General features: G+C 34.9%; 2 protein-coding genes and 1 non-coding gene across 5 annotated transcripts; 1 reads left to right on the top strand and 2 right to left on the bottom strand.

Moving 5' to 3' along the window:
* Positions 1 to 196,491: 196,491 nt before the first annotated feature.
* On the bottom strand, positions 196,492 to 219,415 carry Tmem167a (transmembrane protein 167A). Its single transcript, XM_027927926.3, has 4 exons — positions 219,308 to 219,415; positions 208,654 to 208,763; positions 204,868 to 204,902; positions 196,492 to 200,354 (listed from the first exon to the last, which is right to left on the bottom strand). Exons 1-4 carry the CDS (start codon positions 219,308 to 219,310, stop codon positions 200,284 to 200,286), a joined length of 219 nt encoding a protein of 72 aa, XP_027783727.1. The 5' UTR covers positions 219,311 to 219,415; the 3' UTR covers positions 196,492 to 200,283.
* LOC114086687 (small nucleolar RNA U109) lies at positions 207,986 to 208,120 on the bottom strand. Its single transcript, XR_003581684.1, has one exon. It is a non-coding gene; the product is annotated as a small nucleolar RNA U109 (small nucleolar RNA).
* A 41-nt stretch (positions 219,416 to 219,456) lies between the features above and the next one.
* On the top strand, positions 219,457 to 489,294 carry Xrcc4 (X-ray repair cross complementing 4). 3 transcript variants are annotated; one of them, XM_071612441.1, is made up of 8 exons: positions 219,457 to 219,638; positions 242,079 to 242,227; positions 245,641 to 245,816; positions 312,765 to 312,931; positions 322,461 to 322,613; positions 323,915 to 324,012; positions 369,859 to 370,006; positions 370,864 to 371,024. In XM_071612441.1, exons 2-8 carry the CDS (start codon positions 242,089 to 242,091, stop codon positions 370,922 to 370,924), a joined length of 942 nt encoding a protein of 313 aa, XP_071468542.1. In that variant the 5' UTR covers positions 219,457 to 219,638; positions 242,079 to 242,088; the 3' UTR covers positions 370,925 to 371,024. The 3 variants fall into 3 exon arrangements, with proteins under 3 accessions (XP_071468542.1, XP_071468543.1, XP_027783726.1); XM_071612442.1 differs by lacking the exon at positions 370,864 to 371,024 and adding an exon at positions 488,377 to 489,294 and having other exon boundaries at positions 219,460 to 219,638; XM_027927925.3 differs by lacking the exon at positions 370,864 to 371,024 and adding an exon at positions 481,350 to 481,965 and having other exon boundaries at positions 219,461 to 219,638.
* Positions 489,295 to 576,716: the final 87,422 nt, after the last annotated feature.

The raw sequence follows: 576,716 nt of genomic DNA, 5'->3' as shown, positions 1-576,716 counted from the left end.
CTCCTGGAGGTGATCAACACCCCTATAATAGCAAGGGCTTAGCCTCTCTGTGCTTCACTGTCCTCATCTTTAAAAGCTAAGAAATACCATTATCATACTAGACAAAAATGCCCAAAACATACATTGGAGAAAAGATAGCCTATTCAACAAATGGGTGCTGGGAAAACTGGAAATCCATATGTGGCCTAATAAAATTAAACCTTTATCTCTCACCCTGCACAAAAATCAACTCATAGTGGATCAAAGACTTAGGCACTAAGAGAGACCTTGCACCTAATAAAAAAAAAAAAAAAAAGAGGACCAAATCTCCATCATGCGGGCTTAGGAACTGACATCCTTAACAAGACTCCTAAAGTACAAGAAGCAAAATCAAAAATTAATAAATGGATGGATTCAAACTAAAAAGCTTCTTCTCAGCAAAGGAAACAATCAATAATGTGAAGAGGAGAATAGGAGAAAATCTTTACCACCTGCGCCTCAAATAGAGCACTAATCTCCAAGATATATAAAGAATTCAAACAACTTAGCACCAAAAAAAAGAATAACCCAATCAATAAATGGGCTAAGGAACTGAACAGACATTTCACAGAAAAATAAATAAAATCAATCAACAAACATGCAAACAATGTTCATCATCTCTAGCAGTTACAGAAATGACAATCAAAACTACTCTAAGATTTTACCTGACTCCAGACAGAATGGCAATTATCAAGAATACAAGCAACAATAAGTGTTGGCAAGGATGTGAGGAAAAAGGTACACTCATACATTGCTGTTGGGACTGCAAATTAGTGCAAATTGGGAAAGCAGTACGGAGGTTCCTCAAAAATCTTGGATTGGAACCTCCATTTGTCCCAGTTATCCCAACTCTCTGCTTATATCCAAATGCTTTAAAATCAGCATAGTACAGTGATGCAACCACATCAATGTTTATAGCAACTCAATTCACAATAGCTAAACTATGGAACCAACCTAGATGACCTTCAACAGATGAATGGATAAAAAAAATGAGGTACATATACACAATGGAATATTACTCAGCCTTAAAGAAGAATGAAAATTTGGTAAATGGATGGAGCTGGAGAAGATCACGCGAAATGAAATAAGCCAAACCAAAAACTAAAGGCTGAATGTTTTCTCTGATAAGTAGATGCTAATTCATAATTAGTTGGTGGGTGGAGTGGGTAGCAAAGAATGAAGGAAATTCGGATTGTGCAGACAGGAGTGAGGGGAGGGAAGGGATGGAAAGGATAGTGGAATGGATGGACATTATTACCCTACATACAAATATGATTACACTACCAATTTAACTTTGTACCATATTCAGAAGTTGTGCTCCATTTGTGGACAATGTGTCAAAATGTGTTCTACTGACATGTATAACTAATTAAAACAAATTTTAATTTTTTTTTAAAAGCTAAGTAGCATACCTTTTTAAAACCTCCATATGATTTTGCTGGGAGTAGTGGTGCATGCTTATAATCCCAGTAAATCAGGAGACTGAGCAGGAGGATTTCAAGTTCAAAGCCAGCCTCAGCATCTTAGCGAGCCACTGTCTCAAAATAAAAAGGGCTGAGATGTAGTTCACTGGTTAGGCACCCCTGGGTTCAACCCTTGGTAACAACAGCAACAAAAACCTGTTATACAGCTTCAAAGTTAAAGTGGAGGTTTTAAGTCTCATGCTTATTTTTATTCTTGCAGCATTCAAATAATGACTGTCTTTTGAAAACCTATTTAAGTTTTCTGGAACCCAGCCATGTGGCAAATAAAGAAAGTAGAAGGGATATAGGTGATATTCAGGGTCTCCTTTGCTTCCAACTTCAAATTCTCAGACAGGACTCTTGCTAAGATCACCAGTATCCTCCTAATTACTAAATTCAATGGGCATTTTGCATTCATTACCTTAATTGACCTCTCTGGACCAGGTGGGCCACACTCTCCATATGAAAACTATTTCTTCCTCTTACTTTGGTGAGGTCTTGTAGGAGAGACAAGGGTGCTGATTCTGACATCAGATGAGTTTACTCCCAACCCTACCACCTGCCAGCTAGCAAGTTACTTCCCTGCTCCAGAGTCCTCATCTTAAAAATGAGATAAAAGAACTTACTTTATATGGTTGTTGTATTATTTAACTTATGCTCAAGGTTTAAATAGAGCTCTCCCACATCGATGGTGTTATAATTAGCTTTTTTGTTGCTGTGAACAAAATACCTAACCAGAACTTATAAGAGGAAAAGTTTATTTGGGGCTCACAGTTCCAGAGGTTTCAGTCTGTAAATGGTTGACTCCATTGTTCTGGGCCCAAAATGAGGCAGCCCATTGTGGGAAGGGCGTGGCAGAGGAATTGCTCAACACCTGGTGGCATCAGAAGCAGAAAGAGAGGGAGGAGCCACAGGAAAGATGCACCCCTCAGAGAAGCCCCCAGTGACCCTCCTTTCCAGTCACACACCCCCTTCCTGTAATTACCACCCAGTCCATTTAAACTAGGCTGGACTGGAAAGCTTACAGCTCCATAACTCAGTCATTGTACCTCTGAATACTCCTGTAGGAACATAGGCGTTTTGGGCAGGACACCTCATATCAAAACCATAACTGATAATATTCAGTAAATATTAGCTTTATTTCATAGCACTTTTTCCCTTGCTTTTCTTCCTACTCTGATCATTATCCCATGATCTCTGGTGTCTGTTGATTCTAATTCTTCTGCCTGTTCCAAGAAATAGGTGATCTTGTGTCTTCTTGTTCTACACACTGACCTGAGATGGTCTCTTTCACTCCATACCTTTACACAGAATAAATAGGTGAAAATGTCTCAAATCATAGTCACCAGTCAGATCTCTCTTGAGGGTCAAGCTAGCTCTCCTCTGTTTCAAAATGCCCCTTGGTTGTACCATCAGCTCCTCAAATTTAACATATACAAAAAGGAATGCATTGACCCCTTTCCTAAAACTTCAACCACCAGAGCTGAAGGCCCTCCACTCAAAGCAGCATGGCAAGATACAGTGTTCAGTGTTCCGTGAACAGTGACTGTTCTCCAGGTCAGTTCTAGTACACAGTGAATGGGCAAAGAGAATTCATTCTTTTCTGGTACTGGGGATTAAACCCAGGAGTGCTGTACCTCTGAGCTACACCCCCACCTTTTTCTATTTTTTTTTTATTATTATTTTGAGGCAGGTTCTCACTAAGTTGCTGAATCTGACCTCAAACTTGTGATCTTTGTGCCTCAGCCTCCCGAGTTGCTAAGATTATAGATAGGCATGGGCCATGACACCAGGCGAAGAAACTTCACTCTGAGACTCTAGGTCTGACTTAGATATTTACAAACTTGCAATCCTGGATTCCATTCTGTAGTGAATGAGGAATCATTGACTATTTCTAATTAAAGGAGTTCCTAAAAAGTATTGTCCCGTTTCTAGCTCTCAAGTTGTCAGACTTTAGTGACATCGTGGGTTGTGTCAGTCTTTTCCTTTGTTTGTTTGTCTGTTTTTGTGGTGCTGGGGATTGAACTCAGAGCTTCACACATGATAGGCAAGTGCTCTACCACTGAGCTACACTGCCAGTCCTCAAATCCTTCTTTTGTATTCCATATATTCCAAGAAAAATCAGAGTCTGCTGCTTTTAGTTTTTCTGAGTGGACTGAAAAGATCCAATATGTGAACCTGAATCCTTTTTGCTACAAAAACCTGAAAACCAGCTGATCTGCCCATCTGCTTCTGTCAGAAAGTCTCCCCTGAAAGGAGATAATCCAGTTCCAGTTTCAGGAATTGAGCTGGTCTACAGCTGTTGTTTCATGACCAGTGATGCTATGCTGTTTTATAAGAGAGGGTATTTTTAAAGGACTTTGGGGGTTTTAATAGGATATCTCAGTAGACAATAGGTTCCAATTCTTCTACTATCAGTATATTCATGCAAATTCCTGTGCCCAGGGTCCAAGCCAATAGTTTAAATAACACTAGAGAATTGGCAGGAGGGTCTGATATCTCACAGAAGAAGGCACCTGTGCTTTGTCATCTAATAAGTAAATGTAGCACAAGGCATAGAAGGCATTCACACCAAGAACCATCATCCTAACCTGGTGTATGTTAGCTCAGGGAAAAAAATATCTCAACCATCTCCTGGTGAGTGTGACAATGTCATCCACAGACAGGAAGAGCAATTTTTGACTGCTATGAATTGCCATGTAAAAATTAGCTCAGGAGGAACACCAATATTAACACCACCTCATTCAATAAATTTTTTTTTAGTATATACTATATTCCAAACACTGTTCCAGATGTCAGGAATGCACCAAAGCACAAACAGATAAAAATACCCATGCTCAAGAAATGTCTCTCCCATTCCACTGAGAAAGAATTTGACATGGGCTGCAGCTGAGTTAGAGACTCTTGCTTAGTTGTGTTATTGAGACCAGATTCCTTGAGTGTACCTCTATGCTCTAGTATTTTAAAATAGAAAGAAAAAGTATACACACAGATATATCACACACAAATATCTACCTATCTATGTATATATTCATGCATAATCATATGTATAATTAACACCCTTCCCCTCACGCCACATATATTCCTATAAGGGAGAAGGTTTCATTCTCTCAGATGGTTTCACAGTTGAAAAGCAAAGCAGATGGTGCTTCTAGAGAAGGCAGCTTGCTTGCTGAAATGTCATGGATATACAGAAATAAAACCAAAAATGAAAGGCAAGAAAATATTCTCATTTGAATAATGAACTATCTGATGTTTCCTCAGAGCCACACAGCTCAGATAATGTATGTAAAGAAACACTCTCAGACTCTTTGTTCTGTGTTTAAAACAAAACTCAAACCACATGTCTGTCATGTAACAAGCTACTCTGGATAATTTCTTGAAGAATAATAATGATTGTTTGATGGAACCACTTGTAAAACCCAGAAGGTACCCAGAAAAGTTGGCACTTGTAGTAAACTATCCAAGGGGTAATTTGTGGTGACAAATGATACATTGAGTATTGCATTTAAACTTTAAAACATTGCTCACACACAAAAGAAAACTAATGGCTGAGCCAGTGCTCCACCCTATCTTTCTGTCCCTGTTCATTTCTCAGTGTTTCTTACAGTTGAAGAAAAGCCTAGGGACTCATGACAGCGGATATTTCAAAACAATGCCTGTAGAGCTTTAGTAATTATTATTATGTTAAACACATAATTTGATTGCTTTGTTCTGTGACTATATGTGCTTACTTCAGCTACATAATAGTTGCCAGATTTGGCTGTGTGGTTTATATTCTGCAATAAAACGCATGGACCACAAGTTTGCCCTTCCGCACCCACTGTTCCATCAGCACGAAGCACACTAACAATGCCCACTAGAGTCTCCCAGGAGCTTTATGTTGACCTGAAGTGACAAAAGGGAGTCACTTCAGATAAATCAGCAGAATTTAATTATAGGTAAGGAGTTGGCTTTACTCCCTCCAAAAGTCTTTGAGGTGTGGGATACATTTTGACTCAATACCAATGGAACTGGTTTGGAAATCAGTTGTTTACTTAACTCTATTGCATCCACCTGCAAAGCCCGACCAAAGTTTACTCTCTTTCCAACTACCTTCTGGGAAGGAGAAACCCTAGCAAAAGATTAAGTAAAAGATGGTGGAGATGGGATCTCTTGCACCGTTGAGGTGGACTAGAACAAAGTTGTCCAGACCCCTGGAATCCCCCTGGCTGAGACAAACATTGTGTAAGCCCCAGCAAAGGCTGTCCTACCTCAAGGTCCCTCCTCCCAAAGCTATTTCTGAGAACAAAGCAATTTGTCTGCTGTAGGGAATAAATCATTCCAGGTCTGTCCAGACAGCAGACACTTCTTTTACAGAAGGAAAAGCAAGATATCCTAAAAGCAATGTGTTTCAGAAAGGGAAAAGGTTTGAAAAATGGATTGAATTTCTTTCCCTTAAGAGTTATTTAATTGACTGGTGAGAGCCAATTGTTAGGATTTGAAAACAATTCAGAACCTATAGAAATCCTTTGACTATAACCTCCCTGGTGCAGACCTTGGCCTCATGAAAGAGAAAACTCTCTTCCATTAAAGTCATAGCAAATAATGGCCCCACTAAGATTCCCAATGAGGGCAGATGAATCTGTCAACAGGAGGTAACTGTGGCAATGCTTTGCAACCTGACAAATTCTGGTTTTAAAAATCAGTTTCTCTTCCATTAAATATAGAGAAATAAAACAACAAAGTAGTCATAATTAAAATTATCAGGAGTAAATAAAAATTTGGTGCCTCTGGACATAATATCCTTGTGGGGAACAGGGCACAATGTCACGTAGGTAGACTTCTAACAGGACATACATATACTGAATCTAATCATGAGGAAAATAATTAGGAGTACTTTATTTTTATAAAAGTAGAAGCATTCTTTTAAAGTGAGGGGTATTAGACTGGAGAGTTCAAAAATAGTGATGTGATAAATTCAAGAGACTGAGGAACATGTTCAGGTTAAAAAAAATTAAAAAGATACAAAATCTAAATACAATATGTGATCATCAACTTGATTCTATATGAGAGGAGAAATGCTATAAAGAACATTATAGTCATTGGAAAAATGAAATGTTAATTATAAACTTAATGTTAAATTTCCTAACGTTGATAACTATACTATGGTTCTGTAAGAAAATGTCTTTGTTCTTAGAGAAACACACTGAAGTATTGGAAGCAAAGGGGTATAATATATCAACATATACTCAAATGGTCTGAATTATACACACATTTTTCTGAACTTTTTTAAGTATGTGTGTGTGTGTGTGTGTGTGTGTGTGAGAGAGAGAGAGAGAGAGACAGAGAGACAGAGAAGAGGGATGTGTGTATTGATAACATAGCTAGGGAAAAATATAAATAACAAGAGACATTGAGCAAAGAGTATAGGGGTGTTCTTTGTAATATTTTAGGCAACTGTTCTATAAATTTGAAATGTTTTCTAAATAAAAGGGATTTTTAAAAAATCTCTTTTGACACATTGTACCAGTGTTCTTTAAGAGAAAGCAAATTGGTTCCTCTATTTATATGTTCTAACTTATCTCAGAATCATCTCAGATTAAGAGTAATCAATGCCATTTTTAATAAAAAAATTAAAAAAACAACCTTAGTAAAAATGGAAAAAAAATAAAGTGATCAGGTGATAAAGGAAGATGTACCTGGCATTCAGCACTAACTAAAACCTGTATATAAGGAGAAAGGAGTCTATTTTCAGGTTAGGCTCTTCAGCTAAGAAAATATTCAAAAGACAATTCATAAACTTTTAACCATTAAATAAATAATACTATAATATTTATTAAACATGTATTGATTTCTCAACTGAAAAAAGTATCAGGCTTCCTACAGCCTTCATCCCTGTCCAGGATGCTCCTCTTCTTTGTTTTCCTTATAGTAAACTAGAGATAATAACACTACCTTAACTTCTTCTCAGGTTTATGAGATAATATATGTATCAGTGGAAAACTTTTACTATAAGGGACTAAAAGCATAACTCAAAATGATTTTGCTAGTAAAAGATTCCTTATCTTCCTTATCAGAGTATTCCAAAACAGGAAATTGTATCAGAACCGATGGGTCCAATATGCTTTCTCCCTCCTTTCCATCTCCTACCACTGTTCCCGTTGTTTATGGCCAACTCTAAAGCAGAGGGGAAGACAGACATTGTCACAATCCACACACACAGGTCAGCCATTCAGGGCACAGAGCAGGTTGGGGAGGGTGGAAAGTAGAGATGGAGAGCAAATAGAAGATAATCTACTACAAAAGTGGTTTTGGCTTGGTCGATTGAATTAGTTACACAGTGACATTGAGGATCTAGAGCTGTCCATTAATCTACTGCCCACAGCTTTGGCTCCAAACTAAATTCTTCCCCAAAAAGGGAACAAAATATTTTCCTTCAGTTGAAATGTTCAATTTAGATCTCATGCCCAACCATAATCCAAGGACTCTTTAAGTAAATGAAAAGTTGTGATTGATGTAAGCAGCCTTGTTGCCAGAATCTGTCAAGATAGGGGAATAGGTTATCATGATATGATTACACAATTTAGAAATCATTCCTTCATTGTTGCACAAGAAAAGGATGGTAATGGAGGCTATAACAGCAGCTTTGTTGTCCACTAACAATGTAAAATATTCATCACATTTACTGGCACAGAATAGACGCTTACTAAAAATTTCCCTCCCTATTTAGCAAGGCTCTGGAAAGCACTGTTCTTATTTCTGTGATCATTAAAATGTGTGACACATGATCTCACTTTTCAGATAAAACCCAGTAGAAGGAGATAAAAAACAGTAACATTAAAATAAATAATACAAGAAGACAAGAGACTTGTATAACAGTCCATTTTCTGTTGCTATAACAAAATACAAGAGGCTGGGTACTTTATAATAAAGAAAAGATGGTTATTTAGCACAGTTTGGGAAGCTAAAAGTACAAGATTGGTGGCCCCATCAACTTGGCCTCATAGTAAGTGCTCTGTCCATGTAGGAGAACAATCACATGCCACAGGAGCAGGAGGGGAATGCTTTTGCTTATTTAAAATAACTCATTCTCACAGGACTCAATTCACTCCCTGAAACCTACATTAATTCCTTCTGAGGGTCTTAGGTCCTACTTGGATTGGACCTACTTGCTACTGTTCCCAGTGACCTAAGGACTTCCCATTAAGTCTCACCTCTTGAAGGCTTCACCTCTTAACATCATCATGACACTATGGAACAAGCATCCAACACAGGAACTACATCCTAACCTCTACACCTGTTCAGTGCCCTAGGAGGGTACAGATCTAAGGTATTTAGAATAATGGTTTCCCAGGCATGGTCAATTTTGGACTGGGAGAGCTGGTGAATAATTTTAAAGAGTTTGGGAGTTCTGCTCACCAAGCATAAACAGAGGCTCTAGGCTGCAAGGGGCAGTTACTAATATGCAGTCTAACCCCCCACCTCCTCTGTAGTTTCACTCTCCATGTTGCAGTCACCATGTCAACTATGTTCCAAAAATATTACATGGAAAGTTTCAGAAATAAACAATATGTTTGAAATTGCATGCCTTCCTAGGTACATGATAAAATTCTCCCAGCACCCTGCCTCATTCTGCTGGGACATGAACTGTGCCTCTGTCCTACAGATCCATGCTGTACTAGCTACCCAGCCAGCCAATCTGAAGTCATCTTGATTATCAGAGCAACTGTCTATATTTGCAATGCTACATTCAAAGAACCCTTATTTTACTCAATATGGCCCCAAAGTTTAATAGCAGTGATCTTGGCAACTGGAACGTGCCAAAGAGAAGATATAAAGTGTTCCTTTAAGTATCATTTCACATTATCACAAGAAAAAGAACAGTGTGTACAGAACAAGAAGACATTTTGAAAGAGACTACATTCATATAACTTTTATTGTAGCATATTTCTATAATTGTTCTATTTTATTTTTAATTACTGTTGTTAGTTTTTTAATGTGCCTACTTTATAAATTGACCTTCATCATAGGCCTGAATGTGTAGGAGAAGCACATTTTCCTTCTCTCACGGGATTGAAGCATGCTTCTATCAGGACTCTCTCCTCAGTGGAGGGAAGGAAGACAGGAAGTAGATGGAGGGTCAAGTATCTGCACAGTTCTAGAGCAGTGTTCCACATAGTGTGGTCTGAGAATCATGCACTTCAGTAACACCTGAGGCTCTGGGTTATATGCAAGTTGATCAGAGCTGTCCCAGCCACTGAGTTAGAACTGCAGAGGTGAATGTGGGGATGAGGATTTTGACAAAATCCTCAGTTGATCTCCTCTCTTCTGAAGTTTTAGGGCCACTTCAGTAGAAGATACGTTTTAATCTACTTAAATAAGGCTAAGCCTATCCTCATGCTAATTTCAAATACATCTTTATAAGCTGATTTGTGTTCCCTGAGTTTAAGGCTGTGAGCATCCAAGGAGTAGTTACAGAAGTTATCTCCTTTTACTTTGTTACCTGTGTGGCAGGCAAGAAATGAAAGAGGAAAACTCGGGTTGATTACCCAGATATTACAAAAACAGTTCGCCATTCCTTTACACACAAAAGCAAAAAGAGTAAAAGAAAAGTTAGAAGTAAATCCAAGAAATTAGTTTTTATTGGTATTTCTTGACATTGGCAATAGAACAGTAACTGAGCTAATATCAGTTTTAATTATGCATTCTTATATGTTATTCCTTCCTCCACCAAACACATGGCAACTCTCCAGATACTCTTGGTCTGCTCGTACACTATAATATTCTTCAATATAGAGGGAAAAGCGTTTTTCTCTATTTTCCCCCTTTCAAATTTTCCTTTGAAATTATTTCTCATGCTTTTCATGGACCTTGGTAATGTTCCAAAACTTTTCTAATCAGCCTAATATTATAAGCTGTCAGAATGGATTTTCTTCGCTAGCATTATCTGTTCTACATAAATTCTTCTTTTCTTTTGGTATTGACTTCTTTGTTTCTTTAGAAAGTGTTTTTGTTCTTTTTGGATCTATTGAGTCATTTTCAATTTTAAAGGCTTTATTAAAGTAGTTTTAGAATTCCATTTCCAGAAAAACTGAATCAGTAAAATCTTGACAATTTTCTATTGCATGAATTGGGATTGTGACTCGCTTCATTTGCAAAAAGTCTAAGAGCAGGACGTAGAACTTTGAGAGGGATGGACTCTTTTGACTGAAATGGTTAGTGCATTTAGTCCCATAACCAGTGAATTCTGATAACAAAGTTTGATGTTTATGTAATTGCTTTGCAGTTCTATATTTTGAGTGGTTGACTTAGCAAATGTACCAACATACTGGGGTTTTATTTGTTTATTTTGGTATTGCTTCATCATAGACTATAATCATAAAATTAACCACCTATTTAACATACAAATAAAGCTCTTTGTGTAAACATCTTATAACTCTTTCATGCTTCACAAGTTGTTTTTGCTGTTTTGTTAATTAGAATTGCTGACACATACAAACATCATGCTGCCCAAGCTCCATTTTATATTTCCATCATATGGGCCTCTGTTCCTAAAGAAAACTCTCTATGTGGTTTATCTTGAGTATTAAATTTAATAATCTAAACAGAAAAATAATACTTGCCTGAAAACACAGAATGTTTCACAGCTGCCTATGGTAATTCAAATAATAGATCAAAGAATAAAGTTTGGGTCAACAGATTGCTATTGTTTTGTTGTGTGGTTTGGGTTTTGTAATTTCTGTTATCCTTTTATCTTGAACTGCAGTTCAGTGAGATTTAGAAATCACTGGACATTGTTTGGTTCCTCAGGGGTTCACATCTTCACTACTTACCAGCTGATCTAGGAACCAGCAACATCAGTGTAACCTGGAAGCTAATCAGACATGCAGAATTTCTGGACCTACTTGGATCTTCTGAGTCAGAATATGCATTTGAACAGTTAACAGTATCTTCAAATAATTTGTGTGCTCTTTAAAGTTTGAGATATGCTCTTTTTCATGGTCAACTAATAATATTTTTATTATGTTAATAAAAACAATTATGATCCCATCAGTAAAGCTTTTCTGTAATTTTTGTGGATTTCTGTTTCACTATATGCAATTTGAAAGCATAAACTTGACTTCTTGAATTGTGTCTCTCCCCCTTGTGCATTAAATCACAGAGTCAAGATTTTTACCTTAGATTCTGTCCTAAGTAATATCCTTAGATATAACTTTACTATTTACTCAGAGCTCAGGTCCACACATGTCTGTTAACAGGTGAAAGGGTTATAAAAGCCAAAATATAAACGTTAAATGAAGGAAAGAATGGCTGCAGCAAGAATGTCCTACCCATTTTCCCTTCAGTCCAGGGGCATTTCACAAGTATCTTAAAAGCAGTCGGGTATATATAGCTGCTGGAATCTGTACTGTAACTCTCCTTTGATTCTTCCTCAAGTTTAGTTTAGCAGTTTACAAACTTTAATATGCTGAAAGATTGATATACAGAAATTGTACACAGTAAAATTCATCTGGGACTCTATAGCTCATTGACAATATCTAAAGGCAGTATTGACTGCATGATTTTTCCCCCCTCACATACTCATTTAACCTAATCTCTGTATAAATAGTTCTATGCTTTATTTTCTCTTTTAAAATTGTTTTAAATTGTAGATGGACACAATACCTTTATTTTACTTATTTATTTTCTTTGGTGCTAAGGATTGAACCCTATGCCTCACGCATGCTAGGCAAGCACTCTACCACTGAGCCACAACTGAAGGCCTGAACTTTATCTTCTAACATGAATAACAGAAGTTTCTAAAATGTTTGTGTCATATGACTAAATATTCAAAATTGCTAGGTTATGTTGGCATCCATTTAGGTTTTCTTGATACAGGGTGAGCTCAAGAAAGATGCTCCCACTTCAGCCTCATATGTAACCTGGACTATAGACACGTGCCTTAGTGCCTGGCTCCTTTAGCATTTTTAAACAGTACATACGTTAGTTAGATAAAATGACTTATAATTTGGGAAATTGTTCTAATGTTTAGTCAAGTGTCTTGAAAGGATATAAAATAGCATTTAATAGAAAACTAAAAATGGAAAAAAATAATTCAGATAGGTTTGATACTATTTTTCTATAATTTTTCCTTAGCTATATTATATTTCAACATTATATTAATTTTGTGTGTTGTTGGTTGTTTTTAGAATGTTGCATTCCACTATTGTCATGTATGAAATGAAAGAAAGAAAGAAAGAAGGAACATTGGAGAATATATGTGAAATTCCATATATTTGCATTTATTAAAGACCAATTTATCAAACCATGGGAAGTTGCAGAATGGTTATGTACTAATCTTTGAACCACTCACCTTTGTGCTATTCTCCTATTTTAACATGGAAAAAAATACATAGTTTTTAAAGAGTGAACATGCAGGAGTGTGTGATTGACTAAGCATAGTAGGGACCAGCCAAGTCAGTGTTTATGAGTTGGTAAAAATGTTGGTTATTTTGCAAGATGATCCTTTCTGTTAATTTAGGTTTAAGGCTAAATAAGCATTACAATAAATACATTGAAGTTAGAATGCTGACAGAGTGGAAATGTTTTGTTTTCTGGAACTACCACAGACTTTCTGAAACATTTAAACTTTGGCATTAACTTAATATGTTTTCCAAGCACCTTTCCCCCATTTCAAAATAGGAAAACATATAGCCCACATGTTTCTGATTCATTTGCAACTAATTTATCAAAATTGGCAAGAACTTTTTGCTAACCACAAGGCCTATGGAGCCAGTTTATTAAAAAAGAAAAATTCTCAAATCTTCCATCTGGACCACTCAGTTAATTCAGGGGGGACTCAAACTCTGATTATGAGAGTTCATTAAAAGCTGAGCAACCATTGAGTGTTTCCTTTCGTTCCACTTTTTCAATTTGCTTTCTTTTGCCAATCTGCAAGGTCCCAATTCTCCTTTGTTTACTCTGCTCTCAGGGTAGGTAGGACGTGTTCATTAATAATATTAGCAATAATAAAGTCCAAAAGTATTTATTCTTAGTAGTTACACTTCCATTTCCCATAAATCTTATTTTCCAATAAAAAGTTTACAAGTCAACTGTATAATAAATTCATGACATTTAGTTTCTTTCATACTTAACTGATGGTGTGTGTCAGTACAGATGTCTTATCCTTAAACTGTCCCTGAAGAGTCAATACAGAGGCTGAGTCTGCACATTAATAATTAAACACTTGAATATCTACCCATTAATTAATATCTACCAGTTAATTAACAAATACTTCAGGTGTTTCCCATATTTTCCCATCTCCCAAATGTTCCAAATCATGGCTTACCTGGACACTTATTTAACACACAAAGATCCCCGGTCTCTACTTGAGGGTCAGGTAAGGAGTAATGTTTAACCGATGCTCCAAAATGATTCTTGGCTACAGAGAAAGAGTATGGTGGTTAATGGTGCTGAATATCTGAAATAACCCTGCTTTCATGTTAATCTTTTCAATAATGATAATGTTTTCAGTATATAATTATATATTATTTAATATTTAAACATCATAAGATCTTTTCTCTTAATATAGTCACCAACTGGAAAGTTTCTTTTGTCTGACTTCTTGTCATAATCTTTACTTTGGAAAAGAGATCTCCCTAATATCAAGCATGGTCAATTTTTTCAAAAAATATTGAAGGGACTGTTTACAAAGAAGACAGCATCTGGTGGTGACAGCCATGACCTTACATTGTGAATTTTAGGTCAAATCATTTTGTCTGGACTTTGAGGCAAATATCAAAGTTGGAAATATAGTTCTATACATTTTGAAAACAAAGCCACCTTTTATATCATTGTTTTAATTTCTTTGTCTAAATATTTAATTTATTTTGTGTTTCAGGTAACATGAAGAAAAATTAAATACATATATTTACATTTATGAAATGGAGGCATATATCTTAAAAGATTAAAAGGTGTATTTCTTTTTATTGCTATAACAAATTACCACTAATGTAGCAGCTTCAAACCACACACACCTGTGCTATAGTTGTTGTGGGTGAAGTCTGGACACAGATGTTTCTTCTGCTCAAGATCCCATACAGCCACAGTCAATGTGCTGGCTTGAATTGGAGATCGAGAAGGGAAGAATCTGCCTCCAAGCTCCTTTGGGATGTTGGGGGGATTTGTTTCCTTGTGGCTGTGTGACTGTGAGTCCTCGCCTTTCATTGGCTGTCAGCTGGAGGCTGCCCAAGTTCCCAGGCCTCTTGCTGGGCTGCGTGTATCATGGCATTTTTCTTCTTCAAGGCCAGCAGGTGAATCTCTCTCCAACAACAAAACAGTGACAAGGTGACATTCCATCATCGTCCTATTCTATTGGTTAAAAGCAGATTACAGGTCCCATTGCTTGAGAGGAGGGAATTTTAACAGGCCATGAACGGTTGGGGTCACCCTAGGGGGCTTGAAATATAGTCCTTAGACACTATACAAGGAAATCTCCTGGACAGCTTATTTAGAATGCAGTTTTCTGGGTCCATACCTATAATTTCTTTTTATTATTATTAGTTCTTTTTAGTTCTGCATAACATTAGGATTCATTTTGACGTAGTCATAAAGCACGAGATAAAATTTGTTCTAATTCAGTTCCAAGTATTTCCCCTTTCGCTCTCCTCCTCCCTCTTCCTGTTCCCTTACTTCCATTTCTATCGATCTTTCTATCTTTCTGCTATTTGCTTTTAAGTTTTGGGGTTTTTTTTGGTTTGTGTTTTGGTTTTGGTTTTTTAGTGTCTTGTGGATATACATGATGGTGAGATTCACTGTGGTATATTCAAATACGTACAGAGGAAAAGTCAGATTCGTTCTGCTGTTCCTCCTTTACCCTGTCCCTTCTCCTTACCCAATAGGCCCCTTCATCTACGCCACAGATCTATTTTGATGGAATCTGCCACTTCCACTTTTCCTTTCTCTTTTTCTTCCTCTATTTCCCCCATCCCCTTATTTTGTTTAGCTTTCACAAATCAGTGAAAACATTTGACCTTTGGCTTTCTGAGTCTGGCTTATTTGACTTAGCATGAAACTTCCAATTTCATTCATTTACCAGCAAATGGGATGATTTCATTCTTCTTTATGGCTTAGTAATACTCCTTTTTCTTTATCCATTCATCTGTAGAAAGACACCTTGTTGGTTCCATAGTTTAACTATTGTGAATTGTGCTGTTATAAATACTGATGTAGCCATCTCTCTATAGTATGCTGATTTTAGATCTTTTGGATATATACTAAAGAGTGGAAGAGCTGGATCATATGGTAGTTCCATTTCTAGTATTTTGAGAAATCTCCATACTGCTCTCCAAAGTGGTTGCACTAATTTGCAGTCCCACCAACAATGTCTGGGTTTTCCCCCACATCCTCACAAAAATTTATTATTATTTGTATCCTTGATAATTGCCATTCTGACTGAGAGAGATGAAATCTCAATGTAGTTTTGATTTGCATTTCCCTGATTACTATATATGTTGAACATTCTTTCATATATTTTTTGGATGATTTTATTCCTTTTTTTTGAGAAGTATGTGTTTAGTTCTTTTGCCCACTTATTGATTGGGTTATTTGTTTTTTGTTTGTTTCTTGTATTTAATTCTTTGAGTTCTTTATATATTCTGGATATTAGTGCCCTATCTGAGAAACAGCTGGCAAAGATCTTCTTCCATTTTATAAGTTCTCTTTCATTCTTTTTTTTAAATACATTTCTTTTATTTATTTATTTGTATGTGATGCTAAGGATCGAACCCAGTACCTCACATATGCTAGGCAAGAGCTCTACCGCTGAGCCACAACCCCAGCCCTCTCTTTCAGTCTTAATTCAGACCTATACCTTTCTTTTTGGGGGGAAGGGGTACTGGGTATTGAACTCACAGGCACTTAACCACTAAGCCACATTCCCAGGCCTATTTTATATTTTATTTAGAGGCAGGGTCTCACTGAGTTGCTTAGAGCCTCACAATTACTGAGGCTGGCTTTGAATTCTCAATCCTCATGCCTCAGCCTCCTGAACCGCTGGGATTTCAGGTGTGCACCACCACAACTGGCTCAGACCTATACCTTCTTCATCAGACTATCTCAGAATAGAATAGGGGAATCTGTGGTTTTCAAAATCCCCTAAACGATTCTAATCTGTAAAAATATTTAGGAACTCACTTTTGATTTTATGAACTAATTATGAAACTTTGACTTTTAAAAGACAACGAGGAGCTGGGGTGATGGTTCAATGGTAGAGCACTTGCCTAGCATGTTCGAGACCCTTGGTTCAATCCCCAGCACCACGTACAAAATAAACAAAATAAAGGTATTGTGTCCATCTACAACTAAAAAATAAATTTAAAAACGAAGACAATGAAGACATAAAAGAAAACAACCAAAGAGAAAGTAAATTGAACTTCATCAAGATAAAACCTTTGTACCTCAAAGGATAACATTTAAACAGCAAAAAGATAGCCCATAAAATGGTAGATAATATTTATAAACTATGTGTCTTAAACTCTAATTTCCATAATATATAAAGAATTTTTATAACTTAAGGATTAAAAAAGGCAATTAAAAATGAGCAGAGAATTTGAATAGAAATTTTTTCAAAGAAAACATACAAATAACCAATAAGCACATGAAAAGATATTCCACTTCATTCCTCACTAGTGAAATGCAAATTGAAATAGCAGTGAGACACATCCCACCCACCAGGGTCACTATGATCAACAAGGGAGACAATAACAAGTTTTAGAGAAGATGTGGAAGAACTGGAATCCTTATTCATTGCTAGTGACAAGGACCCCTCCTTGATCAAACCCCAGTCAGCCTCTTCTGTACTAGACATCATCCTTGGCTGACTGTGCCCAATTCAGCAAGATTGTGCCAAGCCAGAAGAGCAGAGCCTTGGTTCCCCAAAAAGTTCTTCATAGTGATTTTCCATCCACTGACTCCCTTATTTTCCCACTGGTGACAAATCTCCAGCTGACCTTGTTATATTCAGAGTTGAGTTTAATTTTTCTCTTCTCTTGCAATAGTACTGAATAAAGTCTTCCTTACCTGATTGACTCTATTCAATGCAATAGATCTTTGCATTGCTTTGCAAATAAGATTTTCATCATCCAGAGCAATTTTTATTACACTGGTGAGAATTTTAAATGTCACAGCTGCTTTGGAAAGCAGTTCAGCAGTTTCTTAAAAGGTTTAACATAGAGTTCCCAGAAATCCCTCTCCTAGATATACACCCAAGAGAAATGAAAACACATGTTTTTACAAATAGTTGCATATGAATGTTCATAGCAAAATTATTCATAATAACCAAAAAGCAGAACAGTTCAAATGTCTGTGGACTGATAAATAAACAAAATACAATAATTCCATAAGCAGAATATTGTTTATCCACATTTACATATGCAAAAACATGGGTGACCATGAAACATGATACTTGATGAAAGAAGCTAAACACAAAAGACCACATGTTGTAAATTTCATTTATGTGAAATGTCCAGAGGGGACAAATCCATAAAGACAGAACAGAGGTAAGTGGTTGATAGTAGCTAGAAGAGAAAGAGAATAAAGAGTGACTACTGATGTGTATGAGTGTTCTTTTAGGTTGATGAAAATGTTCTAGAATTAGATGTCAGTGATGGTTGCATAATTATGTGAAAACCATAAAGGGCTACAATTTAAAAGTGCATATTTAATAGTATTTGAATTTTCCCTCAATTATCAAGCATATAAAAAGCAAGAAAAAAATCATATTCTAAATGAACTTGCTTCAGTGTGTGTTTGTATTGTTATGCTTGAATTCAGGACCCCCAAAAGACCACCAGAGACCAAGATCGATGTAAGCAGCAAAGAGGCCTTTATTGCGAGCTAGCTCTGTCCTCCGTGCTCACAGCAACTGGTGATGCTGAGAGGCCCTGAGCCCAGGGTTTGCAGCAGTTTTATACACTCCTTGGGGAAGGCAGGGACTTCACATACACCATAGCATCTCTTAGCAAATCATCACACACCACGAGAAAATCATAAAACAACTCTAAAACATGATTAGCACATTCACTGGCAGGAACAAGTTGGGTTAGTACAACAGGGGGATTCTTTTGAACTGAGTGGTTTAAGCCATGAGGGGAGTACATGCTGAACTACATGGGTTTTCCCAACATGTTATCAACCACCATAAACTACTGGGAGGGTCATCTGGCATTCAAGGTATTTTCCCTGTCTCATGCTGATTGGTGGTTGCTAGGGGTTACTATGGGTCCTCACCTAGCCTAACTGAGTCAGGGACACCTGGTGCTGCAGATCTCTCCTGTTATTTGTAGATAAACAACACAGCAGGCTTTGCTCTGAGGTAGAGGCTGGTTTCTCAAAAATGGAGTCACATCAGTTTCTCAGTATGGTGCATGTATATGTGATTGTTGAAAATGAATGTTAATTATTACTCCAAAAACAAAAAAAAAAAAATGGAAGAGGTAATACTTTTAAAAAGGGAAAGTATACAGGTTGGTTCTCTTATCACCACATCAAACCCACCTTGCAGTAAGCTTTTAAGGATTCAGCATCTCCAAATAATCAAAAGAAAAGGGACAAGTAATTAATGTACAATGCACAAAGCACTTTGTAGCATGTTATCAGAGAGGTTCAGATTTACTCAGGTACATAGCTTGTCTCATTCATGCATCTATGAAACATTGTGCTATATAATGGAGAAGGGGAAGAAAAAAAAAGGAGCAGGAGGGAGGAACAGGGAGAAGAAAGGTCAATTGGAAAGGAAAAGAGAGGAAACAATCCACTAAATCTCATCCACAGTTTCTGCCGTAGTATCTCCAAGCCACTGCTGTTTTTCTCCAACACCTTATTGAGATGACACATTTGGGCTGTAGAGCATTCTGTTATGTACTTTGCAATATTAATTTGTATCTGTTGAGTTGTAAATCTAACAGTTTGAAAGGAGACTACAAAACCCAGAGAGAAATAAACTGCATTGCACAAGAAAGAAACAGGAAATTCATAGGTGAGGGGCATTCAGTTTAAAAATAGCTTAAATAAAAGAGGGAGGACTTATGGAAAAAGCAGAATGCTGGTAAAATGGTGAGACATCTGGCTCTGCACAAGGTACTAGCCACTGAGAATGCAGAGGGACTTCTTAAAAACACGAATGTCTAATGATGCAATTTTAAGTCACTTTCTGAGTAGTACTACAATATGACATCTTGCTTTCCCTTGAAGTGTGCCAAAGGCACAGCCTTGAGTCCATGGTACTTTGGGAAATTAATAAGTGGCTGGAATGGGAAGGGATGACGAGTGTAAAAAGTGAGAAGAAGCCGTGTAGGTAGCAAAGAAACTACAAACAGAATGAAAGGTGAGAGAAAGGAGATTCATAAAAAAGCAAGCGGTAAATGTGCTGAGGAAATATCTCTGACCATACTGAAAGAAGCCCTGCATTGACCACTCGAGGTTCTTCTCATCTCTTTTGTCTCAGAAGTGATTATGACAGCACCCACAAAGAACAAAAACTAAAATTATAAAACTGACATGTTTCTTGTCCTATAGACTGGTTACAATTGTTTCTATTGTAATCTTTTTTGTTTTGTTTTGTTGGGGCGGGGTGGTGGGTGCCAGGGGTTGAACTCAGGAACACTCAACCACTGAGCCACATCCCTAGCCCTATTTTCTATTTTATTTAGAGACAGGGTCTCACTGAGTTGCTTAGAGCCTCCCCATTGCTGAGGCTGGTTTTGAACTCAGGATCCTCCTGCCTAAGCCTTCTGAGCCACTGGGATTACAGGCATATAGGACAGTGCCCCGCCTCTATTGTAATCTTAAGAAAAGACTGGCAAGAATGCAATGTGCAGAAGGTTACACGGAAGGAATGACATAGTCCTACAAAGGGCTGGGACTGGGTTGGTTTTTCCTGGTGTCTCCACCCATCCTACAGCTTAGGTGGCCACATTGGGTGCTAACGATGTGCTACATGCCTTGTTAGATGTTTTGGCATAAAGATCAATAAAAGATAGACTCCACCACGAAGAAAATGATATGCTTAAAATACAAACTGAGTGTTAATGGTACTCAAGTTAATGCCACTCACATCACAACCCCTGGACCACTGCTAGTCCCCTTGATGTTTATTGCTACACATGTAAGGGAGAAGTATCTTCTTCTCACCCATCTTAGGCTCATGGTGGAGGCCCCATGACAGATTAACCAGAGAAAAACATAAAAGTTTATTGAATCTAACTTTAACATGACCCAGGAGGCTTCATCAGGAAATGAAGACCTGAAGAAATGGTTAAACCTGTGTATTTGTTAATGCTGGGTTTGATGAAAAGGTGAAGAAATGTATTGGACACAGGGTTTGATCTATTGGTAATAAATTAGAACTTAGCAAGGTACTCAGAAAGACTGTTTGCTCAGATTCTTTTCTGTGACCCTGTGTCTTCCAAGATAAGGATGTTCCTTTCCTCCAGTACGAAGTGGGAACATATTAGATGGGGGTCTTATGACCTCCTTTAGGGAGAAGGGTGGGGAGAAAATGAGAGTGGCCTTATTGCTTCTGCTGTTTTCTCAAATGCAAAGTTCGTTAAGTCATCAACCTGAAGATTATGGCTATGACCAAGGCGGTACCTAAATGATGCACGATGCACCTGGAGAGCACAGGATGAATAAGAGAGTCAAAATCCATGAGACTTCAAGGGGCACACAGAGAGAGGAACCTGCTTTAACAAACTGTAAAGCACTGTCAGCAATGGAGAAGAAGAAGGAGAATGTGGAGTCAAGGGAACAAGAGAAAATAATTTCAAGAAGGGCTTATTAACAAAGTACTGAAAGACTGATGTGCACCCACAGTCCCTCTTGTTAGCCAACACTTTGCTTAACAATTTGCCATCTGATCATTCAAGATGCCAGCAACCAGCAAAAATGCAAGAATATCTTGGCTCAGCCTAGTTTAAGTTTAAACTTTGCTACTTTTTAGCTATCAGCAAATCATTCAGCTACTTGAAACTGTAGCTTTGTCACTTATAAAACCAGGATGATATTTCTAGCCATGTGTTTTCTTTCACCAGATTGTTGTGAATATTGAGGGAAATCATATATACAAAGTGATAATATTTCAAAAGCCTCCTGCTAAATTGCAATATTAGCTGAGAAGAGCCTGTCCTCATCCCCGTCACATTTGCAGATGACTCATTCTCATCAGCCTCCTCTCAGAGATATAGCACATCCATGGTGGATCTTAGAAAATGTCCGTGAAAGGAAGCACAAAAGTAGACATTAGAAGGACTCTGAGAATAGGGATGTTGCAGGAAACTTGTTCAGGACCAGAATTACTGGGAATGGAATGGGCTGTGAACTCAGAGCATTTCAAAGTCCCTAGAATTTAGTGAAAGGAGAAGTGGTTTCTTCAAACTCAAGTCTTAAAAACATACATTAAAAGACTTATGCATTGGAAAAGGAACTTTCAAAGAAACACCAGCGTAAGTGCTAGGACAATATCAAGTAGGTTTTCTAGTCTTAAACATACATTCTGAAAATAGGAAAGAATTTCCTAAAACTTCCCCTCTAGCCAATCAAGAAGCATGAGGTATAGCTCTCAGACCTTTGCATGATAATTACTGACCAGAGGGATGAAGAATGTTTCTTTCCTGGGACCACTAGCAATATGATAGAGGAAAACATGTCAAGTAAAAAGAGTGAAAGGCACTGATTTCCCTGTGAAATTATTAAGCATTTTATAGTTACTTGGCCAAATGTATTCTCACATGAAGTGAGGAAAACATATTGTGATACCTTTCATTTTTCTTTTTTACTATTATTATTAGCTTATTACCAAAAAAAAGCAAAATTGTTAGGTAGAACAGAATACAGAGTAGATGTCTTTACGGTCTAATTGGTTTTGACTAAGGCAGTTGCTCTTACGGAATTTCCCATAAAGGGATTTAAGTTTTCCAGCCTTGGGCATAAGGAGCAGAAGGAGTTCTTGGTGTAGAAATAAGTGAAATAAAGAAAGCAAGAAGAATAGGGAGATCCTTTGCCAAGTGAAGGATTCTAAAGAAAGCCAAGTTTTCTTCAATTCACTTATTCATTCATAAATTGAATCTACAGATCAATTATTTATTGAGCCCTTTTACGCACTAGACACATTGCCAATGCTGGGGAGGGAGTAGGAGGGAGTTGGATGGGGTCCTTGCTCTTATGAAGGTTCCAGCAGAGGGGGAAGAATCATATTAAACAAGTGATTAAGCAAAAACACCACATGATTGCTTGGATACAGAATGGGGTGTTAGAGGGACGTGAATGGAAACTCAGTAGGGCCTACGGATATTTCATTAATGTCGTCAACCTCTCCTTTTCCTTCAATTGTTATTTGCCTCAATTCTCTTGATTCTCTCTGTTCCTTTCCCTCACTCCCAGCTTTTAACAACAACAACAAAGGAAAGATTTGGGTTGCATGTCAAAAGCTGAGCAAACTTCTTGGCGCAGCACAGAATCAAGTGCTAGGTTCTTTAGCAGCCAAAGTATATCTGTCAAACTCATGACATGCACAATCCATATTGTGCTCCGTTGCAATTAACCTTAAGTGGTTTGGGTAAATCACTTTAATTCACAATATGTTGACAGAATCAAACTACTTTCTTTCTGTTTGTTTTTCTTTTCGCCTTCTAGTTTGATCTTGTTATTACTGACATCATAGCTTATATTAGGAAACTATCAGTGCTTCCTCCAGTTTGCTACTGACTACTGATTCCTTCCACAATGGAAAGAAAAGACAGTTATGTCTTGTGTTTCTCTATGACCACCAGAATGAATGAAACCGAAGAGCCCTCTTTCCAAGCCCCCTTGGTATTGTAATATGGTATTCTTTTTCTTGAAGATGGTCCTGGAACCCTGGATTTACCCTCAAATGAGGTATTCACATCTAAAAATAAAAGTGTGTATCAACAAGAATAAAGAGTGCTGACTAAGACACATTCATATCATACAAGTTGGGCATCAGAGTAAGAGACACATTTGCAAGTGGGACAGAATCATCAAGGAAGGAAAAGGTATAGAAATAAAGGTAGCTGGCTTATACTACCCTTGTTTGTGATGGGCACTTTTCAAACATTCAATCATTAGACGTGTATTTCCTGGGCCAGACACTATTCTAGAAAAGTGAGATAGCTTGAAGCAAAACAACCAGTAATGCCTGCTTTGTGGAGCTTACGTTCTGGCATGGGAAGCTAGGTAACACGAAGTGTAATAATTAAGCATATACCACACAGGGATTAGAAGGTGATAAATACAAGCAGGGATTAGAGTAAGGGGAACTGAAAGTTAGGGGTGAGAAGAAACAACCACATTGCTAAGAAAACAATGATGATTCTCCTGCATGGCTCTGGTGATAGGAAAACTTTCAATGAATCAAAACAACACACTTCAGTGATTATATTTTTTTTACAAGTCAACCAACCAACACAAGCTTCCTGATTCTAAAAGTAACCAATCAAAAAAGAACTAATTTTTTTTAAAAAAAAGCTTCTGAGTACACACCCAGAAATCAACAGCAGTCTCCTTGAATAATTTCATTTCTTCAAATGAAATTCATGCCTCTTAAATTCTGCCAATCGCTGAACCTCATGCCTCCCAAAAATGGCATGAGAGGAGCATAGCCAGTCATGGTGGTGCACGCCTGTAATCCCAGCAGCTGGGGAGACTGAGGCAGGAGGATTGCAAGTTCAAAGCCAGCCTCAGCAACTTAGTGAAGTCTTAAACAACTTAGCAAGACCCTGTCTCAAAATAAAAATAAATAAATAAATAAGGTCTGGGGATGTAGCTCAGTGGTTAAGTGTTCTTGGGTTCAATCCTCAATATAAATAAATAAATAAAAGCATAATAGTCTGTTCTGTGCTCTGCTTGGAGAGACTGGCGATGAGAGGCATAGCTCTCCCTTGCTCTAGTAAATCTAACAATTGGGATTTGTCTTTTTATCCCATTCCTGAGTGGTGGACAGTTGGGTAGAGTAGATCCCACCAAAAAAAGATGATATTTGAGCAAAAAAAAAAAAATGAAGAAAGCTAGGGAGTTGCCCAAGCAAATGTCTGGAGGGAGAAAATTCTAAGAAAGGGGAACTTCAGAACATGCCTGAAATGCTTTGGAAAAGGAAAGGAAAGGTTGGGCCAGAGCAAGCAAGAGGCAAATAGGAGATAAGAGAAGAAAAATAGTGGGATTGGTCACCTAAGGCTTGTAGGTCACTGAATAGACTGGATTTCTAGTTCAGGCAAGATTCCACAGGCTGCTTTTTCCTTGTGCTTTCCTGAAAAGTACAACAGTAAAATCTAGATGCAATATAGAAGATAGATAACCAAAGGACAACTCTGAAAGGTGGAAAGAGGAAATCAAACTGGTTTCAGACCTTAGGACTAGAGGAACAACATAGCAGCATGGCATCTTACAATTTGCCACCCCACAGAAGGCCCAGCATTTTCTGACTTCCAGTCTAGCAACAGATAAGTTCATTTCCGCCTAGATCAAATAGGAGTCCCTCCAGCAACACCAGGTAAGCCTGGCATAGAGGATGGATCAGAAGCCTCATTGAAAACAAGTGGTCAGGGGAGGCATTTGTCCTCCACAGCAGGCGTAAGGCTCTCTGTCCTCATCCAGAAACACCTTGTGACCTGGGATTGTCACCCAAAGGAACAATATCAGAGTAAACAGTGCCAGCTTAGAAAACCTCCTTCTCCCTGACATTCACCCATCCATTCTGAGATGCCACAGGTTTGGGGGGCATCACAAGAGGGTTTGGGTAACAGAAAGTGGCCCCAGCCCAAGGAGTACTCTCCTTCCCAACCTAAAGATATCAGCAAGGGGTCCCACCACCGTGGCACAGGAAGCATTCTTCATCCATACATGCCAAAGACTTTTTCTTACCAAGAGGTTCTGGGCAGAGTGACCTGGGTAATTTCCCCGTGCTCCTTCAAGTTCCACTTGCAGGTAGCAGTGGGAGACCCAAGACACAGGATAACCAAGCAAAACAGTACTACAAAGACTTTGCAAATTAGTTTACCATTGAAACCACAGCTCATGAAAGTGGACTGGGGCCTTAATGCTAATCCTAACCAGGATGACTTCATGCTACAATTAAAAATTTAAATAGTGCCCAGAGTCTCCTAACAAAATAGCAAAATATTTAGGATATATGAAAAAAAAATCACTCATCATACCAAGAACCATGAAAATTACAATTTGTATGAGAAAAGAAAATGAACTGACGCTAGTACCAAAATGAATCAGATATTGGAATTATCTCAAGAAGTTTCAAGCAACTAACAAAAATGATTCAACAATTACAAAAAAAAAATACAATTTGTTTTGAAATAAATGAAACAATAGAAAATCTTAGCAAAGAAATAGACGTTTTAAAAACAAACCAAATGAAAATTATGTAGTTTTAAAGTATAGTAACAGGAAGCAAATGGAAAACAAATAATAAAATGGCATAACAAAATATCAATAATTAACTTAAATGCAAATGATCGAAACTTGTCAATGAAAACACAGAGAATGGTAGAACATATTTTTTAAATGACTTAACTATATGCTGGTTAAAAGAAATTCACTGCAAATTCAACAACCCAGATAAGTTAAAAGAAGACAAAGTAGAAGATAAAAAAAGATAAGTCATTAAAACATTGGTTTTCACACAGATAATCCCCAATTTTTGATGATACTACATGATTTTTGGCTTTTTGATAATATGAAAACAATACACATTCAGTAGGAAATGTACTTTGAATTTTGAATTTTGATCTTTTCTGGAACTAGAAATATGCAGTACAATTCCCTCCTACATGATACTGGGCAGCCTCAGTGATGGGTACCCTATCACTGAAGGGTAGCAATGTAACTGTGAGGTTAAAAAAACCAATGTTTTACAGTGAACTGTGATGTCAGCATTTTTTAATACAAGTATTCATTAGATTATAAGAGCTAATCAATATCTGATCATAATAAAGGCTTTCTGATAGATGATTTTGCCCTACAATAAACTAGTGTGTTCTCCGAGCATATTTAAGGAAGGCTAGGCTAAGCTATGAAGCTCAGTATGGTAGCTGTATTAAATGAATTTTTAACAAGACGTTTTCAACATATGATAGGTTTATCAGTACATAGCCCCATATACCCAAAGGACTTAAAATCAGCACACTACAGTGACACAGCCACATCAATGTTTATAGCAGCTCAATTCACAATAGCTAAACTATGGAACCAACATAGGTGCCCTTCAACAGATGAAGGGATAATAAAAAAATGTGGTATATATACATAATGGAATATTACTCAGCCTTAAAGAAGAATGGAATTGTGGCATTTGCTGGTAAATGGGTAGAACTGGAGAATATTATGCTAAGTGAAATAAACCAATCCCAAAGAACCAAATGCTGAATGTTTTTTTTCTGATATGTGTATATTAATTCACAATAAGGGAGGTGGGTAGGGAAGAATAGAGATACTTTAGATTAGACAAAGGGGAGTGAAGGAAGGGGAATGGGCATGGGGGGTAGGAAGGATAGTAAAATGAATCAGACATTATGACCCTAGGTGCATATATGATTACACAACCAGTGTAACTCTACATCATGTACAACCAGAAGAATGAGAAGTTATGCTCCATTTATGTATGATGTGTCAAAATGCATTCTATTATCATGTATAACTAATTAAAACAAATAAAACATGGAAACAAAGAAAAACGAGGTCATTGTCATCAGCAACTGAAAGAGCACAAGACAGAAATTTAGCAACAATATATATTTGAACCAAAAAAATATATGGAGTGCTCTGTATATGAATACTCCCCTGAGAATAGCAGAAAACACAATTTTTTTCATATACCTGTAGATTTTCACCAAGTTTAAACAATATCATGAATTATGTAATGAGCTTCAACATTTTCTTTTTTAAAAGACTTTTGTCTTTTATTGTGAGAAAATGTAGACTCACGGTAAGGTGCTGAACACGAGGGAACTTGCAAAGAAAGTCTACACCTACCGTGTTTCCTCTTACAGCAAATAGGGCAAAGGCAGAGATTGAGGGACCAATTAGGAGGCAGTGCAATCCTCTGGGCAAGAGATGGTGGTGGTTTTGGATCAAGGTCTAAGTGTTGTTCAATTCTGGTAACATTTGAGAAAGTAAAAAGTGGTTTAATATTTCTATCATTTGAAATACTATGGTGAATAAAAGCAGAATGCTTATCTCAAAAGAGAAAAAATGATTTGATACTTCTGAGCAAAAGAAAAATTCCTGTCCATCTTCTGGCAGTCAGTATGAAGTTACTGAATTTATTATGTAGCCGGAAAGGTAGTTAAACTTTGGGTTATTTTTTTAAAGTATAGAACATATGGATCCCTGCTATTGAGAAAAATGGAAAAGTCTTTAAGACAATAGAGTTGGCCTCCTCAGATGCCTACAGGCATTCTAGTGCTTTCCAGGAATTAATCATCTGCCTCCAAGCTCCTCCCCTCCAGTCTTTCCAGATTGCCAACACCTCAGTGGGTAGAGCTCTATTCTTTTACACAGCATGGAATTCTAAGTGACCACTAAGTATTAGCACATAATAAATGCTTAAAAATTGCAATGAATAAAAAAGAATGAATTTAAATGAATAAAAAAGAATAAATTATGATTTAGACAATAATCAAAATGTTGTTCTTTATATCTCTCTGAGTCAAACATGCAACCATACATTATTCAGCAACCTTGAGGCTGCTGGTTTTCACCTTTTCCCCAGCTCAGGTAATTATGCTGTCTTGGAAACACCCATCAAAGCCTTATGCAAAACCATCAGATGTTTATCCCCAGAGGCCTTAAGTGACCTAAGGCAATTTTTAGAAGCAATGAAAGTGCCATTGTAACTAATTGCAAGTGGTCACTTTCTTTTACATATGTGGTAAGTTTGCTGTCTTTATTGCCACCTTCTTAGTTACTAAGAAGAGAATAGTGTTTTCAAGCACAGAAAATGAAATGGTGAGGGAGAGGCCAGATTCTTTGCTGACTTCTAATGATTAGCAATAAAGACAGTTAGAGTTCAAAGGTGTTCCCTCTGAGGCAGAGTTTTTCACCTCAGGGCAATCTTTGCTTCTGTGTGAAAGGAAACCTGCTAATTGGTATCCTCCTCTGACAATGCCCTACTGGGTCCCTGGAGCCCAGTCAGTACCTAGATCTCTCAGCTACCTAGCAGTAATAGGTACAAGAGGGGAATCCATTATCATTAAAGACTCATTGTCCTCTAAAGCTGGGAGCTTTGGCATTTTCCCACATTGAAGTATGCTAGGTCATTTAATAACTCACTTCCTGAAGTGCATTCTAATTCTAATTGAAATGAATGTTCTAATTAGCCCTACCTAGGAAACTTAAAATAGATCCATCCACACTTCTAAAGGTATCTCTTTGAAAACTGCTGGCTTCCGTTTTATTGGACCGCTTTCCCTTCATCTTCATAACTGTGTAGTTTATAGAGATTTTATAAAGATAACTATTCTTGTGAATCTGGCATAGGATTCACCGCCCACCCCCCCACACTTTGCTTACTCTCAGAATTCTGATGCCTGACTCAGGAAGAGAAAGTGAACATGAGTGCTTTGCAGATGAATTTTACTTAAACATATGGCTATTCCGTTGTACATTTCAAAAAATTATAGAGAATGCACTAAATTCAAGTGCTTTCCATATGGTTTTTTATTCCCTTCAATTCCATGCAGGTTAGTTCTTCCTCTAACCTCATGGGATGTGCTAATTAGGGCCAAAGAATAACCATGTATCAGCTTGCCCAGTGATTATAAGTCAGTTTAAACAATTTGGACAATTATTATGACACTAGATAGAAAGTCCAGTGTCAGAGCAAATTCCAAGTTTGATAAGCAACCCTACCAGTAATATCACCAACATCTCTCTATCTGCCTTTCCTCTGCTGATTTCAATGTCAGCTTCATCGAAAGACTGGTTCTCCTCATAGTCCCAAGAAGGTTGATGGGTTAATCAGGCCATTGTTCTTTTTTCTTGATATACAGTTGGAGAGAAAGAAAATACTTGCCTATTGCTGTTAACTTGGAGGGACCATCTTAGGCTCTATGCCAATCATAGTTGCCAGAGGAATGGGAATTAGTTCAGACCTTCAGCGTCCAATGTGGTGACCATTCACCATATGTGTCTATTATGCACTTGAAATGTGGCTCATCCAAAATGCCCTGTACTGTAAGTGAAAAAAATACACTGGATTTTAAAGATTATATAAAAATATAATATAGTGCATTAATAATATCTATGTTGATTATATGTTGACAAGATAGATAGTATTTTAGATATGTTGGATTAAATAAAATATATTATCAAGATTAATTATATCTGATGCTATTTACTTTTTTAAAAACGTGACTAGTGGGAAATTTTAAATTGCATGAGTGGTTCCCTGTATTTCCCTTGGACAGTGGTTGTTAACCAATCAGAATTCTGTCCCCACCCCACCTTGAATGGGGGTCAGTTATACACCTGAATAAAAAGCAGGGTTTTCTTGGAAGGAGAAAAGGGAGAATCAGTGTTAGGTAAGCGATGACATGGTCTAACTTAGCTGGAAAAATCATTTATTTAATTACTCTCTTGCTATTTTTATTCTAATTTCTAATTGGTGGCTGGAGATTATGGAAAATCAGTTGACATATGTGGGTTTCATCTGGGACTACAGTAGTTTTCTCTAAGCAATCCAAACCTAAAGCCACTGTACTGTGCAGGAGTTTTGAGAGAACAGAGATTTCAAATGCTTTCTGATTTCTCCGTAAGTCCACTTACAACTGGAAACAAAGCTGGATTGATCTCACAAGCCTGAGTCCTCTTCCACTACTTTTCCTTAAACAGTTTTAGTCAGCTTTTTCAATGCTGTGACTAAATGATCTGACAAACACAACTGTAGAGGAGAAAGAGTTTATTTGAGAGCTCATGGTTTCAGAGGTCTCAATCCACAGCCAGCCAGCTCCATTCCTCAGGGCTCCATGTGAGACAGGAACAACATAGCAGAAGAGTGTGGCAGAGGATAGCAGCTTATATGGGGATCAGAAAGCAGAGAGAGACTCAGTTCTCCAGATACAAAATATATGAGCAAAAACAATGCTAAGCAGGAAGTGTGAATCAGGCGGTATAGCGATACCAGACTTCAAACTATACTACAGAGCAATAGTAACAAAAATAGCATGGTACTGGTACCAAAACAGGCGGGTGGACCAATGGTACAGAATAGAGGACACAGAAACCAATCCACAAAACTACAACTATCTTATATTTGATAAAGGGGCTAAAAGCATGCAATGGAGGAAGGATAGCATCTTCAACAAATGGTGCTGGGAAAACTGGAAATCCATATGCAACAAAATGAAACTGAATCCCTTTCTCTCGCCATGCACAAAAGTTAATTCAAAATGGATCAAGGAGCTTGATATCAAATCAGAGACGCGCCGTCTGATAGAAGAAAAAGTTGGCTACGATCTACATACTGTGGGGTCGGGCTCCAAATTCCTCAATAGGACACCCATAACACAAAAGTTAATAACTAGAATCAACAAATGGGACTTACTCAAACTAAAAAGTTTTTTCTCAGCAAAAGAAACAATAAGAGAGGTAAATAGAGAGCCTACATCCTGGGAACAAATCTTTACTCCTCACACTTCAGATAGAGCCCTAATATCCAGAGTATACAAAGAACTCAAAAAATTAGACAATAAGAGAACAAACAACCCAATCAACAAATGGGCCAAGGACCTGAACAGACACTTCTCAGAGGAGGACATACAATCAATCAACAAGTACATGAAAAAATGCTCACCATCTCTAGCAGTCAGAGAAATGCAAATCAAAACCACCCTAAGATACCATCTCACTCCAGTTAGATTGGCAGCCATTATGAAGTCAAACAACAACAAGTGCTGGCGAGGATGTGGGAAAAAGGGTACACTTGTACATTGCTGGTGGGACTGCAAATTGGTGCAGCCAATTTGGAAAGCAGTATGGAGATTTCTTGGAAAGCTGGGAATGGAGCCACCATTTGACCCAGCTATTCCCCTTCTCGGTCTATTCCCTAAAGACCTAAAAAGAGCATGCTACAGGGACACTGCTACATCGATGTTCATAGCAGCACAATTCACAATAGCAAGACTGTGGAACCAACCTAGATGCCCTTCAATAGATGAATGGATAAAAAAAATGTGGCATTTATACACAATGGAGTATTACTCTGCATTAAAAAATGACAAAATCATAGAATTTACAGGGAAATGGATGGCATTAGAGCAGATTATGCTAAGTGAAGCTAGCCAATCCCTAAAAAACAAATGCCAAAATATATGCCTAAAGCCATGCCCCAATTCTCACCTCCTCCAGCCATACTCCACCACTTCAGTTTCCAATCAGTTAATCCCTATCAGGGGATTAATTCACTAATTGGGTTAAGACTCTTACAACCCAATCATTTCTCCTTTGAACTTTCTTGCATTGTCTCACACATGAGATTTTTGGAGGACACTTCACATCCAAACCATAGCAAGTTTATTTTGTTTCATATTTAACATTTATTCTGTTATTAAACAATATTAAAGTAACAGCAACACCAAATGTATAAGCCTGATTAACATGCTGAGGGCACAGTAGACTTGCCCTGGGAGTTGCTCATTGTTTTCTATTCTGTACCATTTTTTTTCTCCTGTTGCTTCCTGCTTTGTACTCACAGGTAAAGGATCTTTTTTCATACTTACCTTATTGTAAGGTAGCCCCTGCTTCTCTGTTCAATAGCTAACTGTGCCATTGTGCTAAGATCAAGGAATCAATAGTTTACAGAATAGTCATGAGGTCTACAGAAATTAGTAAAGTAAGTGTGAATTATCAACAAATCGTATGTTATGGTCAAGATATTGGATTGTAAAGCAAAACTCTTCCTTGAAAAAGGTCAGCCTTTCTCTTCATGGAAGGTATCGTCAGAATAGGACTACGTACATTTTATTTTAGGTTCCACTCAACCCAGGACTGAGTGGAAGGTGCTTTTGATGTCAAGCTATTGAACTTTTTGATGTGGACAACAATATTGTACATACCTTGGTGGGCTTTAGCAATTTAAAAGGTTTGGGTGAGTTGCTCTCTAAGTTGGAGAGCATATGATAGATTAAGTAGTGACAAGTTAAAGGTAAACACAAAATTACCTATTCACTCTGCAAAGGTGCATTGACATCCAACTTGGTGAACCAAGCAGCAATGAGGACGTTACATTTGAGAATGTGGTTCTTGCTTTCCAGGAGTTTTAGCAAAGGAGCAGCAGAAGCAAAATGGGAGAACCACCATCCCAGCATCAGCAAGTAGACTGGCTTCTTCTATTCTACCAGTGAAACTGAAGCCTAGGGTAGGGGTGAACTGGGGAAGGTCATAGACACCAGGCTAAGAATTTCTGAGGGCATATGGAGCCAGCCATTCATCACTCTGAGTTAAGTGTAAGAAGGTGAAAATATTCTTATTGTGGAAGATGATTAGAAGAAAGAGTGACTGGCCTCTGAAAATCAGGTAGGAGGCTCTGGGTAACAATCTAGGCTGATGGAGTGTCAGAATCACCTGGAGCCTTTGTTAAGCCATGGCTTGCTGGGCCCTTTTCCAGGGTGTCTACTTCAGAGGGTCTAGGTTGGGATCAGAGAATTTATAATTCTAACAGATCCTCTGTTGCTGCTGGTCTTTGTACCATGTTTAGAGAATCACTATTCTGAACTCGTGGTTTTCAACTCTTACAACACATTAGATTCACCTCTAAAGTATTTTTAAAACACTTATGTGCCCACACTTCATCTCAAAAAAAAAAAAAAAGTAAAGGAAAAAGAAAAAATCTGGGGTCGAGGTAAAACCTGAGCATAGAAATTTTAAGCGTGATTCTATTTTGTAGCCAAGTATAAAAAACACTCATCTACAGTGATTCTGAAATGTGGCTGTGTATTAGAATTACCCAAGCAGTTATTCACCAGCTTCCTGGGCATCACCCCAGGACAGACTGATGAAGTCCTGGCTTTTCAACGTTTCATCTTCATAGACTGGTTGGTAATTCTGATGCAGCCAGTTCCCACACTGGCTTTTGGGAACTGCTAGTCTGGAAAGAAAAGTAAAGACATGAATCCTGGAAACAAAGTATAAGGGGTGACAATAGAAGAGAAGAAAGTTCCTAGGATTTGCTGGCTGGTTAGATGGGCAGATCCTGGGAAAAGGAATTGAAGCCAAAAGGGTGCAAAATCCACCTAAAAGATCACAAGAAAGACTTGTGTGGCAATCAAGGTGTTGCCATGGAAAACTGCTAGTGACTCAAAGAGTCACTACTTGAATAAATTCTCTTTTTATTCCTACAGATGGCACATCCAGACACCCCATCTTGTTGGATCCTGACAATCAGTGGAAGCTAATTCATGCTGACTCAGCTCCAGGAAGTTCAAGTCTCTAAAACAGCACAAAATTGTTAATTTTCAATGAGAAGCAATAATGACCAAGGGAGAAAAGCATTTGTATTCTCCCTATGGGCAAATTATAGAGAAAGCCAGATTGTAATCAGAAAGTCCCTGGGTAGGATTGGAATCAGAGCACAGAAAATTTAATGGCATGGCTCAAATGTGTAGGGGCATCCACTTGTGATAACTGCTGATCCTTCTCGACAAGTAAATATTAGCAGGAACCTTAAAAGAGTCTTTGATGGACAGGTCCTTATGCACACAGCCAGTTTGCTCCAGGGACTCTGCTGTGCTTATATTCCACCTTCAACAGACTATCTCATTGTTTCTTTAGATATAAGAATATTCTCAAACTGGTGAGATTCTCATCTTGCTTTCTTGTAAGACATTGTGTTTCTTAAGGTTAGTTTGTGTACCCTTCCCTTGCGTGATGATGCATTTTATAGTTTAGTTCTCAGAGAACAAATCTATTTTCCTTAATTCAGCACTTCTGAGGTGATTCCTGAACCTCACCATTGCTACAAACAGTCCAGTTTCAGTCTTTTGACAATAGTCTCTTTTTATATAAAAGAATTAGAAGCTAATATTTTAATTAAGAATTATATTTTTTTCTTCTAAAAGTATGACTTACTTTTGTGAAAAGTAAGGCTTAGTTAACCATGGGCATATGAAGCCTTTATGCTCAGATCATGAGGCCACAATACCTGTGTCACTTTTGACCTAAGAGTGTCCTTGAAAGCAAGCAAGAAATTATTATTAGAAGGCACAGAATTAAGCTCTGCAAATGAGCATGCCAACCTAAACCTGCAAAGTGATGGCAAATGTCCCAGCCATATTTTAACTTTACAATTATATTGATATTAAAAAGGCTCTTTATGAAAGCCCAGACTAGAACAAAGCATTCTTACCATGTTACAGATAACAAGAGAAATTAATCCAAACTATAGCATTTGGTGGGCCTTTTCAGGGGGAGGACAGGAGTGGGAGTAGTTGAGAATGGACTCTCCAAATGTATATTTGCTGTTTGAGTGATATCAAGAGCAGCTCTTTACCAAAGGGGGAAGAAGATGCAGGTGGGGAAGCCTTGGATCTGTTTTCAATAGGAGCAGACAGGATGGATCTTCTCTGACCTCTTGGTACTCTCCTATTTATGCCAGGCCTCCTTCCTGATTGTGCTCAGATTCTTATTTAAATCCAATTAAATCTGGAACCTGAGTAAACACACATGTATATTCTTCAGAAGATTATATTAAAGGATTTTGCATGGAGACCAGAGCAGCTGTACATTTCTGCTATTTAAGATTTGATATTTTTCTTAGTATCTTTTGGAGGGATACAAAGTGGGGGAATGACAATAAATATTGGTGCTTTTAATTTCATTAAAACCAGAGTATTCCCTTTTGCTAGTCTCTCCTACTTTTTGGCTTATACCAGATTGATGGTCTTAAAACTGATCAGGTCCCTCTCCTTCCTGTGGCTCCCCATTGTCCACAGAATGAAGTTCAGCTGCCTGGGAGGACTTCAGATTCCTTTTGTGATGGGGTCCCTCCTTGACTATCATATCCTGCTATTTTTCTTCTCACATAGAATATTCCATCAAATCCAAACTCTTGCAGTTTCCTTAGCTTGGATGTATTTCACCCCAATATACTTTACCTACCTCTTCAACCTTGCCTGGAAGTGAGAATTATACAAAGTGTGAGAAAGGGTGAGCAAAACTGCCACACATCATGGCTCTGGTACGTTGTTAGTAGCAGGACCTTAGGTGAATTACTTAGCCTCTCTGTGCCTCAGCTTTCTCTTCTCTAGAGCAAGGATGGTCATATCAATATTCTAAGGTTGTTGGTAGATTAAATGAATTTATATGTGTAAAATGCCCAGAGCAGTGCCTAGCAGAGAGGAAGTACTTCATATTTTTAACTTCCATTGAGCCTGCAAGATTAAACCCAGTGTTTCCTGTGGAAAGCCTTATCTAACAAAGCCTCCTCCCGTTGTCTAAGAGGGTTGATTTAATTTTTTTCATCATACCTATATCTGCTGTCACTACATCTACCCACTTCAATTCCCAAATCAAGTTCCCATCTCTATTATCATGATGGTGTTTCTGTGTGTGACTGATACTCACCTAGCTTGTAGACATTCTATAAGGGATGGTGCTTCATCTTCATTGGCTTTTACTCCCCAGTGAGTAGCAAAATGTTAACTACATGGTAGATGTTCAGTGAATGTCCAATGAAAGAAGAAGCAGGCATGTTCTTGAGGAAGAAAGGCATTTATAAACCTTCTCATTGTTGCTGAGCCATTTCTAAAAATAATGCTTCCTAAAAGAGGAAGTTTTTAAATTTATAATGCTTACCAAAGTAAACTATAAAAATTCATCAGACATCACAAAGCTTTAGATTGTATACATCAATGTTTCAGTACTTCATGGATCTGGATGTGGAGTGTATCAATCAGTCAAGAACTAAGCATAGAGCACCACCATCCTGAGAACTAGCTAGGTGACCTTGGTTAAGCCTCTTAACCTCTGTACAATCTGATTTGTCAACTGTGAGCAATTATAGAATATCTGCCCTCCCTACCTCAGGGAAGTTTAAGAAACTAATGTTTTTGGACACCTTTGATACTTTACACTGATAGATGCAAGGCACTTCTTAACCAGGAGTGATTTTACACCATCTATCAGAGAACATTGCTGACCTGGAGACATTGTTGGTCACCTCAAGTAGGGGATGCTACTGTTAGAGATCAAGGATATGGATTTTTAAAAAGACTACAATTTACAGAACAGCCACTCACAACAAAAAAAAATTATCAGTCTCAAAATATCAATAGTACTAAATTTGAAAAGTCCTGATGAAAGTTAGGTATGACATTTCTTCATATTTGGTTCTATAATATTAGTTCTTATATCACTATTGAAGACAACAAATGATGACAATCATACTTAAGTTTTATAACTAAATCTTGGTGACTTACTGAAGAGCAGCTTTCTAATAAGCATTCTAGCTACCATAGTTAACTACTAAGCCAGGTGACATTCTAATCAGTTTACTTAGTTTACTCATTTAACCTTAACAACAATCCCTAGGGGTACTCTACTACCCCTATTTTACCCATGAGGACTGAGGCAAAGTTGCAAAGCTGGGTTTGAATTAAGTCTTTCTCCAGGCAAGACTAAGACAAAGTCTCTCCATGTAAAGGCATCCCACTAGGAACCATTTCTACAATTATTTTTGTTTGTTTGTTAATATTTTTTAGTTGTCAATGGACCTTTATTTTATTTATTTATATGCAGTGCTGAGAATCAATCCCAGTGCCTCACACATGCTAGACAAGTGCTCTACCACTGAGCCACAACCCCAGCAATGTTTTTTAAAGGTTATTTTACTTTATTTTCATTGTCTTCTTTGGCAGACAAATTAACTCTGCTTTATCCAGTCTTCTTACCTGCTGATTTTGAGGTTTTGAACTGATTGGAGGGGAGAACAACACAGCACAGAAAGGTACACAATACGCTCTCTGGAGAACTTGGTGTTGGAGCTTGGTAACGTGTAAAAGCAGTCTGCAAGTTGTAAAGCAGAAGCTTTCAAACAATAAAACATTAACCAGGAGAGCTTGCTTAAAATGCTGATTTCCCAGGGTCACCCTCAGAAATTCTGATTCAGTGAGTCTGGGGTGTTGCCCAGGAATCTGCCTTTTTAACTAGTTTGCCGGAGACCTTGACGCAGGTGGTCCTTGGTGCACACCTTGAGAAACACTGCTATAATGCAGGGCTTGGAAAGGAGAGCTAGCTAATCCCAGAAGAATACTTAGGTTTTTGTCTGTTCATTAATTCAAACCATCTGGGTGGGAGCTTATTAGTGCTTTTCTGGTTCCACAGTAACTCACAAGCTTTAGGCCAAGGAGCTAGGGGCAATTAAAACCACCTTCCAACTGAGGCGATTGTTTCCCTGTGGACAATGAAGGAGCTCTGGAGCACCTTCCTCCTCCTTCAGTGTCTCTCTAATTGGCTGCTGTGGCTATCATTCTGCCCCAGGGAGGTTAATAGAAACAAGGAGAGAGAGAGAAAAAAGGAAAAAAAAAAAGATGCCAAATAACTTAGAGCAGAAACAAAAGAGAAGCCAAGCTCATTTCCACCAAGATGAGGAAAGCCTGATTGGTCTCTTTCCCCAAGGTCCTCTTTCACACCATCCCTGTGACCTTTCCCTCTTTTTTCTTTTCTTCCTCAGAGGGACCAATAAATATGGGTTGTCTGGACAAACAGTGCTGTATTAATTACCCAGGAAAAATTCCAATAGCTCCAAATTCTGCCATAAAATGATATTGTGTTTTTAAATTTCTTGCTGAATCACATCGTCTTGGAGACGAACACCAGGCAAAGGCAATTTTATTCTGAGCATCTTTCCAAGAGACCAAGTTGATTTTACTACTTGACCATTATATGACATGCATTAACCATGTATGCTATAGACAACTTACCTTTCACTGAACTAAGTAATGTAAAGTAATTTCAGCAATGTAGTAGAGCAGTGATTAAGACTTCCTGGCTTCAGCCCCAGCCCTGCAAATCGCTAGCTGTGTGACCTTGAAGATTACTTTACATCTCTAAACTGCAAGTACTAATCTGTAAAATTGAGATAATAATAGGATCCCCTACCAACACACGTACACACACACACACACACACACTTTCAACCTCATTGCATTGCTCTGACCACCAAATGAGACAGTACCTATAAAATATACTGTACCACCCACAGTAAATCTGCATAATGTTTGCCTTCATTATTTCCATCTTTTATTCCTGAGTTATTAATATTTGATATTTTTACCCTAATATCTGAACAAAAAGAAAGGATGGAAGAAAGAGAACAATGAAAGTATTTCCACTGCATTAGCATTGCATCTTAAATGCTTATGGCACATGGAGCAGAAAAACAGATGAATTCCATTCAAAGGAAAAGACACACAACTTAGGAACTAAATAGATATAGGAGAATAAGATAAATCATCACTCAGTTGCTTGCTGCACACATTGTGAGGTATTGAATATGTATTACATGTTTCTTACCAATCCTTTAGTCTCCATTTCTTGAATGGTTTTATAATTTCCAGACTGCAAAGAAATGACTATATGTGTGGGGGAAAACATACCTCGTAGGATGGAGGACAAATTCAAATGTGCCAGAATGTCAGGGGCTCTGGCCTTCTGGTATGTTCTCTGGAAGCCCTCTGCACCAGCAAATTCTCTGTGTGTACTGTTGCTAGTGGCCCTCTCACTCACATGCAGGCTCCCCAGGTACAGGGAGAGAGCAACAGTCCCAGGTCAGTGGAGGGTTACTAAACACACTGAGATATGCAATGAGAGTAAGTCTTGATTTCAAAAACAGAGGAAAACCAAAAGCCCCTCCAAGCAGAACCAATAAAATAACCTGCTCTTCTCCGTGAATTAACTCTTAAGCTAGTTTATCTTTACCAGATATCACCACCTCTTGAGAATCAAATTAGAAAGCATGCTGCAATTTTATAAATTAACTTAAAGCAATGTTTTAAATGATTGTTAGCAAATTTTCTGTTACAGTGGAACCCCACACAGTGAAGCATATTACATGTATCATCTCTCAATTGGGCACCTGATGGAAAGCATGTGTCATTTAAATTATATTTTTAGCAATTAAATTACTCAACTTTTAGTTTTAGAATTAAAATTGTTCTATCACTTTTCATGTTATCTGAGTTACACAGTCTTATGTCAAAAATCACATCCTCTGATATAGCCAATAATACGAAACTGATGACAAAGAGTAGTTGACTGGATCATTAGAGATTCACAACTTTAAATAGGCCAGGTGCAAGGGCACACATTTGTGATCCCAGCAATTGGAAGGCTGAAACAGGAGGATTGTGGGTTCAAAGCCAGCCTCATCAACTTAGCAAGGCCCTAAGCCACTTAGTGAGACTCTGCCTCATGAAAAACAGAAAAGGGCTGGGGAGATGTCTTAGTGGCTAAGTGCCCCTGGGTTTAATCCCCAGTACCCCATGTACATATATACACACTTATACATGTACCATCTGCCGCAGTCTGGCTTGGCACAATCAGAAGCCACTTGTCAAAAGAAACTAACTTTATTTTTAGAACCAAACACGCCAAACAAACCAGCCTCTCGGGAAAAACCCTCAGAGCCTCAACTGCCACCACCGGCTTTCCACAAGCCTCTCTCTCCCCCCACAAGCTTCTCCCCACCTCCCACAATCCTCCTGCTCTTGAGGCCGATTGGCTGGGTCACGTGGGCAGAGCCAAAAAAGTCCCCCAATGAGCAGCTCCGTGGTCTGAAAGGGCAGGGAAACAGTCCAATGAGCATCACCGCAGAGGAGCCAATCAGCTAGATGTTGCTGGGGCCGAGGAGCCAATCAGCTAGATGTTGCTGGGGCCGCTGTGAGCCAATCATCAGCCGGCAGCTGGATTGCTGGCAGCTGGAAGTTTGCTGGGGCCCCTTCGGCTGTGGCTCTCAACATCTCCCCCTCTCTGTTTAAACAACAAGCATGTGGCTTAGGGACCGTGTCTGTTAGGCAGTCCAATTCAACATATGGTCCTTACCCGTCATCGGATGAACTGACCTCTAGGCGTCAGCCTCCTGTCTTAGGTTGGTACCACTGCAATTGGATCATACCCGTCACTGACTACCGGTCCAGCATACAGCTATACTTGTGGATAGGCCGTTGCACCAGTGGGGGGGTGAAGTTCTTTGCCTCACCTCTGTTGGCCCCCAAATTTTAGACCATCACTAGTAGAGGAGGATGCAAAATGCCATGACATTAAGTCAATTGAGGGCTCCTTTGAAAAATTGTACCACCGGTGACATCATCAGCAAAAATACCCCAACACTACCACAAGTCGCTGCACCAACAGATAGTTCACAATGCATACAGGTGAGCTCACAATGTGTCCAGGCAAGTTCTGCAAGCAGTTCAGTGATGGCTATTGTAGAAGCTGTAGATTGGTTTTATCTTTGACTTCACCAGCACTGGGATGAAGATAGGAATTCTGGCAATAATGGCTAAAGAAAAAATTATGTAACATTACAGAAGGCACTAAAAGAAAACAATTTTCTTAACAATTTACATTGTCTTTAAGAGAATTATTAAATATAATGAAAAGGAAAGGTGAAAGTAAACAAACAGATCTGTTAACCTTCTTTTTTGTTTACATATTAAAACAATCCTCAACAGTTGTTTACCCAATTTAAATTAAACCATATAAATCACGTGAAAAAAAAAATATTTGGATCCATTTTATCATGAGCGCTCATCATATATGATATATGGACATACATACATTCAAACATATAACACAAAACACAAGTGTGCACACATAATATAATACATACAACACATAACATTATAGTAAAGGCCTTATAACTTTTTACAGGTGAAATCTCCATTGCAATGTTTAAAAACTCTATAGTCAAAAAATAGAACTGATCAGCAAAACATTAACCTAGGTCTGTATGAGCTCAAAAAACAAAATAGAACTTCATGATATGGCAAAGGGCAATAATAAAATAGATATTGAAAAAAGCATCCTGGTTCTGTTGCAGATGTAAGAATAGCCAAACTGGAGTTTTGGATATCAGTTGTTATGGATTTGAGCCAAATCATCTTCTTTTTGGTCTGTAGAAATCGCTTTAGTTAATCTTTCTGGAATCCAAATCGGCTGCTGTTCTCCCTGTGGAAACACATAAACAGACCCCCGACTCCAGACAATCACTGGGTCAGGACTTTGGTTAATCTCTCTGGAATCCAAATCGGCTGCTGTTCTCCCTGTGGAAACACACAAACAGACCCCCGACTCCAGACAATTACTGGGTCAGGACCTTTCCATTGTCCTGTTAGAATATCCTTCCAAAGTACCTTGGGCTTATGTACATTTTTTGGACACATATGCCTTTCCGCAGCACTAAGTCCTGATGAATCCAAATTTAAAAAGTTTAGAGTAAAAAGGGTTATTTTAAGTTTATCTTTGGGGAATATATACCCCTTCCCAATTCCTTCTTTTTGCTTTAATAAGTACATTTTAATAGTTTGATGAGCTCTTTCAACTATGCCTTGTCCCTGTGGATTGTATGGGATTCCTGTTATATGAGTAATGCCAAATGTTGAGCAAAATTGTTTAAAAGAGGTAGAAGTATAACCAGGGGCATTATCTGTTTTTAACTGTTTTGGAACACCCACAGTGGCAAAATTTTGTAAGCAGTGAGCTATAACATCTTTAGTTTTTTCTCCAGCATGAAGGGAGCCCATCAAAAATCCAGAAGAAGTATCAACTGTAACATGCAAATATTTTAATTTTCCAAATTCTGGCAAGTGTGTGACGTCCATCTGCCAAATATGGTTAGGTATCAATCCTCTAGGATTGACTCCAAGATTAACTTGTGGTAAAAAGGTCACACAATTTTGACATTGTTTTATTATTTGTCTAGCTTGTTCCTTAGTTATTTTAAAACGCTTTTGTAAAGTATTAGCATTGACATGGAACTTTTTATGAAAATTTATAGCTTCTTCTAGTGTAGAGAAAATGTGTATGTCATGTGTAGTTTTATCTGCTAAATCATTGCCCAAACTAAGGGCTCCAGGCAATCCTGTATGTGCCCTGATATGTCCTATAAAGAATGGATCTTTTCTGTCCCAGATTAGACTTTGTATAGTGGAAAGCAAAGAGAAAACAGTAGAAGAAGGGGAAATCCTACCAGCATCTTCAAGAGATACTATAGCATTAACTACATACTGACTATCAGAAAATAAATTAAATACAGAATCTTTAAACATCACAAAAGCTTGTAAAACTGCATTAAGCTCTACCTTTTGAGCTGATTGTTTGGGTACTAAAAATGTAAAAGTTTGATCAGGGGTAACTACTGCTGCTGTACCATTATTTGACCCATCAGTGAATATATTTGGAGCATTCATGATAGGTGTTTTTCTTGTCATTTTTGGAAAAACTACAGGATGCAATGACCAAAAAGACAATAAAGGATTAGATGGTAAGTGGTTATCAAATGAAACATTAGATTTGCACATGATTATTGCCCAAGTATTTAACTCATTAGCTAACTCATCAATTTGATTCATAGTATATGGAGTAATAATTTTATTGGGAGAAATTCCAAACACTCCCTTTGCTGCTTTTATTCCTTTGAGTATTAATTGTCCTACAGCCTCAGGATACCTAGTAAGAATAGTGTTAGGAGAATAAGATAAATGTACCCATAATAATGGACCTTCTTGCCAAAATACTCCTGTAGGAATATTTTTTGTTGGTAGTACAATAAATAATAAAGGCAAACTTATATCAATTCTATCCAAATGCATATTTTCCATATATGTTTCAATGATTTTCAATGCCTTTCTTGCTTCAGGCGTTAACATGCGGGGTGAATTTGGATCTGATGGACCTTTTAGGATATCAAATAAAGGTCCCAACTCTCCTGTTGGTATACCTAAATAAGGCCTTATCCAATTTATGTCTCCTAATAACTTTTGAAAGTCATTAAGTGATTTGAGTTGATCTACTCGTATTTGAATTTTTGGTGGACGGACCATGGTTGAGGATAATAGAACTCCTAAATAATTAATTGGAAAATTTAATTGTACTTTATCTATTGCTATCTCTAGATTATAATTTTTTAATAAGTTTGTAAGTGTGGCATAACATTCTAGCAATGTGTTTTTATCTTTGTGTGCTAATAATACATCATCCATATAGTGAAATATTTGTAGTTCAGGATTTTGATTTCTAAGTGGCTGGATTGCTTTGTTAACATAAATATGACACATAGTTGGGCTGTTAGCCATCCCTTGAGGGAGTACTTTCCATTCATATCTCTGATCAGGACCTTCATGATTCAGTGCAGGGATTGTAAATGCAAAACGTGGACTATCCTCAGGATGAATTGGAATTGAAAAAAAACAATCTTTAATATCTATAACTAAAACATACCAGGTTTTTGGCAAAGCAGACAACTGAGGAATCCCTGATTGAGCAGGTCCCATAATAACCATCTCATTATTAATGGCTCTTAAATCTTGCAATAATCTCCATTTACCAGATTTCTTTTTGATGACAAAAATGGGAGTATTATGGGGAGATACAGAAGGTTGTATATGTCCTTCCGCTAATTGTTGTTTGACCAGGTCATGGGCTGCTTGTATCTTTTCTTTAGTCAGGGGCCACTGAGGAAACCATACTGGTCTTTCTGATTTCCAAGTAATTTTTATTGTCTCAGTGGCCCTTTCTGAAAATCCAACCCATGTCTGTCTGTTCCTTGATCTATTTGTATTGGTGCTGCTATACCTTGTTCTTGTTTTTCTAATCTTTTTCCTTTCCTAAAACCTTGTCTAGTCATAATAGTGGGTGCATTTTGGTTGATGTTATTTGTTAATGTCAAACCTAATTGATCTAGGACATCTCGTCCCCATAAATTTACGGGAAGATGATCCAATACATATGGCTGTATAGTTCCTTCACATCCTTCAGGATCCTTCCAATCTAATACCATTGCACTTCTATGGGGATTAGTCGCCACTCCTAGGCCTCGAAGCGTTTGAGTGGCTTGTTGTAATGGCCAATGTTTTGGCCATTCTTGACGAGAGATGATGCTAAGGTCTGCACCTGTATCCAGTAGCCCATTAAATTCATGTCCTTGAATATTTAGTTTTAGCATGGGGCGAGAATCTAAATTTAAAGAAAGCATAGCCCAATCTACACCTGTGGAACCTAATCCCTTGGAACCTCTTTCTACAGTACGACTGGAAAATTTATCATGTAGGCTGGGTATTATTAGTAACTGTGCTATTCTATCTCCTGGTGAAATTACTGATATACCCTTTGGAGAACTGGCTATAATTTTTATTTCACCTTCATAATCGGGATCAATTACCCCAGGACTTATCATAAGTCCTTTTAGAGTAGAAGAGCTGCGTCCCAATAATAAGCCTACTGTTCCTTTGGGAAGAGGTCCTTTCACCCCTGTGGGAATGATTTGAACTCCCATCTCTGGAGTTAGTACTGCTCTGGCGGAGGCGCAGATGTCCAACCCTGCGCTCCCTCTGGTTTGTCTGATGAGGGATCTGATGGACAATGTGTCCTGGGCACTACCCTGATGGGGTTGCTGGGTTCCTCCAGTGCTCCGTATATTTGTGGTTTTGGGCCCCGGAGCATTGGGCCCCCTTGTCCATTTTTTGGCAATGGAGCCTGATGCCTTTCTCCACGATATCGTGGATAAACACCTGGTCCTTGTTCATTTTTTGATAATGGAGTACCCTCTATGGTGGTTTGAGAACGGCATTCATTAGCCCAATGTCTCCCTCTACGGCATCGTGGGCAAATACCTGGTATTCTACTCCTTGGATACCTAGTTTTGTTAAACCCTCCTCCAATGGGGCAATTCCTTTTAAAATGTCCTGTTTGTTCACAATTGTAGCATGTTCTTGGCCTGGCATCTAAAGCCTGTTTTACTGCAGCTGCCACAATTTGCCCTTGTTCATTAATGTCTCTGGCATCTAAAGCCTGTTTTACTGCAGCTGCCACGACTTGCTCTTGTTCATTAATGTCTCTACATAATTTAATATATGTGTTTAAATCTTCATGTTTCCATGGTCTAATGATATCTCTGCACCAACGATTCGCTTGCTCATAAGCCAGGTGTTTTAGTAATGGCATTGCTTGTTCTGTATTCCCAAAAACTCTGGTAGCTGTTTGAATAAGCCTATCTACAAATTCAGCATAAGGTTCATTAGCTCCTTGTATTACCTTAGATAATTGACCTTGTAAACCTCCATGTCCTTGTAAAGTCTTCCATGCCTTAATTGCATCTGCAGCAATTTGTGCGTATACGCCAGGATCATATGCAATTTGTTGCTGCTGATCCTCATAAGGTCCCTTTCCTAACAACATATCTAGATTTCTCTGAGGATAACCAGCTGCTGCATTTCGCCTAGCCGTCTCCTTGCAAAATTCCTCATTGGCAACCTTCCATAACAGGTATTGTCCTCCATTTAGCACCGCTTTACACATATTAGCCCAATCTGCTGGCGTCATGTTCAAGTTGTTAATGGATTCGACCATGCTTACAGTGAAGGGTGCTTGAGGACCATAGGTTGTTACAGCCTCTTTTAGCTGCTTCACTGTTTTGAAATTTAAAACTTGGTAAAATCGCTGCCCTCCTGCCTCAAATACAGGGCATGTTAATATTTGAGATCTTGTCTCAGGATCCCAACTATCAACTGCGGGGGTTGGGGACCTCCCAGCATATGGAGGTGGCCTTGTTAGTTGGACACTTACGTCCTCTGGTGATAGAAAGGTGTTAGTAGCAATCTCCTGTTGTAACTTTCCCCCTGATGGCTTTTTCTGTTTTACACTTTCTTTCTCTGTCTGACTAACTTGAGAGGCCTTCTCTTTTACTTGAATCTTTTCCTCTGTCTGACTAACTTGAGAGACCTTCTTTTTTACTTGAATCTTTTCCTCTGTCTGACTAACTTGAGAGACCTTCTCTTTTACTTGAATCATTATGTCTTCTCCTTCCTCTACCATTGTCTGAACTGAAGGCTTTGGACTAAGCAAACAAGATACGAACGTCCACAATGGCAATGTGCCAACTGGCAGAGTCCCTGGGCTTTTCTTTTCTATTCTTTTTAAATCTTCACCATGATGGTTCCATTGTGATATATTTAACAACTCCTCCTTAAAAAGCCATGGGCTACATTTTTGTATTGTATCAACGTATGCCCTGACTGTTCTTGATTTTACTGAGATGCCTCCTTCCTCTAACAATTTACTTAACACTCTTTCAGTTTGTTTTTTTACTAATTTCTGATCCCGTATTTCTACTATAATACAACCCAACAAGATGACGCCAAACAAAACCGAGACAGAATGAGATAAAAAGGGAACAACAAAAAGTCATTATAGCCTTTCTATCCTCCTGACATGTGCATCCGTCCTTTCTCCCTATCTGTTCCTCAGACGTAAATAGTTTTTCCTCAGATGTGAGCGGTTTTTCTTCCGTCTCACTCATCTCCAGGGACAGGCAACTTAAAACAAAAGTGAAACAAAATAACAAAAGAAGAATCTTAAAATGGCTACCCATCCTCTCGCCCTGCCCTCAGGGGCGAGCAGTTTCACTTACCCTCAGTCGCTCCCCGTGCGAGCCACCAAATGCCGCAGTCTGGCTTGGCACAATCAGAAGCCACTTGTCAAAAGAAACTAACTTTATTTTTAGAACCAAACACGCCAAACAAACCAGCCTCTCGGGAAAAACCCTCAGAGCCTCAACTGCCACCACCGGCTTTCCACAAGCCTCTCTCTCCCCCCACAAGCTTCTCCCCACCTCCCACAATCCTCCTGCTCTTGAGGCCGATTGGCTGGGTCACGTGGGCAGAGCCAAAAAAGTCCCCCAATGAGCAGCTCCGTGGTCTGAAAGGGCAGGGAAACAGTCCAATGAGCATCACCGCAGAGGAGCCAATCAGCTAGATGTTGCTGGGGCCGAGGAGCCAATCAGCTAGATGTTGCTGGGGCCGCTGTGAGCCAATCATCAGCCGGCAGCTGGATTGCTGGCAGCTGGAAGTTTGCTGGGGCCCCTTCGGCTGTGGCTCTCAACAAATATGTCATAATTTTATTTTATAATGCATCAAAGCAAAAAGATGTGTGTCAGAGGATAATGAGGTCCCAGTAAACTAAGTCTCATCTAACTGCTTCCAAGGATGACAGTAATGGCACACCTGTAACCAATATACCCCTGGAGAAGCTTGGTGCATTTGAGATATGCTGTTTACATGGTTTTTCCCATTAAAGATCCAGAATCTCAAATATAATATGGAGGAATGTTACTTCAGCACAGTCAAGCACAGTATGTGTGATGTGGTGTGCTCACCAAAGCAATGTGAGCTAGAACAAAATCCTGGTCCAAACACTCACTAGCTTCCCTGACCTTGGGCAAGTTAGCTCATTTCTGAGCTTCAGAAATATGCCACTAATAATATGCAAGGCCCTGCCAATATTTTAACCTGAGACAAAGAAGAATATATCCTCATATAGATATATATACTTATCAAAATATCCTCCCATATTTAGAATCAAGTAGGAAGAGTTCACAGAAGCTCATCAGTGAAAAAACATGACTCCATAAAACTCTGCATTGCCCAATCTATTTGCACACCACTATCAAGTCTAATAAGCTGCTGATTGGGAATGACCATTCCTGTTGCACAACAGCAAAGATGTAGAACAAACAACAGCCTGTTTTTATTTAAAATTATGATGTTTTGTTCTTCATGAATTTTCATATCAATTTTGACTTTTTAAAAAAATATTCTATAAAATGTTATTTATTTTGAGTGCTGAGTTTATTGAGCCCGTGTGAATGAATCACTTTCCTCACCCTGATCCTGGTCTTAAAAAAATACACATTTTCAAGGACTAGGAATAAAGATTATAAAATAGCTTCATAAAATTCATACTTAAAAATAGTGATCATTGCTATATAATTTTTATAATGCCTGCAGAGATTTCATAGGCATTATAGAATACATCTGCAGAATCCCTGAAGCAGATTATTAAATATGCTCAAAAGATATACAGCAAGTTCAGCAATCAGCCTCTTGATCCTATTATGACAGAGTTATGAGATGTGTAGGAGAGGGATGCTGATCCAGGTGGGATCTCTCCTCTTCCAAGTCAGTCTGCACTCTGAATGAAGCTCGCACTCTAGACCCCCATCGATTATATTCAAGTAGCCTTTAGTCTTTGCCCATACCAAGAATAGTCTGTAAGTACTGAGTTTACCGATAGATTTCCATAAACAGCTCTGAAGGCCTGTTTGACTGACTATGCTATATAGTCTTCTCCAGTCCCTCCTGTGTCCCCAACCAGGTAACTCTTCTCTCCAGCCCAAAATTGATGCTCAATGAACAGAACTGAGAATTTTGAATCTCCCTTTTTCAGGAAAAATAACTTCCAGATAGGAGTTTTGTAAAAGTGTCCCCTGCTGTGAAGTTCTTTGACATTACCTGGGCCACCACTAAGCTGTTTCCCCAGCAGCAGCAGCAGCAGCAGCAACTCAAAGCTTTCTTGCTGAACCACTGCGTTATCGCTTGGATCTGGAACATCCTGTGTAAAAGCCTTGGTCCCTAGATTAGCCCTACTGGGAGGTGGTGGAAGTGGGGAAGCTTCAAGAGGTGCACCTAGGTGCACACCTGTGATCCCAGCAGCTTGGGAGGCTAGGAAAGAGGATTGTGAGTTCAAAGCCAGCCTCAGCAATTTAGCGAGGCCCTAAGCAACTCAGCAAGACCCTGTCTCTAAATAAAACACAAAAAAGGGTTGGGGATGTTACTCAGTGGTTGAGTGCTCCTGGATTCAACCCCTAGTACCAAAAAAAAAAAAAAAAAAGAGGTATACCTACTTTGAGATCTTCCAGTCTTTGAGGCTATGCCCTCAAAGGAGATTATTAACCCATCTTATCCTTTTTTCTCACTTGCCAGTTGCCATGAAATGAGCCACTTGGTCCACCACACCTTCCCCGCCGTGATGCATTGCTTCAGCATAGACTCTGGGCTTAGTGACCATGAACTGAAACCTTCAAAACAGTGAGCCAAAATAAACTTTAGCTCTTTATAAACTGATTATTTTCGGGCATTTGCTACAGTAACAGAAAGCTAACTACCACCCACTGTGCGCCCAAAACTGTGGGAACTGCAGAAACTAAACCTGCCTTCGCTTCCAGGATATCCCAGGGAAATTTGATGAAAAACACAAGAAAAAGCACCGTTGTTCATCTATGTTCAACAATTACTGAAAAAATCAGTGCCTCAACTATTTCTAACTACCTCCATTCTTTTGCTCACATGGTGTCTGCAGGAAACTGTTCTAAGGAACTCTCTTTTCACCAAAGGAAGACAAATATATACATGTTGCCTTTGCTTCTACATTTTCAGAGAATGTAGAAGACTCAACTTGTTAAATATTGAAAAACTATTAGTCATCAGGAGAAAAAGTGCTTATAAAAGGAAAGACTTGACAAAAAGTAATACATAGACATAGCACAGGACTTCTCACTTCTGATGAATTTGCAGCCTAAACAGTAAAATATGCAATTTTCCATTTTACCTTGTTCCACAGAGACCCAGTCTGACAAACAGTCCATCACCAGCAGTTATTGCCCTTTGTCTGCCCCCAGTGCTGAAGAGTGTGTGAGCAGAGAATGAGCAAAGGCGGGGTAAACGTTAGCTCCCGAGTTGGAACCTTATGTCTCTCACTTTGAGTCACTAAGGAGCTTGTGGACATGCTTCAGTCTGACTCATTTTACATTCTGGCTTTACTTCATCTGTGTGTGTGTGTGTGTGTGTGTGTGTGTGTAATAAAAATAACACAAAATAACATATTGAAAGATAAAAAGTTAAAAATCTTTGATAATATTCAAATGGGGGGGGGGGCAGAATCATTGAAAAATAAATAAAGTAACATTTTGGTGTAACTTAGAGATCTTTTTCTTTGGATCCCTCTTCTTATTTATTTATTCTCCATCCATTTTATACCTCTTTTATTTGAAACACCACTTACATAGTAAATTCCCAATTATTCTTAGATGTATATCTAGACAGTTCCAATGACTTTTTTCATATTGACCCAGGGAGTTCTGAGAACTCTTTAGATCCTTTGAATGTGATCTTAGGGGAGGCGGGCAGAGGGTCAGTCTCTATGAGAATATGGAGTTTGAGTTCTCCTAGGCTTCCCTTTATCAAACCAACTTTTATCTTTTCATGTAGTTGGGCTTCTGTGTGTTTTTGTTTGAATAAAGGATCTGTGGCAAAAATAAAATAAAAACTATATATATATAGTTTCATTTTTCTATTTCATTTTTCTATTAGGCATATGAAATTTTTCTATTTCATTTTTCTATTAGGCATATGAAATTTTGATAGTGAACTTTTGTCACAGACATTGGGATGCTTTTGATGTGTATTTCTTGGTGATAAAAATATATTTGATACTTTTATGACCATTTTAGTGTAATTATTTAAAATTATCTCAGATTGAAGGCTTACGCCAAACCAAGTTTCAATTGTTGTAGCTTTAGAATAAAATTAAATATCAGTTCAATATCCAGCAGGGAAAAGCCCCCTTATCATTCATTTTTCCTTAGGATTTTATTGATGGATCTTTCTTGCTTTATTATGCCAGATGCACTTTAGAAGAATTCGGCTAGGAATTGAATTAAAGTTTGACTTTACAGATACAGTATTTTTGCAGCTAAAGAAATGACAGTATCTGAAGTCGTGATCTTTAAATGCAACTCGATTAAAAGCTGGAGACATTTGTTTCAGCGAGGCTTCCCTTCTAGAAGCTGTGTTGACCTTTAATGCCTAACATTTGTCCTGATTGTGAATTAGGATTTGTGAACACAGTGGGTGGTTCGTTCTAGCTTGACGCTCTGCTTTTCCCAGGAGACTGTGTGAGAGGTGTGAGTCTGTTGTCTGATCTGTCAGCACCTCATGAAGGTGAGGTGTTACTGGATTCTAAAGTGCACTGCTGCTCTCTTAATAGAAATCATACGGTATAAGCTGTTGTTAGGAAAAAGAATAGTCAAGTAGATGTGGAAAAGGGAAAGAAACTTTAAATTGCAAATTGGAATAAGGACTATTGAAGACTCATTTTGGTTTTCCTGCAGGTTATTTTGTAGTATTTCAGAAAATGCATCAATTTCTGGCGGGCAGCACAAACTCATTCATTCCTTGTCTCCCCCTTAACCTTAAGCTTTTTAGGTTGCAGAAACTAAAACAGAACAGAAACTCACTCAAGTTGCCTCAGGTTATGATGTATTTTAAAGATGGATGGTATAATAAAGAATCAATATGCTCTTTCAAGATGCAAGAAACAGGGAAACTTGTGATGGGGTCTTGATATAAGGATGCCAATGAAATAAGAATGACAGGAAATAACACAGGAGTTTCACATTGGCATACATTAAATATTTTGAAGTCCAGGTTATAAATACTTTGTACCCATAAATAGTCTGTCACACAAAGTAAGAAAAAAAAAAAAACAACTTAACTAAATTCAAACCTGTGCGTTTTCTAATAATTCACTTCTATATGAAATGGTGCACCTCTCAAATACATTGGCTTCTCTCTTGACTTTACTGTGATTTTTTTTCATTTATCTTGTTAAATTGACTGTTTACTAATAGAGCTATCTATTGAAGCCTCAAGTAACTAGAACAGGAATTAAAGTAGCATTCAGAATACAATGCTTCCTATTCTAGCATGCCATCCTGATCAGGACTTCAGTTTTCTCTGATTTCACTTCTTTTTGAGACTCCTGACGACCTCTGTCTGGCATCTTTCAACATTATCCTCTTTGCCTCTGAGCATCTTGTTACTAGTGGCAGATGACTTCTTATTGCCTTCTTTCTCTTTGTCTCCCGCATCTTGAGCCATTCCACTCTGCCAAATCTCTGGATGTCTGGCATTCAAACTCATCAAGAGAGAGAATCTGATTAGTTCAGCCCGTCACCATCCAAGCTGTGGTAGTGGCCTCTAAATGGCCTGCCTTTTGTATCAGCCATCATTCCCGGGTCCCATTCACTGTGGCCAGGGCAGGGTCACATGGCAGAAGGCATGAGGATGGATGCCTAGGGAAGCCCCCTGTGGCTACTTTTCTCATAAAGTCACCATGCTTATGTCAGCCTGCAGAGTAGAATGGCCTGTTTGGTATGGGAAAGTTGCTCCTCGTGTTTGTGTTTCTACCACAAACATCTTGGCATTGGTCATTGAAATGACAGAGCACCACAGAAAGCAGTTCAAAGCAAAATGTATTGGCAGCAGAGATTTCTTAGCCTTTGCCCATCAAACACCAATGAGTGACTTCAATCAGCAAAGTGCAGTGGCTGTCAGGGTGCATGTGTGACCTATACTTCCTAAATCATATCAGCCTGCAGATAGCACATAAGCATCAGCTGAGTAGTATTTGTCAAGGCCCACCCTCTTGTGCACTGAAGGAACTGCTTGCTCCTTTAACATTCTCACCAACAGAGCTGGGTGTCCCAGAGGGTTTCTACTATGTGTGCTGAGATCTAGTTCTCTTGAATCCTATCCCCCTTGGTTATGATTCCTTGCAATGAACACCCTGGCTGCAGCTGATGACAAGAGTAGCAGCTGTGCATCCTGCCAAAAACGCCACTGCAACTACTCCTGCTGCCATCACTGCCCTCCAGGACAAGGCTACTCCTATCTGTAGAAAAAAGGTCACTAGATCTACAGGCTCAATGTCAAAGGCATGAACATCCAGCCACAGCTGCAGCAAACTGTTTCCAGTAATATTTCTGTTTCAAGGCCAGTACTGCTGTCACCACTGTCGGGGCCACTCCTGGGGCCTGTGAGCCTGGGCCCATAATGTCTCAGAGATAGCCAAGAGGAAAAAAAAAGAGTATTTTTACTTATGTCTTCTATTATTAAAATTTCATCTTCTAAAGACTCAGCCCTAAGCCCATAGGAGCCGAGCCAGGGCATAACCAAGGTGACAAATATTATTCAGAATCACCCTTTCCTTATGCTATTAGAACACTGGTTTCCCTATATGTCTCTTTTTTGCTTTGGGATGAATTATTTCAGGGACATAAGAACAAAGAAAGATTCACTCATCCCAACAGCAGCAAAGCAATTACTTTATAGAGCCACACTTGTTATATAACTGACAAGTTTAGAGATTATTCAGGCTGAAATTTTTTTAAAAAAATTGTCTATAAATATGTATTTGAGGAAATTTAGGGATAGTCTCTCTCTCTCTCTCTCTCTCTCTCTCTCTCTCTCTCACACACACACACACACACACACACACACACATACACACATATATATGTATATATATATATGCATATGTATATATATGTGAAGAAGAAGAAGAATTATATCAGCTGCATTCTTTCAAGTCTTAAGAAAGAATGCAGAAGGTGGGTGGTCTGCTGAGACTATGAAAATGGGAAGATCAAGATGCAGGAGTTTTTACATTTATTAAACATCATAAGGAAGAAGACAGATATGGTCAACAAAATGATCTGAACCACGACAAATGTATATTCTACTTTAGCACAAATATTTGATTACACTTTACCAAGGTCTGAGTAAAATATTTCCTCAAGATTATTCAAGTATTTTTGCTGTATTTCTATCTTCACCAAGAAAGTCATACAGACTGTTAAATATGTTCACTTTTGAGAATTTACAAATTTAGGGTGGTGTGAATCACCCAAATGGATATTTTGTGTAGATACCTAGATGTACAAAAAGGGAGGACATATAAATTTACTTAGACATGTAAATTGGTGGGTTTCAGCATCTGGGTAAATGCAGGAGAGTGGATGAAATCACCGGGAGAGAGAATATTAAAAAAACAAGTTCCAAGGAACTCCAGTACTAATAATAAATAGAAGGGACTATCTGGCAAACAAAAGAAAGGAAGAGTGGCCCAACTGAAAGGAAAAAACTAGAATTGGTTTTCGAAGAAAGCAATTTAAGAGATGGTTTCAAGCTGGAGGGAGTGGAGTACTGTCCCATGCTCTCCCAAAAAATCCAAAAGAATAATTTACAAAAAGTTAAGAATATGACTCTTGTAAAAATACAAAATTAACTCTAGTCAAAGAATTTACTCAACTCATTAAATAAAGAGAAAAACAGTATGCTACTAAGACTGGTTCATAGAGAATTTGAAGACTTAAACAGAAAATTTGGCTAATAACCTACAGGGCAATAAACTGTAATGTTTGGAGCTATCTTTTCTATGTGATGGAAATCAGTTTCATGTGTTTTAAATCAAATTAATTTATCATAGTATGCAGGAATCCTTTGCATTTTTTTTTCAGTCACGAATCTGTTGCATTGACTTCTTAGCCTTATGTCTTGACTTGTATTGACTTCTTAGCTTTATGTCTACCCTTACTGAGTTACAAAATGGCCTTATCATTAAAAACTCAATCAAAGGTATATACCTCTATAGACTTATATGTAGCCAGAGGAATATAACTAACATTCTGCCTAGGACAATCAATAATCTTTTTTGTTTATTTCTAAATTTTGGTTAATTTTCTTAACTGTGCTCATGTAATAGAACTCAAAGTGTCTACAGTATTTAGTATATGAAAATCACTGTTGACCTTAGCTAAAATAATTGTAGTTGAATGGAAGTGGGGGCAACAGGAAAACTGGGTAAATCGAAGACTCTATGGAAGGTGGGATACCAGACATAGTGAATGCAGGTGGAGAAGATGTAAGGCAGTAGAGCAGGTAAACCTTCCTGTCTCTTGGGCAACGTGAACGTTTTACAATTTCTCCTTTTTATTTCACACCCTATTTCAAATGCGCCAAAAAGTTCTGTGGTTTTGTTTTTTTCTCACAGCTGTCTTTAAACTGCAGCAGAAGAATTACCAAAGGAGCCTGAATGCATGTTGTTCCAAATGGCCCTCATGCAACAAATTCCTTAAGAAATTGACCACATGACCTTGCCATTCTAGGTGCTGCTAATTAAAAAGTGAGCTTCTGACTCAAGAGGAGATCATCCATGAGTTGACCAATAACTAGTGAGGTAGCCTTGCATAAAGCCTCCCTGCTCCTGAAAGATTAATAGCAGCTACCAGAACCAAAAGATCTCTCTTGGAAAGATTGCAAATAAGATATACTAAAGGAATGAGCAGTTGGAAATGGGGAAAGAAACTGAATGAGACAATTAAAGGAGAAAAAAAAGAGGCTATGAGAAACTGCAAGTTTAAAGAAAGTGGGAACAGTGGCAGACAGGAGTGGTCAAGAAAGATATGCTCATTACAAATATGTTGGAGTCGCTAGTATGTTGACAGGCGTGAGCATCTGAGGGGACACTACCAGACTTGCCCTTGTACATCTCCAGCACGGCTGTGACAAGCACTGATGTCCAAGGCACCAGCATACACAAGTTTTCAGCAGGAAGAATCTTAAGCTGCTTTTAATTGACTTTTTTTTTTTCCCTGAACCAAGAATTGCAACTTCATAATCTGACAATAAAAACATGCTTATGGGCCCAAATACATAAAAAAGAATTATTCAGGAAAGCCCATTGGCATGTTTAGTACTGAACACTGAGTTAGCATTCTGTTTAATATTGAGTAAGAGTACATTATATTTACTAATTATTTTCTACTTTGAAGATTTAGAAAGTTACTCAAACTCTTTACTGGGAATTACAAAGACTCTTGATTCACAAACATCTTTATCTCCCTCACTGTTCCTATTTATGATACTTACTTTAAATGAGAAATTAGAGAGAGATTGTACTTAGTTTCTTTAAAAATAATACTTTTTCTGAAACTATGGAGAATGTTTCTTTTGTGGGGAAAAAAAAAGTATTTACATTGTCGTTTTCCCCTTAGGCTACTAAGCACTGTGGTAGTCCTTTATCAGCAGTGTTTATGCTGCATGATTTTGCTTATTTAGATGCTTGTAGAGTGTAAAATTATGGGTTTAGTGGTTTGTAACCAGAATTTGCTTCTCCACTTCCATCCTTTTTTTACTTCAATTTTAAAGATTTTTTCCCCCAGTATGTTTTTGTTTTCCCTATAAAGTAGATAAGGAGTATGCAAATTCCCCAAGAAATGTCCCATGGATTGGTAATTAGGAAGGATTCCTCTCAATTTTGGAGGTACACAATTTACTAGTCAAGTCACATAAAAGAAGTACAGCTCAGGTGAGGATGCAGGTAGAATTTGTGATATCTACAGCTGTTTCATATCAGGGTAATTTATCTATTTGCCTTTCACTCCCCTGCAGAAGGGATCCTGCTCTTGCTTTAACTTAGAAACCTGCTTAGAAAAGCTAATTGGCTCAAAAAAATGTTAGTTCATTTGCTCTTTGAGTGAATAAAATGCAAAACCTGCTTTGAAAGAAGCATGTAGGACTGAATTGTTCCCCTCTCTGTCTCTACATAGGCATGTTACTTTGTACTCTTAGAGAGGCAAACAAAGACTTGTTAACTTTTTAGATTTTTCTCACCTCATCCTAATTTTGTGACTTCTACACTCTTCTGTCTCAGGCATTCTTGAGAGCCAAAGTCAACTTGCCTTTCATAAATCTGCATGAAGTTATAGTTGTTGAATCTAACCAGACACACAGCTGTACAGCACAAATCAAATTCGTTTTTATTGTGAATTTTTTAAAAGTTTGTTTTGTTTAGGAGGGATGGAAAGGTCTGTTTTTGTTTTTGTTGTTTTGTTTTTATTTTTGGTTGCAAGTAAAAGAAAAGCAACTTTAATTAGTTCAGACAACCAAAATAAGCAAGGGGATTTATTGGTTCATGGAAACTAAGGATTGAAGAAACAGGATGGATATAAATGCATGTGGATCTTATGCCAACAGGAAAACTTGGCCTGAATTTTTCAAGGTCTTTCTCTCCCCTCACCCCTCTCTTTTTTGCTACAGCTTTCTTTTGTTCTTGTGGGGACAGGGCGGGGTTGGCTTCTCTTTCCTAAAGACTGACCTTCTTCATGGGGCAAAGCAAGAGGGTGAAATTCATTTCCTATTTGGTAGTTCCTATGAAGTATTGACTCTCTTCTTTACCTGAAGATCGAAATCTCTCAGGAAAGAGTGTTGAATGGGTTAGCTTAAAGGAGTTGTCCACTGCTGAACTAATCAGAGAACAAATCAACCAAGTGGCTTATGAGAACTTGGTAGCTTTCATAGGAACCACAGGTTGGATTGGAGAGGTGGGGGGTAATGGGGAAGAAACTCTCAAAAAAGAGGAAAGGCAGGGATACTTCGTATTCACAGTAAGAGGAACAACACTTGCTAGGAAAATGTAGTATAGTTGTATGGGTCCAAGAATATTTTCTATCTTTGTGTGAGTGAGTTGACATAAGCTAATTTGTCACTGTCCCACATTCACTCCCAAGATTGTTTTTCTATCTTTTAAATATGTTTGGGGGGGATAAGGCTTATTTGTATTTATCAAATGAAAATTCAAGATTTGAGTGTGTGTGTGTGTGTGTGTGTGTATTATGAAATATTATCCCATAAAATTCCAAATTTTTTTTCTTCATTGATTTGTTTACTAGTTGACTCTAGCTTCACCAAGAAGTTTTGAAGTGATTTACCATGTGTAATAAGATGAAAATAAAAATATTTCATCAAGCCAGTGCTGAAAAGCTATGATTTCAATCACAAAAATTAAAGTACCATCCCAAAACCCATCCTGCAGAAGTGTCATAGAACTACCATTTGAGCCATTATTTTTTTTTTCACCCTTTACAATGAAGGTTACTTAAGCACTGTACAGCCTGTGGCTCTTCCCATTAGTGGATAAAGAAAAACTTCAAAAATCTTCCAGGAATTTTCTCTGCTTACAAATGAATAGAGAGGGTGGAAATTCTGATGCTCAATGGATAAATTTGACAAAAAGCTTATCATCAAAAACAAACAAAAATAAGCTGAAGTCACACTGGCTTTAAGAACTGACCTCACTAACAAGACTATTTCTCCTACTTCCCTTCCCTTTTATCCCTTTTTTTGGTTGACTATACTGCAAAATACACTGTTGAAAAGTCGAACAAACCAGTTATCTCAGCACACCTTTCTTGTTTTCCTTTCTCCAGCATCCGTCTTTTCATAACCAGTTGCAGACAGTCTATCTTGATAGGCAGGTGAACAGTGCTCCCTGGAGGGAAATTTGGCAATACTTCATCCACGTGAGGTACACTTCTGAGAGCCTACCAGATGCCAGGCATAATGCTAGATGCTTGGGTTACAGTCTGAACAATCAGGCTGAGTACCAGTCCTCACAAAATTCACAATATTCTCATGGCTGTTCTTCTTCCTTTTCCTATCAAACTTCCATCCTTGGATTTTTCTTTTTTACTTGGTCTCATTTGATCATTACAAACAATTTTCTAAGAATATAACTTCCAAATTTATAGTTTCATGTATCAAATAGAGACCAACAGATCTAGTGGCATTGAAAGCATGCCTGAATTTCTAGTCACCACTTCAAATTCAATACATCCTAGAAAGGATTTACTCCTTGCCTTCAGTGTCTTTGTTCCTGCATGTTCTCTACATTTTATGATTATGGCTCCACTATCCCCACCTGTTTTTCAAATTGAAAATCAGCCCAATGGCTTCAAACAACTCTTCTATCTCTAGTATCTCTGAAATATTGGTGCCAGAGGAAAGTTCATAACAACAACAACAAAAAAAAATACACACACAATAGCTAAATAAGATCACACAGGGGAAAGAATTGTGTAAACTCTGAAAGGGTATCCCAGTTTGGCTCATTTTTGTTTAAATTATTATGTTACTAACCAGTTGAGAAGTTTCCAAGGGCTACCTACACTTGTCAAATAAATTCCAAACTCTTAAACTGGATGTTTGAGGTCCTACAGAATCTACTCCCTGACAACCTTTCACATTATTTGCCTTTAAAGTTTCTGTGTATTGGACACTCAAATTGTCCACTCTTTTTCTGCAGAGTCACAGAGAAGAGACTGTTAGCTTAGGTTATGCTATTCCTTTGCCCAAAAATGTATACCTCCTGATTCACTTTTTTCCCTATGTCTCTCTTCTTGCTAGCAACAACTTAACTCTGCCACAATGAGAAGCTATGTAGGGGGAGTAATGGTATTCCACAGGCATTGGGTAACTTGTGACTTCATTAGCCAGTTAGCATACACATCGGTTTAGAAATTTCTGGTCATGTGAAAAAGCTAGGAAGGCTGGGCATGGTGGAACTCACCTGTAATTCCAGCAACTCAAGCAGCTGAGGCAAGAGGATGGCAAGTTTGAGGCCAGTCTCAGCAACATAGCAAGGCCTGCCTCAAAATAAAAAATAAGAAGGGCTTGGGATATAGCCCAGTGGTAAAATGGGCCTAGGTTCAATTCCTATCACTTCCCCTCCCCATCAAGAAAATCTAGGAAGGAATGTCTGATTTGGGGACAGAGTGTGGAAAGCTTTATGGGACTATAGCAACAAGGGGTCAGACAATAACTGCTGGTTGCATGGGGGAATAGAAGATTGTTCTTGTAGTCTGGATATTTGGATAGCTTAGAGCTTACTGAGATTGGTGGGAGAAGATCAGTTAGTGATTAAAGTCCTATTCAAAGAGGGTAGGGAGAAAGAGTTCAAGGAATAAGGATCTGTGAGGGCTACAGTAGAAAAATTTTAGGCCTCCAATCCTACAAAAGGTCTTATAATAGACTATGTCTATAGTGGATCTGCCCAAAAACACAGAGCTAATCACGCCTCTTCCAAATCACAAAAACAGACTGCAAAATCTTAAGTAAAGAGAAAATGGATAAATTAACGTCTGCCTTTCTAATTTTTTTTTATTTTGTATTTCATCCAACTTGCATGGACAAAGCAAACTAAAATTTGGAAATTTCCCAAGGAATTATTGTTTGTGCTTGCCAGCACACCTGAGTAAAATCAAACTCTTAAGAATTATCTAATCTACCTTTACAGGTGGCTTCAGGGAGAAATAAATATCTGAATGCTGAAGGCAAGTCAAGTATAAAATATGCCTTGTGAAAATACCTGATGAATTTTGACATGACATGCTTTATTATAACAATGGACCATCTGATAGTAATGGCCCTCAGGCTTTTGAGGCTCATTGGTGTCAATTTGGGGAACAAGGGTAAAAAGATTTTATCTTTGAGCTTCACTGTTATGCTTTATTTTGAGGATCTTTTTAGGAATGTTCTTCACTGTCATTTAACTAAAATAAAACACTGAAGATATGTTATGGCATTTATATATATAATATGATCCAAAATTATCATGAAGCTATAAATTCATGTTGTGATATTTAGTTCATATGAACTTGGCTTTGAAAATTAATAATAAAAAATTATAAGTTTATTTCTTGGTTACTCATGTTAACTTCCCATTTCTATGTGTGGCAGATTTTTTAAATTTGATACACGTTATACTGAATTTCTGTTCTGTCTCCACCAACCCAAGACATTTTCATCTCAGTAAATGACAACTTCATTCTTCCATTTGCTTAGGCCATGACCTTGGTATCATCCTTGACCTCTCTCTTTCTCTTATATTCCAACATTCAGATAATTGGCCTGTCCTAGTGGTCCTATCTTTAAAATAGATCAAGAATACACTCACTTCTCATTTATTTCGTCCCTATCTTCCTGACCCCAACAGCCACAATGTACAGACTATCTTATTGTAATTGGACTCTGTCCTTCACTTTTACTCCATGTGATCCTCTCTATGCAGCAGCCAGAGTGAGTGATCCTTGAAAAACCTGCTCTTTTTCTGCTTAAAACTTTTCAATAACTTTCCAGTTCTCCAAGAATAATAGTCCTTCAAAGTCCTCCAAAGCCCTAGGAAATCTAACTCCCTTCCCTCAACAACCCATTTCTGTCTTTAAAATCACCTCCCAGTACTATCTCCTTTGTGGCCTTCAACCACATTGTCTTCCTTGCTCTTCCTCCATTCTGAAGGGCTGAGGGCAACCTTGGGGGCTCATTTCTCCAACTGTGTTTTCTGCTCCTGATCCCACAGGACCCAACCTAAGAACTAGCAGTTTTAGTTAGTCCCCAAGAAGAGAACAGTTCCTAACAAACTCCTCCAAAGTCTCCTGTTGAAGGTGCATATTTCTTCTAGCATGAAGATCAGAAAGATAATGTGTGAGAGAGAGAAAAGAATGGAGTTACATTAAATGGAGACATTTAATGTAACTGTAAAGTAAGGAGAACGGAGTCATAAGCCACTTGTAAAATTACTTCCAAAAGGAGCTTGTATTTATATTTTATGGTCTCATCCTTCATTAAAGCTAGAAATTTCATGTGAGCTTTCTACAACATTTAGAAGAGAGGTGGGAGTTAGAGATTTTCAACAAGCAGCATTTCTTAGCCAACCTTTTGAAGCACAGACATATGAAACATGTGGGTCCTAGGCATCCAACCAGAGCTGCCAGGGTGGGGTTTCCTTCCAGTTTCTGAGAAACCCTGGTTAGCTTTGGCAGGTAAATGTATTTTCATCATTGACATGTCTAGCCTATGCAAACAATGGAACAGAATTAAAATTTTAATGTCTTACAATCTGACCAAAGAATAAGAGAAATCAAATAGCAAATTAAGAAAAAAAATGAATGTTCTATGAAGCACACATTAAGAAGCATTGATAAAATTTACCTAAGTAAACGTTGTTGTTGTTTTAAGTAAGTATTCCTCATTTTCTTAATTAAAAAAAGAATGACCATCTGATCCATCTCTAATGGCTTTTCAACAGTTATTTCAGGAAAAATATCAAGTTTCTAGGACCAACTACATATGTGCTCATCTTTTAGGAACACAGGAAAGAAAATTTGATGATGCAGAAATATTCACAGAGCAGCCAGGAAAGACACTAGAAGAAAGAGAACAGACTGGACAATAAAGGTTAGTCCAAAGATTCTTAAATTTGTAATTGAACACCTCCAACTAAGCTGTATGATGAATTGAAGAAACAGTGGAAGTTAAAACAAAAAAAGTTTTTGACATTAGATTTCAGATTAACTGTGATTTTTGCTTGACTTCATCCAAAAAAGTAAGCATTATCTCTACCTTTCATGATCAATTCAAATTTTGTTCAGAAATTGGCACTCCTTCCCTTATAGTTTTCCTATATCCCATTTTTTTGAGTTTCTTTGAATTCCTAATAAGAATTCTAGATATTTTATCATGAATTTTATTTCTTGTTAAAATGTTTATCTATTCATAGAATAATGAATGGGTTAAAACATAAAATGGTACTAAAGTGTTTATTTCACCAAACCCACCTTTACCTTCCTCGATCCTCAGGAAGAACCATTTTTATTTCTGTTGAATTTTCTTCCTTATCTCTGTACATTTATAAGCTAGCTTTTGATTCATAATTATAGTCATAAACTATCATTGACTTTCTGCCAGTATGTGTCATGATTTAACTCTTTTGCACATTTATATTCCTATTTTTGTTTCTCTTATTTGCCTTGGTTATTTTTTCCTATCAACTATAAACCGTATCCTTTGACTCTGAGTCATGATTCATCCCCACTTTCGGAAATCTGTACCTATACATTTATACTGTCAAATTTGATAACATTTCATTTTTGCTCTGTGTCAATGAATCCTTGTATTTTTATATGTACTTTGTTCTTGTTTTAATTGATAGCTTCTGAGGACTTACTAAGTGTCAAGCATTATTCTAAGTATTTTGTGTGTAGATAAGTATTATTATTTCCATGTTGCAGAAAGAAAATTTAGGAACTTAGAACCAAAGTAAATTTATGGATTCACATACTCAGTAATATTTTTATAGCCTGTTTTTTTTTTAACAATTTTCATATTTGGTGTATTTGCCTTTTATATATATTTTTCTTACATTGCCTATCTTTTCTATTTCCTAAATTCTCCCAAAAGTAGGATTAAATCTCTCTCTTTCCCTTGATACTTCTCCCCCAAGTCTCCCATCATCCAGCTTCCAGTGGTTCTGATTTCTCTTTATGACTGCTTTCTTCATGGTCCTTTCCTGGATCCTCTGTCTCCTAGATCTCCTGTGTTCCTCATCTTGGTTAACCATCTCACTATGCTACAACATATCCTCAAGCAACATCCTAAGAAAGGGTAGCAGAAAGTACCTTTCATGGTCCTTACATTTAGGAAGGTTCTAAAAATGTGTCTTTGAACAGTTGGACTTCTTATAGGATTCTAAATTAAAATATTTCACTCAAAACTTTGACAGCATTGCTCTAATGCCTTTTAGCATTCAAAATTGTTGAATGGATGATCAATGTTAACCTTACACTTGTTATTATGTTGATGTCTGTTTCTATTCACTGGAAACTACTAGGATAACTTTCTCCTTGGTGCTCTGAAATTTTGTTACAATATGCTACTGACAGTAAGAATGGGGCTTAGGTATACTCATACATTGCTGGTGGGACTGCAAATTGGTGCAACCACTCTGGAAACTAGAGATTTCTCAGAAAACCTGCAAGGGAACCACCAATTGACCCAGCTATCCCACTCCTCGGTTTATATCCACAGGCCTTAAAATCAGCATACTACAGCAGCCATCCCAATGTTTATAGCAGTTCAGTTCTCAATAGTTAAACTATGAAACCAACTTAGGTTCCTTCAATAGATGAATGAATAAAGAAAATGTGGCATATATACAAAATGAAATATTACTCACCTCAAAGAAGTATGAAATTATGGCATTTGCTGGTAAATGGATGGAGCTGGAGAATATCATGCTAAGAGAAATAAGCTACTCCCCAAGAACCAAGGCCGATTGTTTTCTCTGATATGTAGACACTAATTCACAATAAGGGGGGGGGGGGTAGGGAACAATAGAGACTCTTTGGATTAGACAGAGGGGAGTGAAGGGAGCAGAGGGGGTGTGGGAATAGGAAGGATAATAGAATAAATCAGACATTATTACCCTATGTGCATATATGATTACACAACTGGTGTGATTCTACATAATGTACAACCAGAAGAATAAGAATTTATCCTCCATTTATTTATGTTGTGTCAAAATGTCATGTATAATTAATGAGAATTTTTAAAAAGAATGAGGATTAGTATTTGATGAACTGGGGACTCACTGGGCTTCTTTAGCCAGAAGACATTTATTATATCACACTCTGGGATATCTCTTTCTTTGTTGCATCCCTTGTATTCTCTCTGTTCTCTTTCTAAAATGCCTACAACTGAGATGTTGACATTTTATTGACCTTTAAATAAATATCTATGTTAATATGTATCACCACATTTCTCTCATATTTCTATCTTCTTGACTTTTTGATCTTTTCTCTAGGCTTATTTAACAGTCTCTTGCAATCTTCTATTTTTCTGCAGTTTCAGAAAACATTAAGTATCTAGAGTTGTTTTTCTTCTATACTTGTTCATTTTTCGTAGCATTGTGATTTTGTTTAGTCGATGCAGAATCTACTCTGGTGTCTCTAATATTCATTAGAAGGATTTTCCCCTAAATTCTGTTTAGCTCTATTTCCTCTAGAATCACTTTTTCAGTTTGTTAATTTTGATCTGTTTGTTTTTGCAGGATATTCTCATGTTTAGTGACCATTATATTTATATATATTTTTTTTTAAATACACACACACACACACATAGGCCACAGAAGAGAATGAGCTTTGTGAGGCAGATAGGTAGTGCTTGTCAATTGGCAGGGTGAGTGGTCAGGAAGCCAGCTCTAACAAAAGTGGATACAAAGTGACACTACACCAAGGGCATTTGTTGAGATACTCTTCCTTGTCCAGAGCCACACATCTCCGGTGCTATGAGGACTGATGTGCAGCACTCTCTCCTCATGCTTCAGGTTTCAGCTTCTTCCCATCAACAAACACTAGTCATCTTTGCTCTTCCAGAAGAGTGTAGAACTCTCCATCCTGCTGATGGTATCTTGCTGCTTTCTTCATGGTCTTGGGTTTATACCTTTACTAGCAGTGTTCCACACTGTGATCTTCACTGACACAACATGCTGACTGGTGTGGTTCGATTATTAAACTGTTTATATCATTCTTCCTTTTTTCCCCCTCAAATTGTAATCCTTTCCAGCCTCAGCTTCTGTGACTAAATATTTTCCTTTCCAGCTATTCTCATTTTTCTTCTACCTCAGATTATTTAAATCCAAATTTCTGGGGTGAGGTGAAGGCATGCGTTTGTGTGTGTGTGTGTGGGGGGGGTGATTATAATGTGCATCTGGGGTGAGAAGCAATGTAAGCAGAGGAAGCAAGTTGCAGCCTATTTCAGGGCTGATATCTGTCTCTTTGTATGACCTAAATCAAATTTCTTGACTTTGTAGACAGTTCCGAAAGACTTACTTTATTATATACTAATAGTCATCAACCAAGTTTACAGAGAGCTCTATCAAGCTATTGAAATGTTATTATCAAGTGGGTTAGTTGTCAAATACAAGTATTTGTGCTTTGACTGTGTGCTTCACAGTCCTAGGATCAGGACATTGCTGGTTCTATATCTCTCTGATTCAATGAGACAGAAAAATCTCCTGTGATGCACATTCATAGGGATGCAGGTCTCTGAGAATACTGATGCAATGATGTACTCTTATGTCATTTTTAACTTTATATAATTTAAAGTATATATTCCTTATGTTAAGCATATATCTGATAATGCCCATTCAATTATGCTGAAAAATTAACAATATGATAAGTTCCTCTAAGGCATGATTAAAAATATGCCTTTTTAAATTTTTTTTTTGTTTTAATTAGTTATACATGAGCATAGAATGCACTTCAATATATCATATATAATGGAATATAATTTCTCATTCTTCTGGTTTTACATGATGTAGAATCACACTGGTCGTAGCCTTTTTAAGTGCATACATTTACAGAACTTCTTTGAAATATGATTGAATTCCCTTAGCTGGAAAGGAGTGAATTCCCTACCATGCTTCACTTTTAATTAAGGTAAATTTTTCCACTATGAAAGAATTCTGAAATTCTAGTGTGCATCTACCAATTAATTTATTGAATATACAAGATTGTGGACCTCAACCACAGAAAGTTTGATTCACAAAATCTGGACCAGGGGCCCAGAAGTCTGCATTGAACTATACAAGTTATTCAGATGCACAGGGTATTTAGACCTTAATTTAAGAATCCCATTCTAAAGCATCAAGGAAGAAGAGGCAAATCAATTAATAAGCTTGTACCTTCTGATAAGTACCTTAAGAGGAAATAGACCATAGAAAATCAATATTCAAAAGTCTCTAAGATACCTGTGTTCCATTAGAGTTAAATAGATGCTAATTCTTCATGTTATAAATATAAATAACCCGAAATGATATGAATGTCATTATCAAGATAATTTCATTTTTAAAGAAAAACTCATCTATATATACATAAAAAACTCTCAAAACACCATACTTAGAAAAGATAGTATATCTATTTGATAATGTGAAACACTAATTTTACATCATAAAATATCTTGTACATATTGGACTAATTTGTCTCTTCCAATTGCAAAAGTATACATCCTCAATCTGTCCTTTTACAAAAAATAGCAGTTTTCACACTTATCTTTTTCCAAGAATAACTTCTACTCTCTGAATCCCTATGTACTAGCTCATTGTATCAGGGCAAACTACAGACTCACAGACAAAGCAAGCAGATAACATGTTGAAACTGGAGAATTTTCTTTGCTGTCAATTATTTGACAGAGAGGAAAGATCACCAAAGGGAGCTATTTGTTTGAATATAAATATTCATATAAAGGCCAGATTACACCCAAGCTATTTTATTCACTTAAAAAAAAAACACAACCTGCTATTTTCCACTGTTATTATAAATGTGAACAGGTAGAAACCTGCAAACTCAAACTGTGAGGTAAGTCAAGGTGACAGAAGTCTTTGTTAGATTCTTGAAGCAGATTGGCTCATCTTCCTCTAGTGTCTATCTAGCAGACAGGTAGTTATGATTGCTTTGCAGATATTAATTTCTGCAGGGAAGTTACTCACTTTGATTGAAAGGTCGAAAGTGATTGGGCCCCAAATAACCATGGCTAGATGCCAGCTGAAATTTTCCCTAAATATGAATGTCTTGTCTGTTTCCACAATCCCAGACAAGAGTTGTTTCAAATCCATTCCCCTCCCCCTCTGTACCTCTGCTAGTTTGAGCAAAAGTCCTGTCTTTCCTCCCCTTAAGTTGCTTCTTCTATCCTACATTTTTTACCTAGCTGCACATATAGCCAGTATTTAATGGATGAAATGTAGTCTGATTTAGCAGTGATGAAATTGGCTCAATTTGCAGTTTTAAAGATTTTTAAACCAAAAGGTATTAACTTATTTGTAGACATAGAAATGAATTCACTTTTTAGCTATTCACTATGCAGGAGAGAGGGGGCAAAGGAAAAAAGGAGAGAATGTCACTGGAGGGGACGTGGAAAGTGTCCTCCAGGAAGCCAGGAGCAGTTCTAACTTTAAACCCTCTACCCTCCTCTGAACCAATAGCTCTTTCATGCTGAATTTGGAAATGGGCTTACATCTTCTCTCTCTAGTTTATCTTGTGATTTAATTTTTTTAAAATAAGTTTTCTGTAGCATATTATAAACAAAAATAAGACTGAAATCAAGAGGAGAAAAGTGTGATAATCCACATACATATCAGAGAGGGATGGAAATATGCTGAGAATTCAGCCAATTTTGCATCAGTAGACCAACCGTTTTTACTCAATAAAAATGCATTTGTTGATAGCCCACTCCATGTTCAACTCCTCTGAGGTGAAATGAAGTCCCGTTGAATACTGCATTCATCTCACCCAAACTTAGAAGAAAATACAATCTTAATTTCTGCCTGCAATTTGTACTTACTCATTCTATTTCACAAAACCAGTTTTTCATTTCCTGCTTCATGTTCTTACAAAAGAATAAGTCTTATGTTTTCAATTTTTTAAATAATAATTCATTACATAATCCATCCACAAACTATGGTACATGCTGAAATGAACTGCCATTCAAGTCCTTATAGTCTACTTGCGGGGGGGGGGGGATGGACTAGGCAAAAATATCATCATTTAGCCTTGTAATCATGTTTGCAATTTCAAGTGAATCTTTTGCCCAATTGGTATCGATAACAACTATTTCCTAGATTTTTTCACTGAATACTAATAACCAACGTTAGAGATGTATAAAATCGTGGTATATATGTGTATTAAGAATTGTAATGCAAAAAAAAGTACATGTATAATGGCATAAAATTTAAAAAAAATAGTCAAATTTAAAAAAGGAGATATATAAATTAGAATAGATAACAAAATACTGATAATCAAAATATTTCCATTTGTTTTCCATTTTTTCTTTAATTACAATAAAACATGAGCTTGGCAGTCTTCATTTCATAATACTTCTAATTAATGGAAATAGGTGGTCTTCCCTGACCCTATAATTGAGTTCTCCAGGCCTGAGTGTAGGAAGGGGTACCTCTGTCAGAGGGCTGGAAGGATGACAGCACATGAAAGGTGAAATGTAGCAGAACAAGGAGAGGTGACCAGACTGAAGAGTGCAGACCAATAGTGTCAAGTAAATAATGTAATTAAGATCTTTTCTATTAATGCTAAAAAGCTAGGGAGTCAAAGAGTTCGTGCTCTTTCTGGTACACATTCACTACAAGGGTAGAATTTTAAATTTCTGTTGCCAGCCTAGATTTATAGGGATTAGGTTAGCAATACAAGATTTGAGACTATTACATAGGATTTTGACTCATAATTTAAATATTCTTTTCAGTAATATATTTTGATCTTCAGCAAGAAATGTTTTGCTGAAATAACTCTTTGTAGGACAAAGAGGGAAAGAATGGGATATATTATGGAATCCCAGTAGAATCTTTGACTTTAGTCTTCAAGATCCAAGTGTGAGCAGCTGTCACAAGCAGCAGCCAAGATGTGTGTGGACACAAAGGTTAGCAGAGGTTGGAAGGAGTAGGAAGGAATGTCTCTTTCTTCTCCCCTGTCCTGCCCCAGGCTAATATGTACCTATGACCCACTCAAAATCCATTTTGAAGGTAGAAATAGCACTTGCAGTATGTCTGGATAGTCACAAAAGTGTTGCTTGCAATCTGAAATTCAGAGCAACTGGAATCCTTGATCTCTAGATTTAACCAGAGATTAAAAACAGCTTTATGTGAAGAGAAAGACTTAGCTGATTCATTGCTTTTCTAAGTAATTTTCTAATCTGTTCTCCAATCTTATGACAAAATCCGGCATAATTTAAACACACTTTAAAAACTTGTTTTCAGATACTACTATAAAATATATAAGCAATTAGTTGATAAAACTAATATGATAGGGAGAACAGAAATTTAGTTTTTTTACAATAATAGAAAGCACAAAAATACTACATTCAATGAAAGTATTTAAGCACATTTTTTTCTTCTTTTCTGGAATTGATAAATGACAGTAAAGAAGTGGAGATAATTCTGTGAAAAACAACAAATTAGATAGATCAAATGACACCATCAATCACTTACATCTAGATATTCCATTAACTTTTACAATCTGATAAAAGTTTTGGCTCTCTAGCTATTCCCCATAAATTATATTTACAACACCCAAAATTTGCAGAGTGTTCAGCTTTAATTTAAAGTTACTTGAAATTAAGTGGGCTGGAGTATGGTAGGTGACGATTGAAATGCAAAGCAATATCAGTGAAAGGTAAAGTTAAATTTGAATCAGAGTCACAACATCTTATTATAAATGTGCTCCAAACTTAGAGTCTTTGTCTTTACTAAATGGTTCAGGAAACTGTGGAAATTCTTTGGTGCTCGCCAGAACAAGGTAATGAGAAATCCAAAAGTCCCGTTCAATTTGAGATATCTAGAAAGTGCATGTGAAGATTTTTGGTTTGTTTTCATTTTTAATTGTCTAAATATAATTGCTACAGATTCCCCACTTATTGTGTGTCCCTTAGATAAGGGCGTGAAGGATTCTATTTAGAGACATGTGTTGAACAACAGCTAAAGGAGATTGACATATATAGTCTGTATAGACACAAACACCCACCATTTTGCTTCCTTCTCTTCACTTTTTCAGTTTTTGTTTTTTTTTTTTTTTTTTTTTTTTTGTAGTGCTAGGGATTGAACCCTGGGCTTGAGCATGAGGGCAAGCATTCTACCAACTGAGCTATATCCCCAGCCCTTTCTTTACTTATCTTAAGAATCTCTGGAATTTTTGTTGACAATTACTACTTTTTTAAAGAAAGAATCAAACACTATGTAGACTTATGTGTACGTTTTTAGAATTTTCCTCTCTCAAGTACTATTTTTTAACCTATGATTTTTATTCCCTAATACTTTTTTGTTTGTTTGTTTTGTTTTGTCTTAATTCTGGAGGTTGATCTTTAGTAATTTTTCCACAGAAATTTTATGGGTGGTAAACTTCATACATCCTTGCAAAGCTTAAAATTAGTTCAGATTTTTGGTTCACATCATTTTTCCACAGAAATTTTGAGGTTTTTTCACTATCTTGCATTCAGTGTTGCTGATAGAAAGTCAGTAGAAGAACATGTTGTCAGAGCACAAAATAGTAAAATCTTGAGTTCAAAAAGTGAGCAGTGAAAGAGTTCATGTATTTGAAGAAAGTGATTAATCTCAGCAAAATGGGAGAAATGGACACATGGAAGGCGACTCACAGTTTAATAGGATCAATGAACATATTAAGGTTAATACCTCATTAGAGTGGGTATACAAGGCATCTGTGATGGTTAATTTTGTTTTAATTTGGTTGGGTCATGATGCCCAGATAATGATGGTCAAACATCATTCTGGATATTTCTATAAGAGTGTTTTTGGATGAAATTAACATTTAAAATTGGTGTACTTTGAGTAAAACAGATTGTCCTCTATAATGTGGTGGGTCTTACCAATCAGCTAATGACTTAAATAGAACAAAAGACTGACCTATCCCAACCAAGAGGGAATTTTGTTAACAGATAACCTTTATAATTAGATGCCAACATTTGCTCCTCTCTGGGTCTTGAGACTGCCACGGATTTTGGACTTGCTAGCCTTTATAATCACATGAGCCAATTCCTTAAAATCAATCTCTTTTTCCCCCATACACATCCTCATTCTGTTGGTTCTATATCTCTGAAGAACTGTGACCAAAATAATGGGTAAGTTGGAAGCCCAAGAGATCATGGTCATAGAGGAAGTGAAAGACTTTGAATTGTCTGAATAAATAAATATAAACTATGGTAGATCAAAAGTATTACTGACAATTTTCTAAAATGCTTACCCCATTCAGATACCATAGCTATGCATGGTATCTCAGGTTTTTAGAATATACTGTTCTTCAGGATGTACCCTACAGGAGAAAAAGAAAGAAAACTAATAGAATCACCAATAATGATAATGATTATAATATTAGCAGCAATAGTGATACAAAAAGCTAACAAGTGTTTTGTGTCATGTTCTGTGTTAAACACCTCAGGTACATCACTTCATTTAAACTTCATGAGTACTTTGATAAGCATATTAGTTAGCTTCATTTTTGTGAATAAAGAAACTGAAACTTATAAAGTTTAAATGAACTGTGCAAGACCAAGCAACAGCTAAGTGCAGCATTGGTGATTGAAAACATCTATGTTTTATCATCCATGAACTTATCTCTTTGCTTCTTTAACTGAGATAATAATGTAGAGTAATATGGAATCTCTGTTATTCTTTTCTCTCCTTCTGACAATATCTTACCTATATGTATTTGTTTCTCGTGTTGTTCCTTTTGGCTCTACTGACTCTGTGTCACTAACTACACGTTTATCCCTGGGTGTTTCACATTACTTCTCTAGACCTTGCTCTCTTCCAAAAATGGGAAGGAGTTGGCCAAGGTAACCTCTATGCTCCTACCTGTCCATCACTTGAAATGATTGTGCATTTTTCTAACATTTACTTCAGTAGTTATATTAGATTTCCTTTGCTGAGTAACAAATTACCACAAATGTAGTGGCTTGAAACAACACAAATTTATCATATTAATTTCTGTAGGTAGAGAGTTTAGTTTCCACATGACTGAATTCCCTGCTCAGGGCCTCACAAGGCCAAAATCAAGATGTCACTTAAGGTTTTGAGCTCATCTGAGGCTCAGGGGCCCCTTCTAAACTCATCCACTGTTGACAAATTTCAGTTCCTTGAAGTTGTAGATTAAGGTCCCTATTTTCTTGACGATTGTCAGTCAGGATTGCTCTCAGATTTTGGAGGTCACCTCTAATTCCCTGGCATGTGCCGTTTCTACAGTAGCAGCTTATGATCTGAGGGCCAGCAGGAGAATCTCTCTGACTTCTCTCTGTCTCTCTGAAACTTCTTTAATAGGGTTCAGCTGATTAGAGCAATCCATTCACACTTAAAGAGAAGAAATTACATATAGAACAGGCATATCCAGGAGCAGGAATCTTGAGAGCCATCTCAGAATTCTGCTTTCTATAACGAAATAAATATCTAGTGTTAGCCCTAACGTAATTGATAATTATCTTGCATAAATGTTCATGAGAGATAACTAACTTGCTGACAAAACTCAGATTTCAGGAACTTTTTACCCTGGTACTCAGACATTTAACCAAATCATCTTGGTTTGAACAGAACTAGCAGAAAACAGAGATCTAGAAAGAGAGGTTTTTAAGGGATGGGCTCACATGATGGATACCAGGGAAGTCCATAATGTGCAGTTCAGGTCATTAGGGCTGGAGACCCAGAAAAGCAGTGTTGTTGCAGGACTTGGTCCAAAGACAATCTGGGGGTAGAATTCCTTCTTCCTTAAGGAGTCTTAGTCTTTTTTTCTTCAGTCTTTCAACTGATTAGATGAGGCCAACCTACAATATGAAAGGTAATCTGCTTTACTCAAAGTCTACTAATCTACATATTGATCTCATCCAAAAATATATTTCATAGAAACATCTGGATTTTTTTAGACTATACAACTAGGTACTGTAGCCTGTTCAATTGACATATAAAATTAATCATCACAGCCTGTATGCAAAAAGGTGAAAGCCACCCTAAATCTTAGCCGCTATTAAAAGCTGTAGGAATGGAGGGGCAGCACAAGATCTGAAGTTTTATAACTCCAATCCCTTGAAGCTTTACTTAAAAACATTCTATTTTTAACATGCACAGAATAATATGCTAAATACGTGCTTACCTATCCAGTCCTATTGATTGATTTTGCCAATTATACTTTAGGTTTCCGTTTTGTTTGTAAGAAATGAACATCATAGTCAGGCAACATGGTGTACTCCTATAATCCCAGAAGCAGAAGGATTGTGAGTTCAAAGCCAACCTCAAAAAAAAAAAAAAAAATAGTGAGGCACTAAGCAACTCAGTGAGACCCTGTCTCTAAATAAATACAAAATAGGGCTGTGGATGTGGCTCAGTGGTTAAGTACCCCTGGGTTCAATCCCCAGTATGAAAAGAAAGAAAGGAAGGAAAAAAAAGGAAGAAGAAATGATCATTATAGATACTTTTGAAAATAGCAATCTATTCAATGGCTATCAAAAAATCTGATACATTAGTGTATCTTTCCCATTCCTATTTTTAATGCTATTAAAGTACATGTGTAACCATATATAATACATCCTTTTGTTTTATAGATTTTCAAACTTTACATAAATTGTATTATATTGTATGGACTTGTGTTATTGACTATTGCCACAATTATACCATACAGCAAACCAACTCCAAACTTACTGCTTTACAGTAAGTATTTATTCTCACACTCAGTGGAGTATAGGCCAAGTGCATTTTGGCTGATGTAGAATGGGCCCATTAATAACTATGCAGAGTCATGTAGGCCTGGTTGTGTTCGTGTCTACTCTGTGTGTTTATTCTGGATTAGGGATGAAGAGGCAAAGGCCTCCTGAGCTTTGCTCATCTCACAGATCACCAGAATTCAATAGGGCAAGAAGAAAAATCAGTGTCTTTTGAGCCTCTCCGGAATTGTCATACTTTGTAACACCTGCCCACTTTCCATGGACCAAAGTCAATCATACAGCTAAACCCAATTTCAATTTTGTGTAGAGAAATATAATCTGCTATTTTAGTGGAAGGTGTTACCAAGGCACATGGAAAAAATCACAAGGAATATATGAAGTGAAAAAATTATTCAGTATGTTTTTGCAACTTGATTTTCACCAAACATTATGATTGAAAGGACCATCCACTCTGATATATATTGTTCTTCAGTCATTTTAATTGCTATATTGAACCCTGTGTATTAACAAACCAATCATCCATCAGATTAGAAAAACATGCCTGTTGGCTTGTATAAATCACATTCCTAATAAGACTTTCTCATAGTGACTGATGGTTTTCTTTATAATGTTTTTACTATATTTAGTAGTAGATTATTCTAACTATTTGGTGAATTTCTTTCTTTCCCCACATGACTGTTAGCCTCATGAAGAAAACACCACATCTATTTTGTTCACTATGTTGTCCTCAGTGCCTAACACAAAGGAAATCAACGTACTTACTGAACGGAAAATGTTCCTGAGCAGTCATCTCTACCAGAATAATTTCATTAGAGTTAGATGGTTGTGTGTTAGATGATGAACCTTGTGGGAGGCAGGATTTTAAAGGCAAAATGCCTGTCAGACAAAGCAAGACGCTGAAGTCCAGGGCACACAGAGCATCCACCCAGAGCTGCAATGAGGCTAGAGTCTCCGCGGCTGGCAGCAGCCATTGCTTTTCTCTCTTCTGTCAATAAAGAACTAAGTGTGTGTATGTTAATGGGGCTCAAGGTTATTTTCCCTTGAGAGTGTTAATTGATGAAAGGTTAAATAAAGCCACAAATTTTTACTTAAAGGAAACGGAGAAAATGAAGAATTACTTTAATTATGAGCAATGTGTCAAAAGAAATGTTTCCCAAATTAATCTTTTCTAGTGAAATAAATCTTACTATAATTCATTTTAATTCCCAGTCCTCTTCTGAAACACACACACACACACACACAATGTTCAAGTCAACTCCCACTTAGATTACAATAAACAACATGAATTAATTATAAGCATCAAAGTTTTTTTCCCAGACTAATTGCTTTCAACAATTAGTTTCCATGTTAGCTATAGGAGTACCCCATTCTGGTTAAACAAGAGATTCCATAGTGGCTGCAAAAGCCTTACTCCTTCCCACCCAGCACCCGACATCACATCATGTCACATCACAAAGGTCAAGGATCAGAAATCCAATTTTATCTTTTAATGGGAACACAACTTAAATACTCTTCAGAGAAAGGAAGCAGAATATTCTTGAAATAGCTTGATCATTACATTTGTTCTTAATCTATCAAATCTCCCCTGCTCGTGTTCAGAGTTTCTGAATGTTCTTGAGTCTCTTCAGAGTCGGAAATTAGTCCCGATTCCAGTAGTAGGGTAGGACTTAAAAGGATGAAGTGGATGAACATCTGAAAACTTTTTTCCTTTAATGTCAACAAGAAAACACTAAGACCTTTATCCCTCGACGTCAATGTCCCCTAGAATCCCCCATCTACTTAAAAATGTGTTGGAAAGAGAGAGTAGTAAGAAAAATAACAGGGAGAAGGGGAAGTATGGAAAGAGTGAGGTATAGATCTAAGATTGAGGATGGTAAAGATGGGGTGAAATTGTCAGGATGTAAGTAACTTTCTCTGCCTGCCATGAACTCTGTGCGGTGACATTGTGATGTTTCTGCAGTCTCAAACTCCAGGAAAAGCAGTGAGTAGGAAAATCTGAGGTTTCCCATATGATAAGCTTTCATGGCCAAGAGCCAAAACCTTTCTGGGTTTCAAAGTCATTTTCAGACTGGCCACGTTTTGCTGATTGGTTTTTAACTTCACATATCTAGACATATTCTCTGGAGGTTCAGGAAGAGTTAACCATGACATTGGCTTTGCCCGATGCAATTTGTGATAAATGGCAACTTTCTTTTAACACTTGGACAAAGCACACTTCAAAGAATGCAGAACAACTTTTAAACAACTTTGTACAGGACTCAGGGGTGGTCAACTGGAAAGCCCAGGCAATACGAGGTCTCTGGATGCAGACTAGACTCATAATAAGCAGAATGACTGGGGATAGAGATGTGGCTAATCCTGAAATTGAGGGAAAGCAGGCAGCCTGGAATAAAATGCCAAAAGAAGCAGATTGTAGGGTCTACTCTTATCTCATCTGGGAAGGTCACCAGATATACCCAAACAACTAACCAAGGGTCTGGAAGAGAACACTGGGTCCTTTCTTCCTTCTCACAAGCAAGGGAAAAGGACATAATCTTAGAAATGAATGAGAAATAAATATTCCTTGTTCACCACACACCACTCCATGGAACCAACACTGGACATCATTTTTGGGCATTTACTTAGGGTCAATTAATCTTCAGAGGCTCTTAGCACTGAGAATATTATGAGGCATTTTCCATTGATAATTCATAATAACACCAAAAGAGTGAAACACAACTTGCAGGAATGCTGAAATTAAAAATGTTTCTTTCTGGAGTTTGGATTGTCAAACCCTGGGTGAGCTCATTGGAACTTAACTTTTCTTACTGGGGTGGGGTGGGTAGCTCAGCTTTGCTGGACTCCTCCAGGTCCAAACAGAGACTGGAAAGGACAGAGAGAGAAGGGTGGGGACTCGCATCCAGAGCTTGCACTGGATTGTCATGGAAAGACTTTGTGAATCCCTTCCCTCTGAGGAGGCCACATTGTGCATCACTCAGCACACCTGGGCCATGAGGAGGGCATGTAGCAGCCCTCTTCCTCACTATACGCATTGTGCTTGAGGCGAGGTGGGCAAAGGTGGAGCCATGGCAGTGCCACGGTGATCACTTTGTATCTTAACTTCTAGGCACAGTAACTAAACTGAAGGGAAAATGTCTTGCTTGAAGTAATCATAGGCTCTCTCCCCTAATTCCAGCCTGCCCTGCCAAAGTGTCAGCGGCACAAAGGGCCCCACTATTCTCCCTCCATCACAGAGTTAATTGGTGCAGACTCCTGCCACTTGGCTCCTAACTCCCTGTTTGGACCAGACATAGCTGGGCTTTCATCTAATGATGGATATATTCAAGCTGATTACTTTTGTTTGGTTTTTATTGAAGACAACAAAGCAGGAGGTATTTAACATTTGTCTCGTGCTGGAAGACCTAATGTGAGATAAATAAAAATTTTCTTCTTGAAGAAAAGGCTGATGGTGAAAAGTCACAGATGATCTATTCCTGAAAGAAAATGATGGTAGAATGAGATGGATATCCTTACCCTAAGTACATGTATGAAGACACGAATGGTGTGATATACCTTATGTACAACCACAGATATGAAAAATTATGTTCTTTATGTGTAATATAAATTGTAATGCATTCTGCTGTCATATATAAACAAATTAGAATTAAAAATCAAAAATAAATAAATAAGAAAATGACTAAGAAAATCAGCCAGAAAATTTTACGTAGAAATTATACATTTTTTTAAATTTGCAATATCAGAAAAAGTAAAACATTGTTAATTTAGAAGAGTAAATTACCTAAATATTTTAAGTAATTGTATTAGGATATTTTGTTGCTCTAAGTACTGGAGGCAGGCTACTTATGAAGAAAAAAAAAATGTTTATTTAGCTTACAGTTTTGGAGGCTGAAGTTCAATCAGCATGGTGTTGCCTCTGATGAGGGCCCCATAGTAAGGTGGTAGGAGTTCATGTGGGAGGCAGAGCTGGCATCTTCAAACAGGAAGCCAGGAAGAGATTCAGGGTCAGGGTCAGGTCCAGCTTTCACAACAACTCACTGTCCCAAGAACTCACTCCAGAAGACCAGTAGTATTCCATTCCTAGGGAAGCACCTCCAATGACCTAAGAACCTCCCACTAAGCCCACCTCTTTAAGTTTCTGCACCCCTCACATTGCCATGCTGGACTAAATCTCAGACACCTGAGTCTTTGGGATACAAAACATATCTAAACCATGACAATAATTTTCTTAAAGATAAATTGTTTTCTCCTGACTCTCCTTGGCAGTCTCAACACCTTTGCCTCAACTTTCGCCTAAAGGCTGGTGGTTTCTAAATCTATAGTCAGCCCCATCTTTCCTGTGAGCCTCAAATAGACATATGCAACAAGCTACTCAATCTATTTGCATCATAGCTCCTCAGATTAATACCTCAAACACTGAAATTCTTCCTTCTTTCATGAACTTCAAATTTTCACCTCCTTCCCGATGCTTTACTCAATTCATTAATCATGCAATCAATCATGATTCCAACTGTTCAAGTTATCCTGTCTCTTCCTCATTTATCCTATTAATTTTATCAATCTATTATCATAAAAACTACCTTTTACTGAGCATGTATTCTATGCCATACACTATTCTAATTTATTTATTGGTACTATTTCACTTTATTCTCACAATAATTCTGAAAAAGTACTACTATAACTTCTTACAGATGAAGAAACTGAGGTACAGAGAAATATCTCTGTAAAAATACATCTGTACTGGCTAGGCATGGTGATTCATTAAATGTTATATTATATATAAAATATATATAAATATATATATGTGTGTGTAATATATATATATATATATATATATATATATATATATATATATATATATGATATAGCCAATGTTTTCATATCACCTTCTTACATAATTATTTCTGTAGATTTCTAGGAAGAATTCTCAATTGATCATCTTCTCAACAGATCATTTTCATAGAAGTATTACCAGATTTGGAGCAACACGCACATGTTTTGTTTTGGTAGCTCTAGCAAAGGATAACCCTCTGACAGTGGCCTCTGTCACACAGAGCACTGAGTTAGGGACTCACAGGTGGTGGAGAGTGATGCAGGTGGAGCAAGTAATCTGGGTGGCATAGGATGTCAGTTGGGCCAAGGAACTCATATGAGGGGGATTCTTTTGTGTAATCAGGGCAAGATGCCTGAGTTCTATTTAAACCGTGACTGAAAAAGCTCTGAAGTAACTACACATGCAAACTGACTTCTTTGGAGTGCCCCTGGAAGTTCCAGTATGCAAAAGTACATGGAAACTCATGTAAGCTAGGAAAGATGGATGTATGGGATAAAGTCCAAATACCTTCTCATGTTTACCATGCCATTCATCTGTTTTCTGGTCTTCTCTATTGCCATTTAACTTTTCCTTCATCCCACTTTGCTCCATTTCTAAGGGCACTATGTTCTGAGCACATTTTCTTCTTTCATGCCACTCTATTTAAAAATAGTCATATCTCACTATTTGGGGGATGGGGTTGACTCCAGAATCCCCCACAGATTCTAAAATCTGCATATTCTCAAGTCCCTTTTATAAAATGCCATAGTATTTGCAAATAGTCTATGAGCATCCTCCTATAGACTTTTTTTTTTTTTTCTGTACCAAGGATTGAACTCAGGGGCATTCAAATACTGAGTCACATCCCTAACCCTATTTTGTATTTTTTTATTTAGAGACATGGTATAACTCAGTTGCTTAGCACCTCACATTTGCTGAGACTGCTTTTGATCTTATGATCCTCCTGTCTCAGTACCCCGAACTGCTGTGATTACAGGTATGCACCACCACGCCAGCCAGTACAGATGCATTTTTAGAAAACATTTTCAAGGCACAGTTGGTTGAATTTAAGGTTGTAAATATGGAGGGCCCACTAGATTCTATTTCCTCTGTCTAGAATTCCCTTTCTTGACTTTCTGGAAAGTCTGTATTTGTTTTTTAAAATTTACAAGGATCAGCTCTCATGCTTCACCCATTGATCCTTGCACTCAGTAGACAAGCTGCTGTTCTCTGTCATCCTCTATTTGTTCATATTCTCTCCTAATAACATCCCATCACATGATAATATGTACCATATGAAATATTGTACAATCTCCTCTCTCTCTCACTAGACTGTGGGCTCCTTAATAGTCGGGTCCTAGACAACTCCGAGTATATATATATATATATATATATATATATATATATATATATATTAGGTGTTCTATAAATATTCAAGTAATGGAGCTCATTACTGTTTCTAAACTATTCAGACTATCAGGTCAAAAATATTATTTTGTTTTGACTGAATTAACCTGGATAGTACACTCTGACTTTATAATTTTTATACTATGGAGGACAAAATCCTAGAAAAATTTCAGTTATTTGTTCCCTTTTACTGAAATAGCATGAAAATATCCATTACAACAACCTCAAGTAAAGGGCTAATACCTTTTACCTTGAGATACTTTAATGGAATCACAGGGTGAAGGAAAGGAGTTTGCAAGAAACTTAATGTCTTCCGGTTTTAGCTGTCCTGCCAGGGACTGTAATTCAGGAATTGATCTCAGGCTGAGCAGGGGAAAAACTGAGATGCTTCATGAAAATGGCCAAATGTCATCACCAACTATTTTGTGAGTGGAACTGTGTCAGGAGCTATCCACACATAAAATGGACTTTTGCCAAAGCCCAGCCATCTGCAAGGTCATGAAAACTCATAACACTTATATCTCCTGAGGGAACCTTTTCAGTTTCGTGCTTTTTCTGGCACAAAGGAATACAGACAATTGTGATTTACTACTGGGCACTTATAGGTAATGAGTGAGTATTTCCTAGGAAACTTAGAAACTCAGAAAATAAAAATATTTTCTATAATAGAAAACTACATGCCAGAAAGACTGAAAAGTGGAAAAAATGCACATAACTCTTGTTGATAAAATGTTGTGGATTACTGAGAACATGAAAATCCTTCTATTTCCAGTTATTTGTTGTTTTTGTGTTTTTTGTGGCCTTTTTTGGGGGGGGTCATTTCTATACTTGTTCCCTTTCTTGCCTTAGGAATTACACTATGGCAATGATATGAGAGAGTGTAATTCTAAGTAAATATGATTCATTTCATTGAATGCATCTTTGAAGATTTGGTATTTTGATGTTTAATGTCACAGTACTAAGGTAGAAAGAATTATAGTATAAATAACAAATTAAAGGGCTCTGATTTAGACATGCTAGAGTCTAGTTTTATCATTTAGCAATTCTGTGCATTTGTCAATTCTGTGCAAGTCACTTAACCTTCCCAAGTTTCCTGTACTTTCTCTATAAAATACTTAGGAAAGGCTATCCATACCACTCCACCTCTTTTGTTCCCTTCTCAGCTTACAAAATACAAATGTACCAATATTTTTCTCTCACAGGCAAGATTTGAGGAGCAGGAATTGGGTATTTTCTTTGTTTCCTACTTCTTCCCCCAGGAGGAAGGAGTGATTTAATTAATTGAAGCAATTAGAGAGAGCTGAACATGTATTAGTCTTGGTTCTGTTTTTAGAAGGAATAATGCATCAATTGTCACTGTTTATGTGTGATTTTTTTTTTTGTATCAGGGATTAAACTCAGGGGTGCTCAACCACTGGGCCACATCCCCAGCCCTGTTTTGTATTTTCTTTGGAGACAGGGTCTCACTGAGTTGCTTAGCACCTCACTTTGAACTTGTGATCCTCCTGCCTCAGCATCCCAAGCTTCTGGGATTTCAGGTGTATACCACCACACCCGGCTGATCATTATTTTTTTGAGGTGGGAACCTATTATCTTTGTCATCAATTATTACAGGATCAAGAAAAAAGGATGAGTGATTAACTGGTAATCTTCAGTGTTCCCTACAATAATATTTGTGATGTCAGTTCCAGATCAAGAAAGCAGAATGAGCAATAAATCTCTCTTCAATCCCAGGACTCCATGACAATTCCAGTGATACTACAAAAGGAAATTAATTTTATTAACAAAGTAGATAATGGGGTAGGAAGTTTTAACATTGGAACACATATTGCAACATAATTTGGAATTTGGGAGACAGTGAATAAAAGCCTATTGCATTATGAAAAAGAGTAGAGAAAAGTACAGGTCCCAACCCACTAAGATCAGGCAGGTGAAGATGAAGGTGTGAGAAACCGTATTGAAGTCTGAATAACATAGAAGGTGAAAATGTGAAGTAGAGCTAATAGGAAGATTGAGGTCTAAGAACCAAATAACTGCAATGTCTCTCATCCCTTCTTCCTGACACCAACAAGTAAAGGCAGTCTTTCTGAGAAAGTAGTTAAACCACTTAGGCTTTCATCCCCAATGGAAGTTTAAAATCCCTTTTTTTGACATTTAGGGAAATTGCAGCCTGTCAACTGATGTTCATATCACTCATGAAATAACATAGGTCATTGAACATGTCCTTGCCTACATACATAAAACTGCCAGACAAATTTCAGTGTAATGAAATAAACTTCTTGGAAAAAGACCTATTCATACAACAGCAGAGGAAAATTACAAAAATTATCTGCAGTAATTAGCCTGATTCATTATTCTTAAAATGATTGGATAACAAAAAAATACATATATAGGGAAACCAGAAACACAAAACAAAATGACCAAAATAGTAAATGACTAAATTCTACCCTATAGAAAACAGAAGAGAACTTAATAATGCAATCTATATGGTACTTACATAGTATTAGGCATTGTTCCAAGAACTTTATGTATATTAAACTTACTTATTCCTCACAACTATCTTACAAAGCATGTATTAACTATTACAGTCCCCTTGCCCTGCACAGTGGCACATGCCTGTAATCCTAGTGGCTCGGGAGGCTGAGGCAGGAGGATCACGAGTTCAAAGCCAGCTTCAGCAAAAGTGAAGTGCTAAGCAACTCAGTGAGATCCTGTTCAATCCCTGGTAGCTCCACCAAAAAAAATATTTATAGTCCCTATTTTACAGATATGGAATCTGAGGCACAAGAGGTACATTGAGTTATCAGGGACACAAACCTGTTCAGTGGTGGAACCATGATTCAATCAGGGAGACCTGATTGCTCTCTTAATTATCTGATAATTCTAATTTGTATCCTGGACATGATATGAGAAATCATTATAACAATATAATGCAATTTTAAAAATACAGATGCAACAAGAGATTTTAGAGTCCAAACCCATAGTAGCTAAATAGAAAAATTCAGTAGGACCTAAAGGACTGAAAGATAAAGTTGAAGAAATGGGGTTGTAGCTCCATAGTGGAGAGTTTGCCTAGCACATGTGAGGCATTGGGTTAAATTGCACCATGTAAAAATAAACAGACAAACAAACAAACAAATAAAGGTATTGTATCCATCTACAACTTTAAAAAACATTTATAAAAAATTGAAGAAATGAGGTAAAATAAATATGAAATATAAGGAAAAACCAAAAATAAGAGACATAAATGTTAATTCAGAAAACCCAATATTTAAATAAAAGACTCTCTAGAAAGAATAAAAAATATAAAACAAAAGAAATTTGCAAAGAAGTTATTTGAAAATATAACAGGAAGAAATTTTCCTGAACTAAAAAGATAATAATTTGGGTATTAAAATGCCCACCTTGTATTAAGTATGTGAGTGTGTGTGTTTGCTTCAAGATTTTGAAGGAAAATATTTTCTAACCTAGAATTCCATACCCATCCAAAATATCAGCATGCATGAGAGAAGAGTTAAGACATTCTGAACCATGAAGATTTAAGAATATCAATGGCCATGGTCAAGACTATACTCAAACACACACAGGATAGATGACTTAAAGAAGGATACAGAATCCAGAAAACAAAAGTTCCATCCCAGGATGGCAGCAAAGAGAAGTTCAAGGATGACTTTCCTGCTGAGCTACAGAGCCCTGGTCCAGACTGGAAGATGGGGACAAAGATCCCAGGAGCTAGAATAAGTAGGGGGAGGCTAAGGCAATATATTCTAAAGACTGGATAAACTTTATGATAGAAGCTGATTGGAACCCCCAAGACAAACAAATAGTCTTATTCCAAATATCAAGCCCTAAATGACATAATTTAGGTAATTTATTTTAAGTAATTAATGCCATGAAGGAAAGAGAATCTATTTGACCTGGATTCTAAAAACTGGTCCCTTTCAAGTATCTCAATGGCCATGACACAAACATATAGAAAGTAAAAGGTAATTCTGACATTGTAGTGAAACATGTCTATACCATCTGCTGTGGTTTGAACATGTTTTCCAAAGTCCCATGTGCTAAAGGCTTGGTAAACAGACTGTGGCACTACTGGGAAGTGGTGGAACACTTAAGAGGTGGAACCTAGTGATAGGGAATTAAGTCATTTCCTAAGCAGAAGGAAATTAGGTGGGGCACATTCTTGAAGGGTACGTTGGGACCTATGGACCTATTCTGTCTCTCTTTTTGCTTCCTCCAATATGTTTCCACCATGATACATTGTGATGCCATAGGCCCAAAGCAACAAGATCAAAGTGCCACTGACTTGAACCCCTGACACTGTAAACCAATAATTTTTCTCTCTTTGGATTGTCTCAGAAACTTTCTCACAGTGATGGAAAACTGACACACTGTCATGATGTATCAAATATTCATTGACTTCTGAATTTTATAATCAAACTATAGAGAAACCACAAGCCTTAACTCTAATTACAGAAGATAGTATAAATGCCAATAACTGTGATGATTCAAAATCAAAGGTATAATCAGCAGAAAGTGGGAGAGGAAAAGAGAAGATGTAGTATAGTGAAATTCTCTCTTACTTACAAAGGGCACCAGATATAGTCAAAACAACAAATTAGAGATATTGTTATAGAACTTAAAATTATAAAGATAAAAACCTAAGAATACTAATATAAATAATCAACACTGAAGAAAAGAAAGGATACTGACAAAGAGGTAAATTTTTTATTTTTCATAGCAGGGAGCCAAGAAATAGTATCTAACCATCATAAATCAGGAAAAAGATGTAAAAAATCTATGCTTTAAAAATACAAATGTAAGCATCTGAGTAACCAAAACCAGAAATTTTAAATAGGTTGCTTTTCAATTCATAATAGTAAAATAGGGAACCAAGATAGATGCCCTTCAGTAGATGAATGAAGAAAGAAACTCTGGTATATATACATAATAGCATTAAAGGAGAATAAAATCATGGCATTTGCAAGTAAATGGATGGAGCTGGAGAATATAATGCTAAGTGAAGTAAGAGAATACCAAAAAACCAAAGGCCAAATGTTTTCTCTGATAAGTGAATGCTGATCCATAATGGAGGGGGGTGAGCATGGGAGAAATAGAGGAACTTGGGATGGGGCAAAGGGGAGGGAGAAGAATGTAGGGGAAACAGGGGTAGGAAAGGTGGAAGAATGAGATGGACATCATTACCCTAAGTAAATGTAGGTTGACATGAATGGTGTGACTCTACTCTATGCACCAACAGAGAAATGAAAATTGTGCTCTATATGTGCACTATGAACTGAAATTCATTCTGTTGTCATGTGTAACTAATTAAACAAATTAATTAATTAACTAATTTTACAAAATAAAATGAGTTGCTTTTTGGGAGTAGCACTGAGTTGAAGGAGGAAGTGATAAATTTGGTTTTCAACATTGGTTCTGTATTACTTACATTTTCAGCATTTGAAAGTATTAGTTTGGTTTTAAAATGATATTTATATTTTTAAATAACAATTAGTCTATTTTACAGGACTAGTCTAAAGGCTGGATGGGATAATAGATCTCCTAAAGTGTCACACACCTAAAATAATATGTAAGCAAAGGATTCCAAGGAAACAAGGTAGTACTAATATAAAGAAGATATTTTTATATGCTATTCACACATCAGTTTCTAAAGAAAATTAAGGAGTAAAGGAAAACCACTCTACTTTAGAATGTACCCATATTGGGCCTGGCCATATTCATTACTTTGAAATCACTCTGATATTCATGCAACCTTACTGTGTTTTCAGTTCTTTACCTGTAAAATAGAATCTGCATAGAAGTTAGGAACTCAGGCTCTAGGGTCAGACTGCCTGAATTTAAATCCCACCTATACCAGTTAGGAGCCGGATGACCTAGGTAGACTGCTGAACCATTCTGTGCTTCAATTTTCTCATTAGTAAAATGGGAAAGATTTGAAGTTTAAATGAATTTATGTATATAAAGCCTCTCTCAAAGTAATTCTATATACATGTTTGCTATTATTATTGCACGGTAGTATTCAAAGATATTTTTCAACTCATAGTCTTTAATTTTTATTGTGTAGGCTCTGGGAAATCCTGAGACATGATGATTAAGAAATATGGCTGGGCCACTGGCAAGCCATGAAGTACAAAAATACAAAACATAATTAACCTTTAAAAATATGGACATTGGGATATAACACACGTACAAGTTCACGTCTACATAATTAGCCAGGAACTGAACATTGATCAGGTGTCTTCCCATGTTGGACAAATGTGAGAGATAATGAGGGCCACAGATATGTCCAAGAACTGTCCATCACTGAGCTTACAGTCACTGCAGGGATCTATATATACACGGGGAGGAAACAAGCAAACTCATTCTAAGACTCAGGAGCAGCTTGGCAGCTTGTTACAGAAAAGTCCAAGGGAAAGTTGTGTTTAACGTCCCCTGTATGGAGCCAGTAATGAACTACTAGGAACACAGAGGAGAGAACCTGCTTTTCCACCACTCTCATTCACTCCTCTGCCCAGATACAAACTTGTTACCACACAACACAGCTCAGCCAAATACAAAATTACTTCGTAGACGAAAGTGGCTTTTAAAGTCTTAAATGGAGATTGCCTTTGCCGTAGAAGTGGCACAGCAAAGCTCTGTTAGGAAGAGTAACTGAGAACGTCCCTGTGAAGGTGCTGACTTCCTTATGCTCCCCTCTTATAACCATTTCAGAATCTGGAGTCCCCACCATTCTGAACCCCTAGCACACACAGCTATATGAAGGCATCATATAGAGGCTTGGAGGAAAAGTCTCCCTGACTACATCCTCTGTCTACCTCTCCTGTGTCCAAAGCATTTTGTTCCCTCATCCAGGGAAGGGGAAAATCATCTACTGGAAGAATCAATAAAAGGAGAGAGTGTCCCTGGTATTAGTCAGAGTTTTTAAAAGCAGATGATAGAATCTGTTGTAGCTGGTGTAAGTAGGAAGGGATTTATTAGAGGATAATGAGTAGTGTGTAGAGTCACAGGAGGAATAGAAAGCACCGTCTGAGCTGAGATTCAAAGATTAATTCTTCTCTCACCTCATCAGAGGACTAGCCTGGACCAGGACCTGCTTCTTCCCAACACAGTGAGACACCTGCTCCCACTCCACCAACCACAGGACCATGGGTACCCAACCTCTCCCATCCTGTCCCAAACGAACAGAGGTCAGTGGCCTGCTCTTCCTCACAGAACTTATTTCTGGTCACAGAACTACTTCTGGACACAGGAATCACCTAGGTGTGCCCAAACAGAGGGCCCATATCTTTACTTTACTGGCAAAGAGCCTGGGAAGGCGGTACTGTAGGGTCTATGTTGGGAAGGAAGGTGGAGGTCACTCTGTGAGTGACCATCAATATGACCCCAAACCCAAATTCTTAGAAACAGGAAATAGAATAGAGGTTACTATTAATTAACCCTGGGTAGAGAGCACTGGGGAGTTGTTATTTAATGAATGTAGAGTTTCAATTTAGGATAATGAAAAAGTTTTAGAGATGAATAATTCTGAAAGTCAAACAATAATGTGAATGTACTTAATGAATCATACACTTAAAATGGATAACATGACAAATTCTGTTATATTCTACCACACAATTTTAAAAAATCAAGGGAAAACTCCCCCCCAAAGTATTAAAAAATATTGAGGTAGTCACAAATGAGAAATATTGACTAAAGTTCCAGTCTATTTTATTAATTGCCAAAGTGAATACATACACATTTGAGAAAAGTTGTGGTTACTTTATTTAAACCACTCTAGATGGGTAGAATCTCTCCTCATATGGAAAGATTGATACAGAAGGAAATTCCACAAATTTCCTTTCTAAACTCTTCCAATATTTTACAACCCATATTATTAAGAAATTCCTTGTATCTAACCTAAATCCCTCTTACTATATCTAAAAGCATTCCCTTGTTGCCCTCTTTGGTGAAGATGGAGAACAGCTGGCCAGCATTTTGCATTCTTTGCCTTTAAGCTAAAATAATTTTAGTTGTTTTAACCCTTCCTGGGAGGCCTCGATTTCATCTTATATCTCTTCTGAAACCAGCTTCCATTGTCTCTGCAATTCCCTTTCATGGTTAGGGCCTGTCTGGGGACTGAGCACTGTGAATCAAAAAAAAAAAAAAAAGACAATCTTTTTTTGACATTATCAACACTAACTCATGGTTCATAAACAATATTAAGTACTTGAATTCATATTGAGTCATAGTGAGTTAATTTCATCCTGGGAACATGGATAATGAGAGAGAAATTAAACTGATGTTTCCAAGACATGGGAATACTAGTAAGAGGCAACAGGGACCAGAAAGTGGTGGTGAAGAGAACCCTGTGGGTGTAGTGTGTGGACAATGAAAGGTGTTAGGAATGAGCGTAGGGGAGCCAGCTACTCTCCTGTATCCTGGGGTGTGTGCTTGGGGAGGAAAGCTCTGTGTGTGGTGAGTTGACTGAGTCACATCCCTAGGGTGGTGGCTTCTGCACACAATGGAAACTAGATGTGGTGGGATAAATGAACCGTGTGGATGGAAAACACTAGCTCTGAGGATGACTTTGTCTTCTGGCTGCCAAGGAAGGGGCTCCTGCTGTTACTCTCGAGGTGAGATACAGATATTGATGCAGGCAGTGTGGAGAGACTCTGTAGCAGGTAGAGCAGGGCCTCTGTGGAATCAGATACAAATACCTTGGTATTTATAGTAGTGTGCGGGTTTACATCTACCATCCCTTATGTCTGAAGAACATTCAGGTTTCTTTGCTTAATGCCTCAACAGAAAAACAATTGTGGCCTGAAAAACCAGTTACACATTCTTCATCTAATTTACATCCTGCATTGCCCTGTGCTGTTGGCAGGCCACAGGTTACCACCACTCCACAGGGAAGAGGATCCACATGTCATATGACCAGAGGAGGAGAGATCAAGCATGTAACCCTCTGGACTTCTACTCTTTGTGCTCTTTGCTCCATACCATGCTGCCTTTTCTGGGAAATTTGTCAGGGTAGGACTCAGTGGACACTGTTGAGATTCTTCTGGCAGGAGCAGAGTGTTGCTTAATTAGCTGAGACCTCCATCCACAGAACCTAAGCCATGGACAAAGCATCAGCTATAAGGTTAAAAGGAGGTGGTAGTCGATATGAAGAATGGTGGGAAGGAGTAAATTGTTCCCATTGGCACATTGAATGGAAGCCTATGGATTCCCTAAATGACTGATTACCTTCAGAAAACATCATTTACTGTGGTTTAGAACTGGATGAAGTTTCCTTTGACTATTGTTGCATTTCTTGGTAAATAAGTACTGAAAAGAAAGAAAATAATTTCTTTAAATATGTATTCTTTAATTATATAAAAGACTATATTCAAAGAATTATTAATGTCATTTCTTAGTAACAATACCCTAAAACTAAATATTATCCAAGACTGAGTAGCCTGGGCATACTGAATTGTTCATGAGTCAAATGAGAAATGAATACTCTATTGAAACCAAAGCAAAATTAAGTTTTTTTTTCCCCAGTAAGAAAATGTTCTTTCTTACCACCCCCAGAGTCTCCATACAGATTAGATAATGGCCTATTTTATTTTAACAAAGCTTTTGGCAAAATGTGGACAAGCCACACATGTGCCCTCTGAACTCAAGAGACTATTGCTGTTCCTTTGAGAAACACATTGTTCAATAGATCAGAAGAATAGAAAATCATATTTGTATCCAACTTGGAGTCACAAGTTAGTAAATTCAACTATCCCAACAAAAGTGTAGAATTTCTTAAAAGCCTGCTGCCATTGAATCATATAGCACAATATCAATTTCTTATCATATTTTTGGTGGTCCCCAATATAAATTAATGGTAAGCATGGTGTGTTTGGTTGTTTATTCACTCACCACTCTGATGGGAACATGGAAAACATTCAACCTGCACATCAGACAGACCACATGAAACCAGCAGTAAATAACCAGAGATATCTGGCCCCTCCTCCTTGGGGACAGTCATAGAGTTGGCTGGAGCCACATCTGTTGGACCAATCAGAAGAAACAGAAACTAGACTTCTTATGTCCAACCATGGATGCCTAGCTATGATCAATGAAAGAAAATTTATTCTAGACCCTCTGAGGTTTTCAGGGGGAAAATACATAAAATGTATTTTGTATTTGACTTCATAGTTATATCACTTTAACCAAAATGTTATTTTTGGTCCCAAGAAGGCAACATCCCTTAATGGTATTTTTCTTAAACAAAATGCCTCTACATATTCATGTTATCTTTAGGTTTAAAACTCTAATCTTAGAAGGATGGTATTTATAGTAGTGTGCGGGTTTACATCTACCATCCCTTATGTCTGAAGAACATTCAGGTTTCTTTGCTTAATGCCTCAACAGAAAAATAAGCAAATAAAAAATACCCAACAACAACACTACACCATTTTATCAAGTCATTCATCTATCTTCTATCTTAGTTTATGCTGCAAATAACAACAGGTAGCTTGCTCAGTTTCTCTGAAATCCAAACATTTTATATTTTAAACAGCACTTTTGTGGTAGGATAAATCATGACTACCCTTAAATAGGCCACAGAGGAGAATGGACATCTATGGATAGTTCATTCCAGACCTATTGACTGGCAATAAAAAACAAGCTCTTGGAATAACTAATGGTAAGTCCTGTCCTTATTGTATAAACTGAAATCATAGCCCCTTTCACATAACCATTGAACTCACAGTAGGAAGCCCTCAGAGCCCCTGGGAAGTCAGTCTATGTCCAAAGCTTCCATTGAGAGCCATCTGCACTGGCTGTACCATTTCTGTGCCCTGGCCCAGTGTGGGCACTCTCTTTTGGACATTTTCTGGACTGGCAATGTTCCTTGTTCCCTGTGATCATGATTCTACAATGCTTTATTTACTGAGCCAAGAAGAGCAAGCAATTTATACCAGAGCCAAACTAACATATGGTAGAAATTCCTGAGAGTAATAAACTGAACATATTTTCTCCTTCCTATGAGAGATAAAGTCAGGAGAGTGACGAATCTTGAGTTCCACTTCATTACACAGAATATACATCTCTCATGGCTTTATTGGTCAGGAATCTAAGGACTAATAAAATATGGATGTTCCGTAGTATTAGTGAAGAAACTAATAAACCAAGAAGTGGTGATGTGATTATTCCATGTCAGTGGTAGAATAATGTAATAGTTTCTTATTGCTGCTATAAAAAATTAACAAATTTAAAACAACACTCATTTATTGTCTTAGAGTTCTGAAGGTCATGGGTTATATTTCCTCTGTAGGTTCCAGTAAAGAATACATTTCCTGCTCTTTGCTTGTAGGGGTTACTGGCATTCCTTGTCTCATGGACCCATTGTCCATCTTCAAAGCCAGAAACATGATATTTTCAAGTTTATTTTCTCTGCTTCTGCTTTCACACCCCTTTCAGTGTCTCTGACCCTTCTGCCTCCTTCTTATAAGAACCCTTGTGGTTATATTTGGCTCACCAAGATTATCCAGAATAATCTTCCCATGTCAAGAGCCTTAATTTAACCACAAATGCAAAATGATTTTGATTTTATTTCTGTTTTTTCCATGTAAGGAAATATAATCACAAATTTCAGTGATTAAGTCATGGAATTTATTGGGGGAGGAGGCATTATTTGTCCTACCACAAATAACAACCAAAAAATCTAAACCTCATCAGCAATAAATAATCTAGCGAACACATGTGTTAATTTCATTCAAATTACATTTAGTAATTACTTATCTAGAAACCAGGTACTGAGATTGATAAACATAGCAGAGCAAACTATAGATCTAAAGTACTCTTTATTAATCTCCGAAGATATGTTTTAAATATAATTCATAATTATAAGATATCTAAGGTATTTTAGAAAAGAAAAAAATGTTAATAATGAAACTGCACAGAAATATAGGAAACAAAGAGCCACATTACCAATTTTTTTTAAAATACTTTTTTATTTTTTTATTTTTATGTGGTGCTGGGGATGGAACCCCGTGCCCCACACAAGCTAGGCAAGCATTCTACAGCTGAGCCACAACCCCAGCCCCTTGTCAATATTTTTTAATGATTTTACAAATCAAAAAGAATGGGATGAGCAATCCACTAAAAAACATGTACAAATATATGCAATTTATATAAGGCATACAAATTTCTATAAGATGTGAAGAATTTTTTATCTCTCAGATTGTCAAGTGCCAAAGAGTGCTTGTTTGTATCTCTCCAACATTCAGATGTTTACATCTCAAACTCCAAGGTGATGGTACTTTGAGGTTGGGACTTTGGAAAATAATAAAAGTTGGATGGATCTTGCAGGACCTCCTCCATAATTGAATAAGTGCTCTTAGAAAGAGATAAAAGGCCCAGAGCTTGTTCTCTCCTCCAGTGAGGATATAAGGAGAAGATGACTCTCTACACACTAGGAGGAGTGCCTTCATTGGACAGCTGCTTACTTCCAGAGCTGTGAGAAATAGATGTTAGTTTTTAAGCCACCCAATATATGTTATTCTGATATAGCAGCTTGAACCAAGATAGTAAGATTTAAAAGATTAACTGTAGTCTTTACAATGGCTTATCAGGCCTGCACTGAGTGGCATCTCTGTCCCTCTCTGCCTCTCTGATTTAATCTTCTTCTGCCCACTTCACTAGTGGTTTCAGCCAGAAAAAATGCCTTTTCACACATTCCATACACACTCACGTACTTTCACACACACCTAACAATTTGAGCTAGCAATGTCATTTATAGGATTTTAATTTTCATAAATATTTATATAAATAAGAGAGGTTAAACATACAAAATAAAGTTGAAAAAACTTGGGAACACCCTAAATATTCATAAGTAAAGATTTGGTTAATTACTGTACATTCCTAAAGATAAATACTATGTAATACCTAATCTAAGTGTGTGTGGAAATTAGTTCTCACGTGTAGTGATGTGGAAAGATTTCTGAAATGTATCCTTTAATATAATTAAAAATGTGTGTTTATGTATTACATGTTAATCATGTTTTGTGTTATTTATAAAATAAATATAGTCCCATGAATGTTCCGTCCAACACATCAGAAAATGGATGAATGAAGAATGAAAGTTATTTTATATTAGCTGAGTATTAGCATATATAACCTCAGTACAGGGAAAGGGTATAGCTTTAACAGTAAAAAAGAGTGAAAATAGTCCCTAGAAGCTGTCAAGGAGCAAATTGCTAAAAGCATTTAAAAAAAAAAAACAAAAACTTTCCCAATATAAAAGACTTGCATATTATGTATCAGAAGTAATAACCCAGAAGAGTCAAAATCAAGACACTCCTGGATATTAAGATAAGGAAAGAATTATAGACAAAATAATCAGATAATTTGTAATGGAAAAAAATGTTAGCTGATCCTCAGACTTCCCCACACCTTAATCAAGCCATGCCAGAAATAAACAATAACTATAAGAGTCTCAACGAAAAAAAATGTGAGATAAGTTTTTTTATAGAGAGCCAAACCAGCTTTTAAGTACAAAGGGTACAAACACTTTTGAACAGACAGACATCCAGAAGTTATTATTCTCTAAAGTCTTTGTTGCTGGAAGACAAACTTCAGCCAACCAAAGTCTTGGAGTTGGTGGTGATCACAGAACATATTTAAAAAACGCAACTCAAAATCAGAAACAAATGTGGAGCTGAATGTGACCAAGTAGAATATAAATTTTATAAATGCTGACAGTGTAGAAATGACACAGCTAAGAAAAAACTGAGAGAGAAAATGGAAAAGAAGGGAACTTGAGCAATTTTACCCATTGCCTCTTTTAAAGTTGCTGAAAGTAAAAGGAAAGCATTTGAAATAAATGAATCAAGGAATCAGCATTCTAAATCTATCTAGCATAAAAATTAAGCATTAAGAAAGACAATGTTATTAAATTGCATGGTTGATGATATAACACCAAAGGCATAATCCATGAAAGAAATAATTAATAAACTGGACTTCATTAAAATAAAAAATACCAGCTTTTTAAAGACACAGTGAAGAAGGGGACAAGACAAGCCACAAACTGAGAGGAAATATTTGCAAAAAACCACATATATGTAAAAGACTGATAGTCAAAATATACAAAAAACTCTTAAAAATCTGTAATAAAAAATGAACAGCCGAACCAAAAATTGGGCCTAAATCCTGAAAAGACAACTTCATCAAGGATTGCAGATATCAGGTAATGTCACAGGCTGGGGAAATCATAAACAATACAAGTTTATGCAGCACACAGACCTGAAGGCCAGGAGGTACAAGCACATAGTGCCTACTGCTAGCATCCAGTGAGGGTCTTTTTGCTGCGTCATAACACAGTGAAGTGGAATTGAGCAAAAAACATCAGGCAAACTCATCCTTTTTATTACTAACACACCTTTTTTTGTTCGTTTGTTGTTGTTGTTGTTATTGTTGTTGTTGATGTTTTGATACTGGCAATTGAATCCAGGGGCATTTAACCACTGAGCCACATTCCCAGCCCATTTTATATTTTATTTAAAGACAGGGTCTCACTAAGTTGCTCAGAGCCTTGCTCAGTTACTGAGGCTGGCTTTGAACTCACAATCCTCCTGCCTCAGCCTCCTAAGCAGCTTGAATTACAGGTGTGTGCCACTGCCCCTGGTAACACATTCTCTTGTATAAATCCATTCATGAAGTAAGAACCCTCAAGACTTAATATCCTCTTAAAGGTCCTATTTTTCAACACTGAGACAACGAGAGTTAAATTTCAAAATGAGCATTGGAGAGGACATTCAAATCATAGCACATATAATCACAGGTTTACATAATGTGTCATTAGGGAATTATAAATTAAAACCACAATGAGAAAATACACCTATTAGAAGAACCAATATCCAAACCACTGACAATATCAAATGCTGACAAGGAAATAGAACCGATGGGAGCTCTCTAATTCATTGCTGGTAGGAATATAAAATGGTACAGGCACTCTAGGAAACAGTTTGGCAGCTTTTTATAAAACTAAACCTATTCTTCTCACATGATCCAGCATTATCATTCCTTGTTACTTACTGAAAGGAGGGGAAAATTTATGTTGACACTAAAACTTATACCACGGATGTTTATAGAAGCTTTATTTATAATAGCCAAAACTTGAAGCAATCAAGCTATCCTTCAGTAGGTGAGTAGATAAACTGTAGTCTATACAGACAGTGGAATATCATTCAGTACTAAAAAGACATGAGCTATCAAGCCATGAAAAAAAAAAAACAGAGGATACTTAAATACACATTAATAAGTGAAGAAAGCCAATTTGAAAACCTATATAATGTATGATTCCCACTATAAAACAATATGAGAAAAGTAAAAATGATAGAGCGGTATGAAGATTAGTGGTTGTCAGAGGTCAGGGAAAGGAAAAGATGAATAAGCAGAGCACAGAGGATTTTCAGGGTGTTAATCTGTCTTAGTTCATTTGCTATTGCTAATAATACAATATTATAGCTAGATAAGTTATTTTAAAAAAATAGAGAGATTTATTTTGGCTCTTGATTCTGGTCTAAGGTCAAGGTGCTACATCTAATCTTCTTGCTGACAGAGGCCTGAGGTAATTCCGAGCATCACATAACTATGGACAGCAAGTGAGCAACAGATCCAGTCAAAACTCTTTTTTAAAAAATAGTAGACCCACTCTGAAGATGACCCATTAATCCTTGCTTTCATGAAGGCAAGTCCTAAGCACCTCTTGAAGGTCTCACCTGTTCCTACCTCATATTTTATAATGGGAATTAACTTTCAACCTGAGTTTCAGAGAGGACAAACTATATTGAAATCATGGAAAAAACTGCTCTGTGTAATACTTCAGTGGTGGATGCCTGTCATCATACACTTGCCCGACTCTATTGTAAACTGTTGACTTTGGGTGATAAAATGTGTCAATGTAGCTTCATAGACTATAAAAAAACATATATTTTGGTGTGTGGTATCAACAGTGGGGAAGGGTATGAGGTGGGGGACACAAGCCATGTGAGACTTCTCTGTACTTTCCACTAAATTTTGGCCTTGAATTTGTTCCAAATAATAAATTTTATTGGTTTAAATAATAAAAAATTAAGTAGTAGAGCAAAGGAAGGGGATATGGAAGAAAAAGGAAAATGCTTACTCTGCATTGTTTTTAGGACAGATTAAAGAAATAGGAAACTAAGAGTACTACATAGAATAATAATTGTAAAAGTAAATCCTTGAATAAAAAATATAAAACTTTCTTAATTTTAGAGTTACTACACAATTAAAGCAAAAATATGAGAGACCACATCATGAGAGAGTTTGGTTTTAATTTTTAATGATAAAAAAGCGCAATAGAGAACTCCAGAATGGCACAATAAGAACTTCCAAAAATTCATAAAAACAATCTATAAAACCAATGAGAACACTAGAAAAAAGTAGCCAAAGTCAACTTTGAAGAGCTCTAAAAACTAAATTCTAAAGACTTGCAATAACTTGAGGGTTTGTTCAAGAAAAATGTCTGAATCTCAAGAAGAGTAGTGGGTTTTGTGGTTCTTTAACTTTTTTATTTCTACCATCCTTAGTTCCATGGTTTCCTTACAAATAACAGCCTCATAACTAAGTTAACTAAAAAGAAAAAAAAAATAACTAAGTTAACTGTGAAAACCTACAGACTACCAATCACTGGAGGGGAGATGTTTTGGAATTCTCTGCAAAAACCACCCCAGAAAATTGTCACTATTTTGAATCATCTGGAAACTCACTAAAAAGCTCCATTCTCAGGATTTGCCTTTATTTCACTTGATTCAGCCTATATACTGTGTTAAAAGCTACCCACAGGGAATTGGGTGAAAACAATCAGTAATAATTTTTAGTATTGTAGCTGCTTGAGATAGCATTGTTAGTTGTGGCTGACCAAAAAAAAAAAAAAAATTAAAGAATAAACTGAGAATTGGGAGGTCCAGAGGAGACTTGGAAAAGCTTGGACATATTCCTGGTTACCTAGTATGTTATGCACATGTATGAATACACATGTATGAAGACTGTATGAATGCACAAGATAGACGTGAGAATGCTTTCCTCTCTCACTTTTGCATGACCTTGAGGCTTTGTGAAAACAGGAAGAAAAGACTAAGGCAGAGTTGTAAACTGTCTGCCAACCATCAAAAATGTTCTCCAACATAAACAGGCCCTTCACAAAGGTTGGGAGACTAACGTTTCAAAAAAATTGTAAAAACATTGTACAATCATCAACTGACCAGTGATCTAACTTTAGTCGCCAAATGTGACAAAAAATATACACTTTATAGAATTAACCCAGAAAAGTCACTAAATGAAAAAAATTATAACAACTATAATGACATATGCTAAAAAAAGGGTAAATCTGGTTTCCAGACTTACATTATATTGTTTTGAATGTTTAATTTTCAACAAAATATCATAAGATATAGAAATAAACAGGAAAGTATAGTCCATTCACAGAAAAAATAAAAAGGAAGAAAAGAAAAGCAGTCAAATAGAAACTGCTTAAAGAAGCCAAGTCTTAGAGAAAAAAGAAATTAAATTAGTATTATACATATATCTAAATAGCTAAAGAAAACCACATTTAAAGGATTAGAAGACAGTCTGAGAGTAATGTTTTCCAAATGAAGATTAACAGAATATATATTTTGTGTGTGTGTGTGTGTGTATATATATCATATAATAGTTCTGGAGTTGAAAAGTACTATAATTGAAATAAGAAATTTATGAAAAGGAATCACTAGTAGATTTTAGCTAGCAGGAGAAAGAGTCAGTAACTTGAAGCTAAGTTAATTGAAATAGTCCAGTCTCGGGAATAAACAGAAATAGAATAAAGAACAATGAGCAGAGCTTCGGAGACTTATGGTGCATCATCAATGGAGACAACACAAGCACAACAGGACTCTGGAAGACTTGGCAATAATATGCTAGAGTAGTGAAAACAAAAATAAAGGAAGATTCATGGTTTAGAATTCTGGTTAAAAAGTATTAAGTGAAACAAGAAGCACTTTTATAATGGAAAAAATGAGTAAATACTTAATGAAGATAAAAACCAATATCTATATCCCAATAACCAAGCAGTAACACTAAATAAGCATACATTAGACTTGTCAAGAAATAAAACACATCAATATTAGGAGAGCTTATTAGTCTTTCATTCTATAACATCTCAAGTAGGAAAAAATTAAGGTATGGAAGCCCAAAATAAAATAAGATGTTTTCAAGCGTTTTATATCAAGTTCTTGGCACAAAAAAAAAATAACAGGAAAATCCACGTTGCTTGGAAATCATGAAATATTGTCATCATTAGGCCACAATCAAACTACAACAAATTCTAAAAGGTATAAGTGTTACAGAGCACTCTTATAATATAATTAGAATAGAAATGAATAACAAAATTTGGACCCATATCTCACATTGATACCATGATAAATGCAAAGTAAGTAAAGCATTTTATGTAAAACACGAAACTATAAAGGAATTAGAACAAACTATTAGGGAATATATTTTAAAATTATTTTTAATATGAATTTTCAAATTATGACTAAAAACAGATGCCACAAAACATAAGTAGTACATTAAAATACATACTATAAAACAATATTCACAAAAAAGATACAAATGTAATGAGAATGATAATCTTGGAGAATATCACACATCATATGGCAAGCAATAGTTTAATATGTAAGAGATTCTTAGAAGTTGAGTTTTTTTTAAAATAAGCAATAGTTCTGTAGAAACAACAAAAGGTATCAACAGATCATTCCTAAAAGAGTGAATACAAATGATTACTAAACATATAAAATTTTCTGATGAATGAAGTAATAACAGAAACATTTAGAATAAATTCAGAGAAAATTTCATGAACACTTGAAATTTGTAATTCAATCCAGTTTTAAAGACAATACTATATTTTTAATAACAGATTAACAGTGATTTATGCACAGTACATATTCAATAAATACTTGATGAATAAATGCATTACAAATTTCTTTTATCCCCTTTGTTATACAAACTTTGAAAATTTGTACCCTTCTATATCAGTTAACCATTGTTATAATGTCAACCCCAAATTTATCAGTTTAAGTATAAATTAGGTATCATTATTCACAAGTCTACAAGTTGCTTAGGCAATGCTGAAAATCAGGGCCCGGCTCAGCCGATCTTGGTTGAGCTCACTAAAACATCTATAGTCATCCAGGTCTGGCTTATTGCTTGGGCTAATGGGATGACAAGGCATTGGTCTCTCAGTCTAATCTACACCTATTTTGTTCCTGTTGTAGCAGGAGCATTTCAAGAGAATATGGAAAGCACTCAAGGAACCTTGAGGTATATAGATTTAGAACTGAAATTTTCCTGTCTCTGAACTTTATACGTGGAAGCAAGTTACAGGAGCAGTTCAGATTCTTAGGATGAAGAAGCAGACTCCAAGTCTGTCTGTCTGTCTGTGTGTGTCTGTCTATCTATCTGTGATTAAACCCAGAAACTTATGCATGCTAGACCTCTACCACTGAGCTACACCCCCAACCTCAGACTCCAGATCTTGATGGGAAATACACCAAGTCCATATTCCAAAGCCTATGGATATACAGAATGTTAAGATTAGAAAATGTTTTTGCAGTCTATGCTGTCAGGTGATGACGGTGTAGTCAGAAAGGGGTATACAGAAATAGAGGAACAATGGAAATATTTTTAAATAGCAAAAGAGTCTTGCAACTCTAATTGCCTTTAAAAATCTGCCCCACTCTCATTGATTCTTTTATTTTACACGCTTTGAATTGTGCTCTCTCCACATTTTGTTTAATTGTTTTAATATTGCCATGCATATACACTCCCATCTAAACTCTTATATGTCTTTCCTTTTCCTTACAGAAATATCTCTCTCTCTTTCAACTTCTTTATTAATATCTCCTTCTCCTCACAATGTTTGCTGAATTTAACTCTAAATAATTTATTTTGTGGTTTCACTATTAATTTTTATTATAAATTAATATTGTCAATAACTATGGTTACAAAGTTCAGGGTGACTTATTTCTGAGTCATTCATATATATCTTATAAAATCAATGGATAAAGTGCTACGCAAGAAGATATTTGTAACATTGGTGATCAAACAACTGACATTGTTTTCAAAGCCTTTCAAATATTTCCAAACATATTTTCTTATTCATTACATCATTTATTTTTCCTCACAAAAGTTATTTCTACCTGGTTTACCTTTAGTTTGAGAACTTTGTGCATTTAGGTCAGTGTTTTATAAATTTCAGTAAAATGTAGTTTTAAAGGGAAAAAAATTTCATGAACCACTAATACTAACAATAATTTTTTTTATATTTTATTATATTGTTTTATTATACTGTTAAAATACACATATGTAAAAATTGATTACAAGCTGTTTATCACAAGTTCTGATACAACTATAAAATCAAATACATTTAAAATTGCTTTAAACAAAATTATAAAAGTGATAAAAATACAACAGAAATTAACAGTTTATGTAACAGAAGATAATCTGTGGAAATGAAGTTGCCTCTCATAAGGCTAATAGTGTTCTTTGCCAACTACACTATGGAGTTCAATTGAACACTTGTTGTTCAATTTGAAGCCATGCCTAAAGATATTATTTGTTGTTTACTTAGTACAAGTTGCCTTTTGATCTTTTTCTAATCAGCACACAATAGTAAGATGGTACTTGTTATGGTTTGGATCTGGAATGTCCCCCAAAAGCTCATTATTAAAGAGTTGGTCCACAGTGTAGCAATATCCACAGATATGGGCTTTTGAGAAGTGAATGGATCACGAGGTCTTTGACCTCATCAGTGGATTAATTCATTTTATGGATTAATAATTTGAGTGGACTACTGGGAGGTAGTAGATACTAAAGCAACTGAGGCATGAATGATGGAGATAGGTCATTGAGGACGTGTTCTTAGGAACTATATCTTGTCCATGGCATCCCCTCTCCTCTTTCCTTTCTCTGCTATGACCCAGCATTTTCTGCCATACCCTTCTGCCATGATATTCTGCCTCACCTCAGCCCCAAAGCAATGGATCTAGACAACTATGAACTGAAATCTCTGAATCAATGAGCTAGAATTAACCTTTCCTCCTTTAAATTGCTTCTCTTAGGTATTTTTCACAGCAACAAAAAGGTGACTGAGTAAGTACTTCTTGATGCCAATAGCATTCAGTAGTTGACACAAATGCAAATACTGAGGTCTTATGGTATTATTCAAACTGTATCTTTCAGAATATCTTTCAGAATATGCAGATAAGCTTCTATTGATTTTATTTTAGCTTGTTGAATTCAAAACATCAAATTTTAAAATTATGTTTTAGTGATATTTCAGAGACCTCTTAGAAAGCATGAATTTTGAGCTTTAGAGCTTTTTTTTTTAATTTTTTATTGTTGGTTGTTCAAAACATTACAAATTTCTTGATATATCATATTTCACACATTGATTCAAGTGGGTTATGAACTCCCATTTTTACCCCATATACAGATTGCAGAATTACATCAGTTACACATCCATCGATTTACATATTGCCATACTAGTGTCTGTTGTGTTCTGCTGCCTTTCCTATCCTCTACTATCCCCCCTCCCCTCCCCTCCCCTCCCCTCTTCTCTCTCTACCCCCTCTACTGTCATTCATTTCTCCCCCTTGTATTATTTTTCCCTTTCCCCTCACTTCCTCTTGTATGTACTTTTGTATAACCCTGAGGGTCTCCTTCCATTTCCATGCAATTTCCCCTTCTCTCTCCCTTTCCCTCCCACCTCTCATCCCTGTTTAATGTTAATCTTCTTCTCCTGCTCTTCGTCCCTACTCTATTCTTAGTTACTCTCCTTATATCAAAGAAGACATTAGGCATTTGTTTTTTAGGGATTGGCTAGCTTCACTTAGCATAATCTGCTCTAATGCCATCCATTCCCCTGCAAATTCTGTGTTTTTGTCATTTTTTAATGCAGAGTAATACTCCATTGTGTATAAATGCCACATTTTTTTTTTATCCATTCGTCTATTGAAGGGCATCTAGGTTGGTTCCACAGTCTTGCTATTGTGAATTGTGCTGCTATGAACATCGATGTAGCAGTGTCCCTGAACAGACACTTCTCAGAGGAGTACATACAGTCAATCAACAAGTACATGAAAAAATGCTCACCATCTCTAGCTGTCAGAGAAATGCAAATCAAAACCACCCTAAGATACCATCTCACTCCAGTAAGATTGGCAGCCATTATGAAGTCAAACAACAACAGGTGCTGGCGAGGATGTGGGGAAAAGGGTACTCTTGTACATTGCTGGTGGGACTGCAAATTGGTGCAGCCAATTTGGAGGGCGGTATGGAGATTTCTTGGAAAGCTGGGAATGGAGCCACCATTTGACCCAGCTATTCCCCTTCTCGGTCTATTCCCTAAAGAGCTTTAGAGCTTTTTTCCCAAAATAATTTCCAGATAACCAGACTTCATATATCCTGGTGAGTGAAATCTGATTTGGACACATCTTATGACATTTGTTGCCTCAGGAGTGTAATTTTGTGACATGGTAGCATGATGTCCAAATGAAAATCTCAGGAATGCAATATTTCACCTTTTCTGATAATAATAAAGAGTTTGAAAAATAAGAACTCAGGGTAAATCTCTGCAGATTTTTTTAGAGGGGGTACCAGGGATTAAACTCAGTGGCACTTCACCACTGAGTCACATCCTCAACCTATTTTGTATTTTATTTAGAGACAGCATCTCACGAAGCTGCTTAATGCCTCGCTTTTGCTGAGGCTGGTTTTGAATTCACAATCCTCCTGCCTCATCCTCTCAAGCTGCTGGGATTACAGGTGTGTGTGCCACCACACTAAGCCTCTCTGCAGATTTATAGTGGAATCAGTTAGAAAACTTGTCAAAACTCTAGCATATGTAGCTTGAGGTCAGTGTGGGTTAGAACAGAGTCTTCCCAAAAAAATAGCTTTGGATTCTGTCAGTCTCTATGCCAGGAATGAATGTGTGAGTTCTTTGGGCTTTCAACAGTGACCCTAACACTTCAACTTCTTTGGATGCAGAAGCCCACAAGCTAACTGCTGGGCACAGCTAGGATTTCAGAGCTGCCTCTTTGAGAGAGTTGTTATGCCCCCTTCTTACTGCCTCTCCTTTCTTTGCCCCCCTGTTCTAGAAAGAACTGCTCTAGAAATCCCTTCAAAGAAATGTGTTTTCAGAAGGAAAACAGATAGAAGCAAGTGCTTAAAAGTTGCTTCTTCAATAAGAATAAGATAGGAAATATTCCAGGTCTCTCTGAAAAGATAATCATTAGGTCATGACTAAGTAACAACTATAGACAGAATTGATTAGTTCTTGACCACATTCTTCATGCGCTTATAACTGATTATAATATAAATTCAAATAAGCAAACAAACAAATAAATAAATAAATGTTCAGGTTAAGAACCCCAGGAACTAGATTACTTATTGCTTTGTTATAGAGAGTACATTTAAGCATCAATAACTAACAAAATACCAGACTCAAACCATATTGTTTTTATCATAAAATATGGCAAAAACAGAGCCAGTGCAGTAAAAGCATAATAACTACACAGATGTTATCATGCAAGCCTGGTTTATTGAAGGAAACCCTCAAAAAAACTGTCTAGACCCAATTCTGGGTTGCCTAGTAATAACACACTACAATTTATAGAAGTAAGGATTTATCCTTATATGTGCTTAGAAATAAAACCTAAGGAAAGTAAATCTAAGTTTAAGGTATTCAGGTCAGTGCTAACCCCAGTCTGCAATACACTTGTAATAACTTACAATATCCAAAGTAATGGCTAATATTCTAAAGAGTTCTTCTATTAGTTGTGTCCTTAAAGCAACATGAAAATTCAGCAACATGTATCTTGAATAGGTAGAAATACACATGGGAGAAAATATTGTCTTGTTTCATTTTGTTCTACATTAAGTTTTTTCAACATCATGCCCAAAGAACCCATAATAAACTTCCAGTTTTCTTCTTTTCCCCATTGTAGATATGGAGATGATTATATGACATAGGCATTTTCAAATTCTTAACTATGCACATACATACATCTAGCCCCTGCGGCCATACCATTTTCAATGTCCAGACGGTATACTCTCCCTGCATCCTGCTGTTGGAAGGAGTCTTTGCAAACTAAGGAAATAACTTTAAATGTATAAGTTTGCTAGGCTACAACAACAAAATGCCACAGACATTATGGTTCAGACAAGACATATTAATTTTCTGACAGTTTTGGAGGTTGAAAGCCCAAGATCAAGGTGATAGCAATATAATTATCTCTTTAAGGAGATAATCTGTCTCTCCAGATATAGTCACATTGTAGGTTAGGACTTTAATTAAGGAATTTGAGGAGGACATGAGTTAATCCACAAAAAGCTACAACCTCAGGGACATAATGGAAAGTTGTCTTTTTTTTTTTTTTCTCACATTCTTCCAGATGCTACAGATTTTCTCATGATGTATAATTCTAACCCCAGGATTCCATGTCATGTACCTGTGCACCCAGTAATATAATAGAAATACATATTCCCAAGTGTTCTCTACTGCATGAACCAACCTAGAGCTGGCTTCATGCTAGAGATGCAGAAACAATTCTACTGTATGTTTCAACTGATCAGTGTATAAGTGGATGGAGTTACCTCAAGTGTATCTTTTTCTGTCTGATCAAAAATTAAAATACAGCTTTATAAAGCAAAGCAGGTTGAAATTATCCAGATGAGAGACTATAGACCATGCCAACAGACTCTGATAGGAGAGAAATTGAAGCAAGATCTTGATGGTCCTCCAAGACAACAAAGCATATCAAATCATAAGGACATTTTAAAACAAGGGTTATTTGAGTCAAAATAGGAATGTCTCCTCCTTACTTAAATAAAAAGATTTTGGGATTATTACTTTTTTATAAAATGGTAGAGCAAACCCAATTGTTCTATAAGTGAGGGACTGCACAGTACAGAAAGATGTGGGTATAATCACTTGACAGCCAGACAAAAGACAGGAGACTGTGCTTTACAATAAAGACTCTTTTGTGAGCACAAAAAGTGAAAATTCTGCAGACTCTTTGTCCCTTACACTGGAAGATACATGATGGTACAAACTAGATCAGGGAAACAGAAAAGAACATGTATAAGACCTCATTTCCTATTCATTAACCATTTGGGTTTCATTTTGAAGTCCAAGAGGGATAGAACCTCCCAGAAACAACTTTATCATTGTTGACAGCTCTCCAGATATGTGATTTCTTCCTTAGTGTTCTGAATCAGAAAAGAGCCACATAAGACTGTGAGCACAAACCAAATCATATAGATCAATGGGTTAAATGCTGATTTGTGTAATTAGCCAGCCCTGAAAGCTCAGTAAAAACTGCTTTGATTTTTGACTTTTAGAAAGTTACTCTACCGGAGGATTATTATAGTAATTGAAATTAGGAACGGAATTATGGTTGAACCCTAAATAACATGATGTAGATGCTAAAGCTGCTATTTAGCTGTTATGCTGAACTATTTGGAACAATGAGAGACAGGGTCAACCTGTTAGAGCACTAATTTTAATTTGGGGATGGCTGATTTGTTGGCCTTTCACTGCTTCCTTAAAGGAAATGCAAGGTCTGAAGGAGCTTGCCCAAGGGCTATATTCAAGTAGAAAATTAGAGCTTCCCTTCCCTAGGAGGACATATTTAACTTCTTCCTCCTTTGAGGGTGGTTCAGGCTTCACATTCACAGGTCTCATTGAGAGATTCTCTGTGATGGATCAGTTGTAATAATAGCTAATTACTTTAGGAATGATCTTTCCTTGTATAAGTGTTTGCAGAGCACATTTTATTTATGAAAAAAAAAAAGGAGTGCATCGAGATGGTACCATAAAGACATGACTGATAAGCATAATGTAGCAGAGAAGATCTGGGTTAAAGTTTCATTATCATAAAGCTTAATTCTGACAGTTAATTTGCTCTTATCTTCATCAGCTAAGATACCAGCACACATTTAATGAATGGGTATCAATGGCAAACATTCATTATAACATTCCTCATCAGATGATTGAGAGGATTATTATGGTAATTGAAATCAAGAGTCACAAAGAAGCAAATTAGAAACCGGAGTCAAAAGGAGCAAATCAGTGAAAATGGGACAAATTTTGGGAAAAAAGTTAGGCACAGTCTGTACTATATTTCCCCAAAATTGGCCATGAATTTCACAGTTCGTTCCTGCCTTTTAAAAATATTAAAAATGATACATGTATATTGTGATATCTAAGCACATAAAAGTAGGCAAGAGTCCCTAGTAACATCAGCTTCCCAAGAGACAAGCACAATTAACATGTGGTATTGTATCATTTCACATTTATTTTATGAATACATACTCTAACATTGCTATTGTTATAAGAACAGGCATGTATAATACATATCATTCTGCAGTATTTCATCAGTCGTTTTATGAGAAAGAAAGTAATTGATTACACACATATGCTAATAGATGCATTAATTGTTTTTGAACAAAACACACGAACATATGGACTGTGCTTTCTTTACAAAGAAGAAATAAAGAAGAGGATGGTGGTTGGAGGACTTTTAACTCTTCATTTTATATACCTCTGAATGATTAAATTTTATTAATAACTATCTATTATTTTTTGATAGGCAGCAAGATAAAGCAAGTGAGCAATAGAGAAAAAAAGAGGCTAAATTTCAAAGAATAAAGTAGAAAAACAACACAGATGGCCTGGTTGTCATTTTTCTTAACCAAAAAAATTTTAAAATACCAAATATTTAAATACTAAATTTTGATTATTTGTAGAAAAGTGTATATGCCAGGCAAAAATTTTATGTAGATACCCAAGATAAATCATTGCCTCTGGTACAAACAAAATCAACCCTCATCTAATCCTCTTAGGTGAATTCCTGTTCTGAGCATCCTGATCCTGTTTGCTGTCTTTGTATACACTCTATTAATGTGAAGGGAAATTCTGATTCAGAGCTTTTTGTGTGGCCAACCTAATGACTTTAAAGAATACAAGGGCCAGTAAATTCCCTGAGAAGTTCAATTTCTAAAGCCTACTTCTTTTATTACTTTTTATTCTGAAGTAATACTTGGACCCAGTAGAAGAAAATCTTTGTTTATTTACTTTGATCTTACCAAGCACTCATTGAAAGCAGAGGTCCCAGTTGGGGAAAGGCTTGTGAGGACAAATATACTAAAAAGTATGGTTGCTTGGCATTGTGTTTCTTTCCAGCACACTACACAGAATCCCCCCCATGTGGACTCTTGAGAGAAATTTCTGGTCTCAAGTACAGTTGAAAGTAACTGAGCAATTAATTTGTTTTTACATTATGGACAATATAGATTTTGCAACAAAGCTCATCTCTGGTTTCACAGTATTTAAAATGTGTAATCTAGATGTCCTTAGAATCTACCAGCTTAGGGGTACATAAAAACTCCTGGCTGATGGGCCTCAACCCTCTATAGAAAAGACCCCTGTTCCAAACATGCCTGCCATTCTTCAGGGCATGTCACATGTGTTTATGTCTATGGGCTGTAAGCAGAAACCAACTGTTCTAGCTTAAACAAAGAAAAATGTTTTCATAATTACAGGTGATCCTTGGAGCATAAAGTCAGGGAGGCACCTTTGACTCAGAAAAGTCTAGAACCAGAGATTCAAGTGTCATCAAGAAACAGCCAGGCACTGTGATGCATGTTTGTAATCCCAGAAGCTTGGGAGGCTGAGACAGGAGGATCATGAGTTCAAAGCCAGCCTCAACAAACATGGGGCACTAAGCAATTCACTGAAACCCTGTCTCTAAATAAAATACAAAATAGGGCTGGGGAGATGGCTCAGTGGTCAAGTGCCCTTGAGTTCAATCCCTGGTACAAAAAAAAACAAAAAAAAAAAACAAAAAAACCTCTGCCTTTCATCTGTTTCTTGCTGTTTCTCTCTCCCAACCACCTCTGTTTTTCTCCTTTCTCCCCTATCTCATTGGCTGCTCCAGCTGGTTCAACCTGCTAGGAAATTAAGGCAGCTGAGGACTGAGGCCTCACAAGTTTATTTGACACAGATCCAGCTACCTAATGGAAATATTCCCTCTTCCCAACTTTGAATTTATGGAGAAGGTATCAATAGTGAACAAAACAGCCACCTTTTCTCCAGCACATTATGGCAAGACTGGCAAAGCCATGTGGCCTTCAAATGGCCTGGTCACCAGGTAGGCAAAAGAGTGTATTTCCAGAGAAGGGGACAAGCAGTGCTACATTGAAAGTTTATGAAAGCTCAAGGTAGAAAGTGTTTGACTTCTGGATGTGGCTGCTCATCTCATCCACAGTAGCTTCCACAATTTTCAAGGTCACACTGCCCACACAACATGCCCCTACCCTGCCTTGTTGTAAAGCCTTTCCTACAAATATCAAAACTGCAAACTCTCAAAAAACAGAAACATTATAAAATACATTCAGTCCTTTCACTTTGAAGCTATCAGTGCACCTGCAGAAGATGAGAAGAAAGTCTTTCTCCATAAGAGGCAGATGTCATCTCTGAAGCTAGGCTAAGTTTATTTTGTCCAAGTGCACAACAAAAACAGTGCAAATATTATTTGACCCCACATCTGTCTGATTCTGAATTCTCCTGGGTTTTTTCCCCATTTAAAAATAAAAATTACAGTAAGTACATTTTGTCCTAATCAAATCTTACAAGGAGGACCATGTGCAGAAGAAATAAAAGTTGAGCTGGTTTGGCAGAACTGGGGTGAAGGAAAAGTATAAAAGAGACCTATCTTATGCTGCCCTTCTCCTAACATGAGAACTCAGAGGACTCTGGAACCTCTGTGCTCTGTTGCCTCTGAGATTAGGTGGGTAGAAAAAGTGAACTAAATTTTCAAATTTTAATTGAAGTTCACTTATGTTAGAGAATGCAGGACAAGTACAAGCTGTTGTTGAAGAAATGACCATTTTCTTTCAGGCAATGTACAGATTCTCCTACCCATTGAAGCAACCTTTCTTATTCTTCCCTGAAGGGTTTTAGGTTGCCTCTAAGCAAAACTATGAGGAAGGAAAATTAGATCCTATTTCCCTTTAAAAGAGATGCCCCCAATTTCCTCAAAACTTACCCTTCCTAGCATCCATTTTCTAAAGGTGAAGATTCCTACAAGCTCCATACAAAATATATTTGATTAATCAGATAAACTAATTTATGCTAATATATAATGCTAGTGCTGGAACAAAAATGGAGAACACTTGAGGGGACTCAAGAAGGCAGGCTGGAGGAAGGCTCAATTCCTAGTGGCTCAGTGGCTTAGAATTCAAGCACCACGAGTACTGCTTCTCTGCAAGGTGGGTGAAAGAAATAGTTGACTAAAACTCAATATTAGACAGTCAGAGTGTTTTAGAGACTAAGAAGTTTGGGTACATTAAACAAAGAAGAAACACTACACTGGAGTCAAACTGGTTGTGGCAGCAGCAGCAGCACTGGTTCCGCACAGAGGAAGGGGAAACACAGAGAGGAATAATGGACAGATTTATTATGGAAAAACCTGAGATCAGAAAAGTGGCTTGCCCTTAGCTGATCCAGAGGCTGCACTGTGCACTGGTGCTTGAACATTGTCCTGTGTTTCTGGCCAAGGAGGTGGGAGCCATCTTGAGGTAGCCATGTTACAGCTGCTGCTGAAGGAACTTAGAGATCAGAGCAAACATGGCAATCCTGTCCTGACAATCACCTTCTGTGTAGCCCAGGGTGTACCTAGCAGAATGTGAGAAGAACAAGCACAGAGAATATTATACCCAGAGTGATTCAAGTCAGAAAAACAAAGGGGTCCCAACTCACTTCCCCCTTTGAGTCTGACAGCTCAAGTGACCAGCTGAAGTAGAGTGGGAATCTGAACAGCATAGTGTGAATACACTGAGGGAATAGGCCTGGGAAGCCAGAAAATGTTGTTTGTGGGCAACATAGGGGTGAAGGATTGGCTACCCTGCCCCTTGAGTAGAATCCTTGGAGGCTCTCAAGATCCAGACTCCCAGCAGAGATTGCCAAATGCCACCAGGCCCTAGGGATGTGTTGATCTAATCCTTAAGGAGCAGAATAAACCACCCAGAAAAGATCCTGAGGCCTGATTAGCTAAGCCCCACCTGCTAGAAAGCCCCTCACAAAACCCTGCAGCAGTCTCACCCTGGGAGTGCATCATCTGATCTCTGTAGACAAAACTCCAACTGAAAGTACTTCCTATCCCATCCCACCTCATACTGGGGAGAAGAAAAACTGAGAAATATTTGAACCAGCTTCAGCCTTAGGCCACTCTAACTGGCAGCTTGGTGAGCAGTGCAAACAGAGGAAGGGTTAATGATTCCCAGCCCTTGCTCTCACTCTCAGGATGCAGTCCAAGAAGAAATGGAAAGAAAGACAGTCAGGCATAGACAGTGTCCATCTATTTCCATTGACTAGTTTGACTACCTCAAACAATTTCATTTTTCATTAAGAACTTTTTTTTCATTTCTCTTTTTGGTTTTTTTTTTTTGTGTTTTTTGCTGTGCTAATTGGTTCGTGTGTGTGTGTGTGTGTATTTGTGCATATTTGTGTCTTTTCCTCACTTTTAGCATTTTTTAAAATGTAGTTATTTTTCCTTACCTTTTCTTTTGAGGGTTAGGATTTTAATTAGAATTTTTTTGGTTTTGTTTTGTATTTTTTTTATTTGTCTGTTTCTCTGCTAACTTTCATGGCTACACTGTCCTGACAAGCACCTTCTGTGTAGCCCACTTTCTCTTTATTATTTATATTTTTTCTCCTCCCTCCTTAAAATGATCTCATCTGCCTCTCTTCCTTTTTGAAACTATGAACTCTTTTCTAACTTTCAATCACATTTTCTTTTTATTAAATGTATTCTTACCATCTTTTAGTGTTAATTGATTTATATTAGTCCTGCCTCCTACTAATGCTGTTGTAATTATCACTGCTGTGGATGACACATGGTGGCTTATTTTTGCTGTTGGCAATTGCTGACCCTACCATTTTGGGGTTTGGTGGCAATTAATGTCATAGATGTCATAACAGGAACTGAGAATTTAGTTTAATGGTATATATTCTTTGCATCAGATCACTCAAGGACACTTTGGCAAGTTAATACTGTGCCCTACAAAGATCTACACATAAGAGTGGAAGAGAATCCCTTCCAACAGATGCATAAAACCCAACACATGAATACAAGAAATATAAAAAAGCAAGCTAACACAACGCCTCCTAAAGTTTATAATTCACAAGCAAATTACCCCCCAAAATATCAAAATGGATAAAATAATCAAGCAAGGAATTCTAAACAATCATTAAAAATGATCAATGAATTTCAAGAGAACACAGAGAAACAACTGAATGAATTAAAGAAGTCAGTACAGAATATGGATGAGAAATTCAATAAGGTGACAGAAATATCAAAAAGAACTAAAGAGAAATCTTGAAAATGAAAGACACAATAAATCAAAACAGTTGAAATTTTCTATAATATAGTAGGTCACGTTGAAGACAGAATCCCACAGCTAAAAGACAAAGTAGCCACTTTGAACATCCAGGCAGTATTAAAGAAGGAAGGAAGGAAGGAAGGAAGGAAGGAAGGAAGGAAGGAAGGAAGGAAGGAAGGAAGGAAGGAAGGAAGGAAGGAAGGAAGGAAGGAAGGAGAGAGAGAAAGAAAGGAAGGAAGGAAGGAAGGAGAGAAAAGGAAAGAAAGAAACTATGGCCAGAATATACAAGAACTCCAGAACAACATAAAGTTACCAAATTTAAGAATCATTGGAATTGAGGAGGGTTATGAGATGTAATGGAATGGACAAACTCTTCAGAAAAATAATAACAGAAAATTTTTGAAAGCTTTAGAATGAGATGGACATCCACATACAGGAGACATTCAGAATCCCAAATAAACAAAATCAAAAAGAACCCCTCTCTAAAAATTATAATTAAAATGCCTAAGAGAAAAATATTAGGTCACATGTAGAGGCAAGCCAATCAGAATCACTTCTAATTTATCAACCCAAAACTCTACAAGCCAGGAGGGCTTGAAATGATGTGTTCCAAGTCCTTAAAGAAAATAATTGTCAATCAAGACTGCTATATCTAGCAAAGCTATCATTTCAATATTGAAGATGAAATAAAAAACCTTCCAGGATAAGCAGAGACTAAAATAATTTATGACTACTAAACTGGCACTATAAAACTTACTTAAAGAAATACTACACACAGAAGAAATAAAAAACAAACTTAAGAGTTCACACACAAAAAAAATCTCATTTGAAGAGTAGCTAAGCAAATGAGAAGTAGGAACAAATTAAGCATGATGGATAAATCAAAATGGTGGGGATTAATAAGCAGCACTCTATAAAAACATTGAATGTAAATGGGCTCAACTGTCCAAATAAAAAAATTAAGCTGGCAAAATGGATTAAAACACGAGACCCAACTATATATTGTTTGCAAGAGATGCATCTTACAGGCAAAGACAGCCAAGATGAAAGTGAAAGGATGCAAATTGATATAACCTGTGAATAGAGCCCCCAAACAAGCAGGAGTAGCTACTTTGATATTTGACAAAGCAGATTTCACACCAGAATTAATCAAAAGAGACAAAGAAAGTCACTTTATGTAGGCAAAGAAAAAAAATCCATCAAGAAGATATAACCATAATAAATACTTATATTTTTTTGTCCCAAATGTGGATGCAAAAAATTGCATAAAAGAGAAACTACTCAAATTGAACCCCTGATAGATGCAAGTACAGTAATGATCATACAATAATGGATGATTTCAACACACCTCTCTCACCATTAGATAGGTCATCCAGATACAAACTTATTAAAGACTCTGGGCCTGAAGAATGTTATAAATAAATGGAACTAATAGACATCTTTAGAATATCTCATCCAACAACAGCTGAATACACTCTTCTCAGTGGCTTATGAAACCTTCTCCAAAATACACCATATTTTAGACTTCAAAGCAATTCTCAGCAAATACAAAAAAATTATATAATTCCTTGCATCCTATTATATCATAATGGAATGAAATTAAAAATCAATATGACCAAACCCTACAGAAACTATATAAACACATGGAGATTAAACAATACTGTTTTGAATGATGAATGAGTGATACAAGAAACCAAGGGAGAAATTTCTTAGGCTCAAATGAGAATAGTGATACAACATATCAGAACTGCTAGGACACTATGAAGGCAGTTCTAAAAGGGTAGATTATAGCAAGAAGTACCTACATAAGAAAATCAGAAAGTTCCAAATAAAAAATCTAATGATGCTTCTCAAGGCCCTTGAAAAAGAAGAACAAACCATTTCAAAAACAAGTAAAAGAAAGGAAATAATTAAGATCACAGCAAAAATTACTCAATTTAAGGATAAAACAACAACAAAGGATTGATGAAGCAAAGGGTTAGTTCTTTAAAAAGATAAACTAGATTGATAAACCCTTAACCAAACTAACCAAAATTAAAAGGGAGAAAAAAACAAATTAATAAAATTAGAGATAAAAAGGAGAAATCACCACAGACATAGATAAGTAGGGAGTATTTTGAAAACTTAATTTTCAATAAATTATAAAATCTAGATGAAATGGATGCATTTCTAGACAATCTGCCAAAACTGAATCAAAAGGATGTGGAAAACCTAAACAGACCAATAAATTGTAATGAGATACAAGCTGTAATAAAAAGCATTCCAATTAAGAAAAGCCCAGGACCAGATGGATTCTCAGCTGAATTCTACCAAGATTTATAAAAGAACTAGTGACAATACTCCTCAAATGATTCCATAAGATGGAAAAGGATAGAACATTTCCAAATTTATTCTGTAAAACCAGTATCACGCTCAAACCAAAACCAGATAAGGACACATAAAGGATAGAAAACTACAGACTGATATCCCTGAGAAATTTAGATGCAAAAATACTAAAGTAATAGCAAATCATGTTCAACAACATATTAAGAAGGTTGTACACCATAATCAAGTTGTTTTTTTCTCCCAGATATAAGGATGGTTTAATATATGCAAATCAATAACTGTAATTCACCACATTAACAGAATTAAGAAAAAAATCACTTAGTTAATCTCAATAGATAAAGAGAAGGCCTTCAAAAAATGAAAAACAAAAGCTGTGTTTAGAAGAACAATAAAATTGATAGATTGCTGGCTGGGGTTATAGCTCAGTGGTAGAGTGCTTGCCTTGAATATGTGAGGCACTGGGTTCAATTCTCAGCATTGCATTTAAATAAAACATAAAGGTCCATCAATAAGTAAAATAAATAAATAAAATTTTTAAAAAAGATTAATAAATCTACATTAAGACTAATGAAAGAATAAGAAGAAAGCTATTAGTAATATCAGTAATGAGAGAGGTTACATTATTACAGTTTGTTTCTTTTTTTGGTCCTGGGAATTGAACATAGGGCCTCATGCATGCTAAGTAAGTGTTATATCACTAAGCTACATCTCCAGCTGATGGCAGTTATTAATATGAAATAGAGAAACACTAAGAACAAATTTATGCCAATAAATTTGGTAACTTACAGGATATGTACAAAGGTCTTTAAAGAAAACAAACCAGTAAAACCCACATAGGGGTAATAGATAACCAAAATAGTCCTATATTTATTAAAGAAATGAAAATTATAATTACAATGTTTGACATGCAAACAACTTAATTTAATTAAGTAAACTTCCATGAATTGGTGCCTTTACTGATAAATACTACAAAATATTTCAGGAAATAACAATACCATTGCTACCCATATTATTCCAAGCATTTGAGGTGGAGGAAGTACTTCTCAATTTACTCTATGAGTTCAATAATTTCTGGAGAGCAAAACCTTAAAAATATATAAAAAGGAAAACTATAAATAAATATATTTCATAAGCACAGAGTCAAAAATTCTAAACAATGTCATACCAAAACAAATCAAACATTATTGCCGCAGTCCGGCTGCAGCAAAATAACGGGGGGGTTGACGAGCAACTTGTGTACATTGATACAGCAGGAGTGGGAGCCGTTTATTGTAGGACAGGACGGATATATATACATTCCACACAGCTTATCTTAATTAACATAAACTAGATACAGCAGTCAACCAATAAGGAATCTCCACACTTAATGGCTCGCTGGCGTTACTTCACAAACCACTCCCTCTGCAAAATGCCAGGCGCCATCTTGACTTGTTTACAGACTCTAACACATTATAATTCTAAAAATAACATATCATACTCCAAAAGGGATTATTCCAAGAATGGAAGTTTTACTTGACATTTGAAAATCAATCACTATAATTTGAAGAAGACCAAAAAAAAAAACAAAAAACCCACATAAATCATGTCAATGAATACATAAAAATATTTGACAAAATCAAACATTCATTCTTGATTAAAAAAGGAAAAACTATTTAGAGCTGAGGTTATGGCTCAGTGGTAGAGCACTTGCCTAGCATGTGCACGACACAGGTTTGATCCTCAGCACCATATAAAAATAACTAAATAAAATAAAGATGTTGTGTTCAACTACAACTAAAAAATAAATATTTTTTTAAAAAGGAAAAACTATTTAAAATGTAAAAACAAGTAAAATTTTTATAAATTCTTGGCACAGTTGGAACTTAACATTTATCAACCTGATGAAGGGCATCTATGAAAAATTCACAGCTAGTGCAGTTAGTGGTGAAAGAGTGAATGCTTTACCCCCTAATCTGAGGAACAAGATAATGTTACCAGTCTGAATACTTTCTATTCAACATTGTACTGGAAATTCTAACCAATGAAGTAAGACAAGATAAAGAAATGACAGCATCCAGATTGAAAAGGATGAAGCAAAATTGTTTTGTTCACAGAACAAATAGCCATCTATGTAAAAATATCATGGGCTTATCAAAAAGTCAATTGGAACTGACAAGTGAGTTTGTTGAGGTTGCAGGATAAAATATCAATAGTCTAATATTAATAGCAATCAGAAATTGAAATTTGAAAATAATAATATTATGTAATTAATAATAACCTCAAAAACATTAATTCTTAGAAATAAATCTATGATGTCTATTGGAAATTATGAAACCACTAAGAAAATTTTAAAAACAACTAAAAAATTAGGAACCTGACATATTTACAAATTAAAAAAAAAAACTCAATATTATAAAGATTCAAATTCTCCCCTAACTTAATCTATGAACTCAAGGCAATCCCTCTCGAAATGCTTTTATTATTTTCTAGAAATTGACAAGCTGTTTCTAAAAATTATTTGGAAAGAAATACAAAAGGGTAAAAAGAGCAGACACTCCTGATGGAAAAGAACAAGGCTGGAGCATTATAATCTAACATATCCAGGGCTACAGTAAAGCTATTATAATCATGATAATATTTTTGGCACAAGAATAGACAAATGATTTATAAGGGGAAACAGAGTACAGAAATATCCACATATGTAGCTGCCTAACTTATAACAAAGACAGCAATGCAGAAAGATCAATATTTGAATAATACTCTGGAACAATTGCTTTGTGTGTGCCAAAATAAAAGATCTGAACCTCTACTTCATACCATACAAAAAAAAAAAAAAACTTAATTTTTGATGGAGTGTAGACCTAAATGTTCAATAAGATGTTTAGATCCAAATATAAGGAACATTTTGCGATCCTTGAGTAGGTTAAAAAAAAAAAATTCTCAAATAGGACACTGAAAAGCATAAACCAAAACTTTATTTATTTATTTATTTATTTATTTGGAATCAGAGATTGAACCCAGGGGCCCTTAACCACTGATCCACATCCTTAGCCCTTTTTATATATTTTATTTAGAGGCAGGGTCTCATTAAGTTGCTTAGGGCCTCGCAAATTGCTATGGTTGGCTTTGAACTCAGGAATCTCCTGCCTCAGACTCCCAAGCCTCTAGGATTACAGGCATTGCCACTGTGCCCAGCCAAAAATATTTTTAAAAATACTAAATTATATTTTATGAAAATTGAGAATTTCTACTTGTCTAAAACTACTGTAAAGACAGTCAACAGTCAAATCTTGTAGTGGAAGGAAATATTTGCTATACTATACCCACAAAAGATACTTATATAGATGCCATAAAGAGCTTCTACAATTCTACAAGAAAAGAAACAATTTCAGTTTTAAATGTGGAATAACACTTAAATATATTCTTCACAAAATCATAGAGACGACCAATAAACATGAGACAATGTCATTGAGTCAAGAAAATGCAAATAAAACTATAATTATAGAACACTATATCCTAAGTAAAATGGTGAAGGTGGAAAATACAGTGTATCAGTCAAGGTTCCTGAGAGGAACAGTATCAACAGAACACGTATAATTATAAAAGTGGATTTATTAGATTTATCTGCATCCTGGAGAGCCATGACCTCAGTAGCTGCTCAATCCAAGAAGCCAGAAGCTCAGAATGGAAGGATGAATGATGAAGTCTCTATTGGAGGCTGAAGGCCTGCACACTCCCTGGAGAGTCACTGGTGCAATCCTGATTTCAAAGGTTGAAGAATTTGGAGCCTAACATTCACAGGTGACATAAGTAGCAAAAAATGCATCTATGCAAGAAAAGTTTAACATGCACACACAAGTTCCGCCTTCTTCCACTTTTTTTTTTTTTTTGAGAGAGGGAGAGAGAATTATTTAATATTTATTTTTAGTTTTTTCGGTGGATACAACATCTTTATTTTATTTGTATGTGGTGCTGAGGATCAAACCCAGCACCTCGCGCATGCCAGGTGAGGGCACTACCGCTTGAGCCACATCCCCAGCCCCACTTTGTTTTTCATACAGGTCAAAGAAACTGAAACCTCCAAGCCACAGAAGATTATAGCTGAAAATCACACTATGATCATCATCATTTCAAAACATAATTGCTCTTTGTCAAGTGGCAGCAGTTGAAAAATATGGTATTTTTTTATGTACCTGTGCTTTTCATCAAAAGCTTATGCCATTTTACGGTAAATTGAGTGAACTCTTTAAGTGCTCAGTCCTTAAGGGTAAAAATGTTCACATTTTCCTACTGAGTCTTAAAGACTGAACTGCATTTCTTCTAACTGCACTCTAAATATCTCTATTTAATAGCTTTTTAAAAAGAAAATCCCTTGAGATTAGTCAATAACAGTTATTCTGTTTAGGGTTTATTTTCACCATTTAGGTTTTATAATAGAAAAACACGTGACGCAAAGTTTTCAAGTAAATTTTTTTTGATTACCAAAATCAATTTTTTTTACCATCATTCTAAATTTAACATCAGAAAAAAAGACCAAGGAAAGAAAAGTGATGTTTATACAGGAAAGTTGGTCAGTTGCTCAGCAATGAATTCCAGATGCTACAGCCTTAAAGATCTTGGCTCCCATGGGGGACTTTGTGTCTCATGATGTAAGAAGCTCAGGAGGATACATTTGCTTTCAAAACCAAATGACTTGACCCCTTCAGTAGCTGCAACTTGAAAGAAGAGGATTTACTTGCTGGCAAGTTATGTCAGTCCACACAACAGGCCCATGGTAGAGCCAGGTTTGTCAGAGAAATCAGAACACTTCCAAGGAATTTAGATGTATAAAATGTCAAATTTATTATTGACTCTGATACTATTTTAATTCTACTGGTCATTTGTCACAATTCAAAGGAATGGAAAATTTTCTGTAACCCCACGTATAAAAAACATCAAAATTCAGTACTTACTTACAAATTCTCTTCTTCTAAGGAAAACCCTAAACACATAATTCAGTATGGCTACATGTTTAAGGTTTTCCTTAGAAAATTTTACCTTCCAAACTCGTTCTATAAAGCTTGTATCACCCTGATACCAAAACCAGACAAAGACACATCAAGAAAAGAAAACTTCAGACCAACATGATGAACATAGGTACAAAAATTCTTAATACAATATTAGCAAACTACATATAAAAACATATTAAAAGGATAGGACACCATGCTCAATTGTGTTTACTAAGGATGCAAGGTTGGTTCAACATATGGAAATCAATAAACATAATTCATCACATCAACGGACTTAAAAGCAAGAATCACATAATTATCTCAATAGATGCAGAAAAAGTATTTGACAAAATACAGCATCCATTCATGTTCAAAACACTAGAAAAACTAGGGATAGTAGGAACATATTTCAACATTCTAAAGCTATATGTATTAAGCCCAAAGCCAACATCATTGTAAATAGAGAAAAATTAAAAGCATTCCCTCTAAAAAGTGGAACAAGACAAGGTTGTCCTCTTTCACCACTTCTATTCAATATAGTCCTTGAAACTCTAGCCAGATAAATTAGAAGAAATTAAAGGGATATGAGTAGGAAAAGAAGAACCCAAACCATCCCTATTTGCCAATGACATGATTCTATATTTAGAAGACCCTAAAAACTCCACCAGAAAACTAGTGGAGTTTTTAGATCTCATAAATGAAGTCAGGAAAGTAGCAGGATATAAAATTAACACACATAAATTAATTGCATTTCTATACATCAGTGATGAATCAACTGAAAGAGAAATTGGGAAAACTATCCCATTCACAATAGCCTCAAAAACATAAAATATTTGGGAATCAATCTAACAAAAGAGGTGAAAAACCTCTTCAATGAAAACTATAGAACACTAAAGAAGGAAATTGAAGAAGACCTTAGAAGATGAAAAGATCTCTCATCTTCTTAGGCAGAATAAATATTGTCAAAATGGCTATATTACCAAAAGTGCTATACAGATTTAATTCCATTCCTATTAAAATTCTAATGACATTCTTCATAGAAAAATAAAAATCAGTCATGAAATTCATTTGGAAAAATAAGAGGCCCAGAATAGCCAAAGCAATCCTTAGTATGAAAAGCAAAGCAGGAGACATCACAATACCAGACCTCAAGTATACTACAGAGCCATAGTTACAAAAATGGCATAGCATTGGCACCAAAACAGATATGGAGACCAATGATAAAGAATAGAGGACACAGAGATATAACAACATAAATATAGTTACCTAATACTAGACAAAGGTGTTGTAAACATACATTGGAGAAAAGATAATCTCTTCAACAAATGGTGCTGAGAAAACTGGACATCCATATGTAGCAAAATGAAATTAAACCCTATCTCTTACCCTGCACAAAACTCAACTATAAGTGGATCAAGGACCTATGAATTAGTCCAGAGACGTTGTTCTTACTAGAAGAAAAGGGTAGCCCAAATCTCTATCAAGTCGGCTTAGGAACTAAATTCCTCAACAAGACTCCTAAAGTGAAAGAAGGAAAATAAAAAATCAATTAATGGGATGGTATCAAACTAAAAAGCTTCTCATAGAAAAAGAAACTATCAAGATGGTGAAGAGTCAACAGAATGGGAAAAAATCTTTGCCACCTGCACATCAAAGACAGCATCAATCTCCAGGATATATAAAGAACTCAAAAACCTTAACACCAAAAAGTACAAATAACCCAATTAATAAATGGGACAAGGAGCTGTACAGACACTTCACAGAAAAAGAAATACAATCAGTCAAGAAATATATGAAAAATGTTCAACATCTCTAGCAATTAGAGAAATGTAAATTAAAATTACACTAAGATTTCATCTCACTCCAGTCAGAATGGCAATTATCAAGAACACGAGTAACAGTAAATGTTGGTGTAGAAGCAGGGGAAAAGGAACACTCATACATTGCTGGTAGAACTGCAAATTGGTGTAAACGCTGGAAAACAATATGGAGATTCCTCAGAAATCTTGGAATGGAATCACCATTTGGTCCAGTTATTCCACTCCTGAGCATATACTTAAAGGACTTAAAATCAGCATGCTGTAGTGACTCAGCCATATCTATGTTTATAGCAGCACAATTAACAATAGCTAAACTATGTAACCAATACCTAGGTGCCCTTCAATAGATGAATGGATAAAGTGTGGCATTACTCAGCCATAAAGAAGAATAAAATTGGGACCAGAGTTGTACCCAGCAGTACAGCGCTCAACTAGCACATGCAGGGTGCTGGGTTTGATCCTCAGCACCACATAAATAAAATAAAGATAAGGTATTATGTCCAACTACAACTAAAACAAAATATAAAAAAAGAAGAAGAAGAATGAAATTTTGGCATTTGCGGGAAAATGGCTGGAACTGGAGGATACCATGCTAAATGCAATAAGCCAAGCTACAAAACCAAAGGCTGAATGTTCTCTCTAATATGTGGATGCTAACTCATAATGGTGGGGACAGGGGAATAGGGGATGGGAGTATGGTGGGAGGATAGAAGTTCATTGGATTGAGAAAGGGGAATAAAGGGAACAGGGGTGGGGAGAGATGGGAATAGAAAAGATATAGAGTGTGTCATGAGCCAGCCATTGGCTGTGTGTATTGAGGACCTGAGAGGACTGGGCTGATGTTGCTGCTCTGACTGGGCTGTGCGAGGTATTATGTCCTTTTCACTGGCTTGGTCTTTGATTCCACACAGCACCTGAGATGGGTGTGGCTTTCCAAGCTGTCAGTCAATCTGCTGAAGGCTAGCAAACCCCTGAAACCCAATCCCTTGCCTTATTTGGTTTGAACTTTTTCGAATGTCTTTCCCCCAAGTAAATAGGATGGTTTCAGACGTGCTGTCTCTTTTGTGCCTGCCTCTCTTGCCTCCCTTATGGGAACTAGGGCAGAGGAACCATCACTGAACCCCCTAAAAAAGGTACTTTCTGTGTCTGTGTGATTATATAGTGCCAACCCAATTCACCTGGAGTGACCCTGATTGATTTAGTCACGTGTTGTGGCAGAATGAATTGGACATAATTTTCCTATGTGCATTTATGATTCATGACTAGTGTAACTCCACATCATGTGCAACCACAAGATTGGAAAGTTATACTCCATGTATGTATGATATGTCAAAATGCATTCTAATGTTGTGTATAACTAAAAAGAACAAATTTAAAAACTGTTTAATGATTTTTTAGGTATTTGTTAAGTAATAGATTATAATAGATACAAATGACGGATGAAATAAGTCAAAGATTAAACTCTAGGAGAAATTTTCTGTGAATTATATTCTTTTCACAATGCACTTTATGCATATTATGATATTTATATCAAACATACTTTGTGTGATTCTCTCAAAGTGAGGCTTTCTGTTATCAATTTTACAGACTTGTTAAATCATGATGAATTCATTGAGTGACAGTGTAGAGCACTGACATTAAAACTTAAAGCTCATCTCTTGTCTCCCAGCCTGCACCATTGAACTCTTACAATCTATTCTCCAAATTAAAATAATAAATATGTCAAAAGCTCATGTCTTTTCTCTACTGAATCTGTCATTGCACTTACAATTAAATGAAAACTCCTTATTTTGGCTTTTGAAGTTTCCCATATGCTAACCCCAGCTGGCCTCTCCATCTCCTTCCCCTCACTCTGCTCTGGCCATATCCACCTGCTGCTCAAGCCATGAACTCTATGCATTAAAGGCATTTAATTTATCCATGGGCTTCCTACCACCAGTTCTCATCTTGAACACTCAAGGAGCCCCTAACTAATATCCCTACCTCCCACCATGGTTGCCACAGGGCAAGCACAGTGATCTTTTGAAAACATTAATCTGATTATATCAATTTACTTCTTAAAAATATTTAAATGGTACCTTATGGCTACTGTGATGACATAAAAATTTATTAACCTGGCTAATGAAATGCTTATAGTATGGCTGCTTTTATCTCTCTTGCCTAATTTCCATATCTGATAGTCTCCTCCTGCCCATAGCCCACAGTTGCCATACTTTCGCTATAATGTTCAGTTTTTAGTCATAGTCTCAAATCTCCCTCCTAAGTCTTCTTTCCTTGGACTGAAATGACCTTCTCATCTTTCTTTGCCTTAAAATTTTCCCACCTATGTCCACTTTGTGATCCCAAAACCACCTTCTACTTTTTCATGTAATAAAGAGGCATCATCTGGTATAATTATTTTACCCTTTAGACCAGAAGCTGGCAAACAATTGACTATGGGCTAAATTCCATCCCACCACTTGGTTTAGTAAATAAAGTTCTATTGGAACACAGCCATACCTGGTCTTTTGCATATTGTGTACAGCTGTTTGTTTTCTACATCAGCAGAGTTGAGCAGTTAAGACAGAGAGCAAAAGGCTTGCAAAGTAAAAATTATTTACTATTTTGTCCTTTATAGAAAAGATTTGCCTTTATATTGTTATATTATATGCATGTACAAATATGTAACAACAAATCCCATTATTATGTACAACTATAATGCACCAATACAAAAACGTGGGGGTGGGGGAGATTTACCAGCCTCTGCTATATACTTTTGTGGGGGTTTTGTTGTTGTTTTCAGTACTAGGGATTGAATCCAGGGTGATCAGCTGTTGGACTACATCCCCATCCCTTTTTTTAAAAAAAAAATCTCTTTATATATATTTTGAGACAGGGTCTTGCTAAATTGTGGAGGCTGGCTTAGAACTTGCAATCTTCCTGCCTCAGCATTTTGAGTAACTGGGATTACAGATGTGGTACACCATGCCCAGCTACTTTAAACTCTTGAAAACAATGGATCTTTCATAACTTTATCTCCCATACCGGTATGATATCTGAAACCAAAAAAAATTCAATAAATAATTATTAAATGACTATTTGATTGAATAAGAACACATATATATTCTGTTCTGAGAAAAAGCATAGGCTTTAGAGTCACCTAGAGAATCAAATCCCAGTTCAAGCTTTGTGACCACAGGAAGTCACTTATCTGTCTGAATCTTACCTTCTACTTGAAGATGGTAATATTTATATTGCAGGGTTTTGGAGAAAATCCAATAAACCCATATATAGAATGCATCTGGAACTCTGATCCCTAATAGCTAACAGTTTCTCAATAAAATATGTTATCTGATAATTCAACATTAACAAATGTTTAAAAAGTACCATTATGTACCCAACATATTGTTTTGATACTGGGTATCAAGTAACCATTGATAGTTTCAGAGTCCAAGACCTCACAGAACTTACACTAGTGGGGAAGAGAGTCAATGTGTAAACAAATAAGTTTAAATATTTTAGATTATGTCAATTGCCAATGAAGTAATTGACTATGGAGAGAAGCTACTTTAGAGGGGACAGCCAGTGGGGCTGATAACAAGGTAACATTTGATCTGATGCTATGTTTAAAATAAAAAAACAAAAAACAATGAAGAGAGCATTCAAATTCAAGGCAGAGGGTAAGTTATAAGCAACTCTGGAAAAGGACTGAGCATGACCTCGTCAAGAAAGTGAGGAAAAACCAGTTGTGTCTGTGGCACAGGAGGCTGTAGAAGAACAAAGTAGAAGTTTAGGTCAAGAAATAAGCAGAAATAACCAACCATGCAGAATCTGCCAGCCATAGAAAAGAATGTGAACTCAATTATATAGAAACTAGAAAACTATTGCAGGATTTCACACAAGGAATAAAAAGATCCAATTCATGTTAGTAAATAAGAAATGGATTAAATCAAAGCAAGAATGGAAACTAGAAGAGCAGTTTGGAGGTTACCACAGTAGAATAAACAAAAAAAGATGATAGTATGGCTCAGAATTGTAGAGATGGTGAGATAGAAATAAGTGGTGGGTGACCTAGTCATCTGTAAGTCTCAGATTCTTAGACAGCCAAAGCTGTATTGCCATATAGAATTTAATAATGCTATACTTAATTATGAAAGTATGCTTTTTTAAAAAATCAAATAATATGATTTTATGCTAGTGTGCTGAGATTAAGGAATATTTTTTCTAAACAAGTCTAATTACTAAATTATTTTTAGATTGCTCTGGTATACTTACGGCAAAATGTCTCTACCTATCACCTTCTTTTTTTTTTTTTTTTTTTGGTATCAGGGATTGAACTCAACCACTGAGCCACATGCCCAGCAATATTTTGTATTTTTTTTTTTTTAATTTAAAGTCGAGGTCTCACTGAGTTGCTTAGCGCCTTGAGGTTGCTGAGGCTGGCTTTGAACTGCCTCAGCCTCCTGAGCCACTGGGATGACAGTCAAGCTCCACCACGCTCAGACTTTAATATGTTATTTTGACAAGAGATTGTGTTGTGTTGAGATTATTCTTTCTCTTGGGTTCTGAAAGGCCAGAACCTACCTGATTAATCTAGAAACTTGGAACTTATTTGCTTTCAAAGACCTGTAATTTTATAAAACCCAGTATCTCACCTTAAAGATTATTGGTACATTAGAGTTATTGGGTAATAGATGCTGCTCAGTAAGAAAACAGAGGATAGAAGGTGACATCTACCCATAGTTTTGTAGACAGTGCTAGCATAAGTTTCCATTTTTTTAAGCAAACATGAAAACATGGTGCTTATTCTAAATCAAAATAATGTGCATGCCAATGTGTTATTCTGTAGGTGTAGACTTTAAATATGCATGGAGAGTCTTCTCTTAAGCTTTTTCTTCTACTTGTAGATGAACTTATACTCTGACTTTAATTTCTTCCTTGTATAACACTGTTGCATGAGTATTATGAAGAAAGAGATGGCTAAAAGGAGTAGGGGGCAGTTAAGAAGTCCTCACCTAGCTGTGGGGGATAAGGTACACACATACATTGCTGGTGGGACTGCAAATTAGCATAACCAGTGTAGAAAGCAGTGTGCAGATTCCTCAATAAACTAGAATTGGAGCCACCGTATGATCAAACTATCTTAGTGTTTATCCAGAAGAACCAAAATCATCATACTATAGCAACACAGTTACTTCAATGTTTATAACAGCACAATTCACAGTAGCCAAATTTTGAAATCAACCCAGATGTCTGTCGATAGATGAATGGATCAAGAAAATATGACCTACACATACAATAAAGTTTACTCAGCCATAAAGAAGAATGGAAATAATGGCATTTGCCAGTAAATGGTAGAAATAGAGAAAAAAAAAATCATGTTGAGTGAAATAAGCCAGACTTAGAAAATCAAATGCCAGAAATTTTCTCTCATAAGTGGGTGCTAGAGTAAAATAAGGGAAAGAAGGAGATGGGGAAAGGGATAGGGCATCATAAAGATATAGGGAAAATCAAGGGGATAGAAGAAGGAGAACAAAAGGGAGGAAAGAAAGAGGAAAATGGAAAGAGATAAATGAATTTAAGAAAATCATAATATATACATATATAAATATACCAAAAAGAATTGTACTTTTATGGACATATAGCAAATACCAATCAAATATAAATAAATCAAGGAGTGAAAGGAAGATAAATAGAAGAGAAAGAGGAGAAGAGGGAGAGGGAGGAGGAGAGTGAAAGGGAGGATGGAAATTGAAATTAAATGTCTTACATATTATTTGGTCAAAATTAACCCAAATACTATATAATTATAATGTTCCAGTTTAAAAAAGAAGTCCACCCTCAAAATAAAGCAGGTGTAAAAATTAGTGTATTTCTTACTTTATATTTTTATGTTATATAGACCCCTTCTCAATAGCTTATACCTCCATTCACAGATTAAGTGTTATTAATAATGGGAAATTCCATAGAGGAATGGAATACTGTTTGGGGAATTCTGGCCATGATATTCTTATACTATTTGCATTCTGACTGGTTTGCATTTGTTTACTAAGGGACAAGGAGAGGAAAGGGAAATATCACTTTGCTTTTATATCCATTTTTTCTAATTACAAACATGAGATAATTGTACTCACATTTGTTGTTGTTGTTTTTAGTATTTTTTCATTGTTGACCTTTATTTATTCTATTTATTTATATGTGGTACTGAGAATCGAAACCCAGTGCCTCACACATGCCAGGCAAGTAGGCAAGTGTGCTACCTCTGAGCCACAGCCCAAGCCCTCGCATTTGTTTTTAAATATGATCTATGTCATTAAATTTCCTATACATTAAAAAGCAATACTTAATTTTCAATTCAGTTTTTACCACCACTCAAAATACTGAACACTTGCCAAGGGCCAGAATCTAATCTGCATGGTGTAAATTTATTATTACAAAGCAACTAGCAGATGTTTTGCAAGGTGAAATCATAGTGGCCATTTTACGCTTGAGAAAACTGAGGGTTTGAGGGACTTTTCCAGATGCATACATCTGATAAATACAACTGGTTTGAACAACCAAGGAACATTCTTTTATCGTAGGCTAATAAGTAGTTGTGGCTGGCTAAAGGTTAAAGTTCTTTGTTAATGAGGTCAAAGTCATAAATGTGAATGTTAAGTGGAGGTTTTCCTCTGTTTCATAACTGAAAGTTTAACATTTAACCCTAGCTGGGCCACATGTGCTGCTGCTCACAGGAGTCATGAGGGAAAGAGTGGGTGGTGCAATATAAATCCATCACCAATATTGACGCAGGACTCAAAACACGTTTCCTGGTAGCCAAAATCATCATCTTTTTCTAAAAACAATAATGTTCTTCTTTAGCTAGGAAATCTTCTGTAGTTTTCACTTCAGTAGTCAGGCACTGGAAAAAGAAAATCATAGAATGGTTAGAGTGGATGTCACCAGTGTATCTAGAGTACAGTCTTTTCATTTGACAGATAAGAGAACAAATTAAAATTCATATAGGGAGGGGCTGGGGTTGTAGCTCAATGGTTGAGCACTTGCCTATCATGTATGAGGCACTGGGTTTGATTCTCAGCAGCACATATAAATAAATAAAATAAAGGTCCATTGACAACTAAAAATCATTTTTAAAAAAAATATATAGGGACAGAAGCAGGGGTTATTGAATTATTTCCTTTAAAGTCTCTAAGCCAGAGGTAGCAAGCAAAAAATAGAATTCATTTTTTTCTGACTGGTTCATGACTCCTATAAAACTAGGGAGAGGAGGTACCATAGTCCCAGGCCTGAGAGAAATGATCTGCTAGCCCACATATGAACATGGGGAACATATAGCTAATTGCTACCTCCAGATGTAGAAGGAAAAATGGAGATCATTTTTTCTATGTCTTTTCCCAATTTCCAGTGTGTTTTAGTCAGCTTTTTCACTGCTATGACTGAAAGATCTGACCAGAACAATTTTATGGAAGAAAAGTTTAATTGAGGGCTCACAGTTTCAGAGGTCTTAGTCCATAAAATGGTGACTCTGCTCCTCAGGGCTCAAGGTGAGGCAGAACATCTTGGCAGAATAGTGTAGCAGAGGGAACCAGTTCACATGATGATCAGAAAGCGGGGTGGTGGGGGGAGAGAGAGAGAGAGTCTACTATTAATATACAAAATATATACCCCATAGCCACGCCCCCCAATGAACTACTTTCTCCAGCCACACCCCACCTGCCTCCAGTTACCACTTAGTTAACCCCATCTGATTAGGTTAAGGCTAAAACCCAATTGTTCCTCCTCCAAACCTTCTTTATTGTCTCACACATGAGCTTTTGGGAGACACCACATCTAAACAATAACAGAGTGAAAACCTATACATTTATTTATTTCCCATAAGCTTATTGAAATTTACATTTTGCTAAGAGCCACAGCCAAGTAATATGATGCATGGCATTTTTGGTTGAAAGGTGACGCCAGCAAGCCATTGAGATGATATGATTATGTTAAGATCTGCATTCATATGGATATTGGACTCCTGCTGTCCACCTCGGCCTGCTACGGGACTCCTGGAGAGTTTCCATTGGTTGGGGAAGTGCAGTAGGAGGGAATTCCGGAGGAGGGACTTCCTGTTGGGGTCCGGGAGAACACCGCGTGGGTCGGTGGGCAATCTTCCCGGGAGCATATAGGGCATTGGCGGCAGTTTCAAAAATAAAGTTTGTTCCTGCTTGAGTGGCTTGTGATTTTGTGCCCAGCCAGACTGCGGCAATTTAAAATTTTCCTTCTTTACATTATTTGTTCTCTTTCTTCTTTTTAGAATCCTAAACAACTTTCTATAAACAATAATCGCAAGGTTGTCTTTCATCTATAAAATACCAACCAGCCTCTCCCCACTTGTATTGCTTCAAGAATCATTCATATTCTGGATTCCTTGACTTTCTTCACATAGAAAATTCTAGAAAAATTTTAAAAAGTGAGTGATTTTATAGAAGTTCTGATTTCTAGCAGATGTCTTTGTGTAGGTGAATTGTCCTTTCACCTTTAAATTGTATAGTATGGCAGGCAGTTAACAATGATAAGCAAGAAACCAGCAGTTGTACAGAAAGAAAAGTAAGGTTAGGATCTAAATTTTTAGTATATACACGACTTATGATGACTCCACTAAGTTAAAAATCACTTTTTTTTTCCTCAAATGAACTCAGCACAAGTGAAGAGAAAGGAATTAGATGGGATACCATTAATAAAAAGACTTAATTCAACATCAGATTTCAATATTACTTTTAAAATTAACTTTATATCTCCATGACATCTAACTGAAAACTACAAATAAAATAATTATATAGGTCTTATTCAGATTTATGACATTGTTGTTTGAATTACTCATAAACATGAAACAACAAAGAAAGAATTCTTTTTGATTTATTTGTGCCTGTGTTTCTCAACTATAATAAGCATCAGGGTTACCTAGAGGGCTTACAAAATACACAGATTACTGGGCTTCCCCTTCTAGAATTTAGGATTCTATAGGTATGGGTAGGGCCTGAAAAGTTGCATTTCCAACAAATTCTCATGTGAGACTTGTCCTGAGATCACAGTTTGAGAACTGAATTAAACCAATAAAGAGTCTAATTCTGTTTTGGTGTGGGTAGACATCTTAACACAAAAATAACTGTAAACACTAACCATTTGGAAAGAATCAGATTTGGATTTTATAAATACTTGAGGGAATTATTATAGGTAATTTTACTTTGCCTCTTTTTGAAAAATTACTCTAGTACAGGCAAGCTTTGAGTTACTCATTCCCAATAAGAATATCAAATCTAATTCCAAATAGATACTTGGAAAACAATAAAATATTTATGAATGCAACTGATCTTGTGTTCACCTACCAACTGTCCTTGGATACTTGGAGTTTGTAGCTCAAATTATGTGAATGATACATAATTTTCATAATGTACAAATGAGAAATACTAAAAGAAAGAAGAGACAAACACTCAACAGTTTTGTTATTAGGAACTACCTGGGTGGTACCATTCATTCTGCTGTGTTATTCTCCTGGTTGAAGTTAAAGTAACCCTGCAAAGTAGTCAAAATAAATATTAGCAAGATAAGAAGGAAAAAAATAATCAAGAAAAGATTTATGTAAATAATTGCTTTGTAACAACTTGCAATGTGATTGTAGTTTCTAAGCACTATAGAAATAGTCCCAAGTTTCCTTCCATTTACAAAAAAATTCAGAATTGTAAATATCAATCATGATAATTTATTTCCACAGTAACAGTGTCTGCTTCAACAATGCAGTCTGCAGAGATTTATTGTGCTAGGCAACTGTTTCAGATCTATAGAAGCTGTTTGGGGAGACAGATAAACACAACTTAACTTGAGAAACACTTAAGTTTACTTCAGTGTGGTCTTTATGAATTCTTCCTGGGACTATTTCCTGGATGAAAATAATCTGTTTTGCAGTAGATTTTAGTACCTTTTGTTATAGACTTTCTATGCTCATAGCCTTAAGCAGGAACTTCAGACTTCACTGCCTCAGGTTTCTGCAGAAAAGCCAGTAACCATCATGAAAGGATTTTATAATTTAAGGTGAAAAGGCATGATTATGAGTCTCAAAACCCTAAGTGCCAAAAAGCATTTTAAACGGGAGAAGACTGACAGGCCTGTCAGTGGTAATGCATCTATATTTGCATCTGACCTAAAAGCCCTTTCAACATCTGCAAGGACGAAAAAGAAAAAAAAAAAAAAAAAGATCAACCAAAGAAAGGTTGTCTCGAGATGAAAGGTTAACAATGCAGGAAACTATCTGGTTCTGGCAGGAGATCCGGACATCCCAAATGCAATTGTAACCTAGAATCCCACATTCTTTGGAAGAAACTTTATCTTTGGGATTATATATTTGTTTTCTTGCGGCTAAAGTCAGGGCAAGGTGGACAAAAACAACATATTTTACATCTTTTAAACTGCAGTGAACCCACAGGCGTGGTTCAAAGATGAAGACTGAGTTGTCTGTCAACTCGGATAGATGTCTTCTTTAGTGACTAGCTTCCCTCAGGTTTGGTCATGGTATTTATAATATTTCTTAGCATAAGAGATTGAGGAAAAAGTATCAGTTTCATCAAATTGATAACAGGTAAAAGTCTTTGTTGACAAAGTTTGGATGGCAGAAGGAAAAAATATTTTAAACTTGACTTTTTAATTCTGTTTAGCATAAAAAATGCATAAAATCAATGAATAAGTCTTTCAAAGGCATGTCCAAATTGAGAAAAAATATTATTGTTTCATTTATAGATATCTGCCCATTATTTTCAGCTGGCATTGAATCTGGTACATGATGTGGATTCACAGCTTTTCATGCAGAATTTGAAGATAATCTTACTACAGTACAGATTGTAAAAGCATCGAAAATTGATCAAATACATATGCCTTTGTAAGAAGGAAAGTTTTGAAGTAATTTTACAGCATTTTCCAGATATACTTAAGTCCAGTTTCAGCTATAATTAACATAAGGAGAGCTCTCTAGGAGCTATTTACAGAAAGAAATATCTCTAGGGGTTAGTAAATTGCATGCTTTTGAGGTAATTTCCTTAGGAAGAAGCTTTTATACCTTACTATGAAATCTTTTGGACACCTCCTATGGAGCTGCAGTTGACTTTCATAAACAACATAATGACTACATGTCAAAGAAAGAGTGATAAACTGTGGGTCTTCAAAGAAATAGAAGGAGTCTATGAGCTTTCTTTCGGCTGTTGACATGTATAACATAAAATTAACCCACAAAGGCATCTGGAAATATGTTTTCTTTTGCAAAGGTGGGTAATTATTTTCAATATTACAAAGCAATTGTAGCTTCTTTGTTTTAAATATTCTGTTTATTACTGTTTTGTTAGAGTAGAAGAAAGTCCTTCAAAAATGTAAGGATTTTTTAAATATACACATCTTTATTTAAAATCATACTACTGCTCCTCCATAGTATGTGTAAGAATATCATATAATACAATCTGAATTAAAAACTGTCTTTTATTCCCTTTGACACACTTAGTCCTTTTTCATTTACAAACTATCAATTATTGACAATCATGAAATGTAAACATTAAATGTTATACCTCAGCTCAGGTGTTCAATATTGATACTGTACAACTCTGATGTTAGATATCACAGATTTCACTTGTTTCTTGTGAGAGAAACAAGGTGTGGAAGATTATGGAATCTTTCATGCAACTTAAAGAAAAAACTGGCTAAATATCTCTTAGTCTAAAGTTCTTAGGAACTTAACGATTAAAGGCTATGAAGGGATAAATTCATATGTGCAAGTCAATACCCATTTCATTAAAACTTGGAGAATCCGAAATACTCTTCATGTTTTTGACTAGCATCATATCTTCTGTCTGTCCTTTCCTGAGTGTATATAAATGGGTGTCACTGAAGTTCAAGAACATCTCATCATCTTATGGTAGTTTAGTGTAGAATTACATTCAGGTCTGAGCACTTTACGTATGCTGTGTTCTTTTTATAATTTTTTAAATTTATTGAGCTATTCTAAGTGCAACCAAATACTATAAACCAAGATTTTAAGAAAGAAATTTTTCTGCCAAAACCAATTCATTAAAAGAAATATAAAATATTTCGAATGAATTAGTTTCAATAGTAAATATTTCCATACATAATAGAAACATTAGAAATAATCATATTATCTTGAGAATTTAATTCAAAATAGAATAGGTTTTAGGTTCCTAAAGTTAAAATAATAATTATTATATTGAGAAATTGGGTGGCATAATAACATTGCATTAAATTTCTCTAGTGTTTTTTTGGAGTTTTCAAAATACTTTTAAATATATCCTCTTGTCTAGTCTTCACAGCAGCTTCATGAGATGAACAGGGCTTGTTACCATTTTCCAAATGGGAGATCAATACTCAAAGAGCTTAAGTTACTTGTCCAAGTTTATGCAACAAAATATGATAAAGCCAAGTCTAGCACTCATATTATCCAGTTTCCAGTTCAATATTTCTTCTGTGCAGATTCCTAATATAACAAGACATGGAAATATTTTCAAAGGAAACTCATTGCCAAATTTTATAAACAGATTGATTTCTCACAACACCTGCACAAAAAGCCACTCTCTAAGCCCTCCTTCCCAACATCTATATCATTCACAGTCACTCCCCCTGGGACTATAGTGACTTCCTGTGATTGAGCAAAATGGAAGGGTTAAGCTCTATCTAGCTAAGTAGGAAGCCTCACTAACCTTCCTCCAGCCTTGTAGCTGGAGTCTTTTTTGAATGATCAGTGGCCATGGGAAACTGGTCATTAAATGTTTGAAAATCACTTTTGGTTTCACCTCCTCAAAATGTACATGTCCAAATCAGTTAGCATGGAAACCATGATAGCTATTTCTAAACTGCTTAGTTCCCTTTGTTTCTTATCATAGTGTGCTTCAAAATAAATTGGCTTAAAGAGTAAAAGTGAAGAAAATTGTGAGGGTTTGTGTTTTGTTTCTTCGGTTGTTTTTTTTTTTTTTTTTTTTTTTTGTCATTGACAAGGAACATGTAGAATGTGTGATATATTAAGCATCAGGGGTTCACAGCATCATTGGATACATGAGGTGGGGCATAGTGTTTAAAGCTTGCACATGGTAATTGCCACTAATAGTTAATAGTTTAAAGATAAACAAGGAGTACTGTATCTAGGAGGAAATGAACAATTTTAATTCAATTAAATCAAACGAATATATCCTGAGGCTTCCCAAAACGTAGCCTCTTTATTAGGCATTATCGATTCAAATATGGAAAAGAAGGCTTCTTAAGAAGACCAATGTGATACAACACCCTTAGAATAGCCTTTCTTCTTTCCTTTTTTCACTCCTCTGGGTTTCTAACTCTTATGCCCTGGGACCACATCCCCAAATAAACTATCTTGACTCAGATTCTACTTTCCAGGGAGAATCAAGTTAAAATAGATAAAAGATTTTCAGCAGGCAGTTGGAAGTATAGTCTTACAGAACAACAGAGTAGATATTTGAGATACATATTTGGAAATAATTGTTTAAAAGCAGTATTTAAAGGCTTAGGAGTACATGGTAGTAAAAGAAAAAGACTGAAAAGGAAGAAACCTAAAAAAAAGAGAAGAGCTATAAACAAACAAAGAAAAGTGTCATTATCAAGGGCCATAGAAGAAAGGTATCTAGTAAAACTGGAAAAGAAAGAACAGAGAAATAAAGAAAACCAGAAGAAGGTAGTCATGGAGGCCAAGAAAGGAGTTCCTACCAGAAGTTGTCTGCCTTCTGGGTCAGCGCTCTGTTCCATGAGGCCCAACATGAAGGAAAGAGGAAATGTAGAAAACAGCAGGGATGGACTGGGGTTTTATCTCAGTGGTTGAGCACTTGGCTCACATACGTGAGGCACTGGGTTCGATCCTCAGCACCACATAAAAAAATAAATAAAGATATTGTGTCCATTTACAACTGAAAAACAAAATTAAAAAAGAAAACAGTAGGGAAAAACATAGAAAGGGAAAACAGTGTGCTACACTAGACACAGACTGTTCTTCGTTATGCTACAGAGCATAACCCATGGGCACACGGACAATGCTGGCCTTTCTTCCAGGCCTATGGGACAAGGAGCTTCTCACCATGACCTCCTGTAGCCTGAGCTGGGGAACAATTCACAGTGGGTGCCTCTGTGCATTTTCCTGAGCATAATTTACAAAATAAAGTGTCAATTGCCTGGAAAGTTTATCATCCTCAGTTGATAGTCATCCCAAAATAATCTAGCATATGATAGCATAGTGATTTTTCAAATTATTAATGTTTTTCCATAAAAGCAATTTTTGCAATCCTTTATTTACCTGTGTATATCTCTGTGTGTGTGTATGTGTGTGCAGTTTTTAAAAAATTGGATATATGCCAATATAATAATGATTGTCATTGGGTGCTGGAAATACTAAAAATTTTATCTTTTAAAAATACCTTTATGTATTTTTTGATTTTTTTATATAAGGCATGTTTTGCTCTTATAATTATATAAAAACTGCAACAATTGTTAGGAAAAAAATTTAGTTGCATTATATTAAAAAAAATCTTTCATAAATTATTTTCTACTTAGCACATTTTATCTTCAATGTGTTGCCCTAAATTTGCTGATGCTTCTATATCCAGACTAGATAAATGCAGATAGATGGGTTTTCATGTCAAAGCAGTTACCTGCAAGTGGAGGTAAAAGTGGAACAGAAAAGTCTCTTGAGTGCTTAGTCAAATAGATTAAGGCAGGAAAACTGTACACTAAAGCAGTTTTCATTGTCCAAGGATTAAAATGTATTAGTCCTTATTGTAAATACGTGGGGCATCAGTTATGCATTTACTTTTCCCTCTAAAGAAAGGTACGAGAGGAAACTGACAAAACTTAATCTTCAAATTACCTAATTTTGAATCATAGTTATTCTCTTCAGAAGGTGATGAGTGGATTTCTTTTGGTTTAGTTTGGTTTTTATTCATTTCATTTGTTCAGGTTAGTGAATGTGTTCACTTTCATCTGGGATGCTGAGCATTGAATAAGTTCAGGAGAAGTTAATTGATTTTTCTCTGATAGGAACTTAAATATGTTTTCTTTTTAAAAGTTTTAAGTGTGAAGAAAATTTAGTAGAAGAAGTGAAATTCTTCAACAAAAGGCTTTAATTTACAAGAGACAACTTGTGCTTCCAAAGACACAACTTTGGGGATTTAGTGATGGGTGAACCCTGCAAGTATTAAGAGTCTCTTAATACTTCCAGAGTGGTTTGCAGCTCCTCAACTCTAAGACCTCTTTCAACCAAGAATAAATAAATTAAAATTGAGGGAAAAAAGAATCAGGAGAATTCTATGTAACAGTTGTTAAAGAAATATATAATGTCAGAGAGCTATTATAAATTCACTGATTTGGGAATAAATGTTTTATTTTAAAGGATTACAACAGCATCCACATGCATGTGAAATACAGATTATTTATTTAGGAGTCTAAACAATGAACACATCAAAAATAGAACTTTCCAGTTTTTCTACATGAAGATCATTTTTTTTAAAAAAAAAACATGGTCATAATAACTGAAGGGCTGTTCATGATAATGTGTGATTTACAATGAAGACATACTGTAGTAGCAAATGGAGCATTTACAGGATATGCAATTAATAAACATGGCCTCTAAGAATCCAGCTTTTGTAGTTAGACTGCCAGAGTTCAAGTCCCCACCTCAAGAAAATAAACAAAAAATATGTTTCACCACTTTCTAGTTGTGTGGTCTTGGCAAAGCAAATTAACTTTTATAAGTCTCAGTTCCTCATCTTTAAAATTAAAGCAGTACCTACCTCCCAGGTTGAAATAAGGATTAATAAAGCTATTTCTTAAAAGATGTTAACATACTTGATGTATAGTAACTTCTCAATAAATGTGAAGTGCTATTATCAATCCCCAAGAAAGTATGAAAGGGTCACGAGTTTCTATCACCACATTTCAGGCACCGACACAAAATTCTTAGCCTAGGAACCAGAGGTGCAGTTGGTTGGATTGTTGAAAGACAGGTTTGCCCAGGAGTGGAGAAGAGATGTAATGCTAGTTTTATTTGTAATTATTGTAACCCAGATATCAGCTGGATATGTTCCTGCCTTCACTTGCAGCCATCAAGCAATCAACATTATCTCCCTGCAGCCACCTATGTTCTCCTGTCACAAGATTTAGGCACACTTCGAATAAACTCTCAATTTTCATGACCAAGAGTTTCCATGCTTTCTACCAATTTCGGAAAATTCACACTGAGATCTTCTCTCTGAAAATTCACACTGAGATCTTCTCTCTGAGACCGTATGCACTGCCTTGTTTCAGTCTCTTCTGATCTAGATCCAAAATTCAGCTTCTTAGCTGATTTCCACAAAAGTTCAATTCAAGCCAACAATTTCACGCATACTAAAACTTTCCTGAAGTTTCAGAAGGTCATGGGAAGAGGTCACATTTCATTCTGTCAATTGACTAGATGTATCGCACCCACTCTCTTCTTCCTTTGCTCTGACCTCTCTGGAATAACAAGAAATCCTTACTCATATCCCTTGGAATGAACTTAGAACTTCCAAGTAAAATTATCAAGATTATTTTCCCCAAAAAAATATAGTTTTCTTACTAAGGAATTCTGTCTCCAGTGTTACACAAATAATATTTTTAACCTCATAACATTATGTTGGACTTGATTACATACGTCCATTCAGGAGTGTTATATTGTGCAGCCTCTGCAAAGGAGCAGAGCAGGAACTGAGACCATGAGCAAAGACACTACCACCTGATCCACCACTAATGCAAAATGCTACACCTTAAAATACCAATAAAGACTTTCATGGGCTGGGGTTATGGCTCAGTGGTAGAGCACTCACCTAGCACGTTGGATCCTCAGCACCACATAAAAAAATAAATAAATAAAATAAAGGTATTATATCCAACTACCACTAAAAAATAAATATAAAAAGAGAATTTCAAAAGTGCAATGAACCTGCAAGAAATTTAAAATGAAATACTAACATGTTTCAACACTCAGATGATTATGGATATTTAAATTTCACAATTGTCAGATTTTTGCTTTTATGTCTACTTTCAAAGCTTCATATAAATTGTAATAATTTAATTAAGCTCTGGGGATTGCAACCAAAAAAAAAAAAAAAAAGAACTTGATTTTCCAGCCTATAGGAAATTAAGATTGCCTCATATTATCTGCATCCAAGGGAACTCTGAGATTACAAATTACATTTACTTTGAAAGATAAAGAGCATAAACTCCCAAAAGGTAGCAGCTTTGGCCTTTTTTGTTTACTAATATATTTCAAACTCCTATAAGAGGACTCAGCAGGAACTCAATCCACATTTCGCAAGTTAGCAAACACAATTATTTATACAATTTCATTTATCCAACGTACATTTATTACATGCCTATTGTATGTTTTCCTGGTCTTAGACAAATTAGATATTCAATTTCATTTGAAGGTCCCCAAATATTGAGATTTCTATCACTTTCTTGGGAAAATTAACTGCTCTTACAACTAGAAAGGTTTCCCCAACAGTTATTGTTTCATTATTCTTTTTATCTTTCCTCACAACTCATTTTTTTTCAATTTCCTTCTGAGTTTTCTTCATTGGCCCATAAAATTAGCCAGTCATTTTTTCTGAACTGTATGGCATGCCTGAAACAAAGCATCATGTTCCAGCCATGACCTTACAAGTCATTTTGCAAGGAACTCTCAGTTCTCTAATTTTAGGGACAGTAATTGTTTAAGTGCAATTTTGAGGCATTAAGGTTTGTATTTTTCACTGACATAATTGCTGTTGAGAATTACCTTTCTATCTTACCCTCATTTGAAGCTGTTTCAGAACGACCATCATATGGCCACTGGAGATTTCAGTCTGTGTGTTTTGACTCACACCTTCTACCTCTTTTTCTCTGCTATTGTTGTCCCACATGTTAGATCAAGTTTATTTACACTGTCTTTCCTTTAGTATTTTAGGTTAATATTTCTAACTGCTGCTGAACTAATAGTTATATATGCCAATAAAATTTTTCTTTATTTGAGTAGGGTTTTCTGTTACTTGGAAATGATATCTTTCTAGTGGATATAACCACTTTCACTTTTATATCTAAATGTAATTTTTGTTTTCTTTTACTTAACTAAGAATTTTCTTCAGATTCCTTTAAAAAATAACTTCTATGCTTAATTGTCTTGTAGAAATAATTTAATTTTTAAAACTCATTCAAGTTAGTTTCTAGATTTCTCTAATTTCCTGTTTTTACTCAAGTTCAGTTCACTTGAAATTATTTCCCCAAGATTCAGTAAATTAGTAGTGCAGTAAATTATCACAGTTCAAGGTCACCAATAGCAAAGTCTTTTAACTTCACATTGGAAATTAATTTGTTCCTGCCAATAAGCTGTGAATATATGTCTTTATTTCCATTTAAGCTACAGAAACCGTATAATGTTAGTGGTGGAAGAAACCTTAGGCATCATCTAATCCTAATTAATTATTTTACAGATGGGAAAATTGGGGACAAAAGAAATTAAGTGACCTGACTAATGCTGCACAATTAATTGGAGGTATCCTGTGATTCGTGACTTATTCCATTAAATCATGCTTCTCATGTGCAACAAAGCCTATCAAAATAAATAAATAAAAATCAGTATTTCAGAAACAGAATTCCATAATATCTGATAAAACAAATATGCCATAAATCATGGAGTCAACAGAAAATTAACACTAAATTGAATTCAATTGATTTTCAAGTCTCAATGGAAATCAATACAGTTTTCCATAGTTAAAACTCTATTTCAACTTTTACTAGTCACTAACATGAATCTTCAAATACTTTTTGGATCATAAAGTTGACTTAATACTAGGAAAATTGGTTGAAGATCCAATATTGATTGCTTTTATAAAACAATAGAAATTTTAGACATGAAAGAAAATATTTGGTAGACTTTCCTTACCTTAAGACAGTGATATTTAAATATTGAAATATTTTTAATATGCCTCTTATAAAGGAGATAGACATTCTTTTGCTCTGCATATCTGTTTCATGGTTCTTAAAACCTTTCTGATCATCAGAATCAGCCCTGGAGCTTTCTAAAAGTGCAGATTCTCAGATACATCAAAAACTAGAACCTCAGAAGAATTCAGATATCTGCATTGTTTCTAAAAACTTCTCTGGAAGTACAACTATAACATTCTATAACATAAGCATCTGGGAATTTTTACTATTAAAAAAGAAATTGCTAGCATACAAATACACCCACATATAAAAACACACTCATTCAATAGACAATGGATGATAGGTAAAATAGTCATCAAGATAAATAGTCATCAAGATAAATAGTCAAAGCCCAGAGCAGTGGTGCACGCCTGTAATCCCAGCTGCTTGGGAGGCTGAGGCAGGAGGATCACGAGTTCAAAGCTAGCCTCAGCAAAAGTGAGACACTAAGCAACTCAGTGAGACCCTGACTCTAAATAAAACATAAAATAGGGCTGGGGATGTGGCTCAGTGGCTAAGTGCCCCTGAGATCAATCCCTGGTACAAAATAAAAAAATCATATTTGCTGTATTAGTAAGAATAAACATATCAATAAAATCAAATTTTCATTGAGTTTGAAATGGCATTGATTGTTAAATGCATCATTATTTATGTATCACTAAGAAAAAAGAAGTCTTAGCCCAGTGGCACACCTGCCTCTAATCCCTGCAACTAGGAAGGCTGAGGCAGGATGATCACAGGTTCAGGGCCAGCCTGGATGCCTCAAAATAAAAAAATAAAAAGCACTGGGGGTGGGACTTCATAATAAAGTTGCTCTGGGTTCAATCCCCGAATACCACACACACAAAAAAGAAAGTTACAAAGTTGACATGCCATCAATTATAAGATGCCTTGTGATTTCAACAATGATAAAACAATGCATCTTAAAATGTGAATGTACATGCAAATGTAAAAGTACAGTAAAACTTAACTTTTAAACTCTTATAAGTACCATGTGTTTTACTCTTATAATTGGAGTTATAATAGTGCCTACCAGTTTAGAAGTGAGTAAAAAACGGGGATTAAACTTTAACAACCTCTGGGATAGTAGAAGGGAAATTCAGATTACAAATTCAACCAAGACTTCTCTGTGGCTGTTCATGGTGATGCACAACTATAATTCCAGTGATTTAAGAGGCTGAGGCAGGAGGATTGCAAGTTCAAGGAGAGCCTCAGCAACTTAGGGAAGCCCTAAGCAACTTAGTGAGACCCTGTCTCAACATAAAAAATAAAAAGGACTAGGGATGTAGCTCAGTAGTAAAGTGTCCCTGGGTTCAATCCTTAGTACCAAAAAATAAAATAAAATAAAATCTCTGTGGATTTCATATGCATTTACTTCAAGACTTTTCTTATAACTAGTAATCTATTCTGCTGAGCTCTGAGCTCCCATAATGTCTTGGGGAGCTTTCAATAAAATTTATGACCCACACTTGGGCATACATATACATAAACACACATCTCTGAGAGGTCACTAAGAAACAGCATTGAAGGCAAAATATGCTACAAAAAAGTAATTTTTCAGAAGGATAATATTCAATTTTTTTAATGTGTTGAGTGAAAGTATATAATTTTAATGGATTTTATATTACCTTTGCTCCTACCAGAAAAGAAGGAGTTGTATTTCCTATTGTCTTACTCAATTTGACTCTCCTGACCAAATATATAAATGCTTTTAGTTGTCTCATTAAAAAAAATAATTTAAATGGAAAGTTTTTACTTTTAAAAGGAGAATAGTTATTAAAAAAAAATACTAACCTTGTACTCTGGCCAAAGTGAACTTCTTTTCCATTCTTCCTCCTTGATATTCATTTTGAATAATGGTTCAGTTGGGTCTGTCTTTTTAGTATCAAAACTACCCATTTTAATTTCATGGACATGATAGCCTTCTTTAATTGTTATGTTAATTGTATATATTTTTAAATTGTATACTGGTCACTCTGTTTCTTTTGGTATTGAGAGTTGTACCCCTCATGATGCTTGTGGCATTCCTTAAGTGTATTATATTTTGGGGTTGTGCATTTATTTTTATTATTGGGAGTCCTCATTAGGTTACCTGAAGCATCTGTTTTTGTAGTTTCCTTGGGAGAAAGTAGGAAGAATGGCTGAGCTTGCACACCATGCTGTTTTCAGGGAGGAAATGGGAGGGGCAAGATATGCCACTGGGCAGCGACTATTTTCATAATAAGGGGAATTAGCCTTTTGGCTAAGCAAACAGTGCCATCAGAAGCACTGCCCTTTCTTTTCAACCAGGGTGCCCATTTGTATTGTTTCCAATTAGAGGCAGACTTCCTAAGTTTTGTGGTTCATAGTAGGAAGATGAACTGAGCTCAGCGTGCATTGTTGCCCCCTACTAACGAATTCCAAAGAGTGATCCTGTCCAATCCCTCAGCCCCAATGTGCGGCTTTCTCTAACTCTGTGGCTCACCATTTGTACTCTCCTACACATGTTCTGATCTATAATTTCTCATTTCGATTTGATCCCATCCTCTGTCTAATATTCATGAATTCATTGCAGGTTTTGGTCTTCTGAGTTGTGTATCTTATTTTTAAGAGCAGTTATATACTTGTGCATGCTGTGCATATATTTTTAGAGGTTCAATGAAGAAGGATTGAATCTCAGTTTGCTCTTTTCTCATCTCTGCTTCATATTTCAGCAACTTCAATTTCTAGATCTCCCTGTCTACTTACTTCTGGGTAAATAACAGACACTGGCAGAGAGTAGAATATAGAAGGAGGCAGAAAGCCAGGGTATTTTCTTTCCTCTCTCTTGTTTCTTTTGGCATCTCAGCAATGGCTCTGTTTTTCCCTATGTCTTCAGCACCCACTCCCTGACTCCTTTTAGAGTCCTTGGCAAAGGCTGGAACAAATTGGATGGCCCTATGTTCCAAGTTGTTATGAGAGCATAGGAAGAGTGACATCCTGATGGCTTATATCTTTTATTTCTCTCATTGTCTATTTTCTCCTCTGCATTTTCATCATGTGGTAACTAGTATGTGTTAAAATTCCTTCCTTTAAAGGCTCTAGAATGGTTTGCTTTCATGATGATTGCTGAATTATACAGAATGGGAGACTATAGCATATTTTCAGGCCACCATCTTGAAATGTGTGTCTAGACATGTTAATATATTTTAAAAGCACCATTTAGGTGCTATTTAAAAATCATATGGAACACCTAGAACCCATTCTCTATTTCAAGTCCAAAACTGCCTAGCCAAGTAATGTGACAGCAGTCAGGACCATTTATTGTATAGTCCTCTATTCTCTAGTGTACTTGAAGTAGAGCCCTGGGGACAATGACAATTATTCATCTAATACTGCCAGTTTCTGTTTTGATATTTGCAATATGGTCTAAATAAAAACCATTTTCAACTTGGACTCCACCTTTTTGCATGTTCAAAAGAAATATGATATTAACTCCAGTCAGGATTTACAGCTTATCACTTCAGGGTTGCCCTGCTTGGTATGAAAGACATTGATTTGGCCACCAACAACATTTAATGATGAATGTATTTTAATTGCTTTGAAAAGGACTTAACTTCTGCTTGTTGCCTGTTTACTCCCAAGAAATGAAAATCTTTGTACCTTCAATGTCCAAAGAGAACTTCCACCTCACATTCTCCCTATCCCACAACAGGACAGGAAGACACAGTTATATAGGAACCATTATTGTGCAAGCCATATTTCTCCAGGGCCCTTTTCCTTTCAAGAATAAATCCATCTATAGGGTTTGGTTCATAGCTCAGTGGTAGAGCTCTTGCCTAGTACAAGAGAGACCCTGGGTTCGATCCTCAGCACCACATGAAAATAAATTCATAAAATAAAAGGTATTTTTAAAAAGAAGAATCAATCCATCTATAGCTCCTCTTCCTATTTACTCTTAGTTCTCACCTAAAATTTGAAGTTCATTATGTATTACTTTCTATAAATGATTCAAAATTACTAGTTCAGGAAGATATTTTTAACCAGTCATTCTTAAATGGTCAAACTTCTTTATATGTGTGTATGTGTGAATTTATACTGTTGAACCAAACACAAGAGCTTTAAGTCATCCAGGTGACTATTTGTTCCTAGGTATTTGCAATTAAGGCAAATCTACTTTAAAGTAACAGTTTATATATGGATATGTTTTATACCGTGAGTTATAAGCATTCATTATAATTAAACAAAAAAATTAATTTTTTTTAGTTTGGATATTTCTTATCTTAATTTTAAAAACAACTTCAGACTTTTTTCAAGGCTTTGAGAAACTGCTGTTTTATAGCCACACAGACGCTTTTTAAAAAGTGATCTGTAACAAAACATCTTCCAGTTTCCCTAGTGAGTTGAAACACCAGATCCAAAGTACCTGTTGATTTATTTGGTCTCAAAGATCCCATAGGGATGAATCCTTTGAAGATGAAGAAAGAGTGGTTACAATGTATGAGAAAGAGTTTTCATTTGTCATTCTGTAATTTATAATAGCTACTCTGCCTTCTGTTCAATCTAACTCACCAGCAGAGTTTCTTTTGCCCACTGACCTGACAAGTCAGTATGCCCAAACTCAGATATTGTTCTGATGCAAAACACCTTATTTCTGGGGACTAAAGCAAGACATGGTGGAATATCAGTGCCTTTGTGGTTAAGATCCTCTACCAAGGAAGTACACAATGTGTGTCATTTTCTATACTGATTTATTTTCCTCCACTTTCCATCTGGAACTACCATTTTTGAGCAATCACCACAAATACGTGGAGGGCCAATTTGGCAGGCTGCATAAGTACTTATGCTTCAGAAAACTTTTTTATTCATGGCAAAGCTGAATTCCAAAGGGACAGCCAATATGGGCACATTTAGCATCAGTGTTTAGTCCCAGCTCGCTCCTTCCTGCCTGAGTTTCTGAGCTACATATGCTTTAATCATTCCAGCCCACTGACTCATTGAAAAATAAATACTAAAGTGATAATTAATTAGAAAGCCTGCATTTTCCTTTCTTACAACAAGTGTATCTTCCTGCCAGAATTTGGTTTTCAGAAAAGGAGGTGTGTAATGTCCTCATGTTTTGGTTTACATTGGTTCATTTTCCATCAGATTCTCTGAGCTTTGATACCTGTGGCTTCATATTCATAACATTTTGCTTGGATTTTCAACTTTATTCAAAACCCATATAACTTCCACCACTAGTTGAGACAAACCAGATGAAAGGTTCCAAACCACATCCACTCACCAAACCAATTTGTTGCTATTTTTTTTAGGTTTCTAGTTTCCCATCTGTGTGGCTTGGTTCATGTGAGGCTGGGATTCAGCCATGGGTGGGAAAATGTTGCCTAACTAAAGGAGAGTTAATCATTTCCACTTAATAGAGGTAACATTTTTATTGCTACTTTACTGATGGAATCTTCCCCCAAGGCAAGAAACAATAACAATCCCTCCTACCTGCCTGTCTCAAAAGAATTCTAATTTGTCTGAGAAATAACCATCCCCAAGAGACATTGACTGAATGTTCTCAGGGGGTTGGTGCTCTTTTGGATGCGCTGAAGAATTGTGGTACAGTTTAAATAAGCATCAAATCAGCCAGATGGAAAGAATAAATTCTGAATTTGGACTCAAGAGGTTCTGGGATCTGTTTCTGGTCTGATTTTGTCAACTGTGACCTTAGAACAGTGCCAAAAAGTAAACATTTATTGAGCACCTTAAATTTGCAAGTATTTACATTCTTTCTGAAAAATATCAATAATGCTGCCATATTTATTGAACCCCATGTTGCAGATTAATATGAAATAAGGCACAGAGAAGTGCAATGATCTGCTCAAGTCCAAAGAGCTAGCAATTTGCTGAGCCACAAACTAGCTCCAGGTTTTATTTTTCTGACTCCAAAACCTACTGCCTTTCACGATACTATGACAAGTAATTTTGCTTTTCTGGGTTTTAGTTTTGATTTATTGTAATCTGAAAAATAAGGTGATTGGGCTAAACCTCAAAAACTCCTTTGAACTTGGATACTCTGTGATCCTATAATTAAGTATAATCTTTAAACATGGAGAGAATAAAGTTCTGTTCAGTTCAACAAAAACAATACACATATTTATAAACTAAAGTTTAACAGCATTGCGTAGGAGGTAGTATGAGATTAAGGGTCTGGTATTAATCTGGGAAAGCTTCCGCAATAAAGGGTTTTCATCTGGTACAGGCAGGAAGAGTCACAAAGTCAGGTGGCAGATGGGAGAGAGTCAGTCCAAGTCTCCAATCTCTGGAAGAGGATTCAAAGTGAGAACAGGTCTGCCTAACTGAGTGACAGACTCTCGGATCAGGCATCATGCTGAGGAAAATGAAATGGGCCCCTCAGTTGGAATTCTTTCCTTCAAGGGAATTCAGAAAACATTATTGACTAAGGTGAACTGAACTGTAGAATTGCTTTGAAGCCCACAGTTAGAAGCTATAATTGAGAAGCTGTCAAGAGACTCAAATTCATGGAAAACCATGAAAGAATAATGTTTCCATGTTTTAGAGCTTGCCAAAATATAAAGTTTCCTTTCTGCTGTTAATTTCCTCCTCCTTCTAATTCATTTTTTAAAGCTTTTCCATTAAGGACAATTCTATTTTGTAACTATGTATAATTAATGTTTAGCATCTCTCCTTTCTGAAACTTCAAAATGTTAGCCAACGTGGATGATGTAACTTTTCTAGTATCCTAGCAAGGAAAGCACACTAGTTGTAAAAAGTGCTCTGTATTTTCCAGATTACAAAACTATTAAGAAAGGAAATTGAAGATCCACAGGATGACCAGCAACAAAGTAACCATAAAGAAATGCAGGCTGGAAAATTACAGCAAAACTCTTTACAGTGAGTTCTTGATGTTCTTTTCCTCTAACATGATATTAATCTTTTCCTCTTAAGTGTGGATTAGGAATTATGGTCTTTAAACCTATAAAAATAATTATGTCTATTAATGTGCCAGAAATATTTGATGAAACACTTTACATATATTATCTTTAATCCTCAGAGAAATTCTTTAAAATAGAGAAAATGTCAAAACAGAGTTATTCAGTAACATATCTAAAGTGACAAAGCCAGGGTTGCAACACTGATCTGTTTGACCTGGATTCCATGTTCCTTCTATCCTATGTCTTATAAATAAGTACATGTGTGGAACAACAGGTGTCTATGCTTATCTTCTAACAAAAGTTACTGACATGATAGTAACTATTTCAGAATATTTTTATACTAGTCCTTTACAGTATTACTTTATATGTACCATAAAGCACAGCAACTTCAAAATATTTCCCTCACCTTGCCTGGAAGGAAATTTTCAATTTTGAAGCTAATGGGTGAAACCATTGAGAAGGATAATTGTGAAGAAATATTTTCCAGAAAATTAAAATTGCTGTTTAAATGGATATCGTTGTTAAGAAATAAAAGCAAACCTGTGATCAGACAACCTTGGATGATGGGGATCCTTTTACATGTCTGAGTTGTCATCTCAGAAGATGGAAGATCTTGCCCTTATACAGTAACTAGATTTGGTAATGTGGGATTTTGTGCAGAAATGCGTTGTGGAGTTATTGTCCTAGATTTGAGAAGGAAGAAAAGTCAGAAAAGAACAAAGAGTAGGAGAAGAAATGTCAAATATCTACCATGGAGTGGCATCTACTCAAACCATCTTTTTTTTTTTTTTAATTTAATATCACCATTAAATAAAAAGGGAGAACTAAATGTCTTTCAATTAAAAAATAGTCCTGTTCTATGTTTCAATGAATTTATTTTGTAAAAGAAAACAAACACAAGGAACTGTGGCAAAGTGGCTACAAGACCAATATTTCTTAAATAAGAAGTTTATATAGCAGAGCACAGCTTAAGATTTTGGCCAGAAGCATCAGTGGAATTATGGACATATCTCTCTACAGATGACTACATCCAAGTTTTCCATGTTGTTTACTTGGCATATTATGTATATTAACTCATTCTGTACCTGTTATAATTCTTCTTAGTGCATTCTCTTTGCCTTCAGATCTGAAAAGCACCTTCCATTGAAGCTAAGGGCAGCCTTGTAGTCTTGTGATTACTTCTGTCCAATGAGCTGAAGTCTCTGGTGAGTACTTTCCTCCTCCACATAAAAAGATGAAATTTTCCTTTTCCTTTTTTTCTGTTTATTCCTGCCAGGAATTCAAGTGCAATCCTCAGAAATTTATAGGCTTGATTAGAAGGACCTCTCAGGAATGATGAAAGAGCAGGAAAACAAGTAGGTCTTGATGACAATTGGTCCCAGTCTTCTTCCAGACTGTTTCTTAGATTAGAAAAGTAAGTTACTTACTGTTGTTAGCTATTGCCTATTATGCTTTCTGTTACTTGCAACCAAAGGCAATCCTAACTAATAATATATGCATCTCTAAAACACAATTCTAAGTTTCCTATAATCTTGCAAACTCACTCAGGTGTTCTTCTCCGACAGATGAACAATTGCATTACAAGTGCACACAGTATATTGATATGAAGCCACACCAGGTAAATTCCACTTCTTCCAAAGATAAACAATGACATGGTGTAAAGTAAAACCAAATACAGCTGCAGTTAAACACAGTTCCTCTGTGAGTGTGAATGGGTATGGGTATGTGCAATATATTAGATGGCTTTCATTTGACAATTTTGTAATTAATTAACTTTTTTCACAATTTGACTTTCAAATGAAAACCAGTGATTGATTTCCTTTGTTGGGTCAAAATATTATTTTGCCCTTCTCAAATAATCCTTATAAAAAATAAGAAATCTTCAGAGAGGATTTGTCAATTGACTCATCTTAAGTATAGGAAAAGTTTTCAGAAATCACAATAATGTGCTCATTTCACTTTATTCAAGAAAAATTATAAACACCACAGGGATTGTAAGCAGCAGACAAAGCTAAGAAAACAAGTGGATCATGCTGTGTGAGGAAATTCCTGGAATGTGGAGAGAAATTTTCCTGATCCATTGATTACAGTTCTGTTGCCTTCTGTGTGTGTCTTCACACTCTCTGAGTCTGTGATTCTCTTTGAAAGTTGCTCCTGTTTTTTAAAGACAGAAGTTATGTGCAAATACTAGGAATAAAATAGAGGTAAATGGTTTTTGGACCATGAAGTCAGAGCTACACACCAAGCAAGTTTGTAAGACAAAAATGAAAACAAACATGTAAACTAAAAAACGTTTCTTGGAAAATGGCACCAACGTATTTCTGGAGGCAGTCAAAAGGCCTCAAATTGTAAAACCTCCAAGGAAGGGATGGTTACTGGGAGACTGCAAATGGGTAGCTGCATTTGGATCAATAACCACTACAAAAATAAGGATTCCAAATGCAATCAATTGGCTTCTTTTTGTTTATATCTGATGGGGTGTTTGTTGTTGTTGTTCTTTATTATTTGTGCATTTCCTCTTGCTGCTAAAATAGTAAGTCCTTTATCCAACTAAAAAAGACATTGTTTAATTTTTTATATCTTCATGGTTAATGTATTATCCTCTTACTATAGTACCATTCTAATAAACTTGTGTTTCTTTTTTTATATAAATTCTTAAAGATAGACATTCAATAGAAAGAAATTTTAAATTTCTTAAGATATACATGGACCCTTTTTTGGTCTTTTCCTATATAATTTTTCCTTTTTCTTAATTTTTTTAAACATAAGACATAAAATACGATTCAGGAAGAATTTTTTTCAAATTTCAAAATTGATTTATAAAACCTCAACTTACAGCCATTGAATATCATTTTACAGCCATTTTCCCCAGTAAGAGTTGGCAGTATAGATGGTAGACATTGATGTTTTCAGATGCACCAAACACCTACCACTTTTAGCCTTTCCATTCTGTGAAAGAACACATCCATATGAGTGTTTCACCATGGCTTTATCAAGGAACTTAGTAATCATTACTTTGATAACAATCCAGGTATCTGTGCTTACCCTGACCATGGCTCACTATTCTGAAAACTTTTATCATATATTGCCTTCATGTCTTAAACCGTATCCTGGGGGCTGGGAAGATAACTCAGTGGCAAAGCATTTTCCTAGCATGCAGGAGGGCCTGGGTTCAATCCCCATCACCAAATGAAAAATGAACACAAAATTGATTTTAAACGATTAAAAATAAAATAAAATAAATATCCTAACAAAAGACTTGCCTATCTCTGGGGTAAGAACCATATTCACAGCAGTAACTGCTCTGAGTGTCTAATACCTGTATTATCATTAATCTCCCTCAGTAGCCTCACATTTTATTACAAAATAAATACCAAATTTTCATTTTATGGACCTATATTAGGTATCACAAAATTAAACTTGGGGTGACTCAAAATGGGGTTGGGAGGGAGAGCAAGGGAGGAAGATTACCACTAGATAGGGAATAGGGGTGGGAGGAAAAGGTAGGGAGAAGGGCAATAGCATGGATGGTGAAAGGAGAACCTCATCATTATACAAAATACATGTATGAAGATGTGAATTTGGTGTCAACATACCTTATATATAATCAGAGACATGATAATTTATTGTATAATGGTGTATTAAGAATTGTAATGCAAAAATAAATTTAAAAAATTAAACTTAACAAATATTATCTCCTCCTTTTAACAGCTTCAAAAATAAGAATGATTATATCTTCTTATCACCACACATATGTGCAGTAATTCCATTAATGTAATTTAAGTCCTGATTGCTAATCTGCTTTAGCATTTTTAAAATGTGTTTACCAGAATTCATTTCAGAGAGGTAAATTAAATTCTATAAAAAAAAATTATGAATATCTGGGGTTGAAGGGATGCATAAGATTTTTTTTCATACTGTTCTGCAAAAGCAAAGTCGAGGGATTTCCTGGTTATGTCAGAAAGGTATGAAAAAGAGTGGAAAGTAAAGGAAGTGAGGGGGAAGAGGGGAAAAACATGACAAAAAGCTGACACTCCCCAGTGAGACATTATTCTCCTAACATTATCAGTAAAGCTACAGGACCCCAATCTGCTTCTTTTGGTTTAGATTGATGTGATCAATTTATTCATTTATATATTTGGTTACTTATTAAAACAGATGACAATAAGAACAGCTTTAGCAGAAAGGTGCAAGAAGTGAAAGGAAGATAAGTAATCATTAAATTTAGGAAGTTTGTCATGTTTTGCTTATATTTCAAGGGCAAAATGGCATATGGGTTTCATAATGTTTTCCCAGACAGAGAATAGTGAGATTCTCAGGGATCGTAGTCTCATCTATGAAAAAATATCTGCCAAAAAAATAGTACTCATTGCTATTAGTGCTAGATAAAAAGTGTTATGCTAATCTTTCTCAGTGAATATTTTTATATCCTATAGATTTACCCTCTGTTCCTATAACTCTGAAATTCTCCAGTTGAATCATGCTTGTGTTAGTTATGGACAGATAGAGGTGTCCTTTTCTGTAACCGAAATAGATTTCAAATAATGTTTTTCTCTCAAAATGTTTAAAATTTATCAGAAATCATAGTTGTTTTTTTAGTGTATGAAGGTGAAATCAATTACAAATTCTCTTTATGCTGTTACCACGTGGCAGTCCCATTTTAGCTGACAAATGGAAGTGTTTGCCACCCCTTTGGATTCATATGGGAAAATTAGTCTTGAATTATGCATGTTATTCAAGGTAATCAAGAATGCTTCTTTGGAATAGACTATGAACATCCTGTTTTTAAAGAAATTGTGAAAATCATCAGAGAGTGGTTGGCATGAGATATGGAACTTGAATGACGGACCTGTAACAGACATGTTACGATGTCATTTTAGAAAGAAAGAAGACAGAAACAAGAAGTTTGAGTATGTATGGTCCCATTCATTAGAGAATGAGGTACAAGACTCAGCTTTAGGAGCCAGCACTTGGCACAAGTATTGATGTTCTCATGATGGAACAGTGGTTGGGCTCCTTCAATGAACTTTTTATGCAGCAGGCGTTGACAAGTAAAAACCAGAAAGCAAGAAGTTGGAGGATGCCAAGTGTTGACTACAGCTGGCAAATGGGTGTGATTGAGACCAAAATTATTAATGCATGACTATTGTCAGTCTTCACCATCCATGTATTTGCTCAAGTGGAGTTCAACCTTCCTATACCATTTCTTGCCTTTTTCCAGCCACCTAGGAGAATTCTGCCTCATCAGTCCAATTCTTTCTGCTCTCCCTGTCAAGAATGAAAGCTAGACAAAAATGTACATAATCAGAGAGGCAAAAGGCAACTTGTGCCACTGTTATGGAGATGTGATCTCCCGGAAAATCTCAATACATAAAATGAAAACAATTTTTCCTTAGAAAATAAAATCCAATGCAAAGTTAGAAAATCAAAACCACAAGTTTAAGAAATACTCTCTACAGAGGGTGGCTCACTCAGCATTGTAATTCAGTCCTAAATAAAATTTATTATTCATTAGTTAATGTGATCAGAGGCTATTACAGAAAGTGTAAATGACAGGCTGGGAAGATTTTGCTTAATTAAACAGGGACAAGGTAGCCACTGAGAACTGATGAACAAGGTGGTGATGTGATTAGTGTTATTCTTTAAAAAGAATAAAATCAAATAGTTAATTCAGTTAAATGAGAGAAACAAGAAATAGAAGACAAGTGAAATCAGGTGGCAGACTTTTAAATATGCCAGGTGAAAGGCAAGGAGAAATTGTACTAAGAGGGGGAGTACAAGAATGGAAAAGAGAAGATAGCAAGGTATTTGGAAAGCAAAAATGAAAACAATTATAAGAGAGAAGAAAAGAAAAAAAAGTGAACTCTGCAATGTTTGAGGCCTCAGGAATTGAAGCAATGAAGTGCTACTAACAGAAGTGGCACTGCTAGAGTGAAAAGCCAACTTCAGGATTTAGATAATTAGCTCAGTCTTTGCTGAGTTGTTTCTGAAGCACAGGTGGAACATCTAGAGGAAGCCTCCCAGTGGACCTCAGTAAGTGTACACTAAGAGGAGAGGTCTGTGTCCATCCTGCTCAGCTGGAGATAATATTAGATGATGAATACATGCTGCTAAGTAAATGAAGGGTGAGTGTAAGTCTCTTTGATACTCACAGTTTTTATGATAGGGTATTACAGTTTTATCATGCTATTATTATATTAATAGATTCTGAGTTTTACATATTCATCTTAGATCTCTGATATAGAGTGCCTGGTATATGTTAGGCCTTCAATACATTTTGTTGAATTAATTATTTAGTAGATGCTTTTTGAGTTTATATATAACCCTAGTTACAATTCTCCTCTACATTTTTATATGTAAATAAGATAGAATCACTGGATATTTTATTAACAAAATGAAGAATATACATATCCAAAGAGCTTATTTGAAAGGAAGAGTGGTAAGTCACAGATTTGTCCCATTGCTTTGTGAATACAACTTCTCACATTTTAACATTTGGTTAATTCTACTTGGGATCATGGTCTATTTGCAGTTCTCAGAAATTATATTTCCTGTCAACTCTAAAGAGCCTGAAAAAGACCTTTGGGCAACAATTTGGAAACATTTTTTTTAGGGTAGATATCTTCTAATTTTATGAATGGCTGTAGCTTCCCCATGCTCAGCACTAACAGGTGACTCCCTTTTGTCCCTAGCATAAGTTTCAAGAGCAAACAAAGACTGCAAGGATGATGGCCCCACAAGGTTGCTGTAATGCTGACCTCTTCCCAAGATGCTCTCTAGATCACAGCAGCATGTGAGGAGCTTCATAAGGGGCATAGTACTTCTATTTGGGACAAAGTTGTCATTCTGTATTCTAGATTAAAAGGAGTTAACAATCTCTGGGCCTTGCATATAATACATTTATATTGAAAGGGTCTCTCTGGTCATTATGGATTATTCACTCTCTGTACATGTTTCTCATAAGCATGACTTAATAGTAAAATATAAAATTCCAAAATTTAGATTTTAGTCTGTCATGATTTTTACCCTTTGGGCTGAGATAGCTTTGTGAAAGTTAAAAGGCATGGGATGGGGTGAACCTTGAAAACAGCATCTGGTGTTGAGTTCAGAAATGAGAACCAGATATGCTTCCTTATCCATATTTCAGTTTGCATGATTAGTGTGCCAAGATGGTAAAACAGAAAAGGTTTGATAATTTTATTTTAGTTTTTTACTGTTTTTAATAAATATTTTAATGCTCAAAGTAGTCATTTTTTTTAAGTTTGCAGACCATCTCTGAATATTAGAATTAATATGTTTTTATAAAGTTAACAGTATTACAATTCACATTCAAAGATTTTGCTAAGGATTAAGTAACAACAGCCAAACAGCATCAGGGACTTACAGGTTGCTTTAAAAAGTGGTTTCCCAAGAAATTTGTGGTATATGGGTTTGTAAATAAAAACTGAGAGAAAATAGCCGTTTGATTCATACATCTCATTGTTAGTACATATCTCATCCAGAATGCCATCTTAAGAGAGCAAATGGGTTTTTGTTGTTGAAAACTTCAGACAATGAATTGAATAATGAAAATAATAATAGAAGATACATCCAGAAACTTTCAGGAAGGTGATTTAAAATTTTCAAGTTGATGTTTATAGTTTACCAAGTACCTTTCAGCCCATTATATTTTACTTATACAGTAATTTAAAGTAAACTAAATACATACTGCTATTCCAATTGTGCAGATGACGATAACTGAAATCTACCAACATAGTTGTTTTACTTATTTCAATAGAGCCAATAAGTACTAGAACCTAGAATGCCTATATCTTAGATCAGACCTTTGTCTATTATTTCATGCTGCCTTTCTAAAAATAACTGAAAATCCAGTAAGCTATATCTCAAGTGGCTAGTATTTGGGACTGAGTTTAATTATACTCAATCCTATAAAAACCTACAAGTAAACTAACAGTATTAAAAAATAAACATATTGATATTCCTCTTGGAATATTAATGTGTTAAAAGAATCCAACAGATCTGGAACTCATTACCTAGATGGGTTATCTTTATTAATGGATTTTTCTAATTGACTTTGGAAATATGATTCCATTTAAAACTTGTTCAGTTATTTCACATATAACCTTCTCCATAATCTTTCCATTCCAAACAATTCTATAGCCACAAAAAAAAAGATCCTTTGTTCATTCAAGTGTAGAAAATAATAAAATTGTCTAATATATATTCTGCATTAATAAGATTTACTTTTCTTTTGGGGGGGATGGAAATCATCTTTTGAAGTCTGCTCTACATCTTACAAATGAGAAAATTGAAATGGAATGTTTCCCTTTTTAGAAGTGGTATTTTTTAGGTTTCACGGTGGCACAACCCTTTGGCTATTCTTCTTAGGTCAGTTCTAAAGTCCTATTTCAGTACTAGATCATCAAGTTTCCCCAAATGAGCATGAACCCTGGAAAATTTTCCTTCTTCTTACCCACCTCCCCAATTAATGGATAATTAATTCTGTCTCTTTGTGTAGGTTGAATAACAATGATAGATAGCTCTCATTATTACAATTTAGTATTTTCAGGTGTGGAAAATCAGAAGGGATGAAAAAAATGATAAAACAATGGCTACATATTATTTTTTGTGTTTTATAGTATATACAGTTCAGCTTATTCTTTAAACTCTGTCATAGTGAAGTTCATATTCTTCCTGTGCTAAAGAAATAGAAATAGGAGCTCAGAAAATGTGAGATATGCAGGGCTCATATATCAGTAGATGAGAGAGTTGAATTAAGAATCCAGGTATCTTTACCCTGTTGGTGATATACAGGGGGCTTGTTCTATCAAATTGTCTAATTCTGAGGCTACATTCACTTTAAAAACAACAACAACTACTAGTTTTTATTTGACTTTGAAAATTTAATTAATATTTTATTCAAAGTTAAACATTAACAGAATTTTAAAAAATAAATTAATACTATAAAGCTTAAAAACAGCTTAAAAAAGCTTTGCTTCACCCTAGATTCCTGCTCTGTAGAGATACCTCCCTCTTCCTTCCTTCCTTCCTTCCTTCCTTCCTTCCTTCCTTCCTTTTTTCCTTCCTTCCTTTTTTCCTTCCTTCCTTCCTTCCTTTTTTCCTTCCTTCCTTCCTTCCTTCCTTCCTTCCTTCCTCCCTTCCTCCCTCCTTCCCTCACTCCCCACCACCCTCTTTCTTTCTTTTTTTTTCTCTTTCTTGAATAGCCAAGTGTGGATCTTTCTGAAATTCAGGTCCTATGAATTCTGGTCTCAGTCCCACACAGCCTGATTTAGTATTCTCAAGCGATAGGACATCATAGTTAAGGGCATGGGTCCTCAGACACTTACAGCTTGCTTCACCTCCTTATTTTACCACTTACTAGCTCACTGAGCAAGCTAGTTTCTGCCAGTCTCAGTTTCCTCATCTATAAGTTGGACAATTAAGAAGCATAAATATACAAACAAATGTAAGAGCTAGTAATACAGTTCAGTGGTAGCATACCTGCCTAGCATGCCCCAGGTTCCATCCATGATGTCTTGGGTTCCATCTCTAACACCACCAAAAAAAGGTAAAATTCTTGGCTACAATAAGTGTTACATAAACCCTTGCTACTGCATTTCAATTTTTGCTAATTTTTATTTTCGCAAAAGGCTCAGCAATTTATAACATGCATATAAAATTTTTTGGAGGAAAGAAAATTAAAATCCATACAGTTTTTATCACACACAAAATGCTGAACACACAAGGACACCTTTCCCCTAGGGAGTTTTATTCTACCTCTTGAAATTACTGGGAAAAAATCCTTGAATCTATATGTACATAAAGCCTTTCTTTACATTAAATAAGTATATCTTGAACAATTATGTGATTCCATATTGTTTATTTCTAGTTTTTTCCTGTTATATTAAATACATTTAAAATTTATGGAACTATATTACTAAATCCCATTATGGATTTTCTTGAACAAGTAGCTGAAGTATCATTATAATTATAGATGGAATAGAAAGTCATTGCTTTGAGAAAACATTTGACATATTCAAAAGGGTCAGAAAGCAATGTTCTAGGGAATTTAAGCTTCCAAACCTCAATCAATATGAATTTATAAAAATCATATTTTTTAAATCAGATGGTTCCATTTGATACTCAGTCCTAGAGATTAGAGGATTCCTTTTGATTTATGGGTTGGCTCTCTTTCCTTGAAAGTATCCCATCAAATATATCAAGACTGTATTTGAGAAAATAATCATAACTAACAATGAACACCTGTTTTTTTTTCCTTTAATTTTGTTACCATCCCCAAAATGTAGATGTGATATACAGGGGTAGCAAATTTAAAGATGAAAAACTCAATCCTAATTCCAAGAATTCACTCACACATCCCAAACTTTTTATACAAAAGTTAGATAATGATGAAATTATTGAAGTATTTGTGTGATAAATTCATGTTTCTGTATCTTTTAGTGTGCTCTCAGTCACAAATGATAGAAAATTTAAAATGCTTTGCACATTAAAGGAATTAGTTGACTTGCATAGCCAAGAATTCAGCGATCGGGTGAGCCTTAGGGAAGATGTTATGACTGATTGTGGCAGGATTCCCCTACAGTTCTCTCATTCTGTCCCACTGCACATACAATATGATCCTCCAGTTGGAGCAGGGTGGCTTTCAGATGACACAGACCCCACAATTACAAATGATTGTAGCCAAGAAAAGAAAAAAAACGTAGCTCTTAGCAAGGCATGGTGGTGCACGCCTGAAATGCCAGCACTTTGAGAATCTGAGGTAGGAGGATCGCAAGTTCAACAACTTATGGCCTCAGCAACATAGAGAGCCCCTCAGCAACTAAGACCCTCATCAACTTAGTAAGACCCTGTTTCAAAATAAAAAGGATTGTGGAGGTAGCTCAGTGGTAGGGCACCCCTGGGTTCAACTCCCAATCCTCCTGAAAAAGACAATAGTCTTCAGAACTCTCTCATAAATGAAAAAACTTTTAAAATTCCCCAGAAAAGCCCTTACCCAGATATTATTTATTAAAATTAAATCACAGGCCCACTTGTATTTCAATACTTGAGACAGTGAGGTGGAAGAACTACAGCCCACTGAAGGTCAATTTCCCTTGAAATAGTTGGCCATATCAGAACAGGGTGAGGAAGAAAACAAAATTAGGATTCCCTGGGAAGAAAAAGGTGGAGAATACATATTAACTTACAGACATTCATCAGAACCCTCTACTTCTTCTGTAACTGCCCATTCATATTTTCTAAAGGGAATGAAGATCTTGAAAAGCAAATAAATATCCCTTCTTCGGAAGAAAATACAAATGTTTTAAATATTAAATAGATTGGCTTGAGAGGCAAAATTATACTCTTGGCAAGAAACCATGTCATAAGGCATGGATGAGATTAAACCTTTGGGTTTAATGGCTGGGATAAGTCCAAGTGTAGGAAAACAGACCCCTGCAAATGTTTCATGTAACATAGCAGTGCGTATCACCTCTTAAAAAATGTAAGCCAGAATATTTCATGCAAACTAGCATTAAAAAGGAAAAATGAGACTTCTTATGAAAAGTAATCCTTTTGGGGATTAGGAATGCAGGAGTGCTGCAGCACTCAGTTTCCTGATATACCATCGGCCATGCAGCCAGAAAGTAGTGATAAAAACGAACTTCCCAGGAAATAAGATTTTACTTACCAGAAGATTCATACACTAGTTGTAGTGTTTACTGTACTTCTAAAAAGCAAGAAATAATGGATTTTCAAAGTTCTAAGGAAGCCAATGGGGAAATATAGATCTTCTAGAAATGGTACTTTGGACATTAATGACTTTGGCAAAACAGAATTTTTTTAGAGTTTATTTTTGATTCACTGTCTTATAATTATTCTAAAAGTGCTAATAAAAACACCTCTTTCAAAAAATCAATTAAGAATTATCTAAGTCCAATTTGAGGTTGAAAATTAATTCATTATTTGCATTAATTGATTATTTTAAGTATTTCTAAAAAGAGGCACTCTGTGCCCAGCAAGAGTTATAATGCTTCACCTTTGCCAGAAAAGATTTTAATCTGTTTGAAATCAATCAAAAGATATAAGGAACAATTAGCAAACAATAAAAGGTAGCATTGAATTGATCACTAAATTATACATTATAACATGTTGATGTAGAAAAGCCCAGATGAAGAAAACTGTGTGCTTCAGGGAAACCCCCGGCACCTTCCCATCACACTAATATCTACTCAGCACTCATCACGTACCAGGAATGTTTCATAATATATCATTTAATCTCACAAAAACTTTGTCAATTCCAGTCACTACCATTAATATTTTGTAGACAGAGAAATTAAGTTGTTGGAGAGATTAACTTGCCCAAAGTAAAGAAAATTAATAAAAAGCAGGATTAAGAATTGAGACATAGAATCAAATACTACCATTTTTTTTTTTATCTGTTGCTCAGCTACTAAGGAATTTTGCCTTCATGGAGTAATACAAACTTGATGAGCACTTATAAATCCTACAGTCCTTCTTAATTAAGAATGAAGAAGAGTGTCTAAGGAAAGAGGACCATTAGGAGTGAAGGCAGTGTTACTGAAGTGCATGGTATATTGGGATGGGGTAAAGGGTTGTTAAGGAAATTGTCCAAACTGAGTGTGATGTTTAGACAAGATAGTAAGGGGACAAAGATTGGACATATCGAGCAGGTTTGAATTATAGAAGTTAACAAAGGAATTGATGAGGTGTTTTTTTTTCCCCAAAAATATTCTTAGTATAAAAACTGTTGAAACTCTGTCTTCTTTTTTATCCTTAGATGCATTTTTGAACTCCAAAGCACTTAAAATGGATCATCAGGGACTACCCAACATCTTTCAGATGTTTAGATTAAGCTCAAAAGTACAGAAGTATACTTAATAGCTAAAAGGTTAATACTTTTCAAATCCTAGGTCAGACTACCCTAGGGAGAAAGTAAGACACTTTCTGGTGACCAGGAAATCCTGCAGACCCCAGGTGGCCTCTCAGAGCCACTCCTCTGCATTCCGTGTATTTTGCAGCCTAGCCTGGCATTGGCATATCAGCTTGGAACACATCCTGTCACAGCTGAAGTTCTCCTCCTAAATTGAAATGGAAAGAGCTTCAAAACTGAAGTAGCCCATAATGCTTGTTTGTAAGTATGTGAGTAATCTCTGAGAGAAAACAAAAAAAAGATATCCAGAATATGTATAAAGAACTTTGAAACCTTAACATAAAAAGGGATAAATAACCCAATCAACAAATGGGCAAATGAACAGACGTTTGTAAAGAAGATGTACAAATAGCCAATAATTACATGAAAAAAATTTGACATGTTTAGTCATCAGAGAAATAAAAGTCAAAACTACACTGAGATTCCATCTCACCTTTGTCAGAATGTATATTATCAAGAGTACCAGGGGCGGGGGTTGTGGCTCAGCTGTAGCACACTTGCCTAGCATGTGTGAGGCACTGGGTTCAATTCTCAGCACCACATATAAATTAAAAAATAAATAAAAATAAGTAAAGGTGGGCTGGGGATGTGGCTCAAGCGATAGCGCACTCTCCTGGCATGCGTGCGGCCCGGGTTCAATCCTCAGCACCACATACAAAACAAAGATGTTGTGTCCGCCGAAAACTAAATAATAAATATTAAAATTCTCTCTCTCTCTCTCTCTCTCTCTCTCTCTCTCTCTCTCTCTCTCTCTCTCACTCTCTCTTAAAAAAAATAGGTAAAGGTCTACCAACAACTAAAAAATAAAAATAAAAAGTTGTAGAAAAAGAGTACCAAAAAAAAACATAAGTGTTCATGAGGTTGTAGGAAAAAGGAATACTTACACACTCTTGTTGGGAATGTAAACTAGTATGGCCACTATGGAAATAAGTATGGAGGTTTCTCAAAAAACTAAAAACTACCATTTAATACAGTTAAAACATTTGTCAGTATATACCCAAAAGAATTCAGGTCAGTTTATATAGAGACACCTGAATACCCATGTTTCTTATGGCACAATTTACAAAGGCCAAGTTAAAGAATAAGCCTCGGTGCCTTTCAGAAGAAAGGATAAAGAAAAATTGGTATTTATATACAGTGGAGTATGATTCAGTCATAAATAAGAACTGAAATCATGTTATTAACAGTTAAATGGAGAGAACGGGAGAACATCATGTTAAGCAAAATAAGCCAGACTCAGAAGGGCAAGTATTGCATGTTTTCTCTCATATGTAGAATCTAGGGGAAAAAAATACAGCATAAAAATAGAAGGCAGACCACTGGATAAGAAGGGGGCCAGAGTGAGGGAGAAACAGAGGCATAGGAGGGCAGTAGAGGGGTAAATTTGATCAAAGTATGGGATATGCATGTACAAATATGCCACGATGAAGCCTATTATTCTGTAAAATTAATATGCACTTACAAAAACATGGTTGTTTTGATTTTCCTGGGAAAGGTAGCTGGTACCAGGCATGAGAAGAGAGGAGACTTACATTTCCCAGTTGGGCTGTTATGGTTTGGATGTGAGGTGTCTCTCAAAAGCTCATATGCTCAAAAAGGTTCAGAGGAGAAATGATTGGATTGTAAGAGTATTAAACCAATCAGCAAATTAATTAATCCCCTGATAGAGATTAACTGAGAGGCCACTAGTGGTAGAGTGTGGCTGGAGAAGGTGGGAATTAGGGAGTGGCTTTGGGGTGTATATATATATTTTTATCTGGCAATTGGAGAGCTCTCTCTGCTTCTGGATCACAATGATTTGAGCTGCTTCCCTCTGCCACTCTCTCCTGCCAGGATGTTCAGCTTTACCTCCAGCCCTAAGGAATGGAGCCTGTCTTCTATGGACTAAGACCTCTGAAACCGTGAGCCCTTAAACTTTCCTCCTTGCAGTTGTTCTGGTCAGATCCTTTAGTCACAGTAGAAAAAAAAAAAAACTGACTAAAACAAAGTCTGTATATTTGTTACTGTATATTAAAAAATATGCACATTGCAAGCAATTTAGCTTTTTATTGAAGACCCAAAGTCTTTCCATCTTCAGGCAAAATACCTCAAAACACCTCTGGGTTCTCTTTTATAGTATCCTCATTGTCATAGTTAAGTTTTCTCTAGTTTGTTGCATTACATCAGAAATGTTAGCATCTAAAACTGACATAGCATTCTAGGTATTGTCTGGTCCAAAAGAGTATAGGGAAACTACACTGTGTCTCTATTACTACAACTTCATTCATGTAAACTTGAAGTTTAATCTGACCTTTCATCCCCAAATCTCTGTTGATTCAAATTGTGATTGCAGCCAACTGGAACACCCAGTCCTGTTAAAGTTCAACTTCTCCAACACATGTACTTCCACAACTGGTATTTTTTTACTTCATATTTATCCCTGTTAAATCTCATTGTATTTATTTCAGGCCATTGTTTTATTTCAACCTGTCAAGGTTTTTCTTTTTCTTTTCTTTCTTTTTTTTTTTTTTTTTTTTGTGGGGGGGAGTTGATTCTAGAATTAACCCTTCTTGATTTTTCTCTTGCAAATTTAATGTAGATCTCAAGAATACATAATTCTTTCTTCCAGGTCATTAGTAAAGAAGCAGAATAGAAAAGGACCTAGCTTCAGGGTATAGAGCCCTTACTCAATATTTCCAGATTATAGCTAGTCCTTCAATATTTTTTGAAAATCTCCTTTAACTGTCACTGATGCACCCAACACTGTTATCTGTTTTCTTGCTTTGTGTTCAAGAATACTGTGGAAAAAAAATTGTTTGAACTCCTTACTGAAATTAAACTGGCACAAGTGTGTGGATGAGTTTCATACGATGTAGCTGGGCTATAAAAATATTGTGTGTGACTTCTCAGAGGAGGACATACAATCAATCAACAAGTACATGAAAAAATGCTCACCATCTCTAGTAGTCAGAGAAATGCAAATCAAAACCACCCTAAGATACAATCTCACTCCAATAAGATTGGCAGCCATTATGAAGTCAAACAACAACAAGTTCTGGAGAGGATGTGGGGAAAAGGGTACACTTGTACATTGCTGGTGGGACTGCAAATTGGTGCAGCCAATTTGGAAAGCAGTATGGAGATTTCTTGGAAAGCTGGGAATGGAGCCACCATTTTGCTGGAGTACAGCTGGCTGCAGCAAAATAACCGGGGGGTGACCAGCAACTTGTCTACATTGATACAGCAGGAGTAGGAGCCCTTTATTGCAGGACAGGAGCAGTATTTATACATTCCACACAGCTTATCTAATTAGCATAAACTAGATACATCAGTCAACCAATCAGGAATCTCCACACTTAATGGCTCGCTTTTGTTACTTCTCAAACCACTCCCTCTGGCATTTTTCCAGGCACCATCCAGACTTGTTTACAACTCTAACATTCCCCTGGCAAAATGCCAGGTGTTATTTTGACTTGTTTACAGACTCTAACACCATTTGACCCAGCTATTCCCCTTCTCGGTCTATTCCCTAAAGACCTAAAAAGAGCATGCTACAGGGACACTGCTACATCGATGTTCATAGCAGCACAGTTCACAATAGCAAGACTGTGGAACCAACCTAGATGCCCTTCAATAGACAAATGGATAAAAAAAAAATGTGGCATTTATACACAATGGAGTATTACTCTGCATTAAAAAATGACAAAATCATAGAATTTGCAGGGAAATGGATGGCATTAGAGCAGATTATGCTAAGTGAAGCTAGCCAATCCCTAAAAAACAAATGCCAAATGTCTTCTTTGATATAAGGAGAGTAACTAAGAACAGAGTAGGGACGAAGAGCAGGAGAAGAAGATTAACATTAAACAGGGATGAGAGGTGGGAGGGAAAGGGAGAGAGAAGGGGAAATTGCATGGAAATGGAAGGAGACCCTCAGGGTTATACAAAAGTACATACAAGAGGAAGTGAGGGGAAAGGGAAAAATAATACAAGGGGGAGAAATGAATGACAGTAGAGGGGGTAGAGAGAGAAGAGGGGAGGGGAGGGGAGGGGAGGGGGGATAGTAGAGGATAGGAAAGGCAGCAGAACACAACAGACACTAGTATGGCAATATGTAAATCAATGGATGTGTAACTGATGTGATTCTGCAATCTGTATATGGGGTAAAAATGGGAGTTCATAACCCACTTGAATCAATGTGTGAAATATGATCTATCAAGAACTATGTAATGTTTTGAACAACCAACAATAAAAAATTTAAATAAAAAATATTGTGTGTGCCTTCCTTGGGAGGGAATGCATAGTTTTCACTAGATTTTTAGAAAGTTTTCAGACATAAGAGATTAAGAATCACAAATTGAGTAAATTCTGCTGATTTATAAAATATGTTTAACAGTAACAAGTGCTAAAGTGCAAAAATAAATCAGAGCAAAGTAGTATGAGAAGGCAACCTCACCAAGATGATATTTGTATAAAGACCTAAGCTCACTAAAGTGACTTAGGGGAAGAAGTTCTGGGTAGAGATAATAGAAAGGACGTAGCACCTGGTGGCAACATTGTGTAGCCTACCCAGCAGCAAGCCTGCAGCATGGTAAGTAGAAAGAAGTAGGCAGAGGTGAGATAACACAGAAGTGTGGGTAGGGGAGCCATGGTTCTCCACTGGGGATTATATTGTCTCCTTGAGGTGCATTTGGAAATGTATGGAAGTGTTTTGTGGTTGACCAATGACAATGGGGCTCTACTAGCACTTGGGGCCAGTGAATATCATAACTGAGGAACATTTTGCATAGTGAAAATTTGTTTTATTCAATATGCCAACAGTGTCCCCATTGAGATTTAGCTATCATGTAAACTCTGGATTTTACTCTGAATAAGATGAGATACCATTAGAGGGCTTGGTGCAAAACAGTCTAATCTGTGTTTTCTAAGACTCAGTCTAGGCTTTTTGTTGAGGATAAAAGCAATTAAGGCAGAAGCAGTTTAGAAGCTATAACAATAATCCATGCAAGAGACAATGATGCCTGATGATATTTTGCAGCCAGGTCAGTAGGAAGGAATAGATGAGAATTGGCTGCATAAATACTTAAGATGGAGCCAATGAATATTGCTGAAGAATTAGAAGTGTAGGGTGAGAGAGAAAAGAAAATAAAATGAATCCAAGATTTTTGGCCTGAACAATTAGAAAAATAGAATTGTCATCAGTTGTGATAGAAAACAGGGGAAAAGATATGCCACTTGGATTGATAGGTGTAAATGTATAAGGATATGAGTTGTATATAGAAATAGTTTTAGAGAGGTGAAGATTAAGTAAGGATATTGGCATAGATAAAAACAGAGACAGAGATGTATAAATGTAGAAAGAGATCTAAAAAAGACCGAAAATGTTAACAAGAGCTCCTCAGTTTTGTAGGTCATTGATGATGTTTTCTTTTGTGTGTGTGTTTTCCAAATTATTTACATTAAATATGTCTTAATTTTATGAAATGTAAATATTATTTTGAATACCTGCTATATAATGCTACTTCCTAACATTGGCTTGTGAGAGAGCTCTCATCAATTTTTCTCTTTACTGGACTCTAATCCTCTTCCTCCAACTGCTTACTTATCAGCTACCGACTGGCTCTGGTCTTACAGGTGCCACCTTTAGGGATTGTAGGTCTCAGCCTTCCTCCACTGTGGTCATTATAATCACAGGATACATTTCCAGACCCCCAGGATTTCATTCCAAGGAGAAATGGTGGAATTGTTTGCAGCTGGATGCTCTTTGAAAAAGCAAGCTGCACATATTTACTAGCACTTTGGGGGATTGTAGGAGAGAAACCATTGTCACTCTGGTCCCCTTTCCTGGCAGCATCTCAAAGGTTAACTAATGAGAACAGCAGTGCCCAGCTGCCCTGAGAAACTAAAGAGAGAGTGAAATTTAAAACTTGAATTGCTTCTCCCTTCTCATTATGTATTATTTGTCAATCATGGATAAAAAGTGGTTTTTGCCCTACAGCTATTAACCCTGGGGTGCATATATCACTCAGTGTGCCACTTTCTTGCAGAACATTGCAAGGGAAAAAAAATCAATGATTGTGCCTCTCTTCTCTCTCTGCCTCACTCTTTCTCTCTTTCATTTCTAACAATTTTAACCAAATGATTTAAACTAAGAAGGCAAGTCCTTTGGAAGGGAAAAAAAATACATAAACTTTGTTCTCATGGTAATTGACACCTTAGATTTTGAAAAGATAACCTATTAGAACATATATGAGGAAAGTTTTTCCTCTTTCTTATGAAAGCCAGAATATCTGAATTATACTGGGTTACTTCAGCTTGTCTTCCTTTGTGCTGGAGCAATAAAATGGGCGCTGTCACTTAGTGTGAAATGAGGATCTTTAATAATAGATTCATTTCAATGCCCACATTTCACGCTTATTTTTCAATATTAAGAGACACTGTTCTCTTTTTACATTTTATTCATACGTTACAGAAAGTGTCTTTAAAAGTGTTTATTTAGCACACTGTTTTAGGGCCTAAGTAATTTTTGTGGAACTATGAAGGGATGTGAAGACATGAACCTCAGATATGTTTTAAGTTCATGTAACAAATACACATGAAGCTTTAATAACCATGACTTTATCTAATATTGCAAGAGAACACACCATAACATCATGTAAATAATCTAAGTACATTCATAAAAGAAGCTCTTTATCATCTATTTGTTTTATAAGTTTATATTTATGATTTTTTTAAAAAAATATTTTTAGTTGTAGATGGACACAATATCTTTATTTTATTTTTTTATGTGGTGCTGGGAATCAAACTCAGTGCCTCATATGTGCTAATCAAGCACTCTACCACTGAGCCACAACCCCAGCCTTGCATTTATGATTTTTATAAAGGAGAAAAATCGCAATGGGGGTAATGCTGTACTTTTCTTAAGCTTTAGTTCATCAGGAAGGTGCTCTAAAAAAATAAAAGATGAAGTTAGATTTTTTTATTCTTTTATAAGCTAAATATCACTCCAAACAGTCATAAACTATGTGTAATAAAGTGTGCATTTTAAACATGAATCAAAATGCTAATGTAATTGATAGCCTGCAATGAAAACAGAGCTAGTTTTGTAAGATAGAACATTTCCTTCCTCTTGTTATCTCTTTCTCTGTTTTGTAATTCCATCTATGAACAGAAGTTGATGGCAATTGGAAAAATTCAATAATGGAAGCACCAGCGATCCAAGCTTCTCTCTCGTGTGCTCTAATTTACATGGAGACATGAGGTGATTACATCAGCATTAATTTTACAAAATATAGGTTTAGGCAGTAAAGACAGTTCAACAGTTTGGTCCCACCTATTTCTTCAAGCTTCTTATTTTCTGGGCAGGTTGGGCACCCTGCAGTCAGCTGAGGATCAAATGAAATAAAATCACTGAGAGAGACCTGGTGGAAAGCACTAAACTCCTGCCCAGGCTTCCAGCTGAAGCTGTGCAGTGTCATGGCTTTTCATATGGTTTTCATCTGAAACTATGAAGGACTGAGGTGTATTTGTCTATACCTGGGAATGTATGTTTTTCAGGCCTTCACCTCGTCTGGTTCTGATTTATGACCAACTCACTTCAGGTTCCTTAGAAATGAATGTTGGTGAACTTAGTACCAGTTTAACATTCACAACCTGAAATCCCATAAATCATGTCTGGGATTCAATTTCAAAATGAGGACTTGTCTTCCCAGGGAACATTCTTCCTACTATTGTTGATTATTAGTCTCAATATCTGTCATTTTTAATGTTGTATATTCCTCAATAACTAGAATACATAAGATAATTGAAACTTAGAGGACCAACACAATGATGTGGGGTAGTTGTAGGATACCCTAGATTTCAAAGTGTGTTCCACAAAAGAGCTTCCAAAGATGAGGATTCTATGGTGGTTCTTAACAATAGTATCTATAAGTTGCTTCGAACACTTTTTTTCTCTCTTCGTACCTCTACCTCCTTCCCAACCTACCCTTACAAAATAAGATCTGATGTCAGCCAAACTGAATGTTTACTCTGTTCCCAACTCAATGCCTTTTCCTGTCCTTTACCTGGGATACCTATTCTCCTTTTGCCATATGCTTATAACCTCCCTAACCAGTTACTGCTTTCTCATCCAAGGGCTCTTTCCTGACCTGTCAATCGGAAATGATCCCTCTTTTAAGTCAATTTCCATAATTCTTACAGAGTGGCCTCATCATCGTGATGTATTTACATGTGTTGTTTCCCACACTAGATCATAAGGTGCTTCAGGATAGGACTAATCACTCAACTGTTGAAAAGGTTATAGAAAAACTCAACTGATATTTGTTGAAAGAATGAATGAATGAATGTTCATTGTATATAAACATAAAGTAACAAGAGGATTTGGACATAGTCTGTAAGCCTGTAAGTCCCATAGCAGAAGAATGCAATGAAAGAGTATTTAAGAAGGAACTCATACTTTCAGTACCTTTATTGCTCTTTTGTGCTGTCTAATAATACCAATCTCACAACCACCCAGAAGGTAAGGACCTCATTGTCCTCATCCACTGCTGTAACATCAGTTCCTAGCACAGAAACTAGCACATAACAGACATTCCATAAATGTTTATTGGGGCTTGGGATATAACTCAGTTGGTAGAGTGCTTGTCTCACATGCACAAAGCCCTGGGTTGAATTCCCAGCACCACAAAAAAAAAAAAAAAAAAAAAAAAAAATATATATATATATATATATATATATATATTACACATACACATACATATTTGTTCAAGGAGTAATAATAGTAAATTTTGAAAAGCAAGGACTCTTTATACATGCAAGCCATTGGGCTAAAAAAGGGAAAATTGGAGATATCAAAAGATAAGATATATAAACAAAATAAAATCTAAAGCATCTTAAAGAAAACCACTAAAACTTGTATTTCAATTTCTCCTTGTCCTTGTCTAAGCCCCTTTGAGTTTTGAGCTCCCCTGTACAATGTCAAGCCAATGAGGCAGTCACAAGTGATAATCTATGTAAACTCAACCACTCCCTCATTATCCCAAAGCAGATTGTGAAAACTGATACTGGCTCCAGAGAGTTTTCTGCAGATCACTCTTATTTCCAAAATAGCTCCCAAGCTTGATGATATCTAAGAGAAGAGATTAACATCAGACATCAGACCCAGTAGAGATTTTTAATCACATTAAAACAAGATAACGTGCTGTGAGAAAATTAATTCTCATTTCTAGGCTGTATTATTTGTGCAACTTGACACATGGGAATTCTTATAACTAGTTATCTGGTCCTTTTCATTTCATGGGCTTTCTTGCCTTAACATAAAAATATCTTTACTTTGAGAGTATTCAAGTAGTTCTTGATTAAAAGAACTAGAAATTTTATTATGCTTCACAAAATAAGTAATATAATTAAACTTCTAAAGATACCACATTAGTATCACATTTCTGATTAGAACTTTAGGTTTATAACATCAGGTACACAAAACTGACAACATAATTTGTTTATCCCTGTACTTACAATTTAATATTAGCAGAATGAGATCTACAGAAATTTGTACATTGGCCTTCCTTCATTCAGGACAAGATGAAGAAAGTCTGATACATATTTTAATGAACTCAGTAAAACAAGTAATCACTTGTTTAAAATTCCTCACATTTCCAGACAGTTCTTATGATTTTTGATGGCATTTTGTGCTATTTTAAATAGAAACTATATTTATAGAGCTAACCCCTGTTTTGACAAATGATTTTAAAAATATAGACCTAATTAACATTATTTTATTAGAAAGGGAGCAGGGAACCTATCTTCATTTAAAAACTTTATCCACCTAACTAATGAAAGTGAAAAGTATAAATGAGATTATAGGGAACAGAGTTTAAGATATTTTAATACTTCAAATACCATCATAATTTTAATAAGCATTGTTCATATATTGACTACTTAGCCAGGAAATGCTTCTCAATCACTAATATGAAATGAGGTAAACACAGCCAAAATCTGTTTATATCATTTTCTGCAAATTATTGCTAATGAATTACTGGTTATTTTATTTGCAAATTATTTTTAAAAGTTATAAAAGTCCTCTTATTATGAGGAAAAAATAAAAGATCTCTCTATGATCTGAACTGTTATTTTTATAACTGCAATTATCCTAGCAATCAAATTTCTATAAAATTGTTTAAAAGGCATACTATTATCACATTCTCACTTAAACTTCAGTTTTATAACATCAAGTACCAACAAGTGAGTTCAGTCATTTATTTCACTTAAAAAATTTTAGGTAATCTGGTACTGGTACTTTATGATATGCATGCCAACAAATTACTCATGGAATGAGTTCTAATCTCCGCATACAAATCATAACTACTTGCATCATTGTATACCTGAGTTCCACCAATGCAGTAATATACATTCAAACTTTTTGTAAGGAAAGACTTTACTCAATAGTTTAGGTTCTTAATTTTTCATTTGAAAACACAAAGTAACTACTTCCTACCTCGTTGATGAGTTCAGGTATAATCATATGTATATAATATAATCAAAGTGTTACATTAGTTAATATATCACAGCCAGAAAATCAGCATTTCTGCCTCATCCTTACTTATAAAAATACTATGACCAGGCCAAAAATATACTATCACATATTCTCTGATTTTTGAAAATTAAATAAACCCATGAGTTGGATAGGACTAGTATTTCCATTCCATTTTATATAGGAGGATTTTGAGGCAAAGAGTCTGAATAAGTTCCTCAGGGATCAGAAGACCCAGAAAGCCAGAATTGGGGTAAGGGGGATACTTGTCAGCAAAAATTAATAAAGTATTTACATTCAGGATGTCCAGACCACTAGTTCCATTTCCCATATTTTTTTTTTCCAAGAGTCCTGGCTTGATTTCCTACCGGTTATCCTAATTGTTTTCTACTCATATGGTACCTGTCCTCCACATGTGTTCAATTTATTCCAGTAGGAGTTCCACTTTCCATTGTCCTCGGATTTAAGTAATGGTATTCTTACACAGTTTCTTTTAGATTGCAAGTCAAAGATCTTACACATTTTACCTTCCTTTCAAAGACTTTGCACCTGACAGAAATCAGAAGACCAGGAATAAAATTCAGCTACATCAAAAAGATTTCCCATGAAGAAATTTGCTTTTCATATAGCCATTTAATAAATACATCCCTGATTCTTCTTCCATGTCAAATTTATAGCTGATTATTTTTATTTTTTTTATATTCCTGGGGATCAAACATAGAGCCTTGCTCATGCAAGACATGGTTCAACCACTGAACTACACCCCCAATACATAAAACTGGCATTTTTAAAAAAGAAAAAAGTTACTTTTTTGCAGATCAGCCCAAGATTATAAAATACTTGAAGACTAAAAGTCTGTCAGCTGTTCTGAGTCTGGCTTCCTATTCCTTATTTGCTCCATTTCAAGACTATTAGTAGGCACCACAGAAAGAATCCACTGTTATCTTCCAAATCAGTATCCCAGCTTCACAGGAAATGAGCCCACCCAGCAGGTTCTTAATTGCCTCTGTGTCTAACCCTCCAAGTATCTACACTATCTTGTCTTTGTATGAATGGCATGACTCATCAGACCACCAGGTAAAAAGCCCCAGGTCAGCAATCCAGCGGTCAAGGAGAGAATAGAAGGATAGAAAACAGCTCCAAGTCTCTCATTTCAAAAAGATTTTGAAGTTTTTCTTGATAAACAGAAAGCAACTTTTGAACAGTCCAGGCTCACCCAAATGAGACTCAATCTAATGTGAAAATACAAACTGACTTTTCATGCTAAAAAAAAAAAGAATGACATTTCCTCAGAAATCAATATTTCATCCATGTACTAACACCTTCTGTCTTGGATATAGGTCATGTGTCAACAAAAGCATTGTTTATTTTTTTTAACCACATGACTCAACTGCATCATCTATAATACTGTTCTGGAATGAATTACACAACCAGGACCCTGTCTCAAACACAGATTCCAAGAAGAGGTCAAATTGGCAGCTGCTGTGTGTTTCTGAATGGGTTGTTGCAATTTAAATGTCTCATTCCATGGGAAGCTAAGGGAGGTGACATAACCCAGAAAAAGCTAGGATGTGAGAGTGCTTGTGGGGGTGGCTGAACTGTGTGACCTTCAAGAGCTGCCCTCCAATCCCTGGTCTCTAGGGGTCAATGAATGTGCTTCAGAAGTGCTAGGAGCTTCTTGGGAGGTTTCTTTGAAAGAAGGAAAGTTATACTTCATATAGGAAGAATTGATGAAAGGATTTTCTTTCTATTGTCTTTCACAGAAAAGTGTTTTTAGGAGTTAAATTATAGATATGTGTTATGAAGTCTGTTTATGAGACAAGATGAAGTTGGTCTTCTTGAACCAAATCCTTACTACACTGGAGAGTGATTGGGTAGCAGCAATAATCAAGGACCAAGCTGATCTAGCCCAAGGCTTTAACTCTGTGCTACATACTCCCTCCTCACTGCTGTTTCCAAATAAAGGAATGATAGAGGAGAAAGAAAGAGAGAGGAAGGAAGGAAGGAAGGAAAGGAGGGAGGGAGGGAGGGAGGGAGGGAAAGAGTGGAGTGGAGTGGAGGGGAGGGAGGCAAGGAGGAAAGGAGGGAGGGCGGGAGGGAGGGAAAGAGTGGAGTGGAGTGGAGGGGAGGGAGGCAAGGAGGAAAGGAGGGAGGGGGGGAGGGAGAGAGGGAGGGAGGGAGGAAATGGGAAGGGATGGGATGGAAGGGAGAAGAGAGGGAAAGAGGAGATGGATGGCCATGAAAACCGACATATGTTTCAGGAGTGTGATCAATTTTTCTCACAGAGGATCTTACTTTGTATTCTAAAATTTTAATTCTTAAATTGCATCCTTAATTGGAGTTCTACACTAAATGGCATCTTTCAGTTATTATTCAAGAATGCCTAATATGTTTGCACTTAGAATCTGTTTCATTTTATAAACATTGCTCTATGAAATGCCAAAGCATTACTCCCAATATTGGCTAAATATTCAAAGCAGAGATTTTACTGTTAAAACTTACTTAAAACTCATCAGTATAATCTTTTGTTCAGCCAATGGGGTTTTATAGATTTAAATTTCATTAATTACTTTGAATAGCAGTATGTACAATAAATACTTTGGAAATATAAGAGTTAGTTTAGGCCTTTTGTCAATAAGGTTAAGGTGGTTTTAAAGCCAACATTTATGAAAGGATCATGATGAGATCAAGAAAGTATTTAAAGACTGTCTGTAAAAACATACAAGATCACTGAGAATAAGGGCTTAATTAACATGCTATAAGGTCATGTGCCATATCCTAGACCTTAGTGTGAACTCTGAATTTATGTTCCAAGTGATATATAGTACCAATTTTAATTCTAAAGAATCTAGAAGTTACTCATATTTAATTATTTATGTTATATATTGAACCACTTTCTCACCCTCTCTGAGAACTGCCTCATAAGTTTTATGAGCCTGAAATTTTCCAGTAGGCCATCTCCGTGTGTATCCAAGTGCTCTGTGTTACTTGGATCCAGGTGTTCTATTTACATCTTTTAAAATATCACACAGCTTCCAGTGATTTCAGACCATGGGTGGGTGTTTGGATATAAAAGTTCTTGTCACTTTCCTAGTGGACCTTCATAGACCCTGGGTCTGTTTCTACCCTCTTTTGACCCCCAAATTTAAAACTGCTTCTAACCCACCAAAGCTTTAAAGACTGCTCCCCAAATCATGTTTTAAGAGTCAGTCTGGGGCTGGGGATATAGTTCAGTTGGTAGAGTGTTTGCCTAGCATGCACAAAGCCCTGGATTTAAACCTCAGCATCCCCACACCAAAAAAAAAAAAGTAAACTTGGGAATCTTCATCTTCTCAGCCTTCAGCTGAGCCTCTTGCTCTTTTCCAAATTAGTACTGTGGCTTTTTGTTTTTGGACTCAGAACTGGAAAAATTTCTTAAGTACTCTGAAGCTGTCTATCTTTCACCATGAGGAGAGAAGCAGGAAATGAAACTACCACCTCCACAAATCAAATCCCAAAGGCTAGAAGTGTTCAGAGATGGTTCAGCCCTGTCGCCTCCTTCTGCTTCTTCTGGCCCCTGTCTGCCTTAGTCCTTGGGTCCTGGCTTTGGCTTTGTTTTTATTCTCAAATTCTTGGCTTAGCCTTGTGCTTGCCTTGCAATGCTTAAGTAAAATTGTTTAAAGAACACTGGTTCATGGATTAATGTCAAACTCAAGGGAGTGCTTTGGAAATCTGTACAGAATATCTTCTTTGCGCTCCTCTCATATTTGTCTATTCCAATGACTTGTATAAGACTTCATTCTTGCTAAATGTTTCAATGGTATATGGTAGAAGTAATATTAATATATTTTTATTTATTCAGTGCTTTGATGTTTCAAAAATTTTCTACATATCATCCAATTTGATAGGTAATGATAGGTACAGAAGATAAAATAAATTTCATTTCACTAGGATGAGCAACATTCCACAAATCAACCTAGCTAAATGAAACAGCAAAGAAGTGAATTCACAAATAAGTGAGTTCCAGGAAGATGTTTGAGTGAATGGCAAAAATTTGTCCTTCTGAGTTTTTGTAGAAATATCCTTGGTTTTGGTTAAAGTTTGCATTAAATGAAAGAGGGTATTCAGATTAATTCAAATATGTGATATAAGGAGATAGAACAATTGAAAATACAGGCTACATTTTCTTAAATAAGGTTATGGAGCTGCACTTCTAAATACAGGTTTAATATAGGGCTTTAATCACATGTAATGGAGCAATTCCTAATTTTCTAGTTTAGTTTCAAAAGTTTAATAAAAATATGAAGTACAATAGGTTCAAATCCCAATCTCTGGAGTACACCAGGGGTGTGTGCTTTACTCCTCCTCAGACTGAATTGACTAATAACTGAAGAATTAATGGGAGTATGTGAAATGTTAAGTGGAAGAAAGATGCATGGGAGACTGAATATGAAACAGGTACAGAAGGAACAATAAGGGTTGGAAGAGACACAAGCTGTAGAAAATGCTGGGGTAGCCAGATGAAGGGAGTGGGATTTCTAAACCAGCATGGGGCAGGGCTAGAATGAGGTCACTGCCCTACTGAATTAGAAGCAGAGGAATCAAATCAAACACCAGAACTGGTTTGCATTAGTGCTTCCATAGTTGGAAGAAATGCCTCCCTTCATTACTCCAAGACCAGTTCCAGTGGAATGGCTCAGTCCAGCTTTGTCTTCAGAAATGACTACTTCATAACTTACTTGAAAAAAAAAGAGTAAACTTGGGAATCTTCATCTTCTTAGCAGTATGTACAATAAATACTTGTAATGACTTTGCAGTACTGAGGCAATTGGGGCAATAGAGGAGCAGTATAAAAGGTTTGATAATTGAATAGACCTGAGTTCTATGCAAACTTCTATTCTCTGAAGAACATTAAAAAAAGCTTTATATTTCTTTTTCATTTGACTATTCCCAAACTGAATGCTTATAAATATAGTAACGTCTAGAAATTAGTGATAATTCAGTTTAGGAGTTTTAAAAACACTTGTATGCTATAGAGCAGGCACTGTGCTTACAAGTCTTTCACAGCGTAACCATTAAAGATCTTACAACCTAACGAACATATACAAACATATAATCTTATTGCGTAACCTTATTCCTTTTTCAGTTTGATAATAGTCTTTCATCTCCCTTTGCGCCAGTAAATTTTCCTTTCTATCTTCAATGAAGATTTTTTTCCAGGTGTCATTTTTTCCACATGACATAACATAACATCACAGAACATAGTATTCTAATATCTTGCCATCTCTCTTATTTGACTCACCTAAAAAATTTTGTGAGAAGCCTAAATTTGTCTAATGTAGGTAAATTTTCTTACACACGGGATTATCAAGAATGCCTTGGTAATATTTGCTAGATTTTCCAGGTACACTTCAAAGTCAAATCTTAACTTAATTGTTGGTTGCTTCACTCTTCTTCAATAGAAGAAACCAGAGTGGGGCTGGGGATGTGGCTCAAGCAGTAGCGTGCTCACCTGGCATGCATGCGGCCCAGGTTCCATCCTCAGCACCACATACAAACAAAGATGTTGTGTCCGCCGAAAACTAAAAAATAAATATTAAAATTCTCTCTCTCTCTCTCTCCCCCCCCCCTTTAAAAAAAAAAAAAGAAACCAAAGTTCCTTGGAAAAACATGATTCTAAGACTAGGACAGGAAATATGCAAATTAACCTAGAGCATCTTGCAGTACCAGAAGATAAGAAAGTTCTCAAACAAACAAAATAAAACAAAACCCAAAGAAAAACAACAACAACAAACCAAAAGAACCCAAAAAGACCATCATGATAGGGATATATCAGAGAAAAAAAAAAAAAAGTCAACCAAAAGCCCAATCACCAATGCTGGAACATTTGAACATCAAAATAAATTACTATTAGGTTATAACCCAAAGTACAAAATAAATATTCATGAGTCCAAACTAAAGTAAACAATATGATTAAGTAAAAAATTAAGTAGGGGGAAAACAGACAAATTTCTAATGCAAAGTAATTTATATAGGTAGTCTGTGCTCAAAGAGAACTCTATTTTTAACCTTTTAAAGATTACAGCAAGGAAAAAGTAAAAAGGAGTAATTTTAGAAGGTGGAAACCTGACACACACAGCCACAACCAGATAATCAAGGTTAGCATCAGTTGTCCTGAGTCACAGAGAGTATGCACTGTTGACATGGTGTGATAAGAATAAGAATGGTGCTTCACCTTCATGACCTTTCTTTCCAAAACCCATAACCCTAAGCTGACCGTGAAAAAATTTTTTAACAAATCACAATTGAGGAATAGTCTACAAAATGCTTGATCAGTACATCTCCAAACTGTTGTCAAGGTTATTAAGAACAGGGAAAGTCATAAAAAATGGCCACAACCAAAAGAATCCTAAGGGGACATAATGGCAAAATACAATACAATATCTTAGATGTGATCCTGAAACAGAAAAAGGACATAAGGAGAGGGGAAGATATTTGAATAAATCATGGAGTTTACATAATAACACTGTATCAATATTGATTCATTACTTGTGATAAATGTACGATAGTAGTATAAAGAATTCTTATTTGGAAAAACCAGGCATGAAATCTATGAGAATTCTATACTAGCTCCCCAATTATCTGAAAATAAAAAATCATTTTAAAATAAAACTTTATTAAAAGAAATCTAAGGCTGGGGCTGGGGCTCAGTGGCAGAGCCCTTGCCTAGCATGTGTGAGGCACTGAATTCGATCCTTAGCACCACATACAAAAATAAAGAAAATAAAGGCATGATGTTCATCTACAACTACCAAAACAAAAAAGAAAAGAAATCTATCTGATCCTGTCAGTAGGAAGAAATTCATTTTTTTACTTTTGTAAGTTGTGAGATCATGTAGCATTTGAGATAAGCTTAGTATCCAGTAACCATTGCATATTGAAGGAATGAATGATTGTATGGTTCAGTACATCTAAGAGTCATTTTACTAATAATGCTTTAAAAAAGGATTTGGTAAAAACAAAAGGTAATGAAATGCTTATGGTTGAAATTCATATCAATTCCTTCTGATCCCTTAGGCACTATTACATGTCTTAGTCAAAGCAATGGATTAGATATGTCTTTTCCAACATTGTTGCTGTTAGCTACATATGACTACTGAGCACTTGAAATGCGGCTGAACCAGACTGAGATGTGCTGTAAGTGAAAAATACACACTGGATTTGAAGACAAAGAGAAATTTACTAGTATGCGACTTTCACATTAAAATAATGTTTTGGATATGGTGTTAAACTTGGTATATTAAACATTTATTTCATTTGTTTCTTTTCATTTTTTATAGTGAAACTAATAGTAGCCATTTAAAATTTAAAATTACATAGGTGGTTTACACTACATTTCTATAGACAGTATTGGATTAAACGGATCCTAGGACCTCAGAAGTTAACAGATCTCTCAGAATCACACAGGATCTTTCCTAGAAACTGCCAGAATCCATTGTGAGTTTCTAGGCCTCCACTGCAAAAAGCTGGAATTATGCTATATTTTTAAAAATATTTTTGTTTTTAGTTGTAGATGGACACAATACCTTTATTTATTTTTATGTGGTGCTGAGGATTGAACCCAGTGCCTCACACGTGCAAGACACACGCTCTACCACTGAGCCACAAACCCAGCCCTGGAATCATGCTATATTGAGGCAATTTCTCTGAGATGATTTTGCTACTATGACAAATTGCCTACCAAGTCAAAAGACTTCCTTGATTTTTCTTTCTTTTTTCCTTGAAGAGCACACTTAAAAAGAAATGTTAGAGCTACTTCTTGAAAGATTTGGAGTGAGAAAATTAACATGTATAATGAAATATGTGTTGCTACAGAGCATGTGTTTTTAACTGGGGATTGAATCCAGTAACTTTACCACTGAGCTACATCCCAGTCCTTTTAATTTTTCCTTTTGAGACAGGATCTCACTAAATTGCTGAGGTTGCCCTTGAACTCATAATCCTACTGCTTCAGCCTTCTGAGTCACTGAAATTACAGGCGTGCACTAACATGCCTGGCTGCTATACAGCACTTCTAAAAGGGTTTTTTTGTCTTTTGTTTTTATGAGCTTTCCTTGAAGTTAATGTAGTTTCCCACAAATTCTATTTGGAACAACATTTTTAAAAGCATAAAAATATTCTAAAGAAGTATTCACATTACGACAAAGCAACTGGCAGAAAAATAAAATTTGTTAAATTAGTTGTTTGGACCACAGAAGCTTATCATACAATCAGCCAGAGCAATGAATAGGAGACGTCTTACTTTGCTAGCAGTAAATTTCCCCTTAGAAGATGAGTAAAGAAGAACAGGTTTCAGCTCTGGGGGAAATGTGTGTATGGGAGTATTTTTGTTTTTAACAAAATTTTATTTTTTTAAATTATGTTCCTTGAGAAGAAAAAGAGACAAGCCACATAGAATTTTTTTTAGTTTTATGTAAGCAATACAGGAGGTCTAATCATAAGCTTCTAAATTTTACTAATGTTTGTCACTGTAAGCAAGGTAGCTCAATTGCCAGTGTTTATTATCACCATCTACTCTTGAGTGGTTCTTAGGAATAAATTATCTAAAGAAGAAATAACCTGTTTTTAAGTGTAAAATCCTTGGAAAATAGGATTCAGTGTGGAGTTTGACCCACTCTGAGAGGTGTGGGATGTGGGGATGGGAAAGTATAAAACTATTATGTTATAATTTATGATTTGATTATTTATACAATGATATTATGTTGGATTTTCAGGAGATTCATCCTAAAATTGTAGGAAATAACCAGGACCAGCATTCTATATATTTGCACATGTAGGAGACAGGAGAGACAAGTGAGACCCAGAAATCCTAAATTATGGGTTGGGGAGTTGGGAAGACTGATATTCTAGTCCATCTATGAATCTCTTAAAAATACTGTGCCCAGCAGACAAACCCAACTAGTATACAGTACTGGATCACTACAGGACACATCACGCCAGGTTGGGAAAGCAAAGGTTGATTGGGCTTTTCTTTAGGTAGAAGCAATAAAGTCACTTATACCCTTTTACTGAGACCATCCCTCCTCAATATTATGAAGACTGCTTTTATGCTTTGTTACCTGCTCTGGCTGAATAGTGTTACTTTGCCTCACAGGCTCAATTTGATCAATTCCTATACATGTGCAAAAACTACTGAGCTTCTTAAGCAGTCACATTGGGCTTACCTTGTGAGCCTCTACTTATATCCTCATGCACATGGAGAACAGGAAACATGCCGGGGTTGATGGCCCAAGCCTGTAATCCCAGCTACTCAGGGAGCTGAGGCAGGAGGACCACAAATTGAAGGCCAACCTGGGCAACTTAGTGAGACCCTGTCTCAAAATTTTAAAAAGCCCATGAGACACCCCCCCATCTCCCCTGACCCCCGCAATCTCCCTCCCCGCATCCCCGCCCCTCCTCCCCCCGGAAAAAAAAAAAAAAGAGGAAACCTTCAACATCTTGCAGGACAGATATGCTCATCACTCTGCTCTGGCAGAGGGCATGTCAGTTTGATGCTTTATTCCAGTTCTGAAACTCAAATGCCATTTTAAAGAACAAGAGAGGCTCTTGCTGCATTAAGCCAGTCCTGCAGTGCATGGCTGAAAAAATACATCAGAAATAATTTAGCACTTAGCAGCTGCAGGAGCAGAGGTTCCTGCCAAGTGCCAGTGTTTGAGTCTTCTCCTCTACCAGGCAGTAGTTAGTTCATCCCCTGGGCACCCAGCCACATTGCAGAGAGAGTAGGTCTGGTGATGGCTGGGACAACAGGGACACACAGCTCTCTGAACAAGACACTACTATGAACTAAGCTGCACCATTAACAATTTTCGAGAATTGAACCATTGGCAGCTAAGAGGATACAGTGAATGATCCATTTAAATAATTGTACATCCAGTGATCAAATGTGAAGCTCTCAATACATTATAATAAGCAGAAGATTACTTAACACACTTGCTTTTAGGGTGACTTCTAAGTAAGACTCAATTTTAAATAAATAAAATCCTGGAACTCAATTTGTTTTCTAATTAAAAAATAAATAAACAGCCCACCATTTCCTGTCAGATCTCAAGGGTGGTTCCTTGGAGTGAAACAGGCATCAATCATCCCTAACACAAGGTCATCAATGGATTGGTGTGTGGGGGTGGGAAGGCAGGATCTATGAAATATTCTCACTCATTTCCTCCCTAATTTTTCACCCTCAATCTCATCTAGATCAGATCTGTGATTTCTAAATCAGATGCTGTTCACTATGGTATTATTGCAGTCTAGTACAGTTTTTATTGGAAAGGGCAGCTCTTTTTCCAACAGAACACTTGGCTTCCCTTTGTGGCAATCTGGGTTTTTGTTTGTTTTTTCAGCCTAAGGGGTTAAAATTCATTTTAAATAACAGCATGATGGATGCAGTTCTTCCTTTCACTGCCTCAGGAACAGTTTGGCAATTTGCATTTAAAGTCACAGAATCTATTTGGGCTTGAGAGTAAATTGTATTATAATCAGATACACACTGAGCTAATACAGTGTGTGGCAGCAAAATCTCTGAATGCTAATAATAGGTTAATTCTATAATATTTAAAATAGATGACAATGATTTTGTAGTCAATATATTTTAAAAATCTGCTTACATATATTTTTTAGGAAATTAAAGCCTTGAAACACCCTGTGGTCTTGATCTCTTAGAAGTTCTAAGGAATGTGTTAGCCAATTAATAAAGAACCCCTTCACTTTGAAAGTCTTTGAAAGCCAACATTTGTAGAGAACAGGGAACTTCAGTTAATTACATATTAGGGATGATTCCTTTGTTCACTGTGTGAAAGTGGTTTCTAGAAGACATTTTTATATTCCCATACACAATATTTATCTTCTGAAAACCAAACTAATTCCAACAAGCCAATGTGACCTTTAAATAGTGTTCTTTTTTCTGTCCCTTGGAAAACAATTTAAGGGGTTTCACTATATAAGTGGGACTTTCCCTTTTTTCTAGTCTTCAAAAGATTTTCTTTCATCTTCATTTTCTTTCTCTTAGCTACAAAATGTGCTCAGTATAGGCCTATCTATCAACTACAAAAGGGAGGGACTCCTTCTGTTTCAGCAGGTATGAATCCTAATAGATGCTTTAATCTCCAGAGAGTTCACTTCTGCTCTACTTAATAAAACCCAACACTTGACTTATCAGAGTCATTAGGAGGAAAAAGCAGGATTGAAGAAGGAAAACCTTAATTTATTTTGGTGTCATTTGTAATTATATCATTTATTTTCCCAATGGGCTCGCTACTTTTCTATTACCTTTTATTTTTTCTTTTAGAATATTTCTGAAGCAAAACACTTTTTATAAAAAATGAAGACAAAGGAACAACCCAAATGAAAAAATTATTCCTTTAGAAACCCAAGGAATTCTATTACCAGGCAATTAGCACAAGTTAGGATGCCATTCTTCCCTAAAAAACCACCATTCAAGCAGCTACCATTTCCATTCTGATGACCAATTTACATGATTAAAACAATGGAATCATATCATCTGGGAATTTTTTAATCAAATAAAACCCTGAAAATTCATCTATAGTCTGGAAGCTTTTTATCTGGGTTCCTAACCTCCTAAACATATAAGCAGAAATGTTTATAGACATTCTTCTGGGAAGAGGATGCTTAGTTTTAACCAGATTTTTTGAGAGAGCTGTGACCCAAGAATATGTGAAAATTATTAATTTACTTTATTTTTCATCTCTGTAAGAATGTGCCATATAATAGCGACATATATCATTGTATAATAATATATAAGATTTCCTTTCTAATGTGCCAGGCTAATCCATCAATTGATGATCATTCTGCACACAGTCAGCCTGTGTCACATTCTCTATATATAGTTCTGTGAGTGCATTCAATGAACAGAATCAGAAACATGGAAACACAAAGAAAAATTTCCTCTAACTTGCTCTTGGGTTGACTATTTTAATATAGCTATGTAGTTTAAATTAAAATGTTTATTCTTTAGAAATCAATGTTACTTCTTAATCTCTATCCCACTCGTAAAATGTATTTAAAAGTTTATTCTTATATTTTTTCAAACATTTTCAGTACATTATTAAGGTGTGCAGGGCTAACATTTGTAGTGCTTATGACTAGAATCAAAAATGTGAATTTTATCAAGGAGTGAACTGGAAACCTATAAAGACTGTGGATGACATATGGAAAACATTGTTCAAAATTCAAATTGTGTCTCTCACATCTCAACATGGTTTTGTTTTTCTTAGTACAAAAAGGTCAGATCCCTGGTATTGGGTGTTTTTTGTCTAGATTTGACATCCTGCAGCACCAAGAGTCTGTTTTTGTTTTGTTTTCCTGCTTCTACCTCTCCTGCTGTTAGTTTGCTCTCCCTTTTTTCTCAACCTCCCTCATCTCATGTGCTCTCCCTTTCCTGCTCAGCTTTCCCATCCAGAAGAACAAAATAAAACTTCTAATGACATGGAAATATCAACTAGTATGAACTATACTGACAGTTATGTAAAAAACAACAAAAGCAAAACACAGAGTGAGTGTCCTTTATCCAAAATTATTGGGACCAGAAGTGTTTCAGAATTCAGATATTTTCAGATTTTGGAATATTTGCATATACATAATGAGATATCTTGAGAATGACACCCAAGTCCAAACACAAGGTCCATTTGTGTTTCATATACATCTGATTCATTACCTAAAGATGATTTTATGCAATATTTTTGTGTGTACTTGCATTGACTGTGACCTACTGCACAGGATCAAGTGTGAAATTTTCCACTTGTAGCATCATATCAGTGCTCAAAAAGTTTCAGATCTTGGAGCATTTCAGATTTCATGTGTTAAACCTGTAATTTAAAAAAAGAGTCAAAGATTCCTGGTAATCTAAAACTAAAAGTGAGAGGGGAATCCTACTTTTTAAATTTATGTAAAATATAGAGAGAATGAAATAGGATGCAGAGCAGATGGCCACAAATGATTGTAGAATTTTGTTTAAGTCTAGTCAAGGAACAGCCACATGTTTGATATAGTTGGTATAGCTGGAACTAGGTCCACTGGCAAAAAGAGAAAGGCATTGTAAGTGCCTCTTATTTTATATAAATGTACTGATTTCAGCATTGAATGCATGTGTGGCTTTCTTTTTTAGTAATAATCCCATTTTTTTCTAGCCAATGGGAATTAGAAGTGTTTGATATGAAGAGGTTTGACCCTAGTATCCCTCCCATTGTGATTTCAACTTTTATATCTTCTTTCTCTACCGGTGATTCTTAAACTGTAGCCAGAATCAAAATTAAGGCATAGATCTCTGAACTCTGCTTCTAGAGTTTCTGATTCAGAAGTCTGGGGTGAGCTTAAAACCTGATACTTCTAACAAGTTTCCAGATGGTAAAGATGATGTTAGTTGGGGATTACACTTTGAGTACATGTGTTCCATGCCAGAATTTGACAAAGTCTTTCTATAAAGCACCAGATAATAAATATTTCAAAGCAGCCGTAGATAATACGTAGACAAATGGGTGTGGCTGTGTTTTAATCCATTTATTTATGCACAATAAAGTTTAAATTTTGTGAAGTTTTCAAATTGTAAGATTTTTTCCTTTTTGATGACTTTAACATTTTAAAACATTAAAACCATTCTGAGCTTGTGGGTCATATAAAAAATAATGGTGGGCCATATTTGGTCTATGAACCATACATAGTTTGCCAATTTCCCTGATCCATAATGGAGATTCAAGGGCTCCTTGCCTGTCCAATCTGAGGCATGATCATCTGTCTTTCTTCCTAGTTCACTGAACCTAATGGTTTACCCACTATTGATAAGATTCATCCCAGCAGATTGGCTGAATTCTGGGTGAGCCATCCTGCTCAGTATTGTTATTCCTAGAGTATGCACATCCTGGTATTCTTGCTTATTTACTATTGCTTCAGCATCTCTGAGAGTATATATGTGGTCTTATGTAGTAAAATTAGTTCTCTTTCTAGTATTGACGCCTTCCTGCTTCTGGCAACTATATACCAACTTTCCTTTAGGGACCTAATTAATTGCATTGGTAGTAGCCTTATGATTTGGGAAAGTTAGGCTAATCTAAGCGTCTGATTTTCCCTGGCCATAGTCAGGAATGAATAGCTGATCTTGTTCAGGCCAATGGAATGTAAAATGATTTTTGCTGGAGAATTATGGAAATGGAGTTTGGATGCTCTTCATTGGGACCTAAGGAAGAGATATCTTTTCTTGCTCTTGACTTTATGGTAAAGGGCCAAAATCTGGAATTGTTACATCCACAAAAGCTATGATGGAAAAAATAAGGGTGAGACAAAAGAAAACACAGGGAGAACAGTTCTGAGAAAACTTTATAAAAGGACCAGAGTCCTATTACAATGTGAACTTTGGGATCATCTATTGAATTATGAGGCACTGTTTAGTTGTTTGGTCAACATATAATCTTTTATTAATCAAAATTAAAGCTATTTATTTTCTAAACTGAGACTGAATTCATCCTAGGCAATGGAATTAATGTAATCTAGAGTAGGTATAATGGAAAAGAAAAATAAGGAAGTATGAGAATGCTTGTATTCTAGTTTCAGATTGACCAGTTATTAACTACATCTCTGAAATACTCTGAGGCCTCAGGTCAAGTGAAAGGAGTAGATTAGATTAATGGGTTTCACACATGTTCAAATGAAGTTACTGTGGTGTGAATGTATCCCAAAAATCATACATTAAATTTAACTTCCAGTGAAATAGAGTTAAGATGTAGGACCTAAAGAGAGGTATTTCAAGTCATGAAGACTCCACTCTTGTGAATGGATTAATGTCAATTATAAAACTGCTGAGACTGTGGGGTGCATCTATTGTTCTCTTTCTTCCTTTCTTTCTTTCTTTTCTTTCTTTTTCTTTCTCCACACTTTTTCCCTTCCCCATGGGATGTATAGCAAGAAAGCCCTCACCAGATACCTCCTTCTCAACCTTGGACTCTCAGCCTCCAAGAGCTAATAAATTTTCTTTGTTGTAAGTTACTCAATATCAGGAGTTCTGTTTTACCAGCACAAAATGGACTAAGGTAGAAGTATCAGGCAGAATTCAAATAATGGCTGCCCAAACAGAATTCCAAAGCTCTTACCATTTTTTTTCCCTTCTGTGACCTTAGGAAATTATCTATAACTTTAAAGATCACAGTTTGAAATTAACTTGACCTGAAATTCAAGTCAAGAACATAGGTTTGGTTTTGAACAGATATGGGTTCCAGTTGACTCTCTTTCATTTACTCTCTATCTGACCTTGGATAAGTTACTTAACTTACTAAGCTTCTTGAGCTTCACTTGCCTCTTCTATAAATCAAAACAATAGCCATATGAGCCTTGTTGAGTGATTTCTAGGACTAGGAGTTGTTGTACTGGGAATTTTCTGCACAGTTCCTGACACTGTGAGAGCTCAAATGTAAACTGTGATTAAAGTTCTTTATAAAATTCTTTGATTTAAGCAAGAATAAAAAAAAAAACTTCATAAATCTTTTTTCCCTCCTCTTTTCTCTGGTGGGATACCTTCAATTAGTCATTACACTCAGGAATAAGGGATAAAAGGACAAGCAATTAAACATTTTCTATGATCTTAATTACCACTAATTTAATGAAACTCTAGGTGTGGCCAAATAAAATGGTTTCTACCAGGATATTACATCAAAAGTGCATTTGGGGAGCCGGAGATTCCCAAGGCAAGCCGGCAAGCATTATTAATTCCTTTTCACACGTTGTTCTAAATTAGGGAGCGATGACCTATGACTTATCTAGAAATGTCTGGATACTTTGAGAGGTCTTCCAGAAACTCTCTTTTATGAAAGAACTTAAACATATACATAGTGTCTGACAATACAAAGCATAATACAAAGTGGAGTTAGATGTCACTTTAGACAAGTCTTGTGGATTTTCCAGTATTTAAAAATATCACTAAGCTGTTACTTGATTTTATAGAGTTATCCTTTTCCCAGTAAGAAGATGAGAACAATCAGCTAGCCACTTGTTTTCAAGGATGAAACTAGGAGGGGCACTTGACAATGCGCACTTCCTGGATTCTCCAGTTGGTGTACATAACATAATACTGCAGGACCATAAGTGTCTCTGGTGAGCTTGCATGTCTTGAACTCATGTTTGACAGTTATTTTAGTTTCAAGCAACAGTCTTCAGTTAATTTAGGGGGAAAGAAGGAGGAAGAGGAGGAGAAAAAAAAAGGAGAGAGTTCACGTGAAGGGGAATTTGATGAGGAAAAGGAAGGTGAAGGAGAAGAAAAAGAATTCAAAATTAAATTACTGAAAGGAAAATAATTATAAGAAAGCTCTTGGAGTTTTCATGATGACCTCATCAGAGTGTTCCCATTAATGCGTCTTAATTGCATTTATCCCAGGCCTCACTATATCTAAAAACTACATCTTAAGTAACTGGGAGAAAGAATCTGACTTTCTAGGTTGGTCAGTGTCACCTACACCAGAAAAATCAGCCCTATATGGGGTTGTTCTTGTAGAAATAATAAAACTAAGCCAGGCTAGTACTCAGGTTGAGCATAGAGATCTAGCTTCCACAGAAGGAAGAGTCCATTTTTTGTTTAATTCAATCAGACTTAAATATTTTTATTTGCTAAAGCAAAATATAGTACTGAGCCAAAACCTGCATTTGATGGCCAAGCCAAAGCAGATGGTTCATTGCTTATGTGTTCAGTACCTCATGTACACAGAATTGATAGGAAGATAGAATCTGCTTAAGATACTCCTTATGGACTGTGTAAAGTTAATAATAGACACTTGCCCAGATGGTAATGCAAGCCTGTAATCTCAGAGACTCAGGAGGCTGAGGCAGGAGAGTTGCAATTTCAAGGCCAGCTTCAGCAACTTGATGAGTGAGCAACCTAGTAAGAACCTGTCTCAAAAAAAAAAAAAAAGGAACTTGGGATGTGGCTCAGTCATTAAGCACACCTGAGTTCAATCCCTGGTACCTGTAGATTAGATCCATAGATTGTAGATAGAAAGATAGATAGATAGATAGATAGATGGATGGATAGATAACAGACACTTGGTGACTTTTAAGAGTCATCTTAGATCCTATTATTCTTCTAATAAATGATCACCAATAGCAATAGCAATTGCAGCTTATTTACAAAATTGAGCCCTCTCATGAGGCCCTTTTGCCATACCACTTAGTAATATATCAATCTGCCCATCTCTAAGCCTAGCAAGCTTTCCCAACTTAATGATACTGATAACTTATCCTAGCAATAAGAGAGGTAGGCCTTGTCCTGGTGGGTGGACAGTGGTGGCAGGAAGGACTCCATTTGAACTCAGTTTTCCAAAAGAACTTGAATCCTTCCTCACCAGGTGCTGAAAAGCTAGGGTGTCTTATTATTGCCCTAAACTACACACTGACTTATTTTGTTTTACAACTGAATTAGCAATATTTATTCCCCCCAATCAAGACTGCCTTCATGTTCAACCTGTAAAAAGAAAGAGCAAGGGGCTGGAGATGCAGCGTAGTGGAAGAACATTTGCCTAGCATGCATAAGACCTAGGTTCAAACCCCAGCACCACAATACTTACATACATACATACATATATACATAAAAAAAGGATGAGCCCAACCATGCCCTTCTGAAGAATGTGTAGTAATGGATTACCCAAATATCAGCCCACGTTTCTGTCTCTTCTTTCTCATCTTCATCAAGTTATGTAATTCATCTTAATTATGGACACTGTGCTCAACACATAGCCGTGTCTGAAGTCACATTTGGAAAGATTATAGAAGTCAAGAGAATAAAAGTAGAATCAAACAACATTTGCTCCAAATATCTGGTTTGGTTCCTACGCCAGGGTAATGATTGTTCAAATTCTTAAGAGAGAGATAGTTCAATGGCAGGATAATTCTCTGATGTGTTTTTGAGGATGTTCCTGGGATGTGTGTATGTGGGGAATGGAACATCCTCATAAATAAGAGTGTTCTTTTCTTTCCATGTCACATAATGTTCTTTCAGGAAATACGAGATATGAGTACAAGAGAACAGCACATCGATTCAGGGTTCTGTTTAGAGCCATGGTAAATGTCTTACAAGTATGACAATCTTATCATCATTACTCTGAAGAAAATTATGTTTTCCACCATTCTACTCTGTGGCCCAAATCTCCAAATCCCTACTCTCATTTAATTTCCATTTTTTTCAGTATGCAAAATCTTTAGTATCTACCCAAACTCATTGAAGGGAAAGACAGCATAGCGATCAGGAACTTTGGATGCAAATTGATTGCTCGGCTGGCTGCTCAGCATTTGAACCCCTTTCTATATATGAGGATTCTACCATTGTGTGAATTATGGTAGAGAATAGGACCCTTTGTCTCCTATGGAAATAAAGTGGACCAGAAATGCCCTCCTCACCCCTAAGTAGCTAGGCACTGTCACAAAATCAGAACTTGACCAACAGGAATTGCCATTGAAATAAATTAAAATATTAGTCCCAATTTTCTACCCCATCCTGAGTTTAGGATTTTTGTTATGTGGTTTTACAACTCTTTTTACTAGAGGTAGGCTGATTTTCATATGACACTGCAAAAACTTGTCATGTGACTTGATTTTGTCAACGGATTGTTAAGAGATTATGTTGCAGAGGTTTGAAATGCTTTTACACAGCTTGGCTTGTCATTGTGAATTTCTGCCATCACTATGAGAAAAAAATGTCAGGGAACCCACTGATCCAAAAATAATGAGAGACATGACTTCAGGTGAACCCACCCTGAAGTTTGAGCCAAGCACATTTTTTATTAGCTAAGCTCTAATTGACCCACAGACAAACGTGCTAGAACAACTTTTTGTTGGTTCAAGTCACTGATTTTGGAGTGACTTTTTTTTTTATATAGCACTAATGTGATAACTTGACTAATACTAATGTGAAAAGCATTTGAATGACACCCTCAATTTTGGGACTTCAAATCTGTAGCTCTTGATGCATAGGAACAGAGATTGGAATTAAATTTATTTCATCTATAGAGATTCCACATTTGGGGCCAAGCAGTAGAGTGGCAGTGGCAAGGTCCAGTGCCAGTCCAGCATGCAGCAGTGGCATTAACTTGACTGAGGTTTTAGCTATCTACTCTCCCTATATGCTTTTCTGATTTTCCTCCCTGATTTGATGTCCTTCTGTGTTGACCTATGAGATAAATGATATTCTTCCCACAAATTCATTTTCTGTTTAGTTAAACTTGGGTCAGCATCTATTATTTGCAAGGAAGATCCTTGCCTGGATCAGCCCTTATGTTTCATTGGAAAAAGAGGATTGGGAAAAGCACAGAGCAAAATTTTCCAATAGTGGAGAAAGTGGGGTCCACAGTTCTGATGTCAGAGTGTAAGGAAAATTCTCTATAATGTAGGCAGGATTTTTATTTTATGCTTCTAAGGACTGTCAGTGGTTTCTATGATCATGTAGAGCATCCTAGTAATGAAGTAGATGGAATAGGCTATGATTTGAAAGAAATGATCAAAGAGCTTTAAACAGTAAACTGCATTCCTCACCATCTGAAAACTAATAAATTGTGCCTCATTGACACTCCTTTATTATCTAATGGCTGATACTTAGACATTTTTCTAAGAACTAGTGAGGAACTGTGGAAAAAGTCATTAAGTGAAAAGAAGATTTCCATTGATAGGCATAAAACAAATATATAGAAGTGTATTCATTGATTGGCCTTATTTCAGAAATTTACATAATTATAGAAAAACATTTTTAAAATGGTCAATGCCAAACTTAGGTACTACAAAATCATTTATGTACAGGTTTTTTAAAAACTTTTTTTAACTACTTTTTTCTGAGGTGGGGGGCTTCTGACTCTTGGAAATGCTTCAGGTTTTTAAAAGTCTCAAAATGTATCTAATTGGGTGGCATAATAAATGCCACATTCTCCAGTATTTTATAAGGTATGTAAAGTGAATGGAGATATGTTTGCCATTATTGTCATAAACCAGAAAATCGTGGAAATTTATAAAGCTGAAATCTTTTTCTGTGTAATCCCAGATAGATGCATTATAATTTCATTTAAGAGAGATGGAAGAGAATTGAGTTTCATCACTTAAAAAATAAACTAATTTACTCGGCATTGATTTTTTATATTCAATGCAAGGCATTTATTTCTGGAAATTGGATCACACTTACTTTGTTGTATATGTAAAACTTTCATTGACTAGTATATACATTTTTAGTTTATTGTCTTTTGCCTTTACACAAAACCTTTGGCAGACTATTCTTAATGCATATATTTTGGAGATAACTGAGTCTGTTTCTTGTCAGTTCTAAATGTAAATTATTTGCTTTTCTTGATGGTTGAAAACGCTTGAAGACAGGGCATTAGAGGGTAAATTTAGTCCATTTATGCTTCTTCAAAGAATTAAGAATTTACATGATAGATGGAAGTTTACTAAACCCTGTTCACATTCTGGATTTCCAAAGGCAAATAAAGAGTGACCACCCTTTAAAGACTTTTAATTAAAATAAAACATTTAGTTTGAGAAAATAAGTATGGGGGAGAGTAGAAAAAGTAGATAAACAAATTCAGTGAGAAAATGTCAAAGATCTTTCATATTCTCATGGAAGTAAAACAAAGAGAAAAAATCAATAAAACAAGCTGCAATAAGAATCTGATGGTCTGAAAATATCAAGCATGTATAAAAAAAGTAGGGCATGAAATTCAAATGTACACAGTTGCCGTTTATTCTATCATGTATTTATACTATGAAAATACTTATTTTAGAAAAGGAAAGAAAAAAATTATTATTATTTCCATTTCCTAAGTAAAACCATTATTAATACATTGGTATGCATTTTCACAGTTTGTGTGAATATGTGCGTATGCACATATACATGCCCATACAGCAATTTTTAACACCAAGGGATCATACTCCATAAAGTATTTTGTATTGTGAGTATCCTTTCAAAAATTTACTTCATTATATACATTTAATGTGTAAACATTTTTATTTTGTAGGGTAAAAAAATAATGAATTCTACCAATTTTTTTATTGATTTCCTACATCTTCTATTATTAAAATTCAGCTAAAGCCCTGGGGCACCCTGAATGAAGGAAAACTAGAAGCAGTGGCTCTAAGAGAGATGGCCCATGACCTTTAGGCTGTTGTATAAGGAGCTGCTTTGCTCAGCCAACCTTTTCTATGGCACACCCTCCAGCTCAGCTCGCTTCTGTCTGCTATTCTGTATCTATCAGTTCCCAGTGCTGAATTCCTTTTGACCAGCCTGGAGATCATCAGTTTTCACAACACCTTTGAAAACAGTTGCTCTTCTCAATTTTTTTTAATAGAACTGGATCAAATGCAGTATCTCAAGAAGCTGATTACTTTACCTAATATTTGTAGGTATTACATCCAAGGACTCAGGGAGAAGGAAGGGACTTATTTAAAATGTTTTGTGCCCTTACTCTATAAACACTTATAAAACATGAATGTTAAGTTTTTTTAAAAGTGTAATTTTAGGTTTCAGGTAGGGTGGAAGGGAGAGATATTTCCAAGTGATAATCAAAAGTAACAAACAGTTGACTCTTCTGCTTGCATTCTCCATGAACGTTCCCTTCTGAAGTAACTGCTGGTGTAATCACAGAATGTCTTCTGTAACTCTTCAGAAACTACAGTGAACTGCACTACATTTCACAAATGTAGAACTTCCAGTCATGATGGGATTTTCAAGAACATACCTGGTAAAAAAATACTGATTCTTTACTCTCAAAGGAGTTCTTTGTCCATGTTTAAGAAACTGCCGGGATAAGTGGGGACCAGTGAAGAAAATTTGTTCTATAAATACAGGATGTTTTTCAGAGCTGGGAAGGCTTTTAAAAAAATTCTAACCTAAATCTGGGGAGGTGAGGATACTTACCACCAAGTTCTGTACCTACCATCTGGATTGTGGCTCCAATCCCACCATTTTCTCATCACATAAATGGAAAAGGCAAACTGCATTCACTTTCTTAAGCTGAAGTTCTATTCTTCATTCCTGTTTTCTCATAATGCCTTTCGGCATTCGTGTCAGAATTGCAACTGTATATACGTTGTTGAAAGGAAAAAGTGGCAGTAGGAAACATAACATTAGTTTTGACTAGATTATGTGAACAAGAATACTAAACAGGATGTATTCAGTGATATTTGTTCCCTCTAAAAAAAAAATTAAAGAATTGGGGGCTTGTTTTAGTTGTAAAGCTCAACCAGTTTATTTTCTGAAGAGTCATTTTCCCCCCCCTGGATTTTTGTGACTAAAAGATGACAAATTTGGAAGGAGCAGAAAAGGTCCATAGGGGTGTTAATAAACTTAAGTAGGGAAAAAAATCCCTCTGAGAGATTGGCAATATCATGACTCAGGTGATTGTGAGGTTTTGCAAAGTCCACTGATCACACATGCCAGCACTAGCTTACCATCATCTTCCTATGACCATTCGTTTCCTTGTAACTCCACTGGGTGTGATATGCAGTGTCCAAGATCATCTATCATTTTGTTGGACTTCTTCATAGCCCCTTGTTTCCTGGTTGAGTTATTTATGTAACATTATTCCACATGGGAAAGCCCAGCTGTTAAAGTTTTAGAATCAGGAGTAAGAACACATTTTTATTAGATCTTTCATCTTGTCTACAGTGTGTTTTTCTTGGTTTAAATAATGATAACAGCATGCTAGTTCCTCCACTGTAACTTATTCCCGGGTGCATGCTTTTGGAAGGGAGAATGCCCTTTTGTACTTCTGGGTTCCAGAAGGGGGCTGATATCAAACTAAATAAGAAATCAATATGTGTGTATAATGATGCTGAGTTTGAACTCAAGCAATGGGGTGGGTATTGCAAAAGTAAAACAATAGAATTCGGATCTAGACTGATGGAAGCAAGAGGGAGACATATGAGAGAAGAATTTAGAAGATTAGAAAGTTTTGAGATGAAGGAATGTTACTGCTTATAAAAATAGGGAAACCCCAAAAGAAGCATGTTTGGAAGGGAAATTAAAGAATTCTATTTGGCATATATTGTTTGAGTTTCTAGGAGGAATTCCAAGCTGAAGAGTCTTACAGGGCATGATGATTTTGTCATGTGTCAATGTGGTTATGCTGGACCACATTTCCTAGAATTGCCTTCCTTATAAGGTTCTGGTTAGTATGAACCACAGGAGAGTCCTGAGTGAAATTTGTTCAGCAGAGGTGAAGCAGCATTTGTGGTAGTTCATAGTGACACAGACCTGCTGACTAATATTATTATCATGAGGCAGGTATGGGACTGCAACTAACTCTACTTTGCCCTGGATCCTCCAGCTGTTCTGACTCCTGGGCTATGTGTGTTTAGCTCCAAGATGAAGGATTCTGACTTCTTTCTGCAGGACGCCCACAGAATAAAGATTAGAAACAAAAACAAAAACTGACAGGGTTCAGTTTACCCTGAAACTTTTACCCTTCCTTTTTCAAAGATTGTGGAGTTTCAATCTAACATTAGACACAAAGGCTGCAGCTTTATAGACCAGACCAGCTCTTAAAGTTGTATAAGGTCAAATCCTGCCTGATTTTCTTTCCAACTTAAACTTTTCAATGTCGCACTCAGTACATTTATTCTCTATGCTAGTTTTCTTTCCATTTCTTCAAGTTGCAAGGTCTGTCCTGCCTCTGTTCTTTGAAAACTTCCTTCTTCCTCTTTGCTCATGTTCTTAATCTGCAGTGGGTCTTAGTCTAACCATCAACTTTATGGATTGGTCTTCCTGACCATGACATTCAAATCATTATTCAGGTTTGTTTTCTTCAGAGTTCTTACTGCAAGTTGTGTATGCTCTCCCTAATTTTGGCTAGTCTGTCTCCACTAGAATCTAGGTTCTATGAGCTGTATCTGTCTTATTCCACACTGAATACTCTGATTTCGCACTGTGTGGCACATGACATTTCTCAAAGAATTCATCTAGGAATAGAATGGGAGATATGAAGGACTCTACCTTGTAGGTCAGATATGACAGAGAAATTAATTTTCCATTCTTTGGAAAGCTTGCAGTTTAACCTGAACTCTTTGTTTTTCATGATTGCTCAAGTTAATGCTTATTGATTCAGGGACTACCAATAGTATTTAACATGAAATTTCTGTTACATGTTAACAGATTTGATTAGACTTCCATGAAAATACTTGTGATGGGAATCCTGAAAAATAAAAAACAATTCAACTACCATTATGGATCTAAAACCATCATTATTATTTTGGTCTCTGATTCACTTAAATGTTAAGAATGATTAACACACTCACAGATCTGAACATTTACTTAGTTAAAACTAAGTTTTTTTAGAAAAACTCATCCAACTTTATCAGCCTATGTGTGCTTTACAGCTTTTAACTGCATATTGTCAACTTTAAAACTATATTTTACAACTCAAAATTCTCTCATCGCTTTCCAGGATTTACTCGAAGTCCTCTTTGTGTCTAATATTAGTAAATCAGCAAGCTGGTTGGTGGTTCCAAAAGGGATACAAGAATTTATACGATTGAAAACTGTTAGTGTTTATAAAAATAAGGAAGTGCAGAAGGAAAAATAGACTTAGAAGTTTTCTCTTTGGCATGAGTCTGAGTTGCTGGGAGGAAATGAGGCTGAAGGGTCTTAGAGGGTGTGATGACCGTCAGGTTAAACATGGTTAGCCAGTACCACATTTCCTAGAATTGTCTCTAAGATTCTGCTTAGTGTGGACTAGAAGAGTTTTAGGTGAAATTTGATAGTATTCCTATCAAATAAAATCAAAAGAAAAACACCATTTTGAAAATCAGTATTTTCCTAACTTTATAATTTCCAAGGCTCAATCTTCTCATTTCATCAAGATACGTGACACACTGAATTAGTTCTCAGTGCACTCTCTATGCTTTGTTCCCTCTTGCAGTAGCCTTAAATGTGGATACTACAAAGATTCTTTGATACTGGCCTTCTTGAAATCCTGTCTTAAAATGTTTAAACATTTTAATGCCTTCGTACATTACTTTTTCAGTATATAACCTAAAATGAATAGTTGCCCAAGTATGTTAAAATGGCAGATAAATTACAGGTTTTCACACTTTGGGGAACCTGCCCTAGATACTATTTGCTCCTAGACCATTCTCTTTGTGAAATAAAGCTCAAATAGTAGTTTCCAGATATTACACAGTTCTTTAATGTTCTCATCCTCTACAAACGTGTGAAGTAACTTACTTTTATTTTCAGTATTTATGCTTTTGACTCCCTGCACACCCAGATGATTCTGTAGTGGTGGATACTGATGTAAAACCACTGAAATGAAGACAAATTTTGTTTTCCTGGGTGTTAAGTTCAATGGTTTAAAGCAAAGTTTTTTTGACTTAGAAAAAAAAAAGAGTAATTTTCCCTGTAAGGTTTTGTATCAATTGACAGTTATAATGGAACATGAAAGTTTACAAATATACACTGAGGAAACAACTTATCTTCCTATTCATATCTGAATTATTTTTTTGAGTTCTAAACCTACCTAAAAACAAAGTTGTAGAGATTCATTTGATAAGGTAAAATTTTTCTAGTAATTTGTTTAATAAAATTTGTGTTGATTCAATTCTGGGGAAAAAGTAGTACTTAGAAACCCTGATGCAATGGACAAATCTTTTTCAATAAGTAGTATATACTGGCTAAATAATCTCTGATGGATACTTCTCACAAGCAAATTTTGGACATAGAATGACAGCTCCTTGCCAGAATGTTTGGGTATCTGAAGGCTCTTATTTGAGGTCAAAATTAACTTGTCAGTAATTAGTAACTGTCACTTTTACTAAAAACCAGATTTCAACTGTCTCTGGTAGAATTAAAGATTTCATATCCAAAGCAAACCACCCAATTCACTTAGGCTGCTAGAAGAAAAAGCAATGAGAGATTGTACAGTTTTCAGATAAAAACCAATAGAAACACTAGTTCCCCAAACCACTTGGCCAGCCATGAATTAAAATATAAATTAAAATAGAAAATTTCTTCATCCCTGTGACAACATCAATTTTTTAACTTCTAAAAACTCTTTTCATCATTCTGGCAAAAAGACAACACTAAGAGGCTCTTGAAAGTTCACTTTAATTTTTATTACACACCAGACATATGAACTAACCAGAGATTAGGATGAGTATCTCTATACTCTTAAAAATCACAGGACATATATCTCTTCCTTTTCCTAATATTGAAGTAGCATTTCAGATTATTTTGGGATTAGTCTGGGCAAAGTAAAAGAAATCATGGGAAGGCAGTATATGATGTTGGAGGTACTTTTCAGAAGTTATTAGTGATTTGCAGATTATCAAGGTTGAGTAGTACTCACAATGCTAATATTAGCTACATATTTTGAACATTTATTGTTAGTGGATGGATACCAAGGAAGTGAAGAGTGGTCCCTAAGAGTCTTCCAGTCTTGTTTGAGCTTAAGATTTAGTGATTTCTCAAAAGCTTGATAAAAGCGCAAGTCCCTGCTTACTGGAAATATTTTCTGGGCATCAAGACAGTGTAGTCACCCTAATTTCTTGGGGAGATGTGTGCTTTAACATCAGGGATGCTTTTGGCATGGAGTACAAACTTCTGAAAATACTAACCTAACAGGTTATTGTCTCTAGCTACCTTCTTCTTGAAGGAGTTTTGTATTAGGCAGGAGGGAAAACATATTCAACTTCAATTTTGAGGTAGGTGATGGATAGGAATGAGAAAAATAAAAGATCCTTTAGGATTTAACGTCTGTCCAGCTTTTTGGTTTCTGTCTTAATACTCTGCAGTGGGCACAAAAAACTAGGTATTTATTTATATCTTCATAACACCACTGTGCTCTTGCACCACACTTTCAAGTTCAGCTTTTCTACTGCTCTTCTGAAAAGAAATTCACATTCTGACAAAACTGTCACCCTCTTTAGTGTCTTATAAATAGATCCTGGGACTATCTCAGTAACTGTTATCCATTATATACATAACTTCATTTCTTACTACATTATGACTACAGAGAAGAAACTGAGTACTTATCACTTCTATTTTCAATAATCTAACATATGCATTCTATAAATGCTTTTTGACACATGAATATTTTATTTACAAGTGTTAAATCTTTTTCATAAAAGGAGGCAGAGATCTGTTTGTTTTTTACTTTGTAAACTTGGAAAACCTATTTCATTCAAACCTGTTTTGTCCTAAGGTAAAACTAGACTAATCATCTTATTACTAAGATGAAGAAGTCTATTACAAATTACATATAGCTATTTTTCCCAGCATGGAAAACTATTTTGAATGTGAACATGTAAGAACATTCAGGTGAGTGCCTGGAACAGTAGAACAAACTTTAACAAGACACTTTTGGACTTGAATCTCAACTTTTAAGCTTATGGGGGAATTCTACAGACTCTGGCTTTTTGATTGACCCTCTTTTAAGACTGCCCAGAAAGGAGACCTACCCCTGTTGCTAGCACAGCTGAAGCTAACCAGGAACTAAGTGTAAGCACAAAACAAAATCTCAGAGAGATTTTTAAAAGAAGCAAAAGCATGAAATGAAGCTAGGAAGAGCATCTGAACCTAGCATGGTATGAACTTCTGCATGCATCCTAACTTCAAGTTCTGTGGCAAGTCTATGTGACAGATGTAGGGGAGAGCATTTGATGCTTAGGCCAATCTTTAATCTTCTTTTACATCCCACCACCTTCCACCTATTAGTAGGCAAATATCTGAATATTCTGTGGGCTTAAAACCATCTACACTGCCCTTGGGTTAGAAAACAAGATTCAATGGTAACTCCTTGAAAAACATACATTAAAGAAAATGCTAATTGCTTTTCTTCATAGATCTTGTGTCTTTTCTCCACCTCCCAAAGAGCTTGTGTTTCAAAAGGTCAGAATGTTTTGGGTTAGGAATAAGCTGCCTCCCACTCTGTTCAACACCTATACATAGTACAATTTTATATGTTACCACAAAATTTTTTTTTTTTTTTCCAATTTACTGAGCCACATCTCCAATCCTGTTTTGTATTTTATTTAGAGACAGTGTCTCACTGAGTTGTATAGCATCTCACTGTAGTTGAGGCTGGCTTTGAACTTGCGATCCTACTGCCTCAGCCTCCCAAGCTGCTGGGATTACAGGCATGCACTACCGCTCTGGGTACCATAAATTTTCCCAAGAAAATAATTTTTTCCTTTTCTTTCCACCTCCTTCTTGAAAATGCCAAATTAAAATATCTTAGAACTGATTTCTAGAATCCTCTTTCCTTTTTCATACTAGATTTGTGTTATCATTAAAAAAAAAAAAAGCTGACAGAGCTTTTGTGGAAAGTCCAGTTGGCAGCAGAGTTGGACAACACATGGCCACCCAGAAATTAGACCTAGAAAGGTGACTTCTCTGCATGGGTATGCTGACAAGTGTCCTATTTTGGGGATAGCCTAAAGATCCTTGACCTAATACAAAGCCCAAGATGTAGTTCAGAGTAGAAACAATTATTATAACCAGATTGCTTGTCCAAAATAAAATGCCACTTTTAACCAACCATAGACAGGGCAATACATTAGCTGTACTAGATGTTTCCTAGGATTCATTCCAAGTAGTTTAAAGTGGCCTTTAAAAACTGATAGTTTCAAATTCTATACTGTTTCTATAGAAGCAGATACTAATAGATTAAAAATAACATCTAATTAATAAACACTACCTACAATGGGGAAATTTTTGGTAAGATTTAAGCTCCTCTTAGCTTGGAAATAGTATGTAAATTTTAGCTTGACCTAAAGAAATGTTAACCATAAATTTATAACTGTCCTCTTGTGAGATCTGTAAGTCATATTCCCAATATTTGTTTTATCGACTAAAAATTAGTCTTCCTTCGATAAAAAAGCTCAAAGAAAAATATTTATGCCATTAGTGTAGATGGTAGATATGAGATCTGTTTATCATCTAAAAAGTTATGAGAGATTCTAGTTCAAGTTGGCAGAAAATAAACTAGATTGAAAGTGCTGTATTAAAATAATTAAACAAAAATTCAGTTCATTTGGGGGGGCAACTAAAATAAATGAACATTTTGAAAAGTCAACATTAAAAAGAATAAAAACCACTGAATTATCATCCTACAAATCATTCTGTTTTGTTCTTTTCATTCTAAGAATGTTATCTTTTTCAGAGAACAACAGCTAGCTGGTCCAACTCATGCTTAAGACATATCCATAGTCAATCAGCCTAGTCTAAATCCTCTTATATTAAATATAAATATTTTCCTAGTACTGCTTTTAAGTCACATCCCATTTATCTGACTCCTTAAGAACTGCATGGGCTTGTTTTTAAATATTTTAAACACCTGTAATAAACTACAAAATTTGTTAAGAGTAGAGGCACTCTGGTTAATGGTCAAACTCGTATGGCCAGAGGAAAAGTAAGCATTATTGAATATGAATGCAATCCTTACCAACACAAAATTGAACCATTTCTCAATTAAAAAGCTAATCCAAAAAGGTCTCATTCTGTAAAGACTTATCATTTCTAAATCACAGTGAAAGGAACTTGAGTAATTCACCAATTTTGTTTTCTACTATGTGCCTTAAAAATACCCTACTAAAAACTGATATCAGACACAACAGAATGACATTTGCACAAAATGTAATATTGTAGCAACAGTACTGAGGTTGATTGTTACAGACTATTAAACTCTGTGTATCAAATGGTTGTATCTTAGTTATTTATACAGAACATTGGTCCAATAACATAAAAATAGAGAACACCATCTGGAAATTTCTCTCATTCAATGTTCAGAGATAAAAGGGTTAACTATTCTTTCCATTATTTTCTGCAGATAAGTCCTTGTTCACACTGAAGTCTGATGGCAATTAAATTCTGGCATTTTTCCAAGCTACTGTATGAAAAGGATGCTGAAGGCCATCACTACACAGCATACTGCAACATAAGGACTCTTTCGTTCACCTGTTGAAAAAAAGAAGATATTCATTTTGATAAAATGACTAACATGGAAGTGACAAGGCTATTACTATAGGAGAGAAATACACATGAACCAAGATAAAATTCTTGCCTCTGACTCCTACATACTGGGGTAGGAAGGAGAGAAACATAAAAAACATGTCAAATATGGAATGCTTTAACCTGTACTGACTTATTTCTGAGACTACCTTCTTTTTAAGTATTTAGAAAACTCTGAAAGTGCCATTTCTATGTCACTGCATTAAGACAAAATATTAAAAAATATAATGCAGGATATGTAGGACAAAGATCCAAGAGAAATGATCTTAAGTAACTCAACGAAAGTCAAAGAGTTAATTTTCTTCTTGTAAAAAAGAATTTCTACCAATAAAAAGAAATTCACCATACAATATTTAGCCATAATTTTTTTTCCACTGGTAGCAGTTCATTACATGTACAGGAATATGAAGAAGAGGCATTCATGTATTAAAAAAAGGATATAAAATGTATAATAAAAAAACGTAGAGAGAATATTTCTGAGATAGATATTCACATAAAGTCTTTTATTAGGTGAGTATCCCTTGTCTGAAATACTTGAAATAAGAAGTATTTCAAATTTCAGATTTTGGAATATTTGTATAGACTTTACTGTTGAAGCATCCCTAGTCTAAAATCCTTAAATGCTCCCAAATCCCAAACTTTTTGAGCATCACCTCTGTGCTCAAAAAAATTTCAGATTTTGGAGCATTTTGATTTTCAGATAGGGATGCTCAATCATAGTCTGATTACTCAGGATCAGAAATACCTAATTTCAATTTCCACATTGTTTGAGGAGTATTTATATTTGAAGACTTTCCTTTGCATGATGTGTACCTGAAGCTGGCTTGGGAAATTACCTTGCAAACAGATCCAGTGATAGTAAGTTAATTCAAATTCATTTTGACTTTTTCTGTTTCTTTAGTAACTGCAAGGCTGTACTAGTTCATAATACACTAGGCATAAAAACAAAGGAAGGAGGAAGAAATCACATCTAGAAATAATCCTGAGCTATACCCAATGTCCTTTAGTAGAGATGGATTACAATTCCCTCATTTGTATTTTTCTATCACGTTTACAGTCAACTCTTGCCCAATAACCAAGTTCCTTTCTTAATCTAGGAAGTTCAGTTAACTAGCACTAGAAAATGTCAGTCTTGATCTCCCTTACTAACTAAAATCCTCAAGGCCATTTCCATTTTCAGAGTTTCCTCATCAAGTTCACACTGCCATACTATCAGTAAGTTTATATCTTTGGGCCTGTTCAATGACAATAGTTATAAAAATATTACACATATATACAAAAGCCAACATTTGGTATTTTTCTGAAAGTGGTTTTATATTCACAGACATTTAATGGACTGCCTTCCATTTAAAGGAAAACCCAGAACGTGAGAAAAATGTTTTTTACTGTACCATCACTTCAACTGAAAATTTTTTTTTAAAACTATAAAATATATTGGATCATAATTTTAAACAATGCTAACATTTTTAAGGTAAAAAAGCCAAGTCATTACACAAAACAAAAACACCTCCTTCTTCCAGAGATTTCAGGAGGATTTCATATGCAAGTCTGTCACTTATTAGGGCCACTCTCCTTGTTTAGGACAGTCTTATTAAACACCTAAAGGAAGCAATTAATTCTGATCTAAGTTTTCCATCTGCTGAAAATTATTTTTTTAGGAAGTTCTTCTCTTCCTAATCCTCTGACTTAGAATGCTATAATTTACATATGGGTTTCATTTTCCTGTTTTTAATTTTCTTAAAAGAGATTGCCATCTGGTAGAGTTAAACATCTCTGGTTGAACTTGGATAAGAATGTTACTTCTTGTCTGGTCTTAGGTCTGTGTAAGTGAATGTGAAACAGTTGCTGTAATGTGATGTGTAACATGATCAGATGATTTGGCTAGGTCTTTTCCCATTAAACAGCATCCTTTCTTTGTGGATATATTGTGTGTCAAAAAAAGAAGAGCATGTGCTTGAGAAAGCAGCATATAACATCAACATTTTCAAAGCTACTTTGCTAAAATAAAAAGCTAATGTTTTCCACAACTGGCAAGAGGAATACTTTTAATTGACCCATTTAACCTATAGCCAAGGGAGGAAAATAGAAATAATAAGAGCAAGCCAAGACAAAAATTATAATTACATATTAAAATTATAAAATTATAATTAGACATAAAAATAGATTATAGGAGATCATTAATAAAGCTACAAACTATATTTCTTCACCTTCAACTATACTTTCTTTAGGCAATTGTGAACAGAAGTGTCACTCAGGCTGGCTACTGAATGGAGCTATACACATTTTTCTAATTTATTACATAAAATGGACTTAAAATGCCTTAACATTTTCTTTATAAGTTAGCAATTAAACAATACAATTGAGATGGAACTTGGTCTAATTCCAGACCCGCTTTTCCATTGTTTTCTTTTTTTGCAGTTTACTTGAAGTATTCTTATTACTCCATTCCTTGGCAATGTTTTTATTTCTTTTTCAGGAAGATTGCCTCTTCAGCAAGCAGTTTGGTTTAATATATTTACATTAACCATTAGATATTAGCTATTAGCATTAACTATCAAGGGTGATATTTTCTCTCTATCTTTGTCTTCTGAGTTTTCTTTGAAGTGCTTAAGACTTTTTTTTTTGTTATTTAAGGGTTTGCAGCTGTCGTGAAAGACCGAGTGCCAGATAAGTATGCACCACAGATCTCTGTAAATCTAGGCCAGGCCTTCTCAACTCCAGCATTACAGAATCTTGGCATGCATAGTTCTGTTGTGAGGGGCTGTCCTGCACACCCTTGGATGTTTAGCAAGATCCTAGACTTACACTCACTGTATGTCTCCTATTCTGCTTTTGACAATTAGAACTTTCTTTAGACAATGCCAAATGTTTCTTAATAACCACTTATCTAGGCTACATCTGTGCTTTTACTAATTTAAGGTCAATGCTATTTCTTACAAAAGATCCTCATGCCTGACTTCCTAAGAGAGAATACAGTATGATCAGAGAAAAGGCAACTTAACATTTAAAAGCACATTGAATATCCTGGAAGATAATGTCAATTGCAAAAGTTACTATAGTATATGAGGGCCTTTATGCTTATACTATCATTTTCTACAAACTTGAGAGGCCAGGGAATATAATAATCTCATCATCACAGATTTAGAAAGGAATTCTGGATAATTTAGTATGCTTACAACTTATGGAAGTTGTTAGTGGGGTCTTGCCTATCATTAAACATTCAATAGAGAAAAAACTGTTGTGAAATTAGTTCAATGGTTAACATATGAATTTGGAAGAAGTGTTAAAGACTTCAGATACATTATATTGATTCCCAGATCATCTTCAGAAAAATTTGGTAAGTGGTATGAGAACTTAGTTTATATGTTTCCATCTCTAATAATTTTGTTTCAATCTTGTAAAATTTCTACATCTCCATGGAGATGAAAATCAAAGTAAAACACAATATTCTAAGGGGAACACAGTTTATCTGAGGAAATAACTTTAAATTCCCCAGCCTGTTTATTAAAGTTATATATTTGAGGCATCCAGGCTGTTGTTAGGCTGGCTAACTAGATTAAATATCTAATGCAGAAAATTCTTCTGCATTATGAAAGTACACAGCTTAGTGAAAGAAAAAAGTAGGTACGCATATATTCAATGTTAGAAGAAGAGTAATAAAAATTTTTTGGTTTGCATATAATCCAAAAAGGGTAATATTCATTTTCTATCCAAGTGTTGTTAATTAAGTACAAATTCAAATGCCATGGAATTTTTTTTTTTTTTTGAAATCAGGCATGTTAAAAAAATGGTATAATTTATTATTCAACCATTTTGAATTTTCTAATCATTTTGAGTATACTATATGATGTGTGTAGTGATATTTTATATATATATGTGAGAATGGGATAAGAATTTAATATTATTTACATATAGAAACATACAAGTTTTGAATTATCTTAAGCTTTTCATTAGATGAGAAATCCATCCTCTTATCAAAATGGTACATAAGATACAGAACACCATGCTCTATACTATGAATATGTGTATATAAAATTATATATACATTTATTTAAAATCTCAAAATTAGGGATGCAAGATATTTGATATCTGAATTAGAGTGACTTTTCTTCTATTTTTTTAAATGTAGATGGACACAATACCTTTACTTTATGTGGTGCTGAGGATTGAATACCCAGTGCCTCATATGTGCAAGGTGAGTGCTCCACCACTGAGCTATAACTCCAGCCCCTCTCTTCTATTTTCTAACTCCCTATTAATGAAATATTATGAAGTATTAATGAATCTAGTTTTAAATAGCATAAAAAAAAGAACTTGGAGCTCTACAAATTTTTGCAAAACTGCATGTAATTGGGAAGTCTGCACTTTTAAAACTGACATTTGACTTTTGTGAGTATGACACAAGTAAACTGATCAACATTTGTAGCTGAAGAAATGAAGAGAAATCATAGACACTTACCAATTCTGGCACACTTCCAAAATATTCCCAATAGTCTGCACAGAATAAAAAAAAGTGGCTATTGATTACTGGGAAGTGTTAACTCATCCTGTCAATATCATATAGAAAATTAATTATACACTGTCATTTTAACACTTAAAACTCAGCTTCAAATCTGAAATCTGCTTGTTTGATGCTAAGCCACCATTTATGTATCAAAATAGGACACAATAGCATATCAACCATTAGTGGATAATGTTATGAATTAGAATATAGGTAGCGTAATAAGTCAAAACCAGTGTAAATTAATGTGAGAGTGGTAAAAGTTTGCATAAGGACTTCTTGTACTGATTCAGTCAACTTTATTCAAGTGCTTTACCACCTTCAAAAGCAGGGAAAAAAAAGGAAAGAAAAGCAGAAAATTGCTCAATGGTGCATGCTTCTAATCCCGGTTATTTAGAAGGCTGAGGAGGGAGGACTGCAAGTCTGAGGCCAGCCTAAGTAAATCAGGAAGACTCTGTCTCAAAATTAAGATATTAAAAGGGCTGGGGATGCAGTTCAGTGGTGGAGCACTTGCTAGCACATGCATGATGCCCTTGTTCAATCCCTAGTACCACCAAAAGAAAAAAAAAAGGGTAGAAACTTTGACAATTTAAGTATTAATTTTGAAAAAATGAACATAGGTTTTCGCTGAATTTTGACATTTATATAAAAATTTCTTATAGAATACAACTATAATTAAATAATCTATAATCATGAACTGCAGTGATACTGCTTACCTATGTCATTCAATAAAGGGAAACACAGTATATAGCAGTTTTTTAAAAAAATATTTCTTAGCTGTTTTTAATGAAAGACAAAAGTATGTAGCTTTTTTTAATTTAGGAAAAAGTTTCAGAGTTTAGGAGAAACTAAGTATGAGTTCACTAAATATTACCTTTAAAACACATATTCCATAAATAAGAACTGGAATGAAGGTGTTCTTTTCAACTCCATGAATAATTATAAATTAAATACATATAAATGGATACATTATTTATTTGACACATACAAAAAAGGAACAACTTTGAAAAGAATAAAGCAACTCTAACATCAATGAACAGAGATATCTAAAAAATAAAAATAAAAACATGGTAGACACTATTTTGCTGGTCTGACAAGACTAGAATTATAAATAGAATTACATGTGGTACAAATTAAGATAAACCAACAATATTTTCCCCTATAAAGACTGACTCAACAAAATCACAATACTTAAATTTCAGGGAAATTTATATGATACTTTTTTTTGGAATAGACAAATGGCTGGTGAATGAATCATTATATCTTAATAGTTAGGATTTAAAAAAATACTAAAATATTGGTTCAATTAATTCCCATATATGTTCTTCCTCCAAAAGTGTAACAACTTCCTGACCTCAAAGCATAGTCTCTCAGTTCATTTTAAATTAATGAGCAAAAATTTTATTATTTTATTTAAAAAAGTTTATTTCAAAAGATGGACATTCTGAAAAGTAAAACAAATTTACTGTAGGAATGAAAGGACAGTAACATTTCTGAAAAACACATTTCTGAAAGGAAGATAAGCTAATGTAAAAGGCTAGACTGTATTCAAATTTAGTCCTACTTACTGATGCATAACAGTGGGGAGGTTATTTATTCTCTTTAATATTAGCATAATTACTCTCATGGAGTTGTTTTCAGGAAAAAATGAGGGATTATATGGAAAGTCCTTATAATAGTGACTAATATGCTGTGTTTAGTAATATACAGGCTAAAGGCACATATGACACTAACACTAGACATTAATTAAAATTGGCTAACCAATCCTTAAAAAACAAATGCCAAATGTCTTCTTTGATATAAAGAGAGCAACTAAGATCAGAACAGGGAAGAAGAGCATGAGGAAAAGATTAACATTAAACAGAGACGAGTGGGGGGAGAGAAAGGGAGAGAGAAGGGAAACTGTATGGAAATGGAAGGAGACCCTCATTGTTACACAAAATTACATATAAGAGTTTGTGAGGGGAAAGGGGGAAAAAAAAAAAAAACAAGGGAGAGAATTAAACAACAGCAGATGGGGTAGAGAGGGAAGATGAGAGGGAAGGGGAGGGGGGATAGTAGGGGATAGGAAAGGTAGCAGAATACAACAGTCATTAATATGGTATTATGTAAAAATGTGGATGTGTAACCGATGTGATTCTGCAACTTGTATTTGGGGTAAAAAATGGGAGTTCATAACCCACTTGAATCAAATGTATGGAAGATGATATGTCATGAGCTTTGTAATGTTTTGAACAACCAATAAAAAAAAAATTGGCTAACATTTCTTCATCAAAACAGAAGAAAAACAAGCTAAGCATATGTAAAGCCATATAGGTTCCTTGATTCTAAAAGCCGATTGATCACAATACCACTAATAATTTAAAGCTACTCTGGTTGAAGAGGTAGGCTGAAGTGCCTGGAGCAGGTTATCTGAAGCTCCTCCAAGACCCTCCATGGAAGAGTTTCAGCTGGCACTCCAATGAACATAGTCAGAAATCATTATATCACAGAAGCCATATCTTTACAAGTTTTATGTTCTAGAATAACAAAGTATCATCAAGAAAATGATTTTGGATTTTTCAACGTATTTCTCTACCTAGATATATTTCTGCAATATCACAAGCATTTGTTAAAAAAATAGGAACTATTAAAATAGTTGATAAAAACTTAGTGTTATGGCTGTACATCAGTAAATAAATCTGTTGATATAGCTATAAGTTCAATAAAACTAGGAAAAAGATAAGTAGCAATGTTTTACTGCTGCTTAGTTCTATATTATTTGAAGCAGCAAAAATGAAGTTATTTAAATAGTGCAGTTATCAAGAACCTGCTTTATCCAATCTGTCTAGACATCTCCACCTAAACATGCTATATATAATAAAGAAAAGGTGATTATGAATCTCATAAAAAACATGTAATTGTAACAGAAAGGGACAGTCTGTAAAAATTTCTTCTAAGGAAAACACATGTACAAATCAAAATAGTGCTTAACATTTATAAAGAAGAAACAAGGACTTTCAGAAAACTTTTGAATAGTAGACTGTATTAATCTAGACATTAAAATGTAAAAACAGGAATGCTTTTTTTGGGTTCTTTATGTTGGAGAAATATACTACCACTCAACCTCTACTGTAAGGTTGGCAGCCCTGAGAACTCCTTTGTTAATGTAGCATGTTATGGATACATTTCTGCACCTAAAGCATTGAGGGGCAGACATTTCCACATGCAACCTTTCTTCTGAAAGAAAAATTTCATAATAGGACCAGAAAAGTACAAATAGCCTATTGTACTATTATGTGCCTATTCTTTTAGTAACACGAATTCTTAATATTTTATTAGGTAGATATTATGTATTATCTTAGAATTCTCAACACCTGATTAATGAGAATAAAGTGTTGAATAGTAAGTGCAATAGGAGTTCAGAGAAAAGGGCAGAATGGAGATGACAATGTGTACAAAGAAGATAGGACATTGTCATAATAGCTGATGGACAATTAATGTTTTCATCTTCAGTAGGTTAAACAAAATCCCTCAAATACATTTTTTTAACAGGTTAAATTTCAGGTCATACTTCAGATCACTTGTGAAATTTATCTTGTATTTAGTAAGATACTGTAAGTATAAAGTTTTGGATTTTTAAAGATAGGGAGAAAATATAAAAAGTGATTATAAACTAAACTACAAACAGAATTAAATTATCTAATGACTTTCATGGTAATTTACATTCAATGTCTGTAAGATCAGACATCATTAGTAACATACCCAGTTTTATTTCTGTCCAGGAGGCTGGGTGCCAAGGACCGGATATAAGCACAGGTACATATAAGCAGCAAGATTACAGTCAACAGACTCTGAAAATTGAAAATGGCAGACTAAAAAGAGAAAAAAACAAATTAATATCACAGGAAAAACTGTCTAAATAAGACATGCCAGACAAATACTTATTAAAACTCATGCTTTTAATTCTTCAACAAGGCAAACAGAATGACATGTCTGACAACACATAAAACCAGAATTATGAACTGTTCCACAGGTGCATATTCCTCTGCATTTTTTGTGCTAACGAATGCAGGAGACGCAACAGAAACTGTCAATTCCAAAACTTGTAAAATTTTGTAATTCAAAATAGCTGATCACAGCAAATCAATATGTAATAAACACAGACATTCTAGACAGAACACCATGGTCTCCAAGCTCTTCCAGTAGCTAGCCATATGATCAGTGAAATTACTGGTGTAAATTTCGGTTTTAAATCTGTAAAGCTGGGGGAGATTGGGGAAAAAAGATTAAATGTTGACTAAAGCTTCTTTCAATTTTGAACTTTTTCTGGGATAAATATGCTTTAAGAGATCATGTTCCATGCCTGGACAAACAGTAGGCAATTAGACAATGCTTGCTTTTCTTTTCTATTTCTTTTTTTTCCCCTGTAGACTCTTTTAAGTCATTAGTCAATAGTTCTTGTTCTAAAGGTTAACAAAGGAATCATAAGAAACCATAAGTTTTCACAGTCAAGGTATGCTTACTCTTTAAAAAAGCTCAAGCGTCACCGTTTTCAGGATGTCTCCTTGAACATATCTGCTTCCGCTCTCATATTTCATTTAGTATACTCTTTTCTATTTCCACAAAAAAATGCAACTTTTGTTATAATAGTCATCCCTGAACGGTGGACACTGTTACCAGACTCTCAAGTCTCTAGCAACTGACCATGTGCTTGATACAAGGCAGAAGGCCAAACAAAAATGTTTGAATAAAAAATTTTGCTATATTTTGCTTATAGGTTGCTATTTAAACCTATAAGTTTTATCTAACTCTTAACTCTGAATTCCTCAAATTTTCTGTTACTTAATATAGTCTAAAAAAGATAAAAATGATTTGTAATTACCATTTTAATACTTCTCTATGCAAATAACTACATGGATATAGCAAAGGTAAAGTTTAATGTGACTTAAATTTTAATTGAATTGGGTTTTAACTTTGTACCCTTCAAAGCAAGTGATAACTACAGATTGATTTTAGATAGAACACACAGTAGTACCTCACAATGCTCATCTTTCAAAGGTCACATTTTGAACATGTACATGAATATTTTAATAAACAGTATTAGATAATAACCTCATGAAATACAAAGCAAACTGCCTCCTAGCCAACATGACTAAATGTATACTTAGCTTGTATTCTGTTTGGGGAACAATGCTAGATGCTGGGGGGCATGATGCCTTCCTTCTAGTAGTTTATGGCTAACAACAATTAGTGATATTCACTAAGTGCTTGTTTTGTACTATTTATCTTCATTATCTGATATAGACATTATTATTACCTTTCCATTATAGATGAAAGGTACACAACAGCTAGAAGAGCTAGAAAAGGACACGCCCTTTTAAAACTAAATAACAATACACTGTAGCATGTGCAAGTAATGGCTTGAGCCATGGGGACAAAGAACGTTTCCATGAAGAAAAGTTGAGAAGAAAGCAGGAACAATTATAATTCAAGAGGGAACAATTTAGAATAGAGGACAGGCTCCAGAAGAGACAGAAACATGGGATGGGGCGGATGGGGGGTGCAACACAGAAGGAATCTATATGTTCAGGAAATAATGAGCAGACTTACTGTATTAAACAGAACAAAGATTCCTGTAGTTAAGTGGTTGGAAAAGAAATCTGCAAAGTGCATTTATCATCTTTCTAATGGAGTATGTTAATTCACAATTTTGTCATGTGTTTTTCTTTCCTCTCCTGAATGCCTTCTTAAACATGCTTAAATGATGATGTCCGAGACTAGTTTCTTAGTATGTGTGTGGTAGGAGAGAGGTAGGGTCAATGATGAAACACCGGTTATATGAAGATTTATCTTACCCTTCTTTTTACCTTTGTGTGTTTTAACTTTTTTCATAATAAAAGATAAAGAGGCACTTAAAAACATGCCTGCTATTAAACTGGAGTATGTATATATACATTTGTGTTTGAAACTATTTACAAATGGAAATTGTTTAGAAGTACAAAATATATGATACATACATCTTAGCTTTGGGGTTTAAAGACTCTAAAATTTAAACAAATAATCTTAGATGGCAAAGTTTTATAGATGTTCTTAGACTCTGGTCAAAAGAGTGTTTCTAAGTTACAGACATTAGCCTGTTACCTATAGCATTCTTCTTAATGTTTTGCATCTGCAAACCCCTGACACAAAATTGTAGTCTCAGGGATAAAGGAAACAGATGTCCCTATTCAGTAATAATAACTAGGATCTTCAATATGAAAATGTTATTAAAGATGATGAGTATATATGATCACAAAAAATAAGTAAAACTCATTTACTGAGTTTAATTTTTTCAGATCCTTTAAATCATTAAGTCTTCTTCAAAATACTGTTTTTCTGAATATGCCATCTGTTTTCAACTGATTGGTACACTGATTCATTCTTCCAGTCTTAATTCCAGAATCACCTGCTCTACACACCAATCAGAATCTTAGTACGTCCACGTACTATATACATATATTCCTATGTTAGCATCCCTCAACTATGGTATAATTGTTTCCTCCATTTTGAAATTTTTTTTATCTTTCCTATACTATTAAATGAATATATAGCAGTTGCTAAAAAATCATGAATGAACAATAATATTTTAACAAATACAAAGCACACACAGATTCCAAATTAACAATAAGCATTATTTAAAAACAGACAATATTCAAGAGAAACACCCACATATTTCTGAACCTTTATATTTATTTGTCAAAGATATTTTGGAAAATGAAGTGAAAAAAAATTCTCAGGTCCAGGGTCCACCTAAGTTTCAGTCGTAGTCTAATAGCTAATAATCTTCATTTTTGTGCCTGATGAAACCAATGTTTTAAGACTATAGACAGTTCCCAATTTACAATGGTTTGACTTTTTCAACTTTATAATTGTGCCAAAGCAATACACATTCAGTAGAAACTATACTTCCAAGTATTGAATTTTTTTCTAGGCTAGTGGTATGTAGCATGATACTCTTCCTGATGCTGATCAGTGGCAGTGAATGCAGCTATACTTTAAAGTGCTATGTCACTAAACTATGATGTTGAGAATGTTAGGTGTATTAAATGCTTTTGCAACTTTATTTTCAACTTATGATATACTTACTAAGGACATTATCTCACTGTAAATGCATAAGCACCTATACATAAAATTAAGAGCTACTTTAATAAAAATACAAATAGAGCACTCACACAATAAAGACTAATCCTTCATTTTAAAGATCGGGCTTTTATCAATAACATCAGTGAGAAAATACACTTTCATTATATACACTTATTAAAACAAAACCTAGCTAGATGTGGTGGTATATGTCTGTAATCCTAGCTACTCAGTAGGCTGAGGCAGGAGAATTTTAAGTTTAAAGCCATCTTTTGCAAATCAGTGAAACCCTATCTCCAAATAAAAAATAAAAAGGGCTGAGAATGTATCTATCTCAGTGGTAAAGCACTGAAAAAGTTCAATCTCTAGCACCACAATTAAAAAAAAAAAAAAAAAGCCTAAGTCTATACCAAGAATGACTTAAGAAGATTACTGATGTTAAACCATGGGAGCTGGGGCTGGAGCTCTGTAGCAGAGCACTTGCCTAACATGTGTGAAGCACCAGGTTCAATCCCTAGGACCACATAAAAATAAATAAAATAAAGCCATGCTGTCCATCTATAACTACAAAAATTAAAAAAAAAAATTAAAAAATGCACAGTAGGAAAGGAAATAAGGAAATATTTATAAAAACAACTTTTATCTCATAATTTCTTAGTTCTGATTTATGTTATTTTATGTTAACAGTTAACTAAAATTACTGAACTGGGATGCATGCTTTTTCTTTTTTATGCTTTTTCTTTATGCCTCTCAGGTACTGTCAAAGGGTCTCTGAGGCTCCTCATTAATTAAGTCAAAACTAGTACGAATACAGTAATATATTTTAAAGGCAGACACTGGTCACATTATCTGGCATATTTTTTTGTAGAACTTGATTTTTATAATTTAAATACATTTTTCTCTCATACTGGCACTCTATTTTAGGAATTCTTATTTAATAGGTGAATAGAAATATGGATAATATCATATTTATAGTATTCCCACTGCTAGTACTTTGAATTTGAAATAAGAAGGCAGGTGTTGTATGGCTGCTTTCTTAGCTTCCTACAAATTCACATTAATCTTGGTTTGATTCTCCCTAAAGAAATAAATGCTCATTTTTCACGTTGCTGACCAAAATAAGCTGACTTTGAAAAGAAAAAAGGAATTCTCTACGGCAAACAGATCTTTCTGTATAGTTTTTTTGCCAACTGTACTAAAATAATAATCAAGGGACAGAATTTTACAACCAAAGATATTAAAGATTCAGATTCATTTTAACATAGATGTATATTATTCATGATTAAAGATATTATATCGATAGTTGATATTTTACATATGTAATTATAATTTAAAAAACAAAAATATGCAGTAAGTTACCTAATATATCATAAAATCAAAGTACATTTTATACTTTTCAATACCTTTGTTTCTAAAAATGCCACATTTTCCTCATAGGAAATGTAGTTTATAGGAATAATACTGTAAAAACTTAATCCTATGTCTGAACATCAAAAAAATCAAGTTGTGAAAAACAGTGTCATAAAAGCAAAGGTAAAGATTTCTAATGATCTCTATAATCATTTATAAAATAGTAGTTATGACACTGGCTCTTCTTTGCATAAACATGTATTCATTCCGGTTTCTTTTCTTTCTTTCTTTTTTTAAACAAGATATCACTATACGAGTAAGTTTCCTAAAACTATCCTTAAAAAACAACAAACAAAGAATGAACAACTTTCCTTAAGTACGCAGAGCTCTTCGATCTTTTTAGTAGTGGAGGATAGTGCAATGATTAAGGTCAATGGCCTCTAGACTAGTTCTGAAAGTACTTTCTCCTAGCTGTATGACTTTGGCTATGCTTACTTTGTGCTTTAGTTTCCTATCTGTAAAAAGGGAGATTATTTTATTGTTATTGATAGCCAAATTAATCTATTCTCTAACCAGTAAAGGTGGTTTGAGGTTGTTAGAGGGGGAAGGGAGTACTAGAATTGCTGGATGGAAAACAAGTCACATTTCGCATTTTGATGTGTGCTCTAGTTTGCATTCTATAAAGGTTGTACATACACACACATATTTGTAATTTTACTGAATTTAAGAGTTTTTGTGACAGAATTTAGATAGCTCAAATATTTTATATGCACTGTAGAAGATGTTGAAAAGTAAAACTTTCCTCTCTAAATCAAAAATGGGTTTGGTAGTTCCTTCTAGAGACTCTGGAAAAGAACCTGTTTCCTTGCTTCTAGAGACCCCCCCATTCCCTCTTAAGTATCCTTGTAATTAAACTGCCCCTTCTCCTCATAATCCAGAATAATGTCTATATATCAAAATTCTGAACTTAAATCATATAGGCAAAGTCACTCTTGCGATGTATGATAACATTCATTGGTTTGGGGTGGGGAGACATTCTGTGTACTATACCTATAAATATTTCTTTTCTATAAAGGATATCAATGACATTTCCTTGAAATTGTGCTGCATATGGCACCTTCTGGTACACAATTTCCAATAAAATCAGAATAGTAACCCTTGAGGTTGTGAATTGTACCTACCCTGCCTTGTCTTGTGCTGATTCTTCTAAAATGGCATAGTAGGTCCTCAATTTTTCTTCCAAATCTCTTCTATTATTACTCTGTATTGCAGAGCTATCCTCCTGCTTATAACTAATCAGAACTTCTGATAAGCTTTAAAGTAATTAGTGCTATGGCACCAAGTTAATTTATCCAAACCAGAAAAAATAAACTTGTTGACCCAATTACTTTGTATAAGCATTATGAAATAAATAATTAGTAAGGTATTTTGAAAGAAATACAATAATTAAGATTTTTCATTGCTTATCTATCATTATATGCAATAATTTATTAATGAATAGATGGACACTGCTTAATGCAACACTAATGTATTGAACATGAAATTACTTGCAATGTTGCTAAACATTTTACAATTCTATATTCTTAAGTCCATTTAAAAATTAGGAATATTTTCTTCAGATTCAATTTGTTATCATATTTTATCTATTAAGATAAAATTTCTTGAGTCATTCTTGAATGCTAAAATTATATTCATTGAGTTTACATGTAAGAATGAAAATTCTATATAGGAGATTTGTTAAAAAAAATTTTAATGGGGAAAGAGCCAATCAATACAAAGGTACAAAAATACCCCATGAGAAAAGCAAAACTATACACATCAGTATGCTAAACATGCTTTGCTTAGGCAATGCTCAATGATTGGCTATTAACCATACTTAATCTACAGAAAGAACTTTGAACCTATAGTATTTTCATTAGTATTCAATCACTTTGGCTCAATGTAGTGTATTTAACTTTAGAATTATGTTGACTGTTTCCTATGCTGGAAATAAGTTTTTAAAAAATATTTATTTCTTAGTTTCAGATGGACACATATCTTTATTTTTATGTGGTGCTGAGGATTGAACCCAGGGCCTCATGCATGCTAAGTGAGCACTCTACCACTGAGCCACAACCCCAGCCCAGAAATAAGTTTTACTGACATAATTCCTCTGGCATAAATCAAGACCTTTTAAAACAAACATTGAATACTAAACACAGAATTTAGAAACTTTTATTAATATCTACTTATTTTATTTCAAACTAGTTTATTCCTCTCTGGTGGTACAAAGGAACAAAGAAATGACATTCGTGACCTAATTATGATAAAAATTATACACTACTGGAAAAGTGGGTCAGTATTTATCATTTACAAATATAGGTCAGGTTAGCATTTTCCAATTAGTTTCTACTTGTAAACTCATATATGCCACTACTGTCTCTTAAAATGGAAAACAGGAAAATGCAGGATAAACATTAGCCTCAAATGAATGTACATAACCCATTTCCTTAGCACCAGTGGCTACTAAACATTTGCATTATTTAATATATAAAATTTGTCCTTGGACAAATTTACATTTTTACTTATCCGTTTCATTTGTAAAGTGAGGGTGATGGGTTAAATGTTCATTTGACCTTGCCAGTCTTGTTTCAAAAAGCTATACCCTTCTCTCCTCTATTTAGGAGTGTACTTAAAAACCTCCCATGGTTATGAGTAAAGCTGCAGTCTGTTGTAGATATACCTCAACTGTTCTCCACCAGCAAAACCTGTGGCCATTTATAGTTATCTTCATTGAAAGATATCTACAGTGAATTTACCATTTGTGCTGCTCAGTTTTGAAGGTATTTTATATACAACTCAGATTTAAATATAAGACTATGAGGATGTCAAAAATTTTTAAGAAAAGAAATATGCAAAACTATGAAGAACAGAGTGAAAAAGAATGAATAAATGCTTCATATGAGTCTGATAAAATGATGTGACCAAAGGTTATTCTGAAGGACCAAGAGTAAATCATGCTATAAGGGACCATTTGATCATGCAATCAGAAAAGACAAAGACTGATAAAATGGTAATGCTTCTGAAAACTGGAGGTCAGACATGGTATAAACCCTGGCTGCTCATCATAATCATCTAGGGCTTTTAAAAACAATGTCCCGAAATATGTTCTTATCTGGTCTGGAATCTGTTGTTTCTCAAAACTCCCAGAAAGTTTTTACTTGCAAAGTTAAAAGCACTTTGGTAAGAGGACTTACATTCCATCAGATTTCTATTAGTCTAATGCTGTGGTTCTCACAGTGAAGTTCATATAACTCTTTCAAGGGTTTATGAGGTCAAAACTATTTTAATAATACATGAAGACATTTGCCTTTCTACTGTGATGCCACATTGATAGATGATGCAAAAGGAATAGTGGCAACAGAATTATTACCTTAATCCCCCCACCCTATTCAAACCTTGCTTTTTCTTTTAAATTTTTAGCAGAATTTATGGCATTATTTTGTAGTACACACAGCACAGGTTTGGTGACAAAAGGAGTCATTAAGTTTAAATCTTAGCTTCACTATTTATATGTGCTGTGATCTTAGACAAGAGACTTAACATTTTTGTCTATTTCTTTTTTCATTTATAAAATATGGCCAGTAGTACTTTTAATATAAAACTGCACAAGCTTCTTTTTTCTTAAAAGAATTAAAATCTTTGTATGAGTTTTTTGTTTTAAATTTTAACAGTTTAAGGGAATATCCAGCAGGTTATCCCTGTCTCAGTTCAAGTTCCTCTTCAATATTACCAGTTACCTGTGTATCCTTTCACAGCCATTCTACACATATAAGAATACCTATACTTGGTCCTCTGTATCTGTGGGTTCAAAATCTATGGATTCAACCAAGCATAGACTGAAAATACTGGGAAAAAATTGCACATCTGTACTGAACATGTTTCTTGTCATCATTCCCTAAACAATACAGTATAACAACTATTTACCCAGCATTTATCGTATTGGGTACTAAAAGTAATACACAGAGAATTTAAAGTACATGGGAGGATGTGTCTATACTGTATGCAAATATACCATTTTATATAGGGGGTGAGTATCTGAGATTTTAGTATACTTGGGAGGGTCCTAGAATCAATCTCCCATGGGTGATAAGGGACAATTGTATGTTTGAGAGCAACAAATCACTAGACTTATTTTACCCACAATTCTATTGTTTCTATTCATAGCATGAAGATTTCCAGCACCTACATATTAAAATGTTTGGGTTCTGACTTCACTATTTGCTAGGTGCATGATTCCAGGTACTTTCTTACACCTCATTTCCTTTATCCATAAACATCTACTCAGAAGTTGTGAGCGTAAAATAAAACAATGCATATAAATTATTTTTTTGAATAGAACCTAGTACATAGTAAGTACTAATGAATGAAAGCTATTATTGTTATTTTTGGAAAAGGAAGCACAGTAACATAGTTTACTGCTGATCTTAAAACTATATCTTGCTTTTAGCTGGTGTATTGATAGATATTGAAAAGAAGGATGTATCTTTTCCTTGTATTATGAGTAAAACAATTCAATTTCAGCTTCTAGGAAGATATGCAAGAATGAGTCTTCCTAATTCTTTTAAATTGAAAAATGAACACAGTTTTTGCTAAATTAAATAAGTTAAATGATACCCTTAAAAGCAAATGTATTGTATATTGTAACAGGTGGGAAAAGAAGCTGAAAGAGAAAATAAAATCCATACTCAGAGAAGGATTAATGTACTAATAAACTTATCTCCTTTAATAGAGAAATGTGACTTATACCTAATTATATTCAAACTTGCCAGCAGAATGTAGGTGAGATTAATAATTATTTTTCAACTATAAGTCTGAGATTTGTGTGGTATATGGGATTCTGCAGAAACTTCTAAGAACACAAACTCAGTAATATTTTGCCATGGAAATTCTTAGCTTTTGGAAGGGTCATGGTTGCTTTTGACTCTATAAAAACAGGCATATATCGGGTTGGCATGCTCATAAAGGCTATATTTGGCACACTGATTTCATAACTTCACCATGAGGGCTTTGTGGAAGGCTGTTGGCATTTACCATAACAAAAGTAAAATGCTTTCAGATATAGCTTCAGAGATTTACATTACATCCATCTCCTGGTGGCCCTGGCTTTACTTCTTTCCTTTGCAAATATCTTTTGCGATTATCCTTACTTAATAGTAACACTTTTCTATGAGACCTAAATTACCAAAGGAATCTACAATAAAACAAAATAAAATAAAATACATTTAAGAAAGTAATGCAGGCAGGGATGGAATCTGAGGTCAAACATAACTATGAGAAGTACATTAAGCTATTAGACGAGAAACCAACTTTTGCTCTGAACTTCAATTATTAAAACCTACAGTTTGGAATGAAGCATCTTTAGGATTGTGGAAAATAATTTGGAAAGGGTACAAAAGGCCACTGATTCAACAGGTGAAATTAAAGATGTTGAGTCTGATGTAGAAAAAACAAACAAACAAAAGAACAAATAAAACCCGGGTCAAGCACGTAGGGAGAGGTAAGGAAACACAAAAATGAATTAAAAAAAAAAAAAAAAAAAAAAAAGCAGATGATAGAGAAGCTCTAAAATTCCAAAGAGTCAATGTCCACAGATAACCTATATAACCGACCGGTTAAGTCAAAACAGCGCATTCTCCCTTAACAAGGAAGGGCGAGCCTCAGCTAGAAGGGCTGGGATCCGAGACTACGGGGTCCTCTTTGGAAGGTCAGCCCGGATTCTCCCTGGTTGGACGTGCAGAGGCACAGGGCTCCGTGGCCTGTGCATCCTCCGAGTCCCGGGAAAATCAAGTTAGTGACAGAACACTTTGGCTCGTGCACCCAGGGCGCCCGCACAAACCCGCTGCCCTAGTGCGGGGAACAGACCCTGCTCTAAGCTAAGTCGCAACCCGGTAGCCCCGATTCTTACCATAGTGAGGCCAGCGATGCCCCAGCCACATCACCCTTCCGGGCCCAAGGCGGAAGAGGCGTGCACGCCCCACATGCCCTTCTTGATCTCTTCAGCAGTCCGGTTGGGCCTATCACGGCACCTCCTCCACATCTTCTCGAGACCGACGCTAGGATAGGCTTTTCCTAACCGGAAAAGGCGGGACTTAGATACATCATGAGGCGCTGCGGAAGTACCTGAGACTCTCATTGGCTGTGGGGCTTATCCGTGGGCGCCGGCGTTTCTTAGAAGACCGGAAGTGGAGTCACTCAGAGCTAGCGTCCGGAAGTGGCCGCGGTCTTTTGAATAATAAGTAATATTCTGTTCTGTTTACCTTTTTTTCTTTCCTACTTTTTTCTTTAATTTTTAAAAATTCTCTTACATTTACCTCTAAAAGTACACACTGCGCGAACCTTCCCCTCCTCGAATCTTCTTCATTGTGTGAGCTCCTGTACCTAATGCTTGTGGGTTTTGGGGGATCCCAGGGCTCCAGGCCTCATCTACAAGGCTTGCCGCACTGGAGTCCCCTTTTAATTTTTTCCCTTTTTCTCTGAGTGATTTTTAGAAATGCAATGTGCTTTTGAAATGCTCTGTATTAGTTGTGGGATGAGGGGGGCACTTGAATCCGGATGATTGTTTTCAGTAGGTTTATATTTTCCCCAACACTTGCCTTTTTTGTTTCCAAACCTCTTTTTTTTTTTTTTTTTTGTAGACTGTCAGTAGGTCCTAAATGTTCTTCGGAAAGAACTTTTCTGTAATAACCTTGGTAAGGAATTGCACTTTTCTGAGTGCAGTAATTGATAGGTATTGTAGAGAAATGGTAAACCAGCAAAATAAATTACATATCAACTTTGTTTTTATCAATAATGGTGTTATTGAGTTTCCTCAGATTTTGATAATTCCATTAGATGAGGCTTTATTTTGCCCACATTTGTTTTCTGTGTTTTATAGATGGAGAAGCAGGTACTTTGATATGTTCAAGTTTACATTGTTCTTGGAATTTTTCAGAAGTCAGGGGCAGAGTTTTTCCACTCTTTATCCCCTTAGTGTATCAGAAAATTATTGCAATTCTTAGTTTCCAAATGCGTGGTTAATTTTTTTTTTAGACACCATAGGGGTCTTTTCAGAATGTTATCAATTCTTTGTGTACTCGGTGAATATGAAGAGTAAAGAAGCTCCTGAGGTGTCAGCCAAACTATAAAAAGATTCTTTAGTATTTAGGGCAACACCGTGTTTAGAAGATTTGCCTTTTTGTTGTATGTGATTACTTCTTTGATAACTATTGTTTGCTACTATACACAAAGGGTTTTTTTTGAGGGGGGGTTTAAACCACGACTAATTTGATTTTAAAATCCATTATACGGAATAGTCAAAAGAATTGGTAAAATATTCAAATTAATAGACATTTACTGAATATCTTCTTTATTCATAGTACCATGAGATTGCAGCAGAAAAATAAAGATGGTCTGTTCCTTTAAAGAATTTACTGGGGATGTTGAAGATGGGAATAAGAAATTATAAAAATACATGGTACCTTCCACTAATCAAAAGCAAGTCTTGGGGCTAGGATTGTGGCTCAGTGATAGAGTGCTTGCCTAGCATGTGTGAGGCACTGGGTTCATCTTCAGCACCACATAAAAATAAATTAATAAACTAAAGGTATGGTGTCTTCCTACAACTAAACATATTTTTTAAAAAAGCAAGTCTTAATGCTTGCACTTGGAATTGCCTTATATTATGACTTACCATTCAAACTAAACAAAGTTAGTTTATTTATGGAAATTATGTTGTGCAACTGATCAAGTTTGGTTTCCAGAATAGTAAATGTGTCTGTAGATGTTATAACTGCTTTTGCTTTCATGTGAAGATGATCATCTTGATCATTTGGCACTTCAGAGTGATAATTCTGTATGAAGCTATATGCTTCAGGCTTCCTGTAAAGAGCACCAGGAAGCTGAAGTTGTTGGAGATTGCAATTGATTTGTTATATTTATGGGTTACTATTAATTTTAGGCAATAGATTCTTATGTACCTCAGCTTCAAAATAATAGAGAACATCATTTTCCAGTTATCCACAGAGGATCAGAATTGCCAGTGGATGAAACTGATCATGTGTATGTTTATCGTATTCATGTAAGAATACGACAAAGTTAATCTGATGTGAGGATATCTTTTGGGAGGTGGGAATTGAGCTGCATGATCATTAAGTTAATCGACACCCTGCTTTTGGTTTCCATTATTGAAAATTATTTTAAGTACTAGCTTGTATCAGTTGCCCCAAACTAATCTTTTGGTAGTACTGCTATGGATTCTATTTTCAAATCATCTTGGATCATTTTCTTACTATGAAGAAAATTTGACTTTGTCATTCCCCTGCTCAAAAATCCTCTCTCCTGCATCTCGAAGAGTATATTCAACTTTGGTTTCATGGTTTCCCCAGGATTGTATGTAAAAATAGTATATATTTTTATTTTTCTATGGAGATGGTCACATGCTTCCTCAGAGTTGTGAGGATTAAATGAGTTAATACAAATGAAATAATCTAGCCAAACATTTGTCAAACAGTAAACACACAGGACATTTTGGTTATCCTTTTATTTATTATTTTTATACTACTGAGGTTGGAACTCTGGATCTTGCTCATGCTAGGGATGCTCTCTACCTCTGAGCTCCATGCCCAGGCCTAAGTGTTAGTTATTATTGTGTGAGTGGCTTAATTCTTGACAGAAATAAAAGCCCCCTGAATTGAGGAATAAGTTTGGAAGATGATTGATTTGCATTATTATTATGTTAGGCACATAATAAAAGGGCTTTGAATTAAATTATTATAGCTTTTATACCACTAGACCACTTTGTTAACCTTTTTTCTTTTTATTTTGTATCTTGTATTTTTTAAAATATTTTTAGTCGTAGATAGACACAATACCTTTATTTAATTATTTATTTATGTGATGCTGAGGTTCAAATCCAGTATCTCACACATGCTAGGTGAGTGTTCTAACAATGAACCATAATCACAGTCCTTGTATCTTGTATTAATAGTAGTGTTAATACTTTCCTTTTACATTAGTTATCTTTTTTCTTTCTTAATATTCACATATATTAAGTGACAGTGATTTGTTTGCTTTCTCTGATCCTCCAGTAGACTCCATAGCCTAAGTTGAGGTTCTTTGTGTTGGAGTATTTGTCTTTGAGTCCCACAACCCCTTTTCATCCTTTCCCCCCATGGCTTTTGGATTACCACCTGTAAAAATGCCTATAAAAGTTTTGTTTTTTTCTGAACCCATTTTTTTTTTTTTTAACCTTAAGAAATGCTTTTTTTTGGGAGGGGCTGGGGTTGTAGCTCAGTGGTTCAGTGCTTGCCTTGCATGCGTGAGTCACTGAGTTCAATCCTCAGCACCACATTAAAAATAAATAAATAAATAAAAACAAAGATATTGTGTCCATCTACAACTAGAAAAAATAATTAAACAAAAAGAAATGCTGTTTTTGCCTTGCAAGGCTTGCTGAGGTACAATTGTAGTTCAGGCTAGTTGGAGGTTAAGGCAGGAGGATCCCAAGTTGCTTAGCAATACCCTATCTCAAAATTAAATAGAAAAAAAAGATAGGTATGTAGCTTAGTGCTGGAGCACTTGCCTGATATGCAGGAAGCCCTGGGTTCAATTCCTAGTAATAAGAAGGGTGAAGCGGAAGATATGCTTCTTTTATTATCTTTCTATTTTCTACACATTTGTTTGATCTTTTCTATAACAAAAATTCTTGAAAGCGTTCTTTATGCTCCATGTCCCAATTTCTCTTTTTCTTTTCTTTTCTTAAAGCTCACTCTTACATGGCTATTTCTTCTATGCTGCCACAAGATTCTCTTATTAGTGTCACCAGTGATCTGGGTGTTGGTCATTTTCGGTCATCACTATAATTGACTTGTCAGTAACTTTGGACACAGTTTATTGCTCCTCCATGATATGCTTACTTTGCTTGATTTCCAGGACCATATTTCTTTCTTTCTTTTTTTTTTTTTTTTTTTCCTACCTCTCTGGTTGCTCTTTCTGTCTGCTATGCTGAATTTTCTATTTGTCCAGACATTTTATGTTGAAGTATTCTGGAGCTCAATCTTTGGTTCCTTTCTTTTCCTCTTTCCTTCCTTGTCATAATGATATCAAGTATTTTGACTTAATCATCTGTTTATCCGAGGTTTCCATATTCATATCCTTAGTTTCTTCTCTTTCTGAACTCTAGAATTGTATATCCAGTCCAGTTGTCTACCTCTGCATCACCATTTGTATATTTATAAGATTTTAGATGTCCCAAATGAACTCTTCTCTCCAAATTTGTCCTCTTTCTGACTTCAGTTGATGACATGCCTATACAATCAGTTGCTCTGAAGTTATCCTTGACGCCTTTCTTTTATATTCTATCAAATTCCATCTGCAAATTTTTTGGCTTCCTTTACAAAATATATCATGAATTCAACAGTTTACTACTATTGCAGTCATTAGTGCCCTGATCATCTTGAGCTTGAACTTCTGTCATTAGCAACTAACATTTCTTTCTTGGGTTATAGTAATGCTGCTTTATTCAGTCGTACAGGTTATTCTCATAGACTAGCCAGAATGATACTTTTTACATATGTTAAAAATTGCATTAAGGTATAGGACTCTAAAGATAATGTGTTACCCTAGATTAACAGAAAAAGAACATTAATGAAAAAACTCTTGAAATCCAAATAAAGTCTGGAGTATAGTTAATAGCAATGTATCAGTGTTTTCTGGTTTTGATTTATTTACCGTGGTAATATAAGCAGGTACAATTAGGGAAATTGGATGAGAGGTACATGGGAAGTCTGTAACTTTGCTGTAAATTCAGAATGATCCCCAAATAAAGTTTATTTTTTAAAAAAGAAGGTAACTTTACTTCTTTGTCTAAAAATCTTAATAAGTTCTGGTTTGACCAATGGTAAGAGCCAACTTCTGTATATTGGTCTACAGGAACACATGATCTGATCTCTACTCTCATGTCTTTGAATTTGCTCCCTCCATTACTTTTTCCTAACCATACTGGCCACCCTTTTTCTTAAATGCACTAGGCCTACTTCTATTTCATTACCTGTGTTTTGGCTGCTTTCCTTACTCAGGATGTTTTTTCTTAGATGTCTACACAGGCAATTTCTTCATCTTTTATCCATTTGCTAAGATATTATTTTTTCAACAAAGCCTATCTCAACCTATTTAAATTTTCAGGTTTGAAATAATCCTCACCCTGCCTCTGTACTCAGTCTTGAACCTGTTTTTTCTTCTTTTACGAGTATACTATGTACTTTGCATATTTATTATATGTATATTTAATTATTTCTCTTCTATTAATATATAAAATCCATGAAGGTAGAGAGTTTTATCTGTATTGCTTTCTTAGGCCAAGATCAAAGTATTTTTGTGAAGTACAGAAATATTCAGTAGGTTTTGGCTATCTGAATAAACTTGACTGAGTATTCAAATTTATAATTCCTGATTTGTAGCCTAAAAGCACTCAATTATTTGTTTTTATGTATCATTCTGTTATAGTTTTTTGATTCTTTTTTTTCCCTTTGGTATTGGGGGTTTAACCCAGTGGCACTTTATCCTCAGATAAATCCCCAGATCTTTATTTTATTTTTTTAAATTTTGAGACAGGATCTCATTAAGTTGCTGAGAGTCTCACTGAGTCGCGGAGGTTGTACTCGAATTTGCACTCTTCCTGCCTCATCCTCCTGATTTGCTGGGATTACATGTGTTGGCCACTGTATCCGACTCTATATCATTTTTTGCCTCTAAGCCTTTGTTCACTCAGACTAGAGAGTGCCCTTCCTTATTTTTCTTTTACCCCTAAGCACTTTTACCTATCCATTTCTCGTTTAAGAGTAATATTAGATCTAAGTTAAGGAAACTGTCCTTAAAATGTCAGACTGGCTCAAGCACTACTTTTCAGAGGCACTTTCACCTGGCCTCTGCACTTCACAAGCTTATATTATGTTTTTATTTAGGTGTTTCTATTTCATTAGAGAACTGGGAATGTCTTACTATGGTAGACAATGAATGCTTTAATACATTAATTGCATGATCAAGGATACTCAACTAAGAAGCAGTCAAGTTCTGATTTCAAACTGGATCTTCTGAGTATAAAGTCAATGCTTTATTTGCTCTCTAACTTGTTTCCTACAAAAAAGATGGCTGCCATTAAAGTAAGGGATAGAGATCTTTTTATACAGGTAGGAGGTAGATATTACATTTTATTGCCCTGGTCAATTTGCCCCTTTGTCATTTGTGAACCAGTCATCACAGGTGAGAAAGTGATCTTGTGTTTTTTTTCCTAAAGCATTGGCTTTAGTTGCCATCACCAGATTTTTCATGTTGATGACATTTGATTCTTTTGGAGAAAACTAAACTGTTAAAAGACTTGTTTTGCCAAATAGAAGAAATCCATGATAGAATTTCAAATTGCTTATTAGTCATTCATGTTTTTGTTAGATGCCATTACTACCACTAACTATATCATAGATTTGTTTCTGTACTATTAGGAAATCCCAAGGTGCTTGTAAGACTTTTCAGAAATTTTATCCTAGTGATATGGACATTTGCTCTTAAGATTGATTCAGACATTTGCACTCAAGGTTGATTAGTTTGTTAATGTAATTTTTGACACTCAGCACAAAAATTAGGTAAAATTTCTCATTTAAAACACTCTTTAATCTTGGATAATGAACCAGACTTCATAACTATTATTTGTGCTGAATTCAGACTGTGCCCTCTGGATATCATTATCATTACTGCAGCCTATAAACCAGCAGAAGGACAAAGGGACATTTCTCCTTTGCCCTCTGAAGGTTTGCTGTTACAAACTGACAAAAGATTAAAAAGGAGAAAAGGCATACAAATTTATTAAAATGCCAAAGGGAAACATTCATAGTAAGGGGAAATTATATCAGTTTGATTATTCAACAGTCCCCAATACTCAGAAACTTATATATCCCTTTTTCTATAGTGAAGAGGGAGAATAGGGAAAGTCAGAACAGTAAATGATTTTTTTTTAGGGGGACTGGGTGGGTTTGGAGTACATATGATGGCCTGGGATAAAGTCTCTCGCCTGTAAGTCACACAGTGATTTATTAGTGAACCTTTTTAGGACCCAGATAGAACACAATGGTGTGTGAAAAAGTCAGTCCAGGTGTGTTGACAGACTTCAGTCTCTCTTCCTGTGATACGAGTTTAGTTAATGGAAACTTGCAGAAAGAACCAAAGGTAATTGTTTTCTTCATTCAGATTCCAGATTCTAAGCAGACAAGGAGATATCAAAGGAAAGCCTCTTACATCATTTGCTGTTTCCTAAGTTCCTTTAATTTAAAATAATTAACTCACCAAGACTCCTTCGCCTGTGTATTATATCTTCACCTAGCCTTTACGACTAACAAAATAGGATATAGTTTAATTTCTACGAATCTTGAAACAGCTTCAGCCTTAACCATACCTTAATAGGACTGAAGTGATGATAAGACTTGGGATTAAGTAATCAAAAACAAATATTACTTGGAGGACATTATTGTATTCTGAATTTGTGTGCCACTTACAGAGCTTTTCTAACCCAACAGAAGTGACCACAATGTTGAAATTGCATTCTACCTTGTGTAAGAGAATGCTATTAGGTTACTTGTGATTTTTATCTGAGCAGTGAACAAAAAGTTTATTGGATAAAGACTTTGATCAATTGAAATAGAAATGAGTGACTGCTAAGAAGTAAAGTACAGTCATTGTTGAAGAAACTTATCAAAGTCCTGACAGTATAAATATTGACATACTGAGATGTGTCAATGTTTGTCATAGAATTTGGAAGTTCCTGTTTAAGAAATGTGACCCTAGCATTGAACACAGTGTATCAATAAATAAAGAACATGTCCAAATGAACAGCTGCTCAGAGAAAATAGGATTATATTTGACTACATTTAAAAAAATGAAGTTTAAAAGTTTATGATGTTTGTCAATTTATTAGTAGATGCTTTTACTATATAGTTTGTGAGTTATCTTAAGTGTTTTTAAAAAATGACAGCACAGTTATTTATAACTTTGTAAATTAGTTTTGCTGTGATACTTATCTGTAAATTGAATTAAGAAATCTTGCCTTGACATTGTGTTTAGGAACCAATTTCTGATTTTTTAAACATTGTTCTTATAGAGAAATTGGCTGAAATTATGACTTAGATATTGCTTTTGAGAACCAAAAGTTTGTGCTCTGAGAACTTTAGCAACAGAGAAAACATAAATTTCTGAAGTTTAGATATGATGAGGAAATCTGTCTTGTTTCTCATTATCTGACAACTATATATTAGAAGAAAGTCTATGGAAGAAATAGTAAAGTTGGTATGTTTGGTTGAATATCACAGATGAACATTGTTAACTTTCATTTGAGTATTGTTGTAATTTAACAAAAAAACAATTAGATGCAAATTTAAACATTTGTAGCTTTCATATGAAGTCATTGGAATCACACCAACAATTGTACATCTGTTTTGCAAGTTTCTTGAAGATGGTTAAACTTAACATTCTTTGAATGACAGTCCTAAAATAGTCTATCATACAACTTGGGTATCAGGACTTTTACTCTCATTGCTTCTTTTCTGATGGCTTTTACATAGTTATTTAATCACTTAACCACATTATGATGTTACATTTGTATTGTGAAGAATGAATGAAAAATAACTTGAAACTGGGCATGGTGGCATATGCCTGTAATCCCAGCATGTCCAGAGGCTGAGGCAGAGGATTGCAGAGACCAACTTTTGCAACTTAGCGAGACCCTGTCTTAAAATAAAAAATAAAAGGTATGGGGTGTTGGAAATGCAGCTCAGTGGCATAGCACTTGTTGTATGAAGCTCTGGGTTCAATTACTAATACCTCAAAAAAATGTTTAAAAAGACGGGTTGGAGATGTAGCTCAGTTGCAGATGTATGGCCATTAAATATGTCAGTATTTATTGACATATATTCCTCAGTTCAATCACCAATACCTTAACAAAAAAATAAGAGATGAAAAAAAGGAAGAAAAATATAATTGAGATAATATAATCTGTCAGAATCTACATTTGTTTCTATAAATGATAACATACATGAAAAAACAAATGTGCTTATAGGTTAATAAAAGACTGTCAGTTTTATTGGTCAAATATCGAAAAAAAATTACAGTTTTAAAATGTAAATTGACTAGCTCCTTTCAGAGAATTTGCCAGTATTCTGAGATAAGGTATTGAGTTTTACAGTGAAAATATTAGACTTATTAATTGGTGACTTAAAAATTTGGAAAATCCTTTTCACCATGTACCCTAGATTTATATCTGTGTTTAAATAGATACTTATGATTTTTTTTTGGAATTATTAGAGCCTTAGCCAAAATGTTCTCAATGGTCTCCTTGAACCTCCTATTATTACCAGTATTTATTCTGTAGTGATAACAAAATTGCCAGTGTTTTCAAAATCTCAGGTGGTTTAGATTTGATATGACTGTAAGTATAGTAAGCTGAAAATGAAAAACTTTTCACTTGTTAAATATGAATTTAATGTAGTGTTTCCCAAAGTGTACAACTTATACTGCTAACAATATGTATTTTACTTATTTAATAACATTTTTGTAGGTACTGTGAGATAATTGAGATAGAATTGACTAATTTGCTGAAGTCCACATAATTAATGAATAATAGTGAGGATTTATATTGATGTCTAATGTCAAAACCTGATGACACAAAGAAGCTTAAGCAAAATTGAATTCCTTGGCCTCATAATTAAAACATCCATGGTAAGGTTTGTGTTCTGATGAAGCTGAAATCAGGTCTGAGCTATTGCCTATCTCTCAATTCAGTTTTCTAATATGTCAATTTTGTTCTCAAAAGCTCTAGGATCCATAGTGGCGCGTGCGTGTAATCTCAGTAGCTTGGGAGTCTGAGGCAGGAGGATTGTGAGTTCAAAGTCAGCCTTAGCAACAGCGAGGCATTAAGTTACTCAGTGAGACCCTATCTCTAAATAAAATACAAAATAAAAAAAATAGGAATGAGGATGTGGCTCAGTGGCCAAGGGCCCCTGAGTTCAATCCCTGGTACCAAAAAAAAAAAAAAAAAAATGCTCTAGGCTCACAACATCATAACATCAAATAAGTAGGGAAGAATCTATGTCCTTTATAATGTAGAAAGAAACCTTGCAATTGAGCTTTGTTGGACTTAGTTGTTCATAACTGGAATCCTGTGCCTGTCTGAATTATCACTGATCCTATATTTAATAGAACAGAATGTTGGTTTAGTTTGTGTCTCTGTTCTGTCCCTAGAACCTGGTGCCAGAGTAAGTCTGTTCAAGGTCTGTGGGCTGAGAATAGCAGAGGTGAGAGTCATTCAAAGCTTTGTTGCTACAATGAGGAAAAAATCTGCATTTGGTGGCAAAATCAGCAATTTCTTTTTAAATCTTGAGTGAATGAGCACACTTCCAAGCCAAAATGCTGTGGGACATGGACCATGGCACTCATGTCATTGTGTGACCAGTACTTAGTAATAGCTAACAATGATTTATCTAGTTGAGAGCCTGTGTTTTTTTTAAGGCAGTGAAAAGGAAAAGTATTAGTACAGATTAAATGCATGAGTTAAATGAATTCAGCCATTTGAGTTAGGGCCATTTATTGATTATGTGCCAGGGACTAGATAATACGTATTTGATTCATATTGGTTGGATCAAAAATATAAGATTACATGATTCTAATTATATGTTACAAGGTGGGAATTATGGAAAATATCAGTATTCTTACTGCTTCTAGTATCTGTAGTTTGAGTATTACATGCTATGATTATTATGAGTATTACATGCTATGACTGAGGATACATATGAAGTGGCTCATATTGAATTTTTTGTTATATTAATTTTTCATGCATTTTGATTTTAAGAAAAAATTAAGTGCAAGCAATTTCTCTCTCACACACACCCACACACACCTCCCCCCTCTCCCCCGGGATTGAACCTAGGGTCCCTTAGCCACTGAGCCATGTCCCCAGCCCTTTTTATATTTTTATTTTGAGACGAGGTTTCATGAAGTTACTTAGGGCCTTGCTAAACTGCTGATGCTGGCTTTGAACTTGCATTTCTCCTGCCCCAGCAGTTGTGATCAAATCGTATTGAATTTTTTTAGCATGTCTATTTAATAGGTAATGTTGTAGAGAGAATTTTATGAATTTTATCAGAGAAACATTTAAATTAATGGGTTATGAGTTCTTTCTATTTATGTTGCAAGTTTGGTTTCAAGAACTTTTATCAGGAAAGAAAAGTAGTCGGAGAAGGGGAGGAAAATACTTAAATTTATTGACATATTTATTGGCCATACATCAATAATTACTTAAGTAATTCTTCACCTTTTTAGTTTTGAAAAACATTAATTTAGGAGTTCCTGTAGTTTCTTGAGCCATATAAAGATTTGAAAAAATATTTTTGTTTGTGATTACATTAGTCCTTTCCATTAGCATAGGAACTATTAGACTGTATGGTATGAAAATTCCATTGTTAGAATAAAATAAAACATATAAGTGGGGATAAATTATAATAACCTTATGTAAAGAACTATGCCTATAATATTTGAAGTCCCAATATGGGAAATTCTAGGTTCTACATCAGCTCAAGGTTGAGATCTGTGTTGTACATTTTATAAGTTTTTCCATAGGTTAAGCAGAATGGAAAACATTGAAAGTTAAGAGTTAGTAGTCCATTTCCTATGTAGTAAAGTGAGAAAATTTGCAGAGAAGGCTGAGAGTCAGAAAGTGAGGTCAGTTATGAGATTTATATAGAGTCTCTCCAGGGTTGAACTTTCCTTCTATGCAGTATATTTGGTAGGCTAGATTTGCATCCACCCCTTTTCAACCTGCTGTATTTAAGTGTTCTCATTTTGACCTCATAATTAAAACATCCGTGGTAAGGATGTTTTTGTTTGGGATTCCATTAGTTCTTTCCATTAGTATAGGAACTATTGGACTGTATACTTTGAAAAGCAATATATGCATATAAATGATAAGACCAAAGGTTATTATCTAAGTTATTAGATAAGGTTATTATCTAAGGTCTGTCTGCCTAGATTTTTCTTGGTCTCTAGTTTAGCTTTCCTTCCTCCAAGGTATGGGGCAGGATCAGTTAGACAATTTCTTTCTGGCCAGCTCTTACACAGAAAGGAGGAGGAAGCTTAGAGTAATATTTTGAAGTTTTTGTGGATGACTTGAGGGGCATAGAGGTTCTAGTTTCTGTAACCTGTATTGGAAAAAAGAATTCTAGTTTCAGTGGCCTGCCTTTGGGGAGAAAGGAAAGCAGAGAAAGAAGGGAAGGAGAAAGAAAATTAACTTCTCAAGTTCTTCCAATATCCTTCAGTTTAAAAGTACATAGCATGCCAAAGTGCCATACTTTGGGGTATTGATTTTTGAGATCCAACAGTTCATTCAAATGTTGTAAAGACCAAAACAAGGGATTCCAATAGACTGGTACTGGAATTCCGAAGCTATTAAAGTTCCATTTCAAAGAGTACTGCCTACAAACTCTGTGCTTCCTGCTTAGTAAATCAGTATGCATACATACAGTATGCTCAGGGCCTATTTGAAATAAAGAGCTGGCAGAGTCTGTCTGAGCATGGTTTTCCTGATGTCTTCTCTGTGTTATACACCCCCTAAGCAACGCCACCTCCCCCCCCCCCCCCGCCCCGCGATTTCTTAAAGGAATAAAATGATTAACACCTGGGATCCTTGTTGGCAGATCAAAACTGCTTTCAAGGCTTTTCAAACCTTGAAAAAAGATGAGTAGATTTTGACAGGTGTGGGCTGATAGTGGGTATTTCAGGATATGGAATAGCATAAGTGAAAGGGAATAGCAATGATGGATTTAGAGCCCTTCCTATTCATCCTTTAAGTCTTATTAGATTCCCTTTCTCATAAAGCTTTCTGACTTTTCAGTCCAGGTGTGACTCATCTTGTTTATCCTGTCACCTTTTATGACCCTGTTGTGGCTCTCACCAGAATATTGTAATGTATTTATTTGACTCTCTTGTCATGAGAGTATAAATATTCTGAGATCAGAAGATATATCTATTTTCTAATATTCTTCTTTTTTTGGGAAGAATCCACGGATTGAATTTAGAGACACTTGAGTGCTGAACCACATTCCCAGCCCTGCCATATGTTGTATTTTATTTAGAGACAGGGTCTCACTGAGTTGTTTAGTGCCTCACTTTTGCTGAGGCTCCTTGGAACTCGCCATCTTCTGGCCTTAGCCTCCCGAGTTGCTGGAATTATAGATGTGTGCCACCATGTCCAGCAATAATAATCTCAGTACCTAGCATAGTACCTTGCATCAGGTAGGATCTAAATAAGTATTTATGCCTGACTAGTTGCATTTCAAAAGTCAGTAGCAATTAGAGAATGCAAATTAAAACTGTGCTGAGATTTCATCTCCAGTCAGAATGGCAATTATCAAAAATACAAGTAACAATAAATGTTGGTGAGGATGTAGGAAAAAACGTACACTCATAAGTTGCTGGTGGGATTGCAAAATGGTGCAACCACTCTGGAAAGCAGTATTCCTCAGAAAACGTAGAAAGGCAGCACCATTTGATCTGGTTATCCCATCCTCAGCATATACCCAGAGGACCTAAAATCAGCATACTATAGAGAAGTGGCCACATAAGTGTTTATTGCAGCTCAATTCACAACAGGTAAGCTATGGAACCCACCCTAGGCACCCTTCAATAGAAGAATGGATAAAGAAAATGTGATATGTATACACAGTGGGCTATTTATTCATCCATAAATAGGAGTGAAACTATGTCAATTGCTGGTAAATGGATGGAACTGGAGACTCTCATGCTAAGTGAAATAAGCCATTCCCAGAAAACCAAAAATATTCTCTATGCTATGCAGATGCGAACTCACATAAGAGGTGGTGAGTTGAAGGTTCACCCTTTAGGGACAGGAGGGAGGGTAATGGGAGGGAAGAGATGAAGAATGGGATTGGGAAAGACAGTAGAATGAATTAGACATAACTTTCTTATTTTCATATGTGAATACATGACTGGTATAACTTCACATCATGTACAACCACAAGAGTGGAAATTACACTTCATATATGTATGATATGTCAAAATACATTCTAGTGTCTTATATAACTAAAAAGAACAAAACACATGAAAAAAAGTCATTTGATTTGTGAGAAGCTACTTGGTCTTCTTTTAGCCAGTGACAATGAAAAGCATTAGATTTGTCTGGTAAAGGTACACTATTCTAAGGGTTTCAGGACAAAGGATTTGGTTTCATACCCAGTATAGGTTTCAAACTGATGGCTTTAAAATTTGCAGTAAAATTGTTTTGTTCATCATTCTGAGATATTTTCCAGCATGAACAACCATTTCTGTGATTCTCCAATACAAAGTGGATGTCCAAAAAATCAGTATTGATTGTCTCTCTATTATTGGTATCAGATCCCTCAGATTAATGGAGTTAGGCCCATAAGACTGTCCTCACTTCAGATGCCAATTACAAGTCCTAGGGCACCTGTATTTCTGACCAAATTGTTTATAGATTTCATGAACCTCCTCTTCAGGTCTGGTAATTTGTTTAATGGCTCACAAAGTTCAAACACACACACACACACACGCACACGCACACGCTCACACTATATATGTATATTTTTATTGATTAGTATCAGTGGAGGAAAGCCAGAGAGAAGAGATGCATAGGGCAATGTTTTAGATGTGGGGGCAAAGAGGTACTGTATCCTAACATCCTGATAAATTTATCAGTCGGCAACTCTTCAGATCTCCTTGTTCAATATCCAATACCAGAGTTGGGAATGGGAATGGGAATGGGGTAAGGGGTGGAGGAGGGCTGAAAGTTGCAGTTCTCTAATCATTTTTGTCTTCCTGGTGTGACCAACTCCTCTGAGGCTTTTCAGAGGACAACTGTAAGTCACCTAATAAACTCAGGTGGGTTCAAAGGGATTCATGAAGAACAAAAAGTCATTTCTATCATTCAGGAAATTTCAAGGATTTTAGAATTCTGTGTCAGGAACCAGGGACAAAGGCCAAATTTATTATAGTGAACATAACAGTGTTTAAAAAAAAAACATAAACATGTATTAAGCCAGGTAACTTCTGCATAAAATATAGAAATTTGTCAATTTCTTGCATAATTAGAATGATAGACCAGCAAACGGCCAATACTTTGCCATGCCAACAATTTGTTTTATAGTAGCTATGATTGTTATAAGATCTGATAGTTGTCCAGGCTACCTTACTCTCCACCCCTCATGCAATGAATGCTTATGGTTTATATGGTCCTTGGAGGTATTAGAACTTGCACTTTTGCTAAAGAGGACTTGATTTGAATTTTAGGTACAAAGTTTCAGTTCAGTTTGAGACTGCATCACCCCAGGGAACTCAAAATATATTTTTTCCTTATATCTTGTTTCTTCCTCCTGCTAGTTGTCTGAAATATGTTCAGGAATATGTGGTTGAAAATGACTTAGAAATTGCAGCCTTGGAAATAAATATGTAATTACTCATCCAAGTAGGATAACTACTTATATGCTGTTTATAACTCTTAATGTTATTCAAATAATATGCAACTGCTGTTTTTGTTAAAAAATTTTAAGCATTGGCAATTTCATATGATTCCTAAATATATTTGTGTATTGAATTAGATAGTATTGACAATTGAGGATATGTTATAGGATCAGCCGTATCCCCAGATTAACTCCCATTGTCTTGCACCCATCTTGTCATTCAGCCTCTTGTTTTCCATTTATAAGTAGGCAGATAAATGAGTATGGTTGTCAGTAAATGTTGGGTTTGTGAGTGGGAGGAAGACATACAGTGCAAGTCTTGTTCCTTTTCCATACAAGTACTTTTAGTTACATTTCAGTTCTCAGTAACACATTTTTCAAATAAGAGAAAGACTAAATGTGCTTAGCTGATGGTATTTCATGATGTCTAATTTCTTCTGAAATTAAAACATTAGAGAGGTGAAGCTTAAGAAATCATAATTACAAAGTTCTTATTGAAAAAAGACAGTTGCTTAGTTAATTCTGTATTTCATAATCCTGTTTAGTTCTGTTAAGTTTCTTTCTCTCACAAAACTGAAGTATTTCTGTGATAGTCTAGAAAATTTCTAAAATGAGAAGTTCTCTCTCTCTCTCTCTCTTTTGTTGATGTTACTTGTAATTGAGAGTGGCCTTTTGATGAATCTGAAGGAAGTCATAGTCTTGGAACTTCAGGTCCAATGTTAAGGGCATTTTTCATCCAGATCTTCAATTCAGTGGAGGAAATTCATTAAAGCATTAGGTCATTTTATTGCTTAACACTTATAGAGTAAAAGAAAAGAAAGCAGAGGAAGTAAAATTTAAATAAATTACTGAAACTAATGATTATTAATGGTGTTACTGAGAGATAGAGGAAATGATTAGTAATATGATATTAGTAATGGCAGCCTTTGGCATTCTATAGTCATGAGAGGTAATTGAAAATAGAGTGCCCATGGCAAAGATGCTTTATTTTTTAGATTTATAGTTCTAATGTTTTATTCTTGAAGCATCAGATTAATGTCTTTCTTGAATATCAGCAATATAGTTCAAGTTTTTGAACAAAATTGTGCTAACAGTTGTTAACTGTATTTTACTCCCTGGAATGATCAACTGTTTTGATTTTCTAGAACATGGAACTTTCGGTTATAAAACAGGGAAAATTCCAAGTAAACCTGGAAAAATGGCTGGTTACCTAACTTTCATTTTGAAGTTATTAGCATGAAATCAAATCCTGGTATGATTAGAAAGATATTTAATAATACTATAAAATGTTTACTTTTAAAGTTTAGAAAATTTAATTTGAAAGTATTTTTCTCTGCAAGGGTTGCTTGATTTTTTGTTGCTTTGGAAATAAGCAGTTTTCTTTGTTTTGTTTGTTTCGTTGCTTTGGAAATAATGTAAACTGAATTTGTAGTTTTTTTTAAATCTTAATTTACTCTTTAGTAGACTCTTGCTATTAATAATTGAAATGCTTGGAATAAATTATTAAGTTAAAAAAATTCAGTGTGGGAATTCTGACAAAAAAGGTAAAAATGATTAGTACTTTAAAAAACACTAAACAGATAATAGTCTTTTTCTTTGCATTTGGTTTTCTTTAATAATATGTGATGGTTGTCTTTTCAAAAGCAAATACTATTGTGATTGTTGCATCAACTCTTCTTTCCTTTTATCTAACAATCATATATACATATGTATATATATATTTTTTTTTCTGCTTTTCAATTTTATAATACTAATAGGATTTTTGAAAACACTGTGACCATATTTTGGTCTTGCAATTACATTTTCTTTTTATCTCTCTCTTTACAAAAATAAATAAATAAATAAATAAATAAATAAATAAAGTCATACAGAAAAATGTAACCAGGATTCTAATTACAGACTATTAACAGTTTGTGCTGTGTGCTAATTTTTATTCTGAACTCACTTTTGGTATCATCCTACTCTTCTCCACAAGGGGCACTTAAGTTAATTGCTTCATTAGAAACATGCATTTATCCCTACTGATCTGTAAGTACAAGTCTTTGGCAGAGCTGCAGAAGTTTGAACACCTGCAGCCCAAGTAGCTTGAAAAGAAGCCATAACTAACTCTAAAGGAAAATAAAAGAAGTTCAAGTTCAAAATGGTATTATCAATGATATAGTGTTGTAACTAACTTGAGGTGACCTAAGAGTTGGCTTCTGTACTGTTCCTTATCAGCATCTAAAAGGGCATACAAAATTCTTTGTAAACTAATTTAAAAAGTGTCTTGTTTATTCAGAAGCAAATGTGAATGGTATTTGTTCAGACCGTAGATCACATCAGTTGCATACCAGCCAACAACTTAGTTCTCTTCTGAGAGAGGCCAAGTATCAAAGACACAAAGTACTAAAGATAAGCTTCTCAATTCTCAACTGTTCTGAGCTCTCAATAAAGCTACTGATGTACAAATTGGGGTGGGGCCCAAACTTTCCACCTGCAGGCTTGTCTTAGATCCTTGGCTCTGGCTAGGAGGGGTACTGATACTATCCTGACCTTTAGTGGCCTTAGAGAACAAAACATGGACTTTCTCAATAGCCCTAATCAGTGGGTCCTTCTGAAGAGGATTCCATCTCCTTTCTTTTAAGTAATCTCAGCAAAAAATTATGCCTATTGACATTTACAGGGATGGTGAGAGCAAAGAGATGGTTGATTTGCTCTTACTGAATCTTAAGATATATATAATATATATTATGTATATATAAATATATATTATGTATAATATGTAACATAATTAATAATATGATAATAATTACATATATATTTCTTTCCATGTTTGATTCTTTAATATTTTATATTTTTTATATCTTTATTTTACTTATATATTTTTATGTGGTTCTGAGGATTGAACACAGTGCCATGCAAATGCTCTACCACAGAGCTACAACCCCAGACCCTGATATTTTGTATTTAATATATAACGAGAGTGTGACCTCAGTAAATAAAACAGTGAAACACTTTAAAAACTAGTTCAAAGGCACATGCCTGTAATCCCAGTGGATGAGGAGGCTGAGGAAGGAGGAGAGCAAGTTCAAAGCCTGCCTAAGCAATTTAGTGAGGCCCTGTACAACTTAGTGAGACCCTGTACAACTTAGTGAGACCCTGTCTCAAAGTAAGAAAATAATAAAAAGGGTTAGGGATGTGTTACAGTGGTTAAGTACCCCAGGGATAGATATCCAGTACCAAAAAAACAAAACAAAGCAAAAAAATCTGGTTCAATTAATATATTTTTAGAAAATTAAGACTTAATTCTTTTAAAGAAAAATTTCTGGGACTACTGAGGCATAAAATACTGCGGATACTGAGTTATCACATGTAAGCTATTAATATTTGAAGTACTTAAATTTAGTTTATAATTAGCATCAAAATTTCAAATGTAAGTATACTGAAATAATAGATTCTTTAAAATCAAAATCTTGATTTTGTGGTGAGTACCTAGAATAAATCAGAAAATTGGAAAACATTTGAAACGTGAATAATTGGGAGATATTTTTGAAACTAATCTATCCCCCAGTTAGTTTTTTTAACATTATTGAAATGAAAACCCTTTATATTACTGTGAAAGTAGCATGAGTGACTGACAGGCATCTGTAATATTAAATTTTAAATGAATTTTGCTATAATTAGAAATTTATCATTGTTCCAAATTTGGTTAAAAAATAGTAATGAAACGAATCACTATTTAAAAATAATTTAGGGCTGGGGTTGTGGCTCAGTGGCAGAGTGCTTGCCTCACACATGTGAGGCACTGGGTTTGATCCTCAGCCCCACATGAACAATAAATAAATAAACAAAATAAAGATATTGTGTCCATGTTTAACTAAAAAATTAAAAAAAATAAAAATAATTTAAAGTGCTATATTTTGCTTTCACAAAGTTAATGCTAACATAACCCTGGTACTTGAGGCATGTTTGAAAAGAAAGGATTCATGTAAGTGTGTGGGCATCTGCATGTGTCTGTGTGTTTGCATATAAATACTGTAGAGGCAAAAAAAAAAGGGGCCGGGGGCTCCATAGTGTTCTCTGTAACCTTTGCCCCTGAAAACAATTAAGGGTTTTGAGCCCATTAAAATTGTCTCTAACTATATGTGATTTTTAGTGATTGGCATTGAAAACAATAACACATTTTCCAGTTATTAAAGGATTAGAGCATGTGAGTAATTTACTGAATGTTAAGTGTATTGAATTATTTACCTAAAAGTAATATAAGCACATCTGGGCAAAGAGGACTTCATTGTAGGAAAAAGTTTTTTTTTTTTTTTTTTTTTTTTTTTTTTTTTTGTGTGTGTGTGTGTATGATACTTGGGATTGAACCCAGGTCCCTCCCTGGCCATGTGAGGCCAGCACTCTGCCAACTGAGCTATATCTCCAGCCCCAGGAAAAGGTTTTGAATGAAATATTTAAAATAAATATTTTGAAATTAATTGATTATGATGCCAGGAATACAAATTTGATTATTTAAATATTTTACCTGCTTAATTGAGGAATCTATAAGTGTTAGTTTTCAAATCATTTTTCTTTGGGAAGAATAAATTGTTTTCCAAGTAAACTGTAAGTAGAAGTTAAGATGATTGCTAATTTATCAATTTGAAGGGGTCTTATACTATTAATTTTATATATTTTTCTTTCATGTTGGTATTTTATCTGGATTCCTTGTGCCCTTTAGCCTTCCTTTGTGAAGTGTCAAACTGGGCAATTTAGTAAAACCTTGTCCTCAAAATAAAGTAACAAAATAAAAAATTGGAGGATATAGCTCAGTAGCCTTGGGTAAAAAAAATGATGAAAATGTACTATATTAAAATTAAGAGCTTCTTTTCATTTATAAACAACCACTATGAGAATAACTCCGAGTGAAAAAAGATACAAAGCATGTGTCTATAAAATGATTCATTCAAAATATTCAAAATGAAGAGCAATCAAACTAAAATATTTAAAAGACAGATTAATAACAATAGTAACAAAGAGAAAAATGAATCAAAAACATAGCAAGATTGAACAGATACTCCATAAACCAGTATATTTAAATGTCTAATAAATATATGAAAAGGGGTCAGTATTCATTATTCATTAAGGAAATATGAATTAAAATCTATGTAATACTACTACATACCTACCAGAAAGGCTGAAATGCAGGATTTGAACCAACCAGAATTCTCATATATTGATTATAAATTGGAACAACCTTTTTCAAAAATTGTTGGTTGTGTAGTACCCAATCCCAAGAGATGTAGCTCCTCTGACCCAGTATTCCAACATAGGTATATCCTAAATAAAAATGCATAGATATTTGCCAGAATGTTTATGGCAGTACTATTTGTACTATTTGTAATACTCCATAATACTGTAAACTGTGATACTATAAACCACCAAACATCTATCACTGGATATTGGATCAATAATTTTACTATATTCATAATGGAAGACTACACAGCCCTGAGAATGATATATAACTCTAAGAAACAAAATGAGTGAATCTCTCAAACATTATATTGAGCAAAAGAAGCTAGGCACAAAATAGAAAATGCTGTAAAATTATATTTACATAAAATACAAAAACATTTAAAATTCTTATCTTTGTTAAAGTATAGGAGTTATTTGGGGAGGTAGTGATGAGAAGGGAGAGAGTGTGAGAATGAATTCTGCTTCTTGATATGAGTATTGCCTTGCTTACATTTGTTCAGTTGTAAAATTCATCAATTTGTATTGTTGATACATATTATTGAGTGGGGGGCTCAAACTCAGGAAACAGATTTGAGATCCCTGCAAGTGGAAGAAGATGCAAGATGCAGTTAGGATAGTAGACGCTTTATTCAGAGGTGGCAACAGCCTTCAGCTTCAGATTTAGCCCCCATCCAGTTACATTTTGCTCCAGTTGTTTCCTTCAGCCCCAGCCTTTTCCATAGGCTTTTTTATACACAGGCCAAACAAAGAAGGCATACTGCCAACAGGTTAAAAAAGTGGGCACATATTCACAACCTAATGATCATGACCTCCAGTACATACACGGAATCAGAGTGTTTCTGACCCTGACTACACACTAACCATAGCATTGCCAACTTATGGCATTGGCTACTACTGCCCATAACACCCAATTATGGCCTTGGTCACATACTGAAAACATAACATAGCCTGCTGGAAGCCTTAGCAAGGGAGCCCAATTATAGCCATTTTGGCCCGCCTCAACACAAGTACTGTCTGTAGTTACACCTAAATAAAAAAATTAATAAAATGAAAACTTTTTTATTAGTCTTAAGCTGTGATAGTTTGCTATAACCCATCCAAATGTATCTATTACAAGGTGCTCTTGTCTCAGGGAAAAGTGTGTAACTGACCATGGGCACAACTTAGAAAGGGCAATTGTTAGGTTTTGAGATTTTCTTTTCCTATTATTTATTCTTACCCTTCTTTTTTCATTCCTCCAGAAAGACTTCCTCCTTACTAATTATGGTTACATTCCAGTTGTTAAGATTACTCCCAGGTCTTTCACACAAGTTCTTGTGACTGACACTCTCCAGAGGTGAATTCTACATTTCATATTGTTGAGATGGTAATTTTTTATGCTATAAGTAATATTTTTAATATGATAGAGCTACTGTAGTTAGAACACATACAATAAAAACACTTCTTTGCAATTTTCGACCACTGTGAGAGGTTCAATGGCATTATCCCACTTGAATGGTTAACAAGGTAACATGTTAGTTAACTTCCTTAATAGCTCAAATAAATATAAATAAATCAGATCAATAAATGTAATTAACACATAATATAACAAACTTTAAGAAACTATTACAGATTAACTCCTATGTACTCTTGACATAGTATTTTTGTTCCACTGGCTTATGCTAAAGCAACTTTCTTTAAAAATAGAGATGGTAATTTTTATTTAGCTCCATTACTTGGGACTAATCTTTTGCCATTTGTGGGCCTCTGTTTTTCTCATTTGTAAAAGCCTTGATTTGATATTGAACAAAAGTATGATTTATTGAGTTTTTGGTTGACTCTCTTATATGTTTTTTGTTTTTGTTTTTGTTTTACTTATTTCCTTAGAATTTATATAGCTGAGGGACTTTGATAGAAAACATAGCCATTTGATAAATAAAGTTTCTTGTAAAATACTCATTTTATCTTTCATAACAGGTAACCAGAAATGGAGAGAAAAGTAAGCAAAATCTGTCTTGCCTCTGAAGCCAATATAATTCATTTTCTACAAGTGTCTTGGGAGAAAACACTAGGATCTGGTTTTGTTATTACACTTACTGATGGTCAGTCAGCATGGACTGGGACAGGTAATATTAAAAGCAAATTTTTAAAATGTAAAATTTAAATAATGTGTTATTATTCCATCCTCTCTTCAAATTGTAGTTTCTTCAATAGATATGGGTAAAACTGATTACTTTTACTTGTAATGACCAGTTTATACGCAGATTTGTAACATTTAATGCCATTTTCTATAATTGTTATTAAATAAATTAGCATATACCCAACTAATTCTGATTATCATTTGAATCTTAGTACTTAGACTTTGTTAAAATTTTGAAATGATCTCTTAATACAAGATGTGAATAGTACTTTTGACATGTATCTCCTCTTGGGACCCCAGGGAAATATTGAGAGGCAGAGGAAGCAGATTGGCCAGATCAAGAGTTTGTGTTGGATTGTGGCCATGGAGTTTTCTTTCTACTTCATCCACTTATATAGTTTGAATTATTTTCCAATGAACATGTACTATATTTGGAACAAAACAGAACCATAGCCTAAAACTTTATAATGCAGGGGTGAAAACTATATGTAGAATTTTGACTCTTTTATAAAATATACTTTTAATTTTTTAAATCTTTGTTTGATAATCTTTTAAAAATGTTTGTAACCTTCAAATTGTATTTGGAACATGGCAGGTATAAAGTCAAAATATTTATAATTGTTTTACTAAATTACCAAAGTTTAATCTTCTAAAGTATTTTATTAAAACATTTTTTTAAAACTTTCTATGATTATGAAGTCATTTCTAAGTTATGTTGTGATATTTTACTTAAAATATTTTTGTTATTTTACATACTATTTCTATCTTCTAAATTTTGAAATATTTCTCTAAAATTTATTTCATATTTTATGCCTTATTCATTTCTGTTTAAATTTTAGGGACAAACTAAGCATGTAATATTGATAATCATTTTATCATTTTTACAATTAAAATACATTGTAAAATTCTGTTTCTTTCTTGAATGTTACAAATTCTGTTTTATTTAGTCAAACTGAATTTACATTCACCGTTTTTTCATTCATCTTTTATGATAATAAGAAGTGTTAATATAAGGATTACTGTAAAATAAAGAAATTTCAAGGATAATATTTGCAATACTTATTATGGTATCTATTTAAGCTATACATTTCTGTGTAAGAGAAATCAGTAGTTGGTTGTTACGAAGTGGAATAAGATACAACAGGTTAACTATGTATGCTAGTGAAAGTGTGTGACAGTTCTTATTTTTGGATGAAGAGGTAAAACATTGCTAAAAAACATGGCAATGGGTTAATGCTGATCTATTTTGATTGAAAGAATAAAAGAATATTTTAAATATAGAAAACTGGCTAGAAAAAATAAACTGTTTACTTCAGAGTTGGCTTTTTTATTCTTTTATTTATATATAACAGCAGAATGCATTACAATTCATATTACACATATAGAGCACACATTTTTCACATCTCTGGTTGTATACAAAGTATATTCACAACAATTCATATCTTCATACATTAACTTTGGATAATGATTTCCATCACATGCCACCATTATTGCTAACCCCATGCTCTCTCCCTTCCTCCCCCACCCTTCTGCCCTATCTAGAGTTAGTCTATTCCAAATGTTTTCCCTGATATGTGGATGCTGATCCATAATGGGGGTCGGAGGAGCATGGGAGTAATGGAGGAAACTTAGGTGGGGCAAAGGAAGGGAGAGGAAGAGTGGGGGGACATGGGGGTAGGAAAGATGGTGCAATGAGATGGACATCATTACCCTAAGTACATGTATGAAAACAAGAATGGTGTGACTCTACTTTTAGTACAACCAGAGACAGAAAAATTGTACTCTGTATGTGTACTATGAATTAAAATGAATTGTGCTGTCATGTATAACAAATAAGAATAAATAAATAAATTTAAAAAATGAAGTTAACTTACAAGATTGATGTCTAACTGGTGAAACCTCTAAGGACTCCAAGAAACCATCAACCTTCATTTAAGACCACTTTTGTGTGGAGTGTTTGCCACTCTGGCTAGGGAAATCCATGGTTGAACATCATAAGACAGGAAGGGGAAACAAAAAAGCAGAACAAAAGGGAATCAGTAGATAAGAGAAATAGGATTAATGTCCCAGAAAACAAACATAAAGACCAATTTGAAAAAGATGTGAATTATGTTTAAAACATTCAAATATTTTAAAGGTGTATTAGTTTGTTTTGTGTTACTGTCAGGAAATATCTGAGGCAGGCTATCCTTGAAGAAAAGAGGATTATTTAGTTCATAATTTTTGAGGCAATCCCATTGGTTTAGTCTCTAGTGCTGGCCTACTGGTGGGCAGCATCAAAACAGAGCCTATTCAGGAGAAAGAGATTACATCATTTTTAAAAAAAATATTTTTAGTTGTTGAAGCACCTTCATTTATTTATTTATATGTGGTATGGAGAATTGAACCTAGTGCCTCAGACATGTAGGCAAGCACTCTACCACTGAGCTATAATCCCAGCCCTGAAGAGATTAATTACATCTTGAAACTGAAAGCCAGAGAGTAATTCAGCCTCATTCTTACAACTATTCACTCTCGCAAGAACTGACTCAGGATGCTGTTAGAATTATTTTAATTCCTTCCCAGGGCAGCACTCTGAATGACCTAAGGACCTATGATCCACCTCTTAAAATTTCAACAACCTCTCTTATATAGCCACACTGAGGACCAAATTCTCAGTTCATGAACCCTTGGGGAACCCATGGACCCTTTGGACCACATCCAAACTGTATCAGAAAGGTAGAGTAAGAACAGTATATTATGAAAAAGAAATAAAGACTATACATAGACAAAGAGGATATATAGGGATAAATCAAGAAAATGTATAGATAGATAAGGATATTGGAAATCAGATCTATTGTATACTGTGTTTCATAGGTGAGGTACTCAATGAATTTGAGTTCCTTTCCCAATTCTTATCACTTCCCTTCATCCATGTTTTCTTTTGTTAGCACACAAGATGAAAAGAATGAATTTCACTTTTACTTAATTTGACTGTGCCTATGTGAGTGATAAATAGACTATAGACCATTGGATCTTTGAGTCAAAGAAGAAAGACATTGGAAAATACCAAGCATATTAATCATAACAGGAAATGATTTTATCTGGCTATGACTGAAGAGCAGGTACACAAAATGGTAGTTTCCATGGTAATTTACAATGATATATTTTATCTAAGGACTGAGAAATTATTCCATCCATCTCAAGATTTTCAGATGAAATTTGAGACTAAACCAATGCAGTTTTCAAGAATCACTAGTTTCATTAAAAGGTGTAATTGGACTTAGAAATGTGTGATATGGGGATTAATTTTACTTTTTGTTAAACTTCAGATATATGTGATAAAATGGTAGGAAAAGAGAAGCAAATATTTTTCATGTTTAGAAATATTCCTTTTAAACTCATTAATGTTTTCCATAGTTTCTGAATTGGCAATTTCCCAAGAAGCTGATGACATGGCAATGGAAAGAGAAAAATATGTGGATGAACTAAGAAAAGCATTGGTGTCAGGACCAGGACCAAGTAATACATACAAGTTTGATTTTTCTAAAGAATCTTGTCATTTCTACTTTGAGAAAAACCTGAAAGATGTTTCAGTAAGTACAACTTTCCATAACTTTATAATTGGTAAGATGTCATAGCTCTTCTTGAGGAATTATGCTTAAGGTTCAAGAAACTCGCATATTATTCCCAGAACACCTCAGAAGTAATAGCTTTGAAAGTACTTGGTTTCCAAATTGGAAGAATGCTTTAAAGTTAAAGTCATTGAACTGTATTAATGAATTATGAAAAGTTATTATTGGAAAATGTATTAGTTATTGCTTTAAAAATATTAAGTATTATATTAAGCAATTATAAAACTAAAAAGATAGAAATAACTGAAGCTAGTCACTCCATATTATTTCATATCTATTAAAACATATTTCATAATAATAATTTTGTTTTTTTCCAATATTTTCAGCTGATTACTATCTTTAATCACTATGGGTTAAAGAGGTTTTTAATTTTTTTAAACTAAATTTGTCTCAAATTTTTAATAACTAAAGTTAATGTAGTAGAGATTTCCTTATCTTTTTTATACTATAGATCTCATATATGATTGATAAATAATTTAAAAATTGTCAAAAAACCAACTCAATCTCTAATTAGTTTAGGTAAAATATAAAGATAGTATGTGAAGAACATTTAATAAATAAATCACCATGTTGATCTGAATTAGTATAGGAACTGAGGAGGATGAAGAGCAGATGTTCTTGTCTGCAAAGTATGCAAACTTTGGAATATTCAAGCTGACAGTTATTTTTATTTTAGAATTTTTAAGTCTGATAATAGTAAAACTGTTGATTTTGTATTAACAGTTGAACTATCTTGTGTTGAACTATCTTGCATCCCTAAAATGGAAGCAACCTGTCATTATTTATCATCTTCTTAATACATTAGTGAATATAATTTCTGAAAATTTTATTATAGATTTTGTATCTATGTTCATTAATAAGGATATTTATCTGCACTTTTCTTTCCTTGACATTGCCTTATTTGGTTTTGGTATCAGGATGATATTGATTTCAATGGGTTTTGGATGTGTCCCCACCTACCTTTCTATTTCATGGAGTAATTTGAAGAACATTGTCATTAGTTCTGCTTTAAAGGTCTGGTAGAACCAGTTGTGAATCCATCTGGTCCTGAACTTTTCTTTTTAGGAAGACTTTTTGCTTTAGTCTCATTGCTGCTTGTTGATCTGTTTAAGTTTCCTATATAATTTGGTTCAATTTAGGTAGGTTTTTTCTATCTAGAAATTTTTCCATTTTTTCCTAATTTTTCTAGTTTGCCAATATATTTTTTTAAATAGCACCTAATTATCCTTTTTTTTTCAGTGATATTTGTGATGATATTTGCCGCAGTCTGGCTGGGCACAAAATCACGAGCCACTCACAGCCTTGTAGATTCAAACAGCAATTCTTTATTCCTGAACTCACACCAGCACTCTACATGCATTCTGGGGAAATTCACGTTCTGGGCCCAAATCACGTTCTGGGCAAAATCCCAAAATACTCTCTGAATCCCAAAGGGAACTCAAGGAACTCAAGGAGCCAGCACGCCTGAGGCAGCAGGATATGCCCTATTCCCAGCAGGGTACACCTTAAACCTGGAACCATCCTAAACCTGGATTGTCCTAAACCGGGAATGCCCTAAACCCCGATCCGCCCTAAACCCAGATCCGCCCTGGTCCTTGAGCAAGGTCACCTTACATGCAATGTCACTGCAAATGACCTGGGTCATGCCATGCGTCATTCTTACTTAACAATGGCCCTTTTTTTTTTTTTTATCTCTTACTTTATTAACTTGACTCTTCTCTTTCTTTTGGTTAATTTAGCAAAAGTTTTTTTTTTTTTTTTTTAAATCAAAGTTGTTTATTCTTTGAAAGACCCAAGTCTTACATTGATCCTTTGTATTTTTTTTTTAAATTTTTTCAATAACTTCAGCCCTGATCTTAATTGTTTTCTTCCTTCTAAGGGTTTGGAATTATTTTTTCTAATTTATAAAGGTTCTTGAGACACATGATTAGTTTATTTGGGATCTTTCCAATTTTTTTTTTATGTAGGTACTCATAGCTATAATCTTCCCTCTTAGAATTACCTTTATAATATTCCAGAGATTTTTTTTGGCATGTTGTATTTCTATCCTTGTTAGATTCTAAAAATTTTAAAATTTCTTCTATGGCCCATTCATCATCAAAAGTATATTGCTTAAACTCCATGTATTATGTTCTTTCTAATGTTTTTTTCCTGTTGGTTTTAATTTTATTTTGTTGTTATCTTGATAAGATGCAAGGAATTATATAGACCCTTTTGTATTTGCTAAATCTTGCTTTGTGATTTATCCTATGGCCTATGTTGGAAAAAGTTTCAGTGCAGCTGAGAAGAAAGTGTATTCAGATGTCATCAGATGAAATATTGTATATATGTGTTAAGTACATCTGGTTTATAGTATTTTTCAGCTGTAAAGTTCTTTACTGATTTTGTCTGGATTACCCATCTATTGGTGAGAGAAGGATGCTGAAATCATATAGTATTATATTGGGATCAATGTGAGTATGTAGAGCAATACTTATTTTATATAATTAGATGCATGGATCTTTTGGGCATAAATATTTGCTATTGTTATATCTTCTTGTTTGATTTTTCATTTTAATCATTATGAAATCAGCTTTGTCTTTTCTGATTTGTTTTGGCTTAAAGTTGGCTTTGTTGAATATGAAAGTGATACTTCTGCTTGTTTTCATGCTCCATTTGCATGAAATACTACTTTTCATTTTTTTTCCACTTGTGAACATCTTTGTGAAGTATGTTTCATGCAAGCAACATATAATTGGGTCTTGTGTTGTAATCCAGTTGGACAGTCTATGTCTTTTAATTGGAGAGGTGAGGCCATTTACATCCAGTGTTATAACAGAGTGTTGTTTATTATTTCCTGCTGTTTAAATTTGTTACTATTTAAATTTGTTTCTAATGTTTATTTTGAGCCTAATTCTCATCTGTTCAGCTACTCTTCTGTTGAGATTCATCCATTTGGGACCCTCTGAAGTTTGTTTTTAATTTCTTCTCTATGTAGTATTTCTTGAAGTATTTCTCTTTAGTTCTGGAAAAATCTTGGAAGATTTTTATTTCTGTTTCAATTCTAAAGGACAGCTTTGCTGGAAAAAGCAATTTTGGTTGGCAATTAATTTTTTTGAGGACTGGGAATACTGAGTTATAATTCCTCCTGACTTAGAATCTTTTCTTAAAAATTCAAAGTAATTCTAATTGGCCTTTTTCTAAATGTCACCTGATGTTTTCATTTTGGTATCTGTAAAATTCTATCTTTGTTCTCTGTGTTAGGTATTTTAATTATAATATGTCCAGGAGTTTGATCTTGTCTATTTGGGGTTTTGAATATGTCCTGTATCCAGATGTCCATCTCATTCCAAAGTTAGGGAAAATTTCTAAAATTATTTCTCTGATAAATTTATGCATGCCCTTAGCTTTTATATCAGATTCCTCTTTGTAGTGATTCGTAGATGCTGACTCTTGATGCTGTCTCACATTTCTTATATATTCTGATCATAGTTAATTATTTTCTTTATTGCTGATTGAATTTTCAAAGTTATATACCTGTTTTCACTGGCTGAAATTCTGTCTTCCACAGAATATTATTCTGTTGGTGTGATTTTCAGCTGAATTTCTTCACGATTTCCATTTGGTTCTTTATTCAGAATCTTTACTTCTTTATTGTAATACTCTTTTATATCCTGAATTTTCTACTTTAGTTGATTTATTCCATATTCTTTAATTCATTAATTATTTTAATAATCATCTTTTGTATTTTTTATTGGCATTTCCTTCATTTTGGTGTCTCTGGCATCATTTATTGGAGTATTTTTCACTTTTGGGGATGTCTTATTCCTTTTTTCTTATATTACCTATTCTGTTGATTTTTTTTTTTTTATCTACCAGGATGATTACCTCTTCTACTATTCTGCAAGAAACTTTCTAGTAATCTGCCTTTTCTTTACTAAGTTCCTGAGGGAGTATACATCTAAGTGTCAATACTTCCACTTGGCGTGAATCTACTGCTGTGTTCAGTACTCAAGCACAGCTTTGAGAGGAGATAATAATCACCAGTAACTGATCACTTCCAAATAAAGTCATATACTAATAAAGCTTAAGAATGTACTGAAAATATTCTCCACAATTCCACTATCAAAATGGAAATTGAAAACGGTGTTCTAGAATAGACTGAGAAAAAAAAAAGTGTAATTAACTATTAAAGTATATTGGGCATGAGAAGGAAAAATCAAAGAAAAAGAAACATAAAATGTGGGTGGTAGAGGCAGGAGCATATACTGCAAGAAGAAAAAGAGAGACAGGAGAGGAGAATATAAACATGAGTAAAGAGAAGAAAGAGTAGTTCCAATTAATGCTTTAAAGCATTAAAATGAATACATAAAATTAGATTAATGAATGCATTGTCAAGTGATAAGAGAAAAAATGTCAAATCAATTTGCAAGATAAAAATCTGTAAAATCAAAACTGAAATTAGGGTTTGGGATTATGGCTCAGGGATAGAGTGCTTGCCTAGCACATGTGAGGCACTGGGTTCTATCCTCAGCACCACATAAATATAAATAAAATAAAGCTTAAAAAACTGAAATTAGAGAGATTTATTTTATTCCATGCTGAGCTATTTGAGATGGAGCCAATTCTTATTGAACCTTCCTGATTTGGATTTCGTCAGGCATTGGAAGGTTTAGTAAATGCCCACACCTCCTTGGATTTACTTCTATCCTCTCTGCGTATAGAGGAAGTAATCTTCACCATTCTTCCTCTGAATCAAATCTAGGAAGCTTCTTCTGTTCATTGGTATATCTGGGTATTTGTGGTGGATTAGAAGAGACACATAAGTGCCTTCGTTTGGCAGCAGCAACAGACTGTAGGGCCCAAACCTGGGGGTCCTATGGAACACAGTAATGCTAGGGCCAGGGGCCTCTGCCCTGCTTGTTGCAAATTCTGTGGCTTCTGCCACCATTGGGGCTCGTTGTTGGTGTGCCCACATGTGCAGCTGGCATCTTTGTGGCCAATGTCTGTGGACCCTCTGTGGTCATGGAGCCCTGGGGCTTGGCTTCTGTTGGCTGCTGTGGATCATCAGATTTCTGCTTGCTGCCAGGGCACACTGTTGGTGGGCCTGTTTGTACAGGTGGTTGGTAGTGGTGGGGTCTGTGGAGCATGTAGCTGAAGGGCAGATGACACTGCTGGGGCAGAAGGAGCTATGCCCTCAGCTACTATAGATCCTGTGGCTTCTTACTAATGCCTGAGCATGTTCTCTAGTGGGTTCATGACTGTGTGTGCTCAGTGATGTCTGCCATATTTTGGGGGTACATGTGTGGGCACCTCTGTGGAGGACAGCACTGCAAGTTAGTAGTGGTAATATATCCAGCTATTGGGGATCACACTGCTGTGGCCAACAGTTAGGCACTCCCTGAGAGTGACTTGTTCTCTGTTTTACTCTAGCCTATTCCCCTTGTGAGGGGAGGAGGGCTTGACAACCTTCAGATAGCAGTAATCTCTGTACAGATTACTGGGGTACCCTGTTTCAAAGGCTTTTCCTAGGACATTTTTCCTGCTGTCTGAAGTTTGGATGTAGTTGTATAGATTTAATTCCTCCTAGGGAGAGAGGCTTAGATGTGATCTCTACAAGATGGCTGGCAGTCACAGTTTTCACTAGAGTTTGAGATAGGTTGTATACTTCTAAGTGACTTAGCAGCTCCTGTCCTTGCTTAACTTGGCCTTTCTTTCTTTTTTTTTTTTTCATACCTTTGTTACTGAAGTAAGCATGTCACCTTTGCCTCACCTTCTTTCTCTGTTATCCCTCCAACCTGGTCCTGGTTGGGGTTGAGAAATTCCTACTTGTTTTCTCTTTCAGTAACCAGAATTTCTGAGTTCGCCTAAATCTCTTGACTGTTCAGTATTGTTCTGTAGACCATTTCACCTGGCAACTACCTCTCTAATAAGTTGTTCTCTCACTGCTTTGATTTTGAACTGCTAGAGGAGTCAAAATTTGCTATCTAGTTCTACTTTTCCATCTTCCCACCAGATTAGATGATAATTTAAATAGGAAAAGTAAAAAGATTTCAACTGGTTACCAAAATTTTGCTATCTTATATTCTTTCCTGTAGTACAATTTCAGTCAGATGATATTAAACACTATAGAACTACTAACTAATTGTCTTAATATTTTGAAGTGAATCATTATAAAATAGGGAGTAATACCATTCGTCCCATTCAGTAAGCATTTGTATATAACAGTTGGCATTATTTTGTACACCCAGTTTTTGTTTTTTATGTCGTTTGTATACACTGGTGAATAACAGATGTATATTTACTGATATGCCTGTATGAGAGTTGGAAGGCTTTGGGTATCTTTGACATAGTGAAAGGGGAGCTTGGTCCAGTGGGGACGGTTGGAGTACTTGCCAATACAAGTAATAGCAATTCATCTGTTTTTTCTGCTTCGGTGAAGAAAAACTTCCAAGTCCTCATGACTTAAATCTTTTACAGTTGACTTGTTACTTAGCATCATGAAACTAATCAACATTATCAAAGCCAAGCCCTTAAACTACTATCATTTTGACAGGTTTCATTAAGAAATGATAAAAGCATAAAAGACTCACAGTAATGCAGAATTGTATTGATTCTCAAAAGAAAATATCTTAAAGCAGCATATTGCAGTTTAGAAGGCTGTCCCCTTGTTTATTCATTTATTTATTTGTTTATGAGAAAAAGAAAGGCTACTCTCAGAATAGTTTGCCAAGGAGTTTATTCATGGTTTGGCTTACTTCTGAGCTATTTTTGGATATTTAAATGATATAAAACTGCTGCAGTAAGTCTTGTGGATCCAGCTTTCAGAAAAAAAATCACAATTTTATTTGGCAAACTACCATGGGAATCTTCTAGTATTTAGGCAAACTGATTTCAGTGACAGTATCTTCTAAATTCATCTGCTGGTAAAAGTCTGCTAACAATTGGAAACATGGATGAACACTTTTTAAGGCTAATTGTGTTTGGATGACCTAAAAATTGAAAAGGAGTTTGGAATTCTTTCCTTGATGACATAGGCATATGATTGTTGCCAAAAAGGACCTCCTAAACTTAGAAGAAAGGAAAAAGAGATTTTAGGCATTTAATGCCATCAATTCAAGAAGTTTATGTATCAAATTATGTGTTGGAGATCACTGCACAATTTGAACATTTTTAATGTGCGACTAAATTAAGATTTGTTTGAAATTTACATTTATATCAAAATTTCCTTTTTTTTCCCCTAAAGGGAGTGACCACTAATTTTTGAATTAAAAAAGACTGATGTTTGGGAAATGCTAACTTGTGTTTTGTCTGAGTGTTAAGATTTTCAATGTGAGGGAAATATTTTAAATGTATAATTTTTTGTCAGTGTTTATATACAGTAATTTTTGGCAGGAATAGGTCCACAGTTTTCATTAGATTGCTTTTGAGTTTATAATTCCCCAACTTTCATTTATGTTTGACTTTTTTTTTTTTTTTTTTTTTTTGGTACCAAGGATTGAAACCAGTGGAGTTTAATCACTGATCCAAATCCCCAGCCCTTTTTATTTTATTTTATTTTATTTTTGAGACAGAGTCTCACCAACACAGACTCTGAGAGCCTCACTTAGCAACTTAGTTGAGACTGGTTCTGCACTTGTGATCCTCCTGCGTCAGCCTCCCAAGACCTGGTATTATAGGTGTGCACCAACACACTAAACTCTAATTGTCTTTTTAAAATAGATAACAAAGACATTTTAATTTAAGCTTAGTTACTATTGGAATATGTGTTGAATGACCAGCTAGACACTAATTCCTTTTATCTGAAGAATATGAACCAGTGTAACCCTTCTTGTTCAAGTATAGTGTTTTTCTGTTGACAGTAGGTTCTAGCCAAAGTGAACTCTAGTGTGCCAGATTTGAAGATCCTCATTTCTTTTAATATTTATTTTTTAGTTGTAGTTGGGCACCTGTACCTTTTTATTTATTTATTTGCTTGTTTGTTTATTTATTTATTTATTTGTTTATTTTCATGTGGTGCTGAGGATCCAACCCAGGGCCTTGCACATGCTAGGCAAGCGCCCTACCACTGAGCCACAACCCCAGTCCCTCTCTTTTATTTTTAACATTTTCTTTTCTCTTTAACATCTATTTTGTTGTAGGTGGACACAGTACCAGTACCTTTATTTTATTTTTATGTGGTACTGAGGATGGAACCAAGTGCCTCATGTGCAGCCCAGGTCCTCATTTCTTTTCTTTTTTTTTTTTAGGGGGGGGAGGGAGTTTTTAATATTTATTTTTTAGTTTTTGGTGGACACAACATCTTTAATTGTATGTGGTATTGAGGATCGAACCCAGCGCCATGCGCATGCCAGGTGAGCAGGCTACCACTTGAGCCATATCCCCATCCCCAGCTCCTCATTTCTTAACCACAAGCAGTGTCTATCTCGCTCAAGAAGCATTCCTATACTTTATGTCACTGTTTTACCTCTCCTTTCATGGTTCATACTGATTTTGAAATAGATTATTATCATTCTAACAACTCATTTTAATATTATTTTTTTCTTCCTTTTGCTTTGTTTCTTCAGAAAAAAATTCCATTTATGAGTTACAAAAAACAACTTGATTATTTTTGACAAGAATAGTGATGGCTAGAATAACCTTGGACTAATCATTTAACTTGAAGTTGCTGATGATTCTTGTTTCCTCATCTCTAAAGTTTTATTTAAGGTGATTTCTTAAATTCATTATAAGTCCTGAAATATACTTTAGTTTTATAAAAATATACTCTAGTTTTATAAAAATTTATAAAATATTATACATAAATGCAGATAAGTTTTTGTGTGTATGTGATGTCACAACCAACAAATATGAAACTTCAATAATTAAATAGCATGAAGTTTTGTTTTCTATGTTGTAAAACTCTAAGTAGGCACCACTTGGTTAATATGATAGCTTTATGATGTCAGAGACCCAGAATTTTTTGCTTATGTTGCTTTATCATATTTAACAGTTTTCATCTCGTGGTATAAGATTGCTGCTTTCGCTTCACTCTTATGTTCATCTTTTAAGCAGCAGGACAGAGTTATAGAGAAAGTAAAGAGCATATGCTTTGTCTTTACTGCCATCACTCCAAAATTGCACACATTTCTTATGCACATATCCTGTTGTTCAGAACTTCATCACATGACTTCTGTCTTCTCCTAGAGGCAAGGGAATCTGTGAAATCTGATCTTGTACTATGTCCTGTGCCCAGAAATTTCCATTACTGTGTGAAAAAGGAGAACATGGTTATTGATGGACAGTTAACAATCTCTGAATGTTAATATTCAGGAAAGTTAGAAACATTATTCAGAGGGCTTGCTTTTATTGTTGCAAGGCCATTTCTCCAGTATTTTTATTACAAATAAGTATTTCAGTCATATTTTAGTTTAATAAATGTTATAAAGCTACATGTGGAAGGTACAGGATATTCTGTATCTTACTATATAATGTAACTTTTATTTACTTGTATTTTAGTAGAAAACTGGACTCTAAATTCAAACAGCCTCCTTATATTAACTTTCATTTCTCTGATATATGAAAATGAGATAAAATAAGTTAGCCAAAAAACCCAACCAAAGTTGTTTTTAAAAACAGCAGTCCAAAATCCTATATTATTGCCATGTGTTCCTGTGGTTTGAGAAACTCTGAATTCAGAGGGCCATTTCCAGATTAAATATCGAATTGCAGAATTTATTGTGATACTCTGCCAAAGACTTTGTCAAAAATAGTAATGACTTTCAGGTTTGTGGTAGTTTGGGTTTTCAGATGTGTTGTTTGAATGCCCAAAAAAAAAGAAGTTATAATAATCTTTATTTCTGTGATAAAAGTATTTGTGTATATATGTTATTCCTTACCCTTTTAGAGTGTGAGAACTAAATGAGTAATGTATGTGGGTCAGAAATTCTACTCAAAGTATATACTTTCTAGGTTAAGCCATAAAAGAGATTTTAGAATTACTACTTTAAAAAATTATTAATTTTTGGTTATATAGTTTTGTATTTGAGGACTAATTTTCTTTTTCTTGTTTTTTGTTATACTACTTTAATTTAAAATGATTTATTCTTTTTTAAGATGCAAGTCATTACATCTGAATTCTTTGTTATTACAGGATTGTTCAGGAAAGAATTTATCATAAGAACAAAAGTAGAAAGCAGCATGTGAAAAGTATGTTGTAAAGTGACTTTTTTTGTGTAATACTGTTAATATTTTCTTTAACATGTATTTTCCCTGTATTTCATTAGACTTGATATTGTCATTGTTTATTTTTGAGGAAATAGATGCTGAAAGTATAAATGAGTGGCTAAGGAGAACAGAGATAAGTAAGTTAGCAAAGGTAGAATCCAGGCCTATGTCTTATGAATCCAACATTAGTTTTGTTAAAATGTTAGTTTTAGGTGTGATTTATATGCAGTAAAAGATAATTGAATGTGTATCACAGAAGCCTGTTCCTTCGTGTGTCTTTGCAGTCAGTCTCCATCTGTCCCTTTTCTTGCCCCAAACCAAGCAACCACTGGACTATTTATGCCAGTATACATTAATTAGTTTTACCTGTTTTAGAATTTCATATAAAGGAACTATACAGTAGATACTTTTGCTTATAACTTTATTTGTAAAGCATATGCCTTAGATATTTATCATTATATATTATGTATCAGCAATTCATTCTTTCTCATTGCTGAATAGTATTCCATTGTACAGATATACCACATTTACTATGAGAATTTGCATATGAATCTTAGTATAGGCATATATTTCATTTTTTTGGATATTATTTAGGTGTAGAATAGTTGGGTTAAATGGTATATTACCATTTTAGGATACTGCTCCAGAATTTTCTAATAGAGATTATATATCATTTTACATTCCCACAAGCAGTATGTGAGTTCCATTCCTTCATATCCTTGTCAACATTTTGTATGGTCAAAGTTTTAATTTTAGCCATTCTAGTGGGTATGTGATATTATCTTACTGTATTTTAAATTTACATTTCCCAAATGCCTCTGGTATTATTTTCTCTATGTATATCTTCCGTGATGACATGTTTGTCAACATGCTTTACGTGTTTTTGTTGGGTTGCTTCTTTTTATTATTGTGTTTTGAAGAGTTATTTTTTACATTCTGGATACAAGTTCCATGACACATACATGATTTGGGAACACCTTCTAGTTTGTGGAGAAAGACGGAACATCTTAATTTTGCGGAAGTTCAACTTATTTTTTTTTTATGGATTGTAATTTAGGTGTTATATCTAATAAGATATACCTAACATAAATCACAGAGATTTTATCCTGTATTTTTTTATTATGAGTTTTGTAGCTTTTACATTTAGAGTCTGTGATACATTTTGAGTTGGTTTTTGTATAAGACACAAGGTATGAATTAATATTCTCGTTATTTACATATGACTGTTCAGTCACTCTAGTACCATTTGTTGAATTATCCACTTGTTTTCTTGAACTTTGTTGAAAATCAGCTGACTGACTGCATGTCTTCCTGTGTATAGATATGCACATTTTTATTTGGGCTCTGTTCTGCTTCATTTATCTATTTTTTTAAAAAAAATCTCTGTGTTAACCATAATATGTCAGGATTACTTGGCTTGTAACACCTTAAAATCAGGTAGTATAAGTTCTTCAACTCTGTTTCATTTTGAAGTTGCTTTGGCTATTCCATGTACTTCATACAAATTTTGTAAGATTTAAAAGTGATTTGTCAATTTTTATAAATAAGTCTGCTGGGATATTAATTGGGAATACATGCATCTACAGAATTGACAACTTAACATATTAAGTCTTTTTATCCCTAAACAAGATATACTCACTTGTTTAAGTTCGTTTTCCCAAATGAGGGGACATTTTATATAACCAGGGACATTTGGCAATGTCTGGAGACTTTTTGTTTGTTTGTTTTTGGTTTTTTTTTTTTCTTTCTTTCTTTTCTTTTCTTTTTTTTTTTTTTTTTTTGTTGTTGTTACAACCTATGGCTGCTACTGGCTTCTAGTGAATAGGGGCCAAGGATGTTGCTGAACATCTTACAATGGTCAGGACTGCCTTCCATTACATTATATCAGTATTGCAATAGTTTAGAAACACTAATTTAGGTCTCATTAATTATGCAGCAATTGTTTATAGTTTTCAAAGTACAGATCTTATAGATCTTGTATCACATTTATCACTTTAAAGTAGAAATAGAGGCCTTTGATGAAATCTTTCTTCTTTACTAATAGAAGCATTAGAGTATTATTTCTCCTTTCAAGTGCTACTTTAATTACATTGTTGAGATTTTATGTTTTCATTTTCATTGAAAATACTTTTATAATTTCCCTTTTGGTTTGAGTTTTCATTCTTAGATTATTTATAAGCTTATAATTTAGTTTATAATTTTTAATATATCTTTGTGTTAGTAGCTTTTAATATAGTTCCATTGTTGGTGGCAAAACTTTATGTGACTTGAATTCTTTTAAATTTATTGGAGTTTGTGTTATGGCTTTGAATATTGTCTGTCTTGTTCAAAGTTTTTTTTTTTTTTGTGTGTGTGTGTGTGCTTTAAAGATATTTTGTTTTATTTTTTTTTGCGGGATACCAGGGATGGAACTCAGGCGTACTCAACCACTGAGCCACATCCCCAGTCCTGTTTTTGTAATTTTATTATTTAGAGACAGGGTCGCACTGAATTGTTTATGGCCTCACTGTTGATAAAGCTGGCTTTGAACTTCTAATCCTCCTGCCTCAGCTTTCTGAGCCACTGGGATTACAGGCATAGGCCACCGCACCCATCTATTATGCTGTTGTTGGTTGGATTGTTTTATATTTGTCAGTTAGATCAGATTGGTTTCTGGTGTTATGTTTTCTATAATCTTGCTGCTTTTCTGTCTGTTTCTTGTAAGTTGATTGAGAATGTATTAAAATCTGTAACTGTAATCATGTGTTTCTTTGCCTCTCCTTAAAATAATTTCAGCTATTGCTTCATATGTTTTGAATCTTTGTTATTCAATAGAAAGTATTAAGTTTTGCCATGGGAATTTATCTTTTTACATTTGGAAATGCCCTCTGATTCTATTGATATTCTTTGATTTACTTTGCATGGAACCATTACCATTCCATTTTGCATTTGATTGGAATGAGCATGTTATACCCTTCCTATTATTTTGCCTTTAACTATTTTTGTCTTTATTTAAATTAGGTTTCTTAGCTGGGCAGGTGGTGAATGACTGTAACATCAGCAACTTCTTAGGCTGAAGTTGCAAGTTTGAGGCCTGCCTCAGAAACTTAGCAAGAACTTGTCTCAGAATAAAGGACTGGGGATGAAGCTCAGTTAGATTTTTTTTTTTTTTTTAAGATTTCTTTTAGGAAGCATTTGCATCTTGCCATTTAAAACATTCAGTTTGACGGTCTGTGTCTTTTAATTGGGCTGTTTAGGTCATTTATATTCTACCTAATTATTGATGGTGATATTCTTAAAATCTGCTTGCTGTGTTCTTTTTTTTAGTATTTAATTTTTGGTTGTGGTTGGACACAATACCTTTATTTTATTTATTTATTTTTATGTGGTGCTGAGGATCGAACGAACCCAGGACCTTGCACATACTACACAATTGCTCTGCCCCTGAGCTACAATTCCAACCCATCACTCTCTTCTTATTTCATCTTTATTTTATTTCCTTCTTCCTCTTGTTCTTTCTCCTTTTGTATTAATTATTTTTTTAATTTCATTTTTTTAAGTTATCTCATTAACTGTAACTCATTTGTATGCTATTTTTATGTTTACTTTAGGGCTCATACCTAAAAGGATTTTTCCTTTGTCACAGTTTTTGAAGTCACCTATCACTATACAGATATTATAAGAACCCTATAGTAATATTCTTTTATTTCTTTTGTTATGACCTTTGTGCTATTATGGTCATATATTTTACTTTAGCATGTTACAAACTCCATATTTATTATTTCCATTATCATCTTTGCTTTCTACAATTAATTAACTATTAAAAACTATTTGGAAATAATTTTAGGCTCACAAGTTTTAAAAATAAACATAGAGTTTCATTGTGCCCTTCACTCAGCTTCCCCAAGGAAAATAATATGTAACCAGGAGACATTATTAAAAGTAGGAAATTGACATTGATACAATATTATTAGCTGAATTATAGACTTTATATTAATGTCAATTTTTATATGCACTTTTTTATTTTCAATACCTATTTATATGAATTTTATTACATATATGGATTTGTGTAATTACTATCACAATCAGGATACATTATCTAAAAGAAACCACTTAATTCCTTCATGTTACCCCTTCATAGTCTTGCCTCTCATCTGATATAATCCTTCTGTAACCATTGATCTTTTTTTTTATCCTTATAGTTGTATCATTTTAAGAATATTATCATTGGAATTCTATACTATGTGACTTGAATATTGACTTTTTTTTCACTGAGCATAATGCCATTGAGATTTGTCCAAATTGTTGCATGTATTAGTAGTTCATATTTATTTATTGCAAATAGTTTATTGTATGGATATACTTACTACATGTTGTTTATCCATTTTATTCACAGAAGAAAAATTTGAGTGGTTTCAATATTTTGGTCTTGGCAAAAGTGCTTTGAACATTCATGTATAGTATTTAGTGTAAATTAATATTTTCCTTTCTTGAGTAGAAGGGTTGGTAAAAGAGAGTCTGTTTGGTTGCCCATTTTGGTAAATAAAGTTTTGCTGAAACACACACATGACCAGTTGCTTATCATATTTTCCATGTGTAATATCAATAGTTGAATAGTTGAAATAGAGACCTTATGGTGTATAATGACTGAATTGCTAAACCTGCTTTATGATAAATATTTAGGATTATGAAAGATGGATTTTATGATAGGATGTATTTAACTTTACAAGAAACTACTACCCTGTTTTCCAAAGTGTATTTATACCATTTTACATTCCCACCAGAAATATATAGAATATCTTTATTGTCATTAGCACTTGGTATTGTCAGTATTTTTAATTTAGCCACTCTAATAGGTGTTATGGAATCTGCTGTAGTCTCTTTTGTGCTAGTATAACAGAATGCCTGAGATTTGGTAATTTATAAAGCATAGCAATGTAATTTTTCACAGTTCTTGAAGTTGGGAAATCTGTCTAGGTGTCAGCATCTTTTGAAGGCTTCTTTACTGTACCTTAGAGGGGCAAAAAGGGGAACCTACTTCTTCCATCAAGACTTTCTAGAAGGGCATGGATAATTAACTCTGAGAGCCCCATCCTGAATTCAGTCACGTTGGCAATACTTAAATTGTGGAGGAAACACATTCAAAATTTAACAGTTTTTTATTGAGCCCTTAACCTGCTTTTTCCCTGATTCAGAGCTGCAAATGATATATTAATGTGTTTATTTGCCATCTTTGTATCTTCCTTTTTGTAGTATTTGTTTAATTTTTTTAACCTATGTTTTTTGTCATCGATGTCGATGTATTGTTTATTTTCCTTTGTTTTATGTGTGATTTGCAATTATCTACTTCTAGTCTTTTCCTGGTTGGTTCTAAATTGGTCTGAGATTATACATATGGTCATAGCTGATATTCTTTATATCAGCTTAAAATTGTACCCCATTAAAAGCCATATGAAGTGGACTCTGAATAACATTTTAATATGTCATTCCAGTTTTGAAATCTTGGGCTGGGGTTATTGCTCAATGGTAAAGTACTTCCTCCCCAGCATGTGGTTAGTCCTAGGTTTGATTTTTAGTACCACACACAAAAACATATAGCCTTTATTACTTTTTACTATATCAGGAACCTAAAGAATTTGTGGTGACTTGGGTCTCTCTTGACCTCAAAGAGACCCTGTTAAGTGTTTTCTATTGTTATGTTGAATACTTTATTGAATATGTATATATTGATAGACCTAGAGCTTCAGTTTCCTTGTTGAATTTTCTGGTAGAGTAACATTTAACATGAATTGATTAAAATTGGTCACCTACTAAATATTTTTTATTAAAACTGGAAGCATTCAAATAAGATAATTATTCTAAAAGTGTTGAAAAGGTATACCATTATAATAATTAAAGACTAATTATTCACATAACTCCTGGTGAAACTGATATTTCTGCCAACAAATGATCCAACAGCAGTTCATAAGAGACAAGGACAATAAGGGAGGATTGTAGTGATGTTTTCTATTTTTTTTTTGGTGGTGCTGGGGATTGAACCCAGGGCTCTGGGCATGTGAGGCAAGCACTGTACCAACTGAGCTATATCCCCAGTCTGTAGTGATGTTTTCTAATATGTTATAGTTTATATGTTTGATGAATAATGCCTACTTTTAAAATGTTTTAATTTTAAGATGTAGAGAAAAATTGCAAAGATAGTAAAGGGAATTCATGTATGTGCTTCACCCTATATCCCCAATGTTCCCATACATACCCATATTATAGTTATTAAATTCCCATCCATAACCATAGTATAGTTATTAAATTCAGGAAATTAACATTGACTCAGTGCTGTATAGATACTATTTTAAATTTTGCTAATTGTCACATTAAAACCTTTTTCTGATTCAAAGTACAATCCAGTGTCCTGAATTGCATTTAATTATCTTTTTAAAAGTCTTATAGTCTGTTAAAGTTCCTCAGTTTTTGTTTTTCATGACTTGACTCTTTTGAGAGGGGATGGCCAGTTATTTTGTAGAATTTCCTTCAATTTGGGTTTCTCTGATATTTCTTCATGATCAGATTGAGTTTATTTATATTTTAAAATAAAATAACATCACACACACTTTTGACTATTTGGTTAAAGTGGTGTGTGCTGAGTTTTCTAGTGTAAATTTTCTGTTTTCTCCCTTTTAGTTAATAAGTATCTTATTTGGAATTTTGTTTTGTTTTATACTGGAATTGAATCTAGGATCATTCCACTACTGAGCTACATTGCTATTTTTTTTGTTGTTGTTCTTATTGTTTGTTTGTTTTTACTTTTTATTTTGAAACTGAGTCTTGTTAAGTTGCTGAATATGACCTCAAATTTGTGATCCTCCTGCCCCAGCCTCATAAGTTGTTCTGATTACAGCTGTACACTTCCATATCTGATCTTGTGGGGAGATATTTTGAAAGATTACAAATAACCTGTGTTTTTCATACTTTTACTCATTCATTTTAGCATCAGTGAATGATTTTTATCTTCCAAAATTATTACTTATTAAACCTAATTATGATTTTCTATTTTTATCAGTCATTTTCTTTTCTTAATTGGAGTTCTATTAAGAAGAGGTGCTTCTTCTTGATTTATTTGTAATTATTTATTTTGGTAGGCTCATGAACATTTATTCTATTGTATGTGCTAAATAGTTATTATTATTTTGTTGCTCAGATTTTCCTAAATTTGGCTACTGGAAACTTTATAAACTTGGCTTTTTAAAAAAATCATATTCATATGTTTCAATTATTTTTGAGCACCTTCTTTTTTGGCACCCCAGATGAACCAGGGTTATCTTGTCTTCTGGATCTTACTATGTAATCACTCATTTTTCCAAAAAAACAAAATATAATTTTATTTCAAATTGTATTTGGTTATCAAGATCTCGGGGTTAGGTTTGTTCCTTGTTACTGAGGTGACATTACTCTAAGTCTTCTTAGCAATGAGCAGAGCTACCAACTAAATGAGTATACTCATACATTCATATACACATATTTGCATATAGGTGTTTTGTCAGCATTTATTTTTAAAGCCATAGGTTAATCCAATGTCATACAGTTTATTCTGGCCTTCTTTCTTCTTTATAACTTGCAAGACAAGTTTGATTTTATATATCCATGATAAGTTAACTTATTTGCTTAGACCTAGAAAAATTATAGTTTAATTATTGCTGATTTATATTCTTTAAAAAACAAATTTTCTAAATATGGTACAATTTGTATATAATTCTTTTTTGTCTTTATTCCTAGAATATATTCAATATTTCTTGAATTAGTTTTGTTGTTTTCTGTGCCTTTCAATGTCTCTTTTTCATTTTGTGTTTATCTAAATTCTAGTTGATATTAGTTATTTATTTTTTGGTGTATGAATAATTATGAAAAATCAGAGCTATATAAAAAGCTATAGATGTCCATTTGTCATTTCTCTATCATCCCCTACAACCTGATTCCCATTTTCTTTCTTTTACCTGGTATTGCCACCCCAGTCATGTAGGTAACCAAGCTCCCTAGTTTTTGGTTTATATATTCTATATTTCTTTTGTACGAATAAGCATATCTATTTTCCTATATTATTTTTTCTCTGAAGAGTAATACTCTAGAAATATTTATTATTCATTTTGCTATTTTTTTCCTGAACAACCTGTCCTCTAAACCACTGTGGTACATAATACTCCATGTTGTGAATTTATCAATTTTTCAACTACTCTCCTATGTGTGGGCATTTAAGTTGTTCCTGTATTTTGAATTTCAAACAGAGCTGTAATGAATAACCTATGTGTTTTTGCATTGTTGGAGGTTTACCTTTTTACCACCTCTTGCTATCAGATTGGAGAAAATTAACAGGTAAAAAGAACAGTATGTTCTGTTGATAAGGCTGTGCAGAACCATAATTTCATATGTTGCCAGTGGCATGCCAACTGGCCAGGTCTTCCAGAGAGGAATTTGTCAACAGAGTGACAGGAAAGGAAAAGCATGGTATGAGAGAAATTACATGTCTACTTGCAGTCAATACACACTGACCTAATGTTGTCAAGTTCTTAAGAATATTTGAAGTCTTGTTCAGGTGAAGCTCCTTGATTTTAAAGAAATTATCATTAATTCTGTTCACATCAGGAAAAGGAACCCATTCTGTAGATGGCAGGTGTATAGGTAGTATCTCATAGCTACCCATTTCCTTTGCCCATTATCTCAAAGTTGTGGTTCAGAGGTCCCAGCTGTAATTTTATTTTCATTTTCTAAGTGATAAATGTTTGGCAATGTTAAATTTTTTTTTTAGAGAAATTATTTGTGTAAATATTTTGACAAAGCTCCAGTTATGATAAATGTTTTTCAGTAACCTTTTCCAGATTCCTTTACAGACTTCTTATAACATTGTAGAATATGTATGATTATTTGTTAGGATGATTTACAGGTTAATTGACTTTCCAAAACCCTATTCCAGTACTAATTTTGTATGTGGAGTATTAGTTCTTGTTTACTTTTTTATATACTTTTATTCTGAAAATACTTAAAATAGTAAATTCTGTTGCAAGTATAAGTGAAAGGAAGATATGCGAATATAACATAAAAGAGCTACCTCACCAGTTTTAAGGGAATACACTACTTTATATTGCAAATCTATTTGGTTTACTTTTCCTCTTCATTCAAAAAAAAAAAAAGCATGACTCTTCAAAGCAAAAGTTTTAACAGTAATTATGGGATCAGTGTGTACCATTTCTTTTGCTTCTTATTCCTTTTTGTTGTTTCATATTTACATCTGGTATTATTTTATTTCAACTTGAAGAAGTTCCTCTAGTATTTCTTGTAAACAGTACAGGTTTGCTGGCAATGAATTTCTGTTTTATTTTATCTAAAATGCTTTTGTCTTCAATGTTGAAGAATGTTTTACTGGACAACGGGTCCTAGACTGAATTTGTTTGTTTGCTTAATATGTTATTTTCCTGTTTTCTCATCTCTTTTTTTCCCCCTCAGGGTAGTTACTGCTCATTTTTATTGTTCTCCTGTAAGTAAATGTTTTTGCCTTTCTACTTTCAATGTTTTCTCTTAATCTTTGACTTCCAGCATATTGACCACGATGTACTTAGAAGTGGACTTTTTAAAATGTCTTTTATGCAAAGTGGGGTAAATTTGTGTCATTCACCAAGATTGGAAAATTCTTGACTATTATTTTTAAAATGTTTTTCTTCAACATTCTCTTCTTCTTTACTTCTGGAAGGTTGTAAATATTTATTCTTGCTGTGCTTCAGATCACATAATTTATATTGATTTTTCAAGTTCATTATCTCTTCTTTCATTACAATCTAGTGATTTTTAACAATGTCATATTTTTAATTTCTATTATTTCCATTATTTAAAACTTCTTGTAATTTTCTATCTTTTAATTTGTTATCATTACATTTTACTTTTAATCCTTGGTTAGAGTTATAATAGTTGATTTAAAAGCTTTTCTAATTCTGACTTCTGGATAAACTCATGTTAGTCTTTTCTGATTGTATATTCTCTTCATTAGGTTTTTATTTCTTTATTTGTTAAGAATGTTTAGATTTTATGTTGAGTGTTGTGAATGATGTATTATAGAGACTGTATTCTGTTACTCACTTGACAAGTATTAATTTGTTTCTTTTTTTTCATCTGTTTTCCAAGTTAAGTTAATTTGGCTGTATTCCAATTTCAAACTCTGTTTCTCATGTGGTCAGTATTAGTTGAAATTTCAGGTCAGTTATTTCAAACTCAGCAGTGCTACTAGGAGTCTTTCTCATATATGCATGGTTTAGCAAGAGATTTGAACTGTTTATCAATAGAATTTAGAGTTTCCTTTCTCTGGCTTTCTTCTTTCTAGAATTCTCGCCTTCACTTTCCAAATGCTATGATTTTCTTGGGAGCTTTTCCTCTGATTCATCAAGAGTGTAAGGTTATGATTCCTATTAAATTTTAGCTGCTTTACAAGATTGAGTCCCTCACTCACGTTAAAAGCCCTAAGCTGGGTATCTTATTTAGTTATTCACTTTTATCCAAATAAGTATTCAAAATCACTTTCCTATGTATTAATGTCCTTTTTAAAATATATTTTGTCCAGAGTTGGTAATTATTATCTCTTGTAAGTTTGCCCTTTGGGAACAACCTGACCATGACTAGAGGCAGAGCTCTGTATTAGCTTTTGAGATCTCTAGTCCCTTATGTCTCATGAGTTTTTCTGTATTTCAACAAAAGTATGTTTATATTGTTGAACTTTCTACTTGTTCAGAAATTAGTATTCTGACCTAATTTCTTAGAATCAGTCTTTCTGCTGTCCTAGTTTATGTCTTGTCTAATTAAAGTCATGCTTGTATTTTAAAAATGGAACATTTCCAGAGAAAGTAAGCATCTGGTATTAACACTGAAAAGAGTTTTATGAAATGAAAGTAAGCAAAGGGCCAGTTAGGCTGAACTTTAGGAAAAAGTATCTAATGCTAAGATTTGTGAAACTAAACAATCTGGCAAGGGGACTTTCTCTGAACTATTTCAAACTGAATTGGAAAAGTCAGGGGAAAAACAAGTAATATACATAGGTCATGCATTGGCAGATGAACAGTTTATATGATCTCATAGTTACCTTTCCCAGTGACTGTTTCCCAGTGGTCATTAGAAGGAAAGTCCTTTAGCTTTTACATTATTTATATGAACATCTGATTTGGAATTGGAAAATGGATTTCTTTAAAGTGGTTAAAATTGATGCTAAAAATTCTTTTGAGGGTTGGGTTTGTAGTTCAATGGTAGAGAACTTGCCTCACACATGTAGGCTCTGGGTTTGATTTTTGAAGTTCATTATCTCTTCTTTCATTACAATCTAGTGATTTTTAACAATGTCATATTTTTCATTTCTATTATTTCTGTTTGGTTATTTATAACTTCTCCTCTGCAATTTTCTATCTTTTAATTTGTTATCATTACATTTTACTTTTAATCCTTGGTTAGAGTTATAATAACTGAGCATCACATAAAAATAAATAAATAAATAAATAAAGATATTGTGTTCATCTACAACTAAAAAATTAAAAAAAATTCTTCTGGAAAAGAATTATATGATACTATTCGTTTTTATTTGGTCTTCATGAAATTCTGTGATATAAGGACTGAAAATCTCTGGTGTATTATTGTATTTCCAGCATCCAGAACAGTGCCTGGAACCTGTAAGCATTCAATAAGTATTTTTCTACTTTTCTATTTTATATTTTCTGTTCTGTGACCATTGACAACTTCATTAACATATTTGAACCTCAGTTTCATTATCTTTAAAATGTATGGATAGAGTCATCCTAGATACCTATCAATAGATGAATGGATAAAGAAAATCTCTCTCTCTCTCACCACACACACACACACACACACACACACACACACACACACAGAGACACACACACACACATAGGAATAGAAGGAAATCCTGTTATTTGCAACAACATGGATGAACCTGGAGGATACTCTGTTATATGAACAAGTCAGGCACATAAAGACAAATCTGACATGATTGCATGTATATGTGGAATCTAAAAAGGTTGAACACATAGAACTATAGAGAATAGAATGGATTACCCAAGGTTGTTCAGAGGAGGGGTTTGAGGAAGTGTTGGTAAAAGCATACAGAATTTTTGTTAGGAAAGTTCAAGAGATCTAGGGTACAACATGCTGACTAAAGTTAATAACATATTCTTGAAAATCCCTAAGTGTAAATTTAAAGAGTTCTCAGGACAAAAGTATGTTATTTGAGGTAAAACATATGTTAATTTACTTGATTTAGTAATTCATTGCATATTTCAAGACATTATGAGCTGGGCAAAGTGGTCCACGCCTGTAATCCCAGAGACTGGAAATGCTGATGCTGGAGACCAGCCTCAGCAATTTAGTGAGGCCTCAAGCAACTTAAGGAGACGCTGTCTCAAAATGAAAAATAAAAAGGGCTGAGGATATGATTCAGTGCTTAAGTTCCTCTGGATTAAATCCAAGTAAAAAAAAACAAAAAAGAAAAAAAACCCATCATGTTGTAAGTGATAAGTGCATACAGTTTTTATCAATCAAAATAATTTAGAAGATTTAGATTAATATTTATTTTTTTATGGAAAAAAATGAATTTAAAATGAGACTGGTCTGTAAAATTATCTAGCATCATACCAAATACACAGTAGGTGGTCAATGGAAGAGAGTGTGGGTATTCTTTTTTTTTTGGTTATGGGGGATTGAACCCAGGGGCACTCAACCATGGGCCTATATCCCCAGCCCTTTTTATTTTTTATTTTAAGACAAGGTGTTACTAAATGGCCTGGGAACTTGCTAATTTGCTGAGCCAGTTTTGAACTTGTGATGCTCCTGCTTCAGCCTCTCAAGCCACTGGGATTACAGGCACATACCATCATGCCCAACCTATTCTGTTCATCTTAATTTTATTGTAATTTCTTGTTTATTATTCTTTAGATAATTTTGTTTTAATATGAGACTAGTTATTTGCTCTGTAACTTTGAACATTTTTTGCTTTAGATTCTCAGTTACATTGTTTATGAAATGATGGTTTCAGTTAACTCAGATTTTGTCCCCTGTGCAAACTCTAATTGTGGGACTATCTTGGAGTGCTTTCTTTAGGTACACTGAGATTACTTCCATGGCTCACTAGAAGATGTACTATAATGACAGGAGTTTGTGAATCAGATTTGACATGATTCACTATCTGTTCATAACCTCAATCTTCAACTTTTAGTTGATTAGAATATAAAACAAGTCCTCAGAGACTTGTTTATCTAGTTTTATTTTCTAAAACAAACTCCTACTGAGTACTCACTTTATGTAATCTTGTTAAGGTGCTTCCCTGGGGTTTGTGAAGGTTTAAGGTGTGAGTGAGTTTTTCTGGATTAGCTTACTTTGGGTATTCAGAATAAGAGCAACAATATCAAGAAAATTGTATAAAAGACATAAGAAAAATTTAAAATGTATATTAGATATTTTTCAAATGAATAAATATGCTTTGTATACCTATTTATCAAGAATTTACAAAGTTATAAATACTTAACAGCAAATGCAAGAGTTCATGATATTTTATTTTTGCAACATTGTACGGTGACTAGAATGATCCCAAATAAGAAACTTTATTACTAAAGTACAATACTGAAATATAGTGCATTTTACTTTAATTATCAGAGCATATCATTGACTATTGATATGACTACAATGATTTACATTTTCATTTCTTACTAGTTTCTGCAACCAAGCATATATTTGTATCAATCCATTGATAGGCATTTTTGATGGATCTTTAAGAAAAGACTCCTCTGTACATGACATTCTGTTATTCAGAGAGCTTATTTTGGGCTCCTGTTCTTTTTAGTTAGTCAGGTTTAGCACATATTCTTCGAATGTGTGAACTACAATGAAGTTTGTTGCACTATCTTCTGGTGTACAATACTTTTTGAGTTTTCTGAGATTAAGGAAATACATGTAATGTGTATGTCATTGCATGTGATAGTTTTCTATATGTTATACTTTAATAGCATAATGATTAAAGGCGACTTTAAAGCAAAAATGAATAATTCATTTATCCCAACAAAATTCTATTTCTAGCATTTTAAATCACAATTATTACTGTCCTTTTCCTTTTTAAAATAATGATCAAAGAAGTTATATTTATGTTTGATTCAGTATTTTGAAATATTTAGTCCCAATTCAAAGTAATATTTCATCAAAAGAGGTAATGTTGTAGAACTTATTTATTAAAGGCACTGCTATATTAACCTACCAAACTGCTATCTGCTATATAATATATGTTCTATGTGGTAATCCTTTTTAAGGGTTTTGGGTAGTGAGAACAGAGCATGGTATTTCTCTCTAATTTAACAAACTTCTCAATTTGGGGGAGAAAAACTTACTCAAAGATGAAATCATACTTTCAATGATCACAAAATATTGTTGCAGTGAAGACTGTATTGCTTGAGTATTAATTACTCATTAACTTCGTACTGTGGGTTCAACATGAGTACACACACTCACGCACACACACACAACATGCATTGATGGGATATGATTGAGAAGATTGTTGGATTTATGTGTTCTGTAATTCATTTGAAAAATATATCCTAACCTTTTGGAAATTTATTCTGTGCTCTGTTATATAGCTGTAAATCCATGTGAAGTGTTTCTTGGATTTCCTGTGGCTGGAATTATTATATAAATGATAAAGATAAACCTAATTATTTAAGAGAGTGTGGTTTTGTGTAATGCATAGTATCCTGCTTGAGAGGATTTTTAAAAAAAAATATTGGGGTTTATATTTTATCAGATACAGAAGTTGTGTTTTTAAAACATCATACGTTTCAAAATAAGGTTTATTTAAAACAAAATCAAATTCCCAAATAAACATCCTTCTGTAAACATTAAGCAGATAACACTTTTAAAGTGATTTGTTCTCTTGTGGTTCTCAAAATAGAGTGGCAGGTTATGTGAAAATAAGTTAGTATAAATGGTGGTAGATTATTTTACAGTTATATTAGAGTCTTGAATAAGTGTTAAATTTTAAGTTCAGTGGTAAGGTAAAATTTGAATGTAGTCAAAATCACCCTTAAAAATCCTTTATATTGCCTTAAAGTATAATGTGCTAGTAAGGCAGTTTTTCCTCTATAGATAGAAGACATTGCTATTTCTCTTACTGACTACCAAATAAAAAATGTTGATTTTAATGTAGGTGTTATATTGTACCAAAAGTATTTGGCCAAATAGATTAAGCCAGGCTTGGTCTTCTTGGGAAGGATGATAAACTAAATGAGGTATAAAATACTATAGCCACCCTTCTGCCCTGATTGCTATGAAACCTTACATGTTCATGGCAGCTTTATGCTTAATAGTCAAAACCTGGAAATAACTCATATATCCTTTAGTGGGTGAATGGTTGAACAAACTTAGGTACATCCATTAATAGAATACTATGCAACAATAAAAATGAGTAAACTGTGTATGACTCTCAAGGAAATTGTGCTGACTGAAAAACAATCTGAAAATATTACACACTATTTTTTCATTTATATAAAAAATCATTGAAGGGATAGTATTATAGAGGTAATAAACATATTAGCAGTTGATGGGGCTTAAGGATAGGGCCACAAGAGGTGTTCTTGTGCTGATGTAATGTGTTGTTGATTCTAGTGATGGAGGTAAGATCCTAAAAGATAAGACATGTTTTTATATAAGAAAATATTTATAGGTTCCAGGGATTGAGAAGTGAATATGTCTTTGGAAAATCATTATTTTCAGCCTATCAGAGTAGGAATTCATTAAATGTATAATTGTAGCCAAAATATACAGTTGTATTAGGGTTATTTTATGTGGGTGATTTCTTTACAAATATTGTAAAGGCTTAAAATTTGCTATAATAAAAGAGAAATTCAAAATACTGTAATTATTATTACTTTAAAATAGAGCGTGACAGGCATTTTATTTGTGAGTTGATGCAGTTATAGCTTTACTTCTAATTTAAAGGTAATTTTGATTATTTTATGATTCTTCTGGACTGTGACTATTTGAATTACATTGTTTTCTCTGATAATCAAAATTTTTCTAAGTGAGTGCTTTAACATCTTTTTTCTTTTTCTTTTTTGGTATGTGTCCTGGAATGGCTTATTTCCCCCTTTCCTCCCTTCCCCTTCCCTTTCTTTTCCTCCCTTTCCTGTCCTTCCTCCACCCCTCCCTCCCCCCTTCTGCCCCCTATTCTTGCTCTCTCCCTTCATCTTTTTTGTGTCTTAAATATTTTGGACATATTGTTTCTGTTTAAAAAATGCCACAATGTTCAGTAAAACGTGTGGATATTCATTAACCTTGACAGACTTTGGTAAACAGATTATCTGGGTTGCTTTATCTGTGAATCCTTATAATGAAAAGTGAAATGCTGTCATAAGTTACAAAAAATAACTGTAGGAAGAAAATATTTTCAAAAGACAAATAGGATAAAGGACTGTTTATACAAATAAATAGCCAAAATATACGAAGAACTCTTAAAACTCAAAATAATAAACAGTGAGATGAAAAAATTTTGCCACGGACTTCAAATGCTACTCACCAAAGAAGTTACAAATAAGTATATGCAAAGATGCTTTATATGTCATTAGGGAAAGATGGCTTCATATGTCATTAGGGAAGTAGAAATGAGAACAGTGAGGTACCACTGCCTACCCATTAGAATGACCAAAATCCAAAACATTCACAACACTGAATACTGGTGAGGATGTGGAACAATAGGAATTATCATCCATTGCTGGTGGGAATGCAAAATGTTATGTTCTCTTTAAAAGGTGGTTTAGTAGTTTATTGTAAAAATTAAATGCTTAACATAGAATCCAGCAATCACACTACTTGTTGTATAGTCAAAGGAATTGAAAACTTATATCCACACAAATATCTGCACATGAATGTTTATAGTGGCTTTATTCATAATTGATGAAACTTGGATGCAACCAAGATGTTTCTCACAGATAAACTGTATTACTTCCACATGATGTATATTACTAAATTACTAAGAAGAAATGAGCTATCATGCCATGAAAAGACATAAAGTGAAGGAAGCCAATTTGAAAAGTCCACTTATTGTATGATTCCAAGTGTGGAATTTATCTGTGAATGCTTGTAATGAAAAGTGAAATGCTGTCATAAGTTACAAAAAACAACTGTAGGGAGAAAATATTTACAGAAGGCAAATTGGATAAAGGACTGTTTATATAAATAAATAGCCAAAATATACAAAGAACTCTTAAAACTCAAAATAATAAACAATGAGATGAAAAAATTTACCCAGACTTCCAATGCTACTCACCAAAGAAGTTATATACATGGTAAATAAGTACATGCAAAGACATTTTGGAAAAGGCAAAAAAAAAAAATTGGTGGTTGCCAGGGGAAGCAGTGAAAGCGGGATGAATAGGTAGACAGACCATAGAGGATTTTTAGGTCATTGGAACTTTTCTGCATATTCTGTATATTCATGTCAATATTCATTTCCCCAAATCCAAGTAATGTATAAGCACAAGAGTGAACTGCGTTAACTACAGAGTTTAGGTGATTAATATATATCAGTATAGTTTCATCAGATTTAACCAACTATACCAATCTATTGGGGGATGTTTATAATGGGAGAGACTGTACATGTGCAAAGCAGAGTGGTTATAGAAAATTTCTGTATCTTCTGCTTAATTTTTCTGTGAACCTTAAACTGCTGTAAAATCTATTTTAACAAATACTTGTGAAATAGAAATGGAGCCTTAAAAAACATTTAACATATTCCTCTTAAATTTTACATGTAAAAATTACTGGAGACTTACAAAAGTTTTAACATATTCTTCTTAAGTAAAATTTTATGTATAAAGATTTCTGTAAAAATATAAAATTTATATACAAAAACTAAAAAAAAACATTAAGCTGTTTTATTACTGTTATGAGTCTACATTTTTCATTTCTCATTTTCCATGACATTTGTTGCAAATAATCTTCATATGTGGCATTTCTGGTAACAAATATAACCATGTTTAAACTTGTGATTTATGTACTTCTCTTTTTTTGTCAAGCTTCATATCTTAAAAATGTTGAATTTCCAATTTTTACATGATTGACATCCATTGTTTCTGGTAGGAAACTCTTAAAAATTTTTATAATTGTGATACTCTAATTGTATTTGTTTTTAGAATTTTGTTTATTAGATGAAAATACATGTAGTACCTAGATTTATTTGCTTTTGAGAGATTGAGAAGCATGTTCTGGAGAAAGCTTAATTGTATTTTAGAAATCAGGTATATCTTTTAAAGAAAACAGTGGCCACCAAAGCCTATATTCAATTTATAAATATATATGAAATGACCTTTTGTTCCTTATATTTTTAGTTGCTTTGCCAGGGATACATATTCAGGTCTCTTGGGAAATTTATGGTTGTGTATTTTTAGCCTAAGCCATACCTATTGCGAAGACGTCAATATTGATTTTTTTTTTTTTCACATACCAAAGACCAACCTTATGCTAACTTAGGGAAAAAGCTAAGGAAAATGTCAAATTGAAGGAACCTCAAAGATAATAATGTAGTTGAGCCTTAGGAATAATTAGAACAAGGGATAGTTTTAAACTATTTTTGTTCTTCCAGGGATCTGTCTGGTTTTAGTCATATTTTTCTGGCCCAGGTACCCAAAGGAAACAGTACCTGTTTCATTGGACTTATTATTTCAGAATTGCAGAAGGTATTCCCCCCCTGTTTTGCTCTGATACATGCACTGGATAAATCAGCTATACAAAAGGTAACTACAGGGTAACTCTGAGTCACCTAAAGGGTACCTATGGTTCAAGTATCCTCACCAAACCATCAAGGCGTGCCCATTTTTCAGCCAATATCTTTATTCCATATTCATCCTGAATGATTTCTGGTTTCATTCTTATATTCAGTCACACTAAGAGAGTGTTTTATTTTCTCCTTAGAAAGCACACTGCCTTCCTATTCAAGTGCTCTTGTTCATTTCTTATTTTGTGCAGAATTCTTCCCTCTACCACAATGTTTATTTTTTAAAAAAATAGTTTTTGGCTTTGGGGTGGGGCAGGAGAAAGTGAACAGATACAGTTTTTAAAAGGATGTGCAGTATTATCAGATCACATATTTGGAAATTTAATATTTTTTAAAATTTAAGATTAAAACCACAATTTCTCCAAATCTTAACTGCTAGAAATACTCTCAACATAGTATTCCTGGGAGGAGTACTCCTCAGACTCTTTGCAGAAAGATCATTGATGTATTTCTAAAGAGAGAAAGGACTAAAACAGTTGAACAAGTTGCACTTTAGTTACTCTTAGAGGGCTTTCCCTCAGTCCTTACATTCCAGCACGTAGTGTACAAACTGTTGATTGTTCCATTCACATCAATCAACTGCCTGTAGTATTCACTAACTTAAGAAGGGTTTGAAGCATTGACTTTGTTATTTTACTTTATATGATAAGAAGTTGGAAATAGTTGCATGTAAAATATAAAATAAATAGATATTAGTTGAGTTTTGAATTATGTCTTCAGTGGATTTAATTCAACATGAAGATTCTTTGTAGACTAGCCTATATTAGAGTGATTTAAAGTCTAAATCAGGAAGCGGTTCCTTAGATGATCTTTTGGAGGGTATGTATATATTTTTAATAAGAAACTGGTAACACTGTTTTCAAAGGAGATCATAGGTAGTATTTTATATTCCCACAAGCACACAATCACTGTTTCAATAATTCCTTATTCTCACTAACATTTTGTATTGTCAGTCTCTTAAATTTTAGCCTTTCTGTATATTCCTGCAAATGCCAGTTGTTTCGGTTGCCCTAAACTCCAGTCTTTGCCTCATCAGCTTAATTAGATTGTAGCCCCTGAACTCAGTGAGATTTATCTTACTTCACTGTGGTAATAGTGTCCTTAGTCAGAAATCTGGATAAACTGGAGTTCAATTTGTGCATTTCTCCTATAACATGGATCAGAGTCATGTTTTACTATTGTCTGATGTCTGAAAAGTTACTTCATGTGTTTGTTTCCAGATTTATAGTATGATAGTAGGAATATTGGCCTGTACGGTTCTCTGTCATCATCAAAGCAAAGGTGCCCACCTTCCCCCATTCTTGTTTTTTTTTTTTTTTTTTCTTTGTGGTGCTGGGGATTGAACCCAGGGCCTTGTACATGCTAGGCAAGTACTCTGCCACTGAACTATACCCCCAGTACTCCCCTTTTTAATTTATATTTCTGCATTACAAGAGTTTTCTTTACTAAATTCTTGACAATGCTGTTTTTCTGTGCTTTTGGTATCACCCTGTTTGAATATTGCAGGTATGCTGTATTTACTGAGTTATAAATATGCATTTGACAATGTAGCTTTATAGCTAAGTAGATGTTATATATGGTTATAATTCATATGTAATTATTTCAGGTAATATGTTGCATCATAAGTAAACTAGTATGATGATTGCACAAGTAATTTCTTTTGCTTTTATGTTGATATCCTATTTGGATTTTCAGAGAAGTGTGTTATGTTAAAGAACTTTAAAAATTTTGGGAACAAAATATACAAACATGGATAGAATGAATTTTGAAACCTGTAATGAGGGAGAGAAAAATTCAAATAAAATAAAATTTGCTTGATTACTTTCACAATCTAGAAAGAGATTCAATCTTTCTTGTAAACTGTCATGGTGAAAATAGTTGTTTTTCTGAATTTATTAAGAAGAAAATAAGAATTCTTTAAGTGGGTGTAAGGCTTATTAGCCAGCATCAATGTAAATTTCTTTAAAGTGGATTTTATTGATTTAAATAATTTACCTGGGGCTTTCATTAACATAGCAGAAACAGTGTAAATTCACAAAACCAAGAATAGTGCTTCTAAGAGGTAGCTGAAAGATTTTGGAAAGTGAAAGGCAAATGAATGATTTGTAATTCAGCAAGTGATATGGAAAAAAGATTTAAATGTTTTTAAGGGCATACTGATTCTTAAAGCAAGAATAGAGGTACCAGTTAGCTTTTAAAGTGAGTTTATAGGATGGTGCTAAAACCAAGAGGATTTATATAAGGTTCATTTGGGACACTGAGACCACCTAGGCAGCCATACACCTAATTCTCTCTCCTGTCCTTAGGGGGAAAAATTATCTAGATTCACAATACCAAACATAGCTGAAGGAAAGTTGAGGAACCCTACAAAAATCATAAGAATTAAGTGGGAATCTATATAACCAAAAAAGGAAATCAGCTCCCTTTCCTTGCTCAGTGTTAAGAATAGTAACATCTACTCTTTTAATACTCAAGTACAAGAGTAAGTTGATTAAAAAAAAAGACTCAAGATATTTGTACATGGAGCCTTGTCAGAGGTGTCTTTGATTGCATCAAGAATATATATGACTATGTATATGTATGACTATAGTATACTAAAGCTTCAACATACAGATTTTTTAAAAGACTTTTAAAAAATTTTCTTCATGGGCAAAATACCTTTATTTTAATTTATTTATGTGGTGCTGAGAATCGAACCCAGTAAACTCATGCATACAAGACAAATACTCTACCATTGATACACAACCCCAGTCTCCACATATAGATTTTATAGTCAGTTTTTTAGTTCCTCACCATTAAATTTCTGTGTATAGATAGTTATCTCCAGGAATTTGGGGGAAGTCCAGAAATAGAAATACAGTGATCATATAAGACCAAAAAACGTAAAACAGTGTTGAATAAACTGACTTTAAGGGACAGAATAATTTTTTAATTACTGATAATAGTTTCAGATAAGTAAGAGATGTTTGTATCAGTAAAGCAAAATTAGATACATGCTACAGAAATAATTGTCAGAGAAAGCAAAGAACTCCTGTATACTAAAATAAGATTTAAAAAAAATACTAGAATGGTAGAAGATTAATGGAGGCAGTCTTTCAGGAAGCAAAATAAATTAAAAAAAAAAGATGACCACAAGAGGGAAAACATAAGAAAATATGATGATCAACTTAGGAAGTTCATTCTCTAGGAAGTTCAAGAAAATGGAAAAGACAAAATGATAGAGAGCTAGTTTTACAAAAGATGAAGAACAAAAACATGAGATGTGAATGAAAAATTATTTTTAAAAACCTTCAGACAGTCTGTTATTAAAATGCCTATCCTTATTTTGAAATTTGCGGTCTGTCCTATTAACTGGTTATCAAGAATCCATATATATGTGGATAATACCTTATATGGTAAGGTTTACTAAACTCAGTTTGTAAGTGTGCATATAGATAGGACTGCTTCCTCTTAATCTCACTGTATGAGGAAGCACTCCTTAAATCTAAAGTTTTATATTAGATTTTATCTCTTGAAAAGAGTTGGAGAAAAACTGAATATATTCAACAGTTCACATTTGTGAAATGATGCGATTTCTACCAAATAAAAGCCTACTACATCATCTTCTATCATGGTCTTTTCCTGTGCTAAGAGGAAGTGCACAACAACAGATGCATTAGACAATCTATTTTTCCACTTAAAGAATTCTTATTTTCTTCTTAATAAATTCAGAAAAACAACTATTTTCCCCATGACAGTTTACAAGAGAGATTGAACCTCTTTCTAGATTGTGAAAGTATCATTGTTTATATTGTAGTATTAATAGAATAGAATTGTCAACCTATGAAAGAGCCTTTGTCTTCAGTATATTCTAAAAGCAAATCAAGAGAACTAACCTAATATACACTAAATAAATAACAATTATTTCATGGAAAGGTGTTAGTGATGTTAAATGTTGTAAAATTAATGATTTTAAAAATGAGAGGAAAGTGAAGGGGAAGTAATATATGAATGGACAAAGACAACTCGATATCTTGCTTTTATGATTCATAATAAGTATCATTTTTTTCTCTCAGTACATCAGCATATTTTTCTAAAGAAGTATAAATAAATTTAATTGTAGGGGCAGAAGGGAATTTTACCCAGTTGTATTCAAAGACACTGCTTTTTCCCTGTAGTTATAAAGTAGAAATTATGATAATCTCAGAGAACTAAGCTTGTATAAAATTGAGCAAAAATATTAAATGTTATTTTTTCTAGTTTGTATAGTTATATTCATTTTCTTTTTAATTCTCCTCTTTAACTCATCACTGAATTATGTTAAGTGATGTATGGTACTGTGAACAAACATCAGGAATAGCTTAAGTTATACTGTTCCTCCGTCATACAAATTAAGAGAAGAAACATTGTAAGTTAAATTTCTATAACTTACTTAGTTTTGTGGAATTTTTTTAGGAGAGACTTTTGAGATTAGTGAGCAAAGAATTACTTAGAAAAGATGAAAATAATGATCATTTATTAAGATAATAGAATGTTTCAGACTTTCCAAAATGTTACAATTCTTCCATACTTTCATTATTTAAAGAAGTAATGAATATTCATTGAGTTTTGTTTATATTTTCAAATCATATTTTGATTTATGTGCAAGGCATTGTTTTTGGTTTAAAGAGTTGATAATCTAATGGGACTGTCAGTCATTGAGATGAGGTTGTTGGTAAATTTGAGAAAGATGAGGGCATTGGGAATGTTTTCACCCAGAATGATAGTGAACACAATTAAATGGCCTCTATGAATATTTCAGAACAGTGCTGTGTGAGCAAAACAGGCAGGTACACTGAATGAAGAAATTTATGAATTTACAAAATTTGGTAAGGATGCAATTATGATGTTCATGACCCACAATTTTGTATATGGAGATGGAACTTTTTGCTGTGATGATAGGTGAAGAATCATTGTCTTATTTGACATAGTTTAAATTTTGCTCTCTCTCCGTCCCTCTCTCTTTCTCTCGCTCTCTTTCAACTGTGTCTTCCTGTGTATAAAACATAGAAGTTGTTACTCTGTAGTCATGAAAACTAGGAGGTGGGATTGGAAGAGGGAGTTGAAACTCATAAAAATTGAAAACTAAAATATATGATGATGAACCAAAATCTCTTGGGTCAGTATATTGAAATATTCTTGGTAGCAAATGTAGACACTTTGATATTATTTCCAAATAAAATTTTACCTGCAGTTCTAGAGAGATACCTCATAGGATAAAATAATGTTTTTTATCTTGCAACTTTAAAAATTGAGTATCATTATTAGATTATATTACCTACCATTAATATTTTCAGTTTCTTTAAGTTTTCAGTTTCTTTCTGTTTCTTTGAGTATCATTATTAGATCATATCACCTACCATGAATATTTTCAGTTTCTTTAAGTAATTCTAAATTCTATTGTTCTTTCATTCTTCCTTTAATTTTTTACTTTTACTTTTTAGCTTCCCCCCTCATAACAATCACAACCTACATCTCTTCTACGTTTTTCCTGCTCACCTTTTGTAATAATAAATGCCTTTTCTATCTATCTATATCTTCTTCTTTCCTCTAAGTAACTCTATTCTCAACATCTTTTAACACTAATTGGTTTGTATCATGCCAGTCTTCACCACTAATGCTGCAGCAATTATTAATATTGTGGAAGTCATAATAATACCTGTTGTTTGATTTTATGCTTAACAGTACATGATTATTTACTGTTTTTAGTGATAGAAATTGCTGATTCTACCTTTTTCTGTTTATTTTGTCAGTTAACATTGTAGATGTAATAGTAGGTATCAAGTATTCAGTTTAATGCTGTGTATTGTTTGCAAGGGTTGATGGTATAATTTGACTCCCCCTAATCTATGAGGCATTGGAAACCTTTGGGAACACTATAAGTTCATAGGGTATAAATTCTGCTGCTTCAAATCCATTTGGATAATGATCTAAACTCATAAACAATATGAAAAAGCAAGGGAATAAACCTCCCCCCCAAAATCCGGAGTGCATCAATAACAGACTCCATTTACACCACAGTGGAGAAAATATCAGAGAAGGAATTTAGAAATTTCATAGTTAAATTGATCTATAAGGTTAAAGATGACATAAGGAGTGAAATCAGAGAGAATATACAAGGGACAGATCACTTCAATAAGGAAATATTCTGAATAAGAATTGGAAATTCTCAAAATGAAAATATCGATAAACCAAATTAAAAATTCAATGGAAAACATCACCAATAGATTAGACCACTAGAGTTCAGGCAACGAATGCAAAGTATCTAATCTTGAAAATAAAGATGATTTTAGAGAAAAGATGTTAAGAGACCATGAACAGAATTTTCAAGAAATATGGGATAACATTAAGAAGCTAAATCTAAAATTTATCAAGATAGATGAAGGCTCCGAAGTACAAACTAAAGGAATGCACACTCTTTTCAATGAAATAATAACAGAAAATTTTCCAAATCTTGAGAATGAAATAGAAAATCAAATATAGGAGGCAAACAGGACTCCAACTGTACAAAATTACAACAGACTCACTCAGTTCAAGGTATACCATTATAAAATTGCATAATATATAGAATGAGTATAGAATTTTAAAAGCTGCTAGAGAAAAATGGTCACATTTAGACAATCCAGACCTCGGCCAATTTCTCAACTCAGACCCTAAAAGCTACCAGGTCTTGAATGAAAATTGATGCCAACCAAGTATACTACATACATCAAAATTAAGCTTCAGAATTGAAGATGAAGTAAAAACCTTCCATGATAAACAAAAGTTAAAAGGATTCACAAGAGTAAATCCTACTCTATAGAAAATACTCAATAAAATATTTCATGAGAACAAATGCAGAATAAAAATGAGAAGGAGTAAGTAGGTACTACACTAGAGAAACAGTCATTCAAAGGCGTATCTAATCAACTTAAAAAACTAGTGATAAATCAGAATGACTAGAAATAAAATTCATTTCTCAATAATAGTGTGAAATGTACTTGGTCAAACACACCAATCAAAAGACATGACATAGCCTGGCAGATTGGATTTAAAAAAAAGAAGACCCCAAAATATGCTGTCTCCATAGGCAAAGACATCCACAGACTTATGGTGAAAAAACATCATTCACATGCATCTAGTAAACAAAAAAGGATTTTTATTCTCATATCAGATAAAGTGGACTTTAAGCTGAAATTAATCAGAAGAGACACAGAAGGTCATTTGATACTGCATAAGGGAATCATACAACAATAAGAAACAACAATCTTAAATGTATATGCCCCAAACAATGGAACACCTATGAATATCAAAGAAATGTCAATAACAAAAATCAAATACACCAAAATACATGAATACTGGGTGACTTTAACATGTCCCTCTCCTCATTAGATCTTCCAAACAAAAACTAAGGAAGCTACAGAATTAAAAAGTGCAATTAATGTAGAATTAACAGAAAATACACACACACACACACACACACATATATATATATATATTTCACACATCAATGGCTGAATAAACTTCTCAGCAGCACATGGGACGTTTTCTAAAACAGACCATATTTTCGGTCAGAAAGTAACTCTTAGCAAATAAAATACAATAGAGATAATACCCTGCATCTAACAACCATAATGGAATGAAATTGGAAATCAATGATAAGATAAAAAATAGAAGTTACTCTAAAACTAGGAGAATGAATGATGAATGGTTAGCAGAAGAAATCAGGCATGAAATAAAAAATAAGAGATAAATAAGAATATTGATACAAAATATCAAAAGTTATAGGATACTATGAAGGTGATTCTAGGAGTAAAGTTCATACTATTAAACTCCTACATTAAAATAATAGAAAAATACCAAATAAGTAATCTAAAATTACATTTCAAGACCCTAGAAAAAAGAACAAATCAATCCCCAAATCAATAGAAGACAGGTAATAATTAAAGTCAAAGCTAAAGTCAATGAAATCAAGATAATTAAATAAACTTCAAAAAGTCAACAAAATAAAAAGTTGTTTTTTTGAAAGAATAAACAAAATTGATGAACCATTAACCAAGCTAACCAAAAGAAAGAGAAAAAAACTAAAATTATTAAAAATCTAGTAGTATGCTGTTTTTAAGTTCTTTGGATATAGTAGGAGAAGAGGAATAGCTGGGTCAAATGGTGGTTCCATTCCCAGATTTCCAAGAAATCTCCATACTGCTTTCCAAATTGGCTGCACCAATTTGCAGTCCCACCGGCAATGTATGAGAGTACCTTTTTCCCCACATCCTCGCTAACACTTGTTGTTGTTTCCCTTCATAATAGCTGACATTCTGACTAGAGTGAGATGATATCTTAGAGTAGTTTTGATTTGCATTTATTTCTCTGATTGCTAGAGATGATAAGAATTTTTTCATATATTTGTTAATTGATTGTGTATCCTCTTCTGAGAAGTGTCTGTTCAGGTCCTTGGCCCATTCATTAATTGGATTATTTGTTTTCTTGGTGCTTAGCTTGTTGACTTCTTTATATACCCTAGAGATTACCCTAGAGATACTATAGGGACACAGCCACATCAATGTTTATAGTAGCACAGTTCACAATAGCTAAACTGTGGAGCCAACCTAGATGTCCTTCCGTGGATGAATGGATAAAAAAATGTGGCATTTATACACAGTGGAATATTACACAGCACTAAAAGGACAAAAATCATGGCATTTTCAGGTAAATGGATGGTGTTGGAGAAGATAATGCTAAGTGAAGTTAGCCAATCCCCAAAAAACAAGTGCCGAATGTTTGTTCTGATATAAGGGGGGGGGGTAGTGACTCATAGTGTGTTAGGGAGGGAGAACTTGGGAGGATTAGATTAATTCTAGATAGGGAAGAGGGGTGGAATGGAAAGGGATGGGGAAGGGGATTAGCAAGGATGGTAGAATGTGATGGTCATCATTATACAAAATACATGTATGAAGATTTAAATTTGGGGCCAACATATCTTATATACAAACAGAGATATGAAAAATTGTGGTATATATTTGTATTAAGAATTGTAATGCAAAAAAGAGTACATGTATAACGGCATAAGTTGGCGTGAACATACTTTATATACAGATATATGAAAAATTGTGTATATGTGTAATAAGGATTGTAATGAATTCCATTGTTGTCGTGTTTTTAAAAATAAAATAAAATAATCAAAAAGTTCCCTCAAAAGCAAAATCTATGATGAAAAAGAAAATATCCCCACAGACTGAATACAGATGATAATCAGGAAGTATTTTGAAAATTTATACTTTTGGTTAGAAAATCTTGAAGACATCTGCATATTCTAATATCAATCCTCCTTAAATTATTCTATGAAGTAGAAAAGAAGGGAACTCTTCCAAGTTCATTCCATGAAGCTATGTGCCTTGTTGAATTAACAAAGAAAAGGTGACAAAATACAAAGGAGTATTACTCAACTATGAAGTGGAATGACTTTATGACATTTTCCAGCAAATGGGTAGATCTGGAGACCACCATACTAAGTGAAATAAGCCAGTCCCCCCAATGAAAATCAAATATTAGCCAGACAGTGGCGCGTGCCTGTAATCCCAGCAGCTCAGGAGGCTGAGACGGTAGTATCTCGAGTTCAAAGCCAACCTTAGCAAAAGTGAGGCACTATTCAACTCAGTGAGACCCTGTCTCTAATAAAATACAAAATAGGACTGGGGATGTGGCTTAGAGTGCCCCTGAGTTCAATCCCCAGTACCAAAAAAAAAAAAAAAAAAGTCTAATGTTTTCTGTAATATTTGGAAGCTAACCCACAATAAGAGGCTGGGGGCAATGGCAAAATAGAAATTCTATAGATTAGACAAAAAGGAATGAAGGATAGGGAGGGAGATAGGAGTAATACAGTGGGATGAATTTGAAATAATTTACCCATGTGCATGTAGGAATGCAGCACAGTGAATCCCACTATTATGTATGTCCCCTAGAATGGGGTCCTAATTAGAATAAGATATACTCCATGCTTGTATAATTGTATCAATGGATTCCTCTGTCATGTATAACTAAAATGGGTTAATTAAAAACAATCAAAACTTGTGCACAAGACAATTCATAAACCAAAGAAGAAATTAAAAGAAAGATTGAGAAATACATAGAATTGAACAGCAGCCAAAGGACTGAACATCAGAACTTGCAGCTAAAGAATTGGCATAGTGTTAAATGCACATTTTAGCAAATATTGACGATTCATGAAGATTCCAATTTCTTACTCTTGATATTTACTCTAGGAAAAGCATGTATAACCAAAAGAATATCAGGATGAAGCTGAAGGGAGATTCAGGATGACCATAATACATTTGACTTAGGATACACCAGTTCCTGCTGGTGCATGCAAGCTAGGGGGGCCAAGAAGGATAAATTCAAGGAGCTGGTGGCAGGGGAAGGGGAATTATCCGATGTTTGATTATTTTGAATTATCCTAAAAATGTTGAAACGTTTTAGTAAGTTTTATAGTCTGCACATTTTCTGCTTACATTTTTTAAAGGAATATATTCCATATTTATTTTATAATTTCTTAGGAAATAGGGATCTAACGTATATTATTTATTTTTCTAAATTATAGATGACATTTGTTTTTGACTTAATTTAAAGGAAGTAATTTTGTTCCATTTAAAATATATGCTGATTATATAACTCTGGATTTTAAATTATATTTCCTCAGAGATTGATTGTCCTATAGTATTTGATTTAGAATAAAATTGTCAGTTTTAAATATAAAGATAGGTTTTTTGGTTTTCTTTCAGGAGAAGAGAGTTGAAAGTTGAAAGAGAAAGATGAAAAGAAAGCAAAAGCTGTGCTGACTAACATAAAATGAACAAAGTAGACATAGTATGTCATGAGTTGCTTGTCTCTCTCAAGAGAAAAAGACTAGGCCAAACTGGGCCATCCTTCCTTTAAGCTAGAACAGCTGGAGTTTTACATATTTCTTTCCTAATCTAAAGACTGGATAATATTCATATTGGATCCTGTTTGTCTTTTTAATATTTGGTTTCCTGTGTTCTTTTTTGTCTTGGCAACTTTGTTAGAGTGCAGTATGAATTTGAAAAAAAAAGAAATCTTTCTCCTTTCAGGATGAGATATTTAAAATAAACAGGCTGTGTGTTTATTACTGTGGAAACCAGACAGTAAGTATGCCTGTAAACAGAATGATTTCAAAAGACTAAATGATAAAATGCCAACAGGACTGCAATAATACTATTATCCTTTCATAACTTTTATTTCTACCCTAATTATTGAAGTGCTTTATGAAATAATTTAAGTATTTATGCATTAATTGTTTGCATTCATGTATCATTTTCATTTTCGAATTTTAGGATAAACTCTTAAATATATAGTTTGTTTCTGAAGTTCTTAGCTAGAACCTTCTGAGGGTATTCATTTTACAGGATTAGTTTATGACTTTATTTGTTAACTGCCAATGAGAACTGAGTGACATTGTGTCTTGTGAAGTTACTCTGTCTGCTTTCAGGTATATACACAGAAAACCTAGTTGTGACCCTCTACCTCATTTGCAGTTATATAACACAGTAATTACTCTCCTAGTAAATTATTTGTTTCCCAATATAATATTTGCATATGTGTTGGTGAGATTAAACCTGCTGCTTGATTTTTCATTCACCACATTCTACTAACCTGATCCTTTAAGCCATTCCCTTTGTTTAATTCAAAGAACTGTATTTTCTATTTGCTAAGTATATTAGTTTTATATTGCTATGTAATAAATCTTTGCAAACTTAGAAGTTTATACCACCATTTATTATATTAATTTTTTTTTTTTTTAGGTCAGAAGTTCAGGCATGGCACAACTGGGTTTTATTCTCAGGATTTCATGAGGTTGATTTTAAAGTATGAGCTGGTCTGCATTGACATCTGACACTGGGGTTCTTTTTCCAAGTTCACATAGTTGTTGGTAGCATTCAATTCCTTGGTGTTTGTTAGCCATGGGTTGGTTTCAGCTTCTGTTGGCCATTCTCTGTCATCCTCCATCTTCAAGACCAGCAACAGAGAACTTTCTTCAAATCTAATTCCAACTTTTAATGGAAAATCTAATCTTCTTTAAGACTTACTTGACTTGATCAGGCTCAAATGGCACAATTTTCTTTTTATAAGTCAACTTTGCCATAACCTAACCCAGTTATGAGAGTAAATACCTCATCAAATTAATAAATTCTTACCCACACACTAAAGGAAAGAATTAAACAGGATGTGTATTTCAGAGGGTTAGAATCTTGAGAGCCTCTTAGAATTCTGTACATCACTAGTTTAACAGAAGCAAATAGGTATGCATTTCATTTTTTCAGTGATTTCCAAACGTATCTGTATTCTATTCATCTTCTAGTTTCAGAAAATAATTTATATTCTCTTTTAAGTCTAAATTATTTTGTTCTAGTCTTTCTAAATTACACTTGCATGTGTTCCCACTCTCACACTCAGCTTAGCTTTTGTATTTTCACTTTCTTCTCTCTACTTGCTGCTACCTCTTAACATATTACATGCTTAGTCTCAGTCCTCAGAAACAATAAACCAAATAAAAAACTCAATAGAAAGCATTACCAACAGACTAGATGACTTGGAAGACAGAACCTCAGATAATGAAGGCAAAATATAAAATCTTGAAAATAAAGTTGCTGCCACAAAATCTTTTAAAATTTTTTTTGTTTTTGGTAAAACTTCTGCAAATAACTAATCTTCCTGTCTTTAGTTCTTTCTACTTCAACTGTCACCAGGAGGCATTTCTAAAATGCAGATTTACCCTTATAATTTTTCTGCTTAAAATCTTTGGAATCTACTTCTTGTCTTTAGCAAAGGACCAAGAATGGCCTATAAACATGTCATGTGTTGCCCTATATGTAAGATAAAACTTTAATGAGTTTCCAACAATTAAATCAGGAGATTATACCTAACACAAATCTGAATTTCTAAATTCCTCAGTCTTGCAAAATAAAAATCTGAGTATACTGGGCAATAATTCTTCAACACAACAAGCTAGTACTACTACCTAATGGGAAGTATCTGCTTAGTTTGCCCCCACCTCCATTAACTTTGCTCATTTATCTTTTCAATCTAGCCCCTGAAGACATTTGACTTTGTAAGCCCTGCTCAGTGCCTTTCCATGGCATTCATGATTTTTTCTAACTTCATTCTATTTACTGTTTTCAAATCCTGTTGTCTTTTAGTTGTATGAATACTTAAATTTCAGTTTCTCCTGTAGAATATATTTTCCATAGGGATAGGAAGTGTGCTCTGTTTATGCTGACCTTCTCAACCCCTAGCAAAATTCCTAATATATACTAGAAACTAAGTTAATACATTTGAAGGGTGCTAAGTGTATTTTGGTACTAACATATTGATTTTTATGTGTCCATGTAAAGCTGGCCCTACATATGCATGTGTGAGTTTTGCATCCATAGATTCAATTATCTGTAGATTGACAATGTTTTTTTTATTTGTTCTTTTTAGTTGTATATGGCAGTGGTGTCTATTTTGACATATTTATACAAACATGGAATATATCTTATTCTAATTAGGATTCCAGTCTTGTGGTTGTACCTGATGTTTGAGATTCACTGTGGTGTATTCATATATGTACATAGGAAAGTTATGTCAGATTAATTCCACTGTCTTTCCTATTCCTGTACTCCCTCTCTTCCCTTCATTCCACTTTGTCTAATCCACTCAACATCTGTTCTTCCCCTCCCTTCCTTGTTGTGTGTTAGCATCCACATATCAGAGAGAGATTCAACCTTAGGTTTTCTTGGATGGAAATGTTTGTTTTATTTTTAGTTATATCCATATTGATCATTTATAATTTTTTTGTCATTATTCTCTTAACAATATAGAATAACCATTTATATAACATGACATTATATTAGGTATTATAAATCATCTAGAGATAATAGAAAGTACACAGGAGGATGTGTATAGGTTAGTGTGCAAATATTGTACCATTTTATATAAAGTATATAAATCCATTTGAACATGTATATATATTTTTTTACCTTCAAAAAGTCCTAGACCTGTCCACTATGATTACTGAGGGATCACTGAAATGTTCATAAGCCAATGAAGACAAAAGAGTATACCTACTCTCTAATACTAATGAAAAATCTTAAAGCAAATCTTTATTCTACAAAGAATGAGTCAATAAAGTAATTTTGATTTGCAAAGTATGTTGAAAACCCTTCAACATTATCAGTGTCTTGATCTTTTTTTCCTTGCATGGGAGCGTGGGAATTAGAACTTTCCTGACAATGTTGTATATTCATCTTTGGGGTTATATCAATAGAAATATGCTTCTAGTTGACTCCAGATCCTTCCTTTGTAGATATTGAAAGGCGTTCTATTTGCTGATATCTATCAATCAAGAAATACTTACAACTTTTCTAAATGGGCCTTCTAACCATTAGTTAAACTATGTTTAACTAATTTATTTAAATTAATTAGTTTATTTAAAGAACACTTTTAAACTATGATTCTTTAAGGTCTTTTTGACAATAATGAGTTTGGTTATTGGGGGATTAAATACAGATGATTAGTGGAATTTCCATGGTCACTTTTTATGATTAGATTAACTAATGAAAATGTAATTGGAATAATTAAACTAAATCTAGGGGGATAGAAAATGTATAGTGTGTTCAATTTACTTATATTTTCTTGTTGGATTTTGAGGCTACCCTTTCTTCTGTAGACTTCAGTTCTGTTTTTTAGAAGTGTCATATTGAACTATAAGAAAATATACCTTTTTGCATATCCCACAAAAGTACTTTTTTTTATGAAATTAGAGTAGAGACTTGTGTTAAAAAGAATCATAGGGCTGGGGTTGTGGCTCTGTGGCAGAACAGTTGCCTCACACATTTGAGACACTGGGTTTGATCCTCAGCACCACATAAAAATAAATAAGCAAAATAAAGATACTGTGTCCATCTATAACTAAAAATATATAAAGAAAGAAAGAATCATAGAATACTCTTGGCAAGGAAAAGGAAATAATATTCCATCCAAGACAGGGTGGTTCCTCTAGCTTACTCACTGATGAGATAACAATGGAAAAATTTGCATCACTGCTCTTTCTCTGCTAAATTATGAACAAGTTCTTCTTGTGATCCTGTTTTTATGTTGTGTCTCACAGGTTCCAAACATTTATTCTGGAATGTTCCCTTTCCAGTGTAGTGTGTAGTGTGTAGTGATGATGTAAGGTGTCTACCAGAATGTTTTCTGTTCGTATTCCAACAGTGACATTTTTGTGATAGTTCTGGTTTTATGTTTCAATATTCTTCCAGGATATCTACATTTTGTTATTTCTAATTTTCACATGGAGAGAAATAGTTCTTAACCTCTTCATATCTTTCTGTTAAATTGGCTAGACAAGGCCACAGTGCGAGTATTTAGGAAATGAGGTATCTTTAGGATATAACTATATATTCTGAAAGGCTGCCATTCTAAAAACTATTGCCTTGATATTGGGAGTCTTATTATGGTCCTATATGTATCATTATCTCAGTTTTTTCATGCTGCTAACAGTATCTCAAAAAATGTGCTTATTTATTTTGAGCTTGCTATACTTGTAAAAAATATTTGATTTGATATTAGTGAGTACTTTTTTATAACACTTTTCATACTATATAAAAGTTATTTCTGAATCTTTTTTTTTTTTGCATTCTATACTGAGTGTTAACTACACAGAATCACAGGTATTTAGGAGTTTTCTGTGAGGCAATTATTATAAATACTTAATATCTAAATTTTATGGTTTGCACCTGGAACAGCCCTCCCCAAAACCTCATATTTTGAAAGCATGATTCCCAATGAGACAAGGTTGGGCTTTTAGGAAATGATTGGATCATGGAGGCTGTAACCTTATCAGTGGATTAACCCATTTGACAAATTAATAATAATTTGAATGGATTGCTGGGTACTAACTGTAGGCAGACCAGGATGTGACTGGAGGAAGTATGTCACTGGAAGAATGGCCTTGTGGACTTCATCTCTTCTTGTCCCCTTCCTGTGTCTCTCTTTCTCTCTGCTTCCCACCTGCCATAAACTGAATAGCTTTCCTCTACTATGTTCTTTTGCCATAATGTTCTCTGCCTTGGAACCAGTGAACCATGGACTGAACCTCTGAAACCATGAGCTAAAATAAATCTTTCTTCTTCTGAAATTGTTCTTGATATATATTTTGGTCATAGCAATGAAAGTCTAACTAAAAAAAGAATATTTTTTTAGATGGTAGTGTTGATTTGTTCAGGAATCCCAAAATCATAAAGGAAGAGATCTACATAGATGAGCTTTCAAGATGGGAGTGATCAGAAATATCCATATAAGCAATTATGATGCTTTAGGGGAAGGTAAGGACAGTTTGAAATATATCTTCTTTTGACCTCTAGTCATACCTGGCTTTTATTTCCTAGAAGACTAATGTATGATGAACTGGAATATTAACCTCTGTCCCATTGAGGAGAATAACCCAACCTTATGGGACCCTCCTTCTATTTGCTTAAATCACTACTTCCTTGGTGATTCAAAGAGAACATGAAATCTAATAGCTACTTTCACTGATTACATAGAATACTATAGAAAAGAGTTTTGGTTAGGTCACTTCAGAAGCCATTGGCCAACCTTGTACCCAGTTCTTTTATGATTTCCTTTGAGTTGTGTGTTGTTCTAGTTAGGAATACTTGGGTGGAAAATTTGAATTTATTCATAGCATGAACTTGTAAAACCTTGCCATAAATTTGAAGATGTTTACTTACTGATGCTAAATATTAAATCAAACTATAGGAGTTGTCTTTTAAAAAAGGGCTCTGTATGTGACAGGCACATTAGGTATCATATTCCCTTCCTCTGTTTATCCCCAAACACTGATTTTTAAATCTATAATAATTTTCTAAGAAACTATATTACATAACTTATGTAAACTGATTTATTAGGGGGAGTGCTCTATTCCCTTACAATATCATAACCATGATGTTTATAACAGTTGAACATACGTTGTGTATATGTATATATATATAAATTTTAACCAGTTATTATTATTTTTAGTTGTAGTTGGACACAATACCTTTATTTTATTTATTTATTTTTATGTGGTGCTGAGGATTGAACCCAGGGCCTCGAATATGCTAGGCGAGCGCTCTACCGCTGAGCCACAACCTCAGTCCAAGTTGTCTTATATTTTTATTATTGCATTGTTATACATAATAGTTGTTTTTACTGATTCATATGTGAATATTATATAATTTTCCATTTCAATCCCTACAACTTTCTCTTTGAATATGCTTGACTTGAACTTCTGAGTCATTCAATCAAAGAAAAATTATCATTTTAAACGTTTTTTTTTTGAGCTATCAATTTTGTATTCAACATTGTTTCTCCATGTATTTGATTTTTTAATGTAATTCTGAGTCTCAATAAATACTCTATTTTCAGAATGCCACCTTCTCTTCTGTTGTGTCTTCATTTTAATTCATTTAATTTTTGGAATTCATCCCCCAATCACATTGAATGAATTGTGATATTTCCAAAATACAATGAACACTATACCATTTGAACATTTTCTTGGTAATGGGTAAGTGTTCTAATTTGAAATTGCTTTATAAAATACAGTTTGTAGAAATAGAGGTTTGTATTACGAAATGGTTGATTTCTTTTGGATACAGCTAAAACTAAGTTTCTAGTTTTAATATTTGCTAATAGCAAGGTGCTATTCTATGTAAAATGGCTTATTTGCATAATTATCACAAAGCATTTGTTATTTCACGTGAATGGACATTATTTTATTGCATACAGGAATTTTAGTGCTGCCATATTTTAACATTCTTGTCTGACAACAATTATATTCTAAGTTGCTAAGTTTGAATATTCAGGACTGTGATATTAAGTCATGGTTTGTATTAATTTTTCTGAAATAAAGAATTAACATCATCAACCTTATAAAATACTAGTGCTCTTTTTCCATTTGTAGGAAGAATATATTCTATCTGATTTATATTTTTATAATAGACAACTATGTTCATATATGTCATAGGAACTAAGAAAAGAATGTTGAATTGAATTTCAAATTTTCACATAGGATTCTACAGAAACTTACTAACTACATTTCACCTATTCACTATACTATTATCATCTATAGTCTTAGATCCAGAACTCAAGAATTGAATTTATTACTTTATTAACTGTTATGATTTACTTATTAGTTGTCAACTAGAACCTCATGTGTGAGACAGTGCAAGAAAGTTAGAGGTGAAATGATTGGGTTATTAGAGCTTTAACCTAATCATTGCATTAATTCACTGACAGGGATTAACTGGGTGGTAACTGTAGGCAGGTAAAGTGTGGCTGGAGGAGGTGGATCAATAGTACCTTTGGGATATATTTTTTGTCAGTGGTGCAGGGTGTCTCTCTCTCTCTCTCTCTCTCTCTCCCTCTCCCTCTCCCTCTCCCTCTCCCTCTCCCTCTCCCTCTCCCTCTCCCTCTCCTCTCTGCTTACTGGTGTGATGTTCTGAGCTGCTTTCCTCTACCACACCTTTTTGCCATGATGTCCTGCCTTATCTCAGGCCCTGAGTATTGGAGTCGACCATCTATGGACTGAGATCTCTGAAACCTTTATCCCCCAAATACCTGGTCCTCTAATATTCTTTTCAGATGTTTTGATCATAGTGGAAAGAAAACTGACTAGAACACTAACATAATGCCAGAAACATTGTAAATTCCCAATAAATATTACTTAGTAGCAGCAGCATTAATAGTAAGTAAGTAGTAGTAGTAGTAGAAAAATGTTATGGTATAATTTTTAGTTTTTTTATCCTACTTCATTCCAGTAAAAACTGCTTAGATTCACCTATTAAAATTAAAATGATAAATTTTGGTCTCATCCCATAATAAAAATATTTGGAATAAAGTGAAATATATATTTATGTATGTATTTTTAAGTGACAACTTATGAATGAATAGCATTATTATTCACTGATAAATAATATATGTAGACATTAGTAGACTTTTACAAATATGATATTACTCTATTGGTAGTCTAAATTATTTGGCCATGGTAAATGCCACTAGTTGAAATAGATTAATGCTTACAACATAGCCACCCTTGGTTTGTCTGTTGGTTAGTGTTAAATTATAATCCATATTAATCATTTAAAATCCTTGTCCAATGTCCCTTTAAGTATAATCCACTCACCCCTTTATTCAACCAACAGTAGTTTTGGGGTGCTGAAAACATGTTAATAATGAACTTAGATATCTCTCATCGGAATTTTTAATTGGGAGTTGGTGGGTAGTTAATAACAGAGATAACATAAAGTAAAAAACAGTCAAGGTTATTTTAGTTGGTAAGAACTGTTCATAAGAAAAATAAGGCAAGATGATTTGATATATGATGAAGGATAGAAGGTCTCTTTTGAGTTTTCCCAGTAGGGAGCATCGGGTTATATGTGTCTCACCTTCTAGGGACATATCTTATAACATGCTATCTTCTTTACTTGGTCTAATTTGCAAAGACACCTATATTTAGAAATTAGTGGTTTTTTTTTTTTTTTTTTTGTAACAGGGATTGAACTAAGTGGTACTTAACCAGTGATCCACGTTCCAAGCCTTATTTTTTGTATTTTTATTTGGAGACAGGGTCTCACTAAGTTGCTTCGGGCCTCTCCATTGCTGAGGCTGGCTCTGATCTCACAATCCTCCTGCCTCAGCCTTCTGAGCCACTGGGATTACAGGTGGGGGCCACTGCACCCAGCTAGAAATGATTTTGAGAGAAAATAGGCATAGAAAATACTGGGAAATGAATCTTAATATAAAGGTTAATAAAGTTGTAGTATAATCTGATTTCTAGACAAAAATCACTAAACTTCTATTCATTTAATATTATTAATTAATGAAAACAGTGCTGTTAGCAGATATGATAGAAATAATGAAGATTTTATTGCAACAGGTTACCTCCCCATCTTTTTATTGTTTCTGTACCTAGATTTAAATGTCCATCCCCCTCCCCCCTGCTCGCCCACAAAAGAGGACTAAATGTGAAATTTGTGGAGTTTCTACTTTATAAGTTGATTATTGTCCCCTTACTTTGAAACAGCCTTTAAGATAGGTTTCAGTAAAAACAGATAAAGCTTATATGAAAGAAATAGTTCTAAAACAAAAGAGTGGAGCTCAGGGGAAAAAAAAAAGAAAAAAATGTCTTAGAAAATCTTTTGTTTTAAAAAGTATAAACCTTAATTATGAGCTTTTTAGTACTCAAGGGAAGGACAATTTATTACATTGCTCTCAAAATCTATTATGTAATAAAGCAATGAGAATATCTGTTCATTTCTTTTTAATGATTTATTGATTGATGGATTCTTAAATGAGTCTCACCATATCACAGATATTAAGCAACATAAAATAAATAATGTTTTACATAACAATTATGGAGTTGTCTTTTCAATTAGCTTTTCTTTATAGGGACTCACTGAAATCTCAGGATAAAAAATTCTGAAAGGGTCAGAATGGTGTGGCTTAAATATATAATAGATTCTTTTAGCATGGCAAGGAAACGTGAGAAAAGAGCTTGAAGACTGGGGTTATGATGTAGGACTGCAAATATTTTAGGACAGCAGATAATGGGCTTTGAAGTGGGTAGTTAGAAAAGATGAAACTTGAGTGATAAGCAGGCTACAACTACAAAAGGCCTTACCTTGCAGTCAGTAAGAAGGCTTTAGAATCTCAAGCCAGGATTGACATAGCCAGATTTCCATTTTAAAAGATTACTTTAGTAAATATGGCAAATGAAATGAGGGGACTAGAAAAAGCAGAAGGTGTAATTGAAAGGCTGTCACAGTAATCTAAATGACAGGTAATGGGGACTGAAACTAAGATAGGAGTAATTGAGATAGAGATAAGAGGACAGATTTTAAGTATTTAGGATGTGGAGTAGACAAAAAAAAAATTCCTGGTGATTAGATGGGGTGATAAGGAAAAAAAATCAAGGATGATGTTCTTGATTTTAATCTGAGGTGCTAGCTGGGCAAAGCTTTTGTATATTAGAGATATAGCAGGTTTATCAGGCAAATGGATGAGTTTAGTTTTAGATATGGTAAATTTGAGTAGCCTCTGAGACATTGAAATGCAGACATTTAGTACAAAGCTTAGTATACAGATTTGAAGCTCAGAAGACTGATCTGGACTAGAAATGAAGACTTGGAAGTCACCAGTGTACTGTATAATAGGCAAAACCATAAGAGTACTTGAAAGCACTCAGAGCTAGGATGGGGAGAAAGAGGAGCTCAGCATGAAGATACAATCATTAAGGAACTGGCACAAAAATAGAGTCCACAAAGGACATTGATAAAGAGAGTAAGGGGTATAGGATTAAAAGCAGGCTGATTTTGTTTCATAGAAGCCAAGCCAGTGCAAATGAATTAAAAAATGTTACATGTCTTTTGGTTTTGAAAATGTAGGTTACTGGTGCATGTGGTTGCAAGAATTTCAGTGCAGATTTTAGGGAGAAGGGGAGAAGGAAGGCACTTGGACGAAGGGAAATTTTAAAAATGTAAAACATTGGAATTAATTTAGATATTTTTAAAAAATGCACAGTGAAGTATAAAAATTTTCAAATGCCAGAGAAAGAATAATTGACTTTGAAGCTTTTTACATGGCTTTCACAAACTGGTCTTGTTTTGCTTCTGCAGGTATATAATTTGCTATTTCCCATCTTAGTCATATATGGGGGGGAGGAGTTTACTGGAAATTGAACCTAGGAGTACTTTACTACTGATATTGGGTTACCCGCCCCAAGATGGCGCCGACTAGGCTTCTCTTCCTGGTCCGTTTCCAGCTCTATGCAGATTAAGGCGCCAAATAAGTCACCAATGGGCAACTTATAAAACCATTCTAATGACTGTAATCCAATGAGAATTTGCCTCCTGTCCTAAGGGGCTCCGCCTACCCTGGATAAAAGGCTCTTCTATACTGAAATAAACGGACTTCTCCAACGGGTAATTCCATGTCTCGGTTTCAGTTCTTTTAACTGAGCTGCATTCCCAGCCCATTTTATTAAGTTGCTGAGGTTGGCCTCAAACTTGTGATTCTTCTGCTTCAGCTTCTTGAGTTCGTGGGATTACAGGTGTGCACCACTGCTCTCAGCAGCCATATTTTTAAAAAGGTTCAGATGTGCCACATTCGTGCTCACATTTGAGCCTTTGCATCTGTTACTTTCTTCTGCCGAAAGAACTTCTGTATTCCTTATTCCCCTTGCATGGCTGTCTCTGATTTTGCCTTCAAGTCTTCATTTGGTGCCAGTTTACTCAACTGGAATAGATTCTTCTGTTATGTACTACCACAGCACTCAGCATTTCCCCATCATAACATCTATCATGCATTAAAGTAATTGCTGGGCTGGGGTTGTGGCTCAGTGGTAGAGCACTTGCCTAGCATGCGTGAGGCACTGGGTTTGATCCTCAGCACCATATAAAAATAAATAATTAAAATAAAGGTATAAAAAAGTAATTGCTGATTTAATTATTCACCTCTTCTTTAATATGTTAAATGCCATGAAAAAAGGAAGCATCATCTAAAATGTCATGCATATGGCATTTCGAAGTGAGATATTGAATGAAGATGGGAAAGATGTGGAGTGGGATTCCTGAAGGATCAAAGAGAATTTTATCTAATGTAAAGTTGGAGGAATGATAATTATTCTCCCCATGTAATAAGTATAGCTATTTTACTAAAGTATTAGGCAAAGATATAAAGGTGATAGAAGGCTATTCAATTTTGTCTTCGAAAATGCTGGGCATGTGGTATGCTGGGGAAGTACAATATAGGGGCACAAAGTAACAGAGAATCCTAATTGGGGGTTGTGGGGCTTACATGGAGTTATGTGTTACCATCTCAATTTTTGAGCATCTGTTCCAGTTTCTTGCTTCCAGTGCAAACTGACTTTGCTTCACTGTTCTCATGGTGCAGTTAAAAAAAAAAAAAAAAGTGCCTATAGGGCAGGGAATAGAAGAGGCAATGTTGCTTACTGATCTCTCTGGAAAATAACCAGAATGGTATCTTCAGCATTTTAAAAAAAAGATTTTACTGTTTTAACTTTCTTAGTGAAAGTTATAAGAAACCTAATTGTTACTAAACAGGATAAACTGGTTTAAATTCTGAAAAAGAGTGATTATGTCATTTCATACTATTAAGTTATATTTCCTAAGTGTCCCATAGCATGATATTTTGTCACATTATAACTTTCGTGCAGTGTTTGTTTGTTCACTGTTTCTGTGAGCAACAGAAATTTTATAACAGAAACAGTGACTCCCTGCCCCCCGCCCCCCCAATGAGATTTTTCTGTGTCATAGCCACTCTGGAATGCTATGTTAAAGTAATCATTTTTCAAAGGCAGATCAAATTCAGTCTGACTAAGAAGAACAGTTTTTTAATGCTCTTAGGTGATTTTTCTTCCTTTTTTTTTTTTTTTTTTTTGCCTGTTGTAGCTTATTTACAAAATCATTCATGAGCAGCTTATAGATACTGTTCACAAGTCCATAGGGACATATAAGTACTTTGCAGAGGTTTCAATTGCTTATGCAGGACCCCACTACAAATAGGTGTCAGTATTGGGATTCTAAAATAGAGATATTTACTGTACCCATGTTCCATACAATTATTTTGACAAAACCAATAGGTCAAAAATAATAATAAAGACTGAGTAGGCAATTACATTCATATTTCTGCTTAAAGATTTTTTTGGTAATATTATCATCTGCAGGATAGAGAGGCAGCTTTAAAGTTAAGCAATGGAAACCTTAAGCAAAGGAAATTAAAATAACCCTCGATTAGATGAAAACACAGTGATCCTGGATGGAGGAAAATCATGGGTTCTACATCTGCAAATTCCACTGAGGATTGAAAATATTTGAAACAATTGTATATCTACTGAACTTGTACAGACTTTTCCCCAAATATTATTATTCCCTAAACAGTACAGTAAAATAACTTACATATCATTGACATTGTATTAGATATTATAAGTAATCTAGGGGTGATATAAGCATGCAGGAAGATGTGCATAGGTTATATGTAAATAGCATGCTGTTTTTATAAAAAGGATTTGAACATATGCAGAGTTTGGTATCCAAGGGAAATCATGGAACCCATTGCCCCATGAATCCCAAGGCATAACTAAACTTTGTTTCTCATACTGGAAATATATTATTTCTTTATAAAATAACTTAAAATTAATGGGGATGATGACATGGACTTCTTTGGGGGCTATTTATAAGCTTACTACAGATGCTGATTTAGTTTTCTTTTCGATTGTTACAGTAACAAATGAACACAAATTTATTGCCTTAAAACAACATAAATTTAGTATATTATAATTCTGTATGTTAAAAGTCTAACATAGGTTTTCCCTAGCTCTGATCATTGGGCTACATTCTTTTCTGGAGGCTTTACAGAAGTACACATTACCTAGCCTTCTAGAAAGCTACCTTCCATCTTCTAGAAACCACTCATATGTTTGGTTCAGGGCCATCTTCAAAGCCAACAATTTTGGATCTATCTGCATTACCCATCCCTTTGACTGCAGATGAGGGAAGTTCTCTGATTTTAAGCACTTATATAAGTTGAGCTTATCCAGATAATGTAGGATGATATCCCACTCAATATCAATAGCTACAATCACTCCTGCACAGTTTCTTTTTACTTGGTAGGCAACATTACAACTTCTGGGAATAAAAGTCTAGACATCCTTGAGGGGGCATCTTTCTTTCTACTACATTTAGTAATAATTTGACCTTTTCAACTGTAGAAAGAAAGCAAGTGACTAGAGCATAGGAAGAAGAGAGAATGGTAAGAGATGCCACTAGAGATATAGTCCCAGACCAGATTGTTGTCTATGAGAGTATTTAAAAAGAGAATGGATTGTAATTAAATGAAGAAATGGATCAGCGCAATTCTTTTTTTTCTCTCTTTTTTTTAATGGTTGTTCAAAACATTACAAAGCTCATGATATATCATCTTTCATACATTTGACTCAGTTGGGTTATGAACTCCCATTTTTACCCCAAATACAAATTGCAGAATCACATCGGTTACACACTCACATTTTTACATAATGGCATATTAGTGACTGTTGTATTCTGCTACCTTTCCTATCCTCTAATATCCCCCCTCCCCTCCCCTCCCATCTTCCCTCTCTACCTCATCTGCTATTGTTCAATTCTCTCCCTTGTTTCCCCCCCCCCCTTTCCCCTCACAACCTCTTATGTGTAATTTTGTGTAACATTGAGGGTCTCCTACCATTTCCATATGCTTTCCCTTCTCTCTCCCTTTCTCTCCCCCCACACGTCTTGTTTAATGTTAATCTTTTCCTCATGCTCTTCCTCCCTGTTCTGTTCTTAGTTGCTCTCTTTATATCAAAGAAGACATTTGGCATTTGTTTTTTAAGGATTGGCTAGCTCCGCTTAGCATAATCTACTCTGATGCCATCCATTTCCCTGCAAATTCTATGATTCTGTCATTTTTTAGTGCTGCGTAATACTCCATTGTGTATAGATGCCACTTTTTTTTATCCGTTCATCTATTGAAGGGCATCTAGGTTGGTTCCACAGTCTAGCTATTGTGAATTGTGCCACTATGATCATTGATGTGGCAGTATCCCTATAGTATGCTCTTTTAAGATCCTCAGGGAATAGTCCAAGAAGGGTGATAGCTGGGTCAAATGGTGGATCCATTCCCAGCTTTCCCAGGAATCTCCATACTGCTTTCCAAATTGGCCTCACCAATTTGCAGTCCCACCAGCAGTGTACAAGTGTACCCTTTTCCCACATCCTCGCCAACACTTATTGTTGTTTGACTTCATAATGGCTGCCAATCTTACTGGAGTGAGATGGTATCTTAGGGTGGTTTTGATTTGCATTTCTCTGACTGCTAGAGATGGTGAGCATTTTTTCATGTACTTGTTGATTGATTGTATGTCCTCCTCTGTGAAGTGTCTGTTCAGGTCCTTGGCCCATTTGTTGATTGGGTTATTTGTTATCTTATTGTTTAATTTTTTGAGTTCTTTGTATATTCTGGATATTAGGGCTCTATCTGAAGTGTGAGGGGTAAAAATTTGTTCCCAGGATGTAGGCTCTCTATTTACCTCTCTTATTGTTTCTCTTGCTGAGAAAAAACTTTTTAGTTTAAGTAAGTCCCATTTGTTTATTCTGGTTATTAACTCTTGTGCTATGGGCGTCCTATTAAGGAATTTGGAGCCCGACCCCACAGTATGTAGATCGTAGCCAACTTTCTCTTCTATCAGACGGCGTGTCTCTGATTTGATATCAGGCTCCTTGATCCATTTTGAATTAACTTTTGTGCATGGCGAGAGAAAGGGATTCAGTTTCATTTTGTTGCATATGGATTTCCAATTTTCCCAGCACCATTTGTTGAAGATGCTATCCTTCCTCCATTGCATGCTTTTAGCCCCTTTATCAAATATAAGAAAGTTGTAATTTTGTGGATTGGTCTCTGTGTCCTCTATTCTGTACCATTGGTCCACCTGCCTGTTTTGGTACCAGTACCACGCTGTTTTTGTTACTATTGCTTTGTAGTATAGTTTGAACTCTGGTATCGCTATACCTCCAGATTCACACTTCCTGCTTAGAATTGCTTTTGCTATTCTGGGTCTTTTGTTTTTTCATATGAATTTCATGATTGCTTTATCTATTTCTACAAGAAATGCCATTGGGATTTTGATTGGCATCGCATTAAACCTGTAGAGAACTTTGGGTAATATCGCCATTTTGATGATGTTAGTTCTGCCTATCCATGAACAGGGTACATTTTTCCATCTTCTAAGATCTTCTTCTGTCTCTTTAGGGTTCTGTAGTTTTCATTGTATAAATCTTTCACCTCTTTTGTTAGGTTGATTCCCAAGTATCTTATTTTCTTTGAGGATATTGTGAATGGAGTGGTTTTCCTCATTTCCATTTCAGAAGTTTTGTTGCTGATATACAGGAATGCCTTTGATTTATGCGTGTTGATTTTATATCCTGCTACTTTGCTGAATTCATTTATTAACTCTAGCAGTTTCTTTGTAGACCCTTTTGGGTCTGTTAAATATATTATCATGCCATCTGCAAATAGCGATAATTTAAGTTCTTCTTTTACTATTTTTATGCCTTTAATTTCTTTTGTCTGTCTAATTGCTCTGGCTAGTATTTCAAGAACTAAATTGAATAGAAGTGGTGATAGAGGGCATCCCTGTCTTGTTCCAGATTTTAGAGGGAATGCCTTCAGTTTTTCTCCATTTAGGATGATGCTAGCCTGAGGTTTAGCATATATTGCTTTTACCATGTTGAGGTAAGTTCCAGTTATCCCTAGTTTTTCTAGTGTTTTGAACATAAAGGGATGCTGTACTTTGTCGAATGCTTTTTCTGCATCTATTGAGATGATCATATGGTTCTTGTCTTTAAGTCTATTGATGTGGTGAATAGCATTTATTGATTTCCGTATATTGAACCAGCCTTGCATCCCAGGGATGAGTCCTACTCTATCATGGTGCACAATTTTTTTGATATGCTTTTGTATTCGATTCGCCAGGATTTTATTGAGAATTTTTGCATCCAAGTTCATTAGAGACATTGGTCTGTAGTTTTCTTTCTTTGAATTGTCTTTGTCTGGTTTCGGGATCAGGGTGATGTTGGCCTCATAGAATGAATTTGGAAGAGCTCCTTCTTTTTCTATTTCTTCAAATAGCTTGAAAATTATTGGCATTAATTCTTCTTTGAAGGTTTTGTAAAACCCCGCTGTATACCCGGTCCAGGGCTTTTTTTGGTTGGTAGTCTTTTGATGGCTTCTTCTATTTCTTCCTTTGTTATTGGTATGTTTAAATTGTGTGTGTCATCCTGACTCAATCTGGGCAGATCGTATGACTTAAGAAATTTATCGATATCTTCACTATCTTCTATTTTATTGGAATATAGGGTTTCAAAATACTTTCTAATTATCTTCTGTATTTCTGTAGTGTCTGTTGTGATATTGCCTTTGTCATCCCGTATGTTAGTAATTTGAGTTCTCTCTCTTCTTCTCTTCGTTAGCATGGCTAAGGGCCTGTCGATCTTATTTATTTTTTCAAAGAACCAACTTTTAGTTTTATCAATTTTTCAATGGTTTTTTTTGTTTCAATTTTGTTGATTTCTGCTCTAATTTTAATTATTTCTTGTCTTCTACTACATTTGCTGTTGTTTTGCTCTTTGTTTTCTAGGTTTTTGAGGTGTAGTGTGAGTTCATTTATTTGTTAGTTTTTTCTTTTTTTGAGGAAAGAACTCCAAGAAATGAATTTTCGTCTTAAAACTGCTTTCATTGTGTCCCATAGATTCCGGTATGTTGTGTCTGTATTGTCATTTGTCTCTAAGAATTTGTTTATCTCCTCCTTTATGTCTTCTGTAACCCATTGATCATTCAGTAACATATTGTTCATTTTCCATGTGATGTAGGATTTTTCCTTCCTTCTTTTATCATTGATTTCCAGTTTCATTCCATTATGATCAGATATGGTGCATAGTATTATCTCCACACCTTTATGTTTACTAAGAGTTGCCCTATGGCATAATATATGGTCTATCTTTGAGTAGGATCCATGTGCTGCTGAGAAGAACGTGTATCCACTTGATGATGGTTGATATATTCTATATATGTCGGTTAAGTCTAGGTTATTGATTGTGCTGTTGAGTTCTATAGTTTCTTTATTCAGCTTTTGTCTAGAGGATCTGTCTAATGGCGAGAGCGGTGTGTTGAAGTCACCCATAATTATTGTGTTGTAGTCTATTTGACTCTTGAACTTGAGGAGAGTTTGTTTTATGAACCTTGCAGCTCCATTGTTTGGTGCATACAAATTGATAATTGTTTTGTCTTGTCAGTGGATGGTTCCTTTTAACAGTATATAGTGTCCTTCTTTATCCCTTTTGATTAACTTAGGTTTGAAGTTGATTTTATTCGATATGAGTATGGCCACTCCTGCTTGCTTCCGAGGGCCATGTGATTGGTATCATTTTTCCCAAACTTTTACCTTCAGCCTGTGTATGTCTTTTCCTATCATACGAGTCTCCTGAAGGCAGCATATTGTTGGATTTGTTTTTTTGATCCAGGTTACTAGCGTATGTCTCTCGATTGGTGAGTTTAGGTCATTAATATTTAAGGTTACAATTGAAATATGATTTGTACTTCGAGTCATGTTTATTTATTTATTTATTTTAGTTTGTCTAGTTTTTACTTTTTGGTTATTTTCCTCCCCCTTTACTGAGATACCTCCCGCTGTTAGTTTTGGGCACTATTTTTCAGTTCCTCTTCTTGTAGTATTTTGCTCAAAATTCTTTGCAGTGCTGGTTTTCTGGCTGCGAATTCTTTTAGCTTTTGTTTATCGTGAAAGATTTTAATTTTATTGTCAAATCTGAAGCTTAATTTTGCTGGATACAGTATTCTTTGTTGGAATCCATTATTTTTCAGCTTTCAAAGTCTGTGATGAAAAGTCAGTCGTTAACCTAATTGGTTTACAACTGAATGTAATCTGCCTCCTTTATCTCGTAGCTTTTAATATTCTCTCCTTGTTCTGTATGTTGGCTATCTTCATAATTATATGTCTTGGAGTTGGTCTATTACAGTTTTGAATGTTTTGGGTCCTGTAGGCTTCCAGGATTTGCCAATCCATTCCATCTTTCATCTCTGGGAAGTTTTCTAGAATTATTTCATTTAATATGTTGTCCATTCCTTTGGTTTGAATCTCTATGCCTTCTATCCCGATGACTCTCAAATTTGGTTTTTTTATGACATCCCATATCTCTTGAATAGATTGCTCGTGGGATTTAAGCATCTTTCCTGTGTTGACTATATTCTTTTCAAGTTGATAAACTTTGTCTTCACTATCTGATGTTCTGACTTCTACTTGATCTAGTCTATTTGTAATATTCTCGTTTGAGTTTTTAATTTGGTTTATAGTTTCCTTCATTTCTAGGATTACTGTTTGATTTTTTTTTTCAGATCTCTATCTCCTGGTAAAGCTCGTTCTTTGCCATTTGAATTTGTTTGTTTAATTCATTTTCAAAATATACTTTTATTGCTTGGACTTGCTGTCTCATGTCTTCTCTAATATTCCTTTCCATCTGAGTTAGGTATGCCTTGAGTTCTTTCCCTATCCGTGTTTCTGATGCTTCTAGTTCCTCCTGTAGATTTAAGTTGTCCTGCATTGTTTTTACTCCTTTTTTCCCTTGTTTTTTCATGATGTTCATGTTACTTTCCAGCTCTATTTGATTGCTGTGTTTTTGCTCTCTTCTATAGATTTGTTTTGGTTTTGTATATCTCTGTTGTCTTTCCTTTGTGTTGGTAGACTATGCCTGCTAAAGTGGATTCCACTGGGAAGGAATTCAATGGCCGAGCTCCAGTGAAGTCACCTCTCTGCAGTGGCGGGCCCCAGGCTCCTTGCTGGGGTGTCTGAATGGGGTGGTGGGACTGGACTGTCTCTGGTTGGTTTCAGCTCCCGGTCACCGGCTGGCAGGCGGTCTCCAGCTGCCCAGTCGCCCAGGCAGCGGGCGGGTGATCAGTCGTCAGCAGGCGTGCGGTCTTCAGCCGCCCAGTCGCATGGGCAACGGGCCAGCTGTCACTGGTGGGCGCTCGATCTCTAGCCTCCCAGTCGCGCGGTCGGTAGCACAATTCTTTATAACTTTCTGGGATGTTAGAAAGATTACGTATCCTGTACTATAAATATAGAAATCACTAGTTATATATGACTATTGAGTAATAAATATGACTATTGTGACTGAGGAACTGATTATTTATTTGGTGCTAGCACTTGAATCTGGGATTTTATTCATGTTAAACATATCTATACCACTGAGCTTCATTTGCAATCCTAAAAATTGAATTTTTAACTTCAGTTAATTTAAATTTAGCCGTGTGTGACTCGTGACTACTGCAGTTGAAAGAAATTTGATGTATCTTGGGAAAGGTTTTACTATAACAGAAGAGGCGAAATGAACAGTTGCTGGAATCACAGGGATATGGAATTATGGGAAGGTTTTTGTTGTTTTTTACATTGATAGTATTGACATATTTGTATTTATTACATATTGGTTAGTAACATGCTATCACAAATTTAGCAGCTTAAAACCACATATATTTATTATTTCATGGTTTCTTTGGATCAAGAATCCAGACAAGGCTTTTCTAGAATTCTTCTGAAAGCTGTAATTAAGTTGTTGGTCAGTATTGCAATCTCATCTCAGGGTCTGCTCAAATTTGTGTGGGTGATTGTACAATTTAGTTCTTCTTTGGGCTTAGACCTCAGTTTCTTGCTACCTATGATTAATTTTAAGTGTCAGCTTGATTGGGCAGTAGTGCTCAGATATGTGTTCAAACATTCTACATTTCTGTGAAGGTGTTTGGGGTGAAATTAATATTTAAAGCAGTGAACTTTTAAGTAAAACAGATTGCTCTCCGTAAACTGGGTCGGCATCATCCAAAAGCCAGAATAGAACAAAACACTGACTTTGCCGGAGCAAGAAAGAATTTTGCTAGGGAATGGTCTTCAGATTAGAATGGCAACATTGGTTCTTCCTGAGCCTCAGGCCTACAGGCCCACTCAGCAGATTTTGGAGTTACCAATTTCCATGAATTGTGTGAACCAAACCCTACAATAAATCTCTCTCTTCTATTCTCTTCTCTTCTCCCCGCCCCATCTTTTCTCTGTATATATTAATTTGTAGGCTACAAAGAATTTCATAATTTATTTTAACAAAGTAAGTTCTAACACAAATTCACTACACATATACATACACCCTATTGCTTCTTTGGTTTTCTCTGGAAAACCCTGACTAATACACTGGCTATTGGACAGGGTCCCCCTCAGTTCCCAAATGATTGTTTATTAAAGGTTATCCTCAGTTTCTTGCCATATGAATTTGTCCAACATGGCTGCTAGTTTCATTGAAGCCAGCAAGAGGAGCTTCTGGTATACATAGCAGTCTTAAATAATTTGATCCCTGAAGTGACATAGATCATCTTCACCATATTCTGTTGATAGAAGCCAGTATAGGAGCAGGCATAATCAAGGGGAGGAAATTGCATAAGGATGAGAACAGAAGAAGGTTTGGATAATCTAAACTATTTTAGAGGAAACTGAATTACCCTTTAAGCAGTCATTTTCCTACCTATAACCTTCCAGTGAGTTTTTTTTAAATTAAAATAAGTTCTGCACTTTTTACTGTGGCCTACAAAGTCCTTCATTGTGTAGTTTTTTCTCTTCCAAATCTCATCTGTTTTCCCTCTGAGTTTTTTTTTTTTTTTTTTGGTCTTATACTGGCTTTCTTTTATCCCTTGACTATCACTACCTGTACTTAGCTTCTTCCTACCGCTATCAGCTCTTCATCTTGAAGTATTTGTTCCAGTATCACTTATTTAGCAAGGGATTGTTCCCTGTCTACAATATTCAGAGTTATTCTTTCATCTATTCACTATCACATTGTCCACTTTATTTTCATCAAAGGTACAGCTATCTGAAATCATTATTTGATCATTGTGTATCATTGGATTTCTTCATTATAATATAAGCTCCAGCTGGGTATGGTGGCAAACTATAATCCAAGTATCTTGGGAGGCTGAGGCAGGAGAATTGCAAGTTTAAAGCCAGCCTGAGCAAAAGGTGTTAAGCAACTCACTAAGACCCTGTCTCTAAATAAAATACAGAATAGGGCTGAGGATGTGGCTTAGTGGTTGAGTGAAAAGTGAGTAAATACATTGTTTTTTCTTGTTCATAGTGATCTGTAATATCTAGCACATAGCCCATAGCCCATGCTCAAAAAATCTGTTAAGTAAATAAATGAATGAATATATTCTTTTCAACCATGTAAGAATGTAACACATACTCCTTATTCCTTTGTAGAATTTAACTTTAAACAGGATGGGTATGATGAGACCTAAAAGAGTGGCAGGTAATCCAAGGAAATATTTATTTATCAATATCTGCTACTAAAAATTAAAGTTGCAGGGAAGTAATAGTCAACCTTTCTTCTCCTCACCCAATTCAATTATTATTAGAAAATTCTCCTCCTTGATTGAGTCTGTGTATACTCTAATTTATCATTATTAATTAAAACATATAATTAGACTAAGACAAATTCTCTAGATAGTACTGTATTTTGCATGAATCAAAAGACCCATCATCTCTATTTTAAGATAGTAATGAACTAACTTATGATTCTCTAATCCATAGACTTTGGGGCTTTTAGCTCTCAAGGTTTCTTTTACTCCCACCAATGATTTTTGCAATTATGAAGACCAAAATAAGAATCTTAATATGATCTTAAAATGTCAAAAATATAGCATGACCTTAAAATGTAAATAATTTGGTTCACTATGATTATAATTCATCATACTTTGTGCTTTTGGATTATTGTATTTTAATCATAAAAACCTATAGGATCCAAGATATTAAAAGCTTTGCTTGATCATCCAATTATCTTGTGTGTTTTTTTCAATAAACACTAAGAAATTTGTGTAAGAAAATATTTTATTTGGAAATGTGAGATTGTAGTACCACAAATATTGTTTTCTTATCTCTTTAGGAGTTTTCGTTGCTGTTCTTTTCTCACAAGATAATGAGACCAGTTGTCAACTTAGATATGTTGCTGCTGCTTTAGGATGTTCATTTGTGCTGTTCTTTATTTAATTCAACAATGAAAATTTCAGAATGTACACATGAACAAGAGTTCACTATACAAAGATCTTAATACACATATAATTAATTCAAAATACTTAATAGTTGGTTATTATATAATTAGCTAAGATAATACCATTTAGTCACTTCTATTTTACATAACTCGATTTCCTGTGTTACTTGAATTTTATCATTATGTGTTACAATAGTTCTGTATATGCCAACAGTAGCTAAAATATTCTGAATTATAAACTACAATGAATAGATTTTGCTTTTTTTTTTAAAGAAAAATGAAGACATCTTAAAATTTTTGAAGATTATGGAGAGAAGGAGATTCCTATCTCCTTTGAATTCTCAATAAGATTGACTACAAAAGGAAAGTTATTTTTGTCAACATGTCTATGCAAAAGGAAACATGCTTTCAAAATGCTTTAATTTGTGATTTCTGACTCTAGGTCAATAAATTGAAATCACTATTTTTATTATTTATTATTTTAAATGGTGTAACTAAGATGTGAAGAAAAGCTGTACTAATGCTCTACATGTCAAACAAGAAACTAGAGCGAAAAATTTGTACAATATAACTTTTGTGCTAATTTGCTAGTTAAAAAAAAAACATAGTGTAGTTATCACTTTTCCATTGTGAACTTGATGTAGAGCTAGAGTAGGGAAATATTTTATGTTCCTCAATTCATTAGGCCTGAGATGAGATGCTTATTGAAGTTCAGTGCATACAGGCATATAGCCTCTTTTATCTGCAATAGTGTGGACAGGCTGGAACAGCAGTCATGAAGAGAGATTACTTCCAAAACTGACTCTGAACCATGTGCAGTACAAGCAGAATACTCCAGAAGACACAGTCACTTTCTTACTTTCTCATTCATTTGAAAATAATAATAAAAAAAAAGAACAGAAAAGAAAAAAGAAGGAAAAAAGGAAAAGTTAATCTGGATATTTCAAGTAGAATCCTTTTCTTAAAGTTTCTGAGACTTGCTTATTTTTATTTTTGGCAGAACAGATGTTCATATCTTTGAAAGATCCAGAGAATGGTGAATGAAATTAAAAAATCAATATGTAAAATTTTGCCTACTCTTAAGAAGAAATTATATTTAAAGTTTTTTTTTAAAATATGAATAGCTAAGAGAAATAATTAAAATTTCTCTTTTGGGATTTTGAATAAATAAATTTGAGTCATAGTTTGATAGCAATTTTTATTAGTGATATAGAATTAATCCTTTATTTGTTGTCTAAGATAGAAATGTAGAGTGCTAACCCTGTATCTATATCTGCATTTATGTTTTTATAGATTGCTTAATTCAACATTGAATGTGAATAGGTTATTTGTCCATTTGGCATTTTGAAACGTTCAAGTTCTGAAAAATTCTTTTCTAACATGCCCATCTTTGTCAGAGGTGCTTGACAATTGCGATAAGAGAATTCTAGATAAATTTGTAGGCTATGTTTTACTGATAATGTAATCTGTTGTCTAAAAATAAAACAAGCTTAATTTTTCCTGTTTTACATTAACTTGAAAAAAATAATGTTCTACAGATAACTTTGCCTTTAACTGTGTGTGTTTACAATCAGAGAAACATCATGAGGTAAATGCTCAAATTTACTTTCAAGTTATATATTCTTAATTTTTTTTTTTTTTGGTTGTTGGTTGTTTGTTTTTTAGTTACGGTGGTCAAACCCAGGACATTATGCATGCTTAGGCAAGCATTCTACCACTGACCTACATCCCTAACCCTCTCATTATATATTCTTAGCTGGGTGCAGTGGCAAACACCTGTAATCCCAGCAACTCCCGAAGCTGACCCAAGTTCAATCCAGCTTTGGTAATTTAGTGACAGTATGTCTCAAAATAAAGAAGGATGGAGATGTGGGGATGAGATTTTGGCTCAGCATTAGAGTGCTCACCTAACACATGGGAGGCCCTGGGTTTGATCCTCAGCACCACACAAAAATAAATAAATTAAATAAAGTTATTGTATCCAGTTATAAAAATATTTTTAAAAAATATTTAAAAAATATTTTTTTGGTTAACAAAACTATTAAAAAATTTTTTTTTAAAAAAAGGATGGAGATGTAACTCAGATCCAAATCATTTCTGGGTTTGATCCTTAGGACCACACACACATACAAAAATTAAGTTTTATTTTCTTTGTATAAATGACACTTCCTTATTTAAATTTATACTTTTTAAATTCAAGTCTTCTTGGCCATTTGATTATAAGTTTAAGAGAAAAAATAAATCAGATATAACAAATAGTCTGAATTTCATCTGAAAATACCTTTTTTAGAATTTTTACAGGTCTTTGTTTGTTTGTTTTATTAAGTATTTCTCAAAACTGAAATTAGGCCAAATACCTGTAATCCCAGCAAGTCTAATACAAATGGGTGCATTTGTTGTAATAAAAGAGATTTTTTTAAAATCTGCTTTCCTTTCTTTTGTTAATAGACAAAATGTGATGAGATAAAACAAATTAAAGGGTTAAAAAGACATGATGACCTGCTTGGGTTAATAACAAATGTACATATACAAATGAATGCATGATTTCTTTGTGGTTAGATCAGTAATACTTAGTACTCTAAAATTTTTTAAAATGTACTAATGACATTAAAAAATCTAAATATCTATTGTTTTATTTTGCATTTTACATGAGTATATATAAATTCTTCTTAACACCTAGGAATCATCAGTATTTAGCCTTTTGGCAGGGTTTCTGTAATGTGAAATAATCTTCTACCCATGTTTTCTATCAGAAGATTTAAAAATAAACTAGCAAACTTGATTTATCCAGAAACACCTGCTTTCTGGGTTATATATTCAAATAATACTAAATGGAAGGAATGAACTGGACTCATTTTTAAAGGGCTATCCAGAGAATAAACACTGAATTTCTATTTTAGTGGCTTCTAATTTTATTTGTAAATAGATATATTTCTTAGAACTCTCAACCATTGTTAATATGTATCTAACATTTATAGAAATACTTTTTGAAAGTGATACATTTTGGAAATGTTCTCCTTAGATAAATGGCATAGTAGAAATCAGTAATCTGCGAGGCAAAACCAAAACAAACACCCAAGCAAAACTAACAAACAGTTGGTTTTACTCTTCTGCTTATTCAGTGGTGTTAGAATCTTTCTTTGAAATTATTTATGTGTTTTGAACCTGATTCTTCCCCTTGCTGTCTGTTTAGATGTGATACCCTCTTGTATCAGGAAATATCCATAACAACATAGCACAGTAGAATCTTGACTCTGCCCCTTTAATAGGTGGAATAGCTACTCTGGATCTTACTTACTAATCTATAACATGAATATAATGATAGTTTTTTTTTGGTGAAGATGAGTTTGTTTGTGCTCCATTGAAGTTTTACTTCATAATGATTATTATGCATATAATAATTATTATATTACAATCATTCTAATTTTACTATTGAAGGTAATTATTATTAGTAATCATTGCTTCATTATTATCATCAGTAAAATGGATAGTGCCTGCATTTCCTTTAGAATTTCATATCTATTACCAAAACTGCATTATACTATTTTATTTTCAAGTGTCTTCTAGTAGGGGAATTGTGAATTTGGGAGAGGGAGGAATTATGACATTTTTTAGTTTTACCTTCATGAAAAAACACTCAAGTTTTACACTTACCATTATTTTTGAAAATTTATATTAATAAGTTATAATCTTAGACAAAGAAGTAATTACCGTGTGCTTCCCCCAGGCTTAATAAATTTCCTAAAACTCCTAACTATTGCTGCAATTTGATATTTTTTTTAGTATTCAGTTATATGCCAGTTATTCCATTTTGCCATATATTTAGCTAAACCTCAAGTTAAAAATCTTCATGTATAATTCGTTATTCCGAGCAGAGTGACTTAAAATTAGGCTTTAACAAACAGATAGTATAGTATGGCTAATGGTATTTACATTGCTTTCTTTTCTGAAAGAAAAGAAAGTCACTCTACTTAACATTTTTAAAACATTATTTTTAGGCTATTTGATGATTTCTATGATAATTAGTAAAAAAGTTGCCCAATTTTATGTTTACTTTATTTATATCTGATAAATGCAGTACATTCGATCTTTTACTTTTTCCCCCTCAGAAGAAATTATGTATTTTAAAACAGAACTGCTCCGGCTTGATATTATCTCCAAACTAATCATGTTCTCCTCTCATTATAGTTTAGAATTGGATCCTTTAATCTAGAGAAAGTAGAAAGCCCAGCTGAGGTCATCAGAGAACTTATTTGTTACTGCCTGGACACCATTGCTGAAAACCAAGCCAAAAATGAGCACCTGCAGAAAGAAAATGAAAGGTTTCTGAGAGATTGGAATGATGTTCAAGAACGGTGTGTACCCAATGTGCTTGCATTATAAAAACTTTGAGTTTCTTTAAATTATAGGTTTAAGTAATTATTTATAAATTTATAATATATGTACAATATCCTAGATGGAAAATAAAATCTGTCATTCATTATAGTTTTACTTAATAGTATTAAACCAAGGTCCTAATCACTATTGTGCATTATTGGTACATAAGAACAATTTTAGGTAATTTAGTATTTGTTTGCACCACCAATCTTATAAAAAATAAGAAGTAATTGGACATTGATTATCTCAATCTATTATTGTAATATTGATTTAAAAATTTAGGTAGTGAGACTGAGGAGTAACTCCATGGTAGAGTATATACTCAAACATGGATAAGCCATGGGTTCAATCCCCAATTCCTTCAAAAAATACTAATGGATATTTATAAGAAAAGATTAGTTCAGCTTAATTTATAGGATTAATAATGAATAAAAAGATCTGAAATATAAATAAGCACTGTCAATTCTCTATTTGGAATTAATAAATGGTAACTATTTTAAATGATGTGTGTTTTGGTTCCTAGTAGAGACTTATTTCTCCTGATTTATTGAAAATTCATATTACAATATTCATAGTTTTTTAAAAGCTAAAGTAACTGTAGCTATTGAATAAAACACTCAGTAGTCTTTTATTTTCCTGGCCTTTTAAAATTTTTTAATGATGATAAAAAGTTGTATATTTTCTCAATTATTAACTTTTTCAACTAAGTCTTAATCTAGGCTTAACTAGTGTATGACTTGTATTATTGTACTGGGTAAAAGATGTTCGAAGGAAATAATATGTAAGTCATAAACACTTATATCCCTGAAGAGACATATATGATAGTCATATGTTTGTGTGTGTGTGTGCGGCAATGTCTGAAATAATCATGTGGTGTATATAAAATAATGATTAGAATCACTACATAGAGTAGATTTTTAATCTTTCATTCAAGCTAATTGATCTAAAGGATAAGAACATGGTGTCTTATTTAGAGTTATTTTTAGGGCAGCTGTTGTGATTGTTCTATATGGACATTGTTCTATATGAGGCAACATGATCCATAGCAAAGTGGTTTACAACTATTCATGTGTAAGTATATGAAAATGAGAGTAAGTAAAATAAGTTATTTTTCTGTACATTCAATAATATTTACTATTCAATGCAATTCATGCAAAATTGAGTTACTAATACTTGGTTATATTTTCCTTTTATTACACTAAGGAAATGCTTGTCTTGCTCTCTTTTAGCCAAATTACCTTTTATCTCCACTTATTTATTTATATATAACTATACATAAATAATATAAAATATAAGTATATATAAATAATGTAAAAGTAATGGAGACCAATTCAATATTTATATATCAAGAAGCTATACAGAAAAAATTTATCCTTATGTTCTGTTTTATTCATTTTGATATAAGTCAGTATCAAATATCTGTCTCCAAAGCATTTTTTGTACCTGTATCTGTAGTTTGGGTGTGTTTTTCTATTTTGTATGTGAAATGAATCAAATTAAAGGAGATGCACTGTGATTGTAACAAGCCATTATATTTTTGTATTTAAAACTCAAATTACCCTCTGTATGATTGGAAATTTGATCCACAAATTGGCCACAAAAATGCTGGCTGGTTACTTAGTACTTGAACAAATTGCTTTAAAATGTCTGCCAGAGGTTGAAAGAGGTTATTATCTCATCAGTATTCAACACCACTCCCACAGAATTGAAAGCAGCAGGAAACGAAGATGAGGCAGTGGAGACAATTGCACCCTATGCTGTGAAACAGTATGTAAGGAGTACATATATTATGTGGACCACAGATGCTTGATTTGCTCTTCCTGAGCTATCCAGATTTTGCTTTTATTCTACTAAGCAAGAGATTTTCTATTTGTTCAAAAGCATAGTCATGTATTCCTTTACCTGCCTTATTATGCTTGCTCCTGCTATCTTTTTTGTTGTTGTAATTTATACTGGATTAGATCTTCAGAGGCTGACAGTGTGTGCCATTGGGTTCAACTGGCAACCTGGGAGGAAAGACAATCCACTCAGAATTCCAAGCTTTCATTTGTATATCAGATGTCAGATTAGTCCTTTATGTATTTCCTGAATTTGGTTTTTCTCCTTTGAAAGGAGAAAGTGGCCTCTTTAAGGAGATATAAATAAATACATCTTGGTCATGCCCAAGACTCTCCTCTAGAGTCTTAGGATCCTGGAAAATGAGCAGAGGATTTACAGCTCCAGCTTCCATAAGGCAGTGGTGCTGACTTAGAGTCTTTAAAAGATTAGAAGTGGGATAGGAGCATACTAAGCTAGGTAACTTATATTAGGGACACAAAAAGTAGAGAATCATTAGAAATGGGCCATGATATTAAGCCCAGCTATAGTTCAGTTTTAGGGCAGCCTCTGACTATTCTTTTGTCAGTTATCCATCTTGTTATCAACTATTTCTTCCCTTCCATATTACTGCATATGGAGGGGAGGAGGTGTTAAAAGGGGAAGAGGGGCAAGCGTTTAATGCCTAGACTTTAACATATGTATTTACTATTATTTTTTAGTTACTATTTAATAATTGTCTTTGCTCCATTTTGAATGTTTGAACAAGTGGCATTACTGGATTTTTTTTAGTTTATTAATAAGGGAGCAAAAAATAGACAAGTTGAATATGAATCCTCAGCTTATTAGCTGTATTTAGTTCACTGGCTTTTCCTACTTAATTTCAAATAACAACTTTCAAGTTCCATGTTACTGAATAGGTTTTTGTTTGCTCTTAGAATTCAACTTAGAAATTCTGGCTTTATTCTGAGTTATAGTTATCAAACACATAATTGGAGGCAGTTTTCTGTGAATTGAGTTGACACTGTGGAATAATCAGAATGGAAGACCTTGATAGCTCTTCTACTTTGTCTTTTTGCCTTCAAGATAGAATCATATTATCTACAGATGAATTCAGTCAGATTTTTAAAGACCTCAAGAGATATCTTCCTGTCTCCTTGGTAGCCCTTTACAGTGTTTAAAACACTCACAGTCAGAAAATTTTTCCTTACATTTATTGGTAATCTGAATCCTTCATGATATAGTTGAAGGCCATTTCCTCTAGTGCTGTCATAAGAAAAGATGAGGAACAGCTGTTCACCATCTTCAGGGCTTAAAGCCTTTTAAAATCTTTACTACTGCTTTCTTTTCCAGCTCTTTTTAGCATCCTTTGTCCTTTAAACTCTATTCAGATTTTCTTTTTCTGTACAACCCTGAACTGCATATAAATTTGGCCAGGACTGATTGTTAATATAATGATGATAACAGTGTTTCTGTTCCAGATCTTCATATTCATGTATCTGTTGTTTGATTTTGAGCTATCATTTAATCTGTTGTTTTATTTTGTGTGTTGTTTTTACATGAAATTGCTTCATTTTTTGCTCTTATTTTCATTATTGTTTCAACATGTTTTTGTTCAATTGTTTTGCCACCCATAATTATTTCATTTTGAATATTCAGTATTTTTCTTTATTGAGTTTTTTATCTTTTTGTTATTTTTAAAAATTACGATTTTTTGGACTAAGACCATAGGTATACCTCAGTGCTAAGGGATACTAACAGCTTTATTATTCTGTTGTCATAGTAACTGTTGAAAGAATGAAGTGTCATTAGGCCTTTCCTGTTTGATATTATTATCTGGTATGACTTTGTCTTGGAGGTGATCCTTAGACTGGTTGCAGTCTGCTCCAGTTGTAAGTGGGCTTACTTTTAGTACTACTGGAATTAACAGTGAATCTTATGTCTCCACTTGACTAATACTTCCTTCCCAGTTGTTAAGACAGAGGCTTGGCAGGGACCAAGTAATATGAAAGGCACAGTAATATTGTAATGGCTCTAGAAGAGGACTGGCATTAAAATCAGGTGGACAGATGCTATGTGTGTTTTACTTTCTAAATATTTAGAAAATGGTTAGTGTTCTCCAAGTCTGTTGAGAAAGTAGTAATGAAGAGTAAATTCACACCCTGCAATTGCTTAAAATAATACTTTATTCTAGCCAACTGTTACTATCAGCTTTTGTGGAAAATGTTATCCAGTTTGAGGATTAGAAGTGTTTTTTTAATAATTTATTTTAGTTGTAGTTGGGCACAATACCTTTATTTTTATTTGTTTTTATTTTTATGTGGTGCTGAGGATTGAACCCAGTGCCTCACACATGCTAGGTGAGCACCACTGAGCTACAACCTCAGCCCCCAAAAGTGTTTTTTGAAACATACCCAGATCTGGGTATGCACATAGGGTAATAATGCTCAGTTTATTCTACTATCCTTCCTAACCCCTTCCCCTCCCTTTGCCCCTGACAAATACCCAGATCCTGTTATATTAATATTATTTACCACAGATTATTTTAAAAGCCAAAGAATATAAAAACTACTGTTAAAATGGTGTATAGCTGTTAAATGAGTGAAAAAATATTATCCAGTCATGTACTCTATGTTACATAAATCAGCAGTGGGCCACACATATGACAGTGGTGCCAGAAGATTGAAATGGGGTTACAAAATACCTGTTGCCTATTGAAGTTTTAGATGTCCTGAGATTGTAGCAGGATGCATTACTAATGAGTTTGGGGAGATGCTGGTGAAACCAAACCTGTGTTCCTAGTAGTTTAAGGTATAGCACATATGTTTTAGTCTGCTGTTTTTGTTTTTTTTTTTTTGTCACTATGACCAAAATACCTGACGAGAACAACAGAGGAAGAAATGTTTATTTGAGACTTTCAGAAGTCTCAGTCCAAAAATGACTGACTAAGCTCTGGGCCCAAATTGAAGCAGAAAGAACATCATGGTGGAAGGGGATGATAGAGGAAAGTAGCTCAGGACATGACAACAGGAAGCAGAGAAAAAGCACTGCTTAAAAGGGACAAAATATATATTTCAAATGTACACCCCCAGTGACCTAACAGCTCTAGCCACACCCTACCTGCCAAAGGTTACCATCCATTAACCCACTCAAATGGATTAATTAAGATGATTATGTTACAGCTTTCTTAGTCTAATCATTTCAACTCTGAAAATTCTTGCATTGTTTCAAACATGAACTTTTGGAGGACACCTCATACCTAAGCATAACAACATACAAATATGTAGTGCATGTAATACTTGATAATGAAAATAAATAACTCTTCTGCTGGTTTATGTGTTTACTATCCCATACCTTTTTGTCATTGTTTAAACTTTTCATTTCATGCTCATAAAAAAAAATGCATATTGTGTTCCTCTAGTAGCTGCCGCAGTCTGGCTGGGCACAAATCATGAGCCACTCAAGCAGGAACAAACTTTATTTCCGAACTCCCGCGAACGCCACCCACACGGCTTTTCTCAGGACACACCACAAACCAACCAGAACTCCCTCCATTGGAACTTCACCCACCAAAGCGAACTCTCCAGGAATCCTGGGGAGATGTCAACCGTAAACTCTCCAGGAATCCCCACAAGAGCTCAACCGGAACTCAACGGGAACTCCACGAGAACTCAAAAGTACTGGCAAAATGCTAGGCGCCATCCCAACTGGGCTATGGCTCTCAACAAGTAGCAACTCTGTAAATCTCTTGTCTACTGTCTCTTGGTTGCATGAAGAGGCCACATCAAGTAGTTGATATACCAGCTAGGTTTGTACAAAGTACCTTCTATAGTGTTTACCAGCAACAAAATTGCCTAGTGATGTATTTCTCAAAACAATGCATGACTGTGTTCAGAATAATTGGTTTTCCATTTCCTCATGAGATGTCCATATTAGCTCTTCACTCAGCTATTCCTTTTTGGGAGGATAGCCATAGGCAGTTGTGGTGCCCATCTAGAATGGCCTTATTATTATTGTTTTTAAATTTGTTCTATTTAGTTATACATGACAGTAGAATGCATTTTGACACATCATACATAAAAGGAGTATAACTTCTCATTCTTCTGGTTGTACATAATGTAGAATAACAGTGGTCAGGCGGTCATATATGCACATAAGGTAATAATGCTCAGTTTATTCTACTATCCTTCCTAACCTCAAACCCCCTCCCCTCCCTTTGCCCCTGACAAATCCAAAGGACCTTTATTTTTCATACCAGCCCCTTATTGTGAATTAGCATCTGCATATCAGAGAAAACATTCAGCCTTTGGTTTTGGGTGATTGGCTTATTTCACTTAGCATGATATCCTCCACCTTCATCCATTTACCTACAAATGTCATAATTTCATTATTTATGTTTGAGTAATATTCATTGTATAGATATACAACACAATTTCTTTATCCATTCATCTTTTGAAGGGCACCTAGGCTGGTAACATAGTTTAGCTATTGTGAGTTGAGCTGTTATAAACATGGATGTGTCACTAAAGTATGCTGATTTTAAGTCCTTTGGATGTAAATCAAGGAGTAGGATAGCTAGGTCAAATGGTGGTTCCATTCCAAGTTTTCTGAGGAATCTTTATACTGCTCTTCAGAGTGGTTATACCAATTTACAGTCCCACGAGCAGTGTATGAGTGTTCCTTTTTTTCCCACATCCTTTCATTATTGCTTACATATTTGATAATTGCCATTCTGACTAGAGTAAGATGAAATCATAGAGTATTTTTGATTTGTATTTCTCTAATTGCTAGAGATGTTGAAAAATTTTTCATATATTTTTTGACCATTTGTATTTCTTCTTGCAAATCAATCTAACAAAAGAGGTGAAAGACCTATACAATGAAAACTATAGAACACTAAAGACAGAAATTGAAGAAGACCTTAGAAGATGGAAAGATCTCCCATGCTCTTGGATAGGCAGAAGTAATTTGTCAAAATGGCCATATTATCAAAAGCATTATACAGATTTAATGCAATTTCTATTAAAATCCTAATGATATTCATCATGGAACTAGAAAAAAGCAATCATGAAATTCATCTGGAAAAAGAAGAGACCCAGAATAGCCAAAGCAATCCTTAGCAAGAAGAGTGAAACAGGAGGCATCACAATACCAGACCTTAAACTATACAATAGAACCATAGTAACAAAAATGGCATGGCATTGACACCAAAACAGACTCATAGACCAATGGTACAGAATAGAAGACACAAAGACAAACCCATATAAATACAGTAATCTAATACTAGACAAAGGCACCAAAAACATATATTGGAGAAAAGATAGCTTCTTCAACAAATGGTACTAGGAAGACTGGAAATCCATATGTACCAAAATAAAATTAAACCCTTATCTCTCACCCTGCATGAAACTCAAAGTGGATCAAAGACTTAGGCACTAGAACAGAAGAAAAAGTAGGCCCATATGGGCTTAGGAACTGAATTTCCTTAACAAGACTCCTAAAACTCAAAAAGTAAAATCTAGAATGGCATTATTTCAAATTTTCATTTTCATAAGGACTGGCAATGATCTGAGGCCATCTGGTTAAACCTGCTACCAGGAAGATCTACAGGTGCAAGATCTATCAATCAAAAGCACCTAGCATGGCTCTGTATCCTGCACCTGGACAATAGATATCATAGTATGATGCTCCACTGTAAAATATTAGACCAAAGAACAAACTAGAAGTCATTTTAGTTTGTTTGGAAGAGTTAAGGGTGGAGGCATGCACAAGAAAATGGCACAGAACAGAGTCCATGTAGGCCAATGTTCAGTGTCTGAAAGAGCTCATCCAAGTTCATCCTATTCTCCAGGAAGCTCTTAACCCCAAGCATAGATACAATTCTGCTGAAGAACTCAAATTGGCCACTCAGCTGGCAGGACCAGTAATACAGATATGGAGAATCTACAAGAAGGAGAAAGTCAGAGTTGTTGCAAACCACCATCTCAAGGAGAACTTCCAGGCATTTGGAAGTCTTTGCATAGCCCAAGCCAATGCCAGGATGTCCATCTTCATGGAAAAAAGGGTCAAGGAACTGCAGAATGGAATGTTGGAAAATAAAAATAATGTACTCTTTGAGACATTTAATAAATCAGAAGTAAAGCTGGAAAAATATAAGCATATTAACTCACTTGCTTTATTCATTTATCCAATAAATACTTACTAAACATCTGTCAAATTCCAAATACTCTCCTAGGTACTAAGGATAAACTACACAGTAAAACACATGCTCTTTGGAATTCACAGCAAAACTTTGCTATAAGAATTTGCTGTAATTGATTCCAGAGATACATTGTCATATGTTCCTTTCATCCTATGAGAAATTTTCTTCATCTCTAAATTAGTAGATTGTAAAAGCATTAAGGTCAAATAGGAAAAGTATTACAATTTGACATGTTTGTTTCTAGTTATTTCACTGTAATGTATGTATGTACACCCACATGTATATATTGCCTCTGATATGCATATATATAATATGTAAAGGCTAGGATGGCTATATGACCATCAGAATTATATATAAGCAGTATTGTAAGAGAATATCAGGCAGAACTAGACTACATTTAAAAGAATATTTAAAAAATTATTTTAGTTGTATGTAGATGGACACAATAACTTTATTCTAAGTATTTATTTTTTATGTGGTACTGAGGATCGAATCCAGGGCCTCACATGTGCTAGGCAAGCTCGACCTCTGAGCTATAACCCCAGCCCAGAAAGAATTTTTTTTTTTTTTTTGTGGTGCAGGGATTAAACCTGGAGCCTTGTGAATTGCATGTGAGGCAAGCACTTTATAAACTGAGCTATAGCCACAGCCCCTAACAGAATATTTTATGTGAAATAACTTATATTTAAATCTATAAAAGAGTTAAAAGATTTTATATGTGTCCATATTAAGCAAGTGTATACAACTTCTCTAGTTTGCATTCTCTACCTTATATCTCATGTGAAGTTTAAATATAATCCCTTATTAGTTCATTTGAGCATTATATGAAGAATTATAAATAATGGAGAATTTTATGAGTTTTATAGCACATATTTAAGATATTTGTTGTTTTATTAATATCTCCTTGGAAATATCAAGTAGTTTATGTTTATTCTCTCTCTCTCTCTCTATATATATATATATGTTTGTGTATATGTGTTTTTATGTATATTTATAAGTGTATATGGTGCTGGGTTTTAAGGGTATAACTTGACAGGTCATTCTTGTGGAGCAGTTCATAGTCTAGTAGTGCAGTCGTATATATTGGGTATATTGCTTTATCACAAACAAGATCATGCTTGGTATTAAGATAATATTAGCAAAGTATTAGGGAAACAGATTACATTTGCTTATTTGAAATTTCTTCCATGAAACATTCTTTTGTATATAAACCATAGATTTGAATAAGTTTATATTTAGGCATTTAGATTTTTAAAGCTTTTTTCTATAAGCTTTCAATTTTGATCTTTACCTCAGTATATAAATTACAGATATTAATAACCAATAATTTCTAATTATTTATTTAAGTAAATATAATTTCCAAGACAATGAAAGCATATGTAAAAATAATTTTTAATTTTTAGTTTTCTTGAAGAGTTTTCTTGGTATCTTCAGTATTAGTATGAATAGCATTGCTAAGAAAAATTGTATGATTAATTTACTTTTTTTAGGTTTGAAAAATGTGTGAGTGCCAAAGAAGCCTTGGAGACTGATCTCTATAAACGGTTTATTCTGGTGTTGAATGAGAAGAAATCGAAGATCAGAAGCTTACATAATTTATTAAAAGAAGTTCAAGAATTGGAAAAGAATGCTGAAGATGAAAGGTATAGCATTTCTGCTTTTGGATGGTAGACAAGTAAATTTAAGTAGTACTTTTACACTAATGATGTTTTGGAAATGTAAGATCATTTGATAATCTGGGTTTGAACTGCTAGGGCAAGGATGTTGGCTTAGAGAATTCGTAACATGATTCTTCTGTGCCTACCTTCTGTCTTACCTATACTTAACTTATAAAATTGGCATAAGTCTTAATGTTATTTATTTAATTTAATTTATTTGTTTAATATTTTTTATTTCTTAGACATCATTAAGGAAGAATTTAAAAATCTTTTCATCTCCTTCAAGGACTCCAGAATTTGATGTACATTTGTAATTTTTCTTTTATTAAATTTTTTTTTTGGTACTGTGGATTGAACCCAAGATCACTCAACCAATGAACCCATCCTCAGCCTTTTTTTATTTTATATTTTTGAGACAGGGTCTGGCTAAGTTGTTTAGGGTCTCACTAAGTTGCTGAAGCTAGACATGAATTTGGGATCCTCCTGCCTCAGCCTCCCAAGCAGCTGGGATTATAGGCAGGTACCACCATGCCTTGTTAATGCACATTTGTAATCTTGAAGTCTAATCATTGGTTAACTCTAGAATCAAATGTTTAATTTATGTTATCTGATTAGAGTGTGATCCTCTTTGTCATCATTCTGTCAAGTTTTCTCTGTGAGTGAATGTATACTTGATTTCCTAAGGAGAAAAAATCAGATGGTTAGTATGACAAATGGTTAGTATGGCTTTGAACAATTTTTTTTAAACATTAGAAGATATACATTATCTATTTCCCTGAACTGGAAACAAAGCATAGTTATACCAATGACATGTTATAATAAAGATAACTTTTGATGTCAACTAATCCTAATTCAGATACTGATCTTACAATAATATCTATTGTGTATTATATTGGCATATCATTTAATCTCTCTTTGCTTCACTTTTGGGACAATCTAAGGATGAAGAACTGGTTTAGGTTATTAGAATGCTAAATACATTGTGACCCACAGAAATTATCTTATAGAATAGTATTTTGATAGAATGATAATAAGTGATAAGATACTAATTTATGAATTAATTATAGTGAACATTAAATAATATTCAGATTGTTAACTAAAAGAACCTGTTATTAAATAAGTTATTATATAGTCTTTGAATTGATTTCATCTAAATCATATGTGCATATTTTTTCAGTCTTATTAAAGAATCTTTTTCCAGAAATATTTTCTAAAATTACTTAACTGGCAAATTTGATACCTAGATGGTTGAATCAGCTACTTAATTCTTGCTTCTTTGTTTCTAGGGAAAACAAAGAAATAACTGCTGACCAAGGTGCAATCTATGATGAAAGCACTGATGAGGAAAGTGAACACATGTCTGAATCCTCTGTATTGGCTCAAGGTAAGAGCAATAGTTTATTTCCTTTGTTAAATATCTCACCAAGGCTTATTACTCTAGTGAAAAGTATTATAAAAAATTTTCCACCAAAATTCTCTACAGTTTTTATATACTACTCCAAATACTTAATGTTAAAAATTAGCATTTATTATAAAATACTGCAGTTCATTATCAAGGAGGCAAAATGAACATACATACACCCACACACCAAGGTTAAACCGGGTTAAATGGATGCATAGGCAGTAAGGAAGATGTACCTTCATGCTAAATATCACCAGCTCAGAGCTGGTTGCCCTCAGCATTTGAGGTCTTATCTGGCAAAGGCTATGGATAGGGCAGAGTGATTCTGAATGTTTTAGATTATCCTAAGGTTGTGGCAGAAAAGGTTGTTCTTCAGAAAAAGGTTTGCTATGATATAAAAGGTATAGAGGACAAAGAAAGGAAAATGTCAGTTCAGTGTGAAATACTTGAATCTACCTTACTTAGTCCTGTAGATCAAGTACACAGTAGGTGTTTAAATCCATGGATTACTTTCCTAGATTCTGTAAATTTCCAAGGGGCAGTGGAAATCCGAGCCCCTGAATTCATTTAATACTTAAAAGCTTTTGACCTAAACCTAATGTTATAAAAAACAAATGTTTGATTCATTCGTTTAGGAAATACTTTTGAGTGCCTCTTATGCATCAGGAGCTTTTCTGGGCAATAGACAGCAAAACACAAAATTCTGTGCCAGTGTGGAATTTAAATTCTAGTCAGAGAAACAGATAATAATAAGATGAGTAACCTAAATATAAAGTATAAGCTATGTTAAGTGAAAGAGAAAAATAAAACAAGGAAGGATGATAGAAATGCCAGGATTGGGAGTAGATAAAGAAATTATGATTTTAGCCAGGGAATTAGGAAGGCCTGAGGGATAAAGTGCCAAGTCTCTCTAGGGGAAGAGCATGCTGGACAGAAAAACCACTTATGTACAGAGGCCTTGATGTCTTTAAGCCACAACATGGGAGGTTAGTAAGAGTTGAAAAATGAGGATTGGGAATTGGGAGAGGAGTTCAGAGAGATAATGGGCCGCATTTTATGTAGGGTGTTGTATGCCATTTTAAAGACTTCAGCTTTTATCTTACATAAATTAGAAACTATTGGAGCATTTTAAACAGTCAAGTGGCATAATTAGACTTACATTTTAACAGGATTAGTCTGGCTATTATATTGGTAACAGACTATAGGATGGCAAGTGCAGAAGAAGTTATAACAGGAAGCTAGTTCAACAATTGGGTGAAGAATGAGCGATAGTGAATATAATGAGCAATGAGTAGAATGCAGATAACATTTACAAGAAGCACGATTTGCTGAAGTAGTTATGGCAAAAGGAGAGTGAGTAAGAAGACTAAAATAGAAAGGGGGCAGCCAGGAAATTACAGGCAACTCTGTAGATATCCTATCCTGGAAGTGAAATTCATAAAGGAAGTATTTGAAGTGATAAATGTGAAACAGCTGAGTTGAATGCTGCTACAAATGGGGGAAAAGATGAGAACTGAGGGCTTATTGACAGGTTCAACAATGTAAACTTTATTAGACCTTAGTATAATATTTTCAGTGGGAGGTTGGAAGAGAAGAGCAAATAGGATATTCAAAGGGAGGAGAGAATTGGGGATGAGACCACATAAATATAGGCAACACTTTAGCAAGTTTCACAAAGAAAAGAAATGATACGGTGCAGAGTTGAGGGGAAACTAGGTGAAGAGGTTTTGTTTTTTGTTTTTTTTTTTTAAGATGGAAGAAAGAATGTATACTGATAGGAGAAAGGGAAACAAACATCAACTCATAGACAGAAAGAAGAGCTGAGATACTGTCTTTAAGTAGATATGACAGGATCCAATGTACAACTAGTGGATTAGTTTAGCTAGGAGCTTGGGCACTTCTCATAGTGACAGTAGAGAATATAAAATTAATGGACACTGAGGAAGGTAACTAATGGAAGTCATGGAAACTTTCTGAGGTTTAGACTAGTTGATTGATTAATCTGACTCTAGACAAATTAGATTTGAATCACACAATCACATGTTTACACTTGGGAATTAAATTTCTTCTCATTTGGAGGCAATGCTTTTTTTCATTTTGCCCCATTTAAAATGAAATCATGTAATCTCACAATGCTCACAAAGAAAATCCAGACTCTCTTATTTAAACTTGGAGAATTTTTATTAAATATAATTACATTTGATATTGCTCTTATTCAGTGTATTCCACCAACATTTAAAGTAGATCAAAATTATTGTTGAATAGGAAATTTGTGGTTAGATATGGGTATATGAGAATGAGGTCTTTTATTAAGTAAAATTTTAAGCTATAATTGTACTATTTTAAATTTGGCAAAATTTCTCTCTTCGTTTATTCTGTATTTTTCCTATGTTTTAGGTATCATTATTTCTTTAATTCATTTTTAGATTACTTCATATCAGATATATAAGTCTCTGGTTCTATTTTTTTGTTTTTGCTTTTACCTTTTTTGGGTACTTTTTTGATGTCAGAGGGTTAAAGCATTTTTATTACAAGTTTTATCTATTACATCTGCATAAGTAAAAAAAAATCAGGAAGTTGATATTCATTAAGATGAAAAATAAATAGGTCTGAAATGTTTGATAATTAAGAACCAGAGTCCATAGATCTGACAAAGAGCATTATGTATGTTAAATAATGAGATGGGCCTCCTTGTGATTTATCAGCTTCTACAATTCTTTCATTAAAACAAAGTATATTTTTAGTCCATTATATATTAACTTTTTGAGCACAGCTTTCTCTTTGTGGTATTTTCTATAGTATTACTATGTGAGTATAATACTATATGTACTACATAGTAATACTACATAATATGGTATCTATGTGAGAGCAGTGAGTGTTTTTTTTCTAAACTTATTTTACCATCTTTCATAATAAATTGCTTTTTCTTTGAAAATAAGCAAAATTGTGGGTGTATTTTAGATATTGCTGTTTCACTTGTGTTTTGCCTATAGTCAAAGCAAGAGGAAGAGAGATTAATAGCGAATAATATATTACTGCCTTTCAGAAAGTCATTTGTTCAAGTGGCTGAATGTGTTATTTTGTAGCAATTTTATTATGTAAATGGTTTTCATCATTAATTATTAAAATTTCATAGTCCCGTGGGTTGTTCACATTATTTAGTAGCCCCATTCCTAGACAATAAAAAAAATAGGTTTAGTGAGATCAAGCTCATTAAGTGCTTCTGTCATATTCATTTAAGGAGAAGATTTGTTTACTTTTATGAATAAAACCGGAAGTACGGTAGTGATACAGTAGTTTTGAAAGAAATTGATAGCTAACATTTCTGTGAACAAAAAATCAATTTTCTTGCTTTTATTTTGTTTTATTTTTCATATTCCTAGGATTGCTGGGGAGGTAACTAATGATAAATAGTCCAATCTAATGAACTACATCTGCTCTTGTATCCTACACAATATACCATGAAAATTCTCAAAAACACTGAGCAGTTTTAGCAGTTTATTGGCTGAAAGTAGATCCCCATAGTATTCTGAGATTTGAATGTTAGAGGTAATACCACCCCATACTACATCTTACATTTTTGTATAGCAAGATTTACTTTCTTTGGGATGGCATTCTGGTTCAGTGGTGGAGTCCTTGCCTAGCATGTGTGAGGAACTGGGTTTGAATCTCAGCACCGTGTATAAATAAATAAACAAACAAATAAATACATAATTGTTCATCAGCAACTAAAAGAGAATTTTAAAAAAAGACTTACTTCTTTATGTCTTGATTTCCAGAATGTTCAGATAGTTTGAAAGGTTATTACTGACTTTATTTCTTATACCGTGATTACATCCTAATGCCATAGAGTTCATAAGTTTCATTTGGTTTCTGATTGTGCTTAAAATATATAAAATAGCTGCTGTGATTTATTTTATAGCTCAACACCTGGATTACAAAATGGGTTATTTTCACCCCCATTACTTGATACTAACTCCTATGGCTGTTAAGAATTTTCTGGATTGTTTATATTCCCATGACTCCAATGCAGAATTGGTATTTGTCAATAGAAAACTGTCAGGTTATTAGATATTTTGTGAAACATCCTTCTCTACAGGAAATTAGTCGTTTGGATCCAAATTAAAGAAACATCCTAATTTAACTTGATCACTAACAGAATGTCACAAAAATATAAAAGATGTAAGTGTCATTAGTATAGTAGGACAACAAAACTCACAGCACCTTACCTAACTGGCCTTTCATTTGCCTCAACAGAATCAGATAAAACCTAAAAATAATTTATCATTGTGTAGGTTTTTTTAATAATTAATTTTTTATACAAATGCAGCACAACTTTTTATTTCTCTAGTTGTACATGATGTAGAGTCACACCATTTGTGCAATCATACTTGTACCTAGAGGTTATAATGTCCATCTCATTTTACTGTCTCTCTCCCCTCTGCTCAATCTAAAGATCCTGCATTCTTTCCTTGCCGTGCATTATGTAGTTTTAAAATATTGTTTCAGAACGACTTTGATTGCATGTGAAAACAATTTTTAAATATGTATAAATATTCTAAGAATTAGCAACTTTTTTTTTAAAGAATTTTTTTTCACAATACCGGTATTCTATTTATTTATTTTTATATGGTGCTGAGGATCGAACCCAGGGCCTTATACATGGTATGCAAGTACTCTACCACTAAGCTACAGCTCCAGCCCAGAATTAGCAACTTTTACAAAATACTTTCTAATCTTAACATAATTAGAGAAGTATGTAAATATTTAGTGGAAAAATTGGGTTTATTTCATAGGGATAGTGTCTTTCTTGTAAAGTATTTTGAAGTTTTGCTTAATTCTCCTAATTAACTATCACAAGAGGAATTATTTTAATGACTCATTAATTATTTTATTAAATGATCAATGCTTTTAAATTATAATTCTGTTAATAGAAATTGACATATTTGTTATAATTAGAGAATAATTGAATCAGCATTACTAAAAGTAAAGATAAGAAAATAGTTTTCTAGAATGTTAGAAAGATATTTCTTTAGTTTCATATTAAAAGTAAACCACCATTAAAAAAATAAACTTTACTTCTGCTTTTCTGCATAACTATTAGCCCGAGATTTAGCACATCAGTTTAATTTATCCTCTTTCTCAACTAACAGGAAGGTCCCTGTATAACTGCTATCAGTCATTTGGGCTTCTACTTACTTGGTGGGCTTCCTGAAAGGAAATGTGGTTATAGAATAGCCTTTTTGAAAATAAATGAATGGCTATGTCAAACAGTTGATGAATACTGATATAGTTGCTTTTAAAAATAGAACAGAATCCAAAATTTCTAAGTATCAAAGGGCTCGTTGCTTCAAACAGTGAATGTGTACTCACAGAGGGGATAACAACATGTACTGCCAAAGAGATTACTCAGAAATTTAACTTTAGAATCACAGATTTTGCTCTTAATCTTCATCCAGCTTATTTATCATAAACACAATTATTTGTAAGTTCTGAATAAAAGTCTTAATTTCTGAATAAACAATTTGTATTTTCTAGCAATAGTAGGTTTTTACATGTAAGCATTATTGCTAGGAATGACATTATATGCTTCATCTGAATTTGTATGCTTATATGCTTCTAAATATTTTATAGTTCTAGATTCTTTAGTTCAAATCCACCATTTTCCCAAATAGGAATAGAGACCTAGAAAGATTGGGTATCTTACTCTTGGTCGCACAGGTAATGAGAAAGAGAAAATCTTTGCCTTTTAAAACAATATGTTATACATTTGCTCTTGTACTTTTGAGATGTTATAAAAACCCTTGGAAATTTCCTAATATTGAAGAAGTTGCCATTGACATATGAGAATAATGAAAATATTTTTTCTTTGGAGAAGAAAGATCTTATGTATGTATAATTGCTCCAGAAACTTAGTCTACATCATCAGATTACATTTATAAGACTCTAATACATTTAACTTGTAGACAGAATTATAGAATACATAAATTACTATTGGAGTCTTTCCTCTATATGTTAATTGCTTCATACTCTTCCTGTTTACTTGAGAACTTTCAAAGTCCCAAAGGCTAGCAGAGAATTATGGTGCACACTTGTAATACCAACAATTGGGGAGGCTGAGGCAGGAGGATCATGAGTTCAAAGTCAACCTCAGCAATTTAGCTGGGCCCTGAGCAAATTAGTGAAACCCAGTCTCAAAATAAAATATAAAAAAGGCTGGGGATGTGGCTCAGTGGTTAAGTGCCCCTGGGTTCAATCCCTGGTACCACAAAAAAAAAAAAAAAAAAAGTGTCAAAAGGTTGTCCGCTATGATAATTTCCCAATATCGTGTTGTTAAAATGTACCTTTGATATGACCTCCCAAGCACTTATTTTTATATCTTTATATATCCTTAGGCAAAAAGGAAGGAAGGAAGGAAGGGAGGGAGGGAGGGAGGGAGGAAGGGAGGAAGGGAGAAAGGGAGAAAGAAAGAAATCTGTTTAAAATACTTGTCTTTGACTAGTGATGAGTGAAAAGGTTAGCAAATTCTTTCCCCAGAAAACAACTATGAATCTAAGATTGACCCCCACCCCCCAAAAATAAATACATAAATGTTAAAACTTTGACAAAAGACAAATAGCAATAAGAGAATTGTTTATGCTGAAATTTGGGTAAGGAATGGTTGTCTGTGGCCTAGGATTGCACGTTTGCCGCCTGAACTCTTTCCTTATCTTCATCAGTATGGAATTTTTGTCAGGATCTGGCAGGTCATGAGGACTGTACTGTGCCAAAAGAGGCTTGCTGTATTTGCAGCACAGAGTGATATTCACACCTGGTAGCATTTACAGTGGAGGTAATGATCTTGGCAGCAATGGATAAATGGGTTTGGCCAATAGATCCACTAGCTTGAGGTTATACTTATGTTTGAAGCAAACATATTCCTTCCTGAGACTGTGCATGTACATTTGCAATGAAGACTGAAGGAAGCACAAGCTATTTATACATTTCTGATATACCCTAATGCTATACACATGTATGTAGAAGAATGGAAATGTTGCACTTGAACTTTAAATTGATACCCCAGCCCCATAGAAGAAAAAGGAAAGAAACCTTATTGGTTTGAAGCATTTGAGTACAAACACCACTGTCACTTAAAGGCTGATCACTAAGTGATCCAGACACAAAGGCAACCAATTTTATTCCAAGGATAAATTTTTTAAAGAACATAAATAACCTAAAATGTGCAGAGACATTAATGGCTGATTCCTATAATAGAAATTGATTTCATGCATTTACCCAAGGCAAATTATTAAACAATCAAGAAAAATGATAGCAAACTTCAGAAAGAAAATAACGAAGACCTAGAGTTGTTATAATATATTATTTAAATTCTCTAGCTTTTAAAAAAATATTTATTTTTAAATTATAGGTGGACACTATCTTTATTTTATATTTATGTGATGCTGAGGATCAAATCCAGTGCCTCACACATGCTAGGCAAGACTATACCTCTGAGCCACAACCCCAGCCCAAATTCTCTAGCTTTTGACAAAACTAAACCTGCGTTGAAAGTGTTTCCTGTATTCATGAAAAAGAAAATAGTCAATAGAAACTATTTCACACTATCCCCAGTGTTACATTTCATAAACAAAGACTTCAAAGCACAATTATAAATATTCAGATAACTCAAGGAAAACACATTTAACTAACAAATGATGATTCTCTATAAGGAGATTAAAAATTAGTATTAAAAGAGCAAAAATAAAATCTGGAGTTTGAGTATAATTATAAAACAGCAGATCAGCTTTACAACAGATTTAATATGGCAGATGAAAAAAAATTCAGTGCACTTGAAGATAGAACTGTTTACTCTTTTTCTTCATGTATTATACATTCGATTGATCTAAGTGAATAAATCATCAGAACTGTAGGTAAATATTAGGTGTACCTATATATGTGTAATACAAATTCAAGAAGGAAGACAAAACTAGGAAGAATACTTCAAACTAGCTGATATCAGTATTACAGAACCTAAGAAATATCCTCACATATTATCAGTGAATAACTAACTGCTTCATCCTTGGCTCAGTGGTCCGTTATATGCCTTTGCCAGCAGACAAGTGGACACACAGTTGCAAAAGGGTGCAGCAAACAAGGAAGCCCTGCAGCAGAAGCAGTGATTGTCACTGTTCCTTTTTCCCTCCCTTTTCTATTGCTTACTCTATAACCTATGTCCCCCCAATACTTGAGATGTTTTTTTTTTTTTTTTAAGTGATGGCTTTTTTAAAGGGATTTAGTGGATGAGAAGAATAATAGCAAAGAGCAGCTATCCTTTGTTGAGAAGGGACAGATAGATAGGTTGGGGAACTGCAAAGCCTTCCCTGTCCCCAGCACATCTTTCTCACTTCTTCCCGGAATATAGTGGGAGAGTTTTCTAAGTCTCATCAGGGCAGTATGTGATTCATTTTGGGGATGGAAGGGATCTTTCCCGTATTGGGAATAAAATTTATGATGCAAAATTTTAAAAAAGGATAACATTAATCTGAAATAGATTGATAAATACAGATATCAAATTAGTAGATTAAAATATTGCCACAAAGAAGACACAAGACCCAGATTTTTTTCATTCTATAAACATTAAGTATTTATAGAATAAATTATACCATTCCCTGATAGTCTCTTTCAGAAGACACAGGAGTTACCACATCCATGTTATTTTATGAGACTAATATTGTCAAAGCCAGATGAGACATAAGCAGATAACAAAACTATTTATTAATGTCCATCATGAACATAAATATAATAATTCTAAACAAAATATTAACAAAGTGAAGCAAGCAACATATAAAAACGGTATCATGACCGATTGAGATTCATCTTTCTAATGAAAAGATAGTTTTCATCTGAAAAGTAATGTCTTTCACCTTATTAATGGAATAATGCATGAAATCCACATAATCCTTTGAATAGACCCTGAAAGACCACTTGACAAAATGCAATACCCATTGATGACACTTACCAAACTAGGAATACAAGGAAATCTATGCAACAACCCACAACTAATATCATCTTAAGTAAACATCTAATTTGATGTTTATCATAAAATTATACTTAATTGCAAATCATACCTAATGGTGAAATACTGAAATTAATTTCCATCAATATCAGAAAAATACAAGAGTGTCTGCTATTATAATCTCTATTCAACCTTTTACTGAAAGTTGTAGCCAGGACAGAGAGGTAAGAGAATAAATAAAAGACATTCAGATTGGAGAAGAAATAGAATTCTCTGCCTCTGTCTTTTTTATTTTTGCAGATAATATAGCCTGCTAAGAAATTTACTAAAGAACTATTAAAGCTAATAAATTTATTAAGCAAGAATATAGTTTACAGGACTAGTACAAAAGTCAATTGTATTTCTATACAGTTGCAGTAAAAAAATCTAAAAATAAAATTAAGAAAATAATTGCCTTAATGGAAACATCAAAAAGAATACAATATCTATGATTAAGCTCTCAAAAGGGACAATGGAGTTTAAGCTGAAAGTGAACTATTTATCAAGGTAGCAAACACATTTGTTGGTTATCTCTAACAACATCTGAAGGGTCTCATTTTTGTACATTTGGCAGAAGAGAGCCTTTCGGGAGGCTAATATGTCAGTATGCTTATTTTTGTTTAAGAAAGGAAAACTACATTTATTGTACATTAAAACATGTTTGAATAAAATTTTCTGAAGAATTAAAAAAAAATAATACAATACCTAGGAATAAATTTAACAAATTCAAGAGCTGTATATTGAAAACTAAAAAAAAAAAAATGTTGACAGAAAATGGAAGGAGACCCTCATGGTTATACAAAATTACATACAAGAGGAAGTGAGGGGAAAGGGAAAAATAATACAAGGGGGAGAAATGAATGACAGTAGAGGGGGTAGAGAGAGAAGAGGGGAGGGGAGGGGAGGGGGGATAGTAGAGGATAGGAAAGGCAGCAGAACACAACAGACACAAGTATGGCAATATGTAAATCAATGGATGTGTAACTGATGTAATTCTGCAATCTGTATATGGGGTAAAAATGGGAGTTCATAACCCACTAGAATCAAAGTGTGAAATATGATATATCAAGAAATTTGTAATGTTTTGAACAACCAACAATAAAAAATTTAAAAAAAGATTAAAATAAATGGGAAAACATCTTGTATTCATAGATAGGTAAACTCAGTATTATTTAGTTAAATACTCTCCAATTAATATGCAGTTTCAATATAATTCCTGACAAACCCTCCACCCCTTTTTGGGCAGAAATTGGCACACTCATGTAGAAATTCATATAGAATTTCAATGAACCACGATAGTCAACACATTCTCAAAGGCAAGGACAAAGAGGAACTCTTCCTATTTCAAAAGTTACTACAGAAAAATCAAAACAGTGGGATTCTAGCCTAAAGATTGTCATTATGTAAATTAAATGGACGTAAGAGTCTAGAAACAAATGTTTATCATTACAGTCAACTGATCCTCAGCAAAATTGCCAAGACAACTTAGTAAGGAAAGGATAGTCTTTTGCACAAAACAGTGCTTGGACATTTGAGTATCTACTTGAAAAGAAATCAAATGAGATCTTTAATTAAGATGAAATATAAAAATTAACTTAAATCACAGACATAAATGTTGTAACTGAAACTATGAAAGAAAACAGAAAATCTTTGTGAACTTAGTTTAAGTAACAAGTTCTTATATATAACAAAAGGCCCACTATATTAAAAAATATGATAGATTAGATTTAATCAAGTAAAATAAAACTTTTATACTTCAAAAGGTACTGTTAAACTGGGTATGGTGACACATTTCCAACTCAGGAGGATCACAAGTTCTAGACCAGCCTCCATAAGTAAGGGAGCCCGTCAGCAATTTTGCAAGACCCTATCACAAAATAAAAAATAAGAAGGATTGGGGATGTAGCTCAGTGGTGAGGCACCCTTGGATTCAGTCTCTAGTACCAAAACACCACACACATACAAATCAAAAAATACATGGGCTGGGGATGTGGCTCAAGCGGTAACGTGCTCATCTGACATGTGTGGTGCGCTGGGTTCAATCCTCAGCACCACATAAAATAAAGATGTTGTGTTCACCAAAAACTGAAAAATAAATATTAAAAAAATCTCTCTCTCTCCCTCTCTCCCTCCCTCCCTCCCTCCCTCTCTCTCTCTCTCTCCCTCCCTCCCTCCCTCTCTCCTCTCTTTCTCTCTTAAAAAAATACGAAGGCACTGTTAAGAATGTGAAAATATGCCACAAATCAGGAGAAAATAATTGCAAACCTTATCTGATAAGGGAATTCTTTACAGAATATATAAAGAACACTTACATAGTAAGAAAATAAGCAACCCAGTTAAAACAATGGGTCAACGACTTGAAAAAGCATTTCATTGAAGAAGATACAAAAATGACTAAAAAACACATGAAAAGATGCATGTCTTCATTAGTCATGCAAATAACAACTAAAATAAGATACTACTACATAGCCAAGAAAATGAGTATGATTTTAAAAACAGATAGTACTGGTGAGACTGTAAAATGGTACATCCAATTAAGACAGTTAGCAGTTTTCCAAAAATAAAATATATGATACTATATGATCTGTTTGACATCTAAGTATTTACTCAAGAGAAATAAGAACATAGGTCTACACAAAGACATGCTTGAACTTTTATCATGGCATTAATCATAGTAGCTCCAAAGTAGAATAAATTCAAGTGTCCATCAACTGGTGATAGTGTAACTAAAATATCACATATTCACACATTCAATTATCAGGAATACAAACAAGTGAACCTCTGATACATACTGTGTCATGGATGAAAAACAAGCAGTTTATGCTGAAGTGAAGGAAACCATATACAAAAAAAACTGCTTATTGTGTAATTCTATTCACATGTAATATACAAAGAAGGGGAAATTTATGGACAAAGCAATCAGATTTGGTGTTTGTTAAGAATGGGGTGGGAATGACAATTAATTGCAAGAGGATCCAAGAGAATTTTTAGGAGTGACAAAAATGTCCTAAAACTGATTATGGCGATGATTGTACATATTTAAATTTGCTAAAATCATTAAATTATACATTTTCTTTTTTTAAAATTTTTTATTAGTTGCTCAAAACATTACAATGATCTTGACATATCATACATTTGATTCAAATGGGGTATTCAAATTATACATTTTCAATGAGTGAATTTTATGATATAAAAACAGTACATCAATAAAACTATTTCTTCAAAAAGAAGTATTTTTTCATAAGATATTTCAAAACTCACAAGAGCATTTGCAATAATTCAGTATATTTAAATGCATAAGATGCTGTACTTTTTAATTCTAGAATTTTTAATTCTAATTCTAAAAATTCTTTTTCTTCCCAAATGTTTTCTTTTTTGAAGTGGCATCACCATATCACTCACTGAGTTGAGTTCTTAGAATCTGACGCTGGAAAAAAAAAATTCATATTTTAATAAATTCAACTTTAAAATGCCTGCCTCACTAATTAGTTTGTCCTAGGAAAGTGAAGGAAAGCATTTTCATTGACCCAAAACTGCAAATCAGGACTAAGCTGAAACAAAAGGTGGTGTGAGTGTAGCAGCAGTCTCTAAATCAGCTGAATGTGTACAATGTAGTATGTAGAATTCTCATATCTCTCTCTCTCTCTCTCTCTCTCTCTCTCTCTCTCTCTCTCTCTCTCTCTGATTGTGACAGGGATCTCTACTACAAACAGCACATCTGGTCCCTTAAGCTAATTCATCAACATCACCTAGAAGCCATATTTAAGATCAAAAGGATAGGCAAGGTTACCAGTGATGAGATTCTGGAATGTTGCCAGCCCACCAGCAGTGATGTGATACTTGCTGCAGTTTAGCTCTGAGAGCTTGGGGATGTGTGAAGGATGGATATCAGGAGGCTTGCTAAGCAGATTCTGAATGCATGGTGTATGCAAAGAAAACAGTTAAATGTAGGGTCAGAAGAAAGATTTAGTGGTAGACCCTAATTGCCAAATTCAAGCCTTGTGGTAAAACTGGGGAGTGCTAATGAATAGTAAACCTAGTAACACTTAGGATTTTATAAAGAGAGATAAGGAATATAATTTGAGGGATGAGAAAACAAAAAAGAACTTAGGGTAATACTTTTCACATTACTTTTCAAGCTTTATATATTAGTAACCATATTATTTTGTAATTTAAATGCATAACTCGTACAAAATCAACGTTTTAAATAATAAATTAGGCTATATATTCTGTTTTTCCTTGTGACATCAGTATTTCAAACAATTGATATGAATAATACATTTAAACAAGGAATTAGTTCCCTAGTTTTCTGTAGTCCTCAATACTTAGATGCACCTCATTTTTTTTTCATTAGATGTGGTTTACTTGCATGACTTTGATTACTACAAATACAGTGTCCTTCTGTATTTATAGGGAATTATTTCCAGGAGCCCCCATTGATACCAAAATATGTGAGTGCTTAAGTCCCCTATATAATAACATGGTATATATAGTATTTGTGCATAGTCTTGTATCACTGCCCCCCCACAAACAGTTGGCTCTTTGTATTTCCAGGTTTCTTATCTACTGGTTCAATCAACCACGTATCAAAAATATTTAAATAAATGATGTCTTTACTGAACATGTAAAAATTATTTTCCTATCCCATTTCCCCCTAAATAATACAATTATTTCAGTAGTATTTATGTTATATTTGTTATTATAAATAATCTGGTTATAACTTATACAGGAGAAGTGTGTAAATATTATACCACCTCACATAAGGGATTTGAGCATCTGAGGATTTTGGTATCTGTAGAGTTCCTGGAACTAATCCCCTGTCAATACTGAGGGATGACTAAACTTCAAATCATGTGGCATTAAGATTTTAATGAGTTTGGAATTAGGCCCCTCATCTAATGAATAGATTTAGGAATCATAATCGTAAGTTCAGCACTGCTCTGAAAATGTTCAGCTGTTTCTGAAAATGTTGAGTCCACCTGGCATTTCAAAAGTTGGATGAACATCAATTTGCAATGGGTATCCAGATTTCCTGACACTGTTTTGAAAGATTGTTTTGTTTTTCATTTGTTACATGTATACCTTGTCATAAACTTTCTTCATTAAAATAAAAATATTATCCCATTATGTTAATAATTGAGATGATACTGGATGCTAGTTTTATGTATTAACTTTCTTTGCCAGTTTGGGCTACATTTTTTTTCTATAAAGCCTTTTGTGGTATCCTGTTTTTCTCTTTTATCTTAAACATTGCTCAGTTTCCTTTTTTATTAAAATATGACTAGAGATAATATTGTCCTTATACTGTTTGCAATATATAATCTGTGTGTGTGTGAATAATGACCAAATATTGGCAGTACTATGTGTTTCATCCTAATATTTACAGTTCCTGTGGTACAGAGTAACAGGAATCAGCTGCATTTGGAGATTCAATGAATGTACATAAGCATCAAAACTAAATCCCACAAAAAGGTGATTAAAATCAGAAGAAACATCACCAAAATGTAAACACTGTATTTCATCCTTTTCATTTTTCTTGGTATAAAACTCCACTTTCTATCAATTGGAGAAAGGTTTTAAAATATTTGGAGGGATCTAAGAATGATGTACAATATGAATGAGAAATTCAAACGTATTATGTGAGCTGGATTTGAGTTATGAGGCACTGACATGTAATGATCCTCTTAGGCATTGTGATGGCAGATATTGTGATAACTCAAGATGCATTAACTAAGTTATACAAATCATCTGGAATTTTTTGTCCAGTATATAATCTTGGTGAGTGCTGAGTAGTAGTGATAGTGGTGATGGGATATCAGGGATGCTAAGATTGTTAATTCAAAAGTCAATGATAGAGTCTAAAGAAGATGTTATCTGTCCTGCTTTGAATGCATTTCCATTGGTTTTTATTTGAGAAAAAATTATAACATTAAAATTGAGTAGAGATAGGAAAATAAATTTGAACTAGAGAAATATCTTCTGAGAAATGATCTTCATTTCATTGAAACTATGTTCTGAGAGACAAACTGTTTAAATATTTTTGGCTAAAGATGATTTGTGTGAGCAAATACATTTGGAAATCATTGAGTTAATGCAAATTGAACAAGTTTCTCTATTTATAAAATTTTCAGTTTTTAATACAATAATTAATATGCAGTTTAATTTCATTGAATTAGGAATATAAACTGCACTGTTTTCCATATTTCAATATTTGCATTACTAGAAAGTTAATTAATTTCTAACAGATTATGAGAAATGAAAAATTAAGTAAGTGTCTAACAATGTTTGATATACTTTACTTTTTTATTTGTCCTCCTGTATAGGAATTAATTTTATTGATATTAAATCATTAGTAAACAATGTCTACTGAATATAAGCTCCCTTTTGTCTCTGCATTTATCTTTTCTTTTATATATTTTCATTATTGGTTATTTTGCTCATAGTGATATTTGTAGCATATTTGGAAGGGTGAAATTAGGAAATTAGGTAATGTTATGTTTTAAAATAAAAATGTGATAGTATCAGTTTTAGAGAATTTGAAACATATTAAGTAGTTTTACTTTATCTGGAAATCTCTTACCACTTTCTTTTAAATTTTTTCAAAGGCTAATTAATGTAACTTCTTTTGAAAAAATCTGAGGTTCTTTTCAGAACTTTCAATTGCATATCAAGCCTGCATAGGAGCTCCTTCTTTGTTGTATTATAGGAACTATATTATGATCTAATTTTCTAAAGTGGAATAAATCAGATGTTGCTACTATTAGAGTCAGTGTGCACATAAATAAGTTCTTTAAGGCATTATGTATACAAAGTATTGTATTTTGCTATAATTTTGTTACAAAGGATATCAGAACTAATGAATCATTTATTTTTAAAACTCAATTGTTTTTGAATGAGTCTTTCTTTTATGCTTTTTTAATATCCAAAGATAAACAAAAGTAGCATCCCATAGTTACATGGACAACCTTACATAGACATTCTATTTGTAGGAAAGTCTTATACTCCAAATCAAGTTTTTAGACCTTATGTTACAAAGATTATGATTGGAAGCTAGGTTTTTTAGTAACTCAGAGAAAGAAATTCCTTGCTTTGAGAACATCAAATGGAAGTGCTAATATTTTAATAGCACCTTTCTATTGTTTCACTTCATGTTCATTTAGGGACCAAACATTATAAGCAAATTATGAATTGGGCATGGTGGTACACACTTGAATCCTAGCTACTGACATGGATAATGCAAGAGAATCACAAGTGTAAGGTAAACCTGGGCAATTTAGTGAGACCCTGTCTCCAAATAAAATAGGGATAGGGATGTGGCTTAGTGGTCAAGCACTGCTAGATTCAATTCTCAGTACTACAAATAATAATAATAGTCATACATATAAAAAGAGCAAATTATAACTTTAGATTTAATCCCTTTCTCTCTTACAAGGCAAATATGACATCTTTTAAACTACCAATTGTAATTCTAAAAAGGGAGAGTTATCCACTTGTAAGAATTATTATTATTATTATTATTATTTTACTAGGGGTTGCTTTTGTATTGTTCTACCACCATCTTGTTTAAATATGACATTAATTAGGATTAAGGATGAGTCTTAGTGGCATAGTGCTTGTCTAGCATTTGCAAAGTCCTGGATTCAACCCTCAGTACCACAAAAATAAATGAATTAAATAAATAAATATCACATAAATTACAAGAACCAGTATATTTTAGATGGTACTTCATTTTAGTCCTATTTTCTTATTTTTTTCAGCATTATGAAAATGATACATGTCTGTAAGGAGAGGCAGCATAACCTATTTTAATGGAAGAGGTTTTGATTACAAGCTGAGAGCTCAAGTCTAATCTTTTTCTTCTTGTTGTGAATAATGATACTCATCCTTTACCCATATGTCAGACAGGGATTCTGGAAGCTGTGTATATGTAAATGTAATTTCACTTTGTAGATTACACAGTTAGTATTTATACTAGTATTCTTTTAAGTTGAAGTAAGAATTTATAAATTTCAAAGAACTTTCAGATAAAGTTTTCTTTGTTTTCCACAGTCCACACTTTTTTCCCTCCATACCAGTGATTGAACCCAAGGTTGCTGTACCACTGAGCTACATCCCTATCCTTTTGTTGTTGTTGTTGTTTTAGTTTGAAGCAAGGTCTTGCTAAATTGCCCAGGCTGGCCTTGAATTTGAGCTCCTCCTTCCACAGCCTCCCTAATATCTAGCATTACAGGCAAGAACCACCATAGTGCATACTTTTGATTTCTGTTTAATAAAAGATAGTTGAGTTAATCTAGTGTTATTCCTGAATCACCCAGTTCAGTATTTTACACATAGTAAGAATTTTTAAATTGTTTAGTAAGTATTGAATCAATTCTTTATAATATAATTAAAATTCGAGACAAACATAAAAACTGAAATTTAAATCATATTATTCTTTCTAAATCATTTTACCTGGTATATTTTTAAAACACTATTTATAAAATGTTGACAAATTTGGGCTCTTATCATTATTACCTGGCATGACATCAAGACTACCTAAGCATTTATTTTAACACTGTCACATTGCTGACTAAATGAAACTCAGCAGTTAGGACTTTTATTTCATAGAATTTCCTACCATTTGAGGAGGGTAAAGTATGGTTTATATTAGTTGTTTTTCTCCAGGCTTCATAACACTTATTTAAACATTGTGTTATACCCAAATTAGCCTAAAAGACTCCATTCATTCTCTGTTGTTTGGATGGTATGCCACTTACTCACAGATTTTTTGACTATGATTGATTATGAACTGCCAGTGAGAGCCACTTTCATGGATTTGTCATTTTTTGCACTTTAAATGAGTCACAATTTCCTTTGCTATTGGACATTATAACATGTAACAAGGTGTTTTTAATAACTTTCTCTACAAAGTGTGCTCCTTTCATCTGCAGGTCAGTCTATTTTGTTTGACATCACCCCATAGAATATTCTTACCCCTTATTATCTTTTTCATTTTGTGAAACCATATCCTAGAATATTTTTAAAGCCAGAATGCAAACTTGTTGTGCCCCCATAAAATATTTTCATAAAAATAAACAACAACAAATTTCTATGACAGCTTTTTTATGCAAATTATTTTTAAGAATAATTTTCTGAATTCCTGATAAGTTTTAGAATGTGCAATAAAGCTACCCCCTTCGTTAGTTTTATTCTTGCCCAATTGTGAGTTCTGTAAGAAAATGGATAAAATCATGGTTTACCATCCCAGCGTTAGCTAGTATTTTGTGTTTAATAAGTAGCCAACATAATTTGTCAAATTGAATTTTCCCAATACTTCCATAAAAGTCCAAAGAAAAATCTTTACTAGGAATATTCCAAAAAAGTCTTGGAATTATTGCCTAAAGCCCAAAACACAGAAGAACAGGAACTGAGCTATCACGTAATTCTTAGAATAATGAATAAAAGCCTAGTAGGGAACATTGGGATATTCATCTGAAACTATCTGTTCTGTTGACTCTGAAGAACTGAAACTGAAGTTCAATCCAAATTCTTATCCCTATTTTAAAATGGTGTACAACTTAGGATGACTAGGATTATTGTAATCAAATCTTGTTCAAAGGCAAAGTTATTGAGTCTTATATGTTTCTGGTCAAAAAGAGAAATGGAAAAGTGAACTAAAATTGGTTTTATGCTGTACATAATTTATCTCATTTCAAGAAAGGTTAAGTGACTTGTCCAAAGTTACGCAATGATTAATAGGAACAGCCAAAATTTGAACTCATTTGTGAGTGACAACAAAGCCCATGCCATTTAATTACTTACTTTCTTATTTAGGCTATTTTTTCATTCAATTAATACCTAGATTTAGTAGTTAAACAAATTTTAAATTATTGGTGAACTTACAAGATTTTAAATAAAGAATATTGAAACAAAAAACAAAGTGTCATTTATCCTGCTAGAAAATAAAATTATTCAGCCATCATTTAAACGTTAACTAGATACACCGAAATGAACAATCTATAAAGAAACTATCATTGTTTAATAATTCTGTTAGCACTATAAATCCTACTTGTTTCTCCACTTGTTGTGGCTAACCATGTGTTCTATGTCTGTGCAATAAGCCAATGGACCTTATAGATTCTGATTTTCTCTGGAAACAAATATAGAGAGAATAAGGTCCTCCTTTATTTTTTCTCGTCCTTAGGATACTAGAGGAAGTTGTTAATAATCAGCTACATCACTTTTGAATAGTCATGTTAGTTGAATGAAACTCAATTCTTTGTTTAACAATTGCCTCATTGGTGGGGACACATTTTTCTTCAGAAAAGGGTAGTCCTCTTAGATTTATATTAACCAGAAACCTACTTCCTAAACCTTCTATATATTAAAAAATTCTATCAACAATAATTACTAGAATCATAGATATCTGTTAGTTGTAGTTCTAACAATAACTTAGCTCTCTGATCAAGGCAATTTTTGTTAACCTTTCTGCAACTCATTTTGCTCATCTGTAAAATGTAAGAGTAAAATTAGATAATGACTGAAATGCAATTCAATCTTAATGTGTAGTTTTCCAATGTATTTAAGACCATTTTTTGTTCAAAAGGAGGTCAGGAAAATCTATAATGTGCTAGGAGATAACTACATAATGGTACTTCAGGAAGGGTTGCCCCTAAGTTTTCTTTCATCTGTTGTTATTCCAATAATTTTGAAAGAAATTATATAAGTGCCTTACTGCTTAAATCACAGCTTTATATTCTTCCTTCTGATTTTTCAGAAGCCCTAAGGTGTTTGATAATTCTGTTTATTGAGAAGGAAAATCCAGATATGTAAATAAAGGGAAAGTTACAATGATTATAAAGTCTACCAGCCTGGTTCAGAACATTTCTCCTATGACACCAAGAAATTTATGGTTCACTTTATTTGTTTTCCTAATAGCTAGGTTTGGAGTCTATATTACTCTTGTGCTTTACACCTAGAGGTTGTCTCAATTATGAAATGGATAAATGAGTACTCTAGGTTTAAAGAGGTTTAAATTTAAACTTCCTTAAATAAGTAATTTTATGTGTTTTAAATATATGTTAGTTATTATTACATCTGATTAAATATACATATATTGTGGTATAGTTCCTTTTATGTGCTAAAATAAGAATTAGTTGTTATTCACATTATTATTAATACTACTTTTATTGTTGGTGTTGGTATGAAGTACCATTGTTAAGTGCAATTGCAATTATGGCTATAATATTTATTCTTGTAATTTAAAAATATTCCTGGAATTTAATATCAGTAGAAATTGACAGTAGAGTGACATCTCGCCCCTTTAAAAAAATGCTTTTGATTTTGGGAAAGGATCTATCAGGCTTCAGAAGAATGTGAGTTGTTGAGAGAAACAATGAGCCTTCACATCCCTGGTCATTTTCAAAATTTAGACAAAGCTACTGTGCTCTAAAAGTTCTTTTAATGTTTGTTTGGGTCACTAGATGTTATTAAATTTTCAAAATGCTCTTTCCTGAGCCAGTGCTCTAATTTGTAGCCTGATTAAAGAAAAAAAAAACAAGTGACGAGAGGAAAAACTAACAACAATGTACACAGAGCTTTCATCTGTATGTATATATATAAGCAAATGAGAGAATTATTTTACTTATATGATGCTACTGATGCTAGAAGTAAGTTTGATCTTGCTTCTTTGAATCAATTTAGTTTTCATAAAAGAAAGAAGCTTGAGTCATAATCCTTTTTAGTTGTAGGGTCCTTGGGTTCATTAGCAACAGACTCAGTTAACAGATAAATCATTGTATCAGGAATTGTAAAGGTGACTAAGATACAGAATTTCTGAACTGTCACAAAGCAGACAAAATCATGTTTAGTTTTCCTTTAAGAAATGACTGATTGTTAGGAGACTATAACTGGGTATTAATGATTCCATGTTTTAGGCAGTTCCTAAGTGGTCTGGTGTCTCTTTAGAAAGGATATTTAATTTCTGTTCACATAAGACTGTGCCTTCAATAATTAAATACTTAATGATTCTGTTTTCACAGAATTTTAAAATTTGGGGGGAAGAATAGAATTAATTTGAAGGTACAAGAAAATAGTGTGTTAGCAGCAAATTATTTACTCTATTTGTTAAATGTCTACTAGGTGTCTGGCTCCAGGGATCCCACATTAAATAAGATGTTGTTTTTCTTTCAGGAGTCCACCCTCTAGGGGAAGATAAAAACATTTAAACAACTGCAGTGCAAATTAGCAAGTATAAACATTGTTCCTGGATCATGGGCAAAATGCAGTACATATTAAATGAATGATTAGTACATGAATGTTTAAAATGCTATGTTGAGAATATTGTGAAGATAAAAAAGAAATAACTCTCCAACTATGGTTTAGAGAGATGATGTATGAACTCTACTTGAAAGAATAAGTAGTAGAATTAACAAGTGAGCTAGAACTAACAAGCAGCACAGAACACTTACACAGAGAAAAGAAAATGGGCAGAGCCATGAAGGTGTTTAATAAATAAGTGAATAGGACATATTCACTTATTTATTAATAATAGGAAGAAGCAAGAGAGGTTGTGATTTGTGGGCTTAGAGTATGTGTGGCATAATGATGAGAAAGAAGTTCTATAGAACGTCTGAGAGTAATACAGTTTGGCTTTTTAGAAAGATAACTCTGATTAGACTCTGGAGGATGGACTAGAAAGAGAGAACCTGAAAGGCAGAAAGGAATTTAAAAGGTGGTGAATTAAAATGAGAGAAATGATGACCTGAGCTAAAACAGTATCCTCTGGAGCAGAGAAGGAAGAGATTGAAAATTAGCAACAGAATTGACAAAACTTAATGATTTATTTCTTACAAATGGGAGCATTCTGATTTTTAGGTGTTCTATCTTTAAATTAGTAGGTAGATAGCTCACAAGGCTAGTAATCAAAACTAATAATAGGAAATGTTTAATTATTGAATTTTTGTTTGAAGACCTCAGATTTTAAAAAGTGCCTAGGAAACGGAGAACTCTGTAGCTAGAACAGCAAAAGCAAGCAAGTAAGGGTAGATTCTATGCTCTTATGTGTACCTCAAAATTGGAAGCTGCAAAAGTTGATTAAGATCACCTATATCATGGTATATGGGGAGTTCTGAAACCTCTAAGGACTTTCTTAGGAACACAAAGGTTATTTTTGAGGCATTTTTTAAATAACCCATATTGAGTAATATGAGTATGTGAAATCTAGTGATTATAGTTAATTAAATTTAGTGAAATGTCTCATAGGACTTTCCAAGAGTGATTCATTCACCATGTTAAAATTCAGCAATTTCAAGTAAATAAAATACAAAAATAAAATTTGAGTTGATTTTTGTTAATACATTTATTTAATCATTAGCCATATAATTTATTTTAAAATCCAATAATCACTACATAATTTTACATAGATCAGTTTTTTGTAATGAGTATGACATACAAGTAAGTTAATTCTGTTAAATACAATATTTCCCTACTCCAAGTATATGGATCCTTTTTCCTCTCATCTCAGAGAAAGAATCTGTCTTTCAAAAATGACTTATGCTTTAGATAAGTTCTTAAACTTTTTACTTAAATTCATAGTAAAAATATATTTCACCTTTCCAATGAGTCTACACATTGTGTGCACATATGTGTGTATGGGCATGTGAGTGTTTTTGTAAAACTGACACAAACATTGCAGAAAACACTACTTAACTTCATTTGTGTACTCTGATAGTCTCTAAAATAATTTATATTTCAAAATGTCCAAAGTTACCACTCTTCTAATCTCTTCTAATTTATTTTTTAATTTACTAATTCGTTATGACTTGTAGTTGGAAAATCTCTACTCTAGGCATTTTTCCACCTCTCTTCATCTCTTTCAGTGTTTTGTTTCATTGATGCTCATTCTGTTTGTCACCTTCATGAGGAGTTAGAGATTATAAAATTTTATGAGATTGTAAATATGCAGTTCTCATTTGTCTTAAAGCAAATAATTAAGAAATCTTCCTTTATTTTAAAATTATTATTCATTTTAGCCTTCATATATTTACAAATTTTTAGGGTATTTATTATATGGCAGGGGGGAATGTGCTACTCTGTCCTTTCCATCACCAGTATTCTTTTCCTTTGCCTTTACTCCCTTATAATCCTATCCAAAGTCAATTTCTTTAGCAAGCATTCACTGCAGCCCTAAGGAAGTAGAGATTCTATTATTGTCCATTTTGAAGTTAAGTCTGTTTTCCCCAAGATTGCACAGGCAGTAAACAGAGAAATTGGATTCAAGTTCAGGTATCATATAGAGTTGACTCTTATAAACAGATTTCTATTATACCACATTGCTTTAGATATTTTCAAAATGATATACCTCTCACTTATCTCATTCTCTTTCTCTTTCTGTCTCCCGCCTTCCCTCCCTTTTTTTCTTTCCTTTCTTTTCTGATACATTATTTCTCTTCAAAATAAAACTTATTATCCTTAAAGATAGATATGTAATGTTGGAATAGTAGTCTACAAGCAGCTGTAGTTGATAAAAAGTCTGCCTATATGCTTGTATGACTTCAAGGGATGAGATTGTTTTTTAGTGATGTCATCAAGTTTGTTTCATAGTGATGAAGTGTTTGAGTAAAATCCCCAGAAGAAATGAAGATATATTCAGTAGTCTACTGGTTATTTAGGGCTACCATAACAAAATACCACAGACTGAATGTTTTAAACAACAAAAAGTATTTTCTTACATTCCTGGAGCCTAGAATTTGTACATAGATGCTTTCTTCTCTATACATGCACATCCCTGGTGTCTCTTTCTCTTCTGATAAAGACACAAGTCATATTAGGTGAAGGTTCACCTATATCATCTCCATTAGCCATAATTACCACTTTTAATAAAGGCTGTATTTCCAAATACAACCTTATTCTTAGGTACACTGGGGATTTAGAACATTAGCAAAAGGATTTGGGGGCGGGGGCGGGAACACCATTCAGTTTATAACAAGGAGTTTCTTCTCAATGGAAAAGACTATCTATTGTATAGTTACCTTTATAGGGATTATGGGTCAAATTTAATGAAAATGAATGCTACGAAAGAGAGACTGGAGGAAGAGTATTAATCCCAAAGACTATGGAAAACAGTACAAGGAAGCAGGAGATTGGAAAATTGGAAGTACATTTTAATGTGGAAAAAGGAAGGATAAGACAGGACTCTGTGTTACATTTGTTGACCTAACTGGCCTCCCATGTTGCAAGCAGGAAGTTGATAAAAAGGGGACCCATCATGTTTACATTCCTGCTATGTTCCTGCCACTGAGAATGTCTAAATTAATAGAATAGAGAAAGCAATAGTGGAGATGTGGCAGATAAAGCCGGGTCTTAGTGCAAATCTTATTTTTATTATATTTTGGGGATTGAAATGGTATAATTAAATATATTATTTTTCTGTTTTCCAAAGTTTGTATATTGTATGCATTATCATATGTAATAGAATAATAAATATAGCATTTCTTCATATACACTCAAAGTAGTAGTGATTTGTTCCTCTTTGTGGTTCAAATTTTTCTATTTCACATGTTTAGTAAATTTTTTATAACATACCAGACATTATTATATCTATGTTATAGAGAGGCTAGAGTTTGTTGTCTTCCTTTAAAGGTTTTTGAGTTTTGTTTTGACCAAAGTTAATTTACTGGCAAATCAACTTGATCCTTTTTCTTCTGCTATTTTAAGTGTACTTACAGTGTTTCTAGACCTCTTATGGGTCTCACCTGAGTGCTCAGCATTTTCATGGAAGTCCTTTACTCTACCAGTTGGAAGTTCTGTATCTCTCAATATATATGTGACTGGATCTCTATTCAGACTGCAGCTCAGGGTTCATCAACAAGCTCTATTCTGCCAGGCTTTAACAGAGTTTTGTTCTGTGTCTGTGCAGCTTAGTATTCATCTAGCAACTTATGATAACCCCTTTTTGGTTCCAGGTTTTGTCCATTTGTCTCTTCTTTACTCCACTGCCTTGAAAATTCTAAACAATTTAATGGCACTAAATGCTAATTTCTATCAGTTGAGTAAAGTTACTGTGCTCTGCTTGAGCTCTGTCTACCTCCTTGTGATGAGGTTCAGAAAGTGCCTCAAGGTAGAAAGATGCCATGGTCCTGGGCTCACCCCGTCTGTCAGGAAGTGCAGCATTGCCCACACTGTTTTCCAGTGTTAGGAAATAATCACTTCTTTTTGAGAAATTGAAAGTATTTTTAACATGAATCTTATCTAAAATTCAATTTCTTCAAGGGTGTCTCTTGCTGAAAATAAATTTATGTATTTCATAATAGTATATCTACTGTTTTAAAGATGTTTAAAAAACTTGTGTATTAGCAACATATCAAAGATAAATTACAGCAGCTTGAAACATCAATGTAAACTGCTTTATAAAAACCCCATCCTGAGAAAGAGCAGCATGTTAAAATCACTTGTGCTGAGAAAGTGTTCTGAGAATGGTTCTATTAAGAAAGCTTGTTTTCTTAGCTTTTGATGTCCTCAGGTAACAAAATCAACATTCTTCTGTATTTAATGAAAATAAGTTGGGAAAAAGCAACAGGTGTTTAAGTAATAAAACAAAAACTATCAGGACTTAAATCATTAGAGTGCCCTGTTTTCTTTATTATAATTACTGAAACAAGAGATTTTGAAATTAATCTGATGCCTTATAGACTTGGAGAAGGAAATCTAGGAAGTGAGTTATATGGCCTTATGGATTTGGGGGCCTATTGTGTTTAGTGTACTTTTCTAGAGTTAGTAAGAGTGATTTATTATCATAAAACACAAATCAGAAAGATGTGGTTATGAAAAAATAGGAATACAATTTTATCGTCATCATAGAAATAACACATTAGTAGGGGTAAATAGGAGAAATTAAATAAAAATTACTGTTTGAATGATTGTATTTTTTTGGCCAAAAATTTATAGATTTTAAAATGTTCGTGTTTATTTAGATTACCAAGAAAAATGCCCACTTACTTTATTTATGTTAAAAGGAATATTTATTTACCTAAAGGAACAATTATGGATAGAGTAAATAATCATATAAAAGATGACTAAAATCATTTTATTTGATTAGAGAAGAAGTGAAAATTAATTTTAGAAAGGGTTCACCAAAAATCTCTTGATCTTTTCTCCCTCTCTGTCTTCTCCCTCTTGCCCCCTCTCCTTTTTAGGATTTCTCTCACTTCCAGTCTATCTTTCTTCTTCCCTTTGCAACAATCAAAAGACCTATAAGAAATGGTTTATAATCTGTTGAATAGTCCTTTTTAGGATTTCTCTCACTTCCAGTCTATCTTTCTTCTTCCCTTTGCAACAATCAAAAGACCTATAAGAAATGGTTTATAATCTGTTGAATAGTCATTCTTGAAGGTTACCATTTTCTTTCACCCTCATTTCTCTATAGGTCTATATCTGCAGCTATCCGAACAGAAACACATATACAAACCTTTTCTTCTCCTGTACTTTCCCAGCTGTGTTATGATAACTTCCCCTGTGTAACTATGTTCCTTGGCTAAGATATCTGGTAACAATTATTTACAAATAATGTACTTCTTTGTACAACATTAGAACACATTCTCTGCAGGGACACTTTAAACGTAGTCTGCAGTTTAATATGTTAGGTTTTGAATTTAGTGTTGGACTTATGATGAAAATTATAGACTTTTTAGAAGTCATGTTTGCAGATAAATAAGTCAAACTTATTGCTTTTTTAAAAGTCTGTGTTTAATTAGAAAAGTTTTGTTGTCTTTTATATTCTATTTGTAAAATTTTCAGTATTTTTCTTGGTGCTATTTTCATCCAGCAGTAATTTTTACGTAGCTAATATGTACTAAGCAGCATTATAAACCATTTTTCTAAATGTCAGTTTATTGTGGAAACATTAGTAATATAAAAAATGTTGGCTTTCATGGAGTATTTGCTTCATTGGAACACACTTATTATATAGGAGTTTTTACTTAACAGTTTTTGCATTTCATTCAAAATGATAATTCTGAAAAATTACTAATACTCCATAGTAATAGTTTGTCCCTTTTCATTTATGACTAAACTTTAAGGTAAATGCATCTTTTAGAAATGTTCATTTTTGTGAATTTCAGAAATAGCAAGATGGATAACTCTATGAACTCTCCTATGATATGATACCCCCACTTCCAGTTTCAAGATGAAAATACTTAGGAAATTGAAATTTAGACTTCTTAGGTAGCGGTGAATCATAGTAGGTTGACATCATATGTATCTTAACCTTCTTTAATTACATGTGCTTCTAATATGGATTTTACAATGGGGAAAGAGAGTGAAATTTTTAGTTATACTGATTGCCTGCAGTCCCAGTTAGCAAGTGTTAGTCCACAAAATAAATTTAATGAAGCCTGACTGGAGTGAATACCAGTTGGAAAAGCCAGAGGAAAGAAAAAAGTAAAAAATGTATTGGGAGCCTGGCTAGGGAAGTATCAGAGAAATTGATATATTTTCAACAGGAGATTTAAATGAAGATATTGGATTAATAAATGGAATCTTTCTGTATTGATAATGTGTTTATACCATTGAATGTCTTGAATGCTTTCCTTTATGAATGTAATTTCTCTATGAAACTATATATTTTATAATCATTAAATATTTATGCATGTATACCACACTGAGTTATTATATACCTAGCACTATGTATTACTTAATGAGGTATTTAAGGAATTTTATTTAAAAATAGTTTTGAGGAGCTGGGGTTGTGGCTCAGGAGTAGAGTGCTTGCCTTGCACATGTGAGGTACTGGGTTCTATCCTCAGTGCCAAATAAAAATAAACAAAATAAGGTTATTGTGTCCATCTAAAACTAAAAAAAAAAAAAAAAGAAATGTTTAAAGTAGTTTTGATTGTGATTGATTGCCTTGTGCACTGATTTTATAATAATATTCAGCCCCATTGTAGAGACCACTTACTTGTTCTTCTAAACTTTTGTCTATATTTTTCTCAATCAGTTTATTTTTCTTAAATTTAACTGACCTTCACCTTTCCTCCATACTACAATGATAGGAACAGTTAAAGGTATTGTGCTGTGGGACCTCAGAGGAGGAACATCAAACCCAAGTTCTGGAATTGGGGAAGCCTTCTTGACAGAAGTGATACCATTACTTGAGACACTACAGGGTGGGTGAGAATTGAGCATGGTGGTACACACCTGTAAGCCCAACAACTTGGGAGGCTGAGATAGATAAGATTGGAGGACAGCAAGTTCCAGTCCAGTCTGGCAGTCTGAGCAAATTATAGAAACCCTGTCTTAAAAACAAACAAACAAAAAAAAATGGGTTAGAATTATAGAAGATGGTAGAACACTTTTTTAGGGCAGAAGATCAGAGGAGTAAAGTTCATAAGAGGTAGAAGTAAGCTAGTAAACTGATTCAGGAAAGGAGGATACTTTAAAATAGTTTAGGGAGTATTAGGTTTGTCTTAAAGGCCATGGAAAAGAATACAGGATTGAGATGACTGAAGTTGTATTTTTAGAAAAATATTCCACATTTGTATAATTATGTCAACATGTATAACCAAAAGAATGAATAAAAAAATCAAAATAACTAGAAGACAGAATTCTAAATGTACTCACTACATGAAATGATATGTTTGATAGATATCTAAAATATTTTGAGTTGGTCATTATACAAAGTATGCAGTTATTGAAATCTCACACCATACCCCCATAAATATATAGTTATTTTCTTTCACTTAAAAAGAAATGTTATTTTAAAATTTAAAAAATGAAAAAATAATTCTTTTAGATATTTCAGGGAGATGTGATGGCAACTGCTTTGGTTATATAAACTATAGCAATAATCTAGGTCAGTGATTATGAACCATTGAGGATGTAGAGAATTATCAAATTTAAGAAGTTTTTTTAGGTATGGCAATTAAATTTGTATGATGAAGTTTTGAAATTTCCAGTTTGGAGCTGGGCAAGTTGTATGGAGAGTGACATTTTGAAAGCTTTGTCCTGGGTATATTACAAAGACAAAATGAGGAGCTCACTCATTGCTAGTGATGATTGTTAACAGTACTTTGAAGATTGCTAGACAATCTTTATAAATATAAATCTCATACTAAAAAAAAGCATAAACCAGGGCTGGGGTTGTGTCTCAGAGTTAGAGCGCTTGCCTAGCATGCGTTAAGCACTGGATTTGATCCTCAGCACCACATAAAATAAAATAAAGATATTGGGTCCACCTATAACTAAGAAATGAATATTTTTTAAAAAGCATAAACCATAGTAAACTTTGTAGACATTATTCTTCTTGTCAAATTGATCCTGAAAATAACTTCGGCTTTTGTCTAATTCTAAACATCAATGAAAAAAGGATATACAAATTTCTCTCCTTAAATAAATTGATAAAGACCTCTAATCTTCATGGATAGACAGAGCCAATATTGTTAAAATGGCCATTTTACCAAAAACTATCTTCAGATTCAGTGCAATCCCCATCAAAATGCCAAGGAAATTCTTCACAGAACTAGAAAAAATAATCTCAAAATTCATCTGGACTAATAAATGTCCCAGAATAGCCAAAGCAATTCTAAGCCAAGAAAGCAATAATCAATTTTAAATTATACTATTGAGCTATAGTTAAAAAACAAAAACAAAACACCTGCATGGTACTGGCATAAAAACAGACAAACCAGTGGAACAGAATAGAAGGCACAGAAACAAACCCACAGATCTACAGTCATCTGATCCTTGACAAAGGTGCCAAAAACATACATTGGAGAAAAGAAAGCCTTTTTAACAAATGCTGCTGGAAAAAGTGGTGGAAGAATAAACTAGACCTTATCTCTCACCTTGCACAAAAATTAGCTCAAAATGGATCAAAGACCTTGGAATTAGAGCAGAAACTTTGGATCTCCTAGAAGAAAATGTAAGAAACACTCCAGCTTATAGGCACAGGCAGTGACTTTCTCACAGGACTCCTGAAGCTCAGGAAATAAGGCCAAGAGTTAATAAATGGGATGGAATCTAATTAAAAAAAAAAACAAAAAACTTCTTCACAGCAAGGAAACAATTAGGAATGTTAAGAGAGAACCTACAGAATGAGAAAAAAAAATCTTTGCTAACTACTCTTCTGACAGAAGATTAATATCTAAATATATAAAGAATTAAAAATCTTTACTCCAAAAAAATCAAATAATCCAATAATAAATGGGCAAATGAATAAACAGACACTTCTCAAGAGAAGAAATACAAAAGGCCACAAATAAATGAAAAAATGTTCAACATCATTAGCAATTAGGGAAAGGCAAATCAAAACTACACTTAGATTTCATCTCACACGTATCAGAATGGAAGAAAGTCATCAAGAATACAAATAATAATAAATGCTAGAAAGGATTTGGAGGAAAAGGAATACTTTTGAACTGTTGATGTGATTTCAAATTAGTACACCTCCTATGGAAATCATGTATAACAAAAAAGGAGGTTCCTCAAAAAGCTAAGCATTGACCCACCATATGACCCAACTATACCACTCCTTGGGATTTATCCCAAAGAATTAGAGTCATCATAATACAGTGATACATGCATACCCATGTTTATAGCAGTACAATCCACAATATCCAAAGTTGGAAACAGCATAAGTGTCCATCAACAGATGAATGATCAAGAAAATATGGTATATACAAACAATGGAGTTTTATTCAGTCATAAAGAAAAATGAAATTATAGCATTTGTAGGAAAGTGGATGGAACTATGGAACTTTAGACAATTATGTTCAGGAAATAAGTCAATCTAAGAAGGTCAATTTTCATTATAATGTTTTTTTCTCATAGAAAGTAGAGAGGAAAAAAAGATGGGGTGAATCTCATGAAAATCAAAGAGAGATCAATTAAGGAAAGGGATCAAAAAGTGGAAGCCAGGGAAGGAGGGGGGAACTGCTGACGAGTGATATTGGCCAAATTATATTGTTATATTGTGTGCATATATTAATATGTAAAAAATACTCTTCTGAAAAAAATATAAGGGATTTTTTTTCTTTTTTTTTTTGGCTTTTTTTTTTTTTGCATTTCTATTTTTATTTTATTTTTTTTTAATTTTTTATTGTTGGCTGTTCAAAACATTACATAGTACTTGATATATCATATTTCACAATTTGATTCAAGTGGGTTATGAGCTCCCATTTTTACCCCATATACAGATTGCAGAATCACATCAGTTACACATCCATTGATTTACATATTGCCATACTAGTGTCTGTTGTATTCTGCTGCCTTTCCTATCCTCTACTATCCCCCCTCCCCTCCCCTCCCCTCCCCTCTTCTCTCTCTGCCCCCTCTACTGACATTCGTTTGTCCCCCTTGTATTATTTTTCCCCTTCCCCTCACTTCCTCTTGTATGTACTTTTGTATAACTCTGAGGGTCTCCTTCCATTTCCATGCATTTTCCCTTCTCTCTCCCTTTCCCTCCCACCTCTCATCCCTGTTTAATGTTAATCTTCTTCTCATGCTCTTCGACCCTACTCTGTTCTTAGTTACTCTCCTTATATCAAAGAAGACATTTGGCATTTGTTTTTTAGGGATTGGCTAGCTTCACTTAGCATAATCTGCTCTAATGCCATCCATTTCCCTGTAAATTCTATGATTTTGTCATTTTTTAATGCAGAGTAATACTCCATTGTGTATAAATGCCACATTTTTTTTATCCATTCATCCATTGAAGGGCATCTAGGTTGGTTCCACAGTCTAGCTATTGTGAATTGTGCTGCTATGAACATCGATGTAGCAGTGTCCCTGTAGCATGCTCTATTTAGGTCTTTAGGGAATAGACCAAGAAGGGGAATAGCTGGGTCAAATGGTGGCTACATTCCCAGCTTTCCAAGAAATCTCCATACTGCTTTCCAAACTGGCTGCACCAATTTGCAGTCCCACCAGCAATGTACAAGTGTACCCTTTTCCCCACATCCTCGCCAGCACTTGTTGTTGTTTGACTTCATAATGGCTGCCAATCTAACTGGAGTGAGATGGTATCTTAGGGTGGTTTTGATTTGCATTTCTCTGACTGCTAGAGATGGTGAGCATTTTTTCATGTACTTGTTGATTGATTGTATGTCCTCCTCTGAGAAGTGTCTGTTCAGGTCCTTGGCCCATTTGTTGATTGGGTTGTTTGTTCTCTTATTGTCTAATTTTTTGAGTTCTTTGTATACTCTGGATATTAGGGCTCTATCTGAAGTGTGAGGAGTAAAGATTTGTTCCCAGGATGTAGGCTCTCTATTTACCTCTCTTATTGTATCTTTTGCTGAGAAAAAACTTTTTAGTTTGAGTAAGTCCCATTTGTTGATTCTAGTTATTAACTTTTGTGCTATGGGTGTCCTATTGAGGAATTTGGAGCCCGACCCCACAGTATGTAGATCGTAGCCAACTTTTTCTTCTATCAGACGGCGTGTCTCTGATTTGATATCAAGCTCCTTGATCCATTTTGAATTCACTTTTGTGCATGGCGAGAGAAAGGGATTCAGTTTCATTTTGTTGCATATGGATTTCCAGTTTTCCCAGCACCATTTGTTGAAGATGCTATCCTTCCTCCATTGCATGCTTTTAGACCCTTTATCAAATATAAGATAGTTGTAGTTTTGTGGATTGGTTTCTGTGTCCTCTATTCTGTACCATTGGTCCACCCGCCTGTTTTGGTACCAGTACCATGCTGTTTTTGTTATTATTGCTCTGTAATATAGTTTGAAGTCTGGTATCGCTATACCGCCTGATTCACACTTCCTGCTTAGCATTGTTTTTGCTATTCTGGGTCTTTTATTTTTCCATATGAATTTCATGATTGCTTTCTCTATTTCTACAAGAAATGCCGTTGGGATTTTGATTGGCATTGCATTAAACCTATAGAGAACTTTTGGTAATATCGCCATTTTGATGATGTTAGTTCTGCCTATCCATGAACAGGGTATATTTTTCCATCTTCTAAGATCTTCTTCTATTTCTCTCTTTAGGGTTCTGTAGTTTTCATTGTATAAGTCTTTCACCTCTTTTGTTAGGTTGATTCCCAAGTATTTTATTTTTTTTGAAGATATTGTGAATGGAGTGGTTGTCCTCATTTCCATTTCAGAGGATTTGTCGCTGATATACAGGAATGCCTTTGATTTATGCGTGTTGATTTTATATCCTGCCACTTTGCTGAATTCATTTATTAGCTCTAATAGTTTCTTTGTAGACCCTTTTGGGTCTGCTAGGTATAGAATCATGTCATCTGCAAATAGTGATAATTTAAGTTCTTCTTTTCCTATTTTGATGCCTTTAATTTCTTTCGTCTGTCTAATTGCTCTGGCCAGTGTTTCGAGAATAACACAATTAATAACCTAGACTTTATTGACATATATAGAATATACCACCCAACATCAAGCAGTTACACTTTTTTCTCAGCAGCACATGGATCCTTCTCAAAAATAGATCATATATTATGTCACAGGGAAACTCTTAGACAATACAAAGGAGTAGAGATAATACCATGCATCCTATCTGATCATAATGGAATGGAACTGAAAATCAACGATAAAAGAAGGAAGGAAAAAGAATACATCACTTGGAGAATGAACAATAGGTTACTGAATGATCAATGGGTTATAGAAGACATCAAGGAGGAAATTAAAAAATTCTTAGAGATTAATGAAAACACAGACACAACATATCGGAATCTATGGGACACATTGAAAGCAGTTCTAAGAGGAAAATTCATTGCTTGGAGTTCATTCCTTAAAAAAAGAAAAAACCAACAAATAAATGATCTCATACTTCATCTCAAAATCCTAGAAAAAGAAGAGCAAAACAACAGCAAAAGAAGTAGAAGGGATTTTTTTTCTTGAAAACTAAAAAGTTAATTTATAATATTAAGTAGTATCCTATATTGACAACATACTGATGCTAGAAAAGTTTCTATTTTTGGTCAAGATGTTTCACCTAACACAAACTTAAAAGTGTTTCAGGATGGTCTTAATGTGCATTTAGTTTATCTAAAAAAATTAAACAACTTATTTTAAAGCATTTTAAGCTAAGTTATAGAATCAAGACATTTTTTATACCAGAAATAACTATTTGGTCTAACTTCACACTTAATTTTATAGATTAAAAAAAACCGATTTTTCATAGAATTATTATGTGACGTACCTATAGCCATGAGGAGTGATTAACTGAACCAAGTTTGAGATGCTTTTAACATATTTTATTAACTCTGCTATAAACATTATATTAGTTATTTAGTTTACCAGTGGTAGAGACATTTTCTTATTCTAAGTAAAATTATTCCTTTAATCATATTTGGTTTGAAAGCTACTTTGACATATCTAGCAACACAAATGGTGATCTCCTTTTTAAAAAATATTTTTTCAGTTGTTGATGGACCTTTCTTTTTTATTTATTCATTTATATGCAGTACTGAGAACTGAACCCAGTACCTCACACAGGCTAAGCAAACACTCTACCATTGAGTTCTCACCCCAGACTCCTGCTTTTTGCTTTATTTATTTGTTCTAATCAGTTATACATGACAGTAGAAAGCTCTTTGATTCTTTGTACACAAATAGAGCAGAATTTTTCACTTCTCTGGTTGTGCATGAAGTGGACTCACACTATTCGTATTCATGTAACTAGGGTAATTGTGTCTATCTTATTCCTCCTTCTTTTTGAAAATCATTCCATACTTTTCAAGAAATGCTTCAAGAACCATTGCCAAATTTATATTACAAAGGCATTAACCTTACTACAAAGGAGTTTAAAGTACAAATGGAGTGTTTTTTCCTTAATGTATCAAAATTAATCTAAAATTCCCTGACATTAACATGAACTCAGTCAAGTCCTTCTTCCTACTCCTGTTAATGATTGGAGTGCTTTTCTGGCCCATATTACTGATTTTCATCTACATGGTTCATGTTGTCTTTACTTTTGACACTTTTATCAGATTATGATTTTAACTCACTGTTCAAGCTAATGATCTTGTCCTGGTTCTAAATAGTTAACCTAGAGTCTCTATAGATAAAATGCTGTAATATATTATTTGAAAAGAGGTTTTCTATACTACATTTTTTTAAAAAGTCTTATGCTTTATTTTTGTCCAATGTTTTCATTTTAGTGAAATGAAAGATTTCTAAGATTTCTAAAAAGTATAGGTATTATTAAAAGTTGACCAAAATAAAAAACAATGGAAATTTCAAAACTCTCTATGAACAAAACATTAACAAATGTTTTTAAGTGGACAAATGTTCATACTGACTCATAACCAATAGTGAAAGCTTTATGTTAGCTAACATTTCACAATATAGGTCTTTATTGAAAGCTGAGAAACTGTAGTTTTATTTTCTGAAAACTTATTAGCCATTTAATGTGCTTTCCGAGATAACTTATTTTTAACTGCAAAACGATATTAATCGAAGGTATAGTGTTGCTGTTTCATAAACTGCTTTTCCCTAGTAATATATTTCTTTTCTTAGTGTTAACTGGATTGACAACAGTAATCAATAGTGTAGTATTTCACATAGACACTTCCCCACCCCCTCTGGTACTGTGGATTGAATTAAGAGGCTAAGCTACTCAGACTAGCCTCAAACTTTGATCCTTCTGCCTCAGCCTTCTGGGTATCTGGGATTACAGGCATGCACCATCATACCCAGTTTATGAAGTTATTTATTGTTAACTCCACTAGTATTTGAGAATTTATAGCAGTCAATCAATTTATGTTTATAGAGGAATTACAATGTATTACACATTGTGCTAATACTAACAGTGACTAGAATAAACTCAGCTCTACTTTCATTGGGCTAATCAATATTAGATAAATTATTACAAATGTGATGAAATCTATTAAGGATGTTAAAAAACTATCCACGAGGACTCTGCTTTCCAAAAAGTGACTGAACGATTTCAATTCAGATTTGCTATTTGAGCATGCTCAAAACCTAATTTTAAATCCCAGTCTGTACTTAAATTAGCTTGCTTAGAGTAAGCTAGCCTTTTAATTTTCTCTTAGAAAATCTATATCAGAGCCATCTGATAATAATTGTTATGCTTTCAAAACAAGTATGTATATGAGAATAAAAATATAAAAAATATCAGGATATGAGTAGGTCTTTAACAACAGAAAAGAAAAGTTGAATCTTCACAGGTTAAGTTAGAAAATATAGTGAAAGGTTGGAAAACTGTGTCTTAAAACTTTTAAATCCATTCATTTATTATTCTGTGGTTTATGTGTTTTTTCCAAATAGTTCCATTCTTCTCTCCTACTTAATTTATAAAATTTTTGAATGTCTTCTCAAACATGACTGTACCAGAAAACATTCAATAAATATTTGTTAAATGAGAGAAGAAATGAATGAATCTGGAAGGTTTAAAAAACTGAAATCCTTTCGTAGTATAATTTATTTTATTGGTTGCTCAAAACATCACAATGATCTTGCATATCATATTTCATACATTTGATTCAAGTGGGTTATGAACTCCCATTTTTACCACGTGTACAGGTTGCAGGATCACATTGGTTACACATCCACGTTTATACATACTGCCATACTAGTATCTGTTGTATTCTGCTTCCTTTCCTATCCCCTTCCTATCCCCCCTCCCTACCCCTTCCCTCCCATCATCTCTCTCTACCCCATCTACTGTAATTCATTTCTCTCTTTTTTTCCCCTTTCCCCTCACATCCTCTTATATGTAATTTTTTATAACAATGAGGGTCTCCTTCCATCTTCCATGCAATTCCCCTTCTCTCTCTCATTCCCTCCCACCTCTCATCCCTGCTTAATGGTAATCTTCTTCTCATGCTCTTCCTCCCTGCTCTGTTTTGAGTCGCCCTCCTTATATCAAAGAAGACATTTGGCATTTGTTTTTTTAGGGATTGGCTAACTTCACTTAGCATAATCTGCTCTAATGCCATCCACTTCCCTGCAAATGCCATGATTTTGTTATTTTTTTAGAGCTGAGTAATATTCCTTTGTGTATAAATGCCTAATTTTTTTATCTATTCATCTATTGAGGGGCATCTAGGTTGGTTCCACAGTCTAGCTATTGTGAATTGTGCTGCTATGAACATTGATATAGCTGTATCCCTATAGTATGCTCTTTTTAGGTCTTTGGGGAATAGTCCAAGAAGGGGAATAGCTGGGTCAAATGGTGGTTCCATTCCCAGCTTTCCCAGGAATCTCCATACTGCTTTCCAAATTGGCCGCACCAATTTGCAGTCCCACCAGCAATGTACAAGTGTACGATTTTCCCCACATCCTCACCAGCACTTGTTGTTGTTTGACTTCATAATGGCTGCCATTCTTACTGGAGTGAGATGGTATCTTAGAGTGGTTTTAATTTGCATTTCTCTGATTGCTAGAGATGGTGAGCATTTTTCCATGTACTTGTTGATTGATTGTATATCCTCCTCTGAAAAGTGTCTTTTCAGGTTGTTGGCCCATTTGTTGATTGGGTTATTTGTTTTCTTATTGTTTAATTTTTTGAGTTCTTCGTATACTTTGGATATTAGGGCTCTATCTGAAGTGTTAGGGGTAAAAATTTGTTCCCAGGATGTAGGCTCCCTATTTACCTCTCTTATTGTTTCTCTTGCTGAGAAAAAACTTTTTAGTTTGAGTATGTCCCATTTGTTGATTCTTGATTTTAACTCTTGTGCTATAGGTGTCCTATTAAGGAATTTGGAGCCCAACTCCAGGAGATGAAGATTAGAGCCAACTTTTTCTTCTATCAGACACAGAGTTTCTGGTTTGATCCCTAGCTCCTTGATCCATTTTGAGTTAACTTTTGTGCATGGCGAGAGAAAGGGATTCAGTTTCATTTTGTTGCATATGGATTTCCAGTTTTCCCAGTACCATTTGTTGAAGATGCTATCCTTTCTCCATTGCATGCTTTTAGCACCTTTGTCTTATATAAGGTAGTTGTAATTTTGTGGATTGGTCTCTGTGTCCTCTATTCTGTACCATTGGTCTACCTGCCTGTTTTGGTACCAGTACCATGCTGTTTTTGTTACTATTACTCTGTAGTATAAAGTCTGGTATCGCTATATCGCCTGTTTCACTCTTCCTGCTTAGAATTGCTTTTGCTATTCTGGGTCTTTTGTTTTTTCAGATGAATTTCATGATTGCTTTTTCTATTTCTGCGATAAATGCTGTTGGGATTTTGATTGGCATTGCATTAAACCTATAGAGTACTTTTGATAATATCACCATTTTAATGATGTTACTTCTGCCTATCCATGAACAGGGTATATATTTCCATCTTCTAAGGTCTTCTTCTATTTCTCTCTTTAGGGTTCTGTAGTTTTCATTGTATAGGTCTTTCACCTCTTTTGTTAGGTTGATTCCCAAGTATTTTTTTTTTTTTTTTTTGAGGATTTTGTGAATGGCATGGTTGTCCTCATTTCCATTTCAGAGGATTTGTCACTGATATACAGGAATGCCTTTGATTTATGAGTGTTGATTTTATATCCTGCCACTTTGCTGAATTCATTTACTAGCTCTAGAAGTTTCTTGGTATAACCTTTTGAGTCTGCTGTATAATTTTAAGATTATATTTTCAAAAGTAAACATTAGGGTCTTGGGTTGTAGCTCAGTGGTAGAGCACTTGCCCAGTATGTGTGAGGCACTGGATTTGATTCTCAGAACCACATATAAATAAGTAAAATAAAGGTTCACTTACAACTTATGATTGGATGAATAAAACACTAGATTGTTTTATAGATGAGGAACACACTTAATATAATCAATCAGCCTTCTTTGTGCTGTGGATACTTCTGAAGTTTGTAATTTATCTTTAGTGCCCCATCCTGCCTTTGAGATTAAAATATCGCATTACCCAAGATGAACTCATAGGTTACCCCAATTTTAGTAGGTATTTGTTAAACCTAACCTCCAGCTGTGCTGGCTGAGAGAGAAGCCAGACTATTGGAAAAGTGTGTACATGGATCCACACACTGACACACTTTTATGTGTTTAGTGGTATGTTAATTATCACTTCATTTGATGGTTGTTGATTAATAGGTTAGACTGTTGACCTTTTGTGGAAGATGGTCATCAGATATTCAAATTAGATTGTGAAAACTGGATAACAACTGGTTACAAATTTTTAATAGTGAGGGAAAATAATGTTTGCCTGTTTGGTCAGATAAGAAATTTATTACCTCCAGATAGGTTACTTCAGAACTGCTTTTTGAAGTATGGCACAATTGGCCTTATCTCAGCTCCTTTTCCTGGTTATCTGTATTCTTGTCAGGAAGACATAATACAGAGACAAACTAGTAGCCTGTGGTATTGGTTGTTTGTTTTCTCTGTGGATAGAAATATGTTTTTTGAAGTTTCTGATTTACCAAGGAATATGTTCTAAAGTTTAGATTTTGTTTGTTTTTTTCCCTTAAAATTGTAAATCTTTTGAAATAAAACACAATGACTTTCTGATTGTAAAGACTTAATAAAAACTTTTGAAATGATTAAAGCAGCCCCAAAAAGTGATAGCAGTCAAAGGATTCTGTATTCGTAATGGATGGTGATTCTGTAATTACCGAATTATTTTGAATTTAGAAAATAGCTAATTATAATGCTCTGTTTTTCTTTTTGTATTTGTGTAAAGATCTAAAAGATAGTAGTAAAGTTCTTCGAATTCATCAAAATGAATCTCATTTTGGTCTGTTGTAAAGACTCACATATTTTGTTAATAATATTGTAATTGTGACATAAAATATGTCTGATGCTTTTTTCTTTATAAAACAATTTTCAAATGTATAAGATGTTTTATAAGCAGTTTATTTACTTCATCATCTCCAAAATCATGGTTAGTATGCAACATCTCCACTGAGATTCTGTAATGTGCCCAAAGTAAATTCTGAAGACACATACCCATGTATTATCAATCTACTTTCCCCTTTATCTCATCTGGACATTCATACATAAGTAAGTTTTCATGGAAAAAATAAAGAAATAACTCTTGAAAATAAGAGTTCCAGTCTTCATGTTTCTCATGTATATAACTGTTGGGTTATATGTTAGTAATGTAACAAAGTTTAAGATGTGGACTCTCACTTGTTGAGTTTTCATACTCTAATTGGAGAAACAAAATAAATGCAAAAAGACAAAAACAAATACAAGATAGTAGGTGTAAAATGAGTGATTAAAACTGTAAGTACTACCAGGAATCCTGGTTCTTGCTTGTAATCTCAATGACTTGGGAAGCTTAGGCAGGAGGATCACCAGTTTGACACCAGATCCTCAGCAATATAACTGTTTCAAAATAAAAAGGATTTGGTATATAGCTCAGTGGTAGAGTACCCCTGGGTTCAAGTCCTAGTACCACAAAAAATAAAAATAAAAATAACAAAATAAACTGTAAATCCTAGTGAAAAGACGGATATTCCTTTCGATTGTTAACTACTAGGAATGACTAAAATGAGTTGGGCTATGCTAGATGACTGCACAAACATGGATCAGTACAGGAGTGAAGGATATTGAAAACAGGGAAAGTAAGAAACAATAATGGAAATGTAGGAGCTCTGAAGCCCTTGGAATAGTTACAGAGTATTTCAGGGAGGAGATGTCACAAAAGCAAGTAAGGGTCACATTGTGAAGGGATTTGAACACAGAGCTAGGATCATGGGACTTTATGTTATAGACAGTAGGGAACCACTGATTTTTGTTGTTCTTGTTATTTGGTCATGGCATTTGCAAATAGCACACATTTAAGGGACCCAAGATCAGAGCCTGCTTTGTTCTATAATTGAGTCTAACAACTTCATTGCCATTGCCATTAATAACATGCTTTAGGACATAGATAGATATCTACATAAGCATGTATATATGGTGGTAAGGTGGAGATGTGTGGAGTCTGGGAAAGGGAGGAGAGGTGACCATTTCTGTTTGGGTACTTTAGACTCTTTCTGTGTGTCAAGATACACATAACATGAAGAGAAAAATTCCATAAATGTGATAGAATGGGAACCTGATAAAACAAATTATAAAGGTGGAAAATAATTTTGAAAAATATGAAGATCTAAGAGTTCATCATTGGTCAGACTGAAGTTTAACTCAAGGTAGTTTAACTCATGGGATTTATCCAAATTCCTGGCAGATTAGCCAAGGGTATCATTTTATTTCAACATTCAGAATACCCAGGGAAGCCAACACTCTTCTCATGTCTGATCTGTTGCTGCCAACATCCTGTAGTTCTTCTGTCAGATGAGAAGAAGTGTGGCTTTTTGTGGAGCCACCTTCCACAATAGCAGGGCTTGTGTAAAGATTCCCCATTTTTTAGATGCAGTGAACCTAATGAAAACTTGAACTTCATCCCATAGCTATGCCAATCACCATTTTAACTGGGGTAGGTGAATTAGCAATAGTTTTTCTTTTTCTTTTGTTTTCTTAAAAAAAATCTGGAAATGGTGAAAGGCACATTGTTATGACAAAGAAACTAATGATAATATTGAAAACTCAGAATTCTGGTAGTGGAATCATAGCAGAACACCTCCCTGGTCAATCCCAAATTCAGATTCTTCTGCCTGAATTTAAAAGTTTACAAATTTATTTAATATCTCTGTCTACTTTTCTCGCCACGTCTTCCCTAATGTTTTTACCTATATATCATCTCATTTCCTACATCTTTCTCTCCTAAACACCACTGTATCCTGGCCATACTTTCCTTATTGTTCTTAAACATTACAATTCTATTCAAATTATTCCTTACTTCTAAAACAAGTATGTATAAATAATAAACAATATGAATTGATGCTTTTTATTTAAAATGTGATATTATGACTTTAAAATGAAAACTTGAATTGTTAAAGTTAAAAAAAAAACAGTCATGCCTCTGTATCTAGTGGTACTGGTCTCAGGACCCCCATAAATATCTCTATGTGATTGGTTGAATCTATGGATGCAGAACCCAAGTGAGCAGAGGGCCAACTGTAAGTTGGCCAATGAATGGTATAGACATTTTGGAAGGTCCCTGTATTTAACTTCTTATCAATATAATTCTGTACCTTCTGTGGTTTCACCACAGGTTTGATTGGAGACTCACAGCTGTAGTTTAAGGGATCCAGTGTTCAGAATAGAAATGTAGTATCCAGTGTCAAGATCAAAGGGAATGAGAGGACCGAACATTATCATAGCTAGAGGAGAGAGGCAAGATGGTTTGAAATTGGAGAAATGCTTTCTTTAAATGAATCTTTTAATATTTAGGTTCCAGATATTGGAGTAGTGCCTCTTTTTCTTGGTTTCTGGCATTGCTGGGTAGAGAGGGGAGGATAGGCCAAAGTATTTTGCCAGACATTAAAGGTAGATGGGTATTTTAAGGGAATATTTAAAGTAGGAGAATTTACTACAATACAGTTGGCTACTATATGTGCCTGAAAAACTGAAGGGAACACAGTTTCCCATGGTGCAAACACAAACCAAAGAAGATATATTCTGTTTAAATAGTAACTAAGCTTATACAGCTGCCTTTTCTCCTCCTGCCAATTTTATAGAAAGGCGCCACTGTAATTGTCAAGAGAAATGAATCATAATGTTTGGGTGAACTGGCCAGAAATATTTGGTCATACACAAGTTCAGCTTCTTTGTGTTAAATAATGATAGTCACCAAGAAGTTTAAAGTGTGAGAATATTAGATACTTTATAATTTGGCTACAAGGTAATACTACTAATAATAATTATAGTAATATATTTTCAGATTAAATTTTGTCACACATAAAACCATTAACTAGTGAGTAAAAATAGTAAGTAGTTAGTAAAAATATTTACTAGTAAATAAGCACAAAATAATTTCTGCCTCAAAAGCTTGAATAAATTCCAAGCTTGGTGTCCTTTAAAGTTTCCTAGTCACCACCTCTTGTAAGAGGTTTCCCTTTTGGCACGTATAACATTTCCTGTAATAGGAATGACAGTCCTTATTCTGATAATGCAGTTGCCTTGTCACAGAGTCACTTCAAAATGTAGCATAAGAAATCATCTCTAAAAATAAATAGGCCTCATGGGATTTCTAGTCCTCATTCATAAAATGGTAGAGAGTATCTCTAAAGTATTTTAGCCAATCTGTGCATCATGAGTATCTCTAATTTTGCTCATGAATGGCTATATGTAACATTTATTAATATAATTTATATGCCTTGATTTTAGTAGGTACACATATTTTTTCATTCATTAGAACAAGCAGTAAATCATCAGTTGTTGATTGAAATGTGAATAGCAAAATACCTATGATAATACTCTCAGGAATACGAATTTTTTGTTCTGTCAAATTTATGGTCTGTGCCTTCCTGATTAGAGCTAGAAACAACTGGGTTATAGCTCACCCTAACTAATGCACATTAGTCACATTGTATTTTAAAGTAAATTGCAATTATAACAAATGGTGTGGCCATTTCACACATAAAATATCCATTTTGGTTGCCAATTTGTAAGGCTTCATTTGGAGTTTTGAAATGAATGACAAAAATTTTTTGGTGACTATTTTTTAAAAAGGTTTACTTTAAATTGTAATTAAAACAATATTCTATCTTCCTAGATTGAGGAATGACATCAGCTATAATCTCTCCATTTTACAAGCCTATGTACGATTGCAATATCCTCTACCTTCAACACTTTTGGTAGTTTTCTTTTTCCTCATGGACTATATAGTTGTATTATAATTACTCATTTCTCAGCTTAATAAAATTTAGGAAATCATTCAGCTTGAATGTGTCAAACAAAACAAAAAACCAAAATCCAAACTCCTTTTTTTAAATTTACCTTTTCTACTCTCAGTACAATTTTTACAAGTTAACAAATTAATGTACAACATATCTAGAGGAAGTCATTTGTCCTAAAAACTTAAAATAGCCTTGGAAAGTAAAATATACTTTGATGGATATTCAGTTAATATTTTATCAAATAATATTTTACCCATGATTAAAAATAATTTTTTAATTGTTAAGTTTATGTTAAGAACAAAGGCTGTGTTATTTGGACAAGTCACTTAACCTCTTTGAAGCCCAGATTTCCCATAAGTAAAATAAAGACTGTAATAGTAAATGCTTCAAAAGGTCATTTAAGGATTAATAAAATAACACGTGCAAAACCCATAGAAAAATGTCCAGCATATAATTTCTCAAAAATAATAGTTATTATTAAGAGAAAAAAAAATGGAATCAAGGGAAGAATTTCAAGAGATTGAGCAACAATGTGTAAGCAATTTCAGAGAGATCAAGTGTGAATTCCATAGAGTGAGAAGGCAACATGCAGGCTTTTCTGCTAGAATAATATAAATATAAATATATATATATACACAAACACACACACACAATACACACACACACACACACATATACCTGAAAACCACTTTTTCTGTAAAACTGCACACTAAAAATAAGGAAGTTAGGGCTGAAGCTTTTGCTCAGTGGCAGAGCATTTGCCTAGCACTTATGAAGCACTGGGTTGATCTTAGCACTACACAAAAATAAATAAAATATAGGCACACTGTCCATCTACAACTACAAAAAAAGTAATGGAGTTTATGGGAGAAATATTAAAGTTTGAGCCCAAAGCCCCCAAATTAGGCAGTTTTGTCATTATTGTTAGGCCTCCCATTAAAAGTCTAATAAAAATCCTAACTCCAATAAATCTCCAACAAAAATTACATTCAGAATCATAGTCAGCGACCCTTTGCATCACTCTTCCTCTCAAAGGGAGAAGATGTGAGTTATTGCATGCATTTGATCCTAATAATTCCATCAAAATTAAATATCCAAGATATAGGGAGAAATGTTTTCATAACTATTTCAGCTCTGATCACCACTTAGCAAAGAAGTATACTTTTAAAAAGTGTGAAGTTCTTGTCTCATTTAGTTTATTAAACCAGCCTTTATTTGTGCTAAAGGAATTGACTTATACAGAATTGTTATCTTTCTATCTCCTCCCATTTAAGCATTTTTACATGGTTAAGACACTCTCTCCTTATTTAGAAGGAAAGCTTGTCCCTAATCACTTTTAAATATTACTATGCTAAAAAAATATTGTATGAACCGACAGAATATCCTAAAGTTCAGATTATATTGACATCATTGCTGTGTTTACGAAGAGCAAAGCACCTCTTCAAATTTATAGAAGCATGTATCCTAGCAGAATATACTGTGTATTGCATGGATGAATGAAAATTCTAAACTCCTCTTATTGTTAATAGAGAATAAGGGAACATAAATCAAACATGTTTCTATTCTTGCTTCTGTTTCACATGCACCAAATACTCTGAGGAGTAATTTAATGACTTAGCCATATTAGAGATATCTTTTAATACTTTTTATAGCTTTCTTGTTCTTATTTCCACATTTGGCTCAAAAGACTATGAAATTATCTCTGAGTTACAAAGAGAAGTTCCTGTACTTGCTAATAATTACTGTTTAATGTCAAATTGATTCAAATAATCCCTATAACAGTTTGGGTTTTTTGCCCTTCACCCAAAATACCTTTTACAGTTGACTACAGTACCTCCAACCAGTTCCAACACCAACGTAGTAAACTGTGCTAATAATGTGTTTGGGAAATTTCTTCCTATGATGGGCAAAACTATTCTGATCAAATTAATCCACTGTACAGTATATCTAATATTTTATGTTGGTAAAAAGTATTACAAACCATTTTAACTGGCTCACTTCAACAAATCTGCATGAAGGTATAGGAGAATAGTTTCGAGAAAATAGTTTTTCTGTATTTTAATTGTTCCACCTTATTTCAATGCTAAAGCAGCAAGTTGATATTTTACTTATATTATATGCATAATTTAGTTGGGTTACATTTTTTATTTTATTTTAGCCACTTTAAGTAAAGATGACTCCATTATTTCAAGTCCTGATGTCACTGATATTGCACCAAGTAGAAAGAGGAGGCAGCTAATGCAAAAAAATCTTGGGACTGAACCTAAAATGACTCCTCAGGAGCTTCAACTTCAAGAGAAAGAAAAGTAAGTCATTTTATTCTTTGCCAAATGGTGAGATGAGATTTTTTAAAATCTATTATATAATCTAAAAAACATTTTTATTTCTGAATTTACTTATTTTTAAGAACAAAAATTATGATTTTAGAAATTATAGAATATCTGAATCAGTACATTTTCTTTGGCATTTGGTTAATTCCTATTAATATTTAAAGCAGACATGCCATAAATATAAGAAAATTTTTTCTTGTGGTTTTTACAGATTAATTAGAAATGTCATGTAGGATACTAAAAATATTAGACTCCATCTTGTGTTTAGTGAAGTGTTTTAATCTAATTTACTGCTTAAAGGAGACCCATACATGTATTCAAATTAGCCACTTGGTTATGCTTGGTATTTTTTTCAAGTAAGATGTCATTTTCCTAATCATCTGTTTATTTCTATTAAATTTTAGCATTATATATTTTAATTTTACTGTGTTTCAATCTTTAGTCTGCCTTCCATCAATCTGCATTCTAATTTACTTGTAATGAGTAGAAAAGTTAGAATAATAAACATTTTGTTACAACAAAACAACAAGTATTTATAATAACATTATCAGTTGAATCCAAAGTGAATGTGCAGATAATTTGGAGATGTGTGTGTGTGTGTGTGTGTGTGTGTGTGTGTGTGTGTGTATGTGTTTGGCTATATATATATATATATATTTATATGTATGTATACATGTTTGCTATCAGAATTTATTTTTGTCTAGGTTTTCATTAATTTAGCATATAGTTAAGACATAATAACCATGGCAGATGATATTATTATAGTCTAATGATTTTTAAAGTGTGGAATGAGGATCCATGAGGCTTATGACGCCCTTTGTTTGTTCTACAAGGTCTTCCCTTCTTCAACTCCATACCTCTATGCAGCTAGATTTTCTTCATATCCTTCAGTAAAATAACATGCCACAGCTGATTGAATGCAGACGCTAATGAAAATCTAAATGTTTTTAATCATGCTAGTCATGCAAAAGAATAAAACAATGCAATAATAAGATTTTTTGCTTGTAAAATATATGATATTTCATAAAGAATGGTATTAGTGTTATCACATGATGCATGTTTCATGTTGTTGAATGAATTGATGAATATTTTTAGTTTTAATTTTGAATATGCAGAAATAATTCACAGAAACAAAATGTAGACACAAAACTCTTGAGGCGCTCAAGTGTTTTCACAAGTGTTTTTACAAGTATTCTGAGAGCAAAAGTAGGGGCTGAGGATGTGGCCAATGGTAGTATACTTGCCTAGTATCAACTAGACCCAGGCATACCAAAAACAACAACAAAAAAACATACACAAAAAAAAAATCCAATTTCATCTGAGATCAAATGCTTCACAATTCTGTTATTGACAGTAAAAATGTAAGGCTAAGTTTCATTGCATGTCTTGGGAAAGTGGCAAACTGATAGGAGAAAGTTTAAGTTTTTTAGAATAAAATAAATGTTTTATATGTAACAGTAAGATTATTTTGTCTATTTTTCCTTGAGTTTATTCTGTCCACAATTGGCCTGATCTACTTGTACTTAAAATATGTCACCTGAAAATAAACTGGGTCTATTATGTATAGCTTATTTATGTGTAGAAAATATGCATGCAAAAGCTCAGTGTACATTGAACTCTTGCTGGTTTGTGGTTATCATCTAAATTTAAAACCTCAGCTTTTAACCCCTTGAGAGAGTTCATTGAGTTTCAAGCAGAGTATAATCTATTTCCAAGTTACAAACATTAGAATAGCCAAACTATTCCTATATGTTATTATGGAAAAGAATAAAATTACCAGCAGTTTGAAATATTCAGAAAATTCTGCCCTTTATTAGGCAAATGGTAAGTCATGAGTATTGGTTATGTGCCAGAATAGTGAAATGCGGAGGATTCAGGGGAGTGTAAAACAGACACAGGACTGTGTCCTCATGCAGCTTTTGATCTATTTTTCTTCCTCTGGTAAAAATTTCAGGGTGTGTGTTAAGAAAGAAATATGTTCATTTCATGTTGGATACTACATCTTAGGACTTTTCACTGTATGTGTGAATTAAAGGTAAAATTTTGAGGCTACTGACATTTTAAAAGTATATTACATGCATGATAGAAGAATGAAAGCAATTTAACTCTGAATCATGACAAAATATTTTTAGCTTTTTGATGAAGGCAATGTGTTTGTTTCCACAAACAATCTAATGATTAAATTATGTTTCTTCTCTTTTCCACTTTCAAATGATCATCTCAGTGTTTATTTTGTGTGCTTTCACTATTTTAAAAGTTGAGATAAACTATATAAGCTTTTTTGAATTGCTTGATAAATATATTATTGTACGACCTGTTGGCAAGACTACCACTAATTAAAAATAAGAAACATTACTAGATACCAGAGAGAATTTTGAAGATTAAAAAAAATTTAGTTTAACCTGTATCAATTAGACATCGAATGGTGATATCCTGCTTCATAATTCCTCTTCCTTTGCCCAAGTGTAAAAAAAAAAATTACATATATTTTTCTTATTTTATATAATATATCTCGGATTTTTAAATCACATTTTAAATATAGCAGACTGAAATTTTATGACTCTTAAATTGTACTAGCTCTTCTCTCCCAATTCATTTTACCAGAAAAAAGAAGAAACTTTTATAAAATAAAAACATACCCTTTGCTCTTAAAAACAAACAAACAAACCCTTAGAAGCCTTTATTTTATGTTTTTAATACTACTTCTTATAATATTGCATTCTTAAGTACTTTTTATTCTCTTACAACTTATCAACAATTTATATAATTTAGGTGAATGTAATCTATTTATAGCTTCCCAGGCAAATGCAGATGTGGTTGAATAAAAAGATAATTACTCAGACCGCTAAACCTCACAGTTCCCTCTGTATACTTCCACAGTACAGCTTATAATATTTTGAAAGACAAAGTGATTACAAGAACCAGAGTGGGAGACATACACCACCCATAAGGTTCCATATCAGAATCATTGAAATTTTTCCATATTTTAAAATATACTAATTACAAGGAATTTAGAGCATTTTGTTTGTAGCTGAAAAGAATGCTGCTCCTTGTTAGTGGTATCACTGGGATCTAACTGGTAGGATCTCAAAAGCAAGGACATATAGAAAGTTACAGTGTATAACTCATATATCATATTAGATTTGTATTCATTGTTAAAAACTATAGTAAACTTTTCCTTCTGAAAGAAATTGGTTCCTCCCAAGTTGGTGAAATGACATTATGAAGTAGTAGTTATAATTTAGTAGCATGTGATAAAAAGTGTGTTATTTTTCCTGAGAAAAGTTAATTTATTTATAAATTTTGACAATATCTGGGCAAAACTGCATATATCAAATATAAAAATTGTAGTAGAATTGTTTGTGCCAGTAAAAACAGTAAATAGCTCAGTGGTACAGAGCCTGCCTCGCATATGTAAGGCACTGGGTTCAATCCTGAGCACTACATAAAAATAAATAAATAAAGATATTGTATTCATCTACAACTAAAAAAATTTTATAATTAGGTTTCATAAGAAAATGTGTCTGAAATTTACTATAGAAATATTTAACCATATTTTGTAAAATACTGTTGAAGTATGTAATATTTAAGATGGAAAAGCCCCCTATGTTTGTTTTTGGTAGTAAGTATATCTAAATTTGGGGAATCAAGTTTAAATGAAAGGATGAAGTGACATAGCAGTGTCCAAGTTCTGTCCATTTCTTCATTCCAACATAATGTTAGCTCTTCTCTGTATACATTCATGGTAAAAAGACAGGTTTTCTTTTTTATTTAATTAATTTCATTTTTTTAAATACATGACAGTGGAATGCATTACAATTCTTATTACACATATAGAGCACAATTTTTCATATCTTTGTATATTAAGTTTGTTCGTGTCAATTCATGTCTTTAAACATGTACTTTGTTTTTTTTTTGCATTACAATTCTTATTACACATATATACCAAAATTTTTCATATCTCTGTTTGTATATAAAGTAGATTGGCACCCAGTTCATGTCTTCATATATGTTCTTTCAGAACAGATGAATTACAGATAGGGAAGAGAGGTGGGAGAGAAAGGGAGGAGGCAGGGAATTAGCAAGGATGGTGGAATGTGAAAAGACAGGTTTTCCAAACAGATGTTAAATACTAAGTAAAGGGAAGGTGACCTTTCAGAGTATCTGGGCTTTAAAACACATTTATTGAATAGATAGCAAAATAATTAGGGAACAATTAAAAATTGTTGATAGAGAAAAACAGTGCATTATTTAGGTTCTATAAATAAATTTGAAAGCTATAATGCAAATAATTTCTGAACAGATTGTCAAACACATTTAAAAATATGATTTATAAAGCCAAATTCAATTCTTATGTGAAAATAATTATTCTTCAACCACATTAGAAAATATTAACAAAAAATTATTAAGCTAAAAATGCATTTTTAATAGTCAGTTTTCAAAACAGTAGTCCTATGGATTTTAGAAGGTCTTCAATATACCACTACTGATGTCTCAACAATATTTTATAATCCAAGATAGATGTACTAAATTTCTAAGTTTCCTCTGAAAGTAACCATAACATATTAAGTGGAAACTATTCAATATGGAAATATTTACTCTGTTCAATAATGTCAAAAACTATGTTGTAGAAAGAGACTAAGTAAGTTACCTAGGGTCACAAAACCAGAGAGTTATTTAAATAATTAAATAATTCAGTAGATCAGTGAATTGACATACTCTATTTCACATCACCATGTCATTTTAACCATTATATTTCACTGAATTCATTCATTGTTTTCCTACCAATCATGTGCAGGATTCCAAACATTTTTGTCAGGCTGTTACATTTTTATTTCCACTGTATTTCTTATGATTGCCCCAGCAGTTTGCATTCATTATAGGACTACCACATGATTTCAGATTGACTGAGGAAACACATAGTAGGCACTATTGTTTGAAACAAAAGAATTCTGACTGATTTCCCTCACAGTACTGAGCAAAGTATTCATCATTCCTGATCTCAGATAGCCTAGTCTAAAGAGGACACAAACATTAATTAGATCATTGCATAGAACATATAATTGTAAACTTTTAAAGGAGTTCAGGATTTAGAGAAAGCATTTTCAGGAGGATATTATTTGAAGAACCATCATTTCATCTATGATCTAAAGGATAAAGAGATGTAAAATAGCGGAATAGGGATTAGAGTACAGGGTTCAATAGAGGAAGCAGCCTGTGAACACATGCTCAGGTAGAATGTGTGAGTGTAAGGAGGATAGAGAGCAAGAAAGAGAGGGTATGAGATGAGACTAAGCACTGAACCACAGCCAGATCAAGAAGTTGTGTGGCCCACATTAAGAATTCAATCATTCCTCCTGCATAAAGAAACGTTCTTGTTTCTCAAGTTGTAGAGGAGCTTTCCTCTGGTTTTTCTACCATTTGATGCTGATTTTTAACTCTTACGAGTTATCAAATTATGAGACTGAGAAGAAAATTTTGATATTTTGGCCATTATTACATCTTCCAAGATCTAATAATTTTAAAATTATCTAATGTTGTTATATTTAGTTTTGTTCTTTTAACTGTATTTCAAACCACACACTATAAAATTTTTGGTTCCCATAATAAAACTTTCATTCTTTGGAAACACGGGAAGATAGAAAATTGAAAACATACTGAAGTTCATCAAGTGTCCATAGGGAAAAAAGTTTAAATTAGCATGTGTAGGCAGTCCTGAGATTGAGAATTGTACTGCCATGTTGCCTTTTTCTTCAAAATTGAAATCCTTTTTTTTCAGGAATACTTGTAGGTTGTTGATGATTTCCTGCTCTTAATACTCTGAAATCCTTAAATCTGGTATATATTGATAAACATTCATTTAAAAAATTTGGTGTGACTAATCCACACAATATGATTATTCTTGAGGAACACTCATCCTGTTCTGTCAACTAACATCAACACTAAGGGTTACTATTCAGCATAACCATATGCTATGCATTCCTTGCTATTTACTATCTTGCACCACTTAAAACTATTTGTTTGGTAAGGCTTTTTTAGTTCTATATATTAAGCAAAATAAAACCACTAACAAAGACTACAAAAAATTGTGAAATTGCTTTCATATTTATATACTTCAATAATATTAGGTAAAATCCTGAGTATAAATAAGAACATTGAAAAATTACTTTCTATGGAAATGTAATAGCATATACCGTGTACCTAAACAAAATTATACTATATCCAGGCTTTATTTGGTACCAAACTTAAAATTTTAATTTTTATCATACACCATATAGCCAAAAAAGTATTTTTCATCTATCACCGTGATTTAGACTTATATGTGATGGATATCTTCTGAAAACAGAATTCAAACATGTTTTTCAAAAGAATCTTTAAAATACTATTAAAAATTTTCACAGTATTTTTTATTTAAATCTTTTTTTAAAATTTAAGACCTTCTATTATTTCTTAAGACATCCTGTAAAAGCTAATACAAATAGGTCCAAGTCTGTTCACACCAGTAAATGAAAGTCAAGTAATTCCATTCTGTTAATATGTCTCAATGTTACTTGTGGCCAATCTTAGCTGGATTTTTTTAAAGAAATTGATTAATTAACCAATTCTTTATTTTCTTATATGCCAAATTGAGTCAATTTCCAATATTACTGAAATTATAAGGCAGGTAATAAAATCTAAGAAGATGCTTGAATTAAATGATTTAATTGACATCTTAATTCTTGACACTTCAAACTGTTTCAACATTTTTCCCTTCTTGGAAATTCTGCTTTGCCTTTTTCTAGGCGTTCTGTATTTATATATGTCATCTATCTCAAAATAAAACTAATTATAAGAGAAATTGGCATTGCCATCTGACAAAAACTTGGTTAAGTTTTCCACAGAGATGAACACTTTTGTCTCATAATTAGGGCTTCAGACCCCAGGACAGGTGGCCAAGAAGAGAACCAAATCCAAATTCAACCAATCCAGGTTTACCCTGAAGACCCAAGATGGGAAATCAAACATAACTATATGCCACAGACACCCAGTTATCAAAACTGGACTATAAAATCCTCACATGGCCAGAAGAGCTAAATAGATAGGTATGAAAAAGTCCTCCAGCTATTAGATTTGGATAGATGTAATGAAGAATATCAGGAGATTTATTGAAATTGGATGATAATGAGTTCAGGATTTATTCATTTTGATACCATTAACAGACTTCATTCTGTTGAACTATATAAAGAATAAGGACCCTAGAAAGGATACCATATTGAAATACTTAAGGAAACTGCTTTATACCGTAGCTCCCACAGTCCTTTATGTTTCTACCCTTAAAACTTAGAGATTTACATATTAAAGGCTCTGAGTAAACCCCACAGTACATCATTTATTTGACTTTTTTTGATTTTTAGAAAGCACTTAAGCATAGTATTCCCATACAGTCTGCTTCTGTCCCCCACCACCAGCACCACACACATACATAATATACAAAACTTAGTAACATCCCAAGGTTGTTCTTCAGGCTACTAGTTTGGGATATAGACTTTCAAAATTCTTGAATATCATTGATTTTTAAGATAATAAAATCTCAGTCATAATTACTAACTGTGAGGAATTAAAACATTATAAGAAAAAATATTTGCTTTGTATTTGGCACCTTCCTATTATCCTGACACACAGTCCTGCTACTTAGGAAATGTTCTGCTCGCCGTAATGATTACTCTGCTGAGAGTAGCAGTCATTTTTAAAAAATGATTCCAGTGATTGCAGTAAATTAGAAAACCCTAAAAGTAGCAGTTCAACATCATCTCAGCTGCAGGTTGAAACCATTAAAGTTTTTTGTGTTAGAAGTAAATATAAATACCTATATAGGCTTTAGATACTATTGTATATAATCTTTATTTCTATAGGCTAGAAAGTAAAATATATAGGTTCACATCTTTCATGCAGGGGTCTATGAACATGATTTAGTCTTGTATGTGATAGATGTCTTATGAAAATACAAAGTTCAAACATGTTTTTCAAAATAATCTTTAAGATGTTATTAAAACTTCCCACAGGTATTACTCCTTTAATTGTATAGAAGGATTTTTAGCTGTGTGTTCTCGTCAACTTTTAAGTGGTCCCATTAAATAATTGTGATTTAATTTGTCCAGGTTATACAATCTTAGCAAAATCCTGTTGCCTCAAAGAAGCAGAAAAAGATGCAGTATATCTCAGCCCAGTATTTCCCACCTCCATGGAGTGGAGTCTAGAATTACAAAGTTGCTACCATACCATTTGTGTAAGGCCTGGTCTTCTTGGACCTAGAACAATGCAATTTTTGAATTTTCGTATTGGAAGAGTATGTGATTGGAAAAGAAATTGTACAATTTATGTACTTTTTTAGAGGAATAATTATAAACATCAGACTCTTCTGGCTTCCAAACCAAATTACCGTATCTATCAAAACTTTGCAGAATTTTGCAGAGCTCACTTATCCAATCAAATAGAATTTAAATTTTCACTGTTAGTAAAGCTCTTCTTTTAGTGGTACTTTAAAGAAAACAATTGGTTTGCCTTCTGATGCAATTCTTCTTCTGTTTCTATTACCAATGTTACAGATTATAAAAAATTAAAACTTAGTTAGAGGGAAGTTAACCCTTAAACTATTTATTTATTTATTTATTTGGTTTTTTTGTTGTTGTTGTTTTGTTTTGAAAAACGAGCTTTTTATCATGGTCCTTCTTCAGATCTCAGTACATTGCCACTTGCCCACAGGCATATGGCTCTTTCCATTTTTTAATTAATTTATTTATTTTAATCAGGTATACGTGGTAGCAGAATGCATTTTGGTTGATTGTACACAATTGCAGCACAACTTTTCATTTCTTTGACTGTACACGATGTAGTGTCACACCATATGTGCAGTCACACATGTATCTAAGGTATTGATGTCCATCTTATTTCACCATCTTTCCTACCCCCATGCACCCTCCCTTTGCCCAGTCAAAGTTCCTCCATCCCCCCCGCCCCCACTTATGAATCAGCATCCACTTATCAGAGAGAACATAAAGCCTTTAGTTTTTTGGGATTGCCTTACTTCACTTAGCATGATATTCTCCAACTCCATCTATTTACCTTCAAATGTCATTATTTTATTCTCTTTTAATACTGAGTAATATTTCATTGTGTATATATAACACAATTTCTTTATCCATTCATCTACTGAAGGACACCCTTCCCCTCCCTCCCCTTTCCCCAATCAAAGTTCCTCCATCCCCCCCCCCCCGCCCCCACTTATGAATCAGCATCCACTTATCAGAGAGAACATAAAGCCTTTAGTTTTTTGGGATAAACTGTTGCTTCCACAGTTTAGCTATTGTGAATTGAACTGCTATGAACATTGATGTGGCTGCGTTACTATAGTATGCTGATTTTAAGTCCTTTGGATATAGACTGAGGAGTGGGATAGCTGGGACAAATGGTGGTTCCATTCCAAGTTTTCTAAGGAATCTCCGTACTGATTTCCAGAGTGATTGCACCAGTTTGCAGTCTCACCAGCAATGTAAGAGTATGCCTTTACCCCCACATCCTCGCCAACACCTATTTTTGTTTTTATTCTTAATAGCTGCCATTCTGATTGGAGTGAGATGAAATCTTAGAGTAGTTTTGATTTGCATTTCTCTAATTTACTAGAGATGTTGAACACTTTTTCATATATTTGTTGATTGAATCTTCTTATTTTTAATAAAATAATGTTTATTATTTTGTTTCATAATTATAAAAGCAGTAAAAGTTCATTCCAGAAAAATAAGAAAACGCGCAGAAATAAAAGAATGAGCATATGGGAAACTCATTATCCTGCCCATCTGGGGATGACCACCATTAAAACAATAATATCCTATATCTTTGTAACTCTCTTCCTCTTCCACACTTAGAGAACTGAGCTCACACCAATTATGAAGTAATATGCTATTTTTTAACTTGAATAGATATTATAAACATTTTCTACTTTAATAGATATATTGCTTTAATATCATTTGACATTTATAGTATTTCATTTTATAAGTGTTCCATAATTTCTTCGATCAATCCCATTTTGGAAAGTAGGCTTTGTCTACATTTTTGTTATTGTAAAGATCATTTTATATATTTTTCCATATTTACTTTATGTAAATTTGCACATGTAAATGATTATTTCCTTAGATGAATTCCCAAAACTGAAATGAATTAGACCAGCAGACAGGTGTATATGTTAATCCTTTGTTATATTTATCCAGAATTCCTCCAGAAAAGCTATAACAATTTGTATTCTCAGAAACACTATGTTTGCCTTTTGTTCCTTTGTGTTCCAATTCACTTAGTCATTGCCAGGCCATTCTAATCAATACATTCTATTGTTGAATTTTTGTATTTGTATTTTTCAGATATTTATTGATTATTGATTTCATTTTTATTAACCATTCATAACTTCAGTTGTTTTTCAAAGGAGGTCTTTGTCTCCTATTGCTTTTTAAGAGCTCCTTAAATCTTAAATATTAATTTTCGTTTTTCCCAGCTTGCAATTTGTCTTTAAATTTTATAAATTACATTTTGTATTCACACACCACTTTTGAATACTTATTATGTCTTAAACATTATACTAAGGTCTTTATATAAATTATATCATTAAACTGTTCATATTGTATAGATCAGAAAGCTCAGAACTTGAGAGGTTAAATAACTTTCCCAAAGATAAGTGATTTTGAATATAGACTGTCTTATTCCAACGACCATACGTTTTAGCTACTTACTATACTTCAAAACTAACAATAGTAACTAATATTTATTGGATTACTATGTACCAGGTTTTGTATTAGTAAGCATGTGAATCTCATTGCATTGATTCATTTAAATCTCACTGCAACTCTATGATTTAGGGCTCTATTTGATATATTTTTAAAGATATTTGTAAATAGCTAAATAAAGATGAATTTTAGTGCTTTCTCAAAATTATTATAATAACACAGTAGAGAGAGAAATGTAAGCTCTGTGAATACAGGGTTTGGGTTAATAACACTTCCTCCCTGCCTTTCAAGACACGAAATTCTGTGTATAAAAGCACTACATATAGGATGCTTTATCAATATGATGTAATGTTATTCTTAAAAAGCAATATTTCTCCCAGATTTTGGGCTAAATCTTAGAAATATTTTATTGGGAAGGAAACTTTGTGAGATTTTCAAACCTAAAGTAATTCTTTTCCTTATAATTTTTATGGAAATGAAGTTTGCCCATACCCTTTGATGTATTCACTCAGCAAATTTTCTTTCCTTCCTTTTAACAATCAATAAGGTAAAGTGTTGGATGAAAATAATATATTTGGAAGACTTTGTTTTAAAGGCAGTTTTATTTATAAATACTATAATATTATATATAAACATATACTTATTTATAAGTATATAATTACATATATTATATATTTTATGTAATTAATTTTATATATTACATACACAGAGAGAGAAGAAATTGCATATGTCAGTGTGGCAACTGGTCATCATCTTATTCAGAAAGAACCTTTTTCATATTTATGGTGATTCTTTAAAATTTATAATAATTTACTTCTTTTCTCTCCTTCAAATCTCAAAATATTTGAAAACTATGTTCAGTCTTTGTTCAGAATATAATCATTGGATTCAAATATCTAATTCTTGTAGATTTTTGGTATCTGAACTTTAAACTTCTTCATTGTCAAATTAGAAACATAAAGTGAATGTTCATTTGTTTACTTTGGTCATCATGAACAAACCTCATTTTTTTAGACAACTTTAATTTTATCATAATGTTTACATTAGTTACAAAAGTAAACATGGTGGTGGTTTTAAAATGAGATAGGTTTTTATTAGCTCCACTCTGTGTTTACCTAACTGTTCAGACTGCAGCTCTCACTTTCCTTGCTGCATGCTTTGATTAATGGCCCCTTGGATTTGTTCCAGAGTATACTGATTATAGTCAGGGCACTTCAAAGATGATTTATTAATTGTGTTGGCAACTCAAAGTAAGTCAAGATTGGTCATATGCATTATTATATGTTTGCCAATAAAATCAAGAAGTTATATTTTAAAATAAAGTTTGCCTGCCTTTCTTTTAAGTATATAGGAAGGACAAAATATTAATATTTTAAAAAGTAATCATAGCTTTATGGTCTTTTAAAACATGATTATAAAATATATCAGAAACTTAGTCTTATAAGTGCATACATTTTAAGTTCTATTTTAACTCAAGTTATTATGTTTCAGTGGAACTTATAAAGGTGTTTAAAAATGTATTTCCATGTTTATAACTCACCCTGGGAAAAACCCTTACTACAATTCCCCCAGGCTAATACATGTATTTAAATTTCAAATTACTGATGGATTCAGATTTCTCTTTAAGAACAAATTTAATTTAATCTTTAAGAACAAATTTAAGTCTTTCTGAATTTTAGGTAGAGGGAATTTATCATATTTATATGCTCCTAGTATTTGATGGACTACGTCCCATAAAATTTCTCTAAATTTGGTTTGATAATACTATTATTATTATTATTATTATGGGCACTTTAAACACCCTTAACCAGCATAAAATAATGTGTAAATATTCATTATACCTGTCAGTGAAGTTATTAATCAAAAGAAATGACTCCCTATTCATGATTTATAGTTCAATGGTTAAAGAAAAATAGGTACTTTAGAAATTATTTGATATTATATATTGAAAATTTACATTGTAATAGTGAAATTCTATAGCTTAAATTATCTCTTATAATATGCAACTAAAAGGAAAATAGGTATTTGTTTATTGAAGTATTTTATCACTCCAAAACTAAAGGCTGTTTCATGTATTCAAAAAGTATAAGCTAGTTATGTAAAATAAGATATGAACTCCAAAAGTAATTGAGATGTTTTCAAATGGAATAAATCAATCAGATAAGAGAATAAAAAACAACGAACCTAAGACGCTAAACATTTATATGTACTACATATATGTTAATTATTACTCAAAGATTTTTGTTTGCTTTTGGTAAATTGTTACTAACAGAGAATGTAGACATACTTTGTACATTATATTTAGGAAATATTTTTAATAAAATTTTAGAAGATATATTTTATTTACTTGAAAATCTTTTATAGTAATTTGCTTTTAAACAATTACTTAATGTCTCTAAATTAAATGTGTACATGTTACTTTTAAAAATTTATGTTCATATGGGCTGGGATTGTGGCTCAGCAGTAGTGCACTCGCCTAGCATGGGTGGGACCCGGGTTCAATCCTCAGCACCACATTAAAAATAAAGGCATTGTGTTGTGTCCATCTATACCTAAAACATAAATATTAAAAAATTAACTTTTAAAAAATTTTATGTCCATAATAAATGAATACAAATTATCAATATGTTAAATAAAGCAGTGTTATCATTGCCAGCACTATTGAATGCTAACTCTTGCATATACCACTTCTAGAAATACAGAATGAAAGGTTGATATAGGCTCTGTCTTCAGCAATCTTTACAAATAAAATAAAACAATGACAAAAGATCCATTAATAGCACACATTCACTTGTTTATTGGTTATATTTTCTGACAATCTTTCATATGTATATGACTAACAGTAGTATCTCTACAGTGTGCCAAATAACATAGTAGATACAAAATCTATGTAATTTCAGAGCAGAGAGTTAATATTGTATTTGGAAGACTATGAAATAAGGAGTTATGATAAAATCAGAGAAGGCTGGCCAGGAGGAATTTTTATCTGAGTTTGACTTTGAAGATGAATATGTTTCTACAGGAATAAACTGAAGAAAGATAATATAGTAATTGAACCCAGTCTACAGACGTCTGTTATTTCTTTTAGTAATGGAACCTTCCTCCACCACTTGTTGCATCTACAAGTTTTAGCAGGGCATGTGACTGCCAACCTAGAGGCTGCATTTCCCAGCTTCCCTGTCAATAAGGTGTGGCTCTGTGACATAGTCAGTGTCAATAACATCTGATGGAAAATATTATGGAACCATAAAATGATTAGGCAGACATTCCCATGTCTTCTTCTCCCACTCGGCCTATCTTTCACTAGCACTTAAGGAATGCATCTTTGGAGAAGGCTGAGAAGCAAAATAGGAGGAATCATAATTCCTGGACAAACTCATGGAGCAGGGCAACATACCCATGTGGATGGCTCAGCTATTCCTGGACTATTGTATAAGAGAAGTAAATGTCACACTTGATGGCAGCCATGGTATATTTTGAATCTCTTTGTTAGAGAAACTTGGAATATTCCCTAACACAAAGGAAGGCTATCCCTACTAGGGGAACATACTGCATAAGTAAATACATAGGGAAAGAGTCTAGGAATTAGAGGATCAGTGCCCATATGTGGTACATAGAAATATGAATAAAGCTGGCACAGTAGGAAGAACTTAGATCACAACAATTAAATGCTAGGCTTATTTATTTTGACTTCTTTTATGAATGCAAGAAGAAACTGTTAAAAGGTTTTGAGGCAAAGAATGGCGCAATGAAAAGTGCTTTAGGACAATTTTTCCAGAAACCATATATTAGACGGAGGGAAAGTTTACTGATTAGCAGTAAAGATGGGATGGTGTAGTAGTAACCTAGGAAGAGTTAGTTATCAGAAGAAGAACAGTAATTGTGTTTGTGAGTGGGTTTGTAAAGGAACAGAAAGCTAGATTGAGAAACAATGTTGCTATTGTCTTACTCCCAAAGACCTATTGAAAGCTATTTGGTGGACAGAGACTTTCGAAATGCAAGTCATCTGTATTTAGAAATCAGCCCACCACAAGTTGCATAAACAATACTTAGTGGTCATGGGCATTGATTTCCCGAAAGACTTTCTGAAAGAGTTCCCTTTTCTGTGCTGATATATTTATACTCAAGCATACAAGTTATAATACATTAATATTTTATTTCATTTTATTCATTTCATTTTATTTAACTTAGTTTACCATATATGTAAATATGTTAATCAGCATGCCATCTTCAAATCATACTTTAAGAAGGCCTGTCACTCTGGAAGGTGTTTTATTTAGCCTCTGAAAACCTTTCTTCAGATATAGGTTCCTTTTTACATAAGGAAATATTCTTTCTGAACATGAATTTTCATTGTAATCTGAAGTCATGGAATTTTTCTTGCTTGGGGATATATGATATTTTGCTTAGGGACTATAGAGAAAATTGACTTTTTTTTTTACTGTCACAATCTGTTAAGGACATACTGCTGATTTTAAAAAGTGTTTTCCATAGATCCAGGATATATAACTTCTAGAAATTTCCAGATGATAAGGGATAAGATATTAATGAATTTGGCAAACTAATGAAGTAATGAGAGATGGTGTAACACTAAACATATCAATGTATCACTATTTCAAGGAAACCATGAAAAAATATTTTCTATCACTGAACGTTATTTTTTATTAAACAATAAATGGTACTATATAAAATAGAAACTGTTGATGAGAACATTTCATGTGTCTCACCTACTATGTGGGCAAGAAAGCAGATGGAAATCTCAGTATTCTCCCTGGATAATTTGATGATTTTTCAAATTGTATACTTTTGGAGTCTTCTATATAAGCTATTAAGGAATGTAAAATAACTTCGAAAGGAAAAAAAAACAAACCCTTTACAGGAAAGAAAACATTACAAGTCACCATCTAGACTGTAGTTCAAGGTCTCTGTCTTTTGCCTCCATCTTAATATAGTAATGATGTATCTGATATGTGTGAAGCACTGTGTTTGGTGCTAAGGCTATAGCACAAAAAAAAGATAAATTAGGTACTTTCTCTCCAATAAAATATAATGTAGTTGTAGAATTAGGCTAATAATCATTATGATGCAGTGTGATCATATGTACATGTGATCAAATAGTTCAAGATGCATTTGGAAAGCCTAATGAAATGAATACTGGAGGTAGGCAAAGATGACAAAGAAAAAAAGCATTACCTTTTCTTTCATTTACCAAGGATGGATACATGAAAATATGACTACCCATGAGAAAATATATTACTTTTGATAAAATCCGGAAATTAATTTCTAAAATTGATAATTTAATGCAAGTTGTTAGTTATCAAAAAAGTTTTATGCATTAGCATAACACTTGTACATAGTCTTACTCAATTATTATTACATAAATGAAATTAAAATATATCTCTTCTATTATGAGGGATATGAATTATTAAGTTGCTTTCATCTATCTGAATTTCTTTATTAAGTGATTGCATTGTCTACCCAGTAACTAAAACCTGAAACTTGTCAAATTTAATTTCTCCCTTTCCTTTACACTGACATCCAATCTATCTTCTGTCTGATGTTTTCTGCTTGGCAAATGTCTTTTAAAGTTTAATGACTTGTTTTACACTTCCTTCCATTTGTTTTCCACTCCCCTTACTTCATCCAAGCCACAGTCATCTTTGTTACCTGACTGCAACCTGTTGCCTTTGCCTCCCCAATCCAACTTCCCTGATTTCTAATCCAATGTCTAAAGTGAACTTCTGAAAACACAAATTAGATTATAACTTTATATTTTTTCCTATTTCAGTGTGTTCCCATTGTAATTAAAATCTAAATTCATTACCATAGTAAGGGATTATATGATTTGTTCATTTGTGTAACAAGTATTGGGGCTAGGTTGTAGCTCAATGGTATAGCACATGCTTGCTTAGTTTGCATGAGGCCCTAGGTTCAGTCTCTAGCACCAAATTCTCACACACACACACACATTTTTTTTTAATATTCACCTTCTCATGCCAGGAAGAGTTATAGATGGTATAAGAAAAGTATGAACAAGAACCAAGGAACTTTCTTACATATGTGTGTGATGAAGCATATAATATTAGGGTGTAAAAGAAATTGTTTTTATATGTCAAGTAAAGAAATAAAATATGTGATGTGATGTGATAGCATTACTGGGTGGCTATTTCAGATTGTATCATGAAAGTCCTTTTCAATGATGTTTAAGCTGAGGTGTGAATGACAATGAGATGGCTGAAGAGTATTGCAGGCAAAGAGAACAGCTAATAAAAATTTCCTAAAATGGGACTTAGCTTGACCTGTGTTACAGCAGAAATAGTATTGGCATGAGTGAGTAACAAGGGATCAAAGATGTGAACAGACCTAGATCATATCAGACTATGGAGGTTGGAATAAAAATGTTGGCTTCTGTTTTTTTTTTTTTTTTTTTTCCATTGTAACTCATTAGAGGGTTTTAGTCAAGAGGATGACTTAATCTCATTACTTTTTTTATAACAATTCAGTTGCTAGTACTAGAAATTTGGAGTGTAACATTCTTCTATGGAAGGATGTACAAATTATATACTTTACATCCTTATACAGTGATTCTGAGTGAGAGAGACAGACATTGTAGTAGGGGCAGTTAAGAGATTATTCCAGGGACGAGATCATGAAGATGATGATGATGATGGTGGTGTGAAGATGCTAGCTAAGGAAACAGTTTTGCTGATGGAATAGTTGGTGGAAGTTGGGGAGAGAGAAAGAATAAGACATGGTGCTAATGGATGAGAGGAAATAAAGAATGATTTCTGTGATTTTGGGTGGATGGAGAACTGAGAGTAGGGAGGTGAAAGAGGGAGCAGGTTTAAGGGTAGCACAGGGGATTAAGTGTACTATTCTTTCTAAGTTAAAACTGAGGTGCCTATTAAGTATTAAAGAGGATATGTGTCAAGAAAGCAGCTGGCTGTAGAGATTTATTGCTCTCTGGCTAGATTTTGAATAAAACAAAGATTCAGAGACCATAGGCATATATGATAAATTCTTGCAGTAGTCACTTTCTGTAAAGTAGCTTGGACAAATACTGATCCTTTTTCTTAGAGCAGATTCAGGGTTATGTTCCTGGAGACTCTGTTCACATTTTCATCAGCTGCTCAATATGTATCCTGGTTTTATGTGTGTTTCTGCTTAAAGATACACATATTCTTTCCATAAGGCAAGCCACAACCTTCTTTTACATTAGACAGCCCTTCCGCTGTATGTATGAAGGCCATTTTAAACAGCAAAAATCACACACACACACACACACACACACACACACAAAAGGCACAAAAATTCAAAAATCATGGCACTAAACATATCACATAAAGAACATCTGTTCATATTATGAGAGCTGAAATAAGAAGTCAGTGCCTTGTTCAACGTCAACTGACAACATGTATGCTGCTGGACTCAGCTCTGTACTTGCATATGTCAGATGACCAAGAAAATGGCTAGAGCTAATGTTTGGGGGTTAAAAGTGTATTTTAATGAGCAGGTGAATACTGAATTTATGAATAATTAAGATCAGTTATAGCGCTCACCTAGCACGTGCGAGGCCCTGGATTTGATCCTCAGCACTACATAAAAATAAAATAAAGTTATTATGTTCAACTACAACTAAAAAATAAATATTAAAAAAAATCAATTATAGTTAGTATTTAAAGCATTGGGACCATAAGGATCATCGAGAATCTGAATAAAAGATGCCTAAGACCAATCACTGGTACTTTCCACAGTTTTGGAGTCAGGCTTTACATATATTATATTTCTTAGAGGCCAAGCTATGAGGAAAAGAAACTAATAATATAGGAGGAAAACAATCTGATTTTAATTTAATAGCAAAAGCTAAATATGTCTCAAGAAGGAAGGGTCAACTCTCAAATGCTGCTGGGAACTCAAGTACAATAAGAACAGAGATCTCCCAGGGACCCTGAGATGGATGACTAATTAGAGTAGAATGAGGTGAGAAGTAGAATACACAGACTGTGGATAATGGGTAAGAGAATGTTTTTATGCTTTGGATAATGACCAAGTCAAGTAAAAAAATATGTTCATGACCAAGTAACTCAATATTTATTAGCCTTAATTTTTTTCTCATATAATATGAGGGTCTTAACCAGATTTACTTTATGGGTAAGAAAACACCATACCATAGTGACTTATAGTTGGATTCCCAGATCTACCTGCCTGTATGTGTGTTTTAGCTTCACTATTCACTACCAGTAAGATGTGGGGTATCCAAACTTACCATTTTTATACTTCTGTTTCCTTGATCATTAGAAAAAGTAATGATATTACCATGTTGATTGGTGGGAATTATGAGATAGTGCATATAAATTCATTATCACAGTGCCTGGCATAAAATTAATACTTAGTACTATTAACAGTTTTTCATTTATCATTATTTTTAGCATCTCTAAGATGTTTGTGCCACTTATGCGTATTGAACACACTCTCTGTCCCTTTCTCTTAGCACAAAAATGGAGAGGGAGGAGACAAAGAAGGAAAAAAAATAACATAATTTAATGCCAGATGTTTTACCCAGACATATACCCAGGAGTGAATATAAATGAGAAAAATATATCTTCTTTCCCCCTTTCTATCCAGGTTCTTGGATCCTTCCATAATGTAAGCAGGACATTTAAAGATAAACTTTTTTCTTAAAACGTGACCACTAAATATAAAGTCAGTTTTACATTTTTCTGCTGCTCAATGGAAAACAAATAGCTAGCTCAAAATGGAAGAGACCTATTGGTCCTATAAAACTAGACCAACTGAAATTGGTATATCATGCTGGAGGAAAATATTTTCCTAAGTATTTTTCAGGATAATTTGATTTTGACATGAAGACCTTAAATTAGAACTCAACTTATAAATAAGGTATAACCCCATTTAATTCAAAGACCATTTTATTCTGAGTTTTTTTTTTTCCTACAAGTTAAAAGAGCCTCAGGGTATCAACATTCTTGTATACAACATAATTTTCACATGTCAGTCTCTTGGTGAGAACTACTTTATACTGAATGTACATAATTTGCTAATCATCCATTAAAGTTGTATCCACCAGACCTGCCTACATCTTATATGTGTTGTAATATTTACAGAGAATAATGGTATGCCACACTTGTTTTGGTGTGGGGTGTTCCCTTGCTGCTGCACCTTTCATTTCTGAGATATTACTAATTTTATAGTTGTAGCAGCTGCTGTTGCTCAGTTAGGACTCACCACATAATGGTCTAATAAGAGCATAGCATAAAGAATTAGACATAGATTTATATCCTAACTCCCGTAGTTTGCTATATGATTTGAAACAAGCTACTTAATCACTCTGGACCTCAATATCCGATACACTAATTTCTAAAATAGGAATAGCAATACCCACCTCATTAAAATTAATGATATGACAAATATAATATGCCAGGCACCTGGTAAACATACAGTAATGGTCACTGATAACAGCTCTTTCCCCCATTCATTTTATCTTACCATACCAGTGTCCAATTGTCTAGGTAAATGCAAATTATTTTTCAAGTAATTGTGGTAAATCAACTACAAAAATATGTAATTTGTATTTTATTATGTTTAGTAACAGAATCATCAGCATTTCCTGAATCATTATAAAGTCTCCAAGAGTAATTTTATATTATCTAACTTTAATACCTTTCATGCTGATCCTATGTGTCTTTTGTATATTCAAGCCTTAAATATCTTTTCAACAAATATTTGCTGAACACGTAATATGCACCACACACTCATCTAGACACAGAGGCATTGATATTTAGCAAAACTACAAAACAGCTAAATCTAAGTCCTAGCAGTGTGAAACAGGTAAATAAAGATATAAGCAAAGATACATCAGATAATAATAAAGAGAAATACAAATAATCAAAATAGGATCATGTAAAGAGAGTGATGGGATAGTTCCTCTTTGTATAGAATGCTCACAGAAGGTTCTCTAGGAATTGAAATTTACACTGAACCTAAGTGATTTAGGAACAATAGGAACGTCTCCCCCTTCTGTAGTTTTGATAATTGAATCTGCCAAAGTAAACTCACAATTAGCAGAGTGACAGTAGAAAAGGCTTACAAATTTACATCATGGGGTCATCATAGGAAAGTGAACACTCTAAAAACCAGTGATATTTAGAAGCTTATATACCCTCTTCATAGGGGAGAGGGAAGTGAGAGGAATTTCATTAGTTTAGAAAGAGAATAAATGATTTTAGGGAGGTAAATGGGCCCCAAATTGTGACAGATTCTATACTTCTGTTTCCTTGATCAATAGAAAGGGTAATGATATTACCATGTGACAGATTCTATCTGGACTCTGAGCCTGGTGTCAACTCCAGTCTTTCTTCTTGTGATATGAGTCTGCCTCTTCTAGTTGATGAGCTTCTAAGAGAGAAGATTCACAACAATTGAACTTCAGAGAAAGCCACTTCCTGCATTTGTTGCTTTCTTAGCTCTTTCAGTGTGAAGTAATTAGTACACTAAAGCACCATACTTTATCCCTTCTTAGCCCCATTAGTGATAGACAAACATCCTACAAAGATTAGGAGGGTACTAACACAGAAGCCCTAAGACGACCCAAACCTACAAGTTGAAAGAATGAAGAGGTGGCCTTGTAGTGGGAAAGAGAAGTGGTAGGTGATATAAACATGTGATCAAGTCAGATCATGCAGGACTTTGAAGGCCAATGAACTTGAAATTTTATTCAGAAAGTAATGGTGGGTTTTAAGGAGGTGAAAGATGTGGTGTAACATTTGATTTGAAAAGGTTGCCATGAGTATTCTGTGAAAAATAGATTTGGATGTGGGGAGTTTGATGATAACAGAGTTAGGGGATTCTATAGTAGTCCAAGTGAAAGGTGATAGTAACTTAGGCTACTATTGGGAAAATGGAGTTTTCAAATCCTAGGTGTGTTCTAGCAGTAAAGTTACCAGGACTTGCTGAAAGTCTTGACTTAGGGGTGTAAGGCAGATAGGGAAATCAGAAGGATTCTTATCTTTTAACTTGAAAAGCTGGGTAAATGATGTAGTGTGCAGACATTGGGAAGGATTGACAAAGAACCAGGTTTACCAAGCAAAAAAAAAAAAAAAAATACATTCTGTTTTGGCTAGGTTGAGTTTTAAAAGACCTAACAGACATCAAATTAAATTTATTAAGATATATGAGTCTGGAGTTCCTAGGAGAATTGATATCTGTAGATAAGGATTTGAGAGTCCTAAGCATTTAAGATTTATGATTGTGATCTTAAAATGAGGACAGACAGCATGGGCAAGTGTTTTCTCCTTAACAGTGCATGAGTGATTTCTAATGTGGAACTTTAAACAGCAACCACAATAAAGGTAAAGAGAGCTATTATTGCAATTTCAGAGCTCTGCTTTGTTCTGTGACATCTGTGGAAAAATGAATCCAGTCAGGTTTTGAGTGTCTATTTTGTTAATCATACCTAGATTTAATACCAATGTGGTTTCTTTCAGTATGCTCAGCTGATTTAAATCATTTTATTATATTATCTGTCTCTGCCAACTTTACTGTTAAACAAGAACTAGATTCATTCATTCACACACACACACACACACACATGCACACACAATTGGGAGAAAAGTTCTAAGTATACATAATTACTTTATTTAAATCATATATTTTTTTTGACAATCATATTTTAAATGGAGCTCTTCACTTCATATATAATTAGTGAATCAAAAGAATTTCTTGGAAGCCTTTTAAGACATATATTCTGATAGCCTAATCAGGTAGAGAAAACAAAGACACCTTAAACCATAATAGAGCAGTTATTTGGGTAACTGTGATAGTCATTAATTTTGTTCACCAAATATTTCCATTTCTCTTCTGTTCACCAAACATTTCCAGCTCTCTGCTTTCTGGGCACATGGTAACATTGAATTTCACAGCTAGAGTTGAGTGAGGCTATTTATTAGACTAGATCTTGCCAACAAGTATTTTGATTAAAAGTGATATATAACTTCTGAGCCAGAGAACTTTCTTTCCTTCTGCCTTAGTGACTGGCAATGTTGGTGGCTGCCCTGTCATCTTAGGTCAAGGAATGAGAATAGCAGGGAGAGGAGCCCCCAGGATATGCATGATAAGTATAGCAGGGATAAGAAATTAAATCTTTGCTATTTCTAGCAACTGAGATATTGCAGTGTTTGTTACTGTATGTAATCTAACTTTATTTATTTTTTATTTTTTGTACTCAGGATTGAACCCAGGGGTGCTTTACTACTAGATACATCCTGAGACAGGATTTCACTAAGTTGCTCAGGCTGGCCTCAATCTTGTGATTTCCTTGCCTTACCCTTTCAAGTCACTGGGATTACAGGTGTGCACCACCATGCCCAGATAATCTAACCTATTCTGAGTGACAGGATATAGAGGCTTGTCTAAATAGGCATATTCTTAGTGCTAGCACACTCCTGTGTTTTTATAAAAGCGAGGAACCACAAGACAACATTGGCTTAAAGTATATTACTCCTGCTCTAAAGTGAATATTGACTTCTGAGTAGAAAGTAAACAAATGCTTAACTACATTGTGACAAACTTATGAACATGTAATATATTTCTAAATGTTGTAGTTGGGGAAGTTTTGTTTTCTCTCAATACAGTGTAGTTATATAATATAGAAACTTTAGGACAACTAAAAATTCTTTGATGAGAAAGCTTAATATTTTGTTTAATAAAGAACAAATACAGCTTTTTGTCAAGTAGGTTGTAGGAATAGACTTTATTATTCATGGAATTTTTTAACAAATGCTCTTTTGTAAGCTCATCATGTGCCAATTGGACAAATAGAGTCAACCTTCCATCTTAAAGGTTAAGAGAGAAAACACTCACAGATTTGACATCACTTCGCCCCACCTAATGACTTCACTTTCCATTTGACTTGCTTGTTGTCTGGCTTACTCATTGAATTTTTTTTTAAAATGTACTAACCAAATTTAAGCAGTAGTATTTACTTCCATTACATATGTAGAGATTAACCACAATGCAAATGATCTAGAAACTTACAAATTGAGCATTTTTATTCGTAGAATTTTTGAGTCAGGAATAGAATAAGACAGCACTTTCTATTCATTTACCATGCATTTAATGATATTTATCTACTTGTGATGCTATACAAAATACCATGTCCTGGGTATAAGAAATATAGTTTATTTCTCACAGTTCTGAAGTCTGAGAAGTTGAAGATCAAGGTTAATGACATTCAGTGTCTGGTGAGAGCCTTCTTGCTGAATACTCACATGGCAAAAGAGGTCCATGTGTGTGCTAATATGGCCAAAGGTTTAAGGGGTCAGAAATCCTCAACTAATTTTTATAAGGCACTAATCCATTTATAAGGGCAAAGCTGTCATGATAATCTCCTCTGCCCACATCCCTGTGATTTACTGACCTCACAATGGAGATTAAGTTTCACCATGGATTTTGAAATGAATACCATCATTCAAGCAATAGAAATATCTTATCCATTGTTGAGTTGTAAACTGACATACAAAGTTACCCAAATAAAGCATGGTATGAGGAACTTTATTCATGGTCAATGTTTGCCCAATGTCTTTTTCCTCTTAATTTCTCTGTGCATTCTCCTTCCTAGAACTTATTTTAATGCAGTGTTTCCCTACACTACACTAATGGTATCCATAGGAAAAAAATTTCTGATGTTTCAAGTTAATTTCACAAAGAATTTCCCCTGTACATAGCTTATATATTGAAAATAAATAGTACTTCACTCAAAAAGACATCATATAATACTGCTATAGTTCTCAAAGTATCCAGCAAAATGGTCCTATGTTCAAGTTTTCACTGTGTTGTTTACTAAGATGTATGCCTTATTTAGTCTCTTTCAAATCTATTTCCTTCTTTCCGTGTCCCATCACTGCCTTGGTTGAAGCCCTTTTTACAAAGGTCTCTTAGAGTGATTCTACAACAGCCAGAACACGCCCTCTAAGATGTTAGTTGGCTCCAAGTCTCTTACAGTTTTGAAGATAAAGTTCAAACCCCTTAATTTAGTATGTGGAGCTTTTTGTTAGCTGTGCCTTGACTGAATCTCTAGTCTGAGTTGTAAAAATGACAGCAGCAGCATTGAGTTAACAAATGTGTTTGGTCTAATTTGCACAGTCTATTTTTTTTTAACTTTGGTACCAATGTTAATTTTAAATGTGAAATTTTTATTTCTCTTGATATTAAATATTATCCACTCAAATAGTAGGAATTGGCTATACTGACTATTCTGTTTAGAGTGGACATCACTCTGATTTATTACAAGTCCCAATTTGAGTTTGTATCCCTCTCTGGCCTCATCTCTAACCACATCTTTTTTTTTTTTTTTTTAGTTGTAGATAGATACATACGTTTATTTTATTTATTTATTTTTATGTGGTGCTGAAGATTGAACCCAGTGCCTCACCCATGCTAGGCAAGCACTTTACCACTGAGCCACAACCCCAGTCCTGTAAACACATCTTAATATTCATCATTTACAACACTGGCCTATGCCAAGTTCCTCCAAAGGTTTATGAGTCCCCCTTCCCTGGAATGCCCTCCACCTTTCTATTTATTTATCTCACTGATTCATTTACTATCCTCTAACTAAAGTGCAAGTGTTGGATTCTTCAGAAAACTCATCCAACCTTCCTTGCTGTGTACCTGCCTCGCTTTATTTTCTTATAGTATGTTTCACAATACTGTATAATATTTGTTGAACATTTTTTGTCTGTATTCTCTACTAGGTTACAAACCACATGGGGGCAGTCACCATATATATAATGTATCTTTGGGTCATAATCTGGGCTTTACCCATCAAAGTATCTGCCATTTTGTGGTGAACAGTAACTGACTTAATGAAGGAGCCACGGTGGTCCTCAGCGTCATTGTCTATAAAATTTTGAACATAGATTGAATTAAAGTTCTTTTCCCATTAGAAAATATTCTTTATACCATTCTTTTTTTTTTTGGATGCTGGAGACAGAGACTGCTCATCGATTAGGTATCCAGTGGCATTTAAGAGAAAAGATGTATCCGTGCTTCAAGAAGGATATTTATATAACCTTAATAGTAACCTGTTTAGCATATTGAGGAAGAAAAAGGAAAGATTAGTAATCTATCAGAAAGAAATGGAATCTGATTTAAATGCTGTAAGTGAAACTAGTTAGCCTTAAAAAAGGAGAGTGGCAGTTTCCTGTGGCAAATGGTTCAGGGAGAAGTGATTGTTAAAGTCTGCTGGTATCATGATCATTGCTTTAAAACCATTTGACTGGAAATTTCACCTGCAGATGAAAAAAAATGAATGTACACAAAGTTCTAAATGATGTATGGTAGCAAAAATAAAATATAAATTAATTTAAATTGACCAACTCAATTGATCTAGATCATTCTCAGAGTATAAGATTCAATAGGAGTGTGTTGACAGCTATCTCAGAAACACTGTAGGCACTTCATCATCACTTCAACTAGTGTAGTTTCATTTTTTAATGTAGTAATATTAAAGTTCTATGTGAAATTCTTTTTAGGAAAATAAAATATTCCACTTATAAAAAATTGAAAGCTATTATAATTCATATAACAATATATATTGAAACAAAAATACATACTAAATAAGACTTAAAGAAACTTAGGACCTGCCATAGAATTATTCATGAGTATATGGTGTCCTAAAGTGCTAAGTAACAAAGGTAGTACCAGACTACATTATCTTTGGATAGTGATACTTGTTATTTGTATTTGTCTGTAGAGAACATGTAATTACTTTTATTACCAGACCACCCAAAAAAAGTTTTAAAAAAATCGACAGCAATAAATGGCACACAGGCCACTGAAAAATGTCTTAGCTGCCATTTTTGGCATCCAAATCATAAGCTTATAAATCTGCTATAGTTATGAAATATTTATACTGAATATCATATATTGTAGAAAACATTGACAATGCAGTTTAGTCCTCTCATTTGATACATAAAGAAAAAATTATCCAAAATGTTTTACTATATTGAAACTAGGGACTTTGTGGTCTTCTGATTCTACTGCTTTTTCTACTATCACCCAGTTTATAAAATGGATAATCATAGTTCTCACTTCTTCCACTTATGTCTACTTACCTGGAGCATCCATCATTGTGTTTTATTTCCTGATCTTTCCTGTGAGTGAAAACTAATATTTTTGAAGTGCCAATGGCCAAAATTTCTTTATTTAGAAAAAATTCATGCAAGCTAGGACATCAAAACAGGTCTTAAAACTGTCATATGACTCATTATTGTGATTTATTCTATTTGTGTTTTATATTCCATTTTATTCCACTAATTCATTAAATGTGTATGTTCACTCAGTTTATAATTTGGAATTGAACTAAATTGACCTAGATGTTCTTATTATTGGCCTTCATATTTGGCATTTAAAAGGAAGACATTAGATACATGTTCCATTCTGCCCCACCTTCCTTCTCAGACATGAATATACTTCTGAAGCACTTTGTCTTATTTTCAGGATCTTAACTCATCTCTGAGTTGTCTTACTATGATCATAGTCACACACGTCACACATCCCCAACTTAATGGCTTTGTTTGATATTTTTTATTTATGTATATGTCAGGACTTTCCCATGGTTGATTTTATTTTAATGTTGATATGTAATTGGGTACTTACTTGAACTTGGAGAGTCTGAAGAAATAGGTGGGGCAATGTGTTTCAAATCAATGAAAACATAAAGGCTCAGGAACATCAATTATTCCTGCCAGGAACCCTCCTAATCCATAATTCACTCCCCTCTCCCAGAAACAAATACTTCATAATGCAAGACAATTAAAACAAATGCATGGAAATTTTATTTAAGGTTCATTATTGATGATCCTATTCATTAAAAAAATACAAAAGAGAGGCATTCTAGATCATTTTTTTCATCTGGTGTTTATTATGGTAAAAACAAATTAATATGCCTGGTAACAGATCTATAACCAACTTTACTGTATTGCTCTTTAATTCAAAGACTACAGAATTAATTAACTACTACAAGAATTGCAATGTTTTAATGTACTTAAAATTCTTGTATCATATAGAGAATATTTTGATTAAAAGAATTATAATTTAAACTGAAATAATTCATACAGTTGTTTTACTAAATAAATTCATTTGAAGATCACATTTAGGAGATTTGGAGAGAATTTTAAATATCTTTAAATGTCACTTTGCACCCTCATTTCTGATGTAGTCATTCCAAACTTTAATGCCTTTCAACAGTTGGTTATTTGCTCTGGAAATCAAGCTCAGAAGCTTATACATATAAAAATGGAGTTAAATTTTTAAGTGATTAATTTACTAATTTGAGCCTATAAACCAGTATATTTTGGGGAGATTTTTTTATTGTTTTTTTTTTTAGTTATACATAACATTAGGATTCATTTTGACATAATTATAAAAGCATGGAATATAAAATTTGTTCTAATTCAGTCCCCAGTTCTTTCCCTTTTGCTTTACTCCTCCCTCCTCCTGTTCCCTTCCCTCTGCTTGCTCTACTGATCTTTTTGCTGTTTACTTATAATTGTGTGTGTGTGTGTGTGCGTGTGTGTGTGTGTGTGTGTGTGTCTTGTGGATATACATGATGGTGAGATTCCCTGGGTTATATTCATATATGTATATAGGAAAGTCAGATTCATTACACTGTCATTCTTTCTCTCAGCCATCCTTTTTTCCCTTCATTCTGCATCATCTCGTCCAGTGGTATTCTATTTTTTGCACACACACCCACCTTATTTTGGATTAGCTTCTGCCTATCAGAGAAAATATTTTACCTTTGGCTTTTTAGGACTGGTTAATTTACCTTAGCATGACAGTTTCCAGATCCATCCATTTACTAGCAAATGTCATTAAGATATTCTTAATGGCCTAGTAATACTCCATTGTGTATATATACCACATTTTGTTTATTCATTCATGTGTTGAAAGGTACCTAAGTTGGCTCTATAACTTAGCTCTTGTGAATTGTGCTGCTAAACATTGATGTGGTTGCATCACAGTAGCATGCTGGTTTTAGATATTTTGGATATATACCAAGGAGTGTGATAGCTGGATCATTATGGTGGTTTTATTCCTCATTTGTTTTTGTTTTGTTTTGGCTTTTTAATTAATTTACTGTAGAAATATATGATGGTGAAATTCACTGTGGTCTATTCATATATGTACATAGGAAAGTTATATCAGCTTCATTCCACTGTCTTTCCTTTTTCTATCCCTCCTACCTCCCCTCTATTCCCCTTTGTCTAATCCTCAGGAACTGATTTCAAGAAGTAAAATAAAAAATCAACAATGGGGACAGCATCAAACTAAAAAGTTTCTTCACAGCAAAGGAAACAATAAAGAGCATTAAGAGAAAGACTACAGAATGGGAGAAAAATCTTTGACACCTAAAACACAAGTAGGGTGTTGATTTCTAGAATATAAAATGAACACAAATATTTAACACCAAAAAAACCCAAATAACCCATTCCTGATTTTTTGAGGAATCTCCATACTGTTTTCCAGAGTGGTTGCACTAATTTGCAGTCCCACATACAACGTGTACTTTTTCCCCCCAACATCCTCGCTAACATTTATTGTTACTTACATTCTTGGTAATTGCAATTCTGACTAGAATAAGATGAAATCTCAAGGTAGTTTTAATTTGCATTTGTCTAATTACTAGAGAGATTGAACATTTTTTTCACATATTTGCTGACGATTTCTATTTCTTCATTTGAGAAGGGTCTGCTTAGTTCTTTTGCCCACCTATCGATTGGGTTATTTACTTTTTTGATGTTAACTCTGTTGAGTTCTTTACGTATTCTGGATATTAATGCCCAATCTAAAGAGCAGGAGGCAAAGATTTTCTCCCTTCTATAGGCTCTCTCTTCACACTCTCAATTGATTTCCTTCACTGTGAAGGAGCTTTTTAATTTGATGCCATCCCACTTCTTGATTTTTAAATTTTATTTCTTGTGCTTTATCTTGTTAAGGAAGTTGGTTCCTCTGACAACATATTGGAGTGTTGGACCTACGTTTTCAGAGTTTCTGATCTAATTCCTAGGGTTAGAGCTACTTTTGAGTTGAGTTTTGTGCAGGGTAAGAGATGGGGGTTAAATTTTATTCTTCTACATATGGATTTCCAGTTTTCCCAGCACTAATTAAAAAAAAAAAATCTTGTCTTTTCTCCAATATATGTTTTTGGCACTTTTGTCTAGCATCAGAAAACTGTATGTATGTGGGTTTGTCTCTGTGTTTTTTATTCTATTCCATTAGTCTTTGTGCCTGTTTGGGTGCCATTACCATGCTGTTTCTGTTACAGTAGTTCTATAGCATAATTTGAGATATGGTATTATGATGCCTCCTGCTCTGTTTTCTCACTAAGGATTGCTTTGTTTCTTTTGGGTCTCTTGTTTTTCCAAATGAATTTCATAACTGCTTTTCCTCATTATGAGAAAAATAGCAAATATATTTTCTTATGATTAAGCCTTTGATATAATAGATCAAAATGTTTTCATTGGAGCATTTACATATAGGAATGACTGTACCACTAGTAAAAATTTCAATATTGATGTATGCATGAGACACCCTTTGGATAAAAAATTAAATAGTTTTATTATATGCTTATAGAATGCCATACTACCTGATCATTTTCTAGATAATATTTGAGAATAATATTGTGTATATCTGCACATATGTGTATGAAACTAGTTTTCAAAGCACACATGTACCTATTCATTTAGTTTTACACAAACACTGTGAGAGGAGGAAATGGGGATGACTGTTTTAAAATAACTTATACACTGAAATTTTCTTGGCTGTTATTTTATAAAGTGGGTGTAGAACCTGCTGCTTGTACAGTTTTATGTCTGCTAATCTTTTAACCTGTATAAATAAATGTTTACCTTAGAATTTCTTAGACTTTAATAAAAGGAAGTCACAGAGAGTTGTATATGCATTATAATAAGAATTCATAAAATGGAAAATTCCAAATATTTTCTATTGGTACACAAATATAAATGGAGAAAGGAAACTGTTAAGAGTGGTTATCTCTGGTACAGATTAGAGCTGCAGTTGGTGGGGAAGGGATGTCTCAAAGGCAAGTTGAGCCTCTTCTGAAATAAAATATGAATACATTCCTGTATGTCTTGTGGATGAAAAATATCATTTAAAAAAACTTGCACAGGTAGACTATGTAAGTTACTGAATTATACCAAGAAGTAGGAAAGGTAAATGAAGGAGTCACTGCTGTTTTATCAATAAAAACAGGTCATTACATAGTCTTTGGAATCTCCAAGTAATATTTTTCATCACTTGTTTTGACCTACTAGTTGGCAGAAACAAAGGAATTAAAAGTAAGCATCTTTTCAAAATAATTCTGATTTGTTCATAGTTTTGAGAAATACTCAGCAAAGAAAAATTGGCTATGGTGCTATATTGTGCAACAAATTAATATCAATTGAAGGGGGATTGTTTATTTCATTACAATAGCCTTGATAAATTAAAAGTAATAAATTCAGTTGAAAACCACAAGTATGTTCTTGTAATTCTGAGTTGTACAATTTTTTCTGGTCCCATTGGTATTTCCTCTGGGCTTTATTCAGAGGGGCGGAGGTATGGTCTGTGATTTTTCCTCCACTGTCACTCCACCCTCCTGGAATGCAGCCTCCGATTTTCAAAAGCCGAAAACAGGACTTTTCACAAGAGCTTACGTTTTTTGGGGTTTTTTTTTCAAAGTTTACTTGAATCAGAGGTGGGATTTGGGTAACTTATCGCCTGCCTGCCCTTGGCATATATTTCTTTAGAAAAGCTAGACGATCCAGCCCTTAATTCCTACTTAGTAAGATAATATCCATAACTGGGTGAGGTTCTAGAGATGGAATAATTTGGCAAAACACATCTCTGACTGAAATCTAAATGCCACTCTTGGGACCTATGGACTGTGAGTTGGTCTGTCTGTGAATTTCAGTTTCCTTTCTCACTAATCAATTTCATGTCTGAAAATGTCTACAAGAAGCTCCCTGTTAGAGTTCTCTGACCTCTCTGGCTCATACAATTGCTTTTCAGTATAACAGATTTTTACTTTTATTCTATGATCAAAGCAACTTTCAGTGGTCTTTGCTCTTGCTTAGTGGCTCTCTTATGTAATTTTTCAGATATCTTTTATTATAGTACAGAGGACCCTCTAAATTTTTGATACTAATAGAAATGATGGTAATAATAGGAACAATCATCATTTATTTAGCACCTACTATTTTCATCATTATACCACACAAATTCTCTGTCTTTACCATGATAATCTTGGAAAGTAGGTCTTATTATCCACATTCAACACATAAAGTAACTGAGATACAGGGAAGGTAAGTAGGTTGCCCAAGAATGATAAACCCTAAGATAAGCCTGCCTAATAGTAAATCTCATTCTACAGTGGTTACAATGGTTAGCTAAGAAATCAAACATTCACCTAATGAAAGGTTCCAATGAACACATATTGCTACCAAGATCATTTTCTTCTACCAAGATCAGTTTCTTCTTAATTTCAGTTTTTGCTATAAATTAAACAGATATGTTTTAAGATACTTATAGTTAGTTGCTATTATTTTTCATGGCATTTTTCTATTTCAAAGGCTATATTAAAAGCTGATATATTCATACTAGTCTGGTTATCTGCCACTCATGCAAATGTTCTATCCTAGAAATGCTTCAGAGAAATTGTATATGACTGGCCTCTGTTCTTCTTAACTAAAATAATACCAACATTATTTGGTTTAGAAAAGTGAAATGGGACAGGAAGATGGCGGCGAGGGGAGTGCATTGCCCCCGTGTGCCGTGTCACTGTGTGGGAGTATGACGAGTCAGGACGGCTAAAGGCTATCTTGTTAGGAATTTCCAGCAATAGTGGGGTGCTCCGGAACCTGGAGGAAGGATTTCCATCGCACGAGGATCGGCTACGGGGACTCAAACGCGAGAGATTTGTCGCACGGAGGGTAACACTGCTTATTCAGCTAATCGCCCCGCGGCTAGAGTCTGCAGCGCGCGCTGGGAAAGGAGGAGATAGCGACGCAGGGATACAGCGCTGCAGTTTCTGCCAGCCGTGCAAGCACCGTACTCAGTGCTGAATTCTGGGTTCGAGACGGGGGAAGGAAGCGGTCCAATTCGGTTCTCCACACCGGTCAGACCACAGAGGAGGCCAGCGGCCACCATCTTGGAGAGCTGACGTCACCATCCCTGTTTTCGACTGACCACAGCTCATTCAGCCATAGAACAGGTAATTTCAGGCTGCCATTCGCCTGCGGCTTGCAGACAGATTACTCAGGCTCAGTGCTAAATAACCCGCGGAAACTGCTTCTTGGAGCCTGCTCTTATCAGAGCATACACCGAGCACGGAGCTGCCGAGTTCCGGCTTCCGGAATGGCTCTGGCCCAGGGCTAAGGAGCCCGCGGAAACTGCTTCTCGGTCCGGGTCCTGCTGAGTACTGTGGAGGTAAATACCAACCGAGCCTTCGTGGGCAGCGGCAACAGGACTGAGACGGGGCCTGTGAGGGCCGGTCAGGACTCACCCGTTGCTTTGGTTACCCGGCAAAGGGAACGAAATGCTGCCATTCGCATAGGATACCAACATGGCAGAGATATGATGTCATCAGAAAGCGGCGGAGGAGAGAACTTCATCAATACCAGCGGCGACAGAAACAGTTGGTAGGGAGGGTGAGTCACAGACACCCGAGTCTCTCTCGCTTTGTCGTCGAGCCAGAGGGGAGGAGCCGGGCCGCCGCCCGCGCCCGGAACAGGCCCAGCGGCTCTCCTGCGTGGTGGTCGCATGACCCCAATTAGAGAGGGGGCGGAGCGGAGCCGTCACCCGCGCCGGCAAGGTGGGCAGACCTGAGACCCAGTGGTACAAGGGCGTGGTAGGAGGGGCGGGGCAGAGCCGCCGCCCACGTCTGCAAGGTAAGCAGACCTGTGACAGACTGGCAAGTCAGGCCCAGAGGCCTGCCAGCGTGGTACACACGTCACCCCAACTGGAGTAGGGGCAGAGCAGAGCATTCGCCCGCGCCCGGATCAGGCCCCGCCGGTGTGGTGGTCACGTGACCCCAATTGGAGTGGGGGCGGAGCCGAACCGCCACCTGTGCCCGCAGGGTGGGCAGATCTGGGACCAACCTGCAGATCAGGCCCAGCGGTCCGCGGGCGTGGTAGGAGGGGCAGTGCAGAGCTGCCGCCCACGCCTGCAAGGTAGGCAGACCTGCGACAAACTGGCGGATCAGGTCCAGCGGCCTGCCGGCGTGGTACACACATCACCCCAATTGGAGTAGGGGCAGAGCAGAGTCGCCGCCCGTGCCAGGAACAGGCCCAGCGACCTGCCGGCGTGGCAGTCACGACACCCCAATTGGAGTAGGGGCAGAGCAGAGCCGCCACCTGTGCCCGAAAGGTGGACAGACCTGCGACCAACCAGCGGGACAGGCCCAGTGGCCTGCCGGTGCGACAGACACGTCACCCCATTTGGAGTAGAGGCAGAGCAGAGCCGCCGCCCGTGCCAGCAAGGTAGGCAGACCTGCGACTGACCGGTGGAACAGGCCCAGCGGCCAGCCGGGGTGGTAGGCACGTCACCCCAACTGGAGTAAGAGCAGAACAGAGCCTTCGCCCGCGCCCAGAACAGGCCCAGCGGTCCGCGGGTGTGGTAGACAAGTCACACCAATTGGAGGGGGGGCAGAGCAGAGCCGCCGCCCGCGCCTGCAGGGTAGGCAGACCTGCAAGCGACCGGCGGATCAGGCCCGGTGGCCTGCCGGCATGGTACACTCATCACCCCAATTGGAGTAGGCGCAGAGCAGAGCCGCTGCCCGCGCCAGGAACAGGCCCAGTGACCTGCCGGCGTGGTAGTCACGACACCCCAATTGGAGTAAGGGCAGAGCAGAGCCGCCGCCCGCGCCTGCAAGGTAGGCAGACCTGCGACCGATCGGCAGAACAGGCCCAGAGGTCCGCGCGTGGGGTAGACACCTCACACCAATTGGAGGAGGGGCAGAGCAGAGCCGCTGCCCGCGCCTGCAAGGTAGGCAGACCGCTGCCCGACCCTGCAAGGGAGACTTTTCAACTATACAAGAGCAATATAAATGTATAGGGGAAAAAGCATTTCAAAAACACAACAGTTTCACCAAGCAGAAAGAAACGCAAGCAGTATGAAAAGACAAGGAAAGAAAGGACCACAAGCAATGCAGTTCAACTCAGCTTTAGAAGAGGTAACAGCTGAAGCAGATGGAATGTCAGATAAAGAATTCAGGATATACATGCTTCAGATGATCTGGAGTATCAAGGAAGACATTAGACAGCAAAATCAGACAATGAAAGATCACTTCGACAATAAATTACACAAACAAATCCAGGAAGCAAAGGATCAACTATACAGGGAGATAGAGGTTATAAAAACAAACAAACAGAAATCCTAGAAATGCAGGAAGCAATAAACCAACTTAAAAACTCAAGGGAGAATACTACCAGCAGAGTAGAACACTTAGAAGATAGGACATCAGACAATGAAGACAAAGTATTTCAACTTGAAAAGAACATAGACAGCTCAGCAAGACTGTTAAGAAACCATGAGCAGAACATCCAAGAAATATGGGATAACATTAAGAGACCAAACTTAAGAGTCATTGGGATACAGGAAGGTACAGAACTCCAAACCAAAGGAATGAGCAATCTATTCAATGAAATAAAATGAGAAAACTTCCCAGACTTGAAGAATGAGACAGAATCCCAAATCCTAGAAGCCTACAGGACGCCGAATGTGCAAAATCATAAGAGATCCATACCTAGACACATTATAATGAAGATGCCCAACATACAGAATAAGGAGAGAATTTTAAAAGCTACAAGAGAAACGAAGCAGATTACATTTAGGGGTAAGCCAATCAGGATAACAGGTGATCTTTCAACACAGACTCTGAAAAGTAGAAGATCCTGGAATAACATATTTCAAACACTGAAAGAAAGTGGGTTCCAACCAAGAATTGTGTATCCAGCGAAATTAAGCTTCAGGATGGAAGATGAAATTAAAACCTTCCACGATAAACAAAAGTTAAAAGAATTTGCAGCTAGAAAACCATCTCTTCAAAACATCCTCGCCAAAACATTACAGGAAGAGGAAATGGAAAATAACAATGAAAACCAACAGTGGGAGGTAGGACAGTAAAGGGGGGGGAAATAATCAAAGAGGAAAACAAACCATGTTTAGTAACAGAAATAAACAAATATGGCTGGAAGAACAACCCATATCTCAATAATAACCCTAAATGTTAATGGCTTAAACTCACCAATTAAGAGACACAGGCTAGTAGAATGGATCACAAAACAAGACCCAACAATATGCTGCCTACAGGAGACGCATTTGATAGGAAAAGACATACATAGGCTGAAGGTGAAAGGTTGGGAAAAATCATATCACTCATATGGACTTCAGAAACAAGCAGGAGTGTCCATACTCATATCAAATAAAATAGATTTCAAGCCAAAGTTAATCAAAAGAGATAAAGAGGGACACTACATACTGCTTAAGGGAACCATACACCAACAAGACATAACAAGCATAAATATATATGCCCCAAACAATGGTGCAGCTATGTTCATCAAACAAACTCTTCTCAAGTTCAAGAGTCTAATAGACCACCATACAATAATCATGGGAGACTTCAACACACCTCTCTTGCCACTGGACAGATCTTCCAAACAAAAGTTAAATAAGGAAACTATAGAACGCAATAACACAATTAATAACCTAGACTTAATTGACATATATAGAATATACCACCCAACATCAAGCAGTTACACTTTTTTCTCAGCAACACATGGATCCTTCTTAAAAATAGATCATATATTATGTCACAGGGCAACTCTTAGACAATATAAAGGAGTAGAGATAATACCATGCATCTTATCTGATCATAATGGAATGAAACTGAAAATCAACGATAAAAGAAGGAAGGAAAAAGCATACATCACTTGGAGAATGAACAATAGGTTACTGAATGATCAATGGGTTATAGAAGACATCAAGGAGGAAATTAAAAAATTCTTAGAGATAAATTAAAACACAGACACAACATATCGGAATCTATGGGACACATTGAAAGCAGTTCTAAGAGGAAAATTCATTGCTTGGAGTTCATTCCTTAAAAAAAGAAAAAACCAACAAATAAATGATCTCCTATATCATCTCAAAATCCTAGAAAAAGAAGAGCAAAACAACAGCAAAAGAAGTAGAAGGCAAGAAATAATTAAAATCAGAGCTGAAATTAATGAAATCGAAACAAAAGAAACAATTGAAAAAATTGACAAAACTAAAAGTTGGTTCTTTGAAAAAATAAACAAAATCGACAGACCCTTAGCCATGCTAGCAAAGAGAAGAAGAGAGAGAACTCAAATTACTAGCATACGGGATGAAAAAGGCAATATCACAACAGACACTTCAGAAATACAGAAGATAATCAAAAATTATTTTGAATCCTTATACTCCAATAAATTAGAAGATAGTGAAGTCATAGATAAATTTCTTAAGTCATATGATCTGCCCAGATTGAGTCAGGAGGATATAGACAACCTAAACAGACCAATATCAATTGAGGAAATAGAAGAAACCATAAAAAGACTACCAACTAAGAAAAGCCCAGGACCGGATGGGTATACAGCAGAGTTTTACAAAACCTTTAAAGAGGAACTAATACCAATACTTTTCAAGCTACTTCAGGAAATAGAAAAAGAGGGAGAACTTCCAAATTCATTCTACGAGGCCAACATCACCCTGATACCTAAACCAGACAAAGACACTTCAAAGAAAGAAAACTACAGACCAAAATCTCTAATGAACCTAGATGCAAAAATCCTCAATAAAATTCTGGCGAATCGGATACAAAAACATATCAAAAAAATTGTGCACCATGATCAAGTAGGATTCATCCCTGGGATGCAAGGCTGGTTCATATACGGAAATCAATAAATGTTATTCACCACATCAATAGACTTAAAAATAAGAACCATATGATCATCTCGATAGATGCGGAAAAAGCATTCGACAAAGTACAGCATCCCTTTATGTTCAAAACTCTAGAAAAACTAGGGATAACTGGAACTTACCTCAATATTGTAAAAGCAATCTATGCTAAGCCTCAGGCTAGCATCATCCTAAATGGAGAAAAACTGAAGGCATTCCCTCTAAAATCTGGAACAAGACAGGGATGCCCTCTCTCTCCACTTCTGTTCAACATAGTTCTCGAAACACTGGCCAGAGCAATTAGACAGACGAAAGAAATTAAAGGCATAAAAATAGGAAAAGAAGAACTTAAATTATCACTATTTGCGGATGATATGATAATATATCTAACAGACCCAAAAGGGTCTACAAAGAAACTGCTAGAGTTAATAAATGAATTCAGCAAAATGGCAGGATATAAAATCAACACGCATAAATCAAAGGCATTCCTGTATATCAGCGACAAATCCTCTGAAATGGAAATGAGGACAACCACTCCATTCACAATATCTTCAAAAAAAATAAAATACTTGGGAATCAACCTAACAAAAGAGGTGAAAGACTTATACAATGAAAACTACAGAACCCTAAAGAGAGAAATAGAAGAAGATCTTAGAAGATGGAAAAATATACCCTGTTCATGGATAGGCAGAACTAACATCATCAAAATGGCGATATTACCAAAAGTTCTCTATAGGTTTAATGCAATGCCAATCAAAATCCCAACGGCATTTCTTGTAGAAATAGAGAAATCAATCATGAAATTCATATGGAAAAATAAAAGACCCAGAATAGCAAAAACAATGCTAAGCAGGAAGTGTGAATCAGGCGGTATAGCGATACCAGACTTCAAACTATACTACAGAGCAATAGTAACAAAAACAGCATGGTACTGGTACCAAAACAGGCGGGTGGACCAATGGTACAGAATAGAGGACACAGAAACCAATCCACAAAACTACAACTATCTTATATTTGATAAAGGGGCTAAAAGCATGCAATAGAGGAAGGATAGCATCTTCAACAAATGGTGCTGGGAAAACTGGAAATCCATATGCAACAAAATGAAACTGAATCCCTTTCTCTCGCCATGCACAAAAGTGAATTCAAAATGGATCAAGGATCTTGATATCAAATCAGAGACACGCCATCTGATAGAAGAAAAAGTTGGCTACGATCTACATACTGTGGGGTCGGGCTCCAAATTCCTCAATAGGACACCCATAGCACAAAAGTTAATAACTAGAATCAACAAATGAGACTTACTCAAACTAAAAAGTTTTTTTCTCAGCAAAAGAAACAATAAGAGACGTAAATAGGGAGCCTACATCCTGGGAAAAAATCTTTACTCCTCACACTTCAGATAGAGCCCTAATATCCAGAGTATACAAAGAACTCAAAAAATTAGACAATAAGATAACAATCAACCCAATCAACAAATGGGCCAAGGACCTGAACAGACACTTCTCAGAGGAGGACATACAATCAATCAACAAGTACATGAAAAAATGCTCACCATCTCTAGCAGTCAGAGATATGCAAATCAAAACCACCCTAAGATACCATCTCACTCCAGTAAGATTGGCAGCCATTATGAAGTCAAACAACAAGTGCTGGCGAGGATGTGGGGAAAAGGGTACACTTGTACATTGCTGGTGGGACTGCAAATTGGTGCAGCCAATTTGGAAAGCAGTATGGAGATTTCTTGGAAAGCTGGGAATGGAGGCACCATTTGACCCAGCTATTCCCCTTCTCGGTCTATTCCCTAAAGACCTAAAAAGAGCATGCTACAGGGACACTGCTACATCGATGTTCATAGCAGCACAATTCACAATAGCAAGACTGTGGAACCAACCTAGATGCCCTTCAATAGACGAATGGATAAAAAAAATGTGGCATTTATACACAATGGAGTATTACTCTGCGTTAAAAAATGACAAAATCATAGAATTTGCAGGGAAATGGATGGCATTAGAGCAGATTATGCTAAGTGAAGCTAGCCAATCCCTAAAAAACAAATGCCAAATGTCTTCTTTGATATAAGGAGAGTAACTAAGAACAGAGTAGGGACGAAGAGCAGGAGAAAAAGATTAACATTAAACAGGGATGAGAGGTGGGAGGGAAAGGGAGAGATAAGGGAAATTGCATGGAAATGGAAGGAGACCCTCAGGGTTATACAAAAGTACATACAAGAGGAAGTGAGGGGAAAGGGAAAAATAATACAAGGGGGAGAAATGAATGACCGTAGAGGGGGTAGAGAGAGAAGAGGGGAGGGGAGGGGAGGGGGGATAGTAGAGGGTAGGAAAGGCAGCAGAACACAACAGACACTAGTATGGCAATATGTAAATCAATGGATCTGTAACTGATGTGATTCTGCAATCTGTATATGGGGTAAAAATGGGAGTTCATAACCCACTAGAATCAAAGTGTGAAATATGATATATCAAGAAATTTGTAATGTTTTGAACAACCAACAATAAAAAATTAAAAAAAAAGAAAAAGAAAAAGAAAAGTGAAATGAGTTATATTCAGTCAAAATTAGACCTTAAATAATTAAAAATACAGTTAAAAATACAGGCTTTTGAATCACAAGCTCTATTACCTACTAGATGTTTTGACCTTTGCCAAATTACTTCATATCACTAAATTTCATTTTCCTCTTCTATCAAAGGATATGAGATGTCTTTCTGAAAATTGTGTTTTTCATGTTTTGTTTTAGTATTGAATAAGATAATCTTTGTAAAACACATAGCATGGGGAATGTAACATAGTAAAAACATGTTTGTCTTTGTTATTGATGTTATTTTTAATTGATAATGACTTAAATTTGGAGTTATATAACATAGTGAGTGACATTCGCACTCTAAACATTTATTGATGTACATCACAAAACACTGTTTAGAGTTTGGGCAGAAATTTGACATTCTTTCTTAGCTAGAATGCAGATACATATTAAGATAAAGTGTTTATCTTGAAACCTTAAATAATGTTCTTAATTTGTAGTGAAAGTGGAATTAAAAATCTATTGTTTAGGGTTTTCAACATGTGAAAATGTTCTTAGATCATTTGCTACTTTGATCAAATGAAGAAAAAATTATTAAGCATCATTATTCTAGAAGCATCAGCCATCTCCTTGGACCCCAGAAGCCAAAGACCTGAACTTTGCTTCAGTGTCGGAGACCTCAAGCAGGAAAGAACAAATAGAGACCTGTGTACCAGGCAAAGTTATCCAGATAAATAAAACCAATAGAGTGTGTGTTTGTGAGTACACATATACAAATATGCATTAATTTATTTTAAGGAATTGTTTCATACAATTGTGGTGGCTAGCAAGTCCTAAATATATATAGCAGGTAGGCTGACTGGAAATTCAAATAGAAGTTAATGCTGCAGTCTTAAAGTGAACTTCTCTGGGAAACTTCAATTTTTGCTCATAAGGCCTTTCAACTGATTGGATGAGGCACAACATATTTTCAAAGGTAATCTCTGAATTTACTGAAAATCAACTGAGTGCAGATATTAACCACACCTACAGAACACCTTCATAGCAACACCTAGATTAGTGTAGAACTAAATAACTGGAGACTCTTACCTAGATAGTTGACAGGTAAAACTAACCATGACAAGCTAGAAACAGAGAGTGAGAAAATCAAGACAAGGAGGGATCTTGAAAGAGATGGACAATTGAGTGTCATTGCAATAATGCAGATAACTGAAGATGAGCACCTAGACCAAAGTAGTTTAAGACTAAAGGTATGGGACTAATCCAAACAATGTAAAGGGGGAGAGTTGAAAGTATTTGAAAATCAATTGAAAACTTAATGTAATCAGCAGGAAAAGGCTACAAACATAAATTCATTGGCCATCAGTGTTCTAGGATGGCTTGTGCCAGATTTTATTATATCTAAAAACAATAAATAAAATGATTTTAAAAAGTAAATTGGTATAGGTTGTTAGGGATACTGCCAAGTAGTAATGACAGATTTTTGATGACTCTTCTCTAACCCATTCTCCTGCACTCTTTTACCCCACATTTTTATAGATGTAGTCATTATAGTCTTGGGACACTGGAATCCATGCATATTGAAAATATCTTTCATCAGGCTTGGCATTCTTCCCATTCATAAGCTTTCAGGGACAATATGAGAAAAAAAGTGCAAAAATCATTTTGAAGCATATCCATATGTGTTTATGAACAGTCTACAACCCAAGAACCTTGGGTGCAGAAGAAAGGATAGCTCTCTATGTTTTATTCCTTAAATGTTCATCTACAGAGGAAAAGCAAAACTAAGTTAAATTATATTAATATTGATGTTTGACTGTCCTAACCTGACAACAGTATGATTTTATAATCCAGAATAGTTTTCTATGTTCACATTATAGATGATTCAGTAAAGAGGTGAAGACAGATATTTAAAAATCTAATCACAATTCCTCACAATATATTCTCATCCATATAATACTAAAAAGGTTGCTGTAAATGTTTTGACCCTCTTGTATTAAATCCCTTCCTAAAAATATTTAATTTCTTATTCAAACTTGTTTGAGATGTATAAACATTTGGTATGTAAAGTGTGAATAGGTTACAAAGTACTTTCACATACATTGCCTAATGTAGTAAATTGTATTCATCTTTTTAAAAAACAACTTTTTGATGTCTGTTTTCATTATTGTTTACTCATTGTTATTCTAATATTTATTATTTATTTTTTTCTACTTTCTATAGACTTAAACTTATCTTCTCTCTCTAATTTCTTAAGATAGAAGCTTAGGTTGTTGATTTTCAATCTTCTTTTCAAAGAGGTGTATTCAAGGAGACAAATTTCCCTCTAAGCAGTTCCTATAACTGCATCTTACAGATTTTGTTAAGTTATATTTTCATTTGCATTTACTTAAACTATTTTAAAATTTCTCTTCTGTTTCTTCTTTCTTCATTATTTTTAGGAGGGTTTAAAAGCATATTATTTGGACTCCAAATATTTTGTGATTATTGTGCTTTTTGTAATTATTCTGCTTTTTGTAATTTTTTACCTTCTTTCCATTATGGTTTAAGAGCGTATTTTGCATAATTTCTGTTCTTTTAAATGTGTTAAGTTATGTTTAATGACTAAGAATGTGGTTTGTGTGAATGTTTCATGTGAGTATGGAAAAGAATCTATATCAGGATGTTGTTGAGTAGAAGATTCTACAAATATCAATTAAATCAAGTTGATTGATAGTGCTATTTATCAGCCTCCTTGCTGAGTTTTTGCTTTTTGATCTGTAAATGAATGAAAGAGGAGTATTAAAACCTATAACTCTAATAGTTGACTTGTCTGTTTCACCTTTTAATTCTGTCAGTTTTACATCATGTATTTTGATTCTGTTGTTAGGTATATGAAGGCTTAGCTAGGATTATTATGTCTTTGTATCATGTCTATTTGTTTATTTGCCTGAGAAAGTCTTTATTTCTTCTGTACTTTTGAAGGATAATTTCATTGAACATAAAATTCTAGATTGGTGGGTTTCTTGCAATACTTTTAATTATTTCACTCCATTCTTCTCTTGTTTACAGTTTTTCTGATGATAAATCTGCTGTTAATCCTACCTGCTCCTAAGTAACATATTTCTCCTGATTTATTTCAAGAATTTCTCTTTTAATTGAGCTTTTTGCAGCTTTTGATATAGTACTCCTAGGGATATGCTGATTATTTCTGGAATTAATCCCACTTAGTGTTCCTGGGCTTCCTAGATACATAGTTTAGAAAATTCTTAGGGATTATTACTTCAAATAATTCTTACTCTGTTTTCTTTTCATTATCCTTCTTATATTCCACTTCCACATGTTATCCCTTTGGAAATTGACCCATAGTTCTTTGATATTCAGTTTTGTTTTTTCCTTCCTCTGTTTCTCTACATTTCAGTTTAAATAGTTTCTATTGACCTATTTTAAGTTCACTAACCTTTCATTTGTTGTATCCAATGTTACAGTGATTTTGATTTCTAACATATTATTTTATTCTTTGAACCATAATGGCAGTCTGATGTAGGAGAAAAGCTTTCTACATGTTTTCAATTAAAGCATAGTCTTATCATGGACTTGGGGCCAAGACTTTGACAAGGATTTCTCTATTATTATAGCCTTCTCCTGCCCCACCTTAGGGTTAGACAAGGAAAGAAGACTGAAGAATGATAAATATCCCTACCCCAGGTGGAATAAGGCTCAGATATTCATACCTCAAATAAGGTCTCAATTTTTCCCTGGAGAGTGTGTCTTTGTTATGAGAGGTCTCTAGGCATATTTCACAATCAAGACTTTTCCTCCTCCCCTGCCAAACTATAGAGATCTTCCTTGGATATTAACCTTGAAAACCTGGTGGGAATCCTGAAAGAAACACTTAGAACACGTAGATAGTCACCAAGACTGTGTTACTTAGGGATTTCTTGCTATCATTCTAGTATGTATTTCACCTCTAGCAATTTTTTTAAATTCTCATTTAAGTTGTTCTACCAGTTTGGCTCCAGGGGCCTACCACTCCAAGTAATTAGATCTTAGCTACAGCTGACTCTGGGTTCACCTGTAATTTGAAATGGTAGTTTGTCCTCCAAGTTCAGTTATCTAAATGGTCCAAGAAAAGTTGTTGATTTTCAATTTGTACAGCTTTTTATGACTTCGTTCTGAATTACTTTCTTAACATATGAGGGGAAACCAAATATTTCCCTCATGTAATAAATTTATTGAATTTATAAATAAATATAAAGCCAACACATTCTTATTTTTTTCTCTATTTGTTTTTTTTTACTAGAGATTTATAGTTATAACAGTAGTTGGGTTCATCCCAGAAAACTCATACATGCATGGAAATCAATTTCACTTCATGATCCCTCCCACTATTCCCTATCCCTCTTCCTTCCCTTTATCCCTTCCCTCTCCCATTCTCCTTTCTCTACTCTACTAGACTTCTTTCTCTCATCTATGAATTTATATTTAATTTTTTTATGTTATCCTAGTTTTCCCTCCCCCTTTCCATTATCGTATTATAGCTTCCACATAAGAGAGAAGACATCATTCAATCTTTGAGTTTCTGATTTGGGCTATTTCACTTAGCATGATATTCTCAATTTCCATTCATTTACTGGAAAATGCTATAACATCATTCTTTTTTATTGCTGAGTAGAACTCCATTGTGTGTGTGTGTGTGTGTGTGTATTTATATATAAATGTATATATCGCAATTTTTAATCCATTCATCTATTGACAGGCATCTGGATTGATTTCATAATTACCTATTGTGAATTGTGCTGCTATAAACATTGATGTGGCTATATTGCTGTAGAATGCTGATTTTAGATCTTTTGGGACAATAACTACCAAGGACTGGGATAGTTGAGTCCTATGGTGATTCCATTTCTAGATTTTTAAGGAATCTCCATACTGCTTTCCAGAGTGGTTATACTAATCTGTAATCCTACCAACAATGTATAAGTGTACATTTCTCCCCTCAATCTCACCAGCATTTATTGTTGTTCATACTCTAGACCATTGCCATTATGACTGTAGTGAGATAAAATCTTGGTGTAGTTTTGATTTGCATTTCGCTGGTTGTTAGAAATGTTGAAAATTTTTTCATATATTTGTTGGCCATTTGTGTTTCTTATTTTCAGAAGTTTCTGTTTACATCTTTCGCACATTTATTACTTGGGCTATTTTGGGTTTTTTTGGTATGAAGTTTTTTAAGTTTCTCACATATTTTGGATGTTAATCCCCTATCAGAGGAGTAGATGGTCAAGATTTATCCCATTCTATAAGACACTCTCTTCACAGTCTTAATTATTTCCTTTGCTTTGCAGAAGCTTTTTTTTTAAATTTGATGGCATTCCACTTTTGATTCTTGGTTTTATTTGTTGTACTTTGGGGGTCTTGATAAGGAAATAGGTACAAGCACCTATATGATGGAGTGTTGACCTTATGACCTTATGTTTTCTTCTAGCAGTTGCAAAGTTTCTGCAAAATTCCTAATTATTTTATCCATTTTGATTTGAGTTTTGTGCAGGGTGAGAGAGAGGGGTCTAATTTCATTTTTCTACATATAATTATCCAGTTTTCCCAGCACTATTTGTTAAAGAGGTGTTTTTTTTCTCCAAGGGATATTTTTGGCAGCTTTGTCAAATATCAGACAGTTATAGATATGTGGATTTATCTCTGTGTCTTCCATTCTGTTCCAATGTTCTTTATATCATTTTGTGCCAATGCTTATTTGTTTCTACAAGCTCTGTAGTATCAATTCAGAGGCAGGTATTATGATGCCTCCTACTTCACTTTTCTTGCTAAGTATTGCTTTGGCTATTCTGTGTTTCTTATTCTTCCATATGAATATAAGAATTTTTTTTCTAATTCTGTGAAGAATGTCATTGACATTATGATGGGGATTGCATTGAAGCTGTGTATTGCTTTTGGGAGTATGGTCATTTTGACAATATTGATTCTGCCTGTCCAAGAACATGGGATGTCTTTCCATCTTCTAAGGTCTTCTTCAATTTCTTTCTTCAGTGTTCTATGATTTTCATTATAGAGCTCTTTTTACCTCCTTGGTTAGATTAATTCACAAGTATTTAATATTTTTTTAGGTTATTGTGAATGAGATGGTTTTCCTGATTTCTTTCTCTGCTAAATCATTGTTAGAGTATAGGAAAGCTATTGAATTAAGTGTGTTGTTCTTGTATTGTGCTACTTTCATAAACTCATTTATAAGCTCTAGAAGTCTTCTGGTGGGGTTTTTTGGGGGTCTTCTAGATATAGGATGGTATTGTCAGTGAACAGATAGTTTTCTCCGTTTAGTATGATGTTGGCTTTGGGTTTATAATAAATGGCCATTATTATGTTGACAACTACTGTCTTCAACATTTTTAATATGAATGGATATTGGATTTTATCAAAGACCTTTTCTGCATCTATTGAGATAATCATGTGATTTGTGTCCTTAATTCTGTTTAAGTGATGAATTACATTTATTTGATTTGTGTATATTGAATCAACTTTGCATCCCAGGAACGAGATCATGGCATATTATCTTTTTGATGTGTCTTCAAATGTGGTTTTCTAATAGTTTATTAAGGAATTTTTACCTATGTTCATCAAGGATATTGATCTGTACTTTACTTTTTTTGATGAATCTTTGTCTGGTTTTGGTGCTGGGATTATATTGGCTTCATAAAATGTCTTTGGGGATGTTTCTTTTCAAATTTCATGAATAATTTGAGAAAGACTGTTATTACTTCTTGTGTGAAAGTCTGGTAAAACTCAGCTGATAATCCATCAGATCCTGAGATTTTCTTTTGGGGGAGGCTTTTAATTTTGGTTTCAATTTCATTACTTGGTATTGATTTATTTAGTTTTTCTATATCTTCCTGATTCAACTTGGGCAGGTCATGTCTGTCTAGAAATTTTTCAGTGTCTTCCAGATTTTCCAGTTTATCAGAGTGTAAATTTTCAAAACATGTTCTGATAATCAGCTTGATTTCGGAAGGCTCTGTGGTGATATCTCCTTTTTTATCTTTGATATTATTGACTTGGGTTTCTCACTCTTTCTTTTCGTTAGTTTGGCTAAGGGTTTGTGAATCTTCTTTGCCTTTTCAAATAATTAACTCTTCATTGCATTTTATTATTTTCTTATTCTCAACTTCATTGATTTTGGCAGTGATCTTAATTATTTGCTGTCTTCTACTGGTATTGGAGTAAGGTTGTTCTTCTTTTTGAAGGCCTTGCAACAGAGTATAAACTTATTTATTTGGTATCTCTCTAATTTTTAATGTATACACCCAGTCTAAATTTTCCTTAAAACTACTTTATTGCTATACCAAATATTTTGATGTTATATCTCTGTTCACACTCATTTCTAAGAATTTCTTGATTTCTATTCTCATTTCTTCTTTGATCCATTCTTCATTTAAGAAAGTATTGTTTGGGGCTGGGGTTGGGACTCAGTGGTAGAACACTTGCCTAGAATGTATGAGGCACTGGGTTCAATCCTCAGCACCACATAAAAATAAATAAAAATATAAAGATTCATCAACAACTAAAAAATATTTTAAAAAAGAAAGTATTGTTCGATCTCCGTGTGTTTATATGATTTCTTTTCTATTTCTTACTTTTGATATCTAGCTTCATTCCATTATGATCTGATAAGATGCATGGGATTTTATTGACTTTATTGTATATGGTAAGATTTACTTTGTGACCCACAATATTTTGGAAAAAGTTTCATGAACAGCTGAGAATAAGGTAAATTCAGCTGTTTGGGGATGGAATATTCTGTAGATGTCCATTAGGTCCATTTGATTTATAGTGTTGTTTAGGAAACAGATAGTTTATTGATTTTATATTTTAATGACCTCTCTATTGGTGATAAGGGTGTATTGAAATCATCTGGAATTATTGTATTGCACTCTATGTAGGATTTAATGTCATAGAGCATTTCTTCCATGTAATTAGGTGTGTTGACATTTGAGACATAAATGTTAACTGTCATTGTATCTTCTTGTTGCATTATTCCCTTTACTAGAATGCAGTTGCCTTTTTTGCCTCTTCTAATTAATTTTTGCTTGAAATCTGCTTTACCGAGAGAAAAATAGCTATTCCTGCTTGTTTTTTGGGGGGGCCATATGCACATAATATTTTTTGCCATTCTTTTACCTTCAGCCAGTGTATGTCTTTGCCTTTAAGATGAGTCTCTTGTAAATAGCATATTGTTGGATTCTGTTTTTTTTTTTTTTTTTTTTTTGTATCCATTCTGTTAATCTGTGTCTTTTAATTAGGGAGGATGATATGGGATGGAGTTAGGACATACTATCCATTGGCATTTTGTCCATTTGGATCAGTTCAATGCACATTCAGGATATAGCTCCTTTAGTGTTCTGTGAAGGGAGTTCCAGCAGGTAGGGTTTAGGTCTAATCAGGCCTCAAAGGCTTTGTTGGGTGGTACCTTAGATTGACCTATCCCTAAGGCTAGACAGTAACTGATCTCTTCTACAGGTCTGATTCTCACAGGAGCCTCCAACAAAATTCAGTTATGATGCAGGGTTTTCAATCTTCCACTCATTGCTACCTAAGAGCACAGACTTCCTGGGCTTAGCCTCTGAGTGTATCCACACCCACCTGCTCAAATTCTCAAGGCACTTCAGCTGGTTGTATGAGCTGCCTGACACAAAGGAGAAGCAAGTTGGACTCTCTAGCATCCTTCTCCCTGGGTATAGTCTACTTCACACTTGTTTAACTCACATTCCATCAGGCCCAGCCTAGGTCACACTGTAGATGCTTGTGGCTGTGGGGGTTTTGTTTGTTTTTTCTCTATCTCTCAGGTCCTGCAGTAGCAGCAGTGATATGCTTGCCCCATGAGGGCTCCTACCTCAGCTCTCCTTTGCCAATTGAGATACAGAGCAGACTTTTCAAGTACCAGCACACAGTGCAGCCTCTGGAGCATGTTTTACTAAGGTTTCTCTGTACCAAGAGTATGTTCTCCCTCTCTCTGTCTATGGTGAATCTATACAGGCAGTGGAGCAGCTGGGTTGGCTCTCTATATATTCTTTTTTCTTTGTTTATTATACCCAAATTTCTGAGTCCCTAAGCCACTTTGAGTGTCCAAAATTAAAATTTAGTGAAATCCCTCTTTCACCCACCTCACTGAGAAGCTGTACAACCATTGCTTTAGTCCTATGCTTGGATGCAGCTTGGAATGCAACTATCTTCCACTCCACCATCTTCCATCCTAAAAGGAGGTTTCAGAGATCTCAGGTAATATACAGTCAGCTCCATTGCTATGGATCTGAAGTGAGGCAGAACACCATGGTGGAAGATTAGAGGAAAGCAGCTCAGGGCATGGCCTTCAGGAAGCAGAGCCTACACATTCTTATTTTAACTAATTTTTATTTTTACAATTGAAAAGTTATAAAAATAGAATTGTATATATATTGTATAAAATTATATACAAAGTGAATACTGTTTGTTTATTTCTAATTAAGAAAATAGAAACTTAAATATCTATATTTCATTTTATTAAATTTATTGTGTGATCACTATATTTTAAATATCCTGATATTATTCTGTACTGTGTAATTTCTAAAATTAACCTGCTAAAAATCAAACTTCATCACTTTAATTCTTTATAAAGCATATTGAGGTTTAACCTGGCCGTGTCTTGTCTGAAAAAAAATAAATGAAAAGAATCTGTTTAATATTATCCATTTTTTTCATAAAGGGAAAATTTTCATTTAGATATATAATAGTTCATGTAGCAATTTAGAGAACTCATGATTTTCTAAATTATTGCAAAGACTTCTCAGCCTATTACAAAGACATCTTCAATTGTCTTTTTTCTAATACAAATAAATTGAATTTTTATTTTTTTGTAAGTACTCATCAAGAGATTAGTAAATTGCTATAAAATCACCTATAAAATCACCCTAATGATTATTAGCAGGTTAAAATGTGGCATTATAATGTATTATTATTTTTTTAGTTTTTTTTATTATTGGTTGTTCAAAACATTACAAAGCTCTTGACATATCATATTTCATACATTTGATTCAAGTGGGTTATGAACTCCCATTTTTACCCCGTATACAGATTGCAGAATCACATCGGTTACACATCCACGTTTTTACATATTGCCATACTAGGTAACAGAATACAACAGTCACTAGTATGGCAATATAATGTATTATTAAGGGGAATGTAATTGTGTTAATCAGCTTTCCACCTCTTGACAAAATACCTGATAAAAACCATGTAAAAAAGAAGGGATTTATTTAGGCTCACAATTTCAGAGGTTTCAATCCATGGTCTGTTATCCCTACTATTTTTAGGTCTGTGAATAGACAGAAATACGATGAACAGTTTGGTGGAGGAAAACTGTCACATCATGACAGCCACAAAGCACAGAGAGAAAGGGGCCGGGGACAAGATGTAGTCCCCAAGGGCATGCTTACAAGGACTCATTCCCTTCAGCTAGATCCTGTCTCCTATAGTTTTGACCACCTCACAATGTCCATTCAGCTGTGAATCATCAATGGATCCATTAATGAAACTGGAGTCCTCATGATCAAATCACTTCCCCAAAGCCCTATCTCTGAATATTGCTGCATAGGGAATCAAGACTTTAACATATTAGTATTTGCAGAAGATTCCTGATAAAAACCATAATAGTAGTACACCTACAAAATTACTTTATTGAGTTTTGTATTTTTAATCATTTTTACCTAGATTATGTATGCATTTTCAAGACTTTAAGATCAGCACATGAATTTAAATAAATTCAGAGAGAAAAAATAATCTTTGCTAGTAATTTCCAATCTTTTTAAACTTATAAGTATGTAAAATACAAATATATACACAAAAATTGAGTATCAAAGTGTGTGACAATTCTTAAAATAAAAAATAATAATGGGTGTCACCTGGTAAATTGAAAAATCTAAAAGACAAAAGTTTAAAGACCTAAGTTCTAACTTTGGTTATGCCACAAGTTAGTGTGACTTTTAAAATTCCATTCATAAATAAAAATATTGGTCTAGTTAATAAGAGATCATAAATACTATAATGCTGTCATAGAATATATCAATCTTATAAAATTATGAAATTTAGAAATATTTTAATGAATCCTTTTCTCTGAAAATTTGCCTGAATTTCCTTTTTATATTTTTTGTATATTCTGTATTGGTAAAGGTAGGAGAAGAATAATGTAAATTAAAAGATTTTTCCCCAAATATAATAGCAAAGCTTTTCTTGTGTCAAAGTTTATTCACGGACTAACATGTTAACCAAATGAATGATGATTATGTAGAATAGTTGTTAGGGGAACGGAATAGAATATCTTCCCTCAGACTTTATCTATCCTTTTGTCATAATATCGTGTGTGACTTATTTCTTTAGGTTAAGCAGCCAGGCTTATTTTTTAAAACATGCATACATGTGATTACTCACCAACTTTATCTACTAAATAATCTCAATTAATTATAGGTTATTTACTCGATGGTAACTAATTTGAAGTCACTATATATTATGGGTTGATTTGGGAAAGATGACAGGAGGGAACAACTAGGTGCTGAGGTTCTTTCTAGGAAGTATGAATGTTGATCTCTAGAAGTTTTTATATTAAATAGATCAGATATATATTTATATTTGTATTTATATGTTTACATATACAGTATATATTGTATATGTGTATGTGTTACATGATAAAGGGTAAGGTAGAAGACTTATGAATACCCTGTGAATGAGATACAAGGAAAGGAAAAGGAAAACTAGCAAGCTTTGAAGAGAACGTTGTAATTTCTCTTATTTCTTGAGCAGATTCTTATTTGCAGTGTTCCTTTAAAATGATAAAAAGTGTCTGAAATATAATAGGTTCCATTCACACATGCTTTGGGGAAACTTTATAACCAGCTCACTTGCCTGAGGTTCACAGTACATACTGGCATGTTAGCTTCATTGAATCAACATTTCCCAAATGTGTTTGAATTAAAAATTTTTTTTAACTGTAGTGCATCATGGGATTTTGGAAGACACTGGCCCAGAGCACTCCTCAAACTTAAGCTCAAACTCTAAATTAAAGCAAATCTTTTAACTATGCGTTTGACTTTCCCACTGTTTACCTTATGGTAATGAAATGTAAATATTTTATTGAACACAAATGACATTTTGAATGGTATTATGTTCTCAAAAATAATGAAATGGTTTAGTTTCTTTTTGTAGATAAAATTAATTTATAGTTCTGCAAATTAAACAAAGCTGTACTCTTTTTTCTCACTCCTCCAAATTAATTAACATCCCAATGAACTGAATACTCAGGACACTTTTCTTTTTTTCTTTTCTTTTCCCTCCTTCCTCCTCCTCCCCCTTCCCTTCCCCTTTTCTCCTCCTCCTCTTTTTTAGTTTTATTGTTTGAGCAATAAACATATATTAACTAGATTGTTTTTCATAAATTTACAATTAAATCAAATGTGTGTCTTTTGTTATTTACTTTCTATACTTGATGACAAAATATCTTTTGGATTTGTCTGCATTCATAAGAAAAGAGAAAGTTGCCTTTATCTTACTGTAGTTGTAATGACAGAATAATGTGATCTTTTGAAACTCAATATTAGCAATCTGGGTAGAATTAGTCACAATTGTCATAAGCAATAAGAATACCAATGATATTTATTATTGGCTTGCTTCTTGCTTAATGTAATTTTATTTAACAATTATAATTTAAAATGTAAATGAGGACATGGATCTCAGTGTTTGTCAGCTGACTCAGCTCTTCATTCAATGGATTCATTCCCAGGCCACCACATAGAAGACTCTGTGTCTCCAGTCATGGACCCAGTAGAATACATTCCTCTCTCTCTCTCTTACTTATCATCAGTTATAGTCCTCTTATGTATCAACATGATTTGTTCCATCCCTCCCTAAAGAAAATTATATTCTTTACCATGACCAAATCTCAACTATTCTAACTCATTTTTTTATCTTTTGTTTCTTTTTTTTTTCCTAGATTTATTTTTTTTTTAATTTTTTATTGTTGGTTGTTCAAAACATTACAAATTTCTTGATATATCATATTTCACACTTTGATTCAAGTGGGTTATGAACTCCCATTTTTACCCCATATACAGATTGCAGAATTACATCAGTTACACTCTAACTCTTAATATGTCCTTTAGCTTTACCTATTTGTACTTTTCAATTTAGATGTACTCAAATTCCTTAATTATTTCTCTTAGCCTTTCAGCCCTTTAAGTTTTTCTTCCTTCCTTCCTTCCTACTTTCCTTCCTACTTTCCTTCCTTCCTTCCTTCCTTCCTTCCTTCCTTCCTTCCTTCCTTTCTTCTTTTCTTTTTTCCTTTCCTTTCCTTTCCTTTCCTTTCCTTTCTTTTCTTTTCTTTCTTAAACTATTCTCTTAGCCCAACATGGTAGCACAGGCCTGTAATCTCAGTAGCTCAGGAGACTGAGACAGGAGGATCATGACTTCAAAGCCAGTCTTAGCAACCCTGAGGTGCTAAGCAACTCAGTGAGACCCTGTCTGTAAATAAAATACAAAATAGGACTGGGATGTGGCTTAATGGTTGAGTTCACCTGAATTCAACCCCCAGTACCTACCTCAAAAATTATTTTTTCTTAAACTGTTCTCTTTGCCTGAAAATTATTTTCCTCCATTTCTTTTATTGTCTTGTCCTTCAAAAATTATCTCTTCTACCAAGATTTCTTAAAAACCATAAGAACAATTTTCTTCTTTGTAAATTGGCAATCACATAATTTAATGTCTAACCCATTTTGCCTTGTATTTGTGTATATTCCTCACTTCCTGTTATGGTTTGGATATAAAAATGTTTCCTCAAATAGCTCATTATTAGGAAAGGAGGAAATGTTCAGAAGTGAAAAGATTGGATTTTGAGAGCAATAACTCTCTTAATATGGATTAATACATGTCATGGAATAATAATTTAAGTGAACTACTGGATGGTAACTCTAGTCAGGTGGGGAAAATTGCTGGAGGAAGTAGGTCACTGGGATCATGCCCTTGGTTTATATCTATCCTCTATACCAGCCTCCCTCTCCCCACACCCCCTTGTTCTTCCTGACTGCCCTGAACTGAGCTGCTTTCCTCCACCACATCTTTCCACCATGAGGTTCTGCCTCCCTCAAACCCAAAGCAATGGAGTCTGCTGACCATGGACTGAACCTCTGAAACCATGAGTACAAAGTAAACTTTTCCTCTTATAGGTCGTTCTTGTCAGATATTTTGGTCACAGCAGCAAAAGGCTAACCAATACATCTCAATTTTCATTATGTAAACTTTACATCAGCTGAGATATGACTACTGTGTCTTCTGTATTCCATACCACTTCACATGATCCTTGTACATTGAGTGATAGAGATGCAAGAGATATTTGTTGAATTAATAAAAAAGTAAATGAATGCACTTTTACAACAGATTACCTAAGAAAAATATTAGAATATATAAGTACAGAAGTAGTTCTAGTTTTGAGCAGAATATACCATGCAATTAAATTAATTTAACTAATGATAAAATTAACATATAGGTATTTTTAAAGTTGGTTTGTTATACACACACACACACACACACACAAAAACACACATACTGATGATTAATATCCAAATAATTCTTCTGGTTTATTTTTAAATCCCTTTTTAAAAATGATCAAGGATATATGTCTTTTGGTTTTGTGTCTTCATTATAAACAGGTATAAATAGCACACTTTGTGAAGCAAAGAACAAAATTATGGCAAAAATAAAATCACTATAACTGTTACTATCATCTGTTGATAGTTATCAGACACACTGTGCTATAACCAATGACATGGATATCTACTAAATATCTTAAGTAAATCAGAGGACACCAGGGAATTTTTTTCTGATCAAATATAAAGATATGTCATTAAAAGATAATGAGGGAGAGGAAAAGAAAGATTTGGAGCCAAGCATAGTGGCACACACTTATATTCCAGTTATTTGGAGGACTGAGATAGGAGGATCACAAGCTTGAGGCTAGCCTAGTAAATTTAGTGAGACCCTATCTCAAAAAAATATATATTTTTTAAATGTTCTGGGGATGTACTTAGTGGTATAGTGCTTGTCCCATATGTACCAGGTCCTGGATTTAATCTCTAGTGTAAGAAGGTAGGAAGAAAGTAGAGGTGGGAGGAAGGGTAGAAAAATAAAGATTTAGTATTATTGGATTAAAATTTTGGAGATTTGAACAAAAATATATAATTTTGATTTGATTCAAAGATGGAATATCAAAAGAACTTTGCAAATGGAAATTTATCTTCATTATATAGTGCTATGAAAAGTCATATTCTCCAAGTATTCATGGCTACTAGTGAAGTTTCTGGTATACTGCATAAGCAAAAATGTTTTAGGAGATGTTTGTCTAAAAATGGTTGGACAGCCAAAAAATATGAGAGGCTTACAACAATGGGCAGAGATTGCCATTAATAGCAACATATCTCTGCATAGCTTTATAGGAATTAATTGAGAAGACTCCTAGTTGTCTTACTAGTTCATGAAACAAAAACAATAATGATAATAAAGCTAATATACTTACAATTAAATGTTTGTGTATTCAAAAGAAAGCTCATGAAATACTCAGTCTGGATCAAGGCCTGAATTGGGGGTATTGATGGATTATTAGTGATTAATTACTAGTTCACATCAATTTAGTTAGCATCATTTCTTCTGATATATTTCCTGTATAATTTTATACAGTAAGAGGTATTTTGGGGTACACTATATGACACTGTGGTAAAATTTTGAATCCACTTAGGTAAGTAAATAGAAAAAATGATGAACCAATAGCTCTTCCCTGAAGCTCTAGAGCATCATTTCTCAAACTTTTACATGTTGAACATCAATCCCTCAGTTTGATAAATGCTAAATAAGAAAGAGAGTGAGGAGTTCACAGAATCTACGATTCAGGAGTCAATGGATTGAATAAAAGGCTTTTTTTTTTTAACTTCTCAAAGATTTTAGTATCCTGTCATTGACTGTAGAGGGACATAATGTTTGTGGCACTTGAAAAAATTATTAATGACAGAACCACTTTACCATCAAACATCACACACTAGTTTGGAACATGTTTCATAGCATTGATTGACTGTATCATAAGTACAAAAAGTGATGATATGTGTGTAGAATAGTCTATATTATACATCTGTCATAAAAAGTTATACATAAATGATGCCATCAGAAGATACACATTATACTCATGATAGAGCCTACATGTTTAAGGGAGAAACTTTTTGAATAAGCTGGCAAATACAATAGCCAGTTACACACTATGATATATGCTAAGAGGAAAACAGGGAACTGAGAGAATAACAGAAGGAATCTACCTTAGATAAGATGGTCAGGAAGGACTCCAGGCATGTATATTTTAGCTACATGTAAACAGAAAGTCTATTTGAAGCGAAGTAGTCCACACAGAAAGAAGGACATTTACAAAGGCTCTAAGGTAGAGAAATAAAACTCAGCCTGTTTAGATATATACCTACACAGCAAGTAATACACACACACACATACACATACACACAAACACACACGTCTAACATGGAGTAAACAGGATTCAGATCATGCAGACCCTAGACAAAGTTGAGGATTTTGGAATTTATTCTCTGTGTTTTGGGAGGCTTTGGCAAGTTTTAATCAGTGAGTTATGTTCCTTGATTTATATTGTGAAGTCACTTTTTTCTGTTCTGTGTGATTGAAATTGGACAGGAGTGGAAATCTAGAAAACCTGTTAGGAGACTATTGTTATCCAGATGAGAGATAAAAGGGATGATATGCTGTCAGACTCAAGATAGGTTGAAGCCTTCCAGTGGGCGATAAAGAGGAAAGTTCTCCTTTCCAAATAGCAAGACAAACCAGTAATATTTACTACTGCTTTATGCCAAAATATAAAGTATATAAATTATACTTTTCTCTTTAATTTGACTTTAAGACAATGATTGACAATAAATGTTGTATAAAATTCTTAAAGCTGCCTTTCCCCCTTTGCCCATTTTATTAATCTTATTCTGACATTTTCATTTATTTGAACACATTTCCACTTTGAAACTTTTTGTTTTCACCTTAATTATGACAGTCTTGTAATAAGGCATGCAAATGAAAATTAAATTGGTACCATGATAAATAAGAACTTATTTGCCTATATATTATCATGGCATTTTCTGTAAATGCTGTTCTTAATACTGTCATTTATACTAGCCAGATATTATTTTTGCTTTGAGTCAAAGCAAAAAATTAAAATTAAAGCTAAGTTTGGAGAAGCCTCTACTATGTAGAATGCTTTTGCTACACAGTCATATGGGGATTAATTTTAACTTCACCCATTCAAACTTATATTATATGCACTTTTATGTGTTAGCCAAATTCCATGTTAAATGAACATAATAAAGGACATAAATAGAGGGTTTGGTTCAGTGTTGCCTCCCCATGCATTTACAAACTAAATTTCCCCAAAACTCAGTGCTTAGAAACATTTTCTCTTGTGTTTTCTATGATTATTGAGTAAACACACTAATATATATTAATTTTAAGTAGCTGTTAATATCTGTTAACAGTAGTCAGTATTTTTTTTTGCTTTTGAGGATTGGTTATAGAGAAAAACTACCTCACAGTGATGATTATTAACTTTAGACATTAAAGAGTGATGTTTTAAAATAAGCTTTCAAAATAAGCTCTCTTTCCTATATATTTAACCAAAAGCTACTATGACTCAGTTTCTTTTTCTTATAATTCATAGGTTTATTTTCCTACATGATTTGCTTTTTCAATTGTCTATTTTTAGGGAATGAAAAAATAACAATTTTAACATTCTTAATTTGTGTACCAAAGAATTTTAAAGTAATAGTCATATATTTTTAAATTTATTTTATTTTTTTAAATATACGATGGCAGAAAGTATTACAATTCTTATTACACATATAGAGCGCAATTTTTCATATCTTTGTATAAAGTGTTTCAAGAACTATGTTGAATAGACGTGGTGAAAGAGAGCATCCCTGTCTTATTCCAGTTTTAAGAGGGAATGCTTTCAATTTTTCTCCGTTTAGGATGATGTTGGCCTGGGGCTTAGCATAGATAGCCTTTAAAATATTGAGATATGTTCCTGTTATCCCTAGTTTTTCTAGTGTTTTAAACATAAAGGGGTGCTGTATTTTGTCAAATGCTTTTTCTGTGTCTATTGAGATGATCATATGATTCTTATCTTTAATAGTCATATATTTAATATTCATTTAGTTGGTCTACTTTCTATGAATTCTCTTTGGAACCGAAATTGTTAAATTAAACATGAATATCTGAAGATAAATCCTTTTATACTCTCTTTAAGCCTTTGTATTTCTCATATTATTCATGATAATTTCTTCCTGGTGCACCTTCCTGCTTCTAGATTTTTCTTTTTCTAACATTCTCCACCTCGCTGTGAAAATTATCATTCTAAAACATTTTATGCTATTTCTTATTTAAATTCATTCAGGTTAAATTTGAGATTTTTTTCTCATGCTGTATAGTACCCTTTAATTTATTATCTCTTTTGTGTCTTTGTTTTGCATAAAAAAGCATAGTATTTTTATCATTACCACTTTGCACTCTTAGAGATTGAAACTTAGAAAAGTTAAAGGACTGCAGCAATGATGTGAAGATGTGACAAATTCACATGGCTTATTATATGTATGCAACCTTTTAAGTTTGCTGAGAACTGTTTTATAGCATAATAAATACTCTGTAGGTGCTATAAAACATGTTTGTAGTTGTTTGGCAAAGTCTTATATATGTTCAGTGGTTCAAATTTGTTAATCTTGTTATGAAGTTCTTCTGTCTCCAACTCATTTTCCTTATAATTGTCAATTTGATACTATACTACTAACTAAAATAGTGTATCTTCCTGTAGCACTTTTAATTATTATAAAATGGCTCTCATTAGTTCTAATAATGCTTTTATCTCAGTCTGTTTTGTCTGATACAAATATTGATGAAAGAGCTTTCTTTTGATTAGAGTTTATCTGGTGTGTGTATTTCTTCATTCTCCTTACTTTCTTTCTCTATGTATGTTTATGTATGCTTTTAAAGTTACTATGAATTGCATACATACCAGAAGACATCTGCATTTATCATTTCATTTTTTTATAATTTTTTGGTAGTTTTAGATGGACATAATGCCTTTATTTTTGTTATTTGTTATGTTGTGCTGAGGCTCAAACCCAGTGCCCCACACTTGCTAGTAGGCAAGCATTCAACCACTGAGCCACACCCCAGCCCTATTTATCATTTATTTGTGATAAAAACATTTTTAAAAATCCTTTCTTCAACCTTTTCTGAAATACATAGTATTTTATTGTTATCTTTACTCAACCTACTGTGTAATAGCACATCAGAACCTCTTATTCCTATCTAACTGTATTATATACCCAATGATTAACCTCTTTCCAGGGAATTGAAGTTTTAAGAAATTAAAATTGTCTACATAATTCTGTTGTCTGAAGGAGCAACAGTTATTTAGTTAATTTTATACTTTCTTAAGTTACAAAAGTACTGTGGTTTGGATGTGAGGTATACCCCAAAAGCTCATGTGTTAGACAATGCAAGAAAGTTCAGAGGCAAAAATGATTGGGTTGTAAGAGTCTTAACACAATCAGTGATTTAATCCCCTCATAGGGATTAACTGAGTAGTAACTGAAGTGGTACGGTATGGCTGGAGGAAATGAGAATTAGGGAATAGCTTTGGGGTATATATTTGTATCTGGCAAGTAGAGACCGCTCTCTCTGCTTTCTGATCATGAGCTGCTTCCCTTTGGCATGCTCTTCTGCCATGTTGTTCTGCCTCACCTTTAGCCCCAAGGAATGGAGTCTACTGTCCATGGACTGAGACCTCTGAAACTGTGAGCCCCCAAATAAACTTTTCCTCCTCTATTATTGTTCTGGTCATGTCTTTTAGTCACAGCAGTGAAAAATCTGACTAAAACAGAAAGTATGTTGTAATTTTACACTATCCACTAAAATAAAAGAAATGTTATATATCCCCCAAAACAATGAAAAATAAAAACTGTGAAATGGGATTAAGAAAAGTCCAGCTTTTTGTATGCTATACACTATACATACTGAAAAATGTGAAAGTACATTTGAATTGTACAAGACCCCATGAATTGTCTGCTAAAATATACTGGGCTGCTTAACAACTTATTGGAAAAGATCCTTGTATTCAAGAGACTTAAATTAAGCAGAAGCATTTCTCCTTTTTGTTTCTACCAAAGTCCTTTGCTCTGTGGCATTAAAATGAACCACAAGTAGTGCTATAAGGGCTAAGGGACAGGATCTAGTCTATCAGGCATCTCAGACAATTCTGAGCATCTGTTGGTTAATGCAGATGTCTTCTGGTATGAATGCAATTCATAGTAATTTTAATGTGTAATTTTAAGTAGTCATTTAGGTAACCTACAAAATTTAAATTTGCTTTGCTTCTATGAAATTTTCTATAATGTATTGATTTTTCCATAAATGTATAACTACATAGGAATCTAAGAATGATTAAAATCTAAGAATAGATTAAAATCTAAGAATGATTAAAAAAAAACTTTTAAGTTTTTTTTAAAAACATAATTCCAGTTGGCTACTATGTTATAGCTTCCTAAAAATACCTGTTTAATTTTATGGAACTGAAGTTGAATTCTGAGTTAAAAAAAATTAATTTTAGAATTTTTATAAATGAATCAATTCTTACTCCTTCATATTTTGGTACCATTGAAAGAATAAAGAAAAGATTTGATAATTTAATTTTAGTGAACTGACAAAAGTCTCCCAGCAGTAAATCAACAGAGGCGAGACAAAACTTTGGGTTTAAATCTCACCTGAATTATGTCATGTTCCATATGCATCTCCCATGTTAACTTAATTTTTAATTATAAACCTTTTTAGAACAGTTTTGGATTTCCAAAAAAATTTGACAAAATTTTATTTTCTCATATATCCCACAATTAAGTTCCTCTGTTGTTAACATCTTATTTTTAGTGTGCTGCATTTAATTACTCTTGTAATGAACCAATATTAAAACATTATTATTAATGAAGTCCGTGGCTTATTCATACTTCTTTAGTTTTATTATTTCTTTAGTATTACCTTGTCCAAATTAATTCTTTAGGCTGTTTATCAGTGTTCTGGGGGTTGGGTATATACTCCGATTAAATAAGTTTAGGAAATGCTTAAATAAAACAAAATTAGAATATTTCTTACATGATAAACTCAGAACCTTTAAGATATTTAATTTAGATCTCAGAGTATGGAATATTGCCCAAAAATGAATGAGCGAGTAAATTTTAAATGTAAACCACTTTAGAGGACTTACGTTATAGAGGAAATAGCCTTTGGAAAATTCTGCCCTACATGACCTGTCACATTAACTTAGATTAGATTAGTATAGGGATATAAAATTGTTAAAATTCAATATTCTTAGGTCGTTTCTGGAAAGGTGGCTGAGAAATTGGTAACAACAGTTAACTGTTAACTAAAAGTATGTATGGAGGAAAAAAAAAGTATATATATATATTTTACTTGGTACAAAAGTTTAAAAGGTACAAAAGAGTATACAAGTATCTGCATTACCTATTCAAAAATTAACAATTGTTTAAAAATGGGATTACTACAATCTGTTCAGGAAAACCTAAAGTTTGATATATAAGGATAGTTACAGTACCATAACTATTATGTAACTATTAATGGAATATGTTTATAGTTACAACACGTGATTGCTAATTAAGTCAGAAACATAAAACCCATTCTCACCTATGAGTTGATAAAATGTTTCATAAAAGAATGAGAATATTTTAGAAAATAAACATCACAAGATGTTTTCAGATAGGATCATAGTGAGAGTCAGAAAATTATGTTCCCAAGACATGTATTTTTGTAATTTAATAAAATGAATAATGTAGTATGCCTTGTTGAATATAGCTTTTAGTCTAATAGAAATAGTATGGTTTTAAAAGTTCTCTGGAGAAGTTAACCTAATCTTGCCAAAGACCAAAAAAGGTTCATTAAACAATATGTTCTGCAGTGAGGGATCCATCATAATTTGGCCTCAATACATAAAGCAACTTTCTCAGCCATTTCATTAGGCAATGTCTATCTAAATAAAATGGTTGTAAAATACTTGGCTAGTATGGCCTGTACTCTAGAAAATTATTCTACAAAAATAAAATTAGCATCTGCTTTTATAAATTTACATTCCATATACTTATATTATTATCATCATTAACATTGCCATTGTCATTATTACCATTATTTTATCCTTCCAGTTGTCCTTGGAAGTATGTTGTATGAGATTATGTTGATACTGCATTACAAATCAGGGAATGGACACAGGTGTGAAGAGACTTTTTCTAGGTTACCCAAAGATCTTAGGACACCATCCATTGCACTCTCTTGACCCAGCTATGTGGTTCCTTTTCTTAGTATTATACTCCCTGACTAGTTACAGCTTCATTATGTGAAGTCTCAATAACTAGACATTTGAATGGAAGTAATTAAAAGAGAAGATGATTTGAAGTATTTTTAATGATACTTTCAAATAATTTAAGAATAATATCTTCAGAATCACAGCACAATGAGAATTGACTTTCAGAAAAGTATGAACATCTATTTTATAGAAGTTTACAGGCATCATCTTTTTATTAGTTTTCAGTTATCCTGAAGAAGGAGAAAGACAAATGCTATTAACCATATCAAGATTCTCCCTGAATGTTATAGTGAGTTCTCTCCTAAAGGTGGAAAATTCCCAGTGAGCAGAAACCATGTGATCCTCATGGAGTTGTTATGACACCTACATGGGCTAATGCATAATTAGAGCTTACATATATCTATCTGGAAATATTCATAAGGATCAAAAAGTGGAAAGTCAGTAATTATTAAAAACTATAGAATTTACTATCACATGAAAATTTATTCAAGATTACTTAGTCATTTGTATATTCATCTCACTTCAAACAAGAAGAGAAAATATTTTCAGTACATGAAATCAAGATCATTGTTGAATTCTTAAGTTAGACTTTCTAGTCACATTTAAAAATACGGCCAAACTTAATAAAATCATCAAGTGATCAAGTGAATTTCTTACGATTGTGTATTCTCTTAAAATTGACTTTTTAAGTACCAAATGATTGAGATTTTATGTTAGCATGAAGTATTTCTTAAGCAAAAGGAAATATTGGTGCCAAAGAAATTGAGTAATATAGGGTTCAACCATTGTGGTTTGATACTTTGCATGGTTTAGAATTTTCAAATTAAGTAAGCAATACATGGTACTGATGGAGAGTGGATGATGTGAGCAAAGCCATAGCAGCAGTATCTCCTCCTTTGGGACAGTGAGAGGAGTGATTAGGCAACAAGAGTCTGCATCATTGAAATATTTCAGCTTGGGCAATGTCTGCATTAGGAAATCCTGACTCATCTTCTTGTGGCTACTTTTCCTCTATGAGGCACAAAATAGACCAGAATAGAGAACAAAATGCAGAAAGGAACCAGAGGAACAGAGAAAGGGAAATTTCATAACTCTCTAAAATATTTGTTCAACTCTGATCATACCTTGTTTCTATGGAAGTTAAGTAGTTGAGCTTGCTCATGTTTTGTTATTCAGGGCTTTCACTATACAGAGGGAAACAACTTCATTCCCTCTCACCTTTTACATAGACCAGGCTCATCCTGACCAATTACTAAAGAAAAAATTTAAGGTTTTTTTCTTAAGTGTTTCAGTCCAATATACTTTTTATCTATAGCGGTTACACAAGCAATTTTGACAGATTATATGTATATTCAACACCCAGGGATTACCAGCTTTCTAATACACCTCCTTGAATATACATATAGTTTAGCAAAGGATTGAAAAAATGTACATCTGCACTTTTAAGACAAAATAGGATACATGCTTAAGAAAACTATAGAAAGTGCTTTTAACTGTTTTAAGAAAATTATATGTAAAGCCTCATAGACCAAGAGTGGAGAGGGTTGCTTACTCAGTTGTGACTTACACCAGAGTGAAAAAAAGGGGAGACTATAAATGATAAAGGCATTGACAGATTCAGAAGTACAGAAACCAAACCATTGAAACATGTAAATAGCAGAAAACAGGGTTTTTTAGTTGAAATGTAGGGCTCAGTGGAAAGGCTCAGAATGAATTATAAAGGCAAGATGAAAGCCAGAAAGCATTTATGTGTATATCTACTATATGTGCACACTGAAAGATTGGCTTACTGGGGTCTTATCAAATTGCAGGCAGAAATTTATAGATGAAATAATAAAATAGCTACAAGTTAAGTCTTTATGCAGCATGTAATATCTACTGGATCTTACTAAAGTATAATATATATTCCTCTTTGTCTTTCTGCGTTTCATGAAGCCCTAAAACCTCATCAAATAATTTTAGAGGACCAAGGAAGTTGGTGGTAAATGAAAGTTTCTTCTGCCACCTCTTCTCCCTTCATTCCCAACTTTTTAGAAGATATCTTTAAGATTTTTTTTGAAGAAAGAGTTCCACCAATAAAACAAAATTTGAGTTCAGTGAAAACTTCTTGTGTAGTGGTATGACTAAGAAAGTGTTAACTCGTTCTGAGCATTCCATTTTTTAAAAATATAATAGACATAAATTTTATGGAGAGAGGAATGTATGGAAGTTAAGCACATGGATGGATGGATGAATTGATGGATGAAAGGAAAGAAGGAAGGAAATAGTCTGTGGTATGGGATGTTTGAATGAAAGTTGTGTGTGTAGAATATACAGGAGTAAGTTAATATATATTAGAAAAAGAACCACTTTTAACAATTTATATTTTGAAGAATATAGAAATCTTATTTAAATAAATAATAAATAATTAAATTACATGGATTTGGGTGTATATAAAATACTTTCTTGGTTTCATTAGAAAAATCAGCCAAAAGTTCTCTACAAATTAGACATGATTTTTGTCCTTAATTGAAAGACACCTTTAACCAATTGGCTTTAATGGAAACCCTGTTTTCTTTTCTTTTCCTTTTTTTTCTGCATTTATTTTGGATTTGCTTTCATATATCAGAAAAAAACATTCAACCTTGACTTTCTGGGTCTGGCTTATTTTTATTTCACTTAGCAGAATGTTCTCCAGTTCCATCCATTTACCAGCAATGCCATAATTTCATCTTTATTACCGAGTAGTACTTCATTGTGCATATATATATATATATATATATATATATATATATATATATATATATATATCACATTTTCTTTATCCACTCATCTATTTATGGGTACCTAGGATAGTTCAGAATGAATCTGACCTAACTTTATTATGTACATATATGTACATATATAAAGATACCGCAGTGAATCTCACCTTTATATACATCCAAAAGGCACTAAATTTAAAAAAAAAAAAAAAAAAAAACTTGCTGGCATGGTGGCACTCAACTGTAATCCTAGTGGCTCAAGAAGCTGAGGCAGGAGGATCATGAGTTCAAAGCCAGCCTTAGAAATGGTGAGGCACTAAGCAACTCAGTGAGACCCCATCTGTAAATAAATACACAATAAGGCTAGGGATGTGGTTCAGTGGTCTAGTGCCCCTGAGTTCAATCCCCCACCTCAAAAAAAAAAACTATAAGTAAATAGCAGAAAGATTAATAAAGGGAACAGGGGCAAGGAAAAGAGAATACTACAAATTATATTCCATATTTTATGATTATCTCAAAAATGAATCCGAATGTTATGTATAGCTAATAAGAACCAATAAAATGTAAAATAAATAATTAAATATATACATATATGTGACACACAAAAGAAATTGCATTGTATATTCTATGATAATATAAGTACTTTTAATATTTGGGGCATTCTATACCTAGTAGAAAAAGATGCAATCTTCTAACCCTACAATAACAGTAAACATAGTCCTAGGTATGTTTTAAAATGAAATGTCTCAATCTAACTTGTATTCCTTATAAAATCTACAAGTTAAATTGCTAATTATTCAATTTTGTCCAGTTTAGTCTTGATTCATAATCATTTCTCTTATCTAATATTATCCAAATTTTGTATTTTCCATGCTTCTTTATGTGGGAATTTGTTACATGAGAATTCTCATTTTCCTTTGCTGCATAGCAAGAAGCAAATCTTTAGATAATACTAACCATAGAAACGTAATTTGCAATTTTTAAAAGATTATTCATGAAAATCACATTAACAAAGATTAAAATAACAAAGTTGATGTTTTCACTGATCTCCATTATACCACATATTAGTATTTACAGCATATGATTTTTGTATGCTTATTTATTTATTTATTATTGTAGACATAGATGGACAGCATGCCCTCATTTTATTTGCATATTTTTTGTATGTGGTGCTAAGGATCAAACCTAGTGCCTCACACATTCCAGGCAAGTACTCAGCCACTGAGCCACAACCGGCCCCTATTTGCTTTTTGAAAAGAAAAATTTGTGTTTGGACCCTGTTTTAAGAAGTGGATTGAGCCTTCAAGGGAAAAGAGGACTTTTTCTATTTGCTGCCATCCATCTGCAGTCACTGATTGATCTGAGTACAGTGTGAAAGTTAATATGAATTTTAAAATCAACTTTTATGTTATATTTAGAGAAAAATAGCATATTTAAGATATTCTTTTAAAAAACTTAGTAGTACAAATTTTCCTTTAGTATATTCAGGAATGCCAAATTATTAACTACTGTGAATGAAAAAGAATATCTAACATCTAGGAATTTATATTCTTGCTAAAGATAAAAGATATGATCTTACATAAAAATAGTTTACAAGATCATAAACCTTGTGTAAAGGCATTGGACCACAAAATCCCAAAACCTCTTTTAGCCAAAGTTATGGGGGAAGATTTCAGGGAGCAGGAAGTATTTCTGTTCATCATTGCAATAATGGGGAGGCTTTAAGTTGTAAGGAAAGGAAGGAGGCCAATCCAACTAGAAGAGCTAGACAAGCCAAGGCAGGATTTATTGGGGGATGTTTGATAATTTGCAGAGACTTGGTTGACTCCATCAGGAGATTTGTGTAGGAGAGATGTAGGAGTCAAAGCAGAAGGAAAATATGGGCCTGATGAGAGGAAGGTGATAAAAAGTAAAATTCCCCTGGTGGTACTGTAAGTTTCATTACTTTTATATCATAGTTTTACTTTTTTCTGTGCAAGCAGAATAGTGTCTCCTCCCTCCCTTCAAAAAGAAAAGATTTCAGTTTTTTAATGTCTGATACTTGTGATTCTTACCTCATATAGTGACATGTGAAAAGGGAGGGCATAGTGTGGTAGACTGAAGAATGGTTCCCAGAGATATCCAAATGTAGTCCTTGGAACCTGTGAATGTTACTTTATATGACAAAATGAATTTTATAGCTGTGAATAAATTAAAGAAATAATCCCATATTATCCAGTTGAGCCTGAAATGAATAATAAATATCTTTATTAGAGGGAGGAGGCAGGAAATTTCAGACAGAAGATAAAGAGGCCATATGATGGAACCAGAGAGAGAGAAGATGCTAAACTGCTGGCTTTGTACCTACAGGAAAGGTTCATGAGCCAAGCAATGCAAGAACTGAAGCTCTAGACAGAGGAAAAGCCAAGGAAACTAATCATCTCCTGGAGCCTCTGAAGAAAGCTTCATCCTGTCAGCACCTTACTTTTAGCTTCATAAAACTCATTCAGACTCATGTCCTTCAGAATTATAAGGCAATACATTTCTGTTGTGTTAAGTCATCAAGTTTGTGGCAATTTAGCCATAGAATCTAATACACATTATGGATTAGGTGCTTATAGTCATTGGAAAGTTTGGCCTAGGCCCTAATCAATCTCTAGTAATAATCCAATTGACTGTCATTAGAACACAAGAAGCCATACCCTAATCCAGTTACCAGGAAACTCATCTGCATGAGAGCCCCAAAATTTGTGAATGGGTGTGGGGGTATGTACATGGCCACCACTTCCCACAGTTGCTTTTTGATACACATAAAGCTGAAGAATGGGCACAGAGTTTTTAGCTTTTTTGCTTCTGCAGTAGTAAAAAGTCATTCTAAGAGATAGAGTAATGAAAGATGAGTAGGTAATGCCATAGAATTCACCACACAGGGTTATTCATATGACCATTCTAGTCTCCATCATTCCCTATAATTTTTATACCATTATTTATAAGCAATTTAGAATAAATCAGTTATTATGGTAGCATGGAGACTACACCTATTGTATGAGATATATGAAGTCACAATAAGAAGACACGTGAAAGAGGAAAAGGTTGACCCCTGCTCTTAAGACTGCATGTGCCTAGTGCAGAAACAGAACTGATGGCCTGCATATGGTTAATACACAATAAATTATCTTTGGAAATAAGTTGGAAATGAATCCAGAAATCTTACTGTAGGAGGATAATTTTGAAAGAATAGAATTAACTTCTCTGAGAAAAATAGAAAATGGATTTTTGGATGGTGGAGGATAGAGGCAGGAGTAAATTTATTCATATGTGTGATTGTAGTTGGTTGGTACAGAAGTCAGCATAGGGAAGTTATAAAAAAAAAAAAAAGAGGGCTAAGATTGATATACTTGCTAAGCAGCCAAGAAAGCTGATTGATGAAATAAATTTTCTTAGTGAAACTGTGATAAGTTAGTAAAAGCTCCGAGAAAGGAAGTTAGGAAACAAAATACTTGCAAAATTTACTTCAGGATGCTGAGATGGCATCCAAAGGGCAAAAGGCAAAACTCCTACATCAGCTTCTGATGTGTTACGTCTGAAAGGGACCATACTGATGATATACAAATGGCTTTTTTTTTTGTCTTTTTAAAATATTAGTAACAACCAAAAGTAGATTAAAATACATACATACACAAATACGAAAACATATAAAATGAAAAGTAAAGCTTCTCTGTACTTTACCCTATCTCTGAATCTTTTATCTAAAAGTTGCTGCTACTAGCTTTCAAATGTTTTTGAAAAACATTTTTCTCATACAAAGACCACACATTAATATATACAAGTAGAATCATGGGATATGCATGGTACTGACCCTGTCCTTTGAGATGTCCATATACAACACATTTAAATCTAATGATTCCAAAAAAATTCTATCATAGATTCCCCATGATACATGTAACCAGTCTACTGCTGTAAGATATCTGTGCTTTATTTTGGTTTTATACTTTTTACCCATCTACCCCATTCACCCCTTGGAACTCATCTCTTACCCTTCTCTGCTTCAGCTACACTAACTCTAGCATATTTTCCAAACGCATCAGATGTAGCCCTGCCTGTCCATAAGCATTCCTCTGCCTAGAATGTTCTGCCTTTAGATACTGACTTCCTCCTTCACATCTTAGCTCACATTTCAACTTTTCAGTGAAACCATATTTCATCACACTATTTACTATTGTAACTCCACCCTACTCATAATCTTCTTCCCTTTTAATTTTTTCTCCATTGACCATACCACTTTCTAAAATATTATATTCTAATTTATTTTATGCATATTGTTTCACTAAAGTATAAATCTCCTAAGGGCAATAATTTGTGTATGTAATTTATTACTAATAACTGAGTAAAAAAATTTCTAGAATCTTGTGCTCAACCAAGAATATACACTTATATAAAATGTTATTATTTTTAATATTATTATTACTCAATTACATTCTTGTTCTAGATAATTCCATTTGATTTTCAGACATCTCGCAATGCTGCAGACTTTTCCTTTAATAAATGTTTCTCTAATATGTAGTACTTTTATAAATGTGGTTGTAGAGTATGGTAGGTACCAGTGTGAAAAATTGTGCCACTCACATACATAAATAATACCCCTTGTTCTAAAAAAGGAAAAAAAATAATGTAGTTCTTTACTTTGATAGTTATCTTGTTGATCTTGTTTTGTTTTGTTTTTTGGACAATATAACTTTATTTTATTTATTTATTTATTTTTATATGGTGCTGAGGGTCGAACCCAGTGCCTCACATGTGCTAGGCAAGTGCTCTACCACTGAGCTGTAACCCCAGCCCCTGATCTTTTAATACCATTTTTGGATAGTACATAGCCTAATAAAAGAAAATAATTTGGATGCACAAGTAGACGTTCTAATTTAAGTGAAATTTTTATGTATATGTCTGTATTCTCTACACCCAACATGAAAAGAAGTAATGGGTACAGTTCAAATTTAAATAATGTAGGTGATAACAGCTTTGACTAGAAAATGTTGTTCTAATCTTCACTAAACAATAATTTTGAACATTTGATTGCAGTGAGTATTATATCAGTTTCATGTCATTTTTCAGGGTTGCAAAATTTACCACAAGTTTCAACATAGCAGAAAACACCAAAAAATTTCCAGTCCTTTCTTATTTCTGGCCCCCAAGGAAACATATGTATCAATATGGAAAACTTATTAAATTATCTATTTCAAACACTCAAGTTATTTTCATAGTACCTTTGCATATTCCAGTTAAAATCACAGCAAATGTTTGCAAGGTTAATATGTTATTTTTTTTCCTTTTTAAATCATTATCATAGCACACTGTGTGGAACAAGAATATGTCATTCAAACAATTTGATATCTGAAAAATAAAATATGGAGGCAAGTTAAATCTGTCTACATTTTAGGCATGGGTGTGGAGTTCTTACTCTACAACATTGGTAGGAATTGTTGACTATGGATAAGAACATAAGATAATTGCAGAGATCTGTTTTTACCTAGAGAACAGCCTCTATCAATATATTTAACACCCATGATGAAGATATAAAGACATTTTAATGTGTTGTAATAATGTCCCTCATTACCTCTCAGAAATCACTACAAGATGGCACAGAGATCAGAAAACTAGCCATACATCTACTGGATTCATTCATTTAACCTTGGAAGAACTATTGATTTCCACATTCATTTAACCTTGGAAGAACTATTGATTTCCATATTTTGTTCTTTAGTATCTATAATTTTGAATAAAATGACTTTAAAGTATATTTTAATTATAAAAATAATGAGCTTGTACTGGTAAACTATTACTTATTATACATTCTGTACATTCACACTTAACATTTATAATTTGTAAATGGTGCTAGTTTGGAGAATTTCTTGATTATTGCTAGACTTTGAATAGGCACCAAATTGTAAAGAAAATTTACTTATTTACTATATATAGACATTACAATTAGCCTATCACAACCTGTAGTCAGTGTTTCTCAGTAGTAAACTCTATTAAATACTGTAAACTCATAATTTTCCATGAGTTTCCACTATAAACTTTACAGTTTTCCTTCATATGCAATTAAAAACCTTAGTAAAATCTCACTTGCATTTTTTATTTGATAAGTATATAGCACCTATTCTGTGCCAGGTAATACTAAGGTCTGAAGATCAGCATAAATAAGATATCTCTTTCTCACTAAGTATAGTGAGCAAAATGCTCTCCCCAAAATGTGCATATCCCAACATTTAGAACAGGTGAATGTTGCCATACATGGCAAAGACTTTGAAGATGTGAGCAAATTAAGAATTTTGAAATTATCCTAGGATTATTCTGGATGATCAATTGAGTCCAACTGCAATTACATGTACCTTTAAGAGAGGGAGGCACAGGAAAATTTGGCACAGATAGAAAAGCCACTAATGTGACTATGGAGGCAAAGATTGGAGTAATGTGACTCCTGGCCAAGGAATGCCACAACCTCAGAAAGTTGAAAGAGCAAGGAATAGGTCTCTCAGTGCTTTCAAAGGGAACAGAGCCTTGCTGACACCCTCATTCAGTCCCAGTGATACTAATTTCAGACATCTGGACCACAGTACTGAGAGAAAATATATCTTAGTAGCTTTTCATATTCCTATTAAGTCTCAGCAAATATTTATCAACATTTTTATTTTTAAAACTTTTGTTTATATCAGTGAACTGTGTAGAAGAATACTGTATCATACACAAAAAAAAATTGGTATCTCAAAAATAAAATATGCAGAGTAGTTAAAGCTGTCTACCTTTTAGACGCCAGTCATGGAGTTCTCCTTTCACCACCAAGTTTGTGTTAATTCATTATATCCTTTATAGGGAACAAATACACAAAGTTTAATGAAAGAGACAAATACACACACACACACACACACAATAGTTACAATGCAATGAGAGCCATATTGGGACGTGAGATAGGAAGGGAGAGTGCAGGGGAGGAGCATTAACTCTACTGGATTGAGTTCTATAAGCTACTTAGAAAATCTAAACTGAAGTTTAAATAAGAGTTTTACAAGCAAGGAAAATAATAACAAAAAAGTGGTGCATTTTAGAATGCAAAATTGCATCTTGAAATATGCATTTTAAATCAAGAAATATTAAGCCCTAAACAAGTTTTCATTGATTTTTAAATTTTGATTAATCATATTTATCAAAAGAGTATAAAGCTATGAAGCATCCTTGGACAGGGTAATGTACTATACACAATAAATAAATAAATAAATATCCCAGTGTTATAAAAGTAAAGAATAATTTTTACTTCCTATCATTTACAGTTGCTGAAAACTTTAGAGAAGTTATTGCATATAAATGTTAACTAAGTCATCTCAAAGTTGCCATGTTTAGTTCTCTATAGGTTTAATGCAATGCCAATCAAAATCCCAACGGCATTTCTTGTAGAAATAGAGAAAGCAATCATGAAATTCATATGGAAAAATAAAAGACCCAGAATAGCAAAAGCAATTCTAAGCAGGAAGTGCGAATCAGGCTGTATAGCGATACCAGACTTAAAACTATATTACAGACCAATAGTAACAAAAACAACATGGTACTGGTACCAAAACAGGAGGGTGGACCAATGGTACAGAATAGAGGACACAGAGACTAATCCACAAAGCTACAACTATCTTATATTTGATAAAGGAGCTAAAAGCATGCAATGGAGGGAGGATAGCATCTTCAACAAATGGTGCTGGGAAAACTGGAAATCCATATGCAACAAAATGAAACTGAATCCCCTCCTCTCGCCATGCACAAAAGTTAACTCAAAGTGGATCAAGGAGCTAGATATCAAATCAGAGACTCTGCGTCTGATAGAAGAAAAAGTTGGCGCCAATCTACATATTGTAGGGTCGGGCTCCAAATTCCTTAATAGGACACCCATAGCAAAAAAGTTGATAACAAGAATCAACAAATGGGACTTACTTAAACTGAAAAGTTTTCTCTCAGCAAGAGAAACAATAAAAGAGGTAAATAGGGAGCCTACATCATGGGAACAAATTTTTACTCCTCACACTTCAGATAGAGCCCTAATATCCAGAGTATACAAAGAACTCAAAAAATTAAACAATAAGAAAACAAATAACCCAACCAACAAATGGGCCAAAGACCTGAACAGACACTTCTCAGAGGAGGACATACAATCAATCAACAAGTACATGAAAAAATGCTCACCATCTCTAACAGTCAGAGAAATGCAAATCAAAACCACCCTAAGATACCATCTCACTCCAGTAAGATTGGCAGCCATTATGAAGTCAAACAACAACAAGTGCTGGAGAGGATGTGGGGAAAAGGGTACTCTTGTACATTGCTGGTGGGACTGCAAACTGGTGCGGCCAATCTGGAAAGCAGTATGGAGATTCCTGGGAAAGCTGGGAATGGAACCACCATTTGACCCAGCTATTGCCCTTCTTGGACTATTCCCTGAAGACCTTAAAAGAGCGTACTACAGGGATACTGCTACATCGATGTTCATAGCAGCACAATTCACAATTGCTAGACTGTGGAACCAACCCAGATGCCCTTCAATAGATGAATGGATAAAAAAAAATGTGGCATTTATATACCATGGAGTATTACGCAGCACTAAAAAATTGAAGAGAGATTTCTAATTGTACAAATCACCGGCACCTCAAATCCTAATACAAATGAAACAGCAATTATAGTAAAAATCTTTCTATCTTTCCTTCCTTCCTTCCTTCTTTCCTTCCTTGCTTCCTTCCTTCCCTCCTCCACCTCCTCCTCTTCCTTCCTCTTCCTCTTCTTCCTCTTGCTCCTCTTCTTCTTCTTCCTCCTCCTTCTCCTTCTTCTTCTTCTTCTCTTCATTAATAAGAATTTTGCCTACAGGTTTTTCACCAAGTAAAAAGTAGAGTTCATTTTTCTGTGTGTTTGTTTGTTTGCTTTGTCAAAGAAGTAGTAACAATGAATTTTTTTAAAAAAATGTATTCTGATACTGAATTTTGGACTCCTTGAAATTTACCAACTAGACAGAATTTGGGTGAATTTTTGAAAATCTGTTTTCAATGTTGATTTAAGTATTTGAAAGAAACAGTGGTAAAAAAATAAACAAAAAGTAGATTTACTATGACATAGATCAGGTATCAGTGATTTGGCTGTGGAAACAAGAAAGAAAAGCAAATAAATTATATGAAGGACAATTAGATTACATAGGGATAACAAGAAATGTAAAAGGCAGTTGTTGATTTTAGTTCTAAAGCCGTAGCCAAGAAGTTGAAATAGCTGATCACTTGATTCTAGGATCTCATTCCCACATCATAGCATTAGGCATTATCTAAGTTTTCAATTTTTGTAGGGAAAGAAGCCAGATATCTCTAATATTTTTCAAAGTACTAGAAAAATGAAATTTTTATTTTAGCCATATTTACCAGGTGTCTTCTGAAAGACCAACATTGGCTCACCTCCCCATTATTTCAGCTCAACTAAGAGCCATGGAGCTCACAACCCCTTCGGTGACTTTCTTGGCTTCTGGCCCAAACACATAGTAAATTGAACCATGTCTGTATCCGAGTTGTACAGAGGTTTACAAACTCAGCCCATCAGGGAGGTCTCTCCTCACATTTTATTTTGGCAAAAGATTTCCACGGATAATTGGCTCCAATACAATCTAAAATCTTTTACTATTAATGCAAATTAACAAAACTGCAAGGGAGATAAGAATTCATTTAAAACAGGTGGCAATTTTTGATTTGCTTGTTTTTATCAATGGTCTAAGAGAACTATATCAAACTTCAAAATGTTTGTTCTTATCAGTACCTTGCTTAAGTGATCAATGGTGCATAGTGTAGGAAATCCTCTCCACATTATTCCCATAAGAATTAGCTTCTTTATTTTTTCCATGTATATATCAGGATAATAGTGAAACAGTACAGTCATCTATAGGAACAATAAGTAGACTAATATTCACTTATAGAAAGATTTACTTTAATGTTACAATTTCTACTTGTCATTTTACTGAAAAACAAGATATCTATGACTATCCTTTAAAAAGATACTTAGCTCTTAGCTTCATTATTAGATTGCAAGTATTTCATATGTATTGCTGATATCATCCAATTTTTAGAGATGTACACTTTTCCATTAATTTTCAAGAATCTTAATAAGATGTATCTATCCGTTACTCTTTTAACAATAAATACTCTCTTTATCTCTGATTTCTATCCATGCCAGCTGAAGCCCAGAAACTGAGTCATTCCATAATTATTTGGTCTGCTAGTCTCTAGACAACAAATTTCTTCTGTTTGTCACCATTTGAGTTTAATAAAATAAATATACTGATAAAAAAATGCTTCAAGTTTTAATCAGACAGTATACCAATGTGAATGTTACAGAATTCACACTTGTACTTGAGAAACTATTAAAATTTATATGTAATCACAATGGAACTTTTCCTTGTTAAGAGAGATAAGAGAAAATGTAGAATGTGTGTGCATCATTAGTATTTTTTTTTCTTTTTTTAAAGCATATTAGGCAGGATTAACTTCTGCCAACCCTGCAGCTTTTTGTGTACCTAGAAGATGGAAAATAGAATTCTTATTATACTAGGAATACAAACACACACACACTTGAGTTCTGAATGTGTTAATGCCAGTGGAGAGTTCCCAGGTCTACCTTTGTGTCCTTCCATCATGCTTTGATGATTAGCAATAAAACTTTGCAATATTGTGACATATTTAACATTAGGTGGTCACTGTAGAAGAGTAAAGATTTTGATTTACTTAAGATGATATATACCTTAGATCGTTATCATTTAAGTTAAAAAACAAATCCAATCTATGTAATCAGACTGAACTGAAAATAATTTGAAAAGTTAGGAACTCAGAAGGTTGATGTCCATCTCCACTGATCATGTAGAGGGCTCTCTCCTCACCTTAAGCTGTTTTCATGAAAAAAATGGAAATCCTTCAAGTGATTAAGAACTTGCATTTTTAATTTGTTCTTTTTAGATATACATGACAGTAGAATGCATTTTGACATATTATACACACACAAGATGGGATCCTAATTATTTTAAGTTTTTGCTTCTTGAAAGTGCAGTATAGTTCAATATACTTTTGTGAGTAGACATTTCCCATTCTTTCTGCTATGACCTTACTCTGAAGTCAACATTCCCTTCATGCAGTGAGGCTAGAAATGTTTTTGCGTCATATTCAGAGCTATCACATGGCTTGCTTTTTTCCTTTTTTTAGATACTAACCTTGCCTGCTTTCAGCTACATTATTTTATTACTAATAGGGAGTTTTCCTCTGACTTACATGTGATTTATTCTTCATGTTAGAATCTGCTTCTAATTTTTAAAGCATAATTGAAAGAAATTAAATAATCTTTCTAACAAAAATTGAGCCATTTCACACTTAATATTTTTTATGAGATAATCCATTTTGGATTTATGTATTTTACCAATATCACATTTTCAACCCTTTCATTTTGAACTACAGTGTGGTTTATTTCTTGATTCTTTGCTTTGACAAGTATAATTTTGCTATTGTATAACATGACTTTTAATTCTGTATGGTTACATTACTTTTGATATTACTGCAACCTATTCTTATCAGAAAACAGCTTAGAATCTATCTCTTGAAGAATGTAAAAAAGAAATAAAAATTCTAAAGAAGTATATTAAATATCCCTCTACTATTTGATACTAGGAAGCCCCCGACACACACTTTTTTAATTGCTTTCCTCCATTCCCAGAGTATTGATAAGGAACACTTATTGCTGTTCCATGGATATATATTTCACAATTAACAACACACTCGACTTTAAAGAAAAATCAGTAGGTTTTTAAAGTAATTGATGGCATAAATCTGCATGTTAATCAGAATAAAAGCTTGTTATGAATGTCAAGTTGTTGGAAAATGCCCTTTCAGGAGACAGATTGCTACTTCTTAAAAATTTGTCTTAATGCCAATCAAAATCCCAACGGCATTTCTTGTAGAAATAGAGAAAGCAATCATGAAATTCATATGGAAAAATAAAAGACCCAGAATAGCAAAAACAATGCTAAGCAGGAAGTGTGAATCAGGCGGTATAGCGATACCAGACTTCAAACTATACTACAGAGCAATAGTAACAAAAACAGCATGGTACTGGTACCAAAACAGGCGGGTGGACCAATGGTACAGAATAGAGGACACAGAAACCAATCCACAAAACTACAACTATCTTATATTTGATAAAGGGGCTAAAAGCATGCAATGGAGGAAGGATAGCATCTTCAACAAATGGTGCTGGGAAAACTGGAAATCCATATGCAACAAAATGAAACTGAATACCTTTCTCTCGCCATGCACAAAAGTGAATTCAAAATGGATCAAGGAGCTTGATATCAAATCAGAGACACGCCGTCTGATAGAAGAAAAAGTTGGCTACGATCTACATTCGGTGGGGTCGGGCTCCAAATTCCTCAATAGGACACCCATAGCACAAAAGTTAATAACTAGAATCAACAAATGGGACTTACTCAAACTAAAAAGTTTTTTCTCAGCAAAAGAAACAATAAGAGAGGTAAATAGGGAGCCTACACCCTGGGAACAAATCTTTACTCCTCACACTTCAGATAGAGCCCTAATATCCAGAGTATACAAAGAACTCAAAAAATTAGACAATAAGAGAACAAACAACCCAATCAACAAATGGGCCAAGGACCTGAACAGACACTTCTCAGAGGAGGACATACAATCAATCAACAAGTACATGAAAAAATGCTCACCATCTCTAGCTGTCAGAGAAATGCAAATCAAAACCACCCTAAGATACCATCTCACTCCAGTAAGATTGGCAGCCATTATGAAGTCAAACAACAACAAGTGCTGGCGAGGATGTGGGGAGCATGCTACAGGGACACTGCTACATCGATGTTCATAGCAGCACAATTCACAATAGCAAGACTGTGGAACCAACCTAGATGCCCTTCAATAGACGAATGGATAAAAAAAATGTGGCATTTATACACAATGGAGTATTACTCTGCATTAAAAAATGACAAAATCATAGAATTTGCAGGGAAATGGATGGCATTAGAGCAGATTATGCTAAGTGAAGCTAGCCAGTCCCTAAAAAACAAATGCCAAATGTCTTCTTTGATATAAGGAGAGTAACTAAGATCAGAGTAGGGACGAAGAGCAGGAGAAGAAGATTAACATTTAACAGGGATGAGAGGTGGGAGGGAAAGGGAGAGAGAAGGGAAATTGCATGGAAATGGAAGGAGACCCTCAGGGTTATACAGTGGAGGGGGTAGAGAGAGAGGAGGGGAGGGGAGGGGAGAGGTGGGGAGGGAGGAGGGTGGAGGATGGGAAAGGCAGCGGAGCACAACAGACACTAGTATGGCAATATGTAAATCAATGGATGTGTAACTGATATGACTCTGCAATCTGTGTATGGGGTGAAGGTGGGAGTTCATAACCCACTTGAATCAAAGTGTGGAATATGATATGTCAAGAAATTTGTAAGGTTTTGAACAACCAACAATAAAAAATTAAAAAAAAAAGAAACTAAATGTAAACAAAAGTAATTCAATTCCAGGGCATAGTAATCACTATGTTTTATAATACAACTGAGACAAAGGAATAGAGAAGAACTTGTTACATTCAAATTGTATCTGAAAAGCTTACGTGATAGGCTGTGAAGGACTATTACATCCTAATTTATTCTACTTTCTGTTATTTAGTCTGTTTTTTCATTAGCTAAACATTCTTGCTTGTGAAAGCTGCTTTAATCTTGGAGACTAATAATTAAAAAGGATGAATTATGCAATTGAGTTTTTACTTCTTTCAATTTTGATTTCTTAATTATTTCACTTAGTTACACAAAAATGGTCAATTTATGGGTCTTATCAATACAACTATTGGCTGCCTGAAGAAAACAATTCAAGCCTTATAGGGTACAAATTGAGCTTACTAAAACCCAAAGCACAACAAAGCAAAACAACAGTGTTTCAACGAGCGACTCAACTCTTTTGAATACTATCGAGAGAGTATGCCTTTTAACGGACAGATATATTTCTATGTTGGAAATAAAATAATAAATATATAACATGACTTCCCTAAAAAAAAAAATTTGTCTTGCTTTGTTAACATATAATAAATGTAAAGTAAAATTCATACTTCTTAGGTATGCAATTTTATAATTGTAATAAATTTGTACAGTCAGTTTGGGAAATTTTCAGAAATTTTCCTCTTGCTTATTTGCAGTCAGTCCGCTCTTCCCATCCTCAGCTGTGGCAACTGCTGACCTGATTTTTGCCCCATAGTTTTGCCTTTTCTGGAACATAGTATGAAATCATATAATCTGTAGCCCTCCTGAGTCTGTCTTCTTGCATCTGATATAATGTCTCTGAGATAATTCCATATAGAACTCTATCAGTATTTATTTGCTTTTCAGAATAATACTTTATGTGGAGTTGTATCATAGCAGATCCATTCATTTGCCCTATGAATTATTTTACTACTAATTAATATATTGTTATTATGAAAATTTATCTATTAGTTTAAATTACTTACTGTGTGCCAGGCACTATTGTAGACCTTTTACATAACTTAAATCATTTAATGCTGCAAATTATAGCACAATATTGTTCAGCAATAAAAGTAGACTTTCAAGTTTGAATCTCATCTCCTCAACTTACTAGTTTAATTAACTTGAGCAAGCTACTTAATTAACATCTTTTAGTTTCACACAGTTGTGATAAGGAGATGATGATAATATTATATCCTAGGGCCATTGTAAAGACTAAATGGGTTAATACTTATAAGTGCTTATAACAGGATTTGGCTCATAGTGCTCAATAAATGTTAATTATGTTTTGCTATATACTTTTGAAGACCTTATAAATTTATGTGTTAATATCCCCAATTCAAAGAGGAGACAGATTAAGAAAAATTCTGATTTCCTCGAGATTGCATGACCAGTAAAGATCTAAGATTTTAATACAGCATAATCTGACTCCCAACTTGGCTTTTCTTTGACAAAAAGATGCTATTTACTATTAAATTAAAACTTCTGAATTCCTCTCTGAAAACATAAATTACAAATTTATGTGATTTTTGAGGGCCACATAAATCACAAATATATACATACTTCTGATGCACACAAAATGCATTTAAAATTATGAAAAACTTCAAGACCAAAACAACAACAAGCCAAAACCAAAGTAGGAACCATGCTATGAACAATAAACACACTGACAAGTAGGGGTGCCTTGAAAATTGTGAGTAAACACATCAGCTGGAAGACTTGAGCCTTGAGGGTCCTTGTGTTGTACCCCCTGCTATGGTAAAAATAAACATAAATACTCTTTGGAGGAAAAGTTCTTAGGATAACCAAAGAACAATTTATCTCAGTATTATCAAACTTTCTCAGGAAAATAAATAGGGAACACTCTCAATTCATTCTATGAAGGTAACATCACCTTGATTTCAGAAACAAACAAAAAAGTGGGGTTGAGAATTTTACAGAAGAACAATTACAACCTAGTAACACGGATACAAAAATCCTGAGTAATATCAGCAAACCAAATCTAGCAATGCATTTTTTTCAAAGAATAAAAAAAAAAAAAACATCATGGAAGGAAGGTAAATACAAAGAGCTATTGATGAGAAAGTGCATTTCAGTTATTCAGGATAGATCAGTTTAAAGGTCTTATGTACATCGATGTGACTATAATTAACAATACCATAATTTGCTAAGAGAGGGGATAGATCTTAAATGTTCATATCACACACATACACAAAATGGTAACTATGTGATGGTGAACATCTTGATTAACTTTAGTATGATCATTAAGATATGTATGCCAAAACATCAAGTTGTATACTAAATATGTACAGTTTTTAATAAGTTAAACATTAAGAAAGATGAAAAATTGTGACAAAAGTTTGGGTTTATTTTAGGAAGGAATAAGTAATTGCAATATACCACATTGAATAAAGGAGAAAAACTATATGGTAAATTCAGTTAGTGCAAAGAAGTTTAATAAAATTTATTGCTCAGACATAATAAAATTTCTTCACAAGTGAGACTTTATAACAATTTTGTCCTATACCCAAGAAACCACAAAAAAAGGAAATTATTTTTCAGGTCAAGATGCCAATAGTCACTTCTTCTATTCACAATTGTATTCGAATTCTAAAATGTAGAGCACAAAAAGAAATAAAATGTTTAATTCTTGGAAAAAAAATTTTCAACATTCACACTTTATATTATTGACACATAGAAAATCTAAAAGAATCTATAGATGAATACTCTATTATCAAAACATTTAACAAAGTGGCATAATATATGATAAAATATAAAAGTCAATTTTATTTCTATACATCAGAATCAAATAGAAGATGTGATTCAAAATATATAAGTATCAAAATATAAAAGATAACAGCAAATTTAAAAATTTGAAGGTTAAGAGTCAAAGACTCTGATTCTTCCCAAATTATTTATAGATTCACTCTATTTGTCATTGAAATCTCAGGGAAATTTTGACAATATGTTTCTGAAATTTATATAGAAGAGTAAAAGGACTAAGCATAGTCCTAAAGAAGAATACAGTGGGGGAACTATCAGATATATAACTGACAACAAATGTGTATTCTCTAAGTCAATAACTAAAAATCAAGCAACCCAGTAGAAAAATTGACTGAACACTTGAGTAGCCATTTAGAGAAAAACAAAAATAGTTTTAAAACATATGAAAAGATGGCCTCTATCATTACCTCTCCACAAAACAAATGGAATGAAAAGAAACTTTACAGTAGAGAAACATTGGCAGACACTACCTACTAATCAGATTGATATCAGTAATGGTGCAAATTGAAAGCTACATGCAATAAGAATGCAGTAGCTCTTCTGTGATAATCCTGCCAAAGATACATGACTCTAATCAAATCATGAGGAAATATCAGACAAACTCAAATTGACAGACATTCTACAGTGTAACTGTCCAATTAGCATTAAAAGCACCTCATGAAATGGTTGAAGTGCTAAGGAAGATTACAAGAGATGTAACTGCTAAAGTAATGTGTGGTCTTAGCATTTTGTTATAAGGGTGTTATTGGAATATTTGAAACAATGGAATCTAGTAATTTATAGTAATGATGATAATTTTCTGCCTTAGGGTTGTGGTTTAAGTAGAAGATGGTCATTAGGATCTTTATGTTCATCTGATACTAAAGAATTCAGATATAATTGTGAGAACAAATTAGCAAACTTATTTTCAAATGATTCTGTTTCTAGAACTTTTCTTTCAACACAAAAAGTAGAAATATAAATTTTATATATTTTAAAATCTTACAAAAAGTTATCACCTAAAACCATCTGGGCAAAAATTTGAACTTCTGATAATATTAAGTGTTGATGGGGAATTGGTCAGCTATAACTTTTATATAACACTTAATGGGGTGGAATAGTTCAAACATTTTAAATAACAATTTAGTATCATTTTATAAGAGTAATACAAGAATCTATACTGTAAAAAGAGAAATTCTAGTATATATGCTTCAGAAAATTTATCTAAAATATGTTCATAGCATCATTTTAGCAAAAATAACACAAAATTAATTATAATAATCACACAATATAATATTAGGAAACATTTAAAATTAATAAAGCACGTAGATGAATTCTAGCTACTTAATATTGAGTGAAAAAGCAAATCACAGAAAACTAGCCACAGTGTGCATCTGTTTTTATATCACTCAAAAATGAAGCAGCATTTATACACGATATTATTTAGAAATATATGATAGATATAATAAAACTTTTCATTTTAAGGCAAGGGAATGATGTCACATAATCTAGGATGGATTTGGCTAGGGGCAGACCGGATGTAAATATGGCAAATTTATGTGTTATTTGTGATACTGGGTATTAAACTCCAGGGCACTTCATCACTGAGCTACATCTGCAGTTCTTTTTATTTTTTCTTTTGAGACAGGGTCTTGCTAAGTTGCTGAGGCTGATCTATAACTTGCAATCCTCCTCCCTCAGCCTCCCAAGTTGCTGGTATTACAGGTGTACATCACTATGTTCAGCAAATTTGTGGACTAAAGTTAGGTGGTAGCATTGCAGGAGTGTGATTTGTTATTATATTTTCTAACTTATACGCAGATTACATGTTACATGTATAGTGTATATATCAAACACTATCCCAAAATAGTTTTTAAAATCATTGAGGAGTAATTTATGATGATGGGTTTGGGTTTTCTCTTTTAGTACCAGTAAGAAAACATTTTAAGGCTGGAAAGAAGGGGAAGTTGAAGCTGGACCCACTTCTCAAGACATTTTTTGATGTATGCAGTCAAACAGTAAACAAAAGAAAACCTGAAGACTGAAGCATGAAAATATAGCTTATTATCATGTTCTCAGGGATTTTAGTTATTGAGAGGATTTTAAACTGTCTTTACTTCCCCCGCATCAGAGTACAATAAGGATAATTACAGTAGTACTCTAGATACTTTTGATACCCTGTGCCCCATTCCTGGTGGAATTCCTAACAAAGTGCTCCATAGAAGTAGTTTTTGGTGTGCTGATTTTCTTCATTTTGAAGAATATCTTTGAATAAGAAAATTAGACTCCTTTTAGAAAGTTTTGCTGTTAAATAAGAATTGCATTTCTATTTGCGAAATGGTGCTACAATACATGAAGAAAACAAGCAACTGATTTTAGAAATAGATAGACAACTTTGTGAAACAGTCTAGTGACCCCTGGAGCTCTAAAGTATCAATGTTATAAAATATAAATGCTTCCTGACAGCTTTTACATGTGCTTTATTTGCAGTAAATCCTTATATATTTACTCAATATTTAAGTTATATGTAAAAGAAAATATGCATAAGGGTTTTGATACTGAACTCACATTCTGAGACATTGTAAATGAATTTTTTACCCCAAAAGTCATTAATTAGATAGGAGTCATGTAGCCACTAAGCATTTTTTTTCCCGTTGAAATAACATCCTTTGAAAAGAGAGTAATATAATGTAAACTTTATTGGCATGACCTTTACTAATAAGAAGCAGAAATACACCTTTATCTCAAAGACATTTAACTGAAAACATAATAATCACTTACCTCATCACGAAAACAATAGAGCAAATCACCACAAGAAGAGTTTATATTCGAAGTCTCAAAGTAGCCATTTTTTATATTTCCTACCACTTCTGGATGGATAGTACCATATGGCTTCCTCATAAGTGGACCTGTTACTAATAAACTGAGACTGATGTGTAATTATGTTTTCAGTGATTCATCTGTGAAACACCCTGGGTTATTTTACATGGAAGCATCTGGTTCACATGTGTACAGTGGTTATTATGTAGTGATTGACATCTGTATTCTTCTAATAAAGTCCCAGTTGCACAGATGTGAGCTTTTGTGTTTTTATACAGACAAAAACCTGCATTTGAAAAACCCTTACCTCAACTTTTTCTGAATATGAATATTTCAGTCTCACACACACAAAAACAAAACTTTCATTGTGGCTGGAACATAATATAAATATTTTGTGCAATGTATTTCATTGAACAGATGTACGTAGGCATCTTTATCTTTTTTATATGCATTTATACCATAGTATCTGTTTTAGATTATAAGCTCAAAGAAGGCAGTGACCATGTCAATTTCATAGTATGCAGACAGCATCCAGTAAAGCATAATTCTCTTTTGAGTGCTTGTTAAGTATTTGTCAATCAAACTGGTGTTGTTAATGACTTTAACAAAAAATAGAGCTTATAATCTGACCATAAACACCTTCTTTACTTTAAGAGGTATTTGATGTATTTAGTCTTGCTTTCAGTTTTACACATTATGATTAGCCAGATAGTGTATAAAACCATTTTTGAAAACACATGTAGTTTACTTTATGTTAGAATAATTCTCTAGAATATGTGATGTGAGATTTTTAAAAAGTTCAAGGCAAATTTCATAAGAGATAGAGCTTTTTAGATGAGTACAAAGAATTTGGGTACATAAAAAATGACACTAAGTGGGGAAAGGGAAAGAGGGATTGGTTAAAACCAGAGGAGGCAGGCAGGCCCTTGAGTTCAAGTCCTTCCTTGTCCAGTTTATAAGTTGTGAGACCTTGGTGAGTTACTGCAATATCTAAGGATTGTTTTCACCTGAAAAAATAGAGGCTGTAAGAACACAGGTTTATTGTGACAATTACATGAATAATAATCTTAGCATAGTGTTTCCCATAACAATATTTAATGAACATTAACTGTAACACTTAGTGATAGATTAGCAACTTTAAATAAAATTGAAACAAAAATTTGGATGTTGAACTAAAATAAACAGTACAAAAAAAGTGGAGGGAAGATTCAATCTATATGCAAAATTGACATAGAACTTCTGATAGGAATTTTTATTTGCAGAGAAAGAGAAAATATATTAATGTTATCTTTTTCCCTCTTAAATTATTTTTTGGTTACATAGGTGGCAAAGTATGATATTCTATACTTGAATTAAAATATCAGTATCATGATAAACAAGGAGTTTCCAATGTATAAGTTACCTTTGTTTATTTAGTCCTTTTATTGGTCTTCTGTGTATTATACACTTAAGCTCTGTGGGCTCTGGATATTTCTAAATCTCATGTGAAACACATGTGTGCCTTATGTCCAAATTAAAAATAATAATTTATTTGATGTGTAAGAGGGTTTGACACATATACTTGCATAAATGTGCATAAAACACTTATCATCTATAATTAGATAACCTAATTTAAATACCTGAAAAAATGAACAAAATTTTGCATTCAATATGTAATATTTATGATATATAGTATCAGAATTTTTTATGACTGGCAAATTAGAAGGAGGTGATGGTCTTCAAAGAAAAACCTGAAGAAGTTTTGATCACTTTCTCTTTGTTAACAAATAAGTATTTTACCAAATATTCTCTTCATTCCCCTAAGATTGAATCCTTTGTTTCCTGGTTTATAAGGGCACTTACTATGGCAATTGTTTCACCAAATTCTTTTTATCTGTGTAATGCTTTAACCTTCCTATGCTAAAAATTATATTACACCAAAATAAAATTTACATTAAAAATAATTTAATTTCTATGTAATAGCAAAACACATATGCTACTCTCTTATAAACTATACTTCTCCCCTTTAGTATTCCTGGTTTAATGGTTTAATAAAAATTAAACCATTTTCAATTAGAATTTTCAATAGAATTAAATAGACCTGTTCCCTTAAGGACAATACCTAGAAGGAGTATATTCAAAGAGGTTATTGAAATGTAACTTATAATAGACATTTAATTTGTTTACAGTATTTTAATCTGAATCAAAACTCAATTATATATTTTAAATAGCTCAATGTAATGGAATACTATGAGGTCATTTTTTAATGATTATGTAAACCTGTAATAATTGACAAAGAAAAGTTTTCCCCAATGAATTTTTAAGGTAAAAATGCTACAAAGTATTTTACATAGTAGAATTACTTTTAAATAATTGTGTGTGTGTGTGTGTATAGTGTTTATATGTATATAATTTTAAAATATATACACTAAAATAACAATAATGAAGATAGAGAAAATCATTATTTCATCCTATTTTTCTGAATTTTCTGAAGTCTATGAAACTTGAATATACTACTTTATAGTTACAAAAGAAAAAATATGATTACTAGCATCCTCTAAGATTTGTATCTTCCGTATTTGAAGGCCTACTCTTCTTGAAAGTGTTAAGAGAAATGTATTGTTTGTACCAAATATTTAAGTATTAATTGTTCCACCCTAAATAATATTTATTTGGTATGATTCAACACTAAAATCTATGCCATTCTCTTCTGGTCTGAGAATACTAAATAATAAAATTTTGGACCCAGAAGGAACATTCAGATGTGGAAATAGCCTATTAACCCACCCTAAATTTTTGGATATCTGCACTGAGTTTGTCTGGATCAGAAAGGTCTATCATTATTTCAATGAAATAAAATTTACTTAGAGTCAGCTTTCCCCTTCAATGTTCAGTGGACTGATATAACAATCACTTCCATTTTCTTTAAGACAAAATTTGCTTAAGTAAAGAAAGGAGTTATTACTGTTAAGAATAACATTTGTTTTTAATCATTAACAATCAACTATTTCTCCAAGTTTTATGAGAAATTATCAGATAGTATACAATAAATACCATTTTGTGTATAACATGAGATTTTTTTAATGTATACATCTGCAAATATGTATAGGACTTCTATAAGGAAAGATATATTTCTGGCTTTAGATTTGGAGCTAAAAATGAGTTTTTAATTCTACAAAGCAGTACTCTGCATATATGTCACTATAGTATGTTTTAACTAATTATTTAAATATATTTTTATTCAACTAGATTGTGAGATTTTCAAGGATAAAAGATTTTTTTGTAAAATTTTATTCATTTTAGTTGTTGACAAACCTGTATTTTTTATTTATATGGTGTTGAGAATCGAACCCAGTGCCTCACACATTCAAGGCAAGTGCTCTACCACTGAGCCACAACCCCAGCCCCAAAAGATATTTTTAAATCTTCACATCTCAAGAGATTTCACAGTACCTGACACTGGAAAATATTGGTTGAAGTAAGGGTTGTATGAAAGATAGGTTCTTATAATTGAGTTGGCTATCAATTAAGTTCTTATGATTATTATTTTCTAATAGTTTATCTGTATCATAGACTAGTCTTTGTGGAATGTTTTGTAAAACCGTTATTTATATGTATATTTAAAAATGTGTCCTGGATTTAAGTTTTAAAAACAAACTTAAAAAAAAAAAAAAAAAAAAAAACTTAAGTTGCAAATCTCCTATATGTGAAAAACTACACAAAGACAACAATGGTTCCTGCCTCTGGAAACTTGAGTTCTTACAAATGAGTTTTTAAAACTGTTCCTTGTAGTCACTTTAGATTTCTTAGTTGTAGAAAAGTTCAGTGATAGAATGGAAATACCAAACATCTTTTTTTTTAAATTTAAAAATAGGACTACTTTTACAGAAAATAATAAAAGAATGTAATTTAGACAGCCATTTGAAAGAACTAAGATTCTTTTCTGTGGAGGCCCAGTAACATTTTGATAGGAATTTGGAGGTTATATATATATCAAGGGAAATTATGATCAGACTGTCGAATCCAGCTAAATATTTTCCAGGCATGTTTATAGCCTATTCAATTTTCATGGTTGTCTTTTGAGGATGTGTGTGAATTTATGGATGACAGTTTTTCTAATTCCAAACAACTGTTAGAATTTCTTGGTTTAACATTTAATTTCTGCTTATGCATTCTGATTTTTGAAATCTGATTCTCCTTTTTTGGCTGGAAATTGATTATAACATTGAAGATGATAATTTCTTATTGATAACTGGGGCTTTCTCTTCAGAATAAAGAATGTATAAAGAACTTTGTATTTCAGCTTTGATTTCCTTGCAATAAGAAAAGTATAAAGACTTATTGGTCTTGTTGTTTCTCAGTAACCAGATAATAGAGGCTTGAATTGTCTAACATTCCCATAGCACTAATAATAATAAATAATTATAATAATAATTTAGTGAAACCTAATAGAAAATCCAACTTACTAGAGTCTTCCACTGGATGAGTTCTGAGTGTGTGTGTGTGTGTGTGCACCTAGATGTTGATCAGCTTATTAATGAGACATTTAGCCATGAAGATTAAAAGACCATTCATTTAAGGACACAACTGTCCATTCCTAAACTTTCCAGTAATGTTGTGTGTAACAAAACTAATGCTGTTAGTGTAGAATTGTAGACATAAACTTTATAAACATCCAAAACTACTTAGAAAAATAAATAAATTAGCTTATGATGGAAAGTAAACAAACTGCTAGTCTGCAAAGAGTTTTCAAAAATTAAAATTTCCCTGCTGAGCCACAAATTCAGTTTAAATCTTTTTTAATGTAATGACATTTCTAAAAGATCTATACTGCTGTCTATCTGGAATACATTTTATTTTGTGTAAATCCTATATGAGATTATCAATAGCTTTTTTCACATTCCACTCGAAGAAGAAAAGAAGGCAAATACTTTCAATAGAAGCCAATTTATTTAGTAGAGATTTAGTTCTTTATTTTGTGGAATTGTGTCAATTTTTGACAGAAGCAATGGTTCTAAATTATAATTCCGATTCTCAAGGTGCTCACAATATAAGGAACAAAGATGTACAAAATCAAAGTCTGTGATTGACACTGCTTCCATTAAGAGGTGGTTTCTATGTCCACCATTCCTTTTGAATATGGAAGGGATTTTCAACTTGTGTAAACAATGGAATGCAGGAGCAGTGATGCTGTGTGATTTCTAAAGGCAGCTTCAGAAGAGGAAACCTTACACTTAGATCCTTAAGCTTTATTTAAGAAGTCTGGCTACCCGAGGCTGCCATGTTGTCAGAAACCAAGCCACCATAGACTCACTGGTAGACAAATGTAGCCTTTGAATCACTCACAGTTTTTCAGTATTCCCAGCAATATTATTTCAATATTCCCAGCAATAATTCCCAGACAAGCCATCCCCACTATGCTCTGTCCAAATTGTTGACTCATTAAAAATGTGAGCACAATAAAATGATATTTGTTTTATGCCACTAAGCTTGAGGTAACTTATAGCAGTAGTTGCTGGAACAAAACCTACGATTTAAGATATACTTTGGGCAAGTAGGAGATCATGACTATCTCTTCTGGGGGATGCATAGAAGGTCTCACAGAAGCAGTGACATTTGAATTTGTCTTTGAATGATGAATAAAATCCTACAAGAGTCCTAAAGCAAAGGAATGTATGTGGAAAGGTATGGAGACTAAGAGAGAAAAATGTATTTGGTGAACAGGAAAAACAAAACAAAACAAAAAAAACTTTTGTTGTAGTTAGTTTGCTATGCCAAATTTTAACTGAGCCTTATAGGAATGGAAACTAGCAATCCAATTTGTCTTTTGGGAAGATAACTAATTATCAGCGATATGAAATTGGGCTGAAGGAGAAAGAAATAAAAGGCAAGAATAGTGATAGTTATATGGTTTAGAAAACAATCAAGGCTGAGATATATAACTTTCTTATAATACCAAAACAATTTCTGCTTTTAAAAAGGGGGCAATTTGAATTGTTTAGATTCAAGTCATAATAATTAAATGCTACAGCCAATTCTGCATTTGGGCAAATTAAACCAATGCTTTTACAAACCACTGATTTTAGTAAATTTGTTAATATTTCTGAATAACATGTAAAAGCTGCTTCCACTACAAGTTTTGGAACATTATGATTAAATAACTTCATTTTTATGTTTTTTCTTATGCAGTTGGTTGCAATAGGACAATTAAAGAAATGAGACTACATTGTATTGATAAATGCACTAATGGAACCATATGCTATACTTAACTCTGCTTCCTCAAAATAAACATTGGTTCAATATAAAATCTTGAGAAAATTGTAATTTATGTAAGCATAAAAATTTCACAGAGTGTACACGGTGTGATTAGTTAATATAGTTATGAGAACATAACATCGCCAATCAACATCTTTCTGTATGAATTTGATTGACTTAATGTTTGAGATTAGTTCACATGTTTTTACTGTGATAAATAGAAGTTTAGTAGTGACACATAAACTTTTATTGGAATCATAATACTATACACATAAAAATCTTTTTCAGGGAGGGGCGAGGTTGGCCTTTCTCCATTAAAGCTGAGCACACACACCAACTACATCATCCATGGCTTGTACTGCCTCTTTTATACAGTGAATTCCTACCCATTGTGGGATACAGTGAAATGTTTTAAAAGAAGTCTGCATCATTATACATCTTGGTTTTGCTTTATAATTTGACTATATTTTTAATATCATATGAAAAGTTTAATCTTTTAAACTCAAAAGCCACAATATTTTATAGATTATTTCCATTATTTTGTAGTTGCTTCATTTTATATATCAGTTTTATATTTGCTTTATATAAAAGTTATATGATATTGGTGATCTTACAAAATAGTATGACTTCTTAAAATTCATGCTGAAGAATCATTCAAGTCACCCATTTCATGGAAAGTATAGAAAATATTCAGCAGAAATTACTGCAAGTATGAAGTCCTTCTAAACTTGTGGTCCTGTGTGACACCACACAGATCATGTACCTATGATAATTCTTTAATAGCTTTACTTTTTAAAACCATTGTAGTGAAATGCAGTATTATCTTTTGTTATCCCACAGACAAGAGCTACTATGAATATGTATTTAGGAGCATTCATTCAGCAGCTCAGTATTATTTCTGCCTTGATTGATTGCTCACTTTTCTATCCCAACTCTTTGGCTGTCTCTGACCAGGGATAGGCATTCAATAAATATTGGATGGGTAGATATGGATGATAGCACTTGCCAGCCTTTCTTAATGATTCTGGTTCCATTAATTTCTAGAAAAGACATAATGTGCTTTTTTTGAGCTTTGGATCATATTGCATGGACATTGAAGATCCCCCTTCCAACCAGCTTGAAGATTCCTTTTAGCTTTGGGCCTTGCATTTCCTGCTCTTACTCATCCTGTTCTAGTAGATTGGAATAACAATTGAACCCTCATCAAGTATGGAGTGATTGTTAGATTAATGCCTCCCCACAAATGTCCAGATCTTAATCCCTGGAATCTAAGAATATGTTAGACCACATGGCAAAGGGAAATTAAGGTTGCAAATTAACTCACTTTAAAATAGCAAGATTAATCTGAATTATTCAGGTGGGTCCAGTATAACCACAAAAGTTTGTAGTAAGTGGGAGAGTCAAGCAGAAGAGAAAAGTCAGAGAAGACATAACAAAGCAAGTAGAGTCAGCATGTGGGGATGTGAGAAAGATGTCCACTGTTGTTGGCTTTGAAAACAGAAAGGGTGTGACCTTGAGAAGTTGGAAAAAGCAAGGAAACAGCTTCTCCACTCAGCCTTCCAGAAAGGAACACTGCCCCACCAACACCTGGATTTTAGCCAGTGAGATCTCTGTCAGACTTGTGGCCTCTAGAACTATAAAATGATAGATTGTATTCTATGGCACTACATGGTGGTAATTTGTTGCAGCAGCAATAGGAAAATAAAACAGTTGGTTCCAGACTGTGGTGAAACTATCATTCTTCATTAGAAATCACTAACCTCTGTGGCTGGTATTACTGTCTGCACATGTGTTTCCACTTCTTTTAGTAACCCAGAGTAGAGTTCTGTCTCCTTTCTCTATCTTTTCTTTCATTAGATCACTAAGTTTTGGGGTGTCAGGCTAGTGATGTTTCATTCTCAGGGAAGCAAGTGATGCAGCTTATTCTGGAGAATGCTTGGGGTGTTGTTAGTGTAGAGAGTATGAGAAAAGTTCATTTGGAAAATTTATGTTAAACAAGCTCCTTTTTTTCTTTTTTTTTTAAAGAAAGCATTTTTTAAAACATACTCTATATATAAGATTATTTTCTAAAGTCCCAACTTTAAGACCATACATAAAAAAAGTTATCCCTGTGTCTTGCTACAAATTTCTCCTCATCATTACCAGTTCTTTGTATATCCTTCCAAAGCTATTCTAGATAAATGGCACACACACACATCGAACATACACACATGCTGCTTGGTGTACTACAGTGAAGGCTCCCTCACTAGCTTCTCAAGTGGAGAGTCCACTTTATTTAAACAGACCTGGCACAATATTTGGCACACAAATGTACATTAAGTACATGTATTAACTAATCAATAAACTACTAACTAAATGTGGTAGCGAGTATTAATAAGGAGTCTCAGTAATATTAAGCATCTTGCCCAAACCCACACAGGTAGTAAGCATAGAAGTGGGTAGGCATACAAGCTGGCAGTGAAGCCAGGATACATACACCCACACCCACACCCATATACAAAAAATATATATACACACATATGTATACACATATTTATGATACATATACATACTCTATAGTTTCCTACACACATTCTTCTGTACCTTACTTTAATTTTACTTAAAATTTTAACAGGTTTATTTATAGAATAATTTTTATGTTTTTTTAATGTATAATATGTACATGAAACAATTAGAGGACTTAGTAGAATAGAAATATTTACCAAACATTTTATACCACAGATCTCATTTTTCAGAGAGTATTTAACAGAAGCACTTTTTGAGACACACTACATTCATCCAACTTGCCTTCCTGAGAAAAGGAAACATCTTCAGAATAAAAATAGGAGTTAATGGCCCCTATTCACTGATGTCACATAGGGTAGGGATTTGGGAGTGAGGGAAACATAGGCTAAAATCTTGGCTCCACAGCCAGCTTGTCTGCCTGCCTATTTCCATGCTTACTACCTGTGCAGGTTTGGGCAAGTTGCTCAACTTTATTGAGCCGTTTTATGAATACTCTCAATCTCATTCATTTAGTCATTTGTTCATTAGTTACTACATGCACTCAGTGGAACATTTGTGTGGCAAATATTGTACCGGGTCAAATAAAGCAGACCCCCGCCACTTGGCAAAGCTTCCAGGCTAGTGAGGGAGGCTTCATTTGTAGCCCACCAAGGAGCAGCAGTCTAACAGATGGCCTAAACTAACTTACAATTAAGTTATACAGAATATACCAAGATAACAGTTTTCTGTTTTCATAAGCAGAGATCCACAACAGCATACGTAACCTATACTATTTCAAACTTACAATAAATGAAGACCAAATAGGATATAATTTAATATAGGATATTTCAGTCATTGATCTTTTTATGTGTGTATGGACTTTAGTATAGGTAATCTAATGAATTGCCTTGACAATATTATTTTTCTGAGCCAAGTCCAGCAAGACTGAAAAAAATCTTCTAATTTATTTTTATGAAATTTCTGCATAAATGGTTGGTTGCCTTGGGGATTATGGATATATTTATCTTAATGGTTGATTTGAAATAAAACTAAGTAGGATTTGATAATCTTATTTTTAAATTCATAATATATGTACTTTATAGGAAAATTTAGAATTATCATCCTTACCCAATATCTATAAAGTGCATTAAACATAAACCCCTATTCTCTTTTCCTTGTTTCATTTAAAATAACTTATTTCAAAGCATATTTCCATATTTATCTTACACTTCATCAATTCAAACAGCAAGGGCATATTTATTAGAAGAAAATATCTTTAGGAATTTAGTTGGAAATAAGTAATGCAGTTTCTTTTATTTGCCATTTTGGGTGCCAAAAAGGAAGAGTCAGATTCTCTTCTTTCACTTTCTCCGGCCAGTGAAATGACGTCTAGACCCAGTGAATTTCAGACAATGTGCAACACTGGTTTTACTGGATCCTGAGGGCTTCGGTCTGTTAACTTATTTAGGAGATGCTTTTGGTTTTTATAAGGTCAACTAGAAATTTGTAAGCTACTTATCCTGTTCATTCTAATGTCAAGTATTTTTTTAATTCTAACATTTTATTGAAAATACAGTGGTAACTTCAGTGATGTCAAATTTGAAGTGCATTTCCATTGAAAAGATATTTCTATAATTGACTTTATTACATAATGAGTACTCTGCTAAGGTCAATATGACAGCTGTTGTTTAATATTTAACAGAGGAAAGTAGCTAAAGTTTTTATTTGGCTGTTTTTTAAGGTTGTTTTGATGAATATTTGATTTGATGTGTCCTAAAATCAAACCACAAAGTATTTGGCTTTTATTATTACCTAATAGTGTATGTCCCAGCAAATGCTCAGGTTTGATTCTTACCTAGTACATTGCCCTTACCTTACTTCTTATCTTTCTCCCTCTCCCCATGTCTGAGTTTTGTCTGAACTCCCAGAGGAAAATATGATGGGTAGACAGGTGCCAAAGGATTTTTCAGTAAAGTAAATTTGTAATGTATAGACTTTCTTATTTTAACATAAGAGAAACAGCTACCTCAGAATGCCCTACTCTAGGTAGGAGTTGGCCATTTTGGTACATTTTTGCTGTAACTACCATAGTTCAAGGGTTTAAGACTTCATTCTTCCCCCAAAAAAACAGTGCCTGTTCTAATCTGTAATAAACCATGAGCATAGAAGTATCCTTTTAGGTTGTTCTTCTCTACTCCAGATAATTAATGAGGAGTAAAACAATTTACCTAAACTGTGTTTGCAAATTGAGCAGCAGAGTTGTAGAGAGCCAGAATGTAGGTAGCAAGCTGCAGGCATACAAAGTAAATTTGGCCCTTGCCTTCTGTTACAAAATTCCTCCCCAGTTCTCCTTATCTCTTTGGAATCATGCCTTTTCAATCTCTGTAACGAATTTCTCTGTTTAGCTGACTGACCCTGTCTCAGACTAAACCTTTTTTCTTTGATAAAACTCTTCTTTGGATGATTTCTTGGATTCATTCCTTTTCCTTTAGTTGTGAGTGATATGGCAGTGACTCCTATCTCTGTACATGGACATCAGGCATCTTCCCTGAGTACTGTACCTATATAAATACTTGCCTACTCAACATCTATCTTCATTTACATGTCCTGCTGATACTTCAGACTTAGTCACCATGTCTAAAACTGAACTCTTTATACCCCAGATTAAATCTTCACCTCTTCTGTATTTCCATTTTTACCATGAACAAAGCTACAAACCAGAAATCTGAGACATTATCATGGAGGAGCTAAAAAGATCCAGAACTATCCTCTTATGGAAGAGCAGATAAGATCCCAAAACTATCATGTATATACATATACAGATATACTGATACAGTGCACATACACATACACACACCATTCTTCAAAGATTATTGATGCTGAACTTTGTGTTTTTGAACTTACTTAAATAAGTAGAATCACACTGTGTGTATTCTTTTGTGCCTTGCTCTCTTGCTTTTTAATCTGTGTTTGTAATTCATGTATGTACATAACTGTATAATATTTCATTGTGTGAAAATTAGGTAATTTATAAGTCCATTTTCCTTTCAAGAGACATTTGTGTAGTTTTTAGTTTTTAACTATTATCAACAATGCATCTTTGTGTGTATATCTTTTGACATGCACATGGAAATGTTTCTCCTGAGTGTATACCTAGGAGGAGAATTCCTGAGTTATAAATACATACATCTTACATACCTTGGTGGTTATTGACAAATGATTTTCCAAAGTGGTTTTAAATGTAATTGCACCAGCAATAATTTATTTGGTTACTTTGCATCCTCTGAAATCTTTGATGTTGTTACATGTTTTAAATTTTGCAAATTTGGTATAAAATATCTCACACTAGTTTTAGTTTGCATTTTCTTGTTCATTAGTAAAATTGGAATTGTTATCTTATGCTTATTTACCCCCACTGCCCTCTTTTCTTGGAAATCCCTATAGTCTTTGACATGTTTTTTAGTTATTCTGGGTTCTAAAAACTTGTTTGTAGGAGTTCTTGGGGGTGCTTAATCTTTTGTCAGTAGCACGTATTGCACTAATCCTCAGTTTATGACTTGCCTTTATATCTCCTTAAAGTGTCTATGGATGAATAGAAGCATTTATTTCTAATATGTTTGGATTAATTAATTTCTATCTTTATGGTTTTTTGTTTCTGTCTTAAACAAACAAACTTTCTTATCCCAAGATACTAGATGCATTCTTTTTTACTTTCTTCTAAAAACTTTAAAGATTGGAATTGAATTTCATGTACACCTACTTAGGATTAAACAGAACACATCCCAGATCTTTGGGTAGGTAAAGATGTAGATGGGCCAATCAATAAAAATTGATTCTTTTCATTTCAACACCACTGTTTGTGTCACAAGTCAAATGAGCATAACATTTTAAGTATCACAATACCATCAATCATTAAGCATTTTTGTGAATCTCTCCTTTTGCTCTGGTTGACACTTTTAACAGGCTTTAGAAATATTGTTCTCAGAATATGTTACAAAATCTAAGTAATTGTCTCCGAATAATACTAATGCTTCTTATCTGAATAAGGGAAGATTGCTATTCCAGTCATGGTGATTCCATTTTAAACTTGGTTGAGAAAACATCTTTACAAAATGTGAAAATATCATTTTGAAATATTTTGATAGTTCATCTCCCAGAAAGTTTTTTAAAAAGTCAATCATACTGACACTTTAAAGAAACTTTCCCTTGGTGGTACATTTCTTTTGACAAATCTAGCCTTTAATCTGCATTATTCATTAATTAGATGATTTTAGTACATTTTGATTCAAGTATACATATGTGTATGTTTTAATTCACTATGAAATTAATAGGACAGAGGAATTTCTACAAGTTTTTTTAATACTTTTTAATTGTCGATGGACCTTTATTTTATTTATTTATATGTGTTGCTGAGAATCAAACCCAGTGCCTCAAACAGGCTAGGCAAGAGCTCTACTGCTGAGCCACAACCCCAGCCCCCTACAGTTATATTTTTGAGAACAAAACTCAAGGTAGTCATCATCTGGAGAGTTTCATTTTATTTTCTTCAGGTTAAAAAAAAAAAAACAGCGTGCTTCAGCCTTTAACTCTGTAGTTTCTTATTTTATCATTATCCTTTTCTCCTTAATTAATATTATTTATTTTATTCCATATATTTGAGAACTTATATCTTATAAAGCAGTCTATGCTCAAGTACTTGAGCTTAACTATCTCAGAATTCAGAGAATGAGAACCCCAGGGTCATGTATAGTAATTCTAGCTTTCCAAAGATTAAATTAAGAAATTGAAGTTCTTAAAGGTGCTGTGACCTAACCAAAATCTTGATGTTGTAGAGAATAAATGAACATCTCCTGATCCTGGAATTAAAACGCCTCCTATCGAATCATGTTACCAGGAAAAACTATCTGAAAATCTACCTGAACACTAAATAATGATATTATATTTATGGATTTCTAAAGGGATAAATCACTCTTTGTGAACAAGTTACATGACACAGTTCTTACCACCAAGGTATTTATATACATTTTTTAGGATGAAAACACACATTTTTAAATATTAGATAAAGTTAAATGTTTAACAAAAAGCTTTCTGAGCACAAGAACCATATTACATTTATTATATTTTTTACAGTGAGCTGTTATTCATAGTGCATATTAAACAAATATTGATTAAATGAATAAAACTCTATGTTGGAATTTAGGACTTAGGTATTAGGTACTTCAAATGATCAGAGGAAAGAAAAATCAGAGTAAATGTGGTAAAAAGTCAAATAAAAATATTTGTAGAGTGTACAATTTAAACTGAGCCATAACTAATGACTGTAATTTAAATAGAGATGAACTCCCATGTTTTGAATTACTTGTTTTGTTCTCTTTCTAATAAGACTTTCCATACAGGTTGTTTATTTTCTTTAGGTGAAAAAAAAAAAAAACTATGTGCTTCAGCCTTTAACTCTGTAGTTTCTTATTTTATCATTATCCTTTTCTCCTTAATTAATATTATTTATTTTATTCCACTAATAAAATAAATGTGTATGTTTTAATTCAATATGAAATTAATAGGACATAGGAATTTCTACAAATTTTTTAAATTATTTTTAATTGTCAATGGACCTTTATTTTATTTATTTATATGTGTTGCTGAGAATCCGTTGTTGGTTTTCTGATTTCACCTCTAAGCATAATATCTGGTAACAAATTTGTTCATAAAAAATAATATGATAAACATGCTAAGATAGGAATTATTGTCTTGTTTATGAAAGCTTTTAAGAATGGAACCAATCAGTGGACTAATGGTTAGTACATCCAGATTAAATTAATGATGAATATAGCTCTAAATTTTGATGGTGAATACAGATCTAGATTTTTCAGCATGCAAAGACCTTTCAAACATATTGTAGAGTAAAAATATGAAGTTGCAAAACTAAAAATATATGGAATAATACCATTTTATTAAAAAACAGAATGAAAATACAAAATGCAAATTTTGCAATAATGCAAAATAAGATAATTATCTTTATGTTTTATGCTTTTCAGGATTTATAAAAGGTCTTAAATATTTATCACTTATGAATGTGCTTAAACTTTTGTTTATAGCTGTGAGGAGAGTTTTACATTTACTCTATTGACTTACTGTGGATATAAAAGCTATGGAATAATGATCTGTCATTGAAGAGTTTTTTACTGAGCACCAGCTATGACTAGGTACTTCGAACAAGATTCAAAATCTCTTTCTTTAGCACCTCATGACTTTAGAAGGAAATGAGAATCATAAATGGAGCAGAAGGAATCTATTTCCTTAAGATTTGCCACTTCAGAGCGGTCCTTTTGTTTCTTGCTGATTTTTTTAAATTAATTTATTTTTTGTTCCAATTAGTTATACATGACAGCAGAATGCATTTCGATTCATAGTACACAAATGGAACATAATTTTTCATTTCTCTGGTTGTACACAAAGTAGAGTCACACCATTCATGTCATCCTACATGTACCTAGGGTAATAATGTCCATCTCATTCCACCATCTTTCCTATCCCATGCCCCCTTTTGTCCTCTCCCTCCCCTTTGCCCTATCCAAAATTCCTCCATTCCTCCCATTTCCCCTACCCCCACCCCACATTATGGATCAGTATCCACTTATCAGAGAAAATATTCGGCCTTTGGTTTTGGGGGATTCGCTTACTTCACTTAGCATGATAGTCTCCAACTTCATCCATTTACCTGAAAACACCATGATTTTATTCTCCTTTAATGCTGAGTAATATTCCATTGTGTATATATACCACAATTTCTTTATCCATTCATCTATTGAAGGGCATCTAAATTGGTTCCATAGTTTGGCTATTGTGAATTTTGCTGCTATAGACATTGATATGGCTGCATCACTGTAGTATGCTGTCTTTAATTCTCTGGGTATATTTAGATCAAGGAGTGGGATAGCTGGGTCAAATAGTAGTTCCATTCCAGGTTTTCTAAAGAATCTCCATACTGCTTTCCTGAGTGGTTGCACCAATTTGCAATCCCACCAGCAATGTAAGAGTATGCCTTTTCCCCCACATCCTCACCAACACTTGTTGTTTGTATTCTTGATAACTGCCATTCTGACTGGAATGAGATGAAGTCTTAGAGTAGTTTTGATTTTCATTTCTCTAATTGCTAGAGATGTTGAACTTTTATATATATATATTTGTTGATTGATTGTATACCTTCTTCTGAGAAGTGTCTTTTCAATTTCTTAGCCCATTTATTGATTAGGTTATTTAGGGGTTTTGGTGTTTAGTTTTTTGAGTTCTTTATATATTCTGGAGATTAGTGCTGTATCTAATCTGCACATGGTAAAAATTTGGTCCCATTCTCCACTTCATTGATTGTTTCTTTTGCTGAGAAGAAGCTTTTTTAGTTTGAATCCATCCCATTTATTGATTCTTGATTTTATTTCTTGTGATTTAGGAGTCTTGTTAAGGAAGTCTGGGCCTACTCCAACATGATGAAGATTTGGACCTACTTTTTCTTCTATTAGGTGCAGAATCTCTGTTCAAATTCCTAGGTCCTTGATCCACTTTGAGTTGAGTTTGGTACATGGTGAGAGATAGGGGTTTAATTTCATTTTGCTGCATATTGATTTCCAGTTCTCCCAGCAACATTTTTTGAAGAGGCTATCTTTTCTCCAATATATGTTTTTGGCATCTTTGTCTAGTATGAGATAATTGTATTTATGTGGGTTTGTCTCTGGTGTCCTCTATTCTATACCATTATTGATAGATCTCTGTGTTCTGACTTCATAATGTCTAGATAATGAAAAAAATTACAGAGGTCTTTCCAAGTCTGACTTTTTAATTGAACTAATTCAATTCTCTCTTTTGCCTATTAGGACTAAAAGCAACTCTAAGTCATGTAAGACCAGAGGAAAAGTGTTTAATATGTTTTAAGTTAGCGTTGAAAACTTATGCATAATTTACTCTATACCATATCATTTTCTCCTCCTTATGGAACATATTTTTGGATATTTAGTTTCATGTTATAAGATTATACCTGTATTTTTTTGATAATTTTAACATTGCATTCCCAAAGTAATCTTGACAATGTAGTAATGCCTAGCATCTTTGCATTCCTGTGAGGATAATGTTATCTGAATTTTGCTTGTTCGGGATATGGCATAACACATCTCACGTCTTGTGGTAGCCAATCATGGTTAATTGTGTGCAGTCAGGAGGATAAGAAGGACCCTATGGTAGATTCATTTCTAATAATCTGTGCAACTAAGTATGAGTTTAGTATTTTTAATATATTCATCATCTGACTGGGAATGTTAGCTTGGTGATAGAGTGCTTACCTAACCCTGGGTTCAATCCTCAGCCCTAATAAATAAACAAACAAGTAAATAACTGGCTTGCTCATCATCTAAATAAACATAGTTGATTTTTTTTGAATTTTAGTTGGTTATTCTTTTATTCTGTTTTTAGCTGGAGCTATTAGGCAGTTGACTCAATATTAGCAGCTAATAATAATAATTTCCAAGTCTTTTGTAGGAATTTATAAGCATTTCATTTACATCACCTCAATTAATCTTTTTTTTTTATAGATAGACAAAGTACCTTTATTTTATTTGTTTATTCCTATATAGTGCCAGGGATCAAACCCAGTAGCCCATGCATGCTAGGCAAGAGCTCCACCACTAAGCCACAATCCCCACCCTGCCCTCATTTGGATTGTTCACCAGCTCTTGATTTCCTTCATCCTCAATGTGTCTCAGATCCATTCCTTCCTCTTTATTCCCACCGTCACTTCAGCAGGTCTCCTCCATTCACAACTGTATCAGTCAAGATTCAGTCAGATTTAGCAGAACCAGTGGGAGATATTAAAAGGAATTGGCTTATGCAATTGTGGGTGCTAGATAAACAGTTCCTGTAAAGCTGTCTCCATATCCATTGATGCAGCCCAAACTCCATGAGGCAGACATTCAGGAAGAGAAGATGGATATGAAGTAGGGGAATTGACAGCAGGTGGGAAGCCACAGCATGAGCTGGAAACCCAAAGGATGGACGACACCATGTCTGCTCTGGTTACTTCTGACCTTGGTGATGAGAAGCTGGAGCCTTTTGTCTCTGCTGAGTGGAATTATCTTTCTGGAGACCAAGTCCTCAAAAACCTTAGTGACTCACCAAGACATTTAGGAGGCAATGCAATTCATTCGATCACAGAAGACCCTCAGATTCCTGCTGCCTACCACCCTGGCTCTGTATCTTGTCATTCCTTCACCCTCCCTCTTCTCATCTCTTTCTCTCCACCCCTTCCCCCCCACACACACACCAAATATACACACAATCTCAAGTCATAAAACTAGTATAGAAAAACATTTACTCATGAAATTTGGGGCCTGGTTCATTCAAAATGAATATTTCTAAAGTTTTGGTTTTGCAGGGTGGAGGATACTGAGGTTGAACCCCAGGGATCCTTTACTATTGAACCACATACCCCTAATTTGTTTAATTTTTTATTTTGAGACAGGGTCTCCCCAAGTTGCTGATGATGTTGCTAAATGGCTGAGGCTGGCCTCAGATTTGCAATCTTTTTTTTTTTTTTAATTTTTTATTGTGGGTTGTTCAAAACATTACAAATTTCTTGACATATCATATTCCACACTTTGATTCAAGTGGGTTATGAACTCCCACCTTCACCCCATACACAGATTGCAGAATCACATCAGTTACACATCCATTGATTTACATATTGCCATACTAGTGTCTGTTGTGCTACGCTGCCTTTCCCATCCTCCACCCTCCCCCCTCCCCACCTCTCCCCTCCCCTCCCCTCCTCTCTCTCTACCCCCTCCACTGTATAACCCTGAGGGTCTCCTTCCATTACCATGCAATTTCCCTTCTCTCTCCCTTTCCCTCCCACCTCTCATCCCTGTTAAATGTTAATCTTCTTCTCCTGCTCTTCGTCCCTACTCTGTTCTTAGTTACTCTCCTTATATCAAAGAAGACATTTGGCATTTGTTTTTTAGGGATTGGCTAGCTTCACTTAGCATAATCTGCTCTAATGCCATCCATTTCCCTGTAAATTCTGTAATTTTGTCATTTTTTAATGCAGAGTAATACTCCATTGTGTATAAATGCCACATTTTTTTTATCCATTCGTCTATTGAAGGGCATCTAGGTTGGTTCCACAGTCTTGCTATTGTGAACTGTGCTGCTATGAACATCGATGTAGCAGTGTCCCTGTAGCATGCTCTTTTTAGGTCTTTAGGGAATAGACCGAGAAGGGGAATAGCTGGGTCAAATGGTGGCTCCATTCCCAGCTTTCCAAGAAATCTCCATACTGCTTTCCAAATTGGCTGCACCAATCTGCAGTCCCACCAGCAATGTACAAGTGTACCCTTTTCCCCACATCCTCGCCAGCACTTGTTGTTGTTTGACTTCTTAATGGCTGCCAATCTTACTGGAGTGAGATGGTATCTTAGGGTGGTTTTGATTTGCATTTCTCTGACAGCTAGAGATGTTGAGCATTTTTTCATGTACTTGTTGATTGACTGTATGTCCTCCTCTGAGAAGTGTCTGTTCAGGTCCTTGGCCCATTTGTTGATTGGGTTGTTTGCTCTCTTATTGTCTAATTTTTTGAGTTCTTTGAATACTCTGGATATTAGGGCTCTATCTGAAGTGTGAGGAGTAAAGATTTCTTCCCAGGGTGTAGGCTCCCTATTTACGTCTCTTATTGTTTCTTTTGCTGAGAAAAAACTTTTTAGTTTGATTAAGTCCCATTTGTTGATTCTAGTTATTAACTTTTGTGCTATGGGTGTCCTATTGAGGAATTTGGAGCCCTACCCCACCGACTGTAGATCGTAGCCAACTTTTTCTTCTATCAGACGGCGCGTCTCTGATTTGATATCAAGCTCCTTGATCCATTTTGAATTCACTTTTGTGCATGGCGAGAGAAAGGTATTCAGTTTCATTTTGTTGCATATGGATTTCCAGTTTTCCCAGCACCATTTGTTGAAGATGCTATCCTTCCTCCATTGCATGCTTTTAGCCCCTTTGTCAAATATAAGAAAGTTGTAGTTTTGTGGATTGGTTTCTGTGTCCTCTATTCTGTACCATTGGTCCACCTGCCTGTTTTGGTACCAGTACCATGCTGTTTTTGTTACTATTGCTCTGTAGTATAGTTTGAAGTCTGGTATCGCTATACCGCCTGATTCACACTTCCTGCTTAGCATTGTTTTTGCTATTCTGGGTCTTTTATTTTTCCATATGAATTTCATGATTCCTTTCTCTATTTCTACAAGAAATGCCGTTGGGATTTTGATTGGCATTGCATTAAACCTATAGAGAACTTTTGGTAATATCGCCATTTTGATGATGTTAGTTCTGCCTATCCATGAACAGGGTATATTTTTCCATCTTCTAAGATCTTCTTCTATTTCTCTCTTTAGGGTTCTGTAGTTTTCATTGTATAAGTCTTTCACCTCTTTTGTTAGGTTGATTCCCAAGTATTTTATTTTTTTTTGAAGATATTGTGAATGGAGTGGTTGTCCTCATTTCCATTTCAGAGGATTTGTCGCTGATATACAGAAATGCCTTTGATTTATGCGTGTTGATTTTATATCCTGCCACTTTGCTGAATTCATTTATTAGCTCTAATAGTTTCTTTGTAGAGCCTTTTGGGTCTGCTAGGTATAGAATCATATCATCTGCAAATAGTGATAATTTAAGTTCTTCTTTTCCTATTTTTATGACTTTAATTTCTTTCGTCTGTCTAATTGCTCTGGCCAATGTTTCGAGAACTATGTTGAACAGAAGTGGAGAGAGAGGGCATCCCTGTCTTGTTCCAGATTTTAGAGGGAATGCCTTCAGTTTTTCTCCATTCAGAATGATGCTAGCCTGAGGCTTAGCATAGATTGCTTTTACAATATTGAGGTATGTTCCTGTTATCCCTAGTTTTTCTAGAGTTTTGAACATAAAGGGATGCTGTACTTTGTCGAATGCTTTTTCCGCATCTATCGAGATGATCATATGGTTCTTATTTTTAAGTCTATTGATGTGGTGAATAACATTTATTGATTTCCGTATATTGAACCAGCCTTGCATCCCAGGGATGAATCCTACTTGATCATGGTGTACAATTTTTTTGATATGTTTTTGTATCCGATTCGCCAGAATTTTATTGAGGATTTTTGCATCTAGGTTCATTAGAGATATTGGTCTGTAGTTTTCTTTCTTTGAAGTGTCTTTGTCTGGTTTAGGTATCAGGGTGATGTTGGCCTCATAGAATGAATTTGGAAGTTCTCCGTCCTTTTCTATTTCCTGAAGTAGCTTGAAAAGTATTGGTATTAGTTCTTCTTTAAAGGTTTTGTAAAATTCTGCTGTATACCCATCCGGACCTGGGCTTTTCTTAGTTGGTAGTCTTTTTATGGTTTCTCCTATTTCCTCAATTGATATTGGTCTGTTTAGGTTTTCTATATCCTCCTGACTCAATCTGGGCAGATCATATGACTTAAGAAATTTATCTATGCCTTCACTATCTTCTAATTTGTTGGAGTATAAGGATTCAAAATAGTTTTTGATTATCTTCTGTATTTCTGAAGTGTCTGTTGTGATATTGCCTTTTTCATCCCGTATGCTAGTAATTTGAGTTCTCTCTCTTCTTCTCTTCGCTAGCATGGCTAAGGGTCTGTCGATTTTGTTTATTTTTTCAAAGAACCAACTTTTAGTTTTGTCAATTTTTTCAATTGTTTCTTTTGTTTCAATTTCATTAATTTCAGCTCTGATTTTAATTATTTCTTGCCTTCTACTTCTTTTGCTGTTGTTTTGCTCTTCTTTTTCTAGGATTTTGAGATGAAGTATGAGATCATTTATTTGTTGGTTTTTTCTCTTTTTAAGGAATGAACTCCAAGCAATGAATTTTCCTCTTAGAACTGCTTTCAATGTGTCCCATAGATTCCGATATGTTGTGTCTGTGTTTTCATTAATCTCTAAGAATTTTTTAATTTCCTCCTTGATGTCTTCTATAACCCATTGATCATTCAGTAACCTATTGTTCATTCTCCAAGTGATGTATGCTTTTTCCTTCCTTCTTTTATCGTTGATTTTCAGTTTCATTCCATTATGATCAGATAAGATGCATGGTATTATCTCTACTCCTTTATATTGTCTAAGAGTTGCCCTGTGACATAATATATGATCTATTTTTGAGAAGGATCCATGTGCTGCTGAGAAAAAAGTGTAACTGCTTGATGTTGGGTGGTATACTCTATATATGTCAATTAGGTCTAGGTTATTAATTGTGTTATTGCGTTCTATAGTTTCCTTATTCAACTTTTGTTTGGAAGATCTGTCCAGTGGCGAGAGAGGTGTGTTGAAGTCTCCCATGATTATGGTATGGTGCTCTATTAGACTCTTGAACTTGAGAAGAGTTTGTTTGACGAACATAGCTGCACCATTGTTTGGGGCATAAATATTTATGATTGTTATGTCTTGTTGGTGTATGGTTCCCTTAAGCAGTATGTAGTGTCCCTCTTTATCTCTTTTGATTAACTTTGGCTTGAAATCTATTTTATTTGATATGAGTATGGACACTCCTGCTTGTTTCCGAAGTCCATATGAGTGATATGATTTTTCCCAACCTTTCACCTTCAGCCTATGTATGTCTTTTCCTATCAAATGCGTCTCCTGTAGGCAGCATATTGTTGGGTCTTGTTTTGTGATCCATTCTACTAGCCTGTGTCTCTTGATTGGTGAGTTTAAGCCATTAACATTTAGGGTTATTATTGAGATATGGGTTGTTCTTCCAGCCATATTTGTTTATTTCTCTTACTAAACATGGTTTGTTTTCCTCTTTGATTATTCCCCCCCCCCTTTACTGTCCTACCTCCCACTGTTGGTTTTCATTGTTATTTTCCATTTCCTCTTCCTGTAATGCTTTGGCGAGGATGTTTTGAAGAGATGGTTTTCTAGCTGCGAATTCTTTAAACTTTTGTTTATCGTGGAAGGTTTTAATTTCATCCTCCATCCTGAAGCTTAATTTCGCTGGATACACAATTCTTGGTTGGAACCCATTTTCTTTCAGTGTTTGAAATATGTTATTCCAGGATCTTCTAGCTTTCAGAGTCTGTGTTGAAAGATCAGCTGTTATCCTGATTGGCTTACCCCTAAATGTAATCTGCTTCCTTTCTCTTGTAGCTTTTAAAATTCTCTCCTTATTCTGTATGTTGGGCATCTTCATTATAATGTGTCTAGGTGTGGATCTCTTATGATTTTGCACATTCGGCGTCCTGTAGGCTTCTAGGATTTGGGATTCTGTCTCATTCTTCAAGTCTGGGAAGTTTTCTTGTATTATTTCATTAAATAGACTTCTCATTCCTTTGGTTTGGAGCTCTGTACCTTCCTGTATCCCAATGACTCTTAAGTTTGGTCTCTTAATGTTATCCCATATTTCTTGGATGTTCTGCTCATGGTTTCTTAACAGTCTTGCTGAGCTGTCTATGTTCTTTTCCAGTTGAAATACTTTGTCTTCATTGTCTGATGTTCTATCTTCTAAGTGTTCTACTCTGCTGGTAGTATTCTCCATTGAGTTTTTAAGTTGGTTTATTGCTTCCTGCATTTCTAGGATTTCTGTTTGTTTGTTTTTTATAACCTCTATCTCCCTGTATAGTTGATCCTTTGCTTCCTGGATTTGTTTGCATAATTCGTTGTCGAAGTGATCTTTCATTGTCTGATTTTGCTGTTTAATGTCTTCCTTGATACTCCAGATCATCTGAAGCATGTATATCCTGAATTCTTTATCTGACTTTCCATCTGCTGCAGCTGTTACCTCTTCTAAAGTTGCGTTGACCTGCATTGCTTGTGGTCCTTTCTTTCCTTGTCTTTTCATACTGCTTGCGTATCTTGCCTGCAGGTGCGGGCGGCGGCTCTGCTCTCTCCTTATTCCAATTGGGGTGTCGTGGCTACCACGCCGGCAGGTCACTGGGCCTGTTCTGGGAGCTGGCGGCGGCTCTGTTCTGCCCCTACTCCAATTGGGGTGACGAGTGTACCACGCCAGCAGGCCACCAGGCCTGATCCGCCGGTTGGTTGCAGGTTTGCCTACCCTGCAGGCGCGGGAGGCGGCTCTACTCTGCCCCTACTCCAAATGGGGTGACGTGTCTGTCGTACCGGCAGGCCACTGGGCCTGTCCCGCTGGTCGGTCGCAGATTTGCCCACCTTTCGGGCACGGGTGGAGGCTCTGCTCTGCCCCTACTCCAATTGGGGTGTCGTGACTACCCCGCCTGCAGGACGCTGGGCCTGTTCCTGGCACGGGCGGCGACTCTGCTCTGCCACTACTCCAATTAGGGTGGTGTTTGTACCACACCGGCAGGCTCCTGGGCCTGATCCGCAGGTCTGTTGTAGGTCTGCCTACCTTGGAGGCGCGGGCGGTGGATCTGCCCTGCCCCTCCTACCATGCCTGCGGACCCCTGGGCCTGATCTGCAGGTTGATCACTGGTCTGCTCACCCTGCGGGCACGGGTGGCGGTTCCGCTCCGCCCCCACTCCAATTGGGGTCACGTGACCACCACACCGGCAGGGCCTAATCCAGGCGTGGGAGAAGGATCTGCTCTGCCCCTACTCCAGTTGGGGTGACGTGTGTACCACACTGGCAGGCCACTGGGCCTGACCCACCAGGCTGTCACAGGTCTGTTTACCTTGCAAGCGCAAATGGCGGCTCTGCCCTGCCCCTCCTACCACGCCCATGTACCACTGGGTCGCGGGTCTGCCCACCTTGCGGGTGCGGGTGGCGGCTCCGCTCCACCCCCTCTCCAATTGGGGTCACGCGGTCACCCCGCTGGCGAGCCGCTGGGCCTGCTCCGGGCGCTGGCGGCGGCCCGGCTCCTCCCCTCTGGCTCGACGACAAATTGAGGAGACTCGGGTGACTGTGCCTCACCCCCCCTACCAGGAGACCAACTGCTTATGTCACCGCTGGTATTGATGAAGTTCTCTCCTCCTCCGCTTTCTGCTGACATCAGATCTCTGCCATGTTGGTATCCTATGCGAATGGCAGCATTTCGTTCCCCTTGCCGGGCAACCAATGCAACGGGTGAGTCCCGACCGGCCCTCAGCAGGACCCGGACAGAGAAGCAGTTTCCGCGGGCTCCTAGCCCCGGGCCAGCGAAGTTCCGGGAGCCGGAACTCGGCCGCTCCGTGCTCTGTGTAAGCTCCTATAAGTGTAAGCTCCAAGAAGCAGTCCCCGCGGGCTCAGTTCCGGGAGCCGGAATTCGGCTGCTTAGTGCTTGGTGTATGCTCTGATAGGCGCAGGGTCCAAGAAGCAGCCTCCGCAGGTTCCGCAGCCCTGGGCCAGGGCGGTTCCGGGACGGTTCCGGGAGCCGGAACTCGGCCGCCCCGCGCTCGGTGTTCGCTCCAATAGGATCAGGTTCTAAGAAGCACCCAGGCGCTGAACCCTAGCAATCTGTCTGCAAGCCGCAGGCGAATTGCAGCCTGAAATTACCTGATCTATGGCTGAATGAGCTGCGGTCAGTCGAAAACAGGGAAGGTGACGTCAGTTTACCAACATGGTGGCTGCTGGCCTCCTCTGTGGTCTGACCGGTGTGGAGAACCGAGATGGACCGCTTCCTTCCCCCGTCTCGAACCCAGAATTCAGCTCTGAGTACGGTGCTTGCGCGGCTGGCAGAAACTGCAGCGCTGTAACCCTGCGTCTCTATCCCAGCGCGCGCTGCAGACTCTAGCCGCGGGGCGTTTTGCTGAATAAGCAGTGTTACCCTCCGTGCGACAAACCTCTCGCGTTTGAGTCCCCGTAGCCGATCCTCGTGCGATGGAAATCCTTCCTCCAGGTTCCGGAGCACCCCACTATTGCTGGAAATTCCTAACAAGATAGCCTTTAGCCGTCCTGACTTGTCATACTCCCACACAGTGAAGCAGCACACGGGGGCAATGCACTCCCCTCGCCGCCATCTTCCTTCCTCAATTAATCTTTAGACCACTTTTGAGGCACATATTATCATCTGATTTTCAGTGAGAAACTAGAAGACCAGTTGGTTTAAATGACTTGCCTAAACTCATGTCACTAATAGAAGTAGACCATGTTTCAAACCTGTATGTGCTGATATCAGTCCCCTACTCTTCCAGCTATACCAACTTGCCTTATCATAATTGGCTCTGAAGCCACCTCTAATAGCTATTATTAAGCATATTTTATTTGGGTTCCTTGGAAAACCACTAATTAGATTTATACAAGGATATAAATGTGTTCCTAAGCACCACTTCTGGTTGAACTCTATTATCCTGTAACTCACTCTTCCAAGGACTAATTAGCAGTGATTATGGCAATGAACAAGCTTTTTATCCTAGGACTCAAAGAAAACATGGACATATAGACAGAGGTCAGTCCAGTGAAGTAGAAACTGCATGCTGTACTTACATAAAATTGAGTTTACTAAATGAAAATATGTAGATTCAGTAAATGCAGACCAACTGCCATAAATGTGAAGAATCATTTTTAATTATATTTAATCGTCTGACCTAGAAGAAATTCATCAGAATTTTCTGCTACTGTGAGATTAAAATGCATAGCAATAGGTAGAATTTAAGAAACCAAAGAATAAAGGTAAATTGTTATGGACTCAGTAAAGGAATGCCATGAGATACCTCCTAATAATCTGGTATAGAAATGATTACAACACAGAGAATAGGATAATTTACATACTTACCTTGATTATGACTATTGTTATAGAACCTTGAACATCTGTTAGCTCAGAATAGAGGCAGATTAATCTAAATAATTAAATAAAGTTTCTTTCATGTCTCTTTTCTTACAGTTAACAGCATAGGGAAATAAATCTCTAAATCATCCTGAAGCCAGATTTAAATGTCATTTTATTTACATGTGTTTTCATTTTCATTTACTCTGTGAATGGAATTTTTTTTTAAATAAAACTTTTTTGATTTTTTTTTTACTCCAGGCTTGATTCTTCACTACCTGAGACATTGAAAAAGGAGCACATCTCAGCTGAAAACATGTCTTTAGAAACACTAAGAAATAGCAGTGCAGAAGACCTCTTTGATGAGATTTAGCAGTTTCAAAAAAGTACTTTGATGTTCACTAGACTGTGTTTTCTCTGCATTTCTTTAAAATGAAAAGGCAAAATTTTAACTAAATAGCAACTGTTAGTGTACTTTATGACTTAATTACATGTACATCTAGTTGAAGCCATTGTGCAAAGTGGATTACACATGTATATGAAGATGTAATTTGATGACAGTGGAACATTATTCCAAACTATTCATTCGATGTGTCTGTAATTACATGACATCTCAGACTTGGCTTGCAAAGGCACATTTAATATGTTCTTTCACACACATTATATGTGGTAACCATCTAATAACCTGTCTAGGAAGATATTGGAAACAAGACAAAGAAAATATCTTTTTAAAATGTCTGTAGCTCTTTTTGAATAATCATATTCTGAACAATATGTTTGAGCATCTCAGTTTGTGGTGTGGCATATAAATTATATCTTTTAGTTTGTGTGTTAATAGTCTGAAATCCTTAGAATAAAATTTTTGATACATTGAAAATTTGTGTTCTTAATAAAATGTTATTTAGCTCAACTTTTCCCTTTATTATAGTAACATATATTTTAAAAGTGCTTACTAATGTAAATGTAAACCTCTTTTGTGTCAAAATATAAAAGCATATTTTCGAGGATGTTTGATATTGTCTAATATGCATGAGGACCTTCCTTGAAGACTCAGACCTTGCCCTATCCCCATTAATACCTGCACTATTTCTGTTATATTTACTGATTCAACTCCCTAGTCTCTCATTATATCTTCACTTCTCTCCTGTTGAACATGCATTGTGTGCATGCTACTCAAAGTTAAAAATATTTGCAGTGAACAATGATCACAATGTTGACAACTCCAGTGGTGGGTTTATTCTCAGTCCTCAGCACATTTCAGGTAATTGGTCACTTCTCCTCAGAAAACATTTCCTCCACTTGACTTTTGCAGTAGCATATGCTCTTTGTAGTCTTCTTTCTTTCCAGCCATTCCTTTTTTAACTGATCCCTTCTCCTTTGTTCACCAGTTAAATGTTTAATTGCCTTGGGCTCAAATTTTAGCCCTCTTCATTTCCACATCATCAAACTAGGTCACCATAATTGTGGTTTTAATACCCTCTGTATGCTTATATTTCTAGAGTCAGCATAGTTCTCTGTATATTCAGATTTGTAGTCAAATTTACACATATTCATATATACATAATTTGTCACAAAAGGATTTCCCAAACTTTCTGAAAAAATATTTCTTTGTATCAAATCTTGATACATCTTGGCACAATTTACAGATATGAATGAATATATTTACCTTTTTATATAATCTTTCACTACCATTTAACCACTTGCTTCAAGCTAAAACCCTGGAATTCTTGATACTCTTTACCTTTCTACAAAACACAAATTGCTTCTATCTACCTGTGCTCCACTACAACTGCCTCATAACTGGTATCCCTGCTTAATCTCCTAATTCTCTACAGTCCAACCAAACCAAATTTTAAAACCTTAGGCAAAATCATTTAAGCCTGAATAAAGACCCATTGCCCTATGATTCAAGTACAGGTCTTATACAATTCTGCTTCCCCAGATTATGTGCTCCTGTCTTTTTATTCCACCTGCTCCATACTATCCTTCAAGTAGGCCAGATCTCAGAACTGCTGTACTGATGGTTGGTTTATTCTCTTTCAAATCTAGAAGCAAATGTCTCTTCAAGGGTGCTTTCTCCAGGATATCCCTTTTAAAGTTGTATACCCAACCCCCAGACACTTTCTGTCCCATTAGAATGGTTTTTTTCACTGCATCTCACTCTCTGGAATTATTTTTTCATGTATTATTTTTCATATATCCCCCTCTCTCTTGACATCACCCCCATCATACCAGAGACTGCAGCCATCTGATTTATCTCTCTGTCCCTAGTTCCAAGACTAGGACTGGCTTCAGAGAAGCTTAGTATTTATTGCATGAATAAATGCAAGTTTATCACATAGGTGATGCTGAATATCATGGCAGAAGAAATAGGCAGAGGGAAGCAGTACACAATGTGATCAGAGAGCAGAGACTTCAGTCTCCAGATATAAAATAGAGTCCCTATGGCCCCACCCTCAATGAACCACCTTCTCCAGCCACACCCTGCCTGCCTTTTGTTACCACCAGTTAATCCCATCAAGGATTAATTCACTAATTAGGTTAACCATTTCCCCTCCAAACCGTCTTGCATTGTCTCACATGTGAGCTTTTGGAGGAAACTACATCTGAACCATAATATCAAGGATGCTGGGTCTTTTCAGTCTTTGCTCAGTTGTCAATTGTTTCATGTGGTTAGAAGAGAGGGTAATAAGCCTATAATCATGGGCTTCTCATTTATATCAGATGTAGAGAAATTAGAAGATATGGTTTTCTCCCTTGTCCTGTATGGGTAGATTACTATAGGCCTGTGTTAAGATGCCCAGATCTTGCCAATCCATGCCATGTTTTTCCTCACGTTTTCCATTATCTATACTCTAAAACAAATCATTTCAGAAGAACATGGAAATGTAAGGCACAACAATTGAATTATAATTCATGCAGCATGGCTTTTTTGACCTTAGTATCCTCACCTCTAAGACAAGAAGATTACATTTCTGAAGGTTTTTAGTTTAAATTTTATAATTCTTGTCTCTGGCAGCAGATGATGTGGTCCAGGCCTCATTAGGGAAGTTCCTGAAAGAAAATTCCCCTCTCAGGAAGAGATGTTTTTATTATGTAGTTTTAAAAGGTCGGGAAACTACTTTAGAAAAGTTCTGCTTAGTGGCCTATAACTAAAATTTATAAAATACAGGACGGTTTTTGAGCTAAGCAACAAATGTTGCTTGATTCAACAAATGTTTATTAAGGATCATTTACACACAAAATTCAGAACTGGGCCATGTGGAGAATTAAAGGATAAATCCATCCATTCAACAAATATTTGTAAAGAATTTGTGCCAATATCTCTTCTGGACACTAGGTGTGGCAATGAACTATATAAATAAATACCCTGTTGCTGTCAAGCATATGTTCTAGTAAATGAAATTTGGGGCTTCTCTCACAAAAATGGAGTATGTAAGTGGAAGTTGTACTGACACTGGGGCCTGAAACCCCTCTATATCTAATAGAATGAGCTGTAGGATCAGTGGAATTAAGAGAATAAAAATTAGAAGTTGTGAGTGAGGACCTGTAAAAAGTTCAATTGAGAGATGAAAATTTGGAATGGGCTGGAGAATGAGCTGAGGATGAGGCTATCTGCATAGAATCAGATGAGAGTACAGAAGATAAAGGGATATGGTATGGGGTTCATACCTAAATTTGTAATTGTGAATCATGGGAACTAATGAGACTCTTTAGAAGGTATCCCCAGGAGCAGTGTTGGTTAGGGGCATTAGGGAATGTTAATAATGATTTAAGTTATGTAATGAAAAAAAATTGAGGTGTGCAATTCTAATGGTACTTCCTTGGGAGAAAGTATGGGCTGCCAGAAAGTACCATGTCATGGGGACTGCCTAAGGAATTCCCTGGGAATAGGAAAGAAGGCCAGTCAAAGGGCCTCTTGCTAGACTGCACCAAAGTACATACAACCCTCATCCTTTCAAGTCTCTTGTCACTCACGCATTCCGTGTTATTTACAGAATCTATCAAATGAAAATAAATAACTGACATCTAAATTTAGGAAAGGCTTTATGAAATTACCTGTGAGGAAACCCACAAAATAGGTAGTTACATATTGTACTCATTCTAATAGTTTTGTAAGAGAAAATGAATAATCTCAAAAGAACTAGTTATGCATCCATTTGTAGCTATTGTCTGCCTTCCATATTTTCCTCACTGATATGAAAACTTCCAATGAGTATTTTTCAGAATAGCAGATTTCATTTGTGTTTTATGAGTTAACCTAAAATGGTTTTCTCTATCTGTCAATTAGAAAAGAATACTTTGAAATATACATTTTGTGGTTACTTAAATAATATTTACCAACAATGGCCCACTTATATCCATATAGCCATTTATTTACCCATTATTGTCTTCTCTTTCTTTCCTATAAAAGGTGAGCCTGGAATAAAGGCTTGTATAACAGTAATGTATTTGGAAATGTAATGCTAGGGAGCAAGAATGTGAGTCAAGAATAAACAGGAAAGGAAAAGAAGCCAATGCAAGGATGCCTTATCAAGTTGGCCACCACTGAGGACGCCACACTCTCCATCCCACCAGAATCTTCTGAGAAACCTTAGAACGAATTTCTCAGAACTATAGATTCAAGGACAGAAAGGAGAAGCATTTATCCTTTGCTTTCTTTTCCTGTTCCTGTTCCAGGCATAGCTTGGGTTCATTGCTCCCACAGACTTCAGACTGTCTATGTATGAATGAATACACAGCACATTTCTACAAGTGACCCATGGAGGAGATTCCTGCTGAATAAGATTGAAAACACATTTGTTCCACTCCCCATAAGATATGTAATATGGTATGTGTCTCTGTGGAACTAAGTTTACAGTGGAGTGATTAGATTACTATGGAAGATTAAGTAGCCAGTACCAAGAGTGGCCTTGATACTTAAATATTTCAGAAGCTAGCTCCAGGACATACATGTCCTTAGAAATCACTGCTTTTTTTTTTTTTTTTTTTTTTTTTTTTTTTTTTTTTTTTTTTTTTGAGGTCTTATTAGTTGAATGGCTTTTTAAAATAAGAAAACACTAGTCTAATAAGGAAGTAGGCTAGAGAAGATTTCTATTCATTTTCATTATTGTCAATTAAAGTCTATCACTAGTTAATGCTAGCATTAAAAGAATATTTCAGGAGAGCTTTAATCTAGATTGCATAGATAATTAAACTTTTCAATATTATAGGAAAATAAACCCACTTTTATCATTAATATTTGAGGGGTGGGAGGGGAAGGTTGGGGCAGGGGGTTAGAAATGATGGTGAAATGTGATGAACATCATTATCCAAAGTACATATATGAAGACACAAATTGGTGTGAATATACTTTATACACAACCAGAAAGATGAAACCAAAATGTTCTCTATAAGTGTAATATGAATTGTAACACATTCTGCTGCATATATAAAAAACAATAAAAATTCATTAAAATGACATTTCAAATAGCTAAGGGTTTATCTACATTTGATGTGTTTTCCAGTCACTGATAAGTTTTAGTGATAGTAATGTCTGTGATCTTTGGCAACAAAGTACTGTAAGTTTTATAAATAAAAAAATTGGTCCAACTGTGGTGGCACACACTTATAATCCCAGATATTTGGGTGGCTGAGGCTGGAGGAACCCAATTTTGAGACCAGCCTGTGCAACTCAGTGAGACCCTGTCTCAAAATTTAAAAGAAAAAGAGGCTGGGGATGTAGTTCAGCAGTAGAGCACTTGCCTAGCATGCTCAAGGCCTGGATTCAATCCCCTGTACTGAAAAAATTAATTTTTTTAAACATGAGTTTTACAAAGTTGGCCATTATTGGTAGAAAAATGTATATACTAATCCTTGAAAGAATACAAGACATAATTTTCACTTGGTCTTATCCAATGGTCAAGGGACTACAGTGTTCTGTCTCTGTCATATATATGATCTGAGTGGAAACTTCATGACATTTCTAGACATTACTGGGACAAGATGGTAGTGGAGGATGGGAGAAATATGTCCAAGTTTGATAGATTGTGAAAATTTCCAGAAGTTCCTATGAAATAATGTTGGAAACAATTTTGTTCCACTCCCCCAAAAGAGATACAATATGATCTATGTCTCTGAGGAACTAAGTTTATGGAGGAGTGATCAGATTTCTATGGAAGATGAGCCAATTCTCAGTAATTATTTACTCTTCACTGCCCCATTTGTTGATGCTTTGACCAGTAAATGTGGATAAAAATAACAAGTTTTCAGCCTAGGAGCAAAAAACCATTTCAGGCTTCTGCTTGTCCCTTTGGGAAAATCTAATCTCTACCATGAGGCGAACATACCCCTGGTAGCTGCTGTCCCTTCCTAGGCCTCTGATGACCTGTAGATCAGAACTGAACTCAGTCTGCAGGCTAGAGCTAAGGAAACACCCTGAAACCTTTGGAAGGACAGTTTAGTTGATTGCACTAGTGTCCTGTGAGCATGAGAATAGTTGATTGCTGTAGAAGCCATGCTGAGCAACTTATTTTTGCAAAGTTCAGTTGGAAATAAATAAAGTAAAACACAGCAAGCAGCCCAATGCCTGGTGCACAGAGAATCAAGGAAGTATGGAAGCTCTTATGGTTGTTGCTTTTCCACTGTAAAATCAGCTCATGATGAATCTGCACAGTGTCATGTATAACACTTATAGGTTATTAGGTAAACCAATCGATCCTCTTTCTTTCTCCCAAAGTTATTATTATAAGTCTCCCTATGCTTGGTCTTTCTAAGTCTGATACAGTTCTGAAGATTCTTATGAATTTTTATAGGGTACATTTTCATAGTACATTGAATTTCTGTTTCAACTGGGCTCTGTCTCACAAATGTTTTATGAAGTCTAACTTTGTACTTTCTCACATCTCCCAAACATGGATCTATTCTCTTTTTCTTTCATTTCTATGACAAAAACACTCATTTCTGTGTGTTGCAAAATTTATTGACAATGTGGGTTAGACAGAGGCTATTCTCCTCAAAGAAGCCCAAAAACTTTATACTTGATATTTATCATAACTCAATTCTTTAAAGTCTTCTGGATTTTCTACTATAATATTTTCCCATATTCAGTATATCTCCATAAGGGTCCATCCTTCTCTCCTGTTTTCTCCCCATCCCTATTGCTTTCTCCACGAGAGCAATTTAGCTATCTTGTTCTTTTGTGCATCCATTGTTATTATCAAATAGTATTATCAGATAGTCATGTAATATGTTTTTATGCATAGAACAGTGCTAAATGTTTCAATAATGCTTTCTTCCCCCACCACAGATGAAATGTCATGTGTGAACTTCCAGACAAAGCAAGATGGCATGAACTTCCAGACAAAGCAAGATTTCATTGAAGATCTTGATTTATCCCAAAAAGTAATATGACTAGCAGGAGAGCAGCAGATTTTTCCATCAAGTGTAAGAGATGAAGAACTCCAGAGCAAAACATTGTTTAAGTGGTGTTTAGGCAAGAAAAAAATCAATTCCAGTGCTTTAAATATGATCATGTATTCCCTTACTGACTTATTTATTCATATTTATTTATTCAGGAAGATAAAATTGGAACGTTCTAAACTGGCTATAACTGATTTTCTTTCCTTAGATTCAGAATCTCACAGTGTATTTATGGCAGACAGCTTTTCATCTGCAACAATTTCTCACCTGAGGACTATGTGTATTTAATAAGAATTTTAAATTCCTCAAGAGTTCTGGCATTTGAAAAAGAAGAGAGAGAGCGAGAGAAAGAAGAATATAATAGTAACACTAGTGTTTTCTTGAAAAATTCTATATAAAATATTGTCATTCCTGAAGAGCATTTCTCTCTTGGTTTGTGTTATGGTTTGGATGTGAAGTGTGTCCCCAAAGCTCCTGTTAATGTGGGAATATTCAGATGCAAACGATGGGATTATTAGAGATATAACCCAATCAGTTCATCCTATTTCAAAAGGATTTACTGGGGGATCACTGGGGGAACCCTCATCTCCCCCCACTGAGGCACAGCTGGGGGAGGTGAGGCTCTGACGGTGTGCCCTAGAAGGATTGGTCTTTCTGTGACTCATTCCTTCCCACCCCCTCCTTCCTGACCTGCCAGGAGCTGATCCACTTTCCTCTACTGGACCTTCCCCCATGGTGTGTTGCCTCACCGTGGGGCCAGAACAATGAAGTCAGCTGTCTAAGGACCAAGACATCTGAAACTGTGAGCCCCAAATAAACTTTGACTTCTCTAAATTGTTCTTGTGGGGTATTTTGGTCACAGCAAAAAAAGCTGACTAAAACAAATTGATTTTTCCATTATAGCCCTAGCCTATTTACATGATAGCAGTAACTTCCTTAATTGCCTACATTCAGCAAATGTTAACAAAAGGTGTTTGGTTTATAGCAACCTAAAATGTTTGTACATTTTCACTCTTTTTTGTATTATTAATTTCATTCATTTCAAGAATTTGCAATCAAGGTTATGGGGCCCTCAGTTTACAGAAAGTTCTCAGCTGTAGTTAGAACACAAGTCCCAGTGTGTAAGTGTGTGCTGATTCATTCATCAAGCATTTACTGAACAGTTTGTGTCAAGCATCTGTGGGGCAGAAGAGATATATAAATGAAGACACCACCCTTTCCTTTCCAGGTGTTTGGAAGTCTAGACAAGGGAAGAAGGCAGCCACATATATGGACAATCTGAATGTGTGATGCCTACTGTAAAAGAGATGAGCCCAGCATGCTCAAGGGCCACAAAGAGGAATCAGCCTGCTCTTAGTCCTCTGGGAAAAGAAGGAACAGAGATTAGAGCCAAAGGAAACCTGAGTGAGGAAAGAGATAAAGTTTGAGCTGAAACCCAGGACTGACTCCAAGGTTGCTGAGGTACATGCAGCACATTAGGCATGGCATCTTCAGTGCCTTGTGGCAGGAGAAAATAATGAGGCTGAGAAGGTAGCAGGCTACTCACTAGGAGGTCTTGAAATTTGTCCCTGAACGTTTAGATAGCCCAAATGACAGCTCTGGTCAGATCTCAAGGGAAATAAGGAGGTGAGCTGATTAGATCTATGCTTTCAAATAGGACCTTGAAAGGTAATGTGAGCACAGGCTACGTGTACTCAGAGGTCTCCCATTTCTCTGCAGGCTGTATAACTCCTTGGTGCTATTTCCAACCTGTTTGGAAACTATCAAACTCTTCTTCATATCAAGGAGAACCCACAGATTAAACTTTTCCAACACTGGCTGGCACAGTGACACTTAACCTGCCCACCACAGTGGGATCCTCTTTCTATTATTCATCCCTTGGGCTTCATTCACTTCTTCAAGAGTGATTTTTAGCAATGCTTTAAGACTCCTGTGGAACTGACTTCTTTTCTTGAACCCTGCCCCGCCCTGCTTTGACGTCTTCATTTCCTGAAAATGCTACTTGTGTACCCCTTCAGAGTAATTGCTGTAGCTGTCATCATTAGTTCACTCTCCTTGTGCCTCTTTCTGGAGGCTGAAGGTGCAACTGTGTATTGGAAGCAGATTTCTTTCTTAAGACTTCAGCACTCTGTGCAATGATACCAGTTCTGGATCCAATCCTTCCTTGCAGGGGCAGGGAGGGAGGGGAGTTCAATGCACTGGTGCCATTCAATGAAGATTAACATAAAGCATCATGAAAGGGGGGCTTAAATGCTGAAAGGAGACATTGTGAACCAACTTTTTTTATTTCCTGGGATTTTGATCCCAGGACAATTAAGAGCTATCGAGTGAGTATCCTTTTTCCCCAAATAAAAAGTGGCAGAAATCACACTGTTTAAAAAAAAAATCAAATTATATTTTGTTTTTAGATGTCAGCAGAAAACCTGAGACCATATTTTTCATTGTCTTTCAAGTAGACAGACATATCTGCCATTATTTCTCCACAAATTTTAGTGGGCAAGTGCATGAGAAGGCACTTTTACCACATCACTAATGATTTTTGCAGTACCTGAACTTTATAAGAATGTAAAAAAAAAAAAAAAAAGTTTTGTGAGTCAATTTTCCAGTGCACTTAAAAATAATTAGGTTTTCTATCACTTCCTTTCATCTCCTTATCTGAGAAACATTTGCAACCAGGCCTTCCTATGAACATGTCTAAAAAACATAATAGAATCATTGAGAATGTCTTTAAGAAAACAACTCAACATCCCGGGAACCACACACAGGTGCCAGCGTCCCCACTTGTAGCCATCCATCAGTCTGGCTAATACAACAGCTCCAGCAGCCTAGCCTTATAAAGAAATGTGAGGTTTAGTCCTTATTTTATTCCATTTAATTAAAGAACAGCTGAAAATCCTGTCTTGCATTTTCAACACATGGTTCTAATTAGCACCACAGAGCAGGACCCTGACTTTGATAAAAGCACTGACGTGTACCTTTGGTGCCTGTACAATGTACTCTTTCATTTTACAAGGTGGCTGAAGTGCAGTTTTAAATATCTTTTTTTAAATGTTAACAAAAACCCAGGGGTATAAGCTTAGAGAAAGGTGAAGAGAGGCAAACACAATTTTGTTTGAACTGCCTGCTGTAGACTTCTAGAATCCTGTATGCACAAGGAGGCTTATTTGGTAAAATACGCACCGGGCATTTGCAGGCTTGTGTACAAAAAGCATTATGGTTCCTAAGAGCTGCACTAAGAGGCCATTAGATGGGAGCTCTGTTACCTCAGGAAATACCACTTACTGTACTGTAAATTTGCTTAATGTGACCACTCTGCTCTAAAGGCAATTGAAATTTCCATTCAAATAAATTGTTTCAGACCATGCTGTAACTGACGGGACATTTGCCTTTGGTGAGTCTCTTCTGGTTAAGTTCTAGGAGTTCGGATGGTTTTGAGGAGGAAAAGTAAAATTTGGTGTCCCAGAATCACATCCCAACTCTCACCAAAAGAAAGGGAACTTACAACAAGCAAAAAATAAGGTAAAAGAAATAAAATATTCTATGACTGCCTCACGTGATGTGTGGGCCATGCTGCCCCAGGGACAGTGGGACAGTTTTCCACTCTGGGTCATGAGAAAGCATGTCTTTAATCTCAGAAGGCTGAGACACTTATGCTTTTATTTGGTTCTCCATGGAAGTTGAGAACAAGTCTTCCTGTGTCTGGATTTTATTTTTAGAAATACCATTCAATTTTTGGCCCATAATAATCAAGCTAGAGAAATGTGCCCATCAAGAATAAAAACCTCCATTCCCTAGACTCACCACCAATTGCACAATGGCCATTCCTAGTCCTCACCTTAGTCACACTACTACACTGATGACTTAAAGTGCCCCGTGTTTGGTTCACTGGTCTCTCTTGGTTCTCTTCCTGTTCTGCTGACAACTCCCTCTTTATCCCTTTCTGCCTTCTCCCAATTTTCCCTCTCTCTGAGATGGGTTCTTTTAGGTGCAGGACAGGCTAAATTATGTTGTCTGCAGGGTGGGCTGAACGAATGTTAGCTGCAGGATAACCCACACACTCAAACCCCGCTCTGTCTGGTCCTTTATCACCTGTTTGCGTCAAGTCTGAACACTCAACCCCACTCAAGGCTGAACACTTGACCCCCACTGGTCTAGTCTGGTGCAACAGAAACCCACATCTGACCCCTGCCCCATCTGCCTGAAGGCAGAAGATGACACCCTTAGCAACTACTGTGTGATCCAATCATTGTACGCCAACAAGGCAGCTTACAGACCCAGAGACCCCATTAGATTTGGGCTATAAAAACTCCCTCCTGCCGGGCCCCTCTCTATTGCTCTTGCTCTCTTGCTCTTGTTCTCTCTGTCTCCCTCTTTTGCTTTCACTCTCTCTTGCTCTCTCTTTCTTCTCTCTCTCTCTCTCTCTCTCTCTCTCTCTCTCTCTCTCTCTCCTCTTTTGCACTGCTGCAATAAAGCTCTCTTGGTCTCTCTGCGTGTTGTGGTCACTTTTCTTTCAGGTTCAGTGTTGAATTAGACCCGTTCTCTTCTCTTCATTATCTCTTGCTTTGGTCAGAATTGTGTCCCACTCAAAATCCATATGTTTAAGCACTACCCCAATGTATTTGGAAGTGGGATTTGGGGGAAGTAATTAGATTTAATGGAGGTCACAAGGATAGGGACCCCATGATGGGATTAGTGCACTTATAAAATGAATAAGAGAGAACAGAACTACATCTCTCTCTGCCATATGAGACTGCAGTATCCAACTACGCATCAAGAAAGAACCTCACTAAGAACCAAGTCAACCAGAACTGAACGAAAATACATTTCTGTTCCTAAAGTACTTGGTCTATGGTATTTTGCTATGGCAGCAGAAGCTGGCATGTAATAGCCTTCGTAATGATCTCATGTAGGCCATGTATCTTTACAGACTGAAATATGCCAACTGCCTCCTGGCCCTGTCTCTCGGGATGTCCAAAAGACATGTAAAATCTAACATTAAAAATTCCCCTCAAACATTCTTCTTCACGAGTTTCCATTCCATAAATAGCAACTCCATTTCTCCATTTCTCTCACAGCGTACGTCCAATTCACAAGCAAAATACACCCAGAATCAAATTCTTCTTTTACTAACCTCAGCATTAGAACAAGTCAGTAGTATCCTGTGTCACCTGGGTTCCTGACACAACCTGCTAACTGGTCTCCCTGAGGCTCTTCACATAGTAGCTAGTAACCAAATTAAATTTTAGACTCACATCCCTTCTCTCCTTAAAATTCACATTTTCCTCCCCTGCATGTTCAAGTACAAGTCAAAATCTTTGCCATGACTTACAAGGCATTGGAAATGATCTGCTAACAACCCTATTTCTCTGAATTTATCTTCCCTCCTTTTCCCTCTTTTTGCTTCACCCACCTCATGCCTCTGCTACAGCTTGAACAAACGAAGCATCTCCTGGTTTTGCACATGTGCTGTTCCACCTGGTTAAATGCTCTTCCCCATAGATGTCCACATCATGGCTCCCTACATATTTCATGTTGGTGCTCAAAGTTCACGTTATCAGGGAGGCCTTCCTTCCCCTACTTGTTATGCTGCTTGTTATTCCCCTTGCACTGGTAGGTTATTTTTTTCACACCACATATCAGGACCTGGCATAGTATGTACTGTTTGTTTTTCAACCATTGTATTGTCTGTTTCATTCTCCCCTATATCCTCTTTGCCTAGAGCAGTACTAGGTCACAGTGGATACTCAACAGATATTTTCACTTAATGTTTTAAATCTCTATCATAACTACAAGAATATTAATGCATAGGAAAACAAAAAGCACAGATTGCTAATTGGGCTTACTGAAGTTTTAGTAGAATAAACTCTTTACTAAATCCAAATTGAGAGATTTCTCGAAAGGACAATCTCAGACTCTCTTAGTATTGATAGTGTTTGAGTTTTAAATATCTGTATGTTTTGAATCCTATGTCCAAACCCCATCAGTGTAAGGCTAGCAATGAAATCATATTAACTTTAAACATCCAATTTAAGATCTCAGCCTTCACCATATGTGACTGTTGGGTTTTTTGCTCTACAAATTCATCCTGCTCATTGTTCACCATTTCAGCCAGCTACCTGGCTTAGACCTTAGGTCTTCTTTCTTCCATGAGCTGCTGCTCACTCCTCCATCTTCCTGGAAAAGGTCACATTTACTACTTCAGCCCCTATTGTACTGCTTCATCCCCCAAGAGAGCATCAGGCTTTCTCTTGAAACTTGTTGCAAACAGCAGAGCAGAGACCAGGCTGTCACTTAAGCTCTTATCAGGCTCTTACACGACCTCTATGCTGCTAAATCTGTCGGCCATTCCTCAGTCTTCATCTTACTCACACTGTAACACTGATTATGTGAAAACCTGAAAGGTTAGGGATAGTATGCAGTAAGTGAGTCACTTTCACTAATTAATTTGTCATAGTCAAAACTACAGAGTCACCAGAAACATGTGACATGTCGCAAGAACTAGCTTATCAACACACTCTCCCAGCACGTTCATAAGCATACAGCTCAGTGGAGTTTCCTACCACATCTGCCTTCATCATCAGGGGACAAAGAAATCACTCTTCTCTTATCCTAAATTCTGTTTCTTGGACCTTGTATATCCTAGGATCTGTCTCTTTCCAGGATGATTGTATTCATTCTCCAGATTTTCATAGAACCTCAGTATAGGAAACAACAAAAGAAGAGTTGCTGTGGTGGGATAGAATTGTGCAGTTCTGCTCCTTCATCTTTTGGGAACAGAATCCACAAATTCAAGACAAACGGTTGAGTTCAAAACCCAGTTCTGAGTGACCCTTGGAAAATGTCTTTCTCTTCCTTAAGTTCTGTCATCTCTAAAATGCAGCCAATAATTCCAGGTGGTGAGGAGGATTGAGTGAGATAACATGAAACGGAGTTTAGCACAGTGCCTCTTGCACTAGCTAAGAGAAAGAAGTGTGAGGGATTATTGGTGTTGCTCTGCTGCCACTCTCATCTGAACCCAAAATTGTTATGGGGGAGAATGGAGAGAGTAGAATTTCCCAGGCAAGGAGAACTGGTACTAGTGACTAACTGACCACATCCCTTAGGGTAACAGAACAATCACTTTTCTGTAAGCTGGGTTAAATCACTCCCTGGTGTGGCTAACAATGACTAACACAGCAGAAGGGAGTTGGCCACCCTCGCGCAAGACGCTGTTGGGACATTGACTGTGTTCTGCTTACAGAAATTTGGGTCATCGATAAGCCATAATCCTTGTAGCTGCTATAATCGTTCTTAACTTGGAAGAATTTCTTATTTGAAGAAAAAAGAAAAATCAAATGTCTCCCTCTGTATCACATTTACACACGCTATTGTAACCGCATGTTTGCTTTTCTGGTTATCATAAATGGTCAGATCATGAAGAAAGCACCAGTCTTTCTTTTTCACTCTTTTGTTCCTCATTCCCAGAACAAGGCTTCCCAAATAAATACCTGAATAAATTAATGAGTAGCATAGAAGCAAACTTAAGAAAAGATTTAAAGAAAGGGAAATGGGCATGTCACATTGCATCTGAAAGACCCATGGAACTGAGAACCACAAAGCGGACTTTGAATCCAGAGGTAAGTGGTCTGTGACTATGGCCAGAGCAATTTCAGTGGAGTGATGGGGTGGAAGCCAGAGTGAGGCAATTAAAACTGGCTATGATGTGAGTGAATGTTCACACAAAACAGAGACAAGTTAGTTGAAAAGTTGTACCATGATAAGAGGAAGATATTGTTGATGCAGGAAGGAGAGAAACAGATACAGGAACATATACAGGAAAGATTGAAGAAGTTTCTTGTAAGATAGTAAAAAATTCTGGGTGCGGTGAAGCACGCCTATAATCCCTTGGCTCTGTGGCTCCTGACCAGTAAGTAGCTCCTGGACCCCTGAGTTCAAAACCAGCCTCAGAAAAAAAAATAAATAAATAAAAAACAAGATATTAAACAACTCAGTGAGATCCTGTCTCTAAATAAAATACAAAAATAAAATAAAAATAAAAATAAGACTGGGGATGTGGCTTAGTGGTTGAGTTCCCTTGAGTTCAATCCCTGGTACTTCCTCCATCCCCCAAAAAAGAAAGTCAAAACTGTCTTTATGTTCACCTGAAAGACAGACACACAAAAAAGTAAAGCACAATTTGGCAAATGCTACAAAATTCAGCAAATGTCCACAAGCACATTTCAAACCTGATAAAAATGTGCTAAGATAAATGAGAAAATTCTAGAAAGTAAGTTTACAACATTACTTGTTGAGCTCTGCACAGCAAAGAAATAACTTCATTGGTGGTAGTTTTTGTTGTTGTATTTGATAACAATGTAAAGGGAAACAGCTGTAACTGAGATGCAGGAAATCCTTTGGCTTTAATTTATTATTAAATATTTATTTCAGAAAAGCATGAAAATCCATGCAGCAAACAACTGTGTTTTCACCTCCCAACCTAAGAAATAAAGTGTTATTAAATACAGCTCAAGCCCTGGTGAATCTTGAGTTTAAAAATGACTCTGCTCCCGTGTGTATATATCTCCATTCAAGGTGCAATTCATTTTTTACCATGAAAAATGTGTCCACTGTGGAAAGTCATAACCAACTTGTCAAAGTTTATACAGAAAACATTTTCAGTAAACACAGCAGAGTGCAGAGTTTCAGGGAAAAAGTGTAAGGGCTGGGAGGATAAAAGCGTGGAAGACTAGCAGATGTGCCCCTGGCCCTCCACGTTGTCATCAATCATGAGCCTGTCCTGCTCTGTGGCTCCTAACCAGTAGGTCCTGGACCCCTGAGGGTCTCAGAATGTATTATGAGGGGGTCTGTAAACCCATATGGACTTTCAGTATGGGGAGACTAAATAAATAGTATGTCATACACACTACAATTTTTAAAATGTCTATAGATGAAGTAATGAATAAAATACAATTCCACTACTTGTTTCACCAAATTAAAAGTAGCCTTTGATCATCATGTATATTCTTAATTTATAGACATTGAAAGTTTAATTTCTCTCATGACACAGTACCTGTTCTCAAAAGTGGTTGGGCTATTGCTATTATTTCCTAGTAAACGTGTAAAAAGCCACTGAATGATAATGTAAATGGGAAACAAGATGATTTTATTCAATTTTTAATAATTATTTGTTTTTTAAAAAATCTATCCTTGAAAGCACCTGCAATACCTCAAGGAACAAATTTGTTTTATGCATTCTTTGTTTTTTCAGGATGTTTTTGTGCTAAAGCCCTCTTAGTCCATATTCAATACAACAGCACAGTCCCCAGAACTTGGAAAATGAAATAGAGCATTGAAGAGCCAGGTCTGTAGGAGATTCTTCATCTTTTAAATGCTGATGGTCCTTCCCAGGGCTGAAAAATAAAGGCAGAAATCCACCTATGGGGGCATCTTTTGTGTTTTATTAATTCCCCCCCCATGTTACAATGTCACAGGAGCCATTCACAGAAGAGGTTAAGGGTTACATTCTGAGATGCTGGCGAAACAGTTCTCAAGTGCATTGCTCAACTCAAGTTGGACGTCATTGACTATCGTTTTAAAAACCAGTGGGTGTAAAACTTGCTGTTCCTTTCTATTTGTCAGTGAGATAATCCTGGCTCTCCATTTCCCTCCAGGATATGGCTGCCAAAAAGAATGAATCCCATACCTACCTCAGTCGTGATGACCTCTGAAACAGGAGAAGCAAATGTTTCTCACTGTTAACCAAAAACAGTACAATGACTACTCCAATGATGGATAATTCTGGAAACAGTGGTTTTTTTTGTTTTATTTTGTTTTGTTTTTTGCTTTTCCTTTTCCCCGTTTCAGCACAGTGAGACAGCAGAACAAGCAGGACTGTGTGGGCTGAAGTTGCTAATTCTGACTTTCTAATCCTGGGTCCCCCAGTGCCTGGCACTCTATTCTCAAGTTAGCCTCTTGGACTCTTTTTGGAAGTTATATTATACATAAAACCTACTTGAATGTATTTCTTGTCTAAGCAAAAGACAGAGCAGATGCTGTACAGAGGAAGTAGCCACAGCCTAATTTACAATGTATAAGTTCTTTCCGTAAGATCTTCATGCTGCGCCCCCCACCCCTAGCTTCTTAAATCACTCAAATTGTATACAACCTACCCATGTCAAGGGCTGCAATCAGACATAAGACCCTTCAGTGTGCCCAAGACCAGTGCTTTGCCTTCTGTGGCTCATTCATCATGCATCTTAATATGTTTATAAAAACAGTAGACACTTTTCCCTTATATCTCTACTAGGTAAATGGTAAATTTTTCATTCTTTTGTTTTCGTGTTTAGTTTTTTTGTTTATTTGCTGCATTAAGACTGGATTTCTAGATATTTGTAGAGAACCTGAAAAAAAAATTCTCCTTGTTTCCCAGACAGAGAGAGAAAGAGATAAAGAGAGATTTTTATAAAGCAAGAACACCATTTATTACTCATAAAACATACATTGCCTGTTGACATTATCTGGAATATGGAGAAGACAGGATCATATATTCACTTGGCTAAGACTAGATAGCAAAAGTTGATTTTGGAAACACACAAAGGTGACACTGTTATCTTTTCCTTCTACCATCATTGAAGAATTGGACTGAGTCGAAATAGGTGTTCACAGAGCAGTAAAGAGCATTGAGAGAGGAATAAATTTCATTTAAAAATGGCAAGATAGAAGTAGACAAATGGGTTATGAGCTTGAGACAAAGCTAAGCAACTCAGTGAGTCCCTGTCTCTAAATAAAATACAAGATAGGGCTGGGGATGTGGCTCAATGGTCGAGTGTCCCTGAGTTCAATCCCCAGAACAAAGAGAGAGAGCGCAGAGGCATCCAGTGCTTGAGCACAGGTACTACCCATTGTCTGCTCCTGCTGGTGTTGCCTAGTTAATACATGAGTGGACTGAAAAAGCAAGCTGACTTACAAAAAAATGAACCTTCTGTTAATGGAAAGTACAACACACACACACAGAATATTTAAGTCATACTAAATGCTTTGATGTCCCATCTTTAAGAAAGGACTAACAGGATTACATTTAAATGCCTCAGATATAAATGAAACATAGTAGATTTTTACAACTTGTGTGATATATAAAATGATAAATGTTAATTTTCTAAATAAATTAATGAAGCTTACCTTGATTCTGAGGGATCAAAGGAATAAGTAATGACTAACAAGATAAGAAATCATGTGTATTAAAGAGTGTGGTGAAGTGAACTGAAAAAAGCCATGGGGACATTTTTTGTGCCTGATTTGGCTCAATCTGTTGACCATTTTGGCTTTGAATTCATCTCATTAGAAATAGTCTTCAGTGAAGATACCCATTAGGCAAATTACAAAATAGTGTGTTAATGTGTTTGATGGAGCCTTCCATTTCTCTTTCTTTAAAGCTTTGAAAATTACTTCTGATAATTTTTATAATTGAAGTTCGTTTGCACACTAGATTCCCTTTATTTCTCTTTAACTATGATTTAGGGCCAAATCTCCACCAAGGGAAAGTAGCACTGGTGCTAATCCTAACTTGGCAGAATTGTTGGGTTCCACCCCAACAGTCACCAAAATATTTGCATTTAGTCAGAACACCAATTCGTCACTTCGTAAAACCAAATCTCTTCTCCATCCCACAATAACCTGTTCATGGACCATTGGGAGCATGAAAGAGATGTGAACAGACCATTGAATAATAGAGCCAGGCCCTCTCAGATGTCAGCAGTGGTCTAAGACACTTCCATTTTGTTGTCTCCTTGAATATTAAAAAAAAAAAAAATGAAAAAGAAAAAAGAAAAAAAAAGAAATGTCAGGACAAAACCATAACACATTTAACTCCTTAAAATCATGCTGTAAACATGTGAAAAACAAAGTAGTCATTTTGGAAAGGCAGAGTCAAATGACCAAATTGAGGCCCTTTGTGAATATAAGTCTCTGGCTAAATGGATTTCCTGAAGACTTCCATCTCTCAGCCATCACTACTCCTGCTCAGAGCTGGATGGAAATTCTGGGACTTTGTTTTGTAGATAAGAAAGCAAGACTAAAGAATGTAAATTATGTGCTTAAGAACACAGTCAGTTAGTTGATGAAGAAGCGTACACCCTTTCCTTCTGCAGGTGGAAAGAACATGGAAGGCTCAGAGGAGGTCCCGGAGGGTGGCATAACTATCAGCAGTTCATAAGGCGATGAGACCATCATTGCAGTGAAAATAAATATTAGACAAAGCCACCATAAAATGGACTGAGTCACGGCCAGATGTAGCTTATCAAGACTCCAGATTGTTAATTCCACATGATTTAGTGAAAGCTACAATTATGACATTACTCCATAAGGTGGAGAAAGACAACATCTTCTTTTGGAAGTTGTTTATTTCCAATACTCTTATTCTTTTTCCAGTTCTGCAGTTGGGAATTCATATGAAGCTCAAACTTCTCTAATGGATTATTAAGCTAGAAATCAGGGGTGTTGGGTGTTAATTTGACTGTCTTCTTTGAGACACAGTCTTCTCTGAGTCATGTTTTCATAATTTGGATCTCAAAAGTGATTTTCCTCATTGGGAGGAATTTTGCTTTTCTAGAGAGCCAGAATAATTCTTGCCTTTTAGATATCAGAAGCAGACACTGGGAAAACTGCTTTCTGTATCTTTCTCGTACTGTTGGGATTCTAGGCTCCTTGGTAACTTGGCCAGCCATCATACACCAAGTTAAGCAAGTGCTATTGGCTCTCCCTCCTCATAGATGACTTCCAGCTGTTAGCACACCACAAATATGAGATCTTCTGAGTCAGGAAAACTTGTATTTCTTATTGGATCCCCATTCAAAAATGAGATACAATGATTCAAAAGAAGTACCAAACTCTATGTTGTGAGAATGTCAAGATATGAACATCACACTATTCGAGGAAATGCAACTTGATGCAAATGCAATACTAAGTTGCCAAATTAGTAGACAACTTGGCAAAGTGTATTAAAAGCCTCAAAATACATATATTTTCTAATTCACAATATAGGCTGAACACATACATTGGCCTCTCATTTCTTCTAAGACCCCATTTGAATTTAAGTTATAGACACATAAAATGAAATATCCCCTTATGTCTACATCTCTCTGAGTTCAATAGGAAAAATCAACTCAAATAGCTCTATCAGATAAAATTCAATACAAGGAATTATTTATAAACGTACGGGTAGCCCCAAAAGGCCTGCCTGATAAGTCAGCATCACCCACTGCTACTACCATCACTAGGAACTAAGAAGGAAATCACTGGCAAAGCCCAAGATACAGGACAACTGGGGAGGAATTGGAACCATGCAGTAAGGGGTTGCTTGGTATCAGAGGGTGGTGGACTGTATGAGATGAAAAAACATGGGGCTGACTAGAAAGTTTTCCCAAGACAGAAAGAGATGGGAGAAATATTTGCCTTGTTCTGGGTTGGATCTGGAATGTCCCACCTAAAGTTCTTGTTGGAAGCGAGGTCCCGAATGAAGCAAGATTCAGAGGAAGGGCTTTTAGACAATGATTGTATTTTGAGGACTCTGGCATCATAAGATACATTAATCCATTGATACCTAAATACACTCCTGGGAAGTGTAGCTAGTTGGACAAAGTAGGTCACTGGAAATATTCCCTGTAAGGGTTTGTCTTCTCTGGGACAAATCCTTTTATCCCTTTCTTTACTTCCCAGCTTCCGTGAGCTGAGAAGCTTTCCTCTACCACACTCTTCTGCCATGATGTTTCTGCAATGAAATTGGCCACCATGGACTGAGGCCTCTAAAGCTGAAAGACAACATAATTCTTTCCTACTCGTCAGGTATTTTGATCACAGAGACAAAAAGCTGATTAACACATGCCTTCCCCTTCTTCCTTCTCTCCAATATCTCCCCAGTGCATCCCAATGGCTGAACCTAGTTGAAAGTCAGTTGGCAAGGAAATTTCATGTATAGGAGTCAATTCCCTGTGACAGAGAGCAGAGCAAGAGGGTGGTGAGTAATGACTAAGAGCAAAAAGTCAAACGCTTGGCACAATGACAAGATAGAGCAGGGTGTGTGCATCATTGAAGGGTGAAATGTCTAATAAAATCTTTTTGACTATAAAACCAGACTGGAGCCACTAGACAGAAGAAAAAGAGAGAAATTATCAGCTTACAATAGATTGACAGTCTGTAGAAGAAGGCAGTGAATGCCCTGGGTAACAGGATCAGTGGTCTCAGAGTGGGGGGTGGATGGATAAAAGACAAGTTAAAAACAGTAGATTATTTAAGGTCTGAATAAGCCAGAATTCTTCCAATCAAGCACTCCATCTTCCATGTATACACAGGGAGATGACAGGTAGCATTTTGTCTTCAGGCAAAATATATGATGAAGCTGAACAAACAGAAAGTTTAAAATTGGTGCCTGAGAGGAAAACTATTATCATCTAGCATTTGCAGACCCTCAGCTTGACAGCCAGCTCCCAATCCAGTGACCCAAAATCAAAGTTACAAGTGAGTATGTCTGACCCATGCCAGGAAGGAATTCCAGTAGGAAGTAGAGAGACCTAGTGAGAACACAGTCCAACTCACTCCCAAACCAGAAAACTCCATGCAACCAAGCCTCCTTCCCTAGTAACTGACAGAAGTCACTAGCTTGTTATATATATATGGATAAAGGTCAAATTAAAAAAAAAAAAAAAAAACAGAAAACAACTTTGAAGGATGCTGAAATAATTTAGGAAACAATAACCAAAAACAACCAATAAAATAAAACCTTAAAATTATTTGTATAAACATTCTCAAAAAAAAAAAAAGATTCAAGAAAAATCACATCTACCAAACAAGAAATAGAACAAAGGAAAAATGAGAAAAGCATGGTCTTAAAGATTCAAACATAATGCCAATATATTAAAGCAAATATAATGTTAATATATTAAAAATATATTAGATATGCTTGAAAACAAAATCAAGGAAGTCTACCAAAGTGTTCGACAACAACAAAAAAGTAAAAGACAACAAATACAGGAATAAATAGAGAGAGACTATATTCAGCTAGTGAAAACCTCAAAAAGAAAGACAAAGAAGTGTGAACATTATTTAAACAAAAAAATTTTAAAAATATATATACTGAATAAAGACCAAAATCTTCAGTTTGAAAGGTCTCCCCGAAGTGTGCAACCCAATGAATGGACAAAGACCTCCACTTAGTCACACTGTGGTGGCATTTCAGAAAAAAATATTACCAAAGAGAAGATCCTCAAAGCTTCCAATAAGATAAAATTCACAAATGGCAAAGAAGAGAGACTCAGACTCATACTTCTAATGTCCTGAAATAAAGTCATTCTCCACTGAGCATGGTGGCATATGCTTGGAATTCCTGCCACTCTGGAGACTGAGGCTGGAGGATCACAAGTTCAAGGCCAGTCTCAGCAATTTAGCAAGACTCTGTCTCAAAATTAAAAAAAAAAAAAAAAAAACTGAAAAGGGCTGAAGATGTAGCTCAGTGGTTAAGTGCCCAAGTACCATCCCCAGTACACAAATAAAAAAACAAAACAAACAAAAAACAGATGTAAAACTATACTTTACCTAGAATGCTCTATAAATGTAATGTCAAAGATACAAATGCAAGTCCATGTATTATCTTTGTATCATCTCTTTTGGAGCTACTGGAGTGTGATTCAACAAGGGTATCTGTAAACTAGGGAAGTGGAAACAGTATACCCAACCAAAGAGAGTAATCAAGGGATATCCCAGGTTGTGGTCAACCAGAGAAAATATAATCCGAAAAGGAGCAGTACAGTAAGCCCCAGAAGATAGGCTTTTGGGACAATATGCATCTTGTTGAATACATGATATGATTTCAAGTGTGTGTGTGGGAAATCCTTTAACAACAGAGGTACAGGTGGGGAGCAATAGAAATTAGAAGGGAAAAAGTTGTAGTAGAAAATCTTGACCAAAATAGGACGCAAACTAAATGCTGTGGTTTGAAGGATTCTGTGGCCTTTGATGCTTGGGGTTGTACTGAGTGGCTGAGATTTCTGTCACAGGGTCCATGGGAAGACAATGGATGTCTACTGTATCACTTGCATGACATAGATTTAACTTTGCTTTAAAGTAACACTTTAAAGTGGCACTTTTAAAAAAACACTGCCAAATCAGTTTTTTTTTTCCTACTTTAAGAGACAGCCTAAGTCATGATACGAAAAGTTTATTTCTGGTTGCTGGGGAGAAAACCAAAATGTTAGCTATTTTGGTTATTTAAGCATAAAAGCAAAATTAACACAAGATGTAACAAAAATGTTCTAAGACAAAAGATGAGAGAAAATAGAATGCTAATTATTTTATCTTTCAAGGGAAGATGATCTAGCATCAAGAAATACTATCAAAACTGGACACAAAAAAAGGGATTTTAGCCATGATATCTAAAGTTACAAATGAGACCAATATTAAAGCTAAAAGTAAAAATAAAGCAAAATTTGAGTAAAGGAGGTGGGAGGGTGTAGTCAACATGGCAAACCTCTCTGCATCACAAGAAGTCATTGCATATTGTCCAGAGTAGTCAAACCAGTAAGCAAAGCAATCCTAAATACTAGAAAGTGTGGTCTCTGTAGACCCAAAACAGTTGGCATCACCTGTGAGAAAAGCCACATCTCAGTGGAACTTCTGGAATGGAATCTGCATTTTAACCAGATACATGCATACTTTACGAACACATTAAAGTTTGAATTCTCAGCCTTGGCTGTGAATTATGAGAGTCATATGGGGAGCTTTAAAAAGTACTGAGAAAAGGGACAAAACTCATGCCCCACATTAAGAAATTAAACCTTTAAATGCTATGAATGGATTTGAGAAATCAGTGAGGCTTTTTTTTTTTTTTCCATAGCTTCTGAAGTAGGTCTTATTTGTAGTCATGGTTGAAAACCAGTGATCTAAAAAGATAATATTAAGTGAACAACAGAATGAAAACCAGAATAATTTGGAGCCAGGCATGGTGGCACACACTTGTAATTCCATGTATCTGGGAAGCTAAGGAGGAGGATCAAAAAGTTCAAGGCCAGCCTGGGCAACTTAGTGAGATCGTGTCTCAAAATCAAACAAAAATAGATGGAGATATAGCTCAGTGGTAGAATAATTACTTAGCATATGTGAGACCCTGGATTCATTCCCTACCCTCCACCCCCACCAAAATAAAACAGAAAGAATAGAAAAGAAAATGTGCTTCTGGATCTATCTGCTAAGAATGTAAAACAGAAGACTATTGTTTTAATCATAAGTAATTTTGAACATTTTACTCTGTAACATGTACATGTGTTACTTTGACATATAAATTTATTTTTTATGCATAAAAACGTTGTCTCATAAATTATACTGCTAGAAATTTCTGAAGAAAGTAACTCGTCAACTACATAAACATTTATGTTATGGAATTTAATTATAGTGTTGTTCATAATTTTTAAGAATAAACAATATAAATGTCCATTAAAAAAAGCCATGAGTAAAAATACACCAGCATATTTAGGAACTAATAAGTAACTGATTGATGTATTCATAACTGTCTACGCTTGTGACAGAAACTAATATTATTCCCTCCATATCCATCTCTCCTTTCTTCTGTGATTTTCCATCTGGGACTGGTCACCTGACCAGAGGAGTGATTTCTCACCATTCCTCATAGCTAAGTATATTTACTTTACTTTTAGCCAATTAGACCTCAAAAGTTGTGTGTGCAATTTATAGAAAAATGATGCTGATAAAAGGTAGACCCTTCTTTTTCTCTTTTCTTCTTGTAGGCTGGGATATGTCCTTGAAACTGAAGAAGCCATTTTGGGCCAGGCCATTCAGTCCAGGGAGGCCACCTTTGCCAGAGCAACAATGCAAGAGGTTCTCAGTGGTGGAGCTTGTGCTTACTGTCACTTGTGGAAACCTCTTTCTAGTGTGAACAATGCTCACTATCAAGAAAAAAGATTAAAAATAAATTTATTGGAAAAATATACTGCAAAAGAGAACTTGTTTTGAGAACAACCAGACACATGACAGATAATATAGAGGCCTTGAATAACTCTATTGAGCTATTAGAACTAATGGGCATTTCACCAAATGACAGCAAAATATACATTCTTCTCAAATGTGCATGGAATGTTCTCCAGGGCAGACCACGTGCTAGAACACAGAAACAGTATTAACAAATGTTGAAGGATGTAAATTTCATACAGCATCTTTTCCAATAAACTGGAATGAAACTAGAAATCAATTAGTAGAAGGAAAACTGGAAAATCTGTAAATATGTGGAAAGTAAACAGTACACTTTTAAACAAACAGTGGGTCAAAGAAGTCATAAGGGAAATTAGAAAATGCCTTTAAACAAATGAAAATCAAAGCACGACATAATAAAATTTAAGGGATGCAACAAAAGCAACACTAAAGGGGAAGACTGGATCTGTGAAACACAAACATTTTGAAACAACAAAAATGTCAAATTAACAACTTACTTAGAAATAGAATACACTAAATTCAAAGCTAGCAGAAGAAAGAAAATAATGATTATAATAAAGATAGATAATTTTTTAATAACAATGAAAGTAGAATGACCTTTTTAAAAAGATCCATAAGAAGAGATAAAACTAAATATCAAAATTCAGAAATGAAAGGGAAGATTTCCGTGAAACAGAAAAGATTATAAAAAAGCATTATGAAAATTTTATCTCAACAAATTAGATAATAGTAAAATTGAAAAGTTGCCATAAACTCACAATCTACAAAGACTAAATCATGAGAAATAGAAAATCTGAACAGTCTAGTAGAAAATCTGAATAGTCTAAATGGTAGGAAAGAGAATGAAATAGTGATAAAATGTCTCCTAATAAAGAAAAGCCCAGGACCAGCTAAAGTCACCAGAGTATTTTACCACACATTTAAAGAACTAATACCAATCCCATTCAGTGTCTTTCATGGACTTAAATAGGAAAGAATAACTTTAAGTTCATTGCTTAAAGTTAGCATTACTCTGATACCAAAATCAGACAAAGACACTAAAGAAAACCATAGAAATAGATGCAAAAACACTTGCTTGATAGCAAGCCAAATTAAATTGTATATTAAAAATATATACACTATAAAAAGGTTGGATTTATTCCTGGAATGTAAGGATGGTTCAACATACAAAAATCAATCAATCAAGCAAAGTGTGGCAGCACACATGTGTAATCCCAGCAACTAGGGTGGCTGAGGCAGGAGGGTTGTAAACTCCAGAACAGCCTCTAAAACTTAAGAGACCCTAAAGATGTAGCTCAGAGGTACAGTTCCCCTGGGGTCAGTCCCTAGTACCACCCCCCCCAAATTAATCAATAACACTTGTACATTATATTTAAAAACTAAAAGACAATAAAATGTATGGTTATTTCAATTGACAGAGAGAAAGCATTTGACAAGATTCAATACCCTTTCATGAATAAAAAATACTTAATAAATTAGGAATAGAAAGAAACCAACTGAACATAATAAAGACCAGATATGAAAAGATCATAAAAATCTTCATGTCAATGGCGAAAGAATGAAAGGTTTTCCTCTATAATCATGAACAAGACAAGGACATCAACTTTCATCATTTCTAATCAACATGGTTTTTAAGTTTATAGCCAGTGCAATGAAGCAATAAAAAGAAATAAAAGGCATCCAACAAGAAAGAAAGAAATCAGATTATCTTATTCATAGGTAACATGACATGTAGAAAACTATAAAATTAAACAAACACACACACATAAAATGCTTAGAACTAGGAGGGGAAAGATGGCGGCGAGGGGAGTGCATTGCCCCCGTGTGCTGCTTCACTGTGTGGGAGTATGACAAGTCAGGACGGCTAAAGGATATCTTGTTAGGAATTTCCAGCAATAGTGGGGTGCTCTGGAACCTGGAGGAAGGATTTCCATCGCACGAGGATCAGCTACGGGGACTCAAACGCGAGAGGTTTGTCGCACTGCTTATTCAGCAAATCGGCCCGAGGCTAGAATCTGCAGCGTGCGCTGGGATAGAGACGCAGGGTTACAGCGCTGCAGTTTCTGCCAGCCGCGCAAGCACCGTACTCAGGGCTGAATTCTGGGTTCGAGACGGGGAAGGAAGCGGTCCATCTCGGTTCTCCACACCGGTCAGACCACAGAGGAGGCCAGCAGCCACCATGTTGGTAAACTGACGTCACCACCGCTGTTTTCGACTGACCGCAGCTCATTCAGCCATAGAACAGGTAATTTCAGGCTGCAATTCGCCTGCGGCTTGCAGACAGATTACTAGGGCTCAGCGCCTGGGTGCTTCTTAGAACCTGATCTTATCGGAGTGAATACCCAGCGCGGGGCGGCCGGAACCGCCCTGGCCCAGGGCTGCTGAGCCCGCGGAGGCTGCTTCTTGGACCCTGCGCCTACCAGAGCATACAACAAGCACTAAGCGGCCGAATTACGGCTCCCGGAACTGAGCCCGCGGGGACTGCTTCTTGGAGCTTACATTTATAGGAGCTTACACCGAGCACGGAGTGGCCGAGTTCCGGCTCCCGGAACTTCCCTGGCCCGGGGCTAGGAGCCCGCGGAAACTGCTTCTCGGTCCGGGTCCTGCTGAGGGCCAGTCAGGTCTCACCCGGTGCTTTGGTTGCCCGGCAAGGGGAACGAAATGCTGCCATTCGCATAGGATACCAACATGGCAGAGATCTGATGTCAGCAGAAAGCGGCGGAGGAGGGAACTTCATCAATACCAGTGGTGACATAAGCAGTTGGTCTCCTGGTAGGGGGGGTGAGGCACAGTCACCCAAGTCTCCTCAATTTGTCGTCGAGCCAGAGGGAAGGAGCCGGGCCGCCGCCAGCGCCCGGAGCAGGCCCAGTGGCTCGCCAGCGTGGTGACCGCGTGACCCCAATTGGAGAGGGGGCGGAGCGGAGCCGCCACCCGCAACCGCAAGGTGGGCAGACCCGCGACCCAGTGGTACATGGGCGTGGTAGGAGGGGCAGGGCAGAGCAGCGGTTCGCGCTTGCAAGGTAAACAGACCTGTGACAGCCTGGTGGGTCAGGCCCAGTGGCCTACCAGTGTGGTACACACGTCACCCCAACTGGAGTAGGGGCAGAGCAGATCCTTCTCCCACGCCCGGACCAGGCCCTGCCGGTGTGGTGGTCACGTGACCCCAATTGGAGTGGGGGCGGAGCGGAACCGCCACCCGTGCCCGCAGGGTGAGCAGACCAGTGATCAACCTGCAGATCAGGCCCAGGGGTCCGCAGGCGTGGTAGGAGGGGCAGGGCAGATCCGCCGCCCGCGCCTCCAAGGTAGGCAGACCTACAACAGACCAGCGGATCAGGCCCAGGAGCCTGCCGGCGTGGTACAAACACCACCCTAATTGGAGTAGTGGCAGAGCAGAGTCGCCGCCCGTGCCAGGAACAGGCCCAGCGTCCTGCAGGCGGGGTAGTCACGACACCCCAATTGGAGTAGGGGCAGAGCAGAGCCTCCACCCGTGCCCGAAAGGTGGGCAGATCTGCGACCGACCAGCGGGACAGGCCCAGTGGCCTGCCGGTACGACAGACACGTCACCCCATTTGCAGTAGGGGCAGGGTAGAGCCGCCGCCCGCGCCTGCAGGGTAGGCAAACCTGCAACCGACCGGCGGATCAGGCCCGGTGGCCTGCCGGCGTGGTACACTCGTCACCCCAATTGGAGTAGGGGCAGAACAGAGCCGCCGCCAGCTCCCAGAACAGGCCCAGTGACCTGCCGGCATGGTAGCCACGACACCCCAATTGGAATAAGGAGAGAGCAAAGCCGCCGCCCGCACCTGCAGGCAAGATACGCAAGCAGTATGAAAAGACAAGGAAAGAAAGGACCACAAGCAATTCAGGTCAACGCAACTTTAGAAGAGGTAACAGCTGCAGCAGATGGAATGTCAGATAAAGAATTCAGGATATACATGCTTCAGATGATCTGGAGTATCAAGGAAGACATTAAACAGCAAAATCAGACAATGAAAGATCACTTCGACAACGAATTACGCAAACAAATCCAGGAAGCAAAGGATCAACTATACAGGGAGATATAGAAAACCTAAACAGACCAATATCAATTGAGGAAATAGGAGAAACCATAAAAAGACTACCAACTAAGAAAAGCCCAGGTCCGGATGGGTATACAGCAGAATTTTACAAAACCTTTAAAGAAGAACTAATACCAATACTTTTCAAGCTACTTCAGGAAATAGAAAAGGAGGGAGAACTTCCAAATTCATTCTATGAGGCCAACATCACCCTGATACCTAAACCAGACAAAGACACTTCAAAGAAAGAAAACTACAGACCAATATCTCTAATGAACCTAGATGCAAAAATCCTCAATAAAATTCTGGCGAATCGGATACAAAAACATATCAAAAAAATTGTACACCATGATCAAGTAGGATTCATCCCTGGGATGCAAGGCTGGTTCAATATACGGAAATCAATAAATGTTATTCACCACATCAATAGACTTAAAAATAAGAACCATATGATCATCTCGATAGATGCGGAAAAAGCATTTGACAAAGTACAGCATCCCTTTATGTTCAAAACTCTAGAAAAACTAGGGATAACAGGAACATACCTCAATATTGTAAAAGCAATCTATGCTAAGCCTCAGGCTAGCATCATTCTGAATGGAGAAAAACTGAAGGCATTCCCTATAAAATCTGGAACTAGACAGGGATGCCCTCTCTCTCCACTTCTGTTCAACATAGTTCTCGAAACACTGGCCAGAGCAATTAGACAGATGAAAGAAATTAAAGGCATAAAAATAGGAAAAGAAGAACTTAAATTATCACTATTTGCAGATGATATGATTCTATACCTAGCAGACCCAAAAGGCTCTACAAAGAAACTATTAGAGCTAATAAATGAATTCAGCAAAGTGGCAGGATATAAAATCAACACGCATAAATCAAAGGCATTCCTGTATATCAGCGACAAATCCTCTGAATTGGAAATGAGGACAACCACTCCATTCAAAATATCTTCAAAAAAAATAAAATACTTGGGAATCAACCTAACAAAAGAGGTGAAAGACTTATACAATGAAAACTACAGAACCCTAAAGAGAGAAATAGAAGAAGATCTTAGAAGATGGAAAAATATACCCTGTTCATGGATAGGCAGAACTAACATCATCAAAATGGCGATATTACCAAAAATTCTCTATAGGTTTAATGCAATGCCAATCAAAATCCCAACGGCATTTCTTGTAGAAATAGAGAAAGCAATCATGAAATTCATATGGAAAAATAAAAGACCCAGAATAGCAAAAACAATGCTAAGCAGGAAGTGTGAATCAGGCGGTATAGCGATACCAGACTTCAAACTATACTACAGAGCAATAGTAACAAAAACAGCATGGTACTGGTACCAAAACAGGCGGGTGGACCAATGGTACAGAATAGAGGACACAGAAACCAATCCACAAAACTACAACTATCTTATATTTGATAAAGGGGCTAAAAGCATGCAATGGAGGAAGGATAGCATCTTCAACAAACGGTGCTGGGAAAACTGGAAATCCATATGCAACAAAATGAAACTGAATCCCTTTCTCTCGCCATGCACAAAAGTGAATTCAAAATGGATCAAGGAGCTTGATATCAAATCAGAGACGTGTTGTCTGATAGAAGAAAAAGTTGGCTACGATCTACAGTCGGTGGGGTCGGGCTCCAAATTCCTCAATAGGACACCCATAGCACAAAAGTTAATAACTAGAATCAACAAATGGGACTTACTCAAACTAAAAAGTTTTTTTCTCAGCAAAAGAAACAATAAGAGAGGTAAATAGGGAGCCTACACCCTGGGAACAAATCTTTACTCCTCACACTTCAGATAGAGCCCTAATATCCAGAGTATACAAAGAACTCAAAAAATTAGACAATAAGAAAACAAACAACCCAATCAACAAATGGGCCAAGGACCTGAACAGACACTTCTCAGAGGAGGACATACAGTCAATCAACAAGTACATGAAAAAATGCTCAACATCTCTAGCTGTCAGAGAAATGCAAATCAAAACCACCCTAAGATACCATCTCACTCCAGTAAGATTGGCAGCCATTAGGAAGTCAAACAACAACAAGTGCTGGCGAGGATGTGGGGAAAAGGGTACACTTGTACATTGCTGGTGGGACTGCAGATTGGTGCAGCCAATTTGGAAAGCAGTATGGAGATTTCTTGGAAAGCTGGGAATGGAGCCACCATTTGACCCAGCTATTCCCCTTCTTGGTCTATTCCCTAAAGACCTAAAAAGAGCATGCTACAGGGACACTGCTACATCGATGTTCATAGCAGCACAGTTCACAATAGCAAGACTGTGGAACCAACCTAGATGCCCTTCAATAGACGAATGGATAAAAAAAAATGTGGCATTTATACACAATGGAGTATTACTCTGCATTAAAAAATGACAAAATCATAGAATTTACAGGGAAATGGATGGCATTAGAGCAGATTATGCTAAGTGAAGCTAGCCAATCCCTAAAAAACAAATGCCAAATGTCTTCTTTGATATAAAGAGAGTAACTAAGAACAGTGTAGGGACGAAGAACAGGAGAAGAAGATTAACATTTAACAGGGATGAGAGGTGGGAGGGAAAGGGAGAGAGAAGGGAAATTGCATGGTAATGGAAGGAGACCCTCAGGGTTATACAGTGGAGGAGGTAGAGAGAGAGGAGGGGAGGGGAGGGGAGGGGAGAGGTGGGGAGGGGGGAGGGTGGAGGATGGGAAAGGCAGTGGAGCACAACAGACACTAGTATGGCAATTTGTAAATCAATGGATGTGTAACTGATGTGATTCTGCAATCTGTGTATGGGGTGAAGGTGGGAGTTCATAACCCACTTGAATCAAAGTGTGGAATATGATATGTCAAGAAATTTGTAATGTTTTGAACAACCCACAATAAAAAATTAAAAAAAAAAATGCTTAGAACTAATAAGAGAATAAGAAACTGTGGAAAATACAAAATAAACTTACCAGAATCAGTTACATTTTCATACACTAACAAAGAACAACATGAAAAGGAAAGTACAAATACAATCCAATTTCCAATGGCATTAAAAGCATAACATGCTAGTAATAAACCATCAAAGAATGTTAAACACTTGCACAATGAAAATTGCAAAACAGGACTGAAAGAAATTTTTTAAATCACAAAATAATGGAAACATACTTTATGTTCATGGATTAGAAAACTATAATTTGAAGACATCCATAACACCAAAGCAATCTACAAATTCAATGTGATCACACCTAAACGCCAATGGAAAGTTATACAGAAATAGAAAAAAAAATCATACTAGAATTTACATGGAATTCAGGGACCCTAATGGCCCCAGTTTGATGAAGAAAAACAAGTGAAAGACTCCAAAAGTGGAAGAATTAAAATAAAAAATCAATAAATGGGATGGCATCAAACTAAAAAGCTTATTCATAGCACAGAAACAATCAGAGCATGGAGAGCCTAGAGAATGGAATAAAATCTTTGTCACTTGCACCTCAGATAGGGTGTTAATTTCCAGGATATACAAATAACTCAAAAAATGTAATACCAATAAAATAAATAACCCAATCAATAATGGGCAAAGACACTTCTCAAAAGAAAAAACACCAATGGCCAAGAAATATATGAAAAAAAATGTTCAACATCTCTAGCAACTAGAAAAATGAAAATTAAAAGTATCCTGAAATTTCATCTCAGTCCAGTCAGAAAGGCAATTATCAAGAATATGAGTAACAATAACTGTTGGTAATGATGTGGGAAAAGGGGTACACTCATACATTGTTGGTAGGACTACAAACTGGTGCTAACATCATGAAAACCAGTATAGAGATTCTTCAAAAACCTAGGAATGGAACCACCATTTGACCCAGTTAGTTCACTCTTTAGTATATATCCAAAGGATCTAAAATCAGGGTACTACAGAGATGCAGCCACATCAATGTTTATAGCAGTTTAATTCACAATAGCTAAGCTATGGAGCCAACCTCGGTATCCTTCAACAGATTAATGGATAAAGAAAATGTGGTATACATACACAATGGAGCATTACTCAGCCACTAAGAGGAATTACTTTATGACATTGGCAAGTAAATGGATGGATCTGGAGACCATCATGCTAAGTGAAATGAGCCAATCTCCCAAAACACCGAAGGCCGAATGTGTTCTCTGATATGTGGAAGCTAGCCCCCAATAAAGGGAGGAATGGGAAGAACAGAAGTTCAGTAGATTAGACAAAGGGGAATAAGGAAAGGGAGAATGGGTAGAAATGAATCTGACATAATAATTTTTCTATGTACATATATGAATAGAGCACTGTGAATCTCATCATCATGTACATCTATAAGAATGGGGGTCCTAATTAGAATAAGATATATTCCATGCTTGTATGATTGTATCAAAATGTATTCTACTGTAATGTATGAGTAAAAATAAAAAGAAAAAAGAATGTTTTCCCCAGTAAAAGGACATTAATATATTATCATAAAAAAAACAACTTGGAAGACTTCCAGTTCTTGATTTCAAAAATACATTACAACACTATAGTAATAAAACAAAGTGGCATTGGCACAAAGCCAGACATTCAGAACAATGGGACAGAATAGAGACCCCGGAAATAGACTCTTATGTTTATGCTCAAACAATTTTTGACAATAATGCCAAGACCACTCAGTGGGGAAAGGATAGTCTTTTCAACAAATGACGTTAGGAAGACTGAGTGTTCACATGCAAAATACTAAAATTGGACACTTACACATGTACAAAAATTCATTCAAAGTGGATGAAAGAGCTAAATATAAGAGTTGGAACTATAAAAACCCTAGAAGAAAACAGGAAAAAGCTTCATGATATTGGATTGGTGATAATTCCTTAGATGTGACACAAAAGGTACAGGTAGCTAAAGCAAAAATGGACAATCGGAATTATATCAAACTTGAAAACTTTTGTGAATCAAAAAACATAATCAACAGAATGAAAAAGTGATCTACAAAATGAAAGAAAACATTTACAAATTGTTTATCTGATAACAGGTTAATATCTAGAATGTATTAAGAATACCTATAATTCAGCCATAAAAACCAAATAATCTGATTAAAAATGGACAAAGGACTTGAAAAGACATTTATCATTGAAGGATATAAACAAACTTAGGAAAAGATGTTCCATGTCACCAATCATCAGAGAAATTAACATCAAAACCATAAGATAGCATCTCATTTCCATTAGTATGGCTACTATTTGAAAGATGCAGAAACTACCAAGCATTGGTGAAAAGTGGGTACGTTGAAAAACTTGTACACTGTTGGTGGAAATGTAAAATGGTACAAACATTACGGAAAACAATGCTGTGTTTCCTCATATTGCAGGCTCATATGCTAATTATGTCTTTAAGAATTAAAACAGTAATTCACTTGAGGGTAGGTATTCAAAACAATTGAAAGCAGGATCTCAAAGAGATATCTGTATACTTGAGTTCATAGAAGTACTATAGCCAAGAGGTAGAAGCAACACAGATATCCACCACCAGTGCCTGGATTAACAAATTGTGATATATACACACAATGGAATATTATTCAGTCTTAAAATTATGATTTTTATTTTATTTTATGCAAAGTAAAATAAACCAGTAACAAATGATAAATATGATATGATTCCATTCGTATAAGGGATCTAAATTATTTAAATTCATGAGAACAAACTAGAATGGTGGCTGTGGGGAGGGAAAATGAGAGTTGCTCAGTGAGTACAGCTCCATTTCCATAAGATAAAAAACTCTGGAGACATGTTTCAAATAAATGTGAAAAATATTACTAAGATGTAGACTTAAACAGGGCAAATTTTATGTGTTTTTCACCACAATGAAAAAGAAGACATATTTCGATTAACAAGATATTAAGTGTGTGTATGTGTGAAACCACAGTAAAGTTATAGCAAAGTGTACAATGAAATGCTTGTTGTGGCTGTCAAACCTAATTGAAACCTCTTCTCTTAACTTCCCAGATTCCAGGCTGTTTGTTCAATACGCACAAAATATTTCCATGATTACAACAAATGAAGCTGTTTCCACTCAAAAATATCAAACAAAATTTTCACTGGGATAGAATAGAGGAAGTAGATCAGGGGGAAGGGAAATGGGAGGGAAAGGGAAGATATTGGTGAATGGGATTGATCAAAGGACACTATGTGCATCTACAGCTATGGCATAATGAATCTCACTACTGTGTATAATGAACCAATAAAAATATTTTTTTAAAAAAAATTCACTGGGGCTTACCATGAATGCATGACTTGTACTGGAAAACCATAATTGCAAAAGAAGCTATTACATTCTTCTGGGAACTTCAATTCCTGGGGGAATCCTTGGGTGGCATTTGGATCTTTTGGGATGGTTTCATCATCTGTCTAGTCTTGGGAAGAAAAAGTAAAAGCTGGGTAACCCTTAGCACCGAAGGGAAAAACTCTCTATTTTCAAACAACAAATTTTGTTTCATGATTTCTTTTAACTTAGTTGCAAAGCCTGGGTAGACATTGGGAAAAATGAGAGGAGAAGAGCTGATACGTAGGGATTAATTGCTTTAGACAGAATTACCCAGACCACATGCATGTTGACATTTTAGCTTCGGGTTGCATTTCTTTTATCTTGACCCTGCCTGAGTATCTTGAGTCACAGTGACAAACCAGTGGGTCATTACATCACCATTGTTTTATGACTATTTGTGAGCGCTCCTTTGCCTCTTGAAACCACACTGTATTGTGCTGAAAGGGAATCATTAACTGTATCTTTTAAAAATTTTTAAATGACTGACCAGATAAAGTGTCCAAAAGATGGCAAGAAAGGGTTAAACTAGAAGGTCTTCCAAATTATGAAAACCAAATGTTCAGAAAAGGAATTTCACTGTAAATGTTAAAATACTTCTGTTGTTCTGTAAACCTTTCAGATTCTACCAGATACTAGAGTCTATCCATAAATTAATTTACATCATGATAGACAAGTTCATATATGGACAAGTTCATAGTGACTCCATTCTAACAGGACTGGCTCCAGATCCTAACATTGTGTGCTTTTTAATCCCACAAAAAATTTATTGTATTTTTAAAATTTTTTTTATTTATTTTAATTAGTTATACATGACAGCACAATGACTTTGATATATCAAACATTTGAATCATTTTAAGAATCTTGGCAATTCAGTTTTACTAAAGAAGCCAGAAAAATTAATAAAGTCATCACTGGATGAAAATAAGTCATAGTTTCCATCAAATATTTAACAAATCTTATCGTAAGTTTGATGTTAGATTTGCAATTCTAGACTATTTCTACTGTTGTTTTTAAGTTTGAATGTACAGATTTCATCAACATCTTGTCTTATTTTGGAGTCTTCTCAATTTTAAGGAATAATCTTAAAATACTACATTTCAGGTTCTCTTTTTTTCTCCAAATCCATTTACTCATCTTAGAACATAACTTCACTCTTTTGAAGAAAGTGAGTCCAACAGTAAGTTGTGTTGAAGATAAAACTGTTTTTAACAATTTAGTAATGGGTTTTTTTACATAAGTGATATATTTATGTAATCTTTCGTGATATTAATTATAACTGAGGAATCAGGAAAGAGAAAGAAGAAAGAGGGGCTGGAGCTGGGACTCAGTGGTAGAGCACCTGCCTAGCACGGGTGAGGCACTGGGTTCCATCCTCAGTACCACATAAAAAATAAACAAAGTAAAGTTATAAAAATATATATATTAAAAAAGAAAGAAATATATAAAAGGAGGAAAGAGGAAGAAATCACAGTAGAAAGATGACAAAGAGGAGAAGAAGAAAGGTAGGAAGGAAAGAAGGAAGGGAGGGAGGCATACACAACCTTGAGCAGGCTTCTCAGGTAGGTGTTTCTTCTAACATTAGCAAGTGTCCAGACAAGTCAATCAAATTCCATTTCAAATTCAATATGAACAGAGGTTCAATATTTTTTCAGAATAAAAATAAAATTCATAAAAATAGTCCAAAAATTGTTTTGTTCAATCTCTGAACATGTTTTCCCTAAAGCAAAGAGATAAAATGCTGCTACCATTTTTTGAAATAGAATTTTTATATATTATCATACAAAGAGGAAATAAACACACTTTCCTATTATCTCCAGGACAACTTAGATAGCAAGCCACACACAATTTTGAGTGGATTTGTGCTGACTTAGAAAACATTCTCAATATGTGGGTCTTAAAATTTTTTGCTAGGCTTGCAAGTCATAGCAAAGCAAGAATAAGAACTGTCTTAGGATGTTTGTTAGTTTTTCTTTAGTTTATATGTAGCCAGCTGGTTTCTGACCTCCTTGTGTAAATATCCAGCTTTTCACATAATCAGATTCCATCTTACCTTGTTATGACATCATTCTGGGTAGGCTTTGATCCCTCACTAACTTTATTTAAACCATATACATAAACTTAAATAACAATAAGAAGATTGCTTCTTATCCACTATCACAAATGCACACTCCATGTTTATATATGTTTGTTTGCATAATACACATAAACCTTCAAAGGGGTTAGTTAGTAATATACTAAAAGTAAAAGTGTACCTGATTTTATTTTAAACAATTGAATTTTCAAAAACCTTTTGTGTACTTCTGGTGAAATATATATTTAATGTAAGCACCCTTTTCCTGAAATTGTCACAAGTTGATATTTTTGTCCAACTGATATTTTAAAAGCAGGTGAATTGAAACATAGAATTCAGAAACTGTTATATGTTATTTTTCCACATGGATGCAAGAAAATAAAGGTTAAGCTATTGGCAGTCCTGCATCCAGAGCATAAAAGACATAATGATCTTGGGGGAAAAAAGGCTTATTTAGCCTGATTAAGATAAATGACACAAGGCAGCTGTAAAAAGAATTCTCACTAGCCATTGACCCACAAACTGGGATGTCATTTTTCATGTTTATGAAAGTATAAAAATAACTTAAAATAACACCAAATTTTTGGAGTTTTAATGAGATTTTCTAAATTCTGTTTTGGAGGGCATTAATCCTTTTAAAGTTAAGATATATGAAAACATTCTTATTTCTATAGAACTTGGATGCTTGTTAAATACAAGTCATATTTCTACAGACCTATTATACCCCCAATATCTAGAACAGTACATGAGTACACAGTAGGGGATTCATAATATCATGGAAGGGATTTATTAATAATATATTAAAATGCAAAGTATTAATAATAATATATAAAATGCAAAGTATTATATATGAAATATATAATAATATATTAAAATGCAAAGATTTGCCTGCTAAAGCAATGTAACTATGAAAGATGTACAGGACTAATAGATACATGAAAGTAACAAATGTTTCTTGACTGCTTTTTATGTGCTAGGTGTTATGCTAAGAGTTTCAAATAGCACTAAAGGAGGTGATGCTAGGCTGCCTCATCTGAGGAAATCTGACTTAGAGAATAGGAATAATGTGTTCCATGTCACATAGTTAATAAATAGTGCAATCTAAGTTAAAGTCATCCTTGCTCTACAGAATATTTTTTTAAACTATTCATTCTCTAGGCACATTAATTTCATGGTAACTTTATGGTCTTTAGATTCAATCTAAACTATAGCTACAAAGAAAAGAAAAAGAGCATCTTACTGCTTTGGAAAGGATGAAGCACTTTCATGAAGCACTAAATTTTCTATCCAGGGATAAATAATTCTGTTATGTTATGTAGAAATGTAGGTATCAGCCAATGATGTTGTGCTTTTTCTGCACAGTACATAAGAATTTATCCTGTAAATACATTTCACAAATGGAGAAAGAAGTAAGTAAAAGGATGTAACTTTTTCCCCCCATAATAGCAAAAACTGGAAACAGTCTCAGTGTACCTCAGTAGATGCCTGGGGAAGCAAATTATGAATGTGTGCCATGGAATTAATGTGAATTGGATAAGACCCTATGTACTTGAAATCAAGTAGATGATGGGCATCTCAGCCCCTGACTGCATACCTGGTGTGTGACTTAAGGCCATTACCTTCTGTAGGCCTCATTTATAAAATGTGGACGCTAAAAGTATGTGCTGCATGGAATTGCGAATGGTGCTTGTGAGGAGGATGTTGGAAGAGGAAGCTTAAGAAGATAAGCTCAGTCCTTTTTCTGTCTTGTGGTCATAATATTTTAGGTATCTAGATCACATCAATAGGCAACTACTAATAGCAATGGCAAGGAGAAGTGGCCAAATTGCTGGCAAGAGGTACAACACTTTCGCATTTTGAACATTTTTTTCAAAGACTATTTCCAGTGTCAGTATGTAATTTTACTATCTGTATCTTTTTATTTACCAGCTCAATTGCTTCTTCATGTGACATGCTCAATGGACCTCCAGTCAGATTCTTTTATGAATTGAAGGAAGCGTCCAACAGGAACATTTTCAGAGAAGAGATGTGAACTTTAGCTTATAAATCATCTAGTGCATAGCCAGAGAAGAGAGCGAATCAGTGGACAAATCGTCCTATGAGACCAAATACAGCTCCCATGGGTAAGACATAGTGAAATTGAGCTAGTACTCCAACATCACTCTCAGTTCAATGCTAATAGTTGGACCAAACAGCTGCCAAGTGGCTTCAGTGAGAAAGTCTGCTGAGAAGCTATCTCTCTGAGCTGCTCTTTACTCTTAGAAGCACAATGGCCTTATTATCTTATTCAGAATTTTACCTTGTTTCATCATATTTCCTAATTACTCTCCTTTGTGAAGGAAAACATGTCTCCAATTCTAATCCAAATGCTGGATCATCCCTCTCCATAGGAGGAAGCAATAATGGGTTTATATAAGTTAAGCAAAGTTTCAAAGTAACTTCCTGTATTCACTTTCATTCCAAAATAGAAAAAAAAACCCACCAGTTTTTTCAAAACTTATCATCTGTGTTCCATGTGGTCCACACCAAAATATTGGGATATGAATGGGAGGTAGTCTGGTTTCAATGTAAGAGGTGGATGCAGCTCAGTTACTCAGGCCTTGAGGTAGGAAGTTTCCTCTTGGGAGCAGTTTCAAATACTTTAACATGACTTGCATAACTATGTGTGACTGCCCCTGCTTTGTCTTCCACTTTACAATTCCCTTTTAATTTTAAGTTTTTCTGAATGTTATGGTTTGGATATGAAGTGTCTCCCAAAAGCTTGCATGTGAGACAATGTAAGAGGTTCAGAGTAGAAATGATTGGGTTGTGAGACTCTTAACACAATCAGTGAATTAATCCCCTGATAGGGATTGATTGAGTGGTAACTGGAGACAGGTGTGGTGTGGCTGGAGGAAGTGGTTCATTGGGGGTAATATTTGTATCTGGCAAGTGAAGAGCTCTCTCTCTCTCTTTCTCTCTGCTTCCTGCTCATCATGTGTGCTGGTTCCCTCTGCCACACTCTTCCCCACAATATTCTGCCTCACCTCTAACCCTGAGGAATGGAGCCAGCCTTCAATGGACTAAGACCTCTGAAACCATGAGCCCTCAAACTTTTCCTCCTCTACAATTGTTCTGGTTGGTTCCTTTAGTCGTAGCTGCAAATAAGCTAACTAAAACACTGAATATACTCATTTCCTCATGTCCTAATTAGCCTTTAAAAGTGTATTTCCTACAGACTGGAACCACTTTCATTCCTACCTGTGTCATGTGCCTTCTCCTAACTACCACTTATTAGTCTTTCTCCATCCTTTGGCAAAACTTTTCTTTGAGGTGAGCTTCCTGTGTCAGTCAGAATTCTCCAGAGAAACAGAGCTGAAAGGAAATTTGTTATAAGAAATTGGCTCAGATCAGAGAGTCTGAGAAGTCCCTCAATTCACCATCTACAAGCTGAAGACCCAAGAAGCCCAGTGGTGGGATGGGTCAGAGGCAGGCCTGGGGACAAGGGAAGCCAATGCTGTGACTACCGGTCCAAGGGCAGGGATGTGGCATTGCAGCTCCAGTAGCAAGGCAGGAAAAAGGCACAAATTCCTCCTTTTCCACCTGTTCTATTCAGGCCCTCAATGGACTACAGGATGCTCACCCACATTGGGGAGGGCCATCTGCTTTACTCAGTGCACCGATTAAATGCTTACACTCACAGAAAATCCCAGAAATAATGTTTAATTTGGGTGCTTTGTGGGCTAAATTAACACATAGAATTAACCATCACATTTTTGTGCTCGTACATATTTTTGTTCTCTCCATGGAGTTAGCATAATATACTAGAAGGCTGTGAGAGAAGAGACTGTGTCCTTGTTTACTGGATGAGTTCCTGTGACTTAGCAATTGTGCCTGGCACAAAGGAGGACATAAATACATAAATGAATACTATGCTTTCTAATAATGAGATTATAAAATGTTTCTCTGCTCCAGACTTTCAAATGAAAACATGAGATATTATGATGCTGAAACTTGTGAACAACTGAGTCGAGTAACAGCATGTATGAATCTTGATTGCGTTTTGTTAAATGAAAGAAACCAGACACAAAAGACTGCATAAGTATGATCCCATTTATATGTCACTCTGGAAAATGTAAAACTACAGGGACAGAAATAGATCAGCAGTCCCCAGGGGTTCTGAAAGAGGGACAGGGAAATAGACTACAAAGTGGCAGCACAAAGACATTTCTGGTTGATAGAGCTGGTGTGTGTGGTGGCACTGGGGTGTTAGATACCTGACTCCTTGCATTTGTCAACATCTGAGCTGTACACTGTAAGATCTGTATGCAAATGTAAGACAAATGAACCTGGATATTGAAAAAACACAGGATGGAATGCAGAAGGTGACAAATGAGTCTAACTATATTATAAATACATAAGATCACTGAAGAATGTGGATAAGAGCTGACCCAAATACTTGCAAAAAAGTGCTTTCACTGATACTGTAAGATTAAGTACAAAAGTAACTGCATACTAAAACCCCTATGTTGGTAAATATATTCCTCACAGTTTAGCAATTCTTATATGTATATATCAATTCTTATGCATATTGGAATTGAACAAATATGTAAATGCACTGTGACCTTGAGAGCCAGGTTTTTCACTGTCAGAGAAAGGAGGTACAGATAAAGGAGGAAAAACTAGAATGAAACTTGCTATACTGGATGGAATTGGGGCTATAAGAATAAACTCCATCTATTTAAATAGATGAAGATATGTAAATATAAATCATGCATATTTTAAGATATATTTGCATATATACAGAAAAAGAGATATGGAAATATGGTATGTATATATTTGTACACACATACAAATTTGTTATATAGATATTGTATGTGTATATATATAACATATTTCTGCATATATATGTATTTGTGTATGTATGTGTACATACACATATACAAAATTATAAAATTATATTTATTTCCTGGCTTCTGCTGAGAGGACTTGAAAATAGTGACTCTCCAATACAAATATGCATTCCAAACTCACTGATTTCTAAAGATCCTTTTTAAGTAAAAGGTCCTAAGTTTCCTTGAAGAAATCACTGATTATAGAATGATCTTAGGAAAAATATAATATGAGCTTACAGTAACATAGTATCAGAACTTGAGGAAGCAATAATATTTAAAAAACAAAATCCAGGATATAGTCATGTGAAAATAACACAAGAAATCAATTACCTGAAAGAGCTACCAATAGCTAAAGCTGTAAGAATTTGAGCAATAAAATAAATAACAATAGCATTGTATTATAAAATTGTAGAATAAAATAGATGTCCTTGAGTCTAGACAGAGAGAAGTAAGTGATTAAATAAATAATTAAATTGGTGAAAGAGATGAGGTACTCCTTTTGGAAGAGTCCCAATTAGTACATGTGGAAAAAATTAAAGAAATAGAAAATTACCATTAAAATACCATAGTAATATTTGCTTCAGTCAAGATCTAGTAACAAATGCTGAAATTAATGGGTAAATTTTTAAGAAAAAACAGGATGTTTTTCCTCTAAGTAGCTTCCTTAAAATATGTATTATTTGTTGTGGTGATTTAATATATGTCCAAAAATTTGAGAAGTTGAGGTTTAATCTCTAACTACTGGGTGCTAAAACTTAGTATCTTGCTTCTAATGAATAGAATAAGAAATGGGAAAAATAGTAAGACAAAAGACAGCAGAGTGGGCAGTTCACTGAATTGCAGAGATCACAGGAATATGAGACTCAAGTGCATACAACCCCAAGCAATGCCCAAATGATTCAGTGAAACCGAACTTTCCAGCATCTTACCACTGCTTCTTGAACTGCCAGTACCCCTGGCACTGGAAATGAGGCCTATTCACAGGGTCAGTGTCCACTGCTGCTCAGGGAATAAGATCTTGTTGCAATCGTTACTAACCCTGGAAAGAATCCCTCAGATTTTTGTTTCTTTATATCAATAACCTTCTACCCAAAATAGGAATGTTTTGTGTAATGAGCAGAGGCCAGGACAAATGCCTATGGCTCAATTTAAGAAAAGCTGGGACAATGAGTGTCTAGCACTTTTTCAGTTTACAGGAAGACATCCCCAAATATCTGAAGGAAGGTCAGAAAAATGAGAATAAAATCATCTTTTGTTCATACAATTAGAACATTTGTGCTAATGCAAAAAAGTCTTTAAATAATGTGGTTCAGTATGTGTAATTGTATATAACAGAAAACTAGAGAGAAAAATGAGGTAAAGAAATAACATTGTTGAACCCCTATAGAAACGTATTTTGATTTGACTTAACCTCCTACTATTTGTTCTCTTACAATTCATTATTTTTCTATATTATCTGTCCTGAATCTTAAGAAAAACAAACACCATATTTTATCAGTTTACAGGTAAAAATTTTTTTTTCCTTCTCAATTGAAGACAAATTTTTGTCACAAAACTTCTTATAATTTGGAAATAGACATTACTCATTAATTGCTAGTTGAATGCATTAATGATTTAGTTTATGAAAGAAACCAAATAAATGTTGATTTGTATCCAAGCTTAAAAAATTAGGTAAGCACCATTTCCTTTCCTTTCCTCACTTCTGTGAGCAGTGAAGGCAATGGAGACAGAAGTGTGGGCCTCTCTGAGCTATCATCATTCTGAGGTTGGCAAGTTTGCCTTTGTTTTCAATCCTGTTACTTTCAGTCACATTCATGGTCTCTGCTCCTGTCCCATTTATTCTCTTTAAAAACTTATGGACAGTTAACTGTCTTTTGAAATGGAGAGAAATAGAACTGATAAACTTTTGCCAATAATTACATTCTTGCTTTCATGAGAGAGTTTAGCTGCCACCATGATAAAGTATCCAATGAAAGAGAAAGGGCAAAAATGTCCTTTCAAGCATTAATCATCAACCGTTGCCAGAAGGTTTGGAAAAAAAAAAGAATCTGTGTAAAAATTCATTGTCAGTTCCCTCACTGAACCAAAATATTGCCTCATGATGAAGGTACCTATTCCTAATATCCATGCTGGGACACTTGGCCTTGACCTTCCCATTGTAACCCAGTCACATTCAAAGGATATGGCAAAGACTGGGCAATAGAAAGCTGAGGTTCACATAGACCTTATAAAAACTCCCATTCAGCTGCAAGGAAAGACAGCAGGAACACTCACCTGGACTTAGACCTTACCTCCAGCTATTGTTGCCTTGTCAGTTAAAAGTTGGAAGATTTTTTTAAGTCTGAAAGTAAAGCTAAGGGAAGATTTTTCTGTCTAACACCTCAGAGAACATGAACTTAAAAAATAGAGTTGTTAAAAAAAAAAAGCTTTGTTATTGCCCCCAGCATACCTAGATGATAAAGAAAAAGGAATCAGGGTCCCTGAACATAGAAAAGAGATAAGAGCTACAAGTCTTAAAGCTCTAGGCAAGACAGAGAGAATGACTCAAATAGTATAATAAAAGTACTCACAATCACAATAATAGTAGATAACACTGATTGAGCATGTACCATGTGCCAGAGATTATTTTAAATGGATTAATTTTGAACCCTTAAAACAATTTATGTGTAGGTTCTTTTTTCCTAATATAATAGCCAAGAAAGATGGACCCCAATATTTTCATCAAATTTGCTAAGTGACCCAGCTGCTAAGAGTGGAAGGCAGAATTTGAACTCCTGAGTTTACCCAGACCCCACTGCCTGAAGTCCTGAGTGGTCCTAGGTCTGTCTGATTGTTTAAGGGTGACTCAGAAGTCCCTTGGCAGGTTGCAACAGGGTTAATGAGAAAAGAACCAGCTCTGCCAGAATGTAACTGGGAACAGTCTGGGCTCTTAACAAGATGAACCAGACTTTTACAGCCAACGACAAGTGAAAATAACACACCCATTTTCCCAATGTATATCTCTAAGCACGAGTCACCATCTTTTATTTAAGCATAACATTTGCACTGATGTTCAGATTCTGGCACTGCTTATTTGAAATAATTGTAGTTGCTGTAAACAGCTGGTTTTAAAAAAATTTTTGGTTTCTTTGGGACATTTTTATCTATCTGTTTATATATCTATTTATCTTTCTGGCTATAAGAATCTCAGTGGCCTAATACAATAAAATAAATAAACTTTAGTTCTGGTTCTTCCATCATCAACCCAATACTGTCTGGGGTCATGTAGCAGGTGGATGAGGAAAGAAAGGAAGAGAGCATCCCGAGAGAGGCTGTCAAAGACTAGACACACAGCTTCTCTCTGCCTTTCATTGGTCAGGAGCCTGGGAAACATGGTTTAGTGTTGGTCCCAGATAGAAAAGGCAAACCATATGTATTTGTGGGCACTGGCCTTTAGTGCCCAAATTCCAACCAATTTCATCCACTGTATTTATGTGGTAGGGCTTATAGGTTTCGATTAATTTAAGAGACCGAAGGGAGAAAATCTCATTTCTTTGGTTTTTTGGTACCAAAAAGAGACATTCTCATAAAAGTAACTTGAAGAACTCTGCAATCTGCTTCTATCCTTTGGTCGATCCTATGATCAGCTTGTAAACCTGGCTCCTGGACCTTAAATTGCCTTTTGTCTTCAATGCCTGGTGACAATCCCTGAAGCACTGTCAGTGGAAGGATCCCGCCACAACTTTCCCCATTACCCAGCTGCTCGTGTTTATTCTTAAAAGTGTATTTCCTTGTCTCTCTGACACTGTTTTAGCAAACTAAATTATTATTAACTCCTCAGATATTTCTTGATTATTTTATTAAAGGTAAAATCATTATGAATTTCTTTAAAGGTATGTTTATCACTAACTTTACAAAATACTGAAATAAGAAAATAAGATTCTGAAATCATAATTTTCAATTTTGTGTTGAGAAATATAGACTATCTAAATATCAGAAAAAAATGCTCCAAAGAGAAAAAACTAGGAACATATTATAAGAGCTTAATTACTTATAAAGACTGGCTTACACAATCTAAGCATTCAGCATTTCTTGTTGGAAGTGTCTCTTGTGGAAGCAATCAACGTTGCAGGAGCAATTAAAAAAAAAAAAACGAAGCTGATTACCAATGATTCAGTCTGTTAGGAGCAAATGTTAGGAGCTTCTGTCCTGGAGACAGATTTCTTGGGCTTTCTAAACTGTGTATCTTTGAGCAAGTCTCCAAACTCTTTGTGCCTGTGTTTCCTCAACTATAAAACAGATATAATAATAGTGCATACCATACAGGGTTGATGAAAAGATTAAATGAGGCAGCTGCTATTATTTATATTGATACATGCAAAAAAGCACTTAGAATAGTGCTAGAAACATATTATGTAATCAGTGTATATTAGCACAATCATTATATGCATCATTAATATTTTTATTATTTTCACCCCTCCCAATTAAGAAATGACTTCTGCATTTTCAGATAAAAATTGTTCATTTTCTTTTCTTTTTTTTTTTTTTTATGAATAGTAAATTGTTAACAATGAGAATTTGGAGTCTGATAGCACTAGATTCCAATATAAGACAAACTGTGTGACCTTGAGCAAAACAATTAACTTTTAAAGTTCTCCATTTTCTTGGCTGCAAAATGGCAATTAAATGATATTTTTTTGCACACTTTTTAAACACTTAAAGGGAGAAAATTATTTGTTTTTAAGATATTTGCTATTTGGAGAAATTAGTCCTGGGAATGAACATTTTTATTTGGAGTTGTGAGAAAATTAGGTTCTCTGAAATTTACTGCTGTGTTTGTTGAGTACCAACTGCTTCTGACAAAACTTTATACAATTTTGCTCAGCTGGGTGCGGTGGTACGCACCTTTAATTCCAGCAGCTCAGGAGGCTGAGACCAGAGTCTAAGACAGACTCCCTTGCTCCATGTTTTCCTGCCCCTCCCATCCATAGCCAATGTAAGTTCAACGTCAACAACTTACACACATCCTCTCCCCAATTTTTAGTATAAAAATGCTCTTGCCTCTTAGGTCTGGTGGACATATTTCCAATTGCTAATCAGTCTTGCTGCTGGTAATGGTGGAATATGTTTCAGGATCTGGTTCTTTACTTACTAGTATATTTCAATTAACCCTTTTATTTCAGAGAATCCTTGGTCTCAAGATCTTTGGATTAACAAAACCAATGGCAGACTTTTGTTGTAAAATATATGTTTATAAGATAAAATATACCATTTTAACCTCTTGTGTGTGTGTGTGTGTGTGTTTTGAGACTGGGTCTTGCTATGTTGTCCAGGATGATTTGAGGTAGTTAAAAACCGTATCTTTAGTATGCACTCCAAAAAGAAATCCTGAAATAAGGATTTGTTGTCAACACATCCACATCGATTGTGGTATGAACTTAGAAATGTCCTCTGAAAATTTCTTGTTTTGAAAGCATAATACCCAAAGCAAAAAGGTTCAGAAGTGGGGCTTTTAGGCAGTGATGAGAAATGTCATCAATGGATTAATTTATTTGGTGGATGATTAATTCAAAAGGACTACTGTACTGGGTGGTAACTAGAGGCAGGTGCAGCATGACTAGAGGAAGTAGGTCACTGGGGCTATGTCCTTGGGGATTATATCTTGTCCCTGGCTCCTCATTCATTCTCATGCCCCCCCACACTCCCCCTTCCTGGTCGTCATAAGCTGAGTAGCTATCCTCTACTATGCCCTTCTGCCATCTCAGGACCATAGCCCTTCAAAACTGTTAGAAGAATATTCAAAAATAACAATCACATGGACTCAGAACAATAGAGTCTGCCAGCTATGGACAGAACGTCTGAAATCATGAGCCCCATATAAATGTTTCACCTTTTAAGTTTTCTTGTCGTGTACTTTGGTCATAGCAAAGAAAAACTGACTAACATTACATCCAATAGTCTCAAGTCAACCTGTTTGTGTCCTCATTTTCAAACATAGCTTATTTATTCGTTATTCATTCATTAATTTATTCAATCAATGATGGTTAGATGGCTATTCTGGACCAATTATTATAGCTCCACTAATTCCCAACTGTATGTACTGTAGAAACGTTCTTTACCTCTTGAGTTTGACTTTCTTCATGTGAGAAATTGAAATAATAATACCTATTTCCATCATTATTGCCAAGAGTAAGTAAGAGGGGCTGGGACTGTGGCTCAGTGATAGAGTACTTGCCTGGCATATGTGAGGCACTGGGTTCAATTGCTAGCACATCCTATGAATAAAGAAACAAATGTCCATCAACAAATATATATATATATATATATATATATATATATATATATATATATATATATATATAAAATGAGAGCAGTTTTGTAAAATACTGGCACAGTTCCTGGACTATAATAAGCACCCAATCAACAAATTATTATTCTTACAGAAATTAATATGAATAGTCTTTTGTCCAGTGACATGATCCTTTAATATGATTTTTCAAACTGCAGATCTCAATTCATTGGTAAGGGGCAAAAAGAATTTTAACCACTTATTACATAGAATTTACATTTCTAAAAACCAAAAAGAATTGAAAAGAAATAGAATACAATAGAGTAGTATAAAAAAAGGATTAAGAGAATAAAGATAAGAGCAAATTATTGTATTATATTTTTAGCTTCACTTATACAAATACCTGTATGTCTATGGGTATTGATTGGATATAAAACATATTTCTTATTAAGGTCCACAGTCAAAAGTTTGAAAGCATTTTAATAATATATGAATAGTGTTGCATTCGTGACTGTAATTGCTCAGGAGCCTGAATTGTGTTTGTTATGATGCTTATTCAAAAATAAATATCTCTATCTCATATGACAGAAATAGTATATTTAGTATTTTTAAATTGATAAATATCAAGCTTGCTTGGTGGTTTGGTGGAGGGGGAAAATTAATGACTAATAATGAACTATCAGACTTATTTTAAAAAATTATATTCTCCTATACTACTTCTGCTCACTGTCATCCTTTTGCAAAATAAAAGTTATTTGTAACGGAGATAAGCTGTATGGATGTACAATAGCTTTAAAACATTCCACACTAAACCTGTCTCCTCGTAGGTGAGGTGAAATCAGTAGTCTTCTGTGTCTCTATTGTGTATACCAACACAGGCTACAGGGAAGAGAGCTGTCACCAGTCCCTTGAAAACCTGGTGAATAATTGCCGTCTTCTCAGGGGAGTCCTTTTGCCCTAAAAGCCTTCAACTCCAGATCATCCGTCTTTAGAGTTTCTTGGGCACATAGGCCTCCTGTCTCTTTTTCCAAATTAAGGGCACTCAGCAGAGCTGCCACATTGGGCACTAATGAATTCTCTGAGACTAATCTACACAGTAATGAGAACTGGAACCTGTCACTTGCTCTCCCAGGAGGTAACAGTTCACACACCGTTACATCACCCTATTAAAATAACTTATTAGCTGCCTTGCTTGTCTGCTACTATTCATTAAGAAGGTGTGACCAAAGAGACATGCATTTGAACAAATGATGCCATTTAATTTGTATTGTTCTCCGTTTTATTGTCATGGCTGAATGGATACACGCTCTAAGTAAATGTAAGCATTTCATGCAGATTGTACGACGTACCTTAGGGAAGAATTGACAGAATTGTGACTTTTGACTAATTAGATTAAAAAAAAAAAAAGGTGAGAGTCTGTGTCTCATTCAAATGTGTGAGGAGGCTTTTATACTTCATTCCTTGCATTTCTGTCTTTTAGAAAAATATTTGTCTTCATAAAAGGCTTTTATGCTGGGTATATTATATTATTCCATGAAGCCATTGCTAAATTATTCTGAGAGCTAACTTTGTAAGAGTAAATTTAGAAATAATGAAATAATTAGAAGTTATGAACAATTTTTTTTCACAAATGCATCAAATTATGTAAACATTTTTTTTTAAAAATGTTTTTTCCAGTACCAGGGGTACTCTATCACAGAACTACATTCCCAGCCCTTTTTATTTTTTTACTTTGAAACAGAGTCTCACTAAGTTTCCTGGCTGATTTTGAACTTGTGATCCTCCTGCCTCAACCTTCCCAAGTAGCTGAGATTACAGGCATGTGCCAGAGTTCTCAGATATACAAACATTTTTCCTAGTTATTTTCTTCAGTATAATATCTTAGTAAGACCATGATCTTTGAGTTGATTTAGTCCTGGCTCTCACTTTTAATAGTTGCCTGATGGTGAGAGAAATGATTCAGTCTTTTTATTCTCATGTACTTCATCTGTAGAATGAGAGTAAAATAATCTTATCCCATATTTGTAGCTTTTGGGAGGATTAAATGTGCTTAAACCATGCTGTCTCATGTAAATTCTCAATAATACCTATTGTTTTTATTATAGTGACCAGCAGTATCCAGCTTTTCTCCAAATAAAAAATAATTGTCTTAAATTTTAAAATTTAAAATATTTTTTATTTGTTTTTGATGGAGCTGTTTGAAAATGCAACTATAGAGTGTGGCTTTAAAGATATTAGAAAGCTCTTGGGCATGGTGGCACACACCTGTAATTCCAGCGACTTAGGAGGCTGAGGCAGGAGGATCACAAGTTCAAGATCAGCCTCAGCAATTTAGCAAGGCCCTAAGCAATATAGCAAGACCCTGTCCATAGACAGATAGATAGATATATGATAGATAGATAGATAGATAGATAGATAGATAGATAGATAGATAGATCGATCGATCTATCGATCAGTCAGTCTGGGATGTTGATCAGTGGTAAAGCACCTCAAGGTTCAATTCTAGTACAACCCTCATTCCCACACACACAAAAAAGATATTGAAAAGCAACTTGAACACTTTATTAAGATGCTCAGTGGCCTCATCAGCTGCCCTGTAGTCCTCTTTCTGAAAAAGAGCACACCTTACATGGTTCTCCCAATTATAAGCTTTGTGATTTTGAGGACATTTCTTTACTAAAGCTTCTTGTTCTTTATCTCCAAAAAAAAGTATACTAATACCTCCTTTTTGGTGATATCATGAAAATTAAATCAAATGAAATAAACTTTGTGAAACATCTGTCAGTTTATAACCACACACATATAAACACTCAATAAACTGCAATTGTCACAATTATAGTTGTAGAGATGCAGACCACACTCTTTCTACCCTCCCTCTCCTGGTGCCTCTTATGTCCTCAAAAGCCCACAGTCTCACAGGGCCTAGAAGTATACTGGTTATAGAACAGAACTTTCCAAACTAGACCGTGTCATACTTAAATAGATTTTATAACTTTGGCCTCATTAGCTCAACCTTTTAGCAAATTATACAAAGTGGCCTATGTTAATGTCCTAATTGTTTTATTCTTAGATCATTAATTAGATTAAGTACTATTAAAATAAGTTTTTGATTAACACTTAGAGTCACATTATTAGTTAATAACATAAACTACTCATAGCCTTTCAAAACTGTTGGAATTAAAAGAATATCCCCAAAATAAAATCACACAGACATAATTATTCTAAAATAAGTAGAATAGATTCCAGATAATTTTGCATTTTTCAGAACCAATAAAGTCGTGAACAACTGATGATTAAAATATCGCCCAAATTCTATTTAAACAAATTGAATTTTTTGTTACCTTTGGGCCTCGGCATGGATATTTCCTGTAAGAGATGCAAAATGAGGTGTTAGAGTTTCATCATTTTCATGAAATACATCTTTATAGTTTTATGTTCTCCACAAATCTTATCACAGTTCTTTAAAATGCAATATAGCTTGTTTTAAAGCAAATTCTTAATCTTTTAAGCAAAATCATAATTCTTAATCTTGAAAATACCTATAAAGAAATTTCTCTGTTTTTGAGGGTCTAATCTGACATATTCTCAATAGCTAATTCATTAATTTTAAGTAGAAGAAAAAAATAAAAGTATAATAATAGTAAGGTAATACTTAATACTTTTATATGAACATAATATACTAAGTACTTCACATATATTAAGTCATTTAATTTCACATCAATCCTGTGAGGTAAGTATTATTTTTTATCTCTATTTTATATTGCAGGGAAGTAAGCCAAAGAGCAATAAAGTACTTTGTTAAGTTACACAAGGAGAAAGTAACAGAATCAGGAATCAAACATGGTGATTCTTGCCATAAAATAGCTGTCTAAAATGGTCACATGGCCAAAGACTTTTTTTTGTACTTATTAACATCAGGCTTATGGCACATCAGTTGATTTGTGGAACACTGTCTTATTAGAGTACAGTACTTGTAGCTAATTTCATAAGGGGGAAAAATCCTTTCTTTCATTTAACCTGATTTCTGTCAATTTAAGATATTTTTTACAATTTGCTTGGTCTGGTCTAATGTGAATATCTAGTTTAAATAAAGAAAATGAGAGAAAAATTTAAAATCACATAAATATCTAACTCAGAAGTGAATGGGTTATTGGCTTTTGAAGGTAGCATGTGTAACTGAATCAAACTGAAAACAAAACAAAACAGAAAAGCAATCTAATAATCTCTATAATTCTTTTAGGAAAAGTTGTTCATAGATAAAACCTTTAGAGTTGACCACCTAATGTCAGCAGGCATCTGGGTTGGGAGGTGACCCCAATTCCAGAAGCAGGTTCTGATTTGGCTTAGCCATTTATGATATTCCATTTTCCTTGCCAGTTGAGAAACCAATAGCTATGCCAATCAGAACACATCATTTCCAGCTATTATTTGCTCAGGAATGTGTGACCTAACTTAGTTCAATCTGACTCAATGGAGGGACTTATTCCAGGGTCGAAAGAAGTTACCTTCTCTTCTACTGCAGAAGGAGCACAGGGAAGAAGTTAACACTATGGATAACACAGGATAAAGGGAAAGAACCTGGTTATATGGGGATAATCTTCAGGTGCAGAATCAGCAAGCCCTAGAGACCACACTACCTTTATGGAATAGACCATTATTGACCACCTTAAATCTTTCTGCTTCTTTTTATCACTTCTTTCCTCCTATTTTATCTTGTGGAAAATCACCAAAATCATCCTGTGTGCAACATTCTATAATCCCATCTAAACTCAACTTACAAATACATGTTTGGGCATAGTTGACATTGTATTTCTCAAGTTCCTTTCCAGGTACACATGCGTGCACATGTGTGTATACTTGAAACATTTAATTTAGCTTTCAGTTTTTTCATTGTCACAAAATTTCCCTTTTCTTGGATTTGCTAACTTCCAAGATTCTAAAGTGATTCTAAATAGAAAACATTTGTTACCCATTATAGGACTGCACACTGAATTAGCTTTGGATAACATAGCAAAGAGATATGATTGTCACATGTGAGAGCAAAGCAATCCAATTTAACATAATGTCTATCACAGAGGTCAAGGTTCCTAAGGAGCCCTATTTGTTGCTTTTGAAAGCCTAAAGTTCTTTACAAACTGCTCCTGAAAATTCTTTTGATTCTTATAAAACAATGATCTGGAAAGGTAAAAACTTAATTAACCAAAAATCTTCCCTCTGCCTCTTCCATTCTGTGATTTCTTTTAAGTGTGTTTTTTATGAAACCAAGGTAACTTGCATTTGTTCATGTTTCAGACATTAGCACAAAATTATTTTTATCATCACCAATAACTGGAGTTCAAGGCCAAGCATGACACATGAACTGTTCAGAGATGTCTGTCAAAAACCTAGAGCTGAATCATAAGACTGGGAAAGTGCAGACACTGGAAGTTGACTGACAAATCACGTTAGCAGTGACTTAACTTCAAGCTTCCCAGTACCAAGATAGAGGCAAGCAAGGATGTCCAAAGGGAATTCTGCTAAGTAGCATGTTCATTGTATATTGGAATTATGTTAAAAAGCATTCCCTGCACATAGAATGTAGAATTGCCTAAATTTATTTATCCAAATCTCTCTCTTTCTCTCTCTCTCTCTCTCTCTCTCTCTCTCTCTCTCTGTGTGTGTGTGTGTGTGTGTGTGTGTGTGTGTGTGTGTAAAGAGAACAAGGCTGTTTGAAACACACTTTGGGAAATATTGGGCCAAGGCATGAAACAGTTCCATTTGAAATAGGTTATTATTGACAAGGAAATAAAAAGGAGACAGTGGAGAATGCTTTCTTCTTTTATCTGTTTTTGTTTGAAAGTATCACTTTGAATTATTGTTTAGGTTGAAATAATAGTAATAGTTTGGATAACATGTATCATTAAATTTTTCAAAATAGGTTCATCTTTTTTTTTTCTTCTTTTTATTTCCAAGGAAACTCTGAGATGATAATTAGAAAATTGGCCCACAGGCCAAGTCTGGCTTAAAGCCTATCTCGGTACAGTCTGGAAACCAAGAATACTTTTTAAAGTTTGTCAAGAAAAGGAAAAAGACAAAGGAATATGTGACAGAGATCATATGTGGCCTGCAATCTGGCCTTTTACAGAAATATTTTGCAAAAACCCAGCCTTGGTTAAGCTGCAGTAACAACCAATACCTATATTTCAGTGATTTTTGCCCAACAAAAATGTCTTTTCTGCAAATGCTACATGCCCTTTACAGGTTTTGGGAATTTCTGCCATTGGGATCACTCAGGAACCCAGATTGGCAGAGACTTCGGGTCTTTAAGTACTTCAAGGTCACCACAGCAACAGGAAGGGAATGTGATCAGCTGAACACTGTCTCTCAGAATTTCCACCTGGGTGTTACTCTTACCTCTGGGGCTTACATTTGACAAAGAAAGTATAATCTTTCACTGTGTCTGGAAAGTGCATAGCCAAAAATATTTCATGATTTTAAGCATGAATGCTAGATGCGCACATGCACTAGCGCACACACATGTATGTACATGTATAGAAAGCTGTCTGAGAAGTAAATCCATATCCTGTGAAACCTGATTTATTCATCCCAGCATATTTATATATACAGAGGGATATACATATATAGAGATATCTCTATTGTATATAATGAATTACTAACCTATTGATATATAATCTGTATTGAATTCATATCTATATATAAATATATGAGGTTCCTTATAGCTATCTAGCAAGTGATCTCTATTATGTAATTACTTGACTATAATATTATACATCTACATATATAAATATTATAATTTCTTTCTTTCTTTCTTTTTTTTGCTTTAGTACTAGGGATTGAACTCAGGGACACCTTACTACTGAGCTATGTCCCCAGTTCTTTTTAGCTTTTTGATTTTGAGACAGTCTTGTTAAGTTGCTGATGGTCTCACTAAGTTACAGAGGATGGTCTCGAACTTGCAATCGTCCTCAGTCCCCAAATCACTGGGATTACAGGTACGGTACGTGCCATTGCACCTGGCAATATATAATTAACAGTACATAATGGAGCTGTCCAACAATAGAAATATCTATATCATGTATATTTATATATAAGGAATTCAATATAGACATATAATAGAATTATTGTTTAGGTTGAAATAATAGTAATAGTTTTTTATTCATGGAATAGAAATTCAATATATATAACAGAAAAATCAGGTTTCACAACATATGGATTTCAAAATTCATGTGTGTAAAACTGTATATTAATGCTATTGTACACTAAATATTTTATATTTTCTTCATATACTTATATATGAGAGAGAAAGGTGTATGTATATATATATAATCTAAACTATTATGTACAAGTTACAAGAAAAAATATGAAAATAGAAATAAATTTAAACTTTCTTTTAAAATATAATCATCTCATCTCAAAGGGTCTGACATTTGTGGCATTCAATAATGTGTATTATGGTACATCAATATGATTTCCTTACAGTTGCTTGAAAATCAAAAAATATAATTTTTACTTTAAAATTCATAATTTTAAAGGTCGATTTTCAAAAAAAGTGGGAGAAATTAAAGAAGTTCATGCTATTAATGTGAATAATTAGTTTTCAATAAAAATGTTAAAGTTGGAGATTTTGTGTAATAAGTTGCTTTTAAAAACAGTGCCTCAGTTTTTTCCCAACAACTAAACATACTTTTAAGGGTCATGAGATGATAAATATTAGCATTAAAACAAAAACTATAGTTGATCCTAGTCTATCTTCCTTATTTTATAGATGAAGATAATGAAGTTACTAATGATAGATTTAAAGTGCAAGGCTCTTATTAAGTATTTCAGTTTCTGGATAATTTCTCAACCATGAACTTTTTGTTCTACATTAAATTTATTACTTTCCAACTAAAAGCCTTATATCATTCTGAAGTTGTGCTAAATAGATTTTTATATGTTTTCCTATTAGAAATAGTTATTCTGACAAAGAGAAGCTTGGCTTTTAAAAGGCATTGTGAATTTAATGTCCTTGTTACAGGCCTGTATGCATGAAGCCTCACTAGTGTGGAGCAATCCCACCCCTCAAAGTATGCTGGCCTTACCTTTCTTGGTTCAGTGGCAAAGCAAGAAATGTTGGATAATAAATAAATGACGAAACTATATTTTCTTCCTTTTCATACATGCATGCTTTCTTGGATCAGAAATTATTGGTTCTTAAACTGTGTAGTTGGTATTGGTGTATGCTTTGTCACTAGAGAGCTATTGGTGTCAAAATAGCAAGATTCACAAATAATTAATTCCTGGTGGTGGTGGGGATCTATGAAAGGGAAGCAGAATATCATTTCAGAAGAATAAATCAAAATATTGAAATGAAAGAAATCTTACAAAAAAGTCACCCATGGAAGAGTCCAAGTCTGTCTTCCATCTGTGTTTGGGGAATGGTTAATGGCAACATGTGGAAGTCAAACAAAAATGGAGAGCAGAGATTTTCTTTGCTTTTTAAAACAAGGATGTTTGTTTAAGGATAGTATGTGTGGGGGCAGGAAGCAGGAGAGAAGTGACTCTTGGGAGAGAAAAGGACAACAGGAGAGACCTACCAGCCATTCAAAGGACTTTTGCGCATCAAGATGGCAAATAAACTAGAGGTAATTTTCATAAAAAATATTTGCTTAGCCATAAGGAAGGAGTGAAATTGTAAAGTTGTTACTGGGTGATTAGATCTATCAGATAGAACTTGACCCTGTGCATTGCTGATATTCATCTCTGTTGGCTTCTCTGAGGTTTATCTTTTCTCTGAAAGTTACTATACTTCCTTTAATTTTTTTTTTTTCTGGAATCAACCTGTACCGCTGAGAAACATGATTAAACTGCCTTAAAAACCTCTAAGTTTCATCTTAGAAAACAAAATATATATGCAAAGACACAGCCATAGAAATCTGCTAGGTCAGTTTCAAGGCATCTGGATACCAGCAGCTTAGAAAATATTCTACGGAAGGCATTTTATCAGACAGTCTACAGTGACAAAGAAATCATAGAGAAAATGGAACATTTCAAATAAAAAGTGCAAACATCCAGTAAAGAAGGACACATTTTGGTTTAAAGTTACATCTATTAAATAATAGTTGAAATAATTATTTTATATGACTTTATTAACTAGGGAATATAAATGATTTCATATATTCAATACGTATTTTAAAAGGAGCCACTAATATTTTTGGTACTTAATTTTCTTCAAAGAGAAAAAAAATAGAAAATGTTTAGCCTTTTACCAATGAAATTACAGGCTGATTCTCTATTAAAGTTATAAAAATGGTAACAAATTTTTAAAAACTTATCCCAACATGTTTATGTCTTTCCTACTTATGTAAATTTAAGTAAACATATGAACATAAAATTGTAGTGCATATTTGGAGTAAATTAAACTCAATTCAAAGACAATATCCCAATATACAATGTGTCATTGATTTCAGAAAATAATGTCTTTAAGCTTTGCATCTTGCAAGCTTTACATATTATTGGATCATATTTAATCACTGAAGGGTTAATGTTATATGCATAGTGTAATTAAAAATATAAGTCTATAAACTACATAATCCTCTAATGTGCCAAATGAGGCAAAGATTTCACTTCTATAAAAATATATTTCTATTTCTGAAACATCAGTTGAGCCTCCCATCAAGGAACTCTGTGATGTTAATTCGTTTATCTAAAACACTTTTTTTTCAGACCTATGAATATTTATGAGCCACAGGGTTCAATTCAGCATTATAAGAAGTGGGAGGTGGTGTCTTCCAGATGCAATGGGCGCTTTTAATTCCACTGCTTCTCCAGATATTCACTGGCATCTTGTCATGCTTGAATGAGCCGTTCACCAGAGCTGCCATCTAATCAAAGTACCTGAAGTGCAAAGATGAGAGGAGGTTTAATGAAGCATAAATTGTCTGTTCAATTGGAGATACAGACCCATTTACACAATTAAATAAAACATAGTAGAGGCTTCTATTCATCAATCCCAACTACTTTCTGTTTTGAAGACAGGAAACCTATGGGATAAATTCATGTCTTCATTGTAAAGTGTGGTACATGAAGAGTAAATTTTTTTTTCTTTTACATATATATATATATATATATATATATATATATATATACACACACACACATATATTGTGTGTATATTTATAATCAAGAATTCATCGTGTTTAAGACACTGTGTTCAATGCTGTAGGGATTAGTAAGATGAATCAAAATGACCTCACTACCCACAGGAAACAATAGCCTTTATTGCATACACAAGCTGTTTTTGTTTTGTTTTGTTTTGTTTTAATAGAAAGGTTTATTATGCATCTGTCTAAACCAACAATGTGGAAGGCCTAGGTATTGTAATTTGAAGAAATAGCAGCTATAGTGGCTGCGTGAGGTTGGAGGGAAGCTATTTTGGATAATGAACTATGTTAAATTTTTAAAATTTATGAGTGTGTTGATGGGGTGACTACAGATATGATAGCCAATGGCTCAGTCATTGAGGGGAGAGGCAGTAGAGGCCTGTGGGAGGCTTAGCAAGAATCATGTACACCCTTTCCCCATTTTTAATTAATTATACAGAAATCAAGAGGCTCAGGTAATGGGAACAACAATGGGATCAGAGACCAACCACATTCAGAACTGGAAATGGCAACAGGCTAAGGGATCAATCAGGTATAGAAAATGGGAATAGAAACCAAGAGATCCAAAAGTCCATCACAGTAGGCTACTCAGTCATGCATTTATTATTTCAGTAAATATTTCTTGAGTGCCTGAGTATGTGAATCATTTTGGGTGCTAGCCACTAGGTATGTATTAGAGAACACAATGAACATGTTCCTGCTGCTTGTAGTTTACAATCTAATGGTGAGTGGTTGGCTGTTGATGCCATGGTGCTGTAAATCACTCACCACTTTCCCTAGTTGTACCATCCAGAATCCAATTCAACCTTCTTTTACTGTATTTAGTTTTTATGTCTCTTTAGACTTGTATAATCCAGAAGAGTTCTTTGTTACTTCTTTCATTTTCTGGAACTTGACTCTAAAAAGCATATTTATCATTTTTTGTAAAATATTATAATTTTATAATGTTTTTATTTAATATATTTTATACAACCTCACTTTTGGCTGTCCAGAGTTTCCTCATTATTAGAATCAGGTAATGCCTTTTGGGGGAGAAATGCTATCGGCATGATATTGTGTAGGACATCGGAGACACATATCATTTTGGAATAGTCTAAGCAGAATAATTTGGAATAATAAGCAGAGCCATAGATTTTTTATAACCTTTTTCTTATTACTCTATACTTTTCCTTCCACCCCTTCCATTTCTAAACTTTATATATTTGTCTTACTAATATTTATCTAGTCCAAACATTTCCTCTAAACTTCAGAACTGTCAATCTAATTGCTTACCAGAAAACTCTATTGGTATCCTATAAAGACCTTCATCCTCGGCGTATGGGAGCTCAAACTCAGAACCTTCCACTAAGCCTTTATCCTTACCCAAAGCTTTCCATCTCAGCTTATGGCATCATTATCCAGTCAATTATGAAAGTTAGAATTCTAAAAGCAATTCTCAATGATTTCTTTCTTTGCACACCCCACAAATCAAATTTACCATCAAATCCTGTCAAATTTACCCCCTGAATATTTCATGATAGTTAATTTTTCTCATTCTTCAATGACAAAATTTTGGTATAAGAGATAATCATCTCCCAACAAGTCTACTTGGCAAAATCTACTAGCTGATCTTACTGCATTCATCCACACTGGCTGCTTACCAGCTTTCCTCATGTTGCAAAGAGGATGATTTTTTAAAAAATGTTATTCTGATCAAGTCAGTCTCAATGTCCTACCCAAACCCTCCACAAATTCCCTCTAATTAATTCCCTTTGTTCTTAGACTGAAGATCAGAATCACTTAAAGCACTATAAGGTCCCTTCCCTGTGTATCTCTCCATCCCATCTCCAGGTATCAGCTCTCTATATTTTCCCCTCCAGCTGCACTAGCCTCTTAAAGCTCCTAAAGCAGTTTGGAACACACAAAAGCGAATTCAGCCTTTGGATATGCTGTCTGCTTCATTTAAACCAAACCTTCAGAGCTCAGGTGCAGGTCAACCTTTCCCAATTATCTCTGTCTAGGTCAGGTTGTTCTGGTCCATGCTTTTATAAAACATATTCCTTATATGCAGAGCATTTATCTCCATTTGTAATTTTACATGATTTGTTGTGGTTATTGGAATAATTTCTGCCTTCCTCAGCACATTGCAAGTACCATAAGGACAAGGATTTTGTTTGATTTTGCCCACTTTTCTGTCCCAGCTCCCATGGCACCTAGTACAGCAGCTAACATATAGTAAGTTGTCCACAAATATTTGTTAAACAGTTGAGTAACCTGAAGTGTAAAAGTGTCCTGTGCAGTTCAGTGGATTAAACAATGGAGTAGACATAAACGGATACAATCTATTAAGGCTAAACTCTACCTTAAAGAAAGCAACATGCTTTAGAACTTTTGTGTCTCCCAAAACCCCTGAAACTTTTATTGGGACATGCCATCACAACCAACAGCTATTTTTTTAAATCCTGAGTACTTTTTAAAAAAATTTGGAAACATTTTCTCATATGTGTTAAACTTATTTTTCATATGAATTACTCAGAGAAGAAATCTGTTTTCTTTTTTTTTTTTTTTTTTAATTTTTTATTGTGGGTTGTTCAAAACATTACAAATTTCTTGACATATCATATTCCACACTTTGATTCAAGTGGGTTATGAACTCCCACCTTCACCCCATACACAGATTGCAGAATCACATCAGTTACACATCCATTGATTTACAAATTGCCATACTAGTGTCTGTTGTGCTCCACTGCCTTTCCCATCCTCCCCCCTCCCCCCTCCCCACCTCTCCCCTCCCCTCCCCTCCTCTCTTTTTGTGAAAAGGTTATAAATTGGTTCAGAAATCCAGTTTTGAAATTATTAACATTGATCAATTAAGCAAGGGTGACATTTCTATACTTACATTTTTTTCTGGATAAGTCAATGGCAGTCTCTTCCCTCAGTCTCAGTCATGACCATCTCTGCATTTACAGAAGAGCCTGATGGTATAAACTTCTTTCAACACAATATCCATCAAGCATATGACTTGATTACAGTCTCCTTTTAGCTAACCTGTATTTCTCTTTGATCTGTGCAAATCTTCAGTCAAAATGCAGCTAAGGCTATTTGGTTATAATGAAATTTTGTCATCTAAATTATGGTAGGGTCAAGACTTTTTGAGAAGAAAGAGGAAGAATGCTATTGCATGCTGTTTAAAAATTTTCAGGCTATTGATTTTATTCAGATTTCACCCTAATTACACATGGAAATGGATAAGAAACATTTCAAAAAACATAGTTGGGCTTTAAAAGAATTTTTTAGTTGTAGATGGACACGATACTTTTATTTTATTTATTTATTTATGTATTTTTTAATGTGGTGCTGAGTATCGAACCCAGTGAGTGCCTCATATGTGTTAGGCAAGTGCTCTACCACTGAGATACAATTCCAGCCCCACAGTTGTGTTTAAAATCAGTCTTAGTGAATATGATTATTTTTGAATTTACAAACTGTGTTTGCTGTTTTGAGTAATGCTATTTAAAAACTTTTCCAAGAAATATGCCTAGAATGTTGAATTAAGAAGAACTTTCAATAACTATGTATCTAGTATTTCTGTAATTTTTGTATGGTTTGACAGTGTATTAACAATGGATGTGTAATACTTTTGAATTTTGCAAAAATAAAAAAAATAATTTTTAGAGGATCCATTTTGTAAGTTAATTTGCAAAACTCAAATTTTAGCTTCTGTTCCTACTTATAAATTTTGCAAGTTACAAAATTTGGGCACTCCTACCAAACAATAAAAACAGTCCAGATAAATTGCACAATTTGTGGCATTTAAAGCAAATCAAATACAAATATAAAGAAAACTAAATGAACTAAAATTTAGAAGGTGATTAGCTATTCCTATAAAAAAGGAGATTCAATGGCTGCCTTCATTTTTGCTGCAAAAATGGGAGGAAGATTCTGCCAGAGAAGAGAATGGCAAAACAACAACAAAATAGCTAAACGTTCCACAAATGTTTAGCTGTTACCTGTGAGCTGGTGTGAGATATTGGAATCCCAAGGAGCCCCAGACTCAGTGCAAGTTTCTACCCATCCACAAATTCTGTCCCATGGGGCTTCATTGAGTACATTTGGGTGGAATGCTAAAGGCTGGAGTCATGGCAATAGAATGAACAGGAGTCTCTTAAGGACCTCCAGGTCTTGCCTGACAGCAAGGCAGCATGTGCCAAAGGCTGGGAAGAGGGCAGGAGGACAAAAATCCCTTCCACGTTCTCAAGGCCTACATTGAACATGTTATCTCAGCCTTCCAAAGACTGGGACCAGAAATTCTGAGGAATAGAGAAAGCCAAGAACTCCATTAGAGAGCTAAGAGGACTTCTCAGAAATCCCCCCAAAAAACTGACATTCACAAGCTGGTAAAGGTATCTCTTTAGAGTTATAACTCCTGTATTGAGAAAGATGGGGGCTGAGGTTGTGGCTCAGTGGTACAGTGCTTGCCTAGCATGTGTGAGGCATTGGGTTCAATCATCAGCACCACATAAATGCCGCAGTCCGGCTGCAGCAAAATAACCGGGAGTGACGAGCAACTTGTGTAGATTGATACAGCAGGAGTGGGAGCTGTTTATTGTAGGACCGGAGGGGTATATATACATTCCACACAGCTTATCTTAATTAACATAAACTAGATACAGCAGTCAACCAATAAGGAATCTCCACACTTAATGGCTCCCTGGCGTTACTTCACAATCCACTCCCTCGGCAAAATGCCAGGCGCCATCTTGACTTGTTTACAGACTCTAACACATGAATGAATGAATGAATGAATGAATGAATGAATAAATAAATAAATAAATAAAATAAAGTCAGAGAGAGAGAGAGAGAGAGAAGCCAAGCTACAAAGCAGAGATCTTTCTTTAGAGTTTTGTGAATGTAAAGGTCTCAGGTCCTGCCAAAGGACTCCATGAGGACTCCATAACTAAAAAGCTGGCCCAATTTTTCTCATCATGTTAATAAAGCAGCTCTTGATGAAGGAAAAATGAGCTGATTGTAAGGTCTTGATTCAACCACCAAGTCATTCGAATCCATGGTGAACCAGAGAACTAAAGCCATAACAAAGCCTAGATGGAGCTAATCTGCAGATTAGATTGGCTCAGTCCCCTGTACTAATGGTAGGACTGACCGAGCTGCATGTGCCTTATTCTGGGAGTAAATATATCTTCAGTCTCCAATGTTATTTTACACAAAGTTTTGTGCACGTGAGGGGAAAGTCTGAGTCATGCCAAATGGTAAGAAAATGTGACCCAGTGTGAAAAGAGCAAATTGTGATCTCTGTTTTTTCAAAGCAGTAAAACAAATGGGTTTTGAAAGTTTCCCTTCTGTGTGTTATAGCCTGCAAAAAACTTAGTAATACGATCACTATTTTCTTTCTCTTTTCTTTGGGATGATACTCCTGTGATTCCTGTTGACCAATGTCTTAAAATTATTGTTTTATCTATTTTTGCCACATTTTTTAATTGTTTGAGATGAAAGAATTTATCCAGTCCTTATTAATTCCTTATAACCAGAAACAAACGTATACTATTATTTCTTAAATTTAAATCTAAAGCATAAAACTGTTCATGAATGGGCAGTACAAGGTGACTAAATTTCATTCTCCAACAGTGCTTGGAAGGAACCTGTAGCTTGCTATTGATCACATACTCAGAGCCATGTGCTTTGTTACCACCACATCAGATGACCAAACAGCTCCAATTGTCCCATCACCCTAATGCAATGCTGTAGCCACCTCTTCTCAGTTACCTGACATGAGGACTTTTTTTCAGGCACCACAGAACTACCATGAGGACTCCAGAACTGAAAAGCTGACCCAGTTTTCCTCCGGATGTCAATGAAGTAGCTGTGGATGAAGGAAGTATGGGCTGATTGTAAGAGAATGATGTGTAACTCCTAGGTGTGAATCTCATTATTCCTGGAACTGTAAAAACTACTGAGGAAAATGACTCCCATTTGTTTGACTTTCTTGAGACATATTACCTGTATAAGCAGGTAAAATATATTTGATGATTATGTAATAAATCTGTACAAGAGAAGTGTCCTAAATCCCATATCCAAGATTCCATGACAGCATTCTGGGAGACAGTGAAAAAGATAGCAAAGACGTAGCCAACAGGGTGGCTTCCCATGGTAAATCATACAGATTCCTTTGCCTGTGTCACCTTCCCACATTCTATAGGCTTGAGCAACGAATCCATCTTGGCTTTCTTCCTACATGTGTACCACTCTTTTCAATAAAGGAGTTTAGTTGTATATATATATATATATACACACACATATATACATATATGTGTACTAGGTTAGCTATGAAAAAATAGTAAGCAAATTTATAGCAGAGGTTGACAACTTCAGCGTGGTAGCTGGTTATTGGCAGAGTAAAATTTGAACTATATATCCTGACTTTCAGCCTGAGGTTTTTAAATTTATTTATTTATTTACTTTCTTACTTACTTGCTTACTGGTAACAGGGAATGATGATCCCATGAGTGCTCAACCACTAAGCCACATCTGCAGCCCTTTTTATTTTTGGTGTTGAGATGGGGCTTTGTTAAGTTGTTTAGGGCCTACTGAGGCTGGCTTTGTATTTGTGATCCTCGTGCCTCAGCCTCCCAAACCACAGGGATTACAGGTGTGCACCACCATGCTCAGCCTGAGATTTTTTTTTAAAGGTAAATAAAATAATTTGAGTTTCATGATGTAAAACACTTCAAAGGTGAGTTTTAGGAACTATATTTTCTAGCATTGTAAAAACATAATACTATAATATATTTTCAAATGTTTTAGACTTTTCTTATATACATTGTTTTTATCAAGTAGATTTTCTTTGTGCTTCATTTTTAATTTTTCCGGGCTTTATTTCATTATCATGAATGTTTAACCTACTGAATTCACTCCCACAATGATAATTTTGCTTTCTAAGAACTATTAAATGGACCAGAAGCCTCTGAGCCTAATAATAGTTCATTCTTAGAAACAGGAAACAAAACTTTGCCAAGATTAAACAAGCCCGAACACCAAAGGTTCAAGGTCAGTTGAAACAGAAACCACAAATTTTGATTGGATCTAAACTTGGCAGTGTAAGCCTCTCATGAATTGTTTCTACTATAGCATAGAGGAGAGGTATACACACAGTAGAACACAGGCAGACAAGGAGACCAGTTTAAACTGGCAGAACATTCAGGAAAGGATTACAGACTCGGGTCTATTTCAGTGAATGTGGATCTGGAGCCCCTGAGTCACATGTCCAGTCCCTGGCACACCTGTAGTAAGTTAGAGAAGAACAAATGCTTTCAGAAGTCAACTAAATTTTCTGAGATTAATGAAGAACACACACAAAAAGGTAAACCACATTCGCATTAATCCTCAAAAGAAATGTCTAAAACTAAGAAATGAAAGTTCAATAGGCAGAATTTAAATATGAAAAAATAAATTTTGGGATTGTCATTTTCTTAATTTATATAGTGTAGTTAGCCAAATTCTTCCATTTGGGTGTTAGAAGTCCAAGAAAGCAAAAAGATATTTGTGAAGTGTTTTCAAATCACTAAAAATATAATGGGAATATACATTAAAATGTTTTCTTATAAATTGTGACTACAAAAGAAATTACTATTAGAAATCTGGAAAATGGTTTCTCATTCTCAGTGAATCTCATAGAATTACAGAATTGAGTTTACTAGTACTTCATTGTGGTTTCTTGAAGATCCTTCTGATTAAAAACACACAGACCATATCATTTTTAAAAAACTTCTAAAATTTTGAAATGTGATATAGAAAAAAGTATAAAATCCAAACAGTGAATTATTGTAAAACAAATACAATGAGACCATCATATGGGTCAAGAAATAGAATAATGTCAGTAACCCACACCCTTTCAGTGGTTCATGACTTTACTGCATTACTCATGAAAATAAACCCAATACTGTTTTTGGAAAATAAAAAGACAATTCTAAAACATATTTTTAAAAATTAATATCTAAAGTAAGTAGCATATTCTAGCTTCATTTGAATAGTCTTGGTAAATTAAAATCAACAATAGTCCAGATATATATTTAATTTGAGTTAAACATTTCAGATAGAAATTAGAGATAATGAATATATCAGCCACCCACAGAAAATTCAACTCTGCCCTAGTGGTTCTTGGTTTATGATGCTTTTACACTATTGGGCTCTAAGCCACTTCCTTGTCAGAGAAGACAAGCACTCATCCTAAAGTCTTGAGACAATGTGTAGGAGTGGATTAATATCAGCCTGATTTGGCGTTCACTTCCCAAAACAAAATGAAGAACTTGTTTTTCTCACCAAGTACTTTGTATTTTTGCTTTTCTCTTTTGCAGGATCCATACTTTCTCTATTGGAGTTGTTTCTGTGGGAGGTCACACAGAGCCAACAATTCTTCACACACAGGATCAAAGACTGCTTTGCTTCAAAAGGAACAATGTATCCACCATAATACCCACCCAACCCCAAATTTTCAATATATTTTGTGATGGGCATGTATTTTCAAGATTTTTTAAAAATTTTTAAATAAATTAGTTTTATTTTATTTATGTATTTTTATTTGTTTTAATTAGTTATACGTAACTGTAAAATGCACTTATATACTTTGATGTATCATACATAGATGGAATATGTCAAAGGACACATCCGTCTCTTGGCACCAACCATCTTCACTGGTCATTGTTCAATGGACTGTCTGTATTATTATTATTGTTTAATAGTTTATTGGTTTCTCCAACTATAAGGGCTGACTCTAGACAGGTTCTATTTCTGCATCCCCAGCAATCAACTCTCTATTTAGAACTTAATGTGGATACAATGCACCTTTAAATTTTTTTTTTATTCTAATTTGTTATACATGACAGCAGAATGGATTACAATTCATATTACACATATAAAGCACATTTTTTTCATATCTCTGGTTGTATACAAAGTGTATTCACACCATTCATGTCTTCGTACTTTTATGGATGAAAACTTAGCCTGGATCAGGATGACTGAGGTGACAGGGTGCCAAATCCCCAGTTCCATCACTAATGCTACAATCATAGGCAAGTGATATGATATGCTTGTTTCTCAGTATTTTCATCTGTAAAGCAAAATGATGGGTGAAATGATTTCTAAGATTACTTTCAGCTCCAGAATTCAGCTCTGCTTGACACTCCTACTCTTGAATATGAGAGCAAAATGATAATATTCAGTATTCAGACTGAAAGGATGATATTGATCTCACCACTATTAAGTACTGTGATTTTTTTTTGGACAAACACTATTTTTAAAGAAATGATACATATTTACCTTTCTCGCGCTCACCAAATGCTTGGCAGATTGGTTCTGCAATTACAGGATCAATCTAAGAGATGAAATGCCACCTAGTGGACACATTCCTAGGCAGTGCCCTCCTAGCTGGAACAAGAGGAAGCTTTGTTCTCTGGTTGATGGATCCTCCCCAAGGTTTCTTCTTCCTACACCTGACATTCAAATCTCGACTTTGCAATTGTTTTTGCTTTCAATAAATCACAAAAATTTTCATTTTGGCAAGAGAAAATGTATTTTTGGGATTTATTTAATTTATACCTGTTTCACATTTACAAATGTGGTAGGCATTTTAGAAGAAAAGATAAGGTTCAGTGAAGTCAGACCGGGTCCTTTTAGTCTCTTATCAATTTGGTTTGAAAACAATCCTTGAGCATTCAGAGACGCATTGGCTAGACAGACAGAAAAGGGCTCATAGAGTTCACACGTCCACTGAGCTGAGCAGACCACAGAGCCCAGCCTTTCTTTCAGTTCCTCACTGAAGTCTCAGCATCTTACAATTTTCCTTGTTCTAAAGGAAAACCATTTAGAGACTAATCTAGGACTTTGGATTAGTAGAATTGTTTCAATGTGAAGTGGAATCTTCACTTGGATAATGTTTTCACTGAGTCCAAGGAAATCTAAATGTCCTCTACTTAAAATGAATAAAAGGACATGATTATGCTAGGTTTTATTTCTCTACCTCAGAGAAAAATATCCATGAGCGATGCCCAGGGGAGGTTCAAAGAAGCTTAGGAAAAGGTGGTCTTGGTTAATTAATGAAACATCAAGAGGATTGCTACAATCCTCCAGCCCAGCTTCTGATGCCTCAAAGGTACTTTATTTAATTTTCACAGCAGAACTTATTCATTTAACCAGAGCTAATGACTCTTGCAGCAGCCCTGGGTCGGCTAACTATTAATATTGTAATTGCATCATTGAAGCTCTATATTTTTCCAACCTTTTCACAAACACATTTTTTCCCCTTTCCATTAGTTTTTCTCTGTCACAAGTGCCTTCAGCCAGCTCAGGACATTGTAATATTTTAGTTTGTTTCCTACAAACACCTAACAAGTGCAAAATTTCTTCACTTCCCTATAGACTTTGATTTCTTTTCTCTTTCTCTGACATTTCTTACTATATCTCAAAAAAACTTTGAGGTTCTCTGAACCTGAAAATCATCATTTTATTAATCTTAAAGTTGTTCAAATTAATTTGTCTCCCTCCCTTTTGCCTTTCCTTCCTTCTTTCTTTCCTTCCTTCCTTTCTTGGAAATCATTCAAAACAGTTCTAGCTAAGATATTAATTCAGTCTTCCTGAGGTCTGTAGACATGTTTTCCAGTGGTAATTCTGCATAGCCTCAGTCCTAACTAAACCATCCAAAGGATTCTATTAAGCAGAACAGTCTTCCAAGCAGTACTTTTACCTAATTTTTTTTTACTTGTTTATTTTTAGTACTGGGGATTGAACCCAGGGGCACTTTACCACTGAGCTTCATCTCCTACACTTTGCATTTTTAATGTTGAGGGAACATCTTGCTAAACTGCTTAGGGTCTTGCTAAATTGCTGAGGCTGGCTTCAAACTTGTGATCCTCTTGTCTCAGCCTCTGGTGTTGCTGGGATCAGAGGCGAGTGCCTCTGCGCCTGGCTCAATCACGTTTTAAAGAATTGCTCTTATTTTTACCTTCTAGAAGAGGGTCTATTTGGTCCAAACAGCCAAATAGAAAGGACTTGAGGGAAACATGAACAACAACCCCAGCTTCTAATGCCTCAAAGGTACTTTATTTAATTTTCACAGCAGAAACTTATTCATTTAACCAGAGCTAATGACTGTTGCAGCAGCCCGGAGTTACCTTGGTTGTGCTCCTCTCCCCGCACTCCACCAACAAAGGGAAATGCCCTACCTACGAAGGCTGTCCTTGTTCCTGCAATGCATTTCATACCCTGAGCAGAATCCCTAGAGTCCCAGACAAAACCAATTTCAAAACCAATATAACAATAAATAAGCATGAAATAAATATCCATCTATATATATTAGGCAGTCTTAAGTAGTGAATAGAAAAGAGAAATAAATAAAAGACATGGTTTTGAATTGTGGGAACTTACACTATTATCAGAGTGGTCAGACTAACCTTTAAACATTGATGGGACACAAATAAGTAAGCATGACACAGATCAAATTTTAATTTCTTATAGAAAAATGGCAAAGCAGGTTTTGTTGTTGTCATTGTTGACCAATGCTAAACATTTTATGGAATTAATCATAAGCACCACATAGAATTAAGTATAAATTGTACATCTGTATGGTATAAATGTTTTCAACAAGTATGATGGAACTCAAACAGGGAAATATACCATAGTTTGTTGAATGGTGGCTTGACAAAAAACAAGTTCACATTTAGCACTTGGAACCTGTGAATATGACTTTATTTGGGAAAGGGGGCCTTTTCAGATATAACTAAGTTAAGAATCTGAAGATGAGATCATCTTAGATTACCTAGGTGAGTCCAAAGAAGACAGAGATAGAAAGGAGAAAAGGGTGTGAAGACAGAGCAGACATTTAAATTATGCAGCCACAAACCAAGGAACCCCTGCAGTCTCCTGAAGCTGGAAGAGGCAGGGTAGGGTTCTCCTCCCAAGTATTTGGAGGGTGAGCTGCCTTGCCAACTCCTTGGTTTGAGGACTCTAATCAATAACTGTGAGAGAATAAATTTCTGTTGTTATAAGCCACCAAGTTTGTGATAAATTATTATGGCAACTATAGAATATTAACAGATGGCATAATTTATAAACAGAAATTTCTCACCATTCTGTAGCTAGAAAGTCCAAGATCAAAGCACCTGTAGGCCTGGTACATGGTCAAGGTGCAATCTTTCCTTTCAAGGTGGTACTTTCTATATCCTCTAGAGAGGATAAACTCTGTATCCTCACATGACAGAAGGGATAAAAGGGCTACCAATTCCCTCAACCCCTTTTATAAGAGAACGAATCCAATTCATGAGGCAGAGTCCAAATGGCCTAATCACCTCCCACATAATCCACCTGTTAGTACCATCAACTTGGGGTTATGTTCCAACATATGAATTTTGGAGGAACTTGTGCTTTCATTCTATAGCACCTGGGAGTCAATAAAACAAATAATTCCCGCCTTACCTTTACTGTAACAAAGCAAAAATTCGAAGTATAGCCATATAGAATTAATGAAATGCAGTAGAATTTTTATGCAGAGTGTACTAGCATCTTCGAAAAGATGCTTGCAGGTAACAATAGGATTTAGAGAAACTTACCCTTGTGTACTTACATTGCTCTCACTTTTTCCCTCTAAAATTCTGGGTGACAAGTAAAGGCATTAAGCAGTAAGCTTTGAGTCATCTGTTACCTTCAAACCAAAGTCTAAGTCTTGCTTCTTGAGGCACATCTACTTTAAAAATTGTATTGCTTTTCTTATATGTAATACAGTTGAGAAAACAGCATCACAAATCTTTAAAATATTCAAACTAATCCTGTTGAGCACTTTGATCTACTGCAGTGTTACTTCATCATTCTGGAATCCTTAAAGCTGTGCTTGGATTTGATGACCAAAGCCAAAGTCATACATTGCTGAAATGTGATCCAGAATATGCATAATTAAAAGCATTTGTATCTTACTCATAAGACTATCAGATATCAATTGTTTTCAATCATTTATTTTCACCTCAGAGGAAACTCTGATATATAAATTTGAAATAATGAGATAGATTCCTAAACAATGTCAGGTACATAGTAGACACTCAATAAATATTTGTTCAGTGAAAGAATTTATTTAGCTAGGAGTTTGAGTTTGATTTTAGGTAGCTCTCTGATTAAGATGTGTGCAATTAAAGTAAACTTGCAAAAACTGAAAATATCTCTAGAAAATCAGAGACAGGAATAGAATAAATCCCATCTTATTTCTTTCTACAGAAGAAACAGCCACTAATCCCCAAAGAGGCCAGAAGAATGAAGGTAACCTGGAATTAACTAAGACAAAGGGTTGGGACCAGAGTTCACTAGAGGGTACACACCCTGTCTTAAGGGAGTAGCCCCTGCTCAGCTACGGCCAACTGTTGCCACTCATCTCATTTTTCCAAGTAAAGCCAGACATACAGATGAGTACACTTGCCATTTTAAAAATTGGCAATGAATTCATTTTAGTTAAAAATTTTTTTTTTTTAAAAAGGAAAAAAAAAATCTTGCTCTGTGGTATCCAAACCAAACACATCTGCTGGCCAGACAAGTCTAGAACCCATCAGTCTGAGTTTCCACTTTTCAGCATCTTCCACATCACCCTGCTTTCCTTGGATTTCTTCTTCTTTCTTTTCTTCCTTTCAGGTTCTTGAACCACTGATTGGCTAGAAACTGGCGTCTAAGCTGGAAGTTACACAGGAGAGACGTACTGAAGAACAGAATGGGACCTGAGTTTGAGAACAAGGCTTACATACAGGTTGGAAAGCAAGGAAACATAAGCATAAACAGCTCTGAATCAATTGTTCTCAAGTAGAACTACTTGCCAGCAAAAGAGCTTCCAAAAGTTTTCCAAAAGGAATCTAGGGTTTCTGAAGATGAATGATTTATTAAAACATTAAAGGTAAAGTTCAGCAGCTTTTTGTACCTCAACCTTTATCCATTAGCACAGATATTAATTGAACTTAAGTTACTGAACCCTAGCACTTTTAGAAGAAAAAAATTTTACATAGGAGGACAGTAGAAAGCTTTACATTTTCCTCAGTAATTGAAGCTACTCTCTAGCCTAAGTTGTATTCTGTTTGATTTCCTTTGAGAAACTATCATGTTTGAAAGCAGAATAGAGAAATATGGGTCATTTTTGTCTTGGGTCCTTTCCTGTAAATGTAAGCCCTTTGATCTATTTTACACCAATGATCTACACTTCTAGTAACGTACCAACTGTTTTCTATTCCCACTTAGCAAATGCTAGTAGTACAGGTTGAGTGCCCCTTATCTGAAATGCTGGGGACCAGGGGTGTTTCAGATTTTGAATTTTTTTAGGATTTTGAAATAGTTGCATAGACATAATGAGATATTTTGGGAATGTGACCCAAATCTAAACATCAAATTCACTTATGTTTCATATATACCTTCAACATGAAGACTGATGGTAATTTACAATATTCTGGTGCCCCGCATTTTGACTATGACCCATCACATGAGGTGGGTGTGGAATTTTCCACTTGTGGAGTTAGGCTGGCACTCAAAATATGAAATATTTTGAATCATTTCAAATTTTGTAATTTTTGATTAGCAATGCCCAAACTGTAATTACGATGGCAATTGTCAAAACATAAATAAATAACACAAAAACAGAACAACAAGATAAACCCAAACAATAGTAACAAATAAAGATGGCAATTGAGCCGGAAGGTGAGGAGGAAGACCAGTAATAAAGAAATGTACATTAAAGGGAGAATAGTCATTATTAACCACCTGATAGATTTACATACACCATGGTGTTTCTGAAGGCACAGACAAGTGGTTGCACCAATCAGTAAACATCTAGAGGGAAACAAAAATGTGAGCACCTTTGGTACCTTGCTACTGGGATTCTGCCACAGCTTCAGCTGGGTAGAGAGCCAACTGTGTACATCTCTTTCCAAATATATGTTTGGTGATATCACATTGGTAACTTGAAATTGTTCCCACCATGAAAATTTGCAAGCATGAGGAATTAGGGATTCCCCACCTCCAACCCAGCAAGCCGACTGCTAAACAGCAGCACAGCACTAGTTATACCCAACTTGTTCGCATACCCTTATATATGCCATTCTTGTTATCCATCAAACGCTTCTTTCTAGAGCTAACTCACTGTTGCTTATACTAGTAACGAACTTTAGGGGGAAAACAGCTTGATTAAATTAAAGATTTCAGCCCAATAAAGCAATTTTTTTTTATGTGGTGCTGAGAATTGAACCCAGTGCCTCATGCATGCTAGGCGAGCATGCTACCACTGGAGCCATATCCCCAGCTTGGAGAATCCCATGTGCTGTATTTATAGGAGATATTTTTTTCTTCATTTTGACTTCATCCATCTATCCAAACACACACACATCCATTATTATAACCTGAAAAGTAAGAGAGTCAGCAGGTGCTAATCATCTTGTACCATTTCGACCTAGAATAACTGAGCTAGCTAATAAAATATATCCATTCATTTGGTTTGAATATCTGTAAGGTGAGTTGACTTTTATTTTAGATTCAAGTTATTTCTGTTGCCAGAGATATTTTAAAATATTCTAGTGCCCCACATTTTGTTAAAATAGATTTTTCAGTAATGGAACACAAAGCATTTCTCTTGTATTTTTAAAGGACTTTGGTCCTCGCCACCTGAGCTTTGTTTTCACCCTCACACTTCCCCCTCTTAATGGCTGCCTTTGTTCGGCCTCACTTCAGCATTGAGCAACTTGATGTGTGAAGCTCTTGGAGAGTGGGCACCTTTATAGACAGGCCTTTTACCCACAAGGAGGGAAATTCACCTCCCTGTTTCCTTTCCCAGTCTGAACCTGAATGAAAAGAATTTGTTATAAATTAACACATTATAGTGAATTCTCCTTCCTCTTTGCCTCAGGATACATATTACCTGGGAGGGACTTCCCCAGACCTTGCCCAAGCTTCTAGGAAATATTTCTCTTCCTCTGCAGGTCTGCCACTTTCCTCCCCCACTGCCTCAGATGTGTCCATGTGTATTGTTTTACCAAAGGCTAGAATAATTTTCTCATCTGAATTGGCTTTCATATGAAGCGATGTGAAGATGGAAGGATAATCCTGGGGGGAATGGATACTAAAGTGTGCCCTAATTAGAACGTTCAGATCCACAAGCCCATGAGCTCTCCTCTGACTTCCTAGAAAATGATGGTCAGTGGCTCAGATAAGAACATCTCAGGGGAATGGCCTTTCTTTTGGTTGTTGGATGAGGGCTACATTAGATTTCACTGACCCCTCCAAGACAGGAAATGTGCTCTTTACAGATGAAGCACCCTGTTGACATCAGAAAAGATGCAGTGCTAGCATAGTATCTGTTAATCAGCCACCAGACTGCCTAGGGCAAGTGGGTTCTTTACAAATCTATTTAATGAGAGTTGCTTGATGAACCGCATCAGAGGTAAAGTAGAATAAAGTGAAAATTCCCTGTAAGTATCCCTTGCAGCTCAGCTGACGTGTAATTGGGTTTCTAATAAACTCCTCAAACTGGATCAACAACTTTCGTTTATTAAGTTCTTACAATTTAATGGGTTCAGAGCTGAGCAAGTACTTTGCTGTCATCTCTGATGCTAATGCAAATGATGTAAAATCGACAAGCAGGCCAGGAAAGACTGTCTATTCCCCTTGATTCTCTTTTCCCCAGATTAATAGATAAGAACTTGAATCTTGCCTGTGTTCAATCTCCTTTATAATAGAGATCTAATATCTAAATGTAGCACACTATAAATAATAAGATTATTTGGTGCCCACTGCAAAATTATATATTATAAGGCATGATGTATGACTGCTATTTCAGTTAATGATCACATATTTCTTGGTTTACTTCATAAATTAAACTGCTCATGCCATAAGAACTAGGACATAGAAGAAACATTTCTGAGTGAAATGGAATAAAAAGGCCTGGATCTATTTCCCTATCATAAGATCCAGCTCTTATTTACCCAAGGAAATGAAAACATATATCTATAGAAATACTTGCCCATGAATGTTTGTAGTGTCTTTATAGCAAAAAACAAAAACTGGAAGCAACTCAAATGGGCATTTATAGGTGAATGGGTAAACACACCATGATAGAATCCACACAAGGGAATGTTACCCAGCAACAACAAAAGGAATGATCTGTTGATACAACTACATGGGTAAATCTTTTTAAAAGAATCTAGAGAGTGCAGAGTGCACAATGATTTCATTAACATAAAATTCTAGAAAATGTATACTAATCTACAGTGGAAGAAAGATTTTTGGTTTGCTGAGGGTGGGCAGGAATGGTGGGAGAGAGCACAAAGGGCCACAGTGAATCTTGGAGGTGATGGATACATTTAATTTAACTGTGATGATGGTGTCCATACATCAAATATAGACCCATATATCAAAAGTTTTGCCAAATATCATGTTTGCTACCTAGCATTTAAAAATATTATTTTATATTTAAAAGTATTTTCTAAATTGTGTTAAGATTTATATATACAAAATTTGCCATTTTTACTATTTCTAAGTGTACAATTCAGAGGCATTTAGTAGATGCACATTGTTGTGTTACCATCACTACTATCCATCTCCAGAGAAAGCTGGACCATTAATACTGAACATACTTATTATAATTAATAGTTATAATATATCAATCTAATGACCAATTTGATATTAATGCCTATGTTTTAATAAAGTTGTTTTTTAAAAATAAGTGTCATGAAGCAGCAATTTTTTTCTCATATTTTAAAATGAGAGATTGTTTTTAAGCAGTAGCCTGATAACTGATCATTTATGAGAGCTACTGTCATGTGCTGGACCTTGAGCAAAGTCCTCTGTGTGCATTATGTCCTTCAAGGACACAAAACCCTGTGTGATAGATAATATTACAATTCCTATTTTACAAATGAATAGACTGGGTACTTCTTTTCGGGGAGAAGGTGGAATTAAGAAACCTTTTCCAAGAATGTCTAGCCACTAAAATGGTTAAATCACATTTTGAACTCAGGTAGCCTGCTGAGATACACACACACACACACACACACACACACAAAGGAATAATTTTTCAATGACAAGTAAATAGGTGCACTAATTATTTTAACTTTACTTTGAGGGCTGAGAAAAAGAACAAAACCGAAATAAAAACCAGATATGTTCTTTCTCATCATTCGTTTGTTCACCAAATGTTCAGAATATCTGGGTGTCCATTCAAGTACTGCTCTAAAAACTTGAGATATAGGTCCAAAACAAAGGAACAAAACAAAAAAGCAATCCAAAAACTATAGCCCTTGCTTTTACTCTCATTCCATCAATTGTAGTTTATTAGGGTGAGGTAAAAATAGAATCCCATGGAGATTATAGTAACCCATTCCCCTTGGAAGCAGCTGCTGGGAGGATGAAGTGAAGCAGAGTAAGGATTTCCATTCAAGAAAACTTTATGGAGTAGTATAAACTTAACCCAGGCCTGCGCATTGTGGTCAGTTGTTTTTCCAGATAGATAAAGGTAGCAAGCAGATAAAGAAGTTTAGAGGCCATAGAAACAACATACACAAAAGCAAGCAGGATCCTCTAAAGAAGCAAAATGTTTTCAGAGGTAGAAATCACCAGGAAATGAACTTTTCAGTCCACTTGTTACAGGAAAATTATCAATAATTGGACCGGAAATTTCTGGAAAGTGAATAGTGTTCATTAAGAGTTACTTAGGTTATTATAATTTTTAGAAATACTTAAATATGAAACTCATTACTTTTTGTGACCATGAGATAACAAACATGGAGGAACTTGAGGCTAGCTCCAGCACACACATCAGGTCACAGCTTGTGACCTGGGTTTTTAAGAGCTCAGTGTCTCTACGCCGTGTATCAGTGAAATGAAAATAATGTTGGTCTGGACTAAACTTTTAGTGGTAAGCTGAGTTTTAAACAGTAACCGCACCACCTCAAAGCTATGTTAGTAAATGAATGGGTGTTTATGAAACATACTTCACACTTGTGTGAAAATGTCGTAGGCTGCTTTCCTATATTCCCTTCCTCTTCAAGAAAGTGGAACATTTGAAATGCCAAATATTTAATGCCCATTTGCCTCTTACGGAGGCTTAATCTTATAAAATCACTGTCTTACTTTTGTTAGGAAATTTTAGATCTGTAATTTTTAGCACCATATTAACAGAGGTTTTGTAGTTATCTTCTTAAGCAATCCCTGGTTTTACTTTTATAGATTATTGACCCAATTTGTAAATATTCCATTAACTTTGGAAAAACTCCCAAAGACAGCTTTTGTTTTGTTTTGTTTTTAAAGGCCAGAATTTCCTGAAGATTTGAAGCTTCAGTTCATGTTTATTATGACTACCTCAGAGACTGATAGGAGTCTGAGAACATGGTAAAGTTCTTACAAAAAGTCCTACTGAGCTTAAGTCAAGAACATTTCTATCTGTGACACTAACACCAAGGCTGCAGCTATCATGTTGTGTGACTTTAAAGCTTGATTAAAGGGGAAAAAATGTAAAAAGAAGCATTTAATGGACTAAGAGAGATGGAACAAAACACCAATTGATTTTTTTCTTGTTCTTCTGTAAAACTGAATGGTGTAGAAGCCAAATTATCAAAATCAAAATAAAATATCCCCGGAACAGTGTTTATCAGAATGTCCAGGATGGTAAGGATTTACAGAGCACTTAACCAAGTCTGAAGCCACTTATGTGCGATAAGCAGTTTGGTCCCATGCGTTCCTCTCCCCCCACCCCCCCCTTTTTTTCTCCCTAGGAGGAGTGCAGGCAGAGAGGTCTGTGTTCTGTTCAGCTTCAGTTTAGTAAAGAAAAGGTAAATAAATAAGTGGTATCCTATGGAAATAGTAACAACTCCCTGGGAAAGTTACAATACACTTACAAGTTGGAATTTCAGCTGCAACCTTTTCCTAAAGAGAGCTATACTTTGAACCAGAGGGCATCTCAGGTCTGAGAAGAACAAAACATATGATAATAAATCCATGCTATTATGCTTTCAGGGGATATGTAACTTGATTGCTATGATCTCACTTCTGATCTCCCAGCCCCAACCCCTTTCTCTTACCTTCTCCAAAAATGATGAAAATAAACAACTCTAAAGACATAGCTGGTATGTGGCACATAAAATAATAGTGGGAATCTGTCCTATCTTGACTGCTTGAGGTCATTTCCTTCCTTTCTGTACTTCAGTTTCTCCCCTATAAAGCTAGAAAAATAATAGCTTTTTCAAGATTGTCATTAAGAAAATGTTCACATCTCTAGCAATTAGAGAAATGCAAATCAAAACTACTCTAAGAATTCATCTCACTCTAGTGAGAATGGCAATCATCAAGAATACAGGCAGCAATAAATGTTGGTGAAGATGTGGGGATAAAGCTCATACATTGTTGGTAGAAATACAAATTGGTGTAACCACTATGAAAAACAGTATGGAGATTCCTCAGAAAACTTGGAATAGAACCACCATTTGACCCAGCTATCTCACTCCTTGGTGTATACTCAAAGGATTTAAAACCAGCATACTATAGTGAGATAGCCATGTCAATGTTTATAGCAGCTTAATTCACAATAGTTAAACTATAAACCTAATCTAAGTGCCCTTCAATAGATGAATGCATAAAGAAAATGTGGTGCATGTATTTTGGAGCAACGGGCAGATAAAATCAGAACATTATTATACTTCCTTTAAAAATAAAAATTGGACACTAGTTTTCTTAAGGCTGAAGGCTAATATATATTTTACTAATAAAAACTATAATTTGTACTTTTTTTAAGGTAAGCTACAAGTTATCCTTATTTAAATACAACTCCCATTTGAAATGCAATGTTAAGTGCAGAAAATAAAATTGGATTCTTCAAATAAATGAGTCTCCAAATATCAAAAATTTATATGAACTAAATTTGAATACTATATTTTATCCTTCTTCCATTGAAAAAAAAAGCGGTCTTCAGTAATTTATGTGAAATTGGACCTCCCAAATGGAGTTACTGTGTATCTCGCTCCATCACCAAACCACATATTTGGTTCACAAATCAAGTAATTATGAGTACAAAGAGATCTTGGGAAGTGCAATCACTTTCTGGCACATGCAAGTATAATATGGGTGCTCAATTTCCGTCTTAATGCATGCAAATGATAGACACACATGTACAGGTCTCACAAACTGCCTTGGTACACAGCTTTTTGATTTGGCTGTTAGATTTATGGTGGTATCCTCTCTCTCTGAGAATGCTGAAAAACATCTGACATGAGCATTGTCTCTAGTTTTCCTTTTGTTTCAATTTCTTACTTTTATTTTGATTAATATTGATTCTAGTACTTAAAATGTTTTCACCTAGGGCAGGGTTTGCAGCTCAGTGGCAGAGCATTTGCCTATTGCACATGTGAGGCACTGGGTTTGATCCTCAGCACCACATAAAAATAAAATAAATTTTAAAATAAAGGTATTGTTTCCATATACAACAACAAAAAGATGTTTTTACCTCTTCATTAGGAAGATTGATATGTTATTATAATTCATTTTATAATGAAAGAAACACATTTTTCTTCTTAGATTCTAAAATCCTTATAGGGCCTTGGGATGCAGGTTTACCAAGTGTGTGGCTAATTGAGATTTTTTTTTGTCTTCTCAGAAATGTGACATGAACATACAGAGGTCATGCACAGTGCAATGTGAAAATTCCCAGCACAACTACCATGGTAAGTAAACTGCATCTTTTAGAATATAGGTTCACCATGTGTGGCCAACCTTCAAAATTAGTGTCATACAAACTGTAAGTTTGTTTCTCTCTTATGGAATGATTTGAATAATACACGTGAACAGATTAATACTGGCATGGATGATACATAGCATCAGAGGCCCAGGCCCCTTCTCTTGTGTCCCTGTGGTGATGCCCTCATATATTGGATCCAAGTGAGCTACAACATCCACATTTCACAATTGACAGCATGGAGGAAAGATTAAAATGAGGCTATGTTGTCATCCTTTAAGGACATATCCTAGAAGTTGCTCACATTACCACCCCTTCAATCATTTTAGTCAGAATTTAATCATATAGTCCTTCCTGTCTGCTTTCAAGAGAATTTGGGAAATGTTTTTCTCATAGTTATGATGTCAGCATGATACATTAAAAGGGGTGACCTATTGGGGGACAACTAAGTTAAGGAGCAACTAGAAATTGCAAGAGGGGATCAATTCCACATATAGAGATGCTCCTCAATTTATGATAGATTATGTCCTGATAAAATTCATTGCAAGTTGAAAATATTTCAAGTCAAAAATGCATTTAGTACACCTAACCTACTGAATGCCGTAGCTTATCATTCATCATAGAGTATGGGTTTATCCTTGCGATTGTGTGGCTGATTGGGAGTTGTGACATGTTGCAGCTGCTAGGTATCATGAGAGAGCATTGTTAGAAAGGTTGCTAGCCTGACAGAAGATAAAGATTCAAAATAAAATTTTGGAATTCTTTTTTTATTATTTATATTGACACATAAAATTGTACCTATGTTGGGGGTACCATAAGATGTTTCAATATAAAATTTAAAATGTGAGTGCAGCTCACTTTCACATCATCATGATGTTAAAAAATCTTAAATTGAACAATTCTAAGTTGGAGAATATTTGTATAATAGAGATAGTTAAAAGATGAAGTGATTTTTGTAAAAGAGTAAAATTCATTATGCAGCCCAGGAGTAAATTACTTTCAGCATGAAAATCTCATTTCTTAATAATCATTGTCATATAACTGAAATTGACATAATCCCCACCCCAACTTTCATTCTGAGGAGGCAAACACTGTAAAACTAACTGGCTGGGTTTGATGTGTGGAAGATGAAGGTTCATCCCAGTGGTAAGTGACCAAAGGGCAAGTAGAATACAGATCCCCCAAGAGGTAGACAATTTTCTAGGGAGCTTGTCTCTCTCTCTCTCTCTCTCTCTCTCTCTCTCTCTCTCTCTCCCTCCCTCTCTTTCTTTCTTTTTTTCTTTTTCTTTCTTTTTTTTTGTAAAGAAGATAATAGTGGAAATTTCTACTTTGAATTACTGCTATTTTACTGAGTTTCCTTTTGTTGCTTTTGGTTTTTATCATTTATCACAGTAATGAGAAACCAAAAAAAAAAAAAAAAGAATCTTCCCTTCAATCGTCTTTATTAACACTGAGAAGAAGATTAGTTGTTTTTTATCCAAACTATTTCTCAACTGGTGAACTTCAGGTACTGTAATTCTTCCAGGAAAACTACCTAGCAAAAGCTACAATAAAAATATAAACTCATTGTTGGATAGATTTACTGTTGACTGATGAACTTGGTGTATATAAGATTGCTCCAGTGTACTCATTTGCCTTGCACATTCTGGAATTTAATCATGGAAATTCCAAGTTAGTAACTCTGAAGGAGAGATTATATATCCTCAATTTTAACAAGCATCCCAGGTAATTTTAAAAAATACACCTTTACTTTTTTATAACATCTCTATGGATATACAATTTACATACTGTACAATTCAGCCACTTAAAGTGTACAATTAAATAATTTTTAGTATAGTCACAGAGTTATGCATCCACCAGCACTGACATATTTCAGGACATTTCACATAATGAAGCCCCATGCCCACTAGTAGTCACAATGTCTTGCCCTCTCCCATCCCCCAGACCTAGGCTACCACTATCTTTCTGTCTGTACAGATGTGCCTATTCTGAACACTTTGTGTTAAATAAATAATTCAAGAAGTAGTCTTTGTCACTAATTTATTTCCTGTAGTATAATGTCTTCAAGATTCACCTACCATGTAGAATGTATCAGTATTTCATTTATTTTTAATACAGAAAATTATTCCATTTTAAATACCACATTTTATTTATCCATCTATCAGTTGATGAATTTTAGATTTTTTCTACTTTTTGCTTATTATAAATGATGTACCTATAAAGCCATATAGACAAGTTTTTATGTGGATATATGTTTTCATTTCTTTGGGGCATATATCTAGAAGTGGAATTGGATAAAGTAGTAATTCTATATTTAACCTTTAAGGAATTTTCATACTGTTTTCCAAAGTGGCTACATTCCCACCAACAGTGGATGAGGTTTCTGACCTCTCCACATTGTCACCAACATTTGTTGTTATCTGACATTTTGATTCCAGCCATCTGTGTTTGTCACCTCTTCATAGTTGTGACAAAATGCCTGAGAAAATCAATTTAAGGAGGGAAGATTTATTTTGGCCCATTGTTTCAAAGGCTTTAACCCATGGTTGGCTGGCTCCATGGCTATGGGCTTATGATGAAGTGGAGTGTCATGGTGGAGAAGATTTAGTAGAACAGGGTTACTCACCTTATGGTGGCTGAGAAGCAGAGAAAGAGAGTGAGAACATGCAAGGAAAAAGGGACAAGATATGATCCCCAAGAGCATGATTCAAAGGACCCACTCCCTTCAACTAGGGTCCTCCTCCCAAGTTTCCATCACCTTCTGATACTGTATTCAGCTATAATGGATTAATTCATTGATGAGGTTAGAGCCCTCATGACCCAATCATTTCCCAAAAGTCCTACCTCTGAATATTGCTTCATTGAGGACTAAGCCTTCAATATATGAGCCTTTGGGGAATATTCAGATTCAAACTATAACATTCCACCACAGTTGATGCAAGCTTGATTCTTGATCAGGTGTGTCAATTGCTGCTGCTATCATCTGTTGGTGTCAGATTTCAGTTTCTTCAGTTTTCCAGTGTGGACTGGCACCATTGATTCTCCAGCTAGGTTCCAGGCCTTCTTTAGTCTTGGTCTGAAGCAGCATCATTGATCTCTCTTGTTCTGAGCCTTCCAGTTTTTTGTACTGAGCAGTTATGGTTTCTCTAGCTCTTCAGACTACAAATGTCCATTGCAAGACTATCCAGCTTCTGATTGTGTAAACCAATCTAATAAATTCTCTTTCATAAATATACATATGTACATATCTTGACAGTTCTGTTCCTCTAGAAAACCCTAATACACCATTCTAGTTAGTGTAAAGTTGTACCTCATTATTTTGAATTGTATTTTCCTGATACATAATGATATCGAGCATCTTTGCACATTATAGTTACTCATATTTCTTTTTTGGGAAATATGTTTATTTAAGTTCTTTGTCCATTTAAAATTAGGATGATTTGTCTTTTCTTTGGGTTCTTTTGTTTGTTTTTGTTTTGGGTACTGTGGATTGAACCCAGGAACACTTTACCACTGAGCTACATATCTATACCTTTTAATTTTTTATTTTGAGACAGTCTTACTAAGCTGCTTAGGGCCTCACTAAAGTGCTGAGATTGGTCTTAAACTTGTGATCCTTCTGTCTCAGTCTCCTGAGTCACTAGGATTATAGGTGTGCACCAGTGTGCCCAGCTGTTGTTTCATTTTTGAATTGTATAGTTCCTTGTATATTTTGAATGCAAATCTTTTATCAAATATGTAACTTGCAGGGTTTTTTCTTTGTGTATTGACATTTGACTTCCTTGAAGCAAAAATAATACTGGGTAGTTATTTAAAAACAACAACAACAATAGATTGTCTCTGGATTTCTGTCTTACCATGTGATTTCTTCCTCTTTCATGGACTCTTGCATGATGTCATCAGCCATGTTGTGATGCAGCCAGTGGGAACCATTACCAGGACACTGGTACCATGCTCCTGAATCTCCAGAACTATGAACTAAATAAACCTCTTTTCTTTAAAAAATATCCAGCATTATATATTTTGTTATGGCAACAGAAAACATACTAATAAAACAAATAAATCCAGTAAAGTTGCAGAATATAAAAATCAACATACAAACATTAGTTGCATTTCTATACCTTAATAACAATCTATCCAGAAAAGAAAGAAAGAAAAAAAAAAGAAAGGAAGAAAAAAATAGTTCCATTTTTAATAGCATAAGCAAGAATAAACTACTTAGAAATAACATAAATTAACAAGGCAAAATATCTCTAGAATGAAAACTGTAAAACCTTGATGAAAGAAATTGAAGAAGCACATGTAAGTGGAAACATATCCTGTGTAGGTATTTCAAAAGAATTGCTATTGTCAAAATGATCATGCTACCCAAAGCGATCTACAGATTCCACACAATCTCTATCAAAATTTCAATAATACTTGCATTAGCCAATTTTTTATTTTTATAACAAAATGCTTGGTTCTGGGTAAGAACAAAGTTGAAGGAATTACATTTCCTGATTTAATTATATTATAAAGTCATAGTAATCGAAAGAGCATGTTACTGGCATAAAAAGTGACACATAAATTAATGAAACAGTGTGGAAAGACTAGAAGTAAGCCATTTTCTATACATTCAACTAATCTTTGACAAAAATACACAATGGGGAAAGGATATTCTCTTCAATAAATGGCACTGGAAAAACTGGATGTCCACATACATAAAAAAATGAAATTGGATTCGTATTTTACATTATATGCAAAAATTACTCAAAATATATTACAAAAATTACTCAAAATATATATTTGAACATACTGAACATATATATTGAATATATATATTTGAACATGCAACCATGAAACTCCTATAAGAAAACATAGGGGCAATGCTTCCTGGCATTGCTTACCAATGATTTTTGGTATGACACTATAAACACGGGTGACAAGAACAAAGAATATGAGACTTAGTGAAAAAATTTCTGCACAGCTAGAGGAAACCATAAACAAAAGGAGATGGGAGAAAATATTTGCAAGCTATCTAGCTGAAAAAAGTCCATATCCAAAACATATAAGGAATGAATATAATCCAATAACAATAATAACAATAACAATATCATTAAAAATAGGTAAATTTAGCAGACATTTTTCCAAGAAAGACATATAAATGACCAACAGACATGAAAAATGCTCAATATCACACTAATCATTGGAAAAAGCAAATAAAAATCACAATGAGATGTCTTTTCAAACCCATTAAGAGCTATTATCAAAATGTTGAAAGAGAATATATGTTGAGGATGTGGAGAAAAGGGACCCTTTACCATTTATACATTGTTAATAAGAATGTAAATCGGTACTCCCATCATGTAAACAGTATAGGGTTTTCTCAAAAAATTAAAAATAGTACTACCTTGTGATCCAGCAATCCCACTTCTTGATAAACATCTTCTGAAAATAAAATCAGAAGGTTGAAGAGATATCTGCACTTCCATGGTCATTGTAGCGCTAGTCACAATAGTACTATTGTGGCTAGCAATAGTATTATTTCAAATAGGTAGTACTATTTGAAAACAACCTGTGTCCATTGACTAATAAAAGGATAAAATTTGTGTGTGTGTGTGTGTGTGTGTGTGTGTAAATATAGATCCAGTCCTAAAAATGAAGGAAGTTATGTCACTTTGTGGCAGCATGGATGAAACTGAGGACATCATACAGTGTGAAATAAGCCAGACACAGAAAAACAAATACTGTCTAATTTCATTAGTTTGAGGAATCTAGAAAGTTAAACTCAATAAAGCGAAAAGCTGAAGGATAGTTACCAGGGGTCACAGGGTTAGAGTAATAGAGAAATGTTAGTCATAGGTTGCAAAACAGCAAGTGTCTGATGAATAAACTCTGGAGACCTCATATACATTGTGGTGACTATAGTTAATAATACTGCATTGTATACTTAAAATTTTACTAAGCTCAGCTGGTGGCACATGCATGTAATCTCAGCTTCTTGGGAGGCAGAGATAGGAGGATTGAGAGTTTAAAGCCAGCATGGGTCACTTAGTAGACCCTCACCACAAAAACAAAACAAAATTGCTAAGAGAGTAGATGTTAAATATATGGGAATGTAAACTAGCTTGATCATGGAAATAATTTTACAATATATACCTCAACATCATGTTCACTTTGAGTATATATAGTTTTTAATTTATCAGTTATACCTTAATAAATATGAATGAAATTATGCAATAGGCATGTAAGAATATGGCATAATGAATTCCACTATTATGTTTAATTATACTGCATCAATAAAAAATACTAAATTAGAAAAAGAAGAGGAAGGGGGTTGAAGCCCAGACAAGAGCAAGAGCAGAGGTCCAAGAACAGCCTGTCTCCAGAGTTGGTGAGGGAAAGGAAGAGGAGAACATCAGAGCCCTTCCCCTCCAGCTCACGTCCCTTGAGCCACAAGCTTGGGGAGGGAAAAAAATCTTAATTAGTTTAGATATGGAATCCTATCTAAGATTAAGGAGCTTTAATCTCCATGGGAAGAGGACATTTAACCTACCAGTTTGGTGAGTGGGAAGAGAGAATATAAATTCATTTTTTAACCTCACTGAGTAAAATTTACCCAATGGTTTCATTTCAAGCAACATACCTTTTTTTTTTTTTAACCATCTTTGCTCTTTCCTACTCCTCCTATTGTTTTCCAAGTGTTGTCTATTCATCTGTTCCCACATTGTCAATAATTGCTTTCAGATTCTTCCACTTGTTTTACCTATCTTATGTCTTGATTAGCCATCTCTGGTTATTTTAGGAAACAGTTCCCAATTATAATTAAATCTCTGGCTTAATCCTCAAGTCCAAGCATTCTTGAAACCAGCTTTTCCACTTCTTCCTTCCCTCCAAAAATGTCATTATCTTTGCCACAGTATAGGATTACCCACTGCTATTTATTTACGGCCTAATCTGCTGGTCTATGTTTATGAATAGTGGAAAACTTTTGTTTTGGATCTCAGAATACATGATTTTCAATGTACAAAATCACTAGAAGCCAACTGGTTAAGAACGCAGATAGGGAATATAGAATTAGCAGTACTATTGTTTAAGACCCACTTAGGAAAACAACTACAATTGCCACTTGGGTTGCTAGAGATTTGACTCCCTCAACTGTTAGGGGAAAGGGGGACTTTCTTGGCCCCTGGATCCAAGGGTACTGGTAGCACAGAGGGAGCTGAGCAGGTCTGGGGCATCTGGCCTGCCTTGTATGTTTTGGTCTCAGCCTCTCTTATTTCTTCAGTGCTTTTGTATTGTGTCTTACCTTCCTTAAACTCTTCCTGTTGTTGCTACTTCTGCTTTCTAATCTTTGTAAGCTTCTACAGAATGCATGGCTTGTTGCAAGTTCATAAAGGTGTTTACTGGTAGAAAAAGGAGAGGGAATAAAGAGGAGAGCATAAATAAGGAGAATAAAATTACTCCTTCCCTTGCTCCCTTCTCATTATCATTCCCTTAGTCATTTAAACTTAGGGTTGTACCCTAGCAACTCTCAGTCAGCCCACTGTCTACTTTTTTTTCTTTTCTTTTCTTTTTTTTTTTTGTGGCGCTAGGGTTTGAACCCAGGGCCTTGTGCATGCAAAGCAAGCACTTTACCAACTGGGCTATATTCCTAGTCCCTAACTGTCTCCTTTTATTTGGTCTATTTAATATTTTAAGGACCAGAAGTACTGTTCCAAGAGCACACACATCATAATTGGCTGGAAGCCACAATGAGCTCTCTAGTGTATCATACTCCTCACTGCTTTCTATTGTTTAATTCTCTGCCTGCTTTGCCTTCTTATGTTACCCTCCTGGCCTCAGCTAGGCATTGTGTTGTAGTCTGTCTATGCTTTAAACCTATTTTCATCTCTAGTCTCTAGCAAAGTTCTCAGGACATAGAACATTACTAATGGAAATAGCCATACTCTCTCTTTCTCTTTCTCTCCTCTCTCTGATCATATATATGATTAGAAAAGAGCAAAGAGGGTAAAAATTAGATTGCTAACATTTGGAGAGAGAGAGAAAAAGGGAGGGAGAGGGAGTGAGCACATCTAGTAGGGTCCTAGGACCATGCTAAGGAACTATAACATGAACATAGCACAAAGAGACCCCAATCAGGTGCATTTACAGTCGTTCTGACCACTACTACAATAAGTTTAAGATTCATTGATGATTCCCTGAACAACAGTTTTCATGCCACATCTGGCTGGTTTTCCTGGGAGTTAAGCAGGTCTCTGACAGGGAGAAGAAGTAGCAGAGACTCAACCAGGTGATTTTGCTAAGGAGGCAGCACTGGGTGTGTGAAAGGTAGAGGCTCAGAAACCTAAATGAACTCCAAGTACATGCCATTGAGCTCTTTTTTTTTTTTTTTTTTTTTACTATTTATTTAAAATCCAAAATAAATAGTAAAAAAATGATGATCATCGTGGGGGGTGGTAAGGTGGGCTGAGAGGAAGGAGTTGATGAAGGATTCATATTCTTCTTTGATACCCTAACATTTGCATCCTGCTCCAACCAGTGTAGGACACCTGTTATTGCCAGTCCTACAATCCTATCCGTAGTGACAAGAATATTGGGAATTACAACAAATGTCATTCATAGTCCCTCACCTTTATAATTTTCTGTGCATGCCAGCCAGATTTCCAATTGCAGACTCTATGTCTTTTCACTTAGAACTTTCCCTGGTCTCTTGTTCCTTGTGGAAATAAACCAGAGTTCAGAATGCTTGCACCTCCTTGGAGAAGCTTTCAACCAACAAGTGTATAAACTCTCCCTCATAGCTCAGATGGGACACCTCTGAAGTTCATGCTATTGACTGTTCCTCAGCATCCCCCATGGGAATGAATTCCCATCACATGTAATGCAACCTGCTTGAAACACACCCTTCACTGTTCTTCTCTTCCTTGTATCATTCCATATTTCCCTGTAGGTACTTGGTGACCTCACCTCCCAAATAAACGACTAGCATTTGAATGTCTTTCTCCGGAATTTGCTTCTTTGGATTCCAAACTGAGAGAGACCTTCTGTGAGGTGATGTTGGAGGTAGGAGGCAGTCATAGTAGCTCCCCAGAGAGAAAAGCAGACAAAAAAATTTCAGAAGAATTGGTTAAATGGGGGATGAAAAAGGTCATTATATATTCTCAACTTTTTTTGAGAGGTGTCTTTAAATTGGATGTTATATTTAAAATTGCATTATTTTAACTTTATAAGTTTTTTTTATGATAAGAAGAAATTGAATATTTACCAAATTAATCAATATATACAATTTTCCCACATAGATATCCCAAAGTTTCTTGAGATTTTATTGTTATGAACAGTGGATAGATATAACAATAGCAAAATTTATATCTTATTCATCATTGAACACAAGACACATTTTCTTTAGCTTACTAATGAAAGAGAAAACCAGGAATACCTTAAAATGTATTTAAAACAGAATTCAAGGAGAAGAGAATGAGGAATACTGAAGTGAATTGTAAAGAGATTCAAAACTGATTTCCTGGGTCAATTCATTCACTTTTTTTGTCTTTTCCAAAAACACTTTTATTGTGTATTATAATCATGTTATTATATTGTGTATTATAATCATTTTATTGTGTATTATAATCAATTTTATAGTGGGATTAATTGGGACATATTTGTATATGCATATAACATAAATTGTGGGCCTGGCTTTATCAATTTCATTCCTCAGCATTGAATTAGTATTTTGATAAAAAATTCCTTTTCTTTCTTTGTCTTCTGTGACTATGTCACTTTTAAAAGTTGGCTCTTTTTAGTTATATATGATGTTAGAGTCCATTTTGATGTAATTATACAAGCATGGAATATATCTTATTCTAATTAGGACCTTAGTCTTGTGGATGTAAACAACAGTGAAATTCACCGTGATGTATTCATATATGTGTACATAGGATAGTTATGTCAGATTCATTCCACTGCATTTCCTTTTCATTGAACTGTTTTTATTATGAGAAAATAAGAAATATGATTTCTTCATATGCAATAAAGTTAGTTCCTGGGATCCCATGTTGGTAGAGTACATGCATGGAAGAGATTCTCCAGTAAAGGAGGTAGGTGTGTTGAACTGTGATTGTCCCTTGATCCATTTGTGTCACTGGTATGTTTTAAAACCAGGTAATGGAAATAAAATTATATATATATATATATATATATATATATATATATATATATATATATATATATAATCTTGGCTTAAATTTTATTAAATGACTATTCAAATTAGTGTGTGTGTGTGTGTGTATATATATATATATATATATATATAGAGAGAGAGAGAGAGAGAGAGAGAGAGAGAGTTTTCCCTCTAAATTTATTAGTCATTATGTAGAAAAATGAAAACCTTGGCTTCTCTAGTGAATTAATTCTTTTTTGTACAGCGAATATAAACTCCTTGAGGATGACATTAATTTTTTGAATAAGGTCTAAATGCCTAATGTCTAAAACAATGCACATAAAATGTTGTGCTCAACAATTTTTTTAATTGAACCAATAGAAGAAAAATGGAAAACAGTCTATTTGTGCTAACTATTTTTGGAATCTTCTATTTTCTTGAACCATTGCAAAAAATATTTGATTTCCATAGTTTTATAGGGTTAAAATCTTATCACTCATGTTTTGGGACAAGAGCCTAAAGTCTTTGGCATTCAAGTAGTCCTGCAATTCCCTCCCTGCCACCCTCCCCAGGTCCTGCAATTCTTTTAACTGATAGAATAAAAATAGAATGCCTGCTTGTTTCTTCTGTACCCTGTTCTGATATCCACGCTGGAGTTTCCCAAACATTCTTCCCACTGTGTGGAAGTTTCTTTGTTTCCTGTCTTACCTCCCACCTTCCCTTACCACAGAGACCCTAAAGATGACTCCGTGTCTTTAGTACTAACAGAGCAGCAGCTTTCATTAAGTCCTTGTCTGGGTCTCATTGTAGTCTAATTAAATAAATGGAGACTGGTATATGGCAACTGCAAAAGTTTTGCCTCTTCAGAAACCTTCTGCATTATTCTGTGCCTTGCCTCAGAGATACTAAGATCTCTACCACTTCCTTGTGTTCAGAAACCTGACTCTTCTTGATTCAAGCAGACGAATGCTTTATAAAAATGTCCTATATTTTTCAGGCTCTGGGGAAGGAAGGAAAAGAGTCGAAGAAAGTGACAAAGGAAGGGAGTAAGAGTGATACTATCTTTGGTTCGATTCAGTTAGACTACTTTCTTCATTACTTGACCTTTTTCTTTATAAAAAAATGATAGCGTTTTTGATACTCTGCTCCAGGCAGCCTCTCCGGGCGAGTGCAGATGTGCTGAGCCATTTGGCTGCCTTGTAGACCGACTCCGAGAGCCTCTCTTTCCCCTAATGAAGTCATCTCCTTTCTGCAGCAGGGCCTCTCCCATCACTCCATGTTGGAACTTGGCTTTGGCTTGCATAGTTCCCTCATGATGTAGATGGTCTTCCAGCTAAGTTCTGGAGAAAACTACCCAACCATGTACAGGACTTTACAGGAAAGAAGAAAACTATTTTATTAAAAAAAGAATACTTTACTGTAATATTTTGATTTAGAGGTTGGGGTGATACAGACTCAGTATCTGATTTCCAGGAAAAATCTAATTGTTCATGGCTCTCTAAGGATGTTTTTTCTGAATTTAGTTTATCTGAGTAATTTATATACTTCAGGTTAAAGTACAATGAGATTGTCATGATCACTTTGTCTTTTACAGGATTTCTTTTTATTTTTAAAAAGTGGCAACAAAGACCTTTACTCTGCATTTCCTAGAAAACCAAAAAGGATTTAAAGTGTTGGTTAGAATATCTGCCCCTAATCTGTAAAGTTTTTAAAAAAATGTTTATGACACAATCTTAGAGAATTCCTTTTCCCCTTTTATAGGGTTTTTGAAAGTCAGTAAAGGTATATTTAAAATCTATAGCATTCTTTCACCATCCAGAGAGCGTAGTTCGCTTCCTTGTGCCCATGTTCAGTTAGATCAGGGAACTGAACATGAACTATTAGTTTTCTAAATTTGAATAGGATTGGAATCTCGTCATTCCTAGTGCAGCAACAGATAATACCACTTATAAGAATGCTTCACCTGATCAATAAAAGAAGAGAATATGCCGAGCACAGTGGCACATGCGTGTAATCCTAGCAGCTCGGTAGGCTCAGGTAGGAGGATTGCAAGTTGAAAGTTGGCCTCAGCAATGATGAAGCACTAAGCAACTCAGTGAGACCCTGTCTCTAAATAAAAATAGGACTGGGGATGTGGCTCAGTGTTTGAGTGCCCCTGAGTTCAATCCCTGGTACCACCCCCCTACAGAGAGAGAGAGAGAGAGAGAGAGAGAGAGAGAGAGAGAGAGAGAGAGAGAGAGAGGTGTGATCCTAAAGAGCCTTGGAGGGAGATTTATTGGCTGGCTGCCCCAAGCTCAGCCAAGTTTCTAAAGACAAGATCAAGGCAAGAAAGCGAGGCACCCTGCTTTTGGCTTATGGTCTCTCCTAGGTACCAAATGTCTGAATGTGGGCCTGGCTTTATCACTATCTGGAATCTTGGTGTTTACATAAACAACATCCCCAATACAAGGATTTGATTTCAAGGAGGACTCAGAAAGAGATTTTAATTACCATTTGATTTAGGCTTGAGTGTAGCAGACAGGTAAGTATAGTTATAGTTATAAAAGCTACAAAAATATTTTCCCATTCAAAGACTTCTGATAGTTTTATCAGACATTGGAGAATAAGAAATAACTGCTTTCCTATTCTATTTGAATAAAAAAGAAAGAAAGCCCTCAAGAAGAATTACATAGATAGCTATAGACTCTATCCTGAATATACCTGGTATATATTTTTTTCTTTCTCTGTTATAGATAGCTGAAGGGGGAAATCTGCTCTAGAGAAAAGAAACATATATTCAAGGTGTATCATTTCAGTTATTTGACAACCTGAACTAGTGCTTAATTTTCCAAATAATAATGTTACAAGCCAAAGAAGAGACAAGGCATGCAATAGAAAGTTTTTCAGTACTGTCTATATTCTGAATAGTTGAGGCTGCCTAAGAAAGTGCCCTTGCCCTGTGGAACTACTTGGTCAAGGGTAGTAATGTCTATGAATGGTATAAGAAATTGTAAACATACAAGAGCTTGAGAAACACATTTGACTAGATAAAAGAAAACTTCATAATGTAAGGAATATCTGACCCACAGCTTTTTATACAGTTCTATCACATGCAAATGGTTTTATTTATGGTGAATGTTAACTATCTGCATTTCCATGGATATTAATATACCAATAGAAGCTTGTTTCTGTTCTAGTTCTCCTTTGTATAAATGTTTTGTTACTTAACTATATTATGAAAGGAGCATAGGGTAATCAAGAGATGATAAGATTTTTGACTGGCAGATCTATCACAAAGTGGTCTTGGACAACTCAAACTCTTCCACTCAAATTAAGTTTACTCAAATGTAAAAACATAAATACTGATACACATCTTGAAGACATTCAGAAAAAACATCCACCCTAAATGCCTAGAGTACAAATTTCAATGAAAATTCATTTTGTTTAATTTTTCTTCTTTCTGAATGAAGTAATCTTGAGTGAAAGTTGTACTCTGATAAAAAATCTGCTTTTAATTGTGTGACTTTGGAAGAGTCACTTTCTGTATTTTGATTATACATTAAATGGAAAGGTTGAAGTCTGATTCTTTTCTAAACACTCGATGTAATAAAATTTCAGTGTTAAGAATGGTAGTATAACTAAATGGTAGGATAAACAGTTCATTACAAAAACAAGCAAACTTATTTTCAAATTTATGATTGATAGTTACATGGCTTACTGTAGTGAACAGATAAAAAAAAAGAAATGAAAAGTGCACATTTTGAGAATTGAAATGGTCCTGATGAAACTTTCACCTATTTATCATTTAAAATCTTTGATTAAGAAATTCAGAGTGAAGCTGACTTTCTCCTTCAATCACTACTATTCTGAGGTCCGGTGTTTGATACACTTTTCTAAGTAGAACCTTCCATGAGAATTATGAGGATACTTCCCTATTAGTGTAGAGAGGAAAGTTTGCTATCCTTTCCAGTATATCTAGTGTTATACTGACATGCACCTAGGACTTATTTTGTTCTCATTGTATTAAATCATACTTGACTTCAAAGAAAAAGAAAATCCCAATTCCTTCTTTCTGAGGGCAGAAATCCTTTGTGTCAACCGATTGACCCTTTGCTCTGAAAGGTCCAATTGGAAATCTTTTGTGACACAATGGAGGGGATTCTTTCTGCATAGGGGGTGTTGTTTACATAGGGGGTGGGCCTAACAAAAAAAATCTCATGAACCCATGAAAGATTATGGTCCTAGTTCCTGAAAACATAGAAGATGATTGTTACCTCCAAGGAGTCTCTGTTTCTCAGAAAAAAATAAATAAATATTTTACTATAAGGGACACTTTGAAAGACAGAGGGAAGGGAAGAACGAAGAATGCAGAGTCTAGATTTCCGTGGAGAGATGAGGATTTGTGGTAAAGGAAGAGGATTCTCTTTGAATCCAACGAGGGATTTGCCTGGGGGTATTTCCTGTCCAGCCTTTTATTACCAGGGTCTTTGTGTATTGCGGTGCCGCCAGGCTCCCCATTGGGCAGTTCCCCGGGGAGGGTAGTGGGGAATTCTTACACTTTCTCTCTAGGACTCAGAAGGATCTCATTTTCTCAGTGTCTCTTTCAGGTTGGCAGGACTCTTGAGCCTGACACTTCTTATTTGCCACCAGGCAAGCTCAGTGGGCGCATAAACGCACTGTAGCCAAGTTCTTTGCTGATTTTACAGAGTTTCCTTTGCTCCT

This window comes from Marmota flaviventris, chromosome 5 (assembly GCF_047511675.1).
Source record: "Marmota flaviventris isolate mMarFla1 chromosome 5, mMarFla1.hap1, whole genome shotgun sequence".
Lineage (NCBI taxonomy): Eukaryota > Metazoa > Chordata > Mammalia > Rodentia > Sciuridae > Marmota > Marmota flaviventris.
This window is presented reverse-complemented; position numbering and strand designations above follow the sequence as displayed.

Excerpts from the sequence above, each read along its gene's own strand:
- Tmem167a (XM_027927926.3), bottom strand. Across the intron at positions 204,903-208,653 it reads CTGGACAGAAATAAAACTGG|ACTATTGGGAATATTTTGGA; the intron begins GTATGTTACTAA and ends TATTCTGTGCAG. Across the intron at positions 200,355-204,867 it reads TTGGAAGTGTGCCAGAATTG|GTGAACGAAAGAGTCCTTAT; the intron begins GTAAGTGTCTAT and ends TTTTTTCAACAG.
- Xrcc4 (XM_027927925.3), top strand. The coding sequence starts at position 242,089 with ATGGAGAGAAAAGTAAGCAAAATCTGTCTTGCCTCTGAAGCCAATATA. Across the intron at positions 245,817-312,764 it reads AAAACCTGAAAGATGTTTCA|TTTAGAATTGGATCCTTTAA; the intron begins GTAAGTACAACT and ends CTCTCATTATAG. Across the intron at positions 322,614-323,914 it reads AAGAATGCTGAAGATGAAAG|GGAAAACAAAGAAATAACTG; the intron begins GTATAGCATTTC and ends CTTTGTTTCTAG.